We start from the raw sequence: 476,184 nt of genomic DNA, 5'->3' as shown, positions 1-476,184 counted from the left end.
AAAAATTACAAAAAAACTAAAAACTAATAAAAAAAGTAAAAAAGCTAAAAAACTAAAAAAACTAAAAAAACTAAAAAAACTAAAAAAAGGTAAAAAACTAAAAAAATAAAAATAAAAAAAAACTAAAAAAAAAGGAAAAAAACTGAAAAATAAGCTAACATAAAGGTAAAAACCAATAAAAAACTAAAAAGAAAAAAAGGAAAAAACTAAAAAAAATTTTCATCTAAAAAACTAAAAAAAACTAAAAAAGGTAAAAACCATATATATATATATATATATACTAGCTGTTGGGGTGGCGGTTCGCGCCACCCCAACACCTAGTTGGTGGGGGCGCTTCGCGCCCCCCCCAAGCCCCCCCGCGCGCGTAAGTCGTTACGCGCCATAATAGTTACGCGCCATTGTAGTTGTGTCCCTATGTCCCACCTGTGAATATAGATATATATATATATATATATATATATATATATATATATATATATATATATATATATATATATATATATATATATATATATATATATATATATATATATATATATATATATATATATATATATATATATATATATATGGTTTTAACTACGTAAAACTTGCGAATATACAACATTCTTTGCTGTCCCATTGTCTTTGCATATAAATAGATTGTCAGGTTTACCGACTCTTGAACATGCAACATATAATGGTCCATGGGAAAACAATCTGTATTCAGATCTATACCTCATGATTCTAATGATTGCCCCTTGAGCTTTGTTGATGGTGATTGCTAATCGACCATTCCCTGTCCCGGTGTCCCGGTCGTCATTTACATCCCCCTGTTTCCCCCGGTGTCCCCGTTGTAGTTGTGTCCCTGTGTCCCGGTCGTCATTTATATTCCCTGTGTCCCGGTCGTCATTTGTATCCCGGTGTCCCGGTCTGTATATACATTCGTTTTTTAGTTTTGTTTTTCTCCTTTATTTTTTTCCTTTTTTTTCTTTTTTAGCTTATTTAGATTTTTAGATTTTTTAGTTTTTTTATTAGTTTTTAGTTTTTTTTTCTTTTTAGTTTTTTTGTCCCGGTTGTCATTTATATCCCCCTGTTTCCCCCGGTGTCCCCGTTGTAGTTGTGTCCCTGTGTCCCGGTCGTCATTTATATTCCCTGTGTCCCGGTCGTCATTTGTATCCCGGTGTACCGGTCTGTATATACATTCGTTTTTTAGTTTTGTTTTTCTCCTTTATTTTTTTCCTTTTTTTTTCTTTTTTAGTTTATTTAGATTTTTAGATTTTTTAGTTTTTTTATTAGTTTTTAGTTTTTTTTTTCTTTTAGTTTTTTTGTAGTTTTTACCTTCTTTTTAGTTTTGTTAATTTTTTTTTTACTTATGTCCTGGTCGTCATTTATACTCCCTGTGTCCCGGTGCTTTGTTGATTGCTAATCGAACATTCCTTTTGTCCTGGTCGCTTTCTCTTTGAGTGTCGTCATTTATTTTAGCTTATTTTTCAGTTTTTTCCTTTTTTTTAGTTTTTTTTTATTTTTTATTGTTTTTAGTTTTTTACCTTTTTTTAGTTTTTTTAGTTTTTTAGCTTTTTTACTTTTTTTATTAGTTTTTAGTTTTTTTTTGTAGTTTTTGCCTTTTTTTTAGTTTTTTCAGTTTTTTTTTTTAGTTTTTTTTTGGTTTTTACCTTTATTTTAGCTTATTTTTCAGTTTTTTCCTTTTTTTTTAGTTTTTTTTTAGTTTTTAGTTTTTTTAGTTTTTTACCTTTTTTTAGTTTTTTTAGTTTTTTTAGTTTTTTAGCTTTTTTATTTTTTTTATTAGTTTTTAGTTTTTTTTGTAGTTTTTGCCTTTTTTTAGTTTTTTTAGTTTTTTAGCTTTTTTATTAGTTTTTAGTTTTTTTTTGTAGTTTTTGCCTTTTTTTAGTTTTTTTAGTTTTTTAGCTTTTATTTTTTTATTAGTTTTTAGTTTTTTTTGTAGTTTTTGCCTTTTTTTAGTTTTTTTCAGTTTTGACGTCCCTGATCCAGTTTTTTTCAGGTGACGTCACCTGACACATCCACAGACAGACAACTTATTTTTATATATAGAATAGATATATATATATATATATATATATATATATATATATATCTATATATATAAAAATAAGTTGTCTGTGGATGGATGGATGGATGTGTCAGGTGACGTCACCTGAAAAAACTGGATTAGGTGACGTCAAAACTGAAAAAACTAAAAAAAGGCAAAAACTACAAAAAAAACTAAAAACTAATAAAAAAAATAAAAAAGCTAAAAAACTAAAAAAACTATAAAGGTAAAAACCAATAAAAAACTAAAAAAAAAACTGAAAAAACTAAAAAAAGGCAAAAACTACAAAAAAAAACTAAAAACTAATAAAAAAAGTAAAAAAGCTAAAAAACTAAAAAAACTAAAAAAAACTAAAAAAAGGTAAAAAAACTAAAAAAAATAAAAAATAAAAAAAAAACTAAAAAAAAGGAAAAAACTGAAAAATAAGCTAAAATAAAGGTAAAAAACCAATAAAAAACTAAAAAAAAAGGAAAAAAACTAATAAATGACGACACTCAAAGAGAAAGCGACCAGGACAAAAGGAATGTTCGATTAGCAATCAACAAAGCACCGGGACACAGGGAGTATAAATGACGACCAGGACATAAGTAAAAAAAAAAAAACTATCTATATATATAAAAATAAGTTGTCTGTGGATCTGTGGATCGTGGATCAGGTGACGTCACCTGAAAAAACTGGATCAGGTGACGTCAAAACTGAAAAAACTAAAAAATGGCAAAAACTACAAAAAAAACTAAAAACTAATAAAAAAAATAAAAAAACTAAAAAACTAAAAAAACTAAAAAAAGGCAAAAACTACAAAAAAAACTAAAAACTAATAAAAAAGCTAAAAAACTAAAAAAACTAAAAAAAAGGTAAAAACTACAAAAAAACTAAAAACTAATAAAAAAAATAAAAAAGCTAAAAAACTAAAAAAACTAAAAAAACTAAAAGAAGGTAAAAAACTAAAAAAACTAAAAACTAAAAAAAAACTAAAAAAGGTAAAAACTAAAAGAACTAAAAAAGAAAAAAATAAATGACGACACTCAAAGAGAAAGCGACCAGGACAAAAGGAATGTTCGATTAGCAATCAACAAAGCACCGGGACACAGGGAGTATAATTGACGACCAGGACACAAGTAAAAAAAAAAAATTAACAAAACTAAAAAGAAGGTAAAAACTACAAAAAAACTAAAAAGAAAAAAAAACTAAAAACTAATAAAAAAACTAAAAAATCTAAAAATCTAAATAAACTAAAAAAGAAAAAAAAAGAAAAAAAAATAAAGGAGAAAAACAAAACTAAAAAACGAATGTATATACAGACCGGTACACCGGGGATACAAATGACGACCGGGACACAGGGAATATAAATAACGACCGGGACACAGGGACACAACTACAACGGGGACACCGGGGGGAAACAGGGGGATATAAATGACGACCGGGACAAAAAAACTAAAAAGAAATAAAAACTAAAAACTAATAAAAAAAACTAAAAAAATCTAAAAATCTAAATAAGCTAAAAAAGAAAAAAAAAGGAAAAAAATAAAGGAGAAAAACAAAACTAAAAAACGAATGTATATACAGACCGGGGACACCGGGATACAAATGATGACCGGGACCCGGGACACAGGGAATATAAATGACGACCGGGGACACAGGGACACAACTACAACGGGGACACCGGGGGGAAACAGGGGGATAACCTGACAATCTATTTATATGCAAAGACAATGGGACAGCAAAGAATGTTGTATATTCGCAAGTTTTACGTAGTTAAAACCATATATATATATATATCTATATTCACAGGTGGGACATAGGGACACAACTACAATGGCGCGTAACTATTATGGCGCGTAACGACTTACGCGCGCGGGGGGGCTTGGGGGGGGGCGCGAAGCGCCCCCACCAACTAGGTGTTGGGGTGGCGCGAAGCGCCACCCCAACAGCTAGTATATATATATATATATATATATATATATATATATATATATATATATATATATATATATATATATATATATATATATATATATATATATATATATATATATATATATATATATATATATATATATATCTTATTCACAGGTGGGACATAGGGACACAACTACAATGGCGCGTAACTATTATGGCGCGTAACGACTTACGCGCGCGGGGGGGCTTGGGGGGGGGGCGCGAAGCGCCCCCACCAACTAGGTGTTGGGGTGGCGCGAAGCGCCACCCCAACAGCTAGTCTATATATATAAAAATAAGTTGTCTGTCTGTCTGTCTGTGGATCAGGTGACGTCATGTTTCTGTGTTGACTGACGTCATGAAATTAGTTGTCGTCATTTTTGCTTTGACGGTGACGTCATTAACGGTATTTGAACGCAAAACCGCAAAGTTAGATGAAAATCCACCTGGACAGCGAGAGTCAAAACATATCAAAACCGAAAATGATAGCGATGATGATTGGGTTTGGGATTTTGACTTGGATAAGGTCATCAATGCCTACCAGATTTAAGTTAAAAAAACCAAAGGTTCGTCGATATGTACTTCATAGTGACGCTGAAAAATAAAGAAGAAAAAGAAACTGAAAAAAGAAAAAAGGTAAAAAAACTAAAAAAACTAAAAAGAAAAAACACTCAAAGAGAAATTACAGACCGGGACACAAATGACGACCGAGACAGAGGGAATATAAGTGACGACCGGGAACCTCAAAGAGAAATTACAGACTGGGACACCCGGACACAAATCACGACCGGGACACAGGGAATATAAATGACGACCGGGACACAGGGACACAACTACAACGGGGACGCCGGGGGCACAGGCGGGATATATAAATGGGATATATAGACCGGGACACAGGGATTGTTCGAATAGAAATTACAGACCGGGACACAAATGACGACCGGGACACCGGGACACAGGGAATATAAATGGCGACCGGGACACTCAAAGAGAAATTACAAACTGGGACACCGGGACACAAATGACGACCGGGACACAGGGAATATAAATGACGACCGGGACACAGGGACACATCATTAGAATAATGAGGTATAGATCTGAATACGGATTGTTTTTCCCATGGACAATTATATGTTGCATGTTCAAGAGTCAGTAAACCTGACAATCTATTTATATGCACAGACAATGGGACAGCGAAGAATGTTGTATATTCGCATGTTTTACGTAGTTAAAAACATATATTTATATCTATCTCTATTCACAGGTGGGACACAGGGACACAACTACAATGGCGCGTAACTAATATGGCGCATAACGACTTACGCGCGCGGGGGGGCTTGGCCACCCCAACAGCTAGTATATATATATATATATATATATATATATATATATATATATATATATATATATATATATATATATATATATATATATATATATATATGTATATGTATTATTTGGGTTAACAACCCAAAATAATATTAAAAAAACCCAGTTTAAAAGTAAATGCAGATGTAAGACGTACTAAGAAGACAAAAATGTTTTTATTTTGGTATACTAGGCTTTCGAAAATTTTTAGTGTAGCCAGTCCTTCAATACCAATACCAGCATCATATCTTTATTTTAGGTAACCGATCTACTTGGTTGCTCTTTTTTAATGGTGTATACCAGTATTATATTTCACGGGTCGGGGGAAATAAATTCCATGAAAAAAATATGGGTTGAATGGTAACAGAGTCATATGTGTCCCATTTTTCTTGACTAAACCCCACTTGCACTCTACTGTAAGTTCTACATGACCTAAAGCCAAAAAATGAAATTCAAAAAATAATTTGCTTGGTGATACCTATGATCACTGTCATCACCAACATTGACATTGAAGAAACGTGTTATGACAAAAATCGGATCCTGATGAAATAAGCAGTTGTAGTGCAATGACCATCCCAAAACTTATCACCTTCTATCAATGTCAACCAGGTATTAAGGCTAGTTCTTCTTCTCTTAAAAAGGTCATTGAGAAGTTTTGAACTTCTTCAAAATTTGCTCCTGGCATTAGTTCAGTGTACTGTCACAGGTGATTAGACCTTGGCACAAACATGCCAGTTCTCGAAAATGTAGGGGGAGGGCTGTAATTATTTTTTTTTTTTATATATGAAGATACTAAATTCTTTTTTCTTAACCTAGAGAGTTGGCAATTTTTTAGGAGAAAATCAAAAGAGGTAATTTAAAATTCCGGGAGAATTACGCTGATCTCATCGTCCCTTGAATTGTCATCCCGTACATAGGCACATTGTTCAATCTTAGAAACAAAATTAATAAAGCAAAAAAGAAAAATAAACGGACAGAAAACGAAGACAAAAATTAGCCAATGCATAAAGAAAAAGAGGTGGAAAGATGAAGCAGGATAAAAAAAGGAGACCCAGTGCTCAGGAGAAAAAGGAGATCCACTGCTACAATAGAAAAAGCGACGATGTAAGCACGAGAAGTGATGACAACGGCAATTAGTACAAGAAGCGCAAAATATTGACTGAGTACCTTTATGATTGAGACGCTACCACACTGCGAATTAGTTCGGTTTCGAATCAATACACGAACACTAAAAGAAAGAGACGGTAGAAAAGTTTTGCTGTTAGAAGACAACGTAAGGTCTCATTCTACCGGACAAACTATTTTTTTCATTTCTGTGACCTGAGGGAATTTTGTTTACCGCCATTACTCCCCGAATCTTGCTCTAGTAATTCTCATGTTTTCTGTAGCTTCAAAATCAATCTGTAAGGGGGGAAGGATAATCGCTGTTTTCAAATAATTATCGATTCGAATTGATTATGAAACCGAGGAATAAGGTAATACGTAAGCTACGCGAGAAATTTTGCAGGAACTTTGGCGGTCAAGGACCTATGAAACGTAGCTAGATACCTAAAATGCATCGAGTGCAATAAAATATTTGTTACAAATGAACTACTACTAAGATGCCTAAAATGCAATTAGGCTCTCAGGTGAACTCTGGGGCGCAGACGGTTTTATATCAACTTGGTAACACAGGACTCAGAGTTCGAACTCAGCTGTAGCAACAGAGCCGATGTAAGTAAGTAAGTAAGTAAGTAAATTATTTATTACCCGTAAAACGGAGTACAATGAAAAAAAAAAAAAAGAGAAGAAAAACGGAGAGAAATTTAAAACACAACATGGAAAAATACATAATCAAGAACTGTAGAAATGTTTAAGCCAGGGGTGGTTCCATTTTGCCTGGAAATTAGAAATCGACCGGTTTACCGCGATACTGGGGTCTGCAATCCTGTATTTATCAATCATATAAGTATTTCTCGTCCACAAGGGGCAGTGCAGGAGGAACTTCGCGAACCTAAAATAAAGGGACCAGAGCTTGTGTTTTTGGGTGTCAGTTAATAAATTCCAAAATGTCGCAGTGCGACAGCGTTATACATATTCGCGAGATACTTTCGGCATAAGAGGAGTCTGTTGGCGACGATAGACCCATTCGTGGTGCGGAGTTTTTTCTCGACGTGTTTGACGAGCAGTAGACGAGTTTCGTTAAGGTTACGGCCTATGGGTAAACCCAGATACACGACGTGAGATGAAACGGTAATTGACTCGCTACCCAGCAGGAGGTGTTCAGGCTGAGAAGGACTATCGTTGAAAAAAAGAACTGCAGATTTAGAAGTATTGAAAGCCAGGCCGATTTTTCGGTATTCATCACGCAGGATCGAGAAATTCGATTGCAGACCCCTAATAGACCGACTTAGATTTAATAGATCGCATGTGTATGTAAGTAGCAACACATTTATATTCTTGGAGATACCTGAAACATTTACACATGCCTGGGCATTTAAAACACTGTTATTGTACAAACTTGGGGATAATAATGAACCCTGGTGGACACCTTTCTTTACTGGAACAACCACTGATGTGGTGCGGTTACCTATTTTTATACGCGCTTTTAAACGGCAATGCATATCGTACAGTACGCTAGTGACACGGAGGTTTACACCTTGCTGGTAAGTGGCTAAAAGGGCCTGAGCGTGAATCGACGAATCAAACGCTCTACTCACATCAAAAGCACCAATCACTATAGGGTCACCAGATTTGTGAGAATCTGCTAGAATACCGGCAAGACTGAAGAGAGCGTGAGCATAACTCAGACCTGGTCGGAAACCGAACTGGTGGTCAGGCATTGGGCATGAATATTGAATTTCTTTTGAGAATAAGATCTCTAGAACTTACAGAGCATTGGAGCAACAGTGATTGGCCTGTACGAAGAGCATTGATCTGTTGATTTCCCTTTTTTAAGGACCTGAGGACTTAGATAGCTAGATACCTAAAATGTATTGTGTGCAATAAAAATTTTTTTACAAATAGACTACTACTACTACTACTAAAAAGTAAATCTTTTCTCAATAGTTAAAAATAATGGTTATTTTGTCTTTAAAAGAGAAAAACCTGATTTAAAAATTAGCTGAAAGAAACTGAGAATTATCTTATTACCTTGTATATATTGCAATTACGTATTTGGGTGTTGATTTATTTCCCTATTCTGATTAACTTTCAAAACTATTCTAAAAAATAAGGTTCTTAATTCAAAATGAGGAAAACTATTCTATTTTACCTATTAATCATTGCTTGGTTCTATGGAGTCACCTGTATGGCCCGTGCAGCCAAGGAGTGCACTAGGTATTGTACTTTGCCTACTTCACTGTCTATTACCAGTTTTTCTATTGAAGCTCTCAGCCTCTCTCCTTCCCTCCTTCTTATATTGCTTCGCGTGTTTATTGAAAATATATCTTCTGGAAGAATAGAAAATTCTATTTTGTGTTCGGGCAAAATACTTTTGGCAACAACAGGTTATTACAATGGTATGTTTTGATGTTGGAGAAAAATTAATATCTTTCTGAACATTATCAATACACTTCTTAGCACTTTATATCCCAAAATGGGATATTATTACGAAACTGAAAGATCAGCCATACAATTGATCTAGAATCATCACAAGATTAAAGTTTGTGATACAAAAGGCAAAAAAAAACAATATAAAAATGAAATTGTCAGTGTATTGTAATGACGAAAATGTGAGTGGCCTACGTTGTTGCCATATATTCTTATGATGCCATATAATAATTCTTTTTCATCTCACCACCATAACTCAGTACTTCACATTATATTATGTAATGTCAAGGGAAAATGTCGTCCATAAAATGGGTAGTTTCACGGAGATTCAAGCTCTACTTAGAATTTTAACAAAAAAAACGGAAATTTTTGGAAGAATAATCAATAAATTAAAGCAAATTTTATAAAAAAAAATTCTAGAAAGCCTTTTTTGTTGTATCGGAGCTTGAATCTTAATCGCCATACCACTTTTTTCAAAGACTTTTCTTACAATGATTCTGGGGATTTTAAACTACAACTATGCTCGTTTTTTTTTTTTTTTTTTTTTTTTTTTTTTTTTTTTTTTTTTTTTTTCACGTTACCCCAGTGTAGAAGGACTTTATTAGGCGTGAAATTTTATGCTCAAGGCCACGTAACTTACAGTTTCATCATAAAATAAACATGTACACAGTGCTAAGGCTACCTAGGAATTCAATGAGTACCCATTAAGTTTGGCATGTAGAAATTTTCTATAGATGCTTAGCTCGGAAGTATATAGATTTTCACTTTAGGTAAGCTTAACGTTGCTAGTTTGGAAACCAAGATATGTTCCACAGAATTCAGGAGCACAAATCCTGATGATACTGAGATGTCTACGACCTCTGAGAATATTCGTACTGGTTCCTCATATGAGACGTGTAGTGTTCGAGCTGTGCCGGGGTTTCAAGGAAATACTTCTGGTATGTATAATCCGACATAATCCCGGTTTCTTAAGTCCTGTATAGTTTCTACAAATTAGGCAATATGAAGGAATATTGTGTTTTTGAGACACAAGAAGAGAGGTGTAAAAGGTGAAACTGGGAAATAGTTTTAAAAATTTGAGCTATACAAACAGATAATATAATACACAGATAATGCAAGATAATATATTAAACAGATAACAATGAGCTATACAAACAGAGAGTTTCTTCTCTTTCTTCTTATTTTACGGTTTTTCCATTGCTCGTAAAGTTTGCGATGAGGGTTGCTGTTTTCAAGCTAAATGAAAAATGCAATCCAATTATTTCTTACACTGTAATACTTAAAACAAAAGCAAATTGTTCCGTAAATAAGGAGGTTTCCTTCCCCCACCTCGTTTATCTCGCTCTTAATGCTAAGGATTTAAGGAATTAAAACGTTTAAAAAGAAAACTAACTTACGACCCTTGAAAATTATTTTCCAGGAGTTTTTCTTAAGGAATTAGGACAAAAAGTAAATTTTTAGCGTCATAAGTGGGGTATTGAGGAGAGGGTACCCTACCCTGTATACGGGACAAATTCTTTTCGTTTTAAGTTATAATGTTGCTCCTTACTTTAGTTTAAAAAATGTATTTGTTTTAATTAATTCTAAATCATTTTTCAAACCAAAAAATCTGGCTCCTCATCCATAGAAAATTCTCTCACATCACTCAAAGTTCCTTCGTGGGTAGTTCTTTCCGCATAAAATACCCCCCTCCTGAAAATTCACCCAGGGCAATTCAATCCTCGCTGAAAATTCACCCCGGAAAATCTCTTGCGGACTATTCCGCTTGAAAAACTCCTTAGAATACTTTCATTTGAAGAATACTTTAATTTCCCGGTGTTTTTCAGAAGAGGCCAGAAATCTCCTCTGTGTGGAAATTTTTCCGTAAATCTCCCTCCCCCCTAGGCAAAATTATTCCCCCGTGAGGAATATCTCCCGTAGAAAATTCCCCAACTTCTTCTGTGGAAAATCACCCCACGAAAAATTATCCGACAATTCCATCTCTGCTGAAAATTTCCCCGTACAATTCCTCCTCGACATTTTCGTATGTAATATTGAGCCGGCGCTGAGAAAGTAAGAAAAGTAAAAGAATTTTGCTTAGAAATTATGGCAAATTCCCCGTGTAAAATTTCTCCTGGAAAGCTCACCCCGAAAGCCTTCCCCCCTATCAAATAATTTTCATGTTGAAAATCTCCTCAGCGAAAAATTTACCCCCTCTCCTCTGATAAATCTCTGTATTATTCCCAATAACGAATGCTATACGGAAACAGTGGGTAAATTCTATAACTTGAGTACTTTCCCCAGTGGATGTGCTGGAAGGGGCATGTTATCCCCAAAAGTATAGTTAGTGCATCTTTCAACTATGCTGAACAAAGTTTTGATCAGACGACTTTAGGGGGAAAGGGGGCATAAGAGAGAGGCTAATTGCCCTCTCGTATTCTGGTCGATTAAAAAGGGCGCTAGAGCTTATAATTTTCTTTTGAATAACACCTCTCCTTGCCCTCCATCATCATTGGTTCGATTCGGTCACTCATGAAAAAAAAAACAAACAATAAGCGCTCGTTCGTGATCTTCCTTCTGACAAAAAATACTCTGTATCACATTTTTGCAGAAGAGGTAGGTAGGTAGGTAGGTAGGTAATTTTATTCAAAAAACAATACGATAAACTTTCATTCATCAGCTAAAAAAAATAGGCCGCAATGGCCTGTAAGCATAGCTGACATCAAATACGATCCATTTCTTTAAAATATTTAACTTACATCAAAAAGAAAAATAAATAAGATAAATAAACTACAAAAAAAGAAAAAAAAAACACAAAAAAAGAAAACAAAACAAAACTAATGGTCAATTTAACAAAATGGAGGGTGATACCCTTCTCTCAATCTAAAATACTCAACATTACTAATTGTTCAGAAGATGGGCCTTGAGGCGTCGTTTCAGCTGAGGCAGACTTTCTGATTCCTTAACTTGCTGTGGTAATGGATTCCAGACGGACGGTTCCATGTAGAAGAGGCCTTGAAACTTAACTTTTATGCTAGGGTTCTCTGATATGCTGAATCTTTGGGTTTAATTTTCATTAAGATTCCCTGACCTTTTAGGGATGTCCCGTCTTTTCCATAAATCAGGCCAATTTTCTTGATAGATGATACAAAACTTAACGAAAATTAATTTGGAATGATTATAAAAAGCCAATTATTTTGATGTATCTATTGATATCGAAGGTCTGTCTTTTTAGTTTTGATTGCTATTAAGCGTAGTCGCTCCTTACATACATTTTGCCATCACGAACTGTCTGATAGTTTCATTATGAAATGTTAATGGTCCTGCTCAACATGTTTTACCGTAATCTTTGCTGAATTGAGTTCCAGTTTTGGCCTCACACAACATAAAATAGTGCCTCTAACCTACCCAAAATTAAATTCTGGTAGCTGGAATTAATCGTGACTGAAGCTCATAAAGTAACAAAAATTTATGGAATCTAGTATTTTGCGAATTCAGACCCTGAGGCCCCCGGTGAGCCCACATCCATGGCCGTATCAAGGAAGGTTACGCAGTTACTACCTCCCTCCCCATCCCCCGGAATGTTGTCCGACTAGTCAAAATGTAACTAACAAATTTTGTGATGCGTTTGTTAAAATTTTTGTTTTAACATTCTCCCTCCCCACCAAACAGAATTCCTAAAAGCACTCTTACCTACAGTCTAGATCCCCTGAGGTCTTGACAAGCTGGCTCTCCCTCAAAATAAATTCTTAAGCACGAGCTTTCCAAGCAATTATCTACCTTTGAATCTGAACTTTAGGCTTATCCCCACTCATCTTTGAAATTACCACAGTTGAAGGACCAAATTTATTTTCAAATTCAGAAGATCGCTGAGTTTTTTTCGCTGAGATCGCTTTCGATATAAGGTTTTTATCGAAAGTGTTGTAGAAACTTTAAAATGGGCCGAATTTTTTGACGTTCGTGACAAATCCAAACAATACCGTTTGACTCATTTGTTTAATACCGTGACAAAATCCAAACAATCGGGAAAACGGTAAATACATACTAACTACGTGACTTTCTTTGGTTTTATTCAATACTGGTAACATGCATGATAAATGCATTACATCTACTTGTAAAAATTTTGAGCTCCAGATTTTATAATCATATTTAAAAAGTTGTTTCTTTTAACATAATTTGATATGTAAAGCCTGTAAACACGCGATTAATATCTTGACTAAATCCAAATAATCGTGATAATGGTAAATACATACTAATTACTTAATTTCTTTGGTTTTATTCAATCTTTTAAATAAACCACTATTAAGAAGTTATATTTGTTTTGTTGTAATGAAATTATAACATGAAATCAAAGAGAAGATTTAAAACTTCAATTCAATAGTATACGAAATAAAGATATTACTGCACTTAATAAAGTTTTAAAATCAGCAGATTTCAAGTGCTGGAAATTATAATAAAGTAAAGAATAAAGTAAAAAGTTATTTTAATAATCAAATAGAAATCAATGAGGAGGATGTTAGTAAAAATTAATTCATTCGATATGTAACTGGTAGTGAAAGTGCTAAAAAAGACAGTAATATTGATGTTTGAATTTGTTCATAAATAAGAAAGAACAGAAGTTCCAGATATCCCTGAGTATATATTTAAAGAAGAAGAACACGATAACAATACAGATATTCAATTGATTTGGGAAAGTTCCCTTACAGTCAGTACTTCAGTAAATACAAATAGATATGACTTTTGGACCACTTTTTGAATCTGTTGTTAGAGATTTTAAAAATAGAATGAATGATAGAGATAATTACAGAGTTTAATTTACAACACGTGTAATATTTTACTCTCAGAAGGATAATGAAGAACTCGAACGTACTCACTATCATAGCTACTCCTGGATTTTTAATAAAAATAATCCCATAAAAAAAAAACCTATCTAAATAGTATTTACAGGAATAAACATACATTAGTCATAGAGGATACACCCACATCAGGTTTACAATATGAAAGAGTCGATAGAAATGATTATCGAATCACAAAATTACCAAATTATGTTGGAGGTACTTATAAGGAATTGCCTGAATTTAAAAAAATAAAAAAAATCATACAATAATATAAAAATAATCATTGTAAATATTTTTTGGTCAATACTCACTGATCTTCACCCTGCAACAGATAGACTCGTTAATAGACTATCAAAACTTAATTCCTATAAAAATTAATTCGATTAAAAGGATTAGTCATTTTCCAATGGACATTCAAGATATTTATAAATTTGAAAACAAATATAATATTAAAAGTTTGAAGCAAGTTAAAATAAAGTGGTTAGAGCTCATATTCCTAAAGCTAAGATCAATAGAGAAACTGCTACATATGTAATTAATCTACTTTATTTTGATAATCATGGTGTTTAAATTAAAAATTATAGTAGATTATTGAGGACTAGATTTAATAAACATAAATCGAAAATTTATTTTTGTACCTATTTTGCAAGAGATTTCGCAAAAGAATTACAGTTTGAAAAAAAATTCTAAAAAGGATAACTCCCAGATCCTGACATCATTATAAAAAGTAATAGCTTATTTCTTACCCACAAAAAAAAACTATAAAAGTATTAAAATGGGGATAAACAATTAAATACACGCACAAAGTGCAAAATATACGAAAGACGAAAAATACAGACTATAGGAAATTTTTTACATTAATTACACACAAAAAATTAAATGAACACACATACACGAAATAACGAACTATGAAAAGTAAAAAATCAATATTAAATACACAGAACAAATTAAATTAACAAACAAAAGGTCAACCGACGAAAGATAGCTATAGAAAAAGTTTTACAAGATGATTATGAGGAGAAATCCAATCAAGAGCAGTACCTGAGAGCTTCTAGTGTAATTTTCCAACTTTAATTTTATATCAGGTACACCATAGATACCAGTTAGAACCTGGTTACGTGTCCAAGGAGGAATGAAAAGGAGAAACTTACAGTACCTGAGCCCATACAGTACCTGAGCCCATAAAGCGAGTTCAATATTGATTTATGAATAATTTCCAGGTGAAAAACCCCTTAAAATGATCTCTGCTATTTTGTTTATATTAGTAAGTATTGATTCATCATTAATCTAGTTTTATGCTTTGAACATCGGCCGACATAACCCGACCGAACATCAGCAACAGTAATGTTGGGACTATAGATACACGTGCCCAGGGAAATTATTAAACCTATCAGAAAAGAGATTTTTCCTGTGGGCTGGTAAGTATGTTTCAATAATCTACATTAAACTTCGAAAATGCGGATGCAGGTACTTTTCTCTACTAGGCTATAAGCAAAGAGTTCATTGTTTACTATTTGGAAAGCAACAAAACAAATAAAAGGAAACTAAATGATTTACCATTGATGATGCGGTGCACTTATTAGGAAGCAATCATAGGCAGCGCAATAGCGCCACCTAAGTAAAGAACGATGTTAGGACAATGTAATTTTTTTCTTTGTAGATCATGTCACTTCATATATAAAAGGAGTTGTTGTAGAAACTTCAAAAAGCCTTCATTCGATTGAACATTGAGAGGAATTGGGCTCTTTTTAATAGTCAAAAGTGATTGGAGGGCAAATCCCCCCCCACCCATCATTTCCCCAAACACTTCCGATCAAAATTTTGAGACAGTAATTTTCTTCAATGTAATTGAAAGGTCCGCAAATTATGTCTTTGAGGATGACAACCCTTCCCCCAACAGGTCTCAGGATAAGGGTTGCAAGTTATGCCCTGGGGGCATATAAGGTTTTTATCGAAAGTTTTGTCGTAGAAACTTTAAAATGGGCTCATTTGTTATGGAATTGAAAGGACCATTACTATTGCAATAATTCCCCCATGTTCGTCCATTTTTTACCTTTCATCGTTCTTTCGATCGGCTCATCACTTCTCATATTTGCTAATATCAATCTACTTCGCATTATTACATTCGTCAATAGCAGGTAAAAAATATTTGTAGCTATGATTTTATCAATCACTTCCGAGAATACTCTTGTCCAAGTTTATTACAAAATATCAGATCATCAGTGCATCAAAGAAAATTAAAGGTACCGCTAATGATCCATCGGTGGTCGGCGTTACCCCGCCCCCCCCCCCCAAAAAAATACCCCTTATAGAAAATACACCCCCCCCCCCAATAAAATTTCATCAAGTTTTCTTTTGTACTCTCTCCCCCCCCCAAACCATCCCACCAACAAAAATCTTGGTTATGGATTTTTTTTTACCAGCTTATTTGGATTTTTTGATTTGATTTTAATTTTTTGGACCAGTAAGACTTGTCTCAGATAGTTCAAAAGAGGAAAGGAGTGAAAACTCGACGAAATTCTCTCTAATTATGATCTTATACATATTTTATGATCTCTCTATATTAAAGTATATTTTGAAGGTCAATATTTCTTTTTTTCAATTCGGTAAAAATCAGGTAGCGATTCGGTAAAGTGTACGAATTTCACTTCTCGGTATTTTTTTTTTTTTTTGGTTGGGAGAAATATTTTCTGGGACAGATGATTATTAAAGTATGTGTTATTTATTGAACAACTTCAGGAATTTAAAGTAAAATACATTTGTAAGTTCAAAAACGATCTTGCTAAATAGAAACTTTTTTACTTCTAATGCTTAGACCAAAAAGGCACTGAAGTTATCAGGGCTTTTTTGTGAAGTTATGAAGTTGTCTACACTAGTTAAAAATAAAACTCAAATATTAAATTAAAAATATGAGTGGCAACATGGTATTATACAAGACTAATTGGCTGTAGAGCGTATCTTGGCGCTAAAAAGAATATTTAGGTAAAGATCAGTCCCTGAAATTATTGTATACTATGCTGCCATCTTTAATTTCCACTTCTAATGATACAAGTTATGTGCAATTCTAAAACTTCTGTGTCTTGAAATAAAATTTATTATTAGCTGTGGTTATTATTAGCCACCAAATCACTTCCTTTCAAGTAACCCCCACCCTCCGTGTCGTTTGGGATTAAAAAAGTCATTTTAAAATATTCTCAAGTGTGCAGTTCTTGCTTACAAAATACATATTATATACAAACTTTAGAAAAGGAATGAAAGGTAGAATGCTCATATAGCCAATCAAATGCATTCTTGCTATACGCAATTTAAATCCTCATTTAATGGCGTCCATGTGTCTCTATTTTATTTTGATTCTTAACAAACAAATAAACGTTCAAATGGGGATAAGTCCATCTATTAGACAGTGAAAACAAATATAAAAGCCTGGAAACTTTGATCACAAGTAGAGGAACCTTCATCAGCAGAAATACTAAAGCATTAAAATCAAAACTAAAATATTTACTTCTTGGTAATATACTTCTGGTTCACAAATAGTTTACAGTTCATTTACTAGATTTTTCTGAGAGAGTTCACCAGGAGGGCTCATTAAAGTAATAGTTTACTTGATTTGTAAATTTAAAGTTGTAATATTAAAGAAGAAAACACTATTTTTAAAGGAAAAACAGATAATTTTTGTATCTGTTTTCACTGTCCAATAAATGAGTTTATTCTAATTTTGAACGTTTATTTGTTTGTCATAGAAATGCAGTGTGGTCTTGGAAAAAAAAACCTAATTTAAGGTATTATATCCAAAATAATTTGATCCTTTCTCTAGTAAATCCAAAGTCAAGGGCGGCTGTGGCTGCTTTGAATCATGAATAATCTAGAAGATAATTTTTTTTATTTCAGGTGTCGATTCTTCTAATTGTTTTGATGTTTGTTTTTGCCCTCTATGGTGTTCAGCTGTATGGGGGAAGATTAGCTAGATGTAACGATTCTACTATTAAGGACAGAGATAAGTGTGTGGGTGTTTTCATGCGAAAAGTTTTCGTCACAAAAATGAAAATAGGATTGGGAGAAGGGGAGTCTCATCCTCAAATGCTGGTTCCTCGTGTTTGGTAAATGTATTGTTTTTTAATAGCTATATACGTTTCTTATTGTCAGGAATGTAATTATAAAATAATATATATTTTCGCTCTTTCCTCATGAGATGAGTCAATCCATTGTCCTCAATGTACTTACAATTGCATTCAATCCATGTCATAGTCTGGATATATGTATTGTATTCACTTTTGCTCAAAAACATAATTGTTCTTCCCACTTAAATTTACTCGAAGATAAAACATATCTACTAATATGCTATCCTACTCAAATTTTAGTCGACAATCCTTTCTAATTTCAACTGCTACATAGTGGGCTCTTGCCTTCATATCATCACTTTTAACTTCTTAAAGTTGCAGTAGTGTAAAACCAATTATTTTTAAAAATTAGAACATCTCATTGAATGTCTATGTGGAAATGGGATACTAAGTAACTCAGCATCAAACTTCTACACGTTTTGCTCGTCAAATAGGTACTCTGCGGCTGACCAACTGTATCCAAAGGCTCATTTCACCAGAAAATTACTGCTGGCTTTTTTTCAGGAAATATTTTACCTCCGGAAGTTGAGATATCACCTTGTGTGTCGTAGGAATGATGAGAGTACTGTGCGCTTGTATTTATAGCATTGTTTCAATTAGAAATAGGAGCTGACAAGCTTTTCGAGTAATTTATTTATTGTCCCAAAATTACAATAACGCTATAGGACTGTCGTCAAAGTCATTGAAATAGTTTCACCAAGAAAATATGCATATAATGTTCCTGAAAAATATTATCGTTGCGACTGGAGTATAGCTGGATACAAGAGACTAGCAACTCCAATAGCACGTTCGGCTATGGCTGTCGTTAGACGAATTAGATGGATATCAGGGGTTAGCAACTCCAATAGTACATCGGGGTATGTGTCTCATTAAAGTGTATAACCCAATACCACTCTTATCTGTGAACATTCGGTTTATTTTTCCTTTGGATCAGGGTTGACAAATTTATCTTTATGGCCAAAAAACGCCTATACAATAAATAAAAGGCATAAGGCTTACTGGTAAATTTACAGTTTTTACACTTTTGTTTTAGCCATGTATGTAAAATAACCACCTAAAGGAATACCTTCTTTTCCAGATGAAAAAAATTAAAATCAACTTTATATATTTTCTGGGTCAATCACGCACAACAGCTGCATTTCCTAAGCCAGTGTCACTTAGTTGATTCTACGGTCCTCTGGCATAACTGAGCATTGCCATTGCTTAAATTTCAATTGAATTTAATATAATTGACAACCCCAAATTTTTTATTCCCCTCCCAATACTTAAAGGTGAGCACGAAAAAGGCGTACAAAATATAACAAAAACGTAACTATATCAAACAATAAATTAAATATTGGACCGAATAGTGTTCAAAAATAAAACAATATCTGCCAAACATGGCTAAGAGTTGCTGCATTTGAGGTATCCACCTGACAACAGTGAGGCACAAAAAAAGACAATCTATTAAAAATTGCCATGAAATATATTGGTAAGGCGAATCAGCTACATGGTTTCAACAACTGCTAAATTTTAAATAAAACTTTCAGATACGAATAAATAAATATAAGAATAAATAAGCAAAGAGTAAATCTCTTTCTCAATATAAATGACCAGACTAATGAACCTGTTTTGCTTCGTAGTCTTCCTTAACTTTCACGACGATCCCTGTTGCTACTGGAAAGTTTTGAAAGAATTTTATCTCCCGAATTTAAGAAAGAAAAAACGGGGACAATTTAAGTAAAACTAAAAACAAGATAAAAAGCAACAATAAACTTCAAATAATAGAAATCTGAATATTTGGACTCCACGTCTGAGCCATCAACGGGAAAAGAGAAGTTAAAGTTCGATTAAACGCAGCGAATAAAGAATACAAAAACAAGAAATAAATAAAATTCACAGTTTAATACATCATATCTTAATTTTTCAATCTTAAAATCTGTAAATGGAAAAGTAGCGTGGTTTTATGAATAGTTTAAATTTGTGTCTATTTCGTTGCAGATCATTTTCACAATTCTCTAAATCTTTCCTGAAAGAATGGGCTTCTTCTTTTTTTTAACTTCACTTATTGACCTTTCTTTCATCGGTACTTATTTTAAACTTTTTTTAATCTCTTTTTTTTGGCATACTTTAAGTTCAACTCTTTTTTCTTCGTATTTTGAGTTCTCTATTCTTGTTTTTACCAAAGAGATTTTCTTCTTATCAACTGTTTTTTACTTTTTTTTTTCTTCTCACTGTTTTCTTTTTTTCTAATTTTATGATTATGATTCTGGCTTTGATTCTGATTTTATTTTACGTAAAATACCAATAAAACTTTCACTTTTATAATTATAATTTGCGAAAATTAAAATTTCTGCAAATTGGAATTTTTAATTTGCAAGAATTCGGAAAAATAAGCAATAAAAACCGAATTCCCTAATTGATTTAGTCCATACTTTTACTTGGAATTCGAAGTATCTATAGAAAGTTTTATTTATTTATTTATTTTTATTTTATTTATTTTCAGCAGAATTCTTTAATTGTCAGTAGTTTTGTTGAATATTTAACAAAAGATGTTATTTTTGAAGGTCAAACCCACGCAGATTCAACTTTGACAACATAGGCAATGCAATGTTAGCATTGTTTGAAGTTTTATCGTTTAAGGGTTGGCTTGACATCAGAGACGTCCTCATAAAGACACTTGGACCGGTGAGATTTTAGTCTTTTTATATTTAAGATATTTATTGCCGCACAAAACAAAACGTACACTGAGAAGGTTAGTTTAAGTCGGATACTGATAAGTTGTAATCAGCTTCTATCAGCAAAACAAAAAAAGGAAAGGGGCAAAGGTGACTATTTGACAACGCTATAATCAAAATAAAAAAGAATAAAAATATATTCCCGTCCAAAAAAAAAAATATACATTAAATTTTTTCCTTATATCATCATAAGTAGTGACTATTCGAATTTTCAATGCTTATTAATTTTTAAATTATTTACTCTGGATTTGATATCTTCTTTTAGATTTCAGATTCTTAAAAATAACGGGGATATTGATACTTCTTGAAGTTCTAAAGGCATAAAAATAAAAATATTTTCGGCCTATTGTGCTCATTGTTGGTCTAATTATATATGAAAAACAAAATTTATGAGAATTTCCTTCCGGTTTTTTCAAACTGTGAAATTTTTAGGGCTATATCAGTATTTTGTCAGTGTTGTTACGCTCGATTGCGAAAATAAATGAGCGAAACAAAGCTTTTTGTCCTTAAGAATTCAGCTTCAAAGTCACAGCTTCAGCTTTGCAGCTTCAGTAGAAAGGTATGTATGGATGTATGTATATATTTATTTACCATCAAAAAGAAACAGATGGAGTATAAGATAAAAAAGCAAAAAACGCACTACAAAAGAATACAAAAACAGAAGAAAATTACGGGAGAATATTCACTAGGTGTTTCAGACTAAATCCGACTCTGTATCGAGTAAGTCGGTAGCTTGAATTTAGCTCATTTTTGCTGTTTCAAGACTTGTCGATTTTTACACCGTGTCATCGAAATGCAACAGCTTTGGCTTAGTTAGTTGCTGTATCAAATCAGGGTTTAGCTTCTTATTCTTGTCAACTTCAAATAGCCATGAAGTTTGTCCCAAAACTTTTAATTAGCTTTTTTCTGCAGCAAACTAAGCTTTAAATCTACTTAGCTCCAAAGCAAAATTTAGACAGTTTTTAGACTGAGTTTGTCCACAGAATAGCAATATAATGAGATTGTTTCTACCCCAAGACTGCACGAAATCTTTGAAAGATTCTTGTTTAAAAATTTTACAAATGGACAACCTTTCTGATAAAAAAAAATGGCTAGGAAAGAGCGGTGGAGGACCTGAGGCCCAATTTGTATCCCCAATCATTAAGACTAACATTCCTTGCATGGTTAAAGCTTTAACAGGCTCGTCATGTTCCAATCAAACTATATATGTTAAAAATAGACCATTCGAATATTCTAAGGTATTTAACTCTCTTCTTTGAGTGTTCAAACATCCGTTCCACGCGAAGAGGGTGATTGGAAAATTGAAGATAATAATTAGAGGGCGTGTCACTTCTACATTAGTCATAGCTACTGTGTTGTCTATGTCGTGGACCTACAAGCAGAGGCTCAAGCTGCAAGTCCTTGGTACCTTCTGAACAGAGGCGGTTTAAGGACGCGGCAGAGGGGGTGCTTTTTCTGGGCGTAGAAATATTAGGGGTGTAAATATTGATATAATTAGTGTAATGGTTTACTTGATGTTTTCCATAAAAATTTCCTACGAATTTTTTTGGATACCCGACTGATGGATCGTATTTCAAACAGTAGAATATACGAAGAATCCCACTTTCTAGGGCTATAATGAGAACGAGTTTGAGATGGCTAGGGCACGCTCTGCAGATGAAGGATGGCAAATTGACAAAAATTATCCTTTTCGGCCAACCGTCTAGGTCTAAAAAAAAAGTAGGTCATCCTTGGTTAGGCTCGGAAAATGTCGTAAGGAAATTTTATCCATATCTTCATATTCCTTGAAAATGAGAGTTAGTAGACCGAATTTAATTGATTTTGATGTTCTTAGAATCAATTTTGCAACACAGAGATTAAGGGGTCTTTGCAAACATAAGAGTTGTTTATCAAATATTATTATCGGTTGTATTGTCAGCGGCCAGTAATTAAGGGTCTTTTAGTAAACTTAAATTAATATTTACGTTCTTCAGACCGACTATGAGCCAGGAATGACTAAATCTCTTAGCCTCGTCATTAACTCGAAGTTGTAAGTTAAATGATTTAGCGTTTCGTATCGAACACGAAGAATTAGAAGTAATAAACTGGGACGAGAAAAGTAATAATTTTGCAGATGCTAGAGCAAGAAAAGTCAGATTTAAATAAATGGAAAATTTGGTGTATACACGAAAATTTAGATAAAATTTCGCCCGAATTTTTTCGGGAGACAGGGGGGAGGCTATTCAAGATTTTGCCACGGGTGCAGGAGAGGCCATAACCGTCACAGCTTCTGAACCTTCAAAATCTTCTTCAAATTTTCCAAAAATATCTGTCTAATGTTTGAGGTCAGATAGAGGCCAAGAGAGGCCTTGCAAGAGAGGCCATAACCGTCACTGCTTCTGAACCTTCAAAATCTTCTTCAAATTTTTCCAAAAATATCTGTCTAATGTTTGAGGTCAGATATCAATTCCTCACGCTACTACCTTAGCTCAGTCCCTACTGCTCAATCAAGGGACCTCGTTGTTTTGAACGTTCTGTTGTTTTGGTTTAAATTAGTTTGTATATGGCTTAAATTTACAATTTCATTTTTTATAGGTTTATAATCTTTTTAATTTAATTGTCTCTAGATATTTATCTAAAATTTTGTTCTAGCTCCACGCCATCTATATTCATATTTTTGTGTTTCTTGGCTGCATGATCGGGTTGACGCTGTTTGTTGGCGTTGTCATCGCCAATTATTCTGAAAACAAAGGAACAGCTCTGTTGACAGTGGATCAAAGGAGATGGTAAACAAATTATATTTAATGCTATAGCTTGTTCCTCATGTAGATTAATGTTTATTATTCATGTTTTATTGTTGATATTTACTCATATTACTACAACTATTTTACAATGATGAGCCTTTTATAACCTGGGATTGCTCTCTAAACTGATTCGAGTAAAAGGTTGAGGATGTCTATATTTAGGAAATGAGGGGGGGGTCTCCTATCAGAGGTACTTACTTCAGTGGCGGAAGTTAGCCGTTAAGTATGTATTCTAAAGTACGTTTTTGTGTGCAAAATAAATCAAAATCTAGATTAGAAAATCAACCTAGTTACCTTGATAATACTTTTAAGAAATAGCCAGGGTAGATCGATATAATTGTAGTTATTTTTTAGTATACTTGCAATAAAATCCTTATTACATCATGTTGCTTGGCATGATTATCTTATGTTTTTTCAGGTGTGACCTTAAGAAGAGACTAAAAATTGCCCAGCCATTACACCTGCCACCACGCCCTGACAGCCAGTCATGGAGGGCTGTTGCTTATGATGTCACACAGCATATTATGTTCAAGCGTTTCATGGCCTTGATGGTTCTATTGAATAGTGCTCTTCTTAGTGTCTCTGTGAGTAACATAATTAAAACCAAGCCTAGCTATAATCTATAATCAAAGTTTTTACTTCGTAAATTTTGTCAAGTCACATAGCTATGTTATGTCAGAACTAAAGCGAATCACCTTGAAGTATTCCTAGCTAAAAGTCCTTTTCAGACATCGTTCCTGGAAATGAATGGTAACAAAAGATCAACCCGTTTATGAAAAGAGCAGCCCGTTCGTTCCTGAAAACAGCAAACCGTTCCAGAAATGAAAAACCTGTCTCAGCTGTAAAAGTAACTTTAAAAACTCAGAGCGTTAGCAGAATTTGCTTTTTTGAACGACCAAAGAAAGAAAATTAATTCATAGATAAACTACAACTTACATCAGTTGGTCTCCACTGAGTTTGGAAACTCACAATTTTTGAAACAGCAATGAATGGCTTTTATTTACTTAATGAAAGCAGTAATTTGGGTGAGAGACATTCACACATTACAAAGATGCTAATAGATTCCTTAAGCCCTCAAAAGTTCTAAAACTGGAACAAGCTCCAGGAAAGTCCTAAAACTACCCTTAAGTACCTAAAAGTCTCTTTTGCAAGATTTAACCATGCCAATACTTCATCATAAAACTTTTTTTTAGTATGTTAGTGTTCTAAAGACAATAGAATAATTTCATGATTAAAGCAGCCAAGTTTTCTTGACAAAAATGGATGAAAAATTATGACGCTGTGTTCCTTTGAAGCCATCTAGATATTAAAGAAAAAAAGAAAGTACAGCGGTTTAGCCATCAACCCTAAACACTTTTAATTCAAGAGTTATAACCTTCTTCTCCAAAGTCAAAGAAACTTGCTTGTTTTCTCTTTTTAGTACAGTTCTCTTACTCTTTTTTTATCCTATTCTTTCTCTGCTTAGCGTATCGTGTGATAGTAGAGTTTTAAAAGCTTGTAAGTGACGCACTTTGTTGGTTTTTTCCACAGTTGAATTACCCTTGTTGCATTGGAGTAAAATTCTAGGAAATGAGATGATTATCGATAAATTGTATTTCCAAGTGGCTCCAGTGTGCCTTCGCACCTTTCATGGAGACATGGGAGAAGTCTCTTTAGTTTTAAGATTTAAATATTAAATGACAGATACAGTAGGTTTAGTTAAAAAAAATTTATTCACAAAAAATCTCCTGTTAAAGATTGAAAGCATATGGAACTAAATAAAATTTTTTCGTTTTTAATCGTGCTTTGACTTTAAAATATTTCGTTTCCCTCAAATGACCAGGAGTTTTCATGATAATATTTTTCCACGCAAATTTTCTGAAAAATGTGTAGGTTTTTCTATGAAGAATTTAAATTTTCAAAATGTCAGTCATATCAACATATCTCAAGTGTCCAGAGACCAAGGGAGTTGCTTTTTTAACTGTCTCCCAAAGAACCATACATGTCCCTCCGAAAAAACATTAATTGTCTAAACTCATAAAAAGTACATGATGGCTCTCAGCAAAACCTGTACAAAAAGGTTCCTTCTATCGTTATAAAAAAACATACCTCCAAATTTTAGAAGAAACATTCAATAACAATGCTACATAGCTTTTGCAGAAATTTAAAATTCAAGGAGTCAAATAGAAACTGGTATATAGTAAAAACTACATACCCTTTTTATCGCCTTCTAGTGGCGGGCTGAAGAAGACTATACAATTCATTTGGCCATGGTCAGTTCGATTTTCAGTTGTGTTTTCGTTTTCGAAGTGGTGGTAAAAATTGCAGCATTTACCCCACGTGGATACTGGCAATCTCGTCGAAATCAGTACGACTGTTTTGTTACGGTACTGGGAGTAGTCTGGATTGTTACCAACTTCACCATCTCGGTAAGTGCACTGCTATTACTGAAACGTATTCCAGCATCAAGTCACATGAGGCTGATGCAGCTGTGTACACTGCCTTTCCATGGTGAAAATATAAAAGTTCAAAATAAGGATGAAACCATTTAATCGACAGTGAAACAAATATACATCAAACAAATGTACATCATCAGCAGTAAGACTAGCAGTCTAGCAGTAAAACTAGCAGTAAATCATCAGCGGTAGTTTTACTGCTGATGATGGAGACTCTATATGCGTCTGAAATATTCAGTTAAAATTTTATATTTGTTTCATTGTCGATTAAAAGGTTTCATCCCCATTTTGAACTTGTTATATTTTAATCTTCATACTTTTTTCCTTACTTTTCGTTTAGAATAATTATCCTCGAATTCTCAGGCTTTCTGTTGGGCCTTTTGACCAAATCTAGGAGGAAGTCCTTTCTGCAATTCTTCTTGTGTTTATATAATCTATATACAGACTCAATCAGTATAAGCCCCATTTGGCTAAATGTATCAAGCAAAAAGCAAAAAAAAATGAAAGGGAGGATTTACTGGTTTATTTGAAGGGATTTACTGGTTTATTTGAAGGTTGAAATTAAATGACGAAAAAAAAACTTTCTAAGTTTATCCTTGTGTGTGAATGTGGAAACTATTTTATGGTAGTTTGACTTTCACTTTGTCAAATTGGCTTTTCAACTAAAGAATTTAGTTTTGGCAGCAACAAGCTCTTTGGTTTTTGAAATTAATGTTTATTATAGGGTAATATCCTTGTTAATGATTTTCATAGTAAATAAATAAATTAAAGATCTATTAGACTAGGTCAGATTATCTTTTTCAGTGTTCAATTACTGATTATACTATTGTTTTACAATCATGCAAGCCTTTGACCTTACCGAAGCACCCAAGATAAAAAATCAAAACATACAACTTCTAGTTTTCGCTGTTATTATTTGAAATTTATACTATTTGTCGAGTTTGAAGAAGGTTGGCTAAACATGCTACTATATAAAGGAAGAGTCGTGAAATTAAACTGTACATCTCCACCATTTCAGTCTAAGGCATTGGTGTTTATTGAAAAAAAAATGATCAAGTAACAAAGTTATTTTTCTTTAAAATAACTTTTAACAAAGTTATTTTCTTTATGTGGGTTGAGTTGTGTTCAAGCAGTATGGAGTTGTAATTATCAGTAAGCCTTACAAAGTCTAATCTCCGTCCTATTGTATTATTTAGTTTGACTGTGCCTATTGAATAAATTGACGATAATTTGACCACATAGCGGGTTTGGTCACAAACTATTTTGTCTACCTATAGGGGTGGAATCCCAGTGTACCCAATATCTTCAGTTTGGGACGGGGGTCAGTGGCGTGACTCTGTAAGCTTAGCCAGAGTCGACCCAGCCCTAAATGGGTACCTGGAGAAATCTGGGGAAGGTAAACAGGAAGGGTGTGCGAAAGCACAGGATGGCTGGCCCCCAGCCCCCATTGCACTTCCTGGCTGAAGGGCCAAGAAACGGAGATCAGCACCGCCGGTAAGGACTATAAAGTCTAACGCCGTATCCTTTTTTTTATAGGGATGGAGGAAAAAGGGAGGCCAGAAAAATCTGATTTTCGTCAATCTATCACTGTTCTTCCGTAAAACATAACGTAGTAATCTTATCCTTTCTTTCACTATCGCTCAAGAAAGGGGATGAAACGACATGCTTCACATAGCTTACTGCTTTATGTGCGCATTTTCAGCCAAATGAGTAGGGAGGGACTGGTATTTACCCCCCTCGTAATTTTTGTTTGGTTTGTATAACAGTAAAAAAATACATACAAACAAGTCTCCGATGCGTTTTGTAACGTCTTTTTACCCCTCCCGCAGAAAAATACCTCCTCCCGCCCCTCATTAAGAAAAAATCCACAATACATCCTTACAAACTAGTATCTAAAACTACCCACTAGAACCATTATAGTAGTAATGACTCTAGAAAATATTTATTATATCTATGTGCTACAAGATAGTAGCCATTCTTGTTATCATGTCTGTTTTTAAACCCATATTAATATTTTGCATCGGATAAACGTAAAATTTAAACCATGAATAGCATTTAAACTAGTTGATGGTTAGTCTTGCACGTTTAAAGTTTTTAAAATGAACTTTCTGTATTCTGTATAATAAATGCTAATGAATTCATTTCTGTCGAGACTGACTAGAGGCGCTAGACTTTCTTCATGACATTAAAGAAATTCTGTAGCCTAGGGCAAAGGAAACATAGCTATTGTCAAAATGCTACCTTTTTACAGGCACTGGAATTATAAACATGTACCTACATTTTTTGGGTAGACTTCTTTGCATAAGAACTTAAACTTCGAACATTCTTTTCTAAGACTTCCTTTTTCAAACAAATCATCGGGAGTAGTGACTAAATTCATAGTCAAATATTGTTATATTAATAAACCGCTTAATTTTTTAGGCATGTTACAGGGGAAAATAATACAATTATCTTGTGTATTAGGTGCTATAGCATTGAGCTCTTTCCATCTTTTCCTTCGCTTGCTATTTGGATTTTATTAAATATTGAATAACATCCTGAGAGAAAAACAATTATTTACCCTATTTTTTTACCCTATTTACCCTAACAATTATTTACCCTATTCCAAATTTTGTCGGAAAACCATTTTTTATGAAGGGGAATTGAGAAAAACTGGCATCTCTACAAATTTTTAAAATAATTGGGGATTCAGTTAGAAATACTGAATGTCAACCCTGAAAACATGTCTTCTCTTTCCTCAAACATTTGATATATGGGGCTAAAATAAAATAAGATTGTGTTTATTGTTTTTAAAGACTATCACAAGCTCTAATAAAGCCAAATTCACTTCTTATGTCAAGGGAAAAAAAACATAGAGGAACACAAAACATATAGTGTAAGGCGTGGAATTTCCTCTTATTTTTACCCCTGTTTTTTTTTTTTTTTTTTTTTAACCTCGCTCTTTACTTTTTTCTGTTTTTTGAAAAAAAAACCTAATATGAAATAAAGTGAGTGATGTACTATCTTATGACTAACACTTTTAGAATGATTTTTCACACTCTTTTGGATTCATCGTCATCATCCTACGATTTTTCACCATAACGGGAAAACATGCAACTCTTCGAATGCTGATGCTTACAGTTGTCGTGTCAGTTTACAAGTCCTTTTTCATCATCATGGGGATGTTCCTGCTTATCCTCACTTATGCCTTAGCTGGTAATATACTTTTTGGTAGCGTAAAGTATGGGGAAAGTATTGGAAGGTAAGAATCTGCTCTTATAAAAACTTTTCTCAATTTGACGTTTGTAACTGTTGGCAATAGTGTTTTTCATCCAGCTTCATCAAAGAGTCGAGAAGAAAAACAGAAAAAGTAGGCAAATTAGATGATATATATGATAAAGCGTAGGACACATTGAGATACAGATCATAAGCATAGCTTTCTATTTAGATATATGTACAGGGATTTTTAAGAGGGTGGGAGAAAGGGGCTAACTTGAGAAAAAATCAGTGAAAAAAAAAAAGGCAAATTTGTATCCATTTTCTATCATCTAATCTTACAAAATAACCCAAATTCATTCTCATTATAAATTTTTCTACGAAAATGATTGTTGTAATGAGATACTAAATTTAGTATGAATGCCGACTTAACAGATATCTTTTAACGCCAATAAAATTGTATATATACCCAATCACAGAAACGTTTTACTAATATTGGAATTCAACCCGTTTCGAAACCGGATCTTCACTGATGCCAGTGGGCAAGAACTACCATCTGCAATAGATAATTCAAACACTGAAATCTAGTAAGATCTAGTAGCTCTTCTCAGTATTTCACTTTTTTCCTCTTCTTCTTCTACTTTGGATTAGTACGGAAGGCGCTTCCGCATAACTTCATCATCGAGATCAAATTTAGAGTCCTGTAGCGTGTTGCGGCAGCTGAGCTCAGATTCTGGGTCGCGTATCACCAAGATGAGATGTGATTCTCTGGTCCCCTAAAGGACATTCACTTTTTCTTCTTCTTCTTATAGTTTAGATGAGTATGGAGATACCTTTGCATAATCTCATCACCCGAACCAAATTTAAAGCCCTTCAGCAAGTTGCTGCAGCTGATTTCGAAACGGCGGGTCCTGTATTACAAAGCAGAGATCAGTCCCACTGCGCCACAACAGGACTCCATTTTTTGTCTTTATATTTTTCTCTATCGGGACAAGATTTATTAGTTAATCGGAAACTTTTCTTTCTGATTCATCTCAGCTCACTTTGTGGATAAATCTTTAAGCTACTATAGATATAAATATTAATCCAGGTTTTGTCATTACTTACTATGATTTTACTGTTTTTTCCTATTTGAATCCTTGAACAAATGCTGTTCTCGCAAAAGCTTAATAATTTTAATTTTACTATCAAATAAAATGAGAGATACCCTCTTTACATGGAATATGGCCTACATTTCTTGAAATATGAGTTATGAAGTATGTTTAGACTATATAGAAATAACAATGCTTATGTGTTAACACCACAACAGCTACAGATTTGGCGATTTTTAAGTACTGCCGATCTACACCTAATATTTTTTGTTAAATTATGAAGTTCGAACACTTTTAAAATAAAATAAAAAATAATTTCGAACTTCACTTCAAAAGAATATTTAGCCCCTGAAAAAATGAAATTGCATCTTGGCAACTTCCAGATACGTATTTTCGTAGCACTAAAAAATGGCAAGGTTGGTTTCACTTTTTACAAATAAAACGGAAATCCAATCAACCAATGAAATCCCAGAAGAACTTGTTTTCAAGAAATATCCTCTCACTAACTACTTTATTTCGTTTCTTGTCGAAGAACCACCCAATGGAAACCTAACTGTATACTATTGCTTCTAAGACAATATGTTTTAGAAATCGGTGTAGAAGTTAAAATGGGTATTTGAGAAAATGTTTTAGCATTCTTACCTCCAAAAACAAGTACAGGAAAGACTTCCTGTTTTCAGCTTAAATATTCTAGTTTAAGTTGATATCATTCAATAAATTAATGAAGCTGTTCTGATTTCTAATCCTATTTTCATCGTTTAGCTATGATACTCTTAAATATTAAGCTACGTTAATGTAATACTTACCTCTGTCCTTTTTTTTTTAATTAAAGAATTTATAAAAGGTGCATAAGACTGATTTAAGGAAGATTTAAATTTAAAATACATCGTAAAATACATTGCCAAGATTACCATCACATATGCCCGATTAGTCGTGCAAAGACTATTACTGGCAAAACGGAAAGGGCAAAAGTCTGGAAGCAAAAGTTCTCAGCAAAGTTCCTCAGGTCCATGCGAAAGTTTTTCAAAGAAAAGTTACGAACGCCATCTACTGATTCAGCTATTATAACTCAGTTTTCCATAATTTGGTTTTCTCTAGTTGTCACTCATAGAATCAGTGCTTGCAGAATCAGGAGAAAGCTCGTTCGAGTAAAATTTTAATTCTTGTCTGTTTTTGTAGTAGCTTTCTTAAACATTAGCCTTGTTTTTAGAAAAGGAACAACTAATTTGACCCGAATAAGGCCAAAATTGCACCGGACAGAAATTTTGAGATGGTTAGTTGATTCCAAAATATCAAATATTTCTTATGAAATCTCAGAATCTTTAAGATACCACCTAGGGTGGTGAATTTGTGCCTATGGTTGTCTTCTTACTGGAGAAGGGAACAGCAAATTTGGCACGAAAAAGCTCGAAATACAAACAAGCATTTTTAGATAATTCGTGGCTTTAAAAACTTAGAACAATTCTATTTTAGCCCTTACAGTTTCAGAGATATCACCCCGAAGTAATACATTCCTGCTTGTGACTTCCAGCGTTACTGTAATCAAGATAAGCAGAATCAGTTTTTTTTCTGATTTGTGTTCATGCTTTATCTGATTTATTAATTTAAATCTGCACCATTATATCTCTGTGGCACCATTAATTTGGTGTTTTATTTGCAGACAAGCTAATTTTTCGACAACTTCTCGTGGGATCATAATGCTCTTTCGCATTGTTACTGGAGAAGACTGGTACAAAATTATGCATGACTGTATGATTTCGCCACCATTTTGCACCCCTGGTGGAAATTCCTGGGAGACCGACTGTGGCAATTTTAGAGCAGCAATGATGTTCTTTTGTTCCTTTTATGTCATTATCACATATATTGTGCTTAACCTCCTTGTAGGTAAGTGAACATCCAAAATTTATCTAGAATAGCTTTTGGGTAATTTACTATACCGAGACTGAAATTAATTTTCAATTGTTACAGAAGAGCACTTTTTGAAAGCTACAAAAACATCCAGGCTAGTTAAGGGTATATACTGGGAGGTGGGTGACACGGAGCCCATCATGCCATAATCCTATTTTGTATTTCGGGCAATTTTACATTTTGTACTTTGGATAATTTTGGGTAATACTATTTTGTATTTCTGGGTAATTCTTGTTACAGTTATCGAATAAGCTTGTCTTTTGTTATTCCCTCTCCACTAATTTTTATGGCACTTGGTATTAACCAAGTGACATATAGCAATCGCCAGTTCTGTGGGTCTGTCGGTCCCGGTTTTGCTACTTTAGGCACTTCCAGGTAAGCTAGGACGATGAAATTTGGCAGGCGTATCAGGGACATGACCAGCTTAAATTAGAAATAGTCGTTTTCCCAATTTGACCATCTAGGGGGGGGGAGTGGGGGCCCGGTTAATTCGTAAAAAATAGAAAACATGAAGTATTTTTAACTTATGAGCGGGTGACGGGATCTTAATGAAAATTTGATGTTTCGAATGATATTGTGTCACAGAGCTCTTATTTTAAATATCGACCGGATCTGATGACATTGGGGGGAGTTGGAGGGAGGAAACCTAAAATCTTGGAAAACACTTACAGTGGAGGGATCGGGATGAAACTTAATGGGAAAAATAAGCACAAGTCCCAGATACATGATTGACATAATCGGAGCGAATCCGCTGTCTTTGGGGTAGTTGGGGGGGGGGGGGTAATTCTGAAAAATTAGGAAAAATGAGGTATTTTTAACTAACAAACGGGTGATCGGATCTCAATGAAATTTGATGTTTAGAAGGTTGTTGTGTCTTAGAGCTCTTATTTTAAGGCTTGACCGGATCTGGTGACATTGGGGGGGAGTTGGAGGGGGAAACCTAAAACTTGGAAAACACTTAGAGTGAAGGGATCGGGATAAAACTTGGTGGGAAAAATAAACACAAGTCCTAGATACATGATTGACATAAACGGAACGGATCCGCTCTCTTTGGGATAGTTGGGGGGGGGGGGTATTTCTGAAAAATTTGAAAAAATGAGGTACTTTTAACTTCCGAACAAGTGATCGGATCTCAATGAAATTTGATATTTAGAAGGATATTGTGGCTCAGAGCTCTTGAACCCGACCGGATCTGGTGACATTGGGGGGGGGGTGGGAGTTGGGAGGGGGAAACCTAAAACTTGGAAAACACTTAGAGTGGAGGGATCGGGATGAAACTTGGTGGGAAAAATAAGTACAAGTCTTGGATACATGATTGACATAAACGTAACGGATCCGCTCTCTTTGGGGTAATTGGGAGGGGTTAATTCTGAAAAATAAGGTATTTTTAACTTACAAATGGGTGATCGGATCTCATGAAATTTGATATTTAGAAGGATATCGTGTCTCAAAGCAATTATTTTAAATCCTGACCGGATCTGGTGACATTTGGGGGAAGTTTGGGGTGGGGGAACCTAAAATCACGGAAAACGCTTAGATTGGAGGGATCGGGATAAACTTGTTGGGGAAAATAATCAGAAGTCTTACATACGTGATTTAGATAATTGGAACGGATCTGCTCTATTGGGGGGGGGGGGGGGTTAATTCTGAAAAATAAGAAAATGACGTATTTTTAACTTATGAAGGAGTGATCGGATCTTCATGAAACTTCGTATTTAGAAGGACCTCGTAACTCAGATTTCTTATTTTAATTCTTAACCGGATCAAGCGTAATTGGGGGGGGGGGCAGTTGGGGGCCGGAAATCTTAGAAAATACTTAAAGCGGTGAGACCAGGATGAAACTGGATGGGAAGAATAGAAACCTGTCTAAGATACGTGACTGGCATAACCAAACCGGATCTGCTCTCTTTGGTGGAATTGGGGGGGGGGGGGTAATTTTGAAAATTGAGGTATTTGTAACTTACAAAAGGGTTACCAGATTTTAAAGAAATTTGATATTTAGAAGGATATTGTGCTTTAAAGTTCTAATTTTAAATTCCGACCAGATCCTGTGACATTGGGGGGAGTTGGAGGGGGAAACTGGAATTTTTGGAAAACGTGAAAATTGGGGTATTTTCATCTTACGAACAGATGATCGGATCTTAATGAAATTTGATTTTTAGAAGGATTGCATGTCTCAGAGCTCTTATTTCAAATCCCGAGCAGATCTTTTGACATTGGGGGGAGTTGGTGGGGGAAATGTTGGAAAAACACTTGGAGTGGAGGAATCGGGATGAAGCTTGGTGGATAGAATAAGCAAATGTCCTTGATACGTGATTGACAGAATCATACTGGATTCGCTCTCTTTGGGGGAGTTGGGAGGAGGGGTTCAGTGATTTGGCGAGTTTGGTGCTTCTGGACGTGCTAGGACGATGAAAATTGGTAGGCGTGTCAGGGAGCTGCACAATTTGACTTGATAAAGTCGTTTTCCCAGATTCGACAATCTGGGGGGCTAAAGGGAGAGGAAAATTTAGAAAAAATTAGGTATTAATAATTTACGAGTGGGTGATCGGATCTTAATGAATTTTGATATTTAGAAGGACATCGTGACTCAGAGCTCTTATTTTAAATCCTGATCGGCATTAAGCTTCTTATTTTCCTTTTTAAATCAATCTATTGATTCATAGAATTTTGTTAGAGCTCATACCATATGATCTCTTGGCTCTTAGCTCTTCTCGCCTCGTCACAAGTACCATATGAGCTCTTAGCTCTTGTTGTTCTATTGATGCCCCCTTTCCCTGAAAAAATCGTGTGTATATGCTTCAAGTTCTCACTAGTAACTCTGTGGAGCTTTTGCTTGACAGATTCACGATGGAACTTTAGGTTGATAACGCCCTTAAAAAGAAAGCACATTTTACACAATTAACTTCGAAAGATTATGTAGGAAGGAAATTATTATTGCTTAGAGATTGTAGCAGATTAAAACAAGTTATAAGAAAAAACCTGCCAGGCCCATATTATTAACCTGTTAAACTTATATTAAACATTTCTTCATTCAAGTATTCCGAAGAAACTTTTTGCCTTTTTTGCTGTGCTATTGCTTTTAAAATGGTAGCAGAAACCAGTTTTTTTTTTCAAATAAACCAAAGATTCAGAGAAGACTATCGCAGAGTCCTTTATGTTATGAAATTGCGCTTATTGTAAAGTCGCCTGTCTGAACTAAGCCTTACCCATAATTTCTTAATCTGCTTCCAATTCAGCAAAGACCAGTCAACGCTCATAAGCTCAAGTTGTTTGTGAAAATCGTGGCGCAAAAATGAAAATATATGAAACTTCTTATTACCTTTAGCTATATAGTTAAAATGCAACAAAAAATCAAAATGATTTTGCTCTCCTGTTAATAGGAAAAAAGAAATCTTCTAAAGACCAAAATGAAAAACCTGGGGCAACCATGGTGCAAAAAGTCACCCTGAAATATTTGTTGAACTGTCATCACTGCCCAATGCTTTTTTTCTCATGTCCGACGATTTTCAATCCAAAAATCAAAATTTTTCTTTTAACAGGAATGCTTTTCTTTTTTAATTCAATTTCGGATAAAAGTATAAATTTTTTTATTTTTCTTTTACTACTTTACTTTTTAGTTTAAATTTTATTCTTTAGATTTCGATAAAGCTTAGGTATCCTCTGTCATTAGCTAGTATATGCGATACTAAAGCTTTAAAATAATTACGAAATACCGGGTTTTTTTTTTGGGACGTTAGAAATTGGAACATAACAGAATTTCATAAATAGGTCTCGTGGTTTTTTTCGTGCCCGCCACCCATTTTTTATTTGGCGTGTATACTAGGTTTTGTCATCCCAGTAATATGTGTACTAGGTTTCGGCTATGGAAAATCAATGAAAGCTGTTTTTACACCTGTAGATGTTGGTTTGTATCTTAGAAAGTGAAGTAGATATAAAGTTGTGGCCGGCTAACGAGTCAAGGAAGTGATCTGTCGTGACCGACAGATCACTGTATTGATGCTAGGGGAGGTTCATTCTTAACTCCAAATTCAGTTTTTACGTAGATGCTAGGCTGTTGCGGAGGACAGCCAAGCTAATAGGTGTAAAACGCAAAATTTATCATCTTTCATCCTACCGATTATCGTCCACACAACAAAATACGTACGACGCCTACGACAACATGAAAGGAACCAAAACGGTGCAAAAAAAAAGTCATAAAAGAGTGACAGAGTGGAAGACAGAGTGTAAGTAGCAATCTTGAGCTTATTGATTCATATATTTATCTTGATTGTAAAACTTAAGACCGGGGCCATGTCTATGTCTTCTTCAAACAGTCCATAGTTATAGCATTGCTTGTGTAGAACGTAGAAGAAATTTAAATTTCTGAAGGCTGGAGCTTTGAACGTTAGATCTTTCAAAAATTCATCTTCTATGCAGAGAAGGGTAAGAAAGCCGGTTAAAAGCAGCATTCTGCCTTCCTTCTCTTGCTATAAGAAAACCTCCCTTGAATGTAATGTTCTGTGGCACCCGGCTCTCATTAAGGATTCCTTTACCAAGCCTTACATGGGGTAGGCTGACAGTCTTCAGCGAAAATGTCCTTTTATCCAATTAGAGCCGGCAGATCAAATTTTTTATAGTTTTAATATTTTTATATTTTATAGTTTTATAATTTTTATATTTTGCCACTACGATGGGTTAAAAATTAAATCAAGAATCAACGATTTTCCTGTAAATTGCTACGAATTTGTCAAAACAAAAACTAATTTATTCCAGATAGTAACAGGGTCTGAAAACCTAGTTTCAAGAAGTCTGTTAAAACCAAGAACTACTGGAATTTTAGCCCAAACATCCTTCCTCAAACCTTATGCTCAGAGCCAAAACAGTTACAATCTAAGCTGCTTTAAAGGACATAAATTAATATTTTCAATCCGAAACCTCTCAAAAGGCTTAAAACACTATAAAGGTTTTGACCAAAAGTATCCTTGCTATTAACGCGTAATTCCTCTACGTTATTGACTTTCAGATGATTAGATAAGAGTAGTGAGGCCTCTGTTCGTTTATGATTCATAGCCGCTACTCCTTTCTTCCTTTTATGATTAAAGATGATGAAGAAATTTAACGGCAATCCGTCAGGGCAAAGTACATGTACTTGCTAAGTAATAGAGAATGTTCTCCAAAAGATAAAGTTGTTAATTATGTAATTGGGAGTGTTTTTTCTTTGGATTTTTAAAAAACCTGCGAGGGCCAGAACTTGTTTAATCCAGGGTTTCTTTGCTTGTTACGTAATAGGGTTTGTTTAATTATGCAAATGTTTTCATTGATTACTTGAAAACCTCACGAGGGCCAGGAATAAACGTTAAGGGCCTGTTAGTAGGGGGCCTTTATGACGATAAGCCCTGGCGAGCGATTCCACTGGCCCCCTAGCAACCCTCTCCATCAGTGGGCAGGCGCCTACCTAACCGGAGGCCCTAACCTAGAAACATTTTCCATCGGGGAAGCCTAAAAACCAATTCAACCGGGGGCCCTAGCAACCAATTCTAACGGGTGAGCCTAGCACTTAATCCCAACGGGTATCTTAGCAAGCAATTTCACCAAGCTCCTAGCACCCAATTCCACAGGGGCCCTAGAATCCACTTCAAATGGGGCCATAGAAACAAATTCCAATGGGCCCCTTAACCTAACCACCGATGCCCTAGCATTTAATTTCATCCGGAGGCCCTAACAAGCAATTTCACCGGGGACTCTAGCGATCAAATCCTACGGGGGGTCCTATCAGTCAATTCCAACAGGAGCCCTACCAGCCAATTCAAACGGGGGTCCAGCAGTCAATTCCAACCGGGTCCTAACATCCCATTAAACCACGGCCCTCTCATCCAATTTCACGGAGTCCCTAGCAACCAAATCCAACGGGGGGAGGGGTCCACCAAGTAAAGTGGGGAACCCTCGTTGTAAATTAGAATGACGCAATCTTGCGGGACTGCGTAGATTTACTGGGAATAATGTAACCTCGCATTACTTGTTTCTTCAGAGCCGATTTGGGAATTCTCGCTTGTAACTGGGGAGGAGACACACATGTGGTATTGCGTAATGACGATGCACACGTGGATGCTACGTAATACCTTAAGAAATTTTTCTTTCAATGCATTTTTCTTTTCTTTTTCTCATAGAACCTTTATGATCTAAAATTTTTGTCCACATTAGGTTTCAAAATAAATTTCCGCTCAAAGGAAGGGAGTACTAGACAGCTGGACTATGAAAACTTTTCTATTATCATTATTCGGGTAATACTTTCTACGTTATAAACTATTCAACGCAAGGAAAATCTTATGTCTCGCTTACTAGAATGATTAAATGGACTGCGTGTTCCTATATTGCTGCAATAATTGACATGCAGGGTAGAAAATTGATTACTAAAAATTGGATACATTTGACATGCACCTGCATGTTAAGTAATGCTTTAGAGGGTATTATTAGACAATATTGGGGGGGGGGCGGTTCTTAGCATGTTTTCCAATAATAGAGTCTTTTACTCTATTGAAACTTGAATTTGCAATCAAAGATGAAATAAAAGTGTCGCAAACCTTATAAAATCATGAAATCACTGAAAAAGCAGTTAAAACTCAACAAACGGCACAACAAAACGTGAAAAGTTTATACAGGATAAAATAAAAGCAAAAAGAATCATGAACTAAAGAAAGGTTGGAACCCTAGAAAGTAATTCCAGGGAAGAGTTGTTGTTAGAGGTAAATTTAAGCCATCGGCTATTTTTGAGATGTTTTAATTAAAACAACCTGTTTCTTGGATCAAAAACTATGCTTATTCACGCAACCGTGAGCTTACGTTACTGGCCCACCCTATCAAGCAATTCCAGAGGGGGATGGTTGTTACTAGGGGTAAATTAAAGCCATGTCGAGACGTATTTCTGTGATTTTTAATGAAAATTTATCGCTTCTATTACTCTATTAGACGCACCTGCAAGAACAAAGAGACACATTTTTGCATTTGGTTATTTCTGAGAAGTTCTAATGAAAATGACACGTTTCTTTGAGCCAAAACTATGCATATTCAAGCCACCGTGACAATATGTGGCTGGCCTACTTTAGAAGGCAATTACAGGGGTAATTCCAGAGTAATTCCAGAGGTAAATTTAAGCCATAAGAAGAGATATATATGAGAAGAATTAATGAAAATACCTCGTTTTTTTGACTGGGTGTTAGAATTCAGCTTCCCCTCTCCTAAGAAGTTCTTTTTACACCTCCCATGTTAACTTTAAGCTGTAGAACATGTTATTCTAAGCAATTCACGTCACCGCAGCAAACTATGGATGGCACATAGTACCCTTTGGCACTGTTCAACATTCCAGAGGATTTTTTCCAAATACTGTAATGATAAAGTTATGCTTTAAATCTATTGATTTCTGTTTTAACAATCGACCCCAAGGTGATACCCCCTGGCAATTAACGCAACCGTCCAGAACTATGGATGGCACCCAACACCCTCTGGCAGCCCTAAAAATTCCTAAGAGGATTATTCAGGTATTTTCGTGATAAAAAAATATGCTTTAAATCCATTAGATAATACTTTCGCAAGCCACACGTGATATATGATGCTAATTCACCCCAGTGCGCCAGACTATGGATAGCACACGGACCCTCTGGAACCCCTAGTCATTCCTAAGGCATTGCAAGGTATTTTCTTGTTAAAAATTGGTGTGTGTAATAAATGGATTTAAAACACACCTTTGCAGTTAAAATATCAAAAGAAATGCCTTTGAATTGATGAAGGGTGCCAAGAAGTTCCGTGTGCCATCCATTTTTGCCAAGATGCCGTGAATTCCTTAAACTAAGATGTTCTACAGCTGAAGTTCAGGTAGGAGGGGCTAAAAGAATTTTTTCGGCAGATTGCCTAACACCAATTCAATGAAACGAGGCATTTTAATTAAGACTTCTCAGATATATTTCTTAATATGGCTTATATTTATCTCTAACAAGAACCTTCAACCCTCTAGAATTGCTTGCTAGGGTGGACCAGCCAAATAGTGTCACATTGGCAGGAATAAGCATAGGCTTGGCTCAAAGAAACATGTTATTTTCATTATAGCCTCTTGCAAATAATGAACTGCAAAAATCTGTCTCTTTTATTGCAGGTGCGTCTAATAGAGCAATAGAAACAATGCATTTTCATTAAAACCTCTCAGAAATATTTTTTAATACGGCTTACATTTACCTCTAATTACAACCTTCCCCCCTAGCATGCTATCTACAATGGGTCAGACCCATATTGTCATGACGGCGTGAATATGCATATTCTTGGCTCAAAGACACGTAGCATTTTTAATAAAACCTCTCAGGAATGTCTCTTAATATGGCTTAAGTTTACTTCTAATAAAAACCCTACCCCTAGAATTACTTGCTAGAGTTCCTACCTTTCTTTAATTCATGGTTCTTTTTGCTTATTCGCGTTTTGTTTTCTCGTTTGTTGAGTTTTAACTGCTTTTTCTGTGATTTCATGGTTTTATATCGTTTGTGACGCTTTTATTTCATTTCTGATAGCAAATTCAAGTTCCAATATAGTAAAAGACTCTATTGCTAAAAAATGCGCTAAGAACAATGCCCAATATTATCTGATAATACCATCTAAAGGATTACTTAACATGCAGGTGCATATCAAATAACTAATTTGTAGTAATCGATTTTCTCTCTTGCATATCAATATTTGCAGCCTTATGGGAAAGCAACAATTCATATAATCGTTCTAGTAAGCGAGACAGAGGATTCTCCTTGCGTGGCATTGTTTATAATGTAGAAAGTGTCATCCAAATAATAATATTAGAAAAGCTTTCACAATCCAGCTGTGTAGCGCTCGATTCCATTTAGAGAAAATCTCTTTCGAATCCTAAATTGGGCGAAAATTTTAGATTTTAGAAGGCTCCCTGAGAAAAAAAAAGAGCACTGTATTAAAAGAAAAAAAATCTCTTAAAGTATTACGTAACACCCACTCTTGTATCGTCATTACTTAACACCCCATGTGTGAATCCTTCTCAGTTACAAGTGAGAATTCCCTCATAAGTCCTAAAGAAGCAAGTCATGCGAGATTACATCACTCCCAATAAATCTACCAAGTCACGCAAGATTGCGTCGTTTTCAGTTACAACTGGGGGTTCCCTACTTGACTAGAGGACCCCCCCTCCGGACCCCCCCCCCCCCGTTATAATTGTTTGCTAGAGGGATCGATGAAACTGGATGCTAGGGCCCCGTTGGAATTGAATGCTAGGGTCTCTTGTTGGAATTGATCGCGAGGGCCCCATGGTTGAATTTCTTGCTAAGACCAGGTGAAATGGCTAGCTAGGGCCCCGATGAAATTGGATACTAGAGCCTCTGTGGTTAGGTTAGGTAGTCCTTTGAATCGGTTACTAGAGCCCTGGTAAAAGTGGATGCTAGAGGGCTTAGTTAAATTGGTTGTTTGGGCCTCCGGTTAAATTGGTTACTAATGCCCCCCCCCCCTCCCCGATGGCAAAAGTTGCTAGATCAGGCTGGGTCCCCCCGGTTAGGTTAGGGCCCACCGATAGAAAAGGTTGCTAGAGGCCGTGTAATTGCTCGCTAGGGCCGGGCGTCTTAAAAGTCCCCCACAATGGGCCCTGAAGGTTTTTTCTGGCCCTTGCGGGTTTCTTAAGTAATCAAAGAAAACATTTGCATTACTAAACAAACCCTATTACGTAACAAGCAATGAAATCCTGAAATAAACAAGCCCTGGCCTTCACTGGTTTCAAACACTAAGAAAAACACTCCAAATTCCGTAATTGACCCCTGTATCTCTTATATAACATTCCCTATTACGTAACATGCATTTGCACTTTGCCCCCAGGGGGTCACCATTAAACTTCTTCATCATCTTTAGAAAGGATTAGCAGCTATGGCTCATTTTAGACGAATATAGGCCTCACTACTAACAAGGGATATTCTTGGGCAAATGGAAATCCTGTATTATTCCTTTAACTTCGTATTATGAAGCATTATTCACTTAAAAGTTCCCAGTTTGCTTATTTTACAATTTTTTAGCCATTATCATGGAAAACTTTTCGCTGTTCTATTCAAACGAAGAAGATGCACTGTTATCCTATGCTGACATAAGGAACTTTCAAAATACATGGAATATGATAGACACACAGCAGCGAGGGGTCATTCCAGTGAGAAGGGTAATAATTTTTTAAGACAGAATTATCCTATTTGGTTCTTTCAATAATTCAATTTTATCTATCAGATTCTCCATTTTACACAATTAAATCATGTTGTCAAACTATTTTTTTAAAGAAACACAAAACAGGAGCAAGGAGGGGGGATCTTACAGTTTACTTTTAACTTTTTCTATCTCTTCTGGAATTAAAAAAAAATTCTTAAGGGAATGCATTGCCAACGACTTCAGGTTTTCCGAATATCACGAATATTAAGACAAAGATGAGTATGAAAAGGATGATAAGGTTACAACATTACCCCTCCCTCATCTTAAAATTTGTAAAAGAAGAATTACCTCATTTTTATGTTCAATCGACATATTTCTATTATGTATAATTTGTCTTTGACTTTTCCTCATCTTGAACTTTGTTCACTTTTATGTTAAATCTGCATCGTTTCTGTTATGTCTATTATTATTATTATTGATCTTTCACTACTATTATTCTATTATTGATCTTTGATTTTCCCAGTTTTTAGTTACTGATGTATAACAATTGCGAAAAGAAATATCAACAGGAACAGGTCAGCACGAAAGAGAATATCAAATAAATACAAACAGAGGAAATTAAATGCTCGTAGTACAGTTTTGTAAAACCTAAAAAGAAAAGAAAAATAAAATTTCAGGTTTTTGGAGTGTCTTTGAAATTAACTAACTTTTCTATAAGATTATTGAGCTGAAATTTGAAACGCATGCCATCCATTTGCCAAAATATCTATAGATGTTAAGATGGGAAATAGGAAAAACACGGAACAAGAAACAGCAACAAATCACAATTAATTACAAACGAAAATGTGACTTAAAACTAAAGAAAATCACGATAATTATTTATTAGAGAGATTAGAAATTTCAGAAAATTCTGATCGAATAAGGAGCATGTTAAGCAGGAAGGAGGAACTGAATTCCTGACAGAATTCCTTAATTCAAAGGAAATTGCTGATTTGCCACCCATTACTTGAAACTAAAGAATGAAGTGAAGATTATGCCAAATTTAAATATTTCAGAACACATGATTTTGGATGAATCCGAACAGTTAAAGTAAAAAGCATGAAGGGAAGTCTGAGGCAGCACGAAAATGAAGCACGAGCGAGATCTGTGGTTAGATGACATTTGACGACCAATATCATAACAAATACATCGAATTGTTAATGAAATTTGAGGTTAAATGGGAAGCAATAGTGAGAAAAACAACTAGTTCTAGAAGAAAATAAATCTTATAAAATGGATGATTCTTTGAGGCATTAACAGGAAGGAGGAATTGAATTCACGCCAGACTTTCTTTTTATTAGAATTTTTTGTTATTGCTTATTTGACCCTTCGTGACTTCAAACAAAAGAATAAGAAATAAATATCCCTTTAAATGAATAACTGTGTATTTATCTAAAACATCTTCCCGCATTTTGCCGAATGCCGAGGCCCTGCCTCAAAATCAGCTACATAATTTTTTTCTTAAAACTAGCATATCAATATTTCTTGCCAGTAAAGTTCACAGCCTAGTAGCAGTGCCAAAGTAAAGAGCAATATGAGCAAAATGTATTTTTTAATATTAGACCATGATACTTCGTAGAGAAGGAGTCATTGTAAAATTTTTAAAAAGGGTTCATTCAGTTGGAAACTGAAACAGCTAGTACTCTTTGTAATAGTCGAAAGTGATTAGAGGATGACCATACCCCCCCCCTCCACCAGCGCCCATCATTTCCCCAAACACATCCAATAAAAATTTTGTGATAACCATTTCATTCATCATAGTTGAAAGACCCGGAATATATGTTTTTGAAGATGACCACCACCACACCCCCCATAGCCCTCAGGGCAAGAATTTTAAGCTATGCCCCGAAGGTATATAATGAACATATGGAAAGGGTGGTCGTATAAAATTTGGAGGGGAACACTGGATTGAAAATCAGAAGTTGTAGTGCTCTTTTTAAAGTCAAAGTAATCGGAGGGAAGCTACACCCCCCCTCGTATTTTCCCCAAATAAATCTGATAGAAATTTTGAAATAGTCATTTGTTCGAAAATAGTCCGAAGATCATATAACAAAGTTTTCTGGGTTGAAACAACATCCAGAGTCTGGGGGTAAAGGTTGTAAGCTATGTCCCGAGAGCATATAAGGTTTATATGGAATGTATGGTTGAATGAACTCGAAAGGTGGCTTGAAAATGTATGTTTCCGGTTCCCTTTTAAGATTCAAAGTGATGAAGAATAACTACACCCCCCCCCCAATCTCCCTGACGTCCTCTTTTCCCGAAACAAATTCGATAGAAATTATTAGATAGGCATTTTGCTATAATAGTCCAAAGAGCATATAACAGTAGCGACAACACTCTGGTACTGACAATACCTATAGAGGGTAAACTATTGGAGCTAGTAGTCCCTCTACACACATTATGCGAACCTGCGCATTACTATAGCGCATCTGTAGCTGTTTAGTATACTTATTTAATAAGTATACTGTAATAAGGGAATGTTATCAAAGAGATGTAGGTGCCTGTTACACAATAGGGGGGTTTACTTTGGTTATTAGGTAATAGGTTTTGGAGTGTTACATAATGGGACTTTTAGAATCCGTTAGTCAGAGGGAGAGAAGTCCCAGTTGTAACTACGGGGGGCACAAACGTGGGTTATATGGGATAACTGTGCACACATGAGATGTGTCGGAATCTTGCGTGACTTGATAGATTTGTAGGGGGTGAGGTAATCTTGCGTGACTTGGTATATTTATTGAGAATGATGTCATGGCAGCGCACACGTGGGTGTTACGTAATGAGGATGTACAAGTGGAATTTTACATAATACTTTAAGAGACTTCATTTTCTTCAATGTATTTTTCTTCTTTTTTTCTCAGGGAACATTTATCAACTAAAGGTTTTTGTCCAAATCAGGAAAGGTATTCCCAATCAATGGAATGGAGCGCTAACCAGTTGGACTATAAAAGTCTTTATAACATTTTTGATTCGGTTAATACATTCTACAAGTAAACCCATTCCACGCAAAGAAAGTCCCCTATTTGCACATACTAGAAGATTTAAAATGAATTGCTTGTCCCATATCGCTGCAATAACTGACATGTAGAGGGAAAATCGATTATTGGGATTTGGTCACAAGTGAAGTTCACCCATTAGTTGAGTGATGCTTTAGAGAGTCTTATCAGATAATATTGCGGGTTTTTCGTTGCGCATTTCTTAGTAATGAAGTCTTTTACTCTGTTGGAACTTGAATTGGCTATCAGAGATCTAATAACAGTGAGAGCATTATTATGACTAAAATGTAGTACACCTTCATACATGATCAAAAGTCTTTCTTTTCCTCTTCACTGCATAGAATTTAACACTTATATTAGAGGCAAATCTTGAACGAGTATACCAATGTACCTGGGAAACAAAATTCTTAAATTGCATTAGTGAAATATATTGAAATCACTGGAAAATAAGGAGAAGGGGGAACAAATGTCAAGAAACATCGTAATCTAATAATGAAATGGTAGGTTTCCCTTGTTCAAATAAATACAATGATCTTGTTTAGTTTTCAAAGCTGTTTTTTGCGGGTAGGAGGTTGAAAAACCCTTAGTGGGATAATGTGTATCACAGGGATGCCACAGGTCTGTCCGATATTACCATGTTGACGTGAATTGTCAGGTGTCATCAGAAGAAACACTATTAGGGGTTTTTCATTAAGTTTAAATTATCGATTCTAGTGTAAACAGATATTTTTATAGTAAAATATTTCAAAATCCCTTAGGTGTTATCATGTGTGCCAGTTGGTGTCGTGTGCCATTTGTAGTTTGACACAGTCACATGAATTGTCATGGGGGTATTACGTTCGGGGGTTTGAATGCTGAAACGTAAACCAAGGATTTAATGCATAATTTTTAACAAGAAAATATCAGGAAAATGTCTTAGAAATTATGTGGAGGTGTCAGAGGGTGCCAGAAAGCCACTCATAGTGTGGTATGGTGATGTGAATCGTCATGGTGAATCTCGTTTGGAATGGCTTGCAAAAACATAGAGCATTGGAGTTAAAACATGATTTTTAACAAGAAGATATATGGAAAGTGTCTTAGGAATGATGAGGTGGTGTCAGAGGGTTCCAGAGGGTCAGTAATAGTGTGACACGGTGGTGTGAATTGACATGATGCATCACGTTGAGGGACTAAAAAAAAGAAGGATTGGATTTAAACGCTTTTTTTAACAAGAAAATGTCTGCAAAATATCTTATGAATGATGAGGGGACGTCAGAGGGTGTTAAACAAGGCAGTGATAATGTGCTATAATGACGTGAATTTACCTAGTGCATCATAGAGTGTTCAGTTGCGGAAACTTGAACCAAACTTAATGCATGATTTCATCTTGAAAATATCTATAAAATGTCTTAGAAATGATAAGAAGGGTGTGCCAGAAGGTGCTAGAGGGGGGGGGGGTGAATCGACATGATATGTCACGGAGGGTTAGCATGCGAAAACATGAACCATTGGATCTAATGCATCGGTTTTAACAGGAAAATGTCTTAGCCATGATGACTGAGGGTTAGAGGGTGCCGGGGCACAGTCATAGTTTGACACAGCAATGTGAATTTACATGGTGTATCACGAAGGGTTGGCTTCAAAAACATGAACCAATGGAACTAATGAATGATATTTAACACGAAAATATCCAGAAAATGTCTGAGGGATTATGAGGGGGTGCCAGAGGGTCAGTCATAGTGTGACACGGTGCTGTGAATTGACATGGTGTATCACGGAGGGCTGAAGAGCAAAAACATGAATTAAAGGATTTGATGTATGATTTTAAAAAAATAAAATACCTGGAAAATGTCTTAGGAATGATGGGAGCGTACTAGAAGGTTCCAGAGGGCTAGTCATAGTGCAACACGGTGGTGTGAAATGACATGGCGTTTCAAGCTGGAGGAGAGTGGCTTGCAGATACATGAACCAATGAGTTTAATGCATGATATATAACAAAAATTATCTAGAAAATGTCTGAGGGATTTTAAGAGGGTGCCAGAAGGCCATTCATAGTGTTACACGGTAGCGTGAATTGAGATGGTGTATCAGGGACGGTTGACTAGGAAAAACATGGACCAATGCATTTAATACAAGGTGTTTAACAGGAAAATATCCAAAATATGTCCTAGGAATGATGAAGGGGTACTAGAGGGCTAATAATAGTGTAGCAAAGTGGCGGAAAATTACATGGTGTATCAAGGAAGATTGGGTTGCGAAAACATAAACAAATGGATTTGATGCATAATTTTTAAAAAGAAAATATCTGGAAAATTGGAAGTGCAATATATATATATATATATATATAATATATATATATATATATATATATATATATATATATATATATATATATATATATATATATATATATATATATATACTGCCTGTCCATGACTGCCTGTCCATGGATTATTCTTTATGGTTGATTGTGTGTGGCTATGCTGTTTGACCTATGTGATTGTATGGATGAGTAGGGTTAAGGCCTCATTCAAGTGCTGGTCTATATTAATCACTAATTTAGGAAAACAGTCTTCCTTTTCTCCTTCTGTCTCTCTCTTTTTTCTTTTTTTTTTCTTTTTTTTGTGTTTGTGCTGTTGCATTGGTGATTTCTCTTTTCATTATATAAATATATATATATATATATATATATATATATATATATATATATATATATATATATATATATATATATATATATATATATATATATATATATATATATATATATATATATATATATATATATATATATATATATATATATATATATATATATATATATATATATATATATATATATATATATATATATATATATATATATATATATATATATATATATATATATATATATATATATATATATTTATATATATATATATATACTAGCTGTTGAGGTGGCGCTTCGCGCTACCCCAACACCTAGTTGGTGGGGGCGCTTCGCGCCCCCCAAGCCCCCGCGCGCGCGTAAGTCGTTACGCGCCATATTAGTTACGCGCCAATGTAGCTGTGTCCCACCTGTGAATATAGATAGATATATATTTTTTTTTAACTACGTAAAACTTGCGAATATACAACATTCTTGGCTGTCCCATTGTCTGTGCATATAAATAGATTGTCAGGTTTACCGACTCTTGAACATGCAACATATAATTGTCCATGGGAAAAACAATCTGTATTCAGATCTATACCTTATTATTCTAATGATTGCCCTTGAGCTTTGTTGATGGTGATTTCTAATCGAACATTCCCTGTGTCCCCGTCGTCATTTATATATCCCCCTGTGCCTCCCGGCGTCCCCGTTGTAGTTGTTACCCTGTGTCCCGGTCGTCATTTGTGTCCTGGTGTCCCAGTCTATAATTTCTCTTTGAGTGTCGCGGTTATATTCCCTGTGTCTCGGTCGTCATTTTTGTCCCGGTCGTCATTTGTGTTCCGGTGTCCCGGTCTGTAATTTCTCTTCGAGTGTCCTGGTCGTCATTTATATTCCCTGTGTCCCGGTCGTCATTTGTGTCCCGGTGCTTTGTTGATGGTGATTGCTAATCGAACATTCCTTGTGTCCCGGTCGCTTTCTCTTTGAGTGTCCCGGTCGTCATTTATATTCCCTATGTTCCGGTGTTGCGGTCGTCATTTGTGTACCGATGTCCCGGTCTGTAATTTCGTCAGTCGACAAACATGACGTCAGTCGACACACAAACATGACAACTCGACACACAGACAACTTATATATATATATATATATATATATATATATATATATATATATATATATATATATATATATATATATATATATATATATATATATATATAAATATTTCAATATATAACTTCGTTTATAAAACTTCGTATATAAATTCGTATATATAAGACTTTCGTTTTAGGTATAGCAGTGGCTGTGTTGATTGAAAAGCTGCCAGGGTGACACTTGTAGTGTACTGTTTTATCACCGACATTGAGCTTTGGGATCCCAAATTCCTCCTGGTAAAATAGAGAAATTTGTTTCAGGAATATGTGGGACACTCCAAGGGGGGGGGGAGATTACAAAGGTTGAAAGCTAAATATTGTTCCTGTTACAATCAGCTAGAATTTCTAATATTTCTGAAATTTCTAAGTCTTTTTTTTAGCTTTTTGTATCTTCAGATACTCGTGCAGGGAATGCTACTTCGAGGAGCACCATTTTTGCTTCTCGTAATGCAGCTAGCTCGAAAAAGTCAAGTGTCATTTTCGACAGCAAAGCTAAATCCAGCATTCTATTTGACTGTAGGAAATTCAAAAAGGGATTCAGATGGCCATTAGAGTAAAGGATACACGACAGATGGCATCAAATATTGTCCGATTTATGATTTATAAAATAAATCAGTAAGGATCCTGGACCTCTTTTTAACAACCCTTCGAAGACAGAAAAATTATCTGAGACTTTTTTTTCTTGGCATTCTTGATTTGGAACAAAATTTTCACCTTAATATGGGTATATGGTTCTTAAAATCTAACGTAGTCGTAATTTTTTCCATAGCAAGAAACTTTTGGTTGAACATAACCGTAGCCATTTATCAAGAGCGAGGAATAAATTCCTTTTCCTGTTAGTTAAAAATGGGAAATCAAGACTAAGTCTGAGATATCAACTTCCCCAGATTTCCAAAAAATATAAGCTACTAGCTGTTGGGGTGGCGCTTTGCGCCACCCCAACACCTAGTTGGTGGGGGCGCTTCGCGCCCTCCAAGCCCCCGCGCGCGTAAGTCGTTACGTGCCATATTAGTTACGCGCCATTGTAGTTGTGTCCCTGTGTCCCACCTGTGAATAATAGATATATATATATATATATATTATATATATATATATATATATATATATATATATATATATATATATATATATATATATATATATATGTATATATATATATATATATATATATATATATATATATATATATATATATATATATATATATATATATATATATATATATATATATATATAAATAACTACGTAAAACTTGCGAATATACAACATTCTTTGCTGTCCTATTATCTGTCCATATAAATAGATTGTCAGGTTTACCAACTCTTGAACATGCAATATAATAATGGTCCATGGGAAAACAATCCGTATTCAGATCTATACCGCATTTTTCTAACGATTGCCCTTGAGCTTTGTTGATGGTGATTGCTAATCGAACATTCCCTGTGTCCCCGTCGTCATTTATATATCCCCCTGTGCCCCTGGCGTCCCCGTTGTAGTTGTGTCCCTGTGTCCTGGTCGTCATTTATATTCCCTGTGTCCCGGTCGTCATTTGTGTCCCGGTGTCCCGGTCTGTAATTTCTCTTTGAGTGTCCCGGTCGTCATTTATATTCCCTGTGTCCCGGTCGTCATTTGTGTCCCGGTGTCCTGGTCTGTAGCGTCATCTTATAATGACGTCATATACAAAGCCTTTTATACTTATAATGACGTCAAATGCAAACCCACAAACAAACAAACATTCATATATACAACTTATTTTTATACATATAGATACAGTTTCTTTTTTATTTTTTTTTATTTTTTAGTTTTTTCTTTTCTTAGTTTTTTTCTTTTTTAGTTTTTCTTTTTTTAGTTTCTTCTTTTTATTGATTTGTTTTCTTCAATTTTTCAATGTTCATTCTAAGATTGACACTTGGAAAAATCTTTACGTGCCAAGCATGCTAAAGCTCCAACAATTTATAATAAACCTCAAAATTTTGGGTATCTGTTTTAAGGTTTTCGAATTACTTTAATCTATTGTCAAAATATATTGGAATATTTGTGCAATTCTCAATTTTTATATATATAGATATGTTTTCTCTTCTTTTTTCATTTTTTCTTCTTTAGTTTTTTCTTTTTTTTTAGTTTTTTAGCTTTTTTTATTTTTTATAGCTTTTTTTTTCTTTTTAGTTTTTTACCTTTCTGCATGCAACTCATATGCAATTTTAGTATTATTGACAGCACTATTGTAACAATTTTTTTTTATTCAAGTTTTTCTATTTTAAGCTAAAATTTAGTAGACAACCAATACCATAAAAAAATTCGTTGTTAATGGACTTCATTTTTTGTGAATCGTTTTTGAGGAAACGCAAAACAAAATTGTGTCTTGTCTTTCAATTTTAAGCTGTTTTCAACGGAAGTAACAAGTCTTTAGATTACATCAGTACAATAAAATGAGTGTTATAAGTAAATTGAGAAGTCCATTATTTTACACTTTTGGCATTGTGGGAACATTATATTACTTAGAAAAGAAGATGAATATGCAAGTTCTGGATAATTTTGGTATTGTTGTTGAAAAATGCAGCCGTAGTATCAGAGAATTATTTTCCATATTAATTGAAACTATAAACGAGGAAAAGGTAGAAGCAAGTGATGACAAAAAAAGAAACAGAAAAAAGAAAAAAGAAACACGAAACTAAGTTCAAGCAGTCTCACAAGTGATCCAATAAAAGAAACAGTGACTGGTCTTGAAGTTGGAGCGGAATCGTCGCGTGTCAAGAAAGAATCAAATGGAAGTGAAACCGATAAATGTGAAGTGGGGTCCTTCAATGATACTAACAAAAAAGAACAAAAAATGACTCGAAAGAATCCTGAAATCAAGCCAAAAAGAACCGATGAAGAAACCAGAAGCTGGTTGAAAAAACTGGAAAACTTAGACGAAAATAAACAGTAGTGTTCAATTCCCAACACCAGCGTTCAGTTTTTTAAGTAAATGTACCAGTGATAATTCTGTATATAAATGTAACCAGTGTTTAGTTTTATATATAACTAGCTGTTGGTGTTTAGTTTTTTTTCTTTTTTTTTTAGTTTTTTTTTAGTTTTTACCTTTTTTAGTTTTTTTAATTTAATTTTTTTTTTTAGTTTTCTTTTTCTTCTTTATTTGTCAGTTTTTTTCCTTTTTTTAGTTTTTTTTCTTTTTCAGTTTTTAGTTTTTTTATTAGTTTTTAGTTGTTTTTTTCTTTTTAGTTTTTTTGCTGTTTTTACCCTTTTTTAGTTTTTTTATTTTTTTATTTTTTAGTTTTTTACCTTTTTTTAGTTTTTTTAGTTTTTTAGCTTTTTTAGATATTTTAGTATTTTTTACCTGTTTTTTAGTTTTTTTTTCTTTTTTAGTTTTTATGGCACTTGGTATTAACCAAGTGACATATAGCAATCGCCAATTCTGTCGGTCTGTCTGTCTGTCGGTTTGTCGGTCCCGGTTTTGCTACTTTAGGCACTTCCAGGTAAGCTAGAACGATGAAATTTGGCAAGCGTATCAAGGACCAGACCAGATTAAATTAGAAATAGTCGCTTTCCCAATTTGACCATCTGGGGGGGGGGAGTGGGGGGCCGGTTAATTCGCAAAAAATAGAAAAAGTGAAGTATTTTTAACTTATGAGCGGGTGACTGGATCTTAATGAAATTTGATGTTTGGTGTGATATTGTGTCTCAGAGCTCTTATTTTAAATCCCGACCGGATCTGATGACAGTGGGGGGAGTTGGAGGGGGAAAACCTGAAGTCCCGGTTTTGCTACTTTAGGCACTTGCAGGTAAGCTAGGACGATGAAATTTGGCAAGCGTATCAGGGACCGGACCAGATTAAATTAGGAATATTCGTTTTCCCGATTTGACCATCTGGAGGGGGAAGGAGTGGGAGCCGGTTAATTCGGAAAAAATAGAAAAAAGAAGTATTTTTAACTTATGAGCGGGTGATTGGATCTTAATGAAATTTGATGTTTGGAATGATATTGTGTCTCTGAGCTCTTATTTTAAATCCCGACCGGATCTGATCACATTGGGGGGGGGGGGGGGTTGGAGGGGGGAAACCTAGAATCTTGGAAAACACTTAAAGTTTAGGGATCGGGATGAAACTTGATGGGAAAAATAAGCGCAAGTCCCAGATACATGATTGACATAATCGGAACTGATTCGCTCTCTTTGGGGTAGTTGGGGGGGGGGATTAAATCTTAAAAATTAGAAAAAATGAGGTATTTTCAACTTACGAACGGGTGATCGGATTTCAATGAAATTTGATGTTTAGAAGGATATCGTGTCTTAGAGCTTTAATTTTAAACCCGACCGGATCTGGTGACATTGGGGGGAATTGGGAGGGGGAAACCTAAAACTTGGAAAACACTTAGAGTGGAGGGATCGGGATGAAACTTGGTGGGGAAAAAACGCGAGTCCTAGATACATGATTGACATAACCAGAACGGATCTGCTCTCTTTGGAGTAGTTGGGGGGGGGGGGGGGGGGGGTAATTATGAAATATTAGAAAAAATGAGGTATTTTTAACTTACGAACGGGTGATTGGATCTCCATGAAATTTGATATTTAGAAGGATATCGTGTCTCAAAGCTCTTATTTTAAATCCTGACCGGATCTGGTGACATTGGGGGAATTTTGGGGTGGGTAAACCTAAAATGATGGAAAACGCTTAGATTGGAGGGATTGGGATGAAACTTGGTTGTAAAAATAAGCAGAAGTCTTGCATACGTGATTTACATAATTGGAACGGATCCGCTTAATTGGGGGGGGGGGGGGGTAATTCTGAAAAATAAGAAAAATGACGTATTTTTAACTTACGAAGGAGTGATCGGATCTTCATGAAACTTCGTATTTAGAAGGATCTCGTAACTCAGATATCTTACTTTAAATCTCAACCGGATCAAGCGTAATTGGGGAGGGGGGAAGTTGGGGGGGACCGGAAATCTTAGAAAATACTTAAAGCGGTGAGATCAGGATGAAACTGGATGGGAAGAATAGAAACCTGTCTAAGATACGTGACTGACATAACTGTACCGGATCTGCTATCTTTGGTGGAATTGGGGGGGGGGGGTAATTTTGAAAATTGAGGTATCTGTAACTTACGAAAGGGAGACCAGATCTTAATGAAATTGGATATTTAGAAGGATCTTGTGCTTTAAAGTTGTAATTTCAAATTCCGACCAGATCCTGTGACATTCGGGGGAGTTGGAGGGGAAAACCGAAATTCTTGGAAAACATGAAAATTGGGGTATTTTCATCTTATGAATAGATGATCGGATCGTAATGAAATTTGATTTTTAGAAGGAATTCATGTCTCAGAGCTCTTATTTCAAATCCCGACCAGATCTTTTGACATTGGGGGGAGTTGGAGGGGGAAATCTTGGAAAAACCCTTGGAGTGGAGGAATCGGGATGAAGCTTGGTGGATAGAATAAACAAATGTCCTTGATACGTGATTGACAGACTCGTACTGGATTCGCTCTCTTTGGGGGAGTTGGGGGGAGGGGTTCAGTGATTTGGCGAGTTTGGTGCTTCTGGACGTGCTAGGGCGATGAAAATTGTAGGCGTGTCAGGGAGCTGCACAATTTTACTTGATAAAGTCGTTTTCCCAGATTCGACCATCTGGGGGGCAAAAGGGAGAGGAAAAATTAGGGATTTGTAACTTACGAGTGGGTGATCGGATCTTAATGAATTTTGATATTTAGAAGGACTTTGTGACTCAGAGCTCTTATTTTAAGTCTTGACCGGCGTTAAGCCTCTTATTTTCCTTTTTAAATCAATCTATTGATTCATAGAATTTTGTTAGAGCTCATACCATATGATCTCTTGGCTCTTAGCTCTTCTCGCCTCGTCACAAGTGCCATATGAGCTCTTAGCTCTTGTTTTTCTTCTTTTGTATTAATGCTAAAGCCAAGGTTCAAACCTGGAACCTCTCGGACCTAGAACCTGGAACATAACGCTTTACCAACTCAGCTACTTCGGCTTGAATACATTTACCTTTTTTAGTTTATTTTTTATTTTTATTTTTATTTTTTATTTTTAGTTTTCTTTTTGTCCTTTATTTGTCAGTTTTTTTCCTTTTTTAATTTTTTTTCTTTTTCAGTTTTTACCTTTTTTAGTTTTTTTTTTACTTTTTTAGTTTTTAGTTTTTTACCCTTTTTTTAGTTTTTTTTTAGTTTTTTAGCTTTTTTAGTTTTTTTAGTATTTTCTTTTAGTTTTTTTTGTAGTTTTTATCTTTCTTAGTTTTTTTATTCTTTTGTATTAATGCTAAAGTCAAGGTTCGAACCTGGAACCTTTCGGACCTAGAACCTGGAACATAACGCCTTACCAACTGAACTACTGTATTTGTATTTGTATCGGATTAACGACGCTTCTTGACTACTAAGGTCCCTGCGTCGGCCCTTTAGTGCATTCCTGCAACATGATTCGATCTCTGGGTCCCGTATTACCAAGCTAAGGTCAAACCCACTGCGCCAACACAGGTAGTTATATAACTGAACTACTTTGGCTTGAACTCCTTCGTTTTTGAATTGGTATGTGATGAAATAATTCAGACGTCATATGCGGACAGTGACGTCACTCGACACACAGACAACTTATCTATCTATCTATATATATACTAGCTGTTGGGGTGGCGCTTCGCGCCACCCCCCAACACCTAGTTGGTCGGGCGCTTCGCGCCCCCCCAAGCCCCCCCGCGCGCGTAAGTCGTTACGCGCCATATTAGTTACGCGCCATTGTAGTTGTGTCCCTGTGTCCCACCTGTGAATATAGATAGATTTACATATGTGTTTCAAACTACGTAAAAATTGCGAATATACAACATTTTTGGCTTTCCCACTACTGGGAGCTTTCCGTTTCCAATTGCCATTAATTGATCTGAAAATGTTTGACCAGAGTCATCGTTTTGCAATCGGACACGCATATTTGTAGTTAATTTTAATATTTTTACGTGTGCCCATAAATTAGAATTTTTCAGGCAAGCATTCATTTCGTCTGCAGGAGTTAAACTACGTAAAAATTGCGAATATACAACATTCTTGGCTTTCCCATTGTCTGTGCATATACAAAGCCGTATGTACTAATAATGACGTCATATGCAAACGCTCTTTTTACAAACAAACAAACATGCATACACACAACTCGTTTTTATATAGATAGATAGATAGGTAGATACAATACAAATTAACTGCATAAAACTTGCGAATATACAACATTTTTCGCTGTCCAATTGTCGCTGCATATACATAGATTGTCAGGTTTACCGACCCTCAAACATGCAACGCACAATTGTCCATGGGAAAAACAATCAGTATTAAGATCTATACCACATTTTTCTAATGATTGACCTTGAGCTTTGTTAATGGTGATTGCAAATGCTAATCGAATTGGGAATTGCAATCTTTTAAATTGAAAAGGCAGATCCGTTGGAATCATGGGAATGCGAGAATCTTGGTCAAAACAATATTGTTGATTTCGTGGACGTCTATATTTTTGGGTGCGAGAATCGCTTTTCACTTAGCCATTTTTATAATTTTTTAGAATATTCGGAAATACTTTTTCAATCAATTCATTTTTGGACGTCACTAAATTACAGAAATCAGCAGGTAGTTGTATACGTCCTGAAATTGAGTCTATCGTATCATAAATGTCTTTTTGTTCCGACGTTAACTTGGAAATGTTATTTTGTACATACGACAATAGATCATTCGTACTGTAACTTTTTTCACGATCCAATTCTACACATGTCGAAACAGCAGCGATACGGTTAGGTGAAGGCATTCCCAAATCCTGAAGAGGTTTGTTTGCCATACGTACGCACAAATCTTGTATAATAACTAAAGTGTAGTTATAAATTTCTGATGTAAAATCAAAAGTCATATCTGACGTCTCTAACTGTTTTCGATGGAGTATATCTTCGGACATTTTTGACTTATATTTTTCCCATAACTCTGTAGGAGCTGATGGAGAGCAAGTTGTTAAAATGATGCCAAACAATGCACGAATTTGACTTGGGGTTGACGTTTCGCACTACTGGGGAATATGGAACAACCCACTGGTTATCTACTTCGATGGTGGTACCGTTGCCACTGTAGGTTCTTCAGTCATTTTACAATTAGAAATTTCTCTTTCAACGGTCTTCTTACAATTAAAAATTTGTCTTTGAACGATATTCTTAAATACCTGTGTCCTGGTCGTCATTTATATTCCCTGTGTCCCGTTCGTCATTTGTGTCCCGGTATCCCAGTCTGTAATTTCTCTTTGAGTGTCCCGGTCGTTATTTATATTCCCTCTGTCCCGGTCGTCATTTGTGTCCCGGTCTGTAATTTCTCTTTGAGTGTTTTTTCTTTTTAGTATTTTTTAGTTTTTTACATTTTTTTTTTTCAGTTTTCTTTTTCTTCTTTATTTTTCAGCTTCACTATGAAATACATATCGCCGAACCTTTGTTTTTTTAACTAAAATCTGATAGGCATTGATGACCTTATCCGAGTCAAAATCCCAAACCCAATCATCATCGCTATCATTTTCAGTTTTGATATGTTTTGACTCTCGCTGTCCAGGTGGATCTTCATCTAACTGCGCGGTTTTGCGTTCTTTAGCCTCAAGCCTGTTTCCTTGCTGTTCTTTTGATTCCTCGGCACGCTTTCTTTTCTGACTTTCTCTATCAGCAGCAAGTTTTTTGGCATAGACTCTTTGAGCATCTTCATCGGCTTTTGCCATTGTAAGTTCATCAGTCATTTTAAACTTAAACATTAATAGATTTCTACGTGAACATATATGTCTTAAATATCTTTAATGACGTCACCGTTAAAGCAAAAATGACGACAACTAATTTCATGACGTCAGTCAACACAGATACATGACGTCACCTGATCCACAGACAGACACACAGACAGACAACTTATTTTTATATATATAGATAAATAAATAAACTAGCTGTTGGGGTGCACCCCAACACCTAGTTGGTGGGGCGCTTCGCCCCCCCCCCCTCCAAGCCCCCCCCCCGCGCGCGTAAGTCGTTACGCGCCATATTAGTTATGCGCCATTGTAGTTGTGTCCCTGTGTCATATAAATAGATTGTCAGGTTTACTGACTCTTGAACATGCAACATATAATTGTCCATGGGAAAAACAATCCGTATTCAGATCTATACCTCATTATTATAATGATGTGTCCCTGTGTCCCGGTCGTCATTTATATTCCCTGTGTCCCGGTCGTCATTTGTGTCCCGGTGTCCCAGTTTGTAATTTCTCTTTGAGTGTCCCGGTCGTCATTTATATTCCCTGTGTCCGGTGTCCCGGTCTGTAATTTCTGTTCGAACAATCCCTGTGTCCCGGTCGTCATTTATATATCCCGCCTGTGCCCCCGGCGTCCCCGTTGTAGTTGTGTCCCTGTGTCCCGGTCGTCGTTTATATTCCCTGTGTCCCGGTCATGATTTGTGTCCGGGTGTCCCAGTCTGTAATTACTCTTTGAGGTTCCCGGTCGTCATTTATATTCCCTGTGTCCCGGTCGTCATTTGTGTCCCGGTATGTAATTTCATCAGTTGACAAACATGACGTCAGTCGACACACAAACATGACGTCACTCGACACACACACACACACACAGACAACTTATTTTTATATATATAGATAAGTTGTTTGTGTGTTATGTCTGTTACACTATGTCTGTTACGCCAGATTATATCTTCTATATGTAAAAATAAGTTGTATGTATTTTTGTGTTGAGGCTTTGCATATGAAGTCTGAAAAATAAAGAAGAAAAAGAAAACAAACTAAAATATAAAATCTGGGAATTGCATAAATATTTCGAAATATTTTGACAATAGATTAAAGTAATTCGAAAACCTTAAAACAGATACTTAAAATTTTGAGGTTTATTATAAATTGTTGAGCTTAAGCAAGTTTGGCACGTGAAGAGGAATTTTTAGTATAGATCTTAAAATGACAGAAGAAACAGCCGAGGAAGCTGCTCAAATAGTTAATTCAAAGAGAAATTTTAGTATAAATCCTACAATGGCAAAAGAAACAGCCAAGGAATCTGCTCAAAGGGTTAATGCCAAAAGGCTTGCGGCTAAAGAACGCAAAACCGCGAAGTTAGATGAAAATCTACCTGGGCAGCGAGAGTCAAAACGTATCAAAACTGAAAATGATAGCGATGATGATTGGGTTTGGCATTTTGACTTGGATAAGGTCATCAATGCCTACCAGATTTTAGTTAAAAAACAAAGGTTCGGCGATATGTATTTACGTCTGAAAAATAAAGAAGAAAACGAAAACTGAAAAAAGAAAAATGGTAAAAAACTAAAAAAAACTAAAAAATAAAAAAAGATTAAAAAAAGGAAAAACGTAAAAAAAATAAAAAAGGTAAAAAACTAAAAAGAAAAAAACTAAAAAAGCTAAAAAACTAAAAAAAAAGTCAAAACTAAAAAAAAAAAAACTGGGAATTGCACAAATATTTCAATATATTTTGACAATAGATTAAAATAATTCGAAAACCTTAAAACAGATACCCAAAATTTCAGGTTTATTATAAATTGTCGGAGCTTTAGCATGCTTGGCACGTAAAGATTTTTCCAAGCGTCAATGTTAGAATGAACATTGACAAATTGAAGAAAACATATCAATAAAAAGAAGAAACTAAAAAAAAGAAAAACTAAAAAAGAAAAAACTAAAAAAGAAACTGTATCTATATATATATATATATATATATATATATATATATATATATATATATATATATATATATATATATATATATATATATATATATATATATATATATGTGTCTGTTTGTGGGTTTGCATTTGACGTCATTATAAGTATATAAGGCTTTGTATATGACGTCATTATAAGATGACACTACAGCCCGGGACACCGGGACACAAATGACGACCGGGACACAGGGAATATAAATGACGACCGGGACACTCAAAGATAAATTACAGACCGGAATACAAATGACGACCGGGACACAGGGAATATAAATGACGACCGGGACACTCAAAGAGAAATTACAGACCGGGACACAAATGACGATCGGGACAGAGGGAATATAAATGACGACCGGATACTCAAAGAGAGATTACAGACTGGGATACCGGGACACAGGGAATATAAATAACGACCAGGCCACAGGGACACAACTACAACGGGGACGCCGGGGGGACAAGGGGATATATAAATGACGACGGGGACACAGGGAATGTTCGATTAGCAATCACCATCAGCAAAGCTCAAGGGCAATCGTTAGAAAAATGCGGTATAGATCTGAATACGGATTGTTTTCCCATGGACAATTATTATGTTCCATGTTCAAGAGTTGGTAAACCTGACAATCTATTTATATGGGCAGACAATGGGAGAGCAAAGAATGTTGTATATTCGCAAGTTTTACCCAGTTAAATATATATATATATATATATATATATATATATATATATATATATATATATATATATATATATATATATATATATATATATATATATATATATATACTAGCTGTTGGGGCGCTTCGCGCCCCCCCGCGCGCGTAAGTCGTTACGCGCCATTGTAGTTGTGTCCCTGTGTCCCAACTGTGAATATAGATAGATTTATATATGTGTTTCAAACTACGTAAAAATTGCCAATATACAACATTCTTGGCTTTCCCATTGTCTGTCCATATACAAAGCCGTATCTACTAATAATGACGTCATATGCAAACGCTCTTTTTACAAACAAACAAACATGCATACACACAACTCGTTTTTATATAGATAGATAGATACAATACAAATTAATTGCGTAAAACTTGCGAATATACAACATTCTTCGCTGTCCAGTTGTCGCTGCATATAAATAAATTGTCAGGTTTACCGACCCTCGAACATGCAACGTACAATTGTCCATGGGAAAAACAATCAGTATTGAGATCTATACCACATTTTTCTAATGATTGACCTTGAGCTTTGTTAATGGTGATTACAAATGCTAATCGAATTGGGAATTGCAATCTTTTAAATTGAAAAGGCAGATGCGTTGGAATCATGGGAATGCGAGGAATAAGAACAGCCTCACCCTCAAAAGGCCCTGTCAAGATTGTGGCCTCTATTAGGTTTTCCATTGTTTTTTTACGGCAAGTCGCGTGCCATTGCAAAGCTTTGGTGGGTTGATATTTCTTAAAAGTATTATTGGTACACCTATTTTTAGTTGTAGCACGTGTGGTGGAAACCTTGAAAGATCCACAGAATTTAAAAATTCAGATGGATAATTAACCGCTTCATTTGGTTCCAAAACTGTGTCGACTGACTTGTAAAGGACTGCCTGGTCTCGAATCTTGGTCAAAACAATATTGTTGATTTCGTGGACGTCTATATTTTTGGGTGCGAGAATCGCTCTTTCACTTAGCCATTTATTATTTTTATAATTTTTTAGAATATTCGGAAATACTTTTTCAATCAATTCATTTTTGGACGTCACTAAATTACAGAAATCAGCAGGTAGTTGTATACGTCCTGAAATTGAGTCTACTGGGAGCTTTCCGTTTCCAGTTGCCAGCAATTGATCTGAAAATGTTTGACCAGAGTCATCGTTTTGCAATCGGACACGCATATTTGTAGTTAATTTTAATGTTTTTACGTGTGCCCATAAATTAGAATTGTTCAGGCAAGCATTCATTTCGTCTGCAGGAGTTGATCTAGGTATTATAGGTAATACTTTGCCTGAAATCTCCCGCAAGCAATATTTATGTGCTGCCAAAGGGTTTCGACTTCCCTCGCAAATCTTTCAAGCATTGATCCAGAGCCTTGAGCGATTTTTTGTGTGCCATTGTGCACTCATCCCAAATAATAAGTTTGCATTGCTGCAATACTTTACCCATCCCAGATGATTTGGAAATATTGCACGTGGGAGTTTCTGTAGAATGCAAATTCAGAGGCAATTTCAAAGCGGAATGAGCAGTTCTTCCACCAGGCAGCAATGTTGCGGCTATTCCGGACGACGCAATTGCCAACGCTATATCATTTTTTGATCGAATTGATGCCAGAATCAGTTTTATCACAAACGTTTTACCAGTACCTCCTGGCGCATCCAAAAAGAAAATTTCTCCAACGTTGTTATCGACACAATGCATTATTGTATCATAAATGTCTTTTTGTTCCGACGTTAACTTGGAAATGTTATTTTGTACATACGACAATAGATCACTCGCACTGTAACTTTGTTCACCATCCAATTCTACACATGTCGAAACAGCAGCGATACGGTTAGGTGAAGGCATTCCCAAATCCTGAAGAGGTTTGTTTGCCATACGTACGCACAAATCTTTTATAATAACTAAAGTGTAGTTATAAATTTCTGATGTAAAATCAAAAGTCATATCTGACGTCTCTAACTGTTTTCGATGGACTATATCTTCGGACATTTTTTACTTATATTTTTCCCATAACTCTGTAGGAGCTGATGGAGAGCAAGTTGTAAAAATGATGCCAAACAATGCACGAATTTGACTTGGGGTTGACGTTTCGCACGCGTCATCGATGCAGTTATCTCAGTGTTGGTCATTCTCCAATAAATTCAGAGCTTGGCATGCACTACGGTAAGTGTCATGTATAGTACGGTTTACAGTTCTCAAATACTCAAAGGATGTCGGACCGGGCACATTCACCAAAAGCAGGCGTAGAAAGAAGCATTCATGTTGATTGGGATGAACGGTGTAGAGTCTTCCTATCGTGGTATCTTTGAAGATGGTAGGTTGGCCGTCGACTGACTTACCCTGTTTTCGACGTTCAAATACTTTATTTTTAGTATTCCACGTGTAATACGAAGGCACTTCAGTATACAGCAGTTTTTTTGCAAAAGAATCATTTTTGCAGAGCGAAAAGAAAGCGGTTAACTTTGTATCAGGTGGATTCAGGGCTCTTTGTTGCACGTTGGTTTCCGAGAAATAAACACGTTGACCATTCTGTAAATGTACCGCTAAGTGAACAACAGCTGGACTACGTTCATGTATCGGAAATGAAAGAATTCGCCAAACAGCTTCATTACTGCTTATGTATCTTCCAGCCTGATATTGTACGATTTCGTCGATATCTTTGATTTCGGGCTGCAAGCCAAAAACTGCCATGTCACTGCCTTTGTTGACGTATTTACATATGTATTTGATTGCCTTTACGGAGTTACAGTATTCAACGTTTATGTGTGCATTAAATGTTTTTGATAATAATGGGGAATATGGAACAACCCACTGGTTAATATTTTTCCATCCACGATCTTCTACAATTAAAAATTTGTCTCTGAACGATTTTCTTAAATACTTTTAATGACGTCATCGTCATAACAAACATGACGACAACTAACTTCATGACGACATGATGACATGACGTCACTCGACAGACAGACAGACAGACATAACCCACAAACAACTTATTTTTATATATAAAGATAGATATCTATATATATATATAAAAATAAGTTGTCTGTCTGTTTGTCTGTCAGGTGACGTCATGTTTCTATGTCGACTGAGGTCATGTTTGTCGACTGACGAAATTTCAGACCGGGACATCGGGACACAAATGACAACCGGGACATAGGGAATATAAATGACGACCGGGACACTCAAAGAGAAAGCGACCGGGACACGAGGAATGTTCGATTAGCAATCACCATCAACAAAGCACCTGGACACAAATGATGACCGGGACACAGGGAATATAAATGATGACCGGGACTCTCAAAGAGGAATTACAGACCGGGACACCGGAACATAAATGACGACCGGGACAAAAATGACGACCGGCACACAGGGAATATAAATGACGACCGCGACACTCAAAGAGAAATTACAGACTGGGAAACCGGGACACAAATGACGACCGGGACACAGGCAAACAACTACAACGGGGACGCCGGGGGGTACAGGGGGATATATAAATGACGACGGGGACACAGGGAATGTTCGATTAGCAATCACCATCAACAAAGCTTAAGGGCAATCATTAGAATAATGAGGTATAGATCTGAATACAGATTGTTTTTCCCATGGACAATTATATGTTGCATGTTCAAGAGTTGGTAAACCTGACAATCTATTTATATGCATAGACAATGGGACAGCCAAGAAGGTTGTATATTCGCAAGTTTTACGTAGTTAAAAATATTATATATATATATATATATATATCTATCTATATTCACAGGTGGGACACAGGGACACAACAACAATGGCGCGTAACTAATATGGCGCGTAACGACTTACGCGCGCGGGGGGGCTTGGGGGGGCGCGAAGCGCCCCCACCAACTAGGTGTTGAGGTGGCGCGAAGCGCCACCCCAACAGCTAATTTTTATATATATAGATAGATAGATGTCCTAGTGTCCTGGTCGTCATTTGTGTCCCGATGTCCCGGTCTGTAATTTCGTCAGTCGACAAACATGACGTCAGTCGACACACAAACATGACGTCACTCGACACACAGACAACTTATTTTTATATATATAGATTTGATATAGCAAAGGAATCAACATCACTCTACATATAAAAAGAAATTGAAAAAGATAGTTCTTTCCGCCTAAAGTAGCAGGAATCGAATGCATTATTGATTTATTTATATTTTGTTTTGTAAATTCCTTCCCGATCTTCGTGAGTCAATGTTTTCCTTTTTCTTTTTTTCTTTTTTTCATTTTTTTTCCTTCTTTCTTCTTCCCTCTTTGCTCTGTGAGATTTATGGAAGTGCATTTTTTTTTCTTTTCCCTTTATTATTAAAGGAGACGTACGAGTTGCTTCTCTTGTCTTCTTTGTCTCCTCTGTACCAATTTTGCGTATTCAATGTTTTCTTTGTTTTTTTTTCTTTCCTTTTTTCTCTTTCTAAATCTCTTTCTTCTTTCTTTCTTTCTTCCTCTGTGCTCCGAGAGTTATTCGAGTGCAATTTTGTTGTTTTTTTTTCTGTTTCTTTATGATTAAAGGAGAGGTACAAGTTGCCCCTTTGTCTCCTTTGTACCAATTTTGAGCAAAGCGTTTTTGGTTAATTAAAATCAAGTCAAATCAAGAATATTAATCAAATACTGATATCCGCTGTAAAACAGTTTATAAAACCTTTGAGAAGTACCCGTACCCAAACACCTTTCCCAGAAGTTTAAGGATCAATGTCCGGCCAGTACCGACACGGTTCTTGTGTTTGTTTCCGCTCTGTTCTGCACAGGCTGTCACTAAATCAGCGAAAAATTGAATGAAATCTCGCTAATAAATTATTTTCTAAGATTCCAACTAAAAAATTGTTGAAGACACAAAAATGTCGTACCGATGTATAATATATATATATATATATATATATATATATATATAATATATATATATATATATATATATATATATATATATATATATATATATATATATATATATATATATATATATATATATATATATATATATATATATATATATATATATATATATATATATATATATATATATATACTCAGTTATTGAACGAGTGAAATTTGTGGCCAAATTCACCTATTCAAGTTTTGATATTAACGCAGGTGAAGTTCGTGTTAAGACTGCTTCGGGGTCGCCTAGAAGTAGACCCCCAACGGGACAGACTACTGTTTAAGCATATGTGCCATGAGCTAGAACGACTTCACAATGGGGAAGATGTTACATTTCATGACGTTCTTAAGTAAGTTCCACTAGAAAGATCATATATCATGAGCTCAGTGGTCAAATGTGCTAGCTAGTACTAGGGTAGTCACTAAATTTGAGATTGATTATTTCGTGTCTAAAATTCCTCCTCTCTTCTCCACTAAAGACCATCCCTGATGCAAATATTCTAAAAGGTAGTTTTAAAAAGGTAACATACTCAGAGTTAGGAGTAAAGGAAATTTTGACTACTTCGACTTCTTTTTTAAGTCGTAAATGGCAAATTCCAATGGACAAAATTGAAGTCGAAATAATTAGTCAAAAGGGGAAAGTAGTATGAAAATTTTAATTGTAAACAATACTTAACTATGAAAACCCGATACTAGAACTAATTCACATTATTTTGATTTAAAGCTAAAAGCTACAGACAGTTAACATGTGCAAATTCCTTTGAAATCAGGAATTCTTCCTTACATATTCTGTTTGCAAGTTTCATGCGCTTACTAACTAGTAAATTCATCAAAGCGACATGCTTGGGTTAATATTAAAAGAAAAAAGTTCAATATTTTTTGAAACAGCTACAGCAATGAAACTTAGCTTTTACCAAACTGAAAGAATTCAAATATTTTTAGGCAACTTCTAAATTTGATTCAACACTTCTGAAATTCTTTAGACTCAACCCATTCTAAAAATAAATTTTTCAATGAGTAAGCTGCTATGTACCCTACTACAAAAGAACTAAGGTTACTGTAAAAGATCAGCTGTTACTGTTTATTTACTGTCAGCCCCAAAATACTGAGGTGAGAATCCTAAGCTTGGAATAAAACTAGATGGCATGAGGTATTTGCTAATTTGTCTTTAAATATTACCCCAAAGAGTATGGGTAAACCCTATATTCACACAGAGCACGGATCTACCAAAAACCGCCGCGGATTGCGTTTTGCGGAGCACCGCATATATCTCTTGCCACTCATCTATGCGGTTTCCGCAGGACGCATATGTTGAAATCCAACGCATGCGGTTAAAACGCTTGGGGTTGCGGAAGAAAAGAAAATGGAAGCAATTGAAAAGCTAATTTTAGCTGTTAAATTTCATGAAATAATCTATGACGAAAGTCATCCTGAGCATAAAAAAAACGAATTTAATTCAGAAGTCCTGGGATGAGAGACGTCAAAAGGTCATCCAATTTACAATAAAACTAGAGTCAATGGGTTTTTATGGCTTGGCCACGATTCACTTTGGTGGGGCTCTCCATAAGGACTCAATACAAAACTAGAGCCCATGGGTCATTACGCCTTGAGCTACAACTCAGTCTGGTGGTACTCACTGTAATAGTAATGTTTATTTACAATCAAGAATCATTTTTCAGCTAAGGTTGCAAGAGCTGTAATGCTCCTTGAGGTAAACCTCTCCTTAACCACCCTTTCACCAATAAATACAAATAGTTTATCAGATTCAAGCCATATTTGGGTATGCTGGAGTACCAGAACTTATCGGAGCATCCAAGAATAGGTATCTACGGCCAAAGCTATGATTGATTTTTTTAGGGGGAGGAGAATAAAAAAAATTTCTGTTTACCTTAAAATCATTGATTATTCCATCCTTCAGCCAAGAATGGCTGAGTTTTCAGTGTTAATTAAGAAGCATTTTTTTTTTTGGCATCAAGAATGACATCAAAGACGCAATAGAGAAACACTTCAGAGTATCACAAGCTTCGTTTTGTAACACCCTGTATCAGTAAGAAAAGCAGTCAAAATTAATTTTAGAAATTTTGAAGGAAAATTGACTGAACAAATCGATAGAGCGTGTTAAGTTTGAGAATGTCTGCTAAGAATGTCAGCAAAATTTAAATAGTAGTTTATAACACAGATACAAATATTTTTGAAATAATAAAATAAATCTTTAATGTCACTTAAACATAAAATTATAATTTGTTTGACAATGAAATAGTTGAATGTTTTTAACACGTATGTTACCTTTCAGTATGCTGTCATACCGGTCAGTTGATATTCGAAAGTCCCTGCAGCTTGAAGAGCTTATTGAAAGAGAAGAGCTAGAGTACCTTATCGAAGAAGAAGTTGCCAAACAAACAATCAGAACCTGGCTCAATAGTGCTCTAAAAAGAATCAGGCTGGTCAGAATTGTTCTTTTCTTTTATAGGGCTAGGGTAAAATTGTTAATCCTAATCTTTCAAAGGGTCAATTTTTTAACTCAACTTCGTTCAACACAGCCCTACTTTATTCAATACGATTCTACTCAACCCTGGCCCAACTCAACCCACTTTTAACTCAACCCGTGCTCTATATTTAACAACAAGCCTTCCAACCCCACTTAGCTTATCCACATTCAAAGTAACTCCGTTAAAGCCAACTTCACTCAATTAATACCATCCATTTTGACAGCATTTATCTAACCCCCCTTCAACGAATCCTAATTTAACATAAAACCAATGAACTTAACCCTTATTCAATTAAACCTCCAATCAACCCAATCCTAATTCAACTACAACTCTTCTCGACCCCAACAAATCTTAACCCTACCTGATACAACTCAGATGTTCTTCCTATTTAATTGAACCCCAATTCAAAGCCCATTCATTCGACTAAACCTTCTTCAACTAAAGCCCTTTTAACTCTATCCTAATGTATGTCAACCTCCATCAAATTCAACTCCAATTTGATTTGACTTCTACAATTCTGAACGCTTCTTAGCGCAACTCAACTAAATTGGAATGTAACTTTTGGAGTCATTGATAAAGGTTGATGTTAACGAAATAGTCTTTCTTCATAATTAATTATTGTGTTTTTCTCATTTATGCTACTTTAAGGGACTTGAGGAAGTAGGTTTTAAGCTAATGAGACACAGAAAGTGTTTTGGCAAAATTTTGGAACTTTGAGAAAATCAGTCAACATTGACTAACCAGTTTCAAACGAATGTCTTTAAGCATAATGATGTAATTACCCCAAGGTTCAATTTAGTATCGTTTAATTGCACGAGATTGAGTTTAATAGTTTGAGTTTAAAAAAGGGTTGGGTTAAATCTTGCTAGATTGAATGAGGGTAGATTTTAATAGGTGTTGAGCGAAATAAGAGTTAAAATGAACGGGGTTGATTGAAATAGAGTTGAGATGCATTAAATTGTGTTTAATAGGGGTGGAATTAAACGATGGTGAAACTGTAAGCGATCGAGTTGAATTGAAATTTTTTTGAACGTGGTTTCGTTACATAAACGTGGATCCTATAATCTACTTAAAATTTGAGCAGCATCGTTTTCTATTTTAGTATAGCTGCAGTGGCTTTAGAAGTATTTTTTATAAAGGTTACGACATTTAGTTACGTCCGTTAGGTTCACGAGTGTATAAAATACAGTGTGGATCACTAATGGGACTAACCCTTACGACTAATAACCGTTTCTGCCGTAATTTTTGGTACTGATTTCAAACCTGGAAACAATACTTCATATCTTAAAATATCAACAATAACTAAGATACGTAGAAAACCCTTTTTTAATTTTATCTTGTTTTTTTCATTATTTTCTGCTGGTACATAACTGAATTTTGTTATAAATTCATCCTTGAATAATTCATATATTTTTTCATATATATTATATATTTTCCATATAAGAAAAATTCATGTATTTTCGTCCCTTGAATTCCTATTAGCCAAGTATTCTTTTTGTCTTGCTGTCTTTTGAAAAGTAAAAATTGGATCTACTAGTATTAGGAGCTTTGGTTTTAGTTTTTCTTTGTTATTCTCCACAGTGGGAAACAGTTTAAAAACCTACCTAAAAAAGAAATCTATAAAACCTTGTTACTAGTTGAAAAATATATTACTGTAATCACAACCTGGCTACAATACCCCCCCCCCTGCATTGGATATGCGCTTTATTTCCATTCCTCACTCACACAAAGGGTTAAAAGATGAGGCTTTTGATATTAAAAGTGTTAATGTCACATGTCCGATGAAATTTTTTGTCTAAAATAAGCAGTTCGAATCGGAATAAATCCTTTTATAGGAAGTGGGAAAAAAAAAATAAAAATATCCAGTGTATCTTTTGATTATTTTTTTTTTCACTGTCTAATAAATGGATTTATCCCTATTCGAGCTGTTTATTTATCATTATGGAAAGTCGGTATGGTTTTTGAAGTTACATAAGTTCTTTGTCTAAAGCCTTGTTTTGTCCTGAAATTCCTTCTTTTGTCAAAAACAACTGCTTGCTAATTGAGTTCGAAATCTAGTTCTTAAGGAATATTTCTTAGTTTTTATACTCTCTTGTAAAATGCAATTTAATTAACACAGCCGAGGTATATGTTTTGATAGGCAGATTTTCATTATTTTTATGAGAGTTTAGATGAGACAAACTAGGTGCTGCGAACTCATGTACGAGTGAGATTGCAGAAATGCAACTAAAATCGCTTTATAAAGAAGGTTTGCAAAGTCAAAGGTACAATGTAACAAGGGGCATGATTCTAAGCAACTCTCATTAATTCCAATCAATGTGCAATTAATGAACAATTTTCCATTGATCCCAATCAACAGATATTTGTTGCATCACTGTTCCATACGAATTAAGAATTTCTACTTCTTGGAAATTGTTCAAAACTTTTATTAAGGCAATGAACTACGACTCAAAGGCATTGTGGTAATTGTACAACTGAAATCAGTATTATGACAGCTGAACAAGATGTCTTCTTAGGTCTGCGATTATTAAAAGGTCATTACCGTTCCACCCTTCCATACGAATTAAGAATTTCTAATTCTTGGAAATTGTTCAAAACTTTTATTAAGGCAATGAACTACGACTCAAAGGCATTGTGGTAATTGTACAACTGAATATCACTATTATGACAGCTGAACAAGATGTCTTCTTAGGTCTGCGATTATTAAAAGGTCATTACCGTTCCACCCTTCCATACGAATTAAGAATTTCTACTTCTTGGAAATTGTTCAAAACTTTTATTAAGGCAATGAACTACGACTCAAAGGCATTGTGGTAATTGTACAACTGAATATCACTATTATGACAGCTGAACAAGATGTCTTCTTAGGTCTGCGATTATTAAAAGGTCATTACCATTCCACCCTTCCATACGAATTAAGAATTTCTACTTCTTGGAAATTGTTCAAAACTTTTATTAAGGCAATGAACTACGACTCAAAGGCATTGTGGTAATTGTACAACTGAATATCAGTATTATGACAGCTGAACAAGATGTCTTCTTAGGTCTGCGGTTATTAAAAGGTCATGACCGTTCCACCCTTCCATACGAATTAAGAATTTCTACTTCTTGGAAATTGTTCAAAACTTTTATTATGGCAATGAACTACGACTCAAAGGCATTGTGGTAATTGTACAACTGAATATCAGTATTATGACAGCTGAACAAGATGTCTTCTTAGGTCTGCGGTTATTAAAAGGTCATTACCGTTCCACCCTTCCATACGAATTAAGAATTTCTACTTCTTGGAAATTGTTCAAAACTTTTATTAAGGCAATGAACTACGACTCAAAGGCATTGTGGTAATTGTACAACTGAAATCAGTATTATGACAGCTGAACAAGATGTCTTCTTAGGTCTGCGATTATTAAAAGGTCATTACAGATATTCATTTCTTAAACTTAATTGGCGATACTGAAAGAGTCGGATGAGGGGTTAGACACAGCTTCCTCGAAAGTATAAGTCCTAAGTCTGCTGACTAAGACCTACTGTATAGAATTACAGCGTGCTAAGAGGTATATATATTGTATAGAATTAAAGGGGTATATGATTATGCAACGTGTCGCTTGAAACTCGAATCACGTATTCAATTCTTACTAAAAAGCTGAGTTCAGTTATACATGAACATAATCAATATTTTTACGTGGACAGTGATGGTAGTGATGGGTTTACGCTAATAAGAACCGAAGGAAGTGAGTGATATTAGCTTACTGCTGCTGAATGCTTTGGCATAAATTCTCATTCCTCAGCAAAAAGACAAGCAAAAAAGACACACACAAAAGATGCAAGCTAAACACTTTATTAAGTATATGTGTAGAAATTTTCCTTTTTTTATGCACACTAAAAATGGTATTTTTAGATCCTCAGATTCAAGTTCTTGGTGTTCGGATCTCTCGAAGACGGTTGTCCCTAAAAAGAAATACTATTTTCAACAAAACAGCAATAGTTTTAGTCCAACTCAGTCAAAATGTCATAAACTTGTGATTAGGCTAAATCATTAAATTAAAATTAAAGTTCAGAGTTCAAAAATTAATATAAGGCACTGAAAAACACTTAAAATTATGCTAGTTTTCCAAAACTACACAGGTGGTGCATGTAGTTGTGAAGTATGCTGTTGTGCCAGTCTATAATCTACGCATTTTAAACAAATTAAGATAGAAGTAACAGTAAGGGACGTGAATGAATTTCTGGAAAGGTTCATAGCAAAAATTGTGTGAGTAAGCTCGTTAATAAAGGTTAAAAAGAGAAACTTGCTTTAAATGCGATGATAAAGGATAAGAAAATTGCTTTAGTGGCTTCACTTATCTGGATAGCATAATGAATAAGGTAGGCGGGTGTAAGGAAGGTTTAAAAAGTATAGTGATCAAACTATAATTGGTATTTTGCAGCTGAATTTTTTTTGAAAATATCTGTAGCTTAGTTTAGAAACTATAATATTCGATAGTGGTAAAGTATAGTTCTAAAACGTATAAAAAAAATGAGAAAGAAATAATCCATGAAAAGGCACTGTAAAAACTTTCTTTTTTGGCAATCCGGCTGAAGTCAAACAAAATAAGGTTAGAAGAGGTTATCTATTAGAATGTATTTTTTTTCGATTGTGAAAATCTGAAAAGAGAGAGCAAAAACTGAAGCTTTGATCTGAGGTTCGGATCTTCAGGGTATATTCATCTGACAGCACATTCAAACTATCAGATGATTGCAACCTATGCGTAGAGTTTTGTTAAAATTCAAAATTTGTTTTATGTAGTTTTTCTAGAAAACCTTATGATGGTTTAAACATTTTGGGGCAAAGGACTAAATGCCCGTTAATTGAACTGATGGGTGGATATCACCCAGGTTTACCGAAAAAAAAGGTGACCATGCCTTGCTTTGTTTTATTCATTACTTGTGATTTGGGTTTTTATAGTGTATAATCCTTAACTAAAGCTGAAGGAGCTAAGACCAAAGGATTATGGTTTAAATACTAACCAATGGGAGAAAGGACTGCCAGTAGGCTTAGAAGCATTGAATCTTAAGATTCAATAGTCATCTAAACTTGATAAAAGACTAGTGGCAAACGAGATATCTAATTATACCTGGTGCCACGAATAAGAGTTAAGCGGCTTTATGAGTCGCTACCCCCAATGATAAAATCAAATAACAGGGGTGTATTTGTTTACTCTGACTGTCACCAAAGGCCGTAAATAGTTTCGATCCATAATTATTTTAGATAGGTGCTTTAGACCCTTTCGATTAGTATTTTTTACATTTTGAGCTGACAAATGAAAAGACTACAACTATAACTACAATTATAGTAACAGAGATTAAAAACGCTTCGAATGGCACCATTTCGACTCAAAATAATCTCAACCTGATTTGTTTTGCAGAAGGAAAGAACTACCTTAATAGCTGACTTGAGAGCTACTAACGAACCTCTATTGAATCCTTTGGGAGAAATCATCCCGGGTCAAATGTTTGATATGGACAACAAAGAAGAAACAAAACTTAGAAGAAGAGGGCATCTACTGGTTAGATCAGACAGTACAGGATCCGTATCTCTGTTGGGCAGAAGAACCTTTAAAAGCTCTCGGCTTTCAGGTACACTATTTTTCTGATATTAAATAGCATAAAGTAACGAATATTAAAAAATTGCGAGATTTTGGATAAATTATTACGTTTTACATACACTTTTCTAAACAAAACCCTTACAAATTTATAATTTTGCCAAAATTATATCTTTACATTTCGGCAACAAAGCCAAAAGGCAGTGGTTTCGAGAAAAGACCATGATTCTTCTTTGTGAATGAGTGAACTTGACAAAAAAGAATTATGATTTTTGTATATAATTTAGAAATATATATAATTAGAAATATACTTATATTTTATAATTTAGCTGCATTTTAATTTTTCTTAAATGTCAAGGTTTATGGTCCCTTTGCAAGCGTTGGTATGTTATTATTCTGCTTTCTTATGGTTTTAATGTATCAAGGGAAGCCGAAAAGTTTGCTATCATGCCTTAGCCGAGATACAGTTTTTTCCATCTACCGGACTGAATTTTTTAAATTAAGTGTATAGGGTTTTTTTAGATTAAAATACTTTGAAGGTTGATTGAAAATCGTTGAAAAGAAAAATTTCCGGATAGACGGACATAGTGTAATTAAGTGTATTTTAACATTCCCCTGTACTTTCCCTGAGAGCTTCACTTAATACTCAAGCTGCTCCTACGATATCAAAATCTCATTTTGACAACCTGGATGCCCTTAAATGTGTTTTGATTAAGTTAAGTATTTTGATGCTCCCTGAAAGTGTCACATTAATAATCTCAGTCATTCCTGGTTAGTCTGTTTTCATTTAGTCCAAACATTTAGTCTCAATATTTATTCAAATTTAGTCTCAATATTACATGAAATTTTAAACTTGACACCCTTAAACATTCCTAAGATTTCGCAACTAGGCCCATTTCACAATCTGGATGCATATAGTGCCTTTCGATTTAGTTCAACATCTCCTTCAAATTCCCTAAAAGTTTTAACTTAATATCCTGTAATAACAGTTCCTGAGATATTGCTGATATACCCTTTTGACATCCTAGAAGCATGTAGTGTCTTTTGATTTAATTCAACATCCCCCTCAACTTGTGCAGAAGGTTTCGACTTAATACCCTCATCCGTTCCTGAGATGTTGCAGATGGCCTACGCCTTTTTTGACAACCCAGATGAACATACGTCTTAAAATATACTTTATGATCCCCCTCAGCAGGCCCTGGAAGTTTCATCTTAATACCCTTAGCCATTTCTGAAGAATTGCAGATGTGGCCTTTTGGAAACCTGAATGCGCATAATGTCTTTCTATTTAGTTGAACAAACCCTTCAACATTTCCTAAAGTTGCACATTTGTAACCCTAGCCTTTTGGACACCCAGGATGAAAATTGTGCCCTTCCCCCTTTCCTATGGACCTTTCGATAATTTCGGACAGAGCAACAATTTAAAATTTTGAACGGATGTAATTAGGGGTTGATGGGGAGAAATGGATAGTTTAAAATTCCTTGGGGGTTGGTTGCACTTACAAGTTAATAACCCTTAGAAAGTACGCTAGAACTTTTATTTTCCAATTAAATGAGCCCCTCTACAGTTTCTAAGGCAATTCCTTCCAAACAAAGGCCCTTGGGGGAAAAACAAATGAATAATACATTGACATCTATGACTTACGAAAATGTTCCTATCGGAAAAAGGAAAAATAATGTTTTAAATGTTTAGACTTCTGTTTAATTTTTTTACATTTAATTAAAAAGCTATCCCTAGCTTACACACTACTTTAAAATGACTACTAAACGAACTGTATAAATAAAATCGATTATTGAACACGATAATTTTCCAAGGGCTTAGTCTGAACAGTATATTTTCGCTAAGGTTAAGTTCACACTTGGTGGCTGTCACGTCAACGCCATGTTTTTAAACGAAATGTCTGTTTCAATCTTGTTATATTTAACAGTTTTTTGGAGTTATTTTGAACTGAACATATCGAACATATTTGTGTTTCATTGAAAAATGCCTTTTTTTGTTATTTTCATCAAAAAAAGTGAAAAAACGGAAAAAATAGTTTGCCCCCGTCTCTCCCCACATTATTTTCCTGATTTGGTGCCACTGTGTTTCAGGACAATTCTGAACACTGCCATTACCATGACTTCCAATATTTTTGTCTAGGTTCACAGACTTATATTCTTATTCTTACAAACTTCGAGCTACATAAATAGACCCTGCCTTCGGGTATTCTACTTTTTATACGCCATCTTCACTGTCATCACCTTTACTAAAAATATTTCCTAGATAGGTGAATCGATCAGTTTTATCGATCTTCACGTTCCCCACCATACATCTTCACTTTCACTTATTCCTAGTCTAAGTGTCTTAGTCTTCTTAACATTAATTTTCAAAGCTACTCTTGCACCCTGAAATCTCAAAACCTCCGAAAATTCATTAATTTACTCAAATCGTCTGTATAGTATACACCTAGTGGAGTTTTATCTTTCCATTCATTTCAGGCACTCGCATAACCTTTGCCGCAACCCTTAGGACAAAGTTCATCAAAATAGCCAACATAAACAGCGATACGACACAATCTTGCTTAGCTCCTGATTTAACACCAAACCAGCTATAAACTTTCAACCCTTAACTAAAGCAATATATAGATAGTACCTTCACTAAAGCTCTTGTAACGGCTAAATTAAATACCTGTTCATAATATATAATGGTGGACTAAAGGGGTTTAATAACCAGAGACATCTCACATAATAATCTAAGAGTGAAAATTTGGTCGACGCAATCTGTCCTCTTTCTAAAATTACTCTGTTCTTCTCTTAAAACTTCACCTACATAATCTCTTAGTCTAATAAATATCATCATACTAAGCAATTTGCTTCCTACAGAAATATCACCTTTCTTATACCTTGACTTCAAATTCGATTGAAAAGTGAGTGTCTGTGTCCATCATTCGATTAACCGCTGATCATGCGATCAACCATTGATCAAAGTGAGTTGTTTGAGAGGAGGATCCTCTAGGTAAGTATTACTGATAATCCTTTTAGGAATATAGTCCTTTTCCTTTTTGTAGGAGCACGTCAATCAAACAACAACCCATTTCATGAGACCAATGAAACAGTTCATGTTATATCGCGTGCATCAGTTATCAACCCAACAACTGCACATTCAGGTGTTTCACGTGATTTAGAAGACTGGTGGAACAGTCAGATCACTGATTTTGATTAGGAAGAATGATCGTTAGGTTGCATTACTATGTGTATACAAACTAGTCAGCTGATGTGTTCTATTTATACCATATAGTCTAATTGTCAGAGAATCCATCTTAGTTTTAATTTGGATTGCTTAATTGTTGGAAAATATAAAGATGTATCTTTTGTACTTGTCTTTTATTTAGCTCTATTTACTGTTAGCTCGCCGCATAGGCAGGGCTCCCACTTCTTAAGGCTTTTCCACAGAAGTCCAGTTTTTCATTCATTTTTACAAAGGTTTTACCTGGTAGCCAATTTTCCTTTTATTTAATTCGACAACACGTCTTTATCATGTTTATACGTACGAAACCAAGAAAGGAAATAATACATGAAAGGAAAAAAATCAAATATGTGAAAAAACGAGGATTTTGTCAGCCAGTAGCAAAATATGAAGACGAAAATCAAGCAAATATTTCGACAAGGACCTCCGCCAAGTCGTCCTCGGTGCTCAAAAAAAAGAGAGAAGGGAGAAAAAAATTACAACAAAGTCTAACCTTCTGAAGTGAATACTGCGAGAGGAGAAAAGACCCTGAACAAAAAAAAAACTGAGATCAATGAAAGAGAATTTGCCAATTAGATTGAATAAGTATCCTTTGCCTTGCAACAGATTTTTCATGTCTACAATTTCCGTTTTCATTAGATATGCGGACAGGCTGTCTTAAATTAGACTGGGCTAAAATATTGATAGTGTCTTTTAACATTAAGTTGTTATAAATTGAGCTTAAGGAAATATCTTCCGTGTCTCTATTTATAGCCAAATTTCTGTTTATATATATGTATATTTTTTTATCTCAATTGCCTCTATATAAGATTGCGGTAAGCCATTTACGGTAGATATTGAAGTTGTCTCTTCAAAAAGAACTAAATGGTCACGATTGTCGTATATATGCTTGGCCAGAGCTGAATCAAAGTTGTCATTCTTATTTTCAAATCTCAGGGACTTGTCTATTAAAATTTTGTATTCATGCAATCGTTACCCTAGTTGTTGATGGGTCCTACCAATGTGAAATTTTCCACATGAACACGGGATTCTGTAGACACCACTACCTAGTATAGGGGCACTTTTATTATTTTCCAAGTTGAAAAAATGTTCAACTTTTTGTTCAATTTTGAAAGAAACAGAAAGATAATGTTTTTTTCAAATTTTTCAAGACGTATGGTAATGCAGTGAAAGTTTATAATAATAATAAAAGAGAAGTCAGCTTGCAATCTGTTTTTCCATAATGTGCATTCTAGTATTATTATTTTTTTGCACATATTCTTTAATTATTTAAAAAATACCTCCGCCCTGTGGATTTTTCTAAAAAAAATCAGGTCAATAATGCTACTTGTAGCCAGAGAGAAAATACCCATTGATGGAAGGGAGCCCAAACCCCGGGCTAGACTTTAAGCGTCCCAATCGTGCAGGTTGCTAGAACTCTGGTTCCAGTAAGGTGTGGCATTTCTACCGTTCATTACGCTTTATATCAGATATCGCCAAGCTCCTTTGATCCGCGACCTCTACAAACAGTGCTTCCACTAACCCTAAAATTCTCCAATTTTCCATTAAAGAAAACTGAGTTGTTCCCGTATATCCTCGTTTCTTCCCTAAACTTCAGTGGAAATCAAATTTCGTTCCTCCCCAAAGATCTCTCGAAAATTGAAGCTTCTTCAAAATTCGCCAAAAATATTCCGGCTCTTGAACCACATGCTACACCGATTCTCTGGGTGGCGGGTTCTAGTTTTCTCTGTTAACCAGTTAACTCTGGTTCCAACAAGGTGTGGCATTTCTACCGTTCATTACGTTTTGTATCAGAGATCGCCAAGCTTCTTTGATCCGTGACTCTTGCAAGCAGTGCTTCCAATATCCCCAAAATTCTCCAATTTTCCCATTAAGAAATTTGATTTTCCCTAAATATCCCCGTGTATCCTTGTTTCTTCCCTAAACTTCGCTGGAACTCGAATTTGGTTCCTCCCCAAAGTTTCCTCGAAAATTGAAGCTTTTTCAAAATTCTCAAAAAATATTTCGGCTCTTGAACGAGATACTACCCTGGTTTTCAAAGAATCTCACTATGTAACTCCACTTTCTGTATAATAAAAAAGTTAAATTTGTTTTTCAAATAAATTCTTAGTTGAGAACTTGGTTGTTCTTTGCATGACACAAACATTAAACTACATTTGTGCAAAAGGAATATTTTCAACCAAGTATAAAACCAGGAAGATAAAAGTTTTAAACTTGAACTTAAAGAATTTTTCCTTAGGTGAATCAGTATTTGGGAGGATAACATTTTGTCTTCTTCAGCGAGACTTACTCGACTGGGATATAGAATAGTAAAAAAAATAAAAATTCTTCATTTGATTTTACATGCATGTTCAGCAGGTACATAAGCATGTTCAGCATGTTCAGTATGTGAGCCTGCATGCTTACGCTCTTATGTAAAAAATCTCCTGTTTTTCGTTTATGTCAACGTTACGTCTTTTTGTAATATTTTTGTTAAGGGTGACCAACCAAACATCTCATACCATATTTTTTCTCTCTTTGAGTGATGTGTTTATACTTCAAAAAATTCTCTAAAATCTATCTTTTAAAAAATTACCTTATTTTTTATGTTTTTCTATCCATAGCGCTAAGCTCCAAGGATTTCTGATAGCTAAACGTTTTACTGACTTTGTACAAATTTAAAATCATTAACAAAACTTAAATCAATCATTAGATATAATGAAGATATCATTTATTACTGGTCAGAACTTGGAAACTATTCCATACCAGCCTGGTAAAAACCAAACAACATTTATAAAATGTATGTTCATCATGTTTTCATTTTGATTTTTCATACGTTCATTTTATTGCCAGTAAATAATAGCTTATGAATTCGTTGGAGTCTTAATTTGTATCAATAAAGAAAATAACTTAAGAGTTGTAATCTTTGGCATTATACCTGCAGTTAGTTCAAACGGGAAAATATTTTTTTCTCAGTAATTAGCTTGGACCATAGGTTGGATTAACCAAAGGGGCAAGAATTTTAATACTAACAGAAATATTAATTAGTATTTGTGAATCGGTTTGAGAAATAACACCCTATCAATCCTTTTTAATACTTTTACATTGGGCTAGAAAATATTGATAGAACGGCGCAGCAATTTCAGTCCTTGGTCCAAAACACCAAAATCTGGTGGCCATGAAGCTCCTCACTCTATAACTCCCCAGCCATAGTGCCGTAGCCACGGAGGTATGCTCCACACCCACACAAATTACCGTCAAAATACCACCTCGCAACTCTCTATTTCTTTACTTCCATCATAAAAATCACAACCACAAAATACTTAATCAGTTAAAAAAATGAATTATTGCTAATTTAATACTTAGCCCAAATTCTCAGTTTTTATCGTTAAGACACTAAAATTAGCGTAAAAAAATGAAGCCTTCAGACTAAGTCATCCATAAATTGCTTCCAGCGTTTTTTAGCCCTTACCTCAGACCTTAGTTCCTCCAGTGCCTCCAGATGCTCAGTGCGTCAGTGAGTAGCATCCAATCTTCCCTCAAGTGGGCCGCTGCGTCGATGTCCTCCCACCCTGGGATGAACCTCAGCTGGAAGGATCTTCTGTCTAGTTTGTACGTTTTATGGAACTTGTAAACCACTAGATTAATATTGCAATGTAGAAATCCAAAATCACAATGCAGTGAGCGTATATTTAATAACTTCGCTTGATTTCCGCCTAAGTTTGTATTAAAGTTCATGAAAAGAATTAATTATAAATATCACGGAGTGGGGAAATCTATGTCTGGGAGACGTGTAGATAATCAATATAGAATATTGAGTAAATAAGTTTGATTTTTATACTAAGCCTTATACATTTTCAGATAGTAACACGTTTACCAGAAAATCAGATCTTATCATTAAAAACTGTCAATGAAGTGACCTACCCATATTTTTTCTTCAATATCTTACATTTATGAAATATTAATAGGCATGTAAATATAATGAAAATATATTTTAAAATGTAATTTTAGGGTTCATTTTTTTCTTTTTGTAGAGTTTTTTTTTCTGTTTTTGTTTCTGTGAAATGCCTGTTTTCGGTTTAATCACGAAATAAAGTATCTATCTATCTATCTAAGGTGAGGTACCTTAGACAACTTGTTGACAATATGGCCCAAGGCATATCCATCTGAGCCTTTTAAATACCAAAAAATCTAGAATAGTTAGATATTCAACATTTTGTCTAAAGGTGGCTGGGTGCTCACGGCAGGCAATAAGTGAATCTCAATTGGAGTAATAGCTTCTTTTGATAGCCAAATTTGCCGCACTGCAAACTTATTTCAAAGTGTATATGTTGATATTAGATATGGGTCGTTGGCCAATCAGATGAAATTCCTGTTTCTTCAATCTATAACTTGTAGCGTACACCCAAGTTCTAATTATTTTAAACAATGTGTCGTACTCGGCTACTTTTACAACGGAACTTCCAAGCAACGAAATAGCTAACTACGCGGCCAAGCTGGTCCAGTCAATGTGAGAAATTTTAGTCAAAGCAATACATTTTATTTTGTAAGGTATTTACCTATATTACCTGTTTCCAGACCCGTTAGCATTTTCTTTTTCTTTTTTTAATTTGACAGAATCCAAATATTTTGTATCTTTGATAAGTTCCTTGCCTATGACCACTTTCAATCCAAGTCTAACAGAGAAAGACAACTCCTTGGCAGGAGTCAGCACCTTGTCCAAGACTTATTTATTAGAAAACTTATCTATTACTTATTATTCATATATTTATAATATATAATATACTATATATATTATATAATATATTATATATTTTATATATATATATATATTTTATAAAATAAATATAATATACATTTATAATAATATATATTATATATTTATAACATTATTTATATATTATTATTGGTTATTTATTACTCATTTATTAAACTTATTTATTTATTAGAGGCAAGACTTATTTATTAGAAATCTTCTTGCCGTAATAATAAATAAGCTTAATAGAAACCTTGCATGCAAATGCTCATAAAGAAAGAGACAGTGACAATAACAGAATGGGTTGCTATTAATTTTCTCAGGTTCTAGTACCTTTTATATGATGCCCCCTCTATCACCGAACCAAAATCCTAAATAAGCCCTTGCCTATCCCGTTTTAGAAAAGAAATTATTTTATCTTATCTTTGGCCTAACGTAAAGGAAAATAAAAACACTACTGCTACTACTACTAACAACAGCTCACTGTAGCATTAAGCCACCTGAGGCCAACGCAGCTGCGTTGGCCTCCATCCCCATCCATCCAAAGCTTACCTCTTTACCCCCTCCCCCCAAGAAGTTCTGGTTTCCCTTAAATCCTTCCTTACGACCTCTTCCTATCCCATTCCGGGACGACTGCTTTTTGTTTGGCCCTAGATGGGTGGCTGAAAAGGCACCCATCATCCACTGAAATGGCACCCATTATCCTTCATCCGCAAAAGCTATCCTAGCCCATATCAACCTTTCTTTCGTTATAGCCTTAGAAAGTGAAATAGAATTACATTTTTCGCACAGCTTACACTTAGAGATACGGCCAGTCAAACGGGTTCCCAAAACTAAATAGCGACGTAGACCACACTGCCTTTCCATCATAAACAACAAGTAGAACAAAAGAGATTTTTATTTTATATAAGACAGTGGAATGTTTCCCTGGATAGAACATCTGGAATAAAAGTTCCCGAAACTATCCGTAGACAATTCCTCTGGATGACATCTAGAAATCTGGATGACAAAGAGAAAACTGAACTACTATTTTATTTACTTATTTAAATAATGTAGATCAATGCTTAAAAAATAAATTTAAGATGAAAAAAGAAAATGAAAAACTAATGTATTTATTTCGATTTTGTAGTTTCTTTTATTATTTGATTCCGCTAGATGGCATTAGTTGTTTTTTCTGCCTCAGAGATCGATTATATATATATATATATATATATATATATATATATATATATATATATATATATATATATATATATATATATATATATATATATATATATATATATATATATATATACTTCGATATATAAATATACCTGACAGCTGTTAGCCCTTAAATGGTGCTAGAAATGAACAAAATGACAGTTTCAACTTCATACTTTTAAGTATTAAATTGTACTGCAACAAAAGAACAAAAGAAACCTGAAAAATAAAAAGGAAAAAGAATGTGTTGAAAACCTAAAATTCATGAACGATCTACTTATCACTATTTTCCGCTAAGTAAGTAGAGCCAGGCATCGGAAAAGTTCCAAAGCTGCCAATAGCAGAATTCGACAGAATTCCGAAAGCTGCCGACACTTTAGCAGCACAACTAGTGCTTTGTCAGCTTTTCTTTGAGCAAGAAGTATCTTATACATTAAGAATTGTATTTCAGACAAAATATGCCAACAAATTTGAAAACTGCCAAGTAGCATTGCTACTTGGCTACCCCACTTTTTGCACGGAAGAGTAGAGCATTCTACTTTCAGACAAATACGATAGCAACAATTTTTTATCTGGAGAATTAAAAATAGATCTTTCCAGGTTAATTATTTACAAATTTTATTTATATAATTTTAACTAAAATCTTACACAGTGGGATATTGTTTTTCAAGAGCTCTATTAAGCCAAAAATTTCCACCACCGTGGTTTTTCTTCGTCAATCCAAAATTCTCCCTGTCATGGTAGGGCTCATAGATGTCCTCGATAAAATATCTTCTTCTTCTGTAGTATTTGGATACCATGGCATCTAGCTTTCTACTATAAGTTTCATTACAAATTAGATGATGGGCGTAACGTCGACGACGTTTGCAATTTTTCTTCCAGAGCTTTTTGTGTCTTCCAGCAACAGTCCGAATCCAGGCACCCCTTTAAGAAAATACTATTGTATTTATGATGGGGTTTAACAAGCTATTAAAACTTGCCATAATTCAAACAAAATCTAGATGCAAAAACACAAAATCTTGTATTTTTCTAGTGAAATACATTTTTTCTAAGAAGTCGAAAATAAGTTAAAAACATTATACGCCTCAGAAAATACCTATTCTAGAATGGAGGAGTAGGGTTGCAAGGCACATGACAAATTTTAAAGGATTGTCAGATATGGCTATTATATGACATTATATCATGAAAAGAGAAATCGCCAATGCAACAGCACAAACACACACACAACAAAAAAAGAGAGAGAGACAGAAGGAGAAAAGGAAGACTGTTTTCCTAAATTAGTGATTAATATAGACAAGCACTTGAATGAGGCCTTAACCCTACTCATCCATACAATCACATAGGTCAAACAGCATAGCCACACACAATCAACCATAAAGAATAATCTATGGACAGGCAGTCATGTCGTCAATAAGTATAAGTCGTCATTTACCAAACAATAGAAAAAATAATATAGACAAATAAGTCAGAGGCAACACCCAACATAAGGGCTCATCAGTAGAATACACTGGCCTATATAGGGTTTCGCCACTCTAAATTCTCTACCCAGCACAGTGTTGTGGCTACCACAGAATACCCATGGCATCCCCGCGTCAGGTATCACCCCCAAAATACATGCCAATGAAAGAAAAAAAACAGCAAATGTAAAACAACCAAGTAAAACCAAAACAAGCTTATCCTGCTAATATATCCCTCCCTTTAGCAACAATAGGTAAACTAAATATTATAAATTTTACCAAATCACAAATATTAACACATTACAAAAAACCTGAATAAACTAAACAATTATAGAATTCATCTTTACCATGTGGCTAATTTTTAAGAAAATCCGCTCAATTAGAAACACAATTCACAATAAATGGCGCTGCGACAACATTTCTCGAACCTCCGAAATTAGTTGAAAATTTCTTTAAGTATTTCTAGATAATTCTTTTGATATTTATTTAAAGGTTCGTTATAATGAAAACTAAATTTTTTAAATTGCCAAGTTAATTTATTTGCAGAAAAACCTCGTGATATCAATTTTTGGCTTAAGATTTTACATCTATTTTTAAAATCAATATAATTACCACAAATCCTTGCATAACGAAGTAACTGTGAGAAAAACGCTGAATATATGATATTTGAGTGTATATTACTTTCAGGGAATGGGAAACTAATCACTTCAAAATCAAAATCATCCGTTTTATTATACATTTTAAAACTTAATTTATTATTATCACAAATATTAATATTTAAATCTAAGAAATGATCTTCATGACCAGCGCCATGACTAGGCTCAAGAATAAGCTCTGATGGATATATATTTTTAGAAATATCAATGAAATCCTTACAATTTAAGACCAAAATATCATCTAAATATCTTTTATTATTTGACAAAGCATGTTTTAAATTAATTGGATTATATATTTATATTCTAGTTGACTTAAAAACAAGTCAGCTATAAATGGGCTGGCATTCCCCCCCCCCATGGGAATTCCCACAATTTGCTTGTACAAATCACCCACAAATCTTATATAAGTATTGTATAAAACAAATTCTAATAACTCAAAAATCATATCCAAGCTGTAACATCTCAAGTTAACTGTAGTATTAAAGCAATTTGTCCATATAGCTTTTTTATTATAAATGTCTATTTTTAAGAACCTTTTACTAGATAAGAGGAAAGATTTCTTGATAAAAGTTTTTAAATTATCAAACACTACATTAAGTGATAAATTAGTAAACATTGTCGCAAAATCGAAAGACTCAATTCTTTTAGCTGAAACCATTGTTAAAGAATCTATCACCTGCAGTGAATTATTAACACTCCAATATGGATTAAAATTCGAAAATTTTTTAATACCAGAGCAATAGGTTTTAAGTTTATTTACAATTTCCTTTAAAATTAAAGAGAGGTCAGTAGCAGCAATGCGGGTTGGACATTTAGCTGCTCCAGCAATAAACCGTGGTTTAGGGGGATTCTTATGAAATTTAACAGTCCAATATAGGAAAGGGAACTTTTTATCATTGTCATTTATTTTAATATTAAAATTTTTAAAAAGTATTTCTTCAGTCTTTTCAATTAAATTCTCATCCTCTATATTTACCTTTTCGTAAACATTAGTTGTGCATAACTCCCTTTTTAAGAAATCACAATACAGCTTCTGACAAATTATGGCAAAATTATTATTAGCTTTATCCACTGGGAAAATTACAAATTCATTCTTTAGATTAGCAATTGCTTGTTTAATCTTCGCATTATGAAATAATGATTTAGTGTTACTATTTTTTAAGTTAGAATATATTTTATTTCTTATTCTACTAATAATTAAATTCTTCCAACTTTGAAAATTCTCTTTATTTTTATTCTCTTTCTTACACCACTTATCAATAAATAAATCAAAATCATTTTCCAGGCCATCAAGAACACTCGATGGTTTCAGATGATGAGAAAGACGGAAATTAGCCCCTTTATTCATTATAATTTGAAGATCATCTTGCTTTATTATTGACAAGTCCCCTGTTATAACATGTTTGTAAGTAGGATTTACAAATGGGCCAAGTTGCTTACAATTACAAACCGGTTTCCAATTTATATCACTATCTAGTCTTTTTAGTATTAAATTATAATTAAAAATAATTTGCCCAATAGTTTTTGAAAATTTATAAGTTAAAACTGGACTATCATTATAATTCAAATTACTAGGAAGGGCCTGTTTCACATGCCGCTGATTTAAAATTTCTGGTAAATTAATATCTTCAATCTGCTTACAAGTAAAATTAATAGGTAAATATAATCTGTTATCCTTATTACTAATCTTATCGAACTTTTTCTTTTTTGAAATAAATTTCGTTTTAGTTAGAATGCAAATTGTATCACATATTACTTTAAAATTATAATCAAGAGCTGTATTATTCTTAACAATCCAGAAAAGTTTGATTAAATTCCTCTTGGATAAATTATTTAGACATTTTATTACAGAAATCATACCCCTAGATTCAAGTAGCTGGCATAGATCTATAGAAAGCATATGTACATCTAATTCATTTTTTCAATTATTTTTCCTCTCGATCGTTTTTTACGTTTAGTAGGACAAGTAAAAGAAGGATGGTCCATAAAACCATCAATACATTTAACAACAACATGAGACATGTCACCATATTTTGCTACACGATCATTTAGCCCAAAAGGATAAGCTGTACCAAGAGTATGGATCCAGAAATCCTCCTGTTTACGTAGTCTATTATTCTTCTCTTCTTTATTTAAATTTTCTAATTCTAAATTTTCTAAAATTGTGACAGTTATAACTGATAAGGAACAGTTATATCTGATATGGAACATTTATCATTATTACAATGTTGAACTAGATAGTTATTAGTTTTTTCATTATTAACTGTTGTCTTATGTCCAGAAAATCTTTTATATATATTATTAGTTGTTTCCCCCACATATTGTAGGCAGCATTTATTACATTCTAATAGGTAAATTACATTGGTTGTTCTACATTTAACATTACCACGTAACTTGGATGCAAAATTTTTTATTATACAATGTACTCTTAACAGAAGTCCGTGGGACAAAATGATCTTGGCAAAGAAAACAACGACTTTTACACTTACTAACTTTCAAAAAATCGTTCTGAGTTCCGAGGCTAATATTTGTGTTTTGTTGCATAAAAGTTATTGAAAATAAATCCAAAACAAACCAACATCCAAATCAAAATCCAACAATCAAAGTCCAAAAAACATGCCAAGGTCAATAAATACATAAACAAAAACATGAAAGAACATGAAATTTGCATAAGTGCTATCTCACCAATAATTAACAATATCAAACAGTTCGTGGTAACGAACTGTAGTAAGGAGCGACCCGGCTCAATAGAAACCAAAACTCTAAAAAATGGAATTTTGATACCAATAGCTACATCAAAAGAATCGCATTTTAATGCTGATTTTAAATATATAAGTTTCATCAAGTTTAGTCTTACGCACCAAAGTTACGATCCTGAGAAAATTTGTGTGATTTTAGAAAATAGGGGGAAACACCCCCTAAAAGTCATAGAATCTTAACGATTACACCATCAGATTCAGCGTATCAGAGAACCCTACTGTAAAAGTTTCAAGCTCCTATCTACAAAAATGTGGAATTTTGTATTTTTTGCCAGAAGGCAGATCACGGATGCGTGTTTATTTGTTTGTTTTTTTGTTTTTGTTTTTTTCCCAGGGGTGATCGTATCGACCCAGTTGTCCTAGAATGTTGCAAGAGGGCTCATTCTAACGGAAATGAGAAGTTCTAGTGCCCTTTTTAAGTGACCAAAAAAATTGGAGGGCACCTAGGCCCCCTCCCACGCTAATTATTTTCCCAAAGTCAACGGATCAAAATTCTGAGATAGCTATTTTATTCAGCATAGTCGAAAAGCCTTATAACTATGTCTTTGGGGACGACTTACTCCTCCACAGTCCCCGTGGGAGGGGCTATAAGTTAAAAACTCTGACCAGTGCTTACATATAGTAATGGTTATTGGGAAGTGTATAGGTGTTTTCAGGAGGATTTTTTGGTTGGGGGGAGGGGTTGAAAAGAGGGGGATATACTGGGGGAACTTTCCATCGAGGAATTTGTCATGGGGGAAGAAAATTTCCATGAAGGGAGCGCAGGATTTACTAGCATTATTTAAAAAAAAAAACAATGAAAAAATAAATATGAAAAAGGTTTTTTCAGCTGGAAGTAAGGAGCAGCATTAAAACTTAAAACGAACAGAAATTATTACCCATATGAGGGGCTCACCTCCTCCTAATACCTCGCTCTTTACGCTAAAGTATTTTTAGTAATGTCAACTATTTATTCTACGGCTTTTGTGATTCAGGGGTCATTCTTAATGAATCGGGCCAAAATTTAAGATTTAGTGTAGAGAGAGGTACTGACGAGGGGGCGAACCCTCTCATATGTGTAATAAAAACATGAGAATAAAAAATTCTTTACGTAAGCTAGTTTATAAGTTACGTATATCTTTTACTAATAAAAAGATTCGTAAACAATTAAAAGTTCTAGTTGCCTTTTTTATTAACCAAAAAATTGGAGGGCAACTAGGCTTCCTCCCCCGCTCTTTTTTTCTCAGAATCATTCGATCAAAATTATGAGAAAGCCATTTAGCCCCCCCCCCCAAAAAAAAAAATATCCAAATATCGTTATAATTATTTCTCTACGGAGAGCCAAAATCAAAACATGCATTGATTCAAAAACGTTCAGAAATTAAATAAAAAAAACAAGTTTTTTCAACTGAAAGTAAGGAGCGACATTAAAACTTAAAACGAACAGAAATTACCTCGTATATGAAAGGGGCTGCTTCCTCATCAACGCCGCGCTCTTTACGCTAAAGTTTTTTACTGTTTTAAAAAGAAGAGTTGAGAGAAAGAGTCAAACTTTAGCGTAAAGAGCGCGGCGTTGATGAGGAAGCAGCCCCTTTCATATACGAGGTAATTTCTGTTCGTTTTAAGTTTTAATGTCGCTCCTTACTTTCAGTTGAAAAAACTTGTTTTTTTTATTTAATTAGGTTAAAAACCTGGACCAGGGTAAAGGTCTGTCGGGGAGAAAACTAAAAAAATTTTCTCCACCAGCACTGGATCCAACCTGGAATAATATCATGAAAAGAGAAATCACCAATGAAACAGCACAAACACACACACACAAAAAAAGATAGAGAGAGACAGAAGGAGAAAAGGAAGACTGTTTTCCTAAATTAGTGATTAATATAGACAAGCACTTGACTGAGGCCTTAACCCTACTCATCCATACAATGACATAGGTCAAACAGCATAGCCACACACAATCAACCATAAAGAATAATCCATGAACAGGCAGTCATGTCGTCAATAAGTATAAGTCGTCATTTACCAAACAATAGAAAAAATAATATAGACAAATAATTCAGAGGCAACACCCAACATAAGGGCTCATCAGGAGAATACACTGGCCTATATAGGGTTTCGCCACTCTAAATTCTCTACCCAGCACAGTGTTGTGGCTACCAAAGAATACCCATGGCATCCCCGCGTCAGGTATCACCCCCAAAATACATGCCTACGAAAGAAAAAAAAAACAGCAAATGTAAAACAACCAAGTAAAACCAAAACAAGCTTATCCTGTTAATATATCCCTCCCTTTAGCAACAATAGGCAAACTAAATATTATAAATTTTACCAAATCACAAATATTAACACATTACAAAAAACCTGAATAAACTAAACAATTGTAGAATTCATCTTTACCATGTGGCTAATTTTTAAGAAAATCCGCTCAATTAGAAACACAATTCAAAATAAATGGCGCTGCGACAACATTTCTCGAACCTCCGAAAGTGTTGAAAATTTCTTTAAGTATTTCTAGATAATTCTTTCGATATTTATTTAAAAGTTCGTTATAATGAAAACTAAATTTTTTAAATTGCCAAGTTAATTTATTTGCAGAAAAACCTCGTGATATCAATTTTTGGCTTAAGATTTTACATCTATTTTTAAAATCAATATAATTACTACAAATCCTTGCATAACGAAGTAACTGTGAGAAAAACGCTGAATATGTGATATTTGAGTGTATATTACTTTCAGGGAATGGGAAACTAATCACTTCAAAATCAAAATCATCCGTTTTATTATACATTTTAAAACTTAATTTATTATTATCACAAAGATTAATATTTAAATCTAAGAAATATCTTCATGACCAGCGCCATGACTAGGCTGAAGAATAAGCTCTTTTGCTTCTCCGAGAAAAGATCTACGCAAAACCATCGTATAACCGTAATGGTCTGAATTCTCCAGAAGTCCTTAATTCAATTGGCTATTCAAGCTGGGGGGATTTCTCCAATAACCCCCTCCTTCTGTAGGTATAAAAGACAAATGCGCTTAATATACCCTAAAACTGCTCCCACCCAAGACATGCTAAAATGGGGTTTAAAACCATGTAAAAAGAGAGCTGGGTCAAAGACACAAATCATTATATGGCTAAATTTGTTGTTTGAATATTTTAGACGAGGTTCAATAAAATTTAGTAAAGCCACTATATAGACAAAAGTGTTTTATCTGGTAACATCCCCCTCTTAGAACTTCAAACCATATCAAGATGCTGTAGTATTGATCTAACCAAACTTGACAAAAAAGCGTTAAGAAGGGAAGTTTCATCCATCGGTCAAACCTGGAAATCTAACCAAGGAGTTGTTTAATCATAAAAGTGTCGTGCCTCTTGTTCTTGTTGATTTTGTGTCTATCGCTGCACTGTTTCTCGTTCCATTCGGCCTTATTTATTACTTATTACTTTATTCCTTATTTATTACTTATTACTTACTTATTTATTATTTCATTTATAAGTTTAATGAAACTTCGCGGAATAAACGTAACATTCGTCATTTCAAAAGCTCTTAAATTGTTTGAAGTCGTCCTGAAGTTGTTCTTACTAGTCGTCATTTCCGATTTTTACATTACAGTTTTCAAACAAGCAAAGTCCAAAGATAAACCACAAATATGCTAACATCTTCCTATAGCCTTCCCTTGCAAATTTAACAATCAAAAAAAAAATCTAATAAATTTACCTAAAATTCCATTTCTTCATTCCAAACAACTTTAGCAGTACATGTTAGTATCAATACATATATTGCAACTGTTTTCATCTTGAGGTCACCCAAAAAATAGTGCATCATGAATTACATTATTGACATTATTTCAAACGGAGCAGTCTTTAATTGTAAAATTGTATTGACTAAATTTGAAAATATTTTTAAGAAAATAAAAAAACTTTCAGCACAAAAAAAACTATTGACAGTCACTTCAAATCAGAATGGAAATCATTAGAACTTGCACCAGCTCCAATGTTTTTTACATTTATTTCGTTTCTTATATATCGATTTTGTTTCGCAAATTGCAAGAATTTCGTATAATATTCGCTGCTGCTTCCTTGAAAATTATTAGGAAACTGAACCAGAGAAATTATTAGCAAATTAAAAAAAAATACACTTCCAGAACTTATTTTACTATTAATGAAACTCCAATAAAAATTCGGTGTGTCGAGATTGAACTCAGGTCATTCAATCCAAAGGCAACCATGACAACCATTATACCACATAACTTTGACAAATTAAATCCACAATCTAAATTACAATTAATATAAATTAAAACAAGGTTCCAATGAGCCTTGAACCCGGAACAACGGATTTTGAAATTCAGAATGCTAATTTTTTTACAAAATGAAACCTCAATAAAATTCTAGAGAGGCTTACTAATAAAAGAGTCAAAAATGCATACAAAGTAATAGCAAACTTGGTCAGACTTAATTTTTTTTTTTACCTAATAATTTCTTTAATTTTAGATTTGATAAATGAAATGTAAATCAGATATTAATATAAAATGTAACTCACTATCCATAAAGTAAAGTATTCATACAGTAAAAACTCAAAATCGAATTTTGACTTTTATTTGGTGAATTTTATAGGTGAATTATAGTTGGAAAACCACAAAATCACTTGAAGGGGGCGAAGTCATGAAGCTCTCGTTCTTATCCAATACAAATTTTATTCCATTTTCAAAATGGTCCATAAAAAAAGCAGTTGGTGTGGTGGATTATTTTTTATATTATTGTCTGATTTATACTCGTATCTCCCATTATATCATTCATTACATCATTTTGCCCCAGACGCCTTTCTAGACTGTGAATAAAACGGTATTTTCCTTAAATCTAGGGGGGGTGATTTACATCCCCACTAGATTTGACACTAGCTAAAAATTTAATCTTCTTTAGATAAAAAAAAACTAAGGAAGGGGAGGGGTACTTTATTGAATTTTTTCAAAAAATAAAAAACAGAAAACAGACAATGATCAATGAGAAAAACAAAAAGAAATTGTTACAAGGACCAGCTAGACAAAACATTGGTTTGCTAACCAAAGCGCCTATCGAATAACAGGCATGAAATGAAATAAAAAAACAATTTTTTTTAACTGCAAGTAAGGAGCGACATTAAAATTTAAATGACATTAAAACTTGAAAACTTAAACCGTATTTTATAAAATGCGAAATTTATTCCGTATATGAAAGGGGTTGTCCCCTCTTCAACACATCGCTCTTTACGCTAAAGTTTGACTCTTTCTCGCAACTCAACTTTTTAAAACAATAAATAAGACTTTAGCGTAAAGAGCGAGGTGTTGAGAAGGGGACAACCCTTTTCATACACGGAATACTTTCTGTTCGTTTTAAGTTTTAATGTCGCTCCTTACTTGCAGTTAAAAAAATTTGTTTTTTTATTTAATTCCTGAAAGTTTTGAATTAATACATTATTTGATTTTGGCTCAACACACATGAATATTTAAAACGAAATTTGTATATTGATATTTTTTTGGCTAAATGGCTTTCTCATTGTTTTGATAGGACAATTTTTTTAAGAGGGGTGAGGGAGGAGGTCTACTTGCCCTCCGATTTTTGGTTCCTTAAAAATACAACTAGAACTTTTTATTTTTTACGAACCTTTTTATTTGAAATAAATATACGTAACTTAAGAATTAACTAACGTAACGAACTTCTATATTTGTACATTTTTGTTACGTATATGAGGGGGTTCTCCCCCTCGTCAATACCTGGCTGTCTACACTAAAGCTTGAATTTCATCCCAATTCTTTAAGAATGACCCCTGAATCACAAAGGCCATATAATAAATAGTTGAAATTGCTAAAAATACTTTGGCGTAAAGAGCAAGGTATTGTGGAGGAGATGAACCCCCTAATATGCATATTTTCTGTTCGTTTTAAGTTTTAATGCTGCTCCTTACTTCCAGTTGAACAAACTCTTTTTATTTATTTTCTCACTGTTTTTTTTTAATAATACTAGAAAATCCTGTGCCCCTTCATGTAAATTCCCTTCCCTCATGATAAATTCCTCCATGGAAAGATCCTCCAATGTAGCTCCCTCCCTCAACCCATCCCCACCCCAACCCGAAAAAATCGCCCTTAAAAACGTCTGTAAACTTCTCGATAGCCATTACTATATGTAAACAATGGTCAAAGTTTGCAACTTGCAGCCCCTCCCCGGGGACTGTTGGGGATTAAGTCGTCCCTAAAGGCATAGTTATTAGTTTTTTCGACTATACTGAACAGAGTGGCTATCTCAAAATTTTTATCCAGTGACTTTGGGAAAAAATGAGCGTGGGAGGGGGCTTAGGTGTCCTCCAATTTTTTTGGCCACTTAAAAAAGGCACTATGGCTTTTCATTTCCGTTAGAATGAGCCCTCTTAAGACATTCTAGGACAACAGGGTCGATACGATCACCCCTAGGGGGAAAAACAACAAATAAACAAATAAACACGCATTCGTGATCTGCCTTCTGGCAGAAAATACAAAATTCCACATTTTTGTAGATAGGAGCTTGAAACTTCTGCTGTATGGTTCTCTCATACACCGATTCTGATGGTGTGATTTTCGTTAAGATTCTATGACTTTTAAGGGATTTTTCCCCCTATTTTCTAAAATAAGGCAAATTTTCTCAGGTTCGTAATTTTTGTTGGGCATGATTAAACTTGATGAAACTTATATATTTAAAATCAGCATTAAAATTCAATTCTTTTAATGTAACTATTGGTATCAAGTCCGTTTTTCGGAGTTTCGGTTACTATTGAGCTGGGTCACTCCTTACTACAGTTCGTTACCACGAACTGTTTGAAAGAAAACAAAACGAAAAAGCAGTAAAGAAGAGAGAAACGAGAAGAATGAGAGGTGGAAAAAACGTAGACTATTATGCAAATATTTCGACCGACCTCAGCTTGACCGTCCTAAGTGCACGATAATAAATAAAAGTTACTAATAAAAATCTAAGAATAATATAAAAATCAAACCTTAAAAAAAACACAAGAACTAAAATATGTCGAACCTCTCAATGTAACCGTGTAACCCTTTCAACCTATTTAAGCCCCATTTATAGTGACCTAATTAGTTCTGATCAGTTTTATATACATTAACAAAATCATATTTTGCAACCCAACCTAATCTGTGATGATGTCTTACTTGGGAAGCAATCAGCTGTCAAAAGTGCTCTGTATAAATTAAAAAATCGAATTGCCATTCAGTACTGTATTTGTTCAGTTACCCTTTCACCGTTACATTGAGAGGGTCCTTATATTTTAGTTTTTGTGTCTGTTTTCGGGTTTGATTTTTTGTATTATCCTTGGAGTTTTATTAGTAATTTTTATTGTTTCATCGTATACTGAGCACGGTCAAGCGGAGGTCTTGACCAATATATTTGCATTATAGTCTACGTTTTACAATGGCTCGCATTATTCTCGTTTTTTTCTTCTTTATTTTTCTTTTTTCCGTTTTGTCATGATAAGCCAATGCGGTCTCAGAAAATTATTTACTAAAAGGAAAAAAAAATAATGCACTCTCTTTTTTGATAATCAGTAAAAAAAAATCCTCCCTCCCTTCCTAGCACAAAATTGTAGGTCCCCTTCGTTATATTAAATTCACTATTTATGCCGAAAAATTTTTCTGGGACTATACAATATATTGATATAACGGAAAATAAGTCAGACATAAAGCAAAATACAGCCGACCATCCAAAGTCATAATTTAAGAAAATCCAAAAATGAAAAACCAAAACTCAAAAGAAAACTCACCATCCAAGCCTAAAAAACCTTGCTGGGACGGCATGCGATCCCTTTCTTTTTCCGGATCTCATTGAAACTTTCACAATTCCTCTAATCATTAGAATATTTATGCCAGGAACAGGTACATTCCTTGAAAAAAAAAAAGGGAATTCAGCTTTGTAAAAATAACTTCTAAGCCTACTACATACCCTAGGTTTCTATCCTAGCAGGGGGTAGGACGCCAGGCATATATTTTACAAAATTACAAAAATATGGTCTAAACTACCATCTACTCCCCAAATATACAATAACAAACTATCAGGCGTTTTTCAAAAAGGCTCCAGTCTCCCCCTCCCACTGTATTTAGAGATACTATTTTGAAAAAGCCTAAAGGCGGCAGGGATGGAGAAATACAGTTAAACAATATGTCATTAGTCAGAAAGAGTGGCATATACTATGACACAGCACATTTACATATGAAAGCAACGCTTTTTAGGGTTTTCTGTTGTTTTTGGAAAACAACACATATACTAAAACTCTCCTACCAATCACCAAAACGATGTTGTTGTCAGATGCAAATTTCTGAGTTTGCCTTAACTTGACCTTAAAAATTACAGGAATTATGACACAGAATGTTCACTGACAATTTCCAATTGTCTCAGGGCAATTTTCTTTTGTTTCTTATAGAAGAGCATTCATAAAGGCCACAATGATCAGGAAGTCATATGCACTTTTATTAAATTACAGTTTACATTGAAAACAAAATCCAATTGTTTGAATTTATTATGTGAAGACAAACACAGACAAACGTATACAGTTGGAGAAAACTAGGAATTTATTTTTTAATAAAAAAGGTCTCTATATTCTGATTTTGGACCAAGTGGGGTCGAATATAAGGAAAAAGAAACACGGGTGAAAAATTGGCAAAATATAAGCTAAAAAATAGCAACAAACAGTCAAAATAATAAAAACAGCAACAACAAAGAAAATTTTGACACTAATCAATTTAATAGCAAAAAATCGACTATGTCTACAGTATATAACTGTGGACATACGTATACAGTTATATACAGAGACTGGAGAAAAACTAGGAATTTATTTTTTTTTTTTTTTATACAAAAAGTCTCTATATTCTGATTTTGGACCAAGTGGGGTCAAATATAAGGAAAAAGAAACATGGGTAAAAAATTGGCAAAATATAAGCTAAAAATAGCAACAAATAGTTTAACTAGATCCAGCTTCCTTTTGAAGGTGTAGTTGTCTTTTGGAATCAACAGATCGTTAATGCTTCAATTTTTACGAACGAAAAGCCTTGTCAAATTTAACTAATTAGATCTGTTTATTTATTCTCCGCTTCAAGTTAATAACACTAATAAAATGTCTTACTGACGTAAACACTTCTCAATTTTGGAATAATCAAAAGACAAATTACAGAAAATTTTTAGGTTTGGACAAATCTAAGATGGTTTTCTCTTTCTATAGCTTTTGGATACCTTAAGGGAGACTGGGACACCGTGGACAGTTTTTTACAGCATTGAAAATAAATTTTTAGGAGTCATTTTTCAAAACCAATTGCATCAACACTGACCAAATCATGCTGGCTTTATTTCAGTAACGCATTACAAACTAGTAACTTTTACCAAATTCTAATTAAGATTGGCCTAAAAAAAAGTAGCCAAAAGTGTCCATGTAACTTGAATAACAGAGTACAATGCACACTTGGTATAGTGTACTATACGAAATAAATATACAAAAAACCTGTTTTCAAATATATAAAAAACCTAGGCATACAGGTACGATTAGGCAATGTTCGACTGTAGGCATAGTATGGTACTTTGAGCAACCACAACTACTTGATGGCAAATTGGGACACGCTTCGTTGGAAAACATCTGTTCTGCTAGTCACGTAGTGCCGCTAGTAAGGGAGCGAGGCCCTATTTTCATTTTGATGCTGGCTCTGTCAAATGTATAAATATGAATTTCCCGTACGAACATCATGATGGAGCTCTTCTTCCATTTCTACGTGTCAAAAGTGAAGGTTTGTTGTTTTAGCTTTTTATTCATGTCCTTTATTTATTAATAAACAAAGTCTCTATCTTCACAGGTCTCTATCTTAACTCTATCTCTGTCTTCTTACATATCACCGTTTTGTACTCCTTGGCCTTTTCTGTTTATCCAGCAAAGTGTTTAAATAGATTAGGTTGGAGGAGGAGCATGCGTAGCTGTGTTGGCCTCAGGCGGCTTGGTGCTGCAGTGAGTTATTAGCAGTAGTAGTAGTAGTAGTTTCGTCAACTTATCTTTATTACAGGTGTATCAGTGGCTTAAATGATTTTGATCCTTTTACGGTTGGTAGTATTTCTTTTTGCAACTGGTTTTAGACTGAGGAAAAATCTATTCAAGAGAGACATTTGGACACACAGGCGTTTCACATGGTAATTCTAAACATGCATCAAAAGATACGCCCGATTAAGCAAGACCTTCGTTTTCAGGAAGATATCGGAGAAGCTGGTTCTGCACGAATAGTTACTAGGTGCGCAGCTAAAGAGGATAGGGGCAAGCACCTTCAACACCTTAGAAATTAGCCTATGTTTTTACTGTAATTTAGCTTATGTATCCGCATTTGTTGGCACACTAGACGAATTCACCAGGAGATTCTTTATATTCCCCCATCCAAACTCAAAACCCTAGCTGAACCCCTGGCCAGAGACATGGGAGCTCAAGAATTGGTCATTGGTAAAAATTTCACAGTTCAAGGGACAGACTCCAGAAACTCAAAAGCCAGACTGAATATTTTTTGGTGTAAAGCCAGCGGAAAAGCACAGCCAAGCAGCTCTATATGTTATCAATTTTAATGAACTGACCAAGATGGTTGAGCATCCACAAATCAGTAGCTCTACTGTACTGAGCTTCCAGATCTACCCAATGGCAGATCTACCCAGGGGAAGTAGCTTACGGCTTTTATGTGGCAGAAATCACAATGTTATATAATCGAGTGATTCCAGAATGGCTCACATGGCAGCCCATGATCAATAGGAATGTGCTTTTGAAAGTATTCTAGAAATTCAGTAAATTTTCAAAAGTTGTCCGTCCACTTCAATCTGCTTTGAAGAGAACATGCAAAGAGACCATAACAGAGAATTGCAGCATCTGCAGCACTAAAATCACGAGATACGGTTAAAAGTTCACTTCCATTGTTGACTTACTTGCTTAAAACTTATTGGGGCTATAATTTTCATAGGTTTCTAAACAGTGGTAAGGCCGATTTTTTCCGAATTTCATACACTGGACTTCAAATTTTTCCTTTACTAACACGGATGTGTAGTTATAGTGAATCATCTTGACTCTTCTGAAATTATCGTAAGAGTCACTCGACCCAAAAAACTAAGTCATAGGAAATCTAAGAACTCGCTCTTTAATGACAAAATGTTAGAAGAACCAATAGAGGTGAAGCCTGCTTCCATCTCCGTGTAACCCCCATGAACTCTTGCAACTTTTGTTGCAGCTAGATTGGTGCAACTTTTGGTGTAATACGATGCTTCCAAAATATACCCGGATTAAAATAAAGGAAGAAACCGAGGAAACTTACTTCATTCACCTGTGACAAAGCTATATCATTAAAAACACCTTTTTATCAAGGTGGCTGACAGTCACCATGCCTTTTGAAGACTAGAAAATAATTTGCAGTTCACTGGAAACGAAACAAATTTTAAATGTTTTCACTTTTTAACTTAAATATATCGGAAATTATCAAGACTTTATGGAACTAATATCAGTATATGTATTTTTTTTCATTAATCTGTAAATTACCTTGAGATCTTCAGAAGGCATGGGCAGATAGATAGGTATTCAGAAGGCAGAAGGCATAAGAAAAATAACATATACTATATGTAAACAATGTACAAATCGCGTAACTTACAGCCCTTACCCTGAGGGCTGTGGGGGAAGGGGAAGGGTTGACATCCCCAAAATACATAATTACTAGACTTTCAACTATGCTGAACAAATTAGATGCCTTAGTGTTTTGATTGGACGTGTTTTGGGAAATAATAGGCGTCAGGGGCGGGGGGGGGGGTTATTCTGGTTCCCCTCCAGCCACTTTTGACTCTTAATAAGGGCACTAAAGCTTTATATTTCAATACAAACCTTATATGCCTCCGGGGAATAGCTTATAACCCTAGTCCCTGGGCTCTAGGGGGCTGTGTCAACCCGGGAGGCATTATTATATGATCTTTGAACCATTATAAACAAAACAACTATCTCAAAATTCTGGTCAGTTCCGATTTCCGATCGGAACCCCGTCTGAAGTTTATGTGACCACTCATTCCATAAAAATTTTATATGCTAACAAAGAACTACTAGTATAATTTATAGCCCTTTCCCTGAGGGCTGTGGGGGTGTGACTTCCCTAAAAACATAATTACTGGACCTTAAAACCATGCTGAACAAAATGGCAATCTCAAAATTTCAATTGGATATGTTTTGAGAAATGATATGCGTGGGGGTTCCCACCCATTTACTTTTGACTCTTCAAAAGGGCACTAAAATTTAAATTTCCAATCGAATGAATCCCTTTTGAAATTTCTGCGACAACTCCTTTTAAACAAAATGCACCGGTGAAAAAAAAACAATACATTGCGCCACTTCACTCTTTACTTAGCCTACAATTAAGAAAAACTCCCATCTGAAGCAAAAAATTCATAATGGGTCCAAAAAAAGGCAATAAATAATGCAACACTCCTTTTAAAAACTTCAGTTAATACCATTAATGCCTGCCGAACTAGACTTGGATGTTTATACAATCTATAAAACTTCTTTGCTGTTGCAAGGTTCAAAAGTCATTCCACAGCCACTTCCACAATTATCTACAAATTCCTGGTCCAAAAAAATCATCATCAGTGTTTAAAAGCCCTTCAGCTTGAACGGTCATTCCAATGTTAGCGAAATACTTACCCAAGTGGTTCGTGGTTAAAGGCTCGTCATGTAAATTCTCGTCATTATTTGATAGAGAACTGGGCTGAACTTGATGTTCTCCCCCTATGAGCTTGTTAATTACCTTCCAAGTTTGTTTTTATTACCTTTACATTGGAACAGTTTATTGGCAAAATATTCTTTTTTGCTTGTCTTCTCAATGCGTTGACACACCTCCAAGCTACTTTGAACTCCTTTAACTTGCCTTTACATACAGCACTTAGATACCTCTAATAAAGTGCATTTCTTACGGAAGACGTTTTAAATACTATCTCAGCGATTCAAAGCTTTCTGGTCTACTTCTTTCAGCTTAACAAGTTTCATCAGGAACGTCTTATCATACACTGGCTAAATGATTTCTATTATACCATCAAATTTACCACCTCTGGTATATCTAAAACATCTTCAAAACTAACACAACTTAACTCTTCCCAAAAATCTCGTAGATTCTTATTTTTAGCTTGCAGATCTTTACCTTTTTTATCAAAGTCATTTTTTTTACACAATATGAACGGAACCTACAACTGGTATAAGATTCCACCAAGGGTAGAGAGCCACATTAGCAAAAATTCCACTCAAAACTCCGAATATACTAATATATTATTGATTAAAGTCGCTAAGTGACGCGTTAGACGCGTAGTTAGACGCATTATATGCTAGTTAGACGCATAGTGACGCGTTAGTCGCTAAGTTAGACGCGTAAGAAAAGATGCTAAAGGGAAAAGATTAAAAAAGATTAAAAAGATTAAAGATTAAAAAAGATTAAAGGGAAAAGGTTTAAAAAATCCAAATTATCTCCTTGCAAATCAAACAAGTCAAAAATTACGCTTGCTGACGAAGTCGAGTCTTGCATGAGATACCCCACACATCAGCTCCTCCAAACCACGCGAAAAATCATTCCAACTAGCACTGTTATTCGCTACTCATACCTGAATACAGAGTTAGATAAATAGGGATTTCCTCGTGAGACGGGTCTGACAACCTTCACTGCAATTGTTTGTTCGATATTTTTTTCACCTCTTAACTGTACTTTTTATGTTATTAAAAGTCAGGGTAATACTGAGAAAAATGTCTTGCACCACAACAGAACTACTAGTAGCACCCAGGTCCCTCTACACCTCAGTTCTGGCTGGCCAAAAAAAAACTCAAAAGAAACTAATAGTCTAAGACACTGAAGAAGAGGGCGAGACACACTTATTGCAAAGAAGCAAAAACATAAGGAAAGATTTGATACTCACATAAGAAGTTGATTTGGCTTTGCACAACCAAGGTGCAGCTGAGGGAAAGTTCTCGGACTTCCCTCACGCGTAATTGAAAGGCTTCCAAATGACTTTGCTAAGCTCTCATGGACAAATTTCTTTGAGCACAAAGAATCTAAAATAGTTAGAAAAGGATATAGTGTAGTAAAAATACAGTTTCACAAAAGGAAAATTACAACATAATTATTTTCTATAGCAAAATATTCAGGAAAATCAGTCGAATCACATTTAAAAAAAATCCACCCGAATACCCCTTGCACAGGCGTCCCAAATTTGCCCTTGAAGAGAGAAAATGGGGTGGGGGGAATCGATTTTTGCGTTTATAAGTGTTTTGGAGCATAAATAGTCGTTTTCTGTCAAAGCAAACATGACAAATCCAAACAGGACGTCAGAAATCCAGTCCTCCGTAGCCAAGGATCAATTTTAACCTTTTTGGAATGGGGGGAGGGGCAGGTAAAGTACGCAGATAATTATTTGATGGATTCCTGTGGCTAAAATCATTTTATATCAAATAAAATAGTGAAAGGCCAAATATGACGTCAAAAAGTAGTTTATTTGGGGTTGCTAAGTATAACTTCTAGAATACCACCTCTTTAATCGAGATCAAACCTTTAGATCATTCAGTTATAAAAAGGAACGTTTAGAACTCAGGTAAATTAACCACAAAAACATTTTAATTTTTAAGCGCAACCTAAAGCCAATTCTTCTTCCCACTCGTTATCGTTATTGTCCTCATCCTGTCTTGCTGCAAAGTTAGCATATAACGCCCCTTTACACTCCCCGCAACCAAAGATGCAGGGTAAACCGTTCTGACGACAGCTCCAACTGAGACTTGAACCTGCTAGTGCACTAGCACCAAACCTTCTTCAGCAGATTTTCCGGTGCTGGTTAAGAATCTGTCACAATAGGGACATACATATTCCGTGATGAAGGGACGCCAGCCTCACTCTTCAGGCTGTAGCAATTTGGAAGTGTCTTGCCGCTTCATCATTTGCAAATAGAAACGTTAAAAGTGGTACTTTCCGGCAGCCAAAGTTGGTCGAAGCTGCTATGCCTGAATGAAAGCATTTGTATTTGCAACCTACATAGTAAATGCCCACACTCGGATATCCTTCAGGGTCTTCTCATTGTGTCGCGAGAGCAATACTTTGGTTTTGTCCGTTTTTTTTGTTATTTTTTTTCCTATGCCACCGATCTCAGCTTATTCCTGGAAACTGGTAAGGGTAACCTGAACGGTTTTTACGGAAACTGTGGACCTCAGGCCGGATTGATGAATATGACATTACATTTTGGAAAGCTCCGCAGAACTCTTGCCTGGGGCCAAAAAGGATGGTTTTTGCTTGTCCACGAGCCAGAGCCTACGGTGTGTGAAGTGAAGTGGAGTTATATAGCCTATGTCAGAGAGGGGTATCTGACGTTGTGCAGCCAAGCTTTCATTTCACCAAACCATGTTGACCCCCCCTCCCCCCTCCTCCCAAAAATTCTCGAATAATAATTTCTCTAATTTTCTCCTCGAATAATAGTTCTTTTGCAAATACTTATTCCTATTTACTTGCCAAATTACGAAGAATAACAATGCAATAATCGTAATTTTCAATGAGAAACCACTTGAGTTTAATGATCTCAGATTTGTTTGGTGGACGCAGCAATGAAAACTGATAACCTTGTGTTTGACTGATTTGCCGCATATTAAAAAGAATTGACTAGGGAGTATAATGTCTGGACATGCGCTAGGCCTTAATTGATCTGAATGGATAGAATATTGAACATGCTTTGGACTTGAAAAAAGGCTTAATGAAATTATTTGATAAATTTATCTATAATAAATGTTGATCAATAAGAAACAATTATTGTATAAAAGACAGTATGGTAGCGGGATTGGTAGTTTCTGTAAAAATATCGCCAAATCTCAATTATTCAAGACGTCCATAAAAAAATATAAAAGATGAAGCTTCTTCCATGTATAACACTGTGATTAAACCTCGACTTGAATTATTTAAAAATAGAGGGATTGAATATGGAAAAGTTTTGGTTAGATTATAATCAAAGAGACTTAAATGATGAGAAATCACTAAAAGACATAGTTTCAAATAAGAAGAGATATTTATATAAACATCTTGATGAACAGAGGAGAGGGTTATTGGATGCATTGATTTAGGGAAGGGCCTTCACTGTTTGGAAATCTTTTAAAGTTTATTTAATTTTTTCCGTATATAAATGGCAGTGAATCAAGTTGTTGTTCAGCTTGTTAAAGTTTATTTAATAAAATCTTCTGTATATAAATGGCCGTGAATGAAGTTGCTGCTGGAAACTTGAAAAGTATATTGTTGATGATTATACAACCAAACATGAACATACAGATATTAGAGAACATGATATTAGACAGATATTAGACAGTGTGAACATTTCTCAACATTTAAATTACAATTTTATATTGAAAGAAATGGAATCTTGGATTCTTCCAGGTGACAGCAAGAGTGGAAATAACACGATTGGATGGAACAACTATGCGAAATAATGCTGATGCTACTTTAAAAAATTATGCATTTAATTTGTTCAGAAATGCTGAATATATTATCAATGGAAAATGAATTGAAAGAATTAATTATGTAGGTATAAAAACTACTTTGTTTTGGTATGAAGATAAAACCCAAACCGCTAATGGCTTTAAAACAAAAAATGAGTTTGAAAACCTTTTTACACCTATTTTACTTGATGGTGTGAATTACAACAAAGCGAAATAACACTTTTAATAGTGGTTTATTTAAAAGATTCAATAAACAAAAGAAAGTCACGCGGTTATTCTATATTTACCATTATCACGATTATCTGGAATTTGTCAAGATATTAATCGTGTTTTAAAGGCGTTATATGTCAGACTATATTAAAAAGAAACAATTTTTTAAATATGATTATAAAATCAAAACTTTGAAGCAGATGTGATGAATTTATCATGGATGTTACCAGTATTACATCCCAGTTTACCCTTGGCAACTCAATTAGAAGCTGGATTAACAAAGAAGGCGGAACAATTAAAAGCTTGATTGGGAAAGGGCAGCTCATTTAAATTAAGATGGGATGCGTGTAGTACATATAAAAGTGATAGCAAAAGATATAAGAAATTAATAACATGGAGGGTAGTCAGTGAACGCTATAATAAAACTAAAATAGTGGCTGAGTTACAGAAATCTAAAAAAGATAGCAGATATATATTAAACACTAAGGTATTTGACCATATGAAAACTGATGGAATTGAAGTGAGAATAAATGGATAGTAGTATCCACACAAAAAATAAACGTGATTTTAGTGATGCTATTGAAGATTATTCCAACACTTACCAAATATTTTTACACTTACCAAAGATATAAACATAAAAACTGTTGATAGTGGAACAATTGTAAGTTAAAAATATTTTAAAACAATATATCATCTATTTTATTTTTATGTTTCAAAGCAAGAATCGAATATATATCAAAGTGAATCAACTACTGATACAGACATTAAACTTTTATTAGATCAAGTACCTGCTAATCCATATAACATTTACTGTGTAACATTTTCAGAAAGAAAAGCAATCATGGAAGTCATTGCTAGCAAATTCTACATTAATATATAAATTATTTTCGATTTGGAATTTTTTTAATAGAACTATTTACTAATAAATGGAGAAATGTTTATGCGAAATGAAAATGGATATAATCGAACTATTAGGAAGGACAATTTAGACATTAGAATGGAATACATGATTACAGGTATGAAATGTGTGAGAACTAGAAATGGAAATAAACTTGTTATTACTATTGATTTTGAAGGTGAAATGGGTTGATCTATTGCACCTAAGCGTTTTGATTCTAAAGCAGCTGATCTTTTAAAGAAATTAAAAAAAATAGACAAAGGTGCGATTTTAAAGGCTTTTGAAATAAAAAGTAAAGATAATATAAATTATTTAGATATTGATATTGAACTATCCAGTAAACATTAAATGATTACATTTTATCGGTAGTAAAAGAAAAATGGAACAAATTTAAACTCTTATTTCACAAATTAATCAAATTCTTGTTACACAAGACCTGTTCGGATCTTAAAGCTTAGGATTCTAAATTGTAGAAATGTCAGGAATTTTAATTTAAAATGTTGCGAATTCAATTGAAAAGGGGGTAAATTGATGGGGTAATCTAGGTAGGTGCTAGAGCCCGCGTTTAGATTGTGAAAAAGTACAACAATGATGCCAAATTTGATTTCCAAGGACATGTTTTTATTTTGAATGTAAGGATAGAAAATTTTCAAATGTGCAATATTTGGTGTTAGAATGATGTAAAATGGAATGAAGATTATGGAAATTGAATGGACGAATTAATTGAATTAGGTGGGGAAGAAAATCCATTTTCAATACTACTAATGGCTTCTAAAATAGAATCAATTTTTACAGTAAAACTGCATTTTCATGGGCAAGCTTGATGACTAACATAAAAATCATAAGTTATAATCATAAATGACGTAATTATAGAATGCAATATTTATAGACGATTATCTTTCGACTAAGATAATATAAGAAATACTAAATTATAAGAATCATTATATAGAACAAAATAATAGTGACCTCAGCTTAGTGGCAGTATTATTATCAGTAAACTTTTAATTGAATGACGTCATATTTGACTTACTTAGCTGCTTGATTTTCTGAGGTTCGTTTCTTACTATTCAAACTGAGATAAAGCAATGGGCTATTTCCTGCATGTGATTTCAACATAAGGAGAGATAAAAATTACCATAAGATATTATGTAAATTGAAAAAATTATGTAAACTATAACATATTTTGTTATTATGTGAAGTGCAAAAATATTTATAGTATCAGGGGTGCAGCAGTATCATGAACAATACCAATCCTTTACGTAAATTATCAAAAGCACTAGATATAGTAATTTCCTCTAAAGGAATCATTAAACAGCCCTCCATGATCCTCTAGTGCCCTGCCAGCCGAGGAGAAAAAAACGAAAAAAAGGCTTGAGAAACAAGTGTTTAAACTAAAGAATATTTTTAGGACAAAAATCGAACAACTACTTAAACTCCAAAATATTTTTAACACAAAAATCAATTTTCACCCTCATTTTCTCTCTTCACAGGAACTAGGGACACTTGCGCAAGGGGAATTTGGGTGGTTTTTTTGTGTAATTAGATTGATTTGAATATTTTGGTGTAGAAAAAAATTCTTTTGCAATTTCCCATTATTGAAATCGTGATTTTACTCTATTTTATCCTTATCTCATAATTTTAGATTTTTTGAGCTCAAAGAAAATTGTGCTGGGACATGAAAACTCAGTAAAGTCATTTAGAAGCCTTTCAATTACCCGTGAGGGAAGTGTGAGAACTTTGCTGCACCTTGGGTGTGCAAAGCCAAATCAACTTTGTATGTGAGTACTAAATCTTTCCTTTAGTCAAAAATGTTTAATCATTCCAAATATTTACCAAATCTAGTCTTTTGGGGTTAAAAATCTTAGTTTCGAGTTTAAACCCCTTCCCTGTTCTTTTAGAGTGAATATGGGCATAAGGCTACAGAAAAATGGAAACCTAAAATCAGATTTGGAGTCAACATGCTTGATTTGAAAGGAATATATTTATAAACACAAAAATCAATTTTTCCCCTCATTCTCCCTCTTCAAGGGCAAATTAGGGACACTTGAGCTAGGAGGATTCGGGTGGATTTGTTTTTGTAATAAAGCTGATTTTTCTGAACATGCTGGAGTAAAAAAAAATTATGTTGTAATTTCCCTAAAGTTTGACAATTTTTATCCTGTATCTTTCCTCCACTAATAAATCAGTTGATTTTATTTCTGGTAACCTACACGACACAATGAAGCCAACCATTTTATGTTTATAACAAAACAGTTAAAGTGGTTTCACTTAAAGATAGGTTCAAACATATTGGTAAAACAGTTGCACAGCCTGCAAAAACAGTATATTGTTCACATAAGTATTGTCTTATGAAATATTTGAAATCAAAATGGCTTTTATAATATATAACGGTTGGACACAAGTTCTACCTTTATGAGTGGCAGGAGGAGGGGTAGGCTGGCTATGGCAGTGGCGTCATTCTTGAAATGTGGAGGGAGCTGACACCCCCTGTGCTTTCTAAAGACAAGAACATAATTTCACTGAATCAGAATATAATTTTACTCCAGTACTTTACGAAAAAAAAAATAAAGCTCTTTTTAATGATTTTAAAAAACCAAAATTGTTAAGACTTTCTGGAATGAACACTAGTATATATTAAACTATTAATCCACATTCATTTGTTCTTTTCAGTTAAATTAGTTACTATGGTGATTTTTTTATGTTTTAAAAAATAAAAACACAGAGCTCAAAATAAAAATTATTTTCAGTAAAGTGCAAACTATGTTCTGGTCTTTAGAAAGAACAAGGGCCATTATTTGTACTCCTCTTTGTGGTAGTTGTTACTCACTTAGAGCTTGCTTCATTATTTATTGTGATTTCTGTTTGTTTTGATTTCATTTATTTACTGATATTTGGTTCTCAAACATTATTTGACTTCATTTTTGCTTATCTTTGGTTTAAAATCCTGAAAAGCTTTACTTTTCTTTGAAATTTCTTTTTGAAAAACTTGTTTTTTTTTAAATTGATTATTAGAAACATGGGAAAGTTGCAAATTATCTGAAGCAAAATAACAGAATAACTTTACTTTCAGTGTCAGAGGCACAAATTGGCCTTCCAAAATGTTTTATGACAAGTTGAATATTATGATATGAAAGTTATTTTAGTGGATCTCACTCATAACCTTAGAGCCTGAAAGCTTCAAGTCACCCTGAGCAAAGGGCTATATCCTAGCAATAGGGTGGGATGGATATGATGTAATTAAACTGAAAATCCAATTAATACAAATTTTATGAATTCTAATTGTTCATAAATTATCATTTGTTGACATTTCATTACATTAATTAATATATTCATGAGCATTTAATGATTACAATATCTAGTTTAGAAGAGGCTAATCTTGGTATTAAGTTTCTTTTCTGAACTACTTAGAATAACAGCAAAAGAGCAATGTCAATACATTTCCCATTCAAAACTCTTTTCGAGCATAGAATTTGCTACCATTTCAATTGCATTCCCCCTCACCAAGAAATTCTGCATTTAGCCCTGTAAAATGCAACATTCTCGCAGATGGCTTTATGACACTTTGCTAATTCTGTTGGTTTGTATTATAATTGACTTGCATTTGTTTTATCCACTTATTACTCATCAACTAAACAGCCTAGGCATTCTCTTACTTCTTAATCTTTCTTATGTAGTGGTGTCATAATCCATGACATTAAACATCCTGGATCAACTTGTCTAAGCAGGAATGTTTTCACAATTGCTTGCCAACATGTCCAAAGTGCTAGGCATGGTACCCCACCAGTGAATTTTGGTACAATTATGGGTGTTTTGATTAACTTGCTAGCTAAAATATGAACATACCAGTCATTGCATCTTTTAACACCCTTTCTATATGTGCTAATTGTTATTACTGCAATAACTATTTCACGTCCTGAAAGGGACCTTTAGAGTCTCATCTTGTTTCTAATCTTTTTTTTCTAGTAAAACTTTGACTAAAATGTACTATTCAATTCAAAATGCAATGCTAAGTTGAAATTCCATGGTCATCTATTACAGACAGATTTATTTTACAATGAAATACAATGAACTTCATAATTTATAAATCTTTAAATTTTCTCATTTTACAAGTGGAATTGAAGCAGAAATTCAACAATTACACATTGCATATTTATACAATACTAGTATATATAATACAGAATAAGAATTAACACATAAACTCCAAACTAACAATCAGGGGCTAACTGTTCCATTGTTAATAATTCTATTTACCCATCATTTACAAAAATGAATAAATATATATTGTTTCCAATTTTGATGCAGTAATCTAAAACATTTGTACTTAATATGTGTCATCTGGTTTTAGGACTATATGGGGATTATTATTCACAATAAGTCCAAGTTTCACAGCCAAACACAAGTTCAAGTTGCACGGGCAAACCCAGCCCTTTAGTTCAAAAGACAAACATTCACCTTAGGAAGTCATGTGAAGTCAAAACTATAAAATGTCAGGGTCCATCCACACCCTGAGTGGCATGACCCTAGCCTCTCTCTAGTAAACATAGATATGAATGCATCTAGTGCTCCAAGAAGGGCAGACTTGGCCAATGGTGAATAGAGGCCAAAATGGGAAGGCTGAACATAACCTTGATATACTGCCTGAAAAATTCCTTACAGGAGGCTAAACACTGTCTTGTCTTGATGGAAATGTAATTTACAGTAATTTCATAGGTCAAAAGCTGTAAATTTAGGTAAACAACAAAAGGCAAGACAATGAAGAACTATTCTAAGTATGATAATCTTGACTCTATATATAAGAGTTTCTATCAGCAAAGCTCAGATAGATATTAAATTAGGTTTGCTGTAAAATACATGACCACTAACCTAAATTCAAAAATTGAAACAGTCCCAGATGCATCACTTCAAGGGAGTTCAACCAGGACTTATTTATCTAGATAAAAATAAATCAAGAGAATGTTTTAATGCAATTTTTCTTTTTTGGCAGCTAGCCTAAAAGGTCTTTCCAGTAAAAGGTCATTTGTTTTAACTATTAGTTTTCTAATCTCATGTATTAAATTATTTTGAATTAAATGTCTATACAATGTGTTGAGTAAATACTCCTCCAAATCTCTATTTAATGAAGTATTAAGCCTATTATTAAAATTTAGATTATTTTCTATTGCCTCTAGAAAAACTCACTTAATACCTAAATCAATTCTAATGAAAGAAGTGTTTTCAAAAAGTGTCATATGGCTAAAGTTTTCAAAATATGACTGCTTAGAGCAGAATCAAAAGAATTATGAGCACCACTAGAATTTGAAGCCTTTGTCATATTACTCTTTGGTAAAAATCTAGTTTAACTACTTTTTGCTATCTTGGAAAAGGGTTAGGTTAGGAAAGTATAACTTTCAAGGATGGATCTATAGTCTAAAGTATTCCCAGGAAGATATTTTGAAGTAACCACTGCTACCCCTTCTCCCTCTAGAGGACACTGACTTTAGATGACTTTCATAAATCTTTTGTTATAAAAGTGGGCTTTGCAAATAGATCTTCTGCTTATATAAAGTATAAGACTGTTTTTAAACTGTTTTCAGTTCCATAGCTTTGCTCAATCCTGCTCTATGAGGTTTCAAAGATCTGCAAATACATTTCCTTAATTTAGGTAATAAAAATTCATATGGCTGAAAATTTAGTTCAAACAATAGGAATTACATTTTTGGAACTACACTGGAGAAAAGGAAACTGATGACCAAAAATCTGGTAATTGTTTAGTTTTGTCCTAAGCTATCTAAACTGGAAACTATGCTGCTTTGCAGCATAGTTTCTATACTATAGCACTTAGAAATGCTAATTCTAGAAGTGCATCCATTTCTGGTTGACCTCCTCCTCCTCCATGGGGCTAACTAAAAACATATAGAGGGGGCTTGCTTACAGGTAACATTACACATAGAGTGAAGCATAGTAGTCTGTGAGCCCTGCAGGTTGCAGGGTAAGATCTGTATTCTATATTGGTTTAATAAGTATAGAATACAGATCTTGTTCTATTTCCCATAGGGCTCATGGACTAATAAGCTTTGCTCTATGAGTAATGAAAACTGGAAGCAAAATTGGATGTTTGTTTAGTTCACAAACAGCTGGCTAGTTTAAACTCAAAAGTGAAAGTGAACTGTCTTGGATATTAGTATTAATGATTGCACAAGTTTTTTGATTATCTTTTGGCTTCCTACTATACAGAAATTACTAGCGGTAACTGGAATTGGTATTTAAAATTTAATTTTGTTCCTATTGTGCAACCACAACTTTTTTCTCAGCTTCAAAACCCTGCCCCTTTACACATTTTTAGTTTGCCTTATGGAGGAGGAGACTCAACCAGAAATGGATACACTTCTAGAATTAGCATTTCTTAAGTGCTATAGTATGGAAACTATGCTACTTTGCAGCATATGATGTACTTATGACAGCTTGTGATGAAACTAAACAATTACTAAAAGTTAACATAAAATGATATTTTGTTAAAATTTCAATAGAAATAGGCCTAGACCTGTCAAGCAGGCAGACCTCACCCTACTCTCTACAGGGCTCATGGACTAATATGCTCTGCTCTATAGGTGATGAAACCTGTAAGCAAAATTGGATGTTTGTTTTGTTCACTAACAGCTGGCTAGTTTAAACTCAAAAGTGAAAGTGAACCATCTTGAATATTAACATTAATGGAAGCATGAGATTTTAAATTATCTTTTGGCTTCCTACTATACAGAAATTACCAGAGGTAACAGGAATTAGTATTTAAAATATAATTTCATTTGTACTGTACAACCCCAACTTTTCCCTCAGCTTCAAAAGCCTGCCCACTTTACACACAACAGCTTGTGATGAAACTAAACAGTTACCAAAAATTACCATAAATGTTATTTTGTCAGAATTTCAAAAGAAATAGGCCTAAACCTGTCAAGCACTCAGATTTCTAAATCTTAGAAATCAGAAGAGGTTTAACATAGAAGCTTGGAAATATTTTCCTAGATTATATTTTTGCCCCTGGATTCATTCCTGAAAGTTTATTTTCCTAGCCTCCATTTCCAAGGTAGAAAAAGCAGCTAAACTAGAATCTTACCTTTTTCTTTTGCTTTTGTGGGCCTTTTTTTAAATTTGGTTAGTTATATTCATACAATAATTGCCATTCAACAAATTGCAATTTTCCTTGATTTCCTCTTGGCAATTGGAAGGAATTGCACCACATAATAATTGTCATTTAACAAATGATATGACACAATAATTCCTCTATAACAGAGACTTAATGTTGAAATTATGAATAGCTGGACACATAGGCTACTTGGTTTCTCACACTGTGAGAAACCTCATTCCCAAGCCAGGAAATTTTGTTAAACACTGATAAATTTACCAGCCATCTTAATGTAAAACAACTGGCAATTTTCAATCTTAGTGTATATATAAGTATTATACCTTACCGTTTAAAACATACGACAGTGGTCTTGAGAAGCCAGGTAGTCTTGAAAATATCTTGGAAACGACCATGTTGTTATGATTTGAAATATTTGCGTTGCTACCATCAACTTTTATATTGAACCATAGGCCAAATTCATACAAACGCGTGTACACAATGCACAGAACAACATAAACGTGTGCTACCGCTGCGGACATAAATATTCTAAGGTACATTCTGCCCGTTTGCATATATTTCGCAGAATATTAGGATATATGTCCAACCATGTGTTAAAGTGACTTGCTGCGCAGCCCGAAGTGCCATAAACAAGCAGACGTGGAAAGCTAGAAGAGGTATGTTTGCAAAACAAGACGTCTGTTTGCTAAACAAAGATGTCTGTTTACAAGTTTCGAAACCTGACAAAACTGTGAACAAAACGTATGTGTTCCAGATTTAGATCCTGATTCTCTTGAAGACATAAAAGTGATTTTATGAACCCTGCATAGTGTACTGACTTTGAGATTCACCATATAGAAGAAGCAACGTGATTTCAGGGAAATTGTTTTTACAAAAGATGGCTAGAATACAGATCAAAACAGAATAACTGCATCACCAGCTGGAATAATTTACAAAAGACGGATAAAGACTGTTGCAGCATTAGTGCCCAACTGCTTTATCCCAAACAACGCCAGACTAAAGCAATGAAGCATGAGGAAATGTACGAAAAAATCGCTATATCGGCTTTTGAGAAAAAGATGGACTGCAAGGTGTATCCTTCAGAAGTTTTAGTTCATATTAATAAGAATATTTTGCAGACAGTCTTGATGGAATACCCAATTTTTTGTCTCGTGATATGATGGTTTTAGAAGTAAAATGCCCTATCAGTGCCAAAAATTTAAATATAGAAGAATGGAGGCTGTGCCTAAACAAAAATATTTGTCTTGAAAACAAACATGATGGCACATTACTGCTTAGAAAATTATACATATAAACATATATATATATATATATATATATATATATATATATATATATATATATATATATATATATATATCAAGAAATATGGGAATACGAGGAATACGAGAGTCGTTTTTGTAAAAGAACTGGAACAGCATTAACACTCATGATAGAGAAATAATTGCTGCTATACTAATTAAATAAAAAAGAACAAAAAAACAAGTACACAATTTTTAAGATCACACTGCCTTTCTGTGAAGATCAATAAAAGCTTAAATACGGAAGAATCCTTTTGATTGACAGTGATAATATACTTGATATTTCGGTCATATGTACAATGACTGTTTTCAACAAAAACACTTACATCTATTAAAAATCTATTTAAATGGTTTATCCTATTTCAACTTTTATTTATCGAAAAAAGTTTTCAACTAAAATTCACGACTAACATTAAAACTAACAACTAACAGAAATTACAACGTACACTATTGTAATTCAATTTAATAAAGTTATTTTAATTTTTAATTTTGCTGCTTACTTTCAGCTAAAAAAATTGATTATATTTTAATTTCTGATAGTTTTTGAAATAATGCCAAGAAACCTGGCCCCACCCCCATAAAAAATTTACACCCCTTCCTCTCCCAAAAAATATATGCAGAGACATTGTATCTCAGAGTTTTCATCGAACGATCTAGGGGAAAAGGGACATGGGAGGTGGGAGGGCTAGTTACCTTCAAATCTTTTTGGTCACTTAAAAAGGGAACTATAAGAACTTTTATGTTTCAATTTCACATGTGAAGTTTTTAAGGGCAATTGTCATGGGTAATTCACCGGGATTTAATTGTCTAGAGCAGTGGTTCTCAAACTTATATAGACACTGTACCCCTTTTTACCCACAAAACATTTAGGTACTCATTCTCAAATACCAGGACTAAGCAGGGGTGCGTCTCCAGCATTTTTATTGGGGACCAGAGGTGTTCATCATGGGATAGTCAAGGGGAATAGGCTGTATGAAAATTGCTCTCCAAATTATTGAGCGGAGGGGGACCTCTGCCCCCCCCCCAAACGACGCCCCTGGTACTAGGTAAACTATAGCTAAAATATAAGTAAAATTATAACAGTCCTATTTAAATAAATATATTTCTGTTTATATGAATAAAAACAGCCCTAGAGTTTAAGAGTTGTTTTATTTTCTGTTGGCCGACTGCGTACCACCTTAACAATTTTTTTTACCCCAATGGGTACGCGTACCACGGTTTTAGAACCACTGGTCTAGATGATATATCCATGGGGAGGGTATTTCTTCGTGGAAGTGGGGCAAGATTTCCTGGCATAATTTAAAAAACGATCAGAAACTAAATTAAAAGAAACAAGTTTTTCAACTGAAAGTAACAAGCAACGTTAAAACTAAAACAAATAGAAATGTTGCGTATATGAGGGGATTTGCCTCCTCCTCTACACCTTTCTATTTACGCTAAAGTTTGTATTTTGTCCCAATTCTTTAAGAACGACTCCTAAAACACAAGTGTCGTTTGATTGGAGCCATGAGAAGCTTTTTTCAAAAGTACTAAAAAGCTTTACAGCGAGATGTTGAGGAGGAGGTAATCCCCTTCATACAAGTAATTATTTCTGTTCGTTTTAATTTTTAATTATAGTCCTTAATATCTTTTTACGAAGCTTTGTTATTTCTGAATGAGCGCCTGCCATCTTAAAAAGATAATGTTTTCTATTTAAAAATAGATTCTATGATTTGAAGGGGTTAATAAAAAAAAAATCTTATTAATGCAATATATCTGCTAAATTCAGTGAATTAAACTTAAATTTGCTTAGATTTGTTTTAAATATTTTCAGAATTGTCGTAAAACGTCACTGCAATAATTAAAGGAATGGCTCTATGGAAAAATAACACCAAGATGGAAATTTGACGTATTTTGAAATATTACAAACACGTGTTGAAACCCAAGGAAACTACAATGGAGGAGATTTAGATTTAAAAACACAATCCCTAAGAATTCTAGAGCGTTTTTTGGCTTAAAAACAGTTTTAGAGACTACTTTCCGTATATTCATTAAGTAACGTGTGAAATAAAGGTCCTTTTTTGTCGAAACTGAAAAAAGGCAATGTTTGACCTTAGCGAAGAAGAAGTTGATAATTTAATTTAAGCTTCACACAACACCAATTTGAAAAGTGTTTCAAATTAGTTTTGGGCTCTGTTGTCAAAAAAGTTTTGAAAAAAAACAAGAGAAACATTAATAAAATTTAAACCATCGTTTGTCAACCCTTACACATGTGAAGCTGCTTCATCAGCCTTCCTGTACTTCCGGTCTTCCTGTGATTGGATGTCGAACTTGATTTGTGAACCAATTAAAACTTACCTCCTAATTTGACATTATTATATAATGACAAACAACTAAACATTTGCAGTAAAGATAGGATATGCGGAAACAAAGCTATTTCATTTACCAAAGTTTTCAATTAATATAATTGTTAATTTTTTAATTCCTCAAATGTTTTCTTATGTGACTATTTCGAAATTCGGATGTATGAAATAAATAAGCGTGTTTTTATTAGAAAAACAGACTTTGTTGTGCAACTAAATGCTCTTCTTTATTAGGTGGGTCTAGAAAAAGATTAATATTTTGAAAAAGTCTGCGGTAAAAAATTATTTCGGGAAGCTCAGACCAGGACTACTTCTGCAAGGGGTCTAAAAAAGAACTCCAAATTTGAAAAGCCCACTTTTTGCGTTGTTGGCAGCATTGTATCACTGATCATTGAGCTTCTGTTCAGATACTGTGCTTGTGTTTTGGTCAATGTTTATGGTGAAAATTAATAAATGTGGCACAAATTTGTAATAAATTCGTGCGCACGGCATTATTTTTTAGATACCCAATCCAAAAGTTAAATTATAGTCAGAATAACTAGGAAAACCACAGCGGCTTTCCATCGCAATTGAACGAACCTATTTATGGAAACACGGATTTCTCGAAGTAACGTAAAAAACAATTCACGAACAAAGAAGAAAGATTCAATACAAACCATAGGCATTGTCCTTATCTAAAAATAGAAAGGAATAAAACTGAAATAAACGTCTGGACTATGAGAACCTGTTTTTATTAGAATCAGACAATATAAAAGACAGGCCAGAGAGTGAATAAAAAGGTCCAAGAGTTAAACTAACCAAATTCTTGCAACGAACATAAATCAAATTTAAATGTAATTTATTTAAAAAAAACACAAAGAAATAAAAAAAAATCAAAAAAAGCAGCTACTACTTTTTAATGTATTGAATTGTAAAGAAATTAACCCACTGATGTCTTACGGTGATGGAATAAGAATTTGAGCCATTTTTTGTCTCGTTCTTCTTGATTCAAAAATAGCTAAAAAAAAGAAATTAAAGTCTTATTTAACCGTTCTGTGACTGGCTATCATATTTTTAAAACGCATTTACCATATCATTAGGAAATGACACCTAACTATTTACTAATCTTTTTAGTACTGTATCTAGCGCCTCCTCACACTATAAATATTCCTTTACCTTCAAATTGTCAAAATGTGCTTCATTCTTTTCTACATTATTTCCTAAAACATTATCATGGTCTGATATATTCTCAAAACCTGCTGTTCATGTCCCTTAAACACACTATTTGTCACTAATTGAGGCCCCGTTCCCATCTTTAACTGAGAAAAGTCTAGACTCACAAGTCTAGACAAAATCATCCTCTCTATTTCTTAAGATACCAATACCATGTCTTACTATTATAACATTAAACCTAAAATAGTTTGTGGCAAGGAGCTGTAAGCAGTTTTACTTACAGCTACTTCACAGCCTATCTAACATATAACGATAAAACTAGCGCAAATAAACCAATTGGTGATATTTCCCTATGTTTGTAGGATAACAAAAACTGGTGCTTTAATAAAAACACCCACAGGCCAATATTAAGAACAAGAATATTAGTTTAGGAGTCAAATGTGAGTATGTAGCCTCACTACAACAAACCCAACTATGGACCCAAATTCTTGGCAATCTTATTCATGGCCTCCACTTCAAAGCTTCATAGTTGATTCTCATAAAATCTATCATTCAAAAAATTCTTGTACAAACCCGTCCCTTTTCCTACCAGGCTTAGTTCACGTTTGTTAATATTTCATGCCCTGTTTCTAACTTTCCTCCGTAAGAAACCTTCAGCAATTTCGCTAACAATTTTTCTAAAATTATTCCATCTTCATCTACAGTGTTAAGTTAAAAATCTACACTTTCATATTCAGCTACTCCTGGGGAGTTCCTCTCAAGGTATTATCCTGGAGCATACCAACGTCATAGCTTCCCAGAAGGTAGTTCACCTTCCTAAATTTCAGCTTCAGATTAAGTCCAGACGTTACTAGATGAAGATCTCTATTTTTAATGTCAATAACAGCGCTCCTATATACCCAATTGTGATACTCATCAAGTGAGTACCACTTGATGAATGGCCCACCTTATGGGTGGCCCACCCATAAGGATGGCCTTGATGAATGGCCCACCATTATCACCATTTCATTACTAAATACCTTATTGGTTATAACTAGATAATCATACCTACAAAATTTCAGAAACCGACACTATTTTTCTTTCCTTCACCAAATTTACCTAACGTAGGAAACCATCTATTCCTATTTCATATCAACATGGGCATTAAAATCCACTAATGACAAAACTATATTTGTACCTTGAATTCTGAATATTTTTCATGTAACTACATACAAAATTCATCTCAGTCATTACTGTCTACGCCAGTTGGTTCTGCAGGGGCATATACCTTTATGACTGATACCTTGCACTCTGGTCAAAAAATGGGCAACCTAGAATTCTATTATTAATACCTTTCTAATCTAACCAAGATTTGGGAACTTTCACCCGAATAAATCATCTATATCATCTAATTTCATGTTTCCTAACCCTGAAAGATTAGTTTCTGAAACATGCCTTATTCAAAATCGTCCATTAAAATATCAATACGATAGCTCTGTTTAGTCTTAACTTTCAAAATTGTAACTTTCATATTAATCTAATAATTTAAATTCTTATGGGCTCAAGAAAAGCAATCGCTTCCTGCAGTGCAGTTCAGGGCCTAGAACTTCTATTCATGTCTATACAAAAAGTTTACAATGACTTAAAATCGTACAGATAATATTTTCTTAGAAGTCCCTAGGACCTCCTGTTGAGTTGTGGCCTTCCACAACCCTGGGAGCCCATCTTGGCCAGTACATAGTTTTCTGTGCTAGGCGATGTTATTCTATCAACAAAAGTCGACGTCCTGCAATGGTAATCTCAAGCCTATTGCTTCCCACTCATTTCAATATTTATATTCATACCTGCAAATATTATTTTGCAACGAGGATAGCCATTAAGATCTATACGTCGAAACCACGTCAAATTTTATAGGAATAGTCATAGGATCCATAGGTCAAAATCAGGTCAATCTACGGGTTAAAACAAGGTTAAATTGAATACTAGGAGAACTCAAAGAGTCCGTATTTTTTTGTCCATGACAAACCATTTTTTTTTTTTTTTTACATAAAAAAATGTTGATAGGGCAAACCTTAATATGACATGAAATCACTAACAAGACAGAAAGAATCATAAACTTTTAAATTAGCGTATATTTTTTTCTTTCTGTTTGTCTCTTAGGCGAATACAGAAAGACATATAATCAAAAATTAAATCAAGGCCAAGTTTACGAAAAGCGAATTCAAGAATCAATTTTTTTTTATGACAAGCCATTCTTATGTTCTTTTTCTTTTGCAAACTTTTGACACGACAAAATTGACATGACATGACATGAAATGACAAACTTTTAAAAAAGTGTATCTTTCTCTTCTTTTTACCCGTCTCTTAGTTGTAGACTATATTCAATTATCAAAGTCAAAATATCAGTTGGAGAACTCTAGAAGCGAACATTCTTGGAACGACCATCCATTCTTCCTTTTTTTTTTTTTAGTTATAACATTTTAAAATAAACGGATATATGATAAAATATTTCCTTAGTCCCCAATTCTCGCGTAATCTTTTACCTCAACACAAAAGATTGATTTAGACAAATCAGTTGAACTTATATTTGTCTCCCCATATAATAAGAATTAGAAAATAAGGTAAATTTAATCATAAAAACATATGCAGTGTCGAGGATTTGATCTTTTCTTTTAACAATTCTATAAATTGCCAGAAACTTTAGGCTCTGTATATGAATTCTCGACAATATCAGACACTTTCTTTAATTTTTTTTTTCAGATCTTAAAAGGAAAACTGAAACAATTTTTCGTTCCCAGATTTTGAAAGTTAGAAATCCAATTGGTAATTAAAAATGAATACTACTAAAAACCACTAAAAACAAGGTAAATTTAATCATAAAAATATATGTATGTTAAGGATTTGATCTTTTTTTTTCATTTCTATAAATTGCCAGAAACTTTAGGCTTTGTACATGAATTGTCGCCAATATCAGACATTTTCTTTAAGTGAATTCCTTGAAAGGAAATCTGAAACTTTTTTTTATTCCTGGATTTCGAGAGTTAGAAATCCCATTGGTAATTAAAAATAAATACTGCTCCAAAAATTAAAATATACGACAATTAACACAATGAAATACGAAAATTTTTGGTCACTCACAAATAATTTGCTTCCGAGGGCAATTTGATTGAATCTTTTAATCGATTCACTATCACAGGATAAAATACTTTAATTAACTAGGTAGTTAAACTCCAAAATACCCATAAATACCCACGTAGTTTATATTACATTTTGCTCAAAATTTATTTTTTCCCAATTCTTTTTAAACAACAAATTTTGACGACAAAATACGTACTTAAGGAATCCTAAAAGTAAAATCTGAAACATGTTGGCAAATCTAAGTTTGTACGTTTGCGATAGGCAAAAGTTGGCAAAATACAGGAATTGATATACATGTGTTCACAATCATATTTTTAGCAGCACAAACTTTGATGAACTGAGAGTAGATGGGTCTACTTTGGGCAAATAATTTCTCTCTTCTTCTACTTTTTAGATTCAGAAGAACTGTACTTAATAATAACTTTATGGACTCGATTGAACAAATCTTCACAATACTTTTATCATTAATCTTTTATTGATTAATTTTATTATTACATGTTTAACGGCTTACATACAAACAGGTTCCAGTCAAGCTCATAAAGCTTAAGCCTTAGTCACAAAATGAACGTGAGTTTTATTGTTATGCACAAGTTTCAACTCAATTTTGCTATTATTAACTAACTAGTCTTATGCCCCTTCCTCCTATTAGACTTTAGAAAACGAAATATAAAATTCAAAACCTGAGCACCGTCGTTGCCTTTTATTCTAGATAGATTCCCTGAAACAGCAAACTGAAATCATTTTCAGCACGAGACTTTGAAATTCATTCAGTTTTCTGGTCACTATACTATTTAACTATAGCTATTACAGGTACACAAGGCCAAACTCAAAATGGGAAGGTGTTTGAGAGTGATTATAGGAGGGGCTGTAACCCTAAAAAAATATGTATTTAGGCCGGAATTGTTCCATGACCCTCTCATCAGTCAATTATACATACAATCGGAGGGGTTTTGCCCTAAATTCGACGTGGCTAGTCTAACTAGTCTTATTAACTACCTAGTCTTATGCCCCTTCCTCCTATTAGACTTTAGAAAACAAAATTTAAAATGTAAAACCTGAGCATCGTCGTTACCTTTTATTCTAGATAGATTCCCTAAAACAGGAAATTGAAACCATTTTCAGCATGATATTTTGAAAGTCGTTCAGTTTTCTGATCCCTATACCATTAAACTATAGCTATTACAGGTACACAAGGCCAAATTTAAAAAGGGAAGATGCTCGAGTATTTATGGGAGGGTCTGAAACCCTAAAAAAATACGTCTTTAGGCTACGATTGTTCCATGACCCTCTCTCATCAGTCAATTACACATAAAATTGGAGGGGTTTAGCCCTAAATATGACGTCAAAAGCCCCCCCCCCCCAATAAAATTAGACAATTATTTGCGTAAAAGTCCACCATTTATGTATTTCCAACCCCATCCTTCTTGAAAGAATAAAATGATCCTCCCCCCTCTCAGACTCAAACACTTTCGAAGCTATCATTGCATGGGTATGTTTTTTTTAAAGAAGTGGTTGAACTTACACTTGAATGCATGAGTTCTTCCTTATTCAGATTATTAATTTTTGACGCAAAACTGTTGCCCATCATCGTTTTTTCTGCCTGTGTTCCAAAGTTGAACAGACCCGAGTCTTCACTTGGTTCTTTTTTTGCCTCTCGTGAAGAAGAAAACGAAGACAAATTAAACTCTTCAGATTCTATTGCCTCAATGGCTCGTGACCGCGCCAAATTTTCTTCAAATGAGGCTAAAAATTGATATCTTTAAAATAGTGGACAGCTAAATAAGACCGTACACTGTTCCAATATGTCGGTATAATGATTGTTGACACTGGGAGCAAATTCTATCAATCACAAGAGTAGGTTCTCATTAAAACAGCTTTCCAAAATTATCAAAAACGAAGGAAATCCAAAGTTGCTGTTTTTAAAAGTACTTTTCGCTTTTTGACGCACAAATAATACTTGAGACAAATAATCTACTAGTTTTCATTGCAGAATTTTCAGCCCGTGGTCAACATAATATGAACGTATCTTACTTTACCCTACCCTCCCCAATGTGAAAATATATAGCTTAAATCATACATTTTCTACGTAGGCTATTTAGTCATGCATCACTCTTGTTGAAACTTAACACTTATAAATGACTAGAAAATACCTTTTAGGACTGTATAGGACTGAATTACTGGGTAATGACTCCTATTATGAAAAGGAGCATGAAATAAGAGATCTAAATTTTAAACGACACATTTTCTACTGGCTAAATGTTTGAGGGATGACAGTCATATAATATACATAAACTGATATTTTTTCCTTAATGTTTACAATTTTGAGTTTAACAGAGTTAAACAAGAGCTTAGAGCTCATATGGCACTTGTGACGAAGTTGGAAGAGCCACGAGTTCATATGGCATGAGCTCTAGTAAAATTCTAATAATCAATAGATTGATTTAAAAGGAAAATCAGAGGCTTAATGCCGGTCGGGATTTAAAATAAGAGCTCTGAGACACAAGGTCCTTCTAAATATCACAATTCATTAGATCCCGATCTCTCCACTCTACGCGTTTTCCAAGATTTCCGATTTCCAGTATTTCTGTTTCCCCCCTCCAACCCCCTATGTCCCCGGGTCCGATTCAAATTGAAAATAGAGCATTTGAGACATAATATCTTAGTATATATCCAGTTTCATTAAGATCCGATAAACCATTCGTAAGATAAAGATACCTCAATTTTCACGCATTCCAAGCTCTCAAGCACAACATCTTTCTAAATATAATATGAAAAAAACTTCGTTTTCTTAAAGAGTTAAAGAGGCTGCGTCCCAAAGTCGAACCTTAAAACGTACAGGAATTAGAAGAGGCAGTTGGGGGGCTGCCGCCCCCCAAACCCCCAGCTTTTAAAGACTCTTTTGTACAGGTTTTTTTTGTGGGGGGACTTCATTGTTACTATTTACTAGTTTCGGCGCAATGGTTCTCCTGTCCTCTTGTGTTTAACATTTTTCGAAGTTATTCCATTATTCATTCATTTCAATTTTTTGTTAATTAAAAGAGGGCCTTTCCGAAGCCAAGAGCGGGGGGTTAGCAAAAAAACAAAAAACCTGTACAAAAGAGTCTTTAAAAGCTGGGGGTTTGGGGGGCGGCAGCCCCCCAACTGCCTCTTCTAATTCCTGTACGTTTTAAGGTTCGACTTTGGGAAGCAGCCTCTTTAACTCTTTAAGAAAACGAAGTTTTTTTCATATTATTTCTGTACGTTTTTCTACGATCCATGGTGGATGTAATTTAATAATTCCTGTACTCCTCGTACAGGAATTAGGAGGGGAACTTGGGTGGCTGCCGCCCCCCCCCGCTTTTAAATCATTGTATAAAATAGAAAAAAATTAGGACTATAAGAAGACTATTAGGAGAGGCAAACCCCCCGCTTTTAAAGACTCTTTTGTACAGGTTTAATTTTTTTTCATATTAATTCTGTACGTTTTTCTACAATCCATGGTGGATGTAATTTAATATTTCCTGTACTCCTCGTACAGGAATTAGGAGAGGAACCCCCCCCCCCCGCTTTTAAATCATTGTATAAAATAGAAAAAAAAATAGATAGAATGACCGAAATGTTTCTTTTGCTCATAAGAAGCTAATATTCTGTTATCTCTCAAATGATAAGCTGTCCAGGTGTTAACTTGTGAATTTCAGCCCGATCGGACAACGTTAAAGGGGGGCTTGGGTTGACAGGTCGAAACTTTCGGCCAGATTTTCCCCATGAAGAAAAAGTTGGAGGGGGATGAAATTTTGCAGGTTTCTTAGTTGGAGCTCGGGCTACGAAATGCATCCCTCCCCATCCGTCTGCGACCACTGGAACCGAAGATCGCTTAACATTGTCGTGTGTCGCCTCTTTATAGAGGCACGAGTGTGCCTACTTGATCAAATTTCATTAAGATCTCATTACCCTTTCGTAAGTTACAAATACCTATTTTTTTTTAATTTTTCCGAATTACACCCCCCCCCCAGCTCCCCCAAAGAGAGCAGATCCAGTCCGGTTATGCCAGTCACGTATCTTGGACTTGTGCTTATTATTCCCGACAAGTTTCATCTCGATCATTCCACTCTAAGCCTTTGCAAAGATTTCCGTCCCCCCCCAGGTCCTTCTAAATATGAAATTTCATTAAGATCCGATCACTCCTTCGTAAGTTAAAAATACCTAATTTGTTCTAATTTTTCAGAATTAGCTCTCCCCTCAACTCCCCCAAAGAGAACGGATCCATTCTGGTTATGTCAATCACGTATCTAGGACTTGTGCTTTAGTTTTTCCGCCAAGTTTTCTTTAAGGACAATGCGTCTTTAGCTCTATTTAAATAGGAGTTGTAAGTGAACATGATCCTGATGGTGGATATGTAACAACTCAAGAGGCAATTCTAGCGTAGTAGAATGAAAGACATTGAAAAATTTTTGCAAGAAAATCAACCGTTGAAAAACTGGATGAAGGAACCGCCATATCTTTCTGTTGCCGCAGTTATATTCTCTTGAGGTCTACTGACATTCTTTCTAGTTCGTCTGGGATGGTATTTTGTAGCCAGGTTATCTTTGTAGGAAGAATGTAAAGGTGAAAGTCAAACTGCACAATTTTTAGATGCACAATATTTACTCTCATCCAATTATTCAAGGTATACCATTGCTTTTCTTTAAGGACAATGCGTCTTTAGCTTTATTTAAATAGCAGTTGTAAGTGAACATGATCCTGATGGTGGATATGTAACAACTCAAGAGGCGATTCTAGCGTAGTAGAATGAAAGACATGAAAAATTTTTGCAAGAAAATCAACCGTTGAAAAACTGGATGAAGGAACCGCCGTATATTTCTGTTGCTGCAGTGATATTCTCTTGGGGTCAACTGACATTCTTTCTAGATAGTCTGGGATGGTATTTTGTAGCCAGGTTATCTTTGTAGGAAGAATGTAAAGGTGAAAGTCAAACTGCACAATTTCTGAATGCACAATATTTACTCTCTTTCAATCGCTCAAAATTTACCACTAATTTTTTCTTGAAGGCCAAAATATGTTAAGGTTGGGTTTTATTTCAATGGCAGCGGTAAATAAACAAGATCCTGATCGTAGGTTAAATAAAAAACAACACGTTTTTTTAACTACAAGCAAGGAGCGATATGAAAACTTAAAACAAACAGAAATTATTCCGTATATGAAAGGGACTGTCCCCTCCTCAACGCCCCACTCTTAACGCTAAGGTTTGACTGTTTCTCACAACTCTTCTTTTTAAAACAAAAAAAAATGAGCGTGGGAGGGGGCTTAGGTGCCCTCCAATTTTTCGGTCACTTAAAAAGGGAACTAGACGTTTTAATTTCCTTTAGAATAAGCGCTCTCGCGACATTCTAGGACCACTGGTTCGATATGATCATTCCTGTGAAAAAAAAAAACACAAAAGAAAACAACAACATCAAAAAATAATAAATAAACACGCATCCGTGATCTGTCTTCTGGCAAAAAATACAAAATTCCACATTTTTGTAGCTAGGAGCTTGAAACTTCTAAAGTAGGGTTCCCTGAAACGCTGATCCTGACGGTGTGATTTTTGTTAAGATTCTATGACTTTTAAGGGGGTTTTTGATGCGAGCGACCCCTCATAACTTTTGATGAAACTTATCTATTTAAAATCAGCATAAAATAGGATTTTTTTGATGTAACTATTGGTATCAAAATTCCCGTTTTTAGAGTTTCGGTTACTACTGAGCCGGGTCGCTCCTTACTACAGTTCGTTACCATAAACTATTTGATAAGTACCGACTCAAGCAGTAACTTCAGTGGAATAGAATGAATAACACGATCAAAGTTCGAAGTGCTACCAGAATATTGTACATGTGAATAATGAACGAATCTCTGTGTAATATTTTGACAAGGCAAGGAGCTGTCTCCGATTGCTCTGAAAAACGCAAGATATTCGTAATGAAGTCGCAAGTATCCGTATCCGTATAGTACCTGCATTGAAAAACAAGTAGAATTTTTTAGGGGCTGTAAAATTTTTCCGCAGGCCAGCATAAACTTAAATATAATACAAGTTTTATTTCAATTTATAAATATAAGTTATAAATACAAACGTAACATATTGTTATATATGTAGCATAATATAATAACGCATGTAATAAATGTCATTTATTTATATTAGTAAAATAAATAAAAACATTATTCAATATTACAAAGCCAATTGTGAATCTCAAATGCTCTTTGGCCTTGTTTAGGACCAAATGGTTCTTTTTCAGTACTAAATTGCAGAAATCAGCCTTTCGCTGTGGTGTGTCTTTTTTATTACAAATAAGGGGCACTAGTGATTTAAATTTCAATTCGAATAAAAATTTTGTATTCTGAGTATAGTAATGGATCTATGTTTTTCAGACATTTTTAACCTCACTTCATAATCTTCGTGAATATCGCACCCTTTTTCTGTAGCATTTTATACTAATAACTTTTGATAGGTAAATCTGAAATTGACGAATTTTTCATATTTACAATCAACATAAAAAGTAAATTTTGTTAATACATATATTGAAATTAAAATTTAATTTCTCAATTTTGGCTTCTCTTTATGAGGATCACTCTTTACTTAAAATAATATGAAAAAAACTTCGTTTTCTTAAAGAGTTAAAGAGGCTGCGTCCCAAAGTCGAACCTTAAAACGTACAGGAATTAGAAGAGGCAGTTGGGGGGCTGCCGCCCCCCAAACCCCCAGCTTTTAAAGACTCTTTTGTACAGGTTTTTTGTTTTTTTGCTAACCCCCAGCTCTTGGCTTCGGAAAGGCCCTCTTTTAATTAACAAAAAATTGAAATGAATGAATAATGGAATAACTTCGAAAAATGTTAAACACAAGAGGACAGGAGAACCATTGCGCCGAAACTAGTAATTAGTAACAATGAAGTCCCCCCCCAAAAAAAAACCTGTACAAAAGAGTCTTTAAAAGCTGGGAATTTGGGGGGCGGCAGCCCCCCCAACTGCCTCTTCTAATTCCTGTACGTTTTTCTACAATCCATGGTGGATGTAATTTAATAATTCCTGTACTCCTCGTACAGGAATTAGGAGAGGAACTTGGGTGGCTGCCGCCCCCCCCGCTTTTAAATCATTGTATAAAATAGAAAAAAAATAGATAGAATGACCGAAATGTTTCTTTTGCTCATAAGAAGCTAATATTCTGTTATCTCTCAAATGATAAGCTGTCCAGGTGTTATCAAAATTTTTTTGATGTTATGAAAAAAAACCGCCCGTAAGGGACTTGAACCCTTGACCCGAGGATTAAAAGTCTCACACTCTACCAACTGAGCTGATAACTTGCATGTGTGTAAATATAACTTCTCAATAGCTTTTAAAAATTTCAAATTAACATGGGCTCTTATGGAGAGAAATCCGTTAATTAAATAGCTAATGGGTGGTTTCTGGAAAACAGGGAAGGAGTTATCGGATCGAGCTGAAATTTCGCGGATAAGCTCCTGGGCCGTAGGGGACCTTAACTTGTGAATTTCAGCCCGATCGGACAACGTTAAAAGGGGTGGGGGGGGGGGTGGTTGGAGGGTCGAAACTTTCGGGGGGTTAAGATTTTCCTACGAAACTTTCCAGGAAAATTACTCGGAGAATTCCGCATCGAATGAGTCTTCGTACACCCAGATCCGATGTCGGATGTGACCTGTAGGCGTCTAGAAAAAAAAGTAAATGAATTTTAAGTGGCTATGCGTGGTTTCTGGAAAACAGGGAAGGAGTTATCGGATCAAGCTGAAATTTCGCGGATAAGCTCCTGGGCCCTAGGGGACCTTAACTTGTGAATTTCAGCCCGATCGGACAAAGTTAAAGGGGGGCTTGGGTTGACAGGTCGAAACTTTCGGCCATATTTTCCCCATGAAGGAAAAGTTGGAGGGGGATGAAATTTTGCAGGTTTCTTAGTTGGAGTTCGGGCTACGAAATGCATCCCTCCCCATCCGTCTGCGACCACTGGAACCGAAGATCGCTTAACATTGTCGTGTGTCGCCTCTTTATAGAGGCACGAGTGTGCCTCCTTGATTTCTTACAACGATTGGCTGGATCCAGAGCTCTCCTAAATTTAATGAGGAAAGCTATCCCCTCCAGCTCCTGCCGTGAACGTTCAATTTCTATTTTTGCGTAACTATTCATCGAGAACGACAACCATCCCTGAAAAGCTGCAGGCCTGCTCATTAAAATATATTTTCAGGGGGGGGGGTATTTTTTAGGATAATTATTTCCACGTTGAGAAAATTTGTTTCCCCATAGCCCCCCTATTGCGGACTGAGCCCAAAAATGTCCCACAGAATAAAAGTAGATTAGCGATTACATTCTCCCCCTCACCCTACTTTCACATTTATCCTAATAACCTCTTAATGAAATTTAGAAAATTTGGGTCTAAAATTATACTTTTGAGGCTTCAACCCCCCCCCCAAAAAAAAAAAAAACCAATGGCTCTCCTCCATAACGGTTAATGGAAGACTACAGTCCCTGTAAGCAGATCAAGGAAGCCCCAAATGAATTAACTTAGTCAAATGAAGCTTTAATATTATCGTCTATAATAGCCGTTAGTTTAGAAGGAATTGAACATAGATTTAGGAACGAATGCATCATTGTGGTACTGTGGCCTCCGTAAGTATTATACAGAGTTTTTACCTAAGTATAATCAATTGGTAATTAATTAATTAACAATAATTTATATTAATTTATTGCCATTAATTAAGTATAATTCATTGGTAAGAAATTTTACAAAATTAAAGTTAGTTTAAGCAGTAAATATCATCAAACATTACCTTTCTTTTCAACTCTGTGAGTTTCACTAACAGCAGTTTTAACTTCCTTTTTGACTGTATCCGTCTTAGACAGGGACGAACTACGAGACACATGTCTAAAATAGAAAAAGGGTAAAATAATACAGCGAAAATGACTGAAAAAAAAATCAGGGATGAATTACTCTATTTTGTACTTTTTTAGTACTTAGTACACCTATTTGTTGCCCATTTAGTATTTATTGCCCAAATTAGAATTCTATCATCCTAAATGACGTATGATAATCAAATTTTGTGCAAATTCGGCATTGAATAATTCCGTTTTATTTTTAAGAAATCTGTTCAACTGATAATACTGGGAATGGGTTAAAAAGGGTCCTAGGGAAAGATCCTAGAAACTCTTAGAATTGTTTAGACCTACAAAGCCTACCTTGAGAGATGGTAGTCCTTTAGGTAAAGATAGTCGAGAGACTCTGACGACTTATTTGCAGTAGGACTGAAAACATTGTACTACGACCAATGGCCAACTTTCCTGTAAATTTTAGAAAAACATTTTTCATATGGTGATAGGCAGATGTTGAGTTTTGACAATCAGTTGCAGTAAATAAAAAGGGGAAATAAGAAGTAGAAATAGATAGTAACTGTTTCATAATTCAACTCACGATTATAAAAGAAAGGAAGAGAAGGGGGATGGAGAGAGGGGGAGTGAGAAAGGGAGTGAGAGAGAGTGAGAGTGAAACAAAAGCTAGGAAAATGTTTCGATACCCAGGCAAATTCGAGCTTCACATATTTAATCACAGCCAAACCTGTGATTCATGTAGATTATATTCAATTTCTTGAAGGGCCAACACTTCTTTGAACCAGAACCTGATTAAACGCTTGTCTTAATGGGCGAAAAAAAAACACACCAAAACGGAATCTAAAGAGTAGATCTAATATTCAAGATCTAATTATTCAACGGTCGCCGTCACAGGCGAAAAACCGGAATCGAGGGCTTCATCCTGCTAATCGAAAACAGAAAATGTTTGATTTGTAGCCCGATATTACTAGACACTGAAGGTACTTTTTTACCTCCAGCAAAGCGTAAATAGCCATGCCCCCCGTAACAACTGAATTTCCACTAATCTTACCATTACTTACATTTTCAATAGAGTCCATCTACTTTTTGGCTCTTTTCCAAGTGTTCCCCTCACTCGTAACAAACTCCTCCCTTCTCGACATATTAATTGTCAATAAAAAGAAATTAAACTCACTAAACTCCAGCGGTAGTTGCTCCCAACGATAGTCACACGAGTACTTTTACCAACTTTACATTGTAAACTTTGTTGTACCTATCTAATATTACAGCCCGGTATTATCCCCTTGTTTACATATGGAAGGCAGAATGGCATTGAATATTTTTGAAATATTAGTCATTTAAACGCCATGTCTTTTCTTCTTGCGGACCAGATACCTAATTATTTTGAGGAAAAACAAAAAAAAAATTTTACGTATTGTCAGTAGTTCTCACCACAGCCTTCGAACAAATTGGCTATTCAATCCCCACCAAATATTGGCTATTCAATCCCTAATAGCCAACAAATTGGCTATTCTCCCCCGCCCCTTGCAGCGTGCCTCCTTCGTTCTCTCTCAACAGAAATCCCATTTTTATCCCAATAATTTTTTCACAGAAAGAATATAGAAAAAGTCTGACCTCTGTATAATTTAATTATTAAATAAGTGAACATTGTGAGGGAGGGAGGAGTGAACCTTCCTTCTTCTTCTTTTTACCATTTATTTTGCTAAGTTTCTTTTATTAGTTTTTGGTCGCGCTATTTATGTATACTATATTTTACTGAATTCTTTTAATTCTTATATTTGACATTTTATATATGAAATATTTCATTATCGATTTTTTTAAGGTCATTTTTTTCATGCCTGACAAAAGAAATGAATACCATCGACCTTATTTTTCGGAAAAATGATAAGTGTTTTTTGCAGTGTCTTTCGGAAATAAATTTTACCTTCCTGATATTTTTATTTCAAAACTGAATTGATCTCAAATATCAAAAAGCTTTTGCTGATTTCTGCAATTGGCTAATCGATAAGTCTATATAAACGCTTTTGATCTGTGCATTAGGGCCCGACCGATATGGATTTTTGGGGTCCGATACCGATACCGATATACCGGTAGCGTCCCGAAACGATACCTATATAATTTGCCGATTAATTTCCCTCCAGAAAAATTACAAAAGTGATGTACCAAAGAACAGCCTCAATGGTTCACTGCGGATCCCAAAAGTTAGGCCATTTACAAGAGTTGTTTGATTTGCATTACCTTTTCTCATAGGCAGTTTCTAAACACATAAACGAAATGGTGGATACTGGTGGAAGTGACAAATAAAAAAATAATCAATCAAAGCAGCTGGTTTATTTACATAAACGCAAATACGTAAAAATCTGATGGAAAGAAACGTAAGATATTTGTTGAAATTGATTATTCGAAATCCAAATTTCAATAGCGGGCGTTTGAATTTTAATCATTCACATATTAATATGAAAATTTTACTTCACATTCATATGATATGGTGTCTCACTAACGAGTCAATGCTAGGCAAACTGGATTCAGGGATAGAGCAAGAGTTTTAAATTTGGAGGAGGGATTTAAAGAATGTGTCAAAAAACCGTCCAGTATGCGACAAATATGGACACACAAGCTAAATTTCCAAGGTGTTGACATGCGGCGGCGAAACCTTGGAGCTTCCCCCTCTCCACCTTAAACCCCCCTTTCCCCCTGAGTTACTCCTCTGGCTGGATATCATGATTTTAACCGATTGAATCTTACATCTTTCACCTGTGCAAGTTTAAATTCATTAAACAGAAAAATATGGTTTATTGAATTCTTTTTAGTTGTTTTGGTAGATGCACGTTTTTGAAGAAACCATACATTTAGGACATTGCTGCACCGAGTGTGTATTGACGAGTATTGACAATCCACTGCCAAGGACTGGACAAGCAAAAACTACCTGAGGAAACCTGGTGCCATTTTCTGGACAAGTTGCGCATAAAATATATATATATATATATATATATATATATATATATATATATATATATATATATATATATATATATATATATATATATACTATATATATATATATATATACATAAAGCTGTTGGGGTGGTGCGAAGCGCCACCCCAACACCTAGTTGGTGGGGGCACTTCGCACCACCCCAACACCTAGTTGGTGGGGGCACTGTCATTTGTGTCCCGGTCTGTAATTTCTCTTTGAGTGTCCCGGTCTTCATTTATATTCCCTGTGTCCTGGTCGTCATTTGTGTCCCGGTTGTCCATGGGAAAAACAATCCGTATTCAGATCTATGCCTCATTATTCTAATGATTGCCCTTGAGCTTTGTTGATGGTGATTGCTAATCGAATATTCCCTGTGTCCCGGTCGTCATTTATATATCCCCCCCTGTGCCCCCGGCGTCCCCGTTGTAGTTGTGTCCCTGTGTCCCGGTCGTCATTTATATTCCCTGTGTCCCGGTCGTCATTTGTGTCCCGGTTCCCCAGTCTGTATTTCTCTTTGAGTGTCCCGGTCGTCATTTATATTCCCTGTGTCCCAGTGTCCCGGTCGTCATTTGTGTCCCGGTCTGTAATTTCTCTTTGAGTGTCCCGGTCGTCATTTATATTCCCTGTGTCCTGGTCGTCACTTCTGTCCCGGTTGTCCATGGGAAAAACAATCCGTATTCAGATCTATACCTCATTATTCTAATGATTGCCCTTGAGCTTTGTTGATGGTGATTGCTAATCGAACATTCCCCGTGTCCCGGTCGTTATTTGTGTCCCGGTGTCCCAGTCTGTAATTTTTTCCATTCCATGCTCTGTTGCTTCGATTCTGGCATTATATGTCACACCCATGTTTCGTCTCCAGTTGCGATCCGACTCAAGAAGCCGTCACATTCTTCGTGATAACAAGTCAAGAACTTCATCGCACACTCAAGTCTTGTGTTTTAGTGGTCCTCTGTTAGGAAGTAAGGGACCCAATGGGAGCAAAGTTCTCTAAACTGTATGTTTTCAGAAACAATATTGTAAAGCACTGACCTTGAAACCTCAGCAAATTCGTTCGATAGACCTGTTATCGCGAAGCACCTGTCCTAACGAAACCTCGCTTCAACTAAAGCCCCAAATTTTCTGTAACCAAAGAAGGGCGACCAGAGCTGACCTCATCATGAACATTATTACTGCCGTCTTTGAATTCGTGTACCAACTTTACTTTCACTCATAACGGCATCACCGTACACTTCGCAAAGCTGTCGATGAATTACTGCAGTAAACAGGTTCCTTATTGACAAAAACCGTATCACTGAGCGAATCTCACACGCAGCGGGCGAGGTGATATTCTTAAACATTTTGAAAGCACAGAACAGAACCATACAGTCTACAGGTTAGCTACACATCTGAAACTGAGCACAGTTGTTCATGAGACATGCTAGTACACAACGCACGCACTCTTTGCAGTATACACGCGAACTACTGTTGTCTGCAATTAAACGGACATTAATTAAAAAAACATGTCTATATTACCACAAACAATGATAAAACAATTTTTCTGTAGAAAAGTTCGGAGAATGTTACGTGTCAATCATGGACACTGAATGTCTGAATCCATAAATTAAGAAGGTATATAAGAATTAAAACGCTACAATACCTATTGGTGAAGCTACTCCTGGTTGATGATTCAGATGGAGAACGTCTACTTCTAGATCTTGACCGTTTACTCTTCTTCTTCTTACTACTTTTCTTGGAGATTGATCTGCTTCTCGATCTCGAAGATCTTGATAGAAATAAAGCCAAACATTAAAAACATATGGATGAAACTGGATGGAAGCACTGGAATTTTAAGCGACAATCAAAGAGCTTTGAAGTGAAGAAACTAAGAATATTTTCTAAACTGAATCGAACACAAAGGAGGTGTGTTATCATTTTTCAAGGTGAAGGTAGTAAAATGTTTAGGCACTTAACAGTGTTTACGAAACTTTAAAAGGGAAGGGAGTAAAAAAAAAGTCCACTTTTCGTCACTCCCTTCTCAAGAGATTTAATTCGTTCTAACCGTTCAACTTTTTTCATAATATTACTGTTGTGTATCAGTTGCGCATTTATTCAGAAGTGTAAAATAGTCAAACAATTCGTGGTAACAAACTGTAACTAAGGAGCAACTCGGCCCAATAGTGACCACAACTGTACACAAAGGAATTATGATAATAGTTACTACATGAAAAGAATTAAGTTTTCTGCTGATTCTAAATATATAAAATTCATTAAGTTTAATGTTACCCATCAATATCTACAGGCCTGAGAAAACTTGTGAGATTTTTGTAAAAGGGGGAAAAACCCCCAAAAAATCAAATTATTTTAGTAAAAATTGTACCATCAGATTCAGCTATCAGGGAACCCTACTGCACAGGTTCGCGTTAATAAGTTTTTTCTCTCCCAAGGGTGGTCCTTTACCCCCCCCCCCCAAGATACCTGAGCAAAACTTTTATAGTCATTTTGTTCAGCATAGTTGAAAGGTTCAATAACTATGCCAATAACTATGGGGATATTACGACTTCCACAGCCCCGGGGGAAAGGACTGTAATGTATAAAATGTACTCATTGTTTACATGTAGTATATATTATTGCGAAATTTCTAGACCCTTCTCGGAGGGGGGGGGGGGGGGGTCTGACGAGGATATTTTTAACGGTGAAAATTTTTCGTAGGGAGGAAATTTTTCGGGGAGTAATCTTACAGGGGAGGAGGGATTTGCCAGAATCCATATACAGAATTCTTTTTATTTGCCCTAGTTTTTCTTTGGCGACTCAGTTTTACATGTGGAGGTATTCCGGGTAGACTTTATAAGAAGGGGGGATTTCCAGCATGGTTCGAAAAACGATCGGAAATTAAATAAAGATTAATTTTTTTTTTCAAATGAAATTACAGAGAATTCTTCGTGATGGATTGTCCACACCAGATTTTCCGGGGAGAATTTTCAGTGAGGATGGATTTGTCCGGGGGAATTTTACGCGAGAGTATTATAAAGGATCCAATCCAATTTAGCCTCTAGAACCAAGACTAGATAAACACTGTCTTTTCACGCAATGATACTACGTAAAGAGCTGAAATTTCTTGAAATCGCCACAAAATACAATACATTAACACCCCATTTTTTGTCTTATACCAACCTCTTGGTCAGACCTCTTTCTTGAGAGCTAAAATCTTTTGTTTTTTTATTTATGGAAGAATTCTTTCATTATTCAAAAAGTCTGCCTTAATTACATCCATTGCACCACCTGTCAGGTAGCATAATCGTGTTTTCCTAAAGACATCATAAAATATTTTTATCAGAGATTTTAGGTGGGTTTTTCTTTGTTCTTTGAGTAAGAAATAGGATCTGGTTTTCATAACGTAACCTATGAAAACTTTGTTGTATGATTGGTGTATCAAAATTTGAGTGGAAAAAGAGCTATATATTTTGATGCTAGTAAGACTCAAATGCTCCCGACAAACCTGTAAAGTTACAAACAACCTGATTAAGAAAAGATTCCAATGGAAATAGATCTTCATAATATAAACATTTCTCTCCAAAAAAACTTACATCAGTTTAAAATGAGAAACTCTAGTTTTTAAAGAACAACTAAAATTTGTTGTTTACGCCTCCAACAAATGTCTGAATTGAATGGTCTTCTCTGCAATTATCATGGGGTCATGCCCAGTAATTTTACTTGTTGCTTTGACAAATGCGGACCCTACTAAAAAGAACTATGTGTATTGGCCAGATTGAAAAGCAAGCAAGGCTTAATATCCAGGATTATTATCCAAGGATTATTACAGGGGAAATAGATATAGGACTGAAACCTCGGTTTTGGATTCGTTACTGTAAACGACTGCTTGCGCTTCTAGGGGTCAATCACATGTTGTTCTTTTTTGTAGCTTACGACAATGTATGTGGTATGAGGTCCAGGTATAAACTTGAACACATGGTAGGTGAAGACTGCTCTTCTAACGTGTGCACCGTAGAGATTGATGTAAGTTCCAGCATCATTTTCTATTACCTTTGTATTTCAGAATTCAACTTTTAAGGACGGAAGCTTGAACGAACGTAATACAAGATTTCGACACAAAAAGAAAAAAAAATCCTTATAAGCAAGACGAGTAAGAAATTACTCACATTTAATATTGATGGTGAACCAAATGCTAAGGTTATGTCCGCAAATGTTCAAGAATTGCAAATCTAGTGGAGCAATTTGGGCCCAAAAAAATGAGTACAGCAAAATCATCTTGTTCTGGACAACTGGGTATTTTCATGCATTGCCAAAACCTTCTTTCATATAGCTGCATTTTACTACCGTGTACCTTCTGAATCAGGTATATGATTGAGTATGTTCGTCATCTGCTGGGGCACCAAAGACTCGAACTCCACTCAATTGTTTGCAAAATCGAGCCATCAGGGAATTGGCCTCTACCGATAATCCTGCTAAGCTTCTTCAATCGTTCCAGAAGCGTCTTGATAAGGCAGCTAGTATGCTTGATCTGTGTGATTGTGATCTGACAACAATGCAAGTTCCTTGCTTTTTGAGATCCCGATAAGATCTTTGCCAAGCTTTTGACAACGGAAGTACGAGATTTTGTGAACTCGTCTCAACTCATCACTCAACTCGTCGTACACTCACTTATACTGACTTTCATCACCGAAAACTTGCGGCAGGATTATAACAAGCATAAGAAAGCTTAATCCAGCAATCAGCTGGTTTTCGGATGGAGGACGTCCACTTTTTCTACCAGAATTAATAAAAAAAACTTTTTTCCACAAAAAAAAGATTTTTATGAAAAAAAAATAGCTACATTAAACCAAAAATACGCAGAATTGAAGACAAACAATTTTCCAAACGTCAAATCATTAATAATTTTATGTTTATTATAGTTAAAACAAAACATTTAAAATGTATTCTGTTTTCTGTAAAGCTGTTTCTGAGACATTGCTGATACGTCCTGTTAAAAACCTGTATGGACATAATATGTTTTGATCTTCGAAATATTAGTAGTAGTATGGACATAGTACTCTTTGGTGGGTTCACCGATCCCTCACCATGTCCAAAATTTTTTAACTTAATGCTCTAGGCCATTCCTAATATATTGCTTCTCTGTCCTTTTGAAAATCTGCATACACATGCTTTGTTTTGATTTAGCTGTAGCTCCCCCTAAACATTCCCTGAAAGTTTGACTTACAATACCATTGGCCTTAATTGTTGCGGTAATCGTAGTAGCCGTAGTAGTAGTAAAATGCATACGTTGCCTTTTGACTAGTTTAAAATCCACCTCGACATACCCTGAAAGTTTCAATTTAGTAATCTAAGCCATTCTTTATGCATTGCTGGTACATCTTTTGACAATCTGCATCTTCATTGTGTGTTCTGAATTAGTTTAGTTGAACATTCCATTAAACGTTCCCTGAAAGCTTCACCTTAACGCCCTTAGCTTCAGTGGCAGCAATAATGGTAGTAGTAGTAGTAGTAGTAGTAGTAGTAGTAGTAGTAGTAGCATTAGTAACAGTATGTACATAGAACCTTTTGTTTTTCTCAACATCCCCTTAACAAACGCAGAAAGTTCAACTTATTTCCAAAAAATAGTTTCTTGGGCATTGCTGATTCGTCCTTTTGGCAACCTGCACGCACATAGTGTGTTTTGATTCAGTTCAATACTGTCTCAAGATTCCCTGAAATTTTCAATGTAATATCTTAAAGCTTTGGTAGCAATATTAGTAGTAGCAGTAGCAGCATTAGCAGTAGCATGTAATATTGTCTTTTGGTTAGTTTAACATCCCCGATAACAAGCCCTGTAAGTTTCAACTTCATATTCCAACCCGTTCCTGAGATATTGCTGATACGCTCTTATGACAGCCTGCATGCACACAGAGTGCTTCGATTCAGTTCAACTTTCTCATCAATATTCCCTGAAACAGTCTTAGTTATAGCAGTAGTCACAGTAACATTAGTAGGTGTATTACTAACAATAGCAGCAGTAAGATTAGTAGTAGTACTAACAGCAGTAGCTGTAGTATTAATAGCAGAAGCTGCATGCACATATTACTTTTTGGTTAGTTGAACAGCCTAGGAGTCTCATCAAGCCCTGGAAGTCTCAAATTTCAAATTACAACGAGGTGTTGCTATAATATAGCTGACATACTATTATGAAAGCCTGAATGTTCGACTCCAACCCCAACAATTCCGAAGATTTTCATCTCAACACTCTTACGCTTAGTTGCAACAGAAAAAGTAGTTGGAGCAGTATTAGTAGTAGTGTTAGTAGTAGGCGTATGCCCCGAAAGTTCCAACTTCATACCCTAAGCCATCCCGGAAAAACACCTTTTTGAGAACCTGCACACACTTAGTGTCTTTTGATTTAGTTCAGCTTTCCCGACAATATTTTCTTAAATATTCTCACACCCTTAGCCTTAACAATGCTAACATCATATTAGTAGTAAAAATAGTAGTGGTAGTATTGTATCAGCAGTAGTAGTAATAGTAGTAGTAGTAGCAGTAGCATTAGTAGCTGTAGTAGCATGCACATATTGCCTTTTGGTTAGTTGAACATTCTCCTCATGATGCCATCGAAGTTTCAGCTTGATATGCTGATCTGTTCTTAATATATACGTGATGCGCCCTTCTGAAAGTCTGTATACACATAGCATGCATTGAATTAGTTGCTAATTCAAAACAAAGCTTTGGTAGTAGTCACTACAGAAGCAATAGTATTAGTAGCATCAGTGATAGTAGTAGCCTGCAAATATTATCTTTTTTGGCTAATTGATCATCTTGCAGAATTTTTACCCGAGGGTTATAGAGGGTTGACTTCCCCAGAGACACAGAGACACAGCTGTTGGACCTTTCAACTACTCTGAAAAAAATTACAAAATCAAAATGTTGATTGAATATATTTGGAGAGTGAAGGGTGTGGGAGGGTGGCCGGTCGCCCTCCAATCACCTTTGATTCTTAAAACAGCCAGTAGAAATTTCATTTTCCAATTGAACGAGCTCATTCAAACATTTCTACGATAACGTTTTCTATACGAAGTGCCTTGGTGAAAAAATAAATAAATTAGTGAATATCGTTGCTTTTTAGCATGTGCAACATATATCCATGAAACTAGCTTAAATAAACCAAGTCATGATATTTTCTTATATTTGTAGAATTTCGAAAAACTAGGACCTTACTGAAAGCAAATAATCCACTGAAAAACTATGTGCTGTTGTAGGAGCAGAAAAGGTCGTTACTAGCCTGTTGGAAATAAAAGAAAAATCTATAAGGCTCTTGATACTTTTTCACCAGTCACTATGTTGATATATTCTAGCATAAAATTTAATAGCCAAAAATAATTCATGTACACTGGTAATTTGTCTTGTTTTTAACTTACGGGTTACAACTCTTATGGAAAAGGTTTTGCAGCTAGCAGGTTTCAACTACAGTTAATTCATACAGTTGCTTCAGTTACTTCCCAAGCATAACTTCGTCTATTATGCTGGGATATAGTAATATTTGACAGTTCACCTCAACCTGAATGGATATGTAGAGCAATATTACTGATATGCATGATATATTTCAAAATCAGTATCCCAATCTGTACTTTTCTCTTATTAAAGGTAGGAAATACGGCGCCCTACCAGCAATTCCGATCTCCGTTTCAAGGCCCTTCAGCGAGGAAGAGCAATGGGACGTTGAGGGCCAGGCATCTTGTTCTTCTGGGTTAAAGAAGAAGACGGAACAAAGAGTCAAGTATGGATAATTAATAAAATCTGGTGACAGTTCTGTCCATATAAGAACAGAACTGATATGGGAGCCCGAATATTAGGATACGTCAAAGCGTTTATGCTTATACTTTCCTCAAGATCCTTAGTGCTGTTCATAAATTCTAAAAAAGCTAATTAAATGAATGTGAGCTTCAAGATGGGATACTTTGGACAATTTCAATTTGCTTTATAATTACTACCGAAATCATTATTTCAAGCATGGTTAGGGGAGACGAGATATGATACATTTGTGAAGAAAATTTTATTCAAAAAGTCTGCCGTAATTACATACATTGCGCCATCTGTCAGGTAGCATATACCAGTTTTCCTGAAGACATCATCAAATATTTTTATCAGAGATTTTAGGTAAGAAGTTTTTCTTTGTTTTTGAGTAAGAAAGAGGATCTGGTTTTCATAACGTAGCCTCAAAACAGTTCATTGTATAACACTGCCGAGTGACTGATTTATGTTGCCATCTAGCGATTGAAAATTGAACCTTTATGAAAAGTTTCCTGCTTGGGTACTCTGGAATATTTATTCGTGGGCACCCTGGGACACTTTTTATCCATTGTGGCCCAGGGTACCCTCATCTCTACATCAGGCACTCCAGCCAAAGGTCAAGCTGTGAGATAGGATCAAGTGATGTACATTAGATTATAATTCAAGCAGCATCTGTAGTTGCCCTGTTTCTTTTATTTTCTTTAAAATTCTGTTTTTTGTCAGAATGCCTGAGAAGAGGAAATTTGATCCATCTTTGTCTGGGATGAAGATGACATGAATGCTGCTATAATTGTCCACTTGAAAGATGGTATACCACTCAGATCTGCAGCTACACTGGACATTGCTAAGAAGTCAACACTTTGTTGGTATTGTAAGCTATTTGCTGCATCATTAGAGGAAGAAAAAATGGCATTTTGCTTCTCACCTAGCTATATTATGAATAAAGTATTTACTTCTGCAATGGAAGATTCCTTCGAGTCTTATCTTCTGGTGTCATTGCAAATGAAATATAGAGTTACGAAGAAAACAAAAAGAAATTAGCCACGGAATTTGCCAAGGCAAACCAAGTGAAATTTCCCAAATCGTAGGATCATAATAAGGCAGCAGGAGAAGACTGGTACAAGAGGTTCATGAAAAGACACACTAGAATTTTCCTGTGCATACCACAAAGCACTAGCCTTCATTACAATCTTGGTTTTAGCCGTGACGCAGTTGCCACATTTTATGAGCAGCTGGAATAGCAGTACTCAAAGTATCATTTCCCAGCTGACCGCGTTTAAAACATGGGTAAAACAGGCTTATTGAATGTTCAACAGAAATTCCCGAAGGTTCTGAACCCTAATGGGGCCAAACAGCTAGGAGCAACTATGTCAAAGGAAAGACAGAAACCAGTCACAACGGTCAGAGCTCTCAATGCGGTGGGGAGCTTTATTCCCCTGTACCTTATATTTGGAAGGACTCGCTTCGTGGAAATGCTCTTAGGTGGTGCTCCACCAGGAACAAAGGCTGTTACTAGTGAAAAGCAAGAAATGCAAGGATGATGACAGATCTCTTCTGCTTTGAATAACCATCATAGTCGCATGAGCTATGACTTAATTTCTGCTGCAAAGGAGATGGGTTTGCAAATTCTTACATTCCCTTCACACACATCAAACAAGCTACAGCCCCTTGATGTAACCATCTATTTCCCATTAAAATTTATTTTTACCAGGCTATTACCATCCTGGGAGACCAGTCACGGAATAAAAGATCTCTGAACTTTTTGGGGTTGCTTTCCCAAAAAACTTTAACGTCATTGAACATTATGAGTGGCTTTTCTGAACTAGGAATTCATCTCTTCAATCCAGACGTCTGGTAGAAATTCTATACTGCTTCTGTTGATCTCTGCGCTGACATTGATGATTCGTTACACTTGGATGATCTGGAAGAGGCTGTAAGAGACCCTACCAAGGAGAGAAAACACGGTGATTTAGTACTTGTTTTACATGCTGCTAAGAAAAGTTCAAAGTATTAAGCCAGCAAGATCTTAGAGGTTCAAATGCAAAGATATAATGTGAACCTCCTGAAACGAAAGCTACCTACTTGGAAGCTCATATTTTCAGAGACAAAGAATGAGGCCTTCATGATGACAATCGAAGTTGCGTTTAGCCGACCAAAACCTAACCTGAGTGGTGGCACAGAACTTGCAGCAAAAGCACTGACCATTGATAACAACCTTTCACACTATGCTTTTGAGTGAATAATGTTAAAAGCTTGTGTTTTATATATTTGTCATAATAGGGGTAGATTGTAGGTTTTTAATAAATGATATTTTGTAAAAAGGGTTCTGTGTCCCTGAGTACCCTCCAGGTTGTCCCAGAGTGCCCAGGGGCCTGGGTACTCTGGGACAAAGAAGGGGGCTAGGAAAATTATTGATACCGAAAAAATTTATCAAGGGAATAAGCTAAAATGAATCTGGGAGAAAGCTTAATCAGTTCCATTTAAGCAAGCAGCAAAATCAAGTAATTTGATCAAAGCATTCTCCAGATATCTGCCATAAACTTGAATAGGTCCAAGGAAGATGAACACATCTTCCCAACCATTGCAGTGCGCTTCCAAATGCTCAAAAATCCCCATAATAAACGTTATCAACAGATAATAAATTCTTTCAACAACTAGAAATCAAAGAAAGTTACCGTTTTTCTTGTCTATTCTTTCTGTCTCTAGATCTTCTATACTTCTCTCTGGAGTCAGATCTTGACAAACTTCTAGAATATGATCTTCTATTCCTTCTATCTTTGGATCTGTGTCTGTATCTGCTACGCGAAGATTCTCTTGAGTGCTTTGTCTTACGCGATTTTTTATAAGATTCTATACTGGAAGATCTTCCTCTGAAAAAAAAAACTTATTGCCAGAAACTGAGATTTGTGCATATAAATAACATAAGTACAAACTATACACTACTGTCCACTCTTAAGGTAACTTGTACTCTTGGTGTACAAACAATATAATGGATAAACAATATGGAATATAATGGGAAAAAAAGAGAAAATTATTTCGCTCCAGTGTCTTTTCTGAAAGAAAAAGAGAAAAAAAAAGAAAAAGCAAAAGGTAAACATAGTACATAAACACTACTGTCAAGCGAGCTTTAGTACAACAAAAGAAAAAGAAGAAAATAAGTGGATGGGAAGTAATGGGAAAATAAACGATCAAGTAAGAAAAAATATTAATGCTTACAAGAATACCTGAATGACTTATAAAATAGGTAACTCTTTTGAAAGTTGACTTTTTTATTTTGGTTTAAAGTATCATTTTTCGTTGTTTTTTTTTCACCATAAAGGACTTTTAGTATAATTCACACGGCTATAATAATTTGTTAGTACATTCTTTTTTTGTACACAAAGGACGTTGTTCTCTCTTATCTTTGTTTCATCATTATGTGCTACAAAAAAAGTCTCAGAAATTATTCTAAGACTTATTATTATTCTTAGAGTTATCCTAGGCTGTCCTAGGCAAGTGTTTAGCACGCTAGACTTGAAATCCTTTGTCTGAAGACAGGGGTTGCAGTCCGGGTGTCACTGGTTATCTGGTTTGGAACGGGTATCAGTGGCATGACTAAGCTCAGCCAGAGTCGACCCAGCTGTGTACGAGTACCTGAAGAAATCTGGGAAGGTAAACAGAAAGGGTGGGAAAACGCAAGGGCCCCCAGCCTCCATTGCACTACGATCGGAGATCAGCACCGCCTGTAGGGACTGTAAATTTCGGGACCGTATTCTTTACCTTTAATAAGAGAAAGGCTTGAGGGCTTGATAAAGGCTTCTAATAAGAGGAAGAATGGGACGCTGATTTGAAAACAAACGAAATTATTAGGAATATTGCACTATAGATCCAATTGAGGTTGAAGCAAACTAACAAATACTATCTTTATAAGTGAGCAATAGTACGTATTTACTTTTATTTACTAATACTATTTACAAGCAATATACGTATTTACTGGTTTTTTTTTCTAGAAAATGGCTCCATATTTTATCACGAAAATTTGTATCCTGAGATTTTCTGGCCTACAAAATCGATCTATATAGGTAAGAAATTTGAGAAAAATCGTTAGGAGCCTTAATTTTTGAAATAAGATTCATGTCAGTGACGTCACAGTTATAAATACATTCGAAAACCATACATACGTCATATTTGACTAAGTAGTGGTTCTATCGTGTTCAGTGTGTATGATGCAGGCAAAATTACAAAAGAAACAAATGATTGACACCAAAAATAATATGATTGACGTCATATTTATGAGTACATTTCAAGATAATAAATAATATCATAACTCCCCCCCCCAAGAGTGAACTTATCGTTCTTATATCTTTTATATACTACAAAAGAAACATAGCTAAGCATAAAATACCAGGTGTAATTAGTGTATTGACAAAAGGCGTTTTAAGTAGTTTCATAATGCCTAGAACCTAGAGCACAAATGAAGAACCTAGACCATCAAACGTAACAAGACCAATCCGATCTGACCGGATCTGACCAATCCGAGCAGCTAAGGTAAAGGGTACTGAAAAAAGTCTAAAGTAATAATAAACGAAAATGAAGAACAAAGAAATTTACAGTCAGAATGCTTGTGTCAGCGAAAATTATAACGAGTCAAAAACAAAAGTGAATAACAAAGAAATACCGGCTCAAAGATAATCGGCAGCAAGAATTAAAACAAGTACAAAAGCGAAGATCTAAAAAATATGCAGTTACAATACATGCGACAAAAAGGAGTAGAACGAATTAGAAATAAAAATGAAGAACGAAGAAATATGTGGCTAAAAGATATGCCACAGCGAGAACAAAGAAATATGCGATTAGAAGATAAGCGGCAGCAAGAATTACAAGCGACCACGAGAAATCGAGTATGACTGGCCACAAAAACGATGTAAATAGAACAGGACTTTAAGAAAGAATTTGTATTTTTCCCAGGGTGGTTGTAACGAACCTGTGGTGGCGTCATCAAACAGTTCGTGGTAACAAACTGTAAGTAAGGAGCGACCCAGCTGAATAGTAACCGAAACTGTAAAAACTGGAATATTGACACCTATGGATACATCAAAAGAATCAAATTTTTATGATAATTTCAAATATATCAGTTTCATCTAGGATAGGCTTACTAATAAAAAGTAAGGAGCCTGAGAAAATTTGCCTTATTTTTGAAAATGGGGAAACAGCCCCTAAAAGTCACAGAATCTTAATGAAAATAACACAATCAGATTCAGCATATCAAAGAACCCTACTACATAGGTGTCAAGCTCCTATCTGCAGTAATGTGGAATTTTGTATTTTTTGCCAGAAAAAAGATCACGGATGCGAGTTTATTTGTTGGTTTTTTTCCAGGGATGATCGTATCGACCCAGTAGTCATTGAACATAGCAGAGGACTCAAATGAACGGAAATAAAAAGTTATTGTGCCCTTTTTAAGTTACCAAAAAATTTAAGGGCAGCTAGGCCCCCTCTCATGCTCATTTTTTTACCGAAGTCACCCAATAAAAATTTTGAGACAGCCATTTTGTTCTGCATAGTCAAAAAATCTAACAACTGTGTCTTTGAGGATGATTCAATCCCCTTTCAGAAAGACTGAAAGTTATGAACTTAGTCCATTGTTTACATACAGTATTGGTTATTGGAAAATATACAGACATTTTCAGGAGAATTTTTATGGTGAGGCAGGGGGGTCGGAGGAGGAGGCTGCATGGGAGGATCTTTCCATGAAGGAATTTTTCATGGAAAAGGGGAATTTTCCATGCAGGGTGCACTGGATTTACCAGCATTATTTGAAAAAGGATCAGAAATTAAATATAAAAAAAACAAGTTTCTTCAACTGTAAGGAGCAACATTAAAACTAAAAAAGAACAGAAATTATAACGTATATGAGGGGGTACACCTCCTCGTCAGTACTTCGCTCTTAACACAAAAGTTTTTTTTAGTAATTTTAAAGCAGCAATTTGTTCTAATTAAACGGCCTTTGTGATTCGAGGGCCATTTTTAAAGAACTGGAACAAAATTCGAACTTTAGCGTAAATAGTACTGACGAAGGGGCGAATACCCACATGTCTTAATGTTGCTCTTCGTTTTCAATTGAAAAAACTAGTGTTTTTTATTTAATTACATCAAGAAAAGGCTCAAACTGTCTGCAGTTAGAAAACAAGTGATAATGAGGATTCATATACAGAGGCCTGCCGTGTGCCGAGCGCGGCAGGTACTGTTACTCCAGGATAGTACCGGACTGCTGGTACAATTACCATATTCCAGCATAATATACAAAGTACGCATATGCCTGGAACTGTGGTTAAAACCTGCCAGCTGAAAGGTCTTTTCTATAAGAGTTGTACCCCCTAAGTTAAGAACAAGACAAATTGCCACTGCACATGGATTATTTTTGGCTAACCCCAAAACATGATTGGCTATATAATTCTAAGTTTGTCAACAAGTCAATAAGTCTGTCGTTTGCGTATGTTCTTACTGACTTTATCAGATGCAAAAATGAAATTTCTCCTTTATTTGCTTGATTCTTTAAAGAAATTTAAATTTTATACAAAAAGAAATCAACATAGTGACTGGTGAAAAGTATCAAAAGTCTTATAAATGAGTCTTTCATTTTCTACAGACTACTTACAGCCTTTTCTGTTCCTACAAAAGCACATCGTTTTTGAGTGGGTTGTGTGCTTTAAGTAAGGTCCTAGTTTTTCGAAATACTACAAATAAAAGATGTCATGAGCTGGTTTATTTAGGCAGTTTGATAGATATATATTGCACATGCTAAAAAGCAACGATATTCACTTGTTTTAGATGGAATGCAAAGAAAATAGAGAAAGCATTAAAACATGAATTAAGGCGGAGTGAAGTGGAGGCGATGGATAAAATCAATGAAGATGCAGCCAGACGACATAATAGTAAAATATTGAAATTGGAATCAAGGGCGCCGGTAGAAAATTTTCAGGAGAGGGGGGGGTTAAACGCCAAAATATCAGTGGTGCTTATTCACAGGGAATATATTTCAGGAAAAAATTTCGTAGGAATAAGTTTATTTTTATATACTTTTAGGAAAAAACTCTCAAATAAAAACAACAATTAAATTGCATGCAAATGAAATAAAATACAGTAAATATTAAACAACAAATATTCCTGTCAAAGGGATTAATTTAACTAACCACTAACATATTTAACTATTATGCATTTAATCTTAAGGGAAAATCAAACTCAAACCAAAATTACGGAAAGATTTATTGCTTCTGTAGATTATAACGGATGTAGACTTGTCTTTATGCAATTTCCTAAGCCTTAGAATAGTTTACAGAATGTACCTTTTTCATAACAGAGCAATTCTCCCCCTTATATCCCCCTTATATAACAGAGTAATTCCCAGCTTATATCCCTTATATCTTAAGACATTAAAAAAACAGAATAGCGAAAAAAAATTTAAACTTGCAACCCAGCTGTCAAATTGGCCCTCTTTTTTTTATTGTCCTAACCAACTAAATAAAATGAACAGGTTAAAAAATATTTCGTAACAAGAGAATCTTATCAAATGGTTTGTGATAAAAAAAAAACTGGAAGTAAAAAGTGACTTGGACCAATATCAACCAAAACTAAAAATGGAATTCTCACGAGAATCGCTACACGGGCAATATTGGCATTTTATTCTAATTCCAAATATAGAAAATTCTTTCAATTTATTGTTACCCACCCAAAACCAAAAATCTGAAAAAATTTGCCTGATTTTTTAAAAAAGGAGAAACACCTAAAAAAAGCAAGCAATCCTATTGAAAATTCTCTTATTAGATTCATCATAAGAGAGAACACTACCATAGAGATTTCAAGCTCCAACCTTCAAAATGTGGAATTTCGCATTTTTTTTTTTCCTGAAGAAACATCGTCGATACATGTTTATTTGTTTCGTTTTCTCCCAAAGGTGATTGTATGAAAACAAAGGTCTAAGATAAATTGGAGAGAGCTCATTCAAACGTCAATTTAAAGCTCTTTTTTAAGTGATTATACAGATTGGGCCAAGGGAAAGTCTTGTTTTCTTGCTATTTTAGGACATCAAACTAAGACTTTACTCCGAAGAGAACGAATTTGAAATCACTTTAAAATTTTGAGAAGCTAATTGATTTAAAAGTTTCAACAACTATATTGTAGACTTCCCAGTTGCAAACAAAATAATGCCAAATGGTGGCAGTACTGGATTCAACCAAGTTGATTCGCCTTATTTGTAATGAAGTTGGGCTACGTTTGGTGATCTGTAATTACGTATCAGGGGGGAGTAGGAATGAATTAAATTGTTTCTCTATACAGCTAAAATGTTAAATTCCCATATCTACCAGTAAAGAGGTGGAAAAGGCAAGGCAGGTAATCATCAGCCCCACCAGGAAATTTCTTTGGGATGGCAAATACTGCTAGGAACTTAGTTTTCAGCAGGTTTAGATGGTGTTATTTTCTTTTTTATTTATATGAAGTGCTTCAATGTATTTAAACAAATGCATGAAATGTATTTATCGATAAGAAAATCCTATTGTAGTGGATGTGATGGCTTCAGTTATGCACAAGATCAAAAGTGTCAAAGAATTTTCATCCATACAAACAATAATACTCCTTTTCATCCTACAAGTTTCACTAAATCTAGTCTTAGCCATCAAAAGCTACGAGCCTGAGAATATTTGTCTGATTTTAGAAAAAAAAGGGGAAAAGACCCCCTCGAAATCACATAATTTTAATGAAAACCACACCATTAGATTAAAGAACGCTACTGTAGAGGTTTGAAGCTCTTATCTGAAAAAATATAGAATTATATAAATTTTTGCTGGAAGAAAGATCAAGGGAGCGTGTTTATTTGTTTAGCACATTTTCAAAATATTTTGCCCGTCTCTCTGCAAATCTTTCCTGATCACTAATTCTGACCCCATTCCCATCTTTAACTGGGAGAAGCCCGGATTGACCATTCTCATGGACACTCTCAATCATGGGCACCCGCAGGGGCGGGGCAAGACCCTTCTGGAAAGTTGGGACTATAAAGGAATTATGAGGAAAAAACGGAAAAAGAGCAAAATAGGGAAAAACCATAGAAAAAATGTGTATTGTCCCATTGTTGGCAGCCTTCAAATAGATTTTCACCCTTAATGAGGAAAATATAACTTCTAATTTGTAATTGAGTGACCCATTTCCATTTTTCCACAAACTTTTTTTCTATAAGATTTGGTTGGAGTAACAAAAACAAAGATCAATTCCTTCATAGTAATGAATGGTTAGTAAAAACGATACTTGTCAATAATGTAAGTTTAACTATTGATAACATTCAATCAAAGAATCAGCTTTTTGTGGTGATCCTAAATATGTATTTGGTTATAAGTAATTAGTGCAGTTACTAGTACACAAAAAAGTTCGTATAATTATAGAAAACACAACGAAAACAACTTAATAAGGGGCACTTTCGGTAAAAATATGCCGTCAACTTTGGTTTACATTGCAAGAGTACCCATGAGCTGATATATGAAGCCACTATAGTCAGAAATGTTTCCCCTGAACGGAATGCTGGGAATTTTTGTATTCTGCCCCTGAACGGATACGCTTTTTGTGTTTTATTATCATTTTTTCCCAGGAGTGATTGTATTTATCTAGTTGTCACTTTGAAAAGGATTTAATCTTTTACAGTTATAAAGTATAAAGGTGTCAAATTATTGGTTTTTTGTATTCAAAGTTAAATTAAATTGAATTAAAATTTTTTATTTGCTTTTCTTAATCTTGGTTTTAATGTTTTACTATGAACAAATTACTTTGATAATGCGTTACTTTTTATAAACAACTGAGTCCAAAGGCATTAAAAATTTTGGTGTCTCATAACACATCATGTCTAAAAAATGTTTAACAAAATATCCGTCCAACGCAAAGGCATTGCTCAACAGAATTGAATACTGGGAGTTTATATCTCAGTTTTTGTAAGTAGGCTATTGTTTTGTGTATTTTTTGTATTTTTTTTTTCATTCTTATATACTTTTACTTTAATTGACATACTTTTTCCATTGCCTTTTTCCAGAAAAATGCTTTTCTCTAAGCTTCATTAAATAAAAGAAAACAAGTTATTTCAACTGAACAGCATTAAAACTTAAAATGAACAGAAATTATCATGCATGTGACGGGGTTGCCCCCTCCCCAACACTTTGCTCTTCAGGATACAGTTTGCAGACACTTTTGAAAAAGTTACTTATTGTTCATATTAAACGAACCTTGTGTTTCAGGAGTTGTTTTTAAAGAATTAGGACAAAATTTAAACTTAAGCGTAAATAAAAGGTATTGAGGAGGGGTCAACCCCCCTCATATAGGTAAAAAATTTTGATTGTTTGAAGTTTTAATGTTGTTTCTTACTTTCAGTTAAAAAAACTTGTTTTTTTTTATTTAATCTTTGGTCGTTTTTTAAATAACGCCATTATACCTGGCTCCCTCTCCATGGAAAAATCTCCCACTCCACAGAAATATACTCTGGACAATTCAATCCCAGTGACAATTTACCCCAGACAATCACCCTAACATCTCCACGCCTAACATTGAATAGCTAAAAAGAATGCAAGACATATAGTCATTTTGTACCATATAGGAATTCTGGAAAATTCACCCAGTGTAAAATTTTCCCTGAAAAGTTCATCCCCTGGAAACTTCTTTCTCCATGGAAAATTTTCCCCGTGCAAAAGTTCCCCCCAATAACAAATGAAATAATGGGTAAATTTTATAACTTAAACCTTTCCCCAGGGGGTTATTTTATCTCTAAAGACATAGTTATTGGGCCTTTTGACTATACTGAAGAAAAACGCTGTCTCAAAATTTGATTGGACGATTTTGGGAAAAAGTGGCATGGGAGGAGGCCCTATTGCCCTCCAATTTTTTGGTCACTTAAGAAGGACACTAGAGCTTTTCATTTCCGCTAAAATGAGCCCTCTCTCGACGTTCGCCCACTGGGTCGATACAATCACCCCTAAAAAAAAAAAAACAAATAAACAAGCTTCCATGATCTTTCTTCTGGCAAAAATTACATAATTTCATATTTTTGCATAAATGAGCTTCAAACCTCTACAGTAGGGTTCTTTGATACACTGAATCTAATGGTGTGGTTTTCATTAAAATTCTGTGATTTCAGGGGGGGGGGGGTTTCCCCCTTTTTTTCTAAAATCAGACAAATTTTCTCAGGCTCATAGCTTTTGATGGCTAAGACTAGACTTAGTGAAACTTATAGGATAAAAAGGAGTATTATTGTTTGTATGGATGGAAATCCTGTGACACTTTTGATCTTCTACATAATTGAAGCCATCACATCCTCTACAATAGGATTTTCTTATCAATAAATATATTACATGGATTTGTTTAAATACATTGAAGTAATTCTTATAAATTGAAAAAGTAAATAACACCATCTAAAATTGCTAAATACTAAGTTCCTAGCAGTATTCGCCATCCCAGAGAAATTTCCTGGTGGGATTGGTGATTACCTGCCTTGCCTTTTCCACCTCTTTATTGGTAGATATGGGAATGTAACATTTTAGCTGTATAGAGAAACAATTTAATTCATTTCTCCCCCCCCCCCTCTAGCTGATACACAATTGCAGATCACCAAACATAGCCTAATTTCATTACAAATAAGGTGAATTAACTTGGTTAAATCTAGTACTGCCATCATTTGGCATTACTTTGTTTGCAACTGGGAAGCCTAAAATATATTTGTTGATACTTTTAAATCAATTAGCTTCTCATAATTTTAAATTGATTTCAAATTTGTTCACTTCAGAGTAACATTGCAGTTTGGTGCCCTAAAATAGCAAGACAACAAGACTTTCCCTTGGCTGAATCTGCATGATCACTTAAAAAAGAAGTTTAAATTGACATTTGAATGAGCCCCCTCCCAAATATCTTGGACCTTTGGTTTCATACAATCACTCCTGAGAAAAAACAAAACAAACAAACATATCAACAATGTTTCTTCTGAAAAAAAAATATGCAAAATTCCACATTTTGAAGATTGGAGCTTGAAACCTCTACGGTTGGGTTCTCTCATATGATAAATCTAATAAAGGGATTTTCAATAGGATTGCTTGCTTTTATGGGGGTGTTTCCCCTTTTTCAAAAATGAGGTTAATGGAAATAATACGGAAACAAATGAAAAAGTTGTGATGCTTGGATGAAGGAAAATTTATTTTGCAAGAAAAAATTAGAGACAGTGCTAAAAAGACTAAAAAATAATACAGGATCAGCTGCTGATAATGTGTGAGTCATTAGGGCATCAGGTGCATCAGGTAAATGAGTTCTTAAATATGATGGTTGTGCTGTTAGATAAATTACTGAAGGTTATGAGTATGATTTTGAAAAAAGTGAATTACCTAGGGACCTAAGGAAAACTTTAATTAATCCCCTCAAAAAATTGTAATAAGAGTGAATGTGGTAATTACAAAGGCATTAGGTTGGTTCATGCAAGATGGAAATTACTTAGTATGATGCTACTTTTCAGACTTACTGATGAAGTAGATAAAGTTTTATTGGAGGAACAGTGTAATTTCAGGAAGGAGTGAGGATGTGTCCACCAAATTTTTACTTAAAGCTTAATAATTGAGAAGTGCCTGAGTCATCAGAACTGTTCAGTCCTCAGTTTTATAGATTATGGGAAAGCTTTGATATATCCAATAGAATAGCTTTAACAAAGATCCCATATTTTTGAAAATTGATTTCTAGAAGACTAAATCGCTTGGATTGGAAGGAGAGATGGTGAAGAGGCAAACTTGGGTAACACAAAGGTCCATTAAGTGTATGGCTTCACTTACATATGTAGCATTATTAGTAAAGATGGTGGATAAAGCCCAAAAATAAAAACCATGCTAAAAAGAAAACATGTTGATGCTATTCCTGAAATTAAGATAGCCCTAACAGAGCAAATAAATGCCCTTCAAAGAAAACTTCCAAAAATGTTGCCAATTGAGGAGTCAAAATTGGAAAAAATGTATTGCTAGCCAAGTGGAGTACTTTTAAGGAGATTAATTAAAAATGCAATGTAACCTTATAGCTTTATTCTTAATAAAATTACCCATTGTATTTGTTTTATAGCACCTCATACTTCAGCATTGTAGGCTAGAATTTTAGGTAATCTGGAGTAAGATTCCTTTTCTGAGCAAAACACTTTAATAACAAAGAGTACTGTCATTTGCTAAGAATAAAATATTCAAGCTAATCACAAAATTAATTAACAAAAATTAGATGAATCTAATTGTACAACAAGCCAATTTGTAGGTGGCATAATAAAGATTATATAACCTAACTGTTGAGATGATGACTATCTGCCTGACTACTAGGTATCTTACCTTATATTTATCCATCAGGGGGAGGGGATAAAGTCAAGAAGTGCACTCTTAGGGATGAGATAAGTAAATATTTATGATTGTTTCATGGTAGTTTTAGGAATTTTTGTTAAAGATACCCATTAGATAGACAGATAACCATTACTTCAACAGTTTAATTAATATAAAACCTCTATACCACCTAGAAATTGTACTGTTTCACAATTTACTTTGTTTAAACTTTAATCAGCTTGAATATTTTAGCCATAAACAATGCTAAATGTTTTAAATATTCTGATAGTTAATAATAGAGCCTAATCTTGGACATACATTTAAAGCATAGACCTTATCTTGGGAAATGCTGTAATCTTGGACATAGGATTTTAAAGTGAGAACAAAGTATCTAAATCAGAGACAGGCTCAATTTTGGTCATATTTAATCTATGAAAAGAAAAGTTTTTTTCAAAACTGTAAGCTAGTAAGCCTACCTTAAATTACCTTAGACATAACAAGCCAGTAATAACAATAAATCCTGTACATAAAAGTCAATGATGATAGTGACTTAGCTTATTGGGGGCATCCTAAACTGTAGTAGGCCTATGGCTTGAAAGCCAAATCAAACTATCAGCCAATCTTAACTAGGCCTACCTTAACCCAGGCCTAAACAGACTATATTATTTTTAAGCTCAGTAGTCTAATGTCAATATTTATGAAGAGGATTTCCTGAATTTAAATTGTAGTATTTCTCCAAGAATATCCAAAATACCCCCCAGCCTTATTGTTCTGGTAGACTACACTAGGCTATTAACAATTAGGCAATCTTTGAAAGAGTGTTGAAAGAAAACCAACATATACCCATTTTTATTATGGTAGCCTACTTATTTCAGACAAAGGAATTTTATGCCAAGATTAGCCTACCAATTTTGTAGACCCAGAATTTCTTTAGAAGTAAGGATTTCTAAGTTAAACTTTAGCCTGCCTTGCAAGAACCTTCTGCTAACATAGAATTAACTTTTTACCTTATTCTTTCACGTCTATATTCATCTTCAGAACTTGAATATTTCCCCATTGGCTCTATAATGACAAAGGATTAATGATGATTAATAAAACTTCATTTTCTAATTTCAAATTTACTGCCGAAGTTTCGAAATTGCCGTACAGAAGATTTAAATGTATTTTTGCCCTTGTATATTCTTAACTTGTATATAACGTTGTATATTCTTTGTATAACTCTAACTTGTATATTCTTAAAATATATATTAAACATTAAATACTAGTTCTTTTAGGGGTGTAACAAGAAAAATAGAAAGAAGAGATAGAAATGCATATAATGAATTTAGAATTAGGGTTTCAAGTATAGGCAATAAAGCATTGACTAATCATTGTTTCTTTTTAAAAATAGTGTTTTAATAAACAGTGTCAACCTTGACGAAACCTCAAAAATTTACTAATCAAAGTTTTACTTTTCATAGCAATGTAGCGTATCTTTCCACTTTTTAAAGTTCTATATATTTCTTTTAAGCTACAGAATTCACAATTTTATAAGAACAGTATATTTGTGTATTTCCACAACCGCCACATCTATCTATTACATGGTCGATGTCTGCCTCAATCTTTTGGTGAATGTTTATAATGGCTAATCCTGTCAGTCTAGAGTCCTATCAATTTAGAGCTCTTCGTTAGTATTTCCTCTTCTATTCCTCCTAAAATATTCGAATAAAGACCAAAATCGTCTGAAAAATATTAACTGTAATAAAGATGGGCAGATAACAATGTATGGTCTTCAAACTAAGTATATTAGTCGAAACACTCCTTAAAAAAACAAATAATTATGTGTTTGTTATCTTTGTATTTGATAGGTATAGATTGGTGATTTAAATTCTCCGGGTTTCAAGCTGTGGTAGATTTCTAATTATTTTTTTTTAATCTTGAGATTTTCATATATTTAATTCAAGGTTTAAATCTCAATTTGTCCTTTGAGCACAAGAATAAAAATTTGAAATTTAACTCAGATTTAGCAATAAGTAAGAGAATTGTCCTGTGAAAATTTTGATTTATAAACAACTAATCATGGAAATCATGATTCGATGGCATGTATCAAAATAGATATAAAAATCCTCAGCGGTATATATAGCAGTTTAGACAATTTTGTGGACAAATATATGCAAACCCTATACAAAAACATAAATGTATTTTGTGACTGGTTGGTGTTGAGAAGGTGAAAAACTCTGAAATAATATTGTAGTTGCATTCCGTATCCATGGTTAACTCAAGATGTGTGAATGTTTGAAAAAAAATCGACGCCATTCCACCGATTCAAATTGAGGATTCAGAGACCTATCTATAGCAGCTAGATAAAAAAAAATAAACACATAATTGCTTGCCTTCTTTTGTAAACAATTTTTCGAAAATTTATTCTTCGTAAATGATTACTCCGATCTTTGGAGGAGTATTTCGACTCATATACTTAGTTTTAAGTATATACTTATACGAACCTTTATCAAAGTTCTAAGCAGTTTAGCCTTTATTTTAATGTTTTAGGATGAACAGAGGAGGTGATATGTTATATAATGCAGAGCTTAGTAGATGAAAATAAGTAGTAAAGTGGCCGCCATTTGCTCGCCAAAATCCAAAACTTAAATTAATAATTTTTCCACTTCTCATGCATTTACTTTCTATAATATAAATCCCCTAAAAAACAATAATTTTGTAAAAACCACCCTGATTTGCAAAAAAAAGCAAACCCAAAAAACCAAAGCAGATAGCCAAAAAAGTAATGATATCAATTTATTGACCTCAGTGCCGTAGCAAGATTCGAAAACAAGTTTTTGACGATAAAAAGAAGTGAATATTTTGTTTTTTAAGTCTGTTGTAACAGTACAATCCTGAAATATCATTTTGACAGCCTAAAAAAGTTAGGATTTTAAACTTCCCCTCCTTGTTCTTACGAAATGAAGATTTTCGCCTCCCAGTTGGCTTTTGTGGTAATACGGACAGATTCCTTTGATAAATCTAAATTTAAATAAATACTTTTTGGTGGAATGCATCATTAGTGAAATCTAACAAAGACCGCACAAAGTACCTGAAACCTTGTTTTAGACTTGTTTGCAAAACGAAACAATCTTAATAATTAAAAGCTTATTAAAAACTCAACTATTAAAAGCAATTACAAAAAAAGTAACTTTCTTCTTAACCCAGACCAGAGCAAGCAGTCTCAACCACAGATACATCTCTGCGTCAAGGGCGCGCGCACCCTCCGCGCCCCCTGGATCCGCCACTGAAGGGGCCTCTTCTGTGTGCATTACTAAATTGCGAGGAATAAATTCTAGTCCCGAATGAGCTTATAGTACGAAAAGTTTTCAACTGAATGGAGACCATGGCCTCTTCGCCCTTATCTCCAAGTAGAGATTCTGGCCCCACTTGCACCCTCCCCCCAAAAAAAATCCAAAATGTTTGCACCAGATCTTAAAACCTGTCTAAGAACTACAGGAACGTTGGTTTGATCATTTGGGAATGTATGGTGTCTTTTAAGTTACATTGCTACTTAAGTTTGAATGGAATACAAGTTCCATACGGACTTACTGTGTGAAACGTTTAGGTAGATCGAAGAAATATTTTTGACCACCCCCCTCCTTTCTGACCCCTGTCTTTATATCACACTTTTAGGTGCACTTGGCCTCCAACACTAGATGAAAACTTTAGATTCGTGTCCCAAGCAATTAGCTAGATAATACATGTATGCTATTTTGATAGCCCTGCCTGCACCACATAATGTCTTTGAATCTACAACTTAGACCTGAAAATAACACAGTAGCTCAAAAACGTCTAATTCGATAAGAAACTTAAGATTTTGTTGACTCCATCTACTCCCCCCCTGAAAATTGGATATCCATACACATGTTCACCCCTGCAAGTTTCAATTGAGGAACTAGTGAGGAACTAGTTTTAATTTTATTTAGCTTTAGTTGGGCTAATTTCCATATCTTCCTGGATTGCAGATCACACTGCAGAATCCAAGACATTTTGAGTTTCACAAATAACATGCCAAAAACTTGTTTTTTGATACTCATTTTTCAGTCATTGAGGGACTATTGATTAAAAAGGGAATCATTATTCAAATTGATGAAGATGATTGTGCCTAAGACTGACATCAAGTTTTTGTTCTAGACTCTTTTAACCAAAATGATCCAACACCTATCCTTGCCCCTGTGCCCAAAAAGTTGCACACGATTCAGGGATTTTTACGGGTCCTACACATCAAGGTTTTGGTGTTAGATGTAACTTCAAAGTGAATGGCCTTTTAGACCATAGAAACCGAATATTTAAAGCACGTTTTTAAAAAAATAGTCAAGTGACAAAAAAATTGTCATTTGAATCAGCGTCAGAAACAGCTTAACAGCTATGCAAAAGAAGCGAAAGATTTGAATATAATAAACATGGAATTTAATGAATTAAAAACTCTATTGAAAAAGATGGAAACGAAGCTTGAGGGTAAAGTAGCAATCATTATTGGATCTGACAGTAACTTTGGCAGATTTCTAGGTGCGATTCTTTGTCATTGAGGAAAGTAAGCATGGTTGAACTAAGATTGAAAATTTGCAGGGGTGAATTCACAGCCCAAATTTAGCCCTGTGGATTATCTTCCATAAAATTTCTAATTGATTGGCTTCTTACTAACTTGGTATGTAGTTGAGTTAGGCTAGTGAACCCTACATGGATACATCTAGGGCCTGAAATAGCCTATATCCTGAGAAGCCTGGAAGTCAAAACAAAAGAGTGACACATAGGAAACTGTATAGGTTAGGCCTAAAAATGTATAGTTTGGAGAGTAGGCTGTTTGTAGGATATGAGGGTTGATAAAGTAAAGTAAAATACATTTAGAAATGATATTGCCTAGCCTAAATAAGTATTTTCTGCTCTTTAAAGATGTTCTTAGAAATTTAAAAGGTTTACTTTTTACTAGCTCCAACTGTATGCTGATACCCTACCATTTCCTTATTTTTAGGCTTGGAAGATTTTATAGATGACTGGTCTATAGTCTACCTAGCTTAATTTTGTAGAAAATATTCTTCATAATACATTTGCTGCAATCCACTGATCATCCTGATTATTTGGCATTGCATCTTTACCAGGAATTTCTGCTGCTAGGTCAAATCCTCTTCTTTTTGCTGCCCAACAGTCTTATATCTGGTCATAATTACCTTGGAAATTTGTCAATGACCTTTTGTGCAGAAATAAAATTGGTTTTGGATGAGTAGGTTAATAATGTACACAAAGACTTTAGATTGAACATGCACCCAAACTATTTCATTAAAGAGAGTCAAACATGGGATCAAGATTTCAGTTAAATACAATTGTGTATTTGTGTATTTCTGCCTTTCTTACAGAGTTTGTAGGTCTTAGTAGGATAAACTAGGAAAAAGCATTAAATTTTAACAATTGTCATATTTAATTATGTACTTAGTAAAAGTTTTGTATTTAAACTCTACATTTACACAGGGAGTTTGAATCATTAAGTTTTTCAAAATTAAAACTCAAAGTTTTGTCCCAAATTTCAGGATATCTAAAGCTGCTAGTGAAAGCTTCTTGTTTAGACATAACTTTCTTTGGATTACAATTTGGGTTGTTAGGCCTATTTCTAGTGGAATTGATAGAACAGGCTAAGTGTTGATGGTAAGAATGCTACTGAGAAAGAACATTCATTATTTTAAGGACACAATTAGATTTAATTAGGATATTAAAATTATAGTAGGGAGGGGAAGCTGGACTTTTCCCTTGTTATTTTGTAGCCTTTTCATCATAGTTTCTTCCCACTCATTGTGGTTATAGTAAGCTATGGCCAACCATGAAAAATTAACCCAATTGTGTTAATTATTTTGTTTCCATTGAAGTATTTTTTTCTTTCAGAGGACAAGAAAACTGTATCAGACTTGAATAACTATGTCAAAGAAATGGAAAGATTTTCAACAGACCAAATGAATAGGTAACAAGCATTGAAGAATTGTTGATTTTTTTCATTTATTGATCTTTGTTAAGAAAAAAGAGAACCATTATAAAACTTAAGCCTTGCTAAATCTTTAGAAGGAGTAACTTAAAAGAAAAGAATCTGATATAGGAGTTGGATGAATATTTTGACTACTTTGATTCTACCATTTTTATTAGAAAAAAAGTGCCTAAGTGAGGCATTTAACTTGCAAATTTCTAAAAAGAGAAAATTTTACAACAAAGTTTTAATTACTTCAGAATTCCCAATTTGTCAAAAAATAAGACATATACCTAAATAGGTGACACAAAAGCATCTTTTTATGACTTGGCCTAATGTGCCTTCTGTGAGCTTTCTAAATATTTTTTATCCTGAATTTTGTAAATCCTTAAATTAGTTGGTTCAATTGAAGCTCTCCTATAATTTATTTGTATTTCCCCATTATCAAAATCATAGTTATTATTTTTGACATCATATGTATACCAAAATCCTAGGGTCAGGGGTTTAAGTCCTGCTGTTGCTGGTTATTTGGTTTGGAATGGTGATCAATTTGGTTCAGCATGCAAAAAAAAAAAAATTGTACATAACTAATATTTAATTCATATAATTTCATATAAAATTCATTAATTCAGTTTATGTACAACTAATATTAAATATTATAATTCCACATAATTGCATATTTTTAATATATAATAATTTCATATATGGTAAATGTATAATAATTCCATATAAAATTCATAAATTCAGTTTATGTATAACTAATATTAAATATTATAATTCCAAAAACTCATTTACTAGACTATTAGTACCCAAAAACCTGATTGTTAAGTTTAGCTTTGAAGCTTTTGATTTTCAATTAATCTTTTTTTCTGATTGTGGATTGTAGAAAAGATTGTTTTCATATATTTTTCAAAAGTATGCAATTACTTCCTATCATTTCTTGTGCCTTGGAATTAGAAAGTTCTAATTAAGAAAATGGTGTTTGTTTCAAGGCTTTAAAAGTGTAAAGAATCCATTTTTTTGTTTCTCATCACCATTGTTCTTTGCAGTAAGATGAAAAAAAAACAATAGTAATAAAATATAAATGCAAATTGGAAGAAATTTCAGTTGCATTAACTAGCCAGTAGCAAAAAAAGGATTTGGTAATCTTTAATTACAATTTAGTTATCAAGTATCTTTACCAAATAGATATGGCTGAATCCTTGGTTGTAGGGTCATAAAAGCAGACTTACTATAAAATAGACAAAAAAAAAATGTGGTATGCAAGCCCTAAATCATAATTTAATTAAGGTCATAATTTGTTCAATATTTTCTTACAGGGGTTTATTCTTGTGAAAGATACAATATTGCAAAACAGAATTAAAAGCCTTAACAAAATATTGGATGTGTTATGACTAATTTGGCCCTGGAACCAATCTGGAGAGAGGAAGGTAATCCTTCCCTCTGGGCCTCCTGTGTTTAAATATGGTATTTGTGATGACTTTTATATCCCTCATAATTGTGGCAACAGTTTTGCTGGGTTAAAATTAATTATAAGCAAACCTCCACACAATGAGTGCATACCCATATCACTCTTAGTTGTGTCCGAAGAGCCTCACGCCCTATTGGAAAACATTGAAAAACATTGTACTTTAAACATATTTTTTATTTTCAACCTCCAGCAAAAATTCCATCTTGATCACATATACTGGTATTCTTGTAAGTAACGTCTTCTTTTTTTTATTTTTGTGAACAGACTTTGGCAAGTTCTTAGAATTTCTGGTTTGTAGCTGCACATTTTTGTTCTGCATGTAGAGTACAAGGTTCAAAGTTTTATTCATATGGCTAAAAAAAGATCTTAAATTTCGATTAGACTAAAGTACTCATTCTATTCAAATGTATCTAATGCCAGGAGTTGTGATTTGCCCCAAGAGACCCTTTTCCCCTCCAATACATACTCAATTTGATTTCTTTTTGATTCAGCTAAGGTTAGTTTAGAGCTTGGTGTGATTTAGAAAGTAAGAACTAGGTATGTTTGGAAGTATTGAAAATTATGCCTGCACATTTACTCTTTATTTGCCATTCTCTTCCTTCAGTTCACATTGTGTAATCAATTGTTTCTTTAAACTTGCATATTATTGTGCCCAATTGTTGTAATATGAAACTTTGATCAAACGATTTCTTGAGTAGATATTTCTCCAGAAGCCACATTGGCACATATACTTCATTAGAGCTAGTGATGACTCACTCCTAGCTCTTGTTGCTTGAGCTGTTTTCCATTTGTGCATTTATGTCCAAAATTTGCTGAAGAATAAAAATGTTATTTTTCATAATTTTAAATGGTGGTTACATGCAAGTCCAGCAAGATTCCCATGCATGGACAATATATGTTTGATCATGCACTTGCTTGGAACTTCTGCCACACATGCATTTGAATACGAGTCTTAATCTCAGATGATGTATATAGTGAACAAGAGGCTGTCTGATTGGTAGAATTTGAAATCCTAAACACAGAGTTCTAGACTCTTGAACTGAAGGATTAGTTGCAACTTGTTGTAGCCAAACCTTGAATTTTCTATGGGAACACGACTTCAGAGTGTGTTTATTCATCAGAGTTATTTACTCAGTCTTCCCTGTAAGGCTATGACCAAGAAAATAAACATGGAGAAACAAAGTCAAGCAATTAAGTCCAATAGACATTTTTATTTTAATGTATTCATGTTGTCAAAGTAAAAATCATAAGCTAGGCAGGGGAGCAGTGCATGATTCACCAACTTCAATAAGCAAGAAACAAGCAACCAAATAAGCAACCAGGGAAAACTGAATTATTAATAACTGTTTGTATATTCATGTCTGGATTAGACATGTGTCTAGACATGCAAGTCTAGCTTGATATGTATCTGAATGCTGCTTTACTGAAATTTTACATAGGGTAGTTTTTAAGGCAGTTGAATGAATGTTCTTTATTACCCATCTATAAACAAAAAAGAAAACAATTGAGCACAATAAAAGAAAAAGAAAGGAAAACGAAACAAAGATGTCCTGAAGATATATACAAATTACCAATAATACCACAACTAAAATACCCCACCCTTCCATGGGTGAAATGAGGGCTGGTTACTCAGTTTCTGAAACTGTTCATTCCCGGCCTGAAGTGGTTCTACTGAACCGAAAGAGTTAACAATATACCTATTTTTGGAACACTGAGGGGCTTGGAGCAAAAAGTTTGCATACTTAAAATAGCACTTTTACAACCCTTGCATATCAGATTCCATCTAAATGTCCCAAAATTGGGGTCAAATATGCAGGAGATGCCACACTATTATATATTCAAGAAAGGTCTTTCTGTTTCAGATTTAGTTGCAATGTAACCTTACTAGCATAAGCAATTCTAAGTTTGTGTTCAACATTCTGAAGCAAAAGCTATATTCTTAATCGAAGACCCAATCGGGAGACCTAAATATGTGATTACAATGGTGAGTGCCATCGAACTATCACCTAAATTACCGTGAAAAATTAAAGAAAAGGACCTGGGACTTCGCACCAGTCATACTTAGTTCTATTTTTAGATATCTATCAGATATGTTGTCAAAAATCTATTGAAAATTAGATATTGACTGGCTCAGATTTAACTGATCCTCTGCATAACAAAGCGCTGATATATCCATCCATTTTTAAATGTAACTAATAGGCAGGCGGATCTGCACAGGAAGAGACGCGTTGTTGTAGATAATCGGTGATATGATAGCTCCTTGCTTTGTTTCAATGTATACAGGGAGCTCACTATCTGAAAGCACATTTACTAGCTTCAAACGAACTTTTAGGTATTTACACAAATAACATATTGGGAAAATTATATAAAGACTAACACCACAATTATGCAACTCCAACTTGACCTGAGAGTGGATAAGGGAACCAAAAGCATTCGTAAGATTGTATGCCCCAAGAATCAGATTGCTCCCAGGTGTTTTTGTATCTCTGATTATATTACAGAGACTTCTAAAGGCATGGAAGCAACCTAAACCCGATTGGAACCTGAACTGGAATGGTGGCAAAATATACTTTTCTTTTAAGTGGTCAACGATCAGAAGCTCAAATATCTTTGCAAAAACGCTTGACACAGTCACCGCCCTATATGATGAACAGAGTGATTTTGGTTTATTCTTTTTCTGAATTGCGCTAACCACTTCAATGCATAAACTATCCAGAATGACAACAAAGTTAAAAACCATTTGAAAAAGTAATGCAACTTGGTTATAGAGGATTTCAGTTGCAGGGATAAAATGCTCAGCGCAAATACTGTTGGTCCAGCCAAGAAATTCTTCTTTCTAAGCTTCAACACAGCCTCCTTAATAACAGAAGCTTTGGTCATATGATTGGCTTGCGAAAATACATCATAGATAATAAAACTGAAACTAAAGCACACTTTTGTACTGTAGAAATATGATCTTCCCTATGCTTAATCTTCAAAATTTTTCTCCATGAGATGCTCAAAAAATGTTTCAACTCTACCTGCTTAAAGATTTGAATGTTTTATACAGAAAAGAAGAATGCATAGAGGCCACGTCGTTTTTAATTAAGTGCCTGCTACTGGGGGCACTTGACGCTCTCTTGAGTTTCTGGTATTCTAATGTACTTTTCTGAATTTTACTTGTATCTCTCTTAATTGATTTACTTATCTTTATTTTAGTTATTTTACTTTACTTGTCTCTCTTTTCAGAGACTTGGAGGTTATGAATAACAGAAAGAAGCTTCAAACTGCCATGCAGGATTTCGGATCTAAATTAGGTAGTTCTTTTCTTTTATTATATGCTGATTTTTAACAAGGAGGAGAGTGGATGGATAAGGGAGGGGAGTATTGATGGCTTGAAACTTGCTAGGTAGTTATGACCTTGATAGACTCCTGAATGAAGACTTGGAAAGATCATTCTAAGGACAATAGGATATTAAACCAAGATTCAAAATAACTGGTCTCCAAAGACTGATTGCCAGAATTTTCTAGAAACTTTTCATAAAATCCTTTTTTTTTCTCCAGACAAATTAACAATGATCATTTTCAAGCCCAAATTTCCTAGTTTTTATTTAGATATTACCTCAGACTTTAAATCCTCCTGAGCCGGGACTGGTCCATAGGACATCTACAAAACCTCGCTAGACATCACAAAGCTGAGCAGCACTCCAGATGTCCTCCCACTGTGGTTGAAGTGGCATCTTCTATTTATTGAATCTTTCATTTGGCATGCAAAAGATGTGGCCAAGGTTTGTTCATCTTCTAGGTCTCAGATGGTAAGCAGCTAATGGTTGACTCGTTTGCAAGCGAACTTCTATCCAGGTGACCTTTTCCTGCCTCGATATTTTCAGTATTTTTCGAAGACACATGTTTTCAAAGACTAGGACACCTTTCCTCAGTTGAAAGTTTAGTTTCCAGCATTCACTTGCATAGAGAAGAATGGGCATCAAGCCGCTACTCATTATGCAGAGCTTCAAGCACATTGAGTATTGCCTACTATGCCAGATTGGTTTCAACTTGCTAGAAGCTGATGTCGCTTGTCCAATCCTCTTATATTCGTTGGTTATTTCACTGTTTTATTCACTCCAACTCCCGAAGTACTTGAATTCATGACTGCTTAATATTTGCATTTCAGTACCAGTGGAGTCAGACGTGGTCATGTTCTTTCTCCTACTAACATTCATTCAGATTTTTTCAGTCACATTTTCGGCCTAGTAATGTCCCCATTTTTGTGTGCACGCAGCATTCACTATCTTCGTAAGTCCAATTATCATTTTGACTAGTTTATCATTTTTGGATTTACTATTTTCGAGTCTACATTCTTGTCAGATTCTACTGCTAACGCTTTTTTTTCATCAATGACAGTTCTTTTGTCTTCTTATTTATATTAAGGTATCCTTCAGATAAATATGGAGGAAAAGGGATGGTGTGGAAGAATCTGACCCTTAGCTTCCACGTTTTACAGATAATCTGAATCTTGGAATAAACGTCTTCTGCAAAGGTTTGACTTGATTCTAGTTATAGTGGTATATCTAAAATCAAAACAATTTTTAAATCAGAAGCTCAATTTTGAGCTAGTTTTCCAAGTGTAAAAAAGTGTAAGTTGTACATTTTTCAGCGGAATTTTCTAGCTTTCTATGAGAGTTCGTTCAGATAAATACGGAAGAAGAGGTAGGGGTCAAGATACTGGTTAGGCAACTCGTGAAAGGGCCATACTGACGCCACTATGAGGTTTCACAAGGCAGGACTTCCTTTTGATGGATGGGGACGGAAGGAGGAGCTTAAGCCACAGTGGTGGTCCATTAACATCCCACAAGATCCGAACCGCTTTGGCGTTTTATTCACAACATTTCATCTTCAGAGCGTTTGACAGTTTAAAATTTGGAAATATATACGTTTTAAAATATAAAAGTTTTATAAGTTTTTGTGTTGGTAAAGTAAATAAATAATTTAAAGTAGTAAATAATCTAAAAGTGTTTTAAAATATGAAAGTTTTCATGTTGTTAAAATAAATAAATGATTTAAAGTAACAAATTATTTAAGGACGTTTTAAAATATAAAAGTCTACAAATTTTCGTGTTGGCAAAGTAAATAAATAATTGAAAGTAGTCAATAATTTAAAGACGTTTTAAAATATAAAAGTTTACAACTTTTCGTGTTGGTAAGATAAATAATTTAGAGTGTCGACTGTAAAAGGTCAAATCCCAAAACGTCCTTAAAATGTCAAAATCTAGTTTTAATGAATGTACTTTCACCAACTGCAGTGCTAAGTTGATCTCATTTAATCAAAATTTAATATTTATAAATATATAAGTCACTTAGTGATTTATTCATCACTTTATAAATCACACTAATAAATCACTTTAGGAGGACCTGCAAATTATATACTATATACTATATTTCAGTATAGGCTGCTATGTACTATGTATCCATTTACTTTTTAGTGGATTTGGTTCACGATTTATTAGCATTGTATATTTTGTGCAGTATGTGCGTATACACTGTGCTCATATTAGGATTTAAATGTTGTTTATTTCCAGGTACTTATACAAGTTTGAGCCTATCTTGCAGTAAATGTAAAAATGTAATGAAGAAAATTGATATCCTGTATGAAGAATTTTTGAAAAAAGTCGATAGCATTCTCGAAGCTCAAAAATGTGACGAATCTGTGTCAATTTTATCAGACGAAAGAAGCTATTCAGGTCTGAATTTTGGACGGTCTGGTGATGGACGAATTGAAATAACTTTGCAAGAGCCAAATATAGACGATACCGTCAGAGAAAAACAACCAATTTTAGTTCCAGAAACAGAATGTATAAACGTTTTCTCAGAAGGAACGAATGCAACAACTGCATCTGACTCAGCTATGGCACCGATCTCGAAAAAGGCATATCGCACAGAAGCATCTATATTGCCTTTCCGGTCGCCAGGGAAAAGCAATCATTCGCGATATCTGAAAGGAGAGGTTTCCCCTTCAAAAAGATACGTTTCAAAGGAAAGTAAAGTAAGACCATTGAAAAGAACTTGTCACGAAGATTCTAATGGAATGGATAACGAAAGTCCTAGCTTATTAAATAATAAGAGGCGACGAGATGTTCGAAAAGTCGTGGCAGTACATGAAGAAGAAGAAACAATTGAAATCCTGGAAGAGCTTAAAATAAAAGCAGGAAATATAGAAGCAGGGAAAGAAAGGGAATATGTCCCTCAGCGAGGTGTAAGTAGGACGACTGAAAAATCAAAAGAGTGTTTAAAGGATGTTACTAATGTAACTGACGAGGTGAACTCAAAAGATCTTTCAAAAAAGTTAGAAAAAGGGAAAAGTGGAAAAGTAAAGCTAAGTGAAAAAAAATCCATAGGATCTTTTAGTTTTTCTCCTGCGAAATGTAATTCAAAATCTGCTCGTTATCGACAAACGAAGTTAACCCTTGATGGGAAGATAAAAAAGACACTAGGCGCTAATATTTTAAAGGGTGCAACTACCCTTACACGCAAACAGAATGACGCTGATGCCTTTGTGAATTCTGAGGGTGAAAGTGACGATGATTTTGATAAGTGAGTACTGATTATTTTGGTATCTAAGTAAGCATTTCTTGATTTTTTTTTGAGCTGCAGATAAATCATTTAAAGAATTTATGAACTTATTTTTTATCTTTGTTAAATTTAAAACATACAGATCCAAATCAGGACTAACTGTTAGGAGCCAATGCCCTCCTAGGGCATTGGCTCCTCCTAATACCCCTATGGATATTTTTTTTTTTAAATACCAGTTTCTGATATTTTCGTAAAAAATAACGAAAATCAATATTGCCCCTCCCTCCCCCCTTAGATATTGAAAAAGACCTTTTTCTCTATAATAAAAAAAAAGAAAATTAGGTGCTAATTAGGAGGAGTCAAATGCCCCCAGCTTTTGAAAAAATACCAGTCTCTGACATTTTTACAAAACAGATCAAGAAAATCAAAATTGTCCCCTTTCCCTAGATATTGAAAAAGGCCTCTTTGTCTATATTAAAAAATCCTTGTCACAGCCCACATTTCACACATTTCTGTACATTTTCACTACATTTCTGGTGTCTCTTGATCAATGATTTTTGACAATGATAATGATTTTGACAATGATCCCGCCAATGATTTTGATAAGTAAGTAGTTCTGATTTTAATATATAAGTAACCATTTCTAATTTTTTTTGTTGTTGTAGATAAATCATTTAAAGAACGCGTGAACTTTTTTTTTTATCTTTGTTAACTTTAAAACATGCAGACCCAAATCAGGGCTAACTAGGAGGAGCCAAATGCCCCCAGCTTCTAAAATATACCAGTTTCTGATATTTTCGTCAAAAGAAATAAAAAAAAAAAACTAAATTGTTCTCCCCTCCTCCCTTAGATATTGAAAAAGACCTTTCTGTCTATATTAAAACAAAACTAGATGATAATTAGGAGGAGTCAAACTCCCCCAGCTTTAGAAAAAATACCATTTTCTGATATTTTTGTAAAAAAAAAATCCAAAATATCAAAACTGCCCCATTCGCCTAGATATTGAAAAAGGCCTTTTTTTTCTATCTACGTTAAAAAACACACAGCCTACATTTCCATGAACTGATGCCTCCTGATCCATGTATTAAGTCAACCTTTTGGAACCTTCAGAAACAGATTCAAAACATAACGGCCGGAATGAGAAGCTAGTTCTGAAATACAACGCCTTCAGTTATAAGCTAAAGTTAAATATGGCTAAAGATTAAGGCAAATATTCATTTCCTGGGGGCAAGGGTAACCACTTCGTACTACGGTGCTATGATGGTATTTGGAAACAATAACACCACTTTAGAAATGAATTTCTAAAGCGGTAGAAATGAATTTCAGACTAAGAATAAAAAGATATTGAAGAGTTAAAAGTAGATCTTTGACTATATTAGTAGTGTAAGATTATATTACTAGTAAGTATTTACTTAATCTGAAATAATTGAAATGAAAAAGGAATTTTGAGCCTTTCTTTATGTTCTTTCTTTATTTATATTAGTAGTGTAAGATTATATTACTAGTAAGTATTTACTTAATCTGAATTAATTAAAATGAAAAAGGAATTTTGAGCCCTTCTTTATAAGTTTCTTCTTCCTGAAAAGCTTCACTGCTGATTCAGTTAACGGACAGTTTAATTATTTCTTGTTTGTTTGGTACAAGGAAATTTCTCCTCTAGGAATTTCAATACCCAGAATCGCACGTGTGCTCTTAATTTCTAGTCAAGCATTGTCAAATTAAAAGGTTGTTTGTTAGAGGTGTTGAGATAAAAATTTGGTTATTATATTTTACTGGATCAATTTTTTTACATTAGGGCAAATTGGCAAATGGACTTTTTTTAAGGGCAAATGGGCCTATAGTAATATATGAAGCAAAATCAAAAACAGAAGATCAGTCTCAGCTGGTAGAGAACAAAAAAATGAAGGAATTTTAATAGAATATCATCCAAATCCATTGGTAAAAACGAGCAGCCAGTTGGTAAATTCCATTCCCTCCCCCCCATACATTTTGGTTTTTAATGCCTCTGGTCTTTACCAGATCATGTCCATAATAAGTAGTTACTCGTGCCTCTTAGTCCCAGCTTATTGTCTCTGTGCACTTTTATCATAAGGTAATCCTCCTGTTGTGGCCATAAGACACTATATCATTGAGGTATATATAAATCTATTTTCACTCATTGCTTTGGCTTACTATACAAACTTGGTGATACTAATAATAAAAGTAGTGCCCGAAAATCCATAGTTTACCCTGTTGATAATTTATTGATTGGGCTATTACCATTGGTTGTTTATTAGGCTAGTAGTTGTGTTGAGTACTATGGGATATTTTTTAAATCAAGTATATGGATCTACGAGTAAAAAAACTGAATAAAACTGAATAAAAACTAAAAACCGAATAAAACTGAGTCTGTTTTACAGCTGTTAACCAGCTATTTTTTGTTCTTTTTTTGTGCGGCTTGTTATATAAAGGAGAAGAAAGTACTTGTTAAAGAAGAAAGGGGGGAAAATCACTCTAGCCAAATAAACCAGGTCTATTTACCATGCTTGATATGTTTAATAGGCAGGTCTATTTACAATCAAAGTTGGATGAATTTGGAGCATGCACAATTTTTCCCAAGGAAGAGGGGGAAGGAGGATGAGTTAGAGTTTTTCCCAGAAAAGTGTCATATCTTGTGAATCCCATGTTTTGCTCTTTTTGTTTATTTTAACAATTTTTTGGTAAAATTTTCGTTGTTCAAAATTGTGAATTTACATAATTGACACACACCTGCACACATGGGGGAGTTCTTCTTTCATGGGACTATTGTTCCGAAAGAACCCTCCCTCCTGAATAATTAATGCATAAAAATAAACCTTCTTCGTCTTTTGACACCCCCCAAAGCCCAAGAAAAACCCTAAGATCCTATCCTTCTAATGGTCGAACCCGTGTGCAGCCCTGATAAAATGTACTCTTTATCAAACAGTTCGTGGTAATGAACTGTAGTAAGGAGCCACCCGGCTCAATAGTAACCAAAACTCTAAAAACTGGAATTTTTATGCCAATAGTTACATCAAAAGAATCGCATTTTAATGCTGATTTTAAATATATAAGTTTCATTAAGATTAGTTTCATAAGATTACCCGTCAAAAGTTACGAGCCTGAGAAGATTTGCCTCATTTTAGAAAATAGGAGGAAATACCCCATAAAAGTCATACGATCTTAACGAAAATCACACCATCAGATTCAGCGTATCAGAGAACCTTACTGTAGAAGTTTCAAGCCCCTATCTACAAAAATGTGAAATTTAGCATTTTTTGCCAGAAGACAAATCACGGATGCGTGTTTATTTTTTTTTCCCAGGGGTGATCGTATCGACTCAGTGGTCCTAGAATGTCGCAAAAGGGCTCATTCTAACGGAAATTAAAAGCTCTAGTGCCCTTTTTAATTGACCAAAAAATTGGAGGGCACTTAGGCCCCCTCCCACGCTCATTTTTTCCCCAAAGTCACCGAATCAAAATTCTGAGATAGCCATTTTATTCATCATAGTCAAATAACCTAATAACTATGTCTTTGGGGACGACTTACTCCCCCGCAGTCGCCGTGGGAAGGGCTGCAAGTTACAAACTTTGACCTGTGTTTACATATAGTAATGGTTACTGGGAAGTGTACAACGTTTTCAGGGGGATTTTTTTTTGGTTTGGGGGGAGAGTTGAGGGGGGGGGTTACGTGGGAGGATCTTTCAATGGAGGAACGTTTTATTGGGGAAGAGACTTTCAATGGAGGGGGTGCAGGATTTTCTAGCATTTAAAAAAAAATGAAAAAATAAATATGAAAAGTTTTTTCTACTGAAAGTGAGGAGCAGCATTAAAACGAAAATTAATTGTTACGCATATGATGGCTTCACCTCCTCGTAATACCTTGCTCTTTACGCGAAAGTATTTTTAGTAATTTCAACTATTTATTCTACGGCCTTTGTGATTCAGGGGTCATTCTTAAGGAATTGGGACAAAATTTAAGCTTTAGTGTAAAGAGCGAGGTATCGACGAGGGGTGAGCCCCCTCATATTTGCAATAAAAGCATACGAATATAGAAGTTCGCTACGTAAGTTAATTCGTAAGTTACATATATTTTTTACTTATGAAAACGTTCGTAAACAATCAAAAGTTATAGTTGCCTTTTTAAGTAATCAAAAAATTGGAGGGCAACTAGGCCTCCTCTCTCGCTCCTTTTTTTCAAAATCTTCCGATTAAAACTATGAAAAAGCCATTTAGCCCCAAAAAAAATTAATATGCAAATTTCGTTTTAATTATTTATGCGTGGAGAGCCAAGATAAAAAAAAAATGCATTAATTAAAAACGTCCAGAAATTAAACAAAAAAAAGGAGCGACCTTAAAACTTAAAACGAACAAAAATTACTCCGTATATGAAAGGGGCTTCTCCTCCTCAACGCCCCGCTCTTTACGCTAAAGTTTTTTACTGTTTTAAAATGTAGAGTTAAGGGAAAGAGTCAAACTTTAGCGTAAACAGCTGGTCGTTGAGGAGGACAAGCCCCTCTCATATACGGAGTAATTTTTGTTCGTTTTAAGTTTTAAGTCGCTCCTTACTTACAATTAAAAAAAACTTGTTTTTTTGTTTAATAAACATAAAAAGGAAACTTTTTAGAAGTGCCGGTTTATTAACCTGCCAAGATGCTCAACTCCCTAAAAAAGTTCTCTTATCCAAATGGTCCCGATTTTTTTAATTGGGACAAACTTTGTGTTAACAATTTCGAGTTAGTACAAACTTTGGGATTCTTTATCCTTCTCCTGGAGATTTATAAGCTGCAGAAGAAGTCACACTTCATCAATTTTGCCTTTACCAAACTCTGAAAATGACCTATTGTAAATCTCATCTTCTTCCGAAGAAAAATAGTTATAAACTTGGAGAGTTGGAAAATCCAAAACAGATCTGAACAGTGGTCAATTTAGATAATAAGAAATTCTCTCTGGGATAAGTGATTGGGAGAAATGGAAGGTATTCATATTCTGTGGGTCTCGGATCCAAAATTAATTACAGTCCAAATTAGTGTCCACGAAGGACTCTATCGTACTTCTAAGGACTTTTTAAGCTACTATCTCTGCTAATTCTCTAAATTTAATTCTTTTGGGCTTAGATATCTGGGTTTTTAAATTTTGAGAACTTTGGGTTATCTCGGCGCTTTTTTGGATCTAGTGTTCTATCCTATTAGGGCCAAGTTAAATTTATAGTTAATATTTCTCAATTTTTTCAGAGGGAGGGGTCCTCTAAACCATCAGGAAACATCCTTCTCCTCCAGATGATTTATTGCTGTATGTTGATGATTTATTTATTTTTTCGATTGCAGTATGTATGTGAAGTTGTCTATATGGGCTGTGCTAGTGCACGTATGTTACCGCTTATTCTGTTGGGAGATGTAAGCGCATCTGTATTTATTGATAAATTATTAAAATGTTATTAAATTAAAAAATCTCTTCCTTTGTAGGATACCCAAGAAGGGATCAGATGTAAAATATCAGTACCGGGAAGAAACTGTGCGCAAGAAGGCACAGAGAGCACAAATGCCGGCTTTTGCTTGTATTCAGTGTAAAGAAGTAAGTCGTTTTATTTTGTTGCTTTACCTTTGCTACAAATGTACAGAGGGTACTTAGTTTTAACCTCTAGCTATCCTCTTTTCTTCCAAGAAGAATTAAGCTAAGCAGATGCCACTTATTTAATATTGGCAGTAATAATAATAATAATACACATCTGACTTATAAAGTACTAAGGCCAGTGAAAATGAAATTTGGTTTTCGAATCAGTAAAGTAGAAAGTCACACAATTACTGTGTATAAATCTTTAAATATTAGAAAAAAAACGAGGTTGAATTTTTAATAAAAAAGACCTCCGTAAGCAGCTGTGGAAATTCGGAGGTTGCAGGATATATATTAAAAAAAGGAAAATTTTATGTTATTATCTACCATTAGGAAGAAGGCCCCTCAAATGTACACTAAACAGGGCCCACCGGCATGTTCACACGTCCCATGAGTTACAAACCTTCTCCCAGTAATGGGTTAAATTGCATGGTGATGCAGAGCACCGTTGTGGGAGGATCCTCTATAGGAGGACAACTGTGACAGGGCGTAAGATCCATATCTATGAACAACGACCTTTGCAAAGGGCTGCCACGACCCTTTCAGGGTACCTGTAAGACTAGGGACCTTGCGGTCAACTCTATTCCCACTTGAGAAGTGGCGCCTCTTGAGGAAATTGTAGGCTAGTAAACGAAATATTATTCGCAAGTGATTCTGATTAATGAATAATTCTTCTGGGCTTTGTCTGTTTTGACGGGTGTTCTCGGGCCGAAAAACCTCTTCCTAGCTAGTTTATCTACTAGGGGTCGCCCCCCTGTAGTAACATAATATTTTTAGGCATGAGTATATAATTATTCGGAGGTAATAGGCTTGGGACTGTCTGTGCAGAATTATGACTTATTGTTAGAAGAGCATCGCCAAGTGCTGAAAACTAGTTGTGACCAAGCACAATGCCTCCATTCATGCTGGTGGTCCCAGGGACTTCTTGCTGTCCAGTTCTAAGCCGGCTTAAGCGCTTCGATGTAGACTTGAGAGGATATGTTGATCCCGTCCTGTACTGGTATCTGGGATCATTGCTTTTCCTTAGGCCAAAATCACTTCAATGATTTAAAGAACATGAAAATTCGAACTTGGAATGACGTTAAAAAATGACTATCGCACTGACATTTTGACTGAGGAATTCAGACGATTGGAACTGGGCTTATTAGGAGTTCTAGAAACTTATACCCCAGGGGTGGGAAGTATGAAATTAGGTGATATAGTTTTGGTTTACTCAGGCAGGAAGGATGGGTACATAGACAGGGAGTAGGGCTCATGATCAATAATGAAGCTGCTAAGTCTTGTTTAGGCTGGGAAGGTATTAATAATAGAATACTAATTGCTCATTTTATGACTGAAAAGTTCAGGGTATCAGTTATAGTAGTATATGCCCCTGTTTAACCGACTGACGGAGATACTAGTGACTCAGATGAATTTTACTTACAGTTACAGGAGCAAATAGACAGGGTCCCAGGCAGAAATATGGTGTTTTTACTAGGAGATTTTAACCCCCAGATCGGTAAAAAAAGGGATACAAGGTATCCTAAACCAGGTAAATTTGGTGTAGGAAAAGAAAACAGTGATGACTACAGACTTTAGCAATTTCGTAGGTATAACAGTCTAGCTATAACCAATACGGTATTTTGTCATAAAATGGCCCATAATTTGACACAGTAATCACATGATGGTAAGACAGCAAACCTTATTGATTATGTTATAGTAAAGACGGACAGAATCAATACAAGATACTAGGGTATATAGGAGTGCTGTTATTGATGTTAAAAGTAAAGATCACAATCTAGTAGTGTCTAGTGTTAATTTAAAGCTGAAATTTCGGAAAATTTATTACCTCCCGGGAAGTTATGATGTTGGTAGACTCGAGGATGAGAATTTGAGAGAAACTTTCCAGGAACAGTTGAATGCTAAACTTGAGAGTTTAAAATTTGACAATGTGGAAGATAGTTGGAATAGTTTTAGAAAAATAATTTGTGAAGTTGCTGATGATGTCTTAGGGAAGAAATTTTAGACTATAGCTAGGAATATCTGTGAAAAAGCTTTATGTTTAATAGAGAGGAGAAAGGGTATGTACAAGAATTATATGAGTGACATATCATAAGAAAACAAAAGGAATGTAAAGAAAGTGGAGAAAGTATTAGACTATGAACTAATGAGATGTGAAGTGGTGGCCATGAATAAAATTACCGAGGATCTGGAAGATGCAGCTAGACGGCATAATAGTAAAATATTGTACTGGCATGTTAATAAACTGAGAGGGAGTAGCCAATTCGGACTTGTCCCAGTTAAAGATAGGAACGGAGCCACAATTAGTGATAAGGAAAGAGTTAAAGAGAGATGGGCGGAACGTTTTGAGAATTATGGTGGCTATGAGGTTAGATATAAGCTACTGAAGATTATGGATACGATTTTTGAAAACGGGGAAATACCTAACGATTTTAGGAAAACTTTAATTAACCCACTGTATAAAATGTGATAAGAGCGAATGTCGTGATTATCGGGGCATTAGTCTGGTCCTTGCAGGTAGCAAATTACTTAGTAATATGATACTTTTTAGACTGAGAGATGCTGTAGACAAAGTTTTAAGAGAAGAACAATGCAGTTTAAGAAAAGGTAGAGGATATGTTGACCAAATTTTTACTCTTAGGTTAATATTTGAGAAGTGCCTTAGTTGTCAAACACCTTTGGTCCTCAGTTTTATAGATTATGAGCCGGTGTTCGATTTTGTTCATAGAAGAGTCTTAGCAAAGGTCTTATCCTTGTATGGTTTACCAAATAAATACATTAAAGTGATTACTGGTATGTACGAGAATAATACTTCTGAGATTAAGGTAGGAAATGAGGTTAGTTGCTGGTTTTGTATTAAATCCGGAGCTAAGCGGGGTTATGTTCTATCCCCGTTTATATGGATCATTTTAATGGTCTTTGTCTTAAGGTGCACAGGAAAGGCAATTGGAGACCATGGAATCAAAGGGGAGAAAACACGCTTCTTGACTTAGATTATGCTGATGTTTAAAGCATTCTTGATGAAAGTATGACCAAAATGAATGAACTTTTAGAGGTTTTGCGAGCTCAGGGTACTAGAATAGGCTTGAAAATCAATGTTAAAAAGACTAAGTCACTAAGGTTGGGAATAAGTGAAGATGAAAAGGTGACTTTTGGTAACGAAAAGATTGATCAGGTGGGCAAAAGATTGATCACGGTGGGAGCAGTGAAGATGTTAAAAGTAGAATAGCTAAGGCTCTGGGTGTTTTTTCACAATTAAAAAAGCTTGGAAGAATAGGAAGATAAGTCTCCAAACCAAGTTTAGAATATTAGAAGGTACAGTTATGACAGTTGTCAAATATGGCTCTGAAGCAAGGCCGCTCCAAAAGCGGATGAAGATATGCTAGATGTTTTCCGGAGAAATTGCCCAGAGATTGTTCTGGGTACCAGGCTGACTGATTGTATTTCAAACAGTAGGCTGTACGAAAAGTGAGGTTCAATCACGCTGTCTGGGGCTTGAAAGAAAGGTTATGAACGAAAGGTTGAGATGGTCAGGGCACGTTATGCGGATAAACGAAGACAGATTGCCGAAAATTATCCTTTTTGGCCAACCGTATAGGGCTAAATGCAAAGCAGGCTGTGCTCATCTGGGGTGGGAAGATGTCGTCATAAAGAACGATTTAAAGGAAATTGAAACTTTTTGGGAGGGTGTAAAGAGGGAGGCTTTGCATAGATTATTATGGAAGAGGAGCGTGTGTCGCTGTGTTGGCCTCAGGCGGCTTTGTGCTGCGGTGAATTGTTGTTAGTAGTAGTATAATAAAATAATTGAATCGTGTAGTAATAATATGTATAATTTAGAGGGAATATATACCTTAAGCTAAGCGAATGCCACTGAAATGTGTTCTTTCAAAAATATTTAATATAGGTACTAATAATAATATAAAATAATTTAATCATAGTAATATATGTAATTTAGTAATATAGTATAACTTCTCCACTGTTCATGCATTGCTCCACTGTTCATTCCATCGCTGAGAAACTTTAACTTTTGATTATACTCTTGCGAAGGGTTTAGGTATAAAACGTTTAGCTTACCTATCGAACTTTACTGCTATCTTAAAAGAAAGGATATTCGAGAAAAATTCTCCACTTGGGGAAAGCTCCCATCTGCGGGAAATCTCCCCGGAAAATTCTCCCACCGTGGAATGCCATCTCCGCGGAAAATTACCCCCGGCGTATCAATTAAGGTCGTATTTTTAAATTTAAAAGTATTTTAAAATTCCCCTCATAGACATCCTCCGGTGGAAAACTCCTTCGAGAAAACGCCTCCTCCCGCCCCCTTGGAAAATTTCCTTCCTTCTGTGGAAAATTTCCCCTGGAAAGTCTGTCTCTTGGAAAATCTCCCCCTGTGGAAAATTATGTTCCAGGACATCCCCCCCCCCCGTGGAAAAGTCCACCCGGAAGAATAAACTTGTCCTTTGTCCTACATTTTTATAAATTAAATAGTTGATTTGTTTTGATTACATACGCAAAGAATCTGAAAGAGATATGCAATGTGATTTCATTGTAATATGAAAAATCCCAACCCCTGCAAATTCCCCCTGACATTTCGCCCTGGAAATTTTTCCCACGCGTAAAATAAGGATAGCATTTTAAATATCGAAGTATTTGAAAAGTTAGTTTGAGTACCAATTTAACGAAACTATTGAATACCAAACTAAGAGAATTTATTGAAATTTTTTTTTAATTTTTAAAATAAATTTATAATTTTTATCATAACTAGTTTTCCCTACTAATTTTCTATTTCTTATTCAGTACTTTGGAAGCAACAAACTAACGGATGTGGAAAAGATAGAAAAAATCAATCGAATCTGTCGACACAAGAGTAAAAATCCACCTCCGAGTACTCCGCCCGGATTCTGGGATCTGGAAAGAACTTTGGAGCCGAAGACCTTAACTCCACAAGTGACTATGGATGATGAAGATATTTTTGACTAAAAATCTATTCTAACTAAGACTTAGATTTTCTAAGAATTTTTATTTCTAACAATATCTATTGCTTAGATTTCTCTGTTATATTTTTTACCAGCCTGGAAAAAAAAGACGAACTTAATTAAAAGATTTTTTCTCAGAATAGTAGAGGACTCAATTCTAAAATTGAAAACAAAAAAAAACATTGACTCTCTAATAAAGCTAATTGAAAAATCAGGTTATATTTCTGAATATAGATGCTGAGCGGAGGGAAAGACGGATAATAGATTAGGGGACCATTTTTGGATTACGTGCGAAGAAAAGTATAATGAAGAAAGTCTTACAAAAAGTAAAAAAGTGCACATTTTTCATCGTTTTCTCCCGTCGCTAGAGAAATGCCCCAGATCAACAATAACAAAAATTCATCCAGCTGCTTTCTTTTCCAAACCCGGAAAAGCCAGCAATGACAATATAAGCGAGTTTAAAAAAAATTAAATAGAGATTTGCTGATGAGTATGAAGTCATTTTTCGACAAGTATTATAACTGTGAATTGCTCCAAAATGACAAGAGGCTTATCCAAGTCTGCATCCAGGGGAAGGGGTTAGAAGGATTGAAGCCCCATCCCCAAAATGTTTGTTTTACTCGTGAAAACGTAACAACAATGAATAATGTTTTTTCAGATCCGTTTTTTAAGTTTTTCGCACTCCCCCCTTTTTTTTCTTGAAGAAAGATCTGAAATTGCCTGAAACTACCAAAATTGTCCCTTTTCAACAATTTTCAATTAATGCTCTAAGTATTTTCAGTTTAAAAACCCTATTCCTCAGATTTCAAAAATCTGATTCGGTCGGTGGATAGAACTGAATCTCAGCTATAGAATGGTAGCAAAATTGTTGTCTCTCTTTGATAAAGGGTGGAAGAGCAGAAAAGAAACATACCAAAAATTTCAAGTGAACATAAGCCTTTAACCTATAGAACATATAAAAACATATAAATAATAACTGTATTGGAATTAGAAGTTTACTTTGTATGTAAAGTGTATACAGACATAATCAACCTCCTTTCAATCAAACTCCAATCGAGAACCTCCTTTAGATCAACCTACTTTCGACAACATAGCCTTAGGAGCTTTTTGAATACTTCAATACTGAATAATTGCCTTAATTCTTTGTGACAGATTGAATTCCCAAATGTGACATTTAGAGCTAAAATACGTATTTAGTAAAGTATTTGGACACTGTGAAGTCAGAGAACAATTCTTGCTTCATGATATGCAAAATAATTGTAGCTAACACATTTTGCTTGTAAAAACGCTGTACTTTACCCTCCCCCCCAATGTGTGAGTATATAGCCAAAATTTGTTTCTAAAATGTTCTATTTTATCATACTCAGACATATTTTATTAAGTATATTAGATATATTAATGTTATATTCAGAGGCATAGTTATTGAGCCTTTCAGCTATGATGAGCAAAATGGTTACCTTAAAATTTTGATCGGACGACTTTGAGAAAAAAAGGGGCGGGAACGGGGCCAGGTTGCCCTCCAATCTTTTTGGTCACTTAAAAATGTCATTAAAACTTTTGATTTCCGGTCGAATGAGCCAACTCACGATATTCTAAGACCACTGTGTCAATATGATCTCCCCTGGGATAAAAAAAAACACCACAAAAAAAAAAAAAAAAAAAAAAAAAACAAATATACACGCATCATTGATCTTGATCTTTCTTTTGAAAAAATACAAAATTCTACATTTTTGCAGATTGGAGGATGAAACCTAACTCCGGTTTTTGAGTGATTATGGGTATATCAAACAAGTATATATATTTTTTTTTGTGTGTGTGTGCGCAAACGTTTTTTTTTCCATAATACTTGCAGTTTTCAACTGGCTCAGTTAAAAATTCTTAAAATTTCCAATTACGCTATTGACAAAAATCTCTTTTAAGTTTTTTTTCTGGCAGTGCATTATTTAAGACTTCGCCGTCTTCCTTTTAGGCTATTGGTCCATTTTGTTCTATAAAAGCAATTGTAGGTTCTGATGAAGGACGGTAAGTTTTGTCGAGCAAAATGACCAAGTGATGGCATCATGTGAAATCTGACATAATGACATCATGTGTTTTGTCTTGTTTAAAATGAAATTCCCTGAAGTCTTCCCTGGGAATTTTCTCTTTTAAAAGGGAGTTTTTCATCTTCGGTAGGTATTTTAGACCAATATAAAAAAGTACTGATAATACCTTTTAACCAATGCATGAAAAGTAAGCTTTTTTTTTATTTTAAACGTACTTTTCTTGTCCCCAAAGTATTGTTTAAAAAATGGAAATATTTTTATTTTCATTGTTGAACTAGATGATTGTTGAACTAGAATGATTAGTTCTACATGTCCTTATATTTTCGTATAGTTCATGTGCTTCTTGCGTCTTTTTTGGATTTGTGCACATTTAAATCGACAATGAAATTCGATTCCTCTCAAAATATTACCTAATGCACTTCAGTTGCTTATCATTATTAATTTTTTTGCTGGTTTCTCCTTTCACTTTGTTCTATGCTCTTCGCATAGATTAGAGAATCTTCTTAAAATCCAGTAAATCAGGCTAAACATGTCAAGATTGAAAAGCTAGTAGAGGGAGGTAAAAACTCTCCAAAACACTTAATAAAATTTTCCTTAATGAATTTTGCTTAATAAAACGAGTAACGCATTGCTGCCATATCAAAAGGAAGGAAATTCAAGGAAAATCCCTCCCCCTGAAAAATTCCTCCTCGGGAATCTAGCCTCTCCTGGAAAATCCTTCCAGAAAATTCCCTACCGCTCTGAGAAATACCTTTAGCGTGATAATAGTGATCATATTTTTAAAGTTAAAAGTATTCGAAAATCCTCCCCATATAGAAAACTTCTTCACGAAATTTTTCCCTTCCTGTAGAAAATAGCCCCTGACCCCCACCCCCCGCCTCCTCTGTGGAAAACCACAATATGATATAATACCGTGTTTTGACTGGGTTATTTGACCATGGCTACATTCGAGTTTAAGATGTGTGTTTGAATTTATAGCAACGATAAACTTTTGTCCCACTAAAGTCTCTCGAATAATTTTAATCAATTCGAGACTTGACTAATAACACGAATCAACAGTTTTATATACTCTACAGAAATTTGGCCAAATTATTCCAGTCATTGTTCCCATTGGGCTGCTAACCTGATAAATCATTTTTAAACTACAAAAAAAGCAAGGCTATTCATGTCTTTGGTGCTTCCTCAATATCATCAAAACCTTTGCAAGCCCCAGAAAAATAGAAAAGGATTTGTAAAAATTATAAATAACTTAATTATAAATACACGATGAACTTACGGTAAATTAAGACTAAGGTCACATGGCTACTCACCCTTTAAAAATAGCAATAGAAAACACTGTACGGGTTTTGTAGGTGCTTTTGAAACATTTTTCAATATTGATATTTAATCTTAGCAGAAAATTTGCATCTTCAAATATTTTAAGCAATTGTTGGAAGCCTCCATTTTTATGTAGCCTATGTCATTTGAGATAATTTTACTCACATCAGCGTTCGCAAAAGCTGATATTGTTTCTATATCTTGACAGCTTTAGTTTCAACAATTTCATCAGGATAAAGCTTCTTGAGAACAGCATTATCGTTGCCTTCTACTTGGTCACTTTTAGAATACAATTACATCCAAGTACATACAATTCCATGCAAGTACATAGACTATACAAGTACTTACATTGTATGCACAACATCGTATAGAAAAACTCTTCGGCTTTTTTGTGGTTGCAGCGGTAGTTGTAGCCTAGTAAAGGACAAACCACGGCCAATAGTAGCCAAATCGGATTTGGTTTCAAAATTTCAAGTTTATTGAAACCAAATCGGATCGATATAAAAAGCACCCTTTGGAATCACCATGATTGAATGCATGAAATCTACAGTCTCCTGGCTTGAACAACAAAGAAATTCATTTTTGCATGTCAAGTGCTTATGCGTCCTCTTCCTTCTACTGAATTTTTTCCCCTTTTACAAGGAAAATAACTTTTTTTTTTGCATGTCACGTGTCTTCTTTCTTACGGGATTTGTTTCTTTTTTTTCTTTTTACAAGGAAAATCACTTTTTGCAAGTGAAGTGCTTACATGTCTTCATTTTTTACGGGATTTTTCTCCTTTTTTTTTTTACAAGGAAATTCACTTGTTTTTGCATGTGTCGTGTCCTCTTTTTTAAGGTTTTTTTTTTACAACAAGGAAAATCATTTTTTTTGGCATGTTCAGCGCCTATGTATTCTCTTTTTCTATCGATCTTTTTCTCCTTTTTTTCAACAAGAAAATCACTTTTGCACGTGAAGTGCTTACATGTCCTCTGTTTTTATGGAGTTTTTTTTTTTAACATGGAAAATCACTTTTTTGCATGCGAAGCGCATGTTTACGGGATTTTTTCTCCTTTTCTACAATAAGGAAAATCATTTTTCTTTAGCATGGGAAGTGCTTACGTGTCCTCTTTTTTTTTCGGGATTTTTCCTTTTTTTACAACATGGAAAATATCTTTTTTTTGCTTGTGAAGCGCTTACGTGTCCTCTTTTTTTTACATTTTTTCCTTATTTTTTTTTACAACAAGGAAAGTAACTTTTTTTGTATGTGAAGCGCCTACGTGCCATCTTTTTTTACGGGAAGTTTTTTCTTTCTTTTTGAAACAAGGAAATCACTTTTTTCATGGGAAGCACTGATGTGTTTTCTTTTTTTTTAGGGATTTTTTTTTTCTCTGCTGCTAACGGGGCACAGGAACATCATAGGGAGCTTTTAAGAGCTCATTTTAAAGAAATTTGCTATGTCTAGTGCCTTTTGTAATTAATAAAACACAATATTTAAGATAAAATCAACACCGGTTACATTTAAAAATGGTGAAACAATATCGGTATCAGTTTTGTCTTAATATCAAGTTTCTGACAAATTGCCTATTTCAGCTAGCTTTTGTGTACCACTTTACACACATGATAGTTCTGGATCAAATATTAATGTCTACAAGTGAAGTTTTCGTCGGGATTGGAATAAAATTAACTGACTTTTTATCAAGAGTTCAGGTCAAATTATGCATCAAATCCGGTCTCCTTTTCAGGTTTTGGCGTGAAATGTGAAACTACAACCAAATGAAGTATTGTGTTTGTTATTGGGTATTTACTGTGCAGGGATTTACCATAGTATATTGACCGCGGGAAAAAATAGCTGTTCCGTTGGCCCTTTTCGCCCCCGTATTGTCCCAAAATGGTCACAAAATTTGGCTCTAGTAGAAGAGCGTAATAAAGTACACATTGGTAAAGAGTGTGGACGACCAAGATGCTGTGTATTGAATCAGATTCCAATCTGTACTAAGCGAAAGTTCAAAGTTTTTATTCAAGGAAGGCTAAAACAAAATTGGCTATGGGGGTGGGGACTATATGCAGCTTGGACGTGACTTCGCCAGAGTCTATATCTAACTTGTTTTTGATAAAATCAGGATTCAGCTCGTTCTTGGGGCGGGTCAGGACCTATCTCCTTTTTGCACCTACTCACCAAAATTGTGTAGCTCGACCTTGGCTCATTCGAAAAGACTTGGCTCGTCATTACACCAAGTCAAACCTTAGCATGTCTCTGCACTGAGTCTTGACTTTACTCGTGATGCTTCAGTTCAAATCTTCTAATTTTGTCAAAAGGCTTAGAGCTTGTTTTTGCACCCAACTTTTTGGGGGTGTAAATCTTGACTTGGAGTAGGCTAGTTTTGAAATAAATCAGGGCTTTTATCGTTTAGCTCCATGGCAGAATCCGAGTGAGGATTTCTATGAATCATAAATGGCTCTTGAGGCCTTATTCTTTTTTTTATCCTATAAAGAGCACTGAAACTTTTGATTTTCAAGTCCCTTCCTGAGTTTCTAAAAACATCCATCCTATACGAAATTATTGATCTTTTTTTAGGTATAATTCATGGAAAGAATGTAGCATTTACTTGAAAAGTTTCGTTCATTTCATGACTTCGAACTGTATTTTTTACTAAAGAGCCATATATTATATTATATTGTATATATATTATTATATATTATATATATAATATATATATATTATATATTATATATATATTATACATATTATTATATTATATATTATTATATATTATATATATATATATATATATATATATATATATATATATATATATATATATATATATATATATATATATCTACATAAAAATAAGTTGTCTGTCTGTCTGTCTGTGGATCAGGTGACGTCATGTTTCTGTGTCGGCTGACGTCATGAAATTAGTTGTCGTCATTTTTGCTTTGACGGTGACGTCATTAACGGTATTTAAGACATTTGTTCACGGAAAAATGTTTAATTGTAAAATGACTGAAGAACCTACAATGGCAACAGCCGAGGAAGCTGCTCAAAGAGTTTATGCCAAAAAACTTGCTGCTGATAGAGAAAGTAAGAAAAGAAAGCGTTCCGAGGAATCACAAGAACAGCAAGAAAACGGGCTTGCGGCTAAAGAACGCAAAACCGCGCAGTTAGATGAAAATCCACCTGGACAGCGAGAGTCAAAACATATCAAAACTGAAAATGATAGCGATGATGATTGGGTTTGGGATTTTGACTTGGATAAGGTCATCAATGCCTACCAGATTTAAGTTAAAAAAACAAAGGTTCGTCGATATGTACTTCATAGTGACGCTGAAAAATAAAGAAGAAAAAGAAAACTGAAAAAAGAAAAAAGGTAAAAAACTAAAAAAAAACTAAAAAGAAAAAACACTCAAAGAGAAATTACAGACCGGGACACAAATGACGACCGAGACAGAGGGAATATAAGTGACGACCGGGAACCTCAAAGAGAAATTACAGACTGGGACACCCGGACACAAATCACGACCGGGACACAGGGAATATAAATGACGACCGGGACACAGGGACACAACTACAACGGGGACGCCGGGGGCACAGGCGGGATATATAAATGACGACCGGGACACAGGGATTGTTCGAATAGAAATTACAGACCGGGACACTGGGACACAAATGACGACCGGGACACAGGGAATATAAATGACGACCGGGACACTCAAAGAGAAATTACAAACTGGGACACCGGAACACAAATGACGACCGGGACACAGGGAATATAAATGACGACCGGGACACAGGGACACATCATTATTTTCCCATGGACAATTATATGTTGCATGTTCAAGAGTCAGTAAACCTGACAATCTATTTATATGCACAGACAATGGGACAGCGAAGAATGTTGTATATTCGCATGTTTTACGTAGTTAAAAACATATATTTATATCTATTTCTATTCACAGGTGGGACACAGGGACACAACTACAATGGCGCGTAACTAATATGGCACGTAACGACTTACGCGTGCGGGGGGGCTTGGGGGGGGGCGCGAAGCGCCCCACCAACTAGGTGTTGGGGTGGCGTGAAGCGCCACCCCAACAGCTAGTATATATATATATATATATATATATATATATATATATATATATATATATATATATATATATATATATATATATATATAATAAGAATTCCATTTCAAAATTTTGAATATTTATGGGTGTGCATGGTATTATTATCTAGTTTTGGGGCAGAAAAAAATATATTAGTGGCAAACCTGGTAAAGGTAAGAACCTTCGTTTCTTATTGGTATTTATATTTGTTTTTCCAGCGTATTTTCTTTTCTTTTTAAATTTTTCCGAAGATTGGGCTTGCTAAGACAAAGTTGAAACTCGGGCAAAAACAATTCTCATCATCTACATATTCAAATTACATTTCTTGTCGTCTCAATGAAGTATGCTTCCAGTTTGTGAGGGCGTTAAGTCCAATTAATTCCCGGTGCGAAGGTGTACATCTCGGCTTCTGAAGTGGATCGACTTTAAAATAAATCTCGCTTGAAAATCTCAAAAGTATATAAAAACCACCCGTTTCAGGGAAAGATGATTTTTCCTGTATTTACTTTTAAAAAAATTGGACCTCTTCTCGGACTGGCTATAATCCAATTTACAAACTCTTTTTAATGCAACAGCAAATTTTTCGTTGGCTCTTAGTGAGGAAGGAAGCTAACTCCTTCATAAGCACCATGTAAATTGCATAGAGGATATGCTGTGCAAATTTTCATTCCTTGCAGACACCCTTTGAGACCTAAGTGGTTGAAATATATTTAAGTAGAATACAAATCAATAGAGGATCTTAGCGCGTCAAAAGGTAGTTTAATTTAGCACTTAGAGTCTTGGCTCAATTTTGGAGGATAGTTGATTCGATACCTGTAAATAACTTTAACATAAGACAGGGAGGGGGAGGGTATTAAAACCCTGTAAGTTAGCGGCCTTGAGAAATTGCCTTTGAAGGAATGAGTCTAATCATCCCGTTCTTCATTAAGTCTCTTCATAAATCGTGTTCGTTGCTGTTGAGTTGAATTTTTTTTTTGTTTCCTGAAGGCCCGCAAAAAGTTTGCACTTCCCAATACCAGCTCAAAACACGGACAGCTATTTATAAACTGCAGTGAAATCTTTGGGAAATGTATTAATAGCTCTCTGTTTAAAATGCGCCGTCAGACTTAAGGATACATCCTTCATTATAACAACAGAGAATCTGAACAAAGAATGTGTGCCATACTTTGTTTATTTGAGACATAAGCGACAAAATAACAATAATAAATCACAAAAATATGCTTTAATCTTGATATTGGTATACGAATAAATAGTTTCAGAATAAATATTTATATTGTTATAATATTTAGAACATACGAGACAGACAAAACTAGGAGACCGTGAAATTTGTCGAGGAGGCTGGTTCTCGAGATACTTCACAGCTCTTTGTACTATATAAATGAAAATTTCAACACGACAAGAAAAAATTTAAATTCTTAGAACAAAATTGTGCAAAACCGTCTACAAGGATATTGTCATACATATCATCCAAAGTGACATATGACCTACTCATCTACTGATTGTCTAAAAGCTATTCTTCTAACTACTAACACTTACAACATCGACTATGACTAGGGATAATCTATTGGGGCAATGCTCGAAGGATTGCATGAACTTCTTCTGCAACTGCTTTGAGAACGAATTCGAACTGTTGCCGAGTTCGAACCATTCCGATTCGCTGATCACGTAGATGTTCTAAAGTAGCAGCTATGTCAATCTCTTTAGCTCCTTTAGAGATTCGATTAAGAACCATATCAATCAGACAATAAGTCCCCGCCCTTCCTGCGCCATCACTGAAAAAAAAAAAATTCAAATCAGTATACATGAAACTTTGAGGTGAGTAACACATTTTTGTCAGTGTTGCCAAGCACGCAAATAAAAAAGAAAAGCGAAATATTTAAATTGGAAACAACTTTTTTTTCCTTAAAATTCCAAACACTAGTAATCTGTTGACTCTCAAAGACGTCTAAACCTTCAAACGATAGCTATACCTTCTTAAGCTGTTAAGGATTCACAGGACTCAACAACTTCAATAAAAATAATTCTTGCTGCCTTGACAACCGGTTCAAACAAAGCATAAATATGCTTGAAAAGCGCAACCAGTACACATAATAAGTTGTGGAACTAACCAAAATAAATAAATATGGTAGATAAATATGATAAGTATGGTAAAATAGGTTAAATATGGTAAGATAAATATGGTAATTACTGAATAATAAAGTAAAAAAATAAATTTAAAAAAAAATTGTTTTGCTGATTTTTGTTCCGCGTTTCTTTGTTTAAAATTTGAGTCTGGTGTTCCCAAAATCTGTATAGCTGCATATGGAGCTCTTTTTCATTCAAATAGTTAAAATATTTTGCATGTAGCCCTGCTATACTTTACCCCCAATCCCCTGATGTGCAAATATATAGCCCCAGTTATATATTTCCTATCTGTTCAGAAAAAATTGTTCTCTCAACATGTTTCCTTCTCTCCAGGTAAATATCTAGGCAAATACCTATTTTATAAAAGTGAAACCTTTCAGAATAGATCTTCTGCTAAAATAAAGAACTTTCAGGAAAATTTCAAGACATACTCTTACGTTTTGGAGAATGACGATACGCAAAAGACTCCATCCATTCATACAATTTATTCATAATATATATACATATATATATATATATATATATATATATATATATATATATATATATATATATATATATATATATATATATATATATATATATATATATATATATATATATATATATATATATATATATATATATATATATATATATATTATTGTATAAAATTTATTATGAATCTACTTATTTTATATTTCTTGAATTATTTATTTTAATTAAGTTTGTCAATATACGTTTGCTGGCATACACACTGTATTTACAAATGTACATATACAAACATATATATGTTACCGTGAATCTCCAAATGAAATTATATGTGTATGTGATTAAATATTGCCGAGATGGCGTTATTGTCGCAACTGAATGTGAAAACTGGTTTTCAATTGCAAATTCTGCATTTGGTAAAAACCAAGCGCTCAAGTGATTCTATCGTCAGAGCCCAAGCACGAAAGCCTTAGATGGCATTGGTAACAGTCTCACTGTCTTTGCCAAACTTATTTGCTAGTCCTCACTAGCTTTTTAAGTCTGTTAGACTTAAAATACTCCTGTTATTACTCGTTGCTGACTTAATTTCGTCAAAAGCAGTTTTAAACCACCCCTTCTCCATTCCACCCTATCAAAGATTCTGTTTTAAACACCTCTCTATAAGAAAGTCAAATATTTTGTTTAATATCATCCAAATATGGTAAGTCTTGGTAAGAACCAAGCGTTCGAGCGGTCCTATCTTCAGAGCCCAAGTACAAAAATTAAATGGTGTTGAAAATTATCTCACTCTTTATGCCAAACTTATCTATTAGTCTGTTCTAGTTTTTTTTAAGTCTGTTAGACTTAAACTACTCCTGTTACAAACAATTTGCTGTTGCCTTAATTCCATTAAAAGCAATTTTAAATTACCCCTCCTCCATTCAACCCTATTAGAGATTCTGCTTTAAACACATCCCCATAAAACCGTCAAATTATTTTGCTTAATTTTATCCTAGAATATCGGTAGTGTCCAAATTTGCTTGTCTTATATTGAGGTCTATTTATTATATGTCCTATGCTTTTCACTGCTCTTCGGTCCATATTTTTTATTCAAAAATTATTTTTTTTTTATCTAAGTATTTTACTTTTTTTTAAATAAAAATCATTTTTTATCTGCTTATTTTATTTTTTAAAAATAAATATTTTTTTGTCTGTTTATTTTATTAATTTTTTTTTCTCTACTTATTTGATTAAAAAAAAATCATTTTTAATTTGTTTTTAAAAAATGAAATTTATCTTTTTTGGTCTACTTATTTTATTTTTTACATATAAAAATTATTTTCTTGTTCTACTTATTTTATTTAAAAAAAAATAAAAATAATTTTTTATCTACTTATTTTATTTAATTTTTTTTATCTACTTCTGCACATTCATAAATTGACCAACCCTAAAAAGTGTAAACTTAACACTAAAACATTTACGTCACGAAAGGCGTCTTTCCTCAAATAAAGAGTCAATAGAAAATTATTTAAGATGGGATAGAACCCCTAGAGACTCCTTTATGGGTTTGAGCTCGGTTTAACTACGAAAAGAAGACACATACCTGCAATGTACAATGATTGGACACGATCTTCCTCTGTAAGACTTGTTAACTTTCCTGAAAAGTAGAAAAGTATGAAAATTAGAAAATATTTTCAGGGAGCTAAAAATGGGAAAAAGGCGAAGAAAAGGGTAAAAGGTGTCCACTACCCACCGCCACCATCACTTTTGTGACTATGCAATTTGGTAAAGTTAAAAAAATGCAAAAATCACAAAAATGAGAGCGAAAGCAGGCTACTAATTCTAAACATAAAAATAAAAACTAAAAAGCAGAGTGAAAGCATAGCACAGGGGAAATTTATAAAGAGAAGAAGGCAAAAGGGGAAAATCACGGATGATTTTTTCTAACAAAAAACAATACAAATGCTAAATAAATAATCACGTCACATATGAAGGAGCCATACCAAGACTAAATTTTTGGTTCCTCAAAATATTTGTTTTCTATCTTTTTTCATTGAAAAAAAAAACACAATCTTTTATTCATTATGAAACAATGTAATTGTCTAATAGAAAATAATTCAAATTTTTATAGCACTTGAAAGTTTCGCTTTGGACCACAAGTATGATTTTATATTTTAACACCAAATATTTAATTACCTTATTCAGATTGAAAAGTAATTAATTTTTTTTTGAAAATACTTTTCTGACCAGTTATTCATCCATTTATTTTCTGACCGGCCACATCTAGTCATTAGGATGTTAAATGATATTAGTTCATTTGTTTAAAATTAATTTTTAGTTACAACGTTTTTTTATTCCTTCTCTTCTTTTGTAATATTTTTATTAATGTTTTTTATGTTTTTATGCTTTAATATTTTTTTGTCCACTTTAATGCTTGTTCTTGTAAGTAGTTGATAACTAAGAATATGTCCAGAATGCAATAATCAACGGTAATTAATTATTTGTCAATATTTTCGTCCCAAACTAAGGAATAGCGTACAATTTTAAATACTATACATAACTACTATCATAGAACCACTACAACGTTAGCCCTTTTACGAATTATAAGAATTTTAGGAGCTAAAGTTATAGTTATCTGTCATTATAGACTGAAGGTAAAAACAAACAATAAGTGATTTTTAGTTTTCGGAACACACCTTAATTCATTGCTATTACTATTTTTAGTCTTAGCACTGCTAAGAGCTGCCAGGTAGATTTACAGCCCGAATTTAAGAATGGCATTTTCAATGGTTTTTACTAGAATCCTGGTTAGCCATTATTTTAGCCAATGCTAGGTAAAAACTGCTATATTCAGATGGCTTTAGCACCCATTTATCACGTCGAAGTTTGAATAGCGTTTACACTGAACCATTTTAGAGGGCAAGAAATAGAGTGAGCAATTGTTTTATTAGAGATCAAAAGATTTTAAACAAATTATTTTGTTTAAAATAATTTTTTTAATTCTTTCAAAAGATTTTAAACAAATTGTTATAATTTCAACAAAAATGGTTAAATAAGCCTTTTTATTTGTGATGGAGTGCAATAAAAATGGTGTTTAAATTTTCATAACATGGCTCTTGTCCAGCAGCATTCATTCTTAATGTGGCAGTGGTTGAGGGTTGATCAGGTGGCAAACCCCCTCATATATATATATATATATATATATATATATATATATATATATATATATATATATATATATATATATATATATATATATATATATATATATATATATATATATATATATATATATATATATTATTCCTGTTTGTTTTGAATTTTGTTTTTGTTCCTTACTTTTATTTTAATCAAAGTTTTTTACTTAGTTCCTCTTTTTAATGGAGTCAGGAGAGTCAGAAGCCAGCTGGATATGTCTTTGGTATCAAATAAAAAAACAAGTTTTTCAAAACTGAAAGTAAGGAGCGACATTAAAACTTAAAACGAACAGAAATTATTCTGTACATGAAAGGGCTGTCCCCTCCTCAACGCCCCGCTCTTTACCCTAAAGTTTTTGTTTTATTAAAAAGTAGAGTTTTGACAAGGGCTCAACTTAACTTAATTTCTTTTAATTTCTCCTTTAATTTCAACCTTAATCCTCCCTTAATTTCAACTTAATTTCTTTTAACTTAATTTCTGATCGTTTATGCTGGGATATTCAACGGATATCACGAAACCAATAACAGATACATATATGAACAATGGGCAAAGTTCATAACTTGCAGCCCTCCACCGGGGACTGTGGGGGATTAAGTCGTCCTTAAAGACATAGTTATTAGATATTTCGACAATCCTGAACGAAATGGCTATCTCAAAATTTTGATCCGGTGACGTTAGGAAAAAATGAGCGCGGGAGGGGGCCTAGTTGCCCTCCAATTATTTTGGTCATTTCAAAGGGAACTAGAACGGGTCGATACGATCACCCCTGAGGAAAAAAAAAACACGCATCCGTGATCTTTCTTTTGGCAAAAAATACAAAATTCCATATTTGTGCAGATAAGAGCTTGAAACTTCTACAGTGGGGTTTTCTGATACGCTGTGTCTGATGGTATGAGTTTCATAACACTCACGAGTGTTTCTCCCTTTTTTTGAAAATTATGCAGATTTTTTCAGGCTCATAACTTTTGATGGGCAGGACTAAACTTGACGAAACTTATATGTTTAAAATTAGCATAAAATCTGATTCTTTTGATGTATCTATTGGTATCAAAATTCCGTTTGTTAGAGTTTCTGTTATTATTGAGGCGGGTCGCTGCTTACAGTTCATTGCCACGAACTATTTGATTGCTTGGTTGGACTTTGGCCATATTTTGGTAAAAGTTGCTATTTTTTGGCAAAAAGTGGCCATTAGCTGTGGCAACATCTCCTTTTTCTATTGAAAAATGATCACAAAACTTTCTGTTAGAGCCTTACAGTTATCCTTCTCCCAAGATTCTACAATCTCTGACTCGATGATCCTTGAAAAAACACGTATCTATAACATTCTTTTCAGAAAAACAAAAACTTAGTTTTTAAACTAGGAGTCATAAATCTCTTCTCTTGGTTTATTACTGAAATTCTGTTTACTTTTCATATTTTTTTATTGGTTTGTACGATACTATCATGGTAGACCTTGGATTTTTCTCAGTCAAAACAGTCCTTAATAAAAGTAAAAATTCAAAAAAATTCCCTAAATGTAATGTATTCCTAGAAGTTCTAGCACATTTGATTTGATTTTTTTTATGGAACTATAAAAAGGCAATCTCAATGGGAAAGCTTAAACCAAAGTACAAAAGGAGACATTAAGATACAGTCATAGTTGCATTTATCGAAATTAGGACATTCTTATCAAACTTTGACTCTAAAAAAATTTGAAAAATTTAAACAATTAGTCACTTCAATCCACCATTAGTTTAAGTTCTTTTTAAGTACAAATAAGCGCTCTTTTGCATTTGTATGATTTTGTTCATGCTTACAGCTAGTTTTTTTCTTGTATTTTTTCCAAAATAATTTTACCTTTTTACTACATTAGTTGATAAATTTATTATTTTAGTTTGCCTAATAATTTGTAACATTGTAGAACTAATTGATTTTCTAATGATATCTTATTTTATTTTTGAATAGGCTAAATGCCTTCCTTCCACAATATAACGTAAATAGCTCTTACGTTAACCATTAACTAATGGTTAAAAAGTTTTAACCATTAGTTCGTTTAAAATTTAAATTCTAGTTAATTTATGAAAATCTTATTCTCTGGTAATATTTTTTCCGGTTCATCCAGCAACTCCAAATATCATTTTCCCAAATATCAACTTTTTATTTATCTAAAGAAAAATATTAGAATCGTATGGTCTCTCTTTCCCCCAAGTGCCGTTGCGAGGGACAGGAGTATTGTAAGGGGGAGGTATTTTAAAACTACTGGGTGTGACGACCATGAGTGTTTTCATAGTTAAATTCAAGAGGTATTTGGTAATAATCCCACTTTTGATATTATGTCGATATTTCTATCAATATGTTTTTTTATTTCTCAATATTGATTGAAATTCAATGTTTCTTTTTGAAAATTTGTTTCAAGAAACAAGTGAACATCCCGTCAGGAGCTCCATGTATGCCATTAGCCTTAATATCACGTGCATTTTTTGCATTTCTCATATAATACAAGTTGAAATTTTTCGCCTTTATATTTGCATAATTTTCATTAATTTTTCATGTTTACGTGCATATCGTTAGGATAAATTGCATATTCAAGAGCAACATACCAAAAACAACATAACCACAGAAGAAATAACAGTGCATTTTGATATTTCCGTAGTGATTTAAGTCACTAAAAAAAAAAAAAAAAAAAAAGGCTAACCATAACACAGTCTGTGGCTTCTCTGGTTTAGTTTATTCGAACGCATTCATTTTATGCTCATGACAACGCTGATCAGCCCAGTCAAACACACATTATTATTAGGTTAAGAGATAGTGAAAAACATAGGATGCATTTCTAAGAAATTTCGCGGATTCTCTTTATGACGTGGACTTTTCCGTTTTTAAATTTGTTGGGCATTTTGAAAGTTTAACTTCTTATGACAAGTGCTACATAGCTTTGAAGCTTTTGTTCAATGATGTTGCTATTCTTATAAGATCTGTTTTATACTTTAAACTTTATACTTTATAAACTTTTATACTTTATTGTATACTTTTTTATACTTTACACTTTTATACTTTTTTTATACTTTATAAATTTATTCTTTTCCTGAAAATATTTGATTTTACATTTGGTAACCGACATTATTTTTTAAAGGGAAGAATAAGAATATGCTGAGATTAGCGTAAAAAAGAGGGTAGAAGAAGTAGAGGAACATACCGTCTAAATTCCAAAAGAGATTTGGCAGAAATTGGAATTCCTCCCTCTGTCCAAGACAGAAAATGGAATTGAGTAACAGTTCTTGTTTCTCCTGTTCGTAAATTCTTCAGGTAGAAGCTTCTTACCAAGTAGTCATCACACCAAATATGCTCACTAACTAAATGCACCTGATAGACAAAATGTATTAGGAGAGGAAAAATTAGGTATGTGAAGAATTAGAAATGTAGAAAGCTATGGAATGCCGAGTACGAGGTAAGGTAGATAGGTTGTAAAGTAAAGGAAATGATTGTGAAATAGTGACGAAGTAGATGACAATTAACCCGGGAGTCTTAGAGTAAAAACTAGAAAGAAATGTAATTAATTTTTATTTTATTTTCTGGAGTACGAAAAAAAAAGACAACACCCGGTTGGATTCTAGCCATTACTTGAAGCATCATCAAGAAAACGAAAAAGAAGAGGAAACTAGGAAAGGGGTTACATCCATGATATTTCAGTTAGACTTCTAACCTCTTCAGTTAGACCTAAAAGAGGCTAAACCTCTTTTTGAAACGGTAATGGATGGGCGAGGGGAAGTCTTTAGGCTTTGTTTCATCACATGGTGCTGTTTAAACTTATTTAAGTTTAAAGTTCGTTAAAAATGTCATAGCTCAGGTACGGGTGCCTGCATCTACTTTTCTATGATAAAAAGGGTGGTGGACATGGTTGCCACCACGGTCAGTCCTGAAACTGCTACAATTGGCTAAATTTGCGTGCTACAAAGAAAATGGCATTGCTAAAATAAAAAAAAAAATTGCTACACATGATGAAATATGCTAAAATAGCACTATGGCACTTTTGTGCTACAGGTGGGACAAAAAGTGCAAAATAGTACTTTCGTGCTACAGGTCACAACCCTGGTGGGTCAAAGGGCTTCGGACCTGCCAAGACTTTGTTTTTTGGTGCGTGAGAGACAAAGGCTTGTAAAATTTTTTCAAAGTTCTTGTGTCTTTTACGCATTTTAAGTCATCCTGTGGGAGGTGACAGTAAAGATCTGGTGCCTTTCTCTTTCAATTGGGGTCCCAGAAGCCTAATGAAATTTTTGAGCCTACCAATGATGTCTGCCCCCGTCTTGGACTGAAGAAGAATAAGTAAAATTAAATCAGACAAGAAAAATGGTTTCACGGATATTACCCACACTAGGAGTTCTGAAAAAACTACATCATCCATAGCTTGCCGGTATGTAGCCATACAAATTGCTTGTTTTTTTGCCTTGGTCTCGGGGTTTTTGACCATGGTAATTTTAAGGGTATACTTCTTATTTCTATCTTCTACCGTTTTTAAGAAGTTTCAAGCTCCTTTACAAGCTCTAATAAATGTATTTTCGTTATTAATTTTTAGCTTAAAGTTAAACATGTATAATAGTTACCATTCTTGAATCAGTGCCAAATATCGATTTTCCACAGTTCAAGATTGATTTAAAACCCATTTCTAATTTTAGGTTACTATGAGCTTTGGTTCACTCTTTACTAAGGTGTTGTAACCATGGTACACCTATTCTTGATAATTATATTATTACCAGTTGTATTGGTAAGTTGACAGTTGAAAAGACGAAGACTTCCTTACAAATAAATATTCGCTGTTGTAATTCAAAAGACGACATGTTATAACAAGCAGATTATGTACAGAAGAGTTTATGCGAAACTAAACGCGTACAATCCAGAAATTTATGATTATGGATTAGATACATAAATAATCCCGTATAGATTATACGGAATAGAGGATAGTGAGATACTTAGGTACTTTATTTAATATACGTAAAAATACAAAAATCATTAACCCCAAACAAGAGAGCAGAGCTCGTAAGTTTGGGTGTATAAATAATGTGATATACACAAAACAAAGCATCTCGTTATAATAATAATAATAATAATAATAATAATAGCAAAATTATCTTAATTAAAAAAAAAAACAATAACAACAAAAGCCTAGAAAACAAGGAATAAAAAAAAGAAGGGAGAAAAGAAATGCTGGGCAGACAAGAAGAGCTGGGCAGGAGGGGCATGGGAGGCAGTCCAGTTGTGGAGACGAAAACTAAACACATAAACAAAAATTTCAGAAATTTTTAAAATTCCATCATTAAAGGTAAATACACCAACGTTAATCAACAATCTTTAATAATTGCTTCTTTAAGTACAGCTGAGATTTTTTGGGATTGATCAATCTGAGTTTTACCATTTAGCTTATAATTATTCGCAATGAATAACATTAGGTCCCTAATTGCAAACCTTGACCTTTCACATCCTACAAAAAGAATCCGGTATAATCCCGCCAACCGACGAACCGAACAAGAGGGCAAAGTCAATAGACATGTATTGTAGAAATAATTTTTACGATTTTGAATTTGAAAATGCCATAAGGAAATATTTACATCACACGTACATTTTAAATCCCATAAATTTAGGAAAAAGAATATCGTTTTTATTTCGGATGTATTTTGAAGTTTTGATGGTTGATGTAAAAACTTCCCAAGTATTCTTACTGCCCTATTTTGTAGTACCTGTAATTAAAGTACGAAGCAATTAAAGACGGATTAATTATTTTTAGTATGGAAAATGGAAAAATATTTTTCGCACGGTACATCGACCCAATATTTTTTGAGCAAGTTTAACCCTTAAATGATCAATGTGATTACGAAAAGACAGAAATAGATCAAGAAAAACTCATAAATAACGATATGATGGAACCTTGCAATTTTTATTCTCACTAACCTGAAGCTCCTGACAAGAAATCAATCGAGTCATACTGAATCATAAATTCAGTTTAGTAAATTTGGTACTAGATTATTAGAAGCAAACCATCGATTAACTGAAGTAACAGTTACAATCAAATTTTCAATTAATCTAGTTGAATCCTTCGCTTTAACAGAATTATCTGTGTTATAGAATAACAAGACTAATACTCCCCTGCAAACTCTGCGGAAGATCGTTAATATAAATCAAAATAAGAACGGACCTATTACTGAACCTTGAGAGACATCTATACCTTTAACTTTCTTTAAATTAAACATTTTTCCATCAACATCTACCGCAATTTTACGTCCACACCGGTATGATTTGCTAAGTCTTGTCCTATCCTTCTCATGCCTGCATTTTCCATTTTGTCAGGAAGAAATTCCAGTTTGATGTGTCAAATGCTATCTTAACATCGTAGAAAACAGCAGCCACATGGAAATCATTATCTAAGAAATCATTTAATTCTAATAAAAGAACTGTATGTTGTGTTAAATGGCTTGCCCTAAATCCAAACTTGTATTTGGTAAAAAAAAATTATCTTATCCAAATGATTAGAAATCCTTTCTTTTAAAATCTTTTCAAACCCTTTAGATAAAGGCGATAGAATTGCAATGGGAAGATAATTGACTAGATCAGATTTATCACCTTTTTTATGACAGGGAATTACCCGGGCAATTTTCAGTCTACTAGAAAACGTACCTGAACTGATATATAAATTAAAAATATGAAAGTGATTCAAAAATCACTACAGGAATATGTTTCTAACAACTTTGTTGGTAGTCCATTATATCCCACTGAATTACTATTTTTTATATTTTTAGTAACTTTGTGCAATTCTGCAAAACTAACTGGGGCCAGAAATATGTTCGTACCTTCAGAGGGAGGGATATAATATTTATGCATTCTGCGAGAAGAAAAATCTATTTCTGTAGAAACGATAGATTGCCCAACGACGTTAAAGTAATCACTAAACATATTAGCAATAGGTTGCGGTCCTCTAACTTCTTCACTGTTTATGTCATATAATACCTCGGGATGCGTTTCTTCCGTCCAAATTTATCGTTGATCAAACTCCAAGTTTGCGGGGAGGATTGGAATTTTGGAATGAATCTTTATAATAAGCTATTTCCCTTTCTCTAAGACTCCTTACCAAGAGGTTTTTGCAGTTTTTAAACGCATTATATTTATTTTTGTGGAATACTTCATTTTGATTTTATATAAACCGTTTTTGTCATTCAATCAACCTCAAAGGGAACTCATATGCCCAAGGTTTTCTTGAAGCATTTTTCTTCCCGATTAGAATTCTATACGGGCAAAATTGATCAAGCTTCTCAGTCATATTATCATAAAAATTATCTAAGAACTGATTTGGATTCTTTTCATTATTAAAGGACTCCACTCAATGTCACCAAGCCCTTCTGTTAAAGTTAACGAATTTTTTGCAAAAAATCTTGACGATCTGTTTGACTTTTTTTTATTATACGGAAAATAAAGGGGAAAATCAGCCATATTTATACAGTGATCAGATGAATCATCAGGAATGACATATGCATTAACAGCGCTGTAGGGTGAAAAATATTATATATTAGTGAAAATGTTTATCAGATACCCTGGATGGCATAAAACATACAGGGTTTAATCCATGAGCTAATGGACATTCTAAAAACTGCTCATTGTTTCTATCCATTCTATTCTGGTTAGCAGATACAAGGCTCATTAAATCAATATTAAAATCTCCCGTAACCAGATAAGGAGTATTAAGACTGGCTAATTCATTCAACAAAGTTTCAAAATTATTTATAAAATCAAGAATTTAGAAAAAGGTATATAAACAATAGATAAATACAAACAACCAGGCTAAGTAAAAATAATAAACAAAACAAAATAAATAAATAAAATAAGAATAAAATAAAACAGTAATAAATTAAGTAAAACAAAATAATAAATAAATACAAACAACCAGGCTAAGTAAAAATAATAACTAAAACAAAAACAAAAAAAGTAAAAAAAGAAAAATAATTACAAAGAATTTAAAAGAAGGTATATAAACAATAAATAAATACAAACAACCAGGCTAAGTAAAACAAGATTAAACATTACATGCTTATATGAATTAAATAACTAATAAAAATAATAACTGGAAAGAATAAATTATAAGTTTTAAAAATTTTGCTACTTTTAGCGACCGGCTATTTCTAAAAATTCCCCTCTGGACATGAAATGCGGAGATCCAACCATCGAGCAGGTCGTGGAGTTCAGGTACCTCGGCAATACTGTGGAGAACTCAGGATCAAGTGAGCGAGAAGTGCAGCAGAGGATTGGGCAAGCCAGTGGAGCTTTTAACCGACTAAAGCCAGTATGGCGATCGAAAAAGTATTCCCTGAAGCTGAAATTGAGACTATTTAATAGCAACGTCCTTTCTGCACTTCTCTACAGCAGTGAGTGCTGGAAGTTGAATCAGCAAGAAGAAAGACGGATCCTAGCCTTCGAAAACAACTGCCTTCGGAGGATCCTGAACATCGACTGGAGGGATCACGTCACAAACCAGATAGCCCGCTCTATCTCAGGCCAGCCCAGGGTCACAGACGTCATCCGGCAACGTAGATGGCGTTACCTTGGGCACGTGATCCGTATGAAGGAAGACAGGATCCCTAGGCTGATCCTAGAGTGGCAACCCCAGGGAACTCGCAGGGGAGGTAGACCCAAGAACACGCTGCGTCACACCTACCAACGGGATTTGTCGAACATCCACACGACGATCCAGCCCCAGTGGGAAGATATTTGGGCAGCGGCGCACATGCGGGATGACTGGTGGCTCTTCGTGGATGCCCTGGGTGCCTCTGGCGGCACAGGAGGATCTAAGGTCTAAGGTATTTCTAAAAAGAATTTTCTTAGGCTTCAAAGCACCAAAAAATAACGTTAATATCAAAAGCCCCTCCTTTAACAATTCTCACGAGCATGATGGGCACAATTCATTTTAAAAAAACAAAGAAATTCCTAGGTATATTAAAAGCTATTGAAATACAGGAAACCATACTGGGTCAAACATTTGAACGCTAGTCATAAATAAATCACGCTAGACAAAATTACAAAATGTTTTTTTTTGGTATGGCATCATCCATTGTGCCAGGTCATTAAGAACTGACGAACCTTGTCGACATATTAACTTTTATCCACCTTGAATTATGAATTTTATCTCCCTAGAACTTTTTTTTTTTTAAAGGAATCAACCAACGAGTTTCCAAGAATGACCTCCTACGGGACACAATTTTAAATGGAGGTGTAGCCTCTTTCAAAGCTGTTCTACAACAACTCAGTGCGGGGTGCCTCCCTTTATAGGTAACCCAACCGTTACAATTAGTGTTATTATGCGAAGTGGCAACATTGTCCGGACGCATTTGACAAGCTCTTGTTTGCTGACTTTCAGCCACTGTTTTTAGTGTTTGTCGTCAATAGGGTAACGGACGACTCGCAAAGGTAGTGTAAATAAGGTAAATTAAGGTCAATGAGCTCAATCTGATCCTATGGAGGAGATGCTAGTAATCCTTAAAAGTGAATAGTTTTAAGGGGAGCTTTAAAGCTATGCTCTGACGTCAGATTGTTATTCCTGTCAGGCTAGAATAACTAAAAGACTCTCTATGTGGGCTGGGCTGCTATGTTTGATTGAAAGAAGAATATCTGAAGTATTCAGATATTTATTCTGTAATAAATTTTTATTCCTGAAGTTCTGAATACCTATCCAAATAGATTAGTAAATTTAACGGTGGAATTTAGAGGTAGTGATGGTTGAGAGTGCATACACAGGATGGTCAAGATCTTCCTGTCAAGTCATAAAGTAATATTCTATTGGCTAAGATTTCATTGAGAACTTCAGCTCTGATGCATCTAGGGGGGTGTCAGTCAAGACAGTTCATTGACTCTGACTTCTATTAAAAACCAATCAGTAAGAACTTAAGGTAGGCCTTCTGGCAAAAAATCTGTTCTGAATATGCCATCTACATAACAGAAACATATCGTACGATTCAAATGCATATATATATATATATATATATACATATATATATATATATATATATATATATATATATATATATATATATATATATATATATATACATATATATATATATATATATATATATATATATATATATATATATATATATATATATATATATATATATATATATATATATATATATATATATATATATATATATATATATATATATATATATATATATATGCTTATATAATCAAAAACGTACCTCATAAATATGGAATGTTTGTGAGCCCTCTTCTGGCCAATAGCGATAACAGAGCTGCTCGCCGTGCTCTGAAAGTCGGGTCAGAAGCACCAACACAACACTTCCTTGTTCCCAAACCAGCTGCCAAAAATCTGTAACAGTCATTGGTAAAGGACCCTGCGTTGCAATGTAAGCAGGGTTCCTTGGATCGTGATCAGTCTAAAAGATGAAAGAGAAGTTACTAAGTCAAACTGCAAATTTTAAACATAGGAATACTCCTCTCTGGAAGATTAATATCTCTTATATGTTAATAGAATTTTACTATAAATTAATTGTTGTATTGCACTGCCTTTCTTAGATTCCCGTAAATTTCTTGTATCACGATTGGTTTAAACCTGAATGAAAAATGAATCAACCAAATTATAAATTTTGAGAATAAAAATCACGGTTTTTGGAGGAAGGATATATTTTATACATTGTGAAAGTTTAACTGCTTTCAAATGAAACGAATTCAAAATTTCCTTTTTTTCCTGTAAAATTTTTGAAGACAGGGTTAGATTTACTCAAGAACGACAGTTATTGAACAGTTGGTAATTTTTCTTAGGACCATTAGTATTTAAAGATTGGAGGGAATGAGGAGGTTTTCTAAAAAAGTAGAATTGAATAAACTGTATGCAAATCATGGGAAATCCTGAAGAAAATGTTGAAATACCGGGGGGGTATTTGAATTATTTCAAAACTTGAAATAAGAGCTTGGGGCGGTTGTATTATGTAAAAACATGTTACCTACTTGTAAAGATTATTTAGTACCGTACTGGCTTGCATCCAGGGCTGTATTTAAAGCTTCGACACTTCTACGCTCAAGTGTTTCTGTCACTCCATTCGCAAGATTTCTTAGAAAATCCCTCAACATTTGTGGATAGTGGAAGCACTGAAGGGAATGCAACTGACGAGCCAAAAGTAATGAAAGAGAGAGATGATACTGATCAATCAGCTGCCATTCTTGAGAGACATCTGACAGTTTGTAAGTGGCCACGGAATTCCTGTGTTGTTTTAAAATCACTTTTCTGTTAATAGGCAGCATGGCAGCGTAGTGGTACTTTGACGATAAATCACATCAGCCAAGTTTTGTTAAGAAAAAAAAATAATTACTTAATGAAAATTTATTACACCCCCTGGCATTGTGAGCCCCTAGGCCCAGGCCTAGTGGGTCTATTGGTATATCCGAGCCTACTTGCACATAAAATAAGTTAAATTAGAAAAACCTTATAAAAATGAAAATTGTTCATAAACTATCAAGGATAGAACAGCAATATAATATCCTTTGTCTCACATAAAATGTACAATATATCGGAAACTGAAAAAACTATGACATAAAATTATAAATGTATTTATGTAATTTAAATCATATGTGTGGCTCAGGCATACAAATTCGTCCTTGAATGATCGTAGTAGTGATTTTTAAAAAATATTTTTATTTTACTCTTTCTATTTTTTGGTAAGTCAAACCTATATCTTTCCATACTTCGTTTTAACGACCCATATTTCTTAGGAGAAAATCTGATTTATAAGGCTTTATGCCAAGACCACCCCAGCATCTCATTTAAACAACCAATAGCCTTATCGGCATACTATGACTGCCTTTACTTTGTCTGTAAACAAGTATTCAATATTCACCGAAGGTTTCGTTTTCTTTGAAGATTCGATCTTAGTTTTACTAAACATACATAGCTGCATAGAAGTGTTTGACATGTACATAAGTTGTAAGGACAAAAACACTAAAAGAGAGTTTTAAAATAAATTGCCTTAATTGTTGGAGCTCTATGAAAAACTTACAATTGTAGATGCATTAATGTAATCTGATCCAGATGCATTTGCAAGTTCACTAAGTATTACTCTGTTGTGGTCATATGGAAGAACGTCAGGAACCCTGTTTTTAGGAGCATTTTCCGGCTAAAATAGAAAAAAAATCAAAATATGACTCACATACAAATTTTTGTACTAAATAAAGAAGTACGAAATAAACGTAAGAAAAACGACGTCCATATATTAAATTTGTCAACATACTAAGTTTACATAAAATAGTTACTTTTGTTGGGGCCATAGAGAAGCGGATCTAGGTAACCGGTTTCACAGCTTCAAAAGCTTGAGGAAATCTTTGCCGATGAAATGGAGGAAAAGCGGAAAAAGCTTGCCGAAACACACGTTGTGTAGTCAATCTCAAACTTAGGCGTCGACGTAAAAAAGACGTATTCAAGTTCTACGAAGTCCGCTTGGTAATATGGCTAGAACCGCTAATTTATATCTCTTTTTTATGTTGAGAATCTTGATAAGAATTTTTGAAGGAGGAAAAGAGAAATAATGTATTCGAAAATGATATATATATATACATATATATATATATATATATATATATATATATATATATATATATATATATATATATATATATATATATATATATATGTATATATATATATGTATATATATATATATATATATATATATATATATATATATATATATATATATATATAGACCAGAAAGTGATCCGAATGGAGGAGTAATGGAGAAGAACTTGAATCAAGCTGAAAAACTGATGAGACAATACTTGATATGAAAATATCAGAAATAACATTTTCCGAAAAGATTTGGGAAAGGGTGTCACTATCCCCTTGGATTCCAGAATGGAGGGTAGAAGAAATTTGGGCTGTATAATTGATAATTTCCCCAAGTAACAGCTCATAAAACAATCGTGTGTAAACTGCGCTGGGTATCTAAAGCCCTCCTACCTAGCCAATATTTCTCGTTATAAGATCACTTGGTTAATGATCCTCACAATAAAGCATGCGCTACGTTTGGCTTATGCCTTTCATTTGATACTCCGTTCTGCTAGTTATGTGTATTAACAAGTAGCACTTACCTTTAAATCAATTGTCTAGGCTTTCAAATTACTTTCAATTTTTACTTTTGAGGGGGAGGGAGGGGCATAGAAATTCTTATGATTACACTTTTGATTTTGAGTTTTTTCGCTTGTATAAGAGTGTGATCCTTTTAGCTAATGACAATTTAATTTTCCCAAGTAGTATACGTTTCTATAAAGGGAGAGATGTTTTCACTTAGTTTAATAGGTTCACAAACAGCTTATAGATAAGCCTTACTGCTGAAATAGAAAACTGATTCGCTTCAGAGCAGAAGTAATTCTATTAGAGACATAATTCATTATAAACACTAGGTGACTGTGAAATGAAAAAAACTTATACTAAAGAAGATTCTTTCACATAAATTACAACTGGCAAACTAGAGCTTATGAACTGGGCATATATGATAAGCAAAAAGATAAATTTGTTATTATTGAAAATACTTGGGCAATATAATGAGTCTTCAAGTGGTAACTAAGGTATTTAAAAAAGCACACATAAGGGACACTCCCAATACTCATATGCATTTGTCACTCAATGAATAATTAAAGATAATTCCTTGAAAAAATCGCTACTGACGTGGGAGTTGAACCTGAATATCGACGTTTATAACACTGAACGAACAGGTGAACCTACATCGGTCTTTTTATAGCTTTTTTTTTAAATCGTGTACAGGTGTATTAACGCCCGTTAGAAAGTATAATTTTGATAGAAGTAAAAAATTCCTTGAAAAAATCACTACTGACGTGGGAGTCGAATCTGAATAGTCGGAGTTTACAACCCTTAACGAATAGGCGAACCTACAGCCATCTTTTCATAGCCTTTTTTAAATCGTGCACAGGTGTATTAACCCCAATTAAAAAATATACTTCGTACAGAAGTAAAAAGTTCCTTGACCAAGTCGCTACAGACGTGGGAGTCGAACCTGACTAGTCTGAGTTTGCAATACTGAACCAGCAGGCACACCTACAGTGTTCTGTTCATAGCCTTTTTTTCATTCGTGTGCTGGTGTATTAACACCCGCTGAAAAAAAAAGAAATTCGGAGAATAGTATAAATATAGTAGTAGTATTATCTCTTATGGATAGAAGTATTTTAGTCTCTACTAAGAACTTAGAACTAAGTTGGAAGTAGTCAGAGTAAGTGGACGCTTTTCGACTTGGTACAATACTATCCAAAACAATAGTCAAAAATAATTTTTTTACTGAAAAATTTCTAATGGGTTCGTATTTACAGCCTTCTGGATATCCAGGCTGGTTCTACTGTTATTAAAATTCTATGTTTTTCTGGATCTTGTACTAGGTATTTTTTCTTAGGAGTAACCTTTTTTTTCAGTTTAAAAGTGGACACTTTTTGACCTAGGGCAAAGTATTTGTAGCCTTTCTGGATCTTTAGGCTGGTTCTACTGGTATTAAGATTATTTACTTGCTGTATTTTATACTACATTACGATATTATTGTTATTTCTTTTTTCGCTCTTATGGGTATGTATGTATATATGTATATATATATATTTACAACAATATTTGTCTTATGCAAAATTTTCCCAGTACCCTAAAAAATACATTCAAGTCTTGGTTGTCTTTATTAATCACGTTGTGAATTTATTTCAGTGATAAGGCTTACTCTCCCTAGTGGCATTGTAGCACCATAATTTCAGTCAACGTGACACCACTTTTTAAGTTGAAACATGCTTGAAAAACTGATCAGGATAATAACTAGATTTATTCACGCGAAAGCCCTATTGGGCCATTCCGACCCATAACAGACAATCACAAAAAAAAAAAAAAAAAAAAAAAAAAAAAAAAAAAAACGTAAACTGACCAAAGCACTAAAACTAATTATTCAAGAAAATCATCCCAGTACCCTAAAAAATACATTCAAGTCTTGGTTGTCTTTATTAATCACGTTGTGAATTTATTTCAGTGATAAGGCTTACTCTCCCTAGTGGCATTGTAGCACCATAATTTCAGTCAAAGTGACACCACTTTTTAAGTTGAAACATGCTTGAAAAACTGATCAGGATAATAACTAGATTTATTCACGCGAAAGTCCTATTGGGCCATTCCGACCCATAACAGACAATCACAAAAAAAAAAAAAAAAAAAAAAAAAAAAATACAACTACAAAACATAAACTGACCAAAACACTAAAACTAATTATTCAAGAAAATCATCATGATGCCTTATACCCGAATACACGAATGAATATTCTAATATTTTTACATTTAAATAAAACCTACGTTTCCAAATTTCGAAAATTCAATCTGTCCCCCCGACCTCCATATCGAATATTTCCAATGCTAATAGGCAATAAGCAGTTCGGTTAAACACTCTGGAATCATTTAGAAGTAATGTTTACCTTCGAAGCTACTATAGTTGAGTTTGGGTCAGGTTCGTAAGTGCACAGACCTTCCCATTCTTGTTCCAATCTGTCTCGATTTCGAAGGTGGTCCTCCATATAAGCCTATAAGGAATCTGATTAGCAGAATGCTGTAGTAAACAAAAGTATATTTATTTATGTGTTTACATGAATAATTATTTATGTATGCTTATTTGTGTCTATATAATTATTTATGTGCTTACATAATTGGAAATTTAATCTAAAACCCAATTCCAATCCTTACTTTTTTTTTTTACAAAATACGTTGACTGATATATGAAACAAATTAAACAACCTCTCCCATGTGTAGATGGGCTGAGTCTCATTTGAATCCACTAAAATACAGTTACTTTTATTTTCCACAGGTTTGGTACAGATGTGTCAACTTCTTTTGTTAGATTTGCAGCTGAAAAGAATTTATATGCACAGAGCCAGAATTAAGTAAGAAGAGTTCGATAAACAATTTAAATATCCTTTCTTGTGGAAATAAAGTAATGAATTCATTTACAGAGATGAATGGTGTGTTTACATTCTGATCCTTAATGTGCAAAAAATCAAAATTTACTTTTTATTTCAATTATTCTATCAATTATTTCGTATAATATAGATGCTTTTTTAATATTAATATTCATTAATTAAATACAGATAGGGCCCTTGGGTATTTGGTTAAAAATTAAATTAGTTTTTGGTACTTTTGAACTTTTAAGTAGCTGAAGCACTCAGAATAAAAATTGGCCGATATCCAATTGTGACTAAGTAAAATGTTCTAAACGCAGGTCCAATACAAGGGCTGCCAATTATTATCACAAGCCTAATATTTAATAATAGATTAATATTTAATAATAATATTTAATAATAATTAATAATATCTAATATTTAATAATAATATTTAATAATAGAGATCAAATATTTAATTTATCAGCAGTAAGCTCTGTGTAAAGAATTATTTTAATTAGCTCTGTCTATCACAAAAAGATGTTTTGTTTGCGCAAAATCGTCAGAACGAATTTATTTGTATGCACTTTCCTGTTTTTATCTTTTTAGTCAGAATTGCAATGGGATATTTTTCACCGTGTAGCATTTACAAATGCACTTGCTTCTAAGGGTTTAAAATGTACCCAAGGTAAGGTATCATAGGTAACTACGGTACAGATGACTTTACTAAAAATTTCTTAAACTTAAACAAACTCAATGTCAAGCTTTGAGCTCCTAGATTCGGCCTCGCAACACAAGTTAGACATAGATACTTTTGTGAATAGCTTAATGCAATTATCTAACACATTTTTTTTTACTATTTTACTTATTTTTACTTCTTTACTTATTTAATACAATTTTTTTACCATTTATCCCCTTCTTGTATGTGCAGGTTTTAAAACTTTTCTTTATTGTATTTTAGATACTCATGTTTGCCGAAATGAGAAGGAAGATGATGAGAGCAAGTCAGAAGAAGCTCAGGCACTTCAGAAACAGATCTGTGACTTAGAAAAAGTCCTATGTCAATCTATGAAGATGGTAAAAATTTCCAGTAACAGGAAATTTAAGTTATTTATATTAATAAATTTTCGTGCAAGATTAAATGCAATAGATGCTGGACTTTTCAGGGGCAAACCCAGAACAAAAAATTGGAGGGGCTGTGTTCGTGTTCGTCCACAAACAAACTCAAAGTCAAGCTTGACATTGAGTCTGAAAAAAAATTATTTTCTAAATTGGAATTACATGGAAAGTTATTTAGAACATGTTCAAGGAAATATTTATGACAGTTGTTTCAGACGACATAACAATAAATTATCCAAAAGTTCCTTACTAATAATAATATTAAGGAAGGTAAGATTTGTTCCAGATGACACATTTTCATTCATTTTTAAGGCAACAACCAAAGAGGTAAATGGTTGTTGTATGTAATTTGATTTAATCCAGCTTTTTATTTTCTGATGAAGCACATTTCATTTGATTATTTTTTTTCTACAATTCATTTTTCATATTCAATTTTTTTGGTGATGAATCAACAGTAATAACGATAATAAAACAGCAATATCTTATTAAGCCCAAAAATTTGAAATTTCACAATTCCACAACTCAAAGGCCAGTGTTTAGTAATATCCACCTTAAGTTCTTAAAGTTTTACTTTAATGACATTACATAAAAAAAAAAACTTTAAATTAAGGAAAAGAAGTTAATAACTTCCTGAGTATCTTATAACCTTAAATCAATGCAACAATGGAAGTGTCAATTAGGGTTGATGTTTTGGCGTACTTCATATTACCTATATTCCACTTTTCGAATAACCCATTCTCACACAACAAAGAAATGGATTCAAGGGGTTAGAGTAAAACTATGACTGCAGTCAACAAAAGATCTTTTTGTAATGTTTATCTTATATTTTGCTATTGTTTTATAGTATCGGCTATATTATTTTATCAGTTGGCCCTGGGTGGCCACTTGAGTATACCCCATTTCTTACTTTAGTTTCTTAACTATATTTTTCCTATCATAAACTTGAAGCTCTTTATTATTGCAGCTCTTCTTGTGTTTGGTTGCTATTGGTCTAAGTTTACTTTTCTGTATATATCTTCTGGTGATGTTCCCTCTTATCTCTTCAACTGTATGCTGTACTTCGTATTGGAGGTTTCTTCATTATAAGAGTAGTTTCGTGGTATTTCCTAAGTCCAGAATATTTTTGACGTTAAATAATGATTCAATCATAAGTTAAATTTTGTGAGAATGTCCAAAAATCAAAATTTTCTTTGCACTGAAAAATGATCCGAAGGCCTTCTAAAACAATAAGCTTTATCGGCCTTCATGTGGAAGAAAGCCACATCAATAGATAAGAGTTCTAAGGAAATCTTTATAGAGATCTGTGTAGTTTTACAGAGGGAGGGGACAAATTAAATAAAACTCTTTTTGCAAAAGAGCGTCATTTACAGCATATAGCAGTTACACATTATACATTGTCTTGGTCTTCAAGGGGAAAGGAGATATTCTTTTGACCTTTGGAACCCTTACTTATATTAACCCCACAATATTAAGAGTCTCACCTATCAAGAAACACGATTCTAGAGGAAATTAGAGGCAAATTCATCAAGTTTAATTTTACCCATCGAAAGCTACGAGCCTGAACAAGTTTGGCCACTTTTTTATAAAGAAAAAAACACCCCCCAAAACATCAAGTGATCTTAATGAAAATACCACCATCAGATTTAGCATATCAGAGAACCCGATTCTAAAGGTTTCAGGCTCCTTTATACAGAAACGTGGAATTTTGCATTTTCGCCAGAAGCAAGAACACGGATGCCAATTTTTTTTTTGTTTTTCCCAGGGATGATTCCATCGAACCAATGATCCTAGAATATCAGGAGAGGGCTCATTTGATCAAAATAAAAAGCTCTAGCCTCCATATTACGGGTAGATAGACATACTTGTTCAGAATGATCGAAGGACCTAATAACTATGTATTTGAGGATAACTTGACCCCCTACAGCCCCAAGGAAGAGTTACAGGCTATGAATTTTGCACACTGTACACATATAGTATTGGCTATCGGGAAGTATGCAAATACCTCTCGGAGGGAGGATTTTTCTGGCGGTTGGGAGGTTACATGGGAGTATATTTCCACGGAAGAATCTTTCTTTGGAGAAGGGAATCTTTCATGGATGGGAGGCTGGGTTTTCCGGAATTATTAAAAAAAACAAGTTTTTACAACTGAAAGGAAGGAGCAGCATTAAAAACTTAAAACGAACAGAAATTATTACTAATATGAGGGGGCTGCCACCTCCTCAATACCATACTCGTTACGTTAAAGTTTTTTTTATAATTTCCCTAAATCTTATTATTCTTATTTAACGGCCCTTGTGTTTCAGGAGTCATTCTTAAATAATTGGAACTGAAAGTCAAACTTTAGAGTAAGGAGCGAGGTATTCAGATTGGGGCAACCCCTTTCATTTATGTAATAATTTTTATCCGTTTAATATTGCTCCTAACTTTCAGTTTAAAAAACTTTTTTTCTAATTTACTAATTATAAATGCATCATATTCTTCTTATTTCTTGTTCCTTTCTTATCCGTTTTTTTGGTTATATTAACACCAATATTAATTTAATAAGTATATGTAAGTTCGAATTGTAAAATATATATATAATTAAACTTGTATTTAAACTGATATATATTCATAAATAATTTTATAAGCTTCCTTGTGCTATAAAAGGTGGGACATTTTCAACCAAATTGGAGACGCTACAAAAGGACTAGCTAAGACGTTTTTTACTTGTGAGTGCAGCAAATATTTCTCATATCTTTAAAAAAATTATTAAATAAGGGAGCCCTTACATAATATTTCTGCTTAACAGTAAGCAAGGACTGTACTTTCGTGAGCTAAAGTCAAGAAAATAATTAGTTGAAGTTAGTTTTACTATTACAGTGTTATCATTTTTACGATTTCCATTATTATCTCTATTAATTTTTCTTTTGTCAAATAAAACTTTTGTTCTTGCGTGTAAATGTACAGTTCCTATAATCAAAACATCGGAATAAGCTAGATTTAAATTATATCTATATAAAAGCTAAAGAAAGCGAATTTTTGAACTCTTTGACAGGAAAAAAATATTCAATTCGGGCATTTTTCACTTATAACCTAAATATCTTAAATTTACGCTATTTTCAAAATTTAAGCTAAAATTAAGCTTATAGCTTAAATTTTTCACTTATAAATAATAGGATTTAATTTCTTATTTTGCCCTTTTTTCTAAAGAATTTTCAAAACTTTCATCCGATTTCCATATCACTAGAAATATAAAAGTTTAAAATGAAAAAAAAAATCGGAAGCATCAATCAGCAAAAATTCAATGGATGAAATATTTACCAAGACCATGTGTCCAGTTGAAATATGAATGTTCGACGTGATGGGCTCTTCACACCTGAAATTGAATAGAATGAAAGCATATCAGGTGAAAGTCACATTGTATAAAAAGTATAAATTAATCTAAAATATCAGTCTTCCTGAAAATTATCTGCTCAATGAATTTTCTTATTTTGGTTGTGTTTATACATTGTATGTTAAAATATTATCTGGATTAGATAGTAAATCGCATTTTTAGAGAATTACGGTTCTAGCTCCCCGATCTGCAGTCATAAGAATATTAAAGGTAAAAATTTACAAATATTAAGTAACACACATTTTAGGTCTAAATATTAGATATAATAAACGTGCTAAATGTGCAAATACTAAAATATAAAAGCTATAAAAACAGACACAAATATTGTAGAATATATGTATAGTATTGATATGTTTAGTATCTTATAGATATAATGGATACAATGAGTTGCATAAGAATATGAAAGACGCACAAATATTATAGTATTATTAAGCATTATCAAAGTAAAACATTCTTTTAATCGACAAGAATAATGCTAATGTTCAATCTCCAAAAGGTATCAAATTTATTCCACAACCCTGCGTTTTTTTCGTATTATAGATAATATTAAGTTTCTCGAAATCATTTCTTTATTCTCTTCCGTTTCTTTCAGTTTAATCCTATAATGGGCTCTTCTTTTTGTCCTTACATCATACAATGTTTAGGTCCTACTATTAATGCAAAGCCATGCCAGCGTTAAGCCAGAAGGGGTCAACATACCAATAAACAATCCTTCCCCTTCACATCATTTAAAGCTTTCCCTTTTAAATCTAAAAAAATACCCTAAAGAAATTTAGGTCGTTTTATTATTGTATTAAAAGCTAATACCATAATAAGGTTTGTGCAAAGTCATTTTTGATTGTCCTATGCTCCCTGAGTAAAAACAAAACAAAGGAGAAATGGGACAAAAATTCAATTTGTACTGATTAGCACAGTAATCTGGCACTCAATCATGAAATTAAGAATCCCAAAAAGAGGAAAAAATCTCTGTTTCTTTTGAGGTTGGTAGTAATCAATAAAACGTAACGCAAAAAATGGAAAAAATAAATTTCCCTTGTGAATAATCTCATTTAGAAAATGAGTCCTTTCAATAAGATCCAAGATTCTATAGGCTTGATGAAAATTGTAATAATCCACGAAGTTGGGATCCTAGCTGCAAATTCTTTTCTGGAACCTTTTATTTTTAGAAATATTTATTAAGGGGCCATATAACGGTGGGATGTGTGGTGCTGTGCTTAACAAGAAAGAACACAAAATAAAATTTTGATTTACTCCAAGGCAAAAAAATTTTTTACGAAAAATTTGGGTTCAATTCTACTTTTTAAGCTTTTTGGGACTAGAACCAAAGAAAGGTGGACATGGGACGTTGTGCGCCTCAGACGGTTCGATGCAGTTACGAATTTTCTGTAGTAGTGGTAGTAGTAAAGTGAAATTTTTCTTCCTCTTTAGGGATCAAAAATGGGAATGTAAGACGTAAATAACCGAATGATAAATTACAATTTCGTAATTGTCCAGTGAATGATAATTATCTAGTCAAACTTACCCCAAAGAGTATAGGAAACTTATTAGAGTGGAAACCGGCCCTAGTGTCGACAAAAAAAAAAACTGTCGAAACATTCTAGCTTGTGGAGTCACTCGGCATTTTTTAAGCTATTTAATCCTTTGTTTTTCAGAAACTGAGATCAGACGCTTATCGCTATGCCAGTGCTACCAATTACGATAGTTGAATTAATTATTCTTATAACTATAATGGAAGAAAGTTGTTTTTTGTCAACACTCAAATATTTACTCTGGTTAGTCAAAATTTTTACAAAGCAGTCTTCAAATAGATAAATTGAGAGCAGGGTCCGTCTGTGAGCAGTTTGTCTACTAATAATATCATAATCGTATAATGGCAGCATTATGATATAATAGAACTAAGTATCAGGGTATTTTGCCAGATTAATCTTAAAGATAGTAAAACTGCAGTTCCAAGCTTCCATCTTTTTTAATTCTAAAATTAGTTCCAAAAATGATCCCTACAATTTTTCCAGTACTGTGTTTGGTCAACGATAATTTTTATAGTTAGAAGTCCAACACTGTTAAACTCAAAATCATTCTTATCAACAAGTTTGACTAAAATTTGACCTTAGAACGTTACCTAACATTATCTAAGGCTATCCAACTTAAATCTAACACTTAAAACGTTTGTCGCTTTAAAACTATTTTTTCTATATATAAGATCAACAAAGAGAATCAGAAACACCTAAGCAGCAGTGATTTAGATCCTTTGTTAGTTCCCAACGATTTTTATCTACAGTCGACCCTCAATAACTCGAAACTCACAGGACCAAGATTTTTCTTCCAGTTACGTACAGTTCGAATTGTGCATAGTTCGAGTTAGAGAGGTCCTTCTACATAAAAACCGGCTTATAAAGGGACTAGTTATGAAAATAGGACAAGGTAAGCCAAATGACAATTCTAGTTCAGAGGAACACAATCGCTAAATTTACTCCTTACTACCACTACAAAGGTTAAGATAACATTATTAGTGCATTATAGACTTGACATATCAAGACTTGGCTATCATATGTCAAGACTTGACTTTAAAATGTCAATAACAAATCTAATTTGCTAAGAAATAGACACCTGAAAATTAACAGAATCTGATGCAAAAATATGCTAAATTAATACAAATAAAATCTTAACGTTGCAACCTGCATACCAGGGTTTCGACTAACAGAGGTCTTTTAAAAAACTTCGAGATACAGAGGTAAACCTTGACTTGTAGAGGTGAAGTGAAAAATTAATGACGACTTTTCTACTGAATTTGAAGTTACAGGGGTAATTTTGGAGTCACTTCAACTTGCAGAAGTAAAATATTACCGAAAAATTATTACAAGCTACGCATGGTTTTTTCTTCAGCTTAGACAGTTTTTTCCATGAGTATTGAAAATAATTCAAGATATCAAGGACTTCAAATTATCGAGGTTTGAGTTATCGAGAATTGACTGCATATACTTTGTTTTTAATCAAATTTTGAATAAAATTCAGCTGGTAGGTTAAACCGAAGCCAGTTTCGTAATATAATAAGGCGATTATGATTTATTTAAAAATTGTTGTCACGGCGAAACTGATTGATGATATTTGGTTACATTAGCTTAATCGTAATTGACGAAGAAAAATTAAGATGACAAAGAAACACAGAGACGAAGGTTTGACAGAAAATAGTAGAAAAAAGACAAATAAATAAACAAAATGAAAGAACGTAATATAAGTTTACCAAAAGCTCATCTATATATGGAGTACCAGTACCTGGTGGCAAACAGGGATGGAGGATAGGAGACTCTAGACTCAGGACTCTGTGAGTGCTGAATAAAATCTGTGAGGTCTGAATAATTGGAAAAATACCATCCAAGATCTAGTTACAAACAAAATTCTTGGAGTGCAGCCAAAAATTCTTGAAATCATGGCGTCTACCAGAAGAACTTGCCAGAATTCAGAGACAGTAGGAGTCTTGGTTTTTTCAAGAAAGGTTTTTTCTGGGTTTTTCTGGACACTTTTTCCAGATCAATCCCCCAATAAAATAAAACCCCAATAAAGCCCCAATAATATGAATATCAACTTTTCTTTCTCTTTTAGAAGCACTTCTGAAAGTTTACAATAAATAAGAATTTTAGTCTGGAGAGTTATCATTCGGGAGGTATTACCTGACTTGATCTTGAATCACTACATATTTTTTTTTCAAAAAAAAAAGTTTTTCAAAGAAAAGTAAAGAGTTCCATTGAGCCAAGAATAAGCAAACATAATTGAAACTCAAAACAGACGGAAAGAACAATAAATAGCCAAGTCAAACTCAAAACGAGCAAAAATTAACACGAATAGGGCTAACAATCCCCATGCCTTCTCAAGACCAGAACACAATTTGCGATTTACTGCAAAAAAATCAGGGAGGGGAGGGGCTAGTTGCCCTACATCAGTTTTGACTCTTAAAAGGGAACTAGATCTAGACATTTCCAATCAAATGAGCTTTCTCTAAAGTAAAGACAACCACACCTTCCATAAAAAATCTATAGGCCCCTGGGGCATAATTTACAACCCTGGCCCCCAGACTCAAGAGGTTGGATCAATCCAAAGGCCTTGTTATGTGATATTTAGACGACGTTTAATCAAATTGCTTTTTAAAAATTTCAGTAATATAGCATATATCAAACTATATATTTCTTAAAAAAAGATGGGTGGAACATTTTGAAAATGTGCTAAACCGAGATACAGTTGCAGGAAAAGATATAGATGAAAATGAAAAAGTTTGTGATACCTTGGATGTGAAGGAAAATTTGTTTAGTGAGGAAGAATTAGCGACAGTACTAAAAGGATTAAAAAATAATAAGGCCCCAGGTGCTGATAGTATGATTAATGAGTTTCTTAAATATGGTGGCTCTGAGGTTAGGAATAAGCTACTGAAGATTATGAACATGATTTTTGAAAAAGGGGAAGTACCCAATGATTTTAGGAAAACCTTAATTAAACCCCTGTATAAGAAAGGTGACAAGAGAGAGTGTCGTAATTATCGAAGCATTAGTCTGGTCTCTGAAGGTAGCAAATTACTGAGTAATATGATACTTTTTAGACTGAGACATGCTGTAGACAAAGTTTTAAGGGAAGAACAATGCGGTTTTAGAAAAGGTAGAGGATGTGTCGACCATGTTTTCACTCTTAGGTTAATAATTGAGAAGTCCCTTCGATGTCAAACACCTTTGGTCCTTAGTTTTATCGATTATGAGCAAGCTTTCGATTCTGTTGATAGAACAGCGTTAACAAAGGTCTTATCGTTATATGGTATACCAGAAAAATACAGTAAAGTGATTTGCGCTATGTACGAGAATAATACTGCTGCGGTTAAGGTAGGAAATGAGGTTAGCAACTGGTTTTGTATTAAATCAGGAGTTAAGCAGGGTTGTGTTCTATCCCCCTTTATACGGATCATTTTGATGGACTTCGTCTTAAGGAGCACAGGAAAGGCAATTGGAGACCATGGAATCAAATGGGGAGGAAGAACACTCCTGGACTTAGATTATGCTGATGATTTAAGCATATTAGATGAAAGTGTGAGCAAAATGAATGAATTTTTAGAGGTTTTACGAGTTCAGGGTGCTAAAATAGGCTTGAAAATTAATGTTAAGAAGACTAAGTCACTAAGGCTAGGAATAAGTGAAGATGAACAGGTGACATTAGGTAACGAAAAGATTGATCAGGTTGGGAGCTTCAGTTACCTTGGTAGTATTATTAGTAAAGATGGTGGGATCAGTGAAGATGTTAAAATTAGAATAGCTAAAGCTCAGGGTGTTTTTTCACAGTTAAAAAAAGTTTGGAAGAATAGAAAGATAAGTCTACAAACCAAGATTAGAAAATTGGAAGCTACAGTGATGACAGTGGTCAAATATGGCCCTGAAGCATGGGCACTCCGAAAAGCAGATGAAAATTTACTAGATGTTTTCCAGAGAAATTGCCTACGGATTGTTCTGGGTACCCGGCTGACTGACCATATTTCAAACAGTAGGTTGTACGAAAAGTGTGGTTCAATCCCGCTTTCTGGGGCTATAATGAAAGAAAGGTTGATATGGCTAGGCCATGTTCTATGGATGAAGGATGACAGATTACCGAAGATTGTCCTTTTTGGCCAACGTCTGGGGCTACACGGAAAGCAGGTCGTCCTTGTCTGGGTTGGGAGGATGTCATAAATAGAGATTTAAAGGAAATGGGAACTTCCTGGGAGGGTGTAAAGAGGGAGGCTTTAAACAGATTAGGTTGGAGGAGGAGCGCGCGTAGCTGTGTTGGCCTCAGGCGGCTTGGTGCTGCAGTGAGTTATTAGTAGTAGTAGTAGTAGTATTACAAATAAATATTTGTAAAAAAAGAAAAAAAAATTCTTATTTTATAAATTGAGCAATGAGCTATAATATATAATTATCAGTTATTAATCTTACTTTAAACAAACTAATCTTATCTTGTGTTTTTTTTTTAAACAAAAATGTCTGTTTTGCGTTCTCCTTCCCGTTGAACACTCAAAAGCGATTTCAATCGTTTCACCCTTACGACATTAAACGAGAAAATAGGTTTCAAATGATTTGAACTTTTTAACTTTAACAAATAGAAAATTATTAAATCTTGAAGAAATATATATCAGTATATGTATACTGAACTGACAATCAACAGCCTTTTCTTAGTAAAGTAGAAATAATGTTCTGGTCTTGAGAAGGTATGGGAGTTGTCAAAGACATGATTTCCAGACCTTTAAAATTCGAAGAACAAAATGGCTGTCTCAAAATTTTTATTAGATGTGTTTTGGGAATTGATGCGCACGGGTTTGTATCCCTCCAATCATTTTTGACTAATAAAAATGGCACTATCCCTCAATTTCCAATTTATTGAGCTTTTTTCGAAGTTTCTACGACTACAAATGGCCATCTCAAAGTTTCTACCCGATGTATTTCTGGAAAATACGAAGTATGGGGGGAATCCTCTCTTTGATGACCCACAATCTTTAAAAAGCCACTAAAATTTCTGATTACCAAATCAATGAGCTCCTTTCAAAGTTTATACAATCACTTTTTTTTATATAAACCTTATATGCCCCCAAGACATAACTTACAACCCAAGCCATGAGGACTGTGTGCGTCGGGGGAGGGGGGGTGTCTCATCCTCAAAGACATAATTTCTGGACCTTTGAATTATGTTGAATGAAATGTTTATCTCAAAATTTTGATTGGATGTGTTTGGGGAAATGGTGGGTGTGAGAGGGAGTTACCTTCCAATCACTTTCGACTATTGAAAAGGGCACTAGCCTTGTCAATTTCCGATTGACAGGGCATTTCGAAGTTCCTGTGACAACAAATGGCCATCTCAAAATTTCTATCACACGCATTTCGGAAAAAATATCGGGTGTAGAGGGGGGGGGGCTTCCACTCTCCAATCACTCTGAATCTTAAATTGGCACTGGAAATTCTGATTACCAATCCAATGAACCCCCTCCGAAGTTAATACGATCACCCTTTCTAAATAAACCTTATATGCCCTCAGGGAATAACTTAAAACCCTTGCCCTGAGGGTTGTGATGGTGGGTGGGGCTCTCATCCTCGAAGACATAATTTTCAGACTTTTCTATCACGCTGAGAAAAATGGCTATCTCAAATTTTTTATTGGATGTGTTTGGGGAAATGATAGGCGGGAGAAGAGGGGTTAGTTGCCCTCCGATTACTTTCGACTACTAAAAACGGCACTAGCCCTTTCAACTTCGAATCGAATCAGCTCTTTTTGAACTTGCTATGACACCAAATGGCTATCTCAAAATTTATATCAGATGCATTTCGGAAAAATACGAGGTGTCTGGGGGGGGGGCTGTATCCATCTTCCGATAACTTTTACTCTTAAAATGGGCACTAGAACTTCTGAAAAAGTTTACACGATCACCCTTTCTATATATACCTTATATGTCACAAGGGCATAACTTACAACCCTTGCGCTGAGGGCTCTGGGGGGGGGGGTGTCATCCTCATAGACATAATATCCGGAATTCTCATTTACGTTGAAAAAAATGGCTATCTCAAAATTTTGATGTCAACTATGTCAACTATTCAAAAGGACTTAGCACTTTCAATTTCCAATTAATTGAGCCCTTTTCAAAGTTTCTATAGCAACTCCTTCAATAGGAAGTACCCTTGTCTAAAGCCCCCCTCCCAAAAAGAGTAATACATTGTAACCACATCGCTCTTTACTTAGGCAGGCTATTGCGCTGCTTATAATCCCGCATCACCTTATTGCCCAACCGTGTTTTGCCTTTGATCAAAATAAATGCCATATTTGTAATACAAAAGTATATTCAGATTCATTCTCTTCGTTCCTAGGACCAGGTTCCAACACTACAACGGCGGTAATCTTCTTTTTTTCTCTCATTTTTTGTGTAGGATTGATTGTAGTCAAATTTAATATATTCAATTTATTTGACTTTTTCCCAATTTATCTTATTTATCTTAAATAATATAAATGAATTTATCTAACCATTCCTCCACAACCTCCACATGCAAAACTGAGTTGGCAGAGAGAAAGTAAGAAAAATAAAATAAATTTCGTGTAGAAAGGAGACAAAGATCTTTAAAAAATGCATCAAACATTTCAATTTATCTAACTTCTGTTTCTTCTATTCATTCTTTATAGTGAGTAATTTAATAGTGTTTACAGATATAAATGACTCGTGTGTCTTCCAAATCCTTTACAGGCCTATGAGTCTTTGAAGGATTAGTGCTGTACATTGATTGTATATGTAATCAAATATTAATAAGTCATAATCTTAAAAATCAGGTAAACATAACGAGAAAAAACTAATGCCATAGCTTTGCCCTCAGTGGTTATAACCTGAACAGACCTGTGGGGCCAGAATAGTTGGAAACAAAATTATCGAAGACCTAGAAACAAGCAAATCGATTGCTGAGCTACTAATTCTTAGGCTCTACTCTTTTTTGTCCCCAACCCGCTTGCAGAATCATGTTTTGTTTACAATTTAAGTCTTTAAGGTCCTTACTGTTTCTTTTGTCTTTACTATTGTCTTTGTACTATTTTCCTTACTATTTTACTATTTTACTTTGTCTGTACTATGTCTTTACTGTTTCTTTTAAGATATTTACAACTATTTTTCTTAGGTCTTTACTTTTTTTTCGGTTGTCACTAATGAAGGTTGTAGAATTGGATATTGGAGGTTGTTTCTCTTCCTTTATGATTAATGCTTCCGATCATTGCATCCTTGCTGTGTGTTTTGCTTTTCCTGTATTCACAAATGTGTTCAATGCGTACTTTTGCGCAAGGGCTGATCAAAAATTTGCATATATAGGAAAACCTCTAAAAATCAAAACTCGTTTTAATTCAATTACAAAATCTTTTAAAAATGTTTAAAATAAAAGTCTGCTGTTCATCTTTAATTTATAACTAATTCTACTATAGCATTAACCACTTTTCTGTTAGTATTGTCTTTAATCTGAACCATAACATTGAAGGGTTAAAAAAAGCCTTTTTTTCAATAGCATTTTTTTATTTAAATGTTTTCTTTTTGGAAGGTTTACTTAACTCCATTCTTTTAACTACTTTCAAGCTGCTTTTTTCCTTCCAATCAGCATATTTGTCCGATACTAAAAAAGTTGACTGGCACCAATATGGCATAGAAAGGGCGATTCTCTAAAAATACCTCCAACCGAATAAGCTGTTGTTTATATTTTCCAATAGTTTTTCTTGTAATTACCACTTGAGGAGTGGCGCCCCTCGAGGAAATTATAGCCTAGTAAACGACACAGCATTCACACGGGATTCTGATTGATGTATAATTCTTCTGGGCTTGGTCTGTTTTGACGGGAGTTTTCGGGCTGAAAAACCTCTTCCTAGCTGATGTATCTACTTTGGTTGCCTCCCCGTAGTAGCATAATATTTGAAGGCATGAATATATAATGAGTCAGAGGTAATAGGCTTGCTACTGCCCGTGCAGGATTTCAACTCTTGTTGATAGAAGAGCATCGCCAAATGCTGTAAACCATGTTGTGACCAAGATGGGCCCAGTATTGCACAAAGCCTCTATTCATACTGAAGATCCTATGGACTTTTTTCTGTTTGGTTCTAGGCCGGCTTAAGTAACTCAGTATAGACTTGACAAGATATTTTAATCCCCGTCCAGCACTGGTATCCGGGATCATCGCTTTTCCTGAGGCCGAAATAATTTAAATGATTCAAAGAACATGAAAATTGGAACTTGGAATATTACGACGTTAAAAAAATGACTATCATTTCGACATTCTGACTGGCGAATTAAGATGATTCGAATCGGACCTATTAGGAGTTTCAGAAAGTCATATCCCAGGGGTAGGAAGCATGAAATTGGATGATATAGAATTTGTTTACTCTGGCAGGAAGGATGGGGTACATAGACAGGGATTAGGACTCATGATGAATAAGGAAGCTGCTAAGTCTTGTGGAGGTTGGGAAGGTATTAATAATAGAATACTTATTGCTCATTTTATGACTAAAAAGTCCAGGGTATCGTTCACGGTGTGAACGATACACCGTAAACAAAAGTTCACGGTGTTTGGTCATAAAATTGCCCATTAGGTGACGTGGTATTCACGTGATGGTAAGACAGCAAACCTTACCGATTATGTTAAAGTAAACCCAAGACCGGCAGGATAAATACAAGATACTAGGGTATATAAGAGTGTCTGTTATTGATGTTAAAAGTAAAGATTACCGTCTAGTAGTGTCTAGGGTTAATCTAAAGTTGAAATTTCGGAAAGGTAACAACATCCGGGGAAGTTATGAAGTTGGTAGACTCCAGGATAAAAAGAGAAACTTTCCAGGACCAGTTGAATACTAAACTTGAGAATTTGAAATTTGGCAATGTGGAAGATGGTAGGAATAATAAAAAAAAACAATTTGTGAATTTGCTAATGATGTCTTGGGAAAGAAAGTTAAGCCTACGGCAAGGAATATTAGTGAAAAAGCTCTATATTTTATAGAGAAAAGAAGGAGTTTGTAATTCTTCTCCTTAAAGTATGAAGTATTAATGTATTGAAGCAAAGCATGAAAGTATGAAGTAAGAAGCTGCGAAGTGGAGCTCATGGATAAAACTGCAGAGAATCTGGAAGGTGCATCTAGACGGCATTATAGTGAAATATTGTATTGGCACGTTAATAAATTGAGCAGTGAATCCGGACTTGTCCCAGTTAAAGATAGGAATGGGGCCACAATTAGTGATAAGGAAAGAGTTAAAGAGAGATGGGTGAAACATTTTGAGAACGTGCTAACCGAGACACAGTAGCAGGGAAAGATGTAGAGGAAAATGAAAAAGTTTGTGATACCTTGGATGCGAAGGAAGATTTTTTGTGAGGAAGAATTAGCGACAGCACTAAAAGGATTAAAAAAATATTAAGGTTCCAGGTGCTGATAGTGTGGTAAATGAGTTTCTCAGATATGGTGTCTCTGAGGTTAGAAGTAAGTTACTGAATATTATGAAAAGGTAGAGGATGTGTCGACCAAATTTTCACTCTTAAGTTAACAGTTGAGAAATGCTTGAGTTTTCAAACACCCTTGGTTCTCAGTCTTATAGATTATGAGCAAGTGTTCGATCATGTTGATAGAAGAGCCTTAGCAAAGGTCTTATCCTTGTATGGTATACCAGACAAATGCATTAAAGTGATTAGTACTATGGACGAGAATAACACTTCTGCGGTTAAGGAAATAAGGTTAGCAAACTGGTTTTATACTAAATCAGGAGATAAGCAGGGTTCTGTTCTATCCCCCTTTATATGGATAATTTTGATGGGCTTTGCCTGAAGAAGCTCAAGAAAAGCAATAGGAGACCATGAAATCAAATGGGGAGGGAAAACTCTCCTGGAATTAAATTATGCTGATGATTTAAGCATCATAGATGAAAGTATGAGCAAAATGAATGAATTTTTAGAGGTTTTGCGAGTTCAGGGTACTAAAATAAGTTGAAAATTAATGTTAAGAAGACTAAGTCACAAAGACTAGGAATAAGTGAAGATGAAAAGGTGTTTTGAATAACGAAAAGATTAATCTGTAGTATTATTAGTAAAGACGGTGGGAGTAGTGAAGATGTTAAAAGTAGAATAGCCAAGGTTCAGTGTGTTTTTTTCACAGTTAAAAAAAGTTTGAAAGAATAGGAAAATAAGTCTTCAGACCAAGATTAGAATATTGGAAGGTACAGTGAAGACAGTGGTCAAATGTGGCTTTGAAGGGTGGGTGCTCCAAAAAGCGGATAAAGATTTACTAAACGTTTTCCAGAGAAATTGACCATATTTCAAACAGTAGGCTGCACGGAAAGTGTGAATTCAATCCCACTTTCTGGGGCTATGATGAGGGAAAGCTTGAGACGGCTAGGGCACGTTCTGTGGATGAAGGATGGCAGATTGCCGAAGATTGTCCTTTTCGGCCAACCATCTAGGGCTAAACAGATAGCAGGTCGTCCTCGTCTGGGGTCGGAGAATGTCATAAAGGAAGATTTATAGAAAATTTGAACTTCCTTGGAGGTTGTAAAGAGGGATACTTCGAATAGATTGAGTTGGAGGAGGAGCGTGGACAGCTGTGTTGGCCTCAGGCGGATTGGTGCTGCGGTGAGCTGTTAGTAGTAATAGTAGTTTGTAACAATATTAGACCTGGAAAATTAAAATAGAATAAATTTTGTTTTATCCTGTCTCCCCTTTAGAAGTATCGCCAGAGTTAGCTCCCAAGTTTATCTGTTTGGTAGGATCAGCCAGTGTAGTTATCTTCTTTATATTCCATGAGAGGAGTTATTTAAACTTTAAAACTTAATGCCAAAAGATGTCTAAAATAACAAAGATCAATCTACACAAGTTTCTAGGCTTCAGTGGATCAAGGTATCAAGTTTCTAGAGATTCCACCAAGATTCATATTCTGGCCTAAGATTTCAAACGCAGATACGAATATCCCAGGTGCTTTATATCCTTCTTCTTTTACAAGAACTTTTTTTGTAACATTAGAGACCAAAGTTACCAAATCCCTTTGATACATCAAGCTTATGAATTCGTAATCTCAGCCCACTGATTTTTTTTCCCCTTTCCAAGAATATTGTCATTAGGCTGTATTTTCAGGGAGTATTGATGCTCGTTACCTTGGTGCTGATCGAATTCCAAAAGCTTTACATTTAATACTCTAGAAAGGGCGTCTTTGGAAATAAAACTCCATAGCTACACCATTGTCAGTTGAGCTAAGAGTTGTCATGGATAGAGTATCGAGCTAATGGTCGTTTCGCAAAGTACAAACTTCGAAACAATAAAAGCTGCTAAGAGCTATGCAGTGATGCAGCATTTCAAAGTTATAGAACTATATAATTTGAACTGCCTGAATCACAGACGTATGTGATAAATCTTATTGATATGTTTTTCTTCTAAACATGTTACCTAATAAAGGTTAAAGGCGGAAAAACGTTTTTCGGGAAAATCCCAGCGATGAAATCTGAAAAGTTTGGAGACAGCTGGTCATTTTTAAAAATTCTTGTTTTCAAATTTAAAAATAATCTAACATTGAAGACAAGAAAGTTTCAACATATTCGTGTACAAAGCACTAATGTATTTTAAAAATGTTCACTAATAAAGTTTAAAGGAGAGGGACAGTTTTTTGGAGTAATTCCAGCAACGATTATATGTTTTAGTGAAGTCTGAAGAGAGGTGGTTATTTAAAGAAAAAATCTCTTGTAAAATAAAAAAAATGAACACGAAAAGTGTTCAACACATAAGTTCTTAGAACATTAATTTATTCTAAATGTATTGTCTGAAAAAGACTAAAGGAGAGAACCCTTATTTCGGAATTATTACAGGGAAAGTTAAATTTAACTATCAAAGGTATAAAGTATTAAGAGAATTGTTCTTTTATTATTTTTTTTTTACTAGCCTTAAGCAATAATTTAACACTGAAGACTGAAAGTTCAACGGATTGATGTGTAAGAAATTAGTTAATTCTTGCCTTTTATTTTAGTTGTCCTTTTTATATAGCTCAAAGATCGAACTTTACTCTCCTTTTGGAAATTTTCAGTGACTAATGTGATAATAGATAATATTAGATAATTAGAATAGTATGATATTAGATAATTAGAGTTAGATAAATAATATTAGAAAAGTCTTTTACCCAGTCTTATCTACCAAGAATTCGTAAGATTTTTAGCTATGCTTCAAGCAATCAGAAGATAGTTTTGATGGAAAATTCTAATTTCGAATGGATATAATAATAAATTCATTAACTGTAAGAGTTCTCACTATGGATTACTTTATTGGATTACTTTACATTTTAAAGTGTTCTCACTATGGTTGCCTGCTAAGAGTAAAGCATAGATTTACCCCCCCCCCTCAGATGACTGAAAAAATAAATATTCGACGGTTTCCAATGTGACACCTTTCCGGAAAATGCCAAACATTTATCCAACTTTTCTGCATAAATATAAATTTGTTTGATTACTCCCCCTCTCCTCCAAGTTGAATGAAAGTATGATGACACCATGCAGATAACCAGAAAAAAATTTGGTCCAGCATCTTTTCCTTGTCAGGTTGACAATTGGTAGTGCACCAACATTGTAGATCGGTTACAGACATTATATTGTTATAATGTGGCGGATATTTACAAGGCGTAAATTACAAAATAACAGACAAACCATGAGATATGGCATGAGATAGACATTTTTTAAGATCTTAAAAAATAAAGAATGAATTTCAAATTTTTCGTGATTATTTTTCAAAGTTTTTTCAAACCGTTGAAAAAACAGCTATTTTGACAAAAAAAAAATCAATATGAAAAGCACCTTTTTCTAATTATTTCTACAATTGTTGAAACAGAATATAACACATTTTCGAGGAGAGACAAGTCTCTTGAAAACCAAATAAGGAACAAAAAAGGACTTAAATAATAGATAGAACGCTCTGAGTTCAGAATTTTGGCTACGAATCACAGTTTGACAAAAAATGGCTCATACCATCTTTTGGATTACGGCAGTCAAGATCAATAAAAATTATTGGTCTTGAGAATTTTAGATTTAAAAGAGACACCCAAACAAAAAATGAAACTGAAATTAATCTTTTGGATTATGGCAGTTAAGATCATTAAGAATTATTGGTCTTGAGAATTTCAGATTTAAAAGACACCCAAACAAAAAATGAAACTGAAATTAATTTTTACCTTTTTCTGCCTTTTTTCAAATCTGCTTTGTCTAATAAAAATGTATAACAGATTCTCTTGGTAGATAAAAAGTGAAAAATACATTAAAAAAATAAATAAATAAATAAATGAACTCTTACTACGCAGATGCAATAGGAAAATTTCGATGTTCGACGGAAGAAACATCTCTTCTTTAAAACCTGGAATTTTTAGATTCTTTGTTTAATTTCGAATGGAATGATTATAACGTTTTTTCGGAAATTTCGCCATCGTAGTTTAAATAGAAAATGTAACAATTGCTTTAAAAATACGACTGAATTTTCAAAAATTTTCTGAATTTTCAAAGTTCATCAAGTAGCATATCTAAGAAAATGAATTATTTTTCGTTATTTTCAAATAATTTCTATAGGCCAGAACTGCTTTCACATTACCGTGTAAGGCTTACTCTTTTCCATAGAAATAGACGTGTATTTGCGAAATACTTAAAGTCATGTAAGTAGGAAAAAGTCGGTGGTAGAAGCTCGCAAATAGTCTGCCAAGCTATATATCAAGGAGTAGTTCTGTTTTAGTAGGTTTCACAAACCTAAAACATCAGCTTTTCTGGTTTCCAAAAAGCTCTTTTAACGAGAGTTCGTATATTCAACAAATATAACTGAAATAGGCAAGAAGGAAAAGAAATTCGCAAGAAGGAAGACAAAGATGAAAGCTTACCACGAGGAGGTACTTGACCTTGACGATCTATTGGATTCCGAGTCACGATGCTGTTTAATCAAAGGAGTCGCTTCACCATCTTTCCCATGGAAAGCTGGATGAGAGGAAGCCTTAGTACCTGGTTTTGTCATTCTAGCTCGACACAAATCCTGCAAAATTGTTTAATATTACCTAACACAGAATAAATGCAAATGCTATATTATATTGGATTCACTGCGGCAACTCCTGTCTCATCTCATGACGTCTCATGGATAATATGGGTGAAATCAGTGTTACTTTTGGAAATAATAAAAGACACAATATAGGTTGGTCAGGTTCACCATTACCAAACTCGCCATTTTCGCCATTGCCAAAAAAAGCAACAATGGAATTTAGCAAAGATTTTCGTCAGCTTACAATATGATTGTAGGACCGATAACAATCCTTCGACTATATTTGTTTTTAATTCTACTTGCCGCAATTTATGTGTGAATAATAAATGTTGCTGATATATTTTTGTAATTTATTTTATCATCCTTAGCATTACCATGAACTCGTATGAACAGTATATTTATACTCTGCTTGGTAATGCTGGGCCCCGATATTGGTCCTCACTGTCCAACGGGCTTGCTATTTGTTCCTGTAAAATAGAACAAACAATTGATTCCACGCCTTATGTGCCAACATTAGTTCTAGAGGATATTTATCCTTTTTATTCTCTTTGATGCTATAAGAATAACCACAATGACATAAGTATAGAAAATAAAGCTTAACAGTTTTACGACTAGGCTGACCACTAGCAGCAAAATATGAGTACAGAATTTTGCAAAATTCCTCGTTGGTTTCAAAACTGTTTACAGTGATCTTGATAATATTTTATTAAAATAAATTTTTATATTATATTCTATTAGACGTATCTTATATAATAAACTATATATACTATATTATACTACAAACGATAATATTTTATCTTGGTGGCAACAACATTTCTTTCCAAGAAATGTTTCCAAGATTTTGGCAGAAGGACTGCTATTTAACATTTTTTTTATTCCACCAACTGCGAATATGTAATTATTTTGGCCGCACCTTGTTATTTTTTTTTTACCTTTTCATAACGTGACATAACTAATCTCAAAGACGCCGTAACAAAACACCTGCTTTGCAAAGTGCTTTGTGCTTTGCACACTTTGCTTTTTAGTGCTTTGCAAAGAGCATAGTTGGTTTCAGAATTGCTTACTCCGAAAAAAATATACATTTTACCATGGTGAAAATCAAACAGTTCGTGGTAACGAACTGTAGTAAGGAGCGACCCGGCTCAATAGTAACCAAAACTCTAAAAAATTGAATTTTGATATCAATAGCTACATCAAAAGAATCGCATTTTAATGCTGATTTTAAATATACAAGTTTCATCAAGTTTAGTCTTACCCATCAAAAGTTACGATTCTGAGAAAATTTGCCTTATTTAGGAAAATAGGGGGAAACACCCCCTAAAAGTCATAGGATCTTAACGAAAATGACACCATCAGATTCAGCGTATCAGAGAACCCTACTGTAGAAGTTTCAAGCTCCTATCTACAAAAATGTGGAATTTTGTATTTTTTGCCAGAAGACAAATCACGGGTGCGTGTTTATTTTTTATTTTATTTTTTTTTTCCCAGGGGTCATCGTATCGACCAAGTGGCCCTAGAATGTCGTAAGAGGGCCCATTCTAACGGAAATGAAAAGTTCTAGTGCCCTTTTTAAGTGACCAAAAAAATTGGAGGGCATCTAGGCCCCCTCCCACGCTCATTTTTTTCCCAAAGTCAACGGATCAAAATTTTGAGATAGCCATTTTGTTCATCATAGTCGAAAACCATAATAACTATGTCTTTGCGGATGACTTACTCCCCAACAATCCCTGGGGGAGGGGCTGCAAGTTACAAACTTTGACCAATGTTTACATATAGTAATGGTTATTGGGAAGTGTACAGACGTTTTCAGGGGGATTTTATTCAGGGGGCTGAGGAGAGGGGGCTATGTTGGAGGATCTTTTCTTGGAGGAATCTGTCATGGGGGAAGAAAAATTCAATGACAAGGGCGCAGGATTCTCTAGCATTACTATAAGAAAACAATGAAAATAAACATGAAAACGTTTTTTCAAATGAAAGGAAGAAGTAGCATTGAAACTTAAAACGAACAGAGATTATTACGCATATGAGGGGTTCTAAAAATACTTTAGCATAAAGAGCGAGGTATTTAGGAGGAGATAAATACCTTGCTCTTTATGCTAAAGTATTTTTAGTAATTTCAACTATTTATTCTACGGCCTTTCTGATTCAGGGGTCATTCTTAAAGAATTGGGACAAAACTTATGATTTAGTGTAAAGAGCGAGCTATTAACGAGGGTACAAACCCCCTCGTATACATAATAAAAATATAAGGTTATGAAAGTTTGTTACGTAAGTTAATTCTTAAGTTACGTATATTTTTTACTAATAAAAACGTTCGTTAAAAATTAAAAGTTCTAGTTGCCTTTTTAAGTAACCAAAAAATTCGAGGGCAACTAGGCCTCCTTCTCCACCCCTTATGTCTCAAAATCGTCTGATCAAAACTAAGAGAAAGCCATTTAGCCAAAAAAAGAATTAATATACAAATTTCATTTTAATAATTTAAGTGCGGAGAGCCAAAACCAAACGTGCATTAATTCAAAAACGTTCAGAAATTAAATAAAAAAAAACTAATTTTTTTAGCTGAAAGTAAGGAGCGGCATTAAAACTTAAAACGAACAGAAATTACTCCGTATATGAAATGAGTTGTCCCCTCCGCAATCCTTCGCTCTTTACGCTAAAGTTTGACTCTTTGCCACAATTCTACTTTTTAAAACAATTAAAAGCTTTAGCGTAAAGAGCGAGGGATTGCGGAGAGGACAACCCATTTCATATACGGAGTAATTTCTGTTCGTTTTAAGTTTAGATGCCGCTCCTTACTTTCAGCTAAAAAAATTAGTTTTTTATGGCACTTGGTATTAACCAAGTGACATATAGCAGTCGCCAATTCTGTCGGTCTGTCGGTCTGTCGGTCCCGGTTTTGCTACTTTAGGCACTTCCAGGTAAGCTAGGACGATGAAATTTGGCAAGCGTATCAGGGACCGGACCAGATTAAATTAGAAATAGTTGTTTTCCCGATTTGACCATCTGGGGGGGGGAGTAGGGGTCGGTTAATTCGGAAAAATAGAAAATATGAAGTATTTTTAACTTATGAGCGGGTGATTGGATCTTAATGAAATTTGATGTTTGGAATGATATTGTGTCTCAGAGCTCTTATTTTAAATCCCGACTGGGTCTGATGACATTGGGGGGAGTTGGAGGGGGGAACCTAAAATCTTGGAAAATACTTAGAGTAGAGGGATCGGGATGAAACTTGATGGAAAAAATAAGCGCAAGTCCCAGATACATGATTGACATAATCGGAACTGATTTGCTCTCTTTGGGGTAGTTGGGGGGGGGGGAGTAAGTCTTAAAAATTAGAAAAATGAGGTATTTTCAACTTACGAACGGGTGATCGGATCTCAATGAAGTTTGATTTTTAGAAGGATATCGTGTCTTAGAGCTCTTATTTTAAATCCCGACCGGATCTGGTGATGGGGGCGGGGAGTTGGGAGGGGGAAACCTAAAACTTGGAAAACACTTAGAGTGGAGGGATCGGGATGAAACATGGTGGGAAAAATAAACACAAGTCCTAGATAGATGATTGACATAAACGGAACGGATCCGCTCTCTTTTGGGTAGTTGGGGGGGGGGTATTTCTGAAAAAAAGGTATTTTTAACTTACGAACGGGTGATCGGATCTCAATGAAATTTGATATTTAGAAGGAAATCGTGGCTCAGAGCTCTTATTTTAAACCCGACCGGATCTGGTGACATTTGGGGGGGGAGTTGGGAGGCAGAAACCTAAAAATTGGAAAACACTTAGAGTGGAGGGATCGGGATGAAACTTGGTGGAAAAAAACGAGTCCTAGATACATGATTGACATAACCAGAACGGATCCGCTCTCTTTTGGGTAGTTGGGGGGGGGGGGGGTTAATTCTGAAAAATTAGAAAAAATGAGGTATTTTTAACTTACGAACGGGTGATTGGATCTCCATGAAATTTGATTTTTAGAAGGATATCGTGTCTCAAAGCTCTTATTTGAAATCCTGACCGGATCTGGTGACATTGGGGGAAGTTTGGGGTGGGGTGACCTAAAATGATGGGAAACGCTTAGATTAGAGGGATTGGGATGAAACTTGGTTGGAAAAATAAGCAGAAGTCTTGCATACGTAATTTACATAATTGGAACGGATCCGCTCAATTGCGGGGGGGGGGGGTAATTCTGAAAAATAAGAAAAATGACGTATTTTTAACTTACGAAGGAGTGATCGGATCTTCATGAAACTTCATATTTAGAAGGACCTCGTAACTCCGATATCTTATTTTAAATCTCAACCGGATCATGCGTAATTGGGGGGGGGCAGTTGGGGGGGACCGGAAATCTTAGAAAATACTTAAAGCGGTGAGATCAGGATGAAACTGGATGGGAAGAATAGAAACCTGTCTAAGATACGTGACTGACATAACTGGACCGGATCTGCTCTCTTTGGTGGAATTGGGGGGGGGGTAATTTTGAAAATTGAGGTATTTGTAACTTACGAAAGGGTGACCAGATCTTAATGAAATTTGATATTTAGAAGGATCTTGTGCTTTAAAGTTCTAATTTCAAATTCCGACCAGATCCTGTGACATTCGGGGGAGTTGGAGGGGGGAACCGGAATTCTTGAAAACATGAAAATTGGAGTATTTATATCTTACGAATAGATGATCGGATCGTAATGAAATTTGATTTTTAGAAGGAATTCATGTCTCAGAGCTCTTATTTCAAATCCCGACCAGATCTTTTGACATTGTGGGGATTTGGAGGGGGAAATCTTGGAAAAACACTTGGAGTGTAGGAATCGGGATGAAGCTTGGTAGATAGAATAAACAAATGTCCTTGATACGAGATTGACAGAATCGTACTGGATTCGCTCTCTTTGGGGGAGTTGGGGGGAGGGGTTCAGTGATTTGGCGAGTTCGGTGCTTCTGGACGTGCTAGGGCGATGAAAATTGGTAGGCGTGTCAGGGAGCTGCACAATTTGACTTGATAAAGTCGTTCTCCCAGATTCGACCATCTGGGGGGCAAAAGGGAGAGGAAAAATTAGAAAAAATTAGGTATTTATAACTTACGAGTGGGTGATCGGATCTTAATGAATTTTGATATTTAGAAGGACTTTGTGACTCAGAGCTCTTATTTTAAATCTTGACCGGCATTAAGCCTCTCATTTTCCTTTTTAAATCAATCTATTGATTCATAGAATTTTGTTAGAGCTCATACCATATGATCTCTTGGCTCTTAGCTCTTCTCGCCTCGTCACAAGTGCCATATGAGCTCTTAGCTCTTGTTTTTAATTAATATTATTTAATGATGAAAATTTGATCATAAGACTGGTAGCAGTCCCACATTAAATATTTGTTTTTGAGTTGCCGTCAAACTGTTTGTTTTCTGGCAAAGATATGGGTAGCACCAGGGAACAGAGGTTCTTCTGAAGGAAACACTGTAATAAAAAAGATACTAGTACCATTTGATACCCCAATTCATATTATTTCCAAGCCTAACATTCATTACATTGAAAATGCCCCACTCCCCCTAATGGTGGCAGGTATAACATATGGAAAATGAGAAATAGCATGTTTTCCCGTTATTTTTCATTGCTTAATGCGTAGTATTTCTTTATTAACGGATAGTTATAGCCTACGCTTAATAAACCAATATCATTTTAGAAGAATACAGATTAGTTGGGTAAATATATAATTTTGAAAAACGTGGATAACAATGGAACAAAACATTAAAATCTCATTAACAGAAACATACTGTAAATTAAAAATATCATTAGTGAGTTTTTTAATTTCATATATAGCCTGGAGCTGTAGCTTGGAACATTAGAGAGAGGGGGGGGTTTGTATATTTCTGTCAAAGCAGTGAATATTATAATTGGAAAGAGTGTCAAATGGGGAATCAAAAGTAATACTCTTCTTTGTTTAGTACAGTGTTTCCTTCAGATGAGCAGTTGTTCTCGTTACCAAGCTGGTTACCAAGTGGGTTGGTAAGTGGGTTACCAAGAAGTGCAATTGTCGTTACTCTTACGAACTCTTACTTGTTACTCTTGAGTAACAAGTTACTCTAACTTGGTACTCTTCTTAAGAAAATGACTTTTATTTCTTTTTGTCAATTCTACCTCGACAAAGGTTCTGTAAGCTATTGTTTGTGTCTGAGTTGTCGTCTGGTCTGTAAAACAACACTTCCATCACTTTACTGGATAAACGTTTTTAGCTTCATTTCTCTAGAGAGGCAAAGTCGATTAGATTCAGGAAGTCCTAAGTTGACTTTCTAAATAACGACTGAGATGAATTTCAAACTGCTTGGCAGAATTAGGTACAAGAAATTGTCCAAACTGACGTAATGAAAATGTCATTTTATAATTTTAACAAGTTAACATTTAATAAATGAACAAAATACCCAACAATTATGTACCGTACTTAGAAGATGCAAAGCTCAGAATTTCACGAGGTTTTACTTTCGCGGTTTTGAAACAAGCTTTATGTTCTTAACTATGTTTTGGAATGACCTCAAATGACCTGAAGTGAATTATTTTCTATTGCTCTTATAATTTTTTTTATATAAATAAGTTTATTTTTGTCTATAAATGGAAGCAAAGAAAAGATTTTAATGATTTTGGAAAAAATAATAAGCACTTCATAGGTTGTATTTTTCTATCCCATAACCTTTGAGTGGGTATGCTTTTAGAAGCGATACGGCTCCAACAAGTGCAAAAATAAAGCATAGTAATATGATACGAGCATGAGTGGATTAATTGCCGAATATAAATATAACCTATAAAGGATAATGGTGAAACATTTTTTTGTGGAGCTCGGCTTCTTCAGGCAAGGTACTGTTAGGTGTAAACATTAAAAATGTTCGTAAACATAGGTGCAACAATGTGCAAGCCTTGAGTAGGGATATCATAGTATGTCTTAGGGAGGACTGGAGGGCTTTCACAACATAAATAAAAGGGTATTTGAATAGGGGGGGGGGGCAGATAAAGTTGTTTGAATTGGATATTTCCGATATTTGACCAGAGGAAACTCAATTAATAAAGAAATATCTAACTGAAGAGGTCATACGTGGGTTTGTTATTTTAAACCTTTATCAACTTTTGTTTTGATGCATTTTCTGGCACTTCTGCTCCCTAACACAGAAGTATAGGCATACTTTTTGAGGGGTGGATTTATTGACTGTTACAGGAGATAAAATAAGATCGCTTCGTTGTTTTTTTGTTTTCTTTTTACTGGCCGTATATCAGACAACTCACTTCGCGAGAAATGTGGTTCGATCCCACTTTCTAGGGTTACATTGACAGAAAGGTTAAAACGGCCAGGTCAGAAATGTAGTTTGATCCCACTTTCAGGGGCTATATTGACAGAAAGGGTAAAATGGCCGGGCCAGATTTAACAAATGAAGAATGATGAATTGCGAACTTTTTTGATCATCCATCTGGCGCTAAATGAAGAGTAGGTCGTTCCCTAATTGGATGGGAAAGGAGACAAGATACGATTCAAAAGAGATTGGAACTTCATAGAGGGGGGTGTAAAAAATATAGCTTCAAACATATTGCGGTGGAAGTGGGCAGATTTGTTTGCCACTGACGGCTTGGTTCTGCAACAAGTTTTCAGCAGTAGTAGAACTAATTTACTAAGGGACAAGTTACAGATTTGTTTTTCATAGGGTTTTATCCCTTACATATTTTTTTCACAGTTAATTGACTATATCAGTGCTCTTCAGTTATTTTGTAATACTTGAATTTATGTATAACAAAAAATAGATAAAAGACGTAAAAGATTAAGATAAAGGAAGCCCATAAAAATAAATTTTGGTATGAGGCAGCTTAAATCAATATTATAAAAATAAACTTAGGTTATATTATTATTTTACGAGAAAGATATAATATTTATCAGAAAGATATGTATTTTTTGCATATATTGGACTGGAATAATTCAAGTATCTTCAGTATTTATGGTTGACGGACTAAAAGTGTTCCTAGCTACTCAAATACTGAATTAAAATTTTGGGGCTTTCATCCCTATACCATCAACCCCACTTTAGAAAATTATTCCCCCTCCTAGCCAGCCTCTTGTCCGTCAAAACCTTGAGATGGATTTTTGCTAATTATCCAGGACAACTCTCTGAAAAGAAAGCTGAGAAAATGTATAAACAAACAGAAATTGTGAAAATTATAGCGTTTCAGTAAGAGAAAGGGGGCCTTGAGCAAAGCCTGGAGAATTGGAATGATCTATGGCCTTCTTGGAAATAAGAAAATTAAGCATTCAAATTAGAAAGATCTTGAGGGTTTGCTAGTTGTTTACAAATGAGCGGAAAACCCTTTGAAGTGGCATGTCTATTAGAGGATATATTTGTTGAATATTTGTATTCTGATCTGTGATGATTCTGGCATGTAGATCATTCTGGGATCCTGAATACCTAAATGCCTTTCTTCTCTATTCTATAAAAGATCATACACTCTGCCCAAATATTCATATGAGTAGCATACTTTATAGTCTTGTGATGCTTCAGCATCGGCTTTTCCCATGGCTGCCAGTTTTTTTCTTGCAGATGATCCACGTCGTATCAAATAAAGGACTCCAGCGGCTGTCAGCGCTGCAGCAACGATGGCACAAAGGGCAACGCTCCATATTAGCAGTTGCCTATCTGCAGATGTGTAGCTTAAACTCGTTACTTGCGCCTAAAATAAACGTCATATTAGTATTAAGCTTTAACTAGAAAACAATAAGGGGAAAATGATCTGCTTATGGTAATATTAAATCAGAGGCACCAATTCAAGAAATTAAGGAGGGGCTACGAATTTTTTCAAATTTTTTAAATGAAGTTACAAATAAAAATATTTTTCTAAATCTAAGGGGGGGGGGGCAATGATTTTTTAAATGAACATTTTTCAAAATTTAAAGCGCGGTGTGAGAAAATCTAGGGGGTAGTATCCCCATTAAACACCTCCTCCCCTCCTCCACTTGACACACATGAGAAGGTTTGATGACATTACAACCAAACTTTGTTCTAATTCTTCAGAACAGTTAAAAAAAAAATGTCTATTTGAAACATATTTCAATCACCGAGACAATATTGAAAATAAAGATAAAACCCCTTCCCCCTTATATTATGATTTTTCATATTTTCCCATATCTTTCAAGTAATTCAACTCCTTCGACAAATTGACAGCTTCCAGATATCACGTAATTGAAGACGTAATTAACACGTAATTAACATGTAATTCATTGGAAGACCTTCAGTCTTCCAATGATCTCTATGGTCCGCAACCCGGGACACATTGACGACAAATTTAATTAGAAAACATGAATTCAGGGACGTGGATTAGAAATATATTTAACATTATTTAAGTTTAAAAAATAATTGGAAGGATTGTTTTGTCATATTTTGGCCCCCAGCTCACCTTTCAAATATTGCTTGAGATTAAGAAAAATATCAAAATTTATCACAATAAAAATTGAATATGGTTTCAACATTGTAACCCATTGGGAGATTTATCCTTTTATTTATTACAAATAAATGGCTTAAACAAGTAAATATATTTTTAAAGCAATTATTTTTAACAGAAAACAATGTACCGAATTTTCCATTTTGGAAAGCACTTGGAAAAATAATTGAACAGACAATCTTTCAGACTTCAGCCACAAAAACAATATTTCAATACTTCTTGAAAAAAAATATTTTCACGACATTCAACATTTCATTGGCCCTTAGACCTCAAGACAATGACACACATTTACACTGTTAGAATTATGCTTCGCTACCATCCCGAATCATATGACTTGCATCTGCAAGGCTCTCTAATTTTAAACGGCATATCTTTTTCTACTTAACTATTTTTTAGGTTTTACCTGAAAATTTCGTCAAAAATCGTACATTAAGAACATTGCGAAATAGTGTCTGTGCATACCGCGTATTTTCTCAACTCAACTCCTATAAAAAAAAAACTTTGCTGTAAGAAATTGCCGGTAATATGTATATCCAACCCAAGAACTCAAAGCCCCCTCCCAGATAGACAGAGATTTTTTAAAACTAACAAGTTCTCGGTAGCAAATTAAATTTTAAATACAAATTGGCTATGCACAATAATAGTAAATTAAATACAGGATTTTGTTAGCGGAAAAGCAAAACCTTTATATTTATTGTTAACAATTCTTTGTTAGGAAAATGATACTTCAATTAACTGTAGTCTAAATATACTATTAAATTGTATTGTGTTTGAATTGCAAAAATGGTTAGTTAAGGCTTTATGACACTGTGATTCAACTTGGTAAATGAATAGCAATAATTTTGCATTGGATTTTTAATAATTCATTTCTTAGTCATTTCTAAAGTAAACGATGGAGTAAGCGAACTTAGCTAAATTATCTATCTATGCAACTTGGCCCAAACCTCATTGGAACCAAACAGTCCAGTACATATTTGATGGTTTTATGTTTTTTTGAATTACATAAAAAAAACAAGTTTTTTAACTGCAAGTAAGGAGTGACATTAAAACTTAAAACGAACAGAAACTATTCCGTATATGAAAGGGGTCGTCCCCTCCTCAACGCCTCGCTTTATACGCTAAAGTTTGACTCTTTCTCCAGCTCTACTTTTTAAAACAATAAAAAATTATCAGCCTCGTAGCTTTTGATGGGGATCACTAAACTTGATTAGTTTTATACATTTAGAATCAGCATAACATGCTGATTCTTTTCATGTATCTATTGGTAACAAAATTTCGTTTTATAGCATTTCTGTTACTATTGAGCCGAGTCGCTCCTTACTTACAGTTCGTTAACACGAACTATTTGAAAGCTATGTGCGGATAAAAATACAAATCATAGTTATTGTTCATAAACACATGGTAGAAAAAAATAGAAAAAATAGAAAAAATAGAACAAGAAAAAATAGATGTTTAGCTTAACACCTTTATATAAACAAAAATTACTATTAACACGAGTAAAGCAGCTCTTCCCCTAAGCCTTTTTTAGAGTTTCGGTTACTATTGAATCGAGTCACTCTTTACTTACAGTTCGTTACCACGAACTGGTTGGAAGACTAATCTTGACCATCTTGTGTTATTCTCTTTGCAATAAGGCAATGAGTGACAAAAATCTAAGGGGATGTAATATTTTTTGTGCCAAGTTTGTTTGTGATGTCTGTTGGATCATATATTTCTTCAAGCAAAGAAGTTCACAAGGCGAAAAATTAGATATCTATGAAATGTTATATATTTTACATGGTATATAATTACAAAGCAGAATGTTTTACATTTAATGCAAAAAACTAAGTCACGACTAACAGAAAAGAACAAAGAAGTGATCTTTGATTGGACCATTGATAGAAAAGTAGTCAAATTGCGATTTATTAATTTTCCTTTGCCATGTGCGTCGAAGGCAGCGCCCCTACGTTGCCGATAGCATAGAGCCATAATCAATCTATATATGATTTATTTTTTTTTTTTTTTTTACGGGTCAGTTCATATAGAAGGGTACCCTTTTTAAGAGTCAGAATTGACTGGAAAGCGACCAAGGGCCCTTTCTCTATTTATCACAGGAACGCTAATAGTACTAAGTTGAAACTTCCTTGGAATGATCAGGGGTATTTAACTAAATAAGAAGACACTAAGCGCAACCAGGCTGTCAAAAAGGTCGTATCAACACTATATCAAGAGCAACTAAGGGTGTTCAGTTGAAACTTTCAGGAATATCAGGTTGTCAAAACGGTGTATCTGCAATACCTCAGGCACGGCTAAGGGTATTAGACTGCACTTTCTCAGGAACAGCTAGGGTATAATGTTTAAACTTTCAGGGAATGATGAGGGGGCTGTTAAATTCAATGTACAAGACTCTGTGTATATCCAGGTTTTCAAAATGGAACTTCTGTATTTTCTCAGGAACACCTAAGTATATTAAGTTATAACTTTTGAGGATTATTGAGGGAGATTTAGAACCAAATAAAAAGACATTATGTGCATCTAGCTTATCGAAAGGACGTATGTGATATATATTATAGAGAATAGCTGATGGTATGAAGCTGAAACGTCCAGGGAATGTTCGGGAGGATGTTGAGCTCAATCAAACACATTATGTACATTCAAGTTGTCAAAATAACCCCATTTAGACACTCCACCAAGCATACACTTACGCCAGAGCAACAAGTAAAAGAATTTAAAGTGATAAAAATGAAGACAGCCTAGCGATAGTTTTGACGCATATTTATTTTCCTATTCAACTTCCGTTCATACTCAATCTTTTGAACATTCTCGCTGAAGAGATTTTCGAGTATATTATCTTAAGGTTGCAGTTGAATCAAAAGCTTAGTTCAAGAACCGTCCATAACTTTAATTTCAAACTGAACAAAATTTATGTGAATGCGGAGAAAAACATTAATCCGATAACCTTAGACGACTTAAGAATTTAACTTAGAATCTGATACCCCTTAAGTAGAGAATACAGAAAAGATATTTATGGTATTAAAGAATAATAAAATATGGTAGTCAAAAACTAAGAGAAAGTGATTAAAAAAACTTTTCAGAGAAAGAAGTTATGAAAGAAAAGAGCTATTATAAGGCCTAAGACCACAAGAATTAAAATCCTCTAATAATTCAAACTTAAAATGACCATAAATTACCATCACTGAATAAATAAAACCAAAACAAAAAGATATTAAAATAAAAAGTCATATCATACGTAAAGACAGCAGGTGAATAAATAAATCTTATGACGAGTAGAAGCTAAAATTAATAATCAAGCCAAAATATAAGGAACAGAGATTATCAGAAACTGGAGTAGTAATACTCTTCTCCCCTCCCCACATAGTTTCTAGCTATTATTGAGTCAATTGCGCTTTACTGAAAAATAAAAGTATTTTCAACATTTTCCTTTTATAATTTTAGCATTGAAATTACAAAACTCTATTAAATAGAATTTGGAATCTTGAATATTGTGGTTATTTCATTTATTTTTTATTTCTCGTTAACATTTTGAAGAATTAAACTAAACTGTTGAGAACACATCCAGTTTTCAATAAAACTCAAAAGGACACAATAGTTCTTAGAAGGTTTAGCGAGGGGGGGGGATCAGTAATTATCCCTACTCCTGTTTGCAGCACTTTCTGTTAATTTTAGGTTTGATTTGATTATTCATTTTGCTATTCATTACGATTTGATAAATATATATATATATATATATATATATATATATATATATATATATATATATATATATATATATATATATATATATATATATAAATATATATATATACATATATAAATATATATATATATATATATATATATATATATATATATATATATATATATATGTATATATATATATATATATATATATATATATATATATATATATATATATATATATATATATATATATATATATATATATATATACATATATATATATATATATATGTATATATATATATATATATGTATATATATATATATATATATATATATATATATATATATATATATATATATATATATACATATATATATATATATATATATATATATATATATATATATATATATATATATATATATATATATATATATATATATATATATATATATATATATATATATTTATGTATGTTATCGTTATGTTTTATGTAATTAGTTATTTCAATTTCTGTTTGTTTTGGATTTCATTTATTCATTGATAGTAATTTCTGGTTATTTTAAGTTTGAAATATTATATGACTTTGTTTATGCTCGTCTAAGGTTTTAGTGGAATTGTTCACTTTTCATTGAAAAAATTATTTTCCTTTTTTGAATTTTATTTTAATGTTTTGCCTCTTTTGCCAATTTTTAATGTATTTAAGGAAAGGAGTTAAAATTCATGCGTTTTAATACAGGGTATTTGATGGTGTTTTTTTTTTTCAAACATATCTGAGATAAAAGTAAAAGTAATCGATTCCTGTTTTGTCGATTTATTTGCCCCTCTCTCCTTCATATTGTGTGCTGGAATTTGATGGTGTTTGTTTTAATTATGTTTGTTGAACTAATGAGATTTAATCTGAAACTTTGAAATTGAAATGATAATAAACAGAAAATAGTTTTCGACATCTTTCTTCTTCTTTAGTTTTTTTTCCAATTCATTTAAAAATTAAATAAAAAACAAATTTTGTTTCAAGTGAAAATAAGGTGCAACATTAAAAACCAAAACAAAGAAAAATTAGTACATGTATGAGAGGGTTTGTCCCCTCGTGAATATTTTTCTCTTTCGAATTTTGTACCATTTCTTTAAGAATAACCCCTGAATCACAAAGGCCGTTTAATTAGAATAAATAGCTCTTTTGAAAGTACTAAAAAACTTTAGCGTAAAGAGTGAGGTATTGACGAGGGGGCGAAACTCCTCCTATACGTAATAATTTATGTTTGTTTTAATGTTTAATGATGCTCCTCACTTTCAGTTGAAAAAAAATTGTTTTTTGTATTTAATTTCTGATCGTTTTTAAATAACGCTGGGAAATCCGGCACCCCCTTCATGAAAAATTCTCTTACCCCAAGAAAATATCCTCCCACGTAACCCTCTACCCTGAACCCCCCTCCTGCCCTTCCCTTAACCCCCCTCACTCCCACAAACACGAAAAAACCCCCCTGAAAATGTCTGTATACTTTCCAATAACCAACACTTTATGCAGGCCTAATTCATAAATTTTCTCAGGCTTGTAACTTTTGATGGTTGAAACTAAACTTGATAAAACTTGTATTTTTAAAATCAGCCTGAAAATATAATTTTTTTGATGTATCTATTAGTATCATAGTCATTTTTTTTTACTTTCGGTAACTATTGAGCCGGGTCACTCCTTACTTACAGTTCGTTACTGCGAACTCTTTGCTATTGTTATAAATTTGAAATGATCAATATGAACAATATTTTGGTTTCAAGGATTAACCCAAACTATTTTAGATTAATCGGCTATTTTGGGTTAATTTGGGTTAACTATTATAACGTTGATTATAACTTCGAGAAAATGAACCTTCAAATAAATGTTTCCATTATGTTATATATTCGGGTTTGTGTTTACGTCCCTTATCACACAGATGGGATGTTATGGTGACAAAAAGGGAAAAAAACGTTAGATAGAGCTCCCAAATTCATAGCTTACTTTCAAAGAAACTCTTGATAGTCGCTTATACAATTCCTGGCGACAAAATTAATTTCATTCCCCAATCATCTCGAACGAAAAGGAGATTAATGAGAGTTATTATACACATAATTTCCTTTAGAAGCGGGAACTTTTTCCCAACTTTCAGAGCTTTTGAAAGTGGGTAATAGAATTTTACAGTACCTCTCGCCTCCCTGTCTTTACAGAAAAAGGAATGTCAACTCCAGAGATATCTAATGATTGGAAGAAAAGCATATACTCTCTCAAATTGTGACAGGTTTTGCTAGAGAGCTGTCAGCTTCTTTTACGAGGTTCTTGTACTGCAAAATGAATGAAGAAGTTTTGATATGAGCGAAAGACAAATTAAAGTAAAAGGGATTGACTGGGACTAAGGGAATTCCTAAGGCTTACTTTTTAATAATTTAAAGCTGAATGACATATTCGAATTTTATATTTATATCTTATATTTATTTTTTATATTTATATTTATTATATTTCTTATTATTTATATTTTATATTTATATTTATATTTATATCTAGTTTTTTTCTATACTTTGTTTCATGCGTAAATAGTTTTCTACTCCTTGAGACAGGAGAAGAAAGGGACTAACCTAAATAAAACATATTTGGAGAAAAGAGCCTTACAACTCCTCTTTGTTCTTATGACAAGAGGCTTCAAAAGTCCCACTTTTATTTGAAGTTGAATGTCATATTCGAATCTCACATTTCATGTTTTATTTTCCTTTTTTTGGTTTTGTTTTCCTTAGAGATCTTTTGTTTGTATGCAATTATTGTTATAGCTAGAGTTATATGGGGTGGGAGGAGGGTACAAAAATAGTTGGGAAGTGAATAAAGACAAACCGGTGTTGTTGAGGTGCTCAGAGGATTCAAAAAGTAATTTCTTCGATAGTTTGATATTGCAGGTCCAATACAAACCTCCTATTTTATCTCTTATATCGTAGATTTTATGGTTTCGTAGTTACTAAGAATATCCTTTGTTTTCCCCACCCCATTAAAAAAAAAAAACTGCTCTATTTCCAAGACTTATTTGAACTTGGTATTTGGTTCAAAGCTGTCAGATTCTCTTAAGAGGTATTGGCACTGTAAAATGAATGAAGAAGTTTTGGCGCAAGTTAAAAGGCAAATAAAACAAAAGATTAATCATTATATATAAAGGAGTGTTATGTTTCTCTCCAATCCACCTTGGCCCTAAGTTAGGGTCATAGAACTTGGAATTATAATCCAGTGAGCCCTTAACCAACTTTCTACGACCGTTCATTTTAAATGATGACCTTTGTGGGGAAAAACACAAAAAAGAAGACTTTTCAGGGAAACTTATGATCTGAGAGTTTAAGAACAAAATCTTACAAATCGGACGATCTGAGGAAAACAAGTTATCCGAGTAGTAATACTTCAGTTTAGATAAGCAAAAATAGGTTTAATTGGGATGGTTATAAGGACTTATTCCAGACTCAAAGAGGAAAACTTTTCTAAGGTCAACAATATTCGTGAGTTCAATCTATTAGAAATTTTAATTACCATTATGTTCACTAGGGATTTTATTTTTCAAGGCTATAGCGCTTTAAAAAAAAATAAAAAATAATAAAAATCTAAACAGCTATTTATATGGCCGCTTCAGAGGAATATTGAATAGGTACTGAACCAAAGCTAAAGCTTTGCAACTGAACACATGGCTTGACAAAACAGCTAAAATTATTTTGCGGAAACCATGTAGTATAAATTAGGCAGGATGCACAACACGGAGCTTTCACAGCAGCCATGAGAATAGATATCAAGAGAGGTCAAGTTTTTTGCTCAGGGTTAGTGTAGGCGAAATCTGTTAATAGAATCTAGATTTTTGATGCAGTAATTCAAAGACTAGGAATAATTTTGTCTAGGACCGAGATTTTAAGCCTACACTAAAATGCTAACCAAGCTCCATCCATTGGTTTCCCTAACCTTAATTTGTTCTTAAGATACTAGAAGTCTCTGTCTTTTCTAAAGTTTATTATCTCCTTTCTGATCGTAGAAATGGCTAGAAAATGGATCTTTTAATATCATTGACGTTTTTATGTATATCAAACAGTTTGTGGTAACGAACTGTTGTAAGGAGCGACCCGGCTCAATAGTAACCGAAATTCTAAAAAATGGAATTTTGATACCAATAGTTACATCAAAAGAAGCAAATTTTAAAGCTTATTTTAAATATCTAAGTTTCATCAAGATCAGTCTTACCTATCAAAAGTTATGAGCCTGAGAAAATTTGCCTCATTTTAGAAAATAGGGGAAAATACCCCCTAAAACTCATACAATCCTAACGAAAATCATACCATCAGATTCAGCGTATCAGAGAACCTTATTGTAGAAGTTTCAAGCTCCTATCTACAAAAATGTGGAATTTTGCATTTTTTGCCACAAGACAGATAACGGATGCGTGCTTATTTGTTTTTTTGTTTGTTTTTTTTCCCAGGAGTGATCGTATCGACTGAGTAGTCCTAGAATGTCGCAAGAGGGCTCATTCTAAAGGAAATTAAAAGTTCTAGTGGTATTTTTAAATGACCAAACAAATTGGAGGGCACCTAGGCCCCCTCCCACGCTCATTTTTCCCGAAAGTCACCAAATCAAAATTTTGAGATGACCATTTTATTCACCATAGTCGAAAAACCTAATAACTATGTCTTTAAGGACGACTTACTCCCCCGTAGTTCCCGTGGGAGGGGCTGCAGGTTACAAACTTTGACCTGTGTTTACATATAGTAATGGTTACTGGGAAGTGTACAATGGTTTTCAGGGGAATTTTTTGGTTCAGGGGGAGGAGTTGAGGGGACGGGGGTTACGTAGGAGGATGTTTCCATGGAGGAAATTCTCATGGGAGAAGAGAATTTCAATGAAGGGAGCGCAGAATTTTCTAGTATTATTTGAAAAAAACAATGAAAAAATAAACATGAAAAGCTTTTTCTACTGAAAGTAAGGAGCAGCAATAAAACTTAAAACAAACAAAAATCATTACACATATGAGGGGTTTACCTCCTCGTAATACCTCACTCTTTACGCTAAAGTATTTTTAGTAATTTCAACTATTTATTCTACGGCCTTTGTGATTCAGAGGTCATTCTTAAGAAGTTGGGACAAAATTTAAGCTTTACTGTAAAGAGCGAGGTAGCAACGAGGGTTGAACCCCCTCTTATATGCAATAAAACATACGAATATAGAAGTTCGTTACATAAGTTAATTCGTAAGTTACGTATATTTTTTACCAATGAAAACGTTTGTAAAAAATTTAAAAGTTCTAATTGCCTTTTTAAGTAATAAAAAAATTGGAGGGCAACTAGGCCTCCTCCCTCACTCTTTTTTCTCAAAATCTTTCGATTAATTGCAATTAATTAATATGCAAATTTCGTTTTAATTGTTTATGTGCGGAGAGCCAAGGTCAAAATATGCATTAATTCAAAATCGTCCAGAAATTAAATAAAAAAGCATGTGTTTTAAATAAAGTAAGGAGCAACATTAAAACTTAAAACGAACAGAAAGTACTCCGTATATGAAAGGGGCTTCTCCTCCTCAACGCCCCGCTCTTTACGCTAAAGTTTCTTACTGTTTTGAAAAGCAGAGTTAAGACAAAGAGTCAAAAATTAGCGTAAAGAGCGAGGCGCTGAGGAGGAAAAGCCCCTTTCATATACGGAGTAATTTCTGTTCGTTTTAAGTTTTAATATTGCTCCTTGCTTTCATTAAAAAAACTTTTTTTTAATTGTTCTCAAAAACTACTTTTTGCACAAACTAGCTAATCATTGATAGCGCGGAAAGTCCAACAAATCTTTGTTTAATGGATGTTCTGCTTCTACATAAAATTTTTACCTCGTAACCTAACGCCTTTTGGATCATAGCAGTCAGCTAGAAGAACATCCATTGTCCTTGACAAAATAGTAGCAAGGAAAACCATATGAGCTCTAGATCAGGAGAAAAATTTAAGACAATTTTGTACATAGCATTTAAATTTTCCAACTTTTTGCAGTTGAAGAAATCTTGATCGTAAATAGGAAAAACGAATGCTAAAATTTTATTCCATTCGAGAAGACAACGGCTTGTGTTTAGAATATCTTCCGCTTGACTGCTAAAATTCGAGCTGAATGCTAAAATTTTACTCGATTCGAGAAGGGCAACGGCTTGTGTTTAAAATATCTTCCGCTTGACTGCTAAAATTCGAGCTGAATGCTAAAGTTTGATTCGATTTGAAAAGGGCAAGGGCTTGTGTTTAAAATATCCTCCGCTTGCCTGCTAAAATTTGAGCTGGATGCTAAGATTTTCTTCGATTCGAGAAGGGCAACGGTTTGTGTTTACAATGTCTTTCGCTTGACTGCTAAAATTCGAGCTGAATGCTAAAATTTTATTCGATTTGAAAAGGGCAACGGCCTGTGTTTAAAATATATTCCGCTTAACTGCTAAAATTCGAGCTGAATGCTAAAATTTTATTCGATTTTAGAAGGACAACGGCTTGTGTTTAAAATATTCTCCACTTGACGGCTAAAACTCGAGCGGAATGTTTCGATTCGAGAAGGGCAACGGTTCGTGTTTACAATATCTTTCGCTTGACTGCTAAAATTCAAGCTGAATGGTAAAATTTTCTTCGATTCGAGAAGGACAACGGCCTGTGTTTAAAGTATCCTCCGCTTTTCTGCTGAAATTCGAGCTGAATACAAAAATTACATTCACCTAGCTCTATTACCTTCTTTAAAATATCAAAAAAATATTTCTTCCTGATAGAGATTTTTTTTTTACCCACATCCAGCTAAATCAATCCTCCCTTTGCTTTATTAAACCGTAAGGTAAATTTTCCTAGCTCTGAAATAAAAAGGGAAGGATCTTAATCTCATAAGTTAAAAAAAAAAAAAAATTACAAATGCCCTCTAGACAGACGGTCAAAGAGGCAAACAGCCATCACTTGTTACTGAAAAGCTACATCTAAATTGCTATACTATGTGTTAATAACGAAAGATACATTAAATCGCTGGGATTTAATTATTCATTAAAATATACCTTCTTGAAATCCTCCAGTAAGATATCCCATCAAAGCCATATATTGATTAAATAAAAAAAAAATTAACTGAAAGTAAGGAGCGACATTAAAACTTAAAACGAAGAGAAATTACTCCTTATATGAAAGAGGCTGTTCCCTCCTCAACAACCCGCTCCTTACGCTAAAGTTTGGCTCTATCTCTCAATTCTACTTTTTAAAACAGTGAAAACCTTTAGCGTGAAGAGCGGGGGGCTGAGGAGTAATAGTTGAAATTTTGTCCCAATTCCTTAATAATGACCCCTGAATCACATGGGTCGTAGAATAAATAGCTGAAATTAATAAGATTACTTTAGCGTAAAGAGCGAGGTATTAGGAGGAGGTGAACCCCTCATATACGAAATAATTTCTCTTGTTTTAAGTTTTAATACTGCTCCTTACTTTCAGTTGAAGAAACTTTTTCATATTATTTTTTTCATTCCTCTTTAAAAAAATGCTTAAAAAATCCTGCACCCCCTTCATGGAAATTCTATTCCCCCATGAAAAATTTTCCATGGAAAGTTCCCCCCGTATAGCCCCCTCCCCTCAATCCCTCCCCAACCAAAAAAATCCCCCTGAAATTATCTGTACACTTCCCAATAACCATTACTATGTGTAAACACTGGTCAAAGTTTGTGACTTGCAGCCCCTTCCACGGGGACTGTGGGGGAGTAAGCCGTCCCCAAAGACATACTTTCTAGGTTTTTTGACTATGCTGAATAAAATGGCTATCTTAGAATTTTGATCCGGTGACCTTGAGAAAAAATGAGCGTGGGAGGGGGCCTAGGTGCCCTCCAATTTTTTTGGTCACTTAAAAAGGGTACCAGAACTTTTAATTTCCGTTAGAATGAGCCCTCTTGCAACATTCTAGGACCAGTGGGTTGATACGATCACCCCTGGGAAAAAAAAAACAAATAAACATGCATCCATGATTTGTTTTGTGGAAAAAAAAAAAAAAAAAAAAAAACACACTTTTGCAGATAGGAATTTGAAACCTCTAATGTACGGTTCTCTGACACGTTGAATCTGATGGTGTTATTTTCGTTAAGATTCTATGATTTTTAGGGGTTTGTACCCCTAATTTCTGAAATAAGGCAAATTTTCTCAGGCTTGTAACTTTTGATGGGTAAGACTAAACTTGATGAAACTTATATATTTAAAATCAGCATTAAAATGCAATTCTGTTGATGTAACTCTTGATATTAAAATTCCGTTGTTTAGAGTTTCGGTTACTATTGAGCCGGGTCGCTCCTTAGCCTACTACAGTTCGTTACCATAGACTGTTTGATTCCTTCAAGCAAAACCTCAACAGAGGTACTAAGCATAGAGAGTGAACTGAGAAAGGGTCGTTTGATACGACAGCCACTCGATAATCTGGCGCAGCTAAGTAAGTTTAAAAGTCAAGTTTCTCGAGATAAGCCTTTTGTGATAAGAACAGAAGCATGCCAATGGGAAAGGTCATTTCAAATGCATTAAGTTTACCTTATATCCTTCGAAGTTTTCTTAATATCCTTTTCCGGGGACAGCCTCGGGGAATACTGAACAATTTGTGAGACATTCCCTGGGTTATATACACATTTATCCCAAAAAGTAAATGCGTGAACGTGCGCAAGGCTAAGAGCATCTCCTAGGAATTAATCATGTTGGTCTATGATTGGAAGAGAGAGGGGTAAAAAACAGAAACTGTTTTGTTACCGTTACCAAGTTGTTTGGCTATCGCATGTCATTAAACGCAATGGATCTTATGTGAGGTAAGGCTATTCATTGTTCTGTGGAACAAGTCTTTTCGAGCAAATAGCGTTCCCGTAGTGATACTGTTGTGATATGTTTGGTTCGCTGATGCGAGGGCTCAAGAACGTACACGGGAATCTAAATTCGTACCGACATGAAAGGTGGAGGGCAGTTGCGACAAACTTCTTAAATAATGGTAATTAAAATATAAGTACCGACAGACATGAGCAAAGTCTGAAGTTTTCAATTAAGTGGCATCAAAGCCACCGTCCTCTGTGTACATATTCTAAACAAGCTGACATATAAGTTTATAAAAATATATCTCTTATCTTTAGTCCTAGTTAAACTTCCTGGAAGTAATCATTCCAGGAATGTTCTAATTTTTAACTTCAGCTTTTATCACCTGGCATTTCATTGAAATTCTTATTTTATATGTGCTTGGCTGCATTTATATATACATGCATACATTGTTTGCCCCAAAGCTACCGTCCTGTGCGTATATATTCTGAACAAGCTGAAAACCATATTTATAAATATATGATCTTTTTTCTTCAATCCTGATTGAGCTTCCTTGAAGTAATGATTCTAAAGCCGTTTTAATTTTTAGTTTCTGTTTTAGCATTTTATTGAAAGTTTTATTTTGCATTTTTTATGTGCTTTGCTGGAAAGCCGAAACATTCATTTAAGAATAAAAATTTAACTGTCTTAAAGTAATTCCTCTTTGTTTTATCCGTTGTTGTTTGTAGAAATATATAGAAGGATCTAAGAATTAGAAACTCGCAAGTGTCAGAGGCGCATAGTGCTACATATCTGAGATCGTCAGTTTGCAATCATTGGTGTTGGTATACTTTAGAGTTGGTCAGTGCATGCGCGAATAAATGAAGAGCAGATATAGCTATTAAGATAACTAAAACTAGGTTAAGAATTGGTAATATATAGGCCCCTATACATTTTCAAAGTTACCTGTCTTTAGACAAGAGAAAAGAAGAATATGTTCTGAATTTGTCAAAAATCCATAAAAATGGAACAATCATACAAAATCTGAGTGATTACCCATAAGTAGCTTCAGAAGACGATGAACAACATTCTTTACCATATCAAATTTATGGTCTATTCCTTATCATCCTTAGCTTTTTGAGGGAGGTTGGGAGATAAGATTGGCTTATAAATGACTCTATGGAAATTTGAGGATATTTTATCATATGAAAAACTTTTTGCTTACATTTAAATTTCCTTCAACGCTTCAGCATTCGACATGTTCAACAAGCAAAAATGTCGTTCACAGCGAAAAAGCAACGTTCAATAGCAAAATGTAGGTCGCAACGAAAAAGCAACGTTCAACAGCAAAAATGTCGCTCACAGTGAAAAAGCAACGTTTAACAGCAAAAACATCGTTCACAGCGAAAAAGCAACGTTCAACAGCAAAAATACTTCAACGTTCTCCTGAGCTTATTGACACCTCTTTCCAAGCCCCTTCTTAGTTAAAAGTGACAAATTAGATCAATTAAAATGTACATTATTCACAATAAATGTGTGCAATTACCAACAATTGTATTAACTACATACAAGGCCATAAGCATATTTATTAATACAAAAATTATAGATTTACTTTTATGTACAGTGACAATAAACAAGTATAGTTTATTTGAGAGGCTAATGAAATAGTATATCAGCCAAATGGGCTTCCCTAGTGTTACCATAAAAATAAACATCAGTGTAAAATGTTAAGGAGCAGGGTGGCAGCTCCCCTAATAATTACGATAACCATACATAAGATTTTAAAAATGGACAGATATTAAATTAAGAAACAACATGCTTTTAATAGAAAGACATGAGCGATATTAAATTGAACAGAGATAAATAATGGGGCTCCCACTCCCCTCGGCCCCCTAATCTTTGCACTAAAGATTCAAAAAATTGTAGATATCGATCATACTTCCTATAATCCATAAGTCGAATTTGCTATAATATTAGGAATAGGGGTTTGGAGGGTGGAAATGGCGGCCGTCTTGATGTAACCACTTTTACTCGTTTGAAGTTATGAAGTCGCTCTTTATATTCTTTGAACATAAAACATTTTATTTATCAAACAGTTGATGGTAACGAAATGTAAGTAAGAAACAACACGACTCAATAATAACCAAAACTCTAAAAAACATAATTTTGATACCAATAGATACACCAATAGAATCGGATTTTATGCTGATTTCAAAAGTACAATTTCATCAATTTTAGTCTTACCAATCATAAGTTACGAGCCTGAGAAAATTTGCCTTGTTTTCGGAAAAAGGGGGGAAACGCCCTTAAAAATCATAGAATCTTAATGAAAATCACACCATCAGTTTCAGCGTATCTTACAACCCAACTGAAGAGGTTTTAAGCTCCTATCTGCAAAAATGTGGAATTTAGCATTTTTTGCCAGAAGAAAGATCACAGATTCTTTTTTATTTGTTTTTTTTCTCAAGGGTGATAGTACCGTCCCAGTGATCCTAAAATATCTTTACACGGTTCATTCAAACTGAAATTATAAGTTTCAGTGCTCTTTTGAAGTGACCAAAAAATTGGAGGGTAACTAGCTTACCTCCCACGGTCAATTTTTTCCTAAGGTCACCTGATCAAACTTTGAGATGCCCATTTTATTCAGAGTGGTCGAAAAATCCATTAACTTTGTCTTTAAGGATGGCTCAATCCTCTACAGTAACAGGAGAAAGGGTTGCAAGTTCTGAACTCTGGCCATTGCTTACATATAGGATTGGTTATTGGGAAGTACACAGACATTTTCAGGGATATTTTTTCTGGGGAGGGGCGAGGGGTAGGCGGAGAAGGTTAAGTGGTAGGTTCTTCCCATGAAGAGTTCTTTCATGCGGGGAGGAAATTTTCCATGAAGGGACTGACGGATTTCCCAACATTATTTAAAGACGATTAGAAAATAAATAAAAAAAACAACAATTTTTTTTTCAACTAAAAGTAAGGAGCAGCATTAAAACTAAAAACGAACAGAAATTATCACGTATATGAGGAGGTTCGTTCCTCGTCAATGCTTCACTCTTTACGCTACGGTTTATTTAGTACTTTCATGAGAGCTATTCATGCTAATTTATGCATTTTGTGATTCAGGGTCATTCTTAAAAAATTAGAACAAAATTTGAACTTTAGCGCAAAGAGCGAGGTATTGACGAGGATTTGAGGTTTTAAATGAGGTTTTAATTATTCATGTACGATTAGCCAAAATCAAGACCTGCATTATTCAAAAACGTTCAGAAACTAAATATTAAACTAGAAACGAACAGAAATTACTCCGTATATGAAAAGTGCTGTCCCCTCCTCAACGCCTCGCTCTTTATTCTAAAGTTTTTTTTTATTGTTTTAAAAAGTTGAGTTGAGAGAAAGAGTCAGACTTAAGCGTAAAGAGCGAAGATTTGAGGAGGGGACAGCCCCTTTCATATACGGAATAATTTCTGTTCGTTTTAAGTTTTAATGTCACTCCATACTTTCAGCTGAAAAAATTGTTATTCTTTATTTAAGTTTGATTTTAAACAGGAAAGGAACTTTTCACTTGAGCTTGGGTCTTCCACCAAAATTGAAGTATTTGCCGTAGTCATTCAATTTGTGTTTGGTGTATTAACTTTTAAAAATTTCAAATAATGCATATTACCGTGACCAATTTTGCTTATATTTTTAAATTAGCACGGTAATGGCTCTATATAAATGCCATTAAAATACTAATTATTATTATCAATTTATTACCCGTCAAAAACGGAAAAGACGGAATATATAAAAGAAAAAGAAAGAAAAGCACTTTATATTTCTCATATTTCTATAATTTTAAGTACTTTTCTATAAAAAGGACATATTTCTTATTTCTAAGACTTTATTCTGTAAAATTATAGTTCTCACCGGGGATCGTTCTAATAGCACACTCATTATGAACACCCTTTGTAGTTTGCACAAATAATAGAAGCAAGACTGTTTATAGAAAAGCAATACCATAATACCTGTCTCAGAAACAAAAAAAAATTTTCCAGAAAGTCTCAGAAACTAGTTACAACCACTAACAGGTGTAAAGTGTTTTCAAAGCAAGTGTCACTCTTCTCTCATACAGACAGGCACGTCTTCATCTAATGCGTCTCTTGGAAAAGGTCCCTCCATCCGAATTGTATAGTCGATAATTTCTAAGATTTTCGATATAACTCACACATTTTTTTCCAAATTCAGGTGTAATTTTTGTATAGAAATATGATGCTTTCTTTTCTTATGCTATCTAGACACATCTTTACACAGAGAGAGGGAGAATAGGAAATATTTCCCACTGAAGAAAAACGCAAGAAAAACTGAAAAACAGTAGCCTAAAGTTACACTTTTTAGGTTTTGAGCCCCTTCCTTCAAGCTAGGAAAAACTGTTGTATAAAAAAAAGAATCATGAACCTGACAGAAAGATTTAGAGAAAAAAAACATATTACTTTATGGAAAAACAAAACTATAGTATCTTTCTCAAAAGGAAACAAAATTTTTCCAGGAAATCCAGGAAGATCATTGTCGTTCCAGAAACAAATATCAACTTGAAGCCTAGCTTTTCAAATAAGCTTATAGCATTGGTCCATCTATTAAGGATATCTCATTACAGGCAATTTCATGGACTTAGAATATTTTCAAATGAAAAGGGGATATTTGAGCATTGGGAACTTAGAAATTATGTCTCTAGGGGTTTGGAACGGGAAGAGGAAGGAATCTTGTAAATATTGAACGTTTATAAAAGGAATATTGTTGTTGGTGAATTAGTGGCAATTTATTTTGAGCTTTGGAACAATCAGTACATCTTACAAGTTAGTATTTTAATACCATTTGAATAAAGTTCATAAACTGCTTCCCAGTTTTCTTATTTAATTTGTTTTCACCGCTGGGAGTGCCTTCTCTCTGCTTCAAATGGAAACAGATTTAAGGCTGGAAGAACAAAATCATTTTTATTTCCCAATAAGACTGTTAAGTTGACAATCGGACCATAGAATTTTGATCTTCTTTTCGGTAATCCAATTGCAAAATTTCGATTAATAATCATATACTTAAATTTTAGCATAGATTTTCAAATAGTCAATCTTATAGCTTTCAAAGAAATGGAATTTAATTCCCAGAATATGAAAATAAATTCAAATTTTTTACAATACTGAAATAATTTTTAAAGGTTTTGAAAACCAAAAGTCTTGGAGGCTGCAGCCGTTTTTTTTCGGCCCAGGTGGACAACGGGTGACTATCGACAATAATAACATTGTAATGACAATGACAACAGCGACAAGGACAAAAAACCTTAAATATTTTATTTGATGTAAGATTGCAATAATGATTGGAATTCTTTAGGTTTTTGTTATGATTTTTCTTTTTTCAAGTTTAAAAATAACTATTTGGCAATAATTATCGGTGTACCTCAATGGTAATTTTACGTTAATAAGGTTTTTATTAATTTATTATTAGTAAATGAACTTGAACTTATAGTTTGAATATCTTTGCCAGAATATTGCTTTAGTTTGCAACGCATCCAGACAAGATGTGGCTAGAACACGCTGTGGATCAGTTTGAAAGGACCTCGTAATTTGCACATCGTCATCAACAATTGAATACAACTCAAATACCGTAACAGTTCAATGCCGTAAACGTTACTGCAAACAATCAGAAAACTTTACTAAAGTGTTCTGATGCTCAGGAAAAGAGGTAAATATAGAATTTCAACTGCGTGGTGGCAGTAAGTTGGAAAAAGGTAAATCAAGTTTTTGAAAAACTGGATTCCGTTTGAGACAATATCTATTTTGATGGACACTGTAATCTGAGAATACAAATTGCCAATGAAATAGTTCTGAGGTATACAGTCGATAAGGTTTGCAATCTAAGGTCCCTAAGTCAATATTCAGTGTGAAAGAGATCGAATTTCCAAGCGTTCATCGACCACTATTGACCAGTAAAGTTGGACTTCTTATAGCTGAGACACATGACAATGGCAACTGTAGATTTTCACAAAAGTTGGGAACTTGGAGATGTAAGGGAAAAGAGAATAGATGGGAACTTGGAACGCCAACTTTCTAATTGTCTGATCAATCTGACAAGAGAGTAGCCTAATTGAATAAAAAAAACAAAAAATGAATTTAAAAAAATCTAAAGAGCCATTTTAAAATCTAAAAATAACAGATATAATGTCATTTAATCAAACAAAACCAAATCTAAACAAATTCGGAAAAAACAGAAAATTAATGAGAACCACATTAAAAATAAAGAAAACATATTGGGAAGAACTTTATGGACGAATAATGAATCCTAAAACGAAATGAAACTAAAATTCTTAGTCAAATGAAACTTAAGATGAACAGAAATCACGGGGAATAAGAGTAGGACAACCAAGCCGTAAACGATCTGAAGTCCATCGCTTTTTACTGAAAACGATTTTGTATTTCGAGCAGTGTGTTTTTGTTGGTCATGTTCTTATAAATTTTCTTGGTACATTAGGGTTCCTCCTGCCCAGGAACTTACGAGTATAAGTTTCAAGCTACTTGAAAAGCATGTTTTCTGGCCTTATTTGATCCTTGTCGGGGGAGCCAACATTTTTTTCTATTTTCCTTGTGCATTTGGATCCTCGTAGCCCAAGAGCTTAAGGTTATAAATCTTGAACTGATAATTATTTTGTATGACCATTCTCTATCCATATTTATGGAGGGGCCATGGATCTGAATAAATTTTGTCTATATGAGATTCCTCTCGGTCCGGGGATTTTCGACTTCAGGTTTCTAATTGTTCAGGAACTACTTTTTTTTTACGCATTTCCAGGCCATTACACTATCCCCTTCCAATAAAATTTTCAGTCCCATTAGACCAGGTGACAATCCTGGTCTTTAGAGGTTTCAAATAAATGGGAAAAATAAAAATTTCGACCATTTCTTCGCTGAAATTTGGGGAGGAGCCCTTGTCCCCGAACTGTAAATTCTCATGTATATATATAGGATCCATTTGGCTAGAAACGTTCAGTTTAAGCTTTGAACCGTTCTCTCTATCAAATTAGGTCCCACTCATTTTGACAACTTCTTCCATGCAAAATGCATGGGGAAAAATACAATGAAGGCACATGCTTGTTTGCTAAGGCATAAATATTATTCTAATAGAAATTACTTGGAAACAAGTTAGCATTGATCCCAAAGTTCATGGCATTTCACATTCAACATCTCTAGTAAAGGTGTCACATTAAAATTGACTTACAAGCCTGATCATTCCTAGATCTTTATTTTTTTTCAAAGGTCATGACTACAGTAGGGGCTGTGCAATAGTTTTGTGAATATTTCATAAGCATTTGCAGCTTTTCGCTGAAATTCAGTATTCTTCTACTTTCTATTCTTTCTCTTTCTTCGCGCTACGTGTCTTGAGATGGATTTATGCTTAAAAAAATTGGTAACTAATTGACAACATTTTATTTTCTTATCAATTCCTCATTTCTTTACTATTATCACTATTAAAATAATTTGTGGAGACAAAGACAAACTTTATGTTTACAATAAAAAAAAAATCTTCCATCAAGAGTATTTATGGAATTCTGGGCAACTAAAATGGTTGTAAGAAAGTGAGTGACATAAAGAGTTAAAAATAGAAATGAAAAACTATATCTAATTGTTGAATGTGTTAATTCGTAAAATGATGGAAAAGATTTTTATTTAGGTGGATTGAGGGTATTATTGATTAAAATGTATGAGAAGAGGAGATAAAATAAAAAGAGGGATCTTGGAACAAAGAGGCGTTTTTTTCTTAATTATGGTGGCATCGTGGAAGGGTGCAATATCAAGAATGGGCACTCAGCAAAAAAACTAGGTAGATGTTCTTCTTGTGCACCCCAGAATTAAATGTATGAAGTATTAACTGCTCAAACTTAAGTATTTCTTTATATTGTAAAGCTTTAAATTTAGTGATTTTATCAGTGCAGTTGACACACAAATGCAGTTTCTAGATTTGGAAAGGACAAAAGTTAGTGCCGATGATATAAGAGGCGGAATTAAAAACCCAAAAAAGGAAAATGAATTTTCTGCGATTATCTGCTAATCAGCATATGTAATTTGCAGCTGCTGATGATGGTGGGAAAAAAGGAACCTAGCTAAAGTCTTGCACTAGGGTTTTGCGTTACTTCTCAGCACTGTCCCCTCTAAAACTGCGAAAGACAGAGAGAGAGAGAGAAAGAGAGAGAGAGAGAGAGAGAGAGAGAGAGAGAGAGAGAGAGAGAGAGAGAGAGAGAGAGAGAGAGAGAGAGAGACAGAGAGAGACAGAGAGAGAGAGAGAGAGAGATCACTAGATAAAATGAAATCTTTGCCCTTGCTTCATTATGCAAACCATTCAATCGACTGTTGCAGTTCAAGAGAAGCATTTGTGCAGTTCCGTATCAGGAAAGTGCATCCAATCTTAATATGGAACATACATAGTATTGAGAATATATATCCGTTTCCCTTGAAAGGCTTTCAAATCTTCAGAGAGAATTCCCAGAATCCATTAAGTTAAAAGTGTACCTAGGTAAAGCTGTTAAACCCATCGAAGAGACACTCTGATCCCTAAACTGTATACAAGATCACGAATCTACTAAGCATGTAACACAAGCTACATAAGCCAGCAAACAAGGGACTTTGTAAAATGGACAGTGTCCTTAGGCGCAAAAATATACTAAAGGTTTTACTATTTGAATGGCTCAGTGGAACGAAAATACATAATCAAGAAAATAATAATAAGTGCAGATGCTGTTCTTGCCTCTAACTTCATTTAACAGGGTAGGGAGAACCATACTTTAATGTGGTGATTAATATCTGTTTTGGGTTTGACTTGGCTGTTCATCTTAGTTTATGAGCCTTCATTTATCTTAGGGGTTATCAAGACTGAATACCCTATTCTTTACCCTATTTGAAAAGATTCAAAACTTTTAACAGGCATTTTGTGATGATTATACACCAAGATTTTTCCTGTGAAAGCAGCGCCATTATAGCAAAAGAGTAGTAACATACGGTTCTCCAATTGACACTTACCAAATGTAATGGTAATTGAAATTACAACTCTACACCAGCTACCCCACCCCTTTAAAACGGTGTGATATAATCAGAATTTTTTTTACAGTATCTTTCATTGTCGCAATAATAAACTTATATATCCTACAAAAGGGAAAGTTTCCTCAAAAGGGAAGACATTTGGATATTATTTAGAACGAGTGAAAAATGTGAGTAAAATGGAACGAACACTGAGGACCTGATTTATAGACTAATATGGGTAATGTACGAATTTTCCGGGAGGGGGGAGGAGTCGAAGGACTTGACTTGAAAACCATTGAAACACCCCATAATTTAATACAAGCCTGCCGCGTTCCAAGTGAGGAAGACTGGCAGTAAGGCCAGTCTTTGTCTATGTATATATTAAACAAAAAAAAAAAGTTTTTTCAACTGAAAGTAAGGAGCGACATTAAAACTTAAAACGAACAGAAATTATTCCGTATATGAAAGGGGCTGTCCCATTCTCAACGTCCCGCTTTTTACGCTAAAGTTTTTTACTGTTTAAAAAGTAGAACTGTGACAAAGAGTCAAACTTTTGAATAATAATTAACTTTTTTTTGGCTTAATGGCTTCCTCACATTTTTGACCGGACGATTTTGGAAAAAAGGGTGGGGGAGGAGGCCTAATTACCCTACAATTTTTTGTTACTTAAAAATGCAAATAGAACTTTTTTTGCGAACATTTTTATTAGTAATAAATATACGTATCATATGAATTAACTAACGTAACGAACTTTTATATTTGTATATTTTTATTACGTATATGAGGGAGTCTATCCCGTCGTCAATTCCTCGCTCTTTACATTAAAGCTTGAATTTTGTCCCAATTCTTTAAGAATAAGCCCTGAATCACAAAAGCCGTAGAATAAATAGCTGAATTTACTAGAAATATGTTGTGTAAAGAGCAAGGTATTGTGGAGATGACGAACCCCCTTATATAAGTAATATTTTCTGTTCGTTTTAAGTTTTAATGGTGCTCCTCATTTCCATCTGAAAATACTTTTTTATTTATTTTCTAATTGTTTTTTCAAGTAATGCCAGAAAATCCTGCACCTCCTTTGTGGAAATTCTCTTTCCTCAGGACAAAATCCTCCATGGAAATATCCTCCCACGCAAACCTCTCCCCCCACCAGAAAAAATTCCCCCAGAAGTTTGTAACTTGCAGCCCCTCCCCCAGGGACTTTGGGGGAATAAGTCGTCGCCAAAGACGTAACTATTAAATATTTCGACTATGCTGAACAAAATGGGTATCTCAAAATTTTGATTTGCTGAATTTGGGAAAATATGAGTGTGGGAGGGGGCCTAGGCACCCTCCGATTTTTGGTCACTTAAAAAGGGCACTAGAACTTCTAATTTCCATTAGAATGAGCCCTCTCAAGACATTCTAGGACCAATGGGTCGATACGATCATCCCTGGGGGGAAAACACAAAAAAAAACATAAAAAAAACACACATACGTGATCTGTCTTCTGGCAAAAAATACAATCCACATTTTGTAGATAGGAGCTGTAGATAGGAATACAGTAGGGTTCTCTGATACGCTGAATCTGATGGTGTGATTTTCATTAAAATTCTAGGACTCTTAGGGGGTGTTTCCCCCTATTTTCGAAAATAAGGCAAATTTTCTCAGGCTCGTAACTTTTGATGGATAAGACTAAACTTGATGGAACTTATATACTTAAAATTAGCAATAAAATTTTATTCTTTTAATGTAAATGTTGGTATCAAAATTCCGATTTTTAGAGTTTCGGTTACTATTGAGCCGGGTCGCTCCTTACTACCGTTCGTTACCACGAGCCAACTACTATAAGGTTCTCAGATATGTTGAGTTGGACGGTGTGAATTTCATTAAGATCCCTTGTCTTTTGACTGGTATTTCACACCTTTTTGGAAAATCAAGCAAATTTTCTTAGGCTTGTCGTTTTTGACGGGTTCTCCTAAATGTAATGAATTCTATATATTTGGAATCAGCTTAGTAAGTAAAATCTTTTGGTATATCTGTTAATATCGAAATATTATTTCTAGAGTTTTGGCTACTATTGAGCTGTGTCGCTCCTTACTTACAGCTTGTTACCACGAACCGCTTGAAAGCCTTACATTCCTTCGTGCAAGTCACACAAAAAATAGTATATTTAATATATTTTTAGAGTCTATGGCTGAAAGCTTTTCTACCCCCACTTGAAAAGTACTAAGTTGCTAAAAGAATCCAGTACAGTACTATTATTAACCACGAATATAAGAAGAAAAAAATATCTATTACATACCGTATCTCCAATTCCTGATTTCGTTATCGTAGCTCCAATCACTTCTTTAATTTTATCCTTTAATTCATCTGAAAATGAAACGGATATCTTTAAACAATTTACAAACACATTAAATAAGTTATAGCCATATAGTTGTGGCGGTAAAGTTCTCTAATAATTTGAAATTTTGTTAGAAAATATTGTTAATTCATAAAATTTAAAGAAAGAATCATCATTTTAAAATTACCGTGGACGACTTTTGCATTTAAAAGTTTTGTTCTACGTATTTTATTCTTTATCGAGTTGGAAATGTTGTTTTAAAGCTTTGATCACACCAAAAGTCTTATTTTTAGTTTCCAATTCAATTAGTATATTCCCATGGACTGTTTAGGCCACATTTGTGTTAGTCAACAATTTTGTTTTTCGGAAATTTACGATCTTTTCTCTGTACACAGTTCAGCAAACATATTTTATGCTGTTCTATTTTGTATGTACATATGAGTGGCTTGTGGTGCATATCTATTCGTATGTAGTTAATTTTGTGCATGCTAAGTATGCATGACTTGATCATGTATGTAAGATTTTTTTTTTTTGGGGGGGGGGCATATTTCTGTTGTAAATTCTGAAAAAGTAAAAGAATAGACAAACATTATTAGACACATATTGCAAAATCTGAAGATATTTCTAGGAGCAGTGGCTTCAATGCCCCACCCCCTTTGTAGTGGGAAAAGGACAGATGTTTCAAACAGGCTAAATTGGCTACTTAGGTCTACTTTTGCAGTATTAGCAGAGTTTCTAATAAGTTTTCTTATTCATTTAAATTCTCAAAGGTGTTTTCTAGAGGGTGTTGGCTTGTGAGATGTTTCAAACAGGCTAAATTGGCTACTTAGGTCTACTTTTGCAGTATTAGCAGAGTTTCTAATAAGTTTTCTTCTTCATTTAAATTCTCAAAGGTGTTCTCTATAGGGTGTTGGCTTGTGAGATGTTTCAAACAGGCTAAATTGGCTACTTAGGTCTACTTTTGCAGTATTAGCAGAGTTTATAATAAGTTTTCTTCTTCATTTAAATTCTCAAAGGTGTTTTCTATAGGGTGTTGGCTTGTGAGATGTTTCAAACAGGCTAAATAGGCTACTTAGGTCTACTTTTGCAGTATTAGCAGAGTCTCTAATAAGTTTTCTTCTTCATTTAAATTCTCAAAGGTGTTTTCTATAGGGTATTGGCTTGTGAGAGGTTTCAAACAGGCTAAATTGGCTACAATTTGCATGCTAGGTTTTAGCAGAGGACAACAGAGCTTGTATATGTTATTTTTGTCCTTTACTTTGTAGTCTAAATTAAAGTAAAGTTCCAATTTACTGCAACTATTTATTAGTTGCATTAGTTAGTTAATTATTAGATAATCATGCTAGGTTTTTGTGGAGGACAACAGATAGGGGAAAGCCCTAGAGATAGGTAAAGTAGCTCCATAGGAGGCTTAGACTATGTAGGACCTTGTCCAAGTGAGGCCCACAATAGAAACTGGGAAACCCTCCCCTGGGGGTCATAATTACAGGTGGAGGAGGAAGAAGGCCCCTCAAATGTACGCTCAACAGGGCCAACTGCCGTGTTCACACGTCAGATGAGTTACAAACCTTCTCCCAGTAATGGGTTAAATTGCATGGTGAAGCAGAACACCATCGTGGGAGGATCCTCTATAGGAGGACAACTGCGGCAGGGCGTAAGATCCAGAATTATGGACAACGGCCTCTGTAAAGGGCTGCCTCGACCCTTTCGGGGTACCTGCAAGACTGGGAAACTTGCGGTCAATTTTTCCCACTTGAGGAGTGGCGCCCCTCGAGGAAATTATAGCCTAGTAAACAACACAGCACTCGCACGGGATTCTGATTATTGGATAATTTTCTGGGCTTGGTTTGTTTTGATGGGCGTTTTCGGGCTGAAAAACCTCTTCCTAGCTGATTTATCTACTATGGGCTGCCTCCCCGTAGTAGCATAATATTTCTAGGCATGAATATATAATGAGTCGGAGGTAATAGGCTTGGGATTGTCTGTGCGGGATTTAGACTCTTGTTGATAGAAGAGCATCGCCAAGTGCTGAAAACCATGCTGTGACCAAGATGGGCCCAGTATTGAACAAAGCCTCCAACTTACTGGAGGTCCCAGGGACTTCTTGCTGTCCGGTTCTAAGCCGGCTTAAGCGCTTCGGTGTAGACTTGAGGAGAAATGTTGGTCCCCATCCTGCACTGGTATCCGGGATCACTGCTTTTCTTGAGGCCAAAATAATTTCAAAAATTTAAAGAACATGAAAATTGGAACTTGAAATGTTACGACGTTAAAAAATGACTATCGCGTCGACATTTTGACTGACGAATTCAGACGGTTTGAACTGGATTTATTAGGAGTTTCAGAAACTCATATCCCAGGGGTAGGAAGCATGAAATTAGGTGACATAGAATTTGTTTACTCAGGCAGGAAGGATGGGGTACATAGACAGGGAGTAGGGCTCATGATGAATAACGAAGCTGCTAAGTCTTGTTTAGGCTGGGAAGGTATTAATAATAGAATACTAATTTCTCATTTTATGACTAAAAAGTTTAGGGTATCAGTTATAGTAGTATATGCCCCCTTTGAACCAACTGATGGAGATACTAGTGACTCAGATGAATTTTACTTACAGTTACAGGAGCAAATAGACAGGGTACCAGGTAGAAATATGATGTTTATGCTAGGAGATTTTAATGCCCAGGTTGGTAGAAATAGGGATAGATGGTATCCTAGCCTAGGTAAATTTGGTGTAGGAAAAGAAAACAGTAATGGCTATAGGTTTTTGCAATTTTGTAGGTATAACAACCTAGTTATAACCAATACGGTGTTTGGTCACAAAATGGCCCATAAGTTGACATGGTATTCACGTGATGGTAAGACAGCAAACCTTATTGATTATGTTATTGTAAACAGAAGACTAGCAGGATAAATACAAGATACCAGGGTGTATAGGAGTGTCGTCATTGATGTTAAAAGTAAAGATCACCATCTAGTAGTGTCTAAGGTTAATTTAAAGCTGAAATTTCGGAAGGGTAACTCCCTCCCGGAAAGTTATGATGTTGGTAGACTTCAGGATGAAAATTTGAGAAAAAAAAAAATTCCAGGAACAGTTGAGTACTAAACTTGAGGGTTTAAAATTTGACAATGTGGAAGATGGATGGAATAATTTCAGAAAAACAATTTGTGAAGTTGCTGATGGTGTCCTAGGGAAGAGTGCTAAGACAGCAACTAGGAATATTAGTGAAAAAGTTTTAGGTTTAATAGAGAGTAGAAGGGGTTTGTATAAGAATTATCTGAGTGATAGGTCGTATGAAAACAAAAGGAATGTAAAGAAAGTGGAGAAAGCATTAAAATATGAACTAAGGAGATGTGAAGTGGAGGCGATGGATAAAATTGCTGAGGATCTGGAAGATGCGGCTAGACGGCATAATAGTAAAATATTATACAGGCATGTTAATAAATTGAAAGGGAGTAGCCAATCCGGACTAGTCCCAGTTAAAGATAGAAATGGGGCCACAATTAGTGATAAGGAAAAAGTTAAAGAAAGATGGGTGGAACATTTTGAGAATGTGTTAAACCGAGATACAGTTGCTGAAAAAGATATAGATGAAAATGAAAAAGTTTGTGATACCTTGGATGTGAAGGAAGATTTTTTTAGTGAGGAAGAATTAGCGACAGTACTAAAAGAATTAAAAAATAATAAGGCCCCAGGTGCTGATAGCATGAATAATGAGTTCCTTAAATATGGTGGCTCTGAGGTTAGGAATAAGCTACTGAAGATTATGAACATGATTTTTGAAAAAGGGGAAGTACCCAATGATTTTAGGAAAACCTTAATTAAACCACTGTATAAGAAAGGTGACAAGAGTGAGTGTCGTAATTATCGAGGCATTAGTCTGGTCTCTATAGGTAGCAAATTACCGAGTAATATGATACTTTTTAGACTGAGACATGCTGTAGACAAAGTTTTAAGGGAAGAACAATGCGGTTTTAGAAAAGGTAGAGGATGTGTTGACCATGTTTTCACTCTTAGGTTAATAATTGAGAAGTCCCTTCGTTGTCAAACACTTTTGGTCCTTAGTTCTATCGATTATGAGCAAGCTTTCGATTCTGTTGATGGAACAGCGTTAAAAAAGGTCTTATCGTTATATGGTATACCAGAAAAATACATTAAAGTGATTTGCGCTATGTACGAGAATATTACTGCTGCGGTTAAGGTAGGAAATGAGGTTAGCAACTGGTTTTGTATTAAATCAGGAGTTAAGCAGGGTTGTGTTCTATCCCCCTTTATATGGATCATTTTGATGGACTTCGTCTTAAGGAGCACAGGAAAGGCAATTGGAGACCATGGAATCAAATGGGGAGAAAGAACGTTCCTGGAATTAGATTATGCTGATGATTTAAGCATATTAGATGAAAGTGTGAGCAAAATGAATGAATTTTTAGAGGTTTTACGAGTTCAGGGTGCTAAAATAGGCTTGAAAATTAATGTTAAGAAGACTAAGTCACTAAGGCTAGGAATAAGTGAAGATGAACAGGTGACATTAGGTAACGAAAAGATTGATCAGGTTGGGAGCTTCAGTTACCTTGGTAGTATTATTAGTAAAGATGGTGGGAGCAGTGAAGATGTTAAAAGTATAATAGCTAAAGCTCAGGGTGTTTTTTCACAGTTAAAAAAAGTCTGGAAGAATAGAAAGATAAGCCTACAAACCAAGATTAGAATATTGGAAGCTACAGTGATGACAGTGGTCAAATATGGCTCTGAAGCATGGGCACTCCGAAAAGCAGATGAAAATTTACTAGATGTTTTCCAGAGAAATTGCCTACGGATTGTTCTGGGTACCCGGCTGACTGACCGTATTTCAAACAGTAGGTTGTACGAAAAGTGTGGTTCAATCCCGCTTTCTGGGGCTATAATGAAAGAAAAGTTGAGATGGCTAGGCCACGTTCTACGGATGAAGGATGACATATTACCAAAGATTGTCCTTTTTGGCCAACCGTCTGGGGCTACACGGAAAGCAGGTCGTCCTTGTCTGGGTTGGGAGGATGTCATAAATAAAGATTTAAAGGAAATGGGAACTTCCTGGGAGGTTGTAAAGAGGGAGGCTTTAAATAGATTAGGTTGGAGGAGGAGCGTGCGTAGCTGTGTTGGCCTCAGGCGGCTTGGTGCTGCAGTGAGTTATTAGTAGTAGTAGTAGTATTTTATAGTAAGAATTATTGCTCTTGCATAAGAAGCTTATTTATCCGTTTGAATTATAATAAATTACCAAGGGCAGTGAAAATGACAGTGAAATGGAAATTTGCACCACTACATTTATCTCTAAAAATTATAAATATCGAAAAATTAGATTTTAATAAAAATGTTTTAATATGCATTTATTCAGTTTTTGGAAGCAGTCGGGGCCAAACTCGAAAAAAAGAATTTTGGATGAAAATAATTAAATAACTATCTAAAAACAAATGACACTGAATAATTTAAGAAGCTGTAGCTTTCTTTTTATGGTGTAGCTATCTTTAAGAATCAATAGATTGTTACTCTACGAATCTTTACAGACGAAAAACGTTGTCAAATTTATGTAACTTGTCAGTTTGGCTTATTCATTTTCACTGTTCAACGTGGCAATACTGGGAACAATATGATCTATCCTTCAAACTTCAAAATTTCGAAAAAAAATTTGGAAAATCGTGAATTTCAGGCATGTCCAGAAAACAGAAAATCGTGAATCTAAGTGTCCGGAAAACAGAAATGTTTGTCTTTTATGTCCTTGGTGCTTTAACAATTATTTTCGGAAAAACTTTACATTTAGGGAACTATACTAGTCCCCTCTTTCCCCTTTGTACATGCAGACGACAGTCATGTTTTATACTAAAGAAAAAATCTTGTTGACTTATGAGAAGTTTATTTATCTTATGTATTATTTTAAGCTTAGATTGATTTGCGAAGCTAGTTTTTGTGCTATACGATCCCTCTCTAAGCTTGAAGAGGAATTAGAGCTTATTCATGTTTTGTAATGTTTACGTAGATCAGCTTCCAAAGGTAATTCAATCCTTCAAAGAAAATAATTAAGTATCAAATTTATTTCAGTACAAGGACTTATTTTCACCATACCGTCAATATCCTTTTTTTCTGTTGTTAATTAAGAAATTCAAAGCTATGTGAAAAATGGAAGGCTTCAAAAAGGGGAATAAGATGAGGGGTTGCCAGGGAAGCAGCTCTCTGATTCAATCACCAGCGTTGCTACTTATAATGAGACGGTTGCTCAGGAGATGGGCTAAACAAACTTCGCTTCTAAGAACCCCTGAAACTTTTTTTGTTTAATTAAGAGAGCAGCTAGAATATTTGAAAGCAGAAAGAATGACAAAAGAACAGCATACTCTTTTAACAAATTTGGCATTTTCGAAATAATTTTGTAAAAGCTATTTTTGTATAGTCTGACTTTTTTTTTTCTCGTTCTGTATAAATAAAAAAAAAATCTTTCTATTTTCTCGTTTCTCCTTCTATTTAAGCAATATATTTGTTTTGACATTATTTAAAGCACCCATTAGTTGAAAAAGTGGAAATTAAGCAGAAATTTACACAACCATACTTATTTTTAGAAATTAGGACACAATCAGGAAATCAATTTTAAATGAAAAAAGACCTCCAGGCGCAGTTTTTAGCGATAGCGGACACCAAATTAAAAATAAGAAACCTTGATGGAAAAGCAGAAAAATTAAAGGAACACCCTTGTACTTGGAATATCCATTAGATCCGCAAGAAAGCTTATAATTGGTTCCTTGACGAAAAATTAAGAAAATCCAATGGGCTTCTTGCCAGGTCAATTGGGAAAATTTGATAAGAGAATCCTTGATGAGCTATATAACGCGCTTTTTTCCATCATATGTGTTGTTTTGATATCAAATAAGCAAATAGTTCACGAGACCTCCGGTTGGAATGAATCTTTATGCAACCCGAGGGCTATATTAGTAGTTACATGTTTGTCATATTGAAAAGATTTTTGTGAATTACGTTATTAAGATTCAGTCGATTCATTTGATGCTAAGGTTTGAAAAATGTATAAAGAGTATACACAATCGATTTGGCTTCTAAAGGAGTTATCCTAGGAATATTTTACATTGTATTTTCCTTTTTCTAGTAAACCAAGCTAATACCTCTTCTGGTTTTAAACTGCACATTCTTTTCTACCTCCTTAAAATTTCCAGAAGTGTACCTTCAACTGTATGTTCAAACGGCACTTAAGGCACCAAGGACATCAAACAAAATTTCTCTCCTCCTGGACCCATCTAGGATCTAAAGCCGAAATTTTCAAATATTTTTCTTTTTATTGTTTCAAAATTATGAAGTTTTAGGTAGACTCCAATGCCGTGCTGGTTTCTTTTCCGCGATAAATAGAGGTACCTAAAAGAAAATGGTGGTGCGACTCGGCTCGCCAGCAAGAAGTTTTAGCGCACTGCCGATTTTTCTCCGGTAGATTTTTTCTATCAAGATGGAGTTTAAAATATGTTCAAAATACGATGAGTCACAGATCGCTCAAATCCAAATAAGCTGTTGAGGCCGTTAAATCCCTTTGGAACTCAGAGTGCATGTAGTACATAATGACAACCGTAAACTTGAACAGAACGGGACGAAAGGAACAGCAGTCAATATTCTGTAGGATCAAGAGTTTTTTCAAACTTTTTAGTCTCTCACTTGTTAATAAAGGGTAGCGTTCGCTTCCATCCCTTTCCTGTTGTAATCGATGGTAGCCATGGTAGCCCATGGCGTCACGCATGGTAGCCCATGCGTGACGCACAATGGACCTTATTCGTCTTTCGTTTTCAGGATGTACTTTTGAGGGGGAAATTTGAAAATTTACATAACTTTCAAAAAACTGAAAAGTAAAGGAGTAGCTACAGGTGAAATAAGCTTCTTCAGGACATTTGAAATGTCTTCCGAGAAGGTCTTCTAGGTCTTGTAAGTCCGCTATTACATTTTTTTGACAAATTTAAGAGTCACACCAAAAGTAACGGGAATTATCACATATTAATGTGCCTCCTACTTGGCCCCAGTTCCAAACCACTGGTCTTTGTAATAAATCAGGAGTTAATCAGGGTTGTGTTCTATCCCCTTTTAAATGGATTATTTTGATGGGCTTTGTCTTAAGGAGCACAGGAAAAGAGATGGGAGATCATGAAATCAAATGAGGAGGAAAGGCTCTCCTGGACTTGGGTTATGGACTCTCCTGGATTAGCATCCTAGATGAGCATCCTGGATTAGCATCCTAGATGAGTAAAATAAATGAACTTTTAGAGGTTTTGTGAGTTCAGGGTACTAGGATAGGTTTGAAAATTAATGTTAAAAAAATTGATAAAAAAAATTGATCATGTAGATAGCTTTACTTACCTTGGCGGTATTATTGGTAAAGACGGTGGGACAGTAAAGATGTTAAAACTAGAATAGTTAAGGTTCAGGGTGCTTTTTTTACAGTTAAATTTTTGGGAGGATAAGAAGATAAGTCTGCAGACGAAGATACATTGCTACAGCTACAGTGATGATACTGCTCAAACATGGCTAAGAAGCATGGGCGCTCCGAAAAGTGGATGAAGATTTTCTAAATGTTTTCCAGAGAAATTGTCTAGAGATTATTCTGGGAACCTGGCTGACCGACAGTATATCAAACAATAGGCTGTACGAAAAGTTTATTTTAATTTCGCTTTCTATGGTTATTAAATAAAAAAAACGGGTTTTTTTAGCTGAAAGTAAGGAGCGACATTAAAACTTAAAACGCACTGAAATTACTTCGTATATGAAAGAGGCTGCTTCCTCATCAACGCCCCGCTCTTTACGCTAAAGTTTGACTCTTTCTCTCAATTCTTCTTTTTAAAACAGTAAAAAACTTTAGCGTAAAGAGCGGGGCGTTGATGAGGAAGCAGCCTCTTTCATATACGAAGTAATTTCTGTGCGTTTTAAGTTTTAATGTCGCTCCTTACTTTCAGCTAAAAAAAACTCGTTTTTTTTATTTAATTTCTGAACGTTTTTGAATCAATGCATGTTTTGATTTTGGCTCTTCGCAGAGGAATAATCAAAACGAAATTCTGCATATTTTTTTGGGGGGGCTAAATGGCTTTCTCATAATTTTGATCGAATGATTTTGAGAAAAAAAGAGCGGGGGCGAAGCCTAGTTGCCCTCCGATTTTTTGGTTAATTAAAAAGGCAACTAGAACTTTTAATTTTTTACGAATCTTTTTATTGGTAAAAGATTTACGTAACTTATAAATTAGCTTACGTAAAGAACTTTTGTATTCTCATGTTTTTATTACATATATGAGGGGATTCGCCCCATCGTCAGTACCTCGCTCTTTACACTAAAGCTTAAATTTTATCCCAATTCATTAAGAATGACCCCTGAATCACAAAAGCCGTAGAATAAATAGTTGAAATTACTAAAAATACTTTAGCGTAAAGAGCTAGGTATCATAAGGAGGTGAGCCCCTTATATGGGTAATAATTTCTGTTTGTTTTAAGTTTTATTGCTGTTCCTTACTTCCAGGTGAAAAAGCTTTTTCACATTTATTTTTAAATTTTTTTTTAAATAATACTAGTAAATCCTGCTCTCCCTTCATGGAAGTTTTCTTCTCCCATGACAAATTCTCGATGGAAAGTTCCCCCAGCATATCCCCCTCTTCTCAACCCCCCCCCCAACCCAAAAAATCCTCCTGAAAACGCCTGTATACTTCCCAATAACCATTACTATATGTAAGCACAGGTCAAAGTTTTTAACTTGTTGCCCCTCCCACGGGGACTGCGGGGGAGTAAGTCGTCCCCAAAGACATAGTTATAAGGTTTTTCGACTACGCTGAATAAAATGGCTATCTCAGAATTTTGATCCGTTGACTTTGGAAAAATAATTAGAGTGGGAGGGGGCCTAGGTGCCCTCCAATTTTTTTGGTCACTTAAAAAGGGCACTAGAACTTTTCATTTCCGTTAGAATGAGCCCTCTTGCAACATTTTAGGATAACTGGGTCGATACGATCACCCCTGGGAAAAAAAAAAAAAAACAAAAAAACAAATAAACACGCATCCGTGATCTGCCTTCTGGCAAAAAATGCAAAATTCCACATTTTTGTTGATAGGAGCTCGAAACTTCTACAATAGGGTTCTCTGATACGCTGAATCTGATGGTGTGATTTTCGTTAAGATTCTATGACTTTTAGGGGGTGTTTCCCCCTATTTTCTAAAATAACGCAAATTTTCTCAGGCTCGTAACTTTTGATGGGTAAGACTAAACTTGATGAAACTTATATATTTAAAACCAGCATTAAAATACGATTCTTTTGATATAGCTATTGGTATCAAAATTCCATTTTTTAGAGTTTTGGTTACTATTGAGCCGGGTCGCTCCTTACTACAGTTCGTTACCACGAACTGTTTGATAATGAGAAAAAGGTTGAGATGGCTTGGGCAAGTCTTACGGATGAAATATGACAGATTGCCAAAGATTGCCCTTTTCGGCCAATCGTCTAGGGCTAAACGGAAAACTAGTAGACTGCAGTTGTGATGGGAGGATGGAATAAATAAAGATTTAAAGTAAATGGGAATTCCCTGGGAGGGTGTAAAGAGGGAGGCTTTGAGTAGAATGGGATGGAGGAGGAGCGTGCATAGCTGTGTTGGTCTCATGCGGCCTGGTGGTGCGGTGAGTTGTTAGTAGTAGTAGTACTATATTTTAACCTGCTCTAGCTTCTGACAAAACCTAGAATCAATTTCACAAGAGTTAGTAAGCTAAAATTGGTTGAAAAATATACATATATTACATATAAGGAGAGGCAACCGGGGGGGGGGCATGAGCCCCTGAGATTTTTCGCTCTCCAAAAATTTTGAAAAAGAGCCCTTTTGGGGTTATTCTTATTGAAATGCCTTTATTTATTGAAAAACTTGAAAAAAAATGAATGAAAATTTAAAAAACTCCCCTCCCCCCAGATTTCGAAAAATCCATTTTGCCCTTCCCTTCCCCTCAAACTTTTGTGATTTGACGCCACTGATCGTAATTAGGTGTTCGTCCAGTATAGGTACTGAACAATCAATTATTGTGCAGTAATTCTTTTCATTACCAACCACGGTAATTCTATATTAACCAACCACATTATTCCAAATTTCTGGACAGAAAAATAACCCTATCTTTTAAAATAGGTTTATTAATGATTCAGGTTAACTATGACTTAGCTAGAAATCTAAACAGACAAGAAATCACGACGCAATTTACGGGCAAGCTTACTGTTACTCTATGGTTGAAAGATTTAAAACATTTTAATACGTGTCAAAATAGCGGAAGTTATTTAAGACTGGACACCAACGGTGTCATAGGCTGGACACCGTTGGTGGTCCAGCCTTAAAAAGCTTCCGCTGTAATCACCTCAGCTATGTTAATTCAAAGGTCAGAGTGAGGGTTGTATCCATAGAGAATAACCCGGTTTGAACCTCCCCCTCCAAAAAAATAATATTTTGTCAAAGCTGTAAAAAAGTAACAAACTGCATTTGAATAAATTTTGCAAAGTTTTCAAAGTTTATTGTAGCCCCCCCCCCATGAAAAAATAAATTTTTGTTACGTTTTTTAAATTTTTACCCCCCACCCCCTCCCCTCCAGCAAAAGTACAATATCCCTCAGAACAAACTTTTGATACGGCCCCCTCGCCGTGGTAGTTCAAATTCTGTATAGAGTGCCTTAGATCGGCTCAAGCAATTCAAATAAGCAAGTTCTATCGATTACTTCAATCGTTTTTTTTCTACCTCATTCGGTTCTCCATATTCTGGGAAATTTGAGTTTTCTTCCAAAATGTGATATCAATTCTTTCCCCAATTATAAAGATAGAAATGAAGGTTTCAATGCAAGGGAAATGAAGCTTTTAATGTTAAAATTACTTCTAAGTTGCCCTTAGATGGGCAACTTGGAGGCGCACCCACGGCTGCTCAAGACTGGTGTTTAGTAGAAGGAGGATGTCTGTTATTTTGATTTTTGCATCAAGTCGCCAGGAAAATTAAATAAAAAAATCGAAGTATCTTATATACCCACGACAAACTTTCATTTTGAAATAGCAGGTCCTTAGTTAAAAAATTCGAAAATTATCAGCCTAGTAAACTTGAAATATATTTTTCATTTTCCCACACTGCAAACATTATTTTATTTAGCATACCTTTTCTAGGTCTCAATATGCTTGGGAATTTGAGCTGTTTTCAAAAAGTGGTCACAAAGATACTGAAGAAATGTATGTTACAAGATTAAAGCTATATTTGCCGTATAATGGAAAGTCTGAAGATGCAGCAACGGTTGCTCAAGACCTGGTGTTTAAGAGGAGGACTGTGTCTACTCTCGATGCTTCCACCAAGCCACCAGGAAAACTAAGTAAAATAGTCAAAGTATCTTATATTCATTAGAAAAAATTTCGTTTGAAACAGCAGGTCTTTAATCAAAGAATTCAAAAAATATCAGACTAATAAACTAGAAACATATATTTCAGTTTCTCCACTCTTTTCAAAATTTATATAATATACCACTTTTTGTAATCAACACAGATTGCCTGTTGTTTTGACCCTAGACATGGAAATAGGCAAATAATTTACCTGCTTTGTTTGCTACATGTGTAGCATTCAAATCACTTCTGTTGGGAAGGACCCGGAAAGTTACTTGGCTGTCATCCACACTGCAACAGACATAATAATTATTGTCACTCTGGAATGAATATTTCCCACAAATCTGGCAACTTTCTTTTCTATCCCTTCCTTCCGTATCTTCTATGACAGGACCCATTGAAGCAAATCGGAGTAGTGGAAGATTAAAGACATACGTGGTCATAGACAGTTTGAGGGAAAAGTAGGAAATTGCTTATTCTCGGTTAGATCGGTTCATATTTGGCGATATATCGATTCAATCGGCTGTATACATTGGAAGTTGATCTTTTGAAATAGTTGATGGGTTGAAGATAAGCGTATTTTAAGAACACTGTTTAAATTATTAAGCACTCATTAAATTACTATGAAAAAGGAAAGAGAAGTAATGGATAGTCAAACCAATTAGGTCAAGCTGGAGTAGTAGAATTGATATAATCCCCCCCCCCAAAAAAAAGAAGGTCTTCCACCTTTGGATATAATTACATTTTCCTTAGATGTTTAAGAGCGCTGAATCTCAACTGGAAATAATTAATTAAATTTCAAACTTTTACAGAGGTGAAAGAGAATTAGAAAACAAATTTTCTGTTCATTTTCTATTTTATTAACCTACTGCTTGTTCAGATATTGGATTAAAAGAGTAGATTGTACTTTTAGTTTTGGTATAAAAAAAGTTCGTTAATAAAACTGGAACAATTGACTTGAAAATTTATGTTAATTGAAGACAATAGAGATAAATGGTCCAGGCTAGGCAAACAAGCTAGTGAAGGCCTTTGGACCGTTGTTCTTTCTCACTTTTTCTTTTCTTACGAGTATATATTAAAGTATTAGATACTAAGTTATTTATTAATTGCAATTTAACGCAAAACGGATATATATTTAACATTAAATATTTTCATTTCTTCTCAAGTATTAACATTAGTGTAAAGTAGTTTTTATTTAAAACGCTTTGTCAGCAATTACAGCCCAAGTATAAAGAATGGTTATGTTACTATATATGTCCATGTTTACTTTGCTATAGGCTTAAAGTATATATACTTTAACCATTAATATTTATTAATTTATACTTTTAAGTATATATATAAAGTATATAAAGTATATACCACGTTTAAAGATTCAAAGTAAGTAAAGTATTATTTTGGAATAGTTCTGATCCTTTTGAGCCAATGATCTGATGTTTCAATGTGTCTTCACTTTAGTTAGCTTAAACCAAGGCTTTTTATAACTATCTATCTATATATATAAAAATAAGTTGTCTGTCTGTCTGTGGATGGATGGATGGATGTGTCAGGTGACGTCACCTGAAAAAACTGGATTAGGTGACGTCAAAACTGAAAAAACTAAAAAAAGGCAAAAACTACAAAAAAAACTAAAAACTAATAAAAAAAATAAAAAAGCTAAAAAACTAAAAAAACTATAAAGGTAAAAACCAATAAAAAACTAAAAAAAAAACTGAAAAAACTAAAAAAAGGCAAAAACTACAAAAAAAAACTAAAAACTAATAAAAAAAGTAAAAAAGCTAAAAAACTAAAAAAACTAAAAAAACTAAAAAAAGGTAAAAAACTAAAAAAAATAAAAAATAAAAAAAAATAAAAAATAAAAAAAAACTAAAAAAAAGGAAAAAACTGAAAAATAAGCTAAAATAAAGGTAAAAACCAATAAAAAACTAAAAAAAAAAGGAAAAAACTAATAAATGACGACACTCAAAGAGAAAGCGACCAGGACATGTACACCGGGATACAAATGACGACCGGGACACAGGGAATATAAATAACGACCGGGACACAGGGACACAACTACAACGGGGACACCGGGGGAAACAGGGGGATATAAATGACGACCGGGACAAAAAAACTAAAAAGAAATAAAAACTAAAAACTAATAAAAAAAACTAAAAAATCTAAAAATCTAAATAAGCTAAAAAAGAAAAAAAAAGGAAAAAAATAAAGGAGAAAAACAAAACTAAAAAACGAATGTATATACAGACCGGGACACCGGGATACAAATGATGACCGGGACCCGGGACACAGGGAATATAAATGACGACCGGGACACAGGGACACAACTACAACGGGGACACCGGGGGAAACAGGGGGATGTAAATGACGACCGGGACACCGGGACAGGGAATGGTCGATTAGCAATCACCATCAACAAAGCTCAAGGGCAATCATTAGAATCATGAGGTATAGATCTGAATACAGATTGTTTTCCCATGGACCATTATATGTTGCATGTTCAAGAGTCGGTAAACCTGACAATCTATTTATATGCAAAGACAATGGGACAGCAAAGAATGTTGTATATTCGCAAGTTTTACGTAGTTAAAACCATATATATATATATATATATCTATATTCACAGGTGGGACATAGGGACACAACTACAATGGCGCGTAACTATTATGGCGCGTAACGACTTACGCGCGCGGGGGGGCTTGGGGGGGGGCGCGAAGCGCCCCCACCAACTAGTCTAAAAATAAAAGTGCAGCAACAAAAGAAGGTGGAACAGAGTAAACACATTTATAAAACTGAAGGATATCTTGTGAATGAGTTCTAATTTGAGTTTAGAAGCATAGTTTGTGGTGAAAGAAAAAGTCTTGAGCCCTAAATCCCTTACAATGCTATTGTACTCAAGGAAAAATAATAGACAATCTGCAAACAAGCTTTATAAAATGGAATTATGGAATTGGTTTTTATTAATTAACTTTTATAAATTACGAAGTTAGTTTTGTAAATTACGAAATTAGTTTTTAGTTATGAAACTAGATTGCAACACAACAACGAAATAGGTTTTTTAGAACTAACCGGTGAATATAATAAAGTATTTTTCACGTAATACCCTTTTTTTCAAGACCACACTCTCTTTCTATGACGAATAAATAAACGTTCAGATGGAGATGAGTCCATCTATTAGACAGTGAAAAAGAACAAAAAAGTATACAAAAGTGAATATTTCGACCACATATAAAGCCATCATATTTCGATAACATGTACATACAGCGATGTGCTGACGATATAAAAGGTCGAACTATCCAAACTTTTGTATCTGTTTGCACTGTCTAATAAATAGACATATCTCCATTTCAACCTTAAATGTTCGCCATAGAAAGGCAGTATGGTCTTGGGAAAAACCTAATTTAAGGTATTATGTCAAAAATAGTTTGTATATATGTAAACTTGTGACCAATCAAGTATATCAAACAGTCCATTGTAATTAACTGTAAGTAAGGAGCGACCCCGCTCAACAGTAACTGACACTCTAAAATTTTGATGCCAATAGATACATTAAATGAATTGTATTTTTATGCTGACTTTAAATATATAAGTTTCGTCAACTTTATTCGTACCCATCAAAAGTTATAAGGTTGAGAAAATTTGCCTTATTCTCGACAAAAGGGGGAAACACGCCCTAAAAGTCACAGAATCTTGATGAAATCGTACAATCAGATTCAGCGTATCAGAGAAACCAACTGTATAGATTTCAAGCTCTTATCTGCAAAAATGTGGATATTTTGCATTTTTTTTACCAGAAAAAGATCAGGGATGCGTATTTGTTTTTTTTTGTTTCTGTTTTTTCCCCAGAGGTTATTGTATCACCCAACGGTCCAAGCATTTCTGGAAAGGACTCATTCGAACGGAAACTAAAAGTTCTAGTGCCTATTTTAGTGAACAAAAAATTGGAGGGCTACTAGGCCCCCTCCCGCACTCATTTTTTCCCAAGTCACAGGATCAAAATTTAGAGAGAGCCATTTTGTTAAACATAGTCAAAAAATCTATTAATTATGTTTCTAAGGACGACCTAATCCCTAACAGCCCCCGGGGAAAGGGCTGCAAGTTATAAACTTTGCCCATTATTTACATATGGCATTGGTTATTAGGAAGTTTACAGACGTTTTCAGAGGGGATCTCTTTTTGTTGGGGTTGGGGGTTTCGAGGGAAGAGGGATAGATTGGAGGATTTTTCCTTGGAGAAACATTTCACAGGAGAAGAGAATTTTCCATGAATGGGGTGTGCAGTCATGGGTATATGTAAATTTGGCGCATCCACTGGATCCATAGGTGATCTGGTTGCTAAGGAGGGTCAAGACCTGATATGGTTGCTAGGGCACAGCCGGTATCTCCAGAGCCCTCATACGACTGGAATTTCAAGCAAGAAATTTTCTGGGGGAATTCGCAGGGAGGATGGAGTTACCCATGGTAATTTCCCTGGGGCAAGGAGTTTATGTGATAGGAGGCTTCAAAGGAAGCAGTTTTTGTGGGTGGATGGGATTTCCCATGGAGGGGCAGGCAGATTTACTAGGCCTATTTCGAAAACGATTAGAAATTGAATTTAAAAATAAGTTTTTTATACTGAAAGCAAGGAATAATATAAATATTTAAAATGAACAGACATATTCCGTAAATGAGAGAGACTGAAACCCTTCAGTAAAAATAAAAGACTTTAGCTTAAACGGAAGGGTAAAGAGAAGGGGGCATCCCCCTCACATACATAATAATTTGTATTTTTTTAAGATTGAATGTTGATGCTTACTTTCAGTAAAACTTTTTTTTCTTATAAAAATTTGATTAATTTATAACCACAAGAAGTTAATTCTTTTGATGCATCTATTGTTATCATAATTCAATTTTTTACAGTTTCGGTTACTATTGGGCCGAGTCGCTCCTTAATTACTGTTCGTTACCACAAACTTGTTGAAAAACACGAAGGTATGAATAGAAGGAGAGAGAGAGAGAAAGAAAGACGGCGAGAGAGGGAGAGAGAAAGGGAGAGAATGAGAAAGAGAGATAGAGGGAGAGAGAGAGAGAGAGAGAATTATGACCTTCATGCTCGTCTGGAGGAGCATCTGTTTCATGTCTTCGACTGCTAGGTCGGCTGGGAATATCATTAAGAGGCACAGACGGGACAAAATTGCTTAGGAGCGAACATATACGGTCCTTCCACCACTCAAGACAAGAACATTCATTAGAAAGAAATGTCCATCCCTGGAAAGGACAGGACCCAAGGTGGGAATTTTATTTTCCATGAGGTTTCGGAGATTTTTGAATAGACAACCCATGTTTTAGCATTAATAAAATAACTGATTGATTCATTGATTGATGTCTTTCTGTTTTGCAGCTCGTTCGATTTCATCGGCTTTCCTTGTAGCAAGCTGGGTTCTGTCCTAGTGAATGAGTCTGTTCTGCACTTCACTGAGCCTTCGATATGTGGTCATGTCCCCAAGAAGTCTTGCCTTCCGTCTGTGCTCAATGACTTGCAGTCTTTCATTAGTTAGCCATGATCTCTTTGTTTAACTCCTCTTTCCGCGCAGTAGTTGTGCTGCTTCACTGGTCTGCGATTTAAAATGCTTCCAGAGATCTTCACTGCTATTAAGTGAGCCAAGGGGCTCGAAGCGATTCGATATCTCGACACTGTACTTTTGGCGAGTATCTAGCTCCTTCAGTTTCTCAATATGTACAGTGACGGGTTTTCTTTCCGATCGTTGCGCATGGAGGCGAAGCTGGAAATCGGCGCACACAAGCCTGTGATCTGCGTTTCTGAGCTCTGCTTATCTGTAAATTCTACAGTTCCTTACCGATGATCTCCAGTGCTTGGAAATAATGACGTAGTCAATCATCTTTTTTGTGTGACCATCGTTGCAATACAACATGTACTGGTCGTTAGTTTTACGTTGTAAGTAGGTGTTTGTGATGCAAAGGCTGTGAGATTGGCACAGTTCAAGTAGGCAAAGCCCATTGTCGTTAAGTGGGTCGGGAGACACAAGACCAATTGTTTCGTGCCATACACCCATATCATCACGCGCTGTCTTATTGGAGTCGCAGAGGAGAACAGTTATATCGTGGAGGGCAGTGTTACGAGGCATCTAGACAAAACAGAGTAGAATCTCCCTTAGCCACATCATCAGAAGCATTGGTCGGGGCATAGCATACGATGACAATCATCTTGCCATGCTTGTGTCCAAAGCGGGCCTTTATTAATCTGTCAGATACGGCTTCGTATAAAATTAAGGCCTTTCTTGCAAGACTGTTTAGCGCAAGGCCAACGCCATTCCTTCTCGTGCTTCCTCCAGACCAGAGTAAGGAGTCACTGTTACCTATTCACTTTTCTCCGCTTCGGGTAAGACGAGTTTCTTTGAGTTCAGCAATCGGCACTTTAAGTTCTTTGGAGAGCTGGTTCTTTGACACAGGTGCATTCAGAGTAAAAACAATCGAAATGGCTTTAAGAAGCCTTCTTTGGTCCATAAGCTTTAACCTGCCAGTCTTTCTAACATCGTCATTATTTTCGTTGCCACGCGATGGTCAAGATCTTAAAAGGGAGTCCGGGTCCGAGGCAATGTTGTCACTTTTTGTAGCACTTAATTTTTGGGTGGAGGGTTGCTAGCCCAACCGACCATAGGCCTAGAATATAATTAAGAGTATGCTAAACCAAGGTACTGAGATTCCTGGGTTGGGCTCCACCCACCACATGAGGTTGCGGCCACCCTAATCGCAGTGTTTAGAAAGGGGAGAGACCCCATATCCGGATGCACACGGTCATCAGACAAAGTCTGCCTCATTCCCGAAGAACTCCATTCACCTAAAATATATTCGACTCTATCAATTTCATTAGAACTTTTTATGAAGTTTAAGTTTGTCTCTGAGACAAAAGTACCTTCGTGTCTCAAACTGTTTATTCTAGTCAAAAATATATCTTAAACAACCTAAATCAGGAAACTAGTTACGTCACATATTACCATTTCACCCTGTTAAAAACATTTGGGATTGCATCATTCCTCTCATAGGATCTTCGTCATATTTCATAACCTTCATTCGACTTTAATAATTTCATTAGAATATTTTAAGAAGGTTAGGGTTCATTTTTGAGGAAAAAATGTACCTTCACGTCTTAGTCAACGTCCTAGAGGTAAAAATATATCTTACGTAACTAGGAACAGTTAACAACGTTTGAGATTCTATCACTTTGCTCATAGTGTGGCTGCATTATTGCTAAAAATACATACGACTTCATTAATTTCGTTAGAACATTTCTAGAAGCATAGTTTTCAGTTTTGAGACAATATTAGCCTTCATGTCTCAAATGGTTTATTATGGACAAAAATATATCTCAAGCAACCTAACTCAGGAAAATAATTACTTCACAGTTCAACTCAAACCAAGTTAATATCATTTGAACCTGTTAAGAACATTAGGGTTTATATCATTTATCTAATAGGAACATTTTAATATTCCTTAACCTTTGTTCAACTTTGTCAATTTCGTTAGAACATTTTAAGAAGCTTAGGTTTCAGTTTTGAAATAAAATCTAACTTCATGTCTCAAACGATATCCTATATTTAAAAATGTATCTTAAGTAAATAGGACCAGTTACGTTGGAGCTAGTATCATTTCTCTCATAGGGCTGTTTTTATCAATCCTTAAAATATAAGATCTTATTAATTTCGTTAGAATATTTTAAGAAGCTTCGGTTTTACTTTTGAGAAAATACGTAACTTTATGTCTCCAACGGCTTATTACCATTAAAAAATATATCTCAAGAATCCTAAATCAGGAAGAAAGTTACGTCACAGTTCAGAATAAAACAGTTAAGATCATTTGATCCTGTTAAAAACATTTGGGCTAGTATCAGTTTTCTCATAGGACCGTCGTCATATTTCCTAACCTTGATTTGACTTTATTAATTTTGTTAGAAAATTTCAAGAAGCTTAGGTTTCAGCTTGGAGAAAAAATGTTTTGTTGTACGTGCATGTAATGTCATTGTAAGACATAAAAGGCTAAAGAAAAATAAAAAAAAACTAAGTAAAAAATAAGCAAAATGTCACTACAAACATTATTTTTCCAATAGAAAAAAAAAAAAAACGTCTAACATATGTATATGATCTTCATTTCGTATTTTGAAAATATCACAAGTGAACTTCTTTCATTGTAAGTATATTTAATATCATTTTAAAACATAAAATAAAAAGTAAAAAAATATGTACTCCAATAAAAGTTGAAAAAAATTCTCTTCAAAAAAGCTTCAAAGTTAAAAAAAAAAATTCAAAAAAGAAAAACAGGGGGAAGTGTTTGGAGAGATATGCATGACCCTCTAAAAAACAGAAGTTATTCCGTATATGAAAGGGGTTGTCCCCTCTTCAACACCTCTCTCTTAAGCTAAAGTTTTTATGTTTTCAAAAGTAGAGTTGCGACAAAGAGTCAAACTTTAGCGCAAAGAGCGGGGCGTTCAGGAGGGGACAACTCCTTTCATATACAGAATAATTTCTGTTCGTTTTAAGTTTTATGTCGCTCCTTACTTGTAGTTATGAAAACTTGTTTTTTATATATTTAATCTCTTTTAAAGGAGTGGGGAGCATAAGGTGGCTAAAGCAAAACGGCTAAAGCTAAAGGTGGCTAAAGCATAAGCTTGAATAAGACGAAAATCATCCTGATATAAAAGCTTGCATAGAAACTCCTATGTTTCAGATGGACTGCCACCTTTTAGTCCTAGCTCTTTAAACTAAAGTTTGGCTTGATTTCAATTGAAAAGACCATTTCCCTTTGAAACTTTAAATTAAATATGAAAACAATTTAAAGTAAATTACTCATTACTCATAAGACTAATAAAAAAATTTATGTTCCTAATTGTTTTTGCATTATAGTAAGTTTTCAGTAAGAACAAGGCAAGCTTACACGTAAATATCGATTTATGGAAGACTACAGCTCTCCTCATATTTTGTTCGGTAATTTCTGCTTACCATCATTCTTTGAAGTATTCATTACATTGAACTATTGATACCATTATGATCCCAAGTAATCTATAACTATAGTACTGTATGGAAACTACAAGTCTTTTTCGACCAAAGCTCTTCCCTGAGTATTCAGCACAGACCTTATTAGACAATCATGACAGTAGGGAAAATAATTAATAATTTTTTTGTGTGATTTTGGGTACTTTTTAGAATGACAATGAATGAATACCGAATCTCTTACTCCGACTGATTTCTGTCAGCATAGTTATTCAATATCGTTCAATAAATTCATAACCGAGAATTTAAGGAATGTGCCAAGTCAACTGCTCCTCATCGAACCCATACAAGGGCAAAGATGGAGTTGTCTCGGACAGCTACTGTAAACGGATAATTCCAGAATTTTCAAACCAGTAAATTTTGGTAACGCAAAGATCCGGCCTCAAATAAGGCCCAACGACCTAAGATTATTTTATGCTACCGGATTAAGAAGACATAATTATAGTCATAAGTTTCAGAAGTCCCTCTTCTTAGAAATTCTGAGCGTGCTGGACCATCCGGAGGTATTCTTTTATGTAACCGAATTATGAAGACAAAATTATGGTCACCAGTTTCAGAAGTCCCTCGTCTTGGATTTCCTGAGCCTTGTGGACCCATCCGGAGGCACAAAGGCTCTAAGGTCTAAACCAAAGATCTATAATTTCATGTAACAAAGTTATCTCGATTTAATTTTAAACAAAAGAACAGTTCATTCAAATGAATTTCAAAGTAAGAACATTTCAGATCTAGGGAGGCAATTCGAAAATTTGAACTTATACTACTATTCAGGCACATCAAACTCGCTGTAAAGTAAAAGAAACCGAAGATTAAATCTTACCGAACATCTGCAAATGTTGCATGAGGAACTTCTAGTAAATCTGCCAAAAGTTTGACGACTACAGCTCCTTGTTTCCAAGTTTTGAACCTGAAATTGATAGGAAAATCGATCGTAAGTATTAATGCCCTTTCCTTACTTTACTAAGTACATGAATTTCTCTTACTACAAGAAATATTATTCGAGAATCAAATAAGTAGAACTACAGACTGCGTAACTTGAAGCTGTTGATAGGAGTAAAGGAATTATGAAAACATTTTTTTAAAAGAAGATCATTTAGCTTAACTATGCTTGCGTCGATCAATAATGTTTAACTAAAAAACGATCCCGTTTAATCAGTTTTGTTAATTTTTGTATAAAACAAAATCTACCGGTAATGCTGACCTCCCTTTCATAGCCCTTCATCCAGGAAGTGCGATTGAGGGTCGGGGGCCAGCCATCCTGTGCTTTTGCACACCCTTCTTGTTTACTATCACCCAATTACTCCAGGTCCCCATTTAGAGCTGAGTTGACTCTGACTGAGCTTACAGGGTCACGCAATTGACCCCTTTCCAGCCAAAAAACCAGTGACACCGGGACTTGAGCTGCTGTTATGACGAACAAAAGATTTTAAACCTAGCGTGCTGACCGCTTGGCTACTAAATGAAAATACACAATAATTAAAAAAAAAATTGCATAGCCTGCTTATTCAAAACTATAATCCTTGGAAGTGTGGTCTTAAAGTTTTTAAATTTGTATACCTCATATTTTAGAATGTCTAATATTTTTTTCACATAATCTTTTGAACCCGAAAATAAAAGAGGAAAGCAAATGGAAATTAAAAGCGAAAATTTGGGTTTATTGACCCATAAGTATAAAAGTAAACTGAACTGTATAAGTATATAGACCTGTAAGAACAATTCGAGTGTAGATTTTGAATTTCTAAATGTACACGTTTTTGTATTCTTACGAGTTTATAGTCTTGAAAAATATTCTAGGAATACTAGTTTAAATAATGTAAACACAGTAAAAAAGTAATACATGTGATAAAACAATATTCTTTAAAATTGTATTTTTTATGGGAAAAAAACTTAACAAATAAATTGTATTGTATACAAACCGTTTTAAAATGTGCACCATTAAGAATGCCAAACTTGAATTTCGTATCTAAATTGATCGAGGAGAGGAGCTTCTAATACCAAAGTTTAGGTTTATTTGAAACCGTCATTAAAATGAACCCGGTGGCTTCACCGACGGGCCTTGGCACGGCTAAGCGACAGGCTTCTATAAATGGATTCTCACTCTCACTTGTCTTCTAACTGCTGACAATGTGATCCCCTTCTTGATGTCATAGCGTCACCTTAGGTTCGATACAACCAACTTTTCCTGATGAACTCCTCCTTAAATTTGTGACCTATTTAGATCATTTTTGTGGCCAAAAATGCCAATATGCCAGGTTTGAGGAAAAAATAAACTATAGAGCCAATTTCCAGGTATATGCCAATTTCCCGGTATATGCCAATTTCCAGGTATATGCCAATTTCCCGGTACGGCCACGCTGCAAGCCTGAATGTATTGATTCTCATTGTTGCTTGTCTTCTAATATCAACAATGTAAGCCTCTTTTTGATGCCATACCGCAATCATAGGTTCGATACAACCTCACTGGGAAAAATTCAAATTCTTTGTTAAAGTTACGACTTTTTTAGATCGTTTTGCGGCCAAAAATTCCATGTACAATTGTTGTTTTAAGAAAAAACAACAACTATATATCCGATTTCAAGGCCAGACCCCAGCACTGGGCATGTGACATGCTTGAATATATTGATTCTCGTTGTAAATAGCAGCCTCCAAATGAATGACCTTTTTTGCTGCTCTTTCTTCCGGAAAATAGAGGGTTCCCTAGGGAATAAATAAATAATATGACTTGTAATCATCAATCGCGCAGTTTATGGCATCCTTGTATCTTTGTAAATGGTTCGGCGCCACATTTTGTTGGCGTCAAAGACTGTAATGGCGCTGTTCTTCTAACGCAATATTTCTTTCATCTTAACCTTCATTTTTGACTCGTTTTGATTTTCACCGTTGCTTGTCTTCAAACAACACAATTCTTTGTTATTACTTCATTTTCGACACATTTAAAAAACAATTATCATTTGACCCCAGCTAAAAACCATTCCTCTTCAAAGATAAAAATACTTATTCATTTCCTGACATTATTTCGTTCTTGAACAATATCTAAATCCAATAATACGAATATCTTCTTTCATCTTATAATGACAGAACAGATGGGACTATATCAACTTTTTAAGCAATTCAATAAGTGCATAACTTAGAAAAAGAGACATAGTCTCGACAACAAGGGTGAAACAAGATACAACCTCTGCTCAATTAAAAAAAGTTCTCTTTCAAATGGAAATAAAGAGCGATATAAAAAAACTTAAAACTTATACCAAAGATAGATTACTTTAGTTATTAATGGGCTACCGCCTCTATCATTCCCCATCATTACGCATAGACAACTAGTTGTTCCTCGAAAAGATGTTAAGCCAGTAAAAATGTAACCAGCCGGTAATTGTAATCATTTTGTTCAGTGGCTAAAATTAAACACGAAAAAACTTTTTTAAATGAAAGTAATGAGTAAAACTAAAACTCAAGTGACTAGAAACTATCCCGCGTATAAGGGAGATGTTGCAGACTGTACAGCTGATAGTCAAAAACGTTTAGTCTAAAAAACTTCCTCTTAAAATCTCTGAACTGGAAATTATATTGTTTATAACAAAGGCAAGTAAAATGTAGGATAAAAAAAAAAAACAATTTTGTGTCACGTTATCTATGTATGAGGGAATTCCTTCTTCAAGCATTGAGGAGAAGCTTGAACTTTGGCATAGAGATGAGCAGGGGGTGAACATTACGGGAGGCAGTAGTTTCCATCATATACAGGAAATTTTATGCTATTTAAATTTTCTGCTATATTTAATAGTATAATTGAATAAAACAAACATAATTGTATTAAACAAATGATCAAATATATATATATATATATATATATATATATATATATATATATATATATATATATATATATATATATATATATATATATAGATATAGATATATATATATATATATATATATATATCTATATATATAAAAATAAGTTGTCTGTGTGTGGATCTGTGGATGGATCAGATGACGTCATGTTTGTTCGCATATGACTTCTGAATTATTTCACACTAATACAAAAGAAGAAAAAAACTAAAAAAGGTAAAAACTACAAAAAAAACTAAAAAGAAAAAAAAACTGAAAAAGCTAAAAAACTAAAAAAAACTAAAAAAAAGGTAAAAATCTAATAACTAAAAAAAAACTGAAAAAAATAAAAAAAGGCAAAAACTACAAAAAAAATAAAAACTAATAAAAAAACTAAAAAAGCTAAAAAACTAAAAAAACTAAAAAAACTAAAAAAAGGTAAAAAACTAAAAAAACTAAAAACTAAAAAAGAAAAAACTAAAAAAAAGGAAAAAACTGAAAAATAAGAGAAAAAGAAAACTAAAAAAATATTAATAAATATAAAAAATATAAATATAAATATAATATAAATTAGCAATCAACAAAGCACCGAGACACAAATGACGACCGGGACACAGGAAGTATAAATGATGACCAGGACATAAGTAAAAAAAAAAACTAAAAAAACTAAAAAAATGGTAAAAACTACAAAAAAACTAAAAACTAATAAAAAAACTAAAAAATCTAAAAATCTAAATAAACTAAAAAAGAAAAAAAAGAAAAAAGGAAAAAAATAAAGGAAAAAAACAAAACTAAAAAACGAATGTATATACAGACCGGGACACCGGGATACAAATGACGACCGGGACACAGGGAATATAAATGACGACCGGGACACAGGGACACAACTACAATGGGGACGCCGGGGGGCACAGGGGGATATAAATGACGACCGGGACACCGGGACACGAGGAATATAAATGACGCCCTGGACACTCAAAGAGAAATCACAGACTGGAACACCGGGACACAAATGACGACCGGGACACAGGGAACATAAATGACGACCGGGACACAGGGACATAACTACAAAGGGGACGCCGGGGTGCACAGGGGGATATAAAAATGACGATGGCGACTCAGGGAATGGTCGATTAGCAATCACCATCAACAAAGCTCAAGGGCAATCATTAGAATCATGAGGTATAGATCTGAATACGGATTGTTTTCCCATGGACCATTATATGTTGCATGTTCAAGAGTCGGTAAACCTGACAATCTATTTATATGCACAGACAATGGGACAGCAAAGAATGTTGTATATTCGCAAGTTTTACGTAGCTAAAAACATATATATATATATATATATATATATATATATATATATATATATATATATATATATATATATATATATATATATATATATATATATATATATATATATATCTATCTATCTATATATATAAAAATAAGTTGTCTGTCTGTCTGTGGATGGATCAAGTGACGTCACCTGAAAAAACTGGATCAGGTGACGTCAAAACTGAAAAAACTAAAAAAGGCAAAAACTACAAAAAAAACTAAAAACTAATAAAAAAAATAAAAAAGCTAAAAAACTAAAAAAACAAAAAAAAGGCAAAAACTACAAAAAAAACTAAAAACTAATAAAAAAGCTAAAAAACTAAAAAAACTAAAAAAAGGCAAAAACTACAAAAAAAACTAAAAACTAATAAAAAAAAATAAAAAAGCTAAAAAACTAAAAAAACTAAAAAAACTAAAAAAAAGGTAAAAAACGAAAAAAACTAAAAACTAAAAAAAACTAAAAAAAAAGGAAAAAACTGAAAAATAAGCTAAAATAAAGGTAAAAACCAATAAAAAACTAAAAAAAAAACTGAAAAAACTAAAAAAAGGCAAAAACTACAAAAAAAAACTAAAAACTAATAAAAAAAGTAAAAAAGCTAAAAAACTAAAAAAACTAAAAAAACTAAAAAAAGGTAAAAAACTAAAAAAAATAAAAAATAAAAAAAAACTAAAAAAAAGGAAAAAACTGAAAAATAAGCTAAAATAAAGGTAAAAACCAATAAAAAACTAAAAAGAAAAAAAGGAAAAAACTAAAAAAAATTTTTATCTAAAAAACTAAAAAAAACTAAAAAAGGTAAAAACTAAAAGAACTAAAAAAGAAAAAAATAAATGACGAAACTCAAAGAGAAAGCGACCAGGACAAAAGGAATGTTCGATTAGCAATCAACAAAGCACCGGGACACAGGGAGTATAAATGACGACCAGGACATAAGTAAAAAAAAAAAACTATCTATATATATAAAAATAAGTTGTCTGTGGATCTGTGGATCGTGGATCAGGTGACGTCACCTGAAAAAACTGGATCAGGTGACGTCAAAACTGAAAAAACTAAAAAAAGGCAAAAACTACAAAAAAAACTAAAAACTAATAAAAAAAAATAAAAAAGCTAAAAAACTAAAAAAACTAAAAAAAGGCAAAAACTACAAAAAAAACTAAAAACTAATAAAAAAGCTAAAAAACTAAAAAAACTAAAAAAAGGCAAAAACTACAAAAAAAACTAAAAACTAATAAAAAAAATAAAAAAGCTAAAAAACTAAAAAAAACTAAAAAAACTAAAAAAAGGTAAAAAACTAAAAAACTAAAAACTAAAAAAAACTAAAAAAAAGGAAAAAACTGAAAAATAAGCTAAAATAAAGGTAAAAACCAATAAAAAACTAAAAAAAAAACTGAAAAAACTAAAAAAAGGCAAAAACTACAAAAAAACTAAAAACTAATAAAAAAAGTAAAAAAGCTAAAAAACTAAAAAAACTAAAAAAAGTAAAAAAACTAAAAAAAGGTAAAAAACTAAAAAAAATAAAAAATAAAAAAAAAACTAAAAAAAAAGGAAAAAACTGAAAAATAAGCTAACATAAAGGTAAAAACCAATAAAAAACTAAAAAGAAAAAAAGGAAAAAACTAAAAAAAATTTTCATCTAAAAAACTAAAAAAAACTAAAAAAGGTAAAAACTAAAAGAACTAAAAAAGAAAAAAATAAATGACGACACTCAAAGAGAAAGCGACCAGGACAAAAGGAATGTTCGATTAGCAATCAACAAAGCACCGGGACACAGGGAGTATAAATGACGACCAGGACATAAGTAAAAAAAAAAATTAACAAAACTAAAAAGAAGTTAAAAACTACAAAAAAACTAAAAAGAAAAAAAAACTAAAAACTAATAAAAAAACTAAAAAATCTAAAAATCTAAATAAACTAAAAAAGAAAAAAAAAGGAAAAAAATAAAGGAGAAAAACAAAACTAAAAAACGAATGTATATACAGACCGGTACACCGGGATACAAATGACGACCGGGACACAGGGAATATAAATGACGACCGGGACACAGGGACACAACTACAACGGGGACACCGAGGGAAACAGGGGGATATAAATGACGACCGGGACAAAAAAACTAAAAAGAAAAAAAAACTAAAAACTAATAAAAAAAACTAAAAAATCTAAAAATCTAAATAAGCTAAAAAAGAAAAAAAAAGGAAAAAAATAAAGGAGAAAAACAAAACTAAAAAACGAATGTATATACAGACCGGGACACCGGGATACAAATGACGACCGGGACACAGGGAATATAAATGACGACCGGGACACAGGGACACAACTACAACGGGGACACCGGGGGAAACAGGGGGATGTAAATGACGACCGGGACACCGGGACAGGGAATGGTCGATTAGCAATCACCATCAACAAAGCTCAAGGGCAATCATTAGAATCATGAGGTATAGATCTGAATACAGATTGTTTTCCCATGGACCATTATATGTTGCATGTTCAAGAGTCGGTAAACCTGACAATCTATTTATATGCAAAGACAATGGGACAGCAAAGAATGTTGTATATTCGCAAGTTTTACGTAGTTAAAACTATATATATATATATATATATATATATATATATATATATATATATATATATATATATATATATATATATATATATATATATATATATATATATATATATATATATATATATATATTCACAGGTGGGACATAGGGACACAACTACAATGGCGCGTAACTATTATGGCGCGTAACGACTTACGCGCGCGGGGGGGCTTGGGGTGGCGCGAAGCGCCACCCCAACAGCTAGTATATATATATATATATATCTATCTATATTCACAGGTGGGACATAGGGACACAACTACAATGGCGCGTAACTAATATGGCGCGTAACGACTTACGCGCGCGGGGGGGCTTGGGGGGGGCGCGAAGCGCCCCCACCAACTAGGTGTCGGGGTGGCGCGAAGCGCCACCCCAACAGCTAGTATATATATATATATATATATATATATATATATATATATATATATATATATATATATATATAAATGTAGTATCCGTCTGTTACATTATCGTTATTACCGTTACACGGGCTCAAAAAACTGAGGATCTTTTTAAATTTTATTAAATTGATTAAAATGTAAAAAACTGGTGATTGCACAAATATTTCAATATATTTTGACAAAGGATTATAGCAATTAGAAAAGCTTAAAACAGAAAACAAAAAGTTTGAAATTTAGTAGAAACTTTGACGTTATATTATAACAGCTAACAGATAAATGACAAAAAGAAATTATTATTAAATTGCTTAAAATGTAAAAAACTGGGGATTGCAGAAATATTCCTCTATATTTTGACAATGGATTAAAGCAATTCGAAAATCTTAAAACAGAAAACTAACCCAATTTACGTCATCAATTTGATCCAAAAATTACATAGCGTTGCCGGGACCCAGAACACAAGGGACAATACGAATCCATATATAGATTAAAATGATATTTCAAGCGTAAGTAAATCCCTATCAATGAACAAATAAGACGCAAAACAAATAGAAATTCGAAGTAAATAACCAAGTCAAACTGAAACAAGCAGAAAGTACCGCAAAGAGAAGTAGGGCTAACACCCAATATGCCTTCTGAAGACCAGAACGTAATTTGCACTTTCCTTAAAACAAACACATTTTAAACGTTTTGTCTTTTATAACGTTAATTAATCCGGAATTTTTTAGAATGAATATAAGTACTGTCAATCCATGTTCATTTTGTTCTTTTCAGTAATCTTGCTTGTTATGGTTATTTTTTTTTATGTTCTGAGAGATAGAAACAGATAGCTAGAAATAAAAATTGCTTTCAGTAAAATTCAAATTAACTTCTGGTCTTAATGGTAGAACAGGGGGTGTTAATTCTACTCATATTTGTGGTAGTTTCTGCTTGTTTTAAGTTTGACTTGATTATTTAGTTTTAATTTCTATTTGTTTTGGATTTTGTTTATTTATTGATAGCATTTACAGTCGTTTTACACTTGAAATATTATTTGAATTTACTTCTGATTGTTTTTGGTTTAATGTAGCTCTGTACTTTTCTTTGAAAAAAATTTCTTCTTTGGAAAAAGGTTTTAAAATTAATTTAGATAAGTGGTTTTTACTACACTTCTATTTTGTCAAAATATCAGTCCATGGAGTAAATTTCAATTTAATTTCTGTTTGTTTTCAGAATTGTATTTCAAGTTAGCCTAAATACAAACGTCTTCCATGCACCTCAACAATCTGCTCTTAACGCTAAATTAATTTCAGAAACGTCTTCCATGCAGCGTGTAAACGTCTTTAAAAAAATTAACGTGCACCTCAACAATCTGCTCTTAACGCTATAATTTCAAAACATCTTGCATGCAACGTGCAAGCGTCTTCCAAAAAAAAACAAAAAAAAAACAATAAAATCAAAACGTCTTCTATGCACCTCCATAATCTGCTCTTAACGCTAACATAATTTCAAAAACATCTTCCATACAACGTGCAAACGTCTTATAAAAAAAGCAAGACGTCTTCAATGCAGCTCAACAATCTGCTCTTAACGCAAAAATCCAATTTTCTCATCAAAATACTTCAATTTTTGAAACTGCAAAAACTTCCAACTGCAAAAACTTTCCACAAAAACTTCCGATTCCTCAATAAAAGAAAATCTCTTTTTAACTGTATTTAAAAATATTTTGTTTGCTTTAAGAAATTAAATTTTCACTTTCATATACTTTGACGGGCAATTAGTCAAAGTAGTTAATTCCATTTAAGAGTTAGCTAAATTTGTTGCCAGGCGCGTCAATTGGTGAGAGGGGTTGGGGATAAATGTCGTCGTATATTTTCAGGCTTCCCCTGCACCATATTTTGAAAATAAGTTTTTTATGTTTTCATTTGAAAATACTCTTGTGTGTAAAACAGGCCATTCGCGTTATTTTGGAAATTCCCCTTGAATTTATTCTATCTGATATGATGCAAAAAAAAAAATTGCTTTAATCAGAAATGGGATTTTTAAGAGTTCAATTATGAATTATTTTATATACAATTTATGTTTTTAAATGGCTTCAGGCCGTCGCCCATGGAAGGACGAGGATTAGTTTGCCACGAGAAATATAGGTTTTGCATATTTGTATTTGTCTCATTGGAATATCTGTTTTTAACAATCAGTCTCGCATCATGTTTTGTCATGACAAGTCCTAGTCCAAGAAGACAGTGAGGGGCTAAGCTACCCTTCAATGAATTCTAATCTATATAAAATGTGCTACAGCTTCAAAATTCAAATAGTTCGTTGTAACAAACTGTATGTAAGGACCGATGCGACTCTCTAAAAAAGTGGAACCTTGACATCAATAGATACATCAAAAGACTGGACAGATAATGCTGAATCCAAATTCGTAAAATTCATTGAGTTTAGTACTATCCATCAAAAGCTAAGAGCCTGAGAAAATTTTCCTGATTTTCGAATCAGGGGAAAACACCCTCTAAAGGTAAAGTAATCTAAATCAAAGTCACACCATCATATTAAGGGTATTATAGAACCCTAGTGTAGACGTTTCGAGGTCCCATCTGCAAAACTGTGGGATTTTGTATTTTTTTTGCTAGAATAAAAATCACAGATTTATGTTTTTTCCCAGGGATGATCAAATTAAATTAATGGTCTTAGAAAATCGGGAGAGGGCTCATTTGAGCAGAAATTGAAAGTTCGATTGCTTTTTTAAATGACTAAAATTATCAAAAGGCACCTAGTCCCACTTCTACTTCCCTTTCTTCCCCAAAGTCATCCCATCAAAATTTTGATATAGTCATTTTGTTGAACAGCGATTCCCTCAGGAGAAGATGCAGGTGCGTGTTACATTATAGATTTTCATAGCACACATATCCCTGGATTCCACGACAGCCCATAACATCTCTATCCCTGAATTCCACGATCACCCTATCCCTGGATTCCATGACAGCCCTAGTTTTAACAACATCCCTATCCCGCCATTCAACAACATCTCTATCCCTGGATTCCACGACATCCATACTTTTAACAACATTCCCACCATGCAATTCCAGAACATCCCTATCCCTGGATTTGATGACATCCCTACCCCGTAATTCCAACGACAGCCAGCAGGTGCATGTTTCGTCATAGGTTTTCATAAACACATATCCATGGATTCTATGACAGCCCTGCTTTTAAAGACATCCCTGTCCCGTCATGCCGATGACAGCCAGCAGGTGCATGTTACGTCATAGGTTTTTATAATACACATATACATGGATTCTATGAGAGTCCTACTTTTGAACACATTCCTATCCCGTCATTCCGACAACAGTCCTAGTTTTAAACACTTCCCTATCCTGTCAATTCCGACGACAGCCAGCAGGTGTATATTACATCATAATGCAGGTCTACTTTTAGTTTTTACATAATAGGGTTTGGGATTATACATAATAGGACTTGTTAGAGACCATTGTTCAAGCAGGAAAATCCTGGATGTAACTGAGGAGGACACATACATTGATGTTACGTAATAACGGTACGCACGTGGGATGTGACGCAGTCTTGCGTGCCTTGCTAGATTTATCGGGGAAGACATAATCCTGTCGACATATATATAGTCGGAATGATGGGATAGAGATGTCATATCCAGGGATAAGGATGTTGTGGAATGGCGGGATAGGGAATGTTGTTAAAAGTAGGGCTGTCGTAGAATCCAGGGATAGGAATGTTGTTGAATGGCGGGGACTGTCGTGGAATCCAGGGATAGGGATGTTATTAAAACTAGGGCTGTCATGGAATTCAGGGATATGTGTGTCATGGAGACGTAACATGCGCCTGCATCTTGTCCTGAGGGAATTGCCGTTCAACATAAATCATTAAAGGAAGAAAGGAGTAGTGGCTAAAGGTGTGTTCAAAACAATCTTGGGGCTACTACCGATAAATAAGATCCGTTACTTTAGGCAATACAAGGTCATAGAGTCATTTTCTTCGATCAGAGTCATTTTCTTAGATCATAACATTATCTCAAGTCATTTTCGTAGGTCAGTTTCTTTTATATTTTGCTTTTTTTTAATAGAAAAACTACCTTGAAATGTTTACATGAAACCAGGTTTTGCCTTGATGTTCCCGGGGCTGAAAATGGTACAGGATGGGGTCCAATTACCCTTCAAACACATTCTATTCTCAAAAAGAAACCTAGAACGTATGATTTCTGTCCGAAAGAGACATTGATCCTGATTTTGCGACCACTGCTTCGATATGATTGTACAATATGATATGATATGATAGGAAAAACAAAACAAAACAAGAGCTAAGAGCTCCTATGGCACTTGTGACGAGGTCGGAAGAGCCGAGAGCTGATATGGCATGAGCTCTAGCAAAATTATAAGAATAAATAGATTGATTTAAAAGGAAAATCAGAGGGTTAATGCCGGTTAGGATTTAAAATAAGAGTTCTGAGAAACGAAGTCCTTCTAAATATCAAAATTCAATAAGATCCGATCATCCACTCGTAAGTTAAAAAACCTCAATTTTTCTAATTTTTCTCTCCCTTCAGCCCCCCCCCCAGATGGTCGAATCGGGTCAAACGACTTTATCAAGTAAATTTGTGCAGGTCCCTGACACACCTACCAATTTTCATCGTCCTACCAAGTCCAGAAGCACCGAACTCGCCAAAGCACTGGAGTCCTCCCCCTCTTTACTCCCCCAAAGAGAGTGGATCCAGTCCAGTTACGTAAATCACATATCTACGACACTTGCTCATTCTACCCACCAAATTTCATCCCGATCTCTCCACTCTAAGCGTTTTCCAAGATTTCCGGTTCCCCCTCCAACTCGCCCCAATGTCACCACATCTGGTATGGATTTAAAATAAGAGCTCTGAGACATGAGTTCCTCCTAAATATCAAATTTCATTAAGATCCGGTCACCATTCTGAAGTTAAAAATAACTCAATTTTTCCAATTTTTCCAAAATTACACCCTCCAGCTTCTGCAAAGAGAGCAGATTCAGCCCGTTATGTCAACCAAGTATCTAGGACTTTTACTTATTCTTCCCACAAAGTTTCATCCCAATCTCTCCACTCTAATCGTTTTCCAAGATTTCCCACTTCCCCCTCCAACTCCCCCAATATCACCGGATAGGGTCGGAGTTTAAAATAAGAGCTCTGAGGCACGAGCTCCTTCTAAATATCAGATTTAATTAAGATTCGATCACTCATTCGTAAGTTAAAAATACCTAATTTTTTTAATTTTTTCTCTCCCTCCAGCCCCCAAGAGGGTCGAATTAGGGAACAACTATTATACATCCTGGCATCTGGTATGGATTTAAGACAAGAGCTCTAAAGCACAGAAATCTGTGTTACGAGGTCCTTCTAAATATAAAATTTCATTAAGATCCGATCACTCCTTCGTAAGTTAAAATACCTCATTTTTTAATTTTTCAGAATTAACCCTCCCCCCAAATCCCCCAAAGAGAGCAGATCCGTTCCGGTAATGTCAATCACGTATCTAGGACTTGTGCTTATTTTTCACACCAAGTTTCATCTCGATCCCTCTACTCAAAGCGTTTTCCAAGATTTTAGGTTTCCCTTCCAACTCCCCCCATTGTTACCGGATCCGATTGGGATTTAAAACAAGAGCTCTAAGAAATGATGTACTTCTAAATATCAAATTTCATTAAGATCCGATCACCCGGTTGTAAGTTAAAAATACTTCATTTTTTCTATTTTTTCCGAATTAACCGTCCCGCCCCACTCCCTCCCAGATGGTCGAACCGGGGAAACGACTATTTCTAATTCAATTTGGTCTAGTCTCTGATACGCGTGCCAAATTTCATCGTCCTAGCATATCTGGAAGTGTCTAAACTAGGAAAACCGGGACAGACAGACCGACAGACCGACAGAATTTACGATCACATTATGTCACTTGGTAAATATCAAGTACCATAAAAACTAACAAACAAATAGTCAAACACACCGTGACACCTGTGACAAAAAATATAAATTTATTATTTTTATAGCAGATTTAGAGATTAAATCAGGGGTTTGTAGGCAATCAGAATGCGAAGGTGCAATTACCTTTGGGGTGCTTACCTCTTTTTTCTGGAAGGGTTGTACATAGTTAGCAAAGTTAACAAGTGTGTACGAAGTTAAGTTAACAAATATTATTGAATATCTTTACTCAATGAATTTGGCATATTTGGAATCGCCATAAAAAAGACCAGTTTTGTGTAAATGCGCATCTGATGAGACAAAAAAAATTGGCTGTCACAGTGCTATTGGAAGCCCTTGGAAACACACTGCTTGACACAGCTGGTTTTTGGCAGACTCAAGAGAGCAATCCCTAAGGGGATCAGAGATATGCTTCAGTTGTTTTCTAAGAACGCCACTGACAGCAGCGTGATGTTGAAAAAAAATTATACGAAGCTAAATTTGGGTCCTCTTGAACATCTGGTCCAGCACGAAGTGAGAAGGCCCAAGATTTTTGGATCTCGTATAGGGAATAAAATACAATAAACTTTTATCTCTTTTAGATTCTCTCTCTTTCTCTTTTTTCTGTTTCTATCTTGTCTCACTCTTTCTCTGTCTCTTCTTTAAATACTACATCCAACGGATTTATCCCTGATGAAATCTAACTACCATCAATTGGGTTTTAGCCTATTCTGTTACAAATAGAGCTCCATGTTTTTGTTAGCTGACCACACTAGCATGTCACAGGACTAACACCCCTGTTGCTTAAAACAGTTCAGTCTATAATCTGAAAACATTTAAAGCAATTGTGAAGTTTCTATAGTAATTATATACAATTTTTACCTGTCCTTCACAACAATAAATACATAGTCAGTATCAACAACATTGTATCGATTCAAGCTGTCATCTTCTGTTGTCAAGGGTATGATAGTTGTTAGGCCAAGGCGATCCAGTTCTGAGCGTCGAGCTTCATGAACATTAAGGCCTTGGAGTGCTGCTAATCGAGAAAAGCTGGAGAGTTTCTTGCTTTCTTCTAATAACAATGGCTCTGATTGAGAATCAGGATTCAAGGTTGTTATCTAAGAGAAAAAAGAAAGTCTCTTAAATGGGTAGATCAGGCTAATCCAGGTATAAATTCCAAAATTTTTGCATTATATTCTCTAAAGTATGTTTTCTTCCAGTAGCACCAACTGAGGGAAGACAGGTTTCTTTTTTTTATCCCGTCCCACATAGACATCAAAAACTACCTTTTTTGGTATTTTCATTGAAAAATATCCTTTTATACGGTGTTTTCATTCAAAAAATAGTGAAAAAAAAACAAAATTGCCCCTTTAGATTTTCAAAATAAAATTTTGCTCCCCACTCCCTGCATTTCTCTGAATTTACAAGACAGTTTTATTTTTTTCTTTCTTATTTTCTTCGCTTTTTTTCGCAGAGTACATATCTATAAACAAGCTTTAATATCTTCATGGCAACTGAAAATAGATTCTTGCTAGTTTTATTTTTTTTTTTTTGTTCTTTTTCTATGTAGCTTCATACTAGTTGGGTAGCCTTATTTTTTGATAAGGACTATTTTAATGAATAAATATATCAGCCTAAAAAAGGAGACCTTCTCCGATTTAAGTACTCATTCAATTCATCTCGAGTACCTCTCATAGAACGTTTGAAAACTTCGGCCAAAAACAGTTTCTGAGGCTTATTGCAATGTGCTAAATCTGTGCAAGCCAAATGTGCAACCATGCGACGTCCTATGGCTATTAATTCTATTGAACAAATAGTTTTTAATGAAAATATGTTTGTTTTTATAGATGGTGTTTATTTTCAGGGACGAATTGCCCGTCAGTACGGCCTCTGAGGCTGATAGGGTATATCAATACTCTTTAAATAGCTCTTATGATTTTGGATCGATATTACTTCGGCACGGTTCTGGCCAGAATTACTGTTCTACAGACGATGATACTGGAATGTGGCAATTGTGAATTTATTGCGCACTTTAAAGATACAAACTCAAAAGTGGAGTAATGAAAAAAAAGAAAAAAGGAAAAAACAACAAGGACATACCATTGATAAATGCTAATAAAGAAAAAAAAAACACTATTCAATAAAGTATTGATAAAAAATTAGAGGGTGTTTTTTACCCAACTATGCCGAAACTCCCGAATTCTTTTCTTCCGAAAATTCCGGTCCTTTAAAGGAACTCTCTTTTAATAATAAACTAAGGATTATGAACGATCACAGGCATGGCTATCCTTCTATAGATATACGTTGAATTCCACTGCATGATTTCCATCGAAACCTACCCGTTTTCGGTAATGCTCGTTCAATTCCGTTGCCCGTTCAATTCCTATTTCTAAAACTATTAAATTTTCAAGTGCTCATAGCTTTTGATGAGCAACTTTAAAACTACAACATTTAACATATTTAGAGTAATAAATATTTAGAAATAATAGGTTTTTGTTGCGACATGTAATTTAAGTTTCGGTGTCGATTGACAAAAATAACTCCTCATTCAAGACTTGTTACAATTCATTGCTTATCCAAGGCTCTCTACAATTTGACCTCTTTCAACCCCCCCCCCTCCATTGTACAATTAAATTTACGTTACACAATATTTGAATAACAATGCTTTGAAAATGATATTCATCCCTGAAAAAGTGCATTACTCTGATTATCAAACAGTTCGTGGTAACGAACTGTAGTAAGGAGTGACCCGGCTCAATAGAAACCAGAACCCTAAAAAATGGAATTTTGATACCAGTAGCTACATCAAAAGAATCGCATTTTAATACTTATTTTAAATATATAAGTTTCATCAAGTTTAGTCTTACCCATCAAAAGTTACGAGCCTGAGAAAATTTGCGTTATTTTAGAAAATAGGGGGAAACACCCCCTAGAAGTCATATAATCTTAACGAAAATTACACCATCAGATTCAGCGTATCAGAGAACCCTACTGTAGAAGTTTCAAGCTCCTATCTACAAAAATGTGGAATTTTTTATTTTTTGCCAGAAGGCAGATCACGGATGCGTGTTTATTTGTTTTTTTTTTTTCCCAGGGGTGATCGTATCGACCCAGTTGTCCTAGAATGTTGCGAGAGGGCTCATTCTAACGGAAATGAAAAGTTCTAGTGCCCCTTTTAAGTGACCAAAAAGATTGGAGGGCACCTAGCCCCCCTCCCACGCTAATTATTTTCCCAAAGTCAACGGATCAAAATTCTGAGATAACCATTTTATTCAGCGTAGTTGAAAAACCTTATAACTATGTCTTTGGAGACAACTTACTCCTCCACAGTCCCCGTGGGAGGGGCTACAAGTTACAAACTTTGACCAGTGCTTACATATAGTAATGGTTATTGGGAAGTGTACAGGCGTTTTCAGGAGGATTTTTGGTTGGGGGAGGGGTTGAGAAGAGGGGGATATACTGGGGGAACTTTCCATCGAGGATTTGTCATGGGGGAAGAAAATTTCCATGAAGGGAGCGCAGGATTTGCAAGCATTATCTAAAAAAAAAAATGAAAAAATAAATATGAAAAAGTTTTTTTCATCTGGAAGTAAGGAGCAGCATTAAAACTTAAAACGAACAGAAATTATTACCCATATGAGGGGTTCACCTCCTCCTAATACCTCGCTCTTTACGCTAAAGTATTTTTAGCAATGTCAACTATTTATTCTACGGCTTTTGTGATTCAGGGGTCATTCTTAATGAATTGGGACAAAATTTGAGATTTAGTGTAAAGAGAGAGGTACTGACGAGGGGGCGAACCCTCTCATATGTGTAATAAAAACATGAGAATAAAAAAATTTTTACGTAAGCTAATTTATAAGTTACGTATATATTTTACTAATAAAAAGACTCGTAAAAAATTAAAAGTTCTAGTTGCCTTTTTAATTAACCAAAAAATTGGAGGGCAACTAGGCTTCCTCCCCCGCTCTTTCTTTCTCAAAATCATTCGATCAAAATTATGAGAAAGCCATTTAGCAAAAAAAAAATATACAAGTTTCGTTTTAATTATTCCTCTGCGGAGAGCCAAAATCACAACATGCATTGATACCAAAACGTTTAGAAATTAAATAAAAAAAACAAGTTTTTTTTAACTAAAAGTAAGGAGCGACATTAAAACTTAAAACGAACAGAAATTACTTCGTATATGAAAGGGACTGCTTCCTCATCAATGCCCCCCTCTTTACGCTAAAGTTTTTTACTGTTTTAAAAAGAAGAGTTGAGAGAAAGAGTCAAACTTTAGCGTAAAGAGCGGGGCGTTGATGAGGAAGCAGCCCCTTTCATATACGAAGTAATTTCTGTTCGTTTTAAGTTTTAATGTCGCTCCTTACTTTCAGCTGAAAAACTTGTTTTTTTTTATTTAATTTATTAGGAAGGGGTGATCTGAAATATAACAAAGAATTATATCGTCATCATTTATATTGTTTTCAAGGTGATTTCTACACACAAATCTGGTTTTATAGAGATGTTTTTTTTATGGACACTGGCATGGGATCCAGATGGTCAATACTAGGACCGTATCAGGATTTTTTTCGGGTGGCGTTTTACACAAGGATTTTTTCCGGGGGGGGGGTCAGGTATAGGAGCAACACATTACAAATTTGTTTATATCCATTTTTTTACGTTTTTACGAGTCAGACAAACATTTCAGAGAAAGGGGTTAAAACTCCGACTTACCCTCTGGATACGGACTTGGTCAATACTGCCTTCGAAATAGAAAACATTAAAAAAATATATTAAGAGGAAAACTAAAACATCCCTATTTAAATTTTGGTAGAGTAAACCTCTAAATAAAGAATTAAATAATTCGGCAAATAATTAACTATAGTTAGCAAAATTAACTGAATAATTTCGTAAAATTGATTAAATAAAGGTGAAGGTAGCACTTGCCCCCTGGATATCTGGCACCATTCATGGTACTCCCTATCTCCTTACCTCTCCACCGTTTGTGTTGGTAATCATATCATTGCAATATTTTTGTGCACACAGAAAATTTTCTTCTGGGATAAAAAGGAAGCTATTACGATCCAGCAACTACATTCTGGTTTAGTCCAAAAAAATCCAAAGAAAGAAAATGAAATTATAAATTAAATGCTACCCTCTCCCTCTCTTTCGAACCTCCTTATACAATTTATATATATATATATATATATATATATATATATATATATATATATATATATATATATATATATATATATATATATATATATATATATTATGAAAATGAGAAACAATTTCATTTAAATTTTGGTAAAACAAAGCTCCTGGTGGCACACCCCAGAAAAATTTCCTTGTGCCGCTCTTGATATTCCCTACCTCTCCATCATTTGTGCCAGTAATCCTATCAATGTAATCGTTTTGGTTACATAGAAATGTTTTTCTGCAAAAAGAGGGAGCTATTTTCTCACAGCACCCACATTATAGGCTTAGCCCAAATAAATCCCACGAATGGAAGAGAATTAAAAACTGACTTATACTCCATCTCAAACCTCTTTATAACTTTGTCTAACCGTCCATTTCCTCCCCCGACAGCAAGAATGCATTGAAAAATATATACAAAATGAAAATGAGAAATATTCACATTCCAATCCTGGTTAAAAATAAGCTTCTGGTAGCATTTGTTCCACCGACTTCCTTGGGGAAATTCAAGGGGTGCTCTCATTATAGGACCCCAAATCTCCCCCTTTTGTACTGGGAAGCATATTAATATAAATTTCATGACCCAAAGAGGAAATACTTTAGCAATATAAGGGGAGCTGTCACTCAGCAGCACCCATATGAGCGGCTTAGTCAAAACGTCTTGAGGACTGGAAGGAGATTGGAGATGAATGCCCCTCTCCAAACCTCCTTCAACTTTTATCTGAAGGCTTTTAGCTGGAGACTTGAGATATTTTAGCATACACTCACTTTTTGAGGCTTCTTTCACAGTCCTCACACTACACAAAGATCCAGCAACCCTCTCGTGTGATGGTTACTGGTGATTATACTTCAATATGCATAATTTTATCGTGTTTCAAGTGGATGAATTTAGTTTAATGAAGCTTTAAATAAATGTTTATGTTAACATTGAGTTTTATGGACTACGCGCATCTTTAGGAGCAAATATGCCGCAGCGTGGAATTACTACCTGTGAAACTGGAAAGCATACACGTTTTTTTGTATCTTGGGATCGATTGTCTGTCTCAAAATTTTCTGTTGATAGGTGTTTTCTGTTTTTTGGGGCAAAATTATTGTTTTATTCCACAAAACCTCAGAAAAAGCCGCTTTGCTGAGGCACAATCTGTTTTCCACTTGCCAAGAATATGCTTCTCTTGTCATGACGAAGGCCATCTTGCGGCCAATTGTAATAACATAGCCATCTGTGGTTGCTGTGGAGCCACTGACCACGCGTCCAGCAAATCCAATCCATACACTAATGCTATGTTTTGTGCAGTATGAATGAAAAAGTCACACCTGTTATAGTGTAAAATGTCCCGTCACCAAACAGAAGCCAACCTCTCTTAGGCCATGACCTAGCAGCCCCCGACATCACATAGTCTAATCTCTTGGAATATTAATGGTGGTCTTGTTAACAAAAGACGTATTCTTTAGAATATACTTCAGAATCATGATATTCCGTGTTTACAAGAACATTTTCTGACTAACCACAGCCTTGGTTTAGCAGTTGGTAAGCTTAGCTCAAGCCTTCGTGATGTCCTTAAACTGACCGTGTCCTGTGCTTGACGGTAGCTGATTCTAATTATGATTTAAATTTCAGTGTGTTTTTAGCTTCTATCTGTGATTCTTTACTATATGGAATATTTGGCGATGATTCTAAAGTTCAACAGAAATCCACTAGGTTTGCTTACATTCATTCTTCCTATTGCTCATCTAACCTTGACCACTTTATTATAAACTTTAAATACAAACACTTTATTACGAGAAGGTCAAGTTTACCTGATCTACTGAGATCCTACCTCGTACTATCTCCTCCTATTTGCCAGACCCGAATGACATTCCTCTGTCCGAATGGGTATCCTATTTTTCAAATGATTTTTCTGAGCCTGATCCTGTTTTACAGTCACATTTTGTGACGAGCTTTACAGCTATGTTGATTAATCTTCTGACCTTGAATTTTTTGTTACTTGTGACGCTGTCACAAAAGCCATATCTCGACTCAAGAAGAAAGCGTCTTGCGGGATAGACAAGGTGAGAACTCTACACGTCATTAACAGAAGTTATGTACTGGTGCGTCACCCCAGTCTTCTCATGGAAATGACATTTATTACAGGTATTGCTCCTTCCTCGTTCTGCATAGGTGATCGGACTCCGATTCCCAAAAAGCAAAATCTGATTCGCAATGCCCCTCTTTCCGCCCACCACCGTCTCTACTATGGTCAGTAAACTTCTCAATCTCCTTTTTATTGATGAGCTAAGACTGAAGTGTTACGATCTCCCATATCAGTTTGGTTTTCAGGCTATTCTTGGCTGTTCTCATGCTCTTACAGCAGTTTTTACTACCCTCGCAGATGATGAATCTTCGGGTGAAAGTTTGATCCTCACCAGACATGACATTAAACGTGCGTTCAATTCCTTAATTTATTCATAAACGCTTCTTCATGTGACATACTGAGGTGTCAACCCATCAGTAGTCCGTGTTCTCATGGGTTTATATAGGAATCTTAGAGTCCGTTGAAAACTCTCATTCAATTTACCCCTGAAGTCGGCTCTTCATCAATACCCATACAATTGCATTAATTCTCGTGTGAGGCCAAACTCTTCTAATCCTTCGAATATGCCTGTGATTCCACGGTATCCAAGAAAGGGACTAGACATGGGGCTATCACATCCCTAATACTATTCAATAATAGTGTTCTGGACGCTCAGGCAAAATGTCTGCCTTCTTGCATTTTTGGGGAACTCGATGTCTCTTTTGTTTGTTATGCTGATGGCATCTTGAATCTCAGCCAAACGATCAAGAACATCGAGCAGAATTTCAAAAACCTCGAAAATGAATATTCAAATCCTGAGAAAACCGAACTTGTCCTTTTCAATTGGCAAAATCCCTCTACTTCTCTCCTTAATATGGACAGTCAAACCTGTAGATCATGTTACTTACTTGGGCCTTCTAATTGGCGCATCTATCAGCCACACATGTCGTTTGCTGACATCTCATGTTGAGCGTAGAGTTAGTTTTTCTTACGGTGGAATCATAAAAATCAGACTACGCTTGAACCGTTACCATCATAGCACCCGTCTACAACGCCACAGCCCCTCCATATCTGCTTTACATTGCTCCTTTCTGGAAGTTTTTTACAATTAAAGATAAAAAGCACCTACGATCAATCTTCTTCAGATTTGTTAAATTTCTTTTACATTTGTAATGAAGAGTTTTTTTTGTCATGTATTTGAATTTACGATGTGTGTTTGTGTCCTTTTTTTCTTATTGTTTTCTTTGGCGATTACTCCGTCTATTACACCTTTTTTGACGGGTAATACATGAATAATAATAATAATAATAATATATTTGCATATATATATTTATATATATATATATATATATATATATATATATATATATATATATATATATATATATATATATATATATATATATATATATATATATATATTATATATAATATATATATATATATATATATATATGTAAGATATAATATATATATATATTACATATACATATATATATATATATATATATATATATATATATATATATATATATATATATATATATATATATATGAATATATAGCTACACTAATCCCATCAAATACAAGCTCCACCAGCACTCCACACTTTTTCAGTAGATTCCTTTAAAATATAATTATGTTGAGAGTCGGCACAATCTATAATACTTCGTAGGGAGAAAAAATCCAATATTTACAGCTTTCTGATGGCTTAAGATTTATAAGAAAAGTCATATCATTAGAGTCAGTCCTTGTAAATCCTCTTAGCAAAAAGAAACAGGGATTACCTGATCTTCTGGTCCATCTTCGAGGTCTTCCCCTTGCCCTTGACCGATTCCTGGAAAAAAAATAGGGGTTAGTAGTCTATAAACTAGAGAAAATGAAATAAAATCTCCGTAACTCTAATCTTATCGTTGATGCAAAATAAAGGCTCTTAGATAATATTGATGGTGATTACAGTACACCGGCAAAGAGACATTCAGACATACGGGATGTAAGTTACCACAATATAGTGGCAAAAAGACTCACTCTTAGATATACAAGATGGGAGTTACCGTAAATTTAAGAAAACAGAATGGCATTATCGTAATTATAATTGTATTAGTGAAATAAAATAAAGGATGTTTGATAATATTGATGGTAACCCCTGTATGGTGGTAAAGAGACTCACATTTAGATATAGAGTATATGAGTTACTGCAAACTAAAATATTGGACAGATATAGGGAGTTGTCAAGAACAGGTTTACCTGATGTAGTATTAGAGGTATATGTTGAATAGATGGGAAAGTAATAATTTTTGTTTGCTTAAGTTTTATTATGCTCTTTATTTTCATCAGAATTTTTTTTACTCTTAATTTTTCCTCGTTTTTCTTCTTTTTTTTTCAAACATATAATAGACCTGACAAAAAGCCAGACAACAAAAGCTATAAGATTTAACATTACTGCACCAAGAGTCTACTAATTTTGTTTTTTTTTTAATATTTTTCCTTTCTTTTTTTTACCATGACTTCACATTTGGAGTCCCTTCAAGAACATTTATCAATCTCGTTCGCATTATTTTTTGGGAAAAGCGACCAAGGTCATTGAAAGCATAACGCTGGCAGTTTGAACAAGATTTGTTGAAAACTACTGAGAAGATGTGAAAATTTTGAATTTTATTCCTAGGAGATACAGGAAACCATCCATCTAGCCGAGTGGTTAGCGCTCCAGACTTGAAATCCTGAGGTCAGGGGTTTGAGTTCTGGTGTTGCTGGTTATGTGGTTTGGAATAGGGGTCATTGGAGTGACTCTGCAAGTTAAGGTGGAAGAGATCCAGTCCTAAATGGGTACCTGAAAAAATCTAGAGGAAAATACGGGAAGCGTCGGATGATTTGTCCCAACCACACATTGCGCTCCCGGCTGAAGACATCGAATCTGGCTGACCATTTGTCAATATGCGACAAAGTTGTTTAATTAAGTTGCGTATAGGCCACGTAGTTTTTTAACAAGCGGATTGCTAAAACACTATTTTAGCAGCAAAAGCAGTACCAGCCCTAAGGCTTAATGTTATTGCCACAAAAGTATGCTGTTCATTTGGTATGTATTATTTTGTTTTACCTTACCAATAGTTGGTTCATAGTTCCAAATAACACTGACTAAAAAAACAAGAGCTAAGAGCTCATATGGCACTTGTGACGAGGCGAGAAGAGCTAAGAGCCAAGAGATCATATGGTATGAGCTCTAACAAAATTCTATGAATCAATAGATTGATTTAAAAAGGAAAGTAAGAGGCTTAATTCCGGTCAAGATTTAAAATAAGAGCTCTGAGTCACAAAGTCCTTCTAAATATCAAAATTCATTAAGATCCGATCACCCACTCGTAAGTTATAAATACCTGATTTTTTCTAATTTTTCCTCTCCCTTTTGCCCCCCAGATGGTCGAATCTGGGAAAACGACTTTATCAAGTCAAATTGTGCAGCTCTCTGACACGCCTACCAATTTTCATCGCCCTAGCACGTCCAGAAGCACCGAACTCGCCAAATTACTGAACCCCTCCCCCCAAATCCCCCAAAGAGAGCGAATCCAGTACGATTCTGTCAATCACGTATCAAGGACATTTGTTTATTCTATCCACCAAGCTTCATCCCGATTCCTCCACTCCAAGTGTTTTTCCAAGATTTCCCCCTCCAACTCCCCCCAATGTCAAAAGATCTGGTCGGGATTTGAAATAAGAGCTCTGAGACATGAATTCCTTCTAAAAATCAAATTTCATTATGATCCGATCGTCTATTCGTAAGATAAAAATACCCCAATTTTCATGTTTTCCAAAAATTCCGGTTTCCCCCTCCAACTCCCCCGAATGTCATAGGAACTGGTCGGAATTTGAAATTAAAACTTTAAAGCACAAGATCCTTCTAAATATCAAATTTCATTAAGATCTGGTCACCCTTTCGTAAGTTACAAATACCTCAATTTTCAAAATTACCCCCCCCCCCTCAATTCCACCAAAGAGAGCAGATCCAGTCCAGTTATGTCAGTCACGTATCTTAGACAGGTTTCTATTCTTCCCATCCAGTTTCATCCTGATCTCACCGCTTTAAGTATTTTCTAAGATTTCCGGTCCCCCCAACTGCCCCCCCCCCCCAATTACGCTTGATCCGGTTGAGATTTAAAATAGGATATCTGAGTTACGAGGTCCTTCTAAATACGAAGTTTCATGAAGATCCAATCACTCCTTCGTAAGTTAAAAATACGTCATTTTTTCTTATTTTTCAGAATTACCCCCCCCCCAATTGAGCGGATCCCTTCCAATTATGTAAATGACGTATGCAAGAAATATGATCATTTTTCAAACCAAGTTTCATCCCAATCCCTCCAATCTAAGCATTTTCCATCATTTCGGGTTTCCCCACCCCAAACTTCCCCCAATGTCACCAGATCCGGTCAGGATTTAAAATAAAAGCTTTGAGACACGATATCCTTCTAAATATCAAATTTCATGGAGATCCAATCACCCGTTCGCAAGTTAAAAATACCTCATTTTTTCTAATTTTTCAGAATTAACCCCCCACCAACTACCCCAAAGAGAGTGGATCCGTTCTGGTTATGTCAATCATGTATCTAGGACTCGTGTTTTTTTCCCCATCAAGTTTCATTCCGATCCCTCCACTCTAAGTGTTTTCCAAGTTTTAGGTTTCCCCCTTCCAACTCCCCCCCCCCAATGTCACCAGATCCGGTCGGGTTTAAAATAAGAGCTCTGAGCCACGATATCCTTCTAAATATCAAATTTCATTGAGATCCGATCACCCGTTCGTAAGTTAAAAATACCTCATTTTTTAATTTTTCAGAAATAACCCCCCCCCCCAACTACCCCAAAGAGAGCGGATCCGTTTCGTTTATGTCAATCATCTATCTAGGACTTGTGTTTATTTTTCCCACCATGTTTCATCCCGATCCCTCCACTCTAAGTGTCTTCCAAGTTTTAGGTTTCCCCCTCCCAACTCCCCGCCCCCGTCACCAGATTCGGTCGGGATTTAAAATAAGCTCTAAGACATGATATCCTTCTAAACATCAAATTTCATTGAGATCCGATCACCCGTTCGTAAGTTGAAAATACCTCATTTTTTCTAATTTTTAAGAATTACTCCCCCCCCCCAACTACCCCAAAGAGAGCGAATCAGTTCCGATTATGTCAATCATGTATCTGGGACTTGCGCTTATTTTTTCCATCAAGTTTCATCCCGATCCCTCCACTCTAAGTGTTTTCCAAGATTTTAGGTTTCCCCCCGCCAATTAACCGGCCTCCACTCCCCCCCAGATGGTCAAGTCGGAAAAAAAACTATTTCTAATTTAATCTGGTCTGGTCCCTGATACGCTTGCCAAATTTCATTGTCCTAGCTTACCTGGAAGTGCCTAAAGTAGCAAAACCGGGACTTTGGGTTTCCCCCCTCCAACTCCCCCCAATGTCATCAAATGCGGTCGGGATTTGAAATAAGAGCTCTGAGACACAATATCATTCCAAACATCAAATTTCATTAAGATCCAATCACCCGCTCATAAGTTAAAAATACTTCATTTTTTCTATTTATTCCGAATTAACCGGCCCCCCACTCCCCCCCCCAGATGGTCAAGTCGGGAAAAAGACTATTTCTAATTTAATCTGGTCTGGTCCCTGATACGCTTGCCAAATTGCATCGTCCTAGCTTACCTGGAAGTGCCTAAAGTAGCAAAACCGGGACTTTAGGTTCCCCCCTCCAACTCCCCCCAATGTCATCAGATGCAATCGGGATTTAAAATAAGAGCTCTGAAACACAATATCATTCCAAACATCAAATTTCATTAAGATCCAATCACCCGTTCATAAGTTTAAAATACTTCATTTTTTCTATTTTTTCCGAATTAACTGGCCCCCCACTCCCCCCAAGATGGTCAAGTCGGAAAAACGACTATTTCTAATTTAATCTGGTCCGGTCCCTGATACGCTTGCCAAATTTCATCGTCCTAGCTTACCTGGAAGGGCCTAAAGTAGCAAAACCGGGACTATAGGTTTCCCCCCTCCAACTCCCCCCAATGTCATCAGATCCGGTCGAGATTTAAAATAAGAGCTTTGAGACACAATATCATTCCAAACATCAAATTTCATTAAGATCTGATCAACCACTCATAAGTTAAAAATACTTCATTTTTTCTATTTTTTGCGAATTAACCGGCGAATTAACAGATATATAGACCTGTGTTAAAATGTTAGCAAAAATTGTCTGTAAACAAATTTTGTTAGAAAGGCAGAAAAACGGCTTATGGGACGGTAAACAAAACACGATTTTTATTGAGCAGGGCTAGAATCTTGGAAGGGTGAAATATACAACGATTTTTAATTTTTTCAATTTTCAGTATCTCAGAATTTTTAGTCACTGTTATTTTGGACTTGTTTAGCCAAAAGTGTTGATTTGTGGCAGAAAATGGTACTTTTTTTGTCAAAAGGCGGTAGAACTTTTGATTTCCTTTTAAGTGAGTTTTATTTGAATAGTCTATTACCTTTCGTTCCGCACCGTTGCCTGTGGGAGAAAAAGAAGAAAAATGGTGGACACAACAGATATATAGACCTGTGTTAAAATGTGATCTGCCTCGGTTCTCAAGATGGGGGATTGCAGACTTGTGATTTTGGGTTTCTAGTCAGGATAAACTGATTGGCCATCTCAGAATTTGGATTTCCTATTTTTATCACTTTATTTTTGCAAAAAATCATTGTCTTGTGGTACAAATTTGCACTCTGAATTGTGATTTTGTGACTATATTTTTGAATCAGGGTTCAAGCAATCCCACTCCCAATATTCTACGTCCACCAGTTCGGCACGATTACCCTTGGCGAAAGAGAAAAAGATAAAAGCCGCAGTTAAGAAAAGAGAAGTTCGTTCTATACGAAACAGCATATATTGCTACACCTTGATTTTATGATTTTTGAGGTTTCTGTGGTTGTAATTATTTAATATTTCGCCTGTTTTCCTTGTTTCTATATATTTGTTTTCAAAACAAGCCTAAAGATGTATGCACCAGACTGCACATTCCTCCCTAATAGGCTTATGTGTATATTCCTCGGTAAATTTACTATGGCATAAAAACAGGACAAATTACTTACTAAGTTCATTCTCCAGGAGAATTATGTTTTAGTCTTTATAATGCGTTTATATGACAACGTTTTTTTGGGAAGTTGATCTTCGTGTATCGTGGCAACGCCTAAATGAAGTGCGAACAAAGCGACAAGGCTTATCAAAAGCAAAGCTTTTTATTTAGGTCAAAACAAGAATGGCTATTCACAAAAATAAGAAAAGATTTCATAGCTTGATGGTGAGCTTTCTATGGAAACCGGGGACACAACTTATTAGTTTTCCCCTAGCAAACAGATTTTGATGGAAATAAAAAAGTTAATAATGAGCGAAAATATGGCTTCTAGTTAATATAATTATATGAAATAACATATATATACATATATATATATATATATATATATATATATATATATATATATATATATATATATATATATATATATATGTTTGTATATGACTCCTGTGCAATTAAAGCCCCGTGCAATTCAACCTCGTGTAACTCAGTGTAACTGAACCTTCATGCAACTGAGCTCCCGTGCAACTGAACCCTCGCGCAGCTAAATTTTCTTGCGACTGAACCCCATTACTCCCCATTTACTCCCGTGCAACTGAGCTTCCGTGCACTTGAACCTTTGTGCAATTGAGCCACCGTACTGAGTTTTTCATTATCTGCAAATACGGGGTAACGTCCTGGGGTAAAACACAAATTAGAATCATTGTATGTTCTACCTTGTTTTAATTGTTCGTTTCAAAGTCACAAAAATAAATGCCTGGGAAGGTCACTCATAAAAAAAAGCTTCTTCTTTTTTTTATGTCTGTTAATGGGGGTTCTCTTGACCCTGTCTATGTCTACACACTGTGATGGTTTTTTATCATTTACTTTCGTTGTTATTTTCATTTTTGTGTATTTTCTCAGCTCGTGGTCAGCTCAGCTAGCGTTTGGTTTGAAAATGGTTAATTATCTGTTTTGGCAGAAAATCGACACACGAGCTGTTTTCGTTTTGTATGATTCCTTTGGTTATAATTTTCTTCAGATTCATCAGACCTTTCCTGAGCAATGAGTAATAAACATTTGATTTGAAAATACCTGAACTTTGTGGATTTAGGAAAGAAAAAAAATGAATAAAAAAACAAGTTTTTTTAACTGAAAGTAAAGAGCGACATTAAAACTTAAAACGAACAGAAATTAGTTCGTATATGAAAGGGGCTGCTTCCTCATTAACGCCCCGCTCTTTACGCTAAAGTTTTACTCTTTCTCTCAACTCTACCTTTTAAAACAGTAAAAAACTATAGCGTAAAGAGTGGGACATTGATGAGGAAGCAGCCCCTTTCATATACGAAGTAATTTCTGTTCGTTTTAAGTTTTAATGTCGCTCCTTACTTTCAGGTAAAAAACTTGTTTTTCTTATTTAATTTCTGAACGTTTTGGTATCAATGCATGTTGTGATTTTGGCTCTCCGCAGAGGAATAATTCAAACGAAATTTGCATATTTACTTTTTTTTTGGCTAAATGACTTTCTCATAGTTTCGATCGAATGATTTTGAGAAAAAAGGAGTGGGGGAGGAAGCCTAGTTGCCCTCCGATTTTTTGGTTACTTAAAAAGGCAACTAGAACTTTTAATTTTTTACGAATGTTTTTATTAGTAAAAGATATACGTAACTTATAAATTAGCTTACGTAACAAACTTTTGTATTCTCATGTTTTTATTACATATATGAGGGGTTCACCCCCTCGTCAGTACCTCGCTCTTTACACTAAAGCTTCAATTTTGTCCCAATTCATTAAGAATGACCCCTGAATCACAAAAGCCGTGGAATAAATAGTTGAAATTAATAAAGACACTTTAGCTTAAAAAGCGAAGTATTAGGAAGAAGTGAGCCCCTCATACGCGTATAATTTCTGTTCGTTTCAAGTTTTAATGCTGCTCCTTACTTCCAATTGAAGAAACTTTTTCATACTTATTTTTTCATTTTTTTTTTTTTTAATAATGCTAGAAAATCCTGCGCTCCCTTCATGGAAATTTTCTTCCTCCATGAAAAATTCCTCGATGCAAAGTTCCCCCAATATATCCCCCTCTTCTCAGCCCCTCTCCCCAACCAAAAAATCCCCCTGAAAACGTCTGTACACTTCCCAATAACCATTACTATATGTAAGCACTGGTCAAAGTTTGTAACTTGTAGCCCCTCCCACGGGGACTGTGGGGGAGTAAGTGGTCCCCAAAGACATAGTTATAAGGTTTTTCGACTACGCTGAAGAAAATGGCTATCTCAGAATTGTGATCCGTTGATTTTGGGAAAATAATTAGCGTGGGAGGGGGCCTAGGTGCCCTCCAATTTTTTTGGTCACTTAAAAAGGGCAGTCGAACTTTTCACTTCCATTAGAATGAGCCCTCTCGCATCATTCTAGGATCACTGGGTGGATATGATCATCCCTGGGAAAAAAAAAAAACAAAAAAAAAAAAACAAATAAATACGCATCCGTGATCTGCCTTCTGGCAAAAAACACAAAATTCGACATTTTTGTAGATAGGAGCTTGAAACGTTAAGATTCTATTAATTTTAGGGGGTGTTTCCCCCTATTTTCTAATATAAGGCAAATTTTCTCAGGCTCGTAACTTTTGATGGGTAAGACTAAACTTGATGAAATTTAAATATTTAAAATCAAAATTAAAATGCGATTCTTTTGATGCAGCTATTGGTATCAAAATTGTATTTTTTAGAGTTTTGGTTACTATTGAGCCGGGTCACTCCTTACTACAGTTCGTTACCACGAACTGTTCGATAGGGCTCACGATTTCAGACTGATTTCAGGGCTCGTGTTCTGATTCCTGGTTGCTGTGGCAAAAGTTGCCACACATCTATATATATAAAAATAAGTTGTCTGTCTGTCTGTGGATGTGTGGATGGATGTGTCAGGTGACGTCACCTGAAAAAACTGGATCAGGTGACGTCAAAACTGAAAAAACTAAAAAAGGCAAAAACTACAAAAAAAACTAAAAACTAATAAAAAAAATAAATAAGCTAAAAAACTAAAAAAACTATAAAGGTAAAAACCAATAAAAAACTAAAAACTAATAAAAAAGCTAAAAAACTAAAAAAACTAAAAAAAAGCAAAAACTACAAAAAAAACTAAAAACTAATAAAAAAAATAAAAAAGCTAAAAAACTAAAAAACTAAAAAAACTAAAAAAAGGTAAAAAACTAAAAAAACTAAAAACTAAAAAAAACTAAAAAAAAAGGAAAAAACTGAAAAATAAGCTAAAATAAAGGTAAAAACCAATAAAAAACTAAAAAAAAAACTGAAAAAACTAAAAAAAGGCAAAAACTACAAAAAAAAACTAAAAACTAATAAAAAAAGTAAAAAAGCTAAAAAACTAAAAAAACTAAAAAAAGGTAAAAAACTAAAAACAATAAAAAATAAAAAAAAACTAAAAAAAAGGAAAAAACTGAAAAATAAGCTAAAATAAATGACGACACTCAAAGAGAAAGCGACTAGGACAAAAGGAATGTTCGATTAGCAATCAACAAAGCACCGGGACACAGGGAGTATAAATGACGACCAGGACATAAGTAAAAAAAAAAATTAACAAAACTAAAAAGAAGGTAAAAACTACAAAAAAACTAAAAAGAAAAAAAAACTAAAAACTAATAAAAAAACTAAAAAATCTAAAAATCTAAACAAACTAAAAAAGAAAAAAAAAGGAAAAAAATAAAGGAGAAAAACAAAACTAAAAAACGAATGTATATACAGACCGGTACACCGGGATACAAATGACGACCGGGACACAGGGAATATAAATGACGACCGGGACACAGGGACACAACTACAACGGGGACACCGGGGGAAACAGGGGGATATAAATGACAACCGGGACAAAAAAACTAAAAAGAAAAAAAAACTAAAAACTAATAAAAAAACTAAAAAATCTAAAAATCTAAATAAGCTAAAAAAGAAAAAAAAGGAAAAAAATAAAGGAGAAAAACAAAACTAAAAAACGAATGTATATACAGACCGGGACACCGGGATACAAATGACGACCGGGACACAGGGAATATAAATGACGACCGGGACACAGGGACACAACTATAACGGGGACACCGGGGGAAACAGGGGGATGTAAATGACGACCGGGACACCGGGACAGGGAATGGTCGATTAGCAATCACCATCAACAAAGCTCAAGGGCAATCATTAGAATCATGAGGTATAGATCTGAATACAGATTGTTTTCCCATGGACCATTATATGTTGCATGTTCAAGAGTCGGTAAACCTGACAATCTATTTATATGCAAAGACAATGGGACAGCAAAGAATGTTATATATTCGCAAGTTTTACGTAGTTAAAACCATATATATATATATATATATATATATATATATATATATATATATATATATATATATATATATATATATATATATATATATATATATATATATATATATCTATATTCACAGGTGGGACATAGGGACACAACTACAATGGCGCGTAACTATTATGGCGCGTAACGACTTACGCGCGCGGGGGGGCTTGGGGGGGGCGCGAAGCGCCCCCACCAACTAGGTGTTGGGGTGGCGCGAAGCGCCACCCCAACAGCTAGTATTCTATAATTTTCAAGCGGATGAGCGAGGAAATGAATATGTCGCTCAAAAAAATGATATGATTTTTGGAAAATTTGAAAGCCCAAAAATCAATTTTCTTCCTGGGCTGGTTGTCTTCTTCAAAGTCCTCTAGGTTTAGTCTACTCACACTGAAAATTAATGATTCACCAAGGAAAATCAACTTTCGGTTCATTTCAGGATGTCAAGAAGTGATACAGCCAAGATTAGTTTAAAACTTTTTAGTTAATATATTACGTGTACTTTCTTTAAATTAATTTAAATTATTTTCTTGAAAAAAGTTTTCGAAGAAAAGTAAAAATCCATGTTAAACTTAAGAGCAGCAGAAATAAATTTCTAAAGTAATTCAAACACAGAATGACCAGAGATTACTACTAAAGAATGAATGATACCCAAAACAAACAGGAATTAAAATAAAAGATCAAGGAAATCATGGGGGTTTTGGGGGTCCTGGGACAAACAGAAAACATTGGGCTATGGGGGGTTTTGTCGTTCCTAGAAGAGTAAATATTTATGGTTACACCAAACTTCTGCTAGGATGTTTATAGGGAAATTGCAGATCAAAAGAGCATGGGAGGAGTCTTGTTGCCCTATAATATCTATCTATATAAAAATATACTGTTTGTTTGTCTGTTACAGACAATAAAAAAAACTATAAAAAAACTAGAAAAAACTAAAAAATAAAAAGAAAGAAAAACTATAAACAAAACTAAAAAAAGAAAAAAAACTAAAAAAAAGAAAAAAACTTAAAAAAAAAAAAAAAACATACTATACGCAGTTAAAAATTAGCACCTTGTATACGTGTTTCAGGAGTGCGCAGCATCTCAGCAACGCGTGGCAGGGGCCAGTCCAAGTGCCGGCTGACTAGCTGACACCCCACGTGTTGCTGGGGCGTGCAGCGCCACAGCAACGCGTGGCAGGGGTCAGGTAGTTAACAAAAAATTTACAAATAATACCTAAATAATGATAATAAACTTTAATAATAATAAATTTGCTTAAGGTTTCTCCTATGACTGCCATAAAACTTCCTGTTGGTGCAAAGTAAGATAAGTTCAAGCTACGGTAATTAGAATTTACTAACGAATCAAACTGAACTTATTCCTGGCTCCCTGTCTAAGTCTTAGTTACTAAAAAAATAGCGACAAAAAAACAAAACAAATAAACGACGTAGTAAGTACACGGAACAGAATTGTTTCAGATGCAACGCAATAGCATTACCTGTACTAAATATTCACAAGGCTTCAATGACTTAGTATTTCTTATATTTTTTTCCTTCATATGAAAGGGGTGGTCGTATGACCTTTGGAGGGGGTTCTTTTGATTGTAAATTGAGAGTTCTAGTGCCGTTTATAAGATTCAAAAGTGATCGGAGGGTAACCAGTTCCCCTACGCTCTTTTTCCCCAGATGTATGCGATCAAAATTTTGACCTAGTCATTTTGTTGAATATTGTCCAAAGGCCAAAAAACAATGCCTTATGGATTGACAAAACCCCCAAAGTCCCTGGGACTAGGGCTGTAATTTATGCACGTTGACCATTTTTCAAATAAGGTTTTTTTTTATGGAAGGGATTGTCAAATAAAGCTTGGAAGAGGCTCATTTGATTGGAAACCGGAAGTTCAAGTGCGCTTTTAAAGAGTCAAAAGTGATCGGAGGGCAACCCTCCCCAAAAGCCTTTTTCCGCAAATGTATGTGATCAAAGTTTTGAGATAGCGTTTTATTTAAAACAGTCCAAAGCTAAAACAAAACCATGTCTCCAGGGTTAACAACCCCGCCAGAAAGCCCTTGGGGCAAGGGTCGAAAGTTATGCAAGTTGCCCATTGTTAACACATAAGATTCTTATGGAAAAAAGTTTTGTATAAACTTGGGAAGTGGGTCACTTGATTGGAAATCAGAAGTTAAAATCATCAGTTAAAAGCAGGAATAGGGCACCGGTTAAAATCAGGGATAGGACCCTGGTTAAAACTACGAAGAGGGTACTACTGGGGGGGATTTCCTCGGGGTATTTTCCGGTTGGAATCTTCCGGGGGAATTTTCTAGTGGAATACGCCAAACACCCTGTAAGAAATTGAGGCATAATGTGTAGCCCTTTCCCCTGAGACTGTGAGGCATGTCATACCTTGAGGGGTGTTTTTGGACCATTCAACTATTTTCAGCAAAATGGCTTTTTAAAAAATGTAACTCATGGGTATTACGGGGGGAGGGGCAGATGGCAAAAACATGCGAGGGGGCTGGTGGCCCTCTAATCAGTTTTCACTCTTTAAACAAGAAATAAAACATTTAATTTAAAGTCAATGAGTCCATGCTCAAATTTCTATGACAAACCCTTCCATACAAAGTGGTTGGGGGATAAACAACTCGTCGAAGGTGCAAGACAAGCCTGGGCAAGCTAAGCTAGCCTAAGCAAGACAAGCCAAGCCTGGCAAAGCCAAGCCTATAGCTTTACATTTGTTTTCTTTTCATTAAAATTCTAATATGAGCGAATTTTCCCTCGTTTTAAATAAGATGTCACATTTCAATTTATGCTAAAAACAGAATTTTTATTAAATTAAAAATATGTCTTCTAGAAAACTATACCAAAGTTAGTGTTTTTCTAGTGATAATTAAACTACTGTAAGCAATACTCTTCATAGATACAAAAACACATAATAAATTATTATCATAATCGTAGTGTTTATAAACTTAAAGGATATTGTAAAACAAAGAAAGATAAATTCGTTTATTTCAAAATTCTCTGAGAAATACGAACTCCTCATCAAAAGCCTTTTAGCCTATCTTAAAGCTTTAATTAAGTCATATTGTACGAGTAACGCAATCAGTTTCGATGAAATAACATTTCAGAATCAATAGAAAACATCTTAGATCGAAGGGTCCCTTTCAAGTTCTAACCCAACTTCGTTTCTCCAGTTTCTAAGAAGATTCGAAAACAGAAATTCGAACAGACCCATTGTCAGACAATCTTCTAACGCGGGAATATATCAATTAGTAAAGCTTTTGTGAAATATTCATCATTCAACACGAGTTTAAACTGGAAAAAACATGTTTACCCTCTGTTTCATGGTTAGGTTGCAGCGATAGCTGCAACCTAGTAAAGAGCGAACAACAGCCCATAGTAACCAAAAGTTAAAAAATATGTTTAGAAAAAAATGCCATCTGACACTGATTCAAGAATTGCAACTATTATCTCGGTTCGCCTTAAAAGTAAAAATTTATTGCGAAAAGAAATTTATGATATTTAGAAAAAAAGCCTGAAACCTCTTGAAAACGATGTCAAATCATAATGAAAATTGTACCATTGGAATCAACATAGTCATAAAACTTATACAGGGATATTACAGCCCCCATCCTGAACAGCAAGAAAAAACACTTTTGCATGGGTAGCACTGATCTGTCCCCTTTTTTTTTCTTTTTTTTCTAAGTGCTTTTGTAAATTCCATCATCTGCAAGAGCACTAAAAAAGCACTAAAAATGGCGCGTTCATGCCATTTCTCAAGGAGTGGGGCTAGCAGGCAACCAAAACATCGTAGACAGATGTTCAATAGCTCATATAAAAGGTATTTCTCACGTCTACCTTTTCTCGTAAATTCCACCATCTGCATGTGCCAAATGACACTAAAGATGGCACTTTTGGTGTCATGTCTTAAGTGAAAAGCTGGGACTAGTGGGCGACCAAAACTTCTTAGAGATATTTCAATGGTTCCTTTGAAAGCTATTGCTCATATCCACGTAAACTTTATCACTTCTGCCATCCGTAAGTGCCATATAGAACTAAAAACGGCCCTTTCAGTGCCACTTCTTAATTAGAAAATCTTGGAAGCATAAAAAGGTAACATCATAAAAACTATGATTCAAAACTCTTAACTGGAGATTTACAACAGCCCCTTCGATATACTTCCCCTCCCACTTCCCTTAGTAAGTCTCATTAGTCCGTTGAGAGAATTCACTAGAACTCTTTCACATGGTCAGCCAACGCAGAGGCTCGCAAAATGATTTTTAAGACATCGAATTTTCTTAAGAGGAAAAAATTCATAGAATAACAAATAATTGAAACTTAAAATTTCAAATGACTATTCCTTGACGTACTTCCTACCCTCCTCCTGTTCATACAAATTCAGCTTCACCAGATATAGTTTAATGCTCTCATTCTTTATAATAGAAACATAAATCAACTCAATCTTTTATAATAGCCAATTACAAATGTATTTTCTTAATAAGGTCGAATAAAGATGGTTTTGGTGTCGACATAACCCTCCATAGTCCCTATATGTTCCTATAAAAGGTATATAAATAAACCTATGTATGATGAAAATAGAATACTTCAGTAATAAGTTTGGACTATATATTTCACATTAGGAGGGGATGGGATGAAGTATAGCGGGTCTGCATGAAAAATGTGTTAGAAACAATTATTTGCAAATTATGAAGCAAGAATTGCTTTCTTACTTCACACTGTTAAAAAAATTTACCCCCACACCCTTCTGATGTGCAAATATATTGCCCAAATTAGACTTTTTCCATCAATTCTGTGACTTGTTGTTGTCTTGTCTTGCGCTAAGCTGAAAGAAACTAGCAAAAGAAACCTGTTTCACAGTACGTCAGTGGATGAAGAACTCGAGTGTTGATGTTATAATGCAAAAGTACCGTTACACAATTATAATCCTATAAAAACTAATAGATTATAATTCGATCATCAACCACTGTGGTTCAGTTACTGGCGCGTTCAACTTTGAGTCAGAATGACCAGGGATGAAATCCTCAATCGGGCATTTTTTCCTATTATAGTTTTGTTCCTTATATATAATTATTTTCTGCTAATTCACTATTCTTATGAATTTTTTATGATTTATGAAATGTTCCATACACTATTTCCGAAACAAAATACGCCCTAGACCCCAACCCCTTCTAACTTAGGGGTTGGGGAAATGTAGGCATATGGTTCTTGAACCGCTCAAAGTTGAATCTTCAAAGAAGAATTACTTATTATTATATTTATTTATTCATATTATTTACTTTTTATATTATTTGACAGACATAATAAACCATTTGAAATTTTAGCTCTAAAAACCAATTTGCATTTGACATTTTTCTAGTTGTCAGATTACTTTCCAACTTTTTTTTTTTTGTTTATTGCTATTCCACACCTGTAAATCTAGATTATTTTGCTGTTTATCAGGGAGGACGAGGAGATAATTAGTAAAAATAATTTAGACATACCAACATTTTTCTTAGGTTTAGACAGCCTTAAAAATCTCTTCAGAAAAATAGTTATTCTTTCCTAACTGTCGAGGTTGACCACCTTCAAAAACCTCGTACACAATTTTGTGTAGTATAGATTTCTAGGCATTATTTGGAAAACGATCAGAAATTAAATAAAACAGTTTTGGTAATCCCTTGTCACATAGAACACACGCGAGAATTGAGGTTAAGTTAATCATAATGAAATATACCCAAGGAAGATAATAATATAATAGTTTAGAAACAAATTTGGGATACACATTTCCACATTAGGGGTGAAATTATTGCTTCACAAAATACAACAACAAAGGTTCAGCGATTTGTAATTAATAATGACAAAAGACGAGTCGAGGCAGAGGTTAAAGTTCCAATCGAAAAAAAAGCAGTAAATAAAGACGTGCAAAATTTCAGAAAAACCACTCTAGTGATAAAATAAAAGTATAGATATTGGAGTTGATAAGGACGTTAACGAAGAACCTGATACTGCATCAAATCCTACTGAATTTCATGTTAAGACTTATAGGGAAGGAATTGCAATAGCTAAGGATGTTGGAAATTCTAAGGACGTTGATAAACGATGTAATTATTTAAGCAAATCTATAGCAGAAGCTGTTAAAACCACACCCGGTACCAAAAAGGCTTAGAAATCGCTCCAACAGTAACCGAAACACTAAGAAAATGAACTTGTAATCTTATAAAGGGGATACCTCTAATTTAAGCTCTATTCCCTTAAACAAAGTACATGCAATATGATATGATTTAACTCATAATATATTATGAGAAATGATACCTCATTGAAAATGATACCTCAAATTTTTGTCCAACAGCCAGGACCATCAAATGTGACAAGACATATCCAAAATGTTAAGGGAAATGGTACGGGGAAAATGTTTAAAGTAGTTTTTAACGAAAATGAAGCACAAATAACTATGTGATTAGAATACAAGCGAAAGCGACAGTTACACTAACTAAAGCAAAAAGTGTGGAAAAACCGACAGCGAAAATCACATTGAATAGCAAACAAAAATTTTGTACAGCGATCCGTGGTTAGAAGCTTTCTTTGGTATCTTTGCCGCCTTGCGAAATTGTATAAGACGATAAACGAATCTAAAAAGCGAAACCAAAAGTCATGGAAAAACATTTTGAAGTAAACGATGAACGAAAATGAAAAACTAAATTTACGGTTAGAAGACAAGCGACAGCTAGGATCACATCGAATCGTAAACGAAATATGTGGTTAGAGGAGAGGCAACAGTGAGAATCACATGGAATCTCAGGAGAATACAACTCCTACAAAATGTATGTTTAACCAAAGCAGGAAGAAGGGATTGAATTTACGTCAGAATTTGTTCATTCAATTGAACCTGGTTATATGATACCTTCTGACAAAACTATAAAATAACACAATGTCAATGCTGATGTGTTACAAGATAATCAAAGATATACAAGCCTGCCTCATGCTGAGTACAGTGGCCTGGGTGAAGCCCAGGCTCCCGGTGCTGTAAAATTACGGGACTATTATTTAACTGGTGATAAAGACACTTCTGATTACAAGCACCCTGATACGTCTTTAAAGTCACTTGATTACTCGTTACTGATGCAAAGTTGCCTTTTGAACTATCTTGGCTGCAGCAATAGCTGCAATCTGAAGTAAATATGCTTAGAGGTTGCCATTTCCAAAAGATACTTAAAAGGACAACGAAGTATTGGAAATAACAACATCAACAAAGAAACACAACAATAACAACATGCCAACAACAACCTATCAACAGCAACAACATGTTGTTAGCTGTTTCAAGATGTGTCCCCCTCACTCGGCGTGAAGTTGTTATGCTGCATACACAGATTAGTTGATACATCTTGCCGTCTGTGAATTGCATCTTGAAAATATGTTTAAGCTAGTCGAAAATAGCCGGTAATTCCTAAAATTGTCTATGGGCATTCAATTAAAGGTTCTTAACCAAGAAGATGGCTAGACTTTATTATGTAATTCATAACATGTTATGGTTTTAGCTGCAAAATATATTTTTTAATTATATTTTTAAATAAGAAATGGTTACCGCTCACTAATTAGAGTCAAACAAGGATATTTTTAAGGCAATTCTTGGACTCTGATGTGTCCAATGATGTCTGATGTGTTTCAAGATGTGTCCCCCTCACTCGGCGTGAAGTTGTTATGCTGCATACGCAGATTAGTTGATACGTCTTGCCGTCTGTGCATTGCATCTTGAAAATATGTTTAAGCTAGTCGAAAATAGCCGGTAATTCCTAAAATTGTCTATGGGCCATTCAATTAAAGGTTCTTAACCAAGAAGATGGCTAAACTTTATTATGTAATTCATAACATGTTATGGTTTTAGCTGCAAAATATATTTTTAATTATATTTTTAAATAAGAAATGGTTACTGCTCACTAATTAGAGTCAAACAAGGATATTTTTAAGGCAATTCTTGGACTCTTACCTTTACCATCACTCATAAAATTGAATCGGTAGAGAGAAAGCAAGACATACAAGGAAAATTTAGTACAGAAATTCTAGCAAATTCACCCGGTGTATAATTTCTTCTGAAAATTTCAACCCCTTGAAATTTCCCTATCCATGTAAAATTCTCCCAATGCAAAACGCTCCCAGCAAAAAATTCGCCCTCCCCTCCCCACCGAACTATGTATGCGTACTTCCCAATAACAAATAATATACGTAAACAATGAGCAAACTCTGCGACTAAAAAATCTTTCCCCAGTGTCTGTAGGGGGTCATTTTATCTCCAAAGACATAGTTATTTAATCGTTCAACTATGTTGAACAAAATAGCTATCTCAAAATTTTGATCGGACGATTTTGGGAAAAGGCGGTTTTGGGAAATTATGCAACATCGTATCAGAGGACCCTGCCGTAGAGGTTTCAAGCTCCTATCTTCAAAACGTGGAATTTTACAGTTTTTTTTTTTTTCAGAAGACACATCGTCGATGCATGTTTATTTGTTGTTGTTTTTTGGGGGGATTGTATCAAACTGAAGGTCCAAGATATTTGGGAGGGAGCTTATTCAAACGCTAATTTAAAGTTCTTTTTTAAATGACCATACAGATTCAGCAAGAGGAAAATTATGTTTTCTGCAATTTTAAGGCACCAAGCAACCACTTTGCCCCAAAGAGGACGAATATGTAATCAATTTAAAATTCTGAGAAGCTAATTGATCTAAAAGTATCATGCAGTGCTGGATTCAACCAAGTTGATTCGCTTTATTCTTAATGAAATTTGGCTTCGTTTGGTGATCTGTAATTACGTATCAGCTATAATGAGGGGATTAAGTCATTGCTTAAGTGTGGGTAGGGTAGATTCCTAAAAAAAGACATTTTAATGGACAAACTGCTTATTCTTCATGAGGCTTCAGATAAATGTTGAAAGAGGTAGGGGGAATATGAATTAATTAAAATGTTTCTGCATAGAGCTAAAATGTTATATTCCCATATCTACCAGCACAAAGGTGGAAGGGGCAAGGCAGGCCATCATTAACCCCCCAGAAAATTTCTTTGGGGTGGCAAAATACTGCAAGGAACTTAGTTTTCAGGAATTTTTTTTTCTATTTATATGAAGTGCTTCAATGTATTTAAACAAATGTATGTGATGTATTTATCGATAAGAAAATATTATTGTAGAGATTGTAATGGGTTCAGATATGCACAAGATCAAAAGCCTCACAGAATTTCCATCCATACTAACAATAACACTCCTTTTTCATCCAACCGAAATGACTTCTTAGCAAAATTGCTATCCATCGCCAGTTTTTTAAGTGTATTCAAATTTTTTCCAAAATTGAAATTGCAAATTCAAACTTAGGGCGGTACTAATCAGTGTAAAATTATTGATTTAAACATTTTAAAAGCAACTAATTGGCGATTTTAAGGGACCGATACCTTAACTTATATCTTGGTTAGGCCTGGTATGATTTGGAAAACAATCAGCGAGTAATTAAAAAAAAATCAGCTTTTCAACTGAAAGCAAGGAGCGGATTTGAAACTTATTTGAACAGATTATTCTTTGTATGAAGAGGGCTGTCTGCTCCCTACTCTTTACTGTGAAGTTTGGCTTTTGTCCAAATATTTAAAGAAAATTTGCAATTAAAAAAAAAACGATTTTTCAAAGCACTTAAAACCTTGTTTAATGAGTAAGGTGTTGAGAAGGGGGCGGTCCCCTTTATGTACAGAGTAATTTCAATTTTACCAAGTTTTAAACTTGCTCCTTACTTCAATTACGAAGCCTTTTGTATTTGTTTAATTATATTTCATGAAAATGTAAAGTTTTATGAATACACTACTTTTGGTAACGCAGAAAAAAGATCAATATTTCAATGATCTCTGTTTGGATTTTGATGGGTAATCAAAGAGTTCCTGGTAACAAACTGTAAATAAGGAGCGACCCAGCTCAATAGTAACTGAAACTCTAAGAAACAAATATTTTGATACCAATAGATATATCAAAGGAATTGGCTGAAGTATATTTTTAATGCTAAGGTTATATCTTTGAGGGTTTAATAAGGGGTTTAAATTTAGAAAGAATGCAGTTGAGGTTTTTTGAGCGTATGTTAGGCCTTGGTAATAAGTTGAATGGGTTAGTGCTGAGAGGGGGCATAGGAATAAAGTGTATGCGAAAGAGTTGGTTAATTAGTATGGTTAAATATTGGGAAAGGGTGTCATCGATAGAAGATAATAAGCTAGTTAAACAAGCATTTTAATGATGCTTCAAGATAGGAGGAAGGATTCATGGCCAAATCAGGTGAAGAATTCATTAGACTGGGCAGGGCTAGGTAATTGCTGGAATAAGAGAAAGAGGATAGGAGGGATTGTATGAATTGTATCTAGGTTAGCTGCTACTAGGCTAGAGCCTCAGGAAGTTCAGGTTTGGCAAGCTGAGAATACCACCTCACCGTGCCTTGGGCTATATACGGAGGTCAAGGAGAGCTAGAGCGAAGAAATTTACCTAAAAATGAGACTGGCTTCGGAAGATTTAAAATGGAAATGTACGTAGGGGGGAATTGTATGCCTCTTGGAGAACGTAGAAAATATTTAGGGAAAAAAAAAGATTGAGTGATGTTCCTTACAGTTGCCCTATGTGTGGAGAGATAGATGAGTCTTGCATAATTTTTTTAGAGGAATGTAGGGAGTTGAGGGAGTTGTGCTTGGATATATTTGGTAGGGAGGTCGAGTGAGTGGCGAGAAGAAAGTGAAAATGGCGAGTAAGAAAGTAAGAACTCGTGCTACCGCGTCCGGATAACCGACGGTATGAGACCAAGAATTGCAAATTGCGAGAATGATAATGATGATTATGATGATAATGTTGAAAATGATGATAATGAAAATGATTTTGTTACCACGTCTGGGGCAGCCGACGATCATTTATCCGATTTGACGACTGTCCAGTCGGAGAAGACTTCGTCTATCCTAACCCCAAAAACATTTCTCTCACTAGGAACGCTAAACGTACGCACATTAGCCAAGCCAGGAAAAATAGAACTAGTCCTAAACGAGATGAACCGTTACCGATGGGACATCGTTGGACTATCTGAGACTCATCTTCCCTCCACAGGAATAAAAGAATAAACGACATCACGCTCATCACGTCTGGAAGAAGTGATGGAGTTCACCGCCAAGGTGTCGGTTTCCTACTCTCCAAGCGAGCCATACAGTCTCTTCTTGCCGTCCATCCTGTCTCTGGACGTATTATCACCATTCGTCTGAAAGGACCAATTGTCAACATGACCATAATCCAAGTTTACGCCCCAGACTCGTCCCAGAGTGACCAAGAAGCCAAAGAATTCTACAGCCAACTCCAACACACCGTTGACACGGCTCCCAAGAAAGATTTTCTGTTCATGATTGGGGACTTCAACGCCATTGTCGGACACTCAAATGATGGACCTGAAGACGTCATGGGCAAGTTCGGGCATGGACGGGAAAACCACAGGGGTGAAATGCTCATCGACTTTTGTCGGGATAACGAACTTTTCATAACGAACACCATGTTCCGTCATAGAGAACGAAGGAAAGTTACTTGGAGATCCCCTGACGGCCGCACTACAAACATGATTGATTACATACTTGTCGGCAAGCGATGGAAATCATCAGTACTGAACACAGTCTCCATAGCCGGTGGTGACTTCGACTCGGACCACGTTCTAGTCATGTCTGAGCTACATTTGCGTATTTGGAAGCCCCAACAGCCTAAGAAAAGCTGATATCGTGTCGACCTTCTGAAAAATATAGAAACAAGGAACAGGTATAGAACAGCACTCTCAAACAAGTTGTCAAGAATTCAATCCATGGAAGCTCCAACAGCAGAAGAAATTAACCGATTGGTCGACGAAAGCGCATCCATCATCAGAGAAACTGCTATTGAAATCCTGGGAATTCAGACCCATTCGGATAAACCATGGATCATCCCCAAAATTATTGATCTATGTGTGCAGAAGCGCGCCCATTCTAACAAGGTAGATCGATAAAGCAAGGACGAGTACAAGAGGCTGAAGCACCTAGTAGAAAAGAAAATCCAGCAAGCTCTATGACACTATGTCAATGAAAAATGTCGCGAGTGTGAAGAAGCCTTTCAAAAAGGTAATAGCCACTTCATGTACAAGAAAGTCCGTGAACTGTCAAAAAAAGAAGTCATCGGCCGCTCCTACACTGTTAGATAAACACGGGATCCCAATCACGGACTCCAAGGGCAGACGAGAACGATGGAAGGATCACTTCAGCGAAAAACTGAAACACACAATAACGCCCGACCCGAATATCTTACTATCTTTCCCACTACCGCAGTACCCAGTAGACCCAAGCCCTCCTCCACTAAGAGATGAAGTACTCTCAGCAATAAAATCTCTAAAAATTAATAAAACCCCAGGCCCGGAAGGTATTCAGTCAGAACTATTAAAAGCAAACCCAGAAGAACTGGTCGACGATATCAATCACAAAGTCATAAAAAAGTGTCTGGGAAACAGGCCACTTCCCCAGATCCTGGGCGAAAGCTACCATCTTCCCCCTTTTTAAAAAGGGGGAAAAGGGCGACTTTAACAGCTACAGACCAATAATTGTAACTAGCCAACCGGCGAAGATTCTTACAAAAATACTCCTTGACCGTCTGAAATCCCTGACAAAACATATCTTAGAGGAATACCAAGCAGGATTTCGAAAAGAACACTCTACCATAGACCATATTTTCTCCACTCGGCAAATGATGGAGAAGTATATCGAGTTTGCAAAAGAGCTGCTAACTGCAATTGTAGTCTTTTCACAGATTATAAAATTGGAGGGAAGCTTATCGATAAATTGGCATACGCAGATGACACTGAGAAATTAAACAGTCAAGAGCATCTACTCCAAGCTGACACCGACGAACTAGTGTCGGGAACCGAGCCCTTTGGGATGGTCGTTAACACAGCCAAAACCAAGGTTATGCGGGTGTTTTGAGATCCTGCTTCAAGAAACGTGCAGCTAACAATAAAAGGAGAGCCGGTGGAAAATGTTGACTCTTTCGTCTACCTAGGGAGCCTCCTAACTTTTGATAACGACTGCTCGAAATCGATCAAACGAGGACTTGGCGTGGCAGGCGCCAGCTTCAAGAACTTCTTGCCAATCTGGAAAAACAAGACTCTGTCAACTTTTCTGAAGGTGCGACTGTTCAACTTTCTCATAATTCCAATTGCTTTATACTCAAGCAAAACTTTGTCAATAAAAGCTGATGATGAGCTAAGAATCCCCGCATTTGAAACTAAATGCCTTAGACGCATTGCAGGGATTACCTACATTGGATGGTCCTCGCACCATCATGGACCGGGTCAGAAGCCAGCAACTCCTCTAGCTTGGCCATATCCAGCGAAAATCGGCCAACCAGCTTCCAAACATCACATTCGAAGGACGGGTTCAAGGCATGCGCCCTAGAGGCCGACCTCGTAAAAGATGGACCGACAACTTCCCGGCCCATAACCTGATTAGTTAGGTCCCCTAACTATATTTATCAATAGTATAGTCCCGTCTTAGACTTTCGCTATTGACAAGGATCCTTATTTACTTACCATTTATCACTATAATAGCTTGATTTTTTTTTAATCCAACCAAAACAAATAGAAAAATGTGTGTGGAAAACCGGAGAGAGGTCACTCACTTAGAAATTAGAACATTTATTTTCTTTATTAAGGGTCAAAATCTATTGGCAGGCAGCCAACAATGGGGCAACACACATTTTTTCCACGGGTTTTCCGTACTCTGCTCTCTTTCCTTTTGTTTCCTTATAATTACTTTATAGTCCCAACAGGGGACAAGCCCCCCTCCCCCTGCCAGCTCCCGTGGAAACCTCCCCTTTCAAATATTCATTGTTTTTTCCCATAGATTTCAAATCTTCTCGACTACACTAGTCCTTGCGTCGGAATTATATTGATCAGAAGGACCTTTAACGTAACTTTGAGATCTTGTGCATAGAAATGCGGTTTTTAGGCTTTTCCCCTCCCAACAAAGAGACCCTTTCTATAATAGCTGGACACTACTATGCAATAAGACCTCTCCCAGTGAGAGGCTAAATTAGGTCAAATTATTTTTTTTTTTCTTACATACTAAATTAGACAAATTGGCACTCTACCACGGTGCAATTTTTAACACTTCTAATGTCTGTTTGAATAAGATCTCCGTGATATTTTGCAACGAATGAAATTCCATGTTGACTTATTCATCACTCGAGGAGAAAAAAAAATAATCCGATAAAAAAAGTTACTTCATTGGCCATATTTTTCTTGAAAATTTTAAATTTCATTACTGTAAGAGATTGAAACCTTCAGTTAAGAGTTCTTAGGCGTGTGACGGTGTAATTTGCACAAAGATAGCGGGATATTTTTCGATTTTTAGGAAAATCTCAGCAGCCTTACTTTGGACTCTTTCTGTACCACCAAAAGAGCCCGGGACATTAGGGTTCCAGGGGATCCAGGGTACCATGGGGTCAGACTATCGTCTTGAGGTGCTTCAGGTCCTGCTGTAAGGTGAAAAAATATTTTTGGCTCATCTTCTTCTTTGGGTCCCCTCTGGCTGCCATTTCTGTACTGTTGTGGGGATTATGTCTTCTGCTATAATGGTCAATAACCGCTATAGGTTATAGCAGAGGTTCTGCTATAACCTCTCCAAATATTGCCATCTTTATTAGGCCTCTCGTCTCCTCAAGTCCCCTTAGCCTCATCACCCTATACGTAAATTTGAAGTCACTATAACCCTTCCTCCAGCACTATAGAATTTTCCACTCGAAATTTTTGGAGGAAATTAGTCCTCCTATCCCTATACAAGTCCAAATTCTAGGTTTACTACCCCTTTCGTTTCCTTCCCAACTATCCCTCAAAATTTAAAATTTTATAGCCTAAGCTATACCTAAGAATAAGCAGTCAAACTGTGTCGATAGCATTGCAACACATAATATCTCTTTATTTACTTTACTATTCAACCTTACATAAATTCTAGGTCCAGTAGGGGCCTATAGTCCAAGAAAGCAGTTGGTGACAAAAGTTTTTAGTCTCCTTTCTTCAATCCATTACCCACTCTAAATTTGAGGTCCACTTGGCCTTTTAAAACTCCCTGAGAGTTTCAACTTGATCTTCCAAACCATTTCCAAAATATGCGGACACGCTATTTTGATAGCCTTGCCACATATAGTGTATTTTCATTTATCTTGCTAATCAAACGTGAATAATTAATGGTGGATCGGATAACTTTTTAAGGGTTTCTACATAAGTAATACTTCTTTTGAAAGGAATTCTGTATCAACGCGTGTTCAATCAGATTGTGATATTCATTTTTTATGTTTTTCTTCAGAAGCGAAATTTTTTCGCAAGTATTTGTTCCTGTCCAGGGTCCCAATGTTCAACGTTATCATAAACTGAGAAACCGAAAAATGTGGGAAAAAACAGATCCCTCGCTGTTTCAGCGAGTTAGTGATGAGATCCTTGATACGATAAGAGTACCATTTCACCTCCTCCGGGTAAATTCAAGTTGTAGCGAGCCAGAGATCTTTCTTCAATTAAATATCTATTGTACAGAGACTATTCATGCTTTGAAATGTGCCAGAGTCCGTGGCAGTGGCTGTTAAGAGTATTAGAGTAAAAATCGAAAAATTTGGTTGGTCTTCAAACCCTCTACTTCAAAAAGCATCCTCTCACTCGATGTTTTGGTTGAGAATCTGGAAAAAGTGTGGCTGGCCGAGATCCTGCGCTGTGAGTTCGATTCGTATATTTTGCAAGCTCAAATTCAACCGTGAACTAAGTCTGCAGATGGCAGAGGTGAAAATTAATAGTGCTAACAAAATCGCTGAAAATCCAAATTCGATATGGAAGCTACGTCCTAGTTCTTCTGGCGTTCCGAGCTCTGGAGTTATTCCTGTATCTGAGTGGGTTAGTTTTTTTTTTTTGAGCAATTAAAGTGCCGCTCAAGTTGAATCTGACAAAGAGATTAAAAGTGTTTTACAGACAAAGCCAAAAACGGGCAGGGTTGTTGTCTTGTCTGGTATGATTATAGATATAGTAAGAAAACTGAAGAAAAAATCCTCGTCTGGATACGATGGGCTTTGTGCGCGACATTTGGAATTGGGTAGTGCCTTGTTATTTGAGCATTTAGCTTTGTTATTGCAGATGATATTTTGTTCGGGGGTTGTGCCTGATAATCTTTGTATTGGGGTAATTACACCAATTTAAAAAAATGGTACATCAAGTTTTAATTGTAATTCGCATCGTCCTATTGTGCTGTCGAGCGTATTATCAAAAATTTTTGAGCTGTTGATTATTCATGATGTTCAGAGGATTTGTAAGATGCCCCTTCCAGTTCGGTTTTCAGCGGGGGCTTGGGTGCTTCTTGGCACTGCGATCCCTATGTTCGGTATTGGTAGATTCTGTTGGGAGAGAAGAAATTTTGGTTGTTAGTGCGTATGATATTACTAATGCATTTGGTTCATTGATTCATTCACAGGCGATGTTGGAGCTGATTAGGCGTGGGGTTGCAATTGATTTTGTCGGTCCACTGTTTTATATTTATCGCCACCTAAAGGTGGGCCTGAAAATTGAGGGGTCAATCGTCCCGGTTGATATCCCTGTGTATATAGGTATTAAACAGGGTGCAATTACGTCACTGATGGTGTATAATAATGCTACACTACCAGTTCAGGATAGCATACCGATTTCGTGCGTTATAAAAGCGACTAACGCGTCAGTATTATGTTATGCAGATGACTTACTAAACTTGAGTCGGTCAGTGTCTAGTCTAGAGGAGAGTTTTAATATGATTTCAAGTGATTTTAGAAAGATTGGTTTGAATCTTAACGCTGGGAAATCCCAAGTTCTTCTGTTTAATTGCCCGTCTGAGCTGGCTTCAACTTCAGTGAATCTTGATGGAGCATTCGTTGCCCCGTCTCAAGAGCTTATTTATCTAAGTCTACCTATTGGAGATTCAATATCTTCAACAAGAAAGTTTTTGGTGGCTATAACTGAAAAGAAAATCCGAGCTGCTTATGCTTCTTTAGTGCTGTTGCAAACAAATATGACAAAAAAGCTCCTTGCGAAAATGTATAATCCTGTTGTTCTTCCCCATATTTTGTGTTTAGCTCCATTCACAGTTATTCTGAATGAAAGTGAAAAGGAGCAGATTAAAAAGCTATTTTTTTGTTATGCGAAGTTTCTTCTGAGTGTTCCGATATGGTCCCGTAACACCGTACTGAAACAAAATTACGGAGTTCGCGACCCGGTCTTACAGCTGGATAATTCATATGTAAAATTGTCGTCAAAAGAGGTTTGCCACCCTTGGAGTGGTTTATTTGTTTGAAAAGTCTAGCTTATTCATATTTTTATTTTATATATATTTGTTCCTATTTTTGAGTGTGTCTTTATTTTTCCTTTTTTCTTTTTTTGATACTCCATCGCACTGCCTTTGTGTTATTGATGGGTTATAAAATACATTCATTCATTCAATCAATTTTTTTTAATTGCGCCTGTTATTGAATTTGTTTTCCTGATTTCTTTTAAAAAGTTTGTCCGTCATAATTTCTCAAATAAAACATATCAGTGAACAGTGCGCAACTAGCTGATCAAACAGTTCGTGGCTGCTTTCTCATCAACGCCCCGCTCTTTACACTAAAGTTTTTTACTGTTCTAAAAAGAAGAGTTGAGAGAAAGAGTCAAGCTTTTTTGTAAAGAGCGGGGCGTTGATGAGGAGGCAGCCCTTTCATATACGAAGTAATTTCTGTTCGTTTTAAGTTTTAATGTCGCTCCCTACTTTCAGTAAAAAAAAACTTGTTTTTTTTTATTTAATTTCTGTTACAAATGAATGCAATCGCAATTTGCTTAATGCCCATACACTTTAGGCATCTGAATATCATTTATATTTAACTCCAAGTATTTTTGGCTAAGACCCCGTTTGTATTTATATTGTGCTTGCTTCTTGTAAATAAAATTATGTCTCTAAATTCTACATTATAAAAAATTCAAGTATTTACTGTATTATTATTTTTTGAATTGTTAAGATTTAGTTAGAATAAGACATCAAGAAAAGGTTCAGTTTTACATCGTTAAACTTGCCACGGTCTGAATTTATGTTATTTTTGTATGGACGGAAAATTTGTAGCATTTCAGAAAGGCTAGTGTAAAGCAGACTTCAAGAACGTATACGTTCACATTTGAACGTACACGCGGTAAAAGAGAATGGGAGTCTTTTCTCCTCGAAAATCATTATTTTTAAAGTTAAAGTTCTACTAAGTCTTACATAGTTTTCCATGAGCGTATATTAGGGAGGGGGCTCCTCTTCCCTTTTATATGCTTGTCATCCGACATATTATCGATTTTTTGATTTCTTAGTATTGTGAATACTCAGTTTTGACCAGCAGATTTTGGCGTTCTTGAGCAACTACCTCTTTACCCGTATCCTTTAATCGCTACATAGAAGCTTTTTTCAAGTGCCATATTTTTAAATTTCTTTTCTCTGTCGAATAATAAAGAACAGGAGAGACACAAAAGAATATTAGACGACTTTCTGACATTAAGAGCCGGTACCATATTTTTTAAACTTCCCGTCTTCAATAAGTTTCTCTTGTCCCCGTCTAAATACAACTTTAAAGCCAACCAGAAGAAAAATTATTTTAGTTTTCCCAAAACTGCATTCAAAAAAGAGCTTTAAGACCCATTTTAGCTCCTCATTTGGCCCTTTTTTACATTAGGTCCCCTTGGCATAGGGAATTGCAACTTTAAGTTTTAAACCAAAAAGGGAAAACAAGCTATTCAGAAAGTTTCTGCTCTTCCAAACACCCCCCTTCTCACCCAAAAAATCTGAGGTCCCATTAGCCTAGGCAGCGATCCCTTGAATTTCAAGTCAATCAGACAGCTTTTTTTTCAACCCTTTTTGGACCTCATTTTTAAAAACAGGGAGGAGTCCTTCCCCAAATTATAAATTTTTTATAGAATATGTTTCATTTTCTCAGGAACGTATGGTTTTAAATTCAAAATCATTCGCTGAAAAGGAGCTCGTTGGCCGTGTCAAGGGCCCATTTTTGCCATTCCAGATATAGGGTTCAAGATATTTAAAAAACAATCTCTAGCCACAGAGTCCTGGAGCCGATGCCCCAAACTAAATTTCTTTTGTTCATAATGGGTTTTCTTAGCTTCAGATTTTAGCTGTTAGTTTAAAGCCGTTCGGGGATAATTTTTGTCCTTTTTCAGGGGAATCAATTTCTGTGTCTTTTTTCAATTTTTTCTTGTGCATTGGCATCCTACTTGAAAAAGGACTTAATGATACAAGTTTTGAACAGAGTATATATATATATATATATATATATATATATATATATATATATATATATATATATATATATATATATATATATATATATATATATATATATTTCCTCTTTGCGTGGGGACTCATTGCTGTAAGTTTAAAATCAATCAGGGGCAGCAAGATATGTGGCTAAACTTTGGATGACCTAGCACCCTCCCCCTTCTAAAAAAAATTATGGTACCCTTAGCCCGAGCAATGATGTCTGAAAGTTTCAATTCAATCGGGAAAACAGTTTATGGACCGTTCTCAGTCCCACTATTTTGGGGCCTCTGCCCCAACTATAAATGATTTTGGCCTCTTTTTGGGCCTCATTTTTGGAGGAATCTAATTCTCTTTCCGATTTTTGTTTTGTGCAATGGAGTTTATTCATTTCCAGGCCAACTTTTGGCCCTTCATTATACTACGTTTCTAGAAGAATCAAACAAATGCTTCTCTTATTCTGTCTACACCGGGGTTCCCTTAGCCCATGAACTTAATGATAAGTCAAAGTGATCAGAATAGAAAATTTGTCCGCCGTCTTTCGGCTCTATTTTAAGACCAGTACCCTATTTTTTGTACATTAGTTTCCTCTTGGCCCAATGACTTGCAACTCCAAGTTTGAAACTGATTAGGGGAAAACAGTTTTTTACCCTGTCGCTGGATCATAGTTACTCCCTTTATTTACCCGCATCATAAACCGAAACAGTATGAAAAAATAAAGGCGACCCATTTGATTACGAATCCAGGGGACATGTTTGTCGTGTGTCAATCCTAAAACTCGGTCGCTCGCCAGAGACTCTAGACAGTTGGGCTTATTAGGCTTGGGTCGCTTGTTCCCCTATGAGTCCAGGTGATCCCAGTCCCCCGTTTTACGTAAAAATCCAGTGAATATCGTCCGTCATGAGTCAACCCACAGATCTTGGTCATCCCCATTGCAATGACAGCGGGCTTTCCCAGTAAGGCAAAACAGATTTGAATTACTCTTACTCCCTAAACATCTGCCCTAGTATGGATGATAGATTATTTATAAACAGCTGAAATAACGCCATTTTTATGCAATCCTGAAAAAAGGATATGCCAGCTCTACCTCTCAATAAAGCTAACTTTCTTAGATTTACTCAAACTAGCCATGATTCTCAAGTCTTTCCTCATTTCCACAAAAGTGATTTTAATTCAAAATTATCTTAATACAACTCTTTTAACACAAAGCGGGTGTTCCTCTTTGCCCAGGGAATGATCTCTGAAGGCCTCGAGCCGACAGGACACCCAAAATAAAACATGTCATCCCTCATTTCTACTATAAGATTTACCTGTAAACAGTTGACGGTTCGGGTAATCTATAGCCCTAACCCCTTAACCTATTGGGGGGTATTATCTCCAGACGCATACTTAGCATACCTTTCAACTATTCTGAACAAATTGGGTATCTAGAAATTTGATACAACAAGAGGGGGATAGGAACAAAGGATACAAAGTGAGCTGACAACTCTCCGTTAATTTTGACCCTTAAAGAAGGGACTATAACTTTCTACTTTCAGTCGAATCAGCCCCTTCCCAAGCTTTTATGATCACTGTTCCAATATAAAATGGCCAGGGAAGCAAAACACAAATAATAAATGGAAGGCACTTTTTAAAGAAATTCTATTTTTAGGGTTATTTTCTTAATTTTCGATAATTCTTTATATCCTAATTTTCATTTCTTTTACGGGCGTTTTTTCATCATTTTAAAGTGTTAATATCGTTCTTTACTTCACAAATTCACTCCATTGAATTATAATGTGCAGTATTAGCTTTTACCTGGAATTTCGTTAGGAAAAACATTTCTGTCATGTGCCATTCTCTCAAGAACCTCTTCAATCCTCGCAGCGTCATCTAGTCCTGCATCAGGATTCATTTCATTATAATTCCATCTTGGCCAGTAGAGACCTCTGTTTGGTTCAAAGTCCTCATCTTCTTCTGTTAACCAGTCACTATTTTCTTCACGAAGAATTGGATGGATTCGCCGGTAAATTTTGGGATGAATTCGATGGGAACCAAATAAAGTTCGTTCTTGGCGGCTTGGGTAAAGTCTTGAGATGTCTTTATCTGTGTACTGAAAGAAATAAAATAATAATTTTTGGTAAATTATCGATAATGTAAGGCAACAATTATCTCCTAAAGATGCTTAAGGGAATCTATTATACATATTTATCTATTTAGTTCCCTCAAAATTGAAGGGTATAACAAATAGGTAAATAGACTTGGAAGAAGAAAAAAATATAGATAAAGTTGCAAAGAAAGCAGCAATTTTTGGAAAGAAAAAAAAAACAATATAATAAAAAGTAAATAAATAAAAACCATCAAGTAAAAATGGTAAAACCTAATTTGAAGCCTTGAAGCTAGTTCAATATTACTAGAAAAATTGAAAGATTCAGAAAACATCCTATATTTACAATCACAAGCATGGTTTGATTGAAAATCCCAAATTTTCAAACCTCAGGGCAGAAAGGAAGGATATAGATCCAGCAGGAGGGCTACTCCTTTAAAGAGAAGACCTAGAATCCCAAGAAGTATCTCATGACTAAAGGCAGACAAAAAATTGGTTCTAAACTAGTTATCACCATTCAGCTTACCATAATATGAAGACGTATGCAAAGCATACGTCTGCAAGGAAGGGAACCACCATTCTAACAAGCACAAGAAAGTAAAACCCTAACAATAAGCTGGAAGTGTTTGGCCTCTAATAAAAATTTTTGGCAATGCCCATAAAGGGCGCCTCTCTGAAGCTGACAATGCTGATTCTCAGCCATAGCAAAAAAAAAAATGATTAGGAAAAACACGGATATTAAATTGAGTTTTATATTGTTTTATACCGAATTCACATAAATATAAGGCAAGTAAAATTTAATATTAGGAAAATTACGGATATTTTAACATGAAAAAAAACTTCATAAATTTTTCTATTATCCCAAGTCAAAATCCCGGTTCTAGCAAACCTTTTCAGTACCTACGATTTTAATTGAGGAATTAGTTCAAATTGCTTACTATCTTCAAGGAGAAGCTTCTAGTACCTATATTAGTCTTACGTCAGTAACTAACGGCTATTGGGACGGACAAAAAGCATGCATATGTCTGCTGGCCTCAGGCAACTAACGTGAGGAATTAACGGTTATTGGAATAAGCGTGCGCTTATTCCAATATTGGAGCCTGCGCTGATCTGTTGGCCTCAGATGCTTATTGTTACAGTAAGTTAAGTAGTAGTAATATCACTCCGTTTAGATGATACTGCTACTACTTAAAACTCACTGTAGCACCAAACCACCTACAGCGAACAAAGTTTAGCACGCCCCATCTCTGTCTCAGTCTATTGAAGGTTTCACTTTTTACCATGTTCCATGAAATTTGAATTTGCTTTCAATCCTCTTTATAAAATCTTCCCGGGGACGACCTGCATTTTGTTTGGCCTCAGATGAATAACCACACAGGAAAATTTTGCTTCGTGGGGGTTCTTCATTCTCTACCCCATCCCATAATGCTTCGAATATACTGGAATTGAGAGGGAGCGTGCAAATCCGTATTGGCCTCAGTCAGCTTGATGTTACGGCGATTTTTAATTCTATGTAAAAAGAGTGCTGCTGCTATTGCTACTACTACTACTACTACTACTACTACTACTACTACTACTACTACTACTACTACTACTACTACTACTACTACTACTACTACTACTACTACTACTACTACTACTACTACTACTACTACTACTACTACTACTACTACTACTACTACTACTACTACTACTACTACTACTACTACTACTACTACTACTACTACTACAGCTGCTACTACCTAGCTCACTGCGGGAACAAGCAGCCTGAAGCCAACAAATCTGCTTATTTCGTTTAAGTTCTTTATGATGACCCCTATTCCACTCTTGCTGCAGACCTCCCAAGTAGAGAGGGCTGACTACGCTCTCAATGCCATCCTGGCATGAGGATTAAGTAAGCAGTTGGTAAGTAGTGATCATTCATCTGTAAACATGGACCAGCTATCTGGATCTTTCTTTCATTATAGCCTTAGATCAAACTAAATTTTCCGTAATCTGAATGTTTGATATACAGTTAGTCAAGCGAATATCAAGGATTATCTCTAGACAATTTCTCTGAAAAACATTTAACTCAATTTTCTTCCGCCTTTTGAAGCGTCCACGTTTCAGTACCATATTTTACCAATGTTGTTGTCGTCGCTTTCAATATTTCAGTAATAATTCACAGACTTATCTTCCCATTCTCTCCAAATTTTTTCATTTGCAAAAGAACATCCTGCACCTCGACAGTTCTACTTTTTACATCTCCCCTGCACACATCTTGCATCTTTACCAATAATTCTACTCCAATAAGTAAAACCATTTTTTTGATCGAAAACCAAGGCGAGTTAGACGTCTCGTGGGTAACATACACAGGAAGACTCCTATTAAATTTCTCTAAGGCTAGGCACGTTAGTTGCCACGTAATTCCTCACGTTAGTTGCCTGAGGCCAGCAGACATGTGCATGCTTTTCGTCCGTCCCAATAGCCGTTAGTTACTGACGTAAAACTAACATAGCTACTAGAAGCTTCTCCTTGAAGATAGTAAGCAATTTGAACTAATTCCTCAATTAAAATCCAAGGTACTGAAATTCCTCTGAAAATTTCCCCAAGAGGGGAAATTCCTCTGTAATAGTCATCACAAAAAAATCAAAATATATCATTATATGCAAATCTCAAAAAGTGAGACCTTCACAAGCTACACTGATTACTTTTTTGATTAAGCATCAAATTGATTGAATCTTGTAGTTGTGCAGCCACAAGTGTGTCTCTTAAAAAAGATTAATACAAGAAAATGCAAAAAGACATTCTTTTTATCAAACACTATAATATTTTTGTTTGAAACCGATTTAAACGAGATTTTCTAATATATAATTAAGAACGTTCTTCTTGCTCAAGTAAAGAAACAAACGTTGAAAATTTTTTATTGTTTACAAATGGGTTATACCAGAGTTATTTATTTAATTATTTACTAGATAGATACATTCAGATCAAAGCTAGTAGTAAGTCACCTTTTTTCCGAAGTTCTTCCGCTTTCGTGAGTATGATATTGGTTCAAATGGCCTCTAAGGGGTCCAAATATGACTTGACTGTTTGATTTATTCAGAGTTTTTATTTGAAAATTGTCCACTGGTCATTGAGAGGTGGCTGGTGGCAAGTAAATTACCATCGCTATGTCTTGATCAGCATCAAGTGGTGCGGTTAATTTATTTCTTCACTGTTATTCATGAATCGGATTAAACTATCATATAACAAAATCCTTCAAAAAACACATACATTTTAATATTGTCCTTTTTATAGTCCTGAGTACTTTACAAGGACATTTGGTTCCCAGTCACAGTCATGAGAGCTAAACTTAGCTCGATTTGCCCTGTAACATGATTATGCAGATAATGCTTATATTTTGTGGCTTTTATTCAAAAAGAGTTTTATTTGAAAACAAGCACAGAAAAATTATTTTATTTATTAGATAAAATTTATTTCAAAAAAATTATAACAAGCCCGGATGGGCGAAATTCGCGCTTCAGACTAAGTAATCATAAAATAAAATAAGATGATTAGATCAAAGAAATCAATGCATCGAAAAGTTTAATAATGTTAAAAAGGAAAAAATTCCCTGAATTTACAAAGGAATTAAGTCAAATAGAAATACAATCCGGTTTAAAAAAAAAGGCTCTAAGAATATTCAATAAAATCAACGCTGTTGGCAATTTAATATACGGAATTATTTGTTGTCTGGTACACTCAGTAGATGGCGTTGATGTAATATGCATTAAAAATTCAGTTTTTACCATTCCCCTATTGCTCAATTACTCGTACTTAAAAAAAAAAAACTTTTTGTCGTAAAGTTATTTATAAGCAGGTGGTGAGTATGTTGCCTGTACCTCTTCAGTATGTTGACTGAAAGTCCCGTACGATTCGCGTTCTTCGTTGAGTAGCCTATAATCTCTCATCTACACTGCAAAAGTAGACTCGGTTGAAAACGCAATTATTTTCTCTGTTATTTTCCATCTTTTATAACTTCAAATATATATCTTCGATCTTCGCTATTAATGCTGAGTCAACAAAAATATTCTCCAGAATTGAAAATAGGTACACGCACTGTTACTGGGTATTCCTCAGTAACTCATTTTTATCGGCAATTTTGATTGCGTTGTAACTTAAACCTGAGTATCAATGCAAAAAAAAACTTTCCTCTATAACTGAGATTGCCACATGGTAGCTATGTCATTTAATCCTCTTCCTCTAAGCTAGTTCATCTATGGTAGCTTCCTCTATGGTAGCTAGCAAGTTCCTCTATGGAACATATGTTGTATTACAACATATGTTGTACACATATGTTTAAATACATTGAAGCATTTCATATAAATGGGAAACGAGAAATTCTACCATTTAAAACCACTGAAAACAAACTTCCTAGTAGGACTGTTTGCCTCCCTCCCTAAAGAAATTTCCTGATGGGGCTGCCACATGAAAAGACCTGGACCTGCCTCCTCTTTTCCACTTCTGTGCCATTAGGCATGTGAATATACTATTTTCTGCTACTTGAGAAAAATTTCACAATAGGAGGGGAACAATAGGAATAGGAGAATTGAGAGGAATTAGATATCAATTTCTACCTCCCTCCCCTTTCCCCAAAAATCATTCATAATTTGTCTAAAGGCTCAATAAGGCTAGGACATTTGGGCAGAAAGGATACTTTCTTCCTAGATTCAAAAAGGCCACAAATTCAAGTATACTTTAGAAAATATGATCTGGAAAATTTTGACCGAACTAAAGGTCTTTTCTTGAAGTTTTTTGCAAAATTTCAGCCATCAAGCTGTGATTCTGAAAAATATTGCTGAGACACGAATTTTATGGATACCGGAATCCAATAAAAGTACCAGTGACTGTTATTTTGGGAGGGCTATAGCGTCATATTGCATCCTCTCTAGGGCTTGATATTTGAATAATAGATGATAAAACCTTAAATTGTTTGTAATGCGCTTTTCCCCGGGTCTTGGCTCCAAAAAATTATATTTAACAAAATTGTAGAGTGGAATTTCAAAAGAGTGAATATCTGCCTCCTAACACCATTATTCAGTTTTATATTAAAATAACAGTACATCGCATGTATTAGGTGCGAAACAAATTAAGGCAAAATAGCCACAAACGATGGTTTTTAAATGGTTTTTTTACAAAAAAAAAATGTTTACGAATATTTTGATTAAATTTAGTAATCCAAACCTGGGTTTGATGAAACTTTTGCTAGACATTGATTCAAATATTAAGCTTGAAGTTTAGGGAAAACTCCCCCACAAAGCTAGTAAATTTATAGAAAAATGAATTTATTTTTTGGACTATCTTCACCCTGATTGACACGTTATAAGGAACGTTATATCAGCATATTGTTCGTATCATTTTTTTTTGAGTAGCAAGATATCTTTAAATGATACTATTTATTCAACAGTTTCTAAGGGCTATTGGAACTCCAAAGGTTTTTTTTTGCATCGAGTCATAGCCACTTTTACATTAGTCGTATTAGGCACACAAGGTCTTGACTTCCGTCAACACGGAGTCAAATCTATCTGACTCCGTCAACACAAATTAGGTTCTAGGTCGCTTCCTCCCAGAAGGAAATACAGCATTTATAAAGGGAGCACGGATATTACCTCGTTTAAGCCGTCAAAAGCAAAGTTGTTAACACGATAGTGTGGACCTGGTTTCTTAACATCTAGCCTTTCTTTACGAAGAAATACGTGGTTTTTAAATAAGTCATCTGACGGCGCTTCTAGGATCTCTTCATCCGGATCTTCCATGTATTCTTCAATATTCGAGTCTGTAAAATAATATGACAAATTTCGTCAGTAAAAATATACGTCTAATTTCATAAAAAAGTGTTAATTGGGTGCTTTTGTTTACAATAAGAGGTAGGAGGCAAGGAGACACCCAAGGAGGTATAAAGAAGAGGTAGAATTGGAGAGTCAATGATTATGAATAAGTACTCGTACATTTATACTTACTTACAGCAGAACCGGTATTTTGTGCTTCAAGCGGTATCAGAAATTAGGATGTTTTGTGGGAATTCGCTTAAGGGAATTCGCGATCAAGTGATTAAGGGTTTTATGATTTTCTGGTTGGGAGAAGCGGATATAATTTTTTTTTCTTTGCTCCGCACAAAAAAGCATACGCTACACTTTTTTTCTTTGTTATAGATGCTGTTTGACAATTCTTTCTTGATTTCTTGACATTTTTGGGATATATCAATGCTAACAGGGTTGTCAATAAGGTTGGGGGGGGGGTTGGCATTGAGAAAAAATTATTTTAATTTTGAAAGCTTATTCTTGAAAGCAGGTTTTGTCAACTGAAGAAACTAATTCCTAAGGTAACGTCATGGCGTGTTACCATTTTAAACAAAACATTGTTTTTTCTCTATTACTGGGTATTTATTCAGTTAATAAGTCAATGGATCAAACAAAGAATTTAATTTAGCGGTTAAAACATTAACACTTTAACAATACAGGTTGTTATGTTTTCTTGAAGCACATGATAAACTTGAACACATAAGGAGATCAGAGGTATAAAATATTCACACTTTTATTGCAGTGCTCTTATTTCTTGTCTTCTCGAGTTTGGAAACCCCGTTTTCAAATATTGAAAAGTGACTCCCAGAATTTAAATCGATCCCATCTAATTTTAGAAGAATTTAATAATAAATAAGTAACAAATGCATGAAAAAAACATTGACACTAACTGTTAATTAGAGAGTACTGCTAAAAATGACATTCAAGGAGGTACTCATTGGGTAGTTTCATGTACCTTAAGATGCATGATGCACAGAGACATTCTGGGTGGCATAGAGACAAGGCAGAATTAGAGGGACAAAGATGGCAGGACTGGACACAGTAAAGATTATGAATAAGTAGCACATAAATGGAAAAAACATTGACTTGAAGATAAATGTTTCGTTTGATAAAAGCATTTTCACTGTAGCTTTATCTTGTACCAAAAGACCAACTATTATTAGTGTCAGATTTATTAATGTCAGATCTATCAATCGACTGAGCTAGGCTTTGAAATCACATGAAATTTTTCTTAGAATAGTATATATAAACTTGCTTTTTCTTAGAGAAGCATAAACTTTCTTTAAAAACGTAGTCGGAAAAACATACATTAATCAAAATCAGAACCACATCATCAAGACTTTTTACTCCTATTTAAAAAAAAAAGAAAATTTTTATTGCTAATAAAATTTTAAAAGTTTAACTGTTCTGAAAAAATCATATTCTGAAAAATCCATCCATCCCCCCTGAGTATGGATCAGACCTTTTAACTATTGAGCTAAAGAAACAAAGATGGCACGAGACAATATTTATGAATCCCTTTACAACTCAAAGTAAAAAAAATAAATTGAAAGCCAAATTAGTAATATTATTGTATTATTTGTTGCTTGAACTGAGACAAAATTATGCTCTAGGTCTTCTACAGTTGGCCCTCGTTTTAAGATTTGGCTAAAGCCGATTTCTCACAAAACCTTGGTATTGTTCGCTTTTTGTATTATTTCCTGTGTTTATGCCAAATTCTCTAGGAGGAATCCTATGACAGGTTCTTATTATTGGTGCTTTCACCATTGTGGACATTTGATTATATTTAACGTTCTATCAACCTTTCATGGATGGGGAAGGTCTTAAGCAATTTAAACCATCTTAAGCAAAATTTTCATGATCGTGGCAATAGTTGCAACTTGGTAAAAAACGAACCACGGCCCATAGTAACCACAAATATAAAAACAGTTTTGGAGAAATACAGTCAAGCAAGATAAGATTGAAGCTTGAAGCTTATTCAAGAATTGTAGCTATGGTTGCAATTGATGATAGCTATGGTGGTTTCGCATGGTAACTGTGATCTTAATATAGTCATGCAGTCATGCTCCACCTATTAGAAATCACCTCCTAGGCCCAGGGTATTTACTTTTACTATGACTCTGTGATTTTTAACCAGCAATAAAATTGAATGTGTGTTCACCTGTAATATTTACATTCTCTTCTGCCTAAGTCTACAACTTGTGGGATAACACAGATTTTCTGATGTTTAGCAAGGTGAAGTTTTGCTCTAAAATCATCTCTCACAGTCATTAAAACGTCATACCGAAATCTCCGTTCTTGCCACATATGTAAAAATAGCATAACAAACTAATAAGCTCCCAACGCTTAATTAAAACAATCTGTGAAAAACACAGTCTAAAAACAATTAAAGAAATAGGAAAAACAATTTAAAAGATAAAAATATTCAAATTGGGAAAAAACACAATTAAAACTCCAGAATTAAATGAACATAGGCCTGGAGTAAAAATGGAATTATGAATTGATAGATAGCTCCCTCATGAATGATAGCTTCCAGGAACGGAGATATCAAAGGGAGGGAAAGATAAGTTAAGATATTATTTATACTTTAGGCTAGGGACAAAGGTATTGGTAAACTTGGACATTCATGTAAATTTTGAGCTATGCAGTCACTCTTGGGGACCGTATTGAAGAGTAAGGGCTTACTACAAGCAAATGCAAGGAATGGGTATTCCATCTCTGGGCAGCAGCTTTGAAAGATACCGATTCTTAAAAATAACTTATAATGTTTAATTTTTCAAAAGAGAATAAGTTTTTTCACATATTTCCTTAGTGTGGCCATATTGCAGAATGGAGGCGGCGTAGTTAGAAACAATCCACATAATAGATGTGTAAACATAGAGCAAGAGATTTGGGACAACAAACTTTGCAGACGGACTTAAGTAGCGGATAAAGGCACGTACAGGCCGAGCCTCGGGGCCCAAACCCTCTTGAAATCTTATTCCTTTTGGATTTTTTTTGTACTTTTAAATCAATTTGTGAAATAGCTTTTTTGTTATTTACTCCCCCCTACCCATAGGAAAAATTCCTGTGTACATGCGGGGTAGCAAGATAGACGTTGGCTTCCTTGTTGGCAATACCAATATGCTCAATCTATTTGAGATTAGAAGAAAGAGCAATACCAAAGATTGTTAGTATAAGCGACGAAAAAAAGTGAATAAGTGCAAAAATAATGGGTACAAATCGATGGGAAGAATATTGGATTTATTGACGTTGATTAATATTCTCATTCATCATATCCATTGTTAAACTCCAAATATTCCATTCGCAAACTGCTAATGTAAGTTTTTTGGTTTACTTGAACAAACAATATTTGTAATTAAAAGGGTAACAAAGGAAATCCAAAACAGCAAAATAGGTATGCAGAAGCAATTTTTCTAATTATACGTTAAACATATTACATAAACAATGTATAAATATATGATTATGACTATAGCCAGGGAGAGGGGACTACAGAAACTACATTCCGACATAAAATATGAAAATTTGTTTGAAAGTCAAATATTTTTTAGAGAAACGATGGTTGTACAAGACTTTTCTTTCCCCCCCCCCCCAAATATTTTTGATGTCCCCAGAACCGGTCTCCCAACTGCGGTCCTGACTAGATTTAGGGCATTTCTATGTTTGAAGGTGGTTTAGAAGAGTATAGAATAATTTGTGACTTTATTCTATTAGGAAAAGAGATTGGTTCTCTTTACTGTTACCGTATCTTTGTTGCTTCGAAAATTTAATTATAATTCCAAAGACGCTTACTTTCTGCAAATTTTGCTATGAAGCACCGTAAGAATGCGGATTTGACGACTAACCTAATCATTTTTTTTTTCATCTTTATCTAGGAAACAGTTGTCAATACATCACAGTAAACTTTTTGTGGATATTTTGAGAGTTCTCTTGAGAACCAAAATCAAATGAAGTCGATAAGAGTGACGTCAAATAAATTACAAATAAATGAGATCCGTGAGAAATGGAGATCTATTTTCAGAAAAAAGAAATAACCTACTGAAGGAGATCAGAAGAGTTTTCTTTGGACAACTATTTCAGAATTCTAGAAAGGGGGGCTTTATTTTGCTTCTGAGAACATGGCACCAGCTAAAGTCGACTCAAAAGCTCAGTAATCTCCTTTGAACCAATTAAATTCCCTGGGAAATGAAAGAAATGCCACGTCCAGAGGGGAGACTGCAATATAGGGGAATTTTTATCAAAAGTTTCTTCAGTCGGTACTTCGACAAAAACTACCATTACTACTAACAACTCATTGCAGCACCAAGCCGCCTGATGTCAACACAGCTAAGTAAACTCCTTCTCCATGTCAATCTATTTAAAACTCCCTCTTTACACACTCCCAAGAAGTTCCTTTTTCCCTTAAATCTTTCCTTATGGCATCCTCCCATCCCATTCAGGGACGGTCTCAAAACAAAAAGTCTAGCTAGTGCTTGGACGAAAAGTATTAACAAAAATTCGGCGGTTTTAACAGCGATAGAATGGTGGTAACAATGTAGTAGTAAACAACCTCTAGTGAATCCAGCGCAAAAGGCAGTATGATGCTACCTAGCTGAACCAAAAACAACCTACAAATTACTGCTACCAATACAGGGTAATTCTAAAAAAAAAACGCATAACAATAACAAAAGCCCAAAAAGCATCAGATTTTGTCAGTGGCTTTGTTACCAACTACTCCTGTTATTGACAACTCAACTCGCCGCAGCAAAAAACCACATGAGCTGAATAAGTTTCTTTTCTGATTTGTTAGAAATGAGAGATCAAAGGTTACGAGCCTGAGAAAAGTTTCCTGATTTTCGAAAAAAGGGAAACAGCCCCCCTAAAAGTCAAGTAAACTTACTGAAAAGCACGCCATCAGATTCATTGTAACAGAGAATCCTAGTGTTTAGGTTTCAAGCTCCTATCTAAAAAATGTGGAATTTTGTATTTTTTGCAAGAAGAAAGATAACGGATGCGTGTTTTTTCAGAGGTTATTGTATCAACCCAATAGTCTTAGAATATCGGATGAGGGCTCATCCGATAGGGTATGTCGATAGGGTAACCATCCGAGAGAGGGCAACTCTCTGATGGTTGTTTTTCCACGATGGAATTTTTCATGAGGAGGGAAGTTTCCCGGGAGTGAGATTGTCAGGGAAAATAATACGCTTGGGGAATTTACCAGAATTCTTATACAAAATTCATACGTCTTGCTTTCTCGTCTCCGTCTCAATTTTACGCACGGAGTGGTTAAGAGTAATTGTCCGGGGTAAATTATCACCCAGATTGATTTGTCTAGAGAATATTTCCGTGGGGAGGGGCTTTCTCCATGGAGGTGGGGCCATATTTCCTGGCATTATTTTAAAAAGAGCGGTTTTGCAACTGAAAGCAAGGAGCAATATTAAAACTTACAACGAACAAAAAGTATTACACATATAAAGAAGATTGCCCTCTCCTCAACACCTCACTCTTTACAATAAAGTTTTAATTTAGTCCCAATTCCTTAATAATGACTCCTGAAACACCTGACTCCTGACTCCTGGTTCTTTACGCTAAAGTTTGACGCTTTCTCACAACTCTACTTTTTAAAACAATAAAAAACTTTAGCGTAAAGAGTGAGGAGTTGAGGATGGGTCAACCCTTTTATATACGGAATAATTTATGTTCGTTTTAAGTTTTAATGTCGCTCCTTGCTTGCAGTTAAAAAAACTTGTTTTTTTATATTTAATTTCTGAACGTTTTTTAATTAACGTATGTTTCGATTTTGGCTCTCCGCACATGAATAATTAAAACATAATTTGTATCTAAGTTTTTTTTGGCTAAATGGCTTTCTCATAGTTTTAATCAAAAGATTTTGATAAAAAAAAGGAGCGAGGGAGGAGGCCTAGTTGTCCTCCAATTTTTTGATTACTTAAGAAGGCACCTAGAACTTTTAATTTTTTAAGAACGTTTTCATTAGTAAAAAATACACATAACTTACGAATTAACTTATAAAACGAACTTCTATATTCGTATGTTTTTATTGTGTATATGAGGGGGTTCACCCCCTCGTCAATAACTCGCTCTTTACACTAAATCTAAAATTTTGTCCCAATTCCTTAAAAATGACCCCTGAATCACAAAGGCCGTAGGATAAATAGTTGAAATTACTAAAAATACTTTAACGTAAAGAGCGAGGTATTACGAGGAGGTGATCCCCTCATATACGTAATAATTTCTGTTCGTTTTAAGTTTTGATGCTGCTCCTTACTTTCAGTTGAAACAACTTTTCATATTTACTTTTTCATTGTTTTATTAAATAATGCTAGAAAATCCTTCGCCCCCTTCATTGACATTCTCTCCCCCCATGACAAATTCCTCCATGGAAAGATCCTCCCACGTAGTCCCACTGAACTGCTCCCCCCTCCAAACCAAAAAAAAACAAACTGAAAACGTATGTACACTTCCCAATAAACATTACTATATGTAAACACAGGTCAAAGTTTGTAACTTGCAGCCCCTCCCACGGGGACTTTAGGGGAGTAAGTCGTTCCCAAAGACATAGTTATTAGGTTTTTCGATTATGGTGAATAAAATGGCTATCTCAGAATTTTGATCCGGTGCCCTTGGGGAAAAAATAAGCGGGGGAGTGGGCCTAGGTGTCCTCCAGTTTTTTGGGTCACTTAAAAAGGGCACTAGAACTTTTAATTTTCCGGTAGATTGAGCCCTCTCTCGACATTCTAGGACCACTGGGTTGACACTATCACCCCTGGGAAAAAAACACACAAACAAACAAATAAACACGCATCCGTGATTTGTCTTCTGGCAAAAAATTCATAATTCCGCATTTTTGCAGATAGGAGCTTGAAACTTCTACAACAGGGTTCTCTGATGTGCTGAATTTGATGGTGCGATTTTTGTTAAGATTCTAAGATTTTTAGGGGGTGTTTCCTCCCATTTTCCAAAATAAGGCAAATATTCTCAGGCTCGTAGCTTTTGATGGGCAAGACTAAACTTGATGAAACTTTTATTTAAAATCAGCATAAAAATATGATTCTTTTGATGTAACTACTGGTACCAAAATTCCGTTTTTTAGGGTTTCGGTTACTATTGAGCCGGGTCGCTCGTTACTGCAGTTCGTTACCACGAACTGTTACCACTATGGCTGAAAAATTGGTGTTTAACCCCGTTCTGAACTTTTTGAGTAGATCACTCGCAGAAGGTGTAGAACTTGATCTGATCCTAAAGGGTGCTATTAGTTATTTTGAACACCCTGCAGTTTTACAAGCTAAGAAGACCCACCATAGTGAGATGGATAACCGAACCCGGATGGTTTCGCATGCGAAGGATGATGGCAATATTACTGAATGTGCAAGTTGCAAGTCATGGTAACAAAGCAAAATGTTATACACACACATATATATATATATATATATATATATATATATATATATATATATATATATATATATATATATATATATATATATATATATATATATATATATACCATATATATTGAACACAAGTCCAGTAGACGTTGTCTGTCACGCATCAGTCCAAAATCAATCCAATTCTTTCATCCCTTAGTTCTATGACTACTTCTACCCTAGGAATGACGCATGGACGGATGATAGATACACTTATCTATCAACAAGTGAACTGACATTATTTTTATACAATCCTAATAAGGCCTTATGCCAGATTTGCCTCTCACTCAATCGGACTACCTGCTGATGACGGTCACTGTACATCTGACCAAAATATCCAGTATTTTTGGTGATATTAACAAAAAAATTTATCCCTTTTCGAACTTTTATTTATCGGTGACACTCTACATTTTCTGCCCTGAGATTTGCTTATATTTTTCTTTTTTATTACTTTGATCTTTGAGTAGTGCTCTAGGGTTTGGTTACAGCCCCTTTTTTGAGGCTCCTGGGGTTTCTGTGTTTGTGCTCCATGCTTTGTTTACCGACTAGTTTGTACTGTTCTACTTTTTATAAATAAACACTTCTGACAATCTAGATTGCTGAAAGATTTTTCTTTTGTGTTTTTCTGTTTTTTGGTAGTGATTATCTTCTTCTGCTCTAAGACCTATTTATGCGAATATTTTTTTTACCTTTACTAAGGGCTTTCCGGCTTTATTATAGGCACTATTTTCAGGCTCTTGGAATCTGGTGATCACTTTTGTGCGTGTATTACTTTCTTGTGTCCACTCACTATTTTGTATTTTTCTGCTATTTTTAAATAAAACTCCTGACACTAAAGATTAAGCATTGCCAGAAGATAGATTTGCAAAACAATATAAATAGGTTCATTATCACCCTCCAGCACTTGCAAAACATGTATCTATTTTTTCTCTTACTCTGAGCTTCAATACTGAAGCAAAATAAACAATCGAACGTATTTTAACCCTTCTCTAGCTTTATCTCCTTTTCCCAGTCTGGCTTCTTTTTCTGGACTTTGTAACTAGATTGTATTGCTCAGTGAGATCGCAATGGTTATTTGATGATATCTTTCAATCTTTAAGCGTATATGTTTAGATTAGACTATCAATGTTTTTTTTCCTAAGGATCTATTTACATATCCATTTTTTGACAGTTATAAATTTCACAATTCGTATGCCATTCATTAACCAATTTCAAGCACTTTTTATTTTAGTATCTTTATATTTAAGTCAACGCTACCACGGTACGAGTATACTTATCTGTCCTCGTTCTTATAGTAATTGTTGAATATTGAATAAAATGACTAAAATATGAAATTAACTCTGTGTTCAAATCTGGATAATTGCTTACCCTCCTCTTCAGTTTCTTCTGAATAATCCTCATTTTTTCTAATAGCGAGATCCTCCAAGAGCTTAATGTCTCCTGAGGATAACTGACTTACAGGATATCTCATGGGAATGGCAGGAGATAAATCATATGCATCATCTTCTTCCTTATCATAGCCATTTAGAGACTTCAGACTGCTTCTTTTCATTTTAGGCTTAATTGGATGATCAGGTGACAGCATGTAATTTTGGAATCCTTCAGCTTCCCTTTGATTTTCTAGAATGAAAGAAGAAGAATATATTGAAACTGAAAAAAATATTTAAATGAATAACCCTGTGTTCTTCATCCCGTCGTGCACTCGGTATTATCAAGGAAAACTCATGAAACATTAAATTACAACCATAGAGAAAAAGAGACTTAACTGCAAAAAATCGTTCGGCTGAAATATAATTCGTTCTTTTCACTCCTTGAAATTGATACAGGATAACCAACCAGGTTCAGTTTAACTTTTCACTTTTTTTCTGGCTTAAAAACTTTTTACAGGAACCACTTTTTTTTAATCATACCAATTAAAACCTTTTTTTTTGAATAAACAACAGAAGGGTCCTGAAAAACCAATCGATGTTATTATGTCACTCTTTGGCAAATATGTATATGAAAATTTCCAAAACTCACCAGCATATAGTGACTCGCTACTTTAAAACTGCTTAATCCTTGAATTTCCTATTTAATGTCCAAAGCAACAAAGAGAATAATAAAAAAAATTAATTCGTTGGTTCTTTTCAGCAGCTGCTGTTAGCCATTGTGAGAGGGTGTTGTCGTTATGAGTTTCATACCTTTTGATGTCATTAGTATAACATGTATGTAGACACTAAATAAACCAGTAAATTTGCCAGCATTTACTAAGAACCAAAATTTACGAGGATAGTCTGAAAAAAAAATTTAGTCTGATAGTCTGAAGAAAAAAAAATTCCCCCTGTGGCATATGGAGAAGCCATCAGATTAGACTATTATGTTGAATATAGCCAAATTTATCATTTATGCTCCAATATTTTTTTAGCATTTCAATTCATTTTGTTTACACTCAATCCGATTGAGACTGTAGATTTTCATCTTTTCAGTTGAGTAGCAGCTAATTCTATAAAAAAAAATCATAAAAAATATGAAAATTTGTTTGAAAGTGATGTTTGGAGATATGATTGTTACATAAAACTTTTCCATTTTTGCCCCCCCCCCCCGTATAAATTTTTGACATTCCTCAGAACCACTCCCCCAACTGTGCTTCTGACTAGGTTAAGGGTGTTCGCATGAATGAAGGATATAATGGAGATATAATAAAGGATATAAATAAAGGGGAACGTTCTTATGAAGGATTATATAATAATCTGTGACTTTGTATTTATTAACAAAAGAGATTACTTCTCTTTCGTTTGATCAAATCTTTGTTGCTTCTAATATTTAATCATAATTCCAAAGAGGTTAATTTCCAGCAAACAGTTCGTGGTAACAAACTGAGCAAGGAGCGACCCGGCTCAATAGTAACCAAAACTCTAAAAACTGGAATTTTGATACCAATAGATATATCAAAAGAATCAAATTTTAATGATTATTTTAAACATGTATGTTTCATTGAGTTTAGTCTTACCCTGAGAAAACTAAGAGCCTGAGAAAATTTGCCTTATTTTCGAAAAAAGGGGGTGATGCCCCCTAAAAGTCATAGAATCTAAATGAAAATCACACCATCAGATTTAGCACATCAGAGAACCCTACTGTAGTGGTTTCAAGCTCCTGTCTGCACAAATGTGGAATTTTGTATTTTCGCCAAAAGAAAGATCGCTGATGCGTGTTTATTTATTTTTTTTTCCAGATGTGATCGTATCAACCCAGTGGTCCTAGAATTTCGTGAGAGGGCTCATTCAAACGAAAATTACAAGTTCTAGGGCCATTTTTAAGTGGCCGAAAAAATTGGAGGGCAATTAGGCCCTCTCCCAAGCTCATTTTTTCCCAAAGTCACTGGATCGAAATTTTGAGATAGCCATTTTGTTTAGAATAGTCGAAATATTTGATAACTATGTTTTTAAGGACGACTTAATTCCTCAGAGTTCTCGGGAGAAGGACTGCAAGTTATGAACTTTGCCCGTTGTTTATACATAGTATTTACTATTGCTAAGTGTACAGACCTTTTCAGGGGGATTTGTTCTGGTGGGGGTGGGGGGATTGGGTTTGCGTAGGAGGATCTTTCCATGGAGGAATTTTTCATGAGGGAAGATAATTTCTATGAAGGAGGTGCTGGATATCCCAGCATTATTTAAAAAACGATCAGAAATTAAATTTTAAAAAACAAGTTTTTTCCCTGAAAGTAAGGAGCAACACTAAAACTCAAAACAAACAAAAATTGTTACGCCTATGTGGGGGTTTGCTCCCTCGTCAATACCTTACTGTTTACGCTAAAGTATTTTAATACAATTACACAATTCAAACTTTAGCGCAAAGAGCGAGGTAGTGACGAGGGGTCGAACCCTCTCATATTACGTATATGAGGAAGTTTGTGCCCTTGTCAATACCTTGCGTTTTACGCTAAAGTTTGAATTTCGTAAAATAATGGCCGATATAAGCAATAATTTGTTTGTGTTATTTTCCGGCCAAACTTAGCATTTAGTTTTACCTTAAAGCAGCTTCATAATTATGATTTTTATGTGATTATAAACCAAAGATGTTGTATGTGTTCGGATTGTGGTTGTCATTAAATATATATAAAAAAACAAATTTTTTCCAAGTGAAAATAAGGAATAACATTAAAACATTAAACGAACATAAATTATTACGCATATCTTTTAAAAATCTTTTCTTTCATTTATTTTAGTCATTTGAGAATTCCTCAACTTGTGACTCTCATTTTTATAAAAATAGTTTCGACCTCTTTCGCTGTTTTGTTATTATGCCTTACAAAATTAGTTCCGCAAATATCGCTAATTTAAGTTACGTGGGAGAATCTTTCCATGGAGAAATTTTGAGGGGAGTTTCCTCTCCTCAATAGCTCACTCTTACGCTAAATTTTTTTTATAACTTTAAAAGAGGTTATTATTCGAATTAAACAGCCTTTATGATTCAGGAGTCATTCTTAAATAACTGGAACAAAAATCAAACTTGGGTTATTATAAGGTTATTATTAGTTGAAAAAAATTAAAATACGCAAATTTTGTTTTAATTATTCATGAACGGTGAGCTAAATTCAAACCTGCATTAATTCAAAAATGTTAAGAAATTAAATGAAAAACAAGTTTTTTTTTTAACTGAAAGCAAGCAGCGACAATAAAACTTGAAACGAGCAGAAATTATTCTATATGTGAAAGGGGCTGTCCCCTCCTCAACACCCCCTCTTTACGCTAAAGTTTGACGCTTCGTCACAACTCTACTTTTTAAAACAATAAAAACTGAAAAGTAGAAAGCAAGGGTTTGAGGAGGTAATAAGAGAGGTAGTAGTTACTAGTTTCAACTACCGCTGCTGTTGATGTTATTAGTAAAAGCTGTCTTTCCATAAGTAAACCAAGTGACTCGAGAATATGAATTATAATTTTGAAATAAAATTTTTACCTATTTTTTTGGGGGGGGAGGGTTAAAGTGCTAATTCTGGGTTTTAATGTCAAGGTAGTACAGTAGAGTTGCTAACATTAAGTTGCTACCATATAATACCATTCTTCTACACACAGTAGCTCTCAGAATACAACTGGCAGCACTCTTTGCCATATTTATTGTTCTCATGACTCGCAGAGGTACTAACTGCTACCCTTGATAGCACCAAGGTTTAATTTCTAGTCATCTGAGCTGTGCTCGTAAGATTGAATTGTAGTAGCATAATTAGAAGATCTTTAAATCACGATAACTCTTTGGAAAGCAAATTGGAACATGGAGGGAGTAAAGAACACATCTTTGAACAGATTGGGATACAGGAGGAGCGTTGGCAGCTGAATTAGCCTTAGACGGCTTAATGCTGCAACAAGGTGCTAGTAGTTACGACTACTAACTTATAGTTGAACATTATTTTATGTTTACATTGCGATAAAAAGAACATAAACTGTATTTTAGGGTAGTAAAGAGCAAATTTTTAGCTTCGAACAAATAAAAATAAGTGGGACAAGTGTTTGGATAAAACAGAAGTAATTTTTATTGGCTATCGCCCCTTGTCAAGAAAGATTAAACAAAGTAATAAGAAGATAAATGTCTAGAAAACAGATTGTTAAATTGAATTTGGTTTGAGTTAACAACAGATCAACAAATTAAAAAAACAATTTTTTCCTCAGTGACTACAGTCATATCAGTCTTGTGGCTAAAATTCTAAAGTTTCAGTAACTTCATTTCTATAGTCTTTTGGACCAAAAGTTACCTTGAACTTGTTAGACTAAAAGCTGAAGTCTAGCTCCCCTTTGAAAAAATAAACAGCATTAATGTATGGCGGTAGCACTGGGTGTTCCAGGCAGTGTTGGGAAATATTTAAGTAAAAAAATTCTAAAGTACTTAATACTTTTACTTAAGTAAAAAATTTGAGTACTTAAGGGTACTTAAGTACTCAAGTACTTTCTTCATGGTACAGAAAAATTATACCGACATGACGCAGGGCGATGCGATGAATTTAACTTCCTATATATTAGTGGATGATTGGATTTTAGTCTTTGAGAACAGCGGCTCCTGTCCCGGCGCGAAATTTCAAAAAAGGACGCAGTCATGGCGGAACTACCATATATATTGAACGGACAGTTTTTTTTGTGATAAATGTGATAAACAGTAAGAACAAAAGGAAATCAAGTAGCAAAGAGGCTAGTGAACTTGTAGGCTCACTTTCGGGATCGTCTGAAGCTGAATATAATGCTGACCCTGATTATAGCTCACCTTCTAAAAAAGTTAAGGGAGATTTCTTTGCTGCAAGACCGCAGAAACTGACACAGTCAAAAGTGAATTTTTTCGCACTGGACTACATTGTGGACGAGATGCGACCCCCGTACACTGTTGAAAAGCCGTCGTTCAAAATCTGATAACAGGTCTTGCACCTTATGCGAAGGTTCCAGGAAGAAAAGCCTTCGCTGTGCAAATTAAAGCTAAGTTTTTGAAGTACATTAAAGATATGGTTCGTGATTTTGAACTTACCGACTACATGTCGCTGACAACACGCATTTGGTTTGCCAACAACAAAAGCTACATGGAAATGACTGCACACTTGCTCAACGAGGATTTGAAATGGAAATCGTATGTCCTTGCTTGTTGCCGGTTCAAGGGCTTATACACTTATGACAGGATTGCTGAACAACTGAATGGCTATTTACCAGGTACAAAATTGTAGTTGATAAAAAGGAACGAGGGGTTTTGACCGATAACGCCTCTAACTTTAGTAAGGCATTCAGGGAATATCCAATGGTTTCCAATGAAGATATTCAAGACAGTAATAAAGAAAATGAAGATGAAGCAGGCCAGAATGGCTCATTCTCTTTTACAAACGTTGGAGAGATACTCGATTTTCATGACGACCCCGAGTATTTCCAACTTCCTCCACACTTCAGGTGTATCAGCCACACACTTAACCTGCTTGGATCCACCGATGCTGATAAAGCCACTTGTGATATTGCATATAAGAGGCAGTACCACGCCGCTTTTTCGAAGTGTATTGCTCTCTGGGATGCCGTAAATAAGAGTTCAAAAGCTGCTGATGCTGTGAAAGAGGTATATGACAAACAGCTTATAAGACACGTGGTAACAAGGTGGAACTCGATGTATGACAGTGTCAAACTTTTGATGGATTGTCACAAAATTGGAAAGCTTTCTGACGTATGTGATGCTTTGCAAACACCAAGGCTAACTTCTCCTGATGATGAAATTCTTGAAGAATACATGAAAAATATGAAGCCAGTAGCAGTGGCATTGTACATTCTTCAAGTGGAGGAAAAATGCTACTTCGGTGCTATCTATCCTACAATCAAACCACTTGAAAGGAAGCTCAAAAAGCTGAAAGATTTAGCGAAAGTCAGCCAGCCTTTGGTATATGCTCTACTTGTGGGTCTCTCATGCAAGAGACTATGTTATTGCCACGGCAAGTTATCGTTTTTTCAAATTGAAGTGGTTTCCTGATAACCAGAAGGATGTAGCAGTTGAGCTCTTGATAGACAAAGCGAAAAAGGTCGAAGATTTTAGAAGTACTTACGAGGCAGATAAAGGTGGCTTTTTGTCAGGAGATGAATACTTTGATCTTAGCGATGAAGAAACTACTCATGATAATTCTGGCAACCGTGGCCGTGAAACCAATTCTGTGAAGGTTTTGTCATATTTGAATGAAAGGGGAAAGGAACTATCTGTGCTCAAAGTGTACCCAAGGGTAATAAAAGTTTTCAGGAAGTACATCTGTATCATTCCTTCGTCTGCACCAGCACAACGATTTTTTTTTTGGTAGGTGATGGAATTTTTACTCCAAAAAGAAACATGCTCGGAATTGGTATGTTTGAAAAGCTTCTGCTGTTGAAAGGAGTAAGAAAGAAATTAAAAGTTATTATGAAGCTGTAATGAATGTTCCTTGTAATTTTTGTTCTTTTTATATCTTAATTGTAGTAAAATTCAAATAAAATCGAAATACTTGAGTACTTAAGTACTGAAGTACTTTTTCAAAAGTACTTATTACTTAAGTATTTTCTTTGGGAAGTACTTAATACTTGTACTTAAGTAAAAATTTCTCTGAGTACTTGGTACTTGTACTTAAGTAAAAAAAAGAAGTACTTGGCACAACACTGGTTCCAGGTACGTTCTAGGTGACAGTTATCATATTATTATAATTAATATTGTATATTATTAATTTTGCTTATTATGAGAATAAAAGGGGTCAAATTTGAAGATATAGGCCATTTTAGGATAAAAATAATAATACAGATAATAATAAGCCATAATTAATGGTAATCACCTTCCGGAACAAGTCACTGTCTAAGCTTTTTTAATTCAACTGACAATGCTGCTGTTCATAGCTTAATTTTAATTATTTTCTTATAGTTAAATCAAAACACTCGAGGATAGAAAGAAATATGTTTGGAAAAATTATTGCTGCTTTTTTAGGGGGGGGGGATAATGCTAGTCCTAAATATCAAATTAATACAGGAAAGTTGCTAATATTAAGTTGCTACGCTACAATACGAACCATCAACGCACAGTAGCTTCCAAAATTCAACTGGCAGCATTCCTGACCTTATTCATCGCTCTCATGACTCGCAGAGGTACTCACTGCTACCCTGACACCAGGCCTTAAAGTTAAATTAGTTGACCTGTGCTCGTAAGATTGAATTGATTTGGCACAATAAGAAAATTTTCAAATCATAATAGCTTTTTTGGAAAGGAGATTGGAACTACATGGCTTCAACGATCGCTGCTGCGTAGTGCGGCGGCTCTCGTGGGAGCTACTCTTCAACGCAGAGTAGCTCCCAGATTAGAACTGGTTGCCTTATTTGCCACATGCATTGTTCTCAGGAGACGCAATAGGCACTCAAGTAGCAGTGTGTTTGATGCCACTTATTCATGTTCAATGGCTGCAGTTTAGGATTTTTCCCTCGTAACTTTTAGGTTTCCTAAATTAGAATCTTCCTTTTTATATTCTTCCGCCTTTTCATTATTCTGGAGAGTCTAAATTCTCAAATTGTTTAGTTTTTTTCACAACTTATTGGTATTAAATAGTTTGGGAGGGTAAAATAGACCTTCCAAAACCAAGCCAAGATCAATGAACTCACCTTAGACTCTTGAGACAAAGGCTTTCAGCGTCAATAGCAATTTAGTTTTATAACTGTTGATTATATTCTTCACCAAATATCCATGTATCACAGAAGATGAAATTTTATTCCAACATTACTAATGAGAAATGGGAACATTGACCCTTATTTTAATTACATAAAAAAACGAGTTTTTTTTAAACTGCAAGCAAGGAACGACATTAAAACTTAAACCGAAAAGGAATTATTCCGTATATGAAATGGGTTATCCCCTCCTCAAAACCTCGCTCTTTACGCAAAAGTTTGACTCTTTCTCACAACTCTACTTTTTAAAACAATAAAAACTTTAGCGTAAAGAGTGAGGCGTTGAGGAGGGGACAACCCCTTTCATATACACAATAATTTATGTTCGTTTTAAGTTTTAATGTCGCTCCTTACTTGTTTTATTTTATTTTTTTTAATTTAATTTCTGAACGTTTTTGGATTAATGCATGTTTCGACTTTGCTCACCGCATATGAATAATTTAAACGAAATTTATATATTAATTTTTTTGGCTAAATGGCTTTCTCAGAGTTTTGATCGGACGATTTTGATAAGGAAAGGGGTCGGGGAGGAGGCCTAGTTGCCCTCCAATTTTCAGTCACTAAAAAAGGCAACTAGAACTTTTTATTTTTTTACGAACGTTTTAATTAGTAATAAATATACGTAACTTACTAATTAACTTACGTAATGAACTTCTACATTTGTATATTTTTATTACGTATATGAGGTGGTTCGTCCCCTCGTCAATACTTCGCTCTTTACAATAAAGCTTGAATTTTATCCCAATTCTTTAAGAATGACCCCTGAATCACAAAGGCCGTACAATAAATAGGTGAAATTACTAAAAATGCTTTAGCGCAAAGAGCAAGGTATTGAGGAGGTGACAAACCCCTTATATGCGTAATAAATTCTGTTCGTTTTAGGTTTTAATGCTGCTCCTTACTTCCAGCTGAAAAAAATTTTTTTCAATTATTTTCTCATTGTTCTTTTTTAAATAATGCTAGAAAATCCTAGGGCCCCTCCATCGAAATTGTCTTCCCTCGTTGTAAGTCCCTCCATGGAAAGATCCTCCCAGGTAGCCCCCCGACCAATCCACCTCCACCTCAACGTGAAAAAGTCCCCCTGAAAACGTCTGTACACTTGCCAATAACCATTGCTATATGTAAATAATGGTCGAAGTTTGCAACTTGCAGCCCATCCACCGTGGACTATGGGGGATTAAGTCGTCGCAAAAGACACAATTATTAGGTTTTTCGACTATGCTGAACAAAATTGCTATCTCAAAATTTTGATCTGGTGACTATGGGAAAAAATGAGCGTGGGAGGGGGTCTAGGTGCCCTCTAATTTTTTGGTTGCTTAAAAAGTACACTATAAACTTTTAATTTCAGTTCGAATGGTCCCTCTCGTGACATTCTAGGACCACTGGGTAAATACGATCACCCCTGAGGGAAAAAAAAAAAAAAAAAAAAAAAACACGCATCCGTGATCTGTCTTCTGGCAAAAAATACGAAATTCCACATTTTTGCAGATAGGAGCTTGAAACTTCTATAGTAGGTTTCTCTGATATGCTGAATTTGACGGTGTGGTTTTCGTTAAGATTCTATGACTTTTAGGGGGTGTTTCTTTCTTTTTTCTAAAATAAGGCAAATTTTCTCAAGCTTGTAACTTTGATGGGTAAGATGAAACTTGATAAACAATTCTTTTGATGTAATTATTGGTATGAAAATTCTATTTTTTAGAGTTTCGATTACTATTGAGCCAGGTCGCTCCTTACTACTGTTCGTTACCACGAACTGTTTGATTAAATTTTCTATGATCAAAACGGATATATCAATGATATATTGGATTGCTTTTGAAATTTAAGTGGCACAGCGTTTCCTCGTTGATATTGCAATAGCATTGGATAAATTTTAGCAAAAACGCTTTAAACTTGATGGAAGAGAAAAGGAGTTTATATAAGAAGTTTTTGAGCCATAGATCAAACAAGATTAATAGGAAAGAAATGGAATTAGAGAAAGCAATAATGTACGAATTAGGGAGATGTGAAATGGAGGCCATGGCTAAAATTACTGAGGTTAAGGAAAATTCAGTCAGGCTAAATAATGGTAAGATATCGTATTGACATGCTAAGAAATTGAGAGAACGTAGTCAATGCGAACTTGTCCCAATCAAACAGTCCGTGGTAACGAACCATAGTAAGGAGCGGCCCAGCTCAGTAATAACCGAAACTCTAAAAAGTGGAATTTTGATACCAATAGATAAATCAAGACAATTTAATTTTGATGCTTATTTTAGATATATAAGTTTCATCAAGTTTAATCTAACCCATCAAAAGCTACAAGCCTGAGAAAATGTGCCTTATTTTCGTTAAAAGACGGACCCCCTCCCCCTAAAAGTCATGAAATATTAATGAAAATCACACCATCAGATTCAGCATATCAGAGAACCATTCTGTAGAGGCTTCGAAACCCTATCTGCAAAAATGTGTAATTTTGTATTTTTTGCCAGAAAAAAGATCTTAGATATTTGTTTATTTGTTTTTGTTTTTTTGTTTTTTTCCCAGGGGCGATCATATCAACCCAGTGGTCCTAGAATGTTGCAAGAGGGCGCATTCTAACGGAAATTAAAAGTTCTATTGCCCATTTAAGTGACCAAAAATTGGAGGGCAACTAGGCCCCCTCCCACGCTCATTTTTCCCAACGCCACATGGAGGATCTATCCATGGAGGAATAAATCATGCGGAAAAAGAATTTTTATGAAGGGGACGCTGGATTTTCCAGAATTATTTAAAAAAATAAGGGAAAGTAAATTAAAAAAACAAGTTTTTTCAACTGAAAGTAAGAAGCAACACTAAAATTTAAAACGAACAGAAATTCTTACGTATATGAGAAGGGATCGTCCTCTCCTCAATACCTCGCTCTTTATTCTATTAAATAAAAAAAACAAGTTTTTTTAAATGAAAGTAAGGAGCGACACTAAAACTTAAAACGAACAGAAATTACTCCGTATATGAAAGGGGCTTTTTCTCTTCAACGCCTTGCTCTTTACGCTAAAGTTTGACTCTTTCTCTTAACTCTACCTCTTAAAATAGTAAAAGACTTTAGCGTAAAGATCGAGGCGTTGAAGAGGAAAAGCCCCTTTCATATACGGAGTAATTTCTGTTCGTTTTAAGTTTTAATGTCGCTCCTTACTTTCATTTAAAAAACTTGTTTTTTTTTATTTAATTTCTGGACATTTTTTAATTAATGCATGTTTTGATCTTGGCTCTCCGAACATAAATAATTAAAACGAAATTTGCATATTAATTTTTTTTTGGCTAAATGGCTTTCTCATAGTTTTAATTGCAAGATTTGGAGAAAAAAGGAGCGAGGGAGGAAGCCTAGTTGCCCTCCAATTTTTTGATTACTTAAAAAAGCAACTAGAACTTTTAATTTTTTATGAACATTTTCATTAGTAAAAAATATACGTAATTTACGAATTAACTTACGTAACGAGCTTCTATATTCGTATGTTTTTATTGCGTATATGAGGGGGTTCACCCTCGTCGATATCTCGCTCTTTACACTAAAGCTTCAATTTTGTCCCAATTCCATAAGAATGACCCTTGAATCACAAAGGCCGTAGAATAAATAGTTGAAATTACTAAAAATACTTTAACGTAAAGATCGAGGTATTACGAAGAGGTAAAACCCCCATATTTGTAATAATTTATGCTCGTTTTAAGTTTTAATGCTGCTCCTCACTTTCAGTGGAAAAAAATTTCATATTTATTTTTTCATTGTTTTTTTTAAATAATGCTAGAAAATCCTGCGCTCCCTTCTTTGAAAGTCTCTTCCCCCATGAAAAGTTTTTCCATGGAAGATCCTCCCACGTAGTCCCCCTACCTCAACTCTCCCTCCCCACAAACCAAAAAATCCCCCTGAAAACGGCCATACACTTCCCAGTAACCATTACTATATGTAAACACAAGTTAAAGTTTGTAACTTGCAATCCCTCCCACGGGGACTGCGGGGGAGTAAGTCGTCCTCAAAGACATCGTTATTAAGTTTTTCGACTATGGTGAGTAAAATGGTTGTCTCAGAATTTTGATCCGGTGACTTTGGGGGGGGGGGGGGGAAATAAGCGTGGGGGGCCTAGGTGCCCCCCAATTTTTTGGGTCACTTAAAAAGGGCACTAAAACTTTTAACATCCGTTAGAATGAGCACTCTTGCGACATTCTAGGACCACTGGGTCGACACGATCACCCCTGGGAAAAAAAACAAACAAAAAAAAACAAACAAACAAATAAACACACATCCGTGATTTGTCTTCTGGAAAAAGGGCGAAATTCCACATTTTTGTAGATAGGAGCTTGAAACTTTGTATGACTTTTTGGGGGTGTTTCTTCCTATTTTCTAAAATGAGGCAAATTTTCGTAATTTTAGGCTCGTAATTTTTGATAGGTAACACTAATCTTGAATAAAGTTATATATTTAAAATCAGCAATAAAATACAATTTTTTGTAATTATTGGTATCAAAATTCCATTTTTTAGAGTTTCGGTTACTATTGAGCCGGGTCGCTCCTTACTACAGTTCGTTACCACGAACTGTTTGAAAGTATCTTTAGTAATTTCAAAACAGCAATTTATTCTAATTAAAGGGCCTTTGTGATTCAGAGGTCAATATTAAAGAATTGGAACAAAATTCAAACTTTAGTGTAAAGAGCGAGGCAGTGACGAGGGGGCGAACTCCCTCACATACGTAATAAAAATATACGAATATAGAAGTTCGTTAAGTAAGTTAATTCGTAAGTTAGGTATATTTATTACTATTAAAACGTGCGTAAATAAAATTAAAAGTTCTAGTGGCCTTTTTCAGTAACCGAAAAATTGGAGGGTAACTAGGCCCCCTCCTTTTTTCTCAAAATCGTCCGTTCAAATCGTCTCCTAAACGCCTCGCTCTTTACGTTAAAGTTTGTTTATTGTTTTAAACAGTAGATTTCTGAGAAAAGGTCAAACTTCAGCATAAAGAGCGGGGCGCTTAGGAGGGAACAGCCCCTTTCATGTACGAGTAATTTCTCTTCGTCTTAAGTTTTAATGTTGCTCCTTAATTTCAGTTAAAAAAACTTGTTTTTTTATTGAATTAAGTATAAAATTGGGACCTCAATTAGTGAGAAAAAAGTGCTAAAAGAGATAAGGTCAGAAAGATTTGAGAATGTGTTAAAATGTGATAATGCTGTAGGGAATAAAAGAGACAAGAATGAATCATTTTGACAATTTGGAAGTGAAGGAAGAATTGTTTTGTGAGTAGGAGGTAGTGACAGTACTAAAAGCACTAAAGAACAACAAGACCATATGTGCTGTGTGCTATTAGTTTGGTAAATAAGATTTTGAAATATGTTGGCTGCGATATTAGAGATGAGATACCGGGAATTATAGATCTTGTTTAGAAAAAAGTAAGTCCATAATGATTTTAGAAAAACTTTGATCAAGTCCATTGGTTGATAAGTGATCAACCAATTGATCAACCAAGTTGATAATTGGAAGGTTGATAAGAGTGAGTATGGTGATTACAGAAGAATTGGCATAATTTCTGTAGGAAGCAAATTACGTAGCACGATGCTGTTTATTAGACTAACACATGCTGTAGGTAAAATTTAAGAGAAGAATAGTGTGATTTTGAGAAGGAAGAAGATATGACAACCAAACTATCCTTTTAGATTAATAAACCAGGAGCGTGTGAAGCATCAGTATCCGCTGTTCTCAGTTTGATATAATGTGAACAGGTACTTAATTCAGCTGACAGAACAGTTTTAGTGAAGGTCCTGTCCTTCTATGGGATAGCAGATAAGTACTAGTGCTATGCACAGAATAATATTGCTGCAGTTGATGTAGGAAGAGAGAATAGTATTTGGTTTGATGTGTAATCAGGAGTAAAGCACGGTTTTGTCCTATCCTTGTCTGTATGTTTTATTTTGATAGAATGTGCCCTAAGTAACATGGTAAGGGCTATGGGAGAACACCTATTCAGATGGGAAGGTAAACTCTGCTAGATTAAGACTACGCAGATGATTGACTGTGCTAGATAAAAAGCTAAGTAACATGAATGAACTTTTGGAGGTTTTGATAATTCAAGGCGCAAGATTATGTACCAAATTTCATGTTAAGAATACGAAGTTGCTTAGACTAGGAATCAATGAGTGTGAAGAAGTGAGGTTAGGTAACGAGAAATTCAATCAAGTTGACATATCACTTACATGCGTAGCGTTGTTAGCAGAAATGGTTGAAGCAATGAAGATGCAAAAAGTAGAATAGCAGGATAGAAAGTATAATAGAAAGCAGAATAGTAGAAAAGAAAGTAGTTACATGGTGTTTTCAACATTTTAAAAAGTTTATAGAATACGAAGACAATCTCTCGAAATAAGATTAGAATATTGGAAGCCATGATAGTTACAGCGGATAAGCAAGGTTTCGAAACGTGAGCACTTCGAAAGACCTGGGAAGATTCATCAAATGTTTGATAGAAGAATCCCGTTTTATATGGCTAAATATTTGGTTCATGCATAATGCGGTGGCAGTTCCATTAATAAAAAGTAAATTTATTTGATTCTTTTTATTGATAATATAATAAATAAAAATTAAATAAAATATTTTTATTTTATTTTAAATATTTAAACCGTTAAATATAAAAGATTTTATCTTTTAAATTTTTTCATATATATATATATATATATATATATATATATATATATATATATATATATATATATATATATATATATATATATATACATATATATATATATATATATATATATATATATATATATATATATATATATATATATATATATATATATATATATATATATATATATATACATATATATATATATATATATATATATATATATTATGATATAATATCATGGGATATATTATATTAAATACTGTACGTATAATATGTAGTAATATACTATACCTGTACTGTAATAACATATTGTAAAAGAATTTACAATTTAAAGAAAAAAACGTTTAGCACATTCACAAATAACGAAATAGATCAAGGGCAGTTATTCATTCAGAATAACAATTTTATATTTTAAAGCCCAGCCTTTCAACTCATAAAAAAATTCTCTTTCTTGCAAGGCCTTTAAGGAGCCTTATGGAGACTTGGGCTGCGGAGTCATGAGTATCTGTAGAATCTGGTCGAGTTATGTATTATTAACTCAAATAATTAATTCGCAATAGTTCTCATGGCAGAAAGGTCGTTTTAGTTTATCAGCATTAGAATCATCAAAACCAATATTTTAACTTCTCTGAAAATTGCAACCCTAGTAAAAAAATGAGGAAAGATTTAAATTTACCATGTGAATCATTTTCTCTCTGTAAGTCGACCCGTTCCTAACTGATTTTGAAAGCTCAATTCGATGCATTAATGTGTTAATTATGTTAACTAATTCTATTTATTTACTTGTACTTGGAACACGACAGAAGACACAAGCTTTTCCTGGAATTCAGTAGGTTTTTTTACGACTAAGTTCCATTTTTGACGTTCTTTGATCAAGTTGAGGATTGTTATGAGTAATTTTTGTCCCATCACAGTCCAAAGTGGTGGAGTCCTCTATTCAGTTCGAGTATTTACGCAAACAAAAAGAAGTTTAAATTGCCCCTCTCAGTGTTTCTTCCGTTCAGGAAGAGGCTAGCAGTGGAAGCCTTTTCAATGAGCGTCAAAATCGGTCATCGTTGGATATGTTCGGACCAGCATAGCCAGAACCTGTTGATTACAGTATCACCCTCATGGGACTTTAAAGATCTTTAAAGATCAACAAAGATCTGCATGATTAATTTCTTCAATGCTTTTGGAACCAAGCATCATTGGAAACAAAAGGGGTAAAATCATTTATATAACTTACTTGAATCATTTCAAAGGCCAAAAATTCTGACTGAAAAAGAAAAACAACCTGCCAAGCACTATACAGATTTGGACCTGTCTTCACAGCTGGATTTGATGGTTCAACCAGAGGTAGAAATCAAGTTAGTCGAATATTCTAGATACAGATAAAATTCAAGTCCAAACTTAACTTGATTTGCTTTCATTGGCTCCAACCAGAGATCCAAGGTACTTGAATTGCCATACCACCGCGATTTCTTTCTCTTTCTGTGACAGAAAGGATGCAACGGATTAAGAGTGTAGGAGCGGGAATTTTTTGCCTTAGGGATATTAATTTGCGCCCCATTGGGCAATAGGTGCGTAATACCTTGATGAAACATTTTTGGGCTCTTGTGACGGTCCCATACAGGAGACCAGCGAGGCCCACTTCAACAGTATTGCAAAGGTAACGCTCAGGGCTAAGAGATTCAAGTCCATCCCTACACCAAGCTCTTTGAGAAGCATTGTGAAAAGCTTTCTGTTTGCCTGAATTTCAACAAGTGGATTATTCCAACACACACTCGTCAATCTTATTAAGTTAACAAGTAAAATTTGTCAGTGCAAGGAGGACAGAGTCAAAGACAATATTCAAGTTGATAAACACGTCCACCGTCATTTACTGATATTTCGTTCAATGTTTAAGCTTTCAGAATTATATGTTTTATGATCATTTTTATATGTCTGGCCTTTGCTCAAGGCTTCATCGATTGCAAAAACAATTTGACGCTCATCTTCACATCATGGGGTTTTTACCAGAAACCTGAAAACGAATAAGTATAATTCTAATTCGTAGCTTGTAATTTCCCTAAACTTTCGTTTTTCAGTAAAACTTTAAGGAATCAAATATTCTCAAAACAAAGAACAAAAAATCAACGGCCATTGGAATTTACAATATAGGTTATTTAAATTTATTTTCTTTTCCTGATGAAAGTCAGGTTGTTCCTGATGAAAGTTCCTGATGAAAGTCAGATTACTTTTTAGATTCTTATGTTTCTAATCAAAACTTGAAGTAACTTGTTCACGGAAAAGTTGTATCTTAATACTTCCGTACGCCGTTTCAAACAGTTCGTAATAACGAAACGTGTATCACGGATGCATATTCATTTGTTTCTTGTTTTTTTTTTCTTTTCCCCAGGGGTGATCGTATCGACCCAGTGGTCCTAAAATGTTGCAAGAGGGCTTATTCTAACGGAAATTAAAAGTACTAGTGCCCTTTTTAAGTGACCAAAAAACGTGGAGGGCACCTAAGCCCCCTCTCACGCTAATTTTTTCCCAAAGCCACTGAATTAAAATTTTGAGATAGCCATTTTGTTCAGTATAGTCAAAAATCTAATAATTATGTTTTTCGGGGTGACTGACTTAATCCCCCACAGTCCCAGAGGAGGGGTTGCAAGTTACAAGCTTTGACCATTATTTACATATAGTAATGGTTATTGGGACGTGTACAGACGCTTTTAGGGGGACTTTTTCACGTTAAAGGTGGGTCGGAGGGAGAGGGCTACATGGGAGGATCTTCCCATGGAGGAATTTATCATGAGGGAAGAAAATTTGCACGACGGGGCCGCACGATTTTCAAGCATTATTTAAAAAAAAAACAATGAGAAGAAAAATAAAAAAAAACTGTGCAGTTGGAAGTAAGGAGCAGCATTAGAACCTACAACGAACAAAAATTATTAGTTATATAAGGGGGTTCGTCTCCTCCACAATACCTCACTCTTTACGCTAAAGTACTTTTAGTAATTTCAACTATTTATTCTACAGCCTTTGTGATTCAGGGGTCGTTCTTGAAGAATTGGGACCATATCGAAGCTTCAGTGTAAAAAGCGAGGTATTGACGAGGGGGAGAACCCCCTCATATACGTAATAAAAATATACAAGTATAGAATTTCGTTACCTAAGTTAATTCGTAAGTTACGTATATTTATTACTAATAGAAACGTTCGTAAAAAAATAAAAAGTTCTAGTTGCCTTTCTAAGTAACCAAAAACTGAAGTGGAATTAGGTCTCCATCCCCACCCCTCTTTTTTGTCAAAATCGTCCGATCAAAACTATGAGAAAGCCATTTAGTAAAAAAAAAATATATACAAATTTCGTTTTAATTATTCATGTGCATTGTGCCAAAAAACAAAGCCTGCATTAATTTAAAAACGTTCAGAAATTAAACAAAAAAGCAAGTTTTTTAACTGCAAGTAAGGAGCGACATTAAAACTTAAAACGAACGAAGATTATTCAGTGTATGAAAGGGCCCTCCTCAAAATCCCACTCTTTACGCTAAAGTTTTTGTTGTGTTAAAAAGTAGAGTTGTGGATTCAACTTTAGTGCAAATAGTGGGACGTTGAGGAGGGGACAGGCCCTTTCATCTACAGAACTATTCATGTTTGTTTTAAGTTTTAATGTCGCTTCTTACTTTCATTTAAATTATTATTAAATAATTATTCCGTATATGAAAGGGGTTGTCCCCTCCTCAACGCCTCGTTCTTTACGATAAAGTTTTTATTGTTTTAAAAAGTAGAGTTGTGAGAAAGAGTCAGAACAAAGAAAAATTTGGTTCGATGATGAGCGGTAGTAAGAATTAAAACAAATCAGAACCAAAAGTAAAGAATAAAGAAATATACAGTTTCAATACATTCGACAAGAAGGAGTAGAACAAATTACAAATGAAAGTAAAGAAAAAAGAAATCTGCGATTAAAAGATATGCCACAACGAGAAAAAAGAAATATGCAATTATATGATACGCAGCAGCGAGAATTACAAGCGATAGCGTGAAAGCGAGTATCAGAACGTGTCAAAAATGGAGTGAAGAACAAAGAATTCTGCTGTTTGAAGACAAGCAACAGTAAAAATCAGAACAAGTCAAATATGAAAGTGAGGAAGAAAGAAATATTACGTTAGAATAACACCGCTATCACAATATTCGAGGCCAATAAAATGTGCACAACCCAGTACAACCGTCGATTATAAGCAATTGCCATTCGCTGGCAATTCACTTTACCGAGGAAAGAGTTACAAAAAACGGTGACTCGGTTGAAGGTTGCCACTTACAACGAGAACCAATATATACAAGCCTACCACTTGCCGAGTTCCAAGGCCCGGCTTCCAAATCGGCGACATAATTTTGTTTTTCTTCGCTGGCATATTGACATTTCTTGCCACTATATCGATCTAAAAAGGTCGCAACTGTAAGGAAACTAGGGTAATTTCTATGGTGAACCCATGACGTCAAGAAGAGGCTCATATTGTCTGCGGTTAGAGGAAAAGCAACCATGAAAATCAATATATAAAAGCCTGCCATGTAGCCATGCTCAGACCCAGCCTCGATATCAGCTATATATTTTTTTCTTAAAAAGTGGCTTATTGAAATTTCTGGACACAAAAATGATTTAGATAGGGATATTTTACTTTAAATAAGATATCGGATATTTTTATTAGGGATATTTTATTTATTTATATACATTTTAAAATGATACTAGCTGTTGATGTGGTGCTTCGTGCCACACCAACACCTAGTTGGTGGGGGCACTTCGCCCCCCCCCCAAGTCCCCCGTGCGCGTAAGTCGTTACACGCCATATTAGTTACGCACCATTGTAGTTGTGTCCCTGTGTCCCACCTGTTAATATAGATAGATATACATATATGTTTTTGACTACGTAAAACTTGCGAATATACAACATTCTTCACTGTCCCATTGTCTGTGCCTATAAATAGATTGTTAGTTTTACCGACTCTTGAACATGCAACATATAATTGTCCATGGGAAAAACAATCGGTATTCAGATCTATACCGCATTTTTCTAATGATTGCCCTTGAGCTTTGTTGATGGTGATTGCTAATCGAATATTCCCTGTGTCCCCGTCGTCATTTATAAATCCCCCCTGTGCCCCCGGCGTCCCCGTTGTAGTTATGTCCCTGTGTCCCGGTCGTCATTTGTGTCCCGGTGTCCCGGTCTGTAAGTAAATAAAAAAAAACTAGTTTTTTTAACTGAACGTAAGGAGCGACATTAAAACTTAAAACGAACAGAAATTACTCCGTATATGAAATGGGTTGTCCCCTCCGCAGTCCCTCGCTCTTTACGCTAAAGTTTGACTCTTTGCCACAATTCTACTTTTTAAAACAATTAGAAACTTTAGCGTAAAGAGCGTGGGACTGCGGAGGGGACAACCCATTTCATATACGGAGTAATTTCTGTTCGTTTTAAGTTTTAATGTCGCTCCTTACTTTCAGTTAAAAAGAAACTAATTTTTTTTATTTAATTTCTGAACGTTTTTGAATTAATGCACGTTTGATTTTGGCTCTCCGCACATAAATTATTGAAATGAAATTCGTATATTAATTTTTTTTGGCTAAATGGCTTTCTCTTAGCTTTGATCAGACGATTTTGAGAAATAAGGGGTGGGGAAGGAGGCCTAGCTGCCCTTCAATTTTTCGGTCACTTAAAAAGGCTGCTAGAACTTTTAATATTCAACGAACGTTTTTATTAGTAAAAAATATACGTAACTTAAGAATTAACTTACGTAACAAACTTTTATATTCTTATATTTTTATTATGTGTACGAGGGGGTTTGTACCCTCGTTAATACCTCGCTCTTTACACTAAATCGTAAGTTTTGTCCCAATTCTTTAAGAATGACCCCTGAATCAAAAAGGCCGTAGAATAAATAGTTGAAATCACTAAAAATATTTTAGCATAAAAAGCGAGGTATTTATCTCCTCCTAAATACCTCGCTCTTTATGCTAAAGTATTTTTAGAACCCCTCATATGCGTAATAATCTCTGTTCGTTTTAAATTTCAATGCTATTCCTTACTTTCATTTGAAAAAATGTTTTCATATTTATTTTTTCATTGTTTTTTTATAGTAATCCTAGAAAATCCTGCGCCCTTTTCATTGAATTTTTCTTCCCCCATGACATATTCCTCAAAGGAAATATCCTCCCACAAAAAGCCCTCTCCCATCAACCCCACCCCCCAAACCAAAAAATCCCCATGAAAACGTCTGTACACTTCCCAATAACCATTACTATATGTAAACACTGGTCAAAGTTTGTAACTTGCAGCCTCTCCCTCAGGGATTGTGGGGGAGTAAGTCATTCCCAAAGACATAGTTATTACGGTTTTCGACTATGCTGAACAAAATGGCTATCTTAAAATTTTAATCTGTTTACTTTTGGAAAAAATGAGTATGGGAGCCTACTTGCCCTCCAATTTTTTGGTCACTTAAAAAGGGCACTAGAACTTTTCATTTCCGTTAGAATGAGCCCTCTCGCGACATTCTAGGACCACTTGGTCGATAAGATGACCCCTGGGAAAAAAAACAAAAAACAAACAAACAAATAAACACGCACCCGTGATTTGTCTTCTGGCAAAAAATACAAAATTCCACATTTTTGTAGGTAGGAACTTGAAACTTCTACAGTAGGGTGCTCTGATACGCTGAATCTGATGGTGTCATTTTCGTTAAGATCCTACGACTTTTAGGGGGTGTTTCCCCCTATTTTCCAAAATAAGGCAAATTTTCTCAGGCTCGTAACTTTTGATGGCTAAGACTAAACTTGATGAAACTTATATATTTAAAATCAGCATTAAAATGCGATTCTGTTGATGTAGCTATTGATATCAAAATTCAATTTTTTAGAGTTTTGGTTACTATTGAGCCGGATCGCTCCTTACTACAGTTCGTTACCACGAACTGTTTGATTTCTCTTTGAGTGTCCCGGTCGTCATTTATATTCCCTGTGTCCCGGTGTCCCGGTCGTCATTTTCTCTTTGAGACGCAAGCCTGTTTTCACGTTGTTCTTTTGATTCCTCGGCACGCTTATGGGTGTTTGTGTGTTTGTGTGTTTCTGTTTGCGTGTATGAAATATATAATGTTCTTCAAAAATGTAAAAAAGAAATTGATTCTTTTCACTTCAATTATCAAACAGTTCGTGGTAACGAAGTGTAGTAAGAAGCGATCCGGCTCAATAGTAACCGAAACTCTAAAAAATGGAATTTTGATACCAATAGTTACATCAAAAGAATCGCACTTTTATACTGATTTTAAATACATAAGTTTCATCAAGTTTAGTTCTACCCGTCAAAAGTTACGAGTCTGAGAGAATTTGCATTATTTTAGTAGATTTTTCTGTTACAAAAAATAATAATGAGAGACCAGACGAAATATATATTCAAACAACTCAAACACCATTTTTATGTTTTTCTCTCTTTATACTTTTGAACATAACACAATTTAAATTAACACTGCTATGGTTTTTAGTAGTACCATAAGAAATTCGAAATCTCTTCTGGTTCAGTTTGAAATCTCAAATTATCCCTAGAGCAGTTTTAGCAAATAGAAACCACTTTGTTATTAACCTACAAGAAACATGATAATCTAACCTTTTATCCCCAACCTAACAGTTGACGCACTAGTTTTATTTTTATATACACTTTCCAAAGAAAAGAGAAAATCACAAAGTTTGCATAGGACTGTGTGAACAGCTGCTTCTGGCATAAATTTACCATTTAGAAGATTCCATTATAAAAACAAAAGAAAAGTTGTTTGAGGCTAGGAATATCCCTAAGGATTATAAAAGCTGTTTGGCTTCGAAAAGTCTGTTCTAGAAGCTAGGCCATATCCAGGTCTAGGCCAATTTCTATCTGACTGGTAAAACGTAGCAAAAATGCATATAAAAATTATTATGCGTTGTTTAAAACTTTTTTGCCATTGCCTTTCCAGAGCCCTCTCCAAATTTTAAGCGTTAAGGTAGGTATCCTTATTCTATGCTAATTAAAGAAATATTGCGTTCAATATATCAACATAAAAATATTTTTGCCCTTTGAGCAGTCTTAGATTCAGTTTCCTATAATTTCTCTTTTTTTCTTTCAAAATTTTGATGTTTTGAAGAAAGTACTATATTCTTATCAGTGTTGCCATGTTGAAAAGTGAAAATAAATAAGAAAAGCTAATTAGTTATATTTGACAGCGATTTTCGTCTTTAAAATTCAAAAATGAACAAGATGTTGATTAACGAAGTAAACTAGACCTTCAAAGAAAAGCTAAATATTTTCAATCCATTCGGTATCATTTGCTTTAGCTTAATTTTATTGACTTTCCACCCCAACTTTTTTTTTAATATTACCCCGGCTAATACCGAAAGCTACATAACCGCATTTGGAGGTATTTTTCATTTAGAACTGAATTTCTGACTTTCCCAAATTCGCTATGATATATATTGAATGTTTCCACTGAACTTATGAAAACAGTCATATTTAATTTTCACTGTCCTTTGTATTTTAATATATTTATTAATCTATTGAATAATATATAGGTGATTCGCAACTAATACGAGGAATGAGACACACAGTAACCTTTATAGGCGAACCAATTTATTTGCAGTTTTATGAGGCAAACCTTAGCAACCACAGGTCCAAGCTTCGTAAGAAAAACATCTTATTAGTGAGCAATTCATGCACGAAGGATCAGGAACTCAATTACCACCTGCTGCGAGATATTGATCCTTAGAAACTAGGGGAGTGTCTAAATCTGTCCACAGGCTCTAAGCAATAAATTACGCCAGGTGATTCAACAAGTGTGTACAATCGATTTATTCCCTGTTATATAAACTGTAGGTTAAAGCAAGGTAGCCTATAAATAGTGAAGATAGAAAAAAATCTTCACACACAAAAATCACAGAAAAAAGAGCAGATTTGACAACTTTTAACATTTACAGCTCGAAAATGCTAGAATAAAAGGCAAGAACAGTTGACTGTGTAGCTGAGACAGAGATATCGAAACTATCAAATTAATAGAAATGGGACAATTCTCCTGTGGAGAAGTTTGTGACAATACCGACTTGAAGCAACTAGGATGAAATGATAACAAGAGTTGTTTAGAGAAAGGGAATTAATTTATTAGGGAGAAACCCAAGGAACAAAATACATAAAAATGGCTAGCCATTAAGCTCTAGGGAACCCATTATGCTAAAATAAGCAGTAAATACCTCAATAAAATAACTAAAAGGCAAAAACAACAGAATTCACAAAAAATAAAAACTTAATATGAACACACTCATGTAGAGTTGCGTAATTACTCTAAATCCTATTAAAACTGGCAAATTTATGAACTATCAAACACGTTGGGGTGTTGTAAGTAAAAAGTGACTCCGCCAAATAGTAACCGAAATCTAATAAAAGGAATTTTGATAACAAATTAATGAGTCAAAAGGCTTGTCTTTTTATGTTGATAATGCACTCTCTTCTACCACTCACTCGTTACGAAACAGTTTCTTAATGCTTTAAATAAGTTTCTTGCTCCAGTTTAGGGGTCCTTTTGTTTCGGCAGTCATTCTCAAAAATTTGGGAGAAAATAAAACTAGCTTAAAGAGCAAGGGATGAAAAAGGGGTAGCCCCCCTCATATACGCAATGTCTTCTGCTATTTTTAAGTTTTAATGCTGCTAATTAATCTAAGCTGAGAAACTTATGTTTTTTTATTTAATATTCACAAGAAGCAATAAAAAAAAATAAAGACTGATAAATTTACCTGAAAACATACGAAATGGTCAAAAAGGACCTGATCTGATTTTACTTAGCTAAGATAGAGATTTATTAGAACTATTTAATTAATATACATGGGACCACTTCAGTTTTTGCTCTAATAGGTCTGTGCGTATCCCCAATTGGCTGAAACAATACACTGTGTTTGGAATGGCTTTACGGAATGTGTGTTTTTTTTTGTGGTAACTGTGGGACTCTTGGCAAATGGATGAATATGGCATTAATTTTTTAGAAAAAAACATTAAAAAAAGGATAAAAATCCTTCATATTCATTAATTGCACATAGGATATCGAATTGACGTTTCAGGTCTTTGAGAGGTGTGTGTAATTCCAACAGGAGGCCAGAAAGTATAATTTCCACTTGTCCTTGAGGCAGAGGCTACAGTATGTGAGCCAAAACAGAGTCTTATAGTCAATGTCAGATATGACTATCCAAAGTTGTTCCACCAAGCTTTCGTTTCTTCGATCCTTGTTCATGCTCTTAGATTAAAGGACCAGTCCAAGCAGGCAAGCAATTAGGCAAAAGTTTCTCATTGAAGCAAGACCAAAATTTCTGGTACTTATAATTAGAATAGCTTAACAATCCAAAAAGAAGCATTTTTCCAAAGGTCCAAAAATACTATCAATGTATAAAGCCATCTCTGCAACGGTTCAACGGTCCAACTTTCCAACGGTCCAAAACTACAGCCAATTTAAAAAGCCATCTCTGCAACGGTGTAACGGTCGAGCTTTCCAACGGTCCAAAACTACTATCAATTTAAAAAGCCATCTCTGCAACGGTCCAAATTTCCAACGGTCCAAAACTACTGCCAATTAAAAAACCCATCTCTACGCTGTGTTTGGAATGGCTTTACGGAATATGAGTTTTTTGCAGTGTTTATTTTGTTCTGCTTGTGATTTCAATTGGATTTGTTAATTCATTTTGTGTTTGGAGACTGAGGTACAAGAATGCCATCGCAAGCACCCAATAGCTGTAATAGTTCTCTCCATGTCAAGGACATCCGAGTTATCCTTTCCTGGTTTCTTATTAGTGAATTAGAATTTTCTTGGATTAGATATTTTCCCCACAAGAAAATCAGCTTTTGAGCTAAAAGGGACATAATATTTTTTCTTTAACTTATCAGAAGTTCTTGAAGCTGATGAGGGAGTAATACAGTTTCTTTTTTAATACTGTCCATGAGATTCACCATTTCGAAAATGTCCAGTAGCTAACAGCTACAGGATTTCGGTACCAATCGAAAAAAAAACAGATAACCACTCAGTGTAGAAACGACCCAAAACACGTTAAGTCCTGATTCATGTTCACAATGAACTATCCTGATTTAGTGGAAAATCAGCTGGAGGTAGGCTACAAAGTAAATCCGTGGCCCCTACGTTGTCAACCTCTTCCCTGTAATTTTTTTTTAGTAGAAGGGTAGGTACATCGAGCATTATTTGATTTAGAATCACTCAAGCAATTTCAGTCTGCATTACTGAAAGAAAAAGAGGGCCTAGACGCCCATCTACCCCTTGAAAACCCAATTTTTTCGAAAAAGATAGGCAAGCAGCACCTTGTTTGCACCAGAATCATGCCAGCATTTTAAATCGATGCGCTTGGCGAACCACCGGTGTCCGATGGCCCATCTAGCACTCTTTATCACCGCATCTCCCACAGCCGATTCTTTTGCAGAAAATTTGGCATGTTACAGCTTGTTCGAACTGCAGTCATATAATAGGTCATCAGTCTGTATAACTGGAGGACCAAATCAGGCCAAAGGCCTCTGAATTGTACAAAACAACATTTTGGCACCAAGGTAAGCATGCTTAAACTGGAACCAATAAGACCTAGCCTACTCCGACAGTTCTACACCTCCCACTTCCAACTTTTTAACGGGAAAGTAGCCATGGTGCATCCTTTTTAAATAAAAAACGCGCAATGATTTTTAGCCTACAATATTTGAGGCAAAAATTTGACTCATAGCCACTTCAGCACCACCCCTGCACCTTTCAATTAAGGAGTTTGGTATGATGAACCTTATTTGAAGTACAATGATGGAAGAATTTATGATTTATATTATAACAGAGCAAAAAGTAGACAGTTAGCCCTTCATAATCTACCCTGCCCCTTTCCAACGTCAATTTTTAGCAGAATAGTAGGCATGTTTGACCTTTTCTCATTCAGAATCACACAAAATTTTATATCTACATGGTTTAAAAGCCAAAATGGGACAGAGGCTCCTCCAACAGGCTTGCTCTTTCGCCACTAGCTTTTTATGGAATAGACAAGCATGCCACACCTTGTTTAATAAAGAAAAAATGGTTTTCCAATCTGTTAGGTGTGATCCGCAAAATGGGGCCTTGGTACCTTTATCTCCCGACACCAGATCTCAAGAAGACATTTAGGCAGGCTTTCTTCGGCATCCGGTTTGAAATTGATGGGCCAAGTAGCTTGGGAATGTGGCACTTGAGAACAACAATTTTTAGGGGTATACTCCACTTCTCAAACCTTGGCATGACAGGGCTCAGGTCCGCTTGAAACTTATTGAGCAAGTAATTTTGGCTCAAGGACAGTCAAGGTGAAAATGTGGATAGATTTTCAATGATACCTGGTAATTTTTAGCCTCACCTACCTTCCAGACTAAAGTATTTACGTTCGCTAGAAATTCGGTAGACAGGTATCTAGAGTCAAAAATACTAATCAAGAAAAGTTAGACTGTTGACCTTTATAGCCCGGTGCCGGCAGGTTTCAAAGTACTCTTGTTCCAGAGTTTCTTCTCTGCCATGAAGAGTGAATCGGAAGCAAGAATAATAAAGCTAGCTCATCTTCAGGGGCCAGGGGGTTAAATACTTGTGCTAATTGGTCTATCTTTTATTTTGTCTCTTGCACAGTTTAGGAAAGAGAAATTTTCGCTTCATGCAAAATGTTTCGCACAATTATAAATAATAATTTGACAAAATGACATTGTTTGGCAGTTAATATTACAGACTCTTGATTATAGACATAGAATCAAATAACTTCTACCATCACACAAATTGGAAACAAAATTTAAAAGTTATGTTTCAAGGCAAAATAACGTAGCATTAGCTAGTGAAAAAATAGCATGGATTGAATCAGGTTTTATGTCTAGGGGTAAAGTGATACAACATCTAGCTTGTAAAGATGCTTCCCCTTCAATATCGATTCAATATCGATTCAATATTTCAATATCGATTCAATTTCAATATCAATTGAGTAACATAGAATAGAAATTAAACTCGGCTTTACGTGGAAAAGACATATTTTGTGACCATCTTCAACAAATGTGTCGGCCTTTTTAGTTCTTTTTTAAGAAATATTCTCCTTGGGGCATATCATTTAAAAATTTTCAGTGGTTGACCATTATAGCTTTTAATCAACGGCAAAAGAAACAAAACCAAAGTGTTCTTCATGCAAGACTTTCTCAGCCAAGTCAGCTAAAGGTTGCTGCAATACTTAGCGCTGCTGAGCAACATAAATATAATTTCATGTAAACTAACATAAACACCCATTATTTTAACCACTTATCAAAAAAAGAAGCGCAGAAATGAATTTCGATTTTTGCACCTCAAACTACCATATGAAAGCCAATTCAAAAACCTCATAATAAAACAGAGTGGGGTCTGCTCACTTTGAAACTGCCAATGTCATTGCTTACCTATTCCATCACGGATGAACTCAAATCCACTTTTATCAAGGGATGGTAGGCTTTTTATTTCTCTCTCCATATCCATTTCTGGGACAATGCCAAGGGGAGGATAGTAGACCTCATTAGCGTATACCTTGGAACTGTCGGGGTGAAATTCCTCCCCATTATTATGGTTCAAGGTTTCTTTTCCATCCTATAAAGAGTTTTGGTTAAACAAGAGACGAAGATAATCACAGATAGCTGTTTGAAAAGATCACTACTGGCGTGAAGGTTTAGTTGAACTTTGAACCAGTCTATTTCTAAATAGATATTTTTTTACCGTATACCTCCGTTTAATTATTATTTTAAGTTATTTAAAGAGATCTAGGTTGGCTTTGATATTTTCAAAACATCTATAAAAAGAAATCCCAATATGTAGCATTTAATTCAACCAAAAGAGTTCATTAATCACTTTGTTGCCATTTAGTTTTTTATTCGATAGAGGTACTTTTTGAATAATTTTTTTTTGTACTTTTCGGAGAATTTTGTGATGCCATCCTTCATAACCATACGAGCATCTGTTTTAGCTCCCACGGAGACATCTACAGATGAGGCGTAGGTTTTAGGCCTCTCCTCCCGCTCATCACACCTAAAGAAGATGAAAAAACGGTATACATAAAAAGAAATGCAATTAATTTTAAAGTTTTGATGCGTTTACTACGGAAAACGCATTTTCTATCTTGCGTTTTTCAAATCTTTGCCCTCTGAAAATTTTTTTTTGTTTTCACCCTTTGAATAAACTTTGAGTTATATATATATATATATATATATATATATATATATATATATATATATATATATATATCTATATATATAAAAATAAGTTGTCTGTCTGTGGATGTGTGGATGGATGTGTCAGGTGACGTCACCTGAAAAAACTGGATCAGGTGACGTCAAAACTGAAAAAACTAAAAAAAGGCAAAAACTACAAAAAAAACTAAAAACTAATAAAAAAAATAAAAAAGCTAAAAAACTAAAAAAACTATAAAGGTAAAAACCAATAAAAAACTAAAAAAAAAACTGAAAAAACTAAAAAAAGGCAAAAACTACAAAAAAAAACTAAAAACTAATAAAAAAAGTAAAAAAGCTAAAAAACTAAAAAAACTAAAAAAACTAAAAAAAGGTAAAAAACTAAAAAAAATAAAAAATAAAAAAAAACTAAAAAAAAGGAAAAAACTGAAAAATAAGCTAAAATAAAGGTAAAAACCAATAAAAAACTAAAAAGAAAAAAAGGAAAAAACTAATAAATGACGACACTCAAAGAGAAAGCGACCAGGACAAAAGGAATGTTCGATTAGCAATCAACAAAACACCGGGACACAGGGAGTATAAATGACGACCAGGACATAAGTAAAAAAAAAAACTATCTATATATATAAAAATAAGTTGTCAAACTAAAAAAAGGCAAAAACTACAAAAAAAACTAAAAACTAATAAAAAAGCTAAAAAACTAAAAAAACTAAAAAAAAGGCAAAAACTACAAAAAAAACTAAAAACTAATAAAAAAATAAAAAAGCTAAAAAACTAAAAAAACTAAAAAAACTAAAAAAACTAAAAAAAGGTAAAAAACTAAAAACACTAAAAACTAAAAAAAAACTAAAAAAAAAGGAAAAAACTGAAAAATAAGCTAAAATAAAGGTAAAAACCAATAAAAAACTAAAAAAAAAACTGAAAAAACTAAAAAAAGGCAAAAACTACAAAAAAACTAAAAACTAATAAAAAAAGTAAAAAAGCTAAAAAACTAAAAAAACTAAAAAAACTAAAAAAACTAAAAAAAGGTAAAAAACTAAAAAAAATAAAAAATAAAAAAAAACTAAAAAAAAGAAAAAAATGAAAAATAAGCTAACATAAAGGTAAAAACCAATAAAAACTAAAAAGAAAAAAAGGAAAAAACTAAAAAAAATTTTCATCTAAAAAACTAAAAAAAACTAAAAAAGGTAAAAACTAAAAGAACTAAAAAAGAAAAAAATAAATGACGACACTCAAAGAGAAAGCGACCAGGACAAAAGGAATGTTCGATTAGCAATCAACAAAGCACCGGGACATAGGGAGTATAAATGACGACCAGGACATAAGTAAAAAAAAAATTAACAAAACTAAAAAGAAGGTAAAAACTACAAAAAAACTAAAAAGAAAAAAAAACTAAAAACTAATAAAAAAACTAAAAAATCTAAAAATCTAAATAAACTAAAAAAGAAAAAAAAAGGAAAAAAATAAAGGAGAAAAACAAAACTAAAAAACGAATGTATATACAGACCGGTACACCGGGATACAAATGACGACCGGGACACAGGGAATATAAATGACGACCGGGACACAGGGACACAACTACAACGGGGACACCGGGGGAAACAGGGGGATATAAATGACGACCGGGACAAAAAAACTAAAAAGAAAAAAAAACTAAAAACTAATAAAAAAACTAAAAAATCTAAAAATCTAAATAAGCTAAAAAAGAAAAAAAAAGGAAAAAAATAAAGGAGAAAAACAAAACTAAAAAACGAATGTATATACAGACCGGGACACCGGGATACAAATGACGACCGGGACACAGGGAATATAAATGACGACCGGGACACAGGGACACAACTACAACGGGGACACCGGAGGAAACAGGGGGATGTAAATGACGACCGGGACACCGGGACAGGGAATGGTCGATTAGCAATCACCATCAACAAAGCTCAAGGGCAATCATTAGAATCATGAGGTATAGATCTGAATACAGATTGTTTTCCCATGGACCATTATATGTTGCATGTTCAAGAGTCGGTAAACCTGACAATCTATTTATATGCAAAGACAATGGGACAGCAAAGAATGTTGTATATTCGCAAGTTTTACGTAGTTAAAACCATATATATATATATCTATCTATATTCACAGGTGGGACATAGGGACACAACTACAATGGCGCGTAACTATTATGGCGCGTAACGACTTACGCGCGCGGGGGGGCTTGGGGGGGGCGCGAAGCGCCCCCACCAACTAGGTGTTGGGGTGGCGCGAAGCGCCACCCCAACAGCTAGTATATATATATATATATATATATATATATATATATATATATATATATATATATATATATATATATATATATATATATATATATATATCTAGTGTGGATCTAACATAGTGATGAAGGAAAGACAGATCGCCCCTTTCCCGCGACAACCAAGGTTAATCATTTGTCCGAGGAACAAAATTAATATACATCCTGCATAAATAAACGAGTTCATTTTATGTAGTTCCTTGTGGCACCAACACCCAGGGCATCCAGGGGCTTAGGCGGTTTGAGCCCAAGGAAATTTTTTTTTCCGACTCATAAACTCGTAACAAAAATGAACATAAACAAATCTTCTAAGAGTTTTTTTTAATTTTTTTGTCCTTCTCCCCCCAAAAAAGAACTTTTTGTAACCACCCCTACCCCTCTCCAAAAAAATCCTGGATACGGCCCTGCGAGAACCAGCAAGTTATATCCTTAATTCTCGTTACCATTGAATTACTTGGGTGCAGGCTGTAACCTCGAGTTTAGATACCAAAGAATAAAAGACCCGGTGCCAACGGGCCTAAAAATGTTTCCCTTCGTTGAAATACCAAAAAGTTGAAAAATTTGGTTTTGAAATACCGCTTTTTATTAAGATAAAAATTCAGAAATTAACTGTAAAACAACCGCATATCCTTGTACGTGCAGTCCTTGAAAAGAAATTGAGAAACAACCACATTTGTTTTTTATGTCTTCTGGGTTTAGTATCTTTCGCTTTCAATATTTTCCTAAGCTTTACTCATTTCAAATTACATGCAACATATGGAGAACATATCTCAAAGCAGTTAGCATTTTGATGCTCAAATCAGATACCTCTACTTTGTCATTAGTCCCTTTACCCCAGCTGCATAATTTAAATTGTCTTCCCCATTTCTTGCTATGCCTGAATAAACAAAACATTAAAGACTGCGGCACTGGAAAGGCTTTTCTTAACCGCAAAGACGGAGTGTAAAACAATTTCCCTTTCTTTACAGATTTTGGCCCTATAGTCGTTTCCAAGACAATTTCCAAAATCAATGCTGCTAAGAAGCTAACTTCTGAGGAACCAGAAGTATATCTTTTGGTGAATGCAATATATCAAACAGGCACTGCCAATAGAGAGTTCTAAAGTAAAAATTGAGCTGCCTTTTTAAGTTTCCCTTTCTTGTCTTTATACCAAGCTAAATCTTTGTAATCCCGGAATCAAACAATTAAGTAAAATATTAAAACAGTGAAGTTTGAAACAAGCATATTTGGTTTTCAAGGACGATATTTGACGTGTTATTTAACTCGTTCATCTCAAAATAAAAAGCAACATTTGCATTTTTCATCATTTTTTTTTAATATCCCTCCAAGCTACCTAAATCTTTAAAATTAGATACGATGAGTGCTATTTTAATCTGGGGTCCTATCCTCCTTAACAATAATTTGAATTGTTCTTTTGAATTGAAATTTGAGAAATTGTCCATCCTTTAAATATTTATTTTTCTTTTTCAAGTTCTCTCTAATTTTCTGTGGTTACGCTTCCCTACCTTTTCCTCGTCTCTCTATCTTTACCACGACCTTTCTCTAACAATCGTCACGTCATACAAGCTTGATTTCTTCGTTGATGATGTTGCTCGTGTATTATTATTTGTTCTATGTTTGTTTAGTACAGTAAACTGACTAACTGAAATAAGATTGTTTTCTAAAGTCTAAGGAGAATTCGGAATATTACCCAACCTTACATCTTCAAAATTTGGACAAATCGGTAATTTACTTTGTTAATGAAAAAGACCGCTATATGCAGATGCGCAGCTTTTGAAAGTAGCGGTCTCTGAATTAAAAAATATTAACGTGTGAGAAATTCACCGAAAAATAAGCTAGAAATACATGGCATCAAACAGCTTAAACATTACAACACTAGCGAAAACGAGATGCTCTCCTAAAACTTCATAATTTTGAAAAGCCAAAAGCACTATGATACAGAAACCCATTTTAATTTTTTAAAAAAATTAAAAAAAAATGTTTTACATTTTTATCTTGATAAAAGGGATAAAAATTTTTTTTTTTATCTTGATATCCTTTGCACTTTAACCGATATTATTATTCGTTCTTTTATTCATTGTTATTATATGTTCAATGTAAAAATGGCCTTAAATTAATATTTTTTCTGACATGTTCTTATAAGCTAATCGCATTATTGGTCATTTCTAGAAAGAAAAATAGTCTTTATAAAACTGGGTTAACTAATGCTGAAGAACAAATCTAGACAGACGAGGTTATTCAATTTCTGAACAGACAAGTAGCTTTGCCCTTTTAAACCTTTTTTTTATAAAGACTATTAAAACTTAGATACACAAATTACCTTCAGTAAGCCTTTAAAATTGTTCAGCTTTATTTATTCACCTTTATCAGAATAATGCGAAGTTAGAAAAAGAAGCATTAATCGTATTCAAGGTAAACACAAAGGTTAAACATTACAACAGAGGCAAATCTGGCATATGTCCTTATTAGGATTGTATAAAAATACTGTCAGTTCATTTGTTGATGGATAAGTCTATCCATCATTCATCCATGCGTCATCCCTAGTGCAGAACTAAGGTAGATAGCCTTAGAACTAAGGGATGAAAGAACTGGAATGATTTTAGATTGATGCGTGACGGAAAATGAATTTTCTGAATTTTTAAAAAATTTTCCAAATTTTTCTGATATTTCTTTGACGAATCTTCTGGCAATATACGAGTTTAACATGCCTAATCTAAAATTGTTAGTCTTTTTATTTATGACAGGAAAAGAAACTGGTACTCAAATCTCTCATTTGGCTTTCCAATTTACAAACTATGGGTTACAGATTTATTATTCGTATTTGATATAATGCTAGGTCAATTAACATGAAACATTACTTTGTGTTTACCTTGGATACGATTAATGCTTCTTTTTCTAACTTCGCATTATTCTGATAAAGGGGAATAAATAAAGCTGAACAATTTTAAAGGCTTACTGAAGGTAATTTGGGTCTCTAAGTTTTAATAGTCTTTATAAAAAAAAACGGTTTAAAAGGGCAAAGCTACTTGTCTGTTCAGAAATTGAATAACCTTGTCTGTCTAGATTTGTTCTTCAGCATTAGTTAACCCGGTTTTATAAAGACTATTTTTCTTTCTAGAAATGACCAATAATGTGATTAGCTTATAAGAACATGTTAGAAAAAATAAACCTGATTTTAAATCGATTAACAGGTTTTTAAAATGAATCAGTTACCCCTTTTCTTAAAAGTCTTTTGAAAGACATAGATAAAAAGAGCTTACTTTTTTTTAAATGTCGTAACTAATAACATTTCGTTGTTTTACTTACTCAAAATCAGGTTTTAAGTTCTTTTTACCGGCTTAAATTTTGACATAAACACAGTAGGTGCATATAACAACGAGTAAAACAGCTCGGGTTATTTGGCTTTCTTTCTAACATGCGCTTTCAAATAATGTGACTGTTAATAAATAATGCTGCTACTGACGTGACAAAATAAAACTGAAACGACCGAAGTGCTTTTTTTAACACTGGCTTAGGACAGTAGCTTCTCTTTTTCTCTTTGGGGAAATTATGAACGGTGAAATTTGTTTTCTGCTTTGTGATTCCTTAGAGACTTTCAGCCCATTATCTTTTTTTGGTGTCACTAGTACGCTTACTTTGACGTCTACTATAGCCTACTGTGCTATGTCCTACATATATTTATTTACACAGATTGGAATTATTGGGGAATAAAACCACAGTCAGAACTTTAAATTGTAACTTCATTCTTTTATTTGGTTTTAATGTTATATTTATCCCCTGAAACTATTTAATGCTTGAAATCATACTCATTTTTGCTCCTTTAGTATTCATATATTATATTAGTGAGTTTGGCCCCCGAGGGGTCAACAACTTTCAGAAATCACGTCCACTATATGGCGCGTGCCAAGTACGGTGGAACTCTGCAAAGCGTTGTGGTACCGTGCTGCGTACGGCAAAATATACCTCGTGCGGCTGAACCGTATTGCACAAGGCGGAATTTTATCATGCATGGTAGAACTGTGCAGGACGCGTGGTGCTCCAAGATGTAAAACAGGTTGTAGGGAGTGGGTGACTCCTTCGTAGTCACATTAATAAATGCAGCATCAAGTAGCATCTGACTGTGGTAAGGCCCAAAGTACATTGAATGAGTCTTTAAGCTGTGACCCTAATCGCTGCTTCAAAACAACCATCTCTGGGTTGGGTTGTTTTTCTACAACCATTTAGGTTTCTAAGTTTTTTCACCTAAACAGATTTTTTGGGCAATAATCTGATTTTCTAGGTTTCCCTCGCATAATCTTGGCTGTTTTTGTAAAATCATCTGGATTTTTAGGTTTTCTTGAGTATCGAGGATTGTTTTACCCACGAACATCTGAGTTAGCGTGAGTCCTCGAGTTAACTTTTTCTTCTTAATTCCCATTCTAAAGAAAAATTCTTTTTTCTTAAAAAAGAAAATCTGTTTCTGATTAATACCATGAAAAATATATTAATAGGGGTAGAGGTTTTTAAACGTGCTATACAAATTCCAATAGCAATGTTTATTTTTCGGGTTTATTTTGGTTCATCTCCTGAGAAGGACAATCTATAGAAGATCCTAAATTATCCCCTATTAATCATATTCCCTAAATTATCTTAAAGAAATCAAGAGTTGAAAAAGCAAAATATGTGACATCATCAAACACTTGATGAAGCGTGGCTAGTTTCACCAATAAAAGGCAACAGCTATACAACGGGCTGACCTGTATATCACAAAAGAATTTTCCCGAGACAAATCTGCTTCACATGAAAAGGAGCAACCAATGAAATGAGTTTATTCTCCGTAAAAGGTGGTGGTAGCCCTCAAGACATTCAGAAAAGGATTCAAGATTTTTTCTACGGACTATCAAATTATATTTAAACTCTTTAAATTCTATTTTTGCTGTCCAATTATTATTTTTTTAAGACCGGTGTGTTTTTATTCCAGAGATACACGATGTTGTTTATTTTTTCAGTCTTAAATTGTATTTAGTCAAGAAACAGATGAAGAGAACTTGTAAAAAAGAGGCAAATTAGAAGCCTTTAATCTTGTAGTAATAGTCTATTTGGCTCCAGTCTTTTAAAATGACTGTTAAACCATGACCACTTAATTGTTCCCTCTTTCCTGAGGACTTGATTGTTGTTTGTAATCGTCATCCTTCTTTTTACTTTACACAAGAATTTACAGACTATGGTTGTTAAAATTAGTTTTCTTTAAAAATTTCAACAGCTAATTCTCCAAATCGCGTTTAGGGTCTATAAGTAATAGTGGGACATGTCATATTTGAACAGTCGATTTACGTACGGCATAAATCGGAATTAAACTTTTTTATAATTATTAACTTCCAGCAGATTTGAACATTATGAGATATGACAAAAATCTTTACAAACTATACAGAAATTTTGTATTAAAATACAGAATTTTAAACTAGTAGTCAATTTAGCCAGCGAAATGCTTTTCGGTGACTCTTGTTTAATAAATTTATTTTGTATGATCCTCTAATCGAACTATAGTCACCGGATCCAGTCGGTATTTACAATAAGAGCTCTGAGACACGATATCCTTCCAAACTTCAAATTTCATTAAGATCCGATCACTCCTTCGTAAGTTAAAAATACCTCATTTTTTCTAATTTTTCAGAATTAACCCTTCCCCCCCAAATCCCCCAAAAAGAACAGATCCGTCCCGGTTGGGTCAATGACGTATCTAAGACTTCTGCTTATTTTTTCCACCAAATTTCATCCCCATCCCTCCACTCTAAGCCTTTTCCAACATTTTAGGTCCCCCCCTCAATTCCCCCCAATGTCACCGGATCCAGTGGGGATTTAAATTAAGAGCTCTGAGACACAATATCCTTCCGAACTTCAAATTTCATTAAGATCCGATCACTCCTTCGTCAGTTAAAAATACCCCAATTTTTTCTAATTTTTCAGAATTACCCCCTCCCCAACTCCACCAAACAGATCAGATCCATCCCAGTTATGTTAACGACGTATCTAGGACTTTAGCTTATTTTTCCCACCAAGTTGCATCCCGATCCCTCCACTCTAAGCGTTTTCCAAGATTTTAGGTTCCACCCTCCAACTCCCCCCAATGTCACCGGATCTGGTCGGGATTTAAAATAAGAGCTCTGAGACACGATATCCTTCGGAACATCAAATTTCATTAAGATCCCATCACCCGTTCGTAAGTTAAAAATACTTGTTTTTTTCTATTTTTTCCGAATTAACTGGGCCCCCACTCCCCCCCCCAGATGGTCAAATCGGGAAAAGCAGTATTTCTAATTTAATATGGTCTGGTCCCTGATACGAGTGCCAAGTTTCATCGCCATAGCTTACCTGGAAGGGCCTAAAGTAGCAAAACCGGGACCGACAGACAGACCGACAGAATTTGCGATCGCTATATGTCACTTGGTTAGTACCAAGTGCCATAAAAACTAAAATATCATTTTTCATGATTTTGAGGATGCTCGTAGTTTTCCCAGTCAAGAAAGGCCTTCCCTATCCCTAAGGAGAGCCAAGCCAGGTGGCTAATTTTAGAGCAGGAATACCAATTGAAAAGTTGTTTCTGGATAATCTTAGTTTCTACACGACTAGATATTAAACCGAATTACGTGGGAAAAATAAATTGAATTACATCCACTTCCGTTCTCAAGGACTATGAAAATCAAAATGAAAATACATATATCTTGGCAGCATCAGTTTTTTAGGTATTGGTAGTATCGTGCTCTTGGATAATACATAGCCCAATGACCTAGAACGAGCATGGCAAGGTGATAAATATGCTAGATTCGTTTTTCAGAGGAATGATTTAAGGGTAGTGTTTTAGGTACTCGTTTGACTGACAGCATATCAAACAAAGTGGTTCGGTTCCACTTTTTAGGGTCATGTTGGAAGTAACTCGATGACAGCTACGCCATGTATAGCGAATGAAGGGTGGCAGATTTCCAAAAATTATCTATTTTTATTCATCTTTTAGGAAAAGGGTATAAAAAAGGATTTAAAGGAACTTGGGACTTCTCTTACCAATTTTTCATTATTGTTTTCTTCATCTTCTAAAAATTTTAGTAATTCCAAGTTTATTTCTTCATCTTCATACTGGTTACAAACATCAAGATCCAGAGTTTGTCTGCAAAAAATAAGCAGCTATTTAGTGGTTGTACATTTTATAATACTTTTCTTTTTAATAAAAGAATAAACAGTAGAATTAGCGACTGTGAATTTCTCCATCGATGATAACACATGGTTTACCCAAAAATTTGAAAGAATTTGAATTTGAACTTATAAAGAATTTGAACTTATAAAATTCAAGTAATGTGTCAGTTTACATTTAAACAAAAAGATGGAGGAAGGAAAGGGTATTTTCGTAAAGCTCCAAATGACTCAAAATAAAAATTCAGGGCGTATATTAAACAATTGTAATATCCACCTTTCTATATAGCTGCTAGAGATTCAGTTGTAAATAGAGCCAGATATACAATTGAATTCGATTTCTTTGAGACAAATAGCCTTGATATGACCTGTAATTAGCTTACTTCTGAGTCTCTTAGTGCAATCGACAAGTCTTGTTGAAATCAAGATCAACGCAGAAAGCAAGATGCACATCCATCATAGTACCTTTAGAGATCCTCCGCTATAAGAAATAATCAACTTGGATTTGTATCTATTTAGTGACATCAGTAATAATATTGTGTTATCTCTGTGAGTTTCAAGTACCATACAATTTTCTGGAGCCTTAAGGAGATAAGACAAATGGACCATGTTCTTCATATTTTAGATTTTCTAGTCAAAGAACAAAATGACGAAAAAGTTGCCGCTGATATACATGAAGGTTGTCTGATATTTCTGCATTACTTAGATAATTGTAAAAAGTCATTTGCTAAGCTGCTATGAAACTGATGATTAGTAAGGCAAGTAGATCCAGGACATCAGGGCATGATTGAACTTCCCCTTTGAGAACAACTTAGAAAACAGTTTTTTTATATATATCTCATAAATGCGGAAATGTTTAAGACTGTCTCTAGACGTAACAGCAACGAAATGAGCACTCAGAGAAAGATTGGTATCTTAGACTTCGACATTACGCGTGGCCTATGCTAGTAAAAATCCACAGTGAGAAATTGAACTCATGTATAGAGACAGTCCCTAAGAGAAATGAATAAGAATTAGTAAAAATTTAGGATTTTGAGTTCATAGGGTTTTCAAAATTATTGTGTATCTAGAAGTGATTGGTTTAAGGAACAGGAAGAAAAAAGTTCGAATCATGGCTCGTGTAAGAACAAAACGATGATCATGGGAGTTTTTCACAAACGATCACTAGAAAAGAACATATTTTGCTAGTAGACTGGAACATCTACCCATACCTGCCTAATTTTTCCTAAGACACAGGTGAACGTTCTGTTGAGAACGAAGATCAGTGGCAAAAACAGATAGGCTTGCAATTCAGACTGCAAAACATTACCCCATTACCATCGAAGTTCAAACAAGGTTCTGCCAAACGACGCATGGCATTAACTATTCTAGTGTAAATGTGTTTGCACTGTACAGGATGATTACATTCTAGGGTAATTAAGGACACATTCTTGAATAGAAGTGGAGTGACGGGTAAGTCAAAGTTTTGCTTGGAAACAAGCTGGATGCTCCCTCTTTATGCTATTAAATAAAAAAAACACTTTTTTTAACTGAAAGTAAGGAGCGACATTAAAACTTAAAACGAACAGAAATTACCCCATATATGAAAGAGGCTGTTCCCTCCTCAACGCTCCGTTCTTTACGCTAAAGTTTAACTCTTTCTCTCAACTCTACTTTGTAAAACAGTAAAAACTTAAACTTACTAACTTAGCGTAAAGAGCAGGGCGTTGAACAGGGAACAGCCCCTTTCATATACGGGGTAATTTCTGTTCGTTTTAAGTTTTAATGTCGCTGCTTACTTTCAGTTAAAAAACGTGTTTTTTATTTAATTTCTGAAAATTTTTAGTTAAACCATGTTTTGATATCGGCTCTCCGCAGATGAATAATTAAAGTGAAATTTGCATATTTATTTATTTGGCTAAATGGCTTTCCCATAGTTTTGATCGAATGTTTTGAGAAAAAAGGAGGGGTAGGAGGCCCCGTTACCTTCCAATTTTTTGGGTACTTAAAAAGTTAACTAGAACTTTTAGTTTTTTACGAACGTTTCATTAGTAAAAGATATACGTAACATACGAAATAGCTTACGTAACAAACTTCTATATTCGTATGTTTTTATTACGTATATGAGAGGGTTCGCCCACTCGTCAATACTTCACTCTTTACACTAAAGCTTAAATTTGTCTCTTGAATCACAAAGGCCGTAGAATAAATAGTTGAAATTACTATAAAAAATTTTAGGATAAAGAGTGAGGTATTAGGAAGAGGTGAACCCCTTATATGCGTTATATTTTCTGTTCGTTTAAGTTTTAATGCTACTCCTTACTTTCAGTCAAAAAAACTTTTTCATTTTTTATTTTTTCATTTTTTTTAAATAATGCTAGAAAATACTGCGCTCCCTTCACGCAAATCTTCTTCCCCCATTACAATTCCTCCATGGAAAGTTTCCCCACATAACCCCCTCTTCTCAACCTCTCCTCCCAACCAAAAATCTCCCTGAAAACGTCTGTACACTCCCCAATAACCATTGCTATATGCAAACACTGGTCAAAGTTTGTAACTTGCAGCCCTCCCACGGGGACTGTGGGGGAGTAAGTCGTCCCCAAAGACATAGTTATAGTGTTTTTTCGACTATGTTGAATAAAATGGCTATCTCAGACTTTTGATCCGACGACTTTGGTAAAAAAATGATCGTGGGAGGGGGCCTAGGTATCCTCCAATTTTTTTGGTTACTTAAAAAGGGTCCTAGAACTTTTCATTTCCGTTCAAATGAGCCCTCTCGCAAAATTCTAGGAGCAATGGGTCGATACGATCACCCCTGGGAAAAAGAAAAAAATAAAATAAATAAACATGCATCTGTGATTTGTCTTCTGGCAAAAAATACAAAATTCCACATTTTCATAAATAAGAGCTTGGAACTTGTACAGTAGGGTTCTCTGATACGCTGAATCTGATGGTGTAATTTTAGTTAAGATTCTATGACTTTTAAGGGGTGTTTCCTCCTATTTTATAAAATAGGGCAAATTTTCTCAGGCTCGTAACTTTTGATGGGTAAGACTAAACTTGATGAAACTTATATATTTAAAATCAGCATTAAAATTCAATTATTTTGATGTAGGCTAACTATTGGTATCAAAATTCCGTTTTTTAGAGTTTTGGTTACTATTGAGCCGGGTCGCTCCTTACTACAGTTCGTTACCACGGACTATTTGATTCATCGACAAAACTCGTAACTAAACGAGTAAGCTCAAGTATTGTTGTAGCCATTGGTAGAACCGAAACCTCTGTAGCTTATATTTGCACATTGTGCGTACATAAAAAGGGGAAAATTTCTTCAATATGGATGTTAAAGAGACCTTTCATAAAAATACTAGAGATGCTGCTGAAGTGGAAGCCTTTAATTGGATATATTCTGGCTAGTCCTTCTATAGCCTCCCCGTAGAAATAGAATTTCTCAGCTAAGATAACTAGTCCATCTATAGCTTCAGCCCAGGGTAGAAGTAAGTCTTTTTTAGCTTGGATAGGTACATAACGTATGCAAAGAATGACAACTTTCTTCAATATGGATATTACAGAGGCTTGACTTAAAAAAACATTAGAATGGAAGGCAGTGCAAAGTTGTTTTTTTTTATATTTGCCAGATAACCCATCTATTGCTTTAAAAAAAATCATTCGATAAAAGAATGTGCCAAATGAAACACGAACAACCAAACACACGTGACAATTTAGATTTCATGACCCTTAGCAACATAACATTCTTTTCAAATTTGTCTTTCTAGTTGTTTTAAAAATACCATTTAATGTCAGGAAAATTAGAATAATCAAATGAAATCTTAAACGAATTTATCCTAAGTTAATCTTTTTAATCACTTTTAAAGGAAATTTTGTTAAGCACCGTCTTCCATAAATCAGGTATAAATTGAATAAAATTGTTTTATCTCTGTTTGCTTTAACTTAGCCTATTCCAGAGTTTTAAACGCTCTATAATTAATATAGAATACACCTTTGTTCGAAACCAGTCAAAGAGCTTCTATGTGTTCTCATACAAATATTCCTTTTTTTAGAAAATAGTTTTCAGGCCTAAGTGATACAACACTCAGCTATGATACTAAAAGCTGAAACTTTAGTTTTAAAACATCATTGGTTGGTATACATAAGTCCTTCTTAGCACTAACAGCAGATATTGAATATAGGGTATGGCAAAAATATCTACACATAAAGCTTCTGTTTTGTCAAACAATTCGTGAAAACGAACTGTAAGTAAGGAGTGACTCGGCTAAATAATAACCGAAACTCTAAAGACAGAATTTTGATAACAATAAATCGGAAAAAAGTATTTTTTTTTTCTGCTGATTCAAAACATATAAGATTTATTGAGTTGAATATTACCCTTCAAAAGCTACGAACCACATAAAATTTGCTGGATTTTCGAAAAAAAGGGGGGGGAATCCCTTAAAGTCAATAGATCTTGTTGAAAGTCGTAATGTTATTTTTCGTATCAGAGAACCCTACTGTAGAGGTTTCAAGCACCCATATGCAAAAACGTGGTATTTGTATTTCTGGGCAGAAGAAAGATAACGGACGCGCGTTTATTTTTTATTTTTTTAATCTTCCCAGGAGTGTTTGTATCCAATAATTAGTCATATAATATCGGAAGAAGATTAACTTGAACGGATTAGAAGTTCTAGTGCCCTTTTTAAGTGACCAAAAACATTAAAGGGCAACTATTCCCCATCCCACACCTTTTCCCCCTAAACTTGTCTGACCAAAATTTTAAGACAGCTATTTTTCTTAGCATAGTTGGAAGGTTCCATACTATGCCATTGGGAATGCCATGAGCCCCGGTTGCGCCAGGGGAAAGGGTTGCAAGTTGTGAAATCTGCCCATTGTTTACAGAGTATTTGTTATTGCGAAGAAATTATCCAAGGGGAAATTATCGCCAGGAAAAATTATCCAAGGAGGAATTATCACCAGGAAAAATTATCCAAGGGGGAATTATCACCAGGAAAAATTATCCATGGGGAAATTTTCCAAGGGAAAAACTTTCCATTGAGAGAGGAGGGGGGGAGTTTTCGGGAAAAAATTTCCACATAGGGTAGTTTTTGGCATTACTTGAAAAACTATCAGAAATAAAATAAAAATTAGGTCTATTTCGAAATGAAGTATGTCCAGGAAAATTTTTCGGGCGGAATCGACGGCAAAACACTTTTTTTAGCGTGAATTTGCAGCAAGGATTGAATTTTCCGGGAGTAGTTTCTAGGGGAAAGATTCTACACACGATGAACTTTCCATGGAGGAATTTTTAGAGGAAATTTCTTATGGAGGGATGGAGGGGAGGTGGATCTCCCGACATCATTTTTAAGACGATCAGAAATAAAACTTAATAAAAAAAACTTAAAACGAACATAAATTAAACTAAACTTTAAACTAAAGTTTGGCCTTTCGTCCCAGTTCCTTAAGAACCAATCCTAAAACACAAGGACCGTTAGTTAGAATCAAAATCTCCAATTTCTAAAAAAAATTATCGTAAAGAGTGAGGTATTAAGGAGGAGGCAGCCCCTTTCATATACGAAACAATTTCTGTTTACTTCAAATTTTAACCTTGCTCCTTACCTGCAGTTTAAAAAAATTTTAATCGTTATTATAAAAAGAAATCTAGTTTCTTTGACTAGTTCAATAGACACATAAAAAAAAAAAAAAAAAAAAAAAAAAAATCAGATTCGCATGAAGATTTCAAATATATAGGTTTTAATAAGTTTAGTCTTACCCATCAAAAACTACAAGCCTGAAAATATTTCCTGGTTCTCGCAAGAGGGACTAACACCCCTAAAGGTAATATTATCTTAATAAAAATCCTATCATATTCAGTGTATCAGAAAAACCTACTGTAGAGGTTTTAAGCTCCTACCTTCAAAAATACGGAATTTTGTATTTTTGCCAGAAGAAAGATCACAGATGTGTGTATATCTGGTTTTTTTTCAGGGGTGATCGTACCGATCCAGTTGTTCTAGAATATAGTGAGAGGGCTCATTTGAACTAAAATTAAAAGTTCTAGTGCCCTTTTTAAGTGACCCAAAAATTGGAGGGGAACGAAGCCCATACCACCCTCATTTCTTTCCCAATGTCACCGGATCAAATTCTTGAGATTGCCATTTTGTTCAGCATAGTGAAAAATCTAATAACTGTTTATTTGCGGATGACTTAATCCCCCACGATTTCGGGAGAAGGGCTGCAAAATATGAACTTTGCCCATTGTTTACATATAGTATTGGTTATTGGGAAGTACGGAGACGTCTTCAGGAAGGATTTTTTTTCTGGTGGGGGAGGGTCGGAGGAAAGTTTGTTACGATGGAGGATTTTTCCATCGCTAATATTTTCATGGAGGAAGGGACATTTCTATGACGGGGACGCTGGATTTCCCAGTATTAGTTAAAAACGATCAGAAATGAAAAAAAAAAACAATTTGTTTCACCTAAAAGTAAGGAGTAACATTAAACCTTAAAACGAACAGAAATCGTATACGAGGGGGTTCACCCCCTAGTCAATACCTGGCTATTTACTCTAAAAAAAATTTTCCACTTTCAAAAGAGCAATCAATTATAATTAAACGGCCTTGTGATTCAGGGGCCAGCCATTCTTAAAGAATTGGAACAAAATTAAACTTTAGTGTAAAGAGCAAGGTATTGACTATGGGGTGAACCCCCTGATATATGTAATAGTTTCTGTTCGTTATAAGTTTTAATTTTACTCCTTATGCTAAGCGGAAAAAACTTCTTTTTTTTTTGATTAATCGGACATGAGATCAACTTTTGTATTTGAACTGGAGTTCCGGTGCTTGGCTAGTCAATTTACGATTTGATGTGGAATAAATTTTTAACAAAAACACTTTTTGAGCCAAAATGCTCAGAAAATAGGGAGAAGAGTAAATTTAAACCCTGAAGAAAAAATGATGCGAAACCGTGAAATGCCTCAAAATTGTACTTAAAGGTCCAAATCTTGGCCCAAAAATAAAAACATAAACACTTTGGCTTGGAATAGCTTTCAAGCATTTTTTAACTATTTATTAGGACCATTTGAGAACGAACCACTGCTTTAAATTACTCTAGACTTTTTTGCCCCCTCCCTCCTCCCCTGCTGAAAAGACACGGAAAAAAGTCCCAAGATTTAATTTTCTTCAAAAATGTTTCGAATGCCATTCTATACTTTACTTCATCTGCTGAATTACCCGAAATTTGCGTGCACAAGATCTTAGGGTACCAAACTCATGTAGCCAAAACTACTTTGGCAGCTCAAGATTACAAAAAAAAGTCCAAAAACATTCCTTTCCTAAAAAACAAAATAAGAGAATCGTTTCATGCAAAGCAGGAAATGTCGGACAAGAAAATTAAGCGCAAATAGTTGTGGAATCTAACTTGCGCCAAACAACCAGCCAAACAACCAAACAACCAGCCAAACAACCAGCCAAACAACCAAACAACCAGCCAAACAACCAAACAACCAGGCAGAAAGTAGCCTATATAGCCAATTTGATTTACCAATCGTTTTGGCCACCTGTAGTCCAGAAATAATCCCATTCAATATGACCGGTAAAAGCATACAAAATTGAAGAACAATAAGAAACTAACTTAACTAATGTTGATTGGTATCACATATTAATTAGAACCACACATAATTGATTGGTTTGATTTAATCTCCCATTAACATTCTCTTTCAGCTTCACACATGTTTTTGTTCTGTTTTTTTCTAGAGCTGACAAAGGACATTGACGTTGACAGATTGCCGACAACACGGCTGTGTCATTGGGAGTAAAGCGTTTCGTTCTTTTATCATTATAAGGACTAATGAGTGCCAACTTTAACTAGTTCATCTTTACACACTGTGTTTCAGTTAAACACCGAAGCAGATTCGTTAAAAGTCAAGTTTCTCAAGCGTGAACCCCACCGGCTTACCAAAAACCATACAGTCGTGATCAAATGTCAAAACCATGGAAAGCAAGCAACAGCAGAATGTCAGCTACAGCACCGCCAACACTGTACTTCACTTCTAGAATACTGAAATCTTTCGCAATAGGATGCTTTTAAATGTGTAGAAAAGGTAGATGGTGTTTATCAGTAGAACCAACAAGTCTCTATGACTACCGACAACTGAAACTTCCATTGTGTCACAATAAACAGCTATCTTTACAATCAAAAACTCGGCATTGTCGGTGGCATGATGAAACTTTAATTCCCTTCTTCTCAAGCCACAGCGCAAGTAGCGAGATGAACCTCTGCTTGTTTACTTCGCTGGTAAAAATTCTTCCTTCTTAACAAAAAGGAACGTAAAAAATAGGAAGTAGATCATACGGCCAAAAATCCCTTTTGTTCTTTTTCAATAAGAGCAGTCTTTGGCTGAAGGTACACAACTCAATCCATCAAATACACTTCTGTAGTTTCGAAATGCTACTTCAAGTAAGTCACAAAGTTATAATAGATAGCACCATAAGATACCTCTGCTTGTCACGGTATCCTGTGAAGCAACCACCTTCCATCAATACGGTAGTGGCAAGAAGAACTGACGGACTCTGGGTCAAAACTAGAGAATCCCTTAAAGATAAACTTAGCAGTAAATGTCTTTTCTGGATTTCTCATAACTTCAAACGCCAACAGAAAATATGTTTTTTATTGCGCCATTTCATAGCGTAACTTCGACCACTAGAAGAAATATGTTTTACGCTTTTGACTCAATTTAGGGCTGCCTAAGAAGTTTTGATTTTAAGGTCGTGCGATCTTTCCTGCCTAAATTTTATGTAATTTAGCAGGTAACATAAGTTATGAAATGACATCCCATAACATTTTTGCAGAAAGATAAATCTTCAAACTTTTTACCATGAATTTTGGCTTCAATCTTGTTTTTAATGAAAGTGAAGTCTAAAGCAATGTTAAAGCTGATATTCATTCTCACCAGGTACGGATAAACTGTAAAAGATCCTTATCAGCCCATTCAAAGTCAAAGCATTTATTTTTATTTTTGGCTAAAATTTGGATATTTAAGTACGACTTTAGGGGCATTTCGAGGTTTCAGATTTTTTTGGGAATTTAGTAGATGATGTTCCGTTTTTTTTTCTGAAAGTTTTGGTGTAAAACCCGTTTGCCTTGTGTTCCAGTTTTGTTCATTTTTCGACGTAGAATGATTGAAGCCTTCTTAGACAACATCTGAAGATCTGATTTTCAGGCTAGATTTCAGGTCAAGACAAGAATTCGGGTCAATTCTATCTTGAAGCAGCATGTTTTTTTTGCTTTTTTTTGTCGGATTACAATTACTCTATTTACCTTCTTTGGGCATATTGCCCTTCTATTGGGCAGTAGAAATAAAACAAAAATTTCTTGCCAAGTGGAAGGAAAAAAAGTAATTTCCTTTATCCAAAAAGGTCAAAATTTCTTTATTGTTTCTTCTAGCGACGAATAAACTACACAGAGTATCCCAACTTTGCAAAGAACAAAGCTTTGTGCAATGAATCTGCTACGAAATAAAAGAAAATGGACACTCAAGTGTCGAATGGAACAAAGCTTCTACCTCGTAATTTTATAAGGCATAAAATTCTTAGTTCTAATTTTTCCCTAAAATTCCAGCAGAATACTTGTATTTTTTTAACCAAATTACAAGAATAATTTGAGAATGTTCATTTATACGAGGGTAGTTTAGAAAATAAAGAAAGATTTGGCATAATTACACAGCAAAGCCACAAACAAGCCATATCAAAGTGCCATTTTCTGTCATCTTGCGGCATAGAATGTGGCACATTTCCCCCAAAGAGCATGCAAGGGAGTGCTGGAGTAAACAAAGATTTTTCATAAATCTTCAGCTGATGATGAATTTTTTAAGCAATCAATTAAAAAAAATTTCCGAAGAGAAATTTTCTAAAGAAAAGAAAAAGCCATATTAAACTTATGATCGGGAAAAATAGAAACCTACAATAACTTATACTCAAAGCGACGAGAAATTACTATCAAAGAATTATTGAAACCCAAAACGAACAGAAATTATATAACCAATCATAGCAAAAAATATATAACAGGTACTAATAAAAATGAATTAATAAGTCTTAAAACAAGTAGATCTTAAATTGAGTACACAACTCAAGCTCAAAACGAACAAAAATATTTTGCTATTGAAGTATAAATGAACGATGAAAAATGAGAAATTAAATAAACAATTATTACAAACAAACGAACAATAGGTACTAATATAAATGAATAAATAAATCTTAAAACGATTAAAACTTAAATTGAGCTTGCAAATCAAGCTTGAAAGGAACAAAAGTCACTACAAACAAGTGTTTGGATTTTGCCTCCTTCTCTTACTGTAAAAGTTTAAAACCTACTGCGTCATTGGCACTTTACTGAAAACAGTATGTGTCCTGAACAGTCTTCGTAAAGTACAAGGAAAGTACAAATAAAATCAAACTGATTGTTTAATATTGCTATAAATTGTTGAAAGAAATCATCCGTTCAAAATTTTATTTCACTGTAATTTTATATTCATTGCCAATGCCGAAATAACTGGGAAAAGAAAACATTTGTAGTATAATTCGTTTTCAGTGAAAACTCAATGATCCAGTAGGCTTTATACTTTTAATTTAATTTTAGAAGTAGGCTTTAGACTATTATATTCAATTTTACTGCAATTTTTTTATTTATTTTCAATGTTGTAATAAATACAAAAGAAAACATTTTTAATATAATTCGTTTTCAGTAAAGCGCCAATGACGCAGCAGGCTTCAGACTTTTATAGTGAAAGATAGAGGCAAAACCCCAACTCTTGTTTGTAGCGATTTTTGTTCATTTCAAGCATGATGATTGATTTGTATATTCAATTTAAGCTTTACTCGCTTTACTGGTGTACATACAACACAAGTTTTACTCGGTTTACATACAACACTTGCCCCTGGGCTCTAAGAAAGGGGATGTGTCAACCAAGAGTTTTTGCTATTTTATCTTTAAACTATTTTGAACAGAATTTCTATCTCAGAATTTGATCAGATGCATTAGATGAAAAAAGAACCTTTTTTGGGGCGAGGGGCTAGTTGCCCTCCGATCACTTTTGACTCTTAAAAAGGGCACTAGAAATTCCGATTTACAATCTAATGATCCCCCTACAAAGTTTATACTACTATCCCTTCCATAAAAAACTTATATGCCCCGTGGGCATAATTTATAACACTTGTCCGTAGGTTCTGGGGGGGGCTGTGTTATCCCTAGAGTTTTTTTCTTAATATGATTTTTGTTCTGTTTTAAGCAAAATGGCAATAAAAAGTTTATATCGGATGCATTTGGGGAAAAAAGGGTTGGTAGGGGAGGGGGGATCGGATCACTCTTGACTCTTAAAAATGGAACTAAAAGTTTGAAATTCTTGTCATTTGAGTCCCCTCCAAATTTTTAACAATCATCTCATCCATAAGAACTTTATATACCCCCGGAATGCAACTTCAAACCTTTAGTTCCTCCGAGATCTGGGAGGGGGGTTTGTTGTTCCCGAAGTTTGTTTTATCTGATCGTTGGGCTGTTTCAAAGAGAATGGCCATCTCATATTGATCGGATGCATTTAAGGAAAAGAAAATGTAGGGGGAGTAGAAGTCCTATGATCACTTTCAACTCTAACAAAATTAACTGAAACTTTTAATTCCAAATCAAATGAGCTACCTCTGAAGTTTATACGATCAATCCTTGTATAGAAACCTTACATTCCCGCAGAGAATAATTTAAAACACTCGCCATTGGGCCCTGGGGGGTTAGGTCAGCCCTGGAGTTTTTGTTATCTAATGTTTGAACCATTTTCATTAAATAGCCATCTCAAAATTTCTACAGTATGGGTTTCGGGGAAAAGGGCAAAGGGGGGCTAGTTGACCTCCGATCTCATTTGACTCTTAAAATATGAGCTAGAATTTTCAATTTCCAATCAAATGAACCCTCTCTGAAGTTTATACGAGCAATCCTTCCATAAGAACCATATATACCCCAGGGCATTACGTGCTGGTGGGCCTCGGGGACTTTTGTCAGCCCCACAGTTTTCGTTATCTCATCTTTGAACTATTTTAAAATTCCTATTGGATACACTTAGGGGAAAAGGTTTAGGGGGCTATTTGTCCTCCTATAACTATTGACTCTTCAAAAGGGTAATATAACTTCCGATTTTCAGTCGAATGAGTCCCCTCCAAAGTTCTTACGACAATTTCTTGCACATGAGATGCCTCCGGGAAAAAAAATTTAAACTTTGGAGACTTTTGGCTTCAGGGGTGGTGGGGGGAAGCAAGTTGCCATCGGATCACTTTTTACTCTTAAAAAGGGAGCTAGACCTTTTAATTTATAATCATTTGAGTCCCCTCCGAAATTTTTAAGACTACCTCTTCAATCAAATATTTTGCCCCCAGGGAATACGTAATGACCCTTCCTCCGGGTTTTGGGGGGAGGTTATGATGACCCCGAATTTTCGTCATCTGATTTTTGGACTATCAAAATATCAAAATTTTGATCGGATGCAGCTTGGGAAAAGAGGGTGTAGGGGGATATATGCCCGCCTATCACTTTTGGTGGATTTTAAAAAGATTAAATAAAAAAAACAAGTTTTTTTTAAATGAAAGTAATGAGCGACATTAAAACTTAAAAAGAACAGAAATTACTTCGTACGCCCCGCTCTTTACGCTAAAGTTTGCCTCTTTCTCTCAACTCTACTTTTTAAAACAGTAAAAAACTTTAGCGTAAAGAACGAGACGTTGATGAGGAATCAGCCCCTTTCAAATACGAAGTAATTTCTGTTCTTTTTAAGTTTTAATGTCGCTCCTTACTTTCAGTTAAAAAAAAAGCTTGTTTTTTTATTTAATTTCTGAACCTTTTTGAATCAATGCATGTTTTGATTTTGGCTCTCCACAGAGGAATAATTCAAACGAAATTTGCATATTTTTTTTTTGGCTCAATGGCTTCCTCATAGTTTTGATCGAAGGATTTTGAGAAAAAAGAGTGGAGGAGGGAGCTTAGTTGCCCTCCGATTTTTTTGGTTGCTTAAAAAGGCAACTAGAACTTTTTTACGAATGTTTTTATTAGTAAAAGATATACGTAGCTTATAAATTAGCTTACGTAACGAACTTTTGTATTCTCATGTTTTTATTACATATATGAGGGGGTTTTACCCCCTCGTCAGTACCTCGCTTTTTAAATTAAAGATTAAAGTTTGGTCCCAATTCATTAAGAATGACCCCTTAATCACAAAAGCCATAGAATAAATAGTTAAGATTACTAAAAATACTTTAGCGTAAAGAGCGAAGTATTAGGAGGAGATGAGCCCCTCATATGCGTAATAATTTCTGTTCGTTTTAAGTTTTAATGCTGCTCCTTACTTCCAGTTGAAGAAAACTTCTTCATATTTACTTTTTCGTTGTTTTTTTTTAATTAATTCTAGAAAATCCTGCGCTCCCTTCGTGGACATTTTCTTCCCCCATGACAAATTTCTCGAGGCAAAGGTCCCCCAACATATCCCCCTCTTCTCAACTCCTCCAATAACCAACTCTTCAATAACCATTAAAATATGTAAGCACTGGTCAAAGTTTGTAACTTGTACCCCTCCCTCAGGGACTGGTGGGGAGTAAGTGGTCCTCAAAGACATAGTTATAAGGTTTTTCGACTACGCTTAATAAAATGGCTATCTCGGAATTTTGACCCGGTGACTTTGGGAAAATAATTAACGTGGAAGAGAGCCTAGGTGCCCTCCAATTTTTGGTCACTTAAAGAGGGCACTAGAACTTTTCATTTCCATTAGAATGAGCCCTCTCGCAACATTCTAGGACGACTGGGTCAATACGATCACCCCTGGGGGAGGAAACAACAAACAAACAAACAAAAAAATAAACACGGATCCGTGATCTACCTTCTGGCAAAAATACAAATTCCACATTTTCAAACAGTTCATGGTAACGAACTGTAGTAATGAGCGACCCGGCTCAATAGTAACCATAACTCTAAAAAATGGAATTTTGATGCCAATAGTTACATTAAAAGAATCGCATTTTAATGCTAATTTAAAGTATATGAGTTTCATCATGATTAGTCTTACCCGTCAAAAGCTGCGAGCCTGAAAAGATTTGCCTCATTTTAGAAAATAGGAGGAAATACCCCCTAAAAGTCATACGAACTTAACGAAAATCACACCATCAGATTAAGCGTATCAGAGAACCTTGTTGTAGAAGTTTCAAGCCCATACCTACAAAAATGTGGAATTTCGCATTTTTTGCCAGAAGACAAATCACGGATGCGTTTTTTTTTTTTTTTTTTTTTTTTTTTTTTTTTTTTTTTTTTTTTTTTTTTTTTTTTTTCACAGGGGTGATCGTATCGACTCAGAAGTCCTAAAATGTTGCAAAAGGGCTCATTCTAACGGAAACTGAAAGTTCTAGTGCCATTTTAAGTGACCAAAAAATTGGAGGGCACCTAGGCCCCCTCCCACGCTCATATTTCCCTAAAGTCACCGAATCAAAATTCTGAGATATCCATTTTATTCGCCATAGTCGAAAAACCTAATAAATATGTCTTTGGGGACGAGTTACTCCCCGCAGTCCCCGTGGGAGGGGCTGCAAGTTACAAACTTTGACCCATGTTTACATATAGGAATGGTTACTGGGAAGTGTACAGACGTTTTCAGGGGGATTTATTCGGTTTGGGGGGAGATTTGAGGGGGGTTACGTGGGAGGATCTTTCCATGGAGGAACTTCTCATGGGGGAAGAGACTTTCGATGGAGGGGGTGCACGATTTTCTAGCATTATTTAAAAAAACAATGAAAAAAATAATATGAAAATCCATTTAAAGGTAAACCCCTCATATGCGTTCGTTTTATTCTGTTCGTTTTAAGTTTTAATGCTTCTCCTCACTTTCAGTAGAAAATTACTTTTCATATTTATTTTTTCATTGTTTTTTAAATAATGCTAGAAAATCCTGCACCCCCTCCATTGAAAGTCTCTTCCCCCATGAGAAGTTCCTCCGTGGAAAGATCCTCCCACGTAACCCCCCTCAACTCTCCCCCCCCCCCAAACCAAAAAAAATCCCCTGAAAACGTCTGTACACTTCCCAGTAACCATTACTATATGTAAACACAGGTCAAAGTTTGTAACTTGCAGCCCCTCCCACGGGGACTGCGGAGGAGTAAGTCATCCCCAAAGATATAGTTATTAGGTTTTTCGACTATGGTGAATAAAATGGCTATCTCAGAATTTTGATCCGGTGACTTGGGGAGGAAATGAGCGTGGGAGGGGGCCTAGGTGCCCTCCAATTTTTTTGGTCACTTAAAAAGGGAGCTAGAACTTTTAATTTTCGTTAGATTGAGCCCTTTTGCGACATTCTAGGACCATTGGGTCGATACGATCACCCCTGGGGAAAAAAACAAACAAAAAAACAAATAAACACGCATCCGTGATTTGTCTTCTGGTAAAAAATGCGATTTGGTTACTATTGAGCCGGGTCGCTCCTTACTACAGTTCGTTACCACGAACTGTTTGATTTAAAAAAAAACTTTTTTTTGTTTGATTGTAGATAGGATCTTGAAACTTCTATACTAGGATTCTCTGATACGCTGAATCTGATGGCGTCATTTTCGTTAAGATTCTATGACTTTTAGGGGGTGTTTCCCCCTATTTTCTAAAATAAGGAAAATTTTCTCAGGCTCTTAACTTTTGATGGGTAAGACTAAATTTTATGAAACTTATATATTTAAAATCAGCATTAAAATGCAATTCCTTTGATGTAGCTATTGGTATCAAAATTCCGTGTTTTTTAGTTTTGGTTACTATTGAGTCAGGTCACTCCTTACTACAGTTCGTTACCATGAACTTTTTGAAAACTCAAAACAAATGAGCACCTCTGATGTTTATACGGCCACACCTTACGTAAAACCATATCTTCCCCCGGGACATAACTTAAAGGAGTTCTTCCGGGCTTGGTGGGGTTGTGTCGACCCCTGTTGTGTCGACCTCTTGTTATTTGATCTAGAACTTCGAAAGGCTAGTTGCCTTTCTATCTCTTTTTTACCCTTTAAAAGTGAACTAGATCTTTCAATTTCCAATCAAATGAGCTCTCTCTAAAGTTTATACGAGCGTCCCCTCTATAAGAACCAAATATGCCCCCAGGGCATAGCTTACAACGCCTATCCCCGGTCCCTCGGGTTTTTTTCTACTCGGGAGTTTTTGTTGTCTGATACCTGATCTATTTTTAGTAAATTGACCATCTCACAATTTTCATCAGATACATATGGTAAAAAAGGGTATGAGGGGGAGCTGGTTACCCTCCGATCAGTTTTGACTCTTAAAAATGCCACTAGAAGTTCCGATTTCCAATCGAATGAGCCCTCTCTAAAGTTTATAGGACCACCCCTTCCATATGAATTGCTTCAGGAAAAAATAATTATAGCAAAACATTGGAGATGCAAGGCCTTTACTGTAAGCAACGCTATAGCGTTGCCTCTAAAAAAAAAAAAAAAAAAAAAAAAAAAAAAAAAAAAAAAACGCCACAGCAAAGTAGCGTTTTCAGTCTAAACATCAATCTATGCCCAAAGAGTGCAAAAATACCGGGGAATGCAATATCTCATACATCCAATCATTTTGCCATGGTTTGAAACCCTTGACTAGAGGTTTGCAACCCCCCATCGATTGAGAGTTAGAATGGTTTAGCCCCACGGCTAGCAAATACCTCATTATTTATTTCTAATTCCTTTTTCAGCCAAGACTATCAGGTTACTACTAGACTGGAGAGAGAATATTAATGGACTTTTAAAATCAATGGTCTCTATCTACGTGCCTCTTACGAATTTGTCTTGACAACTCAGCATCTTCTGAGAGTGGAAAGGCTGGGAAACATAATTAGGGTACTAGTGTAATTACCATAGTTAAAAGTCATTAGCCGGGAGTTTACAATGTCTTCTCTTGTAAATTCCTCCTCCAATCCCCCTTCCAAAGCATAAACTAAAAAAGGCGTTTAAAAAATGCTTAATGAAAAAAATATCACTTATTTATTTCCATCTCCATGATAATAATTTGTTTTCAATATCCACATTCTCATGGACACCCTCAGACTATTCAGTTATGGGACAAAGTTGCACACATCTCAAGGGAGAATCTAACGAGGCAGGGGGTAAGACCTACACTTAATATCGTATCTTAAACAATTAAGTAAAATAAAAACAAGTTTCTTAACTGAAAGTAAGGAGCGATATTAAAACTTAAAAACGAACAGAAATTAGATCTTGTACGAAAGAGGCTGCCCCTCCTCAACACCCCGCTCTTTACGATAAAGTTTTTTATTGTTTTAAAAAGTAGAGTTATGAGAAAGAGTGAAACTTTAGCGTAAAGAGCGGAGCGTCGAGGAAGGGACAGCCAATTTCATATACTGAATATTTCTGTTGGGTTTAAGTTTTAATGTCGCTACTTACTTTTAATTAAAAAACTTAGTTTTCTAATTTAACAATCTGAACGCTCTTGAATTAATGCAGCTTTTGATTTTGGCTCATCATACATGAATAATTAAAACGAAATTTGCATATTAATTTTACTTTTTTGGCTAAATGGCTTTCTCAAAATTTTTATCCGATGATTTTGAGAAAAAAGATTTGGGGAAAGGGGCCTAATTGCTCTCCAATTTTTTTTGGTTATTTAAAAAGACCACTAGAACTGTTAATCTTATTTACGAACGTTTTTATTAGTAATAAATATATGTAATTTACGAGTTAACTTACGTAACGAGCTTCTCTATATTCGTATATTTTTATTACGTATATAAGGGAATTCGCCCTCTTATCAATACTCGCTCTTTACGCTGAATTTCGAATTTTGTTCCAATTCTTTAAGAAGTACCCCTGAACCAAAAAGGCCGTTCACTTAGAATAAATAGCTCTTTTTAAATTGCATAAAATAAATTAGCATATAGAGCGAGGTATTCGGGAGGGGGAAAACCCCCTCATATACGTAATAATTTCTGTTCGTTTCAAGTTTTAATGTTACTCCTTACTTTCAATTGAAAAAATGTGTTTTTTATTTAATCTCTCAGTTTTTTATATAATACTGGAAATTCCAGCATTCCCTTCATGGAAATTCTCTTCCCCATGAAAAATTTCTACATAAAAAGATCCTCCCACGTACCCCCCCCCCCCACCAACCTGACAACCTATCTGAAAAAATCTCAAAAGAAAACATCTATATACTTCTAAATAACCAATACTATATGCAAACAATAGGCAAAGTTCATAACTAGCAGCCCTTCCCCCGGGGCTTTTGAGGGATTGAGTCGTCCTCAAAGACATACTTATTAGATTTTTCGACTATGCTGAACCAAATGGATATCCCAAAATTTTGATCTGTTGACTTTGGGAGAAACATGAGCTTGGGAGGGGGCTTAGTTACCCTCCAATTTTTTTTATTGCTTAAAAAGGGCGCTAGAACTTGTAATTTCTGTTCGAATGAGCCCTCTCCCAAAACTCTACCACCACTGGGCCGATAAGATCACCCCTGAGAAAAAAAAATAAACACGCATCCGTGATCTTTCTTCTGGCAAAAATGCCCAATTCCACATTTTTAAAGATGGAGCTTGAAACCTCTACAGCAGGGTTCTCTGATATGCTGAATCTGACGGTGTGATTTCATTAAGATATTATGGCTTTTATGGGGTGTTTCTCCCCTTTTATTTGAAAATAAGGCAAATTTTCTTAGGCTCGTAACTTTTGATGGATAAGACTAAACTTGATGAAACCTATATATTTTGAATCAACATAAAAATCCAATTCCAATTTTAATGCATCTATTGGTATTAAAGTTCCGTTTTTTAGAGTTTCAGTTACTATTGGGCCGGGTCGCTCCTTACTTACAGTTCGTTACCGCGAACTGTATAATATTGACTTCCTTATTTCATCACCTAAATTTAACAAAGGCATTCTTATAAGGTTTATTGTGTATGTTAAAAACAAAACAGGAACAAACAGAAATAAAAGAGGTTTTCTTATGGAAGTAAAGAGTGAAGTTGAAAATTAAAATTAAAAAAAAAGCTATTGTTTCACAGACTAAGTTGGATATTTAAAGCGCCAAAACCCTATAGCCAAGTGTGTATTCTCCTGACGAGCCCTTGTGTTGTGTGGTCGCCTTTGAACTATTTGTTTGAGTTTTAAATATTCGGTTATGACGACTTATACTTACTTACGACACGACTGCCTGTCCATGGACTATTCTTTGCGGTTGATTGTCTATGGCTAGGCTGTTCGACCTATGTATTTGGATGGATGAATAGGGCTAAGGCCTCGTTCAAGTACGTATCTATGTTAATCTAAAGTAGGAAAACAGTCTTCCTTGCTCCTTCTGTCTTTCTTTTTTTTATATTGTTTATTATTTATTATTCCTTATTTTGTATTCTTATATTATGTATTATTTATCATATATTATTAATTATCTAATATTTATTGTTTATTATTATTTTTTATAGTTTATATTTTTATGTTCAGTTGTATAGTGTGCGTGTTTCTGTGTTTGTGCTGTTGCATTGGTGATTTCTTTTTTCACTTTATAATACAGTAGCTGACAAACTTTTAGGCTTTAATTTTTAATTAAGTAAAATCAAATAAAAAAGACTGACATACCCAATCCGGAATCCTTCAAGAATGACCTGCACAACGCACTGAGTATAGAAATCCGTCCAGGTATATCCCAAATTATCCAAATGTCGGAGAGTCCACTGAAGCCCGCCAAAGTCTTCGGAAGAGAGCTTGAATCTGTAAACAAAACAGTAAAAAACGTAACATTTTAATTTTCATATTCAAATATGTTTTAAGGACTAGCTGAGAGATTTACAATAGTCACTGCCAGGGTTGCCAACTGAATCTTATTTCCGTTAAAATGATGTTTCTTCTAGACAAAATTAAGAATTAGAGTTACTGTTTTAGAAACCTAGACTTTGATTAAATAGTAAGTTTAAAAAAGATGGAATATAAATTTTCAAGCTGAATAATTAAAAACAAATATCAAATATTAAACTAGAGATTTAAAACTAAAGACACCTAATGAGCCAGGTTTGATTTTCTATATATATATATATATATATATATATATATATATATATATATATATATATATATAAAACTCAGGGCAAACATGGTCAGCAGATGGAAACAGCCCCTTTTAAAGAGATCAAATAGTCTTTATTTCATTAAATACACTATCTTTATAGACACATTTGTGTTTATTTTTTATTGACACTGAGGAATCTCAGGCACTGGTAAGGGGAACGGAGACTTTTCCCCTTGTGCTTCCCGGATTAACTAGGTTTTTACAATGTTCCCCATATTATTCGTAGGTTTCACATGCTATTATATATATTTATGCTATTATTATGCTATTATTGCTATATATATATATATATATATATATATATATATATATTGTGACGGATTTTTATTATTATTTATTATTATTTTTATTATTATTTTTATTATTTATTTATTTTTATTTTTATTATTTATTTTAAATTTTTTTTATTTTATTATTATTTTTATTATTTTTATTATGCTATTATTGCTATTCTATATATTGCGACGGATTTGCAGTGCCTTCACTTCAGTATAAGAGGGCATCTGTTCTAATTTTGTTTTGTTTTTTGATGTTTTTTTCCTATTTCAAGCTTCAGCTCTTTAATTTTTGGTCGACTATTCTATAATTTTCGTTTACTCTGGCTCTTTTATTTTATTTTTATTTTTATCTGTATTTCAGAGGTTTTTTCCACTAATTTAGCCTTTTTCTTGCGCTTAAAACAGCCTAAAGGAATTGCTTGCCGAAATATATGCAATAGTTTTTACTATTTTGTTTAGAAGCTAAAATTACTCCTAGTTGTTTTGTTTGTCTGATTATCATGTTTATCCAGAGTTCCTATAACTTATATAATCTATAGACAGTTGCTAAACCACCGTACAATCTGCCGTACAATCCACCGTACACCGTACAATCCACCGTACACCGTACTTCAACCACCGTACAATCTGCATCATTTATGACCTTTTTGTATTTAGGTTTGGTTTAGGTTTGGTATGATATAAGAAACTTAAAAGGAAAATCTTTTACTAAAAATATTTAATAGAAATAACAAGTGAAACTTGATGGAATTATTTTTCTATCAGTTTTCCCCCTTTTTAATGCACACCTAAAGATCCACATGTACACAGACTTTGAATCAATTTTATATAGATAACGCTATTGAAGTTAGCCTTCATCCAGGGAATTTCGGACCACATTTTTGTATTAGGAAAATGGCGTTGTCCTACCTTCTTTTATCGAAGAAGAGGAGTGTGCTATTTCGGTGGGTTTACAACTTTTAATAGATCGCAAGGAGAACCAGAAGAAAAAAGAATCAGACAAAGCCAATATATTTCTCAGTATAAACGACAAAAAAAAATTTACTGCCGTCTTAAAAAAAGGGCTGAAGAGTTGTGTCTTTTCTTTTTTTTACGCTTAGAGAAAAGCTTTGTCCTACCTTAGTCAGGCTTGTGATATTTTGGGGGATTAAAACTTCCAACATGATCGCAAGGACAAAAATAAAGAGAATCAGACAAAGCCAATTAATTTTTCAAGATAAACTACAAAATACTTTGAATGTCATCTTAAAAAGAATGGCTGACAGTTTTTTCTTTCTTTTTTTTTTACATTGAGATATAAGATTCGTCCTACCTTCGTTTGGTTTGTCATATTTTTGGCGATTAAAACTTCCAACATGATCGCAACGACAAAAATAAAGAGAATCAGACAAAGCCAATTACATTTTCTGTGTAAATCATTAAATGCAAAATACTGCTTATTTTTCTACATAGATTGCAAAGTACTTTACAGAAGGTTTCATTTAAAATTGGAAAGTCATTTCACCCTCTCTTAAGGAGGTATGTGGGCCTTATATAATATACAAAATTTTAAAAGAGCCCACTAAGTCTAAAAATTTTTTTTTTTTTTTTTTTTTTTTTTTTTTTTTTTTTTTCTTTTTTCTTTTTTTTTGAAGACTGTATCAAACAGTTCCTGGAAACAAAGTGTGAGTAAGGACTGATGTAAATAAGGTACCAAAATTCAAAAAAGCAGAATTTTAATAACAATAGATACACCGAAGGAATACGTTTTATATGTTGGTCCCAAATACCTAAAGTTCACCAAGTTTAATGTTACCTATCAAAAGCTACTAGCCTGAGAAAATCTACCATATTTCAAAAAAGAAGGAAATTCTCCCCCTCCCCCCCACCTAAAAACAGTTAAGGAATCGCAATGAAAGTTACACCATCAGATTTAGCATATCAGAGAGCCTGCGAGTCAGAGAGGATGCGAGTTGAAATTTTTCCTGCAGGGTTTAAATAGCCAGGGGAATTGTTCCGTGAGAAGAAGATTTTCCGAGGAAGAAATTTTCCAAAAGGGAATTTTCTGCCGGAGAAGCTGCATTGGGTAGGAAATGATTTCAGGGGAAAGGTTTCCACAGAGGGAGGAATTGCCACAATGGTTTGAAAAACGATCAAAAATTAAATAAAAAACATTTTTTTCAAATGAAAGTCGGCTAAAGAAAATTTTTCCGGTGGAATTGTCGGCAGATAATTCTCCAGAGGAATTTTCAGTGAGAAAGGAATTTTTCAGAGCGAATTTTTTGTGTGAGGAACTGTCCATGGCAAAATTTTTCGTGAGGAAGGATTTCCATGGAGGGGAAGGCAGTTTTATTGGCATTGTTTGAAAAACCATAACAAACAAATTTTTCCAACTGAAAATAAAGAGAAATATTAAAACTTAAAACTATAAAAATGTGTTTGATTAGAATAAGAAGCTTTTTTTTAAATATTAAAACAATTTGGAGTGAAGAGCAAAGTATTTCGGATTGTATGAGTTAACCGTTTCCCTCGTACAAACGATTTCATAAGATGGCATGATTAATATTAACCTGTTGGCTATTGCAAACAGAAGGATTTTTTAGATGTTTTCCAGAGGATTTGTAAACCGGTTGGTTTAACGTAACTGTCTGACTGATCATGGGTAACATATTTAACATCCGTGAGTCACATATATTGACTCTTTCGACTATAAAAATGCCTATCTGGAAAATTATATCTGAGGTCAAGGAATGAAACGGCGGGCCGTGGGGTCAAAGAATGGTATGGAACATCGGTTGGTTGCCCTATAGTTCTTTTGATTTCTAGAAATATGTTCTATGAGAGATTCATCTAACAAATTTCTATGACTAACGTTTGCGTATGAAATTGACCGGGGAAAATTAATACAATGGAAACTAAAACTAGGCGGGACTCCTCAAAGGATTGGGAAATCAGGCTGTAGAAATTATTATTGTGTATGCACTCTCCATTGTACTTACTTGTGTAAGAAAATATCTGAGCCCTCAAAATCCAAGCTTGGTGGCAAACATCTTCCGAAGACTTCGTCTGAAAAGGACAAAAAAATTTTCAAACACTTTCCAAATAAGAAATAAGAACGCATTGAATTGAAATAACACTTGTAAAACATAAACTGCAGAAACAGAGTTCCAAAAGAGCTTTTATCTAGCTAGCTGCATAGTCCAGATTCCAAGTAGTCTAGATTCCAAAGTCAAGATTCCAGTTATGGTGAAATGATAGAATAGAATTTTTTGGCCCTTCAACCCGAGATCAATAAGAATAAGAAACGCTTCTTATTTTTTTCCCCTTTTTTTCTTTCCCTACTCATAGAGGCTTCTCAACGTTAAGCCGAAAAGATTGAGCTCCTATTATTATTTATACAAAAATGCTTTGGTTTTAATCAAAGCTCATTGTTATTAAATATTTTACCGACTCTCCGATAATTTTCATTAATTTAAAGATTTCATCAACTCAAGATGTTACTTCAACCAATTAAAGAGATTTCTTTAAAAATTACATATGCTCTTTTTAAAGTTTTATTTAGACCTCTATTTTCAGATTTTCAATTATGAAATAGGATAAATTAAATACTTTTGGTAAAAGTTGTTGTTTTAAAAGCGTTATTTGTTCTTACCTAATTTAAGTGGGTTCTCTTTTATTATTATGAGACTGCAATATTCAAGGTATTATTTCAGCGAACTAAATATATTTCTTCAAAAATTGCCAATAGTCATTTTAAAACTTTTATTTCGGCATCCGTTTTCTGTATTTTTATATAAAATAAAATGAAATACTTTCCGTAAAAGGTGTTCTACAAAATAACAAAATTAAATTAGAAATCACAAGAGCAGTTATTCTTCAAAAAAAACTTATTTATCATTTAACCTTGATTACAATTACGGTTTTGTTTTTGGTTGTTGACATCGTAACAAGTAAAAGCAGCTCTATTTGCAATATATATGATTTTCAATAGAAAACAAAGGATCGTCTAGGCTTTCGAAGGCTTAGAGATGATAATCCTGCTCTTATTTCAAGCAATTTTTGGTTGGTGTAAGTCTTACTTTGTTATTAATTTTAATTACTGTTTATTTTAGGAATCATCTATTTGACCATAGCAGTATTAGTTATATTTATATTTGACACCACTATTCATTTCAAATTCTCTCCATTTTGGGATCCATTAATTATTTCGATGGGATTATTATTTACTTTAGACTTTAACTGTTATATGAATTTATTCGTGTTCGTTTTAGGTTTTAATGTAGATCTTTACTTTCTTTTTTAAGAACGTATTTCTAATTGGAAACGAGTGATGACGATCCTGGAAAATGCAGAAGGAAGTAGAAAATTGACGTCATTTTTTTGGATCCAAGGAGGGTAGTTTTAGAAGCAAGGGAGGTTAGAAAGACGTTGTTTGTTATTAACCATCCAAGAAGGTTAGTGTTAGTGGGATAAGTAAGTCTTGTGACTTTCGATCCTGGAAAACGAAGAAGGAGATGATTGACTTTATATTGTTTATGATCACATACCAGAACGAGAAGGAGAACGAAACCAGAAAGAGTGATAACGGCAACAAAAGAGTAATTCATTCAAAGAGTTCGTAATAACAAACTATAAGTAAGGACCGATTCGACCAAATAGCAATTGAACCTCTAAAGACAAAATTTTGATAACATTTAATGAATCAAACAAATTGGCTTTTTATGCTGATTCCAAATATACAAGATTCATTAAGCAAGATTCATTACAAGATTCATTACGAATGAAAAGCTTATAGTCGCAATCTGTATTAAGTTTGGTGTATTTGTGGCCCATCCACTTAGAAACTTACGGGTGTGAGTTTCAAGTCGTTCGAGAAAAGAAAAATCTCTTTTTTTTAGAGAGAGAAGCTATAAATTTTTTTTTCTATTCTTTCTTGTAACCTGGGGTACTCTTGGCAGAAAAAATTAAAGATTGAATTTTTGAGCTGATAGGTAAATACTTTTTGGTCCTTTTTGGACCCCAGTTTTTAGGGAGGCATGTTTCCAAATTAATTTGTCATATGATGTTTTGTCTTGGCCATAGGGATCTACAGGTTTCTACCTGTTTCTACGGGTTTGAAACTACAGGTTTCAAACTGATCCTTTTTCAAATACATTCAGGGACCCAGCCAACGAAATTCCAATATCACAGGCTTCAACGAACTAAAGAAGGTTTGAGGAATTTATCAGGGGCAAAATTGGTTGCTAAAAACGAATATAGGTGGGCGCTACGAAAATTTTGTGTGCCAAAGGAGATATCACCTAGTTGTATAATCGATGACGTGGTCAATTCATTTTTTTTACCTAGATGAGAGGTTGGAACTTAAAATTTGAAACAGACTAAGGTACTGAGAGAGAAACAAAAAAAAAATAATAGCACAATGAGATCTTGCTTCCTAACTGCACATTATTAAAACATACCTAAGTGGTGACACTAGAAACCAACTTTCCTGTACTTAATTAGAGTTATGTTCAAGGGGGGAGGAACAGAGCAATTGGGGATGCACAGGAAGGTAACAACACCTTTGAAACTCCATTCTGTTAGTAGAGTCAAAACTGAATCCATTTGGAATAGATTAAAGTACACAGATTTTGAGTCCTAGCCTCATCAGAAGTTTGTCCAAAATAAAAAAAATAGCAGCAGAAATAGAGCTTTTGAAGAAAAAAAGAGAAAGAAAAAGAATCTAAGGAAATTGACCACAAATTCCTCATATATTATGCTACTTCGGGCGAATTATCACGTTTTCCGGCTCAAGCACACAAAACATCACAAATTTAGGAAGCCATTTACAGTTCTTGGTGCACATTTTGTTACACTCTCAAAAGAGTTTTGAATATCCCGACGGAAACGAGGAAGCGGTTGAAACAACAGGAACAACATCCTGTCCAGAAAATTGCCATCCATAACTCAAAGGTTTTGTCAGCCATGGTTTTGTAATCAATAAGTAATTCCAGATTCAAGCTGATTGTAAGAATGCTTACAGTAAATAACGAGTTGTGTCACACCCAGAAATGCACTGAACAAGCCCAAGACAGTTCAACGCTTGCTTTCTCTTTTCTGGACAAAAGATCAATAGGGACATGATAATTTGGAAACTTCACGAGGAGATGAGGCACAACATTCTCCCCAAGAAAAATGTTAAGGAGACGAGGAAATTCTTCCAATAGTATTAGTATTACAACTACATCATTACCGCTAGCTCAAACAGTCACCCTTTCAAAGCCGTTTCGAAGCAACAGGCGACGTGCAGACCAATGCTGGTTTGCACCTCCTCATGTTAGCTACACAGAAATTCCTCGAAAATGAGCGAATCAACATCATGACTTACACATAGAGCTCTCATCCTGTCTTCAAATCCTACAACAGTCATAAATGCAAGGTATCGGCAGTACTTAAGCTGCTTGTATAGTCAAATCCATTTGCTTCCGGTTGTTTCATAAATTGCTTTCATCAAATTTACTTTGCTCTTTGTCTTTGCAAAAATCTTTGTCCAGGCTCCAATTTTTAAGTTCGTTGAGAAGGTGTAGTAGGCTGTCGAGCATCAGCCACGTAGCTGGAGATACCCCCTGCAGTCCTTCAGAGATATGCTGCCACCTTTAGGATCAGAGTGACCAAACAGTCAATCATGCCCGCCACCCACGATATGAATTGCACTTGCTGTTTCAAGTAACCCTTTCAACACAGCTTTGAGCAACCGCATGGCATAAATTTGACTGTTTTACGTTCATCTGGTGGCTTTTGGAGAGCGAGGGGTATGAAGTGGATAACAAAGGCTTCATACCCATACAAGCAACGTTCCTCTTCGAAGTTCGGGCAATACTAATAGTTTGAAATGACACACACTTCACTGCTCTCTAGTTTCTCCCCAAAACCACACATTCCGACTTCTCTAGGTTAGGTATTAGTCGATTAGCATGAAACCAAGAGTTTACATTAAAAGCAACAGTTTTGAGGGCCATTCGTAGGTCCTCCTCGTTGCCAGCCTTCAAACTAATTGCTGCGTCGTCTGCAAACAATATTGGTAATTCATCATCCGAAGGCATGCATTTTGGAAGGTCATTTATGTATATAAAAAAAAGTAACGGCCCCAATACATACCCTTGTGGAACCCCTACATTTTCTAAAGGAAAAATATGAGATGATTCCTCTCCAACTTGGATTGTAAAACTTCTTTCTAATAAATAAGATCTCACTAACTCAACAGCTATTCCACGAATTCCTACATTTTCCGATTTATCAAAAAGAATTGTATGTTCTATTGTATCAAAAGCTTTTTTAATGTCAAAAAATATAGTTTCCGCCAAGTAACTATCATCCATAGCATCTGACAAGAAATTATGTAGAGCAGCTACTGCTTGCTCTGTTGACCTACCACGCAAGAAACCAAACTCATTGGGAGAAAAAAAAATATCCTTTACCAGAAATGAAGTAAATCTACTCTTTATTATTTTTTCAAAAACTTTAGAAATGGGTGATAAAATAGCAATGGGCCTGTAATTATTTGGATTATCTTTATCGCCTTTTTTAAACAAAGGTAAAACCTTAGCTACTTTAAGACAAACTGGAAAAAAGACCATTTTTCATGCAAGAATTAAAAATAAATAAAAGCGGCTGACTAAGTACTTCAGCTAATTCTTTAAACAGAGAAGTCGACATACCGTCACATCCTATCGAAAATCCATTGTTCAAACTAGTAACAGCTTTTTTTAAATTCCAAGAACTGGATACCCCATAAAAATAGTCTTATCTAATTTATTTGGAATATATTTTCTATGATTATTTGTCCCATCAGAAATTTGATCCACCAGATCACGTCCAATTTTCCTAAAATGGTTAGCAAATGCTTCTGCCATTACTCTCTCATTCGTTATTTTAACTCCATCATTAGTTGTAATATGGGATGGAATATTTCTTGTTTTGACATTATTTATTCTTTTATTTATAATTTTCCATGTTTTCCACGGTGAATGCGCATTCACGAAATTTCTTTTGATAATATTTTGCTTCTGCCTCTCTGAGAACAAAAGTTAACCGATTTTTATATTTTTTGAAGTTTTCAATGTTAATTTCATTTGGATACTGTATCTTTACCTTATATAATCTATTTTTTTCTTTTATACTATTTAACAAGCTTTGAGTAACCCATGGCTTACGAGTTGAATCCTGATTTTTTCTTAATACCAAAGGACATACTCGGTCAAATATTTGGTTAAACTTACTATAAAATAAAGCAATTGACTGATTTGGGTCTTCAGTATTTAACAGATCACTCCAGTCTAGATCTCTTATTTTTATTTTCATCTCATCTATTTTTTTCTGGTTAATTACCCTCTTATAAATTTTGTTTGGTCTCTTTCCACGCTCCATTCCTGATTCAGGGAAGTCAGAAACAACAACACAATGATAAGACGTGTCATTTAAAATAATATGGGTATCAAAGCAATTTTGCGATGTGAAAATGTTACCAATAAGTGTTGCATGGTTATCACAAATTCTTGACGGTAGTAAATAAATCATCCAAAAATGAAATGTTCAAAAATTCCATTCCCTTATTAGATGTCACAGTATTATGACGTATTAAATCAACATTAAAATCTCCCATTACTTAAAATAGATGGTGTTGTTGGGTGAGAGCATCTAGCAATGGCTCATATTGTCTTAAAAACTCTTGAAGACTAGACAATGGTGGCCGATATACTACAATTATCAAAAACGTATTTCTTCCATTATTCACTTCTACTACACAACTCTCAAAACATCTCAACATTCCAAATCATAAAATCATTACGTAAAGAAGATGTAAAGTCATCTCGTATAAAATACCTACTCCTCCCCTCCTGATCTTTTTACGACTAACACCGAAAAATCGATAATTTTCATAATGTTGAAACGTATTATTTTCGGCAAGGAATGTTTCACAAACTCCTAACACATCTGTTAAAGATACTTTAAAAAATTCATGCGAAAAATTTAGGCTGCTATTTAGTCCTCTTAAGTTCCAAAATTACATTTGTTTTATATGATTATTCAAAGGTGGAAGATCATGAATACATAAATATTTATTTTTAGGTGCAATATAAGGAACTGACAAATCTTGATCTTGTGACGAAAATTTATGAAAATATTTATTTATGTCAAGAGGATATTTTTCCAGTTCATCCAACCTACCAGCAGGGACTTGAAAAATATTTAAATCATCCATAATCCAAATTCAATGATAATTCCACATCCCATGTCAGTGAGCCAATGTACAGACAAAAAGAGGAAAGAAAAGTAAAGAAGAAGAGAAAAAAGACGAATATTTCGAAAATAAGGACCATGAAAAATAAAATAGAAATAAGAATAACAATAGCAACAAAAAAGAAAAGGAAAAAAAGAAGAACATAATCTCTTCTTGGCTTCTTATTTATTTCAGCCATTATACGTATCATCATATGAAGGCAAGCGCAATTTAACACGGATATATGAGCTAGATCATAGGCCAACTACAGTCATAAATCCAATAAATAAATCACAAATACTCATCATAAACTATAATCCACTAAAAAAAAAGAAATACTAAGCGACTATTTCTATCTTTATATCTATTTTTCATGCATGTATCTCAATTACAGGACTTTATACCACTTAAGCTTTACTTTTTCTTCGTTATCAATTAAGCACAATACAGGTGGTACCACTGGGGGGATCTAAGCACTAATTTCCTTTGCTTTAAATTCTGTTTGTTTAATTCTAAGGGAATTGCGAATGTCACGAACTCCTTTTGTCACATCATCTGTCATATAAGGGGATTTACGTCCGGCTCCTCTTTCGAACGGGTTTTCACGTAATTTCTTGTTTCCCTGAAGTATACAGAATTTGTTCTTATCATCCTGAAGCTGGATTTTGAGAAATCTATCCGTAAACTCAAGTAGCTCAAATCGGATATTAAATCCAAGGTGGGAAAGTAAGGTATCAACATGGTCTTTAGCCTATGATTTAGATTCACTTTTAATGTTCCATATAATAACATTCCTTCTTCTATTCATGTTTTCTAACACAAGGACTCTAGATGCTATTTCACCCAAACCAAGCTCCTTTTCAATTTGGTTTCGTAACGCGAATATTTCCTGCTTGATAATAGATAATTCATTTTCTTGGGCCGTTCTTGCTAATTCTAGATCTTCCACGCGAGATTTTAGGGACTCTAAGTTGGATTTAATGTCAACGATTTCCATTTTTAGTTCTAAGACAGCATTTTTAATTGCTTCGACTATTTCAAGGATTTTATCTCACTTTGAGATATTATTAGTCGACTCTGTAGATCCTCTTGAATCCTCTAAATCACTTTGTCTTGATCGCTTCCCGCTTTTCTTAACCATATTTATTTTCAATAATCTTTATAATTTTCAAAAAATAGATAAACGAACGCCCAAGATAATTCACATCAAATTTTGTACAGCGCTCGCAAAAACGATGCTATTACTCCGAATTCATTGAAAAAATATCAAAGAATTTACTTGTGAGAGTTAATCCGGCTGAAAATTGTATTGTGCAAATACAGATGTTCACTGAATGAACTAACATTCTTGAACTAACATTCTTCAGTACTCTTTGAAGAATGAAGGATTATAATGATCCAAACTGAAGTAAGGCAATAAAGAGATAGCATTATATAAATTGGAGTCTATGCCAAGAAGTATGGAAAAATGATAAAAGAGAAAATTTCGGCACATTAGCATGATTTTAACAGGCATTAAAACTACTAACCCAACTGATAGTGATTGGTCCTGGTTGGTTCCTGGAGGGGCGGAGAGTTTTTCAGCGGAAGTAATATTTTTCGCCTTTTGTATTTCTGTCCCTATAGCCCAAGGACTTATACTACTGGTTAGGCGTTACGGGGCCTCAACAATTATATAAATAGTATAACGGGTGCAGCCTTTGTTACTGTGCAATTTAAAAAAGGAGAAAAGTAACATAATTATTGATCAAACGTCTGGGTAAAAGTATGGTAAAACCATTCCCCTTTTCTTCTTCCATTAGAAAAGGCTTAGAATATTAAATGAGTGCTTTGTCAATCATGTCGAAGATTAAAATTGAAAAGAAGAAGAAAATTGGATGAAAGCTTTTTTGCGAGCTCTTTGAAGAATGAAGGATTATAATGATCCAAACTGAAGTAAGGCAATAAATAAATAGCATATATAAATTGGAGAAAATTTCGGCATATTAGCATGGTTTTAACAGGCATTAAAAACTACTAACCCAACTGATAGTGATTGGTCAGCAGGATTAAAAAATTTGAAAGCTTAAAAAAGGTAAAAAAAAAAAAGTTAAACACAATGTGACGCACAGGATAATGATAAATTCCTTAAAGGGTTGAAAGATTTGTATAAGGGTTTCCTGAAAGAGCGAGAGGGTTTTCGGGTTGAATTTGTTCAACTCTACCAAGTGACATTGATCGGATTTTTCGATTTTGCTAAAGGAGAGCCCAATAATCCTTCAATAAAAATCTGACAGTAAAAAACATAAAAAAAAACGGTATTAATACTGTGTCAAGTTATTGGAAAGGCTTAAAAATTACAGAATGTGTTAAATGGGACGATATTTAACAACCAGAGAACTATATATACCCACTCTCAGTTAATTGCTCGGATGCTACAATCCCGGTTAGACAAGGATTCTCCTTCCAAGCCTTTATTGTTACCCTCAGCCTACCACACATAGATAGACTCTTGAATCAGAGGATGTAGTAGAGGTCTTGTGTCTGTAATAAAGAGCCATCAGCCTTCAATGTGGGTTTTTTTCCATATCCACTTCACATGGATGGAGTATTCGAGGACACTGCTGGGGGACTTATTCTACTGAAATTTGAAAGTTTCTGCTCTTTTAAAGAAAAAATTTGAACAAGCTTGCTCCACAAAAGATTTTTTTCAAAGAAAAGTAAAGAGTTATATTTAACTAAAGATGAGAAAAATGCAGTCCAATAATTTGCCGAGCGTATAACTACCATAAACCGCAATCAGTAAGTAAATGAAATGCAAAGCGGACAGAAATTAATATAAATCATAAATGAAAAATAAACAGTAAATTAAAACCAAACACAAACTGATTTTCAAAAATTTTCCACAAAAGAAGTTTTTCAATGAAAAATGAAAAGCTACATTAAGAAAGAGAAGAGCAGAAATAACGTCAAGTAATTTTTTAAGTGTAAAACTTCAATAATTTACCTTCAATAAATAAATGAAAACGAAGTAAACACATAACACATAGTACAATACATAACCAATTACTCAAAACAAACAGAGACCAAGAGGAGGAGGGCTGAAATACCCTCGTTTTGAGCTTAGCTCGGTTATATACTGTAATTTCGTTTTATTAAATGAATACCTTGAATGAGTATATATTAATATATTTAAACGAATACCTTGAGATACCAGCTTGAAGTATTAGTTTTAGCTGGACATTATTGCCGCTTAAAAGAGAGATAGAAAAAAAAAATCAACATCAAAACAGGTCATTTTCACCAGGTTATATCGCCAATAAAAGAGGGTATACTGGTCCCCCTATACATTCTCTGTTTAGCCATTTTGATCATTAAATTAAAAATAAATATAAATAAACATGAAAAAAACATTAAATGAAAATAAAATCTTTACTTAATAAATAAACAAGAAATTAATAAAAAAATAAATATATGGAAAAATTAATGTAAAAGTCTTACCATCAAAACACCGTTCTCCTATACTATCATCACAAAGATTATCGGTAAACTGACAACCTGAAAATAGCAAAATATATTTAAGAAAAGCAACTTAATGCAGTTTAAAGAGGCCAGAAAAACATTAAGCATTAAGAAAAAGTAATACCTTCACCTAGGAATTTCAATCCTTAATGTAAATTAAATTTTAAAAAAAATTAACTGAAAGTAACGAAAAATATTAAAACTTAAAACGAAGAGAAATTATTACGTGCATGAAGAGGATTGCCCTCTCGTCAACACCTTGCTCTTTACGCTATAATTTTTTAGTACTTTTAAAAAACTTCCTATTGTTCTAATTAAAGACCCTTGTGTTTTAGGAGTCGTTCTTAAAGAATCGGGACAAAATTCAAACTTTAGCAGAAAGAGTGATGCGTTGAAGAGGGGAAAATCCCCTTCATATACGTAATTATTTTTGTTTGTTTAAGTTTCAATGTTGCTCCTTACTTTCAGTTAATAAAACTTGTCTTTTTAAAATTTAATATCTGATTGTTTTAAGTAATGGCAGGAAACATGGCTCCTCCTCTACGGAGAAATCCCCTTCCCACGGAAATAGCCGGTAGACAATTCAATCCCGGTTAAAATTTACCCCGGACAATTACCCTTAAAACTTGACAAGTAAAATTGAGACAGAGAAGCGAAAAGCAAGGCATTTAAAAACAATTTTGTATAGGAATTCTGGCAAATTCTCCCAGTGTATAATTTCCCCTGACAAGTTTACCTCCTAGAATATTCCCCACCCATAAAAAATTCCCCGTGGAAAAATCCTCACCAGAAAATTCCCCCTCCCTCCACCCGAAAATATATAGATACTTAAAAAAACAAATACTATGTGTAAAAAATGGGCAAATTTTATGACTTAAAGACCTTTCCCCTGGGGCTATGGGGGTAATGTTACATCCAAAAGTATAGTTATTGGGCCATTCAACTATAATGAGCAAAATGGCTATCTCAAAATTTTGATAGGACAACTTAGGGAAAAAAAGGGGTAAGAGAGGGGACCAGGTTGTCCTCCGATCTTTTTGTTTACTTAAAAAGGGCACTAGAACCTTTAATTTCCGTTCGAATGAGCCCTCTCGCATTATTGTAGGACGACAGGGTCGATACGATCACCACTGGGAAAAACATACGAAAAAAAAACACGCATCCAATGCGTATTTCTTCTGGCAAAAAATAACAAAATTCCACATTTTTGTATATAGGAGCTTGAAACCACTACAGTAAGGTTTTCTGATACTATGAATCTGATGATGTGATTTTCATTAAGATTCTAATATTTCTAGAAAGTGTTTCCCCCATTTTTTTTAAAAAACAGGCAGATTTTCCCAGGTTCGTAGCCTTTAATAGGTAAGATTAAACTTAATAAAAATTACATGTTTAACATCAAACAGTTCGGAGTAACAAACTGTAGTAAGGAGCGGTCCGGCTCAATAGTAAACGAAACTCTAAGAAACGGAATTTTTATACAAATAGATACATCAAAAGAATCAAATTTTTATGCTGATATTAAATATATAAGTTTCATCGAATTTTGTCTTTATCTTCAAAAGTTAAGAGCCTGTGAAAATTGCCTTTTATGGAAATTAGGGCGAAACACCCCCAAAAAGTCATCGTAACGAAAATCCCACCATCGCATTCAACGTATCAGAGAACCCTGCTGTAGAAGTTTCAAGCATATACAAAAATGTAAAACTTAGTAGTTTTTGGCAGAAGACCGATCATGGGTACGTGTTTATTTGTTTGTTTGTTTTGTTTTTTCCCCTAGGGGGTGATTGTATCGACCAAGTGGTCCTAGAATGTCGCGAGAGGGATCATTATAACGGAACTTAAAAGATTTAGTGCCCTTTTTCAGTGACCAAAAAATTGGAGGGCATCTAGGCCCCTTCCCATGCTAATTTTTTCCCGAAGTCAACGGATCAAAATTTTGAGACAGCCATTATGTTCAACATAGTCGAAAAACATAATAACTATGTCTTTGGTGCTGACATACTCCCTCACAATCCCCGGGGGAGGGGCTGCAAATTAAAAACTTTGATTTGTGCTTACATACAGCAATGGTTATTGGGAAGTGTACAGACGTTCTAAGGGAGATTTTTTGGTTGGGGGGGTGAGGGAAGAGGGCCACGTGGAAAAATCTTCACTTGGAGGAATTTGTCTTGGGGGAAGAGAAATTCCATGAAGGGGGCGCATTATTTTCTAGCATTATTTAAAAAAAAACAATAAAAAAATAATTATGACAAAGTTTTTTCACCTGAAAGTAGGGAGCAGCACTAAAACTTAAAACGACCACAGATTATTACGCATATAAGGGGTTCATCTCCTCCTAAATACCACGCTCATTACGCTAAAGAATTTTTAGTGATTTCAAGTACTTATTCTACGGCCTTTGTGATTCAGGGATCATTCTTAAAGAATTGGGACAAAATTAATCCTTTAGTGTAAAGAGCGAGGCATTAACGAGGGGGAAAACCCCCTCATATACATAATAAAATTACTCGAAAATAGAGGTTCGTTACGTAAGATAATTCGCAAGTTACGTATATGTTTACTAATAAAAACATTCGTTAAAACTTAGAAGTTCTAGTTGCCTTTTTAAGTAACCGAAAAATTAGAGGGCAACTAGGCCTCCTCCCCTACCACTTTTCCTCAAAATCATCCTATCAATACTAAAAGAAAACCATTTAGTAAAAAAAAAAATTAATAGACAAATTTCGTTTTAATTATTCATGTGCGGAGAGCCCAAATCAAACATGCATTAATTCAAAAATATTCATAAATTAAATAGAAAAACAAGTTTTTTTTTAACTGAAAATAAGGAACGACATTAAAACTTCAAACGAACAGAAATTTTTTCCGTGGAAAAAGTTTCCACGGAAGAATTTTTTGGTGGATGGTAACCATCATCATATACAGGATAAGTTTTGTTCGTTTTGAGTTTTATGTTACTATTTACTTTGATTTGGGGGCTGTTTCCCTCCTCAACGCCCCACTCTTTACGCTGAATTTTGACTGTTTCTCTCAATTTTACTTTATAAGACAGTAAACAACTTTAGCGTAAAGAGCGGGGCTGTGAGGAGGGAACAGCCACTTTCATCCACGGAGTAATTTCTGTTCGTTTTAAGTTTTAATATCGCTCCTTATTTTCAGTTAAAAAAAAAACTTTTTTTTATTTAAGCTAGCATAATAAACCGATTCTTTTCATATACCTATTTGCATCAATGCTCAGTTTTTTAGAGTTTCGTTTATCATTGAGTTGGGTCGCTTTTTGCTTACAGTTCGTTATTACAAACTGTTTGATTAAACGAAAAATCAATTTTACGAAATCAAAGTAAATAGTAACATAAAACGCAAAACGAACAAAACATCCTGTATATGATGATGGTTACCATCCACCCAGTTTCCTTCTCTTTATGCTAAAGTTGAACCAGCAATTGACACAAAGTATTTTTGAGCGCAAAAAAGCATAGCCAGCTGCAATCACATTGTTTTTCATTCTCTCCTTTTCAACACAATTAGAATGAAAAATTTATCATTTAGAGAAAATGTAAATAAAAAAAAAACCTTCGATCTTGACAATGTGGAAAAACAAATTTATAATAGGGGGGGAAATATTAACTATTTAAACACTAGTACAAAACAGCAAATAAAATGATAATTACAAAAAAGAAATAAAAAAGAGAAAAAGAGATTGAGAAAACTGAAAATCGAAGAGAACAAAAAATCAATCAGAAATGAAAGAAAATAAAAATTTTGAAGTCTTCTTAAGGTGCCAAACAAGTGACATTCTCGAGCCGAATCAGGATTGGTATTACATGTAATATGACAAGCTATTAACGGCTTTAAATCAATACCTACTGTTGGAACATGCGGAATTTGGATATTCTAAGAACTACAGAGGTAGTAATGTGAGCTAATGCTTGCTGCATACCTCACTACCTTGCGCGTGCAACCTACACCTGCGACAATCTTTGCCAAAGGAAAATTGGGTGACAAGTTTGCAACTTGTCCCTGTAAAAAGGACCAAGCAACTGAAACGTCGACTCGAAGTCCTATGCGCCAGAAATGGCTCTGGAGGGTTTTTATCCTATCTGGAAGGCCTATATATGCATATATATATATATATATATATATATATATATATATATATATATATATATATATATATATATATATATATATATATATATATATATATATATATAACCCTCCCTAACAAGAAACTAAGAAAAATTACTACTTTTCAAAATATGGCATTAAAATCATTTTTTCAAACTTTTAATTATATCCCCCTCCCAGCCTCTGGAACATAACTCATCACCTAAAAGAATGGGGTGCGTCCAGCTCTCTATGTAATCACCTACATAACTCTATTATTTATAAGTCATATTGACCCTTTGTTTGCTCGATCAATGAAAGCACTCCTGGCAATACGATAAAAGCCTTATTCTCTTTTCTGGAATTACCTTTTCGGCATGTATTGAGCGTGACGGCAGTTGTTAAGCTAATACTATGATCTCCAATTTTCCGTGCGGTTTCTTCACCAGCTATATACGTTTTATTTTTATACCTCAAGAGAAATAAAGTTTTTCTTAAAAAACTTTAAACTAAATATTTTTAAAAAATTGTATGACGTCAACCTCCCCTCGATATCCTGTTTGGATATAGTATTTGCTCTTGGGATAGATTATTGTTTACGTATAGTGTTTGTTATTGGGAAAGAGGCCATGTCTGACATTCAGTATTTAAAAAGACCAAAGGCAGCCAAGTGAAGCTTTAAAATAATATTGAGGAAAACGTTGAACTAGATAAAAACACATTAAGTGCATACAGGTTACCAAAGGATGAAGCTCAGGAACGACTTAGGGTTTTAAGTTGGAACTTTCAGGGAATGAGGGGGATTGCTAAATTAACCAAAAAGAAACATTTGCATGCTACTACAATTTCTACTGCTACTGCTTCTACTACTAATACTACGACTGCTACAACTAATACTACAACCAGTGCTTCTGTAGCAGCTACCACTAAGGCTGAGGATATAGAGGTGATAATTTAAGGAAATGTTGAGGGGAGAGTTAACTAAAAGGAAACATACTATGTACGTACAGGTTGTCAAAACTGCACATCAGCAATATCCTAGGAACAGCTTATTGTATAAAGCTGAAGCTTCCAGGGCATCACGAGGGGGATTTTAAACTGACCAAAAGGTAATATGTTCATACTACTACAGCAACTAATACAACTGCAACTACTGTTACTGCTACTACTACTAATACAACACTAATACTAATACTACTACTCTTACTACTGCTACAAATACTGCTTTGATATTACTAGTGCTAAGGCTAAGGGTATGAAAGTAAAACCTTAAGGGAATATTGAAGGAAAAAGACTGTGTTTTGACTGAACCAAATAACAACACGCAATATGCATCCAGGTTGTCCAAAAGGCGTATTTCAAAAATGGCCTAGAGTATTAAGTTTGAACTTTCACAGAATGCTTCGGGGGAAGATTAATCGACCAGCTACTGCTTCTATTGCAACTACTACTAAGGCTAAGAGCATTAAGGTGAAGAATTCAGTAAATGTAGAGAAATAAACAACTCAAAAACAAACTATTTGCATGAAGGTTGACAAAAGGATGCATCAGCAATGCCCCACAAACTAGGCTGCCAAATTGACACATTTTGTGTCAAAATGACACAATTTGATGTTGCGTGACACAATGACACATTCAGTCGAAATAGTGACACAATCGACGCGAATGACACATTTTTCGATAAAAAATGACACAATCGACGAAAATGACACATTTTTCCAAAAAAAATGACATAATTTTGTCATCTGTTTTCTTGTTTTTTAAATGGTAATAAAAGAGAAATAAAATTTCAGTTTTCTACCTCCAGAGAAGCTATAAATTAACGGAGGGGAATAGCACTACCTAACGGTGGCAGTAGTACACAAACAGTGCGGAATACAGGACAGATGTCATCACCATATATAAAATTTAAACCACGAGAAGAAAACAGCCATAGATGGAAATTTCAAATCAAAATGCACTTTGAATATCTGAACTTAATTGGCTGCTTGATTAAGTACGTGATGTAGCCAACTAGTACGTACTTAATAGTAAAAAGCCAACAGCGTGCACTTTACCAAAGGTGTATGCATAAGCAGCAATTCACATTTTTAAGAGTACAGGAGGGGTATCCCACCTCGGATAACATTACAAATTTTCAGAGAAGTCTTTCCCTCAGAATAATCCTTCTGGCTTAAAAAGGCATCAACAAATATGACAAAATACTAGATTGTAGCTAGTTGAATGGCTTACATATTTAGTATATAAATATAGCTTCTAAATTTCCAACTGCACATACTTCTATTTTCAAACGAGATTACTTCATTCTAACCTTACCTTGTTTCACTTAAATAGGATGAAAAAGGTCAACAAGATCAGTTGCTTGAATTTGGAGTTCAAAAGTAGTGACACTCACTTTCACAAACTCCTTTCCAACTCAAGGGCAACCATGAAGCCTATCATGAAGTCTTTTGTCGAAACTGATATCTTCGAGAATAATGATGCTTTTGTCATACCCATGATCTCAGGCTGTTTCAAGGAAATCTCCGAGATTCCTTTTGGTCCAAATACTGAAAAACCCGTGCTGAAATACAAGGATGTGATACCCTCAAATGATCTCAAACAGTTTAGGTTGAACAACCGGAACTTCCTTGTAGAAGTTATCAAACAAATGAGGAAATGAATTGATCATTCTGATCCCACTTTAAAAGTTCTGGCTTGTTTAGACCCAGTGACTGCTTTGAGTGGAAAAGTTGACACTCTATTGGGACTGACTGGTCGGTTCAGCAGCTTACTTGGGAAACATGAAGGTGAAGTAGAAAGGTCAAGGAATGTAATAGAGACTCAATGGATCTTGATGATTGAGCACAGGGATGCGATTATCAGAACAATGGGAACTAAAATGTCTCCTTCGATCTTTTGGAAGACGTTAATGAATATGAAAGACGCTCAAGGGAAGCCACAGTTCGAAGAGCTGCCCCATTTCATGCTAAATCTGTGTACTCTTCCGCATTCCAGTTCAGCTGCAGAACGTCAATGTTCAGTTCTATCAAATATAAAAACGAAACTCAGGAACAGTCTACTTCTCGACACGACAGACTCACTGATGCATGCAAAGCAGCTGGTCTCTCGTACCTCAGGAACCGTGCACGACTGGGAAATTCCTTCCGATATGCGGAAGAATCTTATCGCCTGGTACAAGAAGAAAGAAGAAGAGACCAATGAGCCCTAGATATAGCCAGGGTCGAATATACTTGAAGTTCTGGGGAGTGGGGTCTGTGTGTGAGATGTTATCAAGTTGTTCAGTGCTTATATATCTGATATTCATCTGTAATTTTTAGTACAAATATGCGATTGATTTTGGCTCACATTTTTCCTCGGCCTCTAGGTCCATTAGAAGTACGATTGTAACCATTAAGACAAGAACACAGCTTAGTAGTATTGTTGGTTCAAGCTAAGCTTCAATGAGGGCACAATGAACCACAGACAAGTTGATAGACAGATAGTTGGAACTGTTTTTTCTAGGAACTCCGATTGCCGAGTCAAAGTGACATACTGTAAAAGAGAAGAAAAGTAGGCACAAAGCATGTTAAAACAAAAAGAAGCGTGTTCAGGCGTTATACTTGATTTTTACGAATTTCTTCTCGATTGAATCCAGGTCTCGGACAAGTTTTATGCTCGAAAACTAAAAAGCTCAAACGCACCTACTGTGGTCTTGTATTTTTCCGTTTTCGAAGGTGTCAACTAAAGCTTAGCCGATTACGATTACGACGTCATACAGAAAGTCTTAAATTTACTGTCAGAATTGATTGTCCCTAAAACTTTTATAAATGTAAATTTGCCCCGTTGGCCGCCCAGACCGTTGGCCAGTTCCTATTTCTCTCATGACGTCACAAAAATGTCTCGATCCCATGATAATAGCTTAAGGTTAAGTTTACTCCTTTTTGAACTGATTTGGAAAAGATTATATATTCAAAACTCTAGATGAAGATTTGACAATTAAATATGATACCACTTGTAGCAAAAAATATGACACATTTTGTGACACATTACGGAATCTGAGATGACACAAAAAGCACATTTTCGGAAAAAAATATGACACATTCCTTAAAAAAAATTGGCAGCCCTGCCCACAAACTGTTTACGTAAATAAGTTGTAGGTTCAAATGGACATTTTGGCAACATCGTAGCAATGGCTTATTCTATGAAATTGGAACTTCCACAGCTTGATGAGAGAGATGTTTATCTGATCAAAAGGTGAATGTACAAACTACTACCACTAGTGCTAGAGCTGCTAATACTGCTACTAATCTTTTTACTACTGCTCCTACTACTTCTACTATTGCTACTTTGACTACTACTGCAACTAACGCTAAGGGCAAAAAGGTGAAAATTTTAAGGAATATCTAAGAGGGAATTGAAAAGAATCAAAACATTGAGTGTGCATGCAAGTTGTAAAAAGTGCATATCAGCATTGTCTTAGCAATGGCTTGAAGTATGAACTTAAAACTTTCAAGGCTTACTGTGGGGATGTTGAACTAACCAAAAGGTGACCAAAGAAACTAGTGAAGTGTGCAACGAATTATTATTTATTTCTCTCATTATTCTTTTCGCCAGAGGCCTTTGCGTAGAAGGGGTTGTTTTAAAAACTTTTGGAAACAACTTATTTTATTGGAAATTGAATGTTCTAGTACCCCTTTAAAGAATCAAAAGTAATTGGAGTGCTATCAGCCCCGCTATTAATACTCTTTATTTTCCAAACATATTCAATAATTATTTTAAAACAGCCATTTCACTCACCATTGTTGAAAGGCTCTGAAACTATGTCTCTGAGGACATCAGCCCCCTAGAGCCCTAGAAGCAAGGGCTATAAGGTATGTGATTAACTTATTGCTCAAGCATGGTTTGGGCAGCCACTACCAGTTTCAGTTAGTTCAATATCGATATAATATTCCCTAAAATGCTCTGCCTCACTGTCAGACACTGGAAACAACGACCATTGGCTGAATGGCGATTGTTTTTAGCATTTTAGGATAAATTCCTATTTTCAAACAGTATAAGATTCAGTAAAGAGGGGATGAAATATTGCCTAGGAGCAGAGGCTGATTTTTAAGCGTTGACATACATAGGCAGTACTCAGTGAATAGAATCCAACCAATTCCCACGTGTTAAAACACCACTTAATTCTATTTCATTGGGTATTGCTGTCACAACATTTATCAATCTCAACTTTAGAATGCATGCAACAAATCTATACCCTCTTTAAAATTTATACGTTAATCTATACCGTGTAACAGATGTTTACTAACTACTAGCTGTACCAAGACCTAGTCGGTCGGAGCGCTTCGCGCCCCCCAAGTCCCCCCCCCCGTGTAAGTCGTTACGCGCCATATTAGTTACGCGCCATTGTAGTTGTGTCCCTGTGTCCTACCTGTGAATATGGAATGATATATATATATATATATATATATATATATATATATATATATATATATATATATATATATATATATATATATATATATATATATATATATATATATATATATATATATATATATATATATATATCTATATATATAAAAATAAGTTGTCTGTCTGTGGATCTGTGGATCAGGTGACGTCATGTTTCTGTGTCGGCTGACGTCATGAAATTAGTTGTCAGGTGACGTCATGAAATTAGTTGTCGTCATTTTTGCTTTGACGGTGACTTCATTCAAGATATATAAGACATATGTTCACGTAGAAATCTATTAATGTTTAAGTTTACAATGACTGATGAAGATGCTCAAAGAGTCTATGCCAAAAAACTTCCTGCTGATAGTTCCTCGGCACGCTTTCTTTTCTGACTTTCTCTATCAGCAGCAAGTTTTTTGGCATAGACTCTTTGAGCATCTTCATCAGTCATTGTAAACTTAAACATTAATAGATTTCTACGTGAACATATGTCTTATATAACTTGAATGACGTCACCGTCAAAGCAAAAATGACGGCAACTAATTTCATGACTTAATTTTAGAACTTAATTTCTGTGTTGACTGACGTCATGAAATTAGTTGTCGTCATTTTTGTTATGACGATGCTTAGTATATTGTAAAACACATTAATTTGGTTAATAATATACCATTTAAAACACCAAAATGAACATGCTGGAGTAGTCACTCGGTGAGAGAGGGTGTCAGAACGGAGAATGAAGGTCCCAGGTTTAAATCCTGGTTAGGCTAAAAAAGGTAAAAATCTAAAAACTAAAAAAAAAACTGAAAAACTAAAAAAGGCAAAAACTACAAAAAAAACTAAAAACTAATAAAAAAAAAATTAAGAATAAAAATAAAAAAAAAATAAAAAATAAAAAAAGTAAAAAGAAAAAACGAAAAAAAACTAAAAAAGCTAAAAAAAGGTAAAAACCAATAAAAAACTGAAAAGAAAAAAAGGGATAAAACTAAAAAAATTTTCATCTAAAAAACTAAAAAAAACTAAAAAAGGTAAAAACTAAAAGAACTAAAAAAAAAAAACTAAAAAAAGGAAAAAAACTGAAAAATAAAGGAGAAAAAGAAAACTAAAAAAATATAAATAAAAATAAAAAAACTAAAAAGATAAAAACTTCAAAAAAAACTAAAAAGAAAAAAGAAAAAAACTAAAAAACCTAAAAAAAGGTCAAAACCAATAAAAAAAAACTAAAAGGAAAAAAAGGGAAAAAATTAAAAATTTATTTCATCATATACCAATTCAAAAACGAATGTATACCGGGATGACGACCGGGACACAGGGAATATAAATGACACAACTACAACGGGGACGCCGGGGGGCACAGGGGGATATAAATGACGACCGGGACACCGGGACACAAGGAATATAAATGACGCCCGGGACACTCAAAGAGAAATCAGAGACTGGGACACCGGGACACAAATGACGACCGGGACACAGGGAATATAAATGACGACCGGGACACAGGGACATAACTACAAAGGGGACGCCGGGGTGCACAGGGGGATATATAAATGACGATGGCGACTCAGGGAATGGTCGATTAGCAATCACCATCAACAAAGCTCAAGGGCAATCATTAGAATCATGAGGTATAGATCTGAATACGGATTGTTTTCCCATTGACCATTATATGTTGCATGTTCAAGAGTCGGTAAACCTGACAATCTATTTATATGCACAGACAATGGGACAGCAAAGAATGTTGTATATTCGCAAGTTTTACGTAGTTAAAAACATATATATATATATATATATATATATATATATATATATATATATATATATATCTATATTCACAGGTGGGACATAGGGACACAACTACAATGGCGCGTAACTAATATGGCGCGTAACGACTTACGCGCGCAGGGGGGCTTGGGGGGGGGGCGAAGCGCCCCCACCAACTAGGTGTTGGGGTGGCGCGAAGCGCCACCCCAACAGCTAGTATATATATATATATATATATATATATATATATATATATATATATATATGTGTGTGTGTGTGTGTTTTTAACTACGTAACATTTGCGAATATACAACATTCTTCAATGTCCAATTGTCTGTGCATATAAATAGATTGTCAGGTTTACCGACTCTTGAACATGCAACATAAAATTGTCCATGGGAAAAACAATCCGTATTCAGATCTATACCTGATTATTCTAATGATTGCCCTTGAGCTCTGTTGATGGTGATGGCTAATCGAACATTCTCTGTGTCCCCGTCGTCATTTATATATCCCCCTGTGCCCCCGGCATCCCCCTGTCGTCATTTGTGTCCCAGTGTCTCAGTCTGTAATTTCTCTTTGAGCGTCCCGGTTGTCATTTATATTTCCTGTGTCCCGGTGTCCCGGTCGTCATTTGTGTTCCGGTGTCACGGTCTGTAATTTATCTTTGAGTGTCCCGGTCGTCATTTATATCTCCCAGTCGTTATTTGTGTCCCAGTTTTCCAGTCTGTAATTTCTCTTTGAGTGTCCCGGTCGTCATTTATATTCCCTGTGTCCCGGTTTTTAGTTTTCTTTTTCTCCTTTATTTTTCAGTTTTTTTTCCTTTTTTTAGTTTCTTTTCTTTTCAGTTTTTAGTTTTTTTAGTTTTTAGTTTGTTGTTTTTAGTTTTATTGTAGTTTTTACCTTTTTTTTGTTTTTTTTTTAGTTTTTTTTCTTTTTTTGTTTTTAGTTTTTTACCTTTTTTTAGTTTTCTAGCTTTTTCAGTTTTTTTAGTATTTTCTTTTTAGTGTTTTTGTAGTTTTTACCTTTTTATTTTTTTTTTTCCTTTTGTATTAATGCTAAAGCCAAGGTTCGAACCTGGAACCTCTCGGACCTGGAACCTGGAACATAACGCTTTACCAACTCAGCTACTTCGGCTTGAATACATTCGTTTTTGAATTGGTATATGATGAAATAATTCAGACGTCATATAATGACGTCACTCGACAGACAGACAGACATACAGACAACTTATTTTTATATATATGCCTGTTTTCTTGCTGTTCTTGTGATTCCTCGGCACGCTTTCTTTTCTTACTTTCTCTATCAGCCGCAAGTTTTTTGGCATAGACTCTTTGAGCAGCTTCCTCGGCGGTTGCCATCGTAGGTTCTTCAGTCATTTTACAATTAAACATTTTTTCGTCCACGTTTGTCTTTGAACGATTTTCTTAAATACCTTTAATGACGTCATCGTCATAACAAACATGACGACAACAAACTTCATGACAACATGATGACATGACGTCACTCGACAGTCATAACACACAAACAACTTATTTATATATATATATATATAAATACCATATTATGAATCTATACCAACTTAACAACTTTTGCGGATTTTTTTCTAAAAAAAAAACGAAGTTCATTTAAAAATAAAATTTGAAAATACGAAAGGTCACCTTACTTGCACTGCTTCACCAGAATCAACTTGTTTTCTAGTTTTTTATTTAACATAAATAAAAAAACAAGTTTTTTTAACGGAAAGTAAGGAGCGACATTAAAACTTAAGACGGACAAAAATTACTTCGTAAATGAAAGGGGCTGCTTCCTCATCAACGCCCCGCTCTTTACGCTAAAGTTTGACTCTTTCTCTTAGCTCTACTTATTAAAACAGTATAAAACTTTAGCGTAAAGAGCGGGGCGTTGATGAGGAAGCAGCAGCTTTTACTTACGAAGTAATTTTTGTTCGGTTTAAATTTTAATGTCGTTGAAAAAACTTTTTCACATTTAATTTTTCATTGTTTTTTTTTTAATAATACTAGAGAATCCTGCGCTCCCTTCATGAAACTTTTCTTCCCCCATGACAAATTACTCCAAGGAAAGTTCCCCCAGCATATCCCCCTCTTCTCAACCCCCCACCCGACCTAAAAATCCCCCAGAAAACGTCTGTACACTTCCAAATAACCATCACTATATGTAAGCGCTGGTCACAGTTTGTAACTTGTGGCCCCTCCCATGGGGACTGTAGGGGAGTAAGTCGTCCCCAAAGACATAGTTAAAAGGTTTTTTGACTACGCTGAATAAAATGGCTATCTCAGAATTTTAATCTGGTGACTTTGGGAAAATAATGAGCGTAGAAGGGGGCCTAGGTGCCCTCCAATTTTGTTTGGTCACTTAAAAAGGGCACTAGAACTTTTCATTTCCGTTAGAATGAGCCCTCTCACATGACTATGACCACTGGGTCGATACGATCACCCCTGGGGAAAAAGACAAAAAAAACAACAAATAAACACGCACCCGTGATCTGCCTTCTGGCAAAAAATACAAAATTCCACATTTTTGTAGATAGGAGCTTGAAACCTCAACAATAGGGTTCTCTGATATGGTGAATCTGATGATGTGATTTTCGTTAAGATTCTATGACTTTTAGGGGTTGTTTCCCCTTATTTTCTAAAATAAGGCAAATTTTCTCAGGCTAGTAACTTTTGATGAGTAAGATTAAGCTTGATGTCATGTCACGTTACCAAAAATCCTTTCTTTTATCGTTTATGTGTTCAAATTCCTTACCATTTTGTCTAGTGTCGCGTACAAATAGTAGTGGTGTACTATTAGTCGCCATCCAAATTGAACTGTCTGACCGTGAGGCAGTGCATTATGTGGAATATGCTTTAGGGCTGAAACTAGTATTGGCTGCTCAAACCATGTCCAGAAGCTGGAGCCCATCCCTTTGACACATAAAGTGCCAATCATGGTGTACAAAAATACGTCCTGATGAAAAATCTGAAGTAAGAGGAAAAAGCTCTCTTCCTAGTACCTGTTCCAAAGATTAAGAGTCACTTGCTGCAGGCGACTAGCACCCTCCCTCCCTGCTCTTGAGCCTCTCCCCACCCTGCTATCTGCAAAGTTTCAGTACCATGCAGATAGGAAAGGGTAAGGTTTTCTCTACCGTCGATCTATATATATAAAAAATAAGTTGTCTGTGTGTCAAATGACGTCATGTTTGTGTGTCGACTGACGTCATGTTTGTCAACTGACGAAATTACAGACCGGGATATCGGGACACAAGTGACAACCGGGATACCGGGACATAGGGAATATAAATGACGACCGGGACACTCAAAGAGAAAGCGACCGGGACACAAGGAATGTTCGATTAGCAATCACCATCAACAAAGCACCGGGACACAAATGACGACCGGGACACAGGGAATATAAATGACGACCAGGACACTCAAAGAGAAATTACAGACCGGGACACCGGAACACGAATGACGCCCGGGACAAAAATGACGACCGGAACACCGGGACACAGGGAATATAAATGACGACCGCGACACTCTAAGAGAAATTACAGACTGGGACACCGGGACACAAATGACGACCGGGACACAGGGAAACAACAACAACGGGGATGCCGGGGGGCACAGGGGGATATATAAATGACGACGGGGACACAGGGAATGTTCGATTAGCAATCACCATCAACAAAGCTCAAGGGCAATCATTAGAATAATGAGGTATAGATCTGAATACAGATTGTTTTTCCCATGGACAATTATATGTTGCATGTTCAAGAGTCGGTAAACCTGACAATCTATTTATGTGCACAGACAATGGGACAGCCAAGAATGTTGTATATTCGCAAGTTTTACGTAGTTAAAAATATATATATATATATATCTATCTATATTCACAGGTGGGACACAGGGACACAACTACAATGGCGCGTAACTAATATGGCGCGTAACGACTTACGCGCGCGGGGGGGCTTGCGGGGGGCGCGAAGCGCCCCCACCAACTAGGTGTTGGGGTGGCGCGAAGCGCCACCCCAACAGCTAGTATAATATAGATAGCCATCATTAAATTAGGCTTATCAACTAAATGCCTAAGCAATGTATATACATACATTGCAATAAACACAATTCACATTCTTTGCCGCATGGCCAACTGAATTTTTCATTTGTTTTTCTCGGCTAAAACGATCATGCCCAAAAAAACGTTTCTACATGTGTAGCATAAGCTTGTACCAACACTTGGTTGCAACACTGGAAACTTTTTTTTTGGGGGGGGGGCATAATTTATTCCCGTTTTTAGGCAATGACGCAAACAACGTGTTCCTATTAAAAAAAATGGTATTTTTCAGAAAAAAAAAATTCTGAAAACTTCACCTATACATCAAATTACCATCCCTCCGTCATGATATTGTATATATTGGTTGCATAAGTTATTAAGCTGGTATAGACTCATAATATGGTATAGTTTATATACATCTGTTACACGGTATAGATTAACACTACAAACTTTAAATAGGGTATAGATTTGTTGCATGTATCATAAAGTTGATATTGATAAATACTGTGACAGCAATACCCAACGAAGTAGAACCAAGTGATGCTTACACACATGGGAATTGGTCGGATTCTATTCACTGAGTACTGCCTATGTATGTCAGCACTTAGGAATCAGCCCCTCCTCCTAGGTAATACTTCATCCCCTCTTTACTAAATCTTATACTGTTTGAAACTACGCATTTAGCTACTTTTTCTTCTTGTTAAATAGTATAGAGAAGCTAAGGCATAACATCCATGCAATTTCAAGCCCTTTCGCCGCTGGGATAGCATCCCTGGCTCCGTACTGCCAAACAGAAATCAATCCTTTGAGCCACCACAGGTTTCAAATCAACTAAATTTTTTCATTCTTATGATTCCTATCCAAGGAATTACGAGCCATGATTTTAGCCCACTTTTTTTTCATTACATTCTTCAATCGAGTAAGAGTAGGATTGGGGAAAGATTTCTCTTTAAGAGATGGAATAACCAAGAGATTAGTTCTATTTGGCCTTCTAGGCAGTTCACAAATTCGTTTTATTTATTATGAGGATTATCGACCTCGTTCTGACGTCAGATATTGAACAAGCGTGGGTGGTGAGTAATAGCCCTTCAGATTTTGCCTGATTCCACTCCAAAATCCAAGAATAAAAATAGCTATTGGGGCCAATACATAAGGGGTAAAGTGACGAAATTCGAGAATTCATCCGACAGAGTTACATCGAAAAAACGAGGAAAGACTAGAAACATGGATGATCACTGGATATGGTTCAAGCTTAGTAAATAACCACCACGAGTGGTGGAGGTGGCAAAAAAGTGGAAAGTTCATAAACTCTGAAAAGACTAATTTTTTTTTTTTTTTTACTTTCTTCCTTTTTAGCAAAAAAAATTTCTTTGACTGTAATGAGGTCTTTTTCAACTTCTACACTTTTCGTGCAATGATTCTTCCAATCATCCCCTCCTACCCCCCCCCCCAATAAAAACAAATCAAGGTTTTAACATTATTTCTAATGATTTCTGAAAAATTTTCGAGGAATTAATTGCTTTATTTATTCAAATTCTACACACACACCCTCACCCAAAATAAATACACACATATGTTCTGCCTACAAAATACAGCTTAAGTCAAACAACACTATCTAATAACAGCACTTTAATATCCAGCTATTGAAGCTATGCAATTTTGACTTAACCGAAGTCTACCATGAAACTGTCGAAGTCAACCACAAAACTGTCTCTAAGGCCTTCTTGGCTCTCTTCTGTCTAAACATGGTATCTACAAGTTTTCAGTTTTCAGTTTTGTGTTAAGGATGTCAACATGTTCTTATCTCAACACGGTGAATCTATTGGAACAGTTGAAATTTTCTACTTGCAATACTTTCTGAAATACGACCTCGTATCTACATAAAATAATTTTCCACAGCCAAAACTTATACAGACAAGCTAAAATCAGATAACCTAGCATCATGTCAAACAGAAAATAGAGTAGAAAATAAGGGAAGAAAGAGGACGGAAAACCTATTAGCAAAATTTTGGATCTTCATCTGTCTTCCCCACTCAAAAAGTGAAACAATCCGCTGTTTTGTCAGTTTTTTCGAAACCTTGAAAAATTCAGATACAAGCTTCTGGCAATGAACAGCCAACATACGGATGGGCGATGTTACATGGGGTGGCAATAAGCATAAAAGTTCAATGATATCTCCGAATCAACATCTGTTCTTACTACTTTTTTTTAAAGGTCTTTTTTTACTGGACTGATATTTTTGGGCTGATAGAGCATCCAACACTAGAATCAGGTTTCTCACCAAGCAACCTCAGATAACCAATGAAGTGCGACTTAGAAGGTCGCGATCTTGAGGGCATATAGCTCGAATGAGGGCAGGACGACATCCCTATGACGTTTAAACGTCTGAACTCCTCCAGGCCTCCGGAATAGTGGTACACAACAGATCACCATTGGTCGTTCCCTTGAAGTTGAGGCAAAAGTAATACGATGTCATCCCTCAATGAGCTGTGGTATCTGGCTCAGGAGCGTTTAACATGGACGTCAGCTATTGTTCCTCCATGTTCCACTAGGCTTCAGAGGATCTAAGCAAGTATAAGTAACAACATTTTCATTCTAGTGTCCATAGTTTTTACTCAGTGACTTTTATTGTCTGGAAACCTTAAAATTAAACAGCAAAACTCCACATCAAATGATTATTTAGGCGATCATTGGGCGGGAGAGATTCTGATTCATTATCAAATTTAGTTTAAACGGTTCTATTGAGCCATCTGTTTTTAATACTTCAGCCACTAGGAAGTTATTTTAAATAGCAATGCAGCCATCAATGGTGCATTTTAACAAATATCCCAGAGGGTAAAATTCTTTCTATAAAGTGACTCTATTTTTTTGTCGTGTAACATAGCTTGCTTTTTTAAATAGCATGGTAATATACTACGACTTCTTACTATTGGGATTTCAGGATTCATTTAATAATGATCAATGATTCCCTTATAAATAATGATTCCCTTAATAATGATCCTCAGTGACTATAGTGAAAAAGTAAGGACTATTTTGATTCTTAGCCCGAGCCATGTACTTCCGATTTAAAACTACTGAAGTGAATAAACAAAGTTTAGAATAAAATACAGAAGAAACATGCATCTAAATGAACTTACAAAAAAAGAGTCTTGAATATTTTTATTATTCGTATTGCGAGATAGGATAGGCACATCTTCTTTAGTTAAGTATTATCATTTCACAAACAATATATCATCGTCCAGGCTCAAACTTGCCGAATTTACGATGCCAAGCACTTGATGATGCAAAGGTACTCTCATTTATTTTTTTCCACATTAAAATATTTCTGCAATAAACCGTGAAGCCTTAGAAAAAGAATAAACATAGATTAAAAGAAAGTTATCAATTATCTTCACAAACACAAATTCATATTTGATTTTTTTTTTCCCAAAAAATTATGTTCCCCTAATAAACTGTGAAAATCAATAAAAAAGACTAAACATAGATCAAAACCATGTTATCAAAAACAAATTAATCCAAAAGCAATTTGTGTCACCAATATGATAATGAATGGGATTGCACAACAGGAGAAGCTTGAAAGCTAAATGTGTTGAAAGCATTAACGAGGAATTGCTATCTAATTTCATTTTGATGGACGAGCAAATTTTTTTCAATATAGCATAAGCTGTACGTGTTCAAAGAAACTGATCGATCTAGATTTTTCTTTTAACAATTTAGCTGCATATTAAAACCCATATTTTAGCACTATCTAAAGGTTTGTAATATGCCGCTGATCTGGAAGATATCCTTTTTCCACAACCATGGAATAAATTGAATTTACTGACTTGACCGTTATCTAAAACGTTTTAGAATACATTTCTGGGAATCTTTAATCCCAATCAGAGGATTTTCCACATAGGAATTTTATTTAGTTTTTTTACCCTTTTTTTCGTTGGTTTTGCTGTACTTTCCACGTTCGTTTTTTGATTTTTGCTTTTTCTTTGATCATATTATTTTGTTCGCGCTGAAGAAGAGAGGCGGTTGTTCTCTCGAAATATTCGCTTTCTATGTTTTCTTCAGTATTTTCATTTGGCCTTTAAAAACCCCATTTTTGATCGTTTTCTTTCTTTATGACATTTTCAAAGTTAATTCTCTAGCTCCTATGGGAAAAACATCGAACCTTAACTGAAAAAAAATACACCGGCGTTCCGTGGAAGATCCTAGAAAGTTGGGGGGCAACAAATTTGTTCGACAACAAATTATAAACTTTGGTGCACTTTTTAGATGACAGAATTGGTCGGATGGTAACTGGCCACTCTTTCAATACCTTTTATACCCTAGGGAGCCCCTTCCTACCACGCGAAAGGGAATAGAAAAAGCCGTGAATCAAAGAATCAATAGCAAAATAAAACATGTAGATTATTAAACAGTACCAGTACGGTTTATCAGAAGGATACGACCAGACTATGTCAGTGTTAGCCCTTAAAACTGTGAAAAAGCTCCGTGCTCTTATAGTCAGCACAAGATACATTGGAATGAATCACTCTCGGCTCCTTGACTTTTGTATAGTTGATATTGAACAATTCATTTACTTCGCTAATATTTTATCAATAATGCTCAAATTTATCGCAAAATTGAAGTATATGAGAGTTTTGCCCTCCCATTTAATGCCCGGTTCTCCCTTAGCCTTTGCTGTGTTCCTAGGGGAAAAGTTGTCAAAACAATCGATATTAACGGACTAAAAAATAAATAAATAACCCTGCTTAACTCCTGGTTCAATGCTAAAATAGCTACTAATATTCCTTCCTTTCTTTCCCACAGTAATACTACTTCCCCATATAACACTAATGTCTTTAACTTACTTATCTGCTAAGGAGATGAGCTAAACTATAGCTTTTTATTAACCAAATTAAATGCCTGTTCACAATCTATAGCATTCCCGACTAAAAGGATGTTACATTTCGGATACTACTCAGATTCAAGCTAATGCTTCTACTGTAAGAATATTGACTTTTATCATTATTCTTATATAAGATTTTTAATTTAACTTTTCCTAAAACGGCTAGATACTATTCATTTTTCAAAAAAAGTTTTCCAAACAAACAGTGGTGGGTCTCTAGTTTCATAAAGCCCTTATTGTATCCTTTTCCTATGATCATTAATATAAGACAGATGACTTATAGCTCCTAAGTTTAGAGACATAATTTAACTGTAGGTGAAACAGATACTGGAATACCCTCAAATACAAAAACACTGAAACAAATATTTACAAGAAGCCACATTATTTATATATATACTTCTTTTTTTTATCCACTCTTGCAATTCAGCATGTTTATGTGTTCCCATTTTATTTTAATTGGTCCCTAGTGACTAGCCATTCATCTTTTTTATCTTTTCGAAAATTAGAAAATGACACTTAACCCCATTCGCTTTTTACCTACCGATATATCATCTGAACTTCCCTTGAAACACAAAATTTGTTATCTGTATTCCTTCTTCTATTTCTTTGCTCACAGAAACAGTTTCATTTTACAAATTAGAAAAAATGTTTACATAAATTTGACTTGAATTATTCTAACTAACCTGGAACAATTCAAGTTTGTAGCAAAGAGAAAAAGAGTAATTACTGTTCTATACTTTAGTGTTAAAAGCGTGCTTTACTTTGATTGGTTTATTTCTGAGCCGCATCTTTATAAGCCAATCATAGTATTCCTTATTTCCTTGAGAGAAAATTACCACCTCTTTTTAAACCTGGTGAACTACTGCTCCGGGTTAACTTATAACTGAAAGCCAATATAGATAGACAAGGGAATGCAACTCCTGGCTTCGCCTTCTAAATCCTAATTGGTTCTTTTCCGAAAAGTATCAGGCCAGATCAAAAAGCTCTGGTTTACGACGCGAACTTTTTAAAGGTAAACCCTTCGTGTATTTGCTTTTAGCAGATTAAATATAAAAAAAAAACAAGTTTTTTTAACTGAAAGTATGGAGCGACATTAGAACAGAGAACGAGCAGAAATTACCCCGTATATGAAAGGGGCTGCTCCCTCTTCAACTCCCCGATTTTTACGCTAAAGTTTGACTCTTTCTCTCAACTCCACTTTTGAAAACAGTAAAAACTCTAGCGTAAAGAGCAGGGCGTTGAAGAAGGAACAGCCACTTTCATATGCGGGGGGATTTCAGCTCATTTTAAGTTTTAATGCCACTCCTTACTTTCAGTTAAAAAAATTTGTTTTTTTTATTTAATTTCTGAACGCTTTTTAGTTAATCCATGTTTTGATTTCGGCTCTCCGCAGATGAATAATTAAAGCGAAATTTGCATATTTATTTATTTGGCTAAATGGCTTTTCCATAATTTTGATCGATTGATTTTGAGAAAAAAGAAGGGGGAGGAGGCCCAGTTGCCCTCCAATTTTTTTGGTACTTAAAAAGGCAACTAGAACTTTTCATTTTTTTACGAACGTTTTCATTAGTAAAAGATATACGTAACTTACGAATTAGCTTACGTAACAAACTTCTATATTCGTATGTTTTTATTACGTATATGAGAGGGTTCGCCCACTCGTCAATACCTCGCTCTTTACACTAAAGCTTAAATTTTTTCCCTGAATCACAAAGGCCGTAGAATAAACAGTTGAAATTACTAAAAATAATTTAGCGTAAAGAGTGAGGTATTAGGAGGAATTGGACCCCTTATTGCGTAATATTTTCTGTTCGTTTTAAGTTTTAATGCTACTCCTTACTTTCAGTTAAAGAAAAATTTTCATATTTATTTTTTCATTGTTTTTTTTAAATAATGCTTGAAAATGCTGCACCCCCTTCATGGAAATCTTCTTCCCCATGACAAATTCCTCCATGGAAAGTTTCCCCCACATAATCCCCTCTTCCCAACCATAACATCCCCCTGAAAACGTCTGTACACTTCCCAACAACCATTAGTATATGCAAACACTGGTTAAAGTTTGTAACTTACAGCCCCTCCCACGAGGACTGTAGGGGATTAAGTCGTCCCCAAAGACATAGTTATAAGGTTTTTCGACTATGCTGAATAAAATGGCTATCTCAGAATTTTGATCCGACGACTTTGGGGAAAATGAGCGTGGGAGGGGGCCTAGGTGCCCTCCATTTTTTTGGTCACTTAAAAAGGACACTAGAACTTTTCATTTCCGTTCGAATGAGCCCTCTCGAAAAATTCAAGGACCACTGGGTCGATACGATCACCCCTGGGGAAAAAAAACAAAAAACAAACAAACAAATAATACGCATCCGTGATTTGTCTTCTGGCAAAAAATACAAAATTCCACATTTTTGTAGATAGGAGCTTGGGACTTGTACAGCAGGGCTCTCTGATACGTTGAATCTGATGGTGTGATTTTCGTTAAGATTGTATGACTTTTAGGGGGGTTTCCCCCCTATTTTTTAAACTAAGGCAAATTTTCTCAGGCTCTTAACTTTTGATGGGCAGGACTAAACTTGATGAAACTTATACATTAAAATCAGCATTAAAATGCGATTCTTTTGATGTAACTATTGGTATCAAAATTCCGTTTTTTGGAGTTTTGGTTACTATTGAGCCGGGTCGCTCCTTACTACAGTTCGTTACCACGAACTGTTTGATACTTTTGTATCTCTACTTTGGCTTAAGCATGCTTACTAATTTTAGTCTTATCATTCATTGAATTTAAACAGTAAGCCAGTAAACCGTGGTGCTTTTCGCCACGGTTTAAAGGCCTCAATTTTTGTCCAACGACTGAGAATATTATGGGAGCGTTTCTCCCCCCCCCCCCAATACATGATGCCCGTGACACAATGTCGTAGAAGGATAAATGCAAGTAATTCCCTTCCATAAAAAAGCACCGATAATATTTTAGTTGGAGTGTACAAATAAAGCAACAAAAATAGCGAAAAACATTGCCATTTGTTAAAGAATACAAAAATTTAGTCATTTAGACATTGGAATGAAGGGACGTGCTCAGATGTAAAGTACCAAATAGAGAAATCAACAGGAAAAAAAATCCAAAAAGATAAATTTTTGTGTTACTGACTTACTGTCTTGCTCAAAATTCTCCAAGTATATACTACTTGAGATTTTGCACGCCATGAAATGTGGTTATAAACAGCGCTGGAGATGGACCTTGAGGAATGACGTTCCTCAAAGAAATAATAGCTTGGTAAACGAAACACCTTTACCCTGGATTTTGGCCAATCAATAATTCATCTGAGTTATTTTCTGAATTTATGGGCAATTATGAGGCAAGAAAATGTCTTCCTAACTATTGTATTTATTATGAGTTGCTTTCCTACTTTAGTTTAATATTAATCTAAAAAACGTCACCAAAAAGATTTTTTTAAGTAAGGAATCGGATTAAAATCTAAAAACAGGTAAAAATAGCTAAAAATTAAAACGAACAAAAAATCTTTATCAATGAAAATGAAACCCAGAACGAACAGAAATTAAAATGAATAATCAAAATAAAATAAAAAGAGATGATAAAGATTCTGCTATGCATGTACAGACGAATCCTATAACAAACACGAATTTGAATGAATAATCAAATGAAACTTAATACGAAGAGAAATTACCACAAATAGGATTATGGCTACCATTCCCTAAACCTTCTAAAGGCAAGAACGGTATTCGCGCTTTACTGAAACCGGTTTTTACTTCGAGCAGTGTCCTTAATCAAGGAGGCACACTCGTGCCTCTATAAAGAGGCGACACACGACAATGTTAAGCGATCTTCGGTTCCAGTGGTCGCAGACAGATGGGGAGGGATGCATTTCGTAGCCCGAGCTCCAACTAAGAAACCTGCAAAATTTCATCCCCCTCCAACTTTTCCTTCATGGGGAAAATATGGCCGAAAGTTTCGACCTGTCAACCCAAGCCCCCCTTTAACGTTGTCCGGTCGGGATGAAATTCACAAGTTAAGGTCCCCTAGGGCCCAGGAGCTTATCCGCGAAATTTCAGCTTGATCCGATAACTCCTTCCCTGTTTTCCAGAAACCACGCATAGCCACTTAAAATTCATTTACTTTTTTTTTCCTAGACGCCTACAGGTCACAACCGACATCGGATCTGGGTGTACGAAGACTCATTCGATGCGGAATTCTCCGAGTAATTTTCCTGGCAAGTTTCGTAGGAAAATCTTAACCCCCCGAAAGTTTCGACCCTCCAACCCCCCCACCCCTTTTAACGTTGTCCGATCGGGCTGAAATTCACAAATTAAGGTCCCCTACGGCCCAGGAGCTTATCCGCGAAATTTCAGCTCGATCCGATAACTCCTTCCCTGTTTTCCAGAAACCACCCATTAGCTATTTAATTAACGGATTTCTCTCCATAAGAGCCCATGTTAATTTGAAATTTTTAAAAGCTATTGAGAAGTTATATTTACACACATGCAAGTTATTAGCTCAGTTGGTAGAGCGTGAGTCTTCTAATACTCGGGTCAAGGGTTCAAGTCCCCTATGGGCGGTTTTTTTTCACAACATCAAAAAAATTTTGATAACACCTGGACAGCTTATCATTTGAGAGATAACAGAATATTAGCTTCTTATGAGCAAAAGAAACATTTCGGTCATTCTATCTATTTTTTTTCTATTTTATACAATGATTTAAAAGCGGGGGGGGGCGGCAGCCACCCAAGTTCCTCTCCTAATTCCTGTACGAGGAGTACAGGAATTATTAAATTACATCCACCATGGATTGTAGAAAAACGTACAGAAATAATATGAAAAAAACTTCGTTTTCTTAAAGAGTTAAAGAGGCTGCGTCCCAAAGTAGAACCTTAAAACGTACAGGAATTAGAAGAGGCAGTTGGGGGGCTGCCGCCCCCCAAACCCCCAGCTTTTAAAGACTCTTTTGTACAGGTTTTTTTGGGGGGGACTTCATTGTTACTAATTACTAGTTTCGGCGCAATGGTTCTCCTGTCCTCTTGTGTTTAACATTTTTCGAAGTTATTCCATTATTCATTCATTTCAATTTTTTGTTAATTAAAAGAGGGCCTTTCCGAAGCCAAGAGCTGGGGGTTAGCAAAAAAACAAAAAACCTGTACAAAAGAGTCTTTAAAAGCTGGGGGTTTGGGGGGCGGCAGCCCCCCAACTGCCTCTTCTAATTCCTGTACGTTTTAAGGTTTGACTTTGGGACGCAGCCTCTTTAACTCTTTAAGAAAACGAAGTTTTTTTCATATTATTTATCGTAACATCAATAATAACACAACGATAGAACAATCTCATAAGACTAACCAAGGTTTACAAATAGGAATGGTTCTACTCCAAAACCATTAAACGGCCTGATCATCGCTGGTGTTCGACTGGGAACACCGAATATATTTATTCTGAAGGCTGTTATTTTTATTTTTCAAAAATAAAATAAAATCCCCATTATTATTAAGAAAGAATGTTAATTTCTTGAATTCTCGGTAATCTTTTATTTTTCTATAAAAGAAAAATATTAAATTATTAAAGGCCAAGTGACGCTCTAGCGTTTAGAAGGTTCAGTAGGTGGTTCATAGATGGTTCCTGTTCCTATTCTTCTTCTTCTTAAAAAAAGCAAATGGAATCCTAAACGGGCTACTTTCAGCATTCAACTGTAGAAATTCACAAGAATAATACCCCCCCCCCTCCTGAAAAAAATGTTACATTGACATACAATTCAATAGATAATATACGATTTGATTAACTTTTGGAAAAATAAACTTAAATAAACTTAAACGGCCTTAAATAAACTTAAATAAACTTAAGTTTAAACATAAACTTAAGCGGCCTGCTCCCTGCAGATTTAGGTCTACAGACCGGCTGGTACCGATACGACTCTTTCTACTCTCTCAAGCTCTCTTTTGTGCAAGTATACAATATACATTATAAACAAACACAAAAACAAATCCCTCAAAGCACACATACATTTTTAAAACATTATTTGCCTATCGGTAAAACACCTTCTCAATGAAATCTGGTAAAAGATCTTCCGCAATCCGGTTGATTACTAAGTAAGTATGACTGTATTAGACCCTTAATGTCCAAACCGGCGTGGGTGGTCCTTCAGTCAGGAAGTACAATAGGGGGTTGGGGGCCTACCGTCCTGAGCTTTCGCAAACCCCTCATCCTTATCTTCCCCAGATTTCTCCAGGTACCCATTTAGAGCTGGGTTGACTCTGGCTGAGATACGGAGTCACATCACTGACCGCCGTCCCAAACCAAATAACTGGCTTCGCCAGGGATTGAACCCGTGCCCATTGGAAAAAGGATTTCCAAACCAGTGCTCCAACCACTTAGCCAGAACTTGACACTGCTCGAAGTACAAACCGGTTTCAGTAAAGCGCGAATACCGTTCTTGCCTTTAGAAGGTTTAGGGAATGGTAGCCATAATCCTATTTGTGGAAATTTCTCTTCGTATTAAGTTTCATTTGATTATTCATTTAAATTCGTGTTTGTTATAGGATTAAATAAAAAAAACAAGTTTTTTCAACTGAAAGTAAGGAGTGACATCAAAACTTAAAACGCACAGAAATTACTTCGTATATGAAAGAGGCTGCTTCCTCATCAACGCCCCGCTCTTTACGCTAAAGTTTGACTCTTTCTCTCTAAAGTTCAGTAAGGAGTGACATCAAAACTTAAAACGCACAGAAATTACTTCGTATATGAAAGAGGCTGCTTCCTCATCAACGCCCCGCTCTTTACGCTAAAGTTTGACTCTTTCTCTCAATTCTTCTTTCTAAAACAGTAAAAAACTTTAGCGTAAAGAGCGGGGCGTTGATGAGGAAGCAGCCTCTTTCATATACGAAGTAATTTCTGTGCGTTTTAAGTTTTGATGTCACTCCTTACTTTCAGTTGAAAAAACTTGTTTTTTTTATTTAATTTCTGAACGTTTTTGAATCAATCCATGTTTTGATTTTGGCTCTCCGCAGAGGAATAATCAAAACGAAATTTGCATATTTTTTTTTTGGCTCAATGGCTTTCTCATAATTTTGATCGAATGATTTTGAGAAAAAAAGAGCGGGGGACGAAGCCTAGTTGCCCCCCGATTTTTTGGTTAATTAAAAAGGCAACTAGAACTTTTAATTTTTTACGAATCTTTTTATTGGTAAAAGATTTACGTAACTTATAAATTAGCTTACGTAAAGAACTTTTGTATTCTCATGTTTTTATTACATATATGAGGGGATTCGCCCCATCGTCAGTACCTCCCTCTTTACACTAAAGCTTAAATTGTATCCCAATTCATTAAGAATGACCCCCTGAATCACAAAAGCCGTAGAATAAGTAGTTGAAATTACCGAAAATACTTTAGCGTACAGAGCGAGGTATTAGAAGGAGGTGAGCCCCTCATATGGGTAATAATTTCGGTTTGTTTTAAGTTTTATTGCTGTTCCTTACTTCCAGCTGAAAAAGCTTTTTCACTTTTATTTTTTAATTGTTTTTTTTTTTAAATAATGCTAGTAAATCCTGCTCTCCCTTCATGGAAATTTTCTTCTCCCATTACAAATTCTCGAAGGAAAGTTCCCCCAGCATATCCCCCTCTTCTCAACCCCTCCCCCAAACCAAAAAAATCCTCCTGAAAACGCCTGTATACTTCCCAATAACCATTACTATATGTAAGCACAGGTCAAAGTTTGTAACTTGTTGCCCCTCCCACGGGGACTGTGGGGGAGTAAGTCGTCCCCAAAGACATAGTTATAAGGTTTTTCGACTACGCTGAATAAAATGGCTATCTCAGAATTTTGATCCGTTGACTTTGGAAAAATAATTGGCGTGGGAGGGGGCCTAGGTGCCCTCCAATTTTTTGGTCACTTAAAAAGGGCACTAGAACTTTTCATTTCCGTTAGAATGAGCCCTCTTGCAACATTCTAGGACAACTGGGTCGATACGATCACCCCTGGGGAAAAAAAAAAAAAAAAAAAAAAAAAAACAAATAAACACGCATCCGTGATCTGCCTTCTGGCAAAAAATGCAAAATTCCACATTTTTGTAGATAGGAGCTCGAAACTTCTACAGTAGGGTTTTCTGATACGCTGAATCTGATGGTGTGATTTTCGTTAAGATTCTATGACTTTTAGGGGGCGTTTCCCCCTATTTTCTAAAATAACGCAAATTTTCTCAGGCTCGTAACTTTTGATGGGTAAGACAAAACTTGATGAAACTTATATATTTAAAACCAGCATTAAAATGCGATTCTTTTGATGGAGCTATTGGTATCAAAATTCCATTTTTTAGAGTTTTGGTTACTATTGAGCCGGGTCGCTCCTTACTACGGTTCGTTACCACGAACTGTTTGATTCGTCTGTACATGCATAGCAGAATCTTTATCATTTTTTTTTATTTTTTTTTTTGGATTATTCATTTTAATTTCTGTTCGTTCTGGGTTTCATTTTCATTGATAAAGATTTTTTGTTCGTTTTAATTTTTAGCCATTTTTACCTGTTTTTAGATTTTAATGCGATTCCTTACTTAAAAAAAATCTTTTTGGTGACGTCTTTTAGATTAATATTAACCTACAATAGGAAAGCAACTCATAATAAATAAAATAGTTAGGAAGACATTTTCTTGCCTCATAATTGCTCATAAATTCAGAAAATAACCCAGATGAATTATTGATTTGCCAAAATCCAGGGTAAAGGTGTTTCGTTTACCAAGCTATTATTTCTTTGAGGAACGTCATTCCTCAAGATCCATCTCCAGCGCTGTTTTTGACCACATTTCTTGGCGTGCAAAATCTCAAGTAGTATATACCTGGAGAATTTTCAGCAAGACAGTAAGTCAGTAACACAAAAGTTTATCTTTTTGGATTTTTTTTTCTGTTGATTTCTCTATTTGGTACTTTACATCTGAGCACCTCCTTCGAAATGACTAAATTTTTGTATTCTTTAACAAATGGCAATGTTTGTCGCTTTCCAACTAAAATATTACCGGTGTTTTTTTTTATGAAAGGGAATTCCTTGCATTTATCCTTCTAATTAATTTGCCATGCTACTTGTGCTTGAAGCCTTATTTTTTAATATCTTCAAAGCTATCTTTAAGCCCATTGCATTAAATAAATCATACTTCACTTTTGAAAGAACAAAAATCCACTTTTCACTTCTTATATTATATGCTTCAACTTTATTACTGACAAAACTTCTCAGAAGTTCTGCCCACCTCTCCTTAAGAATCTATTCATTAATATTAATCACCCGTCTCATTTACTACTCACTACTACTGTTACTACTCACTACTCATATACAACTAGGACTAACAATTCATCGCAACACCAAACCTACTTGCGTTTTCCGCTTCGGTAGTGTAAGTATGACAATAAAAAAAAAAGAACATAAATACGATTCTAGTTTAGAAATAATTTAGGTGATATGTATTCAAAATTGAAACTCAAATGGTATCTCCAACTATCTTTCTGATCTTCTGTCTCAATATTTTCTTGCTAACCATATGAAAAACAAAGTTTTTGCTAATTTAGGAAAGTAAATAATATCTCTCTTTACTGAAGACAACGTAAACCAAAGCCTGGTAAATGCTGGTGAAGTATCTGTCCGGGCATTTTTGCTAAAATGCTGACTTTTGATTGCTTGCACCATTAGTTTTTCTGACATTCAGGCTTGTGTCTAAGGGATTCACAAATAAAACTATCCACCGAGGCATTCATATAGGGGGTCTAAAATAAGAACAATGTGTTAATACCGTTGAATATCCAAGTATTTTCTTAAGTTGCTATTTTTGTGTCAACTATAGCTGTGATGTGTTCTAATATATTTTTGGACAAAATCTCGGATTGGCACGTAGCTTTTACATGAATTGGCTGAAACTCTGCTTCAGGAGTTCCAAGTTGACACTGTGGGAATTATATCTGCTAGAAGACTGTTTCACATAGCAACTAGCCTAGGTGAAGCTCTTCGGGTAAATGTCCCTGATTACAAGTTTACTAATTAAAGTAATTCATGCAAATGAGGTCGTGACAGGTTCCCCTTGTTGCTTGAACTTTGACACTGGTCGTGTTGGAAACTTCTACATCATAAATTTCTTGATATCCGATTTTGTTTCTATAACAAATTACTTTTGCCATGTGACTAGTATTTGTTTAAGTACTATAAGTAAAAGTTGACACGCTCACAAATTGATTTCACATTCGCCTGACAGAAAAAAGGTTTGTGATAATGTTACCAGAAGTTGACATCCTCACAGATTGGTTCTATAATCACCTGGGTGAAGATATGTAAGTATCCTGATTTCTATAGTATATTAAACAAAACAAAAACAAGTTTTTTTAAACAAGTTTATTCTCTTCGAATGCACATCAAGTTCGTCCATTGGAAAAAGGATTTCCAAACCAGTGCACCAACCACTTAGCCAGAACTTGATGTGCATTCAAAGAGAATGTCTGGCAAGGTTTCTTTAGTTAAGTTGCAGAGTCTATAGTTAGGGTCACTATGTTGCTTCCATCTGTATTCTTCTCTTCTGTGTATTACTGCTAAGCTTGGAAAATTGGAATCAGAGCAGGAAGAGGCTTTCCATAAGAATAGAGGTTTCTAACTGCATCTCTAAGTACGATTGAATACTTTCGAGCAAGTTGTGGGTTGATTGACTTTGCTACCCCTTACGCAAGACTGTCCACTTTTTTGTTCTAGTGGATGCCTACATGGCTAGGAATATGCTGGAAAGCCACTGACTTGTGTTTAGATATAGTAATGGTTACTGGGAAGTGTACAGACGTTTTCAGGGGGATATTTTTGATTTGGGAGGAAAAGCTGGGGGGTTACGTGGGAGGATCTTTCGATGGAGGAACTTCTCATGGGGGAAGAGACTTTCAATGAAGGGGGCACAGGATTTTCAAGCATCATTTAAAAAAAATAATGAAAAAATAAATATGAAAACTTTTTTTCTACTGAGAGGGAGGAGCAGCATTAAAACTTAAAACGAGCAGAAATTATTACGCATATGAGGGATTTACCTCCTCGTAATACCTCTCTCTTTACGCTTAAGTTTTTTAGTAATTTCAACTATTTATTCTACGGCCTTTGTGATCCAGGGTTCATTCTTAAGGAATTGGGACAAAATTTAAGCTTTATTGTAAAGAGTTAGGTATCGACGAGGGGTGAACCCCTTCAAATACGCAATAAAAACACACGAATATAAAAGTTTGTTACGTAAGTTAATTCGTAAGTTACGTATATTTTTTACTAATGAAATCGTTCGGAAAAAAATAAAAAGTTCTAGTTGCCTTTTTAAGTAATCAGAAAATTGGAGGGCAACTGGGCTTCTTCCCTCGCTCCTTTTTTCTCTAAATCTTCCGATTAAAATTATGAGAAAGCCATTTAGCCAAAAAATTAATATGCAAATTTCGGTTTAATTATTTTTGTGCGGAGAGCCAAGATCAAAACATATATTAATTCAAAAACGTCCAGAAATTAAATAATAAAAACAAGTTTTTTTAAATGAAAGTAAGGAGCGACATTAAAACTTAAAACGAACAGCAGTTACTCCGTATATGAAAGGGGCTTTTCCTCCTCAACGCCCCGCTCTTTATGCTAAAGTTTTTTACTGTTTTAAAAAGTAGAGTTAAGAGAAAGAGTCAAACTTTAGCGCAAAGAACGAGGCGTTGAGGAGGAAAAGTCCCTTTTATATTCGGAGTAGTTGCTGTTCGTGTTAAGTTTTAATGTCGCTCCTTGCTTTCATTTAAAAAAACTTTGTTTTTTTTGTTTAATATACTATAGAAATCAGAATACTTACATACCTTCACCCAGGTGATTATAGAACCAATCTGTGAGGATGTCAACTTCTGGTAACATTGTCACAAACCTTTTTTCAGTCAGGCGAATGTGAAATCAATTTGTGAGCGTGTCAACTTTTACTTATAGTACTTAAACAAATTCTAGTCACATGGCAAAAGTAATTTGTTATAGAAACAAAATCGGATATCAAGAAATTTATGATGTAGAAGTTTCCAACACGACCAGTGTCAAAGTTCAAGCAACAAGGGGAACCTGTCACGACCTCATTTGCATGAGTTACTTTCATCAGTAAACTTGTAATCAGGGACATTTACCCGAAGAGCTTCACCTAGGCTAGTTGCTATGTGAAACAGTCTTCTAGCAGATATAATTCCCACAGTGTCAACTTGGAACTCCTGAATCAGAGTTTCAGCCAATTCATGTAAAAGCTACGTGCCAATCGGAGATTTTGTCAAAAAAATATATTAGAACACATCACAGCTATAGTTGACACAAAAATTTAGACCCCCTATATGACTGCCTCGGTGGATAGTTTTATTTGTGAATCCCTTAGAAACAAGCCTGAATGTCAGAAAAACTAATGATGCAAGCAATCAAAAGTCAGCATTTTAGCAAAAATCCCCGGACAGATGCTTCACCAGCATTTACCAGGCTCTGGTTTACGTTCTCTTCAGTAAAGAGAGATCTTATTTACTTTCCTACATTAGCAAAAACTTTGTTTTTCACATGGTTAGCAAGAAAATATTGAGACAGAAGATCAGAAAGATAGTTGGAGATACCCTTTAAATTTCAATTATGAATACATATCACCTAAATTATTTCTAAACTAGAATCGTATTTATGTTCTTTTTTTATCGTCATACTTGCACTATCGAAGCGGAAACCGCAAGTAGGTTTGGTGTTGCGATAAACTGTTAGTCCTAGTTGTATATGAGTAGTGAGTATATGGTAAGTGTAAGTAGTGGGTAGTAATAGTAGTAGTGAGTAGTAAATGAGACGGGTGACAAATATTAATGAATAGATTCTTAAGGAGAGATGGGCAGAACTTCAGAGAAGTTTTGTCTGTGATAAAGTTGAAGCATATAATATAAGAAATGAACAGTGGGTTTTTGTTCTTTCAAAAGTGAAGTATGATTTATTTAATGCAATGGGCTTAAAGATAGTTTTGAAAAGATTAAAAAATAAGGCTTCAAGCACAAGTAGCATGGCAAATTAATTTCTGAAATATAATGGTGATAAGGTTAGAAATAAAATTCCAAATTTATGAGAGTGATTTTTGGTAACGCAGAAGTACCTAGTAATCCTAGGAAAACTATGGTTAAGTTCTTTTATAAGAAACGTGATTAAAGCGAATGAAAGGCATTTGCTTGAGTCTTGTTTGAAAAAAGTTGCTTTGCAATATATTATTATAATACATTATATTATTGCAATTAAACAGTAATATATTATATATTATAATATACTAGGATAATCTATTATGATATACTATTATAATAGGTTCTTGTTGGAGTAATGCCCGCACCTCAGCAAATTCACATCTGCCGATAGAAACACAATATACATGAAGGGTTTGTGTAACACTTGATTTTAATGTCATAATTGCACTACTGAAGCGGACAGTTTAAGTGGAAGGATCATGGTCTGAACGCCAATTTCTTCCCCACGTCTTTACATTTTACTCCAGATAGATAAACTGTTTTTCTTCTTCTTTTACTGATTAGAGATGCTTCTCGACTACAAAGGCCATCGTATCATTCCCCTGGGGTCAAAAACCTGGGCCCGTGTCTCCAGGAGCAGATCGATTGATTGTGCCACCATACGATGAGGCCCCTGTTGTAAGCTTAAATCTTTCAACTTTCAAAAAAATTACGCCTTAAATCTTCGATCTGATTGGTCATTTATAAATTTTGAGTTTACAAGCTCCGATCCTATATCAATTTTAAATTCTTCGGTCAACCTGCCTGAGACTCTTGGCAGGCGTAACTTGGATAACAAACCGTGTATTGGTCTAATAAGAGAGGCACCCGCATACTTCCACCGTTTACCCAAACCAAATTAATCAAACACTTGGAAAACTATAGGTTCTGTCACTATAGGTATAGGTCACTATAGGTACTGCCCTAGTAATGATGCATGGACAGATAATAGATAGAAATATCTATTAAAAAATGAACTAACCTACCTCCTTTTATACAATCCTAATAAGGGGGGGGGGATTAATACCAGGTTTTTTTCAATCAATTGGACTATCTGTCTTGGCTTTTTCTACAATTAGCCATGGCTTGATGCCCACAACTATTCCACAACTATTCCACAGCTATACCGGTAATAGGTGACGCTGTAGTCGAGATTAATTTTTAAGTTTTTTTATTAGTCGTTGAAATAACAGAGGGGGAAAAATAGAAAGTTTTGGGAAAAGAATAGTGTGGTTGTGAGATTAGGTAAGGAAGAGTGAGCATAATTTTTTCAAATTATCAGCAAAAATCTGAATAACCAGACACCATTTGTTCCGAGTTTTCTAAATTCTAAACAAATATTTGATCCAGCTGACATAAAAAGATTTAGTGAAAGTCTGTATGGAGTACCGTATAAGTACAATTGCATAGTTTTTACAATAAACAACAGTTAGTGGTAACGAACTGTAGTAAGGAGCGACCCGGCTCAATAGTAACCAAAACTTTAAAAAATGGAATTTTGATGCCAACAGTTACATCAAAAGAATCGCATTTTAATACTGATCTTAAATATATATGTTTCATCAATAATGGTCTTACCCGTCAAAAGTTACGAGATTAAGAAAATTTGCCTCATTTTAGAAAATAGGGGGAAATGCCCCCTAAAAGTCATACGATCTTAACGAAAAACACACCATCAGATTCAGCGTATCAGAGAACCTTATTATAGAAGTTTCAAGCCCCTATCTACAACAATGTGGAATTTCGCATTGTTGTATCACGGATGCGTGTTTATTTGTTTTTTTGTTGTTTTTTTTTTCCCAGGGGTGATCGTATTGACTCAGTGGTCCTAGAATGTCGCGAAAGGGCTCATTCTTACGGAAATTAAAAGTTCTAGTGCCCTTTTTAAGTGACTAAAAAATTGGAGGACACCTAGGCCCCCTTCCACGCTCAATTTTATCCCAAAAGTCACCGGATCAAAATTCTGAGATAGCCATTTTATTCACCATAGTCAAAAAACCCAATAACTATGTCTTTGGGAACGACTTACTCCCCCGCAGTCCCCGTGGGAGGGGCTGCAAGTTACAAACTTTGACCTGTGTTTACATATAGTAATGGTTACTGGGATGTGTACAGACGTTTTCAGGAGGATTTTTTGGTTTGGGGGGAGTTGAGGGGGGAGGTTACGTGGGAGGATCCTTCCATGGAGTAAATTCTCATGAGGGAAGAGACTTTCAATGGAGGGGGCGCAGGATTTATTAAAAAAAATAATGCAAAAATAAATATGAAAAGTTTTCTCTACTGAAAGTGAGGAGCAGCATTAAAACTTAAAATGAATAGAAATTATTACGCATATGAGGGGTTCACCTCCTCATAATACCTCGCTCTTTACGCTAAAGTATTTTTAGTAATTTCAACTATTTATGCTACGGCCTTTGTGATTCAGGGGTCATTATTAAGGAATTGGAACAAAATTTAAGCTTTAGTGTAAAGAGCGAGGTATCGACGAGGGGTGAGCCCCCTCATATACGCAATAAAAACATACGAATAAAGAAGTTCGCTACGTAAGTTAATTCGTAAGTTACGTATATTTTTTACTCATGAAAACGTTCGTGAAAAATAAAAAGTTATAGTTGCCTTTTTAAGTAATCAAAAAATTGGAGGGCAACTAGGCCTCCTCTCTCGCTCCTTTTTTCTCAATCTTCCGATTAAAACTATGAAAAAGCCATTTAGCCCAAAAAAATTAATATGCAAATTTCGTTTTAATTATTTATGCGCGGAGAGCCAAGATAAAAAAAATGCATTAATTCAAAAACGTCCAGAAATTAAACAAAAAAAAACAAGTTTTTTAAATGAAAGTAAGGAGCGACGTTTTAATGTCGCTCCTTACTTTCATTTAAAAAAACTTTTTTTTGTTTAATTTAATGTAGGAAGCAAGACTAGTGGAATCAGAGCCAAGGTGGGTGGTGTCAAACTCCTGTACATAAAGATCATTTTCATGGACTTTTTTCTAAGGAGAGGAGCCAACTAAAAGGTAAAATTCTCTTGTACATAAATTTCGCAGGTACTTCCAGTGTCCTTCTAAATGAGATTGTTACGAAAGTAGTTGATTTTTGACAATTTAAAGAATTCAGGACACAAAAACAATCGACACAAAATTCAGGACACAAAAACAATAATAATATACGGATGTTTGCGGAGGTTGGATAGAATTCTTAGGTCACGCAATTTATCTGGTTTTATATTGGCGGGAGGATTGGCCTTTTTTTTATTACTGTAAAGTGTATCAATAAGACAAGCCCTAACTTCGTCTGGGTTGGAAATAGATGAATAAAATTTGTACAAAGAAGACTCTAAAGATGAAATCAAATCCGCCACAGGAACTTGTTTTGGAAGAAAAGAGAATTTTGGACCTTTTTCGAGAGTTTGAATTTCCAATAGTTCAAGCGTTCTAGAGGACAAATTAACCACAGCCGGTCCAGGAGTGAATCTTGGAGCATAAATAGGGGTATTTATTGATGTTTCATTTCGTAAGTTTTCCAATTATATATATATATATATATATATATATATATATATATATATATATATATATATATATATATATATATATATATATATATATATATATCAGTTATACAATTTTTCATAAATCAGTATTGCTGAGGACGGCCCTTGGACACAGGGCCGAAATATTCATTCTAATTTGTTTCCCACTGTCCTGCGAAATTCCCTATTGTTCTTCCTGTTTTTGGTGTTTGTGATGGAAAGGCAGTGTGGTCTTCATCGCTATTTAAACTAAAAGTCATGGTTGTGACTGGGGTCAAGTATGACTCTGAAACATAGGCGTTTGGAAAGGAGAAGAAAGATGTGCTGGATGTTGTCCAGAGGAATGGTTTAAAGACAGTTTTAAATGCTTGTTTAAATGACCTTATATAAGACTACTATGCTATGCAAAACTATCGCCCTTTCTTAAACTAAAATAAAAATAACCGCTTAGGTCAAGTTTTACGCATAAATGATGATATAATACATAGATAGAGCATTCCAGCAATCTATCTGGGCAAACCAAGAGCAGCACTTTATCAAATAGAGCTAGAAGAAGTAATGACAAAATATTTTAAGACAGTAGAAACTTCACGAGAGTTATTAAAGTGTGATGTTCTGAACGGGGTGCGGTGAAAGAGGATCGTGGGTAGCTATGTTGGCCTCACGCTGTTTTCCACTACAATAAATAGTGAGTAGTATGGCAGTTTTGAGCTCACGGCTTCTGCTTAAGAGTGTCTCCCTTTCAATGCATGAAAACATTGTAGAGTTTATTTACAGAAAAAAAAACAGTGTCTGCTGAGAACCTTAAAATAAATATACATCAGCTTTGGCACGCACAAAGATTTCGTATAGAAAAGGGCCCAGTGTTGTTGCTTGTTTTTCTTAGAGGGCATAACTTAAGAAAATTGTTAGAAACAGCCAAATCATCTTGCAAAGACAAGACATTATAGAAAAAAACTATATTCTAGGTAATATACAAGTCCCAAGAACTTCCCTCCCCCCAAAGTACCTTTATTTTCCTCTCGTTTATTATCATAATTTTATTGCGTAAATTAGAATTTCTTATTGCGTAAATAGAATTTCATTCCTTTATATGTCTTCTACAAACATATACCCTTTGCATCTGGCCAATGACCGCTCAATCTTGTTATATTTATAATTGACAACAAATATAATTTACTCACATAGCCTTAAAAGGGGCTTGAAAAATCAAGCCATTCGAGTGATCAAGGGTGACAGCCTTATAAATCCGTTCACTGAATTTAGAAGAGTTTTGGTGGGGCGCCCTTGTCAGATTACCTTAGATATATGCAGAGACTTATAACCAGAGATGTCATGAAATAGCTTCATTTAGACGATCTGTCAGCAAAATTAAACTTTAGGTAACGTCTTTGAACTGCTTTAAAAGGTGTTTCATTTCACAGAAAAGCTGCGAAGATATACGGCACATCAGCAGCATATAAGCAAGATTAATTGCTGGTGCAGTAAACAAAAAACACACTTTTTTGACTGACATAACTTCTTTTTCGCTCTTGGAACATACCATCAACTATCAAACTCATACTTGCTGATCAACGATATGATGTAACATGGGTTTTAACTTCAAAAGGACTCAGCATGCATTTTTTGCATAGAGATGAGAGATTATGTATGTTATGACTGTTATAATTTTTTTTTAATAAACCCGAATAAACCCGAATAAACCCGAATGAAAGAAATTAATGGTGCAAGTTTCCAAAATGACTAGAAATTTTTACTTTCTGGGGTTCAAAAGGTTGTTTTTATTTTGTTCGTTTTTTTGGAAGATCCGAGCCAACAGAAGGGGGGAATAAAATAAACATAACTCAATAGATATAAATTATGCTGCTTTATAAGGTACGCACACGGGACTTTTGTTATGATATTTAGGGGTGAGGGCACAAATTTGAAAAAGTAGATGAACTGTGCAGAGAATACAATAAAGTTATAGGGAGAATAAAATAATTTGAGACCTGAGGCGGTCGCGGACCCAAACGCCTTTCCTTTCATTGTATATCCCTGAACTGGGAATTTATTTAAATCCAGCCTTTTGTAACAGATCTTTAATAGAGTTGACAAGTCAACTTACACACGGAAGCCGAGTCTATTTTACCATGGGTGTAACTAAAGACATGAATTCAGGGTGACTACAGACCCAAACCATCCCTCCTCTCCAAAAACTGGTAATATAGGTTTTGTAAAAAAAAAGAAAAAAACGAAAAAAAAACGAAGATCGCAATAACTATGTTGGTCCCAATTTTAAATTGTGTCCGTCTTTTGCAAAGGAGACCATAATGTATCAGGGATACATACCTTGTGCTCAGAAAAAATGGTCTTAACAAGATTTCAGGGTTGACATGGAAAAAGAAAAGTTGCTTACCAACATTAAATCCTAGTTGCAATCCACCAAGCCCCGTTGCGACGCCCTGTGAAAAGAGAGTCGAAACTAGGACAAACAGTCCCCATAGAGTATCCATTGACGACCGGCCAGGTCATTGTGAACCCATCTTTGCACTGCTAGAACCCGCGGCAAGTCTTTGAAATGTGAAAGCTGCTTTTGCTACGATTCGCTCAACCTACGCTTGAACACTTTTCTTTCTCCGCTCAAGCGCCAACTAAGGTCTTGTATCAGTTCGCGGGGGAAACCAGCTGAGATTCACCTCTCATCGATCGAACCACACTTCTGCTCCTAGAAAGATATTAAAGACAGTGTTTTCATTCATGGGAATCTCCGGTAAACTTCGGACAACAGAGCAACAGGGGCTATTCGTTCCAGCTTTATAAAAAATTAAGCTTCTCACTTGGTTAAAGCTTAATTACAAGGACAAAGATTCAAGGGTATAATCTTTGTTATGTTTCGGAGGAGATCCAGCTCACTTAGGGGGAGGGTTTAAATGAGGCGAATTTTCTTGTAGTATCCTTGAACACATATATATCCCCATGCCAAAATTCAAAGTGCATATCTCATATTTTCATAACTGTAAAACAATTTGCGATTCAGTCTAATCAGAGATGATCATCCCTAATAAAATTAAGCAGAAAAAAAAAGTTTTTTTCTACTGGAAGTAAGGAAAAACATTAAACTTAAAATAAGCATAAATTATTCCGTATTATGAACGGGGTTCCCCTCTCCTCAATGCCTCTTTTTTACGCCAAAATTTGATTTTTTGTTACCAAATAGTTCGTGGTAACGAACTGTAAGTAAGCAGCGACTTGGCTTAATAGTAACCGATACTCTAAGAAACGAAATTTAATAACAATAAATACATTGAGAGAACCTACTTATTATCCTGATTTAAAATGTATAAGATTCATCAACTTTAGTGTTACCTACAACCCCTAAAATTCAACAAACCCTAAAATTCACAGATTCCTCATGAAAATCAGACCATTGAATTCAGCATACCCATGAACCTACTGTAGAAGTTTCAAGCTCCTATGCACGAAAATGAGAAATTTTATTATTTTTGCCAGAAGACAGATTACGGATACGTGTTTTTTTGTTTTTTTCGTGAGTGAGTGTTCTTTTTTAGGGGTATTCGTACTGAAATAATGGTCCTAGAAGATCGTGAAAGTGTCCATTCGAACGCAAATTAAAAGTTCTAGTGCCCTTTTAAGTGAAAAAAGATTAGAGGGCAACTGGCGCCACTACCACGCCCTCTTTTCCCAAAATTTATCTGATAAAATTTTGAGATAGGCACTTTGTTCAGTATAGTTGAAATATCAAATAACTATGTCCTTACGGGTAAAATGACCCCCCATGGTCGGTGGGGAAAGGCCTGCAAGCTATGAAATTTGCCTATTGTTAAAGTATAGCATTTGTTATTGGGAAACATACAGACATTTTTCGGGGGGGAGGTGCCTAGGGTGGATGAAAAGGTGACGTTGGGTAACGAAAAGATTGATCAGGTAGGCAGCCTCAGTTACCTTGGTAGTATTATTAGTAAAGACATTGGGAGCAGTTAAGATGTTAAATGTAGGACAACCAAGACTCAGGTTGTTTTTTCAGGATTAAAAAAAAGGTTAGAAGAATAGGAAGATAAGTCTGCAAACCAAGGTTAGAATATTGGAAGGTACAGTGATGGCAGTGGTCAAATATGGCTCTGAAGCATGGGCACTCCGAAAAGTGGATGAAGGTTTACTAGATGTTTTCCAGAGAAATTGCCTACGGGTTGTTCTGGGCACCAGGCTGACCGATCGTAATTCAAACATTAGGCTGTATGAAAAGTGTGGTTCAATCCCGCTTTCTAGGACTATAATTGAAAAAAGGTTGAGATGGTTAGGGCACGTTCTGCGGATGAAGGATGACGGATTGTCGAATATTGTCCTTTTTGGCCTACCGTCTAGGAGAAACGGAAAGGTCAACCTTGTCTGGGCCGCGAGGATGTCATAAAGAAATATTTAAAGGATATCATAAAGAAATATTTAAGTTATTAGTAGTAGTAGTAGTTAGTAGCAACGATTCTTTGGAGTAAAACAAAATGAAAATATTGAAAAACTGATAAAACTTGTTATTAATAAGACATGTGAAAAAAAAATTTGTACCAATAATAATAAAAATTCGAACATTTCGGCCTCACATCCAGTAGCCACAATGGGCTGGGAAATAACAAAGTTATCTGAAACAAGGTGTACAAAAGAAGATTAGAAAAAACGCACAAAGGCTAAAAGAAAGGTGAGAAAGTAACAAAATATTATTTTCCTCAGAGATATTTAAGAAATCAGGTATTAGTTGGGTTATCAGAGATAGATAAAGATATCGGTTAAGGCTACACTGCCTTGCTAATTATGATATATTAACTGGAATGCCATATTGGACTTCATTTATTTAGATGTGAGTTTTTCTTTGGTTTTATATAGTTTTTGTATTACGTTTATGTTTTTTCATGTTTTTCTGACTCTTATTTTGGATGTTTATTTAAGCTTCGTTTTCAGTTTTTAATTTTTTTTTCGTTGATACGGCTTCTTGAAGCAAAAATATTCGGACTTTAATTATATCTAGTACCAAACAACTTTTTTTGTTCTTTTCACGGTCTTATTGAAAAATTGTACCTGTTAAAATTTTTGTGTCTGCAGCCAAAAATTTTCGAATTGTTCAGAATGGCAGGAAACTCCTACCACTAGTCTGTCGCTATTTACTGCCTATTTTCTATGCCTATAATTAAACCCTTGTCTACGTTTAGACCATGTAAGGCTGCAGACATGAAACAATCAGCCGTCGATGGCAGTGGATATAGGGGAGTCAATCCCGAAAATTTAGAAGAAGGGGGAGGGGTAATGTCTTATTCAGAATCTAGTGGGGAAATATTGTTGTCTATTTCAGTGAAAAATGCCAAAGAAAAAGTCTTTACTTGTGAAATGTCAAAAAAGCAGTTTTTCAAATCTCATGGGATGGGGTAGAAGAATTCTAGGGGAGTTTGGAGACTTCAGATTATAGAAGCGATTAAAAATTTCAAGGAATGCAGGGGATTATTACTATGTAGACTTAGTCAAAATGGATGTCAATGTGCTATTCTTGTTAGAGCCATTTCCTTGTAGCCTATAATGGTTATATAATACTAGCAACTAGCTAACTAGCGACAACTAGCTAAAATAACAGTGAAGTTCATGCTTTGTTCTTATCAGTACTTCATTAAATGGGGTTTTATTGGCACCTTCACTTTTATGGACGGTTTTATTGCTATTTAGCTAAGTCCGCGGGCTTCAATTAGGGGAGGGACAGGGTAGAAGAGGCTAAAATAACAGCAAAAGTCAAGCTTCGTTCTTATCAGTACGTCATTGAGTGTGGTTGTATTGGCACCATAACTCTTATAGTTGATTTTATTGGTAATTTTCTAAGTCAGAGGGCTTCAATTAAGGGAGGAACAAGGGGCAGGAACTCCCCTATAGTTTATTTCCCATCAAAAAGGTTTGACCCTTTCCCCTAGACTTTTGCGTGCCCTGAACTTTTTAAAAAGCCATTTTTTGAATTTTTCATTGAAAATTACTTTTTGTGTTGTCCATGGAAAAATTGCCCCTCCCTCCTCCCACCTATGTTCTTGTGAATTGGTGCCACTTTCCAAGTCGTCAGAATTTTTTTTATTCTTGTGTCCGTTTTTTTCTTACACATGGTCTGCCAATTTTTTTTTTTTTTTTTTTTTTTTTTTTTTTTTTTTTTTTTTTTTTTTTTTTTTTTTTTTTTTTTTTTTTTTACAATGGCGGCAGAAAATTTTTCGTGCAAGAGCTTTTTAAGGCCAGGCGTGTTAGAAATGAATGAGCACATAAGGGAGTTTAGAAAAATAGTATTATAGAACTAAACAAAGTGTAAATACACTTCAAAGCGCATTCTCAGTAGCATTAAAAAGCGTTAGGTTAGTGATATATAGGCAAAAATTTAGTTTCTATTTAGAAGGAGGTTGTTCTAACAAAATTACCGTTTTCAAATGGCATTAGAGGTTAATATCTTTTTTTAAAATGATTAGTACCAAATGGATCTTCCTGAAGTGTTTCATTTTTTGATAAAATTAAAGCTGGTGCTTCACTATCCGGGTTGGGTCTCAATGGATCCAAAGTCAGGGTAGCAATTACTAATCTCCCTATACAAGAAGTTTAAAGGTGCATAAGATCGAGCATGGTGATTGCTGATTTTGGAGCTAAGAGGAACCAATTTAGTAATGTAGACGACATGATAGCACGTTTGATGGGTATACCAATGCGATCCCTACCTACTTCAAAATACTGTTTTCATATGTAAAATAGACCCAATATATATATATATATATATATATATATATATATATATATATATATATATATATATATATATATATATATATATATATATATATATATATATATATATATATATATATATATATATATATATATATATATATATATATATATATATATATATATTTATATAAATATATATATATATATATATATATATATATATATATATATATATATATATATATATATATATATATATATATATATATATATATATATATATATATATATATATATATATATATATATATATATATATATACATGTGTGTGTGTGTGTGTGTGTGTGTGTGTGTGTGTGTGTAAAAAGGTAAAGGATGAGGTAAAGGATACGGCATTGGACTTACAGTCCGTACCGGCGGTGCTGATCTCCGTTTCTTGGCCCTTCAGCCAGGAAGTGCAATGGGGGGTTGGGGGCCAGCCATCCTGTGCTTTCGCACACCCTTCCTGATTACCTTCCCCAGATTTCTCCAGGTACCCATTTAGAGCTGGGTCGACTCTTGCTAAGCTTACAGAGTCACACCACTGACCCCCGTCCCAAACTGAAGAATTGGATACACTGGGACTCGAACCCGCGTCCTCTCAGACGAAGGATCCCGAATCCAGCGCACCATATATATATATATATATATATATATATATATATATATATATATATATATATATATATATATATATATATATATATATATATATATATATATATATATATATATATATATATATATATATATATATGTATATATATATATATATATATATATATATATATATATATATATATATATATATATATATATATATATATAGACGAAAGAAAAGAAATAAATATTGATTCAAGTAATATCTTACACCCCCCCCTTCATCAAAAATGAGAAACATAAAGCCATAAAAATAAAACATTTGTGTGCTACAAAGCGTATGTGCTTGTTCTAACCAAGGAAAAATGCACAGAAAAATTTTACTCCACCTATAAGAACCCAATTAAAAGAAATTGTCAGGGCTGACATCCAGTTTATTGGATTATTTGACAAACTGCTACCCCGTTTTAGATCCAAAAGAGCACCGACCCGGGTACCAAAGACCCAACTTGTGAGATACTTTATTTTTTATAACAAACTTAAATTTTGCAAATAAATTGGATGCGAATAAAAGTTACGAGGGCCCAGTAATATGTTTTGAAAATTTGAAAGGGAAGCGTTCAACACAGCCCCTACAAGATGGTATATATACTAAAAGACATATACTTGCCAGATTTAAAACTTCTGGTGGCGATGTAATCCAGAAGAGGATAAATCCAATGTCTTAGAGGGTTTAAACACTTTTCAGTAGCTTCATTCACAAGTTTTGCACACATTTGAACAACAAATCAGTTAAAGTTAAATGAACTCTGACTATACGGGTGATTAAATCATCCAAAATTCCATTTTTAATAGCACCGTCATAAATTCGGCAGCCAGTTAAATATTTCTAATTTTGAAACCAATAGCCGAAGACAAAGTAGACAAACCGTTGTTTCTACAAAGCCCTAGGAGTAGTTAATTTAATTAATATTGTCAAGGCTTAAACTATAAATTCTTTAAGGGTGGGGGATAGGATTTCACTTCCCACAAATTGCAAACAATTAATATTCATATAATAACAACTACCAAAACTCTATACATCCCTCTATGTGACGGGTGTTACAGGATGTATTATGTTGTTTCACTGACAACATTAATAATTACGCAATACCAGATAACGCATTATTCTAGAAATTCTTGGAAACATATCAGGAAATTTTCTGCGTCCAAAAGTATTTCAAAGTCCCCAAAAATTTTTAGTCCAAAATTTATATGTTCCAAGATAATTCGAAACCCCAAGAAAATCCTTAGTCCCAAAAAATTCTTTCCAAAAAATTGTGTTGAAAAAAACGAAGTTCAAAAAATTAGAGGGGTCATTAGGGTCATGGAGGGGAACACAGGGCCCTGATGAGGGGCATTGGGTTCTGGATGGGAACTTAGGGACTCAAACTCATGCGGGGATGTATCTTATAGGCAACTATAAAATGAGTGATCTCACCTTTAGTTTCTATCAATAACATATCATCAATTTATATCAATAATATCAATATATACCATAGCATTTCATATATATATATATATATATATATATATATATATATATATATATATATATATATATATATATATATATATATATATATATATATATATATATATATATATATATATATATATATATATATATATATATATATATATATATATATATGTTTTTAACTACGTAAAACTTGCGAATATACAACATTCTTTGCTGTCCCATTGTCTGTGCATATAAATAGATTGTCAGGTTTACCCACTCTTGAACATGCAACATATAATGGTCCATGGGAAAACAATCCGTATTCAGATCTATACCTCATGATTCTAATGATTGCCCTTGAGCTTTGTTGATGGTGATTGCTAATCGACCATTCCCTGAGTCGCCATCGTCATTTATATATCCCCCTGTGCACCCCGGCGTCCCCTTTGTAGTTATGTCCCTGTGTCCCGGTCGTCATTTATTTTCCCTGTGTCCCGGTCGTCATTTGTGTCCCGGTGTTCCAGTCTGTGATTTCTCTTTGAGTGTCCCGGGCGTCATTTATATTCCTTGTGTCCCGGTGTCCCGGTCGTCATTTATATCCCCCTGTGCCCCCCGGCGTCCCCATTGTAGTTGTGTCCCTGTGTCCCGGTCGTCATTTATATTCCCTGTGTCCCGGTCGTCATTTGTATCCCGGTGTCCCGGTCTGTATATACATTCGTTTTTTAGTTTTGTTTTTCTCCTTTATTTTTTTCCTTTTTTCTTTTTTTTCTTTTTTAGTTTATTTTGATTTTTAGATTTTTTAGTTTTTTTATTAGTTTTTAGTTTTTTTATAGTTTTTACCATTTTTTTAGTTTTTTTAGTTTTTTTTTTACTTATGTCCTGGTCGTCATTTATACTCCCTGTGTCCCGGTCGTCATTTGTGTCTCGGTGCTTTGTTGATTGCTAATTTATATTATATTTATATTTATATTTTTATATTTATTAATATTTTTTTAGTTTTCTTTTTCTCTTATTTTTCAGTTTTTTCCTTTTTTTTAGTTTTTTCTTTTTTAGTTTTTAGTTTTTTTTGTTTTTTACCTTTTTTTAGTTTTTTTAGTTTTTTTAGTTTTTTAGCTTTTTTAGTTTTTTTATTAGTTTTTAGTTTTTTTTAGTTTTTGCCTTTTTTTAGTTTTTTCAGTTTTTTTTAGTTTTTAGTTTTTTACCTTTTTTTAGTTTTTTTTAGTTTTTTAGCTTTTTTAGTTTTTTTTCTTTTTAGTTTTTTTTTGTAGTTTTTACCTTTTTTAGTTTTTTTTCTTCTTTTGTATTAGTGTGAAATAATTCAGACGTCATATGCGGACAAACACGACGTCACTCGACAGACAGACAGACAGACATAACCCACAAACAACTTATTTTTATATATATTTATTCATATTTTTTTAGTTTTCTTTTTCTCTTTTATTTTTCAGTTTTTTCCTTTTTTTTTAGTTTTTTTCTTTTTTAGTTTTTAGTTTTTTTTAGTTTTTTACCTTTTTTTTAGTTTTTTTTAGTTTTTTTAGTTTTTTAGCTTTTTTAGTTTTTTTATTAGTTTTTATTTTTTTTGTAGTTTTTGCCTTTTTTTATTTTTTTCAGTTTTTTTTTAGTTATTAGATTTTTACCTTTTTTTAGTTTTTTTTAGTTTTTTAGCTTTTTTAGTTTTTTTTTCTTTTTAGTTTTTTTTGTAGTTTTTACCTTTTTTAGTTTTTTTCTTCTTTTGTATTAGTGTGAAATAATTCAGACGTCATATGCGAACAAACATGACGTCACCTGATCCACAGATCCACACACAGACAACTTATTTTTATATATATAGATATATATATATATATATATATATATATATATATATATATATATATATATATATATATATATATATATATGTATATATATATATATATATATATATATATATATATATATATATATATATATATATATATATGTATATATATATATATATATATATATATATATATATATATATATATATATATATATATATATTATATGTATATATATATATATATATATATATATATATATATATATATATATATATATATATGTTTTCCTACATTAGTGATTAATATAGATCAGCACTTGAATGAGGCCTTAACCCTACTCATCCAAACAATCACATAGGTCAAACAGCATAGCCATACACAATCAACCATAAAGAATAATCCATGGACAGGCAGTCGTGTCGTCAGTAAGTATAATCTTCATTTACCAAACATAAAAAAAGAAGGAAATTCTCATAATTTAGTCTTTAATTCCCACTACAACATATTCACTGAATCTATAGAAAACGTTCACGCTTATTTTGTGGTTATTTCTCACACATTTTCTCTATTCGATAACGATGAAAAGCACTACTTCTAGTTCCAGGGTTTTGCCCAAGCCTAAAACGACCAGTTTTCAGGGATTTGGGGATTTGATTTCCATAGCCATAAATTTATCAAAAACTTATATTAAAATAACAAAATTACCAGGTCTCTGAGGCTACTATAAAAGGAGGAAATTTTATGCAAATACGTTTAATCTATTTAAGTGCAATCTAAGCCATATTTCTAAGACTAGAATTGTTTCTGTCCAAATTCAATACATTGATAGAGTTTTGTAATTAACACCTTCCAAAGAGTGTAAAAGTTTATTTTCCCAAACTAAACAAAAGAAAAAAAATGAATTCGAATTGTGAGTTTAATGTCACTAAAAAAAAGTGAAAACATTTAAAATATATTTTTTTTTCATAAAAGAGCAAATCATGTTCTGATCTTGAAAAGGCATGGGGAGTTGGCAGCCCACTCATGTTAATTTCTGTTTGTTTTGAGTTTGACTTGGTTATTTATTGTAATTTCTGTTCGTTTCTGGTTTCATTTATTTATTGATGATGCTTTATGGTAGTTTTACACTTTTACACTTGAAGATTATTTGACTTTATCTCTATGCATTTTTGGTTTAATAGAGCTCTTTACAGTTCTTTAAAAAACTTGATTTGCGAAAAAAGTTGTATAAATCAATATCTGTTCGCTATTTTACGGTGGCCGGCACTTACCCCCAAATACCACCCGCAGAAAATACCCCTTCGGAAAATAACCCCTACCGAAAATCAATCCTCAGAAAATAGCCCCCCCCCCCTGCGACTGGTTAGTTTCAAATCACTTTCGGCTTCTCAATTTTGGATCTAATGAGCGCCCTCCGAAGTTTCTGTGACCATGAGATGGAGGTGTGGATAAAGAAGGAATAGTCCCCCTGCTATGTGAAAAAATTCTCTTTACTTTCATAATAATATGAAAAAAAACTTCGTTTTCTTAAAGAGTTAAAGAGGCTGCGTCCCAAAGTCGAACCTTAAAACGTACAGGAATTAGAAGAGGCAGTTGGGAGGCTGCCGCCCCCCAAACCCCCCACTTTTAAAGATTCTTTTGTACAGGTTTTTTGTACAATACTAAACCCCGCTCTTGGCTTCGGAAAGGCCCTCTTTTAATTAACAAAACAAAAAACCTGCACAAAAGAGTCTTTAAAAGCGGGGGGTTTGGGGGCGGCAGCCCCCCAACTGCCTCTCCTAATTCCTGTACGATTTAAGGTTCGACTTTGGGAAACAGCCTCTTTAACTCTTTAAGAAAACGAAGTTTTTTTCATATTATTTCTGTACGTTTTTCTACAATCCATGGTGGATGTAATTTAATAATTCCTGTACTCCTCGTACTGGAATTAGGACTGCCTCTCTTAATTCCTGTACGTTTTAAGGTTCGACTTTGGGACGCAGCCTCTTTAACTCTTTAAGAAAACGAAGTTTTTTTCATATTTTGTTAAAAAAAAACCGCCCGACAAGGGACTTGAATCCTTGACCTTAGGATTAAAAGTCCCACGCTCTACCGACTGAGCTAACCGGGCATGTTTGAAGTCGAAATACCTGCATGTGTATAAATATAACTTTTAAATAACTTTTAAGAATTTCAAAAAATAATTTCTAAGCTAGAAAATCGGGGGGTTAAGATTTTCCGACGAAACTTTCCAGGAAAATTACTCGGAGAATTCCGCGTCGAATGAGTCTTCGTACACCCAGATCCGATGTCGGTTGTGACCTGTAGGCGTGGCAGAAAAAAAAGGGTTTCTGTCATTTTTCTCAAATAGAAATTTTACGGATTAAGACAGAATTTTTTGAAGCTTTCAGTCAGTCTCACCATTTTGATGTACTTGATGTACATCATTTTGATGTACTTGAATGTTGAAATTCGCAACTTTTAACAACAAAAAACTTAACATGGGCTCTTATGGGGAAATGGGGGTTTTCTAAGCTAGAAAATCGGGGGGTTAAGATTTTCCGACGAAACTTTCAAGCAAAATTACTCGGAGAATTCCGCGTCAAATGAGTCTTCGTACACCCAGATCCGATGTCGGCTGTGACCTGTAGGCGTGGCGAAACAAAAAACAAAAGGAGAACATGAACATTAAGTGGCTATGCGTGGTTTCTGGAAAACAGGGAAGAAGTTATCGGATCGAGCTGCGCGGATAAGCTCCTGGGCCCTAGGGGACCTTAACTTGTGAATTTCAGCCCGATCGGACAACGTTAAAGGGGGGTGGAGTGGGGTTGGGGGGTCGAAACTTTCGGCCAGATTTTCTCCATGAAGGAAAAGTCGGAGGGGGATGAAATTTGGCAGGTTTCTTAGTTGGAGCTCGGGCTACGAAATGCATCCCTCCCCATCCCTCTGCGACCACTGGAACCAAAGATCGCTTAACATTGTCGTGGTTCGCCTCTTTAAAGAGGCACGAGTGTGCCTCCTTGATAACAGTGTAGGCCAAAATAGTCCCATAAAACATATGGGAGTATATATCAATTTCATATTTTTGATGCAGCTTTTAGACTTTCTTTTGTACCCCTTCCCTTAAACATATACCCCCTCCAAAAAAATGGTTACGGCCTTGAAATACATCAATATCTACTTCCACTCTCCCTTCCTTTCTCCCTTAGAACTAATTCTGTATTTATCTGATGGCTCAATGAGAGCTGGGACGTTTTGGGATAAAAATCCGTTTTGAGGTATCTCCCTCCCTCCAACAAACTAACTACAAAATAATCAGAAAACCTCGGTGTAGAAGCTTAATTGCCTTTTTAAGTTTTGTGATTTGTCCGTTGCATGATGATAGTTTTTGCAATTAGGAAACATTCGGACATTATTTGTGGGAGAGCTTTCTGCAGGAGGGGGAGATTGTCTGAGGAAATTGTCAGTCAGGAGAAAATTTACGGGAATAATTTTCTAACAGCGGGGACGTATTTTCCAGGGGATATTTTATGGGGGGTGGGTATTTTTCACGGCCAGGGGAGAGGGTGTCCAGAGAGGGGTATTTTCCAGAGGGTGTCTTCCAAGGGAGTAATTTTCCGTGGGGAGGTATTTTCCGGGGAGAGGGGTATTTTATGTGGGAATGTATTTTACCGGGGGTATTTTCCGACGGGGGTATTTTTCCAGGGGAAGGAGGGATAAAAGCCTAGAACCTTTATTAGCATAGTTTTTTATGGAAAAAGAAAATGTGTTATATACTTTCTTCTATAAGAATCCATAGTTTGGCTCTCTATTTGTATGTTGGAGAAACTTTTTCAGCAATTTTCAACAGCATACACACGTTTGAAAATCCTGGAACAAATAGTATTGTCTAATTGAGTTTTATACCTCCTCAGGTTGATTTGAAAAAAGAAACTTAAGAACATCCCCGAAAAATTCTATCTTTGCCCTTTGCCAACCTGAATGCACTTAAACTCTTTTTGTTTAGACAAATTGTAAGAGTAAAAGTAGTAATAGTAGTAGCCCTAAAAGTTCAACTTAATACCCCCAGTCGTTTTTGGGATAATGCTGGGATGTCTTATTGACAACAAGCATACACACAGTGCCTTTTAATTCAGTTTTAAGCGTAGTGGGCAAATTGCACAACTGTGGTAGTTGAACATACCCAATATCCCTAGAGACATAGTCACTGAACCGTTCAACTATGCAGAAGGAAATGGCTGTCTAAAATATTGATTGGATGTTTTTGAAAAATCAATGTGCTTGGGAGGAGGGGTGATCGACTTCTATTCACTATAGACTCTTAAAAAGAATACTAGAACTTTTAATCTCCAATCAAATTAGCTCCATTAAAAGTTTCAATGATTTCCCTAGCTATCATAGAGCGTATATTACTATATACCTTTTGAAAACCTGTATGCATATAGTTTTCCGTCTAATTGAAACTCCCCTTAAACGTTCCCTAGAAGTTTCACCTTAATACTCTACCGTCATTAGTTGAAGTATATGTAATAAGTTTCAATAGCATACACATGGTGCCTTCTGACTAGTTCAAAATCCACCACAACTTACCCTGAAATGTCTAGCTTAATAATGTCAGCCGTTGTCAAGATGTAACTTTGTCACCCTTTGACAATCTACATGCTCATAGTAGGTTTTAATTTAGTTCAACATCCTTCTAAATATTCCTTGACAGCCTCGCGTTATACCTTTAGCAGTAGCAATAGTTGTAGTCGCAGTAGCAGCAGTAGTAGCAGTGTGTGTATAGCAATTTTTTTTGTTCTTCAGCGTCCTCTTCAACACACGCTGAAAATTTCATCTGAATACCATCAACCGTTCCTTAAGAATCACTGATACTTTCTCTTGACAACCTCCGTGGGCATAATGTGTTTCGATTTAGTTCAATATAATTTAGATATTCCCCAAATGTTTCGTCTTAACAACCTTAGCTTTAGTAGCAGTAATAGTAGTACTAATGGTAATAGTAATAGCAGTAGAATTAATACAAGTGGCCTTATCTTTAGTAGCAGTATGAGTAGAAGCAGTAGCATTAGGATGTAAATACTGCCTTTTGGTTAGTTCAACATCCCCCACCAAGGGAAGTTGAAACTTCACACACCAAACTGTTCCTGAGATATTGTTGGTACACCCTTTTGACAGCCTCTATACAGACGACGTGTTTTGGTTAATTTCGTAGTAATAGCACTAGTACTATTAGCCACAGTAGCATTAACATATTGCCTTTTTGGTCAGTTGAACATCCCTCTCATCAAGTCCTGAAAGTTTCAATTTAATATTATTAGCCATTGTTATGACATTGCCGATATGTCCTTTTGATAACCTGTATATTCATATAGTTCTAAATTTTCATCTTAATCTTACAAGTAGGTATAATAGAAGTAGTAGTTGCCATAGTAGTAGTATTAGTAGTAACGTACACATATTACTTTTGGTCAATTGATCTTCCCCTTTAAGCATTCTCTGAAAGTTCCAACTTAACACACAAATCCATTCTGGAGATCAACGCTTTTGACAATCTACATGCACATAGTACTTTTTGATGTTGTTCAAATTCTCTCAAATTTTCAACTTCATAGACTTAGCTTTAATAGTATTAGTATCATAGTGGTAGTAGGAGAAGTGATAACAGTAGTAGTGTTGTATTAGCATTAACAGTACTAGCAGCAGTATCAATAGCAGTAGTAGCATGTGCATGTACATGTTACCTTTTGATCAGTTGAACATTCTCCTAATGATACGCCAGAACTTTCACTTTGATACGTTCAGCCGTTCCAAAAATATTGTTGATATGCCTTTTGACCCCCCTTTTGACCCCCCTTTTGACGAGCAGTTTAATAGCAGTAGAAGTAGTATTAGCAGTAAAAGTAGCTGTCATAGTATTGTTAGCAGTAGCATTCACATATTACTTTTTGGTCAATATATGTTCCCCTTCAAGCATTCTCAACCACCCCTTCCCTAAAAACCTTTTGTGTCAATAATCAGCAACTAGTATAAGTTATAGCCCTTGCCTTGAGGATTTTTTTTGGAGGGGACCTATTCAACTATGCTTAACAAAATGGCTATCATAAAATTTTCCTTTGATGTGTTTGGGGGAATTAAGCGCATGGGGGACTGGCTACCCTCCAGTCGCTATTAACTCTTAAACAGAGTACTAGAACTTTCCATTTCCAATTGAATGAGCCTCTTTTGAAGTTTCTATGACAACTCCTTCTATACGAAGGGTCTTGGTCAGAACAAAAAAAAAATAATATATTGTGCCCAAATAACTCTTTACTTAAGGAGCTTTACTGTGCTATCGATGATTAGTCTGGTAATTTACATTCAGCCATTTGCAACAATCATAGCGTTATTTTTCTTATAAGTAACCTTTACGATGCTTAACGAGCAATAATAAAAAGAAACTGTGATTCATACGGGGGCTGTAAATCACTTTAACAGAGTATACTTAAAGCAAACATTAATTCAAATCTGCTCTATGAACTCTCAATTTAATAATAGTCCTTCAGAAAAGGAAAATACAACTAAAAACATGTTATTTCAAGACAAATGGAAAAATTAAAAATGACCTGAATATATTAACATTAATTCCAAATAAGATTTCTGGATCCTGGCGGTAATTTTTTTTCAGAATTGTCATTTAGGTTATATAAAAAATCGCGTCACAAAAATAAGGTAAGAATTTATTTTGGAAAGCTTTCAGTTCTTACTTTAAGTAAAAACAAAACAAAAAATTGCTTCGTAAGGTTCAGACAGACTTTGATTTTGCCGCGAGTTTTTCAGCCCAAATAATTACTTGTTTCCAAATCTCCCCATCTATTTACAATCTCCAAGGGTAAAAACGATTATTTTAGAATTTTACACATTTCGAAATAATACAGGAATACATCTCAACGAAGATATTGCCAATATTTTATTATCTGCTGCAAATGCCTCAAAGTCTCTTGATACTACACAGTCTAGCAAAGAACGGGACTCTAAGAATTGCAATTGACAACTAAATTAATCCTTCAGTTTCTTCTGTGAGAAAAATAAATACTTTTTTCTACTTCTTCCTTCTTATTCAAGGATAGTAGTTCCTTCTACAAAACAAGAACGAATCATAGCATGATAATGACTACTTTTTTGAGATAGTATATAAAGGAGAATTTAATTGCTCACGAATGACAAAAAGCGTCAGTTTCTCATTTATGCTACCAATTTTCGAGCTTTGTTAGCCATACCTAACGCAAAGGAAATCAACATTTTCATCGTAAAATGAATAAACATTAGGCGGCTTTACCAAGGAAAGTGATTATTGTCTTTATTAATGTTTTGCTGTTGTTTATTTTATTGATAATTAATTTAGGGATTCATATTAGGGTTTGTTATACGACAATGTTAATGACAAGACGTTCAGATGAATCCTAGTAAATAACCATAACAACAGAGCATACATAAGTTTGCAAAAGAGGAGGGAGGT

General features: G+C 34.7%; 5 protein-coding genes across 5 annotated transcripts in view; 2 read left to right on the top strand and 3 right to left on the bottom strand.

The window, feature by feature from the left end:
- The window catches only part of LOC136026959 (sodium leak channel NALCN-like), a gene marked incomplete in the record, with an annotated part of 157,093 nt that extends 80,448 nt beyond the window's left edge, over nt 1–76,645 (top strand). The window contains 13 exon segments of the mRNA XM_065703817.1: nt 9,658–9,825; nt 17,593–17,801; nt 20,369–20,489; nt 23,171–23,304; nt 23,741–23,906; nt 25,536–25,730; nt 28,781–28,998; nt 31,704–31,927; nt 41,992–42,128; nt 65,433–65,569; nt 67,513–67,663; nt 73,114–73,324; nt 76,338–76,645. Of these exon segments, the coding sequence (XP_065559889.1) occupies nt 9,658–9,825; nt 17,593–17,801; nt 20,369–20,489; nt 23,171–23,304; nt 23,741–23,906; nt 25,536–25,730; nt 28,781–28,998; nt 31,704–31,927; nt 41,992–42,128; nt 65,433–65,569; nt 67,513–67,663; nt 73,114–73,324; nt 76,338–76,492 (2,226 nt within the window).
- Nucleotides 76,646–83,055: 6,410 nt separating this feature from the next.
- On the bottom strand, nt 83,056–112,499 carry LOC136026958 (large ribosomal subunit protein bL35m-like). The gene is made up of 4 exons (XM_065703816.1): nt 112,358–112,499; nt 101,257–101,392; nt 95,081–95,200; nt 83,056–83,378 (listed from the first exon to the last, which is right to left on the bottom strand). Exons 1-4 carry the CDS (start codon nt 112,422–112,424, stop codon nt 83,099–83,101), a joined length of 603 nt encoding a protein of 200 aa, XP_065559888.1. The 5' UTR covers nt 112,425–112,499; the 3' UTR covers nt 83,056–83,098.
- Nucleotides 112,500–116,493: 3,994 nt separating this feature from the next.
- On the bottom strand, nt 116,494–154,029 carry LOC136026957 (serine/Arginine-related protein 53-like). Its single transcript, XM_065703815.1, has 6 exons — nt 153,862–154,029; nt 142,190–142,384; nt 133,399–133,524; nt 128,728–128,822; nt 121,464–121,684; nt 116,494–116,669 (listed from the first exon to the last, which is right to left on the bottom strand). Exons 1-6 carry the CDS (start codon nt 153,909–153,911, stop codon nt 116,592–116,594), a joined length of 765 nt encoding a protein of 254 aa, XP_065559887.1. The 5' UTR covers nt 153,912–154,029; the 3' UTR covers nt 116,494–116,591.
- Nucleotides 154,030–157,204: 3,175 nt separating this feature from the next.
- Nucleotides 157,205–177,567, top strand: LOC136026955 (uncharacterized). Its single transcript, XM_065703814.1, has 6 exons — nt 157,205–157,333; nt 158,750–158,825; nt 163,525–163,592; nt 165,855–166,866; nt 172,307–172,415; nt 177,249–177,567. The coding sequence occupies exons 1-6, from the start codon at nt 157,279–157,281 to the stop codon at nt 177,429–177,431; spliced, it is 1,503 nt and encodes a 500-aa protein (XP_065559886.1). The 5' UTR covers nt 157,205–157,278; the 3' UTR covers nt 177,432–177,567.
- Nucleotides 177,568–186,033: 8,466 nt separating this feature from the next.
- On the bottom strand, nt 186,034–466,173 carry LOC136026953 (uncharacterized). The gene is made up of 24 exons (XM_065703812.1): nt 466,065–466,173; nt 460,425–460,733; nt 421,235–421,291; nt 411,495–411,561; nt 407,752–407,883; nt 388,017–388,119; nt 377,897–378,080; nt 350,048–350,299; nt 341,064–341,230; nt 335,145–335,439; nt 304,376–304,425; nt 296,239–296,474; nt 282,083–282,169; nt 272,440–272,519; nt 259,827–259,894; nt 235,095–235,286; nt 226,453–226,601; nt 210,996–211,050; nt 206,121–206,225; nt 202,677–202,793; nt 200,862–201,059; nt 193,823–193,989; nt 189,056–189,109; nt 186,034–186,650 (listed from the first exon to the last, which is right to left on the bottom strand). The coding sequence occupies exons 2-24, from the start codon at nt 460,519–460,521 to the stop codon at nt 186,440–186,442; spliced, it is 3,123 nt and encodes a 1,040-aa protein (XP_065559884.1). The 5' UTR covers nt 460,522–460,733; nt 466,065–466,173; the 3' UTR covers nt 186,034–186,439.
- Nucleotides 466,174–476,184: the final 10,011 nt, after the last annotated feature.

Source organism: Artemia franciscana, chromosome 5 (assembly GCF_032884065.1).
Source record: "Artemia franciscana chromosome 5, ASM3288406v1, whole genome shotgun sequence".
NCBI lineage: Eukaryota > Metazoa > Arthropoda > Branchiopoda > Anostraca > Artemiidae > Artemia > Artemia franciscana.
This window is presented reverse-complemented; position numbering and strand designations above follow the sequence as displayed.

Bases quoted from the DNA above. Each gene is read 5' to 3' on its own strand.
- LOC136026958 (XM_065703816.1), bottom strand. From the start codon at position 112,424: ATGGTCGTTTCCAAGATATTTTCAAGACTACCTGGCTTCTCAAGACCA. The intron at 95,201-101,256 runs GTGAGTATCAAA...TTTTTTTTCAAG, and splicing joins AAGCCAAATCAACTTCTTAT to GAATGTACCTGTTCCTGGCA. The intron at 83,379-95,080 runs GTGAGTTTTCTT...ATTTTCTTAAAG, and splicing joins AGGTTTTTTAGGCTTGGATG to GGGTGCCTGGATTCGGACTG.
- LOC136026957 (XM_065703815.1), bottom strand. From the start codon at position 153,911: ATGGGGAAATATTCAAGTTCTGAAGATGAATATAGACGTGAAAGAATA. The intron at 133,525-142,189 runs GTAACTTTCTTT...ATTTCTATCAAG, and splicing joins AAGAATAGACAAGAAAAACG to ATCTTCGAGATCGAGAAGCA. The intron at 116,670-121,463 runs GTAAGTTCAACC...TCTTTTTTTTAG, and splicing joins AAGAACTCATGCATTCAAGT to CTATTTTTGAATCAAGAAGA.
- LOC136026955 (XM_065703814.1), top strand. From the start codon at position 157,279: ATGGAATTTAATGAATTAAAAACTCTATTGAAAAAGATGGAAACGAAG. The intron at 158,826-163,524 runs GTAACAAGCATT...CTCTCTTTTCAG, and splicing joins TCAACAGACCAAATGAATAG to AGACTTGGAGGTTATGAATA. The intron at 166,867-172,306 runs GTGAGTACTGAT...CTTCCTTTGTAG, and splicing joins AGTGACGATGATTTTGATAA to GATACCCAAGAAGGGATCAG.
- LOC136026953 (XM_065703812.1), bottom strand. From the start codon at position 460,521: ATGGATACTCTATGGGGACTGTTTGTCCTAGTTTCGACTCTCTTTTCA. The intron at 235,287-259,826 runs GTATGTAATAGA...CGTTTATTTTAG, and splicing joins AATCAGGAATTGGAGATACG to GCGCAAGTAACGAGTTTAAG. The intron at 211,051-226,452 runs GTAAGCTTTCAT...ATTCAATTTCAG, and splicing joins AGGTCAAGTACCTCCTCGTG to GTGTGAAGAGCCCATCACGT.